This window comes from Nicrophorus vespilloides, unplaced genomic scaffold (genome assembly GCF_001412225.1).
Source record: "Nicrophorus vespilloides isolate i.1.1-1 unplaced genomic scaffold, Nicve_v1.0, whole genome shotgun sequence".
NCBI classification, from domain to species: domain Eukaryota; kingdom Metazoa; phylum Arthropoda; class Insecta; order Coleoptera; family Silphidae; genus Nicrophorus; species Nicrophorus vespilloides.
Window position 1 is genome coordinate 211,261 of NW_017096594.1, and position 576,716 is coordinate 787,976.

Consider the following 576,716-nt stretch of genomic DNA (forward strand, 5'->3'; position numbering starts at 1 on the left):
AAACGGACAGAACTTATGTTAACACTCAATAGATTATATTTAAATTAAAGTCTTCATAACAGTAAGAAAGAATTTGTATACAAAAAAAAAACATATTTTCAAACAATAAAATTATAATTAAAAATGTATTGCATATAAATAATTACAAGTAATTTCAATAATATTAATTAAATTAAACAATTTTTTTCTCCTAATTATAGCAATAATTATTATTAAATATATTTGTTACAAATTATTGATGATTATTAATTATAAATTAAAACTATATAAGAAAAAATATATTTATTCATATTAAAAGAAATTCTATAGAATTTACGATATAAATATTTGCCAGTTGAAGCATATTTATCTTAAATGAAAAATCGGGTCTGGATATATACGAAGAAAAAAGTGTTTTCGTGGGAAGGAGCGAACGAAATCCCGACAGTCCTTGCTGGAATTTCCATATTAATGTCTTTATAATGACCCAGGTCCTACCGTTTAGGCCACAGAGGACACAGAAAGGCACCAAATTGATTCAACACCCAGACTGCGAGTAATTAAATTTGTTGGCCCTGCGCTCGCACATCTCACAATTTTGCCCTAAACCCACTCTCTCTCTTACTCCTCATTCCCTCTTCTCTCTGACATCCTGCAACCACATAACAAAAGTTTTTAATTAATTTTAATTTTGAAAAACGCTTTGTCGTTCGTCGGGCAAAATATATTAATTTCCATTCCTGCGAAGAAGTAATCCTGCGGGAAAGGATCCATGTAGGGGTGATATATGGAGTGCGGGTGGTGTATTAATATAGGGAACGTTGCGGTTTTTCGGTATGTGTCCGAAAGCTCTGCTGCACCGGAAAACAGGAAAGAAAAAAAGTAGCAGGAGAACAAAAAAGAACTACCCTAATACGTAGAACGGAGGCGAGTAAACCGATGAGTTACGGCCACATAAAATTGGAATCCTCTCAGCCTCAGGTACATATAGGGCAACCCTTGCTAGGGGGAAAAACAAACAACCTTCGAGGATAAAAAAATAACGAAAACGCGATAGAGAAAATTTCGTGTGTGTAGGTGTGGGTGAGGTTAAAAACGGCAGTAAATTACTTACTGCTTTCAGAAGCGGTATTTAATTTGGCTCCGGAAGTATTTTTGTTTTCCGGTATGTTAATGTCCGAGCGCAGGAATTGTAGTGACAGACGTGAGGTGTCTGCTAGTCTCTACTCCTGCTGCATACGTGTGGACCCTCCAAGTTCGAAGTTTATACCAACAGCAACAACAACAACAACAGAAGCTTCTCATTCTGCATGCATTGCTTATACTCGCAGTTTTCCTGCAACGCTTGGCAATTCACTTTAACAAGCTACCAACTTAGAGAGTAAAAACAATACCCATGATTATTTGCACATGTCTAATTAATTTAACTATCACAGCTAGAATACCATTGGGTATGTACATTTTATTAATGTATTTAAGTTGTAATTCATTACTGAATACTTATAAAACCTCGTATAGTGCGGGTAATTGGTTTCAATAACATTCCGGACTGTTTCAAACAGACCTAATTGAGTACATTAAAACCGTATACATAAAAATTGTATAAAAAGAGACTTGACTTAATAAAGTAATTAGAATATTCTATATAAAATATCAGATGTGTAAAATGTACTCGACTTTATTCCTAATGTAAGCTTTATTATTATAATTATAAGCTTTAATTGAAATTTATGTGACAAAATGAAAATATCAGAGTTATATAACTGTAGTACAAATCACAGAAATGAACACATTTTCTTTGTAGCAATTGTATGCATCATCTCATTAAATTTGATATAACGATGCTTTTTTTAGTTTCCTTTGTTATTCAAGCTTCTTACGTATACTTTTTTTTTCGCTCAGACGTAGTGACAATAAACATGTTTATATTACGTATTGATCGAGCCCTTAGTTTTTGTTATGCAGATTTCTATTTGTAGAAGCTCGGAACGAGTAAATAAAAGCCAAGGTTCCACCAACCAGACGACACGAATACACCGTTAACTATAAACCAACCTTTTTTTTGTTATATAATTTATCACCTTTTCTATATTGATAAAATATAGTAAGCACGAAAATAAAAATATATGGTGTAATTAAGAATATAGTAAAAAAAACTACCATTGTTTGTTGGAATTACATAATAACATTTGTTAGGTTTCCTAAGCAAATTACCACCAAACACGAGGTTCTTATATCTTATAGCATTTTGTATAAATGTATACAATTCACTATACAATTATAATAAAATGTATAGTAGAAAAAAATCACCCATCACAGAAAAAAAGCGCACGTTGTTTAACTATGAAAAATTTAATCAATATTTTGTAAATTTTTAAATATAAAAATATTTATTAAAATAATAACAAAAAAATAATGAACTATTACGAAGTAACTTTTGTAAATAGATCTAAAATAAACTTTCAAACAAAATATAGACAATAAAAAGAAAAGTAACTGTCATAAAGTGTCAAATATTATTATTTAAAATGACATTACATAATTTTTAAACTGTCAAACGTCAAAAAAATATTCAATCTAAAAATAACATTTACATCAAGATATATACAACAAAAAAGAAAGAAGACTTAATATGAAAATATGTCTTTTGCTTAATTTTCATAATCTAGTTTTTTGCAGTCAAAAGATGTTTCAAAAGATATTCAATAATTTTAAATAAATCATAAAAAACTTTAAATCTAATAGTAATAATAATATTTATTGCAAAATTATCTAAATATATGTCAATTGTTAAATGTGATAAACTGTTAGTATTGGTTGATTGTCATACACTGTCAAAAATTAGTACTTAAAATCTTAGTTATCCGCACTATCTGTAACATTACTGCACTTAACAATTTATGAAATCGAACTTTAAAAAGAAACAAAACAAAATATTTTGCTTAATTAAAATTTATTATAAATCGGTACTGATCGAATCCGTACTATGCGAGATATTGTTCTATTAATAAAAGCAATATTCAAAGTAAATTCATAGATGTTTGGTAGTTGGAGAAACTACTACCTCTAGAATATATGGAGAAATGTCTATATATCGTTAAACAATTCTGCATTCATGAAACTAGCATGGGTACTTTATGCATTGCTTTTCCGCTTGCAAATTTACAAGAGAACTTCGACTCCACAATTCATTTCTCAGTCCCTTCCTCGAGACTTGGAAATTAGTTTCGAAAGCAAAACAACCGCAATTCGTAACACATTTCTGAATTGCATCTAAAAATGCCGACTGCGGCATCGTCTTGCATTTCATTTATTCATACTATTCCTCACAGTTCCAAGCAAACACATCTTGCGATCAGAATATACATATTTTTGGTATTCATAACATCAACTTTAATTAAGACGATGAGAGAATTTTGATACATTTTAAAATAAACTTTTGTTTAAAAACAATTGATGTTCTTGGCTCGGATTGTTTGATGATCTCATAGGTTTCCACTTAAATAAATTTCGGTAAGCGGCGCATTTAATGTGTTCCGTGTCAGATGTGAATGTAGTTTAATAAATGTTAGAATAATAAATGTTATTATAATACGAGATCGTCATGTTGGCTGGTAACCTTGTCGTGGCCACTCATTGAATGGTCTAATTTCTGGGTCACTTCTATAAATGTCTTCGTGTAATTTGATTTATTTTCAACGTGACCTACAAATGCAATGCGAACCGGCGACTAGATATATGCATTTCTAATTATATAATCCTCGTCCCATCCTCGATTAACTACATTTTATTTACAAAATCTATTTTCTACACATACAAATATACGAATACTCATTACGTAACATATAATTTCTGTAAAAAAAAGTTAATTATATAATTATTTATTGTCCACAAGGACAATCAATTACGACAATGACTTCAAATAGAATATTCAATTCGATAATTCCTGAAATCATTAGTAATTTCATTAATCAACTAAATATACCTTAACAAATATACCTTTTTTGTACCATGCCCCACATAAGCCTTTCTGATATTTGTATGCCCCCTATGTAACATATACATAATTCACAATATGATAAAACTTTGGACGAGTCAATTCGAATTTCCCCCTGTGCGTGAGCCCCACGTTTTAAAACACTAATCTAAGGGCTGTCTTCATTAGATAAACTAGGAGCAGTGTCTAAGACCTACGAGATTCTGTGGGACCCACGAAAATTATTTGATTTAGAATTGACTAAATATTCAAATCAAAATTATAAAACATCTAGAATCTTTAGAATCTATTTAACTAGTGTCTAACGCTCACAAAAATCTTAATGAGACTCTGGACTATCCATCATTTTTCTATTTATTTACAAAGAAACAAACTAAATCAATTCAAACAAATTAATGAATCCAATAAAAATAACAAATTTAATAAATTTTAATTCACAATTCAAAAGTTTCAAATAAATAAATCATAATAAATCTGTATTATAATAAATCATAATTACTTTGACAGGATACACTTGGATACAAACGGCACAATCATCCCAAAAGCGGATTTTGGAAATTTGGCACCCCACTTGAAACCTCCCTAATAATTTTGAATTAACACGCAACCCTTATAACCTGGCATCGTGCATAGACTAATAGCAATATCAATATACATAAACTTTCCCAAATTTATATTTTTATAATTACTTAACACGATGTGTTTATTATGCAACGTTTCACATTTTTAATCAATAAATAAACAAGATGAATTACACTATTATTTCCAGGCGATGGTCCAATGAAGGAAACTTAATAAATGTCAAATCAATATATTGATTTATCACAAATACATAACACTTTCCTCAACCAATTACTGGACAACTTGTATTTTATATGTTTAAATTTAAAACCAAATCATCTTTAAGTCAACAATTCTTTAAACTTGAACAGAAAAAAATGTGTAATACTAAATAAATCATTGGAATAAGCTATTGATCATTAGGGCTTTATTAATACAGTGTTACCTAGCATAGGGCGGCTTCGATCAGTTAATTGACAAAATTAAAATAAATTCTAAAAAATTGTTTTATTTTGTTGGTTTTTGTCATTTATACAATCAAGTCATTTTTTGTGATGTTTAAGTCCGCAGTTGCAAACAGTCCGGTATATTAAAACCAATAACCCGCGCTATGCGAGGTATTGTTAAATATGATACATTTGTTAAGCCAAGAACTATGTACTCATTGGAGTAACCTATGTAATTTCCACTTTAATTCTCATAGGATACCAAGAGAACTAATAGTATTTGGTGTATTAACAGGTATGTATCATGTCAGATCCTTATATAATAATACATAAGCTATAGAGCTTATAATATGTACTAAAGTCAGCAAAATTTGAATTATCATACAGGTAAGTTGGTAATAACAACGAGAAGAGAAGCTTATTTCGTTTCCAAAGGAAGAAGTATTAATCTTATTGTAGCAGATTAATACCAATAGCATGGTTGTTATAGCACAATGTACACAATGAGTCTAATAGGAAAACTAGGTTTTTGTGGCAGTTTAATCAAAGCAATATAGTATAGTCTAGGTTTAGGTCTGAACGATTCTTTCTTTACTCGGACAAATCAACGGTCTTGAAGTTTCTTTTGTAAAATTGCAAATGTGTTTGTTTCATCTTACTTATGTCTGTACGCATCAGTATTCATAAATTTTGTAAATTTTGCATAAGCTATATAGTGTTTATATTAATATTTCCAAACACCAGCAAAATTTTAATTATCATAAAAGTAATGTGGTAATAACAACGAAAAGAAAAGCTTCTTTCGTTTCCAAATGAAAATAAGAAAAGTATTAATTTGCACAATCACCGACAGATCCGATGGCAGCGAACGAAGTTGCAGTTTCTTTTGTTGAAGTTTCAAATTTTTACTTGTCTTGAAGTGTGCCCGTGAGGCAAAGCTCATTCGGATCCGTAGCGCGTGTCGTTGGTGCGAAATTAAATGAGCCAGGTCGATATTGAACGACCTACCCTCATATCAAGACCGCACAAGGTTTACACACATCCACACACAGACATTTATATACATATGTGTGTGAGTATTGTGTGGGTGTGCGCCACCCTTGAGCCGCACTACCATGCATATTCCGAAATAGTAATTCTACCACTCTTCATTTACTCACCGCATTTGCAAATAAAGGAATGGCAGGTAGAAGGTTTAATTAAAATGCATCATTCCGCAAACAGTTTTACAATGGCTTATTATTAAGTGAAAGGCTCTATTTGCGAGTGGATAAAATGCAGTGGAATGATTGCAATACCTCGCTTAATGCTTAGTTCCGTCAATATGTTTGAAACCGTACTAATCGATTACATTAAATCCCAATAAGAATTGACTGAAATAAAAAAAAATAATTTTGTCTAGTATTTTTTATTAATTTTTATTTTACTCAATTAAAATTGAGTTTATTTTAATTTTTTTAACACGTACTGTAATAAATCCGCACTGATTGAAACCGCACTGTGCAATACTACAATACATCGTTTTGTTGTAGTGTAATGGTGGGTGAATGCAATTGTCGGAGATGATATTAGTAGACTTAAATCACCTATTTGGGGATCCGAAGTGTGGATAACCGTTCACCGGGTCTATGTGAGGCTTAGATATTGATGCGGTCTATTAAACGCTATTAGGATGGTAATGGCCGGCCATTATGTCCAGTAAATTCTCCGGGCTTCCATCGGATTAGCTTTTCTTTATGGAATTGAGTGAAAAGTTTTGGTAGTGATCCGACCGTCTGCTGCAACTTATGAACACAATTTTATTAGATAATATTAACTTTAAACTTTCGTAAAGTGTTTTAATTATATTTACTATTTTGTTCTAATACTATGACAAAAAAAACTAAAAATGTACAATAATTAAAATAATGCGTTTTCTATTTGAAAAACTTCTTTAAAATTGGATTAAAAATGTGTTAGTAAATTAAATTGGAATAAAATATTTTATAAAACTTCTGAAATAAATTGATAAAAATCATATAATCAAATATCTTTTCATTAAAAAATTATTTGAAATTCATAAATATAAAAGAATTACACTATTGCACTATAAAACTACCTAAATTACATAAAACAACTTATAAAATGATATAAACTCATATATATCTTTTTTTTTTCAAAATTTCATCCTTCATACATATTCATCGCTAACTTATTTGGAGTAGAGCTGGATTTTGATGGTAAATTGATCAAAAGCTTTTGATCAAAGCTGGTTGCCAAGTCCTGACATACTCCTATCATTCTTGTCTTGATCATATTTTACAATCTTGCTATATTTTTTATTAATTAATCTGATATTCCCATACACAATATTTTAACAGTATTATCTTTACAATCTTTTCAATAATCCACAACTTGTTTTCGTCTTAAAAAATGACTTATTTAGATTTATTTTTGTGTAAAGCAGAAATTCGTAAAATGAGAATTATTTTTTAAATAAATATAAACCAAATAAAGTTTAACAAATCGATTAGGTTAATAATTTTAAATAGTAAAAATTTTAAGATTTTATCAAATTTCAGAAATGTACAAGCGTCGATCATTCTTAAAAGATTTGTTTCTTTCTAATTAGAATGAAATAAACCCTTAAACAAAGTTAAATTAAATTTGATTTCTTTATGGCATGAACGACGCATACGCACTAATCACAATTCCAAGTTATTCCATGAAAATAACAAACAACCCTAAATCATCATAAAGCTTAAATCAACTCGCGTGTTCCACTCAATTGGTTGCATTCGTAGTTTAAATATCTGGTTTTCTCTATACAAATTGATGGTTAAAAATCGTTCGATTAATTATTTATTTTCAATGTATTCGAAAAAATCTATAACTTAACAAACAAATATATATTATTAATAAATATTATATTATGCATTTAGAATTGTTACAAATATTTTTATTCCATTGTATATACACATAATATAAATAATAAACATTGCAAAATCCATGTTAAATGCTAATTTGGGATTTGTTAACGTTTGTTAAAGAACATTTTAAATGGATAGAATTTGAAAATTCTAGGTCAGGGGTCAAATGAATATTTAAGTTTGAAAAGCTCATCTGAGACAATTAAAAATATCCAATAATGATTGGATATTTACAATTATATTGCCAATAAGATTGTAGATTTACCAAATAATTGATTAAATTCACACCCTTAAACTCAAGAAGAAGAGTGCAAACCTTGGACAAGTATTACGGGTGGATTCATGGTTCTATGGGATTCTTACCCACTAGAACCATTCACTTTTTTCATCAATCATCCAGTACCAGTACTTTCCTTGTATTATACCACAATGTTAATTGTATGTCTATACTAGCACATCAATTCATTCACTAATTTCTGTTAGTATCATCCTCGTTACTAGCCTTCATCAGGCTTTGCTCCGACTTTTTCCTTTATGAAGAGTACTCTTGATATGATGACTCAGCCCTTTGGATTGTCTAACAATGCAAACAATGAAAGTCTCTGATTCCACTAACCTTCTGAGATCTGCCTCTTCGTGTTTCATTCTCGTCATTTTCTGACACCTGAAAAGAGTATAAGTTATTCACGCTGTCATCTTCTTCGCAGTACAAGCACTTTTCATTCTCATTCTTCACAATGAAATCTAGAAAATTTATGGGATTGAGCGTAGGATCTAGGCTTCTTTTTCCAAGCTGTGCAATTTTTGCTGATGCTTTTCTAACAGTGTAGCTCTAGCAATGCCTTTGTTTACACCTATTTGTCTCTCATTTCTCTTTATAGTTAGTAACTCTATTGGAGGAATTAGCTTCTCATTATTTTCATCATTTTCCTTATTCTGCAACGCTTGACCAATTCCTAAATGGTGAACCTTCAACAACAATCTCCGTGGAACAAATCCGAAAAAAAAAACACTAGGTGGCAAGTGGATAAACCATTGCTTTGGAAAATAGAAATTCATAACTCCAGACAACACCGGTCATTGTCCAAAAATTCGAAGGAAGAATCAAGCGAGTTCTACACAAACTATATATTTTACCATTAGAATAAACTTTTTTTCCACACAGTAGAATCTATAGAATCTATAACCCATAATACATATAGAAGAAGTGTGTAGTAAGTCAACAAATATTTTACATAATTAAGAGGAATAAGAAAGTCTTTGATATTAGCAGAAATAATGTATTTTGAGTGCAATTAATTAAATTCGTTGTAATGATCTTTTTACGAAAATTCGTAAAACAAGAACAAAATCTTACAAACCTAAATCCATCTGATTGGAAATATTGACAAAGTATGGTTAAGTTAATATTTAAGAAAACAATTAATTATTTTGAAAAATACAGAAAGATATTTTAAATTCCAGTAGGTCTTTTGTAAACTGTTTGTAGTAAGGTGTAGAAAGAAACAGCATTTTGCACAACCTGAAAAAAAACAAATATAGGTACGTATATGTGAAAATTGTTAAGTAACTATTCCAATACCAGCATAAATGTTTCTAAATTCAGCGGAAATATTTTACCAATGTTAATTCGGAAAGCGTTATTTGAAGAATGTATAATTCTCCTCACTGCAGCCTTGATATCCTTATTCTGTGTTTGATGCCAATTCAAATTGTAGGCCTCGAATCCGAACCCAACGCACTGAAACGATATTTCGACATTACGTAATTAATCTCACTTATGCATCATACTTCATCGGCAATTAGGTTCCCCACTTGACAGAAAATAAATAATTGCACAAGTAGAACGATCGTGAACGAAACGTATTTGAAGGCCGTCATGAGGGTCGGTGGAAATCTATAATTATTATAAATTATTGGATAAATTTGTATGGTTTAATAAGGAATTTTACCCTTCTAAAGTAAATAAAAACAATCCGACGCAAACTGCAACGAAAGTTGACCAAAATTGATCTAATAAGATCATATAGTAAGAATCATTTAACAATTTTATGAACCTAAAAACGTTAGTTTAATAAAAAATACAAAGTAATTATGAATTTATGACCAAATACTTTAAAACTATATTATGTTGATCGACTAATCTGTACAGCGTATACAAGTATTCTTCAGGTGGTTTTACCGTCTCTACAGACAATTCTCTCATATGATACTTGAGTATAGTAAATTGTTCCACTAATCTAAATCCTAAGATAATAAAAGCACCATCCGCCGTTACGATTATAAAAAAGTATACTATGGCGTGAAATACTTGTGAACAATTCACTGCAACGTAACAAATAATATTCGAGTAATCGCAAATCGGATACCAATTCAAAGCAAAAGCTCTGCTTGGTGCAAAAATCGGTTTCAGCACGTAAAATAAAAGACTATAAAAGATCAAATAACAATACACCAAAAAGAATTTTCTCAACTTCTTCCTATTCATCAAAATCTTTGTTTTGAAATCATTGTTCAGCGATTCGGGTTGAATTAATAACTTCAAATTATCGAACAAGCTTTTGATCCTCTTCATTCCAAATTTAAATGAAAACAGTTTCGATAAAGCCTGAAACATAAATCATTAATTCTACTAAATATTACATAAATTACTTACTTGATATATAATAGGTGTGGCTTCAGTAGCTGCTGAAACGCTTTGAAAATTCGCAATTGTGTAAGTGGTGTAAAGTATACTGATACAAGAACTTAATAAAGTTATAAAAATAATAAATGTTCTGAAATGAGCCAACAGATTCTGCGATTGTGGATGCAAACCTGCCAGGTTTGCGACAAAAAGGATATCTTTCAAAGCGTCGCTCATGTCTTAAAGGATTTATGTTACTCTAATTACAAAGAAAGTCACCTCAAAGTTCATCTAATTTGTATGGAAGGAATACAAACTTTATGCTTAAAATCTTAAATTCAACCAGTAAGGATAATGAAAATAAATTTGGTTTCTCGTTGGTAAGAAAGACGCATACGTACTAATCATAATTCCAAGTTATTCCATGGAAATAACAAACAACCCCAAATCATCATAGGCTTTAAATCGACTTGCGTGTTTCACTCAATTGGTTACATTATTGTAGTTTAAATATACGCTTTTCTCTATGCAAATTGATGATTCAAAATAGTTCGATTAATTATTTATTTTTCCATTTATTCGAGATTATATACAATTTTGCGTATAAATAAATAAATATGTATATATTATTAATAAATATTATATTAAGAATTTGGAATTATTACCAATATTTATTATTTTATAAACTATTTTGGTCTTTGTCCAATTTTACTAAAATTAAACAACATTTGAATCGGAATGGGTGATTAAGAACTCATTGCTAACTAAAGTTATAGAAGTATTAAAAAATTCTAAAAAATATACTTTGGAGTATCTTAAATCAGTTCTGATTGACAATTTAGATTTACTTCAAAGATCAATTCAAACTAGACGTCAGCTATAATTGGTCTATGAGACAATTTCGCTGAGCTCATCTAACCACAAGAGCAGCCGTCCTTAACTTGCAAATGTCTGCTTCATCATAGCAAGAATTTATTACCACCGAATTAAATACACTTTGCTACATACAATACATTAAGCCCGCTTTTTTATGTCCCGTACGTACACCTACTAAATACTGGCATCTATTTTTTGCGTTCGTTCTGTGTCCTTTTATTATCCTGAACCGAAAAATCTGTGCTCGCAATTAATTTCGGCCCGGCTGTTTAATTTCCTCTTTTTCCTCCATTTATTTATTTTTATTCTGGTCTCTGTGCTGGATAATGTTGCGAGAGGGTTAAATGGGCTGGAAGATAAAAATGTAAACGTTTTGCGTGTCGGTTGTTGTTGCTGTTGTTGTTCTACTTTATATTTTTTTTTTGTTTTTTCTTTCGTTCTTCTTACAAGCCTTCTCCTCGTGCCACTTGTCCTCCACAATAATTAGCCGACTGGGTATAAATGGGAATACTGTCATGCGTGCGCTGTTGTCCTTAATGTGATTAGCCAATCGGTCTGAAACAATGAGTATGCTCAATTTAATCACGGCTCCCCCAAACGCATCCTTTTTTATCATGTCCAATCTAATCCTGATCTGCTTTTATATACGTTCAATTATATTATATAATGTATATCTATAAGAATAGAGTTTTATTTGAAAGATATTTTTTTTATTTCATACCAATAATTATTATATTATTTTAAAAGTAACAAATTGTGTAACATTAATGCATAATTATTAGGCATTTTTCATATGAATCCTTATGAGTAAAATGATTTCGAACATTTATGAACAATTTATTTTCGAGAACTGAGGTATTATTATATTTATTCGATAAATTAGTTCAAACTTTAATAGAATTATTTTTAATTGTATTGTATTATATAATATGAAAATATATGTTGTTTTGTGTTCAAAGTCAATTCCTTTATTGAATTATTGTGTAAAAGGAATAATATTTTATTTGTACAGTTGATTCTCAAAGCCTCAGTTCCCGAACCATTTGTTGGTCAAAATTATACAGTAAATCATATGAAGGAAATGCTTTCGGTTTTCGAACAACATTTATGAACAAATTATTTTCGAGAACTGAGGTACAACTATATTTATTCTATACATTAGTTGAAACTTTAATAAAATTATTTTTAATTGTATTATATAATATGATGTAACACCACGAGTGCTATCGCGTACGAAAATACAAATTATAAAATATCTTCAAAACCGGTTTAGGCGTGAGTTTCTGACGTGGGAAGATTCTGGGCGCCATTTCCTTTTATGTAGAGGAAGTACTCCAACTTCTACTTCTTCGGATCAACACACTTCTTATCTATTGAGATCCTTAACTACCTTGATATCACAGTTCTGGGCTCGCACAAATATAAAAAGTCTTCTCTACTGGAGACCTCAACCGTTTCTCTTCGTGGTTCTATCGGTCTCCCCGAAATTCTGGAGTCATCGTTGCACCGTGGAGCGTTGTTTTCAGTGTTGTCAACTTCACCACGTTACAATGAAAATGTAAGTTTTTTTTTATGTTCAATGTCATTTTTTATTGAATTATTGTGTAAAAGGAAAAATATTTTATTCGTACAGTTGATTCTCAAAGCCTCGGTTTCCGAACGACCTATAGACAACCGAAGGTCCATTGTATTTTATTACATAGGATGTTAATAGGTATAAAGGTAATAGTTATAGTATTTTCACATTTATTGTTTGAAATTCAAGATGATACTAAGTCGATTCCATTCATAGAATTATGACATAAAAGTTTTCTCGCAACTTGATCAGACTTAATAAAGAAAATTACATTTTTAGATAATTTCGAAATTAGTTAAATTAGTTATTAGTATACTTATTTTAATATTATAGCAGAATTTTTGGTTATTACAAAAATAAATAATTTATGTAATATAATGCAATATAAATATAGTAATAAATATAATAAAACTTTAAATTCCAATTAAATTATTCATAACCTCCCTTGATACTATAAAGTTAGTAATTATGATGAAAATATACAGTATGGTTAATAGAAAATCCTAAGGGTAAAGCGACGATAGAGTATAATTGGATTGTTACCTTACGTAACGGTCGATCGAGTTGCATAGTTCGTTTTAATCGGATTTGATATCGGAGAAGCGGCAGCAGCACCTCCTTAGAAGGTTTAGAGAGAAGCTCAAATAAAACGATGAAAGACTAGACTTGAGTAAAGAGGATAAAACAAGGATTTAATTGCTTCTTAATTGTCTCGTAATTGCCGCACACTTTGTTAAGAAGAAGTACGGAAAATAAACTAATAATGTAAAGAAAATTCGTTTCTTCAATTATTTATAATTGGATGTTTCTCTTTAACATTGCGACAAGAGTAAATTCTTATATTTTCAAGGGAATGCTATTATTAGTAGATCATAAGAAGAGCCTTTTTGCAGCAATTTTGTTGCGAATTTTCAACCAACTTTGAACACGAATTCCCGTTGCATAGTTTCGGCCCTTCCCGCTCGCTTCCCGGTTTGAAAACAGGAATTTTAGCTTACCGGAATGAATTGACAGCGGAATTAAAACATTCCGCACCGAATATCCCAGTTTCTTCATACGAAACTAAAAAAAAAAACTGTTGCAAAATAAAATTATTAATTTAAAGTATAACATATTTCAATTTATGCAATTATTATCTAGAAATTTAATAATTAAATTCTCTTTTCAATTAACAAAAAAAACTTCAGTATATTACACAAACTTTTTAATTAATATTAACAGTTTCAAGCAAATATTTTGTAATCAAGTAAATAAAGATATTTAAGAAATTATCCACAAACAAAGCTGTCTTGTTCATCATCTTAATCAATGTTTCTTATTCAAATTAAAAATAGATTTGTTTTGCAACTGGTGCTTGTGGGATCACGAAGTTTCTGCTCAAATTAGATTCAATGCTGTTGGGAATTCTTCCTCCCCATTTTTAGTGAAGAAGACTTATTGAAAAGAAATTATTTAAATTAGCCCTAAATAATATCAATGTGGAAAAGCTCCGACGATTCGTAACTGGTGTCACGAAAATATTTGGAAAATATGAGAGGGACCGATTTGTTTCTACCGCAACCCCAAATCTTCATACCCTTGGGAGGCGGGAAAATCGGCTTGCGTGTCCCATTAAAATGCTTCCTCCCTTTGCTAATCTTTTTTTGTTATCGGAGATTAAAAACTCCCAAATATAAGGGTTTATACATGCAAATTGCGGATTATAAACCAACGGCGATTACTTTTTTGTTTGTTTGGCTTTAATTATTAATTCATCCAATATTCCATTTAATTTCACCAAAGCTTACACATTTTTTTTAATATAATATAAAAAAGAATTGATACAAAATATGTATAGAAACGTAATGTTGCATTTGCTATAAATATCTGTCAACTACTGACATAAAGTCCCCATGACACTTAAGCTATTACACTGTACATGGTATAGTAGTTGGTACACCTGATAGACATTTATGACATATGTCATAAAATCATAATGTTGAGATATAAATATGTGTGAAATAAAACATTTCAGTCTTATGACACTATATCTATTCCAATTCCATATGGTGACATCTAATCCATCCATACTAGTTGGTACATCTGATAGACATTGTTGTCATATGTCACATATATGTAATATCATATTGATATCAACTACTATAATTGAGTCTGATGACACTGAACTTATTAGAATCAAATAGTTACATACGTCACAGATATGCAAAGTTTATTGAACTACATTGAACCTATTACAATTACATAATGTGATACTATAATATTATTGTAGTATAAATATATCAAATGATGAAAGATTTGATATATTTTCTTACGTATAAACATAATTTTGTTAATACCGAATTCACAAACTAAAAGTTACTTTTTATTATGTATAGCTTTTATACAACTTCTTATAATTAGTTAATTAATCTACAAACAATTGTTAGTGTAATCAATAACTTCTAATTATAAAAACAATCACAATCTTATGACATCAAATAAGTATAAATAAAGAAAGACTACGTATTATTAAGATGTATACAAAAACTTATAGTCGTTTCAGTCCAAGCCAAAATCCATTTTCAGAAGTTATGGCCATATTCTTGGCACTTACTTTCAGGGGAATAACAGTTTTTTCAATTGGAATTATACTGAAACTTCTCAACAATTGAAAAATTACAGCTTTGTTTATTAAAATTGCAAATCGTGAACCTAAAAAATATTTACAAAATAATAATAATAAAGTTATAATTATTTCATTACTACTTACCAATACAATTTCTAGGACCAGTACCAAAAGGTATATATGATGAAGCATTGATATTCCCACGATTCTCTGCACTAAACCTTTCTGGATCAAAAACTCCAGGATTTGGGTAAAAATCAGGATCTCTATGAATACCAAATGTTGGAAACCATATGACATCGTTCTTTTTTACCAAGTAATCTTTCTCATCACTTTTACTTGCTTTGATTGTGTAATCTTTAATGCATATTCTGTCAATCACGGCAGCTGCAGGCCATTTTCGTAATACCTCTAAAAATCAAATCATTGATATTTATAAGAAAATTAGAATTAAAACAAAATTACCAGAGATAACCATATCCAAATACTTCATCTTCATTAAAGCAACATAAATCAATTTTCCATTGCACTCTTCCAAAGTTTCTTGAATTTCTTTTCTCAGCTTTTCTTGTACATCAATATTAACAGCAAGTTCATAGGATAAGAAACATAGAAGATATGAAGTTGTATCAAAGCCGCCGACGAAGAAGATCAAAGCTTGAGCTGTTATATCTTCATTGGTGATTTTAATTTTATTAATTTTCTTATTCAAACTATATTCCTTCGTCTCAGCAAACGATTCTTTTACAGCAGTATTTTCCTCCTGCAATTTTCCACTTCTTGCTTCCAAAAGTAAATTAATCAAATCAGGTCTAACGATTTCTTTCTTCTCACGCATATCAATAGTTTCATTAATGACAGATCTGAAAAAGTCTCCAATTTCATCTGTAAATACTTTTAAACCTAAAATCCAAAAAATTAAATATTACAATTAATAATAATAAAAAATAATACAATTAATTACACTAATTAATTTAGGACACGCATTGTATAAGAAATAGTTGAACTGACGAAATCCACTGAAATCAAAGGCTTTACGTGATTTAACATAGAATTCATTTTCTCGATCATTCAAGGAATCGCACTGTATTCCAAAAGCGCAACTTGCAATGATATCATTTGTAGTTCTACTGTAAGCATCCTTCATTTCCAACGAAATTATATCATTATCTTGTTTCAGGTAATATTCAGCAAACTTTTCTGCACAATCGTTGATCAAATTGAACATAAAACGCATTTTGCTGCCTGTAAATGCTGGACTTAACGTTGCTCTCATATCACGCCAAGATTCACCTGAAAAAGATAATACAATTTTTGATATTTTATTAGGTCAAACTTATACCTCTCATAGCGAAGATATTTTTACTCCATAAAGAATCGACATCAGCCCTTGCATAAGCCATATGATCAGTGAAATACTCGAAATCTTTGATTGTTAACAATTTAATCAAATCAATGTCATTAACTAACAAAATTGGTTTTGTCAAATTATAAATACCAGAATATCTTAAAAAAACATAAATATTATAACATTTTTTTTTTAAATAAATTAATTTAAAATTTCATAATCACCTGTAATGTTTAAATTGCATGTAAAGATTCTCAATTAATTCAGAAAACGATTTTCGTCTAATCCAATTTTCGTAAAAACTTCCGAAAAATAACGCCGGTTTAGCATGTTGAATTCCTTTCTTTGCCCAATATTGATTAGGTAATACAAAGTAGTAATAAAGCAATACTATTACAATTAAAAACAATGTTAACACAATCATCTTTCATTTTCAACTGTCTTGTGTTAAGTATTGCTATAATATAATCTTTGTTTTCTTCAATTCTTATCATTCACAGTGTAAATAATGTTATTGTGATGTGAAATGTTTTTTATAAGCTGCATTTCCTGATTAACCAGATTATTTGAATTTATCAAAAGTTCAAATGTCAAGGAAATATATGATTAGAGACGACTGTGATTTTACAAAAAAATATGTATTCTCATTATTGACGTATTTACTTTTTCTTGTTGATTTTAAAATTCAAATCTGAAAATTACTTACAAATTTTAATAGAAATAAACAATACTCTCTACTTGTTTTAGGCTTTATTAAGCTACTCAATCTAACTTTAGTAAAAAATGAAATAATATTCGGTTTTAAAATTTAAAAATATATGATTTATTAAAATGTATATAAATTATAAACGTTTAAGTCCAAGCCAAAATCCATTATTAGCAGTAACATTTATTTGCTTTACACTTATTTTCATAGGAATATCAGTTTTCTCTGTTGGAACAATACTGAATCTTCTCAATAACTGGAATATAATAGTTTTATTTTCCATAATTGCAAATCTTGATCCTAAAACGTACAAAAATGTAGCATAAATAACTTAAAATTACTATTACAATATACCAATGCAGTTTCTAGGACCACTTCCGAAAGGTAAATATGCAGAAGCATTGATATTCCCACGATTCGCAGCGCTGAACCTTTCTGGATCAAACATCTCTGGATTCGGATAAAACTCAGGATCTCTGTGAATTCCAAATACTGGAATCCATACAACATCTTTTTTCTTTATCTGGTAATCTTGCTCATAGCTTCTGGTAGCTTTAATTGTATAATTTTTCGTGCATATCCTATCAAGTAAAGGCGCAGGTGGCCATTTTCGTAAAACCTCTACAAATCAATCAATTAATAAACTTTCAATTGAACTTTAGCATTAAGTACCAGAAATGATCATATCCAAATACTTCATTTTTATCAAAGCGTCGTAAGTAACTTTTCCATTACAGACTTCCAAAGTATCTTGAATTTCTTGCCTCAACTTTTCTTGTACATCTGGATTTACAGCAAGTTCGTAAGCTAAGAAACACATAAGAAATGAAGTTGTGTCGTAGCCACCAAAGAAGAAAATCAAAGCTTGAGCCATGATATCTTCGTTGCTGATTTGAATTTTGTTTGTCTTCCTATTTAAACTGTATTGTTCAGTTGCAGCATAAGAATCTTCCATGATGGTCGTTTCTTTCTGAAATTTTCCTTTCCTCGCTTCCAGGAGTAAATGAATCATATCAGGTCTAATGATTCCATTTTTCTCACGCACATGAATAGTTTCGTTGATGACACTTCTGAAGAAATTAGCAATGTCATCGGAAAATATTTTAAACCCTAACATCTAACCAAATAATAAATAAATAATATAAATCAACAGTTTAAAGATAATTAAAAATAAATACCTTCATAACTGTAGGAAAAGTATTGTACATAAAGAATATGTATTTACGAAAACCACTGAAATCGAAGGCATTTCGAGCTTTGACGTAGAAATCATTTTGACTATCATTCAAGGAATCGCACTGTATTCCGAAAGCGCAACTTGCTATTATATCAGTAGTTGCTTTTGTAAAAGCATCCTTCATTTCCAAAGAAATTATATCTTTATTCTGTTTCAAGTAAAATTCTGCAAAATGTTCGGCAGAATCGTTAATCAGATTGAACATATTACGCATTTTGCTACTAGTAAATGCTGGACTTAGTATTGATCTCATATCGCGCCATGGTTCTCCTAAAAGTAAAATTAAAATATAATGTAATATAACAAATTTAAATACATACCAATCATAGCAAAGAGACCTCTGCTCCACACAGGGTCTACTTCTTCCCTTGCATGATTCATATGGTCAGTAAAATAATCAAAGTCCTTGATGGTAATGGTTTTGATCAAATCTAAGTCATTAATTATCAAAATTGGTGTTGTCAAATTGTATATACCACAATATCTGAAAAAAAAAATTAAATTAATATAAAAAAATTAATAGTTTTAGAGTTCTAGGTATATACTAAATAATTCCTAATCATACCTAATTATATTTAGTTACACCTAGTTATACTTAGTCATAAAAAAGCAAAGAGATTTCCAATTGATGACGAATTAAAGTTTTATAATAATTAAGAAATTAACTAACTATAATATTTACCTGTACTGCTTCAACTGTTTGTAGAAACTTTCAATCAAATCTGCAAAAGATTTTCTTTTGATCAAGTTTTCGTAAAAATTTCCAAAGATAGGTGTTGGTTCTACATATTGAATACCATTATTTTTCCAATATCGATGCGGTAGTACAATGTAAATATAAAACAATGCTACTAAAACTAAAATCAATGCTAACCAAATCATATTCGAGTAGCAAATGTGTCTTCCACAATGTGTGGAAGACATATATACTCTTATATATACTCCTTCTTAATCTCTTTCGTAACATGCATGATAAGTCGCGTTTATGTTGTTGAATTGACGAAATCATCTGTAATCAGAGGCTTTACGTGATTTAACTTACAGAAAACTCAACATGCAATGATATCATTTGTAGCTCTAGTGTAAGCATACTTCATTTCCAAAGAAATTATTACTTTATTCTGCTTCAAGTAATCCGGATTGAACATATAACACATTTTGCTGCTAGTATATGCTGAGCTGTCCATTATATGTTGATCTCATATAACGGCAGAGTTCTACTGAAGATTTAGATTTTTTAAAAGTCATTAAATATAACGTATAGATAAGAAATAAGCTCACTATTTATTTATTTTAATTATAAAAATAATACAATTATTTTACATTAATGTAATGGATGGTAGCTAAGTGCAATCATCTTACTAGTTATAACTGTAATATATAATCTGCAAGTATTTAACACTAAGTAGTTACTACTAAGTACTTACTATTTTCTAGGAAGCTAGTTTATCCTTTTTTGTATTATTATGAAGATTTTACAAAATAAATGCAATAAAAAAACAGAAACAGAACTATATGATTAATTAAAATGTATACAGTTTATAACCGTTTAAGTCCTAGCCAAAATCCATTCTTAGCAGTAAGATTAAATTGCTGTGGACATATTTTCAGAGGAATATCAGTTTTCTCTGTTGGAACGATACTGAATCTTCTCAATAATTGGAATATAATAGTTTTATTTTCCATAATTGCAAATCTTGATCCTAAAACAAACAAAATATTACATAAATAATTCAAATTTACTATTATAACATACCAATGCAGTTTCTAGGACCACTTCCGAAAGGTATATAAGCAGAAGCGTTGATATTCCTACGATTCTCTGGACTAAACCTTTCTGGATTAAATAACTCTGGATTAGGATATAACTCAGGATCTCTGTGAATTCCAAATATTGGAATCCATATAATATCCTTTTTCTTTATCTGGAGATCTTGCTCATAGCTTCTGGTAGCTTTAATAGTATAACCTTTCGTGCATATCCTATCAAGTACAGGCGTAGGTGGCCATTTTCGTAAAACCTCTGAAAATCAATCAATTAATTTACTTAAATAAAATATTAACATTATCTTTAAGTACCAGATATTATCATATCCAAATATTTCATCTTCATCAAAGCTTCGTAAGTAACTTTGCCATTACAGTTTTCCAAAGTATCTTGAATTTCTTGCCTCAACTTATCTTGGATGTCTGGATTAACAGCTAGTTCGTAAGCTAAGAAACACATGAGATATGAAGTGGTATCGAAGCCACCAAAAAAAAAAATTAATGCTTGAGCTGTAATATCTTCATTGCTAATTTGAATGTTGGTTGTCTTTCTATTTAAATTGTATTCTTCAGTTGCAGCAAAGGAATCTTCCATTGCGCTCGTATCTTTCTGCAATTTCCCCTTCCTTACTTCCAGGAGTAAATGAATCATATCAGGTCTAACGATTCCGTTTTTCTCGCGCACATCAATGGTTTCATTGATGACACCTCTGAAGAAGTTGCCTATTTCATCGGAAAATATTTTAATGCCCAACATCTAACAAAATAATCAAAATAAATCAATATTTAAAAAATTAATGACAAGTACCTTCATTAATTTAGGACACGAGTTATACAAAAAAAATATGTATTGACGAATACCACTAAAATTGAAGGCTTTTCGAGCTTTCACATAGAACTCATTTTGACGATCATTCAAGGAATCGCACTGTATTCCGAAAGCGCAACTTGCTATAATATCATTAGTTGCTCTTGTGTAAGCATCCTTCATTTCTAACGAAATTATATCTTTATTCTGTTTCAAGTAAAATTCTGCAAAATGTTCGGCAGAATCGTTAATCAGATTGAACATATAACGCATTTTGCTACTAGTAAATGCTGGACTTAATGCTGATCTCATAACGCGCCAAGGTTCTCCTAAAAGTAAAAATTAAAATTTTATGTAATCCCACAAATTTAAATGCATACCAATCATAGCAAAAATATTTCTGCTCCACAAAGGGTCGACTTCTTCCTTTGCATTGTTCATATGGTCAGTAAAATAATCAAAGTCCTTGATGGTTATGGTTTTAATCAAATCTAAGTCATTTACTAGCAAAATTGGTGTTGTCAAATTGTATAAACCAGAATATCTGAAAACAATCATTATATAAAAATTATATATAGTTTTACACAGTTATACTAAATCATACCAAATTATACCTAGTTATACTTAGTCATACCTTGTCGTTCCTAATTATATCTAGTTACACCTAGTTATACGTAGTTCTTGAAAAAGCAAGGACATTTATGGTAAATCATTGAATATAGCGCATAGGTAAGAAATTAAGTAACTATAATATTTACCTATACTGCTTCAACTGTTTGTAGAAACTTTCAATCAAATCTGCTAAAGATTTGCTTCTAGTCATGTTTTCGTAAAGACTTCCGATGATAGGCGTAGGTTCCACATGCTGAATACCTTTCTTTTTCCAATATCGATGCGATAAAACAAAATAAATATAGAGCAATGCTACTAATACTAAAATCAATGCTAACAGAATCATATTCGACTAGCAAATGTGTCTTCTACAATGTGTGTAACGTACATTATATATGCCTCATCTTAATCTCTTTCGTCACGAGCGTGATAAGTCACAGTTATGCAGCATAATTCAAGCGATAATCATGCAGATATTAATAGAAGAGAGAAAAACATGTTTGTTCCTGTCTTGTATTTGACGTAACTACTAAAATCTTTTAAAACTAAACCAAAATCTGTGCTGCGATAATACATTGAATTAATTCCTACTTGTAACTAAAGTTGGGAGAGTTTTAATTTCTACTATTGAATCGTTTTGACAAGTAATTAATTTATTTATTTTAATTACAAAATATTAATATTTTTAATCAGTTATTCCAAAATTTACCGTTAAAAATTATTTATCAACATTCCTTGTTCAAGATTTTCTGCATGTTTATAAGATAAGGAATATAGATGATAAGAAATTGTATCAATGAAGAAGATTAAAACTTGTTATATCTGCATAAGTCATTTTAGTTCAAACTATATTATCACATCAAATGATTGTTTTACAGTCTTCTGCAATTTTCCATTCCTTGCTTACAAAATTAAATCAATCTCATCTGGTCTAACTATTCATTCTTTGCCAAATATTGATTAGCTAACACAAAATAATAATAAAGGAATGTTAATACTATTAAAAACAATGTTAACACAATCATCTTTGATTTTCAACTGTCTTGTGTTAATTGCTTCAATTATTGAATATAATCTTTGTTTTCTTTAATTTTTATCATGCACAGCGTTAATAATGTTATGGTGATATGAAATGTATTTTTAGATAATAATATTTATTGCGTATTTCTATTTCAATACTTTTAATGCAAAACTAAAACGCAACTTGCAATGATATCATTTGTAGCTCTCTTCATTTCCAAAGGAATTAAATTATTATCTTGTTTCAGGTTAATAACAAATCTCATCAATTATTGTTTTTATTAATATTTTGTTAAATAAATTAATTTAAATTTCTTAAATCACCTGGAATGATTAAATTATTGTAAATACTTTCAATTAAACCAGAAAACGATTTTTGTCGAATCTAATTTTTCTAAACATATCCGAAAAATATCGTCTGTTAACCACTTTGATTCATTTCATTGCCCTAAGACTTTAGTAGCATTAAACAGTCTTTTCAAAATAATATTTTTAACCAATTAATTTCAAAATAAATATACAAATAGTACAAATACAAGTAAAAGATCCTAGCTAAATTCATTCATGTCAATATTTATAGATGAAGTGTATAATCTGAAAAATTGAGCGTACCTTTTTATAATCATTTTGAAATATCAATATAATAAAAAAAAACTTTAACTTTTGAAATGTATAATTTACCAAAATGTATGTACAATTTATAATCGTTTAAGTCCAAGCCAGAATCCATTTTTAGCAGTAACATTCAAATGCATTAGACTTATTTTCAAAGGAATCTCAGTTTTCTCTGTTGGAACAATATTGAATCTTTTCAACAACTGGAATATAATAGTTTTATTTTCCATAATTGCAAATCTTGATCCTAAAACAAATCAAATATAGTATAAAAAATTCAAATATACTATTATAACATACCAATGCAATTTCTAGGACCACTTCCGAATGGTACATATGCAGAAGCGTTGATATTTCTACGATTCTCTAGGCTGAATCTTTCTGGATCAAACATCTCTGGATTAGGATAAAACTCAGGATCTCTGTGAATATCTGGTAATCTTGCTCATAGCTTCTGGTAGCTTTAATTGTATAATCTTTCGTACATATCCTATCAAGTATTGATATAGGTGGCTATTTTCGTAAAACCTCTGAAAATCAATCAATTAATTTACTTAAACAAAATATTAACATTATCTTTAAGTACCAGATATTATCATATACAAATACTTCATCAAAGCTTCGTAAGTAACTTTGCCATTATAGTCTTCCAAAGTATCTTGAATTTCTTGTCTCAACTTATCTTGGATGTCTGGATTAACAGCCAGATCGTAAGCTAAGAAACACATAAGATATGAAGTTATATCGAAGCCACCTAAGAAGAAAATCACAGCTTGAGCTGTAATATCTTCGTTGCTGATTTTAATGTTGGTTATCTTCCTATTTAAACTATATTTTTCAGTTGCAACAAAGGAAACTTCCGTGGTGCTCGTATCTTCGTGCAATTTTCCCTTCCTCGCTTCCACGAGTAAATGAATCATATCAGGTCTAACGATTCCATTTTTCTCACGCACATGAATAGTTTCGTTGATGACACTTCTGAAGAAATTAGCAATGTCATCGGGAAATATTTTAAACCCTAACATCTAACCAAATAATAAATAAATAAAATAAATCAACAGTTTAAAGATAATTAAAAATAAATACCTTCATAACTGTAGGACAAGTATTGTACATAAAGAATATGTATTTACGAAAACCACTAAAATCGAAGGCATTTCGAGCTTTGACGTAGAAATCATTTTGACTATCATTCAAGGAATCGCACTGTATTCCGAAAGCGCAACTTGCTATGATATCAGTAGTTGCTTTTGTATAAGCATCCTTCATTTCCAAAGAAATTATATCTTTATTCTGTTTCAAGTAAAATTCTGCAAAGTGTTCGGCAGAATCGTTAATCAGATTGAACATATAACGCATTTTGCTGCTAGTAAATGCTGAGCTGTCCATTATATGTTGATCTCATATAACGGCAGAGTTCTTCTGAAGATTTAGATTTTTTAAAAGTCATTAAATATAACGTATAGATAAGAAATAAGCTCACTATTTATTTATTTTAATTATAAAAATAATACAATTATTTTACATTAACAAGTAATGGATGGTAGCTAAGTGCAATCATCTTACTAGTTATAACTGTATTATATAATCTGAAAGTATGTAACACTAAGTAGTTACTACAAAGTACTTACTATTTTCTAGGAAGCTAGTCAGTTTATCCTTTTTTGTATTATTATGAAGATTTTACAAAATAAATGCAATTAAAAAACAGAACTATATGATTAATTAAAATGTATACAGTTTATAACCGTTTAAGTCCAAGCCAAAATCCATTCTTAGCAGTAACATTCAATTGCTGTGGACATATTTTCAGAGGAATATCAGTTTTCTCTGTTGGAACGATACTGAATCTTCTCAATAATTGGAATATAATAGTTTTATTTTCCATAATTGCAAATCTTGATCCTAAAACAAACAAAATATTACATAAATAATTCAAATTTGCTATTATAACATACCAATGCAGTTTCTAGGACCACTTCCGAACGGTAAATAAGCAGAAGCGTTGATATTCCTACGATTCTCTGGACTAAACCTTTCTGGATCAAATAACTCTGGATTAGGATAAAACTCAGGATCTCTGTGAATTCCAAATATTGGAATCCATATAATATCCTTTTTCTTTATCTGGAGATCTTGCTCATAGCTTCTGGTAGCTTTAATAGTATAATCTTTCGTGCATATCCTATCAAGTACAGGCGCAGGTGGCCATTTTCGTAAAACCTCTGAAAATCAATCAATTAATTTACTTAAATAAAATATTAACATTATCCTTAAGTACCAGATATTATCATATCCAAATACTTCATTTTCATCAAAGCTTCGTAAGTAACTTTGCCATTACAGTCTTCCAAAGTATCTTGAATTTCTTGCCTCAACTTATCTTGGATGTCTGGATTAACAGCTAGTTCGTAAGCTAAGAAACACATGAGATATGAAGTTGTATCGAAGCCACCAAAGAAAAAAATTAATGCTTGAGCTGTAATATCTTCATTGCTAATTTGAATGTTGGTTGTCTTCCTATTTAAATTGTATTCTTCAGTTGCAGCAAAGGAATCTTCCATTGCGCTCGTATCTTTCTGCAATTTCCCCTTCCTCGCTTCCAGGAGTAAATGAATCATATCAGGTCTAACGATTCCGTTTGTCTCGCGCACATCAATGGTTTCATTGATGACACCTCTGAAGAAGTTGCCCATTTCATCGGAAAATATTTTAATGCCCAACATCTAACAAAATAATCAAAATAAATCAATATTTAAAAAATAATGTTAAGTACCTTCATTAATTTAGGACACGAGTTGTACAAAAAGAATATGTATTGACGAATTCCACTAAAATCGAATGCTTTTCGAGCTTTCACATAGAAATCATTTTGACGATCATTCAAGGAATCGCACTGTATTCCGAAGGCGCAACTTGCTATAATATCATTAGTTGCTCTTGTGTAAGCATCCTTCATTTCTAACGAAATTATATCTTTATTCTGTTTCAAGTAAAATTCTGCAAAATGTTCGGCAGAATCGTTAATCAGATTGAACATATAACGCATTTTGCTGCTAGTAAATGCTGGACTTAGTGCTGATCTCATAACGCGCCAAGGTTCTCCTTAAAGTAAAAATTCAAATGTTATGTAATCCCACAAATTTAAATGCATACCAATCATAGCAAAAATATTTCTGCTCCACAAAGGGTCGACTTCTTCCTTTGCATGGTTCATATGGTCAGTAAAATAATCAAAGTCCTTGATGGTTATGGTTTTAATCAAATCTAAGTCATTGACTAGCAAAATTGGTGTTGTCAAATTGTATAATCCAGAATATCTGAAAACAATCATTATATAAAAATTATATATAATTTTACACATTTATATTAAATCATACCAAATTATAGCTAGTTATACTTAGTCATACCTTGTCGTTCCTAATTATATCTAGTTACACCTAGTTATACTTAGTTCTTGAAAAAGCAAGGACATTTATGATGAATTAAATACTTATAATATTTGTTATTTATGTATTTATATTTATTTTAAATCATTGAATATAGCGCATAGGTAAGAAATTAAGTAACTATAATATTTACCTATACTGCTTCAACTGTTTGTAGAAACTTTCAATCACATCTGCTAAAGATTTGCTTCTAGTCATGTTTTCGTAAAGACTTCCGATGATAGGCGTCGGTTCCACATGTTGAATTCCTTTCTTTTTCCAATATCGATGCGATAAAACAAAATAAATATAGAGCAATGCTACTAATACTAAAGTCAATGCTAACAGAATCATATTCGACTAGCAAATGTGTCTTCTACAATGTGTGTAACATACATTATATATGCCTCATCTTAATCTCTTTCGTCACGAGCGTGATAAGTCACAGTTATGCAGCATAATTGAAGCGATAATCATGCAGATATTAATACAAGAGAGAAAAACATGTTTGTTCCGGTCTTGTATTTGACGTAACTACTAAAATCTTTTAAATCTAAACCAAAATCTGTGATGCGATAATACATTGAATTGATTCCTACTTGTAACTTGAATTGGGAGAGTTTTAATTTCTGCTATTGAATCATTTTGACAAGTAATTAATTAATTTATTTTAATTATAAAAATAAAATAATTGTTTTTTACAAACATTAAGATAATCATACTATTAATATTTTTAATCAGTTATTTACATATTTGCCTTTAAAAATTATAATATTTTTAACTAATTAATTTCAAAATAAATATACAAAGAGTACAATTACAAGTAATAGATCCTAGCTAAGTTCATTCATCTTAATATTTATAGTTGTAGTATAATCTGAAAAATTAAGCGTACCTTTTTATAATGATTTTGAAATATCAATATAATAAGAAAAACTTCAACTTTTGAAATGTATAGTTTACCAAAATGTATGTACAATTTATAATCGTTTAAGTCCAAGCCAAAATCCATTTTTAGCAGTAACATTCAAATGCTTTGGACTTATTTTCAAAGGAATCTCAGTTTTCTCTGTTGGAACAATACTGAATCTTTTCAACAACTGGAATATAATAGATTTATTTTCCATAATTGCAAATCTTGATCCTAAAACGTACAAAAATATAGCATAAATAACTCAAAAATACTATTACAATATACCAATGCAATTTCTAGGACCACTTCCGAATGGTAAATATGCAGACGCGTTGATATTTCTACGATTCTCTAGGCTGAATCTTTCTGGATCAAACATCTCTGGATTAGGATAAAACTCAGGATCTCTGTGAATACCAAATACTGGAATCCATATAACATCTTTTTTCTTTATCTGGTAATCTTGCTCATAGCTTCTGGTAGCTTTAATTGTATAATCTTTCGTACATATCCTATCAAGTATTGATATAGGTGGCCATTTTCGTAAAACCTCTGAAAATCAATCAATTAATTTACTTAAATAAAATATTAACATTATCTTTAAGTACCAGATATTATCATATCCAAATACTTCATCTTCATCAAAGCTTCGTAAGTAACTTTGCCATTACAGTCTTCCAAAGTATCTTCAATTTCTTGTCTCAACTTATCTTGGATGTCTGGATTAACAGCCAGTTCGTAAGCTAAGAAACACATAAGAAATGAAGTTGTATCGAAGCCACCTAAGAAGAAAATCAGAGCTTGAGCTGTAATATCTTCGTTGCTGATTTGAATGTTGGTTATCTTCCTATTTATACTATATTCTTCAGTTGCAGCAAAGGAATCTTCCGTGGTGCTCGTATCCTCGTGCAATTTTCCCTTCCTCGCTTCCACGAGTAAATGAATCATATCAGGTCTAACGATTCCATTTTTCTCACGCACATCAATGGTTTCATTGATGATACCTCTGAAGAAGTTGGCCATTTCATCGGAAAATATTTTAATGCCCAACATCTAACCAAATAATAAATAATTAATATAAATCAACAGTTTAAAGATAATTAAATATAAATACCTTCATTAGTTTAGGACAAGTATTGTACATAAAGAATATGTATTGACGAAGACCACTGAAATCGAAGGCATTTCGAGCTTTGACGTAGAAATCATTTTGACTATCATTCAAGGAATCGCACTGTATTCCGAAAGCGCAACTTGCTATGATATCATTAGTTGCTCTTGTGTAAGCATCCTTCATTTCCAAAGAAATTATATCTTTATTCTGTTTCAAGTAAAATTCTGCAAAGTGTTCGGCAGAATCGTTAATCAGATTGAACATATAACGCATTTTGCTGCTAGTAAATGCTGGACTTAGTGTTGATCTCATATTGCGCCAAGGCTCTCCTAAAAGTAAAAATTAAAATTTTATCAAATCCAACAAATTTATTCATACCAATCATAGCAAAAATATTTCTGCTCCACAAAGGGTCGACTTCTTCCTTTGCATGGTTCATATGGTCAGTAAAATAATCAAAGTCCTTGATGGTTATGGTTTTGATCAAATCTATGTCATTGACTAGCAAAATTGGTGTTGTCAAATTGTATAAACCAGAATATCTGAAAATAATCATTATATAAAAATTATATATGGTTTTACAGAGTTATACTTAATAATACCAAATCATACCTAATGATAACTAGTTATACCTAGTCCTACCTAGTCATTCCTAATTATATCAAGTTACACCTAGTTACACCTAGTTATATTTAGATGAATTAAAGACTTATAATATTTGTCAATTATGTACTATTTTGATTTTTTTTTAAATCATTCAATTTATTGTATAAGTAAGAAATAAACAAGCTATAATATTTACCTGTACTGCTTCAACTGTTTGTAGAAACTTTCAATCAAATCTGCTATAGATTTGCTTCTTATTATGTTTTCGTAAAGACTTCCGAAGATTGGCGTCGGTTCCACATGTTGAAGACCTTTCTTTTTCCAATACTGATGCGGTAATATGAAGTAAATATAAAGCAATGCTATTAATACCAAAATCAATGCTAACAGTATCATCATCGAGTTGCAAATGTGTCTTCTACAATGTGTGTAACATACATTATATATGCTTCTTCTTAATCTCTTTCGTCACGAGATTTGATAAGCCGCAGTTCTTGATTAATATTCAATAATATAGCTTACAAAAAAAATATTTATCTTTAATGCACTGATAACAACCTAAAAAGAAACAACACTTTATTCAAAGTCCGAAGTATTAATTGTTAGTATTTAAATTAATTTTAAGCAATGAACGTTCAGATTTTATTGGGAGAGAAAACATGTTTATTTCATTCTTGTTTTTGACGTAAATTTTAGTTATTCAATATATTTATATTATCATGTAGTGTCACAACTGTTAAATATTGAAGATACTATACAATACTAAGGCTGAGATGATAATCTTTTTAAACCAAACCAAAATCCGCGATTCGACGAAACATTTAATTGATTCTTGCTAATGACAATGGGTATTGAAGTTTTTTCTGTTGGGACAATTTGAAAATGTTTTATTAAATGGAAAAGCATGGTTTTATTTGCCAAAATATTGGTTTTGTAGCTTGAATTGTATAATCCTTGTTGCATCTTCTGTCCAAAAATGGAAAAGGGGCCATTTCCTTAGAACTTCTGTTCAAAAATTAATCAATGTTTTAATAGAAAAGGTATTAATCAATTTATTACCACTAATAACCATATCCATATACGTCATACTAATTAAAGTTTTATAAGTTAAATTTCCTTTACATTCCTTCCAAGTTGCGTTAATTTCCTCCCTAAGTTTATCCTGAATATTATTGTTCATTGCTAATTCAAACGACAAAAAACTCATTGCGTATGACGTCGTGTCAGATCCAGCAAATAAAAAGATCAAAACTTGAGCTGTTATAGTTTCGTTGGTCAACTCAACATTGTTAGTTTTCATACTCAAACTATATTTGTTTGTTGAAGTAAACGAATCAACCAATTCGTTATTACTCTCCTCACATAATTTTCCATTCCTAGATTCCAACAGTATATTAATCATATCGGGTCGCATTATCTTCTTCTCCTCGCGCATTTTAATATTTTCTTCAATAACACCTCGAAAGTGTTGAATAAGATGAAAATTGATTGACGAATACCCGAGAAATTTAAAGCTTTTCTAGTTGAAACGTAGAACAAATTATCTCTATCTTCCAAAGAATCGCATTTGATCCCAAAAGCGCAGCTGGCAAATGCGTCATTTTTAACAAAATGAATCTTTCAATTCCAGTTTTATAACATCTTGATTTTTCTTCAAATTAAATTCAAAATAATTCTCAGCGCACTCGTTAAGTAATGTAAACATAAACCGCATTTTGTTACCAGTAAAAAAAGGACTCAACTTTCCTCGCAAATCACGGCAGGACTCACCTTCAACAAGAAAAATCAATAAATATCATAATTTTTCACTTACATAATAATAACCAGTCATAGCTAAAATAGTCTTGTTCTACATAATGACCACATCTTCACGAGATTCTCTAAATTTGTCATATATAGATTTCATGGTTTCTCCTATCGAATTCTGTTGGATTATATTAGAAAATAAGTTGCCAAAAAACGGTATTGGTTGGACATAGATAATTCCTTTTTCTTTCCAAAAACTGAAAAATTTCACTAAATAGTAATATAACAAATATTAGTAATAATGTTAACTGAATCATCTTTGCTAATAAACTAAACATTAATTTACGTTGTCCTTGCTTATTAATTAAAACGCAAAACTTGCAACGATAAGAATATTACGAAATACTTATATGATTATTAATTAGTCATTGTATGTTTACGACTTTTAACACATTTAATATATTTACGTTTCTTAATATTACTAATTTTATTTATATTCTAAAAATATGTAATATGTAATAAATGATAAATAAATTAAGAAATCATTCTATATCAATTGAATTATACTAATCTATGAAGATAATCTTTTCAGTCCAAGCCAAAAGTCATGTTGCGAAGATACAGTGAATTGCTTCCTGCTAATCACCATAGGAATTGAAGTTTTCTTTGTTGGCAATACTTGAAAATTTCTTAATAAGTGGAAAATCGTGACTTTCGTTTCTAGAATGGCTAATCTAGATCCTGAAAAAAAATTGTTATATAATTCTTGACACTATCATACCCTACGCGTGTTATACCTATACAATTCCTAGGTCCAGAACCAAAGGGTAGATAAGTACTAGGATACATTTTTTCTCGATTCTCTACTGCAAATCTTTCTGGGTCAAACTTCTCAGGATTTGGATAATATTTTGAATCTCTATGAATTCCAAACACTGGAATATAAACAAAATCGTTCTTCTTTACTTTATAATCCTTTTCATCTGGTCTAGTTGCTACAATAGTATAATCTTTTGTACATAGCCTCTCAATATAAGGAACAGGTGGCCATTTCCTAAGAACCTCTAATAATACAATTAGAATAAAATAATCAGCAATTATTACATATATATAATATTACCACTAATAACCATATCCAGATACGTCATACCAATCAAATCTTGATAAGTCACATTTCCTTCGCATTTTTTCCAAGTGGTAATGATTTCTTCCCTGAGTTTATCCTGAATTTCACCATTCAAAGCCAATTCGTACGTCAAAAAGCACATTGCGTAGGAAGTAGTGTCAAATCCGGCATTGAAGAAAATAAGACATTGTGCTGTTATATTTTCGTTAGTCAATTCTATATTTGTGATTTTCTTTCCCAAACTGTATTCGTTGGTTGACGCAAATGAATCAACTGAATTTTTGTTACTTTCTCCACTTAATTTTCCATTTTTAGCTTCCATCAATAAATTAAGCATATCTGGACGGACAATACCTTTATCCTCTCGTATTTTTATGCTTTCGTCAATCACTCCACGAAAGAATGTACCCATCTCATCGTCAAATATTTTCCAACCCAAAAACTATCAAGAAAATACTGTATTAATTATTTTTATAATAAATACTTTCTTACCTTCATTAACTTAGGAACGCTGTGATACAAAATAAAGACGGACTGACGAATACCAGAATAATCAAAAGCTTTACTAGCTCGAACGTAGAACACATTATTAGGGTCGTTTAAAGAATCACATTTTATACCAAAAGCGCAACTGGCGATTACATCATTTGAAACTCTCGTGTAAGTATCTCTCATTTCTATTTCAATAAGTTCTTCATTTTTCTTTAAATAATGAGAAGCCAAATTTTCAGCGCATTCGTTTATTAAAGAAAACATAAAGCGCATTTTGCTGGCTGTGAATGCAGGACTCAAAGTTCCTCTCATATCACGCCACGTTGAACCTAAGAAAGAATGTAATTAATTAAAATCATTTAACATTCATTAATAAATACCGGTCATAGCAAAAAGGTTTTTACTCCAAAGACGGTCCACATCTTCACGTGCATGATTCACATGATCCGTGAAATGGTCGAAATCTTTAATCGTAATCTTCTTAATAAGATCAATATCATTAATTAAGAGTACAGGTTTCATGAATTGATACATTCCTGAATATCTACATCACATTTTTACATTAAGTCAAATTAAATTAATTATTGTTTTATATTACCTTTGGTGTTTCAATTTGTCGTAAATCGATTTTACTATTTCTGCTAAGGATTTTTGTTGTATAATATTTCTAAATACATTTCCAAATATAGGTACTGGTTGAACATATTGAATTCCTCTTTCTTTCCAAAAAGTGTAAGGTTTTAATACATAATAGCACAGCAAATACGACAAAACCACCAACAATATTAATTGAATCATGTTTGTTATTCAACTGAATGATAATTTATAAATTCGGTTAATTTAAATAAACATTGATAAGATTATTATATATTTATTTACTGTTTGTTTCACCTCTGTGTACATAACAAAAAATATTTATTGAAAATAAATTTATAAAAATTTTATGATATGTAAAGTGTCAATCATCGCAATAAATAAACAAAATATTTATATTATTTACACATATTGATGATTTCATTAGTAATTGCTTAACATTTCTGTAAATAATTTATGAACTTGTTTTTGCGACTTTTTTCACAAATATGTATTGTTATGTTTGTTTTGAAGAAGTTCGTTAAATGTTATGATTTTTTTCCTTTTGTCATTTGAAAGATGCCACTAAATATCTTGGACTTGTTAAGAATCTTGAAATTCGCATGAATTGAAAAATATTAACTTAACACAAACAATCAATATCCATCTTAAATGCAATGAATCATCACTTCACTGGTGATGAAAAATGGATCGTGGATGAACCAGCACAAACCACATCCAAAGCTGAAATGCATGAAAAAAAATCATGTTATCAATTTGACTGCTCCAAAGGAACCAAACGATCATTTAATATGTTTACTGTCAAAAACTAATGAAATGAGGAAACAATAAAAGAAAATTGGCAAATTATGTTCCACCAAAAAGAATGTAAATCTTATTATTGGAACTTTGTTGACACACATTATATAATCCTGACTTTTCACAATTCTAATTAAATTAATTCTTGTTTTGTATTACTTTTGGTGTTTCAATTTATCGTAAATCGATTTTATAAATTCTGTTGTATTACATTTGCAAATATCGGCAATATATTGGATTCCTTTTTCTTTCCATAAAGTTGATGGTTTCTACAGGTAATAGTACATAAAATACGTAAAAACCACCAATAATATTAACTGAATCATATTTGCTATTCATCTAAATAGTAATTTACAATTCTCAGCCAATTTAAACAAACATGATAAGATTATTATAAAAAATCAACGTTGTTATTCACTTAATCTCAATATATTTTCTATCTACACGTGAACGAAATGATTACAACTAGGAAATTATTTATTATAAATATTTATGTCCAAAATTTAAAATGTCTTCTATCAAAGCATTTGTTATCAGTATATACATTCTAGATTATATATATTGTTACTCTCTGGGCTCTTCAGAATTTCACCAACAAGATTTGCTTCTACCTCTTTATAACTAAAGAATTGCTACCTAGAAACATTAAGATATAAATTTACATTTATTCCCTAAAGTTTAACACACTTAGAATATTTTGCGCTACCAATTTGGTAGACAATGCAGGAGCAATTAGCACTGTAAAGTCCTTTTTTGGGAAGTCAGGAAATATTTTTGTAGATAGTCTCAAATTATAGACGATGCAAGAATGATCAACAACCACATTTGTCATACGTCTAAAGGAGTGATGCTCATGGATAGACCCAAGCTGCAGACAATGCAGGAATGTTCAAGGTGGTAAAGGTAGTTGTTGATGAGTTGTCCTCTCTTTATTTCTCTGTGTTTTATTGTCTTGTGAATATACTTTGTGAGAGTTGCTCAGTCTGTGCTTTTACTACGAAGATTCTAATAAGTATGCGTGGTCAAACATCTCCATATTAGTATTATAAAAAAGTTTATTTCTTATTATCATCATTTGTATATAAATTGTATTGTAATTTATTATATATTAAGAATTAAATATGATAATCAAAAAATCTAAGCTGGTAATCTTTTAAGTCCAACCCAAAATCCGTGTTGCGAAGAAATATTGAATTGCTTTTTACTAACGACCATTGGAATTGAAGTTTTCTCAGTTGGAACAACCTGAAAATTTCTAATTAAATGGAAAATCGTAGCCTTATTTTCCAACAGAGCAAATCTAGATCCTGGAAATATTTTTGTTATATTTGTAATTTTAATTATTATTTCTTGAAATACCAATGCAGTTTCTGGGTCCAATACCAAAGGGTATGTAAGAAGAAGGTACTATTTTTGCTCGATTCTTAATTGAAAACCGTTCAGGATCGAATACCTCAGGATTCGGATAAAATTCAGGATCTCTGTGAATTCCAAACATGGGAAAAACTATTATATCATTTTTCTTCAAATGGTAATCCTTTTCTTCTGGTCTTGTTGCTTTAATAGTGTAATCTCTGGTACAAATTCTATCTAAAAATGGAAAAGGTGGCCATTTCCTAAGAACCTCTGTTAAAAAAATAATCAATTTATTAAGTGGATATAAAATGTAGTTTTCAATATATTACCAGAAATAAGCATATCCAAATACGTCATTCCTATCAAAGCTTCGTACGTTAACTTTCCTTGGCAATTTTTCCAAGTTGAATTGATTTCCTCTCTTAGTTTTTCCTGAATTTCATTATTTAAAGCTAATTCGTGAGTTAAAAAACACATAACGTAAGATGTTGTGTCAAATCCGCCTAAGAAAAAGATCAAAGCTTGGGCTGTTATATCTTCGTTGGTCATTTCAATATTTTTTGTTTTCATCCCCAAACTATATTCCTCGGTTGAAGCAAACGAATCAACAACATTTTTACCGTCTTCACTCATTTTTCCTTTCCTCGATTCTAAGAGTAAATTGATCATATCCGGTCTGCTTATACATTTTTCCTCACGTATCCTTATGCTTTCATCAATTACACCACGAAAAAAAATACCCATTTCATCGGTGATTATTTTTAAACCCAAAAACTATGAAACATGATACAAGTTTTATTAATTAATAGAAAAAACTTTACCTTCATCAACCTTGGTAAGGTGTTGAATAATATAAAGATAGTTTGACGAATTCCTGAAAAATCGAAAGCTTTCCTCGCTTTTACATAAAACACATTTTCTTTATCCTTCAAAGAATCGCACGTTATGCCAAAAGCACAACTAGCAATCACATCATTCGTAACTCTAGTATAAGTATCTCTCATTTCTAATTGTATAAGTTCTTTATTTTCTTTCAGGTAGTAAGCAGCAAAATTCTCAGCGCATTCGTTCATTAAGGAAAACATAAAACGCATTTTACTGCCCGTAAAAGCAGGACTCAAGGTTCCTCGCATATCGCGCCAGGGTTCACCTACCAACAAAACATTTAAAAATTGAATTTCAGTATCATTAATATTATTGTATTTACCAATCATAGCAAACAAGTTTCTACTCCAAAGACGATCCACCTCCTCTCGTGAATGATTCACATGATCCGTGAAATAATCGAAATCTTTAATCGTTATCGTCTTCATAAGTTCAATATCGTTAACTACAAGCACCGGTTTCATGAACTGATACATTCCACAATATCTGTAAAATATTAATTAATTTTAATTAAGTTGTTTTATCATATTACCTTTGATCTCGAAATTCATCGTAAAATGATTTGAAGATCTCTGCCAACGATTTACGTTGGATAATATTCTCAAAGATATTACCGAATATCGGTAATGGTTTGACATATTTAATTCCTCTTTCTTTCCAAAATCTGTAAGGTTTTACTAAGAAGTAATATAGCAAATATGCTACAACCAATAACAATAATAACTTGATCATCTTCGTCAATCAACTGAAACGTAATTTGCAATCCTCTTTTATTTTAAAACGCTGCATTTGAAGAGATAAGATTATGATGAAGCACTTATTGATGTTTGCTATTTCTGTATAATCTTGTACAATTTTATATTAAATTGTTATTAAACGTGAATAACAAGTATCTCTATAAAATAAATATTATTACAAATAAAGTGTATTCACAAAATAATGGATAATAAATAAAACTTGTATCAAAATATAATCAGTGTTAACTAAATAAAGTTATCTATTTACTTAATTTATAAAAGTTTTATTATTGTCAAAATGTAAAATAATAAATTTTTTAAATAATATAGCTAAAATTTTATTACTTAATTGACAATTTTTTTCAGCCCCAGCCAAAATCCATGCTGCGAAGAAATGATAAATTGTTTCTTGCTAATCACCATGGGAATTGTGGTTTTCTCAGTTGGCACCACCTGAAAATTTCTGATCATGTGGAACATAATAGTTTTATTTTCCAAAATTGCAAATCTGGATCCTGAAAATATTCATTTTAATCTAATACATCTTTTATTATATTTTCTGTTCAATGTACCTATGCAGTTTCTTGGACCTGAACCGAATGGAAAGTAAGTAGAGGAATTCAGTTTTACTCGATTTTCAGGAGCGAAACGCTCCGGGTCAAACTTTTCAGGATTTGGATAATATTCTGGATCTCTATGAATCCCAAATATCGGTATTATTATTATATCATTTTTCTTTACGTTGTAATCTTTCTCCTCTGGTCTTATCGCTTTAATTGTGTAATCTTTAGTGCAAATCCTATCCATAATTGGGAATGGTGGCCATTTCCTCAACACCTCTGTCAAAAAAATGATCACATTTTAGATTATACAAGAATTATCTTCATTTAAAATTGTAAATATTACCGCAAATAACCATATCCAAATACTTCATTCCATTCAAAGCTTCATATGTCAAATTTCCTTGGCATTCCTCCCAAGTCGCTGAAATTTCATTCCTTAATTTTTCTTGAATTTCAGGATTTACTGCTAATTCATATGATAAGAAGCACATTAGGTATGAAGTTGTATCGAATCCGCCTAAGAAAAATATTAGAGCCTGAGCTGTGATATCCTCATTGGTGAATTGAACTAGTTTGCTTTTTTGTTTCCCTAAATTGAATTCATGTGTCGAAGCGAATGAATCAGCGATTGTATTATTCGATTCTTCCTTTAATGATCCTTTCTGTGCTTCCAATAATAAATGAATCATGTCTGGCCTGACGATAGATTTTTCTTCTCGAATTCTGATGGTCTCGTTTATAACTCCTCTGAAGAATTCGCTCATCTCATCGGAGAACAATTTCCATCCGAAAAACTATTAAAAATAAGTTAATGTAAATTAACTTATGAAAGACAATGAAAGATAATGGAAAGAAATGGAAGATAGTGAAACATGGTGAAAGATGATGAAATATAAAAGTTGATATAAGTTTACATAAGTTATTCAAGAAATATAAATTTACCTTCATTAATTTTGGAAATGTGCTGTACAGCAGAAACAGATTTTGTCGAAGTCCGGAAAAGTTGAAGGCCTTTTTAGCTATCGTGTAAAACGTATTTTCCGGATACTCCAACGAATCGCATTTAATACCAAACGCGCAACTTGCAATAATATCGTTCGTAGCTCTCGTGTATGTATCTTTCATTTCTAATTTAATAACGTCTTGATTTTCCTTCAGGTAATATTTAGAGAAATTCTCTGCGCACTCGTTGATTAAAGTAAACATGGTCCGCATTTTGCTGCTCGTAAATGCAGGACTCAAAGTATTCCTCATATCCCGCCAGGATTCACCTAAACTCCCCCAAAACCAAATTAGTCGTATTTTCCATTTACAAATGTGTACATACGTACCAACCATAGCAAATAAGTTTCTGCCCCATAACGGATCCACATCTTCATGAGAACCAGTCGAATGATCGGTGAAATGATCGAAATCTTTTATTGTAACAGTTTTAATTAACTCTGGATCGTGAATGATCAATACAGGCTTCAATAATTGATACATTCCTGAATACCTAATTTAAAACAAAATTGGATAGTTATTTAATTTAAATCAATTTAAAATTAAATAAAATTACCTCTCATTCCTAAAAGCATCGTACATTGTTTTCGTCATTTCAGCAATCGACTTTTTCTGCGCGATATTTACAAACACATTGCCGAAAATTGGTACAGGTTTAACATTTTTCACACCTTTTTCTTTCCAATACGAATGAGGTTTTATCAGAAAATGATACAACAAATATAAGAATACCAAAATCAATGCTAACTGAATCATATTTAATAATTAACTGATAGGTTTGAGAGAATAATACTAGTATATATATCGTAAAACCATTGATTAGATAAAAAATATATGTTATCTAATTGAACGTATTTTTTTTATGATTGGTGATAAATATAAATTAAACATAAACAGTATATTACATGTGCATTAGCCACAATTATGACCAAAGTCTTTTGGCTCACATATATGTTATTTTCTATAACTTAAGATAATTTCTAGTTCATGCGTGACCTTAATTTGAAGGAGTTCACTCAGCTATCCTAAATAGGGTTATCGCTATGGAGATGTCCTTTCTACATGTATTACTTAATCCACTGGATACCTTAAAACCGTATTATTTATGAAGAATGTAGATTTTGTGACAAATTAATTTCATTGATTCAATTCAGTATCCTCAAACATCTTAACAATTAATGTCCATGTTATCAATATGTAAAAATGTTAATAATAAACTATTTACTGATGAAAAATGTATAAGAGTTAAGCAATTGAATGCGTGCATTGAAGCGAATGAATCAACTATAGTATTATTCAATTCTTCCATTAATAATCCTTATGTGTTTCCAATAACAACTCTGGAGAAAGACTTTTCTTATCTAATTCTGAAAGTGTCATCAATAACTCCTTTAATGAATATCCTCATCTCATTGGAAAATTATTTCGAACTATAACACTATTAAAAATAAGTCTATGTAATTGTATACAAGACGATGTAATCAACTAAGTTAATGCAAGATGATGTAAGATGATATAAGTTGATGTATTAATATCAATATACAAAAATGGAAACAGTATTGTGAACATCAAACTATTTACTGATGAAAAACTTACAAGAGTTAAGCAATTTAATTCGTGCGTCCAATCAAATGTATCATATCTGATAAACTTTCCTTCTTGAATTCTGATGGTATCAGTAATAAATTCTCTGAATAATTGGCTCATCCCATTGAAAATTATTTTCCAACTTTTCTTTGATATAAGATGATGTAAGTTGATGAAAGATGATGTAAGATGATGTAAGATGATGTAAGATGATGTAAGTTGAGGAAAGATGATCTAATTTGATACAAGATAGTGTAAGTACATCAAATTATTTACTGATGAAAATATTACAAGAGTTAAGCAATATGTAAAATGGATGGGTAATTTATTTACTTCTGATTACAATTTAGTATAGCAGAAAGTTTTTCTCTAGTCAAAAAACTAGATCAAATTGTAGAATTTACAATAAATATAGATGTATGTAATATTAAAGAATTTCTATTTAGAAATGATCTACTTAAATATTTAAGATAAAACAAATAAATTATATTTATTTATGCGGTTATAACTAGTTATTTATTAATAGTTTAGCAAGAAGATTTTGATCGTTAGCAATTTCTTTAGCCTAATAAGAATTAGTAAATAATATTGTTATTACAAATTACATAATCAAATATATTGTAACTAGTAATAAATTAAAATTGTATACATAAAATATCAGAAACTTATAGATAGGGCTATAGCATAACTGATAACATAAAATAATCCAATCACGTCCTTGTATATAAACAAACAAGTAACTGATAAAATGAATATATAAACGAAACCTGACAATCTCGTTGTTAACTGATCTAACTTAATTTGGTGTTAAATCAAACAGAGCGATGATTGCTGTGAAAATTAACGGGTTCAAGTCGAGCCTCCTGATTTTCCACACCCAATTTCAGGTCATAGCCGCCGTATACCGAATACACACATATACGCAGCACACACAATATAGTTATCTATATATATATGGTTCTGTCACTGCGAGGTTTGGGAATTTACTTTTGATTTATTACGGCCCGCTGTTGCCATCAATATTACATAACAACGCAAAAAGAAATATGTTATCGACTTATCACAACACAATAATACACAGAATCCCAAACATATCGTTTCCTATTTTCCGAATGTCAGATACCAACAACAAAAAATGACTTCGAAGCCGAAACAAGTATATAGGGTTTAGTAAATTAATTGCGTTCTAATTCTTTGTTTTGTTCTAACGTATCAATTGGAAATGGTCACTTCTGATGGATAAACACCGTTAATTTTATTTGAGCAAGTTTAGTGTAGTTTTATTGCGTGCAATCAAGTTTCTAGATTAGATTTGTAAAATCCAATATGCGTTTTTACGAGCTTATAAAGTAAATGGTAATACATTATATTTATTCTTTTACGTAATAAACAGTTGTAATATAACTGGGTTATTGACTTGGGAGGTTGAGTTGATAATTGTGTACAATAAATTTATTTTTTACAAATTAGGAAGTTACTAAAAAAATCTTGCGAAAGTTAAGCAATGCGCAATTCTATGCATACGATTTAAATTGGTGACCGATATCAACTTACAAATTGGGATTACCATTGATATACTCAAATAGAATATAGACGTTTTCATAGAATTATAAGTCTTAGTATTACTCATAAAAAAAACTTTGTGATGTTAATTTTTTATTTATGTAGTTCCTCGATTAGTCCAGTGTCATATTGTTCGGGATATTGGCGGAATCCATAATCTGCACTATACGAAGTATAGCTTTATATATATAAATCCTGTATGTAATAAAACAGAATGAAATTTTGTTGTCCGTAAGTCCGTAGTTTCTAATAATATTTTAATGAAGTTTTCAGTGATCGAGTCAGAAGCTCTAGCAATCTGAAAATGGTATCGAGACGAGGATCCGGAAATTAAAACTTTTGTTGGGTCGACTGTATATATATACACTCTTCCAATAATACGTATCAAATTACAATCCGCAGAGAAATTCCACATAAACTCCAAGTGCCTTCATATTGCTACCAAAGCATATTGCTTTCAGTTCCAAGACTTTACAGCAATTCCTATTAATATTGTTTAAAAGTAACTTTAGCACTGCCTTCGGTATTTTAAAAACAAATATATCTTTAAAGCATTTGTTATATTATATAAAAGTATAACTTTCGTAAAGTCACACAAATTACACAGTCACACAAATTACAATAGTATGAACTATAAAGAATCTTCAAAATCCATACTTCATACCCAATTATCTTAAAAACAAAAACCGTTTCTGTACAACTTCTTCATGTTACTATCCTTAATCCTAATTAACTACACGCTTTATAAAATACAGTTAGCCCTCGGTTTATGTCGGTCAATTTACGCCGATTCACAATAACGCCGCTGCTTATATTGTATTAATAAACAAATTTATTTGCTAATCCTATACCTACCTCACTCTAAATATGGGTTCATTTTACGCCGATTCGATTTACGCCAACTTTTGTAGGAACGGAGCTATCCGCATTAGTTTATGAAAAAAAATATATATTTCAAACTAAATTATTCAATTGAACGTTTAAAACTTCCAAAACCGCATTAAAAATTTGTGCTTGATACAATCATCAGTTAAAGGAGTAATTTATAACCACAAGGACATATGATTTTTTCAACGATAATCATTTATCTCAACCTGTAATTTTTTACTTGGCAAAATTTAATATTTAAACAGCGAAAATGCAAGAAATGTCGGGAATTAACAAATGAAAAACTTCATTTGCAAATTCACCATGGATGTGAGAAAACGCGTCTTGTTTTTGCTCCAGATATCAGGAACGAATCCCAACAAACAAACGATCCTGGCTCACATACTTTTTTTCCTCTCTTTATTCTCAGTAGGAAGCGCGGTTTTCTTCAACGCAATTTCTTTGATCAACGATCACAGCTTCGAAAACGTTTCAGGCTTAGCCGAATCTCTACCAGTTATGTACCAGGTAATCTATAAAGTATTTATCAGATACATCTAATTAAGCTTGCAGACGTTTACTAAGGTGTTGCGAACTAAGATGAAGATCAAGAAGATTAAGTTGCTATTAGAGCGTATGACTAAGTTCTGGAATGCGGATGAGATTGATGATGATGGGAATATTTCAAGAAGACGTACTATTTTTCAAAGAATTTATAAGGGATTTACATGGCTTGCAATTGGAATGGTTCTGATGTACTGCGTGAAACCTCTGACGATGCCGGTGAGGTGGTGGCCGATGCCTTGGAACTATGGAGTATGCGACATCAATAAAGATTACTGTTTTATACTCATTTATATTTGGCAACTACATGATGCTGTACTAACTTTCCTAAGTTTAACTTCATTTGATGGCATCTTCATGCTGGTCACTTTCAATGTTTACGAGCAGCTAAGATTTGTCAAAGTTAAATTTCAGCTGTTGAAAATCACAAACAACCAGGAAAAAGATTTAGAAGAGTTTAACCGCATCGTTAATCATCATAACTATTTATTGGAGTAATTTCCAACGGATTTTAGCAAACAAATTAATTCTGGTGATTGTTTTTAGGACTATACGAGTTATTGATGATATCTTCAACGTTTTGTTATTTGAACAACTTTGGTCCAGCAATGTTTCCATATGCATGGGAATATTTCTACTAATCTTAGACGTGTACAATAAAAATAATTTGTGTTAATTATGAAGCTAATTTATGCAAATATTTTCAGTGAAATTGATTTCAGCAAAATACTGAAATACGCTTCATTTCTCTCAGCGTTTGTATTTGAAGCTTTCTTATTTTGCTACTTTGGTCAATTAGTAGCAAATTCGGTTAAATCTTTGATTAACTGTATTTAACTTTGACTAAACAAACTATATTTCAGGCGGATGACATAGCTTTCGCCGTTTACGAATCCGACTGGATGGAAACTAGCAAGATAGAATGGAAAAAAGGTGTAATTCTGGTAACTCAGATATCGCAGAATTCGCCTAAAATAACAGTTGGTAAAATGCTTGAATTAAACATGCAAACATTCGGCGCTGTAAATCTAATTTCAGAGAAACAACTAGTACCGTTTTTCATTAAGAATTTAATTCTAGGTTCTAAGGAACTCGCTCTCTTTCTGCACTCTTATCCAAAGCGTTTACAATTTTTAAACAGGATTTACACCGTTACATCATTAACTGCCGCAAAATGTTTAAATAAAGCGTTCACTGCAAAAAAATGCTTGCTGCTTCACAAACCAATTTGGTTTCAATTTGGTAATTAATATTGTAAACAACAAATTTTTCCCCCAATTCTAGCAATAATTTAATAAATTTTTCAAAAGAAACTATTTGAAGTATGTTCTTGAGTATATATAAAGATTACTATGATAGTTTAGTTGAAATGATGAAACTGTAAGCTTTGTTGTAAGGGATGAAAGAAGAAGTCACCCAGAGGAGAATAAAAGGACATCATATTGAAACAGTATAAAATATATAGATTCAATTCAATTTTTTAATCTTGATTTATTCAAAATTGGAACTAATTGGAACTTAAGTTAACAAATAGTGATTGGCTTACAAACATTAAGAAAGTGTAAGTATATTAAATATAAATAAATATTTAAACAATAATTTAAACTATTTTAATTGAGTGATAAGAAATAAATTTAAAAATTGTAGACGCTTTGTATTAAGGTTAAAAATGATAACGAATTTTTAACCACCTGAAAATAAATAAATTACAAAAATTATGAAAAGTGAAGTATTGATTTGTATACCATAGCAAACGATTCTAAATTAAGGAATAAGACTTTTCCAACTGTCAAATTTGGTGAATGTTGAGCCATTTGGATTACAGTTACTACACTTTTCCTCCACTCAGGCTTTTCACTTTCAAACCAACGAGATTCTGCTGCAGCAAAAGCTACTTTATCGCACTGTAATTATATGAAAATTGAGTAATTATTTCAGAAAAAATGATTTTTTTTTTTTTTAAATAAATAATAATTGAATTACCTCGTCTCTGACCATTTGACCAAAATGGCAAAATAAATAAACTTCCATTAAGAACGTTGATAAATAGGTAGCATATTTTAAAAGGCGATCAATTTGAATTGGAAATCTGTGAGAAAGTTTGAAATTACAATGAAAATAAATAAAAATTTAATTGTATACCCGTCAATCATTAGTAGTAAAATTCCCATGCAAATTGAAACATTGCTGGACCATAACTGCTCGAATAGAATGACGTTGAAAACGACATCTGTTTCTTTTATACATCTAAAATTATTTGATTATATATATTTATTTTGATGTTTTTTATTATTGAATAATACTCGAGTAAATAATTATGATGGTTGATTAATTCGTAAAGTGTTTTTAGATCTGAATTATCGTCTAATTTCTTCGGTTCCAATTGCTGAAAACCGGTTTGAACCATATAGAGTTGTTCGCAAATGCCGTTAGTCAAACTTATGAAAACTCCATCAATTCCTGCAACGCTCACCACTATTAACCAACCGATGTAAAGGAACATAAAGTATATTGTTAGATAACAAAGGTTATTATTGATATCGCAAACTATATATTGCCAAGGAATTGGCCAAACCCTTCCTGGAATTGTTAAAGGTTTGATGCAATAAATTACGACAGTTGATAGAAGGAGCAGGACGAATATTTTGTAGAATTTTCCGAATATTACGGTCCTTTGTTCAAGCTCCTCCTGAAGCACCGGATACTTCGAATGTGGCCAAAACCCATCCATCTTATTCATCAATTTATTCAAATCCTTTATAGTCAATTTCAGCCGCAAGATCTTCGCTGAAACCTGATAGATTTAATTAATCACGTCGCTTTATACATTATCTTTTGATGGACCTGATACATCACCGGTAAAGATTCAGCAGTTGCCGAGAGACTCTCGAAGCTCAAATCAAAGTACAAAGCACCAGCGTCATAAAATATGGCAAGATATATAACGAATATAGCGAAAACAGTCATTATATGCGGTAGAATTGTCTGTTTCTTAGGATTCATACCGATGCTCTCCAACAAGAGGATCATGAAATCGAAAACCGTACGTTTCCTGTACCACTGCAACATCTTCGTTTTACTAAGCTAACCCCGAACGAAACCTGCGCTTTATAGAATATAAATTTATTTAAAAAAAATATCTCAAACTAAATAATTCAAATTGATCGTTTAAAACTTTTCTAACCGTATTAAAAGTTTGTGCATGATGCAATCATAAGTTAAAGGAGTAATTTAAAACCCAAGGACAAACGATTTCTTGAACGATAACCATCTATTTTAACATGCAATTTTTTAAGCAAAATTTGATAATCATACAATTAAAATACGAGGAAAAACTGTTCATTTGAAAATTCACAATGAACGTGAGAAAACGCGTTCTGTTTTTGCTCCAAATGACTGAAACGAATCCCAACAAACAAACAATTCTTTCTCATATACTATGTTTTCTTTCGTTATGCACATTGGCAAGCTCATTTTATTTCAGCACAACTCATTGATGAATGATCACAGCTTCGAAAACGTTGCAGGCTTAGCCGAATATCTACCTAAGGTTATGCGAACTAAGATGAAGGCAAAGAAGATTAAGTTGCGTATGACTAAGTTCTGGAATGCGGATCAGCAGCTTTGCTTTGTCAACGTTAAGTTTCAGCAGTTAAAATGCACAAACAACCAGGAAAAAAATTTGGAAAAGTTTAATCGAATCGTTCACTTAATAAATAAACTGTAACGATTTCACAATTGCCGATAGGCTCTTGAAATAAAAAAAAATGTATTGCAAACTATATAATTTAATTCATTATTGGAAAGTTATGAAACCGCATTAAAAATTTCTACTTAATGCAGTCATAACTTATAGAGGTAATTTAAAGCCCAAGGATACAGGAATTATTTTAATTATAACAATTTATTTCAACCTACAATTTTTGCTCGGCAAAATTTAATATTTATAAGGAGAAAATGCGAGGAAAAACTGTGCATTTGTAAATTCGCGATGGACGTGAGAAAACGCGTCCTGTTTTTGCTGCAGATAACAGGAACGAATCCCAACAAACAAACGATCCTGGCTCACATCCTTTTTCTACTCTCGTTATTCACATTAGGAAGCTCGCTTTACTTTAACGCAATTTCTCTGATCCACGATCACAGTTTCGAAAATGTTTCAGGATTAGCCGAATCTCTGCCTGTTTTATACCAGGTAATATCTAAAGTATATCTATCAGGTGTATCTAATTAAAATTGTAGACGTTTACTAAGGTGATGCGAACTAAAATGAAGACTGAGAAGATTAAGATGTTGTTAGACCGTATGGGTAAATTTTGGAGTGCAGATGAGGTTGTAGATGCACCTGGAGTTATTGAAGGAAGACGTACTATTTTTCGAAGAATCTATATTGGATTTACTGGGCTTTCAATTGGAATGGTTGTGATTTACTGCGTGAAACCTCTGACAATGCCGGTGAGATGGTGGCCGATTCCTTGGAATTATGGAGCCTGCGACATCAATAACGATTACTGCTTTGTCCTCATTTATATTTGGCAACTGCACGACGGTCTGCTAACTTTCCTAAGTTTAACTTCGTTCGATGGCATCTTTATGCTGGTCACTTTCAATGTTTACGAGCAGCTGAGCTTTGTCAAAGTTAAATTTCAGCAGTTGAAAAGCACAAACAACCAGGAAAATGATTTGGAAGAGTTCAATCGCATCGTTAATCATCATAACTATTTATTGGAGTAATTTCTAACGGATTTTAACAAACAGATTAATTCTGGGTATTTTTTTTAGGACTATACGATCAATTGATGATATCTTCAACGTTTTGTTATTTGAGCAACTTTGGTCCAGTAACGTTTCCATATGCATGGGGATATTTCTACTAATCTTAGATGGGTATAATTAAAATAAATTTCAATTAATACTTATATTAATTTTTGTCATTGTCTTTAGTGATATTGATTTGAGTAAAGTACTAAAATACGCTACATTTCTCTCTGCGTTTTTACTTGAAGCTTTCTTCTTTTGCTACTTTGGTCAGCTAGTAGCAAATTCGGTTAAATCTTTGATTGATTGACTATAAATAAATACGACTAAATATAGTAAATTACAGGCGGATGATATAGCTTTCGCCGTTTACGAATCTGACTGGATGGAAACTAGCAAGATGGAATGGAAGAAAGGTGTTGTTTTGGTAACTCAAATATCGCAGAATTCTCCTAAATTAACAGTCGGAAAAATGCTTGAACTAAATATGCAAACATTCGGCGCCGTAAATCTAATTTGAGTGAAACAACTTGGATCGTTTTTAATTAACAATTTAATTCTAGGTACTAAGGAACTCACTCTCTTTCTGCACTCTGATCCAGAGCGTTTACAATTTTTGAACAGGATCCACACCGAACTAATTAGCTGCCACAAAATATTTAAATAAAGCATACACTGCAAAGCAAACGCTTACTGCTTCGCAATTCAATTAGAGTTTCGTTTCTAATTTAATTTGCAAACTTATAGTCTCCCTGTAATTGATGTTGCAAAGCCATTTTCCTCAATTTAAACCCCCGCAATGAATTAATCAATTTTTCAATTATTCGAGCTTTAAATTTTCCCATCAATTATTCCCATGAATATTAACGGGGCACGGTTCACTTAATTAAGCTGTAATTATTGCGTGAAGAATACTAATTGCTATAAAGTTTAGGAATCGTGGCATCTGCCGAATTGTTCATATTAATTATGTATTCGAAGTGCTTTAATTGAGTATATATAAAGACGATTGGGTGAATTACTGTGGAGTGGAAATCATGAAACTGTTGGGATTGTTGCAAAGGGTGAACGTGTTCGATTACGTGAAAGCTTGCTTGCTTTTTACCGGCACTAATCCGTACAGGCAAGATGCTCTCTCGAATCTGCTTACAGTGAGCGCCATGTCCATCGTCTGCTATTACATAAGCTTCGCAATTTACGGCCTGTACCATGATCACAGCTTCGAAAATATTTCCGGAATGGCCGAGTCCGCTCCGGTCATGTATCAAGTAACTTTATTCAACGTAATATTGGCCGGATGCATATAGCAGCATTTCATTTCAGATCTTTATGAAGGTGTCCCGGATGAAATCTAAAAGGAGAGAGCTTAAGAAGCTGTTGGATAACTTCGAACTATTCTGGGATTCTGACAAGTTTCCCTGGATGGAAGAGTATCTGAAGGAAAGACAAGCTGAATTCCATAAGCAATGTAGATGGTATTTGTATATGGTTATTGGGATGGTCATCATGTACTGCGTGAAACCTCTGACCATGCCTGAACGATGCTGGCCTATACCTTCAGAATATCACATGTGCGACATCTCTCGAAACAGCTGCTACATTCCCATATACTTCACACAGCTATACGTCGCCTCGTTGACTTTTATGAGTTTGTCCTGCTTTGATGGCTTGTTTGCCGTTGTCTGCTTCAAGATATCCGAGCAACTACACATAATTAATAAAGTTTTCAGACATCTTGAGCCGTCGACCGACGACAGAGACCTGGAACAGTTCTATGAGCTGGTTAATCATCACAACTTTATGCTTGCGTAATAACCACCTGCATTCCATGTACTTCATTAAATTATATTAATTTCAGATGCATCAAATCGACTGATGGAATCTTCAACATGCTACTATTCGAACAACTTTGGTCTAGTAACTTATCTATCTGCATGGGAATATTCCTACTCATCGTAGACGGGTAACAAATTAATTATAAATAAATATAAAACTAATTATTGTATTGCAGCATGCCTTTAGATTTCAGCAGAGTACTAAAATACACATCATACCTATCAACATTTCTACTGGAAGCTTACATATTTTGCTATTTCGGTCAGATGATATCAGATGAAGTTGCCATTATCATCTTAATCTTTTTCATTATATAATTGATGTTTTGATCATTACAGAGCGATGAAATAGCTATAGCAGTTTTCGAATCGCGGTGGACAGACAGCAACAAGAAACAATGGAAAAAAGGTGTTGTCATGGTTACGCAGATGGCCCACAATTCACCAAAATTGAGCGTAGCGAAAATGCTAAATTTGAATATGGGAACTTTTACTATGGTAAAATCTACTAATCAATTATGCAATTAATTCCCAATTTCATATTTTTTCAGGTGCTGAAAAATTCGCTATCGTTTTGCGCACTCATTCAAAGCGTCTACGACTTTTAAATATTATTATTAAAAACAATAGAATCTCGGTCGTCGAACAAAAATTAGTTCGAAAACCGAAACTTTTTCTGTCATGAAATTTATTAATATCATTAATTCATGTATAAAATCGTACATGAAATTACATAAAATATTAATCAATATATTAATAATAATATTTATAGCAAACATTTTACTTGAATGGAGAAAAGTTGATGGCGTAAATGTGAGATTGAGAGGAAAAGCGTCTGATGTAACCAAAGTTTGTCTGAAATGGAAATTCTGTTCGGAAACCGAATTTATGTTGCTAAACATGGACTGTTTTTTATAAACAAAAACTGAAATTTCACTTAATTAAATTTAAGAATTTTCAAAGTAATTTCTTTATATAATTATGTGTAAATGTATGCATGTGAAACCAGTTTATCATATTGGCCGCAGGACTACAATATAACAATATTGCATCGAGGTTGGACCGATAAAATTGAATGGTGTTCATAAATATTAATAAATTAATAAAGCGAAATTTCCAATGCACACATCCAATAACAATCGGACCGTTCCGGCGCTACTGGAATAATTTGTTTAATAAATCTGGTGGTTTGTGATTAAACTCTGAAATGTGTGTATATGTAAACCAGTTTCCAAGTTATTATCATTTGCGTTGACAACAAAATGACTTGATGGGAGGCTGCACACATCTGTATTGATTTAGGGTCTAATTTAGAATTGCTAATACCCACAATAATATAAAACGCATTCAACAACACAAAAAAAAACACAGAATTTTATATCTCTTTATATATTACATATAATTATAATCACTATTAAAAAAAACTTTTAATTAAAATTTCCTCTTTTTTAACAATTATTATAAATTTAATCTATGAATTTACCAATATTATAATGCTACAAATAAATTTACCAACAACACCAACTTTATTTTTAATCTTTTATTTACTGCTTAAAATTCATATATTCAAATTACTCTCAGATTTCGCTCATTAATTCATTATAGAAAATACACAACCGGATCAATAATTACCACATTTTCAATTAACAAACTTTAACGTTTAGTATTTAGTAAATACTAAACGTGTTATAATTATTATAGAATATTTATATATTTTCATCACAGTTATTCAAAGATTTTTACTATAATTTTGATTTTTCATAAAATGTAAATGACAATAATTTTTGAGATACATATAAAATAAGTATTTATAAAAAATAATTTACATTATTTGTAATTAAATAATTATATTATTTAGTGATTCTTATATTATTACAACTATTGTAACAAATTAAAACAAAATTCAAAATATATAAAGATTTGTATTAGATTAATGATATTAGTACAATAGATTTTTTTTAATATGCATAAATCTCAAGGTCTGAGTAGTTTTTACATATAAATTTAATGAATTTGTAATTTCTAACAGGTATAAAATTGAAAAAATATATAAAATTGTTCACTAATACTAATTAAAGTACAGAATTAGCAAAATTATAAACTTTAAACATATTTTCTTTCCTTTATTTTGTTAATATTAATTTTAACGTTTAATAAAGCTTTGATAATAAAAAATCATTTGAAAATATATTAAATTTTTGATTCATACTAAACAATTCGTATAATCCTTTGTTTACGATGAAAATAACGGCTGTAACAGTAGTAAGTTGCAAGAAATGTAAATTCTGGAGGTGGTGGATGCGCCGGGTGCAACGTTACATAGTTGATTTAAATTGTGTGGAATACACGAGATCACCATAAACCCGAGTTGTTACGATGCGAAATGAAACGGGCATAATGGAATTTAAATTCGAGATGCAGCATATCAAAAATATATACATATATGAATGTGTGTATGTGTATATACACGTGTAACACAAGTTGGTTGAAAGCCGTCCATTCGCGAGTTTCGTAACGGTGGAGGTGTCTGATGCTGAAATTGCTGTCTGGTCTCTGGTTGTAATTCCACGAGGTTCCGGTAAAAAGCACCGGAATCTAATCCGATAATCTCATCCTAATTTATACCGACGGCAAGGAACCTCCGACGCTCCGTTAAATATTTCAACGGTTCACGTACGAAGATTCAGTTAACGACCACCTGCAACTTCAGCAAACGATACATGGCACGACCGACGGATAAACGAGCCCACGGACCGTCCATATCCAAATGGATGCTCGCATTTACTCTGAGCTCTTTTTACCTTCATTATTCATTTTTTTTATTTACAAATTAATGTATCTACAAAAAAGAAAAACAAATAACAAGCTCTAGTTCAGGGTTAATTGATGAAAAAATAAAAATATATATTAGAGATTGATCCAGCGACCAAACTCCACAGAATGCTTATAAACGAAAAACTCATGAACACATACACGCAAATAAGTTTTATTGTCAATTTAGACATCACTAACACTAACTTTAAAAGCGATTACGGAGGTCCAGAGGCAAGTTGGTTTGGATGGTCCTCCAGCCGATGTTGGTATTTGCTGCTGAGTTCCGTTATCTCTTCCTTCACAAATTTAACTCCAGTGTATTGATGTATGTACTCGCTAGTCGAGAACCAGGGAACATTGGCAATTGCTCTGAGCGTTTTTGACTGGAACCGCTGTATGATGTCAATACTTGTATTACAAGCAGATCACCACAGTTTTAATCCGTAAGTCCATATCAGTTTCATAATTGTTTTGTCAGTCCCAGCTGTTTTCTTTTTGTCGTGATATGTTTTTTCCAAGTGAGTCGACGATTCAGATGCATGCCAAGATACTTAGTATCATCAGCCTGTGGTAGGGCACTGACATTCAGTGTAACGGGTGGATAAGTTTGTCGACGCATTGTGTACGTTACGTGCACCGACTTAGTTTCATTAGCCCTGATTCTCCACTTTCTGAACCAATGTTCGATGCTATTTAAACTTCGTTGGAGTATCTGTGAGGCCGTAGTTCGGATTTGGTGGGATGCTAGAATAACGGTGTCATCAGCAAATGTGGCTATAGTGGCGTGCTGAAAAGTTGATAGATCAGCCGTGAAGATCAAATAGAGTAAGGGTCCAGAAACACTTCCCTGCGGGACACCAGAGAGGACTGGGCGTAGCGAGGTCACTTCGTCCTTGTGCTTGACCTGGAAGTGCCGCCCAGTCAAGTACGATTTGAATATGACGTAATATTCATGTGGGAGACACTTTTTAATTTTATATAGCAATCCCCCATGCCATACTCGGTCGAACGCCTATGAGATGTCGAGGATAGCGGCAGAGCAGTACTTCTTCTCCGCAATGAACTAAAAAAACTGAAATAATAACTAAATGAAAAATGATTTCTGCAAATGTTAAGTTGTAAGATTAATTGAAATTAATTAATAGTACATATCTACATGGACCATTTACTCATTTTTTAACATCATGGAAAAAAAAACTAAAATAATAAAGACAAAGATTATCAAATATATGACTTACCTCAATTGAAAACTTTAAATGTTCTAAGTTTCTCTAAGCTTATCTTAAGTACATTCACATTAAACTTATCTTAATATTACATGACTAATACTATATTATCACAACTAAACCTAAAAATGGTAAGTTATAAGATTAATTAATAATCCATATCAAAATGAATTTACTCCGAGTTCTTTTTATTATCATAATTTAAAAAATAAGTTTAAATTGTCTAAGCTACTATAACTTAATCTCAAAATTCACTTTAAACTTATACTAATAGCACATAATTAATCTCATATTATTATAACTAAACGTAAACTTATTCAAACAAACATTAAGTTGTGACTTTAATTATCAAATTTATGACTTATTTTAATTGAAAAAATATTTTATATCGTCTAAGCTACTCTAGCCTAATCTCATTTATATTCAATTGAAAATTATCCTAATATTACATAACTAATCATAAGCAAAGCTAAAAATGTTAACTTTTTAGAATAATTAATTTAGATTATTTCATAATAAATTTCAAAATAAATACTAGTATTTACTCTGTGTTCGTTTTACCATCATTATGAAATGTACTAAAAAAAAGCAGCAATAAAAATAGGAAGATTATCAAATATTGTGACGATGGAGCATCGATCATTGTAATAGGACGGTATCACTCCATCAATCTCAATGAAACGAGAGAACAAACAGAGACCAGTTTTGTGATGCATCATGGATTAATGGTATCGAGGTTGCATCAATTATTTTTCTGAGATGGAGATGTATTTCATCGGAAATTGGATTAGTTTCGCTCGTTTAATTATTACAAAATCTTTAGCGTTTATTTTTATGAACTGAAAGTTTTATAACTTCAATACTTCAGAAAATTTATAATCAAAATGTGTTATTAATTTAATAGTAAATGTAAGTATCGCTTATTTTGAACTAACAACATATCAATTTAACTACTTTAAATTTAAATGATTATAGAGAAAATGGATAATTTATAATATTTCTTATTACCAATAGAAATATTAGTTACTAAGATTTTTATCAAATTATTTACATTTAAAATACTTCAATACCAAACTTAAATTACACGATAAAATTGTGTCTCTCTCTAATTCTTACAACATTTACTACTTTAAATTAAAATTTATTATTTATTATTTTTTCTTAGCACTAACTGAAAAATAATAACTGTTAATTTTTATTAAATTAAGTTAAATTTAATAAATCTCTATTTTTTAAATTTAATGTTTAACAAATTACACAATAAAGACTCAATAAAGCTTACAATAAAAGGATTTCATTACTTTAAGTAAAAATCTCCACAAAAAGAAAACGACAAATTTTAAGTTTTGATATTCAATTCATGCATTTTTAATCAATTTCTAACTAACCTATTTTAAGTAAGTTCTTTTAATGTCGACCGTGACATAAAGAAAAGTTTTTTAAGTATACTTTTCTCGTTAATAGCAAACTTTTTAGCATTTTTAATAAAAAAATATTTGTTATATAAAAAGCGGTTTAAATAGAACATTTGTTTTTTTTATTGCTGTTAATATTAATTACATTTAAACATCGGTTCACTGAAAACCAAATAAAAATCAATAGACTGAAACGACTGCAATGATTTGTTTATTTGCGTGGATTGTATTACATTCGAATGAATTCCGAATACCGATCCTATTAAATTCATCAATTCAACATTTTACTTTAAACTAACCTCAAATAATCACACACACACACAAAAAAATTTAATTTGTTCGCAATATTTTTTATTTATTTATATAAATTTGCTTTTTGTTATGTTTTTATTATTTTTCATTTTTTTAAATATTTTCTGACCAATAAATTATTATTAATAAACTAATTTGATAAGTTATTATATACGTTTTTAGTTATGATAGCTTAAGTGGTCGGCAATCCGCTGCTCCGTAGTCGTCTGAGGCTCTTTTGAAGAGAAAAGGTGGCTCCTTAGTCTATTTTGTAACATGCTATATTTTAAAAATGGCTCTTTACTCCAAAAGGGTTGCCGACCTCTGGCTTAGCGCAACCAATAAAGTTCATTATAAATAATGCGGTGGAATTGCATATTTCATACACGTTTTGTTAGTAAACATAAAAATGCGTGCCGTTATTTTACGTTTTTAAATATTAATTACACCTGTATTTAAATATTTCAACAAAAAGCAATATACCGAATTGATTTAAACATTTGGACGGGTTAAATTACATTGAGTGATATACAAATAAATACCCAGACTATCAAATTTATATACACAGCATAAAATTTTTGTGTATTTTGTTAAAAAAAATCCCGTTTTTCAATTCATGTGACAATATTTAATTTATATAAATTTTATTTTCTATATTACTTTGAATGTTTATATTTTTTAATTAACTAAATATTATTATATAAGCTGTGAATTATTAAATAATATTTTCCATTGTAAAATATTAATTACATCAAATATTCGGTTGAAAATCAAATAAAAAGCAATAGACCGAATTGATTTATTTATTTGGATGAATTGTTTGTTAAAACCGGCTAATCCATTTTATATTAATAGTATGAAAGCCTTGCAATAGTGCAGGTAATCAATTTCGATAATATCCTGGCACTGTTTGAAACCGGACTAATCGAGAACTGTTTTAAACTGTATAAAAATAATTATAGTTTAGAATAATATTACAATTTAGTTTGTTTTGTAGTGTTTAAACCGTACTATAGTGAGTCCTCACTGATCGAAGCCGCACTATCCGTGTTTTTGCTGTATATCGATACCAATTTCGTGAATTTAAGTTAAAATAGTAAATAATATTTCATAGATAAAATTTAGTTTCTATAAAAGTTTTTAATTGTCTTAATAAAACTTCTATATGTATGCAGGAAACGTATAAAATAATGTACTAGTATCACGCTTCGTCTTCGTTTTCCAACAAATTTATTTATTATTTATTTGTAGAACTCAGAGGTTTCATAAAATGGATAATCCAATTGTTAAAACGCAAATTCTGCTTTTATCAAATATTAAAAACATTCAATTATTGAATTAAACAAATTGCATGGTAGGCGAGCAGCTGGTGCACACATATTTAAAATATTTCTGGAAAATGTCGCATGAATAAGTAAATGGGAGCAGTTTAACGAATTGCCGTTTGCTTGAATATTTAATAGGATCATTTGAGGAATACATTCTGGTGCCTGGTACCTTCTTAACAAACTCCGTAAATCAGCGGAGCACTAAACACGCAACGCAAGTCTTCTTCTTCATTCGCTTCGGATTTTTTTTTTTTTTTTGCATTCCTACAGGACTCGATCCCCTTCGGTCTGGCCATCGTTCTTTGGTTAAATTGGGGGAGGTTTTACGGGACCTGACCCTTCATTTAGTCTTAATGAAAGCAACCAGAGGGAAAAAGTTTTCTTGCCGGAGTGGCTAAGTGGAATGGATGCGTTTTAATTAAGATTTTTTTTTGTTCGAGGTAACTTGCTTTATTTTTTTTTCATACACCAAGAATATATTATTTGTAGTGAATTTTTGTACATTTTTGTATAAATAGAATTATTTCTTATAAACAGATTTCCTGAAGATATTTATTTGTACAAATGTTACAATAAAAGTACTTTGTACGGTAAATATAATGCAGCGTAATATATCTACTTTTACTGGTAAATGTATACATTTACCAACGTTTATCGGGTACAGTAGTACAAAAGGAGTGCTATAATGACACATTGCATATCTTGCAATTGCTTGTTGTCTTTCAATATTTAAAGATTCCTTCGCAATAACAACCCCTTACACTGATACATTTTAATATTAGGAACATCATCAATAGATATGCCCTACTTACAAGTACTGAATAATGATGACTTTTCGGAATGATAGTTAAGGAACTCAAATAGATAAGCAAAGTGGCCATGGTCCGCTGTGGATGCGGCAAAACCACAGCATCCATGGTTGTTGTATATGGCCATATTCGCCTCATGCGCATCCATCTGGGTAAATGAGCTCAAGCTCACATGTACGCCACCCCTTAATAATAACACCATTGTATATGTATCTACATTGAATAAATAATTTTGAAATTGAAATTGAATTGAATGCGCATCCATGGACGGACCACGATGAAACAAAGAAAGTAGTAGTCTTTAGTATTACTTGAATTTAATTTTACTATTGAAACAATTAAATGGTAAATGAAACTGTACAAAATCAACGTGATAACTTATTTATTTTATTGGCATATCATGGGGTTAATTATCAAAAACAATAACCTCTAAATATGCAGGTTTGTAAACGTATATGAATATTTATCGACGTCATTAGGTAATTGTAGACATTTCCCGGAAATGGTTGAACTTAATTATTTAATTAAGTATAATTTATTTAACTGCAATTTATTATTGATTTTAATTGCGATAAATCTAAATTCTTCTATCAAAATTCGTACTATCTTATAGTAAAATTCGAATTCGAATTCAGTACTTGAGAGTCCCAAATCATATTTAAATTTTGATGAATTCTAATTTTGCTGGATCCTTCAGGATTTGATGTCCCATTAAATGAAGAGGCGGAAATCCGTCTATAATGAATAAGAATATTTGAAAATCTTAACATGATTTACTTGAAATCTCTCCGGGTAAAAACATATTGCCAGAAACGAAAGATATAATCAAGCTGAAGATTAAAGATCGAATTTTCAATATTTGAGGGAAAAGAAGAACTTCGTAAAAATTTGTACGTATTGTAGTTTTGTTCTGTTTGAAATATTTAATTTTGGTAATAAAATAAATACAGGCTCTTATAAAACTTAAGGTTTTTTGGAATAATTTGTTTTAAATATGTTTGTGTAATAATTCAAAAATCGGTTTCTCAAATTACTAAATACTAAAATAACTTATTGATACCTGGTAATAATAAAGAATACATATTTTGAAGAAAATTGTTGTAAAGAATTACAAAAATCCTAAGGTTTATTGAATTTAAATTTTAGTTATTTTTTTTTAAATGCAATAATTGGTTTCCCAAATTCTAAAACCGATTTCTCAAATTACTAAATACTAAAAAAAACAAATAGATTAGCAAAAATTTTAAAATAATTTAAAACTGTTTTTTTACAAAAAAAAATATTTAATTTAATTTGCAATTTTTATTGGCATTAATCTCGAACGAAAGGCTATAGAGTGAAAAGTCTGATATCATTCAATTTAGGAATTTTTTAATCCTTAAAAAAGTTATTTTGTTTGTAAAAAGTTTTGTAAGAATTTGAGAATGTAATATTTGCAGAGAATTGTTGTACATTTTCTATAGCAACAGATTTCTTTTTTTATTCAGATTTCCTGAAGGAGCGGATTTAATTTAGCGGTAAATGGTGAAAGAGCACGAAGGGTGCGAGAGCACATGTTTTCCTATTCGCGAATTGAATTTCTGTGTATTCGGGGAGAGCTGTCTGATATCAGGTGTTTGGAGTAAGGATGCATAACATATGAATGCTTTCACTGCATCCGCTGAGATCGTTCGCATCTGCAGGATGGAGAGTTCAAATAATCCAGTCCTGTGTATACCATCTTAAAGTCATCCCATGCAGTCGTAACGAAAACATCAAATATGATCTCTCGGAGGAGAGAAACATCTTGGTACGGTGCATGTTAACGATTGCAATGTCTGAATGAAAGTTTTGCTCTGTTGCAGCATCAATTCAAATTTGCGCGCCCTTAAAAGGAAGGGCAGATGGGAGTCGGAACCTTTACAGCAGTCCATAAGGGCTCTACGACGTCTCGATTTTCCTTCGGTGGGGTTAATGTGGCAGTCAGCCGCGAAGACGCGTGATAATTTAATGAGGGTCTAAATTCCCACACGCACACAAGCCGACAACGCCCGCCCTCTGCCGACACCGGAAACCCACTTCACTTTTAATTGCCCACATTTGCATACATCCATCAGAGCCGGCAAAAAAATATATTGCACAGCTTACAACCCCGTAATTGCCCTCATTACATCCACCCTCCGACAATTCATTCTTACTTCCCAACCTGATACCTAGCAACAGATACATCATCTCTGCTCATGCATCTTCCAAAGATACAAAATTTAAATTAAAACAAACACCAGAATATAAGAAAACTGATAAATTACACAACTAATCTAATATTTTAATGTCACTTGTATCATAAAATAATATTAAGTTTATATTTTGTTTAAATACCATTTTAATTACTACCTGATTATGTAACCAAAATATTTTTAACACTACATTTAAGGAACAAGTGTTCAGATTTAAAGAATACCAAATTTACTGAAAAATTGAAAATTGTCAAAAATAATTCAATTAATTAAGCTGAACCACTTTTTTTTGTTGGTCTGCTTAAAAAATAGGAAATATTTTTCATTTAAATTAAATAATTATTGCGCACAGGCTAAACCACATTTATTTGTTCACAAAACGCATTTCGTACATTCCGTCTATTCAGTTACGGTAGGAATTTTAATTAAATTTATTAACATATGTAAATTTTTCATTCATTCAAAATAAATTAACAAAAATAATATAATTATTTTATGTATTATTACTCAAGATTTACTTTTGTACTTCTAATGATTTACTTCTAATAATCCAAGAAATAGTTTGCTTTTCAATTATGATTTTATAATTGATAGGCATATCATTTTTTGACATATTCTGAAGAGGACATTTAATTAAGAATAATGACAATCATGTATAATAATCATGCATAAATTACAGTAACTTAAGAAAAATGTTAATTCTTGTAAGATAGAAACGAATTTTCAATGGAAAAATGGTTTTAACAGTAAATTTACAGACAAGCATTGGATCATCATTTCCAATTTTGTAATTTACAATAAATCAATTTATTTATAAAGTTAAGGAATAGCAAACATTAGAAGAAATATTAAAATCTATACCAAATATGTTTTAATAATATTGGGATAAAAATCTACATCGTATTTGCTGAATTTAAAAAAAAATAGAGAAAAGGAACAGAATTGAAGTGTATCGAGCAAACTCAATATCGGATTCGTTCTTCGGGTGGAACTCGGCACAAGAATCGAGTAAATATTAGAATTCATCAAATATTTGTTATGTAAATTTAAATATAAAATTATAGCCAAACACCATATGATGTTTATTCTGAAATCCCGCGAGATAGACCTTCGAGGTTTCACCGATCCGCATTCCCAACAGATGCAAAACCTATAGACCATTTGCAAATATTTTTTAATGTGATGAAAACCTAATCATGTTTATTTCAGATATATTTATGTAATTTAATTGTATGAACCTTTTTCATAATTACATCATTTAAATTGAAATATACAATTTCATATTTCAATGTTCCAAAACCGCAAGTTAGTTAGCTAACATAGCAAGATTAGGCTAAGTATTAGTACTTAACAAGCTAGTTGTTGTGTCCAACCATTAAGGACAATCAACTATAAGACCAATATGCAGAATAGACAAATCCCACGGAAGGCAGTGACCGTTTGTAACGTTTCTTCCTATTTTCAACTGATAACCAAACTGCAGAAAAGACAGATCCCACGGAGAACAGTAATCTGAATCGGAGCGTCTTCTCAAAACCGTGCCTTACTCCTCAAACTAGTAAGGCATTAATAAGTATTTAGAAGTAGTCTTTGTAAAACCTTTCATGAAATTACCTGCTTTAAATTAAGATTTAAAAAGAGAGTTAATAAGTCAATTTGACTTTAATAATGTAGTTTTATAAACATACTTAACTTCTTACTTTTTATTTTCATATAATATCCTTTTTTACTCCAAGATGTACCCAAAACTATATATTTTCCTAACCACCTCTTATATTCATAAAATCTTCACAATATAATTAATTTAGAGTTTGTAATAAATAGTCCAAAAGTATTAAGTCAAATTAAAAAATAATTGACAGATTTGGCTTTAATAAGTTACTTTTTATATTATCATACAGTATCCTTTCTTAACAGCAAGATCTACCCAGTTTTTAGTGATTTCCCTAAGCTCTATCGGATTTGGGTATCAGATATTCATGAAATCTCCACATTACGAAACAGACTTAAGAAAAAATTATTAAATTGGCTGTTGTTGCTAAATGTAAACATTGTCTTTGAATAACTAAAAACATTGTTCATTGAGTTAAGCACTTGAAAAGTGTATAAGCGAAACAAACAATTCGTGAACTGAACAACTAGTTTATCTTGTACGGTGGAGTCGAGGCAAGTCATCAATTGTAATTAATTCGTTTAGGTTTTCTTGCGGCAGTCAACAGAACGGATCGTAACAAGAAGGTATGTTGTTTTTGCCCTGATCCTATGCGGTAGGATATTGTGTGTGTGTATGCTCGTCCTGGCGATGGCGGATCCGGAAGAAAAACACCCAAAATAAAAAAGAAGAGGAGATGGAGGTGGAAAGAGCGGAGGTTGGCAAAGGATGGATCCTTCGAAGATAAATAACATAGATTGAGTGAGACGTCGAGTCTCGGCAGTGAGGAGCTGAGCAGCAACAGCAGCAGCGACGGAGGCAGAGACTGGACTGGATTTCGAAGTTTATAGACGGACGGCGGCAGCGGCGGCAAATTTACTGTGGCCGACCTATTGTACATTTTAACAAGAGCCGATGTATCTATCTGTAACATTTATTTTGCTGCCACCGAAGTTGCCTTGTTTGTCGAGACTACAGCTTCGGTTCTGGTGTTACTGCGGAGGCGGCGATGTTGGCGATGTTGGCCCAATTCCAGGTCAGGTACATACACACACACATACTGCCACCCCCGTTTTCTCATACCACTTCGTATGGCCGTACCCTCGAAATCGAATTATGAATGCCGAGATGGAATTTATTCGCAAGACCGGACCAAAATAATTTACTTTCATAAATTCCGGACCCATTAATGTCGACCTCCCTTACCTCCTAGCTGAATTAATTACACACATAATGCACATGGATTCATACTAAACCGGACTTCCTAATAACTTCTCGTTCGTTTTAATAGGTAATGCACTCACTTTATATTTTTTTTTTAAATATGAACTTTTATATTGTAACAAAAGTGAATTCATTTGCTTCCAACTTGTAAATATATTTTTTAATTTATAACAATTATGTAAAGTGTATTAGAAATTATTTCACGTAGTTCTTCTTTATTTCTAAATTTATACATTCTTATTCGAATATTTACATATTATAATATAATAATTATGTTCATATATTTCATAATTTGTTTCTAAAATCAGTGTTAATGCACCAGTAATATTTTTGAATGAAAAATTATAATATATTACAATGTCGTAATATTAGTATTTATTATGAACATTGTTTGATACAATTACATAATATAAATATAGGTCAATGGTAAAATAGTTAAATTTACATTTGTATTTCTATTAAACTTGACTTTGAATTGTCTTGTCTAAATGTATTAACGGTGATACATTTCAATTAGATCAAATGTATAATGTTTAAGAGTTTACTTTCTTAATAAAACGAATTCATATTTATCTATTTTATTATGGCTATTTACATTATCTACATTTCCATTGTATTAATTGATTGAACATTTTGTGTTGTCATTAAGCAAAAAATAACTAAAAAGCACTGAAAGAATCGCATGTGAATGCAATTTTATTCCTGATAATAAACGGGGTCCGAGTAAGGGCCGCTCCTGTTCCAGTAATCGACGGCTTTCACCCGAAACCATCCGCGCAATCCTGGAAATAAAGAAATTGATTATATATCCTTTTTTGCGGTCATTAGCGGCCGGCTCCGTTAATTTCCTGAAGGCCGGATTAGTGAGCTAAATACAGGGACGGTTTTAGTTCGGTGAAATAATTACGAAGAGTTGCGGAGCGCAAGTGTAATAATGTGGCGGCGGCGTTTTTCACGATGGGAGCCGCAAAAGTTTTTCAGCGACGGTTAAATCGGGCGAACGCCGCAATCAATCTGATGGCAAATGATCCATCCCGAATATATAGATAGTTATTAAGGACGCATGCTGCATTTTCAGTCGAGCGGGTCGCGTAATGTGTAATTTATCATTGTTGGAGTTCGAATGCTTCGGAGGATTGCAGATTAACGGATGGTGGAAAGGTTTCGCTGATGGTAAACGGAGTATGCTTCTTTTCAGTTTGGAGAATCTGAAAACTGGGTTACGTAGAGGGACTCGTTGATAAGTATCTGTCGCTCCCAAACTGTGTTGCGGACAGAGTAATTAATTCAGTACCAGCCCTTCGCCCACCCCGAAAATGCACATACACCCAACAGCACAGCCACCGGACTTCTGCTTTACAAGCCTTTACAACGCGTATACAACCCTTGCATTACATCGCCCTCACCTACATCTCCTGGCAGCTCGTACTGATACGAGAGAAATATAACATCCATCTCATTAATCCTGGTGTATTCGCTGCCGGCACAGAACTCGACAACATAAGTCTTGATGCATCTGCAATTAAACAAACAGCCGCATCCATGTGACATATAAAATAGAAATTGCACGTATAAATAAAATCTCTCGTTTATACCTAGATTTAACTCTGTCGTCTTTCCAAATTAGAAGAACTTCGTTATCCTGCACCATCCTCACCTGGAGATGGGTTGTCGGTCCAGGCGCTTTGATACTAGAATTACAAGCGTGAATCAAATAGACTGAAGGCATTGTAATGTTTAAAACTATTTCAAGATTGGTGGAATTCGCGCTGTCCGGACCCAAGACCCTGAAAGGCAGCTGAAACAATGCTTTTAACACTCTCATTCTACATCCAAATCATTGATCGTCACCTGTTGACTACGCATTTTCCAACGAAGATCTGTATCGGGGTAGACCGGAGCTCCGGCCGCGTTCCATACGGAATACGGATTCGTCTCTAAATTGTTGATGGTATAAATGACGTATTTACAGTTCACTGAAAGGTTCTTCAGAGTAATGCGAATTGTTGTATCGGAAAAGTCAGCTTCGGTCTCGTTGGAGTAGACGACCAGAGCGGAAAAAGTTCGGCGAGTACGCGACGCTATAGCATTTATTAGAGGCGACGTCTTGTTGATGGCAACCGAATGCCCTTTTAAATAGGACAACAATCCCATAACGGAGTAAACGGGCTTGAAGAAAAATTGCGTATGAGGTGGAATCGTGTTATTCATCTGAAACCTGAATACAAAAATGCTTAAAAACAAAGTTACAATTGAAGAAAATATATATTACCTTGCTAATAATGTGCGTTGCGTAAAAAAATGCGGATTGTAATTCATAAAACCATTGTCGTTGCTAAGTATTTCAATAGCAATTCCTCTTTTCTGAATAACTTCCCTGTAATGTTCAATTATAACTCTAGCTACCAAAGCTGCATATTTGGCATCCGCCCGCCATTCCTCCTCCAATGACCAGTTTGTTAAAATATCCGCTTCGCTGCGAAACAAAGTGATTTTTTTTTAATAAAGAGACTCAAATCCCCTCGAATATTCTTTTTTTAAGAATGCAATAATAAGATGACTACCACCAAAAACTGGTTGTATATAACAAAAAATATGTACGAGGACAATAAGAATGTAATGAATTTACTCGTTCGCTATCGGGATGTGCTTCAGATTCGGATACGTTTCATGGAAGTGATCGAGAAACTGAAGGTCCTTGGAGACCAACCGTCCGGCCGATCCATCTCCCTTCTTGTGGAACGAAATGTATTGCAAAGGACAGTCCCTGATTGAGTTGCACATCTCTAGCAACCCCCAGCACAAGGGATGATGCACGAAGTCCTTGAATACACCTGCCGGACCGCCCAATCTCAGCACGCTGTCATTCTTCTTTACAGCTTTATCCAAGCCCTTTCTACAACCAAATACGTAGGATTTGTACTCTGAAATCAAAATACTTGATAGAATACATTACGTAAAATCCATAGCTTTTATAATCAAAAGAATAACAAGGTCAGCAAATATTTGAACCATATAAGTAATCACTTCATAAGTGAACACTGATGAATAATTCTATAATAAATAACTCACCATTCAACGTATAATTTAAAATATTATACATTTTCAAGTCGGGTTCGTTCCATGTTTCGAAACTCCATTTTTCTACAATATTTAAGCCATATCTATCTAAAAGAAAACAACATAGCTTCAAGATTAAAACATCTTAAAAATGTGTTATTACCAATATATCTCTTAACAGTTGTCTCGGTGAAATGAGACCAAAATGTAGTTACGTTCTTAACATTTTTACTGAACAAGTTATTCGGAAAGCCCATGAGCTCAAACCTTGGTGATAAACTTTGAAAATGCATCCAATCCAAAACGAGATCCAAATTTACGTAATTGAAGTCCGAGTTGTCAGTCCTAAAACCCATTCAAGTAAATCGAAACGGACACAGATGGTATAACGATATAGACTTGATAAGATCTAACAACCAATGAACCCGAATTTGTTTGATCCCTCGATTTGGTAAGGCGCCAATGATGGCAATATTGGTTTTAGAGTCCTGCGATAATAAATATGTGTCAACTTCTCCCTTAGGAGGGCTAAAAATGTTGATTTAGTAAGAAAAGAGTAATAACGGAAAGTAGTCCTATCAGCTTACGAGAATCCTGTGCTTTGCCAGAACGGCTCAATTTTTGCCTCCGATGACGAGTAATCGATGTGAATTGAATATGTCTCGTTAGCATTGCTAAATGCGGATATTATTATGGATGATACAATTATGGTAATCAGCATCTCCTGGCTTGTAGTCTTGTCTCGATGCTGTTATTGCACGAACTGCATCTTGAATTTACATTTGATAGGATTCATTTAAATATTTAGACGGTAATCTTTCCTTGAGTAAATTTGTTCAATTGAAAAATTCCTTTTGATAAGGAATATTTCAAGAGCACAGGATATTTACTATTTCATGTAAATTTATTCATCTCTTTAAGAAGTTATACAACAGTTCCATTAAATAATTATTATATAAACCATAAATTTATTAGCAACGTACAATTGTGATATATTTATCTGCTTATATAATTTTGTTACATAAGTCGAAAATACCTACCATCAATATACAATGTAATTTATATAATTGTTGCAATAAATATTATTAGTATTATTAATTTTTAAATTAGTAATAACTACTTCAACCATACATTATGTAAGAAATTTTAAATAATTTTTAGAATATAACTTCAATACAGGTATCCCCCGACTTACAAACTCCCGGACTTACGAACAAAATTCTTAAAGCTCTAACAAGGAGATATATAATAATAAAAAATAACTGTCCAAACAGTAATTGATAATTTATTTAAGAAAATTTAATAATTTTGGAATATGTTTTATCTGTTTTTTTGCATTTGTTTATTTTGTCGTTTTTTATTAAATAATTATCACGTCTACATTGAAAAGTATTTGTAAGTATTTAGCTTATTTTAATCTATTTTTTTTCAAATTTATGCAGTCAGTAATATGGAATTTAACATATATAAAAGTAAAAACCATGATAAAATGTGGTAAGATAAGTATATGTTTAAAAAAATTCCCCCGACTTACGAACAACCCTTTGGAACGGAACTAGTTCGTAAGTCGGAGAATACCTGTATTTAAAATTATAGTTGTAAATTTGGTTGCCTATTATTGGGTTGTCTCAAATGACTGGATTATAAATATCACTGACTCAGTAAAAGTTAATAGATCATTAAAACATATAGTTAGTAATTCATATACTGTTAATTTAATATGCATTTATACACATTGATGAATGTGGTTGCCTAGCTTGTTACAATACTTGATTTGTAGTGCAAATTTGAAAAATTGAATTTAATGTATGTATCGCTTATGGGTATCGTACGGGTTTCAATGTAGTAGATAATACTTATGAAGATTTTTTCTAGAATGTTATTTTGACGTTCCAGAATATTCTATGAATAAAGTTCCAGAACACTGGGTAATAATATTACATATTACCTAACCTAGAATAACAAGTTGAAAGTAGTCTTTTGCTATGGATGTGGGTAACCCAAAGCCAGGGCCTTCTAAGCCCTTGGACGACATAAAATCAACAGCTGTGGTGATGTATTCTGTACCAAAGCCACCAAACTATCTAAAGTTACAAAGCAATACAGATCTAAATCTACCACCTTCAAATTGGTTGAGCAATTCTGCTGAGTCCTATGGACTCCAGCATGTACATTACAAGCATAAGGAATTTTCAAGGTTTGCTTAAACTTATAATTAATGAATTTACTAATACATGTAACTTTAAATTTTATAGTTTTCGTATGGCCCACATGTTTCCAGACTGTGTTGGTGAAGTTGATGTTGTGTCTGATGCTGAGAATATCAAGAATCTCTTAAAAATACCCTACAGTAAAGGACACATAAGCATGATGGTACATAGAGTTGAAAATACCCTTCTGCTTGATGATTTTGATATCTATAAACATCTGTTGAGGACTGCTAAAAATGAGTGGGAGTGGTTAAGAAAGTTCTTCTGTGAAAACGTTGAGAGTGGAATAGTAGATGAAGAGAGATTACTGTTTCTTAAAGAAAAGAAGCTGAAATCTTTAAAGCAAAAGCATTTGGTCTCAAAATTCTTGTATTACAGTTTGGGTCAAAATGAATCTGATATGTTGGAGGAAGGTCATGGACGTTTGAATAATAGCAGTTTGCAAGTTGAGGGACCTTTACTACCAGAACCTTCACCAGATGAGGAAGTGCCAGATCCTACTTCCTTTGATCACAAATATAATAGAAATGTTGTATGGACTTTTGAAGATATTGAGATGTTAATTGGCACAGATTTGCCAATTTTTGGTGGAGGCACACATCCATGTATTTCACTTAGATTGAGAGATATGAATAAACCTATAAATGTATTGACTGGTATTGATTACTGGCTGGATAATTTGATGTCAAATGTACCAGAAGTTGTGATGTGTTACCATTTAAATGGTATAGTCCAGAAATATGAATTGGTCAAGACAGAGGATTTGCCAAGTATGCAGGATTCGAAATTTTCCCCTAAACTCATAAGGGATGTAGCTCAGAGTATTTTATCATTTTTAAAATCAAATGCTACAAAGGCTGGCCATACGTATTGGTTATTTAAAGGCAAAGATGAAGAAGTGGTGAAATTGTATGATTTGACATCTCTTTGTTCCGACGATGAAGAAGACAATGATCAAAATCCGTTTACTGTACCAGTTGCTATGCTTCTTTACAGAGTAGCCCGTAACATGAAGCACACACAAGTCGATAGCAGACAACCTGGAACTATCAGAATCTTATTAAAAAATTGCTTGAAACTTTTATCGGAAGAAAAGTATCCTGAAATTGTGACTTCTTCGCATTACATGCTTGCCGATCTTTACATTCCAGCGAATACGAATCCCGATAATCCGCAGTTGGAAAATGAAACTAATAAAGATAATGCCGAAGAGGTTTACGATGATGATGATTTAGAATGTGACGAAGATCCGCTGAAGTTTCTCGTTTTAAATTCAGACAAAGATAAGAAATTTAACAATAATTATAAGCAACCTCCGCCGATTTCGGGGACAGTAGAAGAACGTTGCTTGCAAGCATTGAACCACGTGGCTTCGGGATTGAATTGCCTGCAGTATTTCCGCAACGAGGAAAAAATCAAAGAAGAAGATAACATTCCAATGGCAAAATCTACGGAACCAATACCGATGCCCTATAATGAAAAACAACCTGAAGCTACAAAGAAAAAGGGCAAGAAAAAAGATAAGCTGAAAAAGAAATCAGCTGAAGCGGATAATCAGCCAAGCGCTCTTTTGCCCAAGAGTACGACAGAAGCTCTACCGGCCTGGCAAGAGCTATCCAAAACGAACATCACTTGGAAAGAGCATTTGAAAACGTTGCTTTACGAGAAATGCGTATTAATTTATGCTATCCTATCGGAACATCACTACATCAATAAAAATTACGGACATAGCTTAAGATATTTAGGACTATTGGTGCGATGCCTACTTATAATGAAGAAACTTAAATATTCAATATGCACTTTAGAGGAGAACTGCTTGCTGGGCAGGGCTGGTGATTGTTGCGTAATGATGGTGCAGAGATGGGAGGGTTGTGAAAATTACCGCAATCAATTTCACACGCACATGGATGAAGATTTGAAGATGCTGCAGCAACTCGAAAAGGATGAACAGCTATACGTTATCCAGTTGGCAGAATCGAACATGAAATGTGTCTTAATTTACGATATTCGAACGATCGAGCAGATGTTGCTGAAAGCCATCGAGTGTTACGATGAGGCTTTGAAGAAGATAAAGCATCCTGAAAGTATACTAAGACGTTTAGGAAACAGTCTGAACGAGACGGGAGCATTTTATTTGAATAAAGCCAAGATGTTCCAGGACGGTGCAACGATGATCGAGTATTGCAAAAAATCGGAACCTCATCTAAAACGCGCTACAGAAATCTTTGAAACCGTTAAAGATGAAGCGAATGCTGCATTAGTTTTCACGAATACCGGTCATTTGCATAGATTATTGGCGTATGCTCATAGCCCAAGTGGAAGAGGTGAATTGACTTCTATGGAACGTTATCATTATAACAAATCATTTGTCAGCTATAAGAAAGCGCTCAGTGTGATTGCACACAGAAGCCATTGTCCCGCAATTTGGGACGCGGTTAAATGGGAGATGTCAACAGCAATCTTCACCATGGCTACAATACTGCACGAAAATCCATCCAAAGAAGTAAGTATATTGTAATAACTCCTAGAGATTATTAATCAATTTATTTCTAGAACATTGTAAAATCAGAAAAAGAAGTCCTCGAAACGCTATCGAAAGCTCTAAATAGCTGTGATTTAGATGAGTCTAATCCCAAATTTCCCTTATATCAGTATCGAGCCGCCACTATATATTACCGTTACGCCGGAATTTACCATAAGAATATGTTTAATGAAGAAAACGATGGTCATCGGAAAACCTTAGCTCACTTGTCGAAGCTCAATTACCAAAAGGCTTCGGAATTATATTTGCAATCTATGGATCCGATTAACTACTTGACTTCTCAGATGCAACTTTTTGCGCTTAACGAATACATTGCAGACAGTGAGTATAAGTTAATCTGATCAATTAATTAATTGTTGTTATTAAAACAATGTTTTAGATACTAGTGTACCGGGTCCAAAGTTGAATGTCCTCAAATCTTGTATTAAAATCATCGTTCAACTTAGCGAAGTTTGTTTCATGATTGTTAATAGAAAAGTGGATGTATCAGAGAAAGATGTGAGCAATTTCCGTCCGCAGAAGAAGCTTGAGGTTTTCGAAGGTTGTGATGAACTGGTTGTGTTGGCGAAACTTAGGCTGCAGCATACTTTGAAAGCTATGACCAAGCTGTGCCTCACGAAACCTCCGTTCAGCAAAGACGCCGCTCGTTTGGCTGAATTGTATAAGGGTTGCTACAAGCTCACGTTCCAATTGGAACAGGAAATGGATTTTTATGCGTTCGTCAAGAAGCTAGGTGATATTTTAGTAGAAATTAAGGCCAAAGTGGCCGACGAGTGATATTTATAAGTAATATTTATTAATATTGTCCCACGTATTGTCATTTTCTACTTTTATTATTTATACACTGCTTTCGAGTATTGCACATTTTTGTATTATCAACAAGAGCTATTTCTTTCCTTTTTATATTATATTAAATATATTGTTCCTGTTTTCATAAAATTTATTGTTTCATTTTAAAAACAATTCATATTCTTGTAAATGTACTACTTTATTAGCAAAACTGAATTTAAAATAACGTTTTCATGGTAATTGGTCATGAACCATATGTATGAATACAACGATCAATATAGGTGTAAGTGTGGTAATCTACTCATATTCAAAATACATAATAAAACCTAACCTTGTCGAGGAACAAACGATTTCAAAGTACAATAAAAATTGTGATAAGATAAATCATTATTATGTCATTGACAAATCTATTTTATTGATAACACCTAGATACACTGATTAGCACAGGAGCAATATAGAAAGTATTAGTTGTTAATCATACTCCACACCCAAAAAAGATGGACCAAGTGCTAGTGCCTCTGGGTCAAGTTAAAACCCTATATGGTAATATATTCAGAGACAGGCAACTTTTAAGGATATTTATATTATCCACAACTGCAAGTATTTTTACTGGATGGTTATATGACTATATTTTTGATGATGAAGAATGTAAGTATATTTATAATTTAATAATATTCAAGATCTAATGAGTTACATTCACAGCATTCTACATTCGTGTCAAAAAGACCTTCTTCAAATACATGAAGAAGATCCCAAGCATTAAAGCAAAGCTGGATGATGAAATTTTGAGGATCAATAATGGATTTAGGAAGGATGTGTATAGTAAGACTAAACACTTGGACTATTATATGCAGCTCCCAGAAAAGAAAATGTCAAAGGAAGAGATTATGGAAGTGACTAATGAATACTTGAATCTGGGAAGCTACAACTGGCAGGGGGGCAGGGTATCTGGATCTGTGTATTACAGTAATGCAGAATTAGTTGATTTGATCAAGGAAGTTTATGCCAAAACTTCTTATACCAATCCTTTGCATCCAGATGTTTTCCCAGGCATATGCAAGATGGAAGCTGAGGTCATTAGAATGGTATCTGATCTTTTCCATGGTGATGAAAATACTTGTGGAACTGTAAGTACAAAATAGTCAAAATTGTTTTTATTAATTAATATTTAATATATGTATATTTTAGATGACTAGCGGTGGAACAGAATCGATTATCATGGCTTGCAAGGCTTACAGGGACTATGGTAAAGAAGTTCGAGGTATTAAGAAACCGGAAATGGTTATACCGATAACTGCTCACTCGGCGTTCGCAAAGGCCTCTCTTTATTTGAGAATCAAAGTTAAATATGTACCTGTTGATCCAATCACAACTAAAGTCGACATTAAAGCAATGAGGAAGGCAATTTCAGGGAATACAATCATGGTAACTATTACAATAAATAAGTGTTATCGCTCATTGTATATTCTTGCAGTTGCTTGGTTCTGCACCAAACTTCCCTTATGGTACCATGGATGACATCGAATCTATTTCTGAACTCGGTGTTAGATACAATGTACCAGTACACGTTGATTCTTGCCTTGGTGGTTTCTTAACCATCTTCATGGACGAAGCCGGTTATCCAATTCCCACTTGCGATTTTAGATTGCCAGGTGTCATGAGTATTTCAGCCGATACTCACAAGTACGGTTTTGCTCCTAAGGGTACATCAGTTATTATGTACAGGAAACTGGAGTAAGTCTATACAATAATTTGTAGGATAATACTAACATTACACTTAGATATTTACATCACCAATACACAACCACCGTCGATTGGCCAGGCGGCGTATACGGATCTCCAACTGTGAGTGGTTCAAGAGCTGGAGGAGCTATTGCTGCTTGCTGGGCAACTCTTTTGAGCTTCGGAAAGGAAGGATACGTTGCAGCAACCAGAGACATAGTGCATACTACTAAATACATCGAAAAGGGGTCAGACAATTTAAACATGAATCAATGTTGTTTTACTATTGTTACTGTAATTGTAGATTGAGACGCATTGAACACATCTATGTTTTCGGACAACCCGTTACAAGTGTTGTAGCAATTGGATCAACTGTTTTCGACATTTATCGCCTTCAAACTTACTTGTCTGAAAAAGGATGGAATTTGAATATCCTCCAATTCCCCTCAGGGTAATATTAAATTTACCAATTTTTGAGTTATGGTTAATTCATGTAATTTGTAGCATTCATCTTGGAGTCACTCATATTCACACTCAACCTGGAGTCGCCGATGCCTTCTTGAACGATGTTCAAAATGGTGTGATTGAAGTTATGAAAGATCCAACAGCACCAGTCATTGGAAAAGTATACTGTTGATGATATACCAATATATGATTTTCTAATATTTTACTTGCAGATGGCTGTTTATGGATATGCTCAAGGTATTCCAGACAGATCAATTGTCGATGAAGTCACCAATTGTTACTTAGATGCGATGTATTACACTCCAAGAGCTGACGATGAGAAATTGTTGATGTTGGAATAGAATGTAGATTTTTTTTAATAAGTTTTGTGCTTAACGTTTAATTGTAATGTATTATTTATAGTGTCGTAAATAATATTTTGTGCAATATATTTTAATTTGCATGCAAGAAAACTAAATTTTGTATTCAATAAATATAATTTAGTTGGAATATATATTTTTTACATAATGAAATCCAGATTGCTTCCAATGTTATGATTATGAAATATTCATACTATTGTGAACATAAAGTTGCATATCTCATGTTTTTAGTAAATTTGCTTTTAATTTCTTGGACAGTGGTAGCACTTTTGAGTCTTATAGAAATTTTAAAGTTTTAACTGCTTAAAGTGAGATTTTTTTCTGCAGCTGTGCTTTGCAAACAAGAATGTAAGTTCATTGTCTAAGTTTATAGGTATATTTAACTAATTCTAATGCTTAACCATTCTTTTAGATATAAATTAAGTTGCAACTTTAGTATATGGAGGCAAAATGCAGCCTAACCTAGTGAATACCAGTTCCATACACTACAAAAATATTTTACTGAGGAAGTTATCTTGTGCAGTGATCAGCAGTGTTCTATCTCAGTTTATAATATTGATACTTTACATATTCTGCCTACAACTCAATATCTTTTCCCCACTGGATGCTGTTTACAATGTCTTCAATACATTCGCAACATTCACCACATGGCTCTACATAGTCCCATTCTCAATCATAATTTTTGCACAAAGTTTAATATGTGCAAAGGATTATATTGTCCATACAAAATACTGCTCAACAAGATTCCAAAAAGCAAAGCAAATGTTCTCTGTGCATAATTTGTTCCTACTTGTATTGCATGTAATTGTTGGGTTTGTATGTGTGTGGTTATTCTCAGCATTCCGCTCAAAAGATGAAGATGACACCTGCAATGGGAAACTGAATTGCATGTCACAAAACAGTTTCTACTTCTATTTACTCGGAGCATGGACTGGTTGTTATTACTTCTTGAGCATTTACACATCCGAAAAGAAAATAATGTTCCCAGTGGCACAGCAGAAGAAATGGTTACAGTTCAAAGCTAACTTTACACAAATATTGAAGACAAGCAATAATTCAGCCATGTATCCTATAATTTACTTTGTCATTTTCTATTTCTTTTTGGGAAAGAAAATGGAAATGGCGTTTAGCTCCACCTTGATGATATCAATTGAAAAGACTGAAGGAAACATGTACATTTATATGTTTACATGGGTTTTTGGAACTATGATTTTCTTCTATTTGAATCTCATGACGTTTTTCTACGAGATGTTTTTAACGGAGCCATTGCATTTTAACATCGTGCCAATGAACCCTGAAGATTTCACCCTCGGAGATGGCATTTCCGCCAACGTGCCTATCGTTCAACATTTAGCTTGTTACGACTTGTTCGTCGTCTCCGGTTTACGCAAAGAACGTAGAGAAGTGCTGTTCACTCTATCACAACCCGGCGGACATCCGCACAACTGGAACAATTTAATCGAAAAGCTGTTGAAGATACTGCGAGATTACACGGAGCTCCTGAATAAATCCACAAGTTCTATTTTGGTTCCCAAAAATCAACATGTGAACGAGCATATGTTACACAATAAAACTATTAATTTCGAAAAGTTGAGGAACATGGCGCAGCCCAGCGAGTTTACCGTTCAGAATGTAACTGTCGAAAATAAGATGGAGAATTTTAGGGAATATGTGCACAAGAAAATGGATATCCTTAAGGAGAAGTTGGGTATCAATTTCATCTTCGGCGAATTACCGGAAGCCAGTATTCAAAAGTGTCTGGGCGATGGTCAAGTTATAATGTGGATTACACAGAGCTTGTCTAGTCTGAGCGTTGCTTCCTTGAAGGAAGACAAGTATGGAATCGTGCTGAAAGATTTGCCGGTCATTATTAGTTGCTTGGTTGAGCTGAAGCAAAGCATGGAGAAGTTGAATCGCGTCCCAGCATTGAACCGCAAAGGTCCTGGCATGGATGATTTCAATTACAGGATGAAATTGGGCGTGACGAGCGCGGTACGACGAAGCTTATATAATATTTGCTTCCACTTCGGGCCGTACTTGAAGGATCTGAACTTGAAAAAGGAGATCCTTGTTCAACTCAACGGATTCGTGCAACCCAAGTGCTGAGAATAACTGTTGTGAATAAGTGGTTATTAAATTATTGTTATTATTATTATGTATGTGTGACTAATAGAAATAAATATTTTTTTGTATTAAAAAAAACACATAACTTTAAAAAGTATGACCTTTCCATATTCCTTCAGAAAAAAAAGACTAAACTACAACAGTATAAGATCAAGTATTGATGTATCTTTGAAAAGTCCTGCACATGTTGCAGTTTCGGATAGGTCAAGAAGATCTTCAACATAATCCAATTGGATTAGGAGATACATAGTAAATATTTCGGTCATAAAATGTATTTTTCTTTATTGTTTCATAAAATGGGAATTCAATGTTTAATTAAATTTAAGTTGAACTATTTTACACATGACATTTATCCAGTATTGTTTAAACTAGTTTACATGGCTCAGCCTAGTCGAGTGAAATGGGCGGAGCCCGGTGATTAGTGGGCGTTCCCGTACTTTTGATTTCCAACAAAATTATAAATGTATATATCCTATTGTTAAATAAGTTACAGAAAAGAAAACAGAACTGTTCATCATTAAAGTTAAATTATAATCATAAATATATATATTTATAGTTTCAAATAAGCTTATGTTACATTAAGCTGCAATCCTCTGAAATGTAACGGCACAAACGAAACGCGGACGATATATTTCCAAAAGAATTACAAAAGTCCCTCAATGATTTATATATTTTTTTTTTATTCACTTTTTTTTCGCTTTAATATAATTTTAATATACCTTTGATAATAATAATATTAATTAATAATAATAATAATAAATTTCTCACGTTTTATTACTTCGCTTGTTTTCCTCGATAATCTCTGAAAGCATCCATAACAAAAATAAGTAATCATATTGTTGTATCTACATTCTTTCATTCACTAGAATTTACTACAAATATAAAATAATTAATAACACATTTTATTTCCATCATTAATAACTGTCAGAATAAAAAAAATGTTTTTTTTTCGCAAATACAGCCATACAAATTTATATAAACAATCGATTAAAAATACAATTTATTTATTTGCTAAATAGTAAAACAAAAAAAAATATAATATGGATTTGGAGAAAATAGAAATGAAGGGGAAGATAAATGAGCGGAGAAGTTGAAAGCTTATTACGTTATTTTCGACGAAGATAAATGAATTTCCACCAGTTCGAAATTGTTACAATGCGTTTCACTAAAAAATGTGCAGCGATTCCATAAAAAAAAACAACGAACATAACAAACGAGGCTTAAATTCAATGTTCACTGCTGAGTCACAATATTGCATTATTCTTTTTATATATAGTATTACTTTTTTTTAAGGACATCCAGAATTATAAACGATAAAACACAGTGTTTCGTGTAGTTTAGCGCTACTTCTATTACCTTTTTTTAAATTATTTCTTTTTTATTATATATATACGGCTGGTTGTCTGCAATTAAGCAATTATATATATATATTATTTTTTTGTTACTTAAATACTTTCTCCCCTTCGATAAAACGTATTTACACCATCCTGACCGCATGTGTTGGTATGTTTTCTCTTTTGTGTTTATTGCTGTTACTGGCAGCATTGTTTACGCACATTGTCTGAAGTCATGGTAGGCTTCACGTCTATGGGCTGCACGTTCTGGGGCCTGATAACATCACCCTCTGGTGGGTCCCTGATCTGCTTTTGCGACACGATTCTATAAATCTCTGCAATAACAAAGCAAAACGTTTGGCGTTACAAGTCTTTGGAGGACGTATCAATGGGTTATAATTACCTGTGAGTATGTTCTGGAAAGCATTATCGACGTTGGTTGAATCCAGCGCGGAAGTCTCGATGAAACTCAGAGCGTTGCGTTCAGCGAAGGCCTTGGCTTCTTCGGCGAGGACCGCGCGCAGATGGCGCAAATCGGATTTGTTGCCGACCAACATGATGACGATGTTCTGGTCAGCATGGTCGCGCAGTTCGCGTAACCAACGTTCGACGTTCTCGTAGGTCAGATGCTTGGCAATGTCGTAGACAAGAAGAGCACCAACTGCACCTCTGTAGTAGGCGGCTGTGATAGCACGATACCGCTCCTGACCAGCCGTATCCCAAATTTGTGCTTTTATTGTTTTACCATCAACCTTCGAGGACAAAAAGAAAACAATTAGCGGATCGATATTAATTCGCATGCAAACTGCCGACGTTGTTTCTCGGAATATTTCGCGTTCCAAAAACCATTAAGCGAATACTGTTTCATGAACAGTGCCTTCATTTGCATGCGTTTGAAAGGGGGAGAAAAATGAAAGGAATCCTGGCACCTATTTGCTTAGAAAGTATTTTTAGAACGAGAACAATTTCAATCTTTCACATTAATTAGTTACAATATTTAAATGTTTGAAGTCAAATTTAAGTAGGAACAAGTACATCATGATATAATTTATTTATTGTTGATAGATAATTACGTATATACTCATACTAAACGAAAGTATAAACTCATAAACTTGAATTCTGATTAAATTATCATAAGTCAATTACTTACAACACGTTACATGCCAAGTAACATATCAATTACCCAGGATGTACATAAATTACTTGTACTAGTCAAACGAGGTAAATACTTAATGAACTAACTTGATAGTACAACAAAATTGAGTGAATGCATGTGGCAAATTACTTGGCTAATAATGCTTATTATGTATTCCTCTTAAGTTTTGTTCAAATGTATACATCTTGAGTTGTGTTTCTTATATTAATAATGGTTTTAATCCTATTTTCATAACTGCCAAGAGCAATTAGCTGTATTTATATCATTAATATGGAAGAATACATGTGCTATACAAAAATATAAGAAAACTAGACAAAATCCAACAGGAATTACATAATGAAATATGATTTGATTTAAAAATTTAACTTGTTTAATGATTTAGCAGGACGTGTACGTAATAATAATCATCATCATAGTAAATTGTATTAGCAAGAGATTATTGACCTTAGAATAAAATTTGAATTTAAAGTACTACATTAATAAAATTAGGTTGTTTATTCTGTAGATATAATAGATGTTTTAAATATTGGTATAAAAGTATTTTTTTGGTAAATAGTAATAATTTATTTTTCTTGTATTTGCGGTTAATTTTTAATCCGTGGTTTTATATGTATTTATATTACAGTTAAACTTTATATAGTACAAATATATGTATGAATAATAAAGAAGACATCACAACTTACCATTAAAATATCTGTAGAATTATATCAAAAATAGACGATTATATTGAAATGATACAATGAAATACCATTTTTTTTGTAATTACTTATATAATCTTGTTTTAATAATTATTTTTAATATTTTTGTTTATTAATTGTTTTTATTTTTGGTATAATTAATTAAAGATTGATAATTTTGTCCTTAAAGAAAAAGTTATATTTAATATAAAACTTATCTTAAGTGTAACATTTGTCAAGTTTTCAAACGTGTTTTTCAACGTGAATGTTAAAGCTTTAGATAAGGAATATTCTTGGGTTTATGTAAATTTACGATTATTTGTTGTTGACTCATTTTAATATAAAGGCCTTAACTTTGAAGGTAAAAAAAATATACATGACGAACATTGTTTTATAAATAACTACCTCGAAAATATATAAAATATCGATTCAATTCTTAAGAAATAACTATGGAAATAATAAAAATTGAATTTTTAGGTAGTAAGAACTTGAATACTGTTGATTAGATCGTTTTAAATTGGTTTTTAAGAACATGCCTCAAGTATGCATAAAATATGAATTGGGTTTAGATACAAAACAATAAAAAAAGAAGTAATGACGATTGTGAAAAATGTAGAGCAAGAAAATCGATAGTTGGACGTTTGTTAAAAATGTTGTTATGATCGATGATGTAAAAGGTCACGTATATAATAAAAAGATTATTTTTAAAAACCTCAATAGAATTTAATTATCGTATAAATAATTAATTAGTTACTGCTCAAACTCTATTAAGTTTATTGCCTAAATATATAATGATTATATTAAAAACTTCAATTTACATTAATAATTGGAACCATATTTTAGTTACAGCACGAAATTCATTAAGCTTATTGGTTAAATCGTAAATGCAAACGTATCAATTAAAACGTTACAGGCAAAAGTCAATCGATAAAAAGAAGGTGACGTAATATTTTGCGTACCAAAACATTGACTTCGCAACATTAACGGTACACGTACGTACACATTTAAATGCACGGTAATCGCGGTTTTGTGCGCCCACCAACCAAAATATCCTGCCAGAAAACCATAACCCAACCCACAAACGTCGCGCGTTTCAATGGTTCAATTGGCATGATTAAAAATTTAAAAAAATGCACTGGATGCAATTAATTAAACGAGCAATCAAATCGATAGTCAATACAGTTAGACGAAATGCAAATCGGCTTTAAAAGAATGAAGAAACGCTTCATAAGGAAGTGGGTCAAATTCCATTGTTACCATACGCTTCTCTTGCATGCCCATTTCTTACACACAGTTCCTACTTCTTACGTTCACCGCTTCATTCAGTCAGTGAATTAATGTATTTATAATAATAGTAATAACAACATAAAGTCTATAAAATGAATCCCACCTGTATACTCCTGGTTGCAAATTCCACGCCTATGGTCGATTTTGATTCCAAATTGAATTCATTCCTAGTAAATCGTGAAAGTAGATTACTCTTGCCGACGCCTGAATCTCCGATCAAGACCACTAGAAAAAGAGAAAAGGTTACCATTAATAGACTGACACAAGAAACACTTCAATTAATAACTTGTTTTATTTGTAACTACGAATCAATCGTTAATAAAATAATGATTGAAAATTATATGTTTAAAACCTCCCTTTATTAATATGTTTCAATAATTGATAAATAATTAGCAATACCAATTAATAACTGTAAATTTTAATGAGATTTAAAAAAATAATAATACTTATTTTTAATTTGATTATATAATTTAATTCAAAAATTACAATATTTTAATATCGAGAAAGCATTAATGCAAATTACGAATAAATTAACATGCAAATACTTTCACCTTTCGCATGGATCTGAATAAATATGATACAACTTTTTATTTTCAATAAACTAATTTTCGTAGCCAAAACAACAGTCTCATAATGACATCATCTTTAACATTAGCACAATGATTTGATTTTGGTTTTATTGACTTATTGAAAATCATTTTTAGAATCAACTATTGTATTGTAACAGTATAACTGGAAATAAGATGTTGCTAGTCACGAATTTATGTTGAATCAAAGCGAACATAGTATAAATATTTACAACTTTGAATTACAAAGTTTGAAAACAAGAAATCCGAGGCTTCGAATATTATTCAAGGAATAACTGTAATAGTAATCCCTCAAACAATCAGTTATAATTTCATCGATTTCTTTGTACACCTTGTAAAAATCCTTCGGAAATTGTAATAATCGCATGTCCTCAAACAGCTGTAAAATGCCTTATCATTCATACCAGCAGTTTTTTTTTTTAATATCAACGCGACATAACGTAATAACAGGATGAGTGTATTTTCCTCGCATTGGTTTATCTTTGTTTAAAACTTATCAAAATGCATTAATATTGGAAGAATATGTACAAATTCGTAAAATATTAATATCTTTTAGTATTCAAGAATTCATGTATGTCCATTACAAATTGGATACGTGATGTGCAGTATTAAAGGTTCATTTACAAATGCACTGTAATGTCGCTCTTCAAATAGAGTACCTATATAGAAGGAGGGAAACCAATTACCTGATGAGCAACACCCTCTATTGTATTACTTTTGTTGGTAAAAAGATAACATCCATATACTCTACGCGTAATAAATACGCGAATTTTGATAATAAAACTCCCAATAATAAAGCTATAGTTTTAAAAGGATTGAACATAAAAATCAATATGACATTTGATGAGTGTTAGAAGAATAAATTGAGTGCATGACCTTTTAAGTGACAAAAATGGCTTTGGCATTTTTACACTAATTTAATCCACACCATTTAACTTCTATTATATAGAGGAGAGCTCTTCAACCCCTGACACATTAATTCAATTAGTGGTGGGAGGCCCTTTGTTACAGCTCTTCTGGGTGAATTTAATACTTGTAGCTTGCACATTTAAGCAGTCTGTACAGCTAGAGCCTCTACACAGGATAATGAATCTATACCGAAATTGAAATTAACACACAAACATTGGAAATTTATGAGATCATTATAGTTGCTTTGAGCATGTAAATCATGTGCCAACATCACCAACATAGAGGTAAATTTAGAACGTGTGCATTTATTATGCTAGTATTGATTGATTCAGTTGAAAAGGGGGAAAATTATAGATTGGAATAGTTGATGCGATCGCCCATTGTTGTAGTTTTTCCATTTCTGGTTTTCTACAAATTTGTGTTAATGAATGATCAATGGACCAACAATGTTATGAGTAATGCTGCAATGGTGAATCACACGAAAATGTTGAAGTTATGATTAAAGATTCATAAAGGGGAGGAAGGCAATTGATCGGACTCGGGAAGGCTTTGTTGTTGGTTGATGGAAACATAGCTGGAACCGCAGTGACCCTTGACACTGGTGACTTGTCAACAGATTGACAGGCTGCACGTCAAATCGGGTATTGTTCGGAGCAGATCCAAGGCTGAATCTGTCATGTTGAAATATCAACCATTAATTGTGGATTGTACTCACCTTTAAAGAGATAGTCGTACTCGTCGTCTCTAGAACTCATCTTGATTGAAATACGTTTCTACACACCCACGATATAATTTCTTATTATCTTTCTTCTATTTTCTCGTTATCTAATTAGAAGTCTATGCACAACAAAATTGTAGTACCGTTTATATGCGTTTATACGTGTAGATATATATATAATAGCTGTATCCTTCCTTTTTGATGTCGCCCCCTTTTTTTTCACTCTATGCAGACAACTCGGAAATGTCTACGAAATCATGCCAGACTCGAATACCTTCAAAACACCTTATCACAGATACATTACAGGTTGCGTCACGGCTCTTTAGGTCTCTGGCGGTTTTCCGGAAGTGGCTTTTTCTGGAAAATGTAGCTCTAGTCCAGCACAGACAAAATGGCGTCCCGTACTGTATTCTCTCTCGCGAACTCACACATATACGCATACATGCACATATATACACCAATACACGTCTTCGAACGGCGCCTCCTTCCTTCCTACACCCGTTATTCAGCTGCCAGCAAGTCGCGCAAACTCCCACCGTACTCTCACAGTTTCACCAACCAACCTGGCAACCAATAATACAGTTTGTCATACAATTCCCGCTGGATGAACTTTCAAAAAATATTATTTTTAACATTCATAATAATGACAATTTTTGTTGGCTGCACTGATCAGTAAACTTTCAAAGATACTCTTGCAGAGTTTCCTATAAGACATAAAATACGTATACGCATAATGTACGACCTAAGTTACATACTTGGAACATTTAGAATTAGATTAGATTAGTATAGAAGACATATATCTTTTATTAATACATACTTATTTTTGAAACACCCTTTTGAGTAGCGCATCATGACTTTGTGAGGCCCTAGGAGCAACCTGATTTGGAGGCCCTAGGCGCGCTCCTACTGCGAAGTCTACTGGTTTGAATGTTAAAATATTTGGCATAAGTTTCGAGCTTACCATCTTAAGCTTACCATATTGGATTATATAATATTATAAAAAAAATTCTCACTTATTGTCTAATAAATATCTAAGCAATAACTTACATTGAAGTTTTACCGAATGCAATGAAATGCTTCCATCTTGGTTAATGAAAACACAGTAATTTAAACTTATGTTGGCTATACTACCCAGTAAAATTTGAAACATACTCTTGCAGAGTTTCAACAAGAAGCTATAAGTACAGCTTGGACCACGGAATCTACTGCAACTGTGATTGGTATCAGTACGTTTATTTTTGTCGGATTTTACTTACAATTGGCAAAATATCTTCATGTACAACATCACTTTAAATATCCGAGTAAAATAAAATTACCTGTATTTCTTATGATAATTTAGCGGTAATCAAATGGGCCGGTAAAACCGGTAATGGAAGCCCTAAGTATCAGTCGTCGACAGAGGCTCTCCCGTCAGGGAAATAGTAAATTACGAAGAAAATCTGACTTTTGAAAACACTACCATGCTTCCATATGATTATAGTACAAACATAAACATTTCAACTTTTGTTTACTGTTCAGTAAACTTAAAAAAATGTTCTTATAAAATTTACTAATTTTAAAAAACTACAAAAATGCAATGTTTCTCAAAATTATTGCATATTCACTACAAATACATTATTTGTAGTATACTTTCAACTAAATTATAAAAATACTTTTCTTTATTTCTGTGCTCAAAAGAGTGTAGTTGCAGTTTATATTGGTTGCCTCTGCAATAAAATACTCTCTGAATCTCCAAGTCCGCCGAGAAGCCATATATTTTGCTTTCTTATTGGATGCATGTTTAGTAAATAACCTCTGGGTTCAACAAAATTAAGTGCTTCCTTATTTCAGTGTATCTCACTAATAATATACAAGTGTTCTCACTAATAATGGCTAAATACTTTAGTGGCTGCATAATAATTGTAATTATTAAAGTAATATGTACTTTGCTCAAGCAAAAACCAATAAAAATTATAAGAAAATAATAGAGATGGAATTTTTGAATAATTTACAAAAAAATGTAAAAGTTTAGTAAATAAATGGAATGAATTATGCTTACATATGATTATCTTAATATCTAATAAAAACTCATAATCTTTGAGTAAGCCTGTTATTCAATAAATTAAGAGCCTTTTTCTGTATAATTCATATTGACACTTGCTTACTAAGTCTACTTGATAACATTTAAACAATGCAACTGAATATATATCATAAATAAAATTACTTTAAACACATGACTAAACTTTGTATTTATACTGTACTTATGTCACTAAGTAAACAAAATATTCAATACAAAAGAAATGGGGACAAACGGTTGAAACATATTTTACGTGATTACGTAAACTGTCAATAATTCAATTGAGAGGTTGCAATCTAATCTAGGAATAATAGATAAAAAAAATTCTGAAAATTACATTATTGGAGAAAAAATCACTGTATTGATTTACAATAATATATTTCATTCAATTACTTACCTGACGATTTGATAAAAATGTACATACTAGAACAAAAAACAGTCTTTATTTGTGCTCCTCTTTGCATAATCTAATTCATAACTGAGAAAACAAAAGGTTTGATGATAAAATGGATGAAATTGAATGAAACAATGAACCAACCAATGAAAATAAAATAAAAGAAGCAATTTAAGTTTATTGTCGTTGTTATTTAGATTAATTTACAAATATTTATATTTACAAAAGGGAAAAGAAACGGAAAACGAGATAATAAAAAAAAGAGAGACAGAGAGAAGTTTATGTGTATGTGAAAGAAAGAGGAGACAAATAGAGTATTTTTTTTATACATATGATACAAACAGATTTAAGGGTTTTTCTTGGCTCCACGTTTTCCACAAGTTATCTCAAAGAAGAAAATAATAATAATAAAAATAATAATGATGATTAAGATTAATAACGTTTTAAATAATTAAAAACCTAATTTAATACAAATAATTTAAGAAACTGTTACAAATTATAAAGAGAAAACAATACTACATGACTTTTCTTCCGGTCGCGAAATCCCGGATAACACTTACAAAAAAATAAAAATAAACAAAATACATAGCTACTCCAGAAAGTAAATGGATAATTATATTAACTACAATTATATTTACAAAGACGCGAGTAAAATAGTAATATATATATATTTTTTTAATTATACATAAACACACACGTAACAATTAGTAACATAATATCATACATGAATAGAAGTTTAGATTTTTTTTCTTCAATTAAACCTTCTTTAGCAAAAAAAAATTAAAACAAAAGTCTAACAACACATGGATAGCCAGTATTATCACATTACTGTACGATAACAAAAAAATAATAATAATAAATTGTAGCACCATTTTTTATTATTAAACAAGATTATGATTAATATGAAGGCATTTAGCAAGAGGACGTTAAAAAATAATGCTACTTAGTATGATTACAAAAAAAAAACGTTATATATATTTATATATGTATGTGGGTGTATTATTTATTGTCGATTATTGTGATAATTGTCGGTCTTGTTAAATCCTTTCGCATGTCACATAAATATATAGATATATTCGAATGCATTATATTATATACCAAAAAATGATTGCAAAGATCAAGAGAATTTAAAGATTTCTAATCAAAATGGTCATCGTGTTTGTGTCTGTTATTACGGGATAATTTATTTGGAGTCAAAACTAAATACTTTAGTGAACTTAGCAACTTCAAAGGGTACATATATTTGTATGTAGTGAGCGGGAGGAAACATCAACTTCATTCATTCGTATACTTTCAAATTGAATCACCAAATTCGTCTCGTTTATAAATTTATCACATTAGTTTCCTTTTTTTCTCTCTCTAAATAAATATATATAAAAATATATTTCTCTTTAACTACCCTGTATATTATATATATAAATTTTGGTAATTAGTTTCCTCCCAAAGATTGCTATTATTTTTAGGGCCAGCCAATTGCATGAAGCTCATATTTCTAAAATTACTACTTCACCGGATTTTCTTTTTTTTTTTTTGAAAAAAAAAACATTCTCATGTACCCCTCGATTCATATAAATAAATATTCTATTCTTACCTTCTGCTGAAATTATTTAATTAAGGCAAGATAAAGGCCACGGGTTACATCTTAAAATTGTAGTTTATCACTTTTGTCGGGGAAACTGTAGTTTCATACGTAGACGGGACCCTGGTTGTCATTGTCGTCCAGATTTATGGATCGATTGAAGGGAACCGCACCTCCGTCGTCGAAGAACCGGCGGAAGGTGAACTCGAAGAATCCGTGGAACGGCTCGGAGGTCATCTGCAGGTCATCCGAATTCGTGGAATCCATCGAATTCGAATTGCGCAACTTGTCTGGATCTATCGGATCGAAGTTGGACGTGTCCGTTGCGTATTCGATTTTCGGGATGTGGGGTGCCTTCTGCTTTCGCAGCCCCTTATCGAAGTCTATGTCTTTAAAGAAAGCGTGCGATTTCACTTCACTAGCATTTTTACCTATCCGCTTATCAGCACTACAGCACAGTTTTAATATCAAATCTTGACTTTCTTTCGATAGATTCGGCTCTTTCGGTACATTCAATTTAGTTTCCCAATTAATCACCTAGAGAAATTAAGAGATTTAATTGATATAATTGAATGGGCAAAGTTATTGAAAAAAATGGAATATACCTTGTACTGCGTTTCTGCAGGTGTGTTTGCCAAAAACGGGGGACTTCCAACTAGCATTTCATATAAAATGACTCCCACGCTCCACCAATCGCATAGCTGAGTATACCCGGTTCTCAAGAGAACTTCAGGTGCTATGTAATTGGGTGTTCCGACTAAAGAATGAGCTAAGCATCGCTGGTGCTCCATTAAGCGTCTTCTTTCCAGCGGCTTACAACGACATTCTTCGTTCCAATCATCAACAGGTTCCATACTATCCTGCCTGGCATGTTCGCCTACACCGTTACGTAAATATCAGAACCAAATAACAAGACATTATTCGTTGAGTTACTTACCATTGGGTTGATAGTATTTTGAATTGTGCGTCCACCGAAAACCTGTGCATAAGCCGAAATCCGTCAACTTGATATGGCCATCTTTATCGATCAAAATGTTATCTGGCTTTATGTCTCTATGAATAAAACCCATTTTGTGAACACTTTCAACTGCGCAAGTCAATTCAGCAATATAAAACCTAAAAAATAATATAATTAATACGTGATTAATTATTGAATGCAATGGAAATAAAATACCTTGCTAAAGATTCCTTGAAAATTCCTAATTTAATCAGTAATGCCATTAAATCACCTCCAGGTATGTAATCCATAACAAAATATAAGATATCACTATCCTGGAAGGAATAGTACAACTTAACGACCCACTCGTTGTCTGCCTCCGCAAGAATGTCGCGTTCAGCTTTAACGTGAGCCACTTGATTGCGTTTCAGGACATCGGCCTTCCTCAGCGTTTTCATTGCATACAAATGGTTTGTATCGATTTTCCTGACCAGTGTCACCTCGCCGAAAGCGCCCACTCCGATTGGCTTTATCTTAACGAACATACTCTTGTCCATCTTGGCGCGCTTCAGCCGAATGTAATTCGACTCTTTTTGCGAAAGCATCTTTCGCATCTGCATCTGCGCCTCAGGACTCAGACCAATCTTGGTCATCTCGTTCTCCAATTGCATCCTGCGGAAGACACGCTGCTTATAAGATTTAATCACATTCTCGACATGCTGCTCCATGAAGAATTTAAAGGCCTGCGGCGAGTAGTTCTTCACTTTGCCATCGCGCCGTTCCTCCTCTTTCTCCTTGCTGATCTTTTTGCGTTCGGGAATTGGCGACTGGTGCTTAATTTTGTGAGGAGGCAACTGCGGCGGGATATCTCGATGATGATCTCCGTTATTGTTCATGCCATTCATCAAATTACTCTTCGAACTAACTGATGAAGAAGCTGTAAAATAAATATTGCAAATAATGGAAAAGAATTGCAATATATTTCTTACCGGTTGGTGGTAGTGGTGGTGCCATGGAGTCTGGATATGCCGGACAGGGAGGCCGACCGTCAGAAGAAGCCGTCGATTGTGGACTGTCTGAACGATCAATAATTGGAGAATATTTCCGTTGCAGTGGAGGATGTACATGTGGAGAGGCTCTCGGTGAGATGGTGCTTTCGACGGTCGCCACTTGAGCACAATGAGAATCATCTGAATATGGGGGTGGTGGTAGTGGCGAATGTCCAATACCTCTATGCACGGCTTTAGCCTTAGCTTGCATGGTACTGGCGTAGCTGGGCGGTTCTGTTGTCGGGACAGTTACGTTATTTGATGTAGCAGTTGGTGATTGAGTGGGTAGTGGTGCTGCAGGCTTCGCATACTGCTTCTGTTGAATGGATGCGTTGTATGATGGAGGTGGTGGTTGGGTGGCAGGCGGGGTAGTACTAGTTGGTGATGAAGGTATTTGAGGAGACGTCGGGGCAATAGCCGTCTGCAGAACGGGTTTCTGTACTTGCGTACTTTTCACAGATTGCATAATTATTGGCGGCTGAGTTTTGGCTTGACGGGAGCTCCAAGCTTGCATTGCAGTAGGTCTGCTAATAGGGGTAGGAGTCGCAGTGGATGCAGGTATAGGACTTGGCGAGCCCGCAGAAGTCGAACCAGAATAGATTCCCGACGATGGACTTTTCCGGAAATCTTGCGTAGGGCTTTGGCGATTTTGTATAGCAGTTGTGTATGAAGGTGGTGGAGGTGGAGCCGACGGTTGCGAGGGTATTAGAGGATAGGGAGGCGGGGGTTCAGCAGAATTTGAGTTAGAGTTTTGATACAAAGCTTGTATTTGCTGTGATAGTTGTTGTTGTACTTGAGGACCATTTTGAACAACCATTGGTTGTCTTCCTGAAGAACTTGAGACATTTGATACCGGACTAGTGCCTCTTTGAGATGACGCTGATGAATTGTAACCTGGGATAGCAGGAGGCGGTCTGGCAGGCACAACAGGAGCAGGAGACATCCTCTTTAGCATTTGCTGTACATTTGAGACTGATTGATAAGGTGCATGAGGTGGGGGCGGCGGTGGCGTATTTCGTGGCGGCGGAGGTGGGGGTGGTTCACTGAAACTGCTAGGAGAGTACTGGCGGCTAGGATCAATTAATCTAGGGCTATCAGATCGAGAACTTCCAGCGCCACTGTCCAATGCTGGTGAGCCCCTATGCAAGATCTCTCTTTCTATACTAGGTTTCCTATTTAGTTTAATCTTATTCCCAACATCATTCTGCTGCTTCGAGAGATAATCAATTGCTCCATCCAATCTACCACCACTGAATTTCAAAGCCCTAAATGAAGATTCCTCTGGGTAACCCATGTTAAGTAATTGAGTAAGTGTTTGTTTTAACAGGATTAATTCTTTATCTGCACCATTTGAACCAGACAATGAACTATTCAATGAACTGACTCCACTAGTTACAGATAAATTAGATATAGTACTGGCCGCACTGGAGACCTCACCACCACTCTTTGCAAATGGCAGGAGTGAATTGTGGATCACCTCCATGGCCTTTTGGTGGTAGCCCGGCGACCGGGCTGGTGCACTGTTACTCATGATGATTTGGCCGGGATGCTGGCCCATGATCTCACTTTACATGGTGCTTAACTTTCCACACCAGCCTCCATCCAGAACACACATATTTCCAGTTAAGACTGTCCCAATCCAGAAAAACAGGCCTATCACAATCTTTTAATCCAGGGTCCTGAATCAATGTCTGAACTATGTGCCAAATTACTATCTCACTCTAATGGCATTCCATTCACATTCTTTGGCATTGTATAACAATCCACTCAAACAACTCGTATTTTTAGTAAACGATTTCTAATACATAAAATGTCCAAAATTCCACGAGAATTGACACTTTTAAAAAACGTCAATCCATCTCATTCTATTTGGAATTTAACAACACTGCATTGACACTTTTTTTATGCACTCTGATGGAACTCACTGGAACACCTTCTGCACTCGTCTCTTCCAATAGGATTTTATGGGGAAACTTTGAAAATACAACAATTTCATCAAACTAAACGCATTAAGGCACTTAAAACTGAAATGAAAACAAAGAAAATTTCTGAATGGATTAGGTTTCGGCCATCTTACGGAGTGTCAAATTCCAGAAGCTGCCAACGATACCAAGATTAAAGTCCCCAAGATCAAGAACATTATTTCACAATTTCAGCCCTTCTAAACGTATTTTCAGAAATTAAATAATAATTCTCACCTATACTTTTAATATTTTATATACCTTATTTATTATATATGATATTATACTATGTACCAAGTCAAACTACATAAATTGGCAATAACTTATAGTTACATAGAAGCAACATTCATAACCATTGTCGTACGCTTTTATCCATTAGGATTAAAAAACGACAATTTCTGTAAATTAATATATTATTCACTCCAAATATTTTAAACTAATCTATTGCAAAATTATAGTACTATAAGTAGTTATAAACGACAATCATTTAATAAACATTACGTGAAGAAATCTTTAAATATTTCTAGTGTTGCGCCTCTGCACAATAAATTTTTATATATATTTTGTTAAATATAGAATTTAAGGAAACAGCAATATTTACTATATACAACAAAATTAATATATTCTTTGTTTAATTAGTATATGAAAATTAATGAAAACAATAAAAAAATTATCTTTTTGATATACAAAACTGTATGCAACTTAATTTACATTTTTCTTCAGTTGATAACTTAAAATTGTTTTTAAAATTATAAAAAAAAATATAAAATAATATATTAACAGAACATGTTAATGATTTTCTTAAATGAAATAGTAATTTACTTTAATTATTTAATCAATATTTACTTTTGAGTGTTTCAGTGATGTTAAATACCTAACCAAAAAATAGTAAATATGATATAATGGGAAAGGCACTATCAACTATTCGAAATCCCTTGAGGAATTTCAACTTAGAAGGAAGGGCTCATGCAGCTGTTTCCAAGAATAAACCTACAGCAGCTCCAAAACATAAAGCTGATCAAATGAACTATGAACAAATATTACATGGTAAGGTTTATTTCTGTGATCATATATTCATGATTGTAATATCTGTATATTTTGTAGATCACCCAGATATTGTAGAGGAAAGCCGAAAGAAGCATCATGTATTGGATAAACATTTGAAAGATATCTATGTTATTTCAAATGATGCAGAGGTTGTGTATATGATTCTTGTATTTACATTTTTTTTACTAACTTTTTTATGTTGATAGGTTATCAAAGAACAGGATCCTAATAAGCCTTTACCCACTGATAGGAAACCTGTGGAAGATTTTGAATATGGAGTAAAGCAACCTACAATAGTTCCTCATGGTAAAATAACACTTAAGCAAGCTTTAGAATTTATATCTCAGCATCAAAATAATCCTGCTGTATGGACATCTAGCAAAATATCTGATGATTATTTACTGTCAGAAGAAAAAGTTAGTAAGTTATTTTCTACATTTTTTTAAAAAAACATGTTTTTATTTTCATTTATTATTTTCAGAGAATATTTTAAAGTATTTTAGAGTATATGAACTGTATGTTCCACCTACAAAAATGAATGCAACTATTGGTAAACCAAGCTTACCTAAAACCTTTGGTAAAAGAGTGCAAAGAGCTCAATTAGCTTCAGGTCAAAAGGAAGACTAGGATAATACAGCAAATATGTAATATTTGAGTGCTGGAAGTATTGATTGCTAATAAATTATGATTTATGCTATCTAATAATTTATGAGCATCAAATAGGTTGTACAAATGAAAATTGTTTTGATTATATAAAAATATATTGAACAATTATTATAAAATGATTTCACTATAAAATTGTTTGAAAAAAAATAAATGATATTACAATTAGTGCTTACAACTAGCTAATTTTATGATTATTAAGGAATAAAATCAATGATGACATATAGACTATTATATTTTGTCCCATCTCCAAACTGTGCCATCATCACAAACATATACTAAAACTGAACCATCTCTGTTCAAGCTTGTCTGTCTTATGGCTGTGGTGCATCTAGCATGTTGCAGAGTATAACATTTGGCTTGAGCAGGATCAGGTACATCTAAATCCCACACGAAGACCTTTCCAACCTGATTACCCAACGCCAATATTTTTTGCCAGAAATCCATGGCAAACCTTACAAACCAAATTTCACATTCTTTGTATTCGAATCGGTGAATAACAGTGGAGGTAGTATCGCCCGGTCTCAATTTTGTATCTGTCAATCTACCTGGCTTCCAGCAAACAATGCAATTCTCGCAAGACTTACTCAAAATAAAATCTCCTATCCACCTTACACAATCGACATAATTTCTATGAATGTCTCTGGTGGAAAAGTCTGGGAAATGTTCTTTCAAGGAATCAAACGGTTTTGTACTTCTGTTGGCAACCCATTGGTATGATTGCTTTATGGCATCATTCATGCTTTCTTTATCCAATTTCCACAGTTTTAAGGAATGATCCATACCACAGGAAATAATTCGGTGACCGAAGAGATCAAAGTCGGCACTTAGGACTTCATCCCTATGCCCTTCAACACCGCCAAAAATAGCGATGCAAACATCAGTCTTAATATTCCACAGCCTCAGCGCATGATCTTTAGAAACAGAGAGTAGCAAATTCGGATCTTTGGGATGAAATTTCAACTCATTGATTGCATGGCCATGACCAATATAATGTCTGACACAAAGCATCGTTGCTGGATTTAATATTCTCACTATGCCTCTAGCTCCAGCAACAGCAAGCAAAGGTTTCCCAGAATCTTCTTCATATGACCATGCACATGTGTAAAAGTTTTCATCAAGCTAAAATCAACAGACTCAAATTTTGTCTTTATATAAAGAAATTATTACTTACATCTGGATCTGCATAGCACTGCAATAATTTTAAACCGGTACGTTCTGGACACTCATAAATAGATACTCTGTTGGAACCGACAGCAGCAAATATCATTGGTTGACCTGGCTTAAGATGATGATTAAATTGAGCTCCAAATAGAGGTTGTCCATGGTCCTCCTTTATGTTGCATCTATAGTATCAAAGTGTTAAAACAAAAATACATTTATAGAATTGTAGCAAGAACTTACGTAAATTTATAAATTTGTTGAGCTTTGTTGAGAGATCCTTTCCTCTTCCCCCTTCTCCTTTTCCTAACACTATTAACAGGGGTAGCACTTCTGGATGTTGTATCAGTGGTTGATGTGCTTGCAACAGAAGAAGTTTCCTCCTGCTCAAAAGAAAATCATATAATTTTGTGATTATAGAATTATGTATATCCATGTGCAGCATGGGTTATTATTAAATGTATTTTTTTTTCATGAATAAATGCACAAGAAGATTAAAGAATTATTGTTAATATGTAAAACTTACCAAATCATCGCCGGATTCTTCTGTTAAATTGGGATTCGATTGCTCTGCAGTACTCATTTTTTGTTTCAATTTATCATTCATGACCAAAAACCACTCTCAAAGCAAGAAACAGTAAAGGAATGATTTGAAATCCTGCGAATATACAATTACTGCACAACAAGTAAAGAAAAATAAAATGGAAAAGTTAAAATGTATGTACCAATAGCAAAAAAATATAGAACTAAAATGAATTTCTTGTATATTTGGTTGACTATATACATGACCAAACTTTTGTAACTTGTAATTTCTTTGTATATTTGCAATTGTAATACAGATGGCGCGCAACAGTTTAAAAAAGTTTTTGCGCATTTTATAATTAATTTTCACCTATTTCATAATAGTCAGAAACTTTCCTTCTGATCGCTTTAATTATGTAAACACATAACAGTTTGATCGTTTCATTTTTATTTACTGGTAAACGATAAATATCTTTAGTATAAACCAGTTAATCGGTAAATTACCGGTATTTTTTAAAATTGAAAATCATGTGTAACAAAAGAAAACATTAAAGAAATACAATATTACTTATTAAAAAAAGCAAAATTAAGTTTAAGAAATGATTAATACTAATTACCAGACCGTGGAAATCAATTTCTTCAATATCAGATCCAATTTTTACTAAGAATCTGCACGCAGTGCTCAAATTGAATCAAAATCTCTCAGGCTTGTTCGAATTACAATTAATTTCGTTATTTCAACAACTGTACCATCTTCAGACAATAGTCTTAGTATTGGCACATTTATTCAATTGAAATAAATTATAGTTATCTTATTGATCCATATTCATATATTATAGAGCAGTGGTTTCCAAACTTGATGTTACTACGCCTCCCTCAAAAGTATGTAATCATTTGGCGCCTCCTCTCCCCCTTCATTTCATAAAAGACATAAAACTTTAGCAGATATTTGGAAAATTGCTCACTGCTAGTTTGGAAAACGCTGTTATAGAGGATTCTTCACAAATTGTACAAAAATTGGACAATAGTTTATAGTAATATTTTGCGCAAAAAATTTATTAATCATAAATTTATGGGTTTTTACAACCAATTGTATATATCTACAGTAAAGTAGATATAATTATGTTAGCCTTTAACTACTCGGGCCGGTGAAAAAAGTAACGTAACTTATGCCCAAAGTGTTTACTAAACGCCAGTGCAATATTGTGTTGACTGCGGCCCAAGAAGTTGTGCAGTGTTGCTGTAATAGCAGACGATGCTGATACCTGTCTACTCACGCTTATGTGATTCAGAAATTATTGTATTAATGTATTACAAATAGTTATGAATCTAATAAAAAAGCATTAGTTAACATGAAAAACTTGTCGTAATACAATCATGTATGCACTCTGTCTTGGTGTAACACGCGTGGTGTATAAAATACACCGCGCGAGTAGTACATAGAAATTTCAGCGTGCGAGTAGTTAAAGGTTAATAATATTCATTTCATATTTTGAAAACGAAATTGCAATATTTAAATCAATAAGACTTTACAATTTACTGCTTCATAAAAATTTAGTTAAAAGAGACATGGAACAATATTGTACAACAAAAAAATGTTCTATATTTAATATTGCATTTCCATTTAAGCTAATTATTGGAATTATTAATCGGAATTCAAGATTCTTCAAGGGATAAACTAGAAAAGCATGTTTTTTTTTAAATATAGTTTTTCAAATTTGGAATTAATAGTTAAAGAACATGATATTAATTAGTTCTTTAATTAGTTATAATTTTATAAACTACTTATTAAATAAAAAATAAAATAATTGATTTTTTTTAAATAATTTTTGTATTGAATATTCGTAAATTCCTCACTGCAATTTGAGCAAAGTTTATATTTCCATCCAATATTTATTAGTTATGACTTAAATAAATGTAAAACGAAGTAATCTTCTTTATTCAGCACACATTGTAAGAGGTTCAGCACATATGAAAAGTTAAATTATAATTAAAACCAAATTGTGTAAAATCATAGCTTTATTGGTTCTCATTGAAATAAAAAAAAACATTAAAAATTACAGTTTGTATGGAGGGTAAACATAATTTGAAACAGAACTACTACATTCTTTCAGACAAATTAAATAATATCACATGCATTGGAACCTAAATACACTAAACTATAACGGAACAAGAAGAACGGCATTATTTGTTTCTGCTTTTACACATCTCTATAAAATTATAAATCGTACAACGTATAATGAAAACGGTTTCGTATTATATATTTTTTTTGTCGCATTTTCTTTTTATATTATTACTAAAAAAAGTTCTCTTAATAATATTATAAAAGTTATCAGTTATTTGAGCTGCTATATTCAAGAGCTCTATAAATTCATAGGCACATTTTTTTCCTCTTAAAATATAAATATTTTTACAAAATTATCATTATAAAAAAGATCAAGATAGTTCACATCAAACATTCATTCTATACAGTCAACAAATCAATCATTAAACTATAAACAATATTATAAATTAATAAATGTTATTATTTTTTTTAAAAAAATATTTCCATCTGTCTCTCAATATATTTGTTTATATTTTCTTTCATAATTCTTTTTATATTTACTTTTCCATTATAATTGAATTTCATTTAGTATTTACAATTTGAACAAAAAAATAAAATAAAAGTATACATCTACAATTTTCTCTAACAATATCCATATCATTCCGTTTGATATGCAAAGACTATGATAAAATGAATGTAGTTATTTTAACGTTATTATAGAAGTTATTATTTTCAATTCCTAAACAAATAATAATAATGAACGACGGCGGTGAGTTTGATGTTTCCATTTCCGGTTTGGAGAAAAATAAAATGTAAACAAGAAACGACGCCCATCGCCACGCGATGGCCCAGGAAACGAGTAGACTCATGGTTATATCATAAATTCAGATGTCAAACGGAAGTCTGCTGAACGCCGCCTAAATAGTTCAAGGGCTTATGTTCATTCTCACATTCAGAATCCTCGATTTCGCAAAGATTCGTCGACATGTCGCTGTTGCTTCCGTAACCTCCCAATAGAGAATGGCGCTCTTCTGCAAATACACACATAATATAGTTTTAATCCAGATTAAGTGAAGGCTTTATGGGTTGCTTACCTAAAGTAGTAATGATTGATTCGAGGTCGTCGTCGCAATTCTTGAGTCGGTTGCGGTTGCTGGGGAATCCGTAGGGTTCGACATCATCTGAATCCGCGCCTGGACTATGTAGACTATCGCCTTCCGCTTCACTAGGTATGTTAAAACCATGAGTCGGAAGATAGGTGTTCGGGTGTCGCAAATAATTCTCCGCTGTAACGTTTCATCTTCGATTAGTAACAAGAAGTTGGGGGGTGGCTGATACGAAGTTGGGTCCGTACAAACAGTTAGATAATACTACTACTCACATGGTTTAACAATAATTAAAGGCACTGATGCAAGTGACAGCAAAAAGAAAATACACACACATAATTAGTTTCAAACGATAGTCAAGATATTAATCAATATTATCATTTTAGGGCGGGAATAATTGTGGGAAGGAAAACACACACAAAACAGTGACTTACTAATGATTACAAGGCAGTCTCTTTCCAGCCTATAATATAAAATGTTTTCGCAAAATGAATTGATTTATTTCTTCGGAAGAGTGTTTTTCTTGAAGTAATTGATTTATTGAAAGGCTTACCTGTGGTAAATCTAAATTCTTCATTTCCGCTATCTAAAGCATTTAGGTTTGGACTGGCTGCGTTCTCGCACTCGCTATCTGCCATGAATTCCGACTCAATGTCCTCGTTTAGGGTTCCTATGTCTCTTCGCGTGTCCATGTGGTTGAGAGCCAGGTGATGACTCCTGGATTCGTTGCTCTCGTTGCTGTGGAAGCTGGAAGAGTCGGGAATTTCGCTTCCTGGCACCTCAGTGATGTTGGGCAGGGTCTGGCTGTGTCTGGCCCAGTCCGAGCAGTCCCAATGGTAGCCTGCGAAATCTAGGTTTGAAGATACGTAAATATAAATGGACGTACACATAACACGAATGGGGATGCACTTACTTCCAACGCTTCTTTGGTCATCTTCTGGAATGTTCGTGGGTCCGTTTATGTGTTTGTGGGTTGCAATGGTGTTACTGCGGCCTCCGTAAAGTCTGTTAGGGGGGTCGCAATTCACCGGGCTCGTCTTAAAATCTACAAATTTAAAGTCTTAATGTCGATGTCAGTAGAGTGGCGATATATCAGGGAAATACTTAGACAAGATCCTCAGTTGTAAAGTCCTCTACTAGCGCAAGCAAGCAACAAATGTAAATAAGCACTTTACCACAAGGATTCATATTGTCAAGAAGAGAGAAAGAACTTCATCATTAGGGGTTGTACTTACCGTTTTTGATTTTTGCTTTTTCATTTAACGTAGAAGCTAAATGCATCTGGTCTGCCCACGTTGTCTTTTCCGAATCGCAGTGGTTCCCCAATCCACTTTGTTGCGAGCTCCTGTTCAGGTTCTTGCCATAGGCTGGAGGCATGTTTTCAAGCTCGTCACCGGCAGAACCATAGCTCCTTAGGGTGTCCAAGTTATTCAACACCATATTATTATGCTGTTCATTGGCGCTGCCGTATGATAACGGCCTTGCCGGCGGAATTTCCCGCTGATTCACCTCCAAGTTACTTAACTTGGAACCTCTCTTAAGTTCTATCAGTTCATGATTTCTATTCGAGTTTAATACGATTTGGTTTTCCTTTCTCGTTTCATTGTTGATCATATTTGCGCTTCTCCTCGACCTCCTGTTTCTACACCTCAAACACAGGATAAAGCAGAATACTATTATAAGTATAGAGACGACGACGGCGATAATTCCAATGAGCTCTTCTAGTGTGATGTTGAAGGTGTTCGAGATGATTTTAGTAGAGTATAAAGGATTTCCACAATAAGAGCCGGAAGTGTTTTGCGGGCAGATACAGTGGAATGAACCAATATTGTTGACACATTTGCCACCATTCAAACAGGGCGATGAAAGGCACTCGTCCAAATCGAACTCGCAGAATTCACCCGTAAAAGCCCTGCATTTGCACAGTGGACCCTCGTCACCTTCCTCGCACACGCCACCGTTTTTGCAAGGATTTGGTGCGCAATAACGGCCATATTCACAACGTTTACCAGTCATTCTGAAGATGCAATCGCAAGTATAGTCGCCTCCTATAGTCGCGGTGCATTTGCCACCGTAAAGGCATGGCGCGGAAGCGCAAGGATCCGTATCTAACTCGCATAATGTACCTTTGTACCTTTCATGGCACTGACACTCAAATCCTCCAATGATTTCTTTACATGTTCCTCCATTCATGCAAGGCTGAGAGCCGCAAGCTCCTAGAGGCGTCAGAACGGTCGAGGCGTCGCAGCTGAACTCCACATTGGCGAACCGCTTCAACACCGCAACTGAGCTGTCTCCACTCTTGTGCAACGGCACCGATACTCTCGAGATCCTTACATCATCCATGCAGCCGGAGAAACCGCGTTGGATATCTTCAAAGCCCAATATTGATGGATGCTGGTGGACTTCCGCTCCCAAATACATTTCGTCGCTTTGAAGATTCAGAATGTCGCTAATTCCCGGCGCCGATCCTTGCGCCGTGTGAATGTTGTCTATGGTGATCCTCGCGCTGTTCCTGTCGCGTTCCAAGCGAATTTCGTGCCACCGTCCGTCCGAAATATAAATGCTCGAGATTCGCACTACACCCTCGCCGCTGCCCAACTCAAACCTATACTGCACAGCTCCGTTCACAATTTCCAGGATGTTGTAATCCACTTTTCCGGCAGCATACATGAGATTCCCAGTGGGCTGCATTGTTCGGATTCGCAGGCTCAGGCTGAGCTGATCTTCAATAGATTTCTTATTAATGATTCTGTACTGGGAGTAGCTCTTCCCGCTGAAGCTGATGGGATTGCGTGCAATGTAGCAGGATTCGTCATGACATTTTGAGATGTCGACATCGCACGTAGTACCCGCGTATCCTTCAGGACACTGGCACGAGTAACCTTGCACAGATGCATCAGGAATACAAATTTTATACGTAGGGCAGGGCTCGCGGGCGCATTCATTAACTATGGTATCACAACGATCTCCGCCGTATCCTAAAATTTAAATATTAAATTTTTCATTCAAATATAAAATGCAAGACAAAAAAAAACTGGACACAAATTGTAACAAAATGCTTACCTTCTTTGCATATGCATTCCAATTTTTGCAGATGAGCAGCTGATACAAAGCTCGTGATTTCAGTTGATACGGGAACAATTTTATTTATGTTTAGGATGTAGTGATCCTGGCAAACGCCGTACATGCAGTACGAACTTGTACATTTTAAACGCACGATTTCTTCGACCACCAATTTTGTGCTTTCTTCCAATTCCTCAAGGTAATCATTCATCGCCTTCCTCAAGGTATCCGCCGTGTAATAACCGTTGTCAGGCTTCTTCACGGTGAACAGCACATCCAAATCCCTGCTAATTACTTGCCTCTTGGCCCGCAAGTTCATCAGGTCGTTATTGGATGGTTGGACGCTGATGATAATAACGTCCCTCAGTTTGGAATTCATCGCGTTGCGCACCGCTTTTACAAATCCTTTCCGGTGGCTGAGAACGAACGCCTCTGGGGTAACTTCGCGGAAGCGGATTGCAATCGAGTTTTCTAGCATATCATCAGATATAATTTCTACGTTGATTTTAACTATGATATGTGCATAGTATTTGCCGTCAGTGACAGACACGTTAAGCCTGTAATCACCTACATCCAATCTGGGTAAAGCGGTCAGAGTCCCGTCGGTACGATCGATTTTGAATAATTCGTGTGTGGGATAATTAATCCCTAAAGTGGGTGAAAGCGAGTATGTTAAAGTATCGTATTGGTCTTGATCATTAGCATGTACTTTTCCGATGATTCCACCAGGATACTCATCTAGGAACGAATTTATATTGACTTCCAGAGGTGTGATGATAGGTGGATATTGCGATTCTTCAATCACCTTTACCACGACCGACGTATCGGAATACAGTGGCGGAGTGCCGTTATCAAAAACCCGAATTTGAAGGACATACGTATCCTTGATCTTGTGATTGAATCGCGTGGCCGTCCGTAATACTCCGTCCTGCTCAAGTCGAAAAATGTTACCATCATTGCCAGAGCGAAAATCAAATGTATATGGACTGGTGTTGGGAGCAGTATCTGCGTCAGTAATCATGAACTTGATAATCGGGTATCCGATCGGCTTATCTTCTTGAATGATCGTGGTGTAATTCCGCTGCGAGAAGAGCGGCGGGTTGTCATTGGCATCGGATATTTCAATATTAACATTGATTTGCTCCGAAAGGGCGGATGGAACGCCGTGATCTTTGGCAACAACCTCCAGGACATAGGTGGAAATTGATTCGCGATCCAAGTAGTCCCCAACTGATATATAACCGTTGTCGGGATCAATGGAAAACTGTACATGTTTATCTCCTTTCGTTATGGAATACTCGATTCTACCGTTCTCCTCACTATCCAAATCCGTGGCTACGATTTGAAGAATCTTGTCTCCGATTTGTGCATCTTCTCGAATGCGTGCGCTGTACGAGTTCTGAGCAAATATCGGTGCATTGTCATTGGAATCGGTTACGGTGATGTTGACTGTGGCTATGTTGCTCAGAGGTGGACTTCCGCCGTCGATAGCCTGGATTGTGAGGAAATAGTCTTTCGCTCTTTCGTAATCCAATGTATCCCAAATCATAATCACACCAGTCCTATTATTGATAATAAATTTCTTATGCTCATTTCCACCAATAATGGAGTAATAAATATCCGCATTCACCCCAGTATCTTTGGAAGTTGCCAGGACGCGCACAACTTCTGTTCCGTTCGCGCTAATTTCTGGCACCACGGCGAAATAATATTTAGAAGCGAACTCGGGTGGATTATCGTTGATATCTTGAACGTTAATAACCAAGCTGGCAATTGTAGATAATCTAGGCGTGCCTTGATCTACAACTTGTACAGTTAAATTGTACATGGCCTTCAATTCTCGATCCAGCGGCTTTGCCAAAGTAACGATTCCGCTGTCGCTTTCAATTTTGAAGTGATTGTTAGAAGAGTCCAAAAAGGCATATTTTATTTTCCGATTTATTCCTGAAAATAATAAAATTATTAGAAAAATGCTATTAGATATGACATAAATTAATTACCTATATCAGCATCTGTTGCGTGGACTTTTGTAACTAGTGTGCCGACTTCTACATCCTCAGCCAAGCTGACGGAATAATACGGTAAAGAAAATTGTGGTGCATTGTCGTTCAAATCGGAAACCATCAATTCAATGCGTGAGGTGCATTCCCATTCGCTGTGTTCACGGTCTTGAACATGAGCTGTTAACAAGTACTTATTTTGGTTCTCTCTGTCCAAATTAGTGACTGTTTTCAAATAGCCTGTATCCTTGTCCAACGAGAAGTTTTCGCTACCGTCACCTGTTAGAATGTATCGCAACTTGGAGTTTTCTTGGTCGTCTATATCGTTAGCAAGAACGTTCAATACAAATGATCCTGGCATTATTCCTTCGGAAAGGACCTGCCTGTATCTGTACATTAAGCAGTAAGGTGGATTGTCGTTAGCATCGAGGATTGTTATAGCGACTTTGGTGGTGTCGGTAAACATTCCATCCGTAACAATAATGTCTAATTCATAACTGGAGACCGTTTCACGATCAAGTGGTTTGACGACGTAAACTTCACCGGTTTGCCTAATTTGGAATTGAGAGCTTGGATCGCCGGCGGTGATGTAATATTCAACGGGCGTGTTCAAATCCACATCAGCATCGGTCGTTTCCAAAGACAAAACAACTGTTCCTGGCAGGGCATCCTCGTTGACTGCGCTCTGATAGAACTTCTTTTTGAAGACCGACGGACTATCGTTGTAATCCTTCAGCCTTACGATGACTGTTGTCCTGGCCGAATGCTTGGGAGTGCCATTATCCGTGGCTATTATATTGAACTTGTACTCGGATTTGGATTCTTTATCCAGCGGAACAAGAGTTGTGATCCATCCGGTGAAAGCGTCCACCGCGAAAACGTTGATTGCCTCTCCAGAATCCGAGCCAAAGCTGTATCGAACTTCGCCGTTGCTACCCTGATCTTCGTCATGTGCAATTACTAGAAACAGAAGAATCGATTGAAGGTTTTCTATAGGAAAGGAAGTGGTGAGAGTAATCAAAGTACCTTTTAATATGGACGTTCCCTCGTTAACGTTCTCTGCAAGATTGAGGGTGTAGGGTGTGCTCTCAAAGTGGGGCGCGTGATCATTCTCGTCGAGTACTTGCAAAGTAATTTCATCGAGGGCCGTTAAGGGCGGGCTGGAATCAGTTTCGGCCAAGATGCCGATCAGATGGGAGACGCGTCGCTCGAAGTCCAGAGGACGTGCCAACGAGACCTGGCCCTGACCATCGACCGCGAACTCCGGATCCTCCTCCGAACCGGAAATGATCTTATAGCTCACGGACACGTTCGAAACCAACTTCAAACGAGTTATCACATTACCTATTCATTCAACCAACACAATTTATATAGAAAACGGTCTCAATAGGGGGAATTAAATTGAATGTTACCGGTTGGCGAATTTTCCGACACGAAAAACTTGTCGTCCTTGCGCTCGAAGATCGGGGGTCGATCTTTTGGTCCCATAATTAGGATGTTCACCGGGACGTCGGAATGCCTCTGAGGTTTCCCATTGTCAGTAGCTCTCACAAAGAATTGGAAGACTTGTCCCTCTGTAAGAAGATTATACTGAAAATCGGCATCGACAGAAACAACGAATAACGAACCGTATTTGCCAGCCTTCTGAACCAAGTTAATACTACCGGTGTTGGCATCGATTGCAAAAATATCGGTGACCCCGGAAGATTTTTCATCGTAAATACTATATTCCAATTTGGCGGATCGTCCTTCATCCGCATCAGTCGCTCTTACCTACAAAAGCGTATTTTTTTGTAATATTATAAAAAAAATAATGGCGATGAATAAGAATAAGAGGCTTACCCGTATGAAAGGAGTGCCGATATTATAATTCGATTGGATGCTACCCTTGTATTCGCGCAAATGGAACTTCGGAGAGTTATCATTTTCGTCCATGACTTTAACGCGCACGGTAAGGAAGCCGCTCCTGTCGCCACCATCTGATGCCATCACGGGAATCTCGTACATCTTTTGAGCTTCACGATCCAATCGAGTTCTAGTCGTAATCCTTCCAGAGACTTTGTCGATGTTGAATGATTCCAACAGAAGGTCCGAATGTATAGAGTAGTGGATGGCGCCGAACTCTCCAAAATCGGAGTCGGTTGCTTTCACCTCGACGACGAAGGTGTTTGGTGGTTTATTTTCCAAAATCTGTACATCCATGATTACATCTGGGAAAATTGGAGTGTGCAGATTAGCTGGAAGAAGCTCGACTTTGACTCGCGCAAAATTCGTGTAAACTCCATCGGAGACGGAAACGTTCAAAAGCATGGCTCGTTGTTCTCCAAAATTCGCCAAGTTTGTCAGAGTTATGACACCGGTATCAGGATCCATGGAGAAGGTTTGTTGCTCGTTGCCGGCTACAATAGTGTATCGTAGTTTCGTTTGATCCACCGAGTCCGGATCGCTTGCGCTTACTATAGTTACGAATTGGTCTCTCTTGGCATGGACGGATAGTCCGCAATGATACGAAGGCTGTTCGAATTTCGGTGGATTATCATTCATATCCAACACTAAAAGGGACGAAAAACGTTTAGAATATATTTTACAAACAATTACACTTTTAACTTCAGATACCTTGCAACCAAACGTGAGCGGTGCTATTCAAACTGGGAACTCCTTGATCCGTTGCTATTACAATAAAATGATGACTTTTGGCCGTTTCGTGATCCAAAGACTGTTTCAAATAGATGGTCCCCTCTGTCTCATCAATATGGAATAACTCCGTGCTATTCCCATTATCCTTCTTGATCGAGTAAATTATTTTCTGGTTTATGCCAGTATCGTTGTCATTAGCGATGACTGTGAGGATCGGTGTGCCGAACGGCGCTGCCTCGGAAATCGAAATGTTGTAGCTCTCCTGCGTAAATTCCGGCGGACAGTCGTTGACGTCCTGCAGGACGACGGAAACCGGAACTTCGGCGTGCACACCGGAAACGGAATCCGTGGCCCGGACGATGAGCTCGTAGTGTGGCTGCTCTTCGAAATCCAACTCGTCCACCACCGAGATGACACCTACATTATTTCCAACCAGATGATATACAAAACGTCCCCAAAATCAGCATACAAAGCAATTTGATGCGTTTGAGTAATTCAAAATAATACATCACGAATAAATCTCGTAATAAATAAATGTATATATATATTGTTTGTACAATAAGCGCTTGATTAAGACTGTGGAAGAATATCGGATAATTTGGTGCGATATAAAAAAAATGGATGAGATGTTTCTCGGGAGAAGTCGTGCAATATACAATAGAATATGATTAATACACCAATAAAAGAATTTCAAATGAAGTTGTTAAGATGGAGATATTAAGTAGAAAGCGTCGTGCAGTTTTAGAGAGTTCAAGCGATAGTTAATTCTTTCTACAAAGAGATACTCACAGGGACCATTGTTACTGTCGGGGGCTGTGGAAAGTCAAAATAGCTTTGTTTAGTGATTTTAAATAAATAAAACCAAACACAAAAATAATATTAAATTCTCATCTCTACCAATCACTACTAATTTCGGTCAATTCAAAGATCTTCAACTCTAAAAGGGGGGCAAGGGGCGGTATTTAATTTATCTGTATCTTGCTTCATCTTTAATTACGTAGTATTATATGTAATGTTAATAATAAAGAAATTTATTATTAATATTATTGTTATTATAAGTGATGATGAAGTTTAATTATTGGTATTAAAATAATTAAAGATGAAATCAAGCGAATTTTCTGCTTGTGTATTGTGTGTTTATAAAATACCATGCATATTGTACTCTGTTATAAATCCAACACCAAAATAATAAAAAGTAATAAGAGGTGGGTAGGTGGAAAAACACACGGGGTTAACAAAAAGTAAATAAATAAAAAGAAAACAATCAGGCATCAATCCAGGCCTGCGAAAACATGTAATACCTTTACTGGAAGTATTCGAGTTCGGTAAATAACTTAAGAAATCTTTGATAGTGGTAAACTGTTTAGGATTCGTGATATTGCCTGTCGTAAGAAAAACAAATGTAATGGATTTCACGTGTAAGTGTTTTTAGTGTAGTAGTCGCGCAATTGTCGTCAGTTTGCTTACCGGTGTTGAAGTCCAGTGCGAATTCTTCGAGTTCGTTGCCTTTGACGATGCTGTAAATGAGTTTACGGCCTAAAGGAGACTCGGCTTGCACGGACAGAGCCAATGGCGAATGCAGCTCGAAATTTTCCGGTATCGATTCCGAATAGAATTGCTTCTTGAATATCGGCATCGATCGATCGATAACTTTCACGTGCACCTTGACTTCCGTTCGGCAAGGTGTAATACCTGTAAATAAAATAAACATGAGCAATTGGTAATTTATAGTGACCGGAAATCGCACCTTTGTCGTAAGCGGCAATGAACAAATCGTATTCTCTGTTGTGGCCTTCGAGACTTTGCTTAATTTCAATATCTCCGCTCTCGCGTTGAACCTTAAAGAGTTCCCCGTGCCCTTTGATGAGCTCGTAACGCACTTCTCCGTTCTCCGCACTGTCCATATCTATAGCGTGCACCTTGTGAATGATGCTGCCCTTTTTATCGTCCACAGAAACTACTGCATAATAGGGGAGGTTTACAAACATCGGGCAGTTGTCATTGATGTCCATTACAGTCACATTAACAATCACGTGAGCGACACGGGGCTTCTCTCTGTCCGGCATCTGGCTTCTGGCCTCGATAATCAGCTCGTAATTGTCTTTGGTTTCTCTGTCGAACCGCAACCCGGTCGTCTGTATCACGCCCGAGGTTAAGCCCACTTTGAACATGTTCGTGGGGTTCAAGATACGAAACTCTAGATGCTCATTTAGCGCGCTGCCTAATACATTCACCACGCAAACCGTTGTGGGTTTTGTGGAGTTTTCGACAATGTTTCCTTCGTAGACGGGCTTCTGGAAGATGAGACCCGAGTTTTCGGACTGCTCCACACGGATGTATACTTTGGCAACGTTAGAGAACTTCCCATCGGAGACGCGCACTTGCAGCTTATGCATCGGCTTCATGTTGTCCGGATCGAGGACAGTTATTAGGCCTGTGCGGGAATCGATCCCGAATATTCTGAGCTTGTTCCCGTCGATTATGTCGTAACGTAGACTAGTGCTCTCTCGGCTGTCTGGGTCTGTCGCATTCAACTGGATGACGGCGACGCTTTTGTACGTAGGTAGTAGAAGCGTCACGTTGTACAAAGAATGAGAGAACTTGGGTGGACAGTCGTTGACGTCGGTGATGGTAATGTCTACCCTAGCCGTCGTCTCCGAGGACAGCTTAGGTTTACCCAGGTCCGACACTTGAACATGAAAAGAGAATTTGTCGACGGTTTCGTGGTCCAGTAGTCTTATGCTTCTTATTGCACCGGTATTGGCGTCGATATGGAAGTATTGGCGCGGTAAGATTTCAACAATATCGTAGTGCAATAGCGCGTTCACCTCCGAATCTGCGTCCACAGCTTTTATCACGAGAGGATCGCTCGAGTTTGTCAGGATTAAAGAGTTCACCGGAGCCGATTCGCTTATCGAGCCGGAATAAACCGCTTGCAGGAACTCCGGCGCGTTATCGTTCTTGTCTAATATGTGGACGATCACGTTACATTCCGCTGAAACACTCGCCTGCAAACAAAAACCAGTTCAAACACAAACTTCCCATAAATCCTAACCCACAGCCTTCCGGCACACCATTCACCTCATCCAACTATAAATTGAGATTATTCAACAGAAATAAAAGAAGTCTCAACTTCAACACCGTTTCTTATCGCAGATATGAAATAATTCTCCACGCGGCCTGACATTTATTTCATGTTCAATGAAAGCTAATACCGCTTTACATTCAACTTAATAAATGATTACTTCTTGCATGTAATTATAGTTAATTAAAAATATAAATCCATAGGGATTATGTAGAAACTTACCATATTAAGGACTTTGATAGTGAGATTGTAAAATTTAGTCAATTCATAATCCAATAATCTCTGGGTGATGATGACCCCAGTACTTGGACTAATGGCGAAAGTATCTCCGGTATTGCCATCGACAATTTCATATTGCAGCGAAGAAGTGCTGCGCACATTCAAATGAGCCACGTAACTGCCGAGCGGTCTGTCCTCATAAATTTCCGCTGCAATTTCCTTCTCGACGAACCTAGGTGGAGCATTGTCGGCCATGGTGAGCATAATGTGCGCTGGAACGCTCGAGGAGTGCGAAGGATGCCCGTGATCTGTGGCCTTTATGTACAGAGTGTATTCATTGGCCGTGGCCAGATCCAGTTCCCTGGCCACTTGGATTACACCCAAATTAGGATCTATGCTAAACACGTTCCCGACGTTTCCAGAAGTTATGGAATAGGTGACTCTGGCATTCTCGCCTTTATCGTGATCAACAGTGAACGCTCTCAAAACCGCGCTACCCACGGCTGCAGACTCGAACACTTTTCCAACCAAGATCTTCTCGGAGAATTGAGGCGTGTGGTCGTTCTGGTCGTGGACGATGATCAAGATCCTCGCGTAATTCCTCTTCGCTGGGGTGGCGCCATCGCGTACCATCACAGTAAGCAAATGCTCATCCAACGTTTCCCTATCCAAACTCTCCGCCAAAGTCACCGATCCGGATAGAGAGTCTACTTTGAAGATCTGCAGAGAGATCAAATTCCTAGCTGTATGAAGACTATAAAACAATTTTCCACCGCTATCGCGATCTGTGGCTATTAATTTCAATATTTCAGTGCCTGCAGCCACAGCTTCGGATATCTCCACTTTGTATAAAGGTTCCAGGAACCTGGGTCTATTGTCATTGATATCGATGACCGACACCTTCATTGTGGTGTACGCGGTGTGAGTCATATCAGTCACGCTTATATTGAGGACGTACACCTTCTGCGTTTCGTAATCCAGCTGCTTGGCCAACAGGATGTTTCCGTTGTCGCGGCCGATATAAAACTCGTTTCTGGGATCGCCGTCCACTATATCATACCACAAAGTATCATTGTCTGGATCGGATGCTTGCACAAGCGTGACCAAGAAGCCGATTTCGTCCTTCTCGGTGATTTCAGAGCTTTGCGGCTGTTTGATGATGGGTGGGTTCTTGGACTTAGGAGGAACGTCCACTACCAGGACTGAAACGCGGCAAATACTACTCCTTCCGCCTCCATCCGTAGCCCGCACCTAAACAACGTGAATCAATAGTATTAGATAAACCTACCAATGCATTTTTTTATATTTACATTCAGCTCGTACTCCTGTCCTGGTTCAAATCCTTTCTGAGCGAAAACCATTCCAGTTGAGTTGTGAATCTTGAACTTCGTCTTTCCCTTGCCGGATTTGATGCTGTATTGAATTTCACCATTAGGCCCCGCATCCCTGTCGTAAGCCAAGACCTAGTTGCAAAGTTGTAACAGTTTAATACGCGCACTAAATCACGAGATAAATGAGTTAATGATAATAAATAAATTAATTAAAACGACGAAAACAAACAAAAAAACAAACAAAAACCACCAGGTAAAATGGAATGCAATCGCATGCACACGTAACAGAATATAAATAAAATGAGAGAAAAACGAAACACATGCATCTTATACGACTTGAATTGAATTGTAAAAGGGATGCGTTAAAATGGCATGCAGAATGTATTTATTAATGGAATGTATTTGCTAGGATGAATAAGATCGTGCTAGTTCTTTCTATCCTGCAGATGCTTCCTCCCCAGGAACAGCAAGAGAACAAGTACGAGCAGCTCTCGTATGCTTGATGTTGTTGTTATTGCTATTATTATTATTATGTTTGCTTCTAGCATCGCAGCTGGATGATATTTGCCTGTATTCTTTTGCTTAGCAATTCATCATTCCCGCTTACCCGCAGAACCCGGTCAAGTCCTGCGACGTCGTCAGGACCGAACAACTCCCATGAATCATCATCCGTCGCGGCGTCCGCGCCGTCGAAATCGTCCGGAGCGTCGTTCTAAATTATGTAATACACTGTCAGTATAATATATTATACACGACGTGGAAACGTATATATATATTTGTTTATTTTCTTTTTACTGTTATTATAATGGACTCTGCCATCATCTGGTAGCCCGCACTTTCATCGCCTTAGGGGAGCGATTCTAAATGTACATTTCTTCTTTACACATTCGCAATTTCGCTCAAAATGAAGAAAAAAACGAAACATAACTGTGAATAAGGTGTAAATCGTGTGAACGTGAAATCTTACAGTCAAAGTGGATGGTCCATTCATGCTTTTGCAACACTTAACAAAACAAAACTAAATAAGAAAAATAAAACAATACACGCAAGGGAAAATCTCTTTGTGCATTTATTTACAAACAGGGATGACTGTACGATGAAAGAACATTATTATTTTATTAATGTTTCAATCAAACCACATTACTATATATACAACTTTAACTCATTACAAATTAATTAAATTCTTAAAGAAAATCATATTTTTACTGTTAAATAATTTAATTTTAATACAAAAAGTTTATGATATTTTGTCTTTCTATTATTTTTTGTTATATAATGTAAAATTATATTCATAGACTGAAATGCATCATAAAAATGCAAAAATATAACAAATGGAATTTTAATCCTAGAGAGGATTAATTATTGCGCCTTCGTCCGGAAGGTGTAAAAATCCAGTTCACGTTTGATGCAATTTCTCGGAGCGTGGCATTAATTCTGATTAAGTCTTCGTGAAAAAGTGTAGATCTAATCCACAAGTGTGAGCATGTCGTGAATATATAATGCACGCAGATGATGAAATCAAGTATAAAGTAAGAAGGACAAATACTAGGTGTCCATATTTATTCATCTCAGACGGTAACTGTATATACCAAATTAATTAACTAACAATTAGTTATGTGATTGTGTTTGATATCAATATTGATTGGTTACTTTTAAATGCACCCATCGTTGCTTAACGACATGTTATTATGAAAACCGTTTAGAATGGTCACCTATATAAGCTGGTAAATGTTGTTTAACTTTAGAAAATTGTGAAAGCTCAAGTCGCCTTCCGGCGATTTAGAATTGAATTCAAGGTATGTAAAATACTGATGTTGTTTTCAATATTTGATTGAACAATAGGTAAATGAAGTAACGTTGTAACGTTCGAGATACGTTAGGTAAATAGGGAGAATTGATTCAGAATTCGCGATGGCAATTCCATTTTCCGTGAGCTCGCAGCGGAAAAGCCTCAAATTGCGAACGGATTGTTTTCGTAGGCGTTGAATTGGACTTTACGAGTTCGGGCAAACTGTATTATCCTTCGATTTTAAATATATGGCAGGTGTGCAAATCATGTGCGACTTCCGCTCGGGGCGCTTTCTGCATGCGCCCTTTCGTCCGTGGACACTGGAAACTCGAATGTAATTCTCAGATGCAAATGCGACGTGTCCCCAGCAAAATAAATCGCTTTAATAGGAAACTACGTTTCCAGTTTGCTCGCATTTGCATGTGTCATGTGCAATGGAGATCAGTAAACGGAGCAGTTTGCTCTCCGACTTCATCCTCTGAATCTCCCTCTCTCTCTATCCGACTCTTAATTTATCCCGGGAGCAAAAATAAATGGACCTCGAGGTTGGTTATTAGCTTACCTGGAAGATATGTCTGTCGTCGCCTTCGGAAGCAGTGGCCGGAATCTGGACCTTGTAGAAGCTCTGCTCAAACTCTGGTGCATTATCGTTGATGTCCTCCACTCTAACAACGACACGCGTCGTCGACGACAAAGGCGGATTCCCATTATCCGAAATTTGCACCTGAAATCAATCATCACGATCATCAAATACAATTTCCATATAACTAAGCTTAATACAGCGACAATTCAAAGGAAACGTGGAGTAGAAAAAAATATAACGTCGTCTGCATCGCGAATCCTCTTAACTTCTATAGCATCTAAAGCCCTTTTGCGACGCAAAGATATTCTCCTCTCTATTCTATTTTTTGAGCTTTGTATGACGACGTACTTATTTTAAAGTTTCCTTCCCAATTTTAAAATCAACTCAGGTTTCGCCCTTTGTACCAAGGTATTTACTAGCTGCAGCTTTTCTGGAACGCTATATTTACCGCACGAATGAAATTAGGCCTTTGAAATTTCCCAGTCTTCTCTATTTTGATCATTAACTTTTTTTACCTCTCTCCGTTGTAAGCCCCTCGGATGTAATAGGGAGAAAAGAGTATTATGCATTATGGGGAAATGCACATAGGAAATGATCCTATAGGTAGATTACCTTTAATTACTTCATTTATTACATGAACGCTCTTTTAATACTAATCTCTAATTAAACAGCATTAATTTTAATAGAAACGTATTTAATATCTGATCACAAGAAATATTATTTTTCAATTACATATAATGGAAATATGACTTCTGTTTACAAATATTACGTAATTTATTGATTTTACATTTAAAATAATACAAACAAATTGTTGGTACAGTCAAATATTTATACCTACATTTATATGTTTAAATGTGTTTCTGCAAACATCATACAAAAGTTATTATATCAACTTTTATAATTTAAAATTATACCAATTATTACATAATAAGAGTTCTAATGTGAAGTGTATATATCATATAATTTATTGTTACAGCTTAAGAAAGGATTACAGCGTTGATTACTATAGTTCTGTAAGAAAGTGGAAAACAAGTCGACGAAAGTAATTGAAAAATCAGGAGGACAAGTCGAAGGCGGTTTCTGCAAGGACGTTGTTTCCCGAAGTTGGGATTTGGAATTACATAACATGCCGATAACTTAAAAAAGGATCATCGTTTACGGAGATACGCCTTTAACAGGTCGTTGGACAGTTCTTACTTATCCTCAGAAAGCGGTGCAGTATTTGTAAAAGAAATAGTTGGAATGGAGATATTCTGTAAACCGATGGAAAGGGGAATAGAGAGTAGACAGAGAGAGGATCGATGGTGAAAATTGGGAATTGATCGTGCGGCAGGCGCGTCGTTTAAAAAAGTTTATTACGTGCGAAGTGAGAGATGGAAAAATGGAATTCGTATTCATATACAGCGAGGTTGGAAAAGTTGCTGGAATTTTTTCCCCATGCACAGGATACACGGAGTGTGTGGTGCAGTTGATTTTAGAATAAATCGCCCACGAGTTTTCATATCAAGTTATAAATTTCAGCGACACATTGGTCCTGGTGAAAGCACATAAATCTGTGTTCCTGAAACGGAGGACAATTCAATTTCGTGAGCCTATTTCCTTCAGGCCTTGATTTCACTCAATTATTTCGTTGAACTAAATAGCTCAACTTTGTTAAATTGATTTCGAGAAGATAGTTGTCAAATGTTTGATACATTTAACATAAATTGTGGTGCAAATACTCCTTGTTCAATTTGGAACGATCGAAATCTATTACAACTGAATAGTTAAAATATTTTCGATCAGATTGATTAATTAAGTTTACAACTACAAGATTCTTTACTAAACATCGTGTTTTATTTAACTAAGATGTGTACTTATACATCTTAGTTATAGACCAAAGTTTTAGTAAAATTAATTAATATTATTTAAAAAAAAAACGGAAATAATATAAATGTATGCAATAGTAGCAATAGTTGTGTGAGTTCAGTCTTTAACCTTTAGTTGGATCTATCCTATTTCCGTTATAAACTATAACATAATATGTATTTTTAGTTATTATTAGATTTTATGCAAAGCTTTATCCATGCAGCAAAGGAAAAAAATAGATTGCGTATATGGAAGGCAAGGAGGAATAATGTGTGCTGGGGGAGGATTTCCTCCGCTGAAACGTGATTAATTAAAAGGGAAACGCTATCTGCCTGCTAAATGGGGTACCGATAATGAATATTAAGTGCTAGACTAAGCCCGAAAGAGAGGAAAATATTTATTTAGCAGAAATTTCCAGGTGGAATAAATTTGAGCTGCTTTTGATCCGTCCGAAAAGTTGCGACAATAAATCATCAGGCTTCGAATTCTTCCGCCGAAGTTCCAAAGCCCACCCCGTAATAATAAGTTGACATACACATACAAAAAAGAGGAAAATAACAGGAGCAGAAGGAAACTGCTTCGAAGTGTTGCGTGTGTCCACCGAAGAAAAATAGAAGTATAAAACTTTTAGTTTCACCTTTGCCAGAGCAGCAGAAGCACGCGACGTCGAATACCCAAAGTATCGGGTTACGTAACGTTTGTTCTTCGGACCATGTACCAGTTGTACAAGGTTTCTCATTGCTTTTTTATGTGCAGCAAATTGGATTTATGGGTCACGCGAAACTAAAAAATATCCTCCAGTTTTTACGGCAACGAATGTAGTTCCCGCGAAGAAAAAAAAGGGAAAGAATGGGCACCTAAAATGGCATTCAAATTGGTTTCAGCACGCTCTGCGCAATTCGCAATACACGTTTTCTGTAGCTCTTAATTCGTGGCAAACTGCTGCCTTCACATACAGTTTATTAGTTCGTTTCTTTCCCGGTGAAATTGCTGTAATTTGATTTGCTGCGAAACAGGCTTTGAGGTGGTTTGAGGGATTAATTTGCAAGTTGTTGATTTAAATAATTATGGTGGAACCCCCGTGGAAATTGATATTGATTACTAATTAGTGAGCGGCTAACTTAGAAGGGGCATTATCCCATCTTGTTAAGTGCTTGCAAATTTCCCGGGGCCATCCAAAAACTTGAGGGTCAGTCGCACAACTTGAGCGAAAAGTGAATTCACAATGAATTTGAGAGAAGAGAGAAAAAAAAGTCGATGCATGCGTAATATGTATTTACGGCGGGGATAAAATCAATGGGCGAAACCTTAAAAGATATTTATGAAGGTTCCGGCTTTAAAGGCGAGCCAACGACCCTTTCTACTTTGCCGCGGTAATGCTTTTCCCCGGGCGTACAAACCCTTTGACTGGAAGCCGCAAAACTTTTCAGCAGCAAAAGGAGAAATATCTAAGTGGTGAACAGAGAAAATAAAAGCGTAACTGAGAAGAAGAAGAAGTGGTACCACTCACCTCGAGGATGTGTTCCTCCTGCGTTTCCCTGTCCAATTTCCGGGTCGTCGTCGTGATATTGCCTGAAAACAGGATTAGAAGGAAACTCATTAATTACACAATAAAATGAATAAAGCACGAGCATTCCGAGTGGTCGCAGCTTAATTGCCCGAAGTGAGTTCGCAAGAGATGTTGTAATACATAAAACCGCAAAGAATGAAACAAAAAAAAAAAAAGAAATGTTTGCAACGAAAACAAAAATACGTCGGCAACACAAAGCCGCTGCAGGAGCTTAAAACTTTTGTTTCATTTTATTAAGGGTCCCGGTGGTAACAAAAATAATAATAATAATAAAAGCAACAAAATAAAAAATACATATATATCTAGAGAAGAGAATTGGGGGGGGGGAGAGTTTACAAAAACATAAAAGTGCAATGAAAAAATATGAGAGTAAAATAAAAACGAGTTGAACTAAATCCCATCAATTGTTGGGGAAGACACACATCGATTGGGTATAGTGAAGGATGCTGTGCTAGAAGGATACGGGGTGCAATAAGGGAGAGAAACTTTTGGCACTCGAAAACTTGATTTTCGATTGAAAAGTCGAGGTTGCTTGAAGGGTGGAATTGGTCGCGTATTAAAAAGTGCTGAATGGGAAATAAGGGAGCATCGAAACAAACGCAATTCCGACGTTTAAGGATTCCTGCAGATCTACGTTTATTTTACAGATCGAAAAGTTTCTAAAACGAAATATTTTTTTATTAACTCCTTGAGCTTTTCATGGATTTTTATTTAATTTAATTTCATTATTTGCCTATTTTTAAATGTACAATACGTTACGTTACGTCACGTAATGATGTAAAAATAAAAATGTTTTTAAGTATTTTTTTTTTGTGTGTTTCCATTAAATTAAGCAATGACAGAGTAAAAACCATTTTCATAATATATATTCTCAAAATACTAGAAAAATTGATGACAGAGGGGACGGTATGTTTTCTACATATACCGATTCTTCAGGGGGTCTTATTATTACTACTAATAAGAGACGGTATCTTTTGGTATATTCTAAAAACTCAAGAAACCAGAGTTGGTTTGTGGGTTTCTTTAAAGCTATGACTTTTTTCCATTCTGTTGCCGTCGTTTAAGCACAGAGCAAATGGAGAATTACCTCTTTTTACTTTAGTTTTTCATTCACAAATCCCCAGACCTGGCTCCAAGTGAGCGGTTTGAGAGGCGGCGGCGGCAGCGGCGACGGCGCATTAATTTATTCAATTCCAAATGCTCGGTGCAGCCGGAGAAGAATTAAAGCCGCGCGACGAGAAGGAGGTGGATTTTGCCTGCAATTTTTCGCAATTTAATTCGGGGAGCGGGAGATTTAAATGAACAAGTTTTAATTGCCCCGCCGGCAACGGCTAACGCAAACAAATCGCCGCAGCTCCATCATCATCCCAGTTTTGGCCTCTTTTCCAAAAGTCAGAGTCTTCTTTGCCTGTTCATCCACACCTCCAAAAAGACATCCACAAAAAGAAATATTAGTTCATCATAGCTTTTGTAGTTCTCTTTATCCACATCATCCAATAATGAAAATATAAACCTTATATTTATTGGTTTAATTATCTAAAATTTAATATCTTTTATAATTCAACGCATTGTAAGTTTAATCACGAATAGGTAAATGTAATTGGTTTAGGTTAATTAGATTTCAGAGAAGGCATCAATTCGTACGCGGATATAGTAATATGATGATCCCGTCTACAGACGCATGTCACTTCTCCAGCTTCAATTCCCGGAGTCGAGCTCCATTCATATTAAATACCATATGTGTATGAGAGAATCAACGACATTAATATTTGATTTTCGATTCCGGGGTCTTTTGCTGCTCATGCATACTTAACGCGTTCCGTTTGTGCTTGTCGTTCTTGCATTTGTATTTTTGTTTTTCACGTGCGATGAAATAAAACCTGAAAGGTATCGGATCTGAATTATTCGTACGTATCAGACGGGACGACTTCGATATACCTATTTTGTTATCGAACTCAATTCCAAACAATATTATCTTGGGACAACAGCTATACATAACTTTTATGAAAGGTCCACAGCAGTTGTATAATCAGAATTATAAAACGTAACAATACAAAACAAATATTGTAGAAAATTGAGGGAATTCCAATTTAAATTGTACTAAAACAAATAACAAAAGATTCCAATATTGTCTTCCTTTCTGCTTTGTATACCTTACAACCCTAATATTACTCGTACCTTCAAATACTCAGTTCATCATTTTAATTGTTTTCCTTAAAACATACCCAATTTCGTAATTATTTCATAAATATAGATTACGTTTACTTTAAAAATAAAAAATATTATCTTTTAAAGCCTCTTTATAATGCATAATATATGAATTTAAAAATATATAATTCTCATTGAGACAGGTTGAAAACGATATAATTGTATTCTTTGTAAGCCTCTTAATAATAAATAATATATGAATTAAATTTCGCATTCTTTATTTTTGTTTTGGGACATATGGAAATCAATATTGTTTTATTTTAAATTTTTAAATTAATCTTCTGAAAGACGTTGAAAAAGATCGAAATCGATATATTGTTGTTTTATTTAAAATCTTCTTAATATTGCATGAATTTGGGAAGTAAAATGTAAGGATGCGAGATGAAAAATGCAAATGGTTGAAGAGGAAAATGCTGTTAGTACTGTTTGAATTAAGCAAATGCAATTAGCGTCAGTTTTCTGTGTTTACTATATATATATACGCATTTTTCCCGTCTGTGCTTCAGTGATGTCGTTTTAAATGATTCAGGGTTGGAAAACGTAATTTCCTCTTGAACGAGGAAGACAGAAATGCGGAGGGGTTGGAGAATTAGAGTGAGAGAGAAAGAGAGCGACCTGACGTAATAACTGCATTTCTGTTAAATACCTAAAAGTGCATCCCCAGGCATGTAGCACAAAAATGCAATTTAATAATATAATGGAAGCAATTACGCGGAGCGTAGGAATGCCGTCATCATCATCATCATCATCATAATCATCAACAACGCGACGAGAGAAAGAGATGTGCCGCACTTGAAACTTTTGATTTATTAATACCTCCCTTTCTCCTATGAATTATTACATAAACAATCGGGGTGAAAACGCGGCGCGAAATTCGCGTGCGTGCGATATCTCCGTCCCTTCTTTTATATATTTTTTTTTTCTCTCTCTCACTCTCTCTTCTCACTTCCCGTTCATCCCTTCTTCACCAATTCAACTCACTAAGTAGAAAGCAGGAAATCTTTTTAATCAATCTCACAGAGAGAACCCAGACAGTTCCCATTTGGCTTTTAATTTATCAACCCGCAAAATATTACGACTTACTCTCTCTATAAATACATATATATTTCACCCATTCCAACGCAACCCTCGCAATCTCAGTTTGCGCGATTTTAATTCAATCCTTCACGACGTCGTTCGGAAATTATATGTGTACGAAACGATAGGAAAAACAGCCGGAGGGAAGGAAATTGGAAAAAGCTCGACTCGAATGCACAAATAATTATTGCATCGGATATATATTTTCTCTCTCTCTCTCTCAAAAAGAACAAAAAAAAATTGGATTTCGAGCAAAATAAACAGCGTCTGCATGTTGGAAACAATTAATTTAAACTTTCTCGTCGAGTGGAAAACCGCAACGACTCGATCGATGGGGTAAATTGAACGGAGGTTTTTGGCGCTAAATACAAATGGAGGCATTACCTTTTTTCATTTTACTTTTATTATTGTATTATTTGGGTGGATACGTTTCGCGGCGAGTTTTGCTTTGGATATATTGGGAGATTATCGCGGGACGCTACGTGGAACCACTTATCGTCCTTGGAAACGATCCTCGCGCACTGAGTAAAGCCATTACGGCACCAGGAGACAGCTGCAGGAGCCATTCAAACCATATCCATTCCAAAGAGGGATTTTTCATTTCTTATTTAAGAGCAGGCGGGAAAAGGAGAAGGCGAATGCTCCAAGAAAACACACTTTTATACAAGCTCGGGAAAAAGGGGGAAATACTCCAGAGGCCAAATGTATATACATATAACGAGTATATATATTTTCGAGAGTTAAGACGTTATGATGTGTAAGTTAATCGCTGAACAAATTCTGAAGGGTCTAAAATCGCGCATAAAGAAAATAAACATTTTTTTTAACTCCCATTGCTACGTTGAGTGTAAAAACCTAATATAAAGTGAATTATGTAAAGTATCTGTATCGTAACCAAAGCGAGTTTCTTTTTAGGAAAAAATATTGCAGTATATAAAAATATACAATTTTCATAACACTCAAATTTTAATATTCCAAATATCTTGTAATTTAATAGCTTACATTTATTTTGCTTCAGTTCATATTCGAATATTAATGAAAAATAATATTTTTAAATGAAATACGGAAATAATCTCTTAAAGATAGAAAAGCAATCATTTCAATCAAGAATATGGAACAATTTTAGAATTTTGGGTTAAAGTTTTTTCATTTCTTTCAAAAAAAGATGTCAAAATTAAAATAATAATTAGATTAATTGTTTTTCAATATTGAAGATTTTGAAAGTATGTGTAAGTTATAAAATTGTAACTTGGAAAGATTGGATAAGGAAAATTACAGAGAGGTAGTTATAATGGATGAGCTGATAGATGAAAATGGTTATATAACACAAAATAAGGGTATTTGAAAAATGATACATGGGCATTAGAGCATTAATCTGGACCGTCCGAAAATGGTTGTAATTTTTCAATGTAATGTATTTGGACCATGCGGACACTCACCGGTGGAAGGATTGATGGCAAAGAAACCCTCCTGATTGCCAGAAACTATCTTGTAAGTGATTCTCTGGCCTGGATCGCGATCCCTATCGGTTGCACTTATTTGCAGGACGACACGCCCAGCAGGACTCTCCTCCGGAACACTGGGATAATACACAGCTTCGTCGCTTAATGGTACGTTATCGTTCTCGTTCAGGACCTTAATGTAAATCTGAAATCAATAAGCAAACATATATGAAGATCGCTGGATAAGCGAATTATGGGAGGACATCAAAAATAAAGAGGAAAGCAATTGATTTGCGAACGCTTCTCATTGTTCGCTTACTTATTTTTTTTTTCGTTTTATTCTCTCCTCTTTTCCAGCGCTTTTTCCTTCCACCGAAACGGATTTCTATATTCAATTCATACCAAGGACGTCGTCCGTTATTGCACTAGGAAATTACATCCTTTTGTTACCTCTGCTTTGCGCGGAAAAGAGGAGAGGAAGTCTGCCAGTGAACTTTATTACTCTACTCCGGGATTTTCCCAGACCGGATTTATATAATTTTAATGCGAACTCGGAGCTCGGGAGAAGGAATAAGAAAACCGCGCCGCGCCTCAGGATTCTCAAAACGAAAATCATTTTTATCGAGGAACATATGGGAGTTAAATTGCAGCAATCATCATCACCGTTGGAGCTGTGTGTACCGGCGATTCCAGCGCGTTTATTCTTTCAATTCTTCGGATACAAATGTGAGCCCATTACGCAAGATTCCCCGGCTGAATGTCGGAGCGTTTAGAAGGGATTTAAGGATTGTTAAACGTGGCGTGTTAAAGTAGATTCAGTCACGACGATTCCTCCTCCCTTTTTCTTTTCATTTCTTCGTTCCACCTTTTTTCCTTCTCTTGCTGTCGACCTTCTTTTCGTTGTTGCTGCTGTTGCTGTTGTTGTAATTACACTAATGCCGCCGACTACAAAGAGAGCAACAACAACAAGAATAAAAAAGCAGAAGGAAGCGGAAAAATAATCGAGGTAGGAAAAAATATATATATATACCGAAAGCCTTGTGCTCAAAGTTAATTACGTCGGACACTAATGAACGGAATTTAATGTTCTCGACTTTTAATTTATTTTGTATACAAAACCATTTTTTTTGCTTTCCACTTTTCTTTCTTCTTTTCTACCCTTAACTAACTACAATCTTAAGATCTGCTTTTAAATATGCGATTCGGTCCGAGCGATAAACTCGACAGAAAAACTTTCATTGTCACGCAACTAAAATTGCAATCATTTCATTATCCACTAATTTCAAGTGCCCTAATTAAAAATTTGCATATACCTCAACTTACTATGAAATTTCATGAAATATTTAACAGTTGAAAAATCTAATAGCAAAAAGTTTTGAATTTAATCCCAATGGGATTAAATATAATTATGAAAATTATTTTCAACATAATTTCAAAGCATCTCATAACATATTAATGTGGAAAGGCTAAAATAAAGTAATATTTAATTCAATCGATTCAAGCTTATTTAATTTTAATCCCATTAGGATTAAATATGATTAAAAATAATACATTTTAAGCATCTTTATAAATTAATTTTGAAAGCCTATAATAAGATAATAATCAATGAGTTAATTCAAACGATTCGTTGTATAAAGCTTACGTAACGTACATAGTTTGAATAAACAGAAAATTGCCATTTATCTTCGCGGATTAAAACCAAGCGCAACATAAATATGACTGCTAAATCGCGAATTAATCTACGTAAATTAGCATCTACCTGTTCCTATTTTCACATTTAATACTATGTACACATTTGTAAAACGCTTATCCTTTAAGTGGTTTTCAATGATTTAACTTCAATACAATTTCAATTCATTAATTCAATATTATTTCATGTAAAATATAAGTCTGTAATTTAGATTAACTTTCTTTTTATTTATATAACAACATGTAGATGTATGTATTACGTAATATAAAATGACATTATGGTATTATAAGGTTGCATCCACACTATGAATGAAGTTTGATGTAAATATTTATCATTACACATGTTTTCACTACATACGTGGCATTATTTAGGTTAACTTATTTTCTATGAATGATAGTTACCAACTTATTTTAATGCTATATCCATATTATGAATGACATTTGACCTAAACGTTTATCATTAATACACGTTTTTACAATATACTTTAGGCCATTTAAGACATTTTTAGGTTACCCACACTGTGAATGTGTGATATTTCAGGTTTATCAACTGCAATTACACACTTTTTTTCAGTACACGTGGCACTTTTGAGGTTACCTATTTTTTTTATGAATGAGAAATCTAAACAAAAAATCAAATGATTTAAAGTTTTTTCTAGGTAGAATCACGTATGGTCAAGTTAACTTTTTTGTTTTATTATTATTACTATTGTTGTGAATGCAATAAATATTATTAGTTTTCTCGTTGAAACAGTCGGAAAATTGTAAACAAAAAAAAAAACAGTTGGGCAATTGAAAAATAATTAAGTAGGTTATGTAATTTGCGAAATCCGCTATACGAGAGAGAAAAAGGCGAACTTTAATTGTGATGCAAATTAAATGTAATAAATTCGTTTTGCTAACTAACTTTCCGCACACTCACATACATACACCGCCACCACATGTATTTATTAACATTAGCCCGAAAACTTATGACTGTATAACTCATCTGAGTCTATATGCAAAACCCCACCCACACACATACATTAAGCCCTAATTGTTGTTTTAATTAAAACTTATTTAAGCAAACACGCTCTGCAAACTTGGCCGTAGAGAATATCTCTCATTTCCCCTTGGCTTCTGCTGTTCCATACGCTCACTTCACCAATCCAATTGGAAAACTGAATCAAGAAATCCGAATCAGATTTTCTTCCACTAAATTCCGAACTTTTCCTCCAAAAATTCAAATCAGAGGCGTTAAATAGTGCACCTCATCAATATTCATCCTTTTGTCGATCGGAATGCAATTAGAGAAAATCCTCCGCATCTGCACTCAAGGTTATTGTGTATCTGAGTTTTGTTGAATATTAAGGTAATTCCGAGCGTTCGTTGTCTGGAATGAAGACTAATGGTGTTGGAAATGGAAAGAAGTAAGTCGTAAAGAACAACGTGGAAGAGGAAATAAAAAAGATACGATGATGTATGAAAGACTAAAATAATAAATGGCATAGTAATTTTGAAAATCTAATGGTTCTAATTGCCGGGACGAGCTGCCCCCTCTTTAAATAATTCATGATGCTCTCTTCCTTTAGCACCGGAACGAAATTCAAATTGTACCCCATAAATTGTGCTAATTTGAGATGGAATTTATGCTTGATTATTAGCACTACTACTACATTTTTGTTGCATTAAAGCTGTTTTGTTAACCCAATTTCGACGGCGAGCGCTCGCTTACGTTTTCGCTCTTCAGGACATCCCCGTATCGATCAATAGCAATTTCGCTTCAACGTGGCTCTTCATAAATGATGCATAATTTTGATAAATGTGTTCTCACTTTCCTTCAAATTGGACCCACTTAGTATATAGTCCTGATTTTCAAACTTTGTATAAACTATCAGATTACCACTAAATAATAATATAATCGAATACAGTTTATAAGTAATTACACCAAATAACGTTAATACAAATATTACTAATACCAAACTTGTCAAGTATCACGTAGTATTAGTGTATCTACTTGTATTTACGCCTTTGCCAAATTAACTAGTCAAGTAGAAAGCAGTGTACAGACTACATACAAATATTTTTTTGTTTGATTTAATATATAAATATTATGAGAGTTTGAAGAAATTAAAGAGTCCTTAACAGTTTTTATAAAATATGTAAGTTTATAACATATTATTTGAAAATTTTTAGTAAATTAGACGAAAATTAGAAAAATAAATTTTAAATTTCTTAGATTTGTTGCAAAATAATATTATTTCAATTAAGGGTTAAAATCACAAAAATATGAAGTTACATCATTCGTTAATTTAATTGTTTTTTTTTTTAATTTTAGAAACATTTCTATAGAAATTATTTTGTTAATGAACATTTATATAATTAATAGAAATTATATGTTAGTCTGAAGTAATAAAAATATTACATCACCTTCTTGCAAAAAAAAAACTGTATCGTTTTTATGTAATAAAATATGCTAATAGAACATTTACAAAGCTTGAAATATGTTAAGCCTTGTAAGAAAACAATTAACTTCATATAATAGTATATTGAAATCATGTAAGTAAGGTGAGTTGTCTCATAAATTACCTAACATAGAATGGACGTAATAGAGTCTAAAAATAATGGACTTGTAAAGTAAACAGACGTTTATAGTTTTTTATGTGAATCTATATGAAACATAGCCATAATAGATTCTATTTAGAAGCAGAATAAACTCGTAAATAAGTACAAGAATCACATATTTTCTCACGTTTTTTTGAATCCATCCATACAGAGCCGACTTGTCCACTAGGCACAGGACAAATAAAAGTTGAAGGGCCCTCAAGAAATTTTGGGGCCCACAAAAAATATATTGAAATTAGGATACATATGAAGGTCTAGTGTATACGGTTCACAAGAATTATCCAAAATAATTGAATTACATTGATTCGCTTCGAATTCGTATGCGAAACACATCTAATACTATGGGTTTTCGGAAAAAGTTCGTAAAGAGAGTTTTCGGGCTGTTATCAAAGGGCAATGAATAACCATTCGATGGGAATTTACGATTCCGCGGAACGCAGGGAAAAGAATGTGATAGCGTTCCGCAATAAAGAATTTATATTAGGAAGGACGTTCGACACGGCCGAAATTTACGTCCGTAATTTTCGTCCTTCCTCACACACATATATACATACACACACACCTCCTTCCTATCCCTCAGGACGTTGTCAGGACCTTCAAAAGGATACGGTCGAATGTAAAAACGGAAGGGAACGTCCTTACTACAATGCGTATTTCGCTCCGATCGCATGATGATAAATGATATTTACCGGCCGTTATTCAACTCGTAAATATCGGCAATCAGTGAAAACCTCTTCAGAACTCCTCTCGTTCCTTTGCTCTCTTTCAAAGGCGCATGATAAATGAGATACAACAAATTGAAAACCGCTCGAATTCAAGCATTCGCCGACTCTCGTGTTTCAATTTGTAGATTATAAAAAAAAAATATATTTATAGCATAAATATGATTCTATATAACTCATAAATATAAAGTATGTTAGAAATATGAAATGGAACATCGTTTCTCCTTGAATTTTATTATTTTTGCGTATAAATCATCAAAGGTTTCGGTTTTCGAACAACTACTATATTTGGAATACAAACATTTTTTTTTAAATATTCAAAATAAATAGTAATTTCCATTGTTGTCTATATTAATATTCAATGGATATAATTAATGCATTCACAATAATAGCTGGATTTATATATAAATAAATCATTAATAATTCCGATCCAGTGACTACGTGTAATTTATTAAATCTAACTAAAACAATACTGTAATTAGTTTCAGCAGACTTGGTTTGAAAAATTCTACCTTCAAAGCAGTATTTTTTGGGCTACACAACTTACTAAAGTGGGTCTTAGGAGCGTGTAAATTTATTAGCGAACTACGCCCCGAACTACACTCGTTTTTTTCCCCTATCCTTTCACTATTTTTTCTGTTCATAGAGAGCTGGATGAATTTATTAAACTGAGATTACTAAATTTTTCGCAGCTCTCCGTATTTTATTTTCACACATATTTTCCTGGATGTTATAACTTTGCAAACGGTATTTTTTTTATTGTACGCGACTCGTTGTTTAGTGCAAGAAATGAATATGACTGAAAAAAAGTGACAGTGTATTGATTTGAAGAGTTGACTGATATGCATCGGGGAACGAAACAGAAAATAAAACCATATACGTTTTGCCATTGGAATCACCCGATTGAAAAGTCCATCAAACTTGCATACTTTAGTTCATGCATTCCATATCGGCAAGGACAAAAAAAAATGTGGATGGAATTCTGCCGTTTGCAGATACGTGTTTATATTTCCTGTTGGAAATATCCACGATTTAAGTGCTTTTAATTATGAAAATTAAAATTCTTACTCAGTGCTTTCGAAAAACTCGTAATGTATTTCTAATAAAAATTTAAAAAAACTACAAAAAAAAGTGGAAGCGCCGGGATATTTTAAACAATTGACAATTTATAAAAAAATTTCATGATAATTTAGACAAAAAGAAGTTTCTTAAATCATCATAATCCCGATGAAGTTGTTTTCAATGAAACCCACCAGATCTTCATAAGAGACGGGAATACAGTAGTTTAATCTTGAATAAAACATATTCCCTTATGCATTAAGGATCCTATCTAGTAAATGATTCGAATATTAGCCTTAGGTAAAACAAATGGCGTCTATTGGGAAAAGTGACTGCTATGTGGAAATTTTATTTGATTGGAATATGTTTTCTGGATTTCCAACGAAAAAAATACTATTATGGAAAATATACAATGAAAATTGTTTCGTAGTCCTGAATAGTTTACGTGAATGTATTATTCAGATATTGATTCAACGTTACGTAAAATGAAAAGCGTCCATTAGGATAAGTGACAGGTTATGATAATTGTACACAAACAGAATGTAGGTTACTTAATATAATTAATCAGTGTTTTTTTTAAGAATTTGTTAAGTATATATATTTACTAAATATTTTATATAGTGAATTGATTTACTAAAATATTAGGTAAATTTACTTTGTTTTACATAACTTTTAAAAAGTTGATGCATGTACTAAAAATGTTACGTTAATGCTGTGGTGTAACAATAATATTGAATTTGTGGGCCCCAAGCATTTTTTTAATTTGGAAGAATGAGGCAAATTTTAATTCGAGGGCCCCAGCAAAATTCAATTATCGAAAAGTTTTTGGGTGTAAATGTATCTATTAACTAGTTAATGTATACATCTACTATACAATATATAACATACAAGTTGAAGTGTAGTATAGAAAATAGGTTATAGATTTCTTGTGTTTAGTGGAGTTTAACGTAAGAGGAAGTTGGTTTTAGATTTACTGCTGCCGAAATTAATAGTGGTAAGCATAATGGGGCTGAATGAATAAGAATAGGTACAGTATGTGACCATTAATTCGTGCGTTCATGCGCTTACAGCGTGGATCCTGGTGGGTTGTTTATACAATGCGCTCGTACAAACCAGAGAGTGCCAAGCCAGTTCCAGAATTATGATATGCAACGGAACGGAATGAATATAATGGGCAGTATAAATCATGAACAACACACGATGTCTTCGGGTTATTTGCGCACCCATCTCGTTCGCATTCGCATTCCCCTCTTCATCCAACAACCAACATCCTCGTCTTCTCTCGATGCATTGCATAAGTACAGTTAACAGTTACAGTTGGAGGTGCGATGATAATTGCTCTTCGCTGAGCGAGAACTAATCTTTTCTTTCCCCTTCACCATCTTCGAGTGTTTCAGAATTACATCGCCCGGAGCAAACCTATATGCAAGCAAAGGGCAGTATAAAATTTCTTGGCACCGAACACTGTGCGACCACATTTATAAAACAGATTGCTTCACCCTCCCGAGTAAAGCTTGTAATGATAGTGATAATATAAAGTCGCTTAGCTGCTTTACAGCCTCTCTGCAAACTATACAATTACTTCCTAATTTCGCTCGATTTGCTTTGCATTTTACGCGGAACATCCTCCCATAACAATTAATTCCGCGCTACTAATTGTTAATAAATTTCCTGAATCAGCGCAGGATTCTCGCAAAAGCTCTCGTGTCCTACATTCAGTTATCATTGGCTTCGTCGAAGACTTTCCTCATTTATCTACTCAAAGCTAACAGATTAAGTATCTGTTTCAATTATATTATTAATCAAGTTACCTATAATTATTCCAGAATATTGAAAATATTTATTGATTTACTCAAAATTTGTATTAAGCCAAACATAACTTTTCCGGGTATTTAAAATATGTTTATGATTAAATTTTCATTAATTTTGAAAATTTATAAATTTACTAGAAAAATTTAAATTTTATTAGTTAAGATTTATACAATTTTATCAAAAAAGGCACTGTCTCAAGTTGATCAAATTAACGTTATTAAAACGATATTAAGCCACATTTCTCCATCATTTCGCTTCCGAACTAATAGCCAATAAATTTAATTTATTTTCATAATAAGCCCTATTTGATCGACTATTTGAGAAAAATATGTTCAATAGAATTACGTAATGAAAAATTTCATTAATACAAGAATTATTCTCTTCTGTTTTTATGAATTGAGAAAAAATAATTAAATACTAGAGTTGTAAATGATCAAAATACTATAAACTTTATAGTATAATACTTTTTATAATACTTTTAAACAGTTGAAAGGTGTTGATTTCATGTTCAAATGTAGATCAGTTTTGAATATATACAGTGTTTGAAAGGAGACATGAATGTACCAATTATTATTTTCACTTATATAACAGAAAAAAATATTTTTTTTATATTCAATAAGTGTGCTTTTTGATATGTAAGAAATAAATGTAAGTCAGTTTTCTAAATTGCCGTTATTGTTTGTAAACGTTCAAAAAGAGTCGTCCAATAAGTTCAAAGGTAATTGGACAATTATGATGCTTTCATTATACAAAAAAATCTGATATAAAAAATGTATACATACCTCGACGCTGGAGTAAAGCGGAACAACCCCATGATCCTGTGCGAAAACTGTTAACCAGTAATGCGGCTTCGTCTCGAAATCCAATACAGATAGGGTCCGTATCACTCCTGCTGAAAAAAAATGGAATCTCAAATTACAAATATGTCGTTGAAGGGATGCAGTAGCGATGAAGAATACAAAAAAAAGATGTGCGTAAAGGTGAAAAGATTCGGTTTCGCGCCTCATAGCTTCCGAATTGAACGGACAACACGGACTTATCTATGGACTTGCATCTGTTATCAATAGAATGGGAATGTTCAAAGAGTCGGGAGAACCCAAGCACGGTTTGTAAAAGGAACGTCCATCGACCCAACCAACACACATACACAGAATTCCTATCTGTGAATGCAAAATAAAAGGAGGTATAGAATGCAGCTATGCGGCCAGCAGCATCGAGCGTTTTCTTCTGGAATCAATACTATTAATTCAACAACGCTGAATTTAAATATGACATAATGGTTTGCGATATTTATGGGTTTAGGTGAAAGGTCAAATTAAAATCGTGCATCGAAATGGTGTAGCTCCGTGCATCGTACAGCAATATTATTGTATCGTGTTTCGCAAAAGGCGTTCGAGATTTAATTGTTGCAATTATTGCTTACCGAATCGAAGCAAGGACGATTGACGTTGATGTGTCAAAGACACATGCAAGGGTGTATCATTTGCAGAACAATCATTCATTAATCAATCAAAACCAAATACTTTTCTCTGCTCTAATTGGATTCGATTGTGCTGCTCTCTCACTAAAGACACAGGGACAATAACCGAGCTAAACGCATTGCTAAATGCTACACTTTTGTGTAAGTTCCCATTCAGTTCGCAACTGTACAATAAAACAATCAAAGGCTTCCAACATTAAGCCCACTGCAATAGCACACAGCTAAATAATACATTCAATCGTATCAGTAACAACTTTAATTAGGATTCATGTAATCCTATATTAACGATACTTACTTATCTTGTATATATTTTGTATATCAATATTTATAGTAATTTGTTATAAGCAAAAATGTATAACATTAAAGTTGTAAAACAATTTGAAGTTTTGTAAGTTTTAAAATGTACAAATTTATTAACTTTTTGATGGAAAGACATTTGGTCCTTAGTCCTTTGGACCAAATTAGAGCAAAAAAATTGTAAAAAATAAATATTTATACTTTTTTATATTTATACATCAATGATTAAATATAATTAATACACCAGAAAATGTTTCATTGATAAACACACTAGCAACACGATACTTAACAAATTATTTATTAATTAAAATCTTAACAAAAAACTTGTAATTAATATTTAAATTCCATTGTAATATTTTTTGCTTTATACTTTCAAAGCTACAATCACAGCTGGTTGGCAATTAGTAGATTTTTTTTATTAATTCACGTTTAAAACGACTGAAATAAAATGTATTTACGTTCTGCGTTATTTATGGACGGTGGGTCAAAAGCATTTGTTGAAAGCCTTTAAACGTATTTAGTTTTTTTTGTATTTAGTGGTCATTCAGGATTATTTTAATATTCTTTTATTACTCATGAAAAATATCACTGAAAAAAAAAATATTATTTTTGTTGTTTAAACATTTTATACATTTTTATCAACATAAATAAATTAATTGAAATAACAAATACCAATAACTTCTAATTAATAATTAAGTTTTGCATTACAAATAATATATATAAATACGTAAAGTGATACATAAATCACTTTTATTCTACAATTTGTATCAAAATCCTTTGTATAGTAACAAGAAAAATTAAATAATTTTTATGTAATATTCTTCAAGTATTAAAATAATTCGATGAAGTTCTATTAAACTCCGAAATTTGTATGAAAAATTAAAATAGATTATAATGCATTTAGAAGCGGGTGGTAAATCTTTAGTAATAAATTTTGCGCAGTACCACCCAACCCTAGTATTATCCTTTAATCCAGTACAATCTTAAACGCTTCCTTTTGCCGTATAAAATAAAGGAAATGCGGCCGGTATTAATGCGTTAGCAATTAACGTTCTTTTTTTTTATTTATTTAATTGCCAACGAAATCTTCACAAATCCTCTTACTATTATTTGTGGGTAAATATTTTAATTATACGGATAAGAAAATTGAATACAAAATATCCGGATAACATTTAATATTTCAGACAAATTTCTTGAAAATTTAGTTTGATACTGAAATTCAAATCTTATTTTAATTTTAGCACACAAAAAATCTAGAAACAATCGTATTTATTTTTAAATTATAATTTTGTCAATATTTCTGCCATCTATAGGCATATTCTTCTTATTGACAGGAAAGTACATTCGTAATAAATATGTTTTGTATTTTAAAAGAGCTGTTTTATTTAATATTAGGCACAATAGGCACATTACCAAAGGCCCACGAGGTTTTAGGGGGCCCACGAAAAAAATACTGGCATTTAAGGCAAGTAACTTCCGATATTGTAAAAGAGAAGTTTATAACATAAATTTATAATTAAAAGTTATAAAAACTCCATTAGCATAATTAAATATAATAATGTTGATATATTATTTTGAAAAATGTTTGTTATTTATTGTAAAAATTACAATGTAACAAATGATAACCGGAAGTAATTGAGGTTGAAGCAATGTTGCATCGCTTTAAATGTAATCTGCTTTGCATAAAGCCGCATTGAAGTGGCACAACAAGATGATGATTGATCATATTTCAGCTTGCAAAATAGTGTCTCTTGACTATAGGCTTTTTCTGCTCCGCGTGCAAATTCTTTGTATGCGAAGACAGGACGAAGGGCCTTTGTGTCGGTCTGTCGGTGTGTGTGTGTGGTGCCCTTTTCCACGTTCCCTTTTCAACGGAGAATCGATGAAGATAACGACACGGCAGCGTGAAAAGGAGCAGAATACGAGGATCAAACAAAACAAAAAAAGTACAAAAAAAAATATGTAGAGATGAAAAAACGGTGCCGGAAAATATACACAGCGCATCCTTGAAATAAAGATTTCAATTATCTTTATTCCTCCCTAGTAACGTCAACAACATTCACATACATATAACAGTTTTTCTCCTCCGCCAGTCAAAGTGATTTTAATATGAATCCAACTGAATTCACATCTAACGTTTCTCGTTATTTTTGTTCATAGACCTTAACGTTGTTCCTTGATTAGCGGATGCCGTTGACCCGTGATATTCCGATTGATTGGCCGATAACTACGGAGGCAATTGAATTGTTTCCTAGAATTGCGCGCTCTCGCGCATTCAACGTCAATTCATATTCCAAGTGTATGTACCTAGACCCAGAATTGAAGATTTGCATATAGGAAGAGGAGAGACTATCGTGCTTCTCGAGAATAGTTCAATGCTCTGGAGTACAGGCTGATCTCACATCATTAACCGCGGCCATTCACGCTTAACGTCATCTCATTGATCCAAATTTAGACACTTGTTATTGTTTCAGGATCAATAAGGAAACCGCTTACAATAATAAATTAACGCATTCTTGTATATAACGAAATTTTAATCACACATATAAATATACTAAAATTCGTAAATTTTAATTGATAAACAAACATTTCACTTACGTTGCATACACACTATATAAAGTAGGAAACATAACATACTTAAAGAAATAATTACCATAACAATAGTAACTAAATAAGTAAGATCCAATTAAATTCATGTAATTGCAGCTGCAAATTAACTATCAATTAAAAGACATGTTTAGTACTTGTTAAGTCTCAAGTTACATAATTAGTATATGCATTACTATATAAACAATTTATTTAAAATATTATTTATATTTTACTTATTTAACATATTTAATCACCAAAGGGTGTTTACGTTAAGTTAAATTGACAAGTATAGTACATAATCAAATACTGAATAATATGTAATACATGATACTTGACAAGTAAATACTTTATAAGGTGTGGATAGTATTGAAAAGTTTGTTTCCCCAAGTATAATACTTGTCAAGAATAGTTTATCTATTTACGTAGTTAAAAAAAATGTAGTCACAAATTGGAATTAAAGAGGGGAAACTTTGGAGATCCATCAAGTAATTAAGTGAAATGAACTGGAAATCATTACTTCTAGTAGAAAAAAAAGTAATAATAATGATCGATCTGATTACGTTTGCATGTCACGTTTGGAATCGTCTGGGGAGAGAGAGATTCGGTTTTTTTGGGGTGGGCATTCTCGGATAGGAATTATAAAGCAACAGAAATATACATAATTCCAATACTGTAATTGGATTCAGCCCAAAACGCCTCAAGAACCGTAGCACGCGAATTTATTTGGAATAAATTTGCATCGCGTATTCCACTCCGGCAAAGTGAAACTTCGGTCGTTGTCATTTTATTGACAGCTTCTGACGAAACGGATTCCTTGTTGTTCCCTAAATAATACAGACCGAGTTCCCTTGGTACATACATATTTATTCATTCCCTGCTTCCCAATCCCGTTCCCAATCAAATATCAGTTATGAAGTATGTTTTCTTTGATATTTTCTTAACTGTTTATATTTCTACTTGGATTTTCTTTCTTTGTACTTTTTTACATAATCCATATAAATTTACAATCAAAGACTTCAGTTTTCATAAATATAATCAAGTAATTGTGTATATATATACTTGATTATCTTAATAAAAACTGAAGTCATTGATTAAGTAACAGATATAACATAAAAAATCTTTCCTTGTTTCAATAATTTCAGTTTTTATAAAGATAATCATGTATTGGTATATAAATACTTGATTATCTTAATAAAAACTGAAGTCATTGATTAAGTAACAGATGCATATAACTTAAAGAATCTTTCCTTAAATATTTTCTTTAGTCTTAATAAAGATAATCAAGTAAATGTGTTTATATAACTTGATTATCTTAATAAAAACTGAAGTAATTGAGTAAGTATCACATGTATACAAATTACTTATTTGAACTAATTATAATCATCTTAAAATGACATTTCTAATACAACATAGTTGGAAATTTATTGATAAATTAATAATATAAATTATTTTTATAGGATATAAATGAATTGAAAAAGTAGAAAAGAAAACTAGAAGTTTAGGATTATTTACAAGTACTGCAATTAAATTGTAGATTGATGTTTTAATGAAAGTATATTGTAGCCAAGATTGCGAATCGGATTTATTGATAGATTTTAATATGTGGAACAGTTGTCTCTGGCAAATTTATTTGTTGAAGCAAACGTCCCATAAATTTCAATTGAACGTATTTAAGACGTAATAGGTTTTGGATTAGCAGTCGTAAATCTGCAGGATAACCTTTTAATTAAATAGACCTGCCGTTCGTCTGCGAGTGAAGTAGAAGAAAAAAAATTTCACGAACAATTTGTACTTAATGAATAACAAAAATGGATTATAATAACATAATGTAAAAGTAAATTGTAATAATGTAAATATTAATAAGTTACGAACATAACATTACATTTTTAATGGGAAAATTCTGTTGGTAAATTGATTTTTTTTGTAAATGGGATTTGTTTTGAAGGAAAACGCACCGAGTAATTAATTTCATAAACGAGACATACTCGAGCCACCCACGAGGCGCGTCAAGGTTAACAGTCGGGGGGATGCAAAAAAATATATATTTCCCTTTTAGGGTAGAAAACCGACCAACATTTGGAAGCGAAATAATCGACGGGGGATTAGTTGCCTCCTGCGGATTTGCAGGACCACCTGCTAAATTTCGCTTTAGAAAAAAAAAACACACAACAAGAATTAGGGAGATGAAAATTCGGTTTGAGGAAGGAGAAGTTTCGTCCTCATCTTCGCGGTTGCTGCGTCCCTTTTTTCGGTTGCGTTTCCTCGCGGCAAGTGCTCGCATAAATCCTCCTCCTCCCCATTTATCCTTGGCCTAGCCCAAGAAAGCCACTTCCTCATAAATCTCTTTTATGCGCGGTAAGAAGGCCAACGTTGTATATAGTATGTATACATTGCTGTTCGGAAGATTCGTGAAATTACCGTGGTACATTCATTCCGGAACTCCTTCGTCGTAGCCCTTAGGTAGCTCAATATTTAAACGATAGCACACGCGAAGCTAGGCTGTCTCCACCGTTATTCTCAGCTCATTATTCACGCAGTGGAAATGCACACTTAAATACAAATACACACGACGGCGCAAAGGGGGAAAACAGATAATTAATCCTTTTCGGGAAACGGCAATCCTTAGGCAGTCGAGAGGCGGTGGTTTGGAAGAGTCGTATCGTATATGTGCGAGCGCGGAGAAAACGTATTGAACTAAGAACATCCATAGACTCTCCGGTCTTAAACATAATGGAGCTTCGAGTTTATGTGCATTTGTATTGAATGGAACTCGTTGGATCTATCCATCATCATGAGCAACTATTCTGGAGGCTAAATTAAATATTGTTAGAGGGATGTACAATGCACGAGAGCAAATAATCCTCGAAACGACGAACCGAACCTGTAGGCAACTAATTCCCAAACCGGGAATATCACCACCAGCGAACAGACATATTTCCTCGACACGTACGGGGGAAAAATACTGCAAACAGATCTTTTTTTTTCTGTCCGACAAAACAATAGGTGATGGATGAAACGGACGAAATAAAACCGTTTTTGTCACATATGATTTGTGCATTATGTCAACAAGTCACGAAAACACATATTCTCTGAGCCAATTTTGTTGAGCATTGATCTTAGGGTGTACTTAACCTCTCCCACTGGATTCATACTTTATATATATCATAGGATTACTGAGATATATACTTTTATACTAATCTAGGGCTTTATATTAATGAAACCCATTTATCTTAGGGTGCAACCATTCCACGTCTGATTAGCAAATTGCGCGCCCATCACATTAAAACATATGAGAATTTTCTCATATTTTAAAGTGAACTTACTCGATTTTGTATAGTTGCATCTTTATAAAAAACAATTATTATAGTGGTATTCGGTTAACGAACATATTCCTTTCAAGGCCAATGTTTTCTATCTGAATTGTTCGTTAACCGATTCCAAAAGTGTTCGTTTTATTCCCAGTCTGAATTATTCTTTAACTGAACCTGTATTTATCTATTTTTTAAGCTAATAAAGTAAACATTATGTAAATAAATCACCATTTATCCTAATAGTTTTCAAATACTCACCAAAATTAAATTCAAATTAGAAATATAGCAACAATGTTATATTTAAAAATAGGCCTATCGAGGCCTTCTGAGGCCTATCGTAAGTAGCCATAATACCTTACCCTTTTTTTATATACAACATAATAAAAAGTTGATGGAAGGTCTTATGGTGTAACGGTAGAAAATAAAAATTTAGTTCCCTAAAACATATGTAACTTTTATAAATATTTTCATATGCGATTTCTGAGATTATATTATATTGTAAGACAAGGTAATCAAACTTTATTTGATATTCGCTTTAAAACAAGGAAGTAACACCTGTTTCTTAGTTTCTGATAAACCTAATGAAATTTTAAAGGATTCATTAAAAAAATAGTTTGAAAAAGATTACATAATGTTAGTAAATTTGATTAATATTTACTAATATTTGATTATATAAGAAATTTGTGCATGAAAATACTGTTTCTCTTAAATACTACATTTTAAGTGAGTAAGTTAATATAGATAAAACAGTATTTAATTAGCAATTGAAAATATATGTAAAGTTTAGTAATATAAGACACGCGATGATAAAATGAAATTGTTCAGTTTCGTGAAAATAAGAGAATATAATGTGTTCGGAGTTTCAATAAACGCTAATGGTATTGTATTCAGATGGGCGTATTCGCAAATATAGAAGTGATGACCTACATGATCATAGCACCGTGAAAACTATTGAATATAGGTTAACACTTTATTAAGTCTTTCTTATTCAAAATATACTTCTGTCTCAAGATAATAATAATAATAATACAATTTCAAGTTAGTTTATAAAGAATTGAAACATAACTAAAGATTTATAAGTTTAATTAATTTTAATTGCAAAAATTACTATTAAAAGAAGAACATTTATATTGAAATAAAACAATTTATTCCATAAATGAATTGTGCAAATTTTGGTTCGCAATTAAATGCAGAAGATCCATAGGAAAAACGTTTTCAAATGCGACACATTTCCGAGCGCAACGCGAATTCCAAAACACTGCGGCTCCTGATTAATTATTCAAATTATGTCGCCGGACGGATAAAATTTGAACGTTATTAAAATATTTTCGCCAGTCCCTAATAAACCTCACATTATTTCCACGCATAGACCATTCACAAAACGGCAATTGCCGTTTAAACAATTATACGCAGCTTTAACCGAAATTTTTAATTAATATTGACCGGACAAATAATATTTTATAACAAACAATTATATTTATTTAAAAAAGATAAAACTCAGTAATTTCATATTGGTAAGTAATTTTAGACGAGCAAATAAGCTCGATGTTAATAAGCTATGATAATGAAGACTACATAGAATATACAGAAAATAAGCTAAGGTAGTAATAATAACAATATACTTGACAAGTACTTGACATGACGAAGTATTACTTCAGACAATTGAAATAAGCTATGGTAATAATAGCAACAATATACTTTACAAGTACTTGACAACAGGAAGTGTTACATAGAGAAAATTAACTAAGCTAAGGTAATAATGTCAAAAATATATTTGACAAGTACTTGATATGAGGAAGTGTTGCATAAAAAAAAGGAAATAAGGTAAAGTAGTAATGGACAAATATACTTGAAAAGTACTTGACATGACGAAGTATTACTTCAGATAGTTGAAATAAGCTATGGTAGTAATGGACAAAATATACTTGACAAGTACTTGACATGAGGAAGTGTTACTTCAGAAAATTGAAATAAAGTAAAGTAGTAATGGACAAAATATAATTGACAAGTACTTTACATCTGGAAGTGTTACATAGAGAAAATTAACTAAGCTACGGTAATAATGTCAAAAATATATTTGACAAGTACTTGATATGAGGAAGTGTTGCTTAAAAAAAATGAAATAAGGTAAAGTAGTAATGGACAAATATACTTGAAAAGTACTTGACATGACGAAGTATTACTTCAGATAGTTGAAATAAGCTATGGTAGTAATGGACAAAATATACTTGACAAGTACTTGACATGAGGAAGTGTTACTTAAGAAAATTGAAATAAAGTAAAGTAGTAATGGCAACAATATACTTGATAAGTACTTGAGAAAGTATTACTTGAGAAATAAGAAATAAGCTAAGGTAATAACTAATTGTTAGTTGAGAAACATGAAATTAGCTTTGATAATATACTTGACAAGTACTTGACATGAGGAAATGTTACTTGACAAAAAATAAACAAGTTAAGGTATTAACGGCAACAATATACTCGACAAGTACTTGACGTTAGGCAGTATTACTTGAGATAAATTAAATAAGGTAGGTTATAATGGCGACTATATACTTGACAAGATGAAGTATTATGGGAATATCAAATACTTTGAAAAGAAGGTATAATCTTATAATCAATGTATAGAATACATTAAACTTACAAAGCACTTATTAAGATGTTTGACAGGTATTAATTATCTCATTATGATATAGGAAAAGCGTCGGAGTTTGTTATTTGTTAATTAAAAGAAGTAGTTAATTTTAAGTATTAAAAATATCTTATGTAATCTAAAAAAATATCAGATGATTCATTTTTTCTTTAATAATCAAATTAAAATGTATTGAAATTGTTGAATTGAAATTTATGGTTGTTTTCGCTAGGTAATATGAAAGCAAATTCATCCTTTTCACAGATAACATTTCCAAGTTAATGCATGTACTAGTAAATCTTATTAACAAGACCGGATTCCTTCGGAAATAAATACATTTGATGCCGCCTCTCGAAGCATAATAAAAATTCAATAACACTATTCTCCTTTTATGTTAGTTTAATAATAAAAATCCCCTTTTACGGTCCTTTTTATATATCTTTAATTTTTCAGGTGAGCACATCCACATAGAAATCAAGAGGCTGAGAAAAGGTTGGGAAAAGATACACACGAATATACGTTTCCTTCTCTTTCTTATATATTTTTTGTACTTCATCCACCCTCCATCTGTCAATTGGATCGGGGTATGATTGGATTGTAAGTGATGGGTCGGAGCAATAAAATAGGAACAGAGAAGAGACGCGTAAATTTTCATTGTATCCATAACATCCATTTGTTCTTGCCGTTCCTCACTACGTGCTCCCAGCTCACTTCCAACCACCATTCGCTCCAAGTAAAATACTACAAGGGAATACGTAACAAAAAATATATATATAAAAGAGAGAAAACGAGAAACTCAAAACTTTATGTATCAATTTCCGCAAGTGTAATTTGCACGCACGCATCTAAAGCCTATTTGTCTTTGCGTTGTGCAGAGAAAAAGTATAACAAGTTCACTTTGAGAAATGTAATGGAAACCAAAGTTTGTAATTTATCTTACAGAAACGCACGTCTTATTCATCAATCTTTCTTGATATATAACAATTTGTATTATTGATGAAATTAATTATAATATAGTACATTTTTAAGAATGATCGTATACTATTTGTTCATTAATAATGTTGTCATAGTTAAATTGTATGAATTGTAAGTAGTTTTAAGCTACAAATAACTAACTCATGTCTACACAACCTTTGTAGTTCTGGGGTATTCTTAACCACTAAAACCTCTCGTCTAGTCCAATTAAGTAAACATCACATAATGTTACCATTAGGTAAGGTCATTAACATACATTAAGGTCAGTAATGTTAGGTAACTACCCTAATAATTGCTCCTGTTTACTTTGACAGGTGCAGCACGTTATGCAATGTGTAGAATTTCAGAATTGGTTTTGTTGTATAGAAAATTCATTTTTCTTATTGATAAATCAGAAAATTTGTTGAATTACGTTTATTAAGTTCACGCAAGATGTATATAAATAACTTAGAAAAGCTAATGAATCAACAAGCAACTAAAAAAAAAAATAGTAACGGTTGGTGGATGCACCGGGAGATGTAATAAATTATTTCCAAAAAAGAGAAAAATCTGGACTTTCGCAAACGATTTACGATCTGTTTAAAAGGCGCAAAATAATAATTAATACCAAAAATATTAATAAGTCCATCGAATCGGATCGCTCACATATATTAAATATTATTTTTTTTTGTAAATTGTCTCCTTAAGTGGAAGTTCGGCCCGGGTGACCTTTCAACCCGCTGGCAATTATGTCGCACTTCAGCCGTGAAATTAATAAAGGCGGCTGCAATTTTTCACAACCGAAACCCAACCCCTCCGCGTGTTCATCCACTGCTCTCGCTCGTTCGCTCACAACCCCCTCTCTTTACCGAATGCCGCCGTTCCCTACACCCTTCTTTTTTTTCGTTCGTTATATACATTTTTTTTTAATTCGCACATCGTCGTCAAGCGCTCTTCATTTTTTTTTTAATTACGTCGCTCCGTATGGTCTCGGTTATCGTCGCCGCGATAAAATACACACGTTGCTGCACCAATGGACGTGCTGAAATCCTGGCCGCACAATAAAATTAAATTACTCTCGGTATCCTTTTATTATTAATGCCTGTTAACAGGCTGACGAAACTGGCGCTAGAAGGATGAGGTGGAGACGGGAGAAAAAGCTGCAAACTCGGAACTCCGAGAAACTCATCGATTGCTGCGAACCGCAATTCGCAATTTGCAAATACCAACATCCGAAGCCGCAAACGAAGTCCCGCTGTGTTTGTAGGACGTCGTGCGAATGACTTGATTGCTCCTTAAACTTCTCAATTTATAGAAGAACCATTATTATTAGAATAACTCACTCGTGTGATCATTATTGTTTCAATTTAACTTTTTATTTCACAAATAACATCAAATAACTTTTTTTTCTACCAAGTTTATCCTGAAAACCCTAGTTTTCCTCGTAATCTATGGTAATCTACAAATACTAGTATATCCGTTGAATATAACAAGAAACTAATTAAAAATGTTTTATTAAAATCTTTATAATTAAAAGCCTTTTACATAAATTATAACAATGTAAAACTTACACAAGTATACTTCTATATAAACAACTTCATTCTATACATCACCAATCTAATCAAAACTCAAGTATCACGTTCTCTTCATTTTCTGCAGTAAACCCTAATTATAAGAATTACTACAAGTTTCTTGGAAAATATAGCATGAACAGTAGCAAGATTAAGTTAATCTAAAATTAAGAATAATCCATTTTTTTTAATTATTACATTTCTGATTATATAAGCATGTAACAACGGAAATTATTTGGATGGAATTTCATAATTAAATGTACGCGTGGAATGGTTAAAATAGCTTTGAGTATTACGTTTCATGTGTAAACGGTTTTAATAAAACTACAAGAGATGCGATTCACTTTGTAGCGGTGTTTTTGTGTACTACTTACAGTTGTTGGATGAAAACGTTGCATGAATACAAATACTAATTTTAGAAATGTAAACGCATTTTGTAAGCTTGTTATGATTGAAGAAATGTGTTAAATTAAGTGTATTTGCTTTTGGTCGTTGGATGGAATTGGGGTCGCAAAGGGGACAAGCCGTCTGTCAAAAGGGCACAACAATAATTCCAGCCGCCGCTCGGTGGTTTAATCAGAGGTAGTGCCGCGTGATGCCTTCAGGGAAGAAAACGGAATTACAGGGAAGGAAACAAAGGACCGGGGATGAAAAGCAAGGAAATGAAACGAGCGAAAAAAAAGGAGAAAATCGAAGTGAATATAGAAAAAAGAGACGAAGGGAAAGAAAGCAGAAGCTTCCTCTCATCCAGACTTCCCTGTCACAGTCAACGCGTCCTTGATGTCTTAAATCCTGCTCGTCTCTTCTTTGTCCTTGCTAAGGTTGCAGACGTACCAAGTTTTGTTTACGCGGAAACGGTTGGGTTTTTTAACGAGGAGGGCTTGCGGCTTCGGCCGTTTTCCTCTTAATCAGAGAGGCCACATGTGAGCGACTTGTGGCTGTACCACCTCCGCCCATCCAAACGCTACCGCTTCCTCCTCTGCCGCCGCCGGAGTCCTTATCGGGGGGTCTTTTTACGGCCCCCACAGTACTCGTAAAACATTGCATGCATTTTAGCCGGGACCGGAATTAACGCCGTAAATTCCCGTATTGTCCTTATCTCGCTATTAAGCACACGTATTCAAGCTGATTCACACTCACCCACACAACATCATATGTCTACATACTAACCAAATATTTACACCCGTTAAAAGTAACGTCGACGATAATGTCGAGGTTCCACAAGAAAAATTCCGACTGTAAAATTTACATTTCGCATTTTTTTACTGTTATTGCATTTTACTGCCCTGACTGCAATTGCCTGACTTGCTTTTTTTTCTCTCGAGAATCCAGTTATAATACGATGACCATTGGAACCGCGATATCAATTCGTTGGGAATTCATTTTTGAAGTAACTGAAGTATTCATATTCCTGAATGATAAAAGTATTCTCTATCATCTAAAACATTGTCAAATAAATAATATCCTCCTATCAAGTTAATAAAAGTGATTACACTTTACAAAATAAAACTATCAAGTCTAGTTTAACACAGAGAATAATGTTCATTTGACAATTGGGTTCTGACAATTGGGATTTGAAAATTGACTTTTTGCATTTGGCAATTGGGATTTGACAGTTGACATAATAAAACTACGTCATTGATGACAAATTAAGGAAACAACCTCATCAATAATTTATAAACTTACTACACATTATGTGAAAATTATTATATAATGTTCACATATATGCACTAAATGCTTCTCTAGTAGAATCAAGGCGATTCATTTCAGAAAGAAATCATAAAATTAATTGATTTGACAATTTGAAAAATTCATTGAAATAATAATCCTATCTATCCTCATTTTAAAGATATAAAGATTGAATACAATATACAAAAAAATATTTATTTTAATAAAAGTAGACATGGTTGTTTTCTTTATTGACGTTTATTGTCCGAAGAGAAAATATTTTTTTAACAGATTTAATATTCTCCATTGTTTCTTGCTTTTACAATGGGCATAGAAAGTAATCGCATGCAGCAACAAATTGTACGCAATGAAAGATAGCATTCAAATAAATGCACTAATTGCAACAGAGGCATTGAAACCAAGCATAAATGAGAGATATGCGCGACTATTGTTCGATAACTATTTAGGCCAAACGGATTTGTAATGTTACATGTAATACTTGTTTTTCGCACTTTCTTGAATGAAAAATTAAAGTATTAAACTTCACTTCACTTTATTAAGCTAAATTGAAATAATTACTGACTCAAAAAAAACAGTTTTTTATAGCTAGTTAAGATAAAAATTGTACGATTTTTTGGATTTTTACTTAGTTTTCCTAAAATTTAATTAATCTATTATAGTACTGATTTGGGAATCAAAGTTACTTTATTTTATTGTATTTTTCGGACCAAAAGACGCACCTTTTCTTTCTAGTAAAATTGATTCAGAATTTGGATACGAAACTTATTTTTTTACTTTTATTTAATTTGAATTAATTCTGGTATTAAATAAAAAAACAGATAAATAAAATAAATTCCATATATTTTTTTTAATATTAAATTAATAATTTAAATAATAATTTTGTTATATAACATAAAACTGTAAATAAGGAATAATTCTTTGAATTTTATGAATGGCATTTGCGAATGAATACATACACGTATACAGGTGATTTCGCAAAATATTGACCCCCTGTCATAATGTTACGTGATTTAAGTGGATTGCCAAACATTGTGCAAAGCCCGTCGACGACGTTAATGCGCTTAAAACATGTTTTTTCAGCATGCTCAAATACACGCGAAATGTGATGTGTTATACAGATGCATGCGTTGCAAAATCCGGGTTATGTAAGGAAAACAAGCTGCACTGAATAAACAGTGTTTAATTAGCGGCATGCAAATTAGGGCCGCGTCCTTATTTTTCAACAATATACTTTAATGGTGAACATTACATTAGGGGGTTTCCCCCATTTTTCGCGAGACTTATTAAATATTCTTCAGGAAAGTTACTCCTGCTCCTCTCTCTTTTCTCTTCGTCGGACCGCTCTTCTCAGACGCCCGTAGGACGAAGGGATGTGTACTGAATTTGTTATCAAAAATTTCGAGCGTTCGCGAAGTTTTTAATGAAATCGCGCCGCGTATGTAATGAATTTTTTATATTTCCAACTTAAGGAGAATCAATACTTTTAATAAATTTAAACGAGATCCTTTTTTCCTTCTCTCCATTTCCCCTGTTTTTTCTTTTCATTTTTGTTATATGGACATAAATATTTTCTGAAATACCGATGGGAAACCCTTCGCCTCATACATCTTTTAACGATACACGAAAGATACCTTTTACCTAATAGCATCCAACGCGAAGAGCGAATCGAAGCAAAAAATGAACCGTTCCATTTTATAACGTATTAAAATGTTTTTTATAGTCAATTACGTATAGTCCACAAAAAAAAAACAAACAAAAAAGTTACTGTTTCTTTATATAATTTATTATACATCAAAATTTATATCCAATTTTACCTTGAGAACAGTTAAACCAAAATTTGTGAAAATTTCAACCCATCATTTTTTTTTCACTAATATGTTTTAGTAATTTGTCATGAAATTTTATTTGGTTTCCAATCAACTTTATTACGTAATATAAAAGATAATTAACCACAGCTGCTATTCAATTGTGCTGTATATAAATCAAAACATTCGTTTTTTTTTCTGTGTATGCATGCGTATGTCATTTTTGTACTGTATAAATGTGTAAATATTTGTGTTTGCTTTGCATATTCCATATTTTACTGTGATTGAGAATGCAGTCGTTGTTGGTTACGTCAACAAAGGTTTTTCGCACATACCGCATGCTTGTCTGTCAAATAACATGACGTCAGAATATGCAATACACATTGAAGCTTTTCTAATATTGAACTTTTACGAAATTCCATTTTCACATAGAAAATACATCAATTACATATCACTTCTTATTAGATTTACAAATAAGAAAAAATGCAGTTAGTAAAAGTTGCCTTGATTGGACCACTATTTTTATATTATTATTATGTAACCATTGTCATGCGACAAGCAATAAATAAACAGTATATTATTTAATTAATTATCTATTATTCAATAGAATTCCATTAATTTTGCACATATAACTTTTATGACATTCCAATTCTACAAAGAAATTACATTCAATATTATTTCTTAGAAAATTCGCAAATGAATAAAAAACAATATAACGGTTTAAAAAGTTGCCTTGATTGGACGACTATTTCTATATTATCTGACCAAAATACAGATGACGAATATAAACAATAATTATTTTTTATAAAATTTTAAAATTTCTATTTCGAGCAGAAATTATATCTATTACATATTTTTTCGTTTAAAGTTTGTAAATTGATAAAAAAAAGTTTTTTATTGCGATTTGAAAAAGGTTGCTTTAATTGGACCACTATTTTGATATTATGTACTATACTTGTACCATTCTAGCTTCAACTAACCTTTAACCTATCGTATTCATAACAAGTTAATATGTAAAATGTATCTTTATGGTTAAGTTAGATCGATCCAATATATAAAGTGTGGATTAGTAAACTATTTCATACTTCAATTATTTGTACAAGCTGAAATAACTAGGTAATTGAAAAAATAATTGAAGCTATAAAATTCATGATGGAAAATATAAAATCTTTTGTGCTTAAGGAAATAATAAGACAAAGTAAATATAATTGGATTTGAAAAATTAAAATAATTATCCTTTGTGTAACTGATTCTGAAAGGATTGTAAAGCGGAGTTAAAATTGTTAAAACATTAAATGTTCAAGTCCTCTGGAAACGAAAAGTCGTTACATTTACCTAATTATAAAAAAAAACGAAATGTATACGTGTAACAAAAGGAATTAAATCTAAAGCTTTTTTTGTGAACTGAAATCAAGCATAAAATGAGACCTTTTAATTAAAATAGGCCGTTCGAAAAACGATTATGTTTAATTAAAGCCTTGAGAGAGAAAAGTCCGACAGTGATTCGGTTTATTAAATGTGATTGACGGGGATTCAGTTTATTTATTTTGAACACTTGGCTGGGTCGACGTGGGAAGGGTGCAGGCTGCCAAAGCAATGAAGGGTAGACCGCGGTGGAGGCGGCAGCGGCGAAGGCGGTTGAAACAAAAGCTCTGGCTTTAAACGTAAACCATCCACTTAGGTCGCGGAACGCGCGTCTCGTATTTCCAGAAAGCAGAGAGGACCACCCTAAGCGACAGAGGGGATGATTCCAACCCAAACCATTCTTCCTCCAAGTTCGTTGAAATTTTAAACGCGTCTCATTAAATATTCTAGCCCTTCAGTGTTGGCGCAAAACTTTCTAGTTCTATCAACTGATATTTCGCTTCAACCATCCCTTATTTTATCTCTCTCTATATATATGGAATTTTTATCAAATATTCTCTATTTTTTCACTTTTCTTCAAACCTTTCATTTTTGCTTTGAGCCAGTGCCAAGTTTATTGGGGAATTTGAGATCAACTTTATCTCCGCGTTCGTGCGGAAGTGGAGGATGCCGCCACCGATGGGACTTCCACGGCAATTGATTGTTCATTTTCCGTATACATTTAGCATCTGGAGCACACGCCAAATACACGTGAAGAAAAAAAAAGAATCCTAAGATATATTGGATACGGAGTGAGAAATATGAAGCGAGACGAACGCCACCGGAGGAACAATTATGGTAGACAAGATTATTTTTCGCTTCTTGTACATCCACTATAAAAAATGTGTTAGAGAAGGATAGAATTAAAGATGGATAAAAATGTATGATTCAAGCTTCATGGAAGCACGTAGAATCATTAATTAACGTATTTATCTGCTTCTCCTTTCTCCCAGTTATCTCACCTTCGCAAAGGGTATTCAATTCGTCGGCGTAGTTATTAATTAGGAATTCAGAGATTCCTCGTGAATCACATACAAATATCATCAGCAAATAAACTCAGACATCATTTTGCATACATTCATCAATAAAACTATGTACAAATAGATTATATAATTTAAAATATAATTAACCAATCAAATTAATTTAACAAATTAAATTACTAAGAGAATATAAACAATTATTATTAAATAATAATTGACAATAAGAAATGTATATGATAATTGAGAATTTGTATATTTTAACGTGAACTCAAATAACTGCAATTCTTATTCATGATTTAGCTTTAGTTGTCATAGCTTATTGACGTTTGAATTAAGTTAATCGATATTAATGCCAAATGGTCGTGGCAATTGGGAAGAAATCAAATATGACAAATTGTTTGACATGCATAAAAGGGCCCATAATTTGGTCTATACAGGTAATGGCTATTCCTCACGCTACGTACCCTCCTCCACCCACAAGCTGCCAAATGGTAATATCGCAACAATCCGGAGGAATAATGGGCATGGCCTAAGTATATTACCAACATATATTACACTTGTTGCCATAAGCTGTTCCTTTTTATTAGATTCAAAGTATTATCCAATAAAATACGAATCAAAACGATAATATAAATTGATTTGTCTATATTTCGAAGAATGAATACCAAACACTAAGTAAAGTGAAATTCATACAAAATAAATAAACATTTATAAATTATTTTTTAATAGATCAATTTAATTTTTTTTTCTGTAATTATGTGAGTTCTTTTTAATTGTTCTAATAAATTTTGAAATATATATATTATATAATTGATTTGCATGTTTGAAGATTAAAAGCTCTGCAAATACAGTAAAATCTTGAATAACACTTTATATATTTCAATCCAGATTTTTATTTTAAAAGATGTTCAAGATTTTTTTCAACGTTGAAAAGATTTAGAATTATGAAGAAATATACTTTAAGATTACTTTGTAGAAGTTTAAGTACTAGAAGGATTACTCAAGAACAGTGTTATTCGATTTGAGGGTTGATTTACAGTGTTTGCAATGTAAAATATTAATTTAATTTAATCAATAATAATTTGCGTCAAAAGGCTTCAAAAAATATTAAATTATATTTATATAAAAAATATTATTAGAAAAAAAAAAATTCAAAATTTTAGTAATAAAATTCAAATATAATAAAATTTTAATCGAAGCCGCATATGGCTCAACAAAAAGCCGCATGCGGCTCTCTGAGCCGCTTTTGCCCACAGTTGATATATTGTTAGAGTTGTGTGAATGTAAACATATATATTATAGATTGAAGCTTTGCAAATATGATGTGATCATGGGGTGATTTGATGAGAATGGACCGTGTTGTTGGATGCTAATGATTATTGCATAAATTCATCTCACTGTTGATGTGTGCAGTACAAAGACATGCATTAGCCCGTATACATGTTGCATCGAAACCATGCAAACAACCCCAGAACGGAACGGACGGACCGAAAACTGTGGTTGGGATTAAAATTAGAACGCGCAGATATCCATTATATTTACAATTTTAATGTTTCGTTGCGTAACAACTCGGGGGGAAAGGGTGGATGGTGGATTTTCGGTGATTTGCAATAATGGCAGTGACACGGCCTAATGAGAGCGATAATGAAAATTTACAGCGTTCATCAATTTGCGGAGGCACATAATAATCATAATTTCCGATAAACGCGTACAAGTTATTCATCACGCGGCGTTACGTAACGTAGCTCGTATCTCGCCGCCTCTCCCGTCCTGTTTAATTAGGACCTCATCCGAGGTGGCAGCAGCGGAAATTCCAATTTTTCCGTCCGCATATTGGAAATTTTCGATTTCTGGATTAAATGCATATACGAATGTGAACATCGGATGGTAGAGATAGAAAGAGGAGAGTTGGTCTGGTGTCCGGTATAAATTCAATACGGCCCGAGGGTCTCGCTTATATAAATTATACCCTCGGTAATAATGTTCAGATACATGTAATTATTAATTGGTATTTAACGCTGCCGCCGCCACCGCACTTCGTGATTAATTATTACACCCATCCTCATCCCATCCAATAACATGTGTAATGCGTTGTTCCGCGCTTTCTGATCATTTTGTTTTTGTTTCGTAATATCAAACCATAATTACATAGAGATATGTAAATACGCGGTAATTCGCAAATGCCGACTTTGATGATTTTTTTTTTTTAATTTCGTTGATGGTCAAACATTGAGGATAAACAGAATATATAACAATATAGAACATTTGCAATTTCGCAAATGTTTGGTTTGGCCCCAGCTTTGCCGCGACAAACAATAATAGTATTTACGTTTCAAAATCATGAAACATTTCATATTATATTTCATTCCAATCTCATATTCATTGTATTTCTATTTATTGATGTTTCCCCATTTACTTTACTAAATTAGCCTCTAATATCAAAACTAAAACACAATGTAACAACTATCAATACAAATAAAAAATATGATTTTTTTCCTACCTGAAATATATTATTCAATTGCAAAAGTAAAGTCGAGCTTTGATAAATATTATTATGTAATACGAAAAAAAAAATAAGTTTTTACGAGATAACACAAATAAAATTTCAATTGAACAATTGATAACAGAAATACTTCGCATAGAAAATAATTTTTAATGAAGCAAAGTCAAAATAAATTATCAAATTATTACACAAACTATTTTTTTATATACATAAATGGGCGTTTTTTTCTATCCTTACAAAATCCTGTGGTTTATATTTTATTATTTATAGTACAGTAAAACCTGTTTTTGTGCTGTAGATAGAGACCGCATAAAAGAAATCGCACAAAAAAATATTCGAAAATTTCATAAATTCTTACATATAACAAATAACTTTGTACAATACACTAGAGAAAATACGTCAAAGATTTAAGAAATACATAAGAATGTGGATCCAAATAAATTACAAATAGAAACATGTAAAATAAAACATTAAATTTTTACATTGTACATATAGAAAATTTTTCTAAATGCACATACATAATTCACCGCATCTTCTGTTAACGTGCATCTTCTTCTGATGAATAGGTTCAAAATCAACAAATAGAATCGTTTGAGCAGGTTGTAGATATGCACACTGATAGAAAACATTACAATGGTGCCAACGCCGTTGGAATTCATATACCGCATAAAAAAAATCGCATACAAAAGGAACGCACAAAGACAGGTTCTACTGTATACTAATTTAAATATATTTTCAAAGGAAGAGTAATTTGTAAGTATTCATAAAACATAAAGCAAATTTTCTTTTGCAATTTGGTTTATAACATAATTCATATTTTTTAAAATTGACTTAAAATTATTTTTTTTTTTCATAATATTAATTTTAAATGTAGTGTGTAATTTTAATTATTAGTTTATATCATTAATTATTTGCATCAAATTCTGTTTGATAATATAATTATAGTAAATGGACATCAAATATGTTTTGTGTAGTTACACGAAATTTGCAAATAAATTTAATAAATTGTTTATATACAAATAAATTGTTATATTGGCAAACCATCATTTATTAAATAACGGAATAAAATAATCATTTGAAATCAAATGAATGGAAATAACGTTAAGCCCCTGCAGCTATTATATTAAATTCAACATTCCACATAGTTGTCATCATTATTGTAATTCAATTTATGTACAATAATCAAACAACAATAAAATGTAATTATTTGTAAAGGAAATATAGTATGCAAAATGACTTTGAAGTTTATTAAACAATTATTTAAAAAAAAATCTGTTCTTTTTTATATAAATCTGAATTTTAATTTTTCCGACACCTGAAACTATCAATCCAGCATTCAATCGTCATAGAATCACTAAGTAATCCCATACACTACTCATTCACATCACCTTCACAACTTTACAAACACTCTTCCACCCACACATCATCTGCAAACAAAATTCACACACACAACAGGTGACAATTAAACATTATAAATACTATATAAAACTTCTCATCTGCAACTTTTTAACTATGTAAATTCATATTCACCTGCAAATTAACCTAAAATGTAAGCCTTTCTTTTTTTTTCTTTTTTTTTTAATTGTAACCTTCAAACTGCCGAAAAAGCTAAGACTTATAGGGACATGTACCTTTTAAATGATAAACAATGTAATATGTCTCAACCGAATAAATAACCTGAACATTCATTATGATTCAATATGATATAATGGGGATTCGGTTAACAAACATTTCAGACTGCGAACAAATCGGAAAACGAACACATTCGTGATTAACGTTTCTAACGCTTTTGTTGATATGAAGCTTAAACCGCTTCTTAAATCGATAATTGGTTAACGAGCAATTCGGGTAAAGACTGGATATTATCAGATACTTGGTAGTTTTTTTCTGGAGTTCCTCAAGGAATTATATTAGGACTAATTTACCATCAACAAAAATGCAATATAAATGATGGAGAAAAAAAAATAAACAAAAAAAAATAAATATGAGATGAGATTACAAAAATTTAAAGAAATTATTTTTAATATTCATAAAAGTAAATGCAAATGGAACGTACAAATAATTTCCATGTTTTAATTAAAGAAAAAAAAAAGTATAGCAGAAACTTTTCCTAGCTTTTAATTATAACAATAAAAGGAGGAGCGGCGAGCATGGAAAGAAAGGACAATAGATAAACATTGACATAGAGTTTCCCATTAAAGCTGTGAAGCGGGAGATGCAAAAGTTTTCCAATTAAATTAATTTAAACATTTAATTTCCAAGAGGATTCAGAAAGAAGAATGAAGTGAACATATATAGATAGATTTATAAATATATATATATTTCGTAAAACGCCGTTGGGAATAAATTCGGATATTTTAAGATTTTACGAGGGATATAATATATAAATTTAAAATAAGAAAAATCTCCTGGCAGCACTTGGAAAGCTGCTTTCAAGTTTTTTTTGGTACAGAAAAATAATTTGTTAAAAGACGCCTACAGGTGCTCATAAATTGGGGACTTTTTAGCAGGACAAACCCAGTGATTTATAATTTGTGGAGACTTCGTGTTGGAAAGGATTTACTAAATGCTTTTTCTTCGTGTTTTTATGTTTTATTTCTGTAAATCCATCTTAATAAATGCATTTCAAGGAACAAAGAACAATATTAATTATATATTTTTATTCATTATGATAATTAAATATATACTTATTCTTAGAAATGACTAAGCAATTTTTGTATATAATCCTTTCATACAAAAACTATCATTTTTCCTGCCATTACTTTGTAATAACTAGTTGAATAATTGTATAATTATTGCATTCGTTATGAGAAAAGATTAAGTGAGATTTGTTGCTGTAAGTTAATATTTGCTTGAATTTCAATATTATACTAAGAAGTAAATTATATAAGTTAAGTGAAGATATGTATGAATGGAAATAATTAAAAATTACGTATTTAATTCAAGGCGTAATTACGTGCAAGGATTGAAGCGAGTGAATGCGAGCGTGTACCTTCAGAATCCATATAGGCATACCAAGTTTATTAAAGGTAAATAACTAAACGCTTAATTAATGCGCGCGGAATTCCGTCGCAAAGAGGAAGTATTCATAGCTAATTAGATTTCCTTCCGTTCCGTTCCACTCGAGGTGTGTGCATATTACATTTTTGTTTACCCATCTTGGGGATGTTCAGTGTTTGTGGACGCGTGAGAGGGATGAACGAGAGTGACAGAGAGAGAAAGGTAGCATCCATAAATTCAACGCAACACAAAGCATAACATTAAGATGCGGGATAAGTATGATTGTGATGCGTAATCTTGAAACAAAGCGGCTACGTGAGATGATCTCCTCCAGACTGATGATGAACACGAGGGGTTGCTTAAATGACCTACCCCCGAAGCGAACTAATTTCGGGACGAGAAGTTCGTTACATTTGTCAGAGGCAAAAAGGGAGATATAGACAACGAAATAAAGAAAGGGAGAGAGATTCGTATAGTATTTGTATAAATATAAAGGACTCCATATTTATATTGGGAATTCATGGAGGAAGTAGAAATGTATGCACATACATTCCAGTCGCAATGTGTATGCATACGTAGTTTGGGGGAAAAATCCGAAATAAAATTTTCATCCGAAGCGTGCGCGTAGTACTACTACAGCTCACAAGCCGAGGATTTATCCTTGCAAGGATTCACGTTTTTGTGTATACGTATGGCGGCGAGGTAATAAACGAACCTACGTGCTTTGTATGGGCCCCGAATATTCTTACCAAAAAATTATATTTTTTTTTTATTATTTCGCAGCTTATGTACAATATCCATCCTTCGTCCTTCACAAGGATGCGAGTAGACATAGGGGGAGATCCTCGCGGGCGGCCCGCAATCGTTCATTTAAGTTTCGCCGCATATTTTTCATCCAGCATAATATATCTTCCGCAATTTCGCGTCGGCGAAAATTGCGAAGTTTAAAATAAAGTGTTCAAATTTTTAAATAATTCATCTCGGCTGTTGTAGCATCCTCCATTACTTTTGATCGCCTCCCGACAACGGCACACGCCGGACTATAAACTTAACTAAACGTCCCTCGGCGTCTCCCATTCACATCATCAACCTGTTTATAATTCATTTAATCATATTTTGTTTTGTTCACTCAGTTTCCTGATACTTCAAATTTTAATTTATCCACTTCTTTTCAACAGTAATTATCCACTTACAACCCTTGTCGTAAGAAGTAAATATGAGTAAATTAGTGAATGTGTGGGCCCGACACAATTTTTTATTTGGAAGACTCAGGCAAATTTGAAAGCAAGGGCCCTTTATATTTGATTTTTGGACACTAGAAAAACTTTTTGTCAAGTGACGATAAATAAAAAAAAACTTCTCTTTTACATTCTACTTGTCCTTTGAAATTACCTTAGCTAGTGGGCCCATGTGTACTGCAGCCCGTTTACATATCAATAACAATAATCTTAAACTTCTCAATCATCTTTCATGATATTTATAAATTATTTAAAGATATTTCATAGAATCTTATAGTATTAACTATTATTCTTAAACCAGTTTTTAACCGTAAAAAGTAAATATGAGCCAGAGTGCGAGCAAAGTTAATTAGTGAATGTGTGGGCCCTACACAAATTTTTATGTGGAGGACTTAAGCAAATTTGAAAGCGAGGGCCCTTTATATTTGATTTTTGGACACTAGATTTTTTTTTTGTCTTACTTGTCAAGTGATAAATAAAATAGAACTTGTCTTTTACACTCCACTTATCCTTTGAAATTACATTAGCTAGTAGGACCATGTGTACTGCAGCCCGTTTACATACTAGTAACAATAATCTTAGACTCCTCAATCATCTTTCATGATGTTTTCAAATTATTTAAAGATATTTCATAGAATCTTAAAGTATTCATTTATAATGTTGGAAAAAATTGATATGGGAAATTTCCTAAAATAAAATCTGCTTCATTAAAAGCACTTGCGATTAAATGGAAAATGTTTCCAGAATTTGTAATACTTTTCGTAATTAATTTAGTATGCAACACGGTTGTTGCACGGACAGAACAAGAGTAGGCATAAATATTTAATTAGTTGTGGAATAAAATTTTGTTGGGTTTCTGAATAAGTAATCGCAGCAAAAGGTTAAAAGGGTCGTTTCGAAGGAAATTCGATGTTTCACTTCAATGATCCATTTTTAATTCAAAGCCACACATCCTTGTGGTACTTGCTGGAAATGTCTTAACCACTAGACTGTATTTATATAGTACAAGGAATCAATGAGGCGAGACTTTAATGCTTGGCAATTGATCATTTTAACTGCAGGATATCTATCAACTATGACATAGTAAGTAATGGATGTGGATAATAACTTTAGAGTAATTCTTGGGGTTGTTTATAAAGTTTACTACTTTGTTTTATGGTGTCTTGTGTAGAAGGTTGATATTTAAACTCAGTAATTTGAGCAATTAGCATTGAAATCATTAAACTTTTATGCTCAACGATTGGAAGGAGAGAAGGCGGAAGGACCTTATTAGAAGATTTCTCGAGTGGGTAGACTCTGAGACCCCCCGGAGGCAACATTGTTCCAGCAGAAAAACTGGGTGAATGGGAATCAAATTATCAATTACACCCTTTTTTCTCCAGGCAATTGTTTCCCCGCTCCCCTTTATTTTGCCGGAGAACAATCATAAAATCATGACAGCGGAATTTTGCACAGCTCCGGCCTGGGGGCGGCGAGGACAAAAAAAAATTGAGTCGAGCAGAATGAGAATGGAAAGGACACGAAAGGCAGAGCTGGAGACAGAAATATATAGGATAGAAAACCGAAGGAAGCAAAGGGAGTCCCTTCTTCCTTGTCAATTTCCTGCAGGGCCGTGTTCGAGAATTGGCCGCGACACGAAAGAGTAATCCTTACATTTTATCGCGGAAACGGAGAACCACCCCTCTCCCATCTCCTCTGTTTCCATTCAATTTTCCACCCCCGAATCGAACGACATTCTGCAAACGTTTCAATATTGCATCGGAAACAATAATTATCGTCTGGTAAACACACATAATACCCGAAGTGATTGTTTTCTCGTATTCTTTTTTTGCGGTAGGCCCCAAAGGAATCCTGCGGAGGGGTGAGTTGTTAATTAAGAAAATTAATCAGCGCCCTAACTAAATTGCAATGTTTAGAGAGTAGACCGCCCATGAGAATCTGCATTGAAGATTCCGCCCGGCGGGGATTTGGGCACCATAACCTTAATTAAAATTTACATTTTAGCATTTTGCACATTGCAAAAAAAAATAATGTAGGGGAGAAAAGAGAGTCGAAGAATTAAGGAAGAAATTATATTCAAGACTTCCCAACGCTCTTGCAAATTGCGGAGAAACAAAGCGTTAATTAATTAAATAAGATAACCAATTAAAGTGAAACAAAAACTATTGCATAATCTCATTACGTATCTTCCTTTTAGAATAGCTAAAAAAATATTTCATATTATTACTAACTTAACAAAACAAAAAAAATATATTTTTGTCATAATTTTTACCAATATTATAAAATATAGTAAAGTAAAAACTTAAAGTTCAATAAATAATGAAATATTTCACACTAAATTTATAAATTAGTGTCAGTATTTGTCCAAAAATTTCCATTTACCTATAGGAAATTTGTATTATGTATGAAAAGTATATGGTTTTTATGTGAAATGTAAAATATTGTTTGGGTGACGTAAAAAGCAACTAACATAGTGTAAATTATATTATTTTTTAAGGAGACATGACTTCTAGTTTACAAAGTGTTTAACTGAGAAGCATGCGGAATTCAGTAATTGGGTTCAAGCAAGCAACTTGGACATATATTGAACAACTACTGCGTTTCAAAACTTCATCATTCTCTTTAACGCCTATATATTATACAACACACGTCTATTTGATCTCTTATGCACTGATTTTATTGACTATTAATTAAATGAAATTACCTACAAATTTCCAAAGTTTCCAGCAGAGTTACAACTTCATGTTTTACAATATAATTTCTGTTTTGATTTTATTACTATTAATTTAATAAAATGTCCTTTAATTTACGTAGTATACTGCTATCAAATATTTTTGTTCTTGCAACTTCAATCAATCTTTCGATGATCTTAAATTCATACTTTCTTGAAACATTGATTGGCGTTCAGTAGGTACTTGACATATGACAGTTAAGCAACGGATTTTGGTGTATGACAAACCGGGACAAATGGAATATTATGATAGTAGAACGAATAGGCTTTATAAGTTGAATACTTATAGAAAGTTTAATGGTGTAGTTCAAACGTATTAGGAATACATTTTTTTTTCCTGTAAAATTTATGAGTTCAAGCGACTGAAATATAAAATATTTCGTTAGCGTCGTCATGTGATTTAGCGAGGTTCAGACTATAAAAAAAGTTTTGTTCGTTGGAACGTACATGAGAATAATAGGAAATGTAAAGCTAATTATATTTAGACTGGGACTGAAATTGAAAATGTTGTGCATGGAGCTTCGTTGTTTGCGGCTTTGGGGCAATGCATTCAGCTGTCATGCAGTGCAGCAGCCACGTCCAGTGGAATCTGCATGAAAGAAAGAAAAAACAACAACAACAACAAATCCCACAGTAAGTGACTTAGTAAACATTAAATGTGCGGAAAAATATTAATATAGCTGGAGGGACGATGCAGTTTAGCCTCTAGAACACAGCATGCAACGTGGCAGATGAGGAAACGGGTAGAAACGGAAGGGCGGAAAAAGTTTTGCAGTAGTATATTTTACATATTCATCGCGTCTCCGGGCAGAGTAGAGAGAGAGATAGAGAAAAAGAGACACATTCCATCCCATGAATAAATATCACTTCCGTTTTCACTTTCATTTTTCATTTGCGCCCTCCGTGTTCCGTTCCCGTTTTGCAATTGGCAGATATTAATGCTAGCCCGTCCCACATTCCGGAACAAAAGGATTCCGAAACACACATATCCAAACTAGGTTGGGTTCCATCCCAACATCTTTTTTTTTTTGTATATATCCCTTCGTTCTTCCCTGCATCCACGAACCATCAATTTCAAAAGATTTCATCTGCGCCGTTCCGGAATTCGCCGAAAACTATCATTCCAGAGGCAAGGCATCCCGCAGTATACGAAAAAATGTATATTTCAAGTGAGATATTAAGACAGTAAAAATTTCCGGGAAAGAATGTGCTATATACTCTAGCAATGTATTTAGGAAATTGCCTTTCACCAGAAATTACATTTTTTTGTTCGAAACCATTCTCTAAAAGCCGCTCATGAATAGTTCAGCTATTTAATTACAGTTTGCCAACTATTTATAAGACTGCACAAAAAGAATTCTCGTAAATATTACAACCTTACAATGGATTCGCTTTATCTTGAGCTATTCAAGAAATGCAAAAGTAGGAATTCCTTCAGATTTATAGTTTGAGGAAAATCGTTAATGCAAATTTTATTAATTACATGTTCATTATGAAATAATTATAATTTGGTATTCCAGTCACATTTCGCATCTACTCTAATAATTCGCGATCGTTAATTATTTAATGAATCCTTAATGGAAATCCCTGTGCATCTCGAGATGAGCTCTTCCTGTACGACGGTTCATAATTATTTGTTATTCCACGTGCGGCAACCTAAGTGCTTTTTAATATTACCCGCATTCGGTTAGGAACTGAGGAATCCACCCCTCCATTCCTCGCAACTTATCTCATCAGATCCAACTTCCCCCTATACATCCGAAATTGCTGCGGAAACATTTAAATATTTCGTTGATACGCTTAGGCATGTGCTTCAAAGATCGCCGAGTGCATTACAAGTTTCCATGGCACTGATGCTCAGGTGAGGATTATGTGGAATAGCATGATGAAATTTACATTTACAAACATTTCAAATTAAGTCTCTACCTAACATATATTAACAGAAGGAGCTTACAGAGTGTCGTTATTTGATACCTTCGCTGTGTAGCATTCATTTATAAAATATACCATTATTACTTTCAATACATATAATAAGGGTAGTTATTACGCATTTTTGGAGTGACCTTATATCAGCAATTTCCATAAGCAATCACATTTTTGTGTCTCAAACACTTATATTAGTGTTGAAAAAAAGTTATTTAAAAATTATGTATTATTTTGTTTACCTGAAGACATGGTCTACTTTCAGTTTCATCAAGAATATTAGTATGTATTCTATTATATAACAGAAGTATGTTAATAGTTCAGAAGATGTTTGCCAAGTTTCGTTTAAACCGAAGCTAAACTTGGAAGACGGAAATAATGTCTTTAAAGAAATGTATCCAAATTTAGTAATATATATATATCTGTTTGAGTTGAAGAGAGTTAAAAAATAACATAAATATAGCTAAAAGTATCAGAACAGCATATTTCCATAAATGCTTTTTTCTCTTCTTAATATTTAGTGATGGTAATAACTTTGGGAAAGAAAATTTTGTGGTTGCTTGTAAAAAGATTGAGGCGAGGATTACATTTTGGAGATGCATAATTTGATTGTGGCCGATGTTTTACGACTTTCGAAGTAGTTAGAAACAAAAGAAAGAAAATCTAATTTCTGTAACATGAAAATATGCTCGCTTCGTAATAGAGCAAACTTTTGCGAATGTATTTTTTTTTTGTAACTGTAATTTTATATATATATATAGATATATATTCCGGCCTTGAAGGAGGGAGCAGAAGCAGATCTAGTTCGGGATTAAGGAGGGCGATGGCGGAGGAGCAGCAACATGCGATCGTAACTCTCGAGGCACGACCGGAGGAGATTGTGTCATCATATTTAACGGTTGCACCTAATAAACTAGCAGATAGGGCGAGATTCGGGCTTGCACACCCAACCCTATCAGAAAAAAAAAAGATTGGTGGGATGGGTGAGATAGCCGAAAAAGTAATAATTTGATGGATAGATGAAGAGTAAGGTGGCGGAAAGAGGATGAGGCTGCTCCCCTTTCCAATTATTGTGGCGAGCTGAGGTAAGCTCCCTTAATCGCTACAAATAATGTTAAAGGGAAGAAGGAAAGGCCTGTCTCTAGATCCTTTGGTACACATACATACATACACACATTCGTAGCGAACCGTGCGATGGATATTCTCCCATTCTATTCAATGCGCCAAACAAAAGATGATATATGAACTCCGGAGGAACTCTGCGGACTGAGCCTTGTGGACCAAAGCTCATTACAACCCGATGAGATATACGTTGTAATTAATTTCCAAGCGGCGCCAAATTAATCCAAGCTTTTTTGGCACAACCGCAAAACACGTCCATCCTCTTCCTCCCCCATCAACCCGCAAAACCCACAGTCCAAAGGCTAACCAAAAACAAATCCATTCATTTCAACCCAATATTATTCATATTTATTGCAATTTACAGAATAATATTCTAATCGAATTATATACTAGAATGCAACTTATAAAACCAAAACTCATAAGAAATCATGGTTAATATTTATACAAAAGAAAATTTCCATTAAATATAAATTTCATAAAATTTGTAATTAATTAAAAAAAAAATACTTTTCCAGTATAAGTAAATAAAAAAAACGTATAAATTATAAATTTCTAACATATATTCATAAATCGTCAAAGTTTGCAATAAATATAGTGAATCAAAAAATAGTTCATATCTTAAGTATAGGTTATGTGACGTTTCGAAAGTTTACAACTGCTGTAAAATCGGGTCTAAATATATGGAAAACACGAAACAAATTGCAAAACAAGACCGAGCATTCATCTGAAAGCACCGTACCTAGAAAACAAATACATGATATGTGTGAGACTGAAAATATTTGCAAGTCGCAACATGCCATTGATATAGGAATATTTAAAACGCGAACGGCTGCAACAACGTCAGGCGAAGTTGAGAGTTATTCCGGAGCGTTCCGAATCCTCAACATGTAAATACTATTCATAGACTCTTGCGTTTCCGTGTTTTGCAGTTTTCATTACAACAAAGTTTCCATGCGAGTTTTATGAACATGTCAACAATTGCACATTATTTATTACGTGTTGCTCGATTCGTACTTGTATGTGTGTGTGTTCATTAAAGAACCAAGCAATGCCAAATAACGAATATATTATATATTGATCTAATTAGCCGAAACTGGCGCACCAACCTAGCGTAACCTTTGCTGTTGCGTAATCCATTCGGCTGTAATGAATTTAAATCAATCTGCTTAGGTCTTAAATATGCAACGAGAGGCAAATGTTGCGAGAGTCAATAATAACAATAATGCGGAGGCTGCGCGTGTCCATAAACAGGTTTACGATTCGAATCCTGAATGAAGTTATTTATTAAGGAGTTAAGGAAGATATTGGCCCTGAGGTGGGAACATAAAAATGACGATTGGAACATAAAAATCGGTCGTTTGATATCGCACTTTTAGCGGTCAGCAGCAGCGTCTCAAGAATATGCCCACGGATTGGGCTTTTATGGGCCCCATCGACGTACCTGATTTACGTCACGTTATTACAGGACGGGAATAAAGCATATTTATATCCGAAATGGTTAATCTCTACTCCACGAAGATGGCGAAACAAAGTAGGTATTAAAGGAATGATCATGATTGAAGAGTGGGCTAAAAATAATTTTAGTTTTCTATGAGGGCTTGATGATTAATTTTAAGAGGATTAGGTAACGAGGTTCACGAGCGAACTGCATTAAATGGCATTAATACAAAAGGCTTGGATTACGCGCGATGCAGCGGCAAAGTGGATTAATTAGGGTACCGAAATAAAGGAAACAAGTCGCGCAAAAATGAATCCTCTGGCAAGCTCGGCGGGTCTTACGTAAACGTATATAATTTTACTTGATTGAATTAGTCTGAAGGAACGGGCTGCAGCGTAAAGAGATAGAGGGCTTTTTGCAATGTTTTTAATCCTGCGGAATAGCGGGGCTTGAATAAGGAGTGGGAATGAAGGATTAGGTATCCGCGCAAACATCAAGCTGCCGACTATCAAAGGGCTCTGATTACACGCTGGTTTCCAGCAAATGCACCGAAATCGCTGACCGTGACTGCCGCAGCCACAGCCGCCCTCCGACCCCACTGGTTTTAACCTAGGTGGACGTTATGCATAACAAAGGACTAACATTGCAACTGTTACAAACCCAAAAGCAACCTCTTTAATTTGCACAAATCGATATAGCACAGCCTCTCTTACACTTCCTACCAACACCACCCATCACACGATACTTTCAACCAAAAGATGTTTATACAGGCGTATTTCCGGTCAGGCTATTATGCGACCGCACAATTTCCGGTTACCCGCATGCATACTTACCCCAAAGATGAGAAAAAATAACCTCAGGTTTTATCATGTGAGTGTGTGTATACTTGCGCACGTCTCGTGAATATTTGAAGAAGACTGCTCTCCCGATGGCAACAACTTCTTTGCCACCTCAAACCCTACACTCCAACCGCTCCCAAATGTTATTTGCTTTATGCCTTCCGTTTTTATCACCTCCCGACATCACATTATCAACGTTTATCAACATTCACATCAAACATCCATACGTTTATAAATAAATTACATTAAAATCTTCATATAATACGCACATGTATACAAAAACGCATATTCGTATATAATACGTAGAACTTTTGAAGGTTATATTTTAAATAAATTATATTACATTCTTCAATGTAATGCGTATTCGTATATAATGCGCATGCTTAATTTATCTAGATAAAATTCGTATATAATACTTTTCAATGTCAATTCGTCAATAGATAATTTAAAAAAAACAAAGGCATAATATAATTGCATAATTGTTTTAATAGTACAATATTATTTTATTTTGTACTGGAGTATTTATGCGGGAGAAAAATTGCTGCGTATTATAGTCCATAATAAATAAACATTTTGCAACGTTAAAACGCAATTCATTGAAATGCTTTTTAATTGTACGTCTGCTTTTAGCGCCCTAAAGTAAAATAGTTGTTGATCAATTCATTCAATTATCCATCAAAATTGAATGATACTGAAATAATCTATTAATAAATTACATTTAGGGCATAATTGCCACCATTATCTGGATGTATTTACTGCTGCGCTAATACCGGAAGCGCAATTATATTCTTGTTTTTCTTTCTCGCTTTTTAACATTTTCCCTCGTTTATTTTTGCACGCAATTACACGGGATTATATATTTTTTTTATGTTTATTTCAACGGAATATCGTAAATTTAATTGTTTTGTTCAATATTATAATTGCATTAATTTGTAATTGAATTCGTCTGCCAATATTTATAATTACGCTTTTTCGTTTCCGATTTACGACGCTAATTACATTCCGTTGTGATTTCAACAGTATTTTGAAATGAAATGTAATAATTTTTCCAATTATTATTATTAATTTATTTTACAGCAAAACTAAAAATGATCTCATTGTTTTTGTTTCGTATATGGTACATAATACTATAATCTCGTTTTGTAAACAGAATAAAGCGTATTCAGTAAATCCGCTTTGGAAGTTAATATTGCATGGCGTAGGTTTCCAATGAATCGCTGAAGCTGGGAAACTGAAAAGTTCCTAAATCGCCCTATTTATTAGTTAAATTTAAAAAACAACTGTTTATGAATGAACTTGTATAATTTGCGTACACAAACCAAAATTCACCTTGTTTGCTAATACGAATTTATTGAACTTCTACTGTTGTATTTACATCGTAAAGCTTTCATTCAAAACTCAATAATATAATAATTGTTTTACATGTGTTTACAAGTGGCTTTGTTTTAAATAGTTTTCTCATGTTTAAAATACACAAAAACTTTTTTAATTATATTTTTTTTAATTGTAAATTGAAAACTGGTATTTTTCAAAATAAATTCTATTATTGATGAGAATTCGGAAAATTAAATTTACATTCACATTTGAGATACTTTTATAAATTAACATATTTTTTATAAAATTCTGTAATATGTAAAATGAAAACCGATATTTTTTAAAATAAACACAATGACTTTTGAGATATTTTTGATGAAAATTAATTACACAGCGATTTTGAAGTTATTAAAAAAAATGACAACTTAAATTAAATATTTATATTGAAAGTAATTTAAAAAAATAATGGATTAAGAAATATCAAAACCATAATATTATCTGAATGTTTTTTTTATGTTAATGTAGTGGATAGTTCATTAGCAATTAATTTATACCACGTAATGTATCCAGATTTGGCTATTCTAGCGAGTAAACACCTAATACCGCCCAATTAACATTATATTATAATATTATGTAATGCCTGTAATTAAGCCATGTAGTGACATGACGTGACTCTCCAACGGATCAAATTGCGTAGGCTGAGCTGCCGCAGTGTCTCAAGTGTACAAACTAATTAATGTAAATTTCAACTGTGTCTGCTATAAAAATGATTTATCCTTTATTACAATCGGCAATTGCAGTTTGGGACGGTAGATTTGGGGTAAGATTGGCGGTAATAAGTTACAGAAATGGAACTGAAGGGGAAGATATTTTACTTTTTGAAAATCACTCCGATGTCTCCATTTTATCTCCAACCATTGTAGCCGCCTCCAGCTCAAATATCGCAGCTTCCGATCACCGGGGCCAGTTTGGTCGAAAACGCTCCAAGAATCCTTAATCAGGACTTCTATCCTTAAATGAACTCCAAACGGGGGAAGCAAGCCTCGAGCGGGAAAAGTGCACGAAGGATAATCAAGTTAATATAAGTTTCATATTTCCACACGAATATTCCTTATATGTGTTTATATAGATATATAGATTGGTATATAGGATGTGTATATAGAATATATATATATAGACGATTTCCCGCGGTAATTGGAAACTGGGAATACATTTTCACTTCGAAAACTCCCACGCCCTAACAAATAACTGCTATATTCAGCCACGAAACCGATCGAACTTTCGTCCTTAGCACACATATAGAAGAGATAGGACCACCCGTTCATATCTACAAGCATACACACATCGAATGCGTATCTTCTTAGATCCCGAATATTTATGATGTTTGGATTTAAATCTTTTTATGTCGTGGCCCCCCACAAAAACATCCATTTTCCTCAGGCGCATAACAGAATAACAAATTATCGTGATTTATACAGAGTGAACCGGAGAAATATCTTCGGCGTCACGTCAAACGGATGACTATTGGATCAACAGTTCAATCATCATCTCGCAACAACCAGAAACACATTTATCGTGCATACGTTGGTGGAGTTACAGCAAACAAACTACGCTACGTACTTAGAATACATGTTTTCAGTGGATTGACGGATGCAAGGAAGTCGTACCTGAAACAAACAAAAAAATACTGTTTTAGTATATCGTATCAACATGAATTTATCGGTTTTTTCTTTAAACCGGTTATAAAAGTTTTATATTTAAACAAATTTCCTATGAAAAAAATCATATTTTCTATATTTGAGGCAATCAATCAAGAATCAAATAATTTGATCCTCTGAACAAAGTTTAGTAGCAGTTGTAATAAAGGTAAGTAATTGACAAAATATAATTTTTTGATTGGTTTTGTATGAAGATTATTTTTTTGTCAAAAGTTAAAAGAATAACTTTAAAAATTCTACTAAAATTTGTTTTACAAAAAAGGTTCGAAAATCGTTTTTTTAAATTAAAAAAATACCGGTTTAAAGTATAAAAATTATTAATTAAACTATAAAATTTTTCTAATTTAATTAATTTTATTTAGTTTTAAAATAAACCCTAGTATCAAGGAGAATTATAAAAGGAATTAAACATGTAATCAATTATGATTTGTGAAACAACGGTTTTTTTTAAATTCAAAACCGGTTTTTTTTGTGAATATAAATTGATTTTTTTTTTGTAAACAATATAAATTGAAAACCGGTTTTTTTTGTAAATAAACCCTAGCACCAATGAGAATTAGAAAAAAATTAATTAAACAAGTAATCAATAATGGTTTGTGAAAGAACCGGGCTATAAACTATATAAATAATAGTACAAAAGCGAAGCCTATTAATGGGTATTGTGTTTGCTTTTCGCCGATATTCGCTGCCCAAATACATATTATATCATACATATACATATGTGTGCGGCTTGTTCCGGTTCCATTTAAATGCGAGATCTGGGCTGCATTATTCATGCACACAAATAGGCAGGTCGAAAATGCACACCCTGTGAAGCCCATAACACCTTCCCCTATACAAACCATAAAAGTAGATTTATGTCTTGCCAAAAAAAAATGGACCAACAAAAAGTAAAATACCATTAATAACATAACACACTCATACACAATCCGACATGATTTTAATAAGCCCTTGTGTCTTTGCTAATACAAGTTAAATAGAATTTCCATTAGGTAAGTTCGCAAAGTTGTTATTATTTGTGTGCAAAGATGTTTATAATCGTGTGTATCTAGTCGCAGTTTCCATTTCCAAGTTATTACTGAAGTCATGGATCATTAAACTTGTAGCGAGTTCGTGTCGCATGCAATGGAAGGACGTGCGGCAGGCAAGTTCGAGAAAACCTGCAGACTAGTTAAGAAAACTCACTTACTCTTGCTCACCCCGTATTCTTCCTACCCGTTACATGATCACTCTTTTTTTTTGCTTCTTGTACCTTTCCCATATCCTGCACCCATCCGTTACCGAATAAGCGCGAAGCTAATCTAGAAACTAATCCAACTAAAATTAGCAATCTCAAGCTTGTTCCCAGCGCATCCACCATTTCATCCATTAAATATAACTTTTTTTTCTATATTAAGTTTCATCGTCAGTTATAAAAGTTATATTTTAAAATTAGTTTCTACAAATAGATAATTTAATTATAATTACGTAAATTTATAGAATACCAAATATTTCATTATTATCTCCTATTATTTCATAAATTACGATATTAATTTTCATTAATATTTTAATGAAACGCACATATAAATTAATCTATTAATAATTTTAATATTGTTTATTGTAATAGTATACAAAATAATACAAAAGTATGCAAATATTTTGTTGATACTTCCAGGATATTTAAAAAAAGATGTTCCGATGTGTTTTCGGTTATAATTTTTCTATCTTAATTATCCCCGAAAACACATCGGAACTTCTTTTTTTTTAATATCCTGGAAGTATTTTTGTTAATATAACATAACTATAAGATTTAAATAAATTAAGAAACATTTCAATATGTATTCAACGATAATAAAGAATGGGAACGGTTTTGTTTTTAAACACTGTATCTGTAAGATTTATATAAATATTTTTACTTAATACTTTCAGGATATTTTAAAAAGAGACGTTATGATGTGTCTTCAAGGATAATGAGAAAGGAAAGTAACGTTTTTGAAGTAAGTGATTTTAACTGTAAGATTTTGATAAATAAATTTACTGAATACTTCCAGGATCTTTTCAAAAGAGACATTTCGTTGTATTTTCAAGGTCAATAAGTTACTCAAGTTACACGGTTTCTTACGCTGTTGAGCAAACTTTCGTGTATTTATATTATTATATTTTTCGATATACGCGATTTTCAACTTACACTGAAACATTTGGAACTAATTATCTGCGCAAGTCGAGGATTTAATGTATTTTAAAAAGAGATATTCTATATGAGAAAATAGATTGTTTGATTCTTTCTAAAGTCAGAGGTTGAAAAAGGGTACTGGGTTTTTAAAATCGTTTATTCCGCTCGCGAAGGGATATAATCCAAACAATAAAGTACGTGAGTGTCTGAGATCACTGCGGCCAAGTTGCGGTATAAAATTCAGTAGAGGGTAGATCATTTTAGGGGGTGGTTGATCGCGGATTATCCAAAATAAAACCGGTTGCTCGCCAATCATCAAATCCGCCGGAAGAGCGACCGTGCGACATCAAGGGTACTAAAACTCCGAAGGGCCGGACAATTAAATATTTTCAAAAAAAAAAATAGGGCAATCGTAGGGACTACTCGGATGTTTATTTATTTGTGTTCTTCCGCACATATATCCACCCTTTGCGTTTTGTTGTCGCGACATGCACCTACCTGTATCCACACAGTGGAGAGACCACTGCTATTTATTTTCCAACCCCTACAACGGTAAACCACACAAATAGCGATGCGTTTTTCCCCCGGTGTAGACGGGGGGTTGGAAAAAACATATAAAACGAATCCGAGCGGAGCGGAACAGTGAAATGGACAAGCGTGTCATGGATTAGATTAATAATAAACGGGTAAAAAAAGCATTTCCCTCCTATTGTTAGCTGGTCGAACCGAGACGGCAGAAAAAAATAACAATTGTTTTGGGGATTTACCCCATTATATATACTTTTTTACACGAACGAAATTCATACATATTCTTTTTTTGTTTAGTAGGTTCGCTTTTTTTCGGTACAAATTGATTTATTCAATTTGCTGCTGCATCGAATTTCACAAAACCATTAGTAATTTATAAGCTTATATTAGGTCCAAATATGTATAGATTAGGTTAGATTTTGATAATTTAGGTCAAATTAAATTTTGATAGAATACATTAGTTTTTGATAAGTAACATTAAGTTTTGGTAGGTTAGATTAATTTAAATTAAGTTTTATATGAAGAGAAGTAGCATAGAACTTTGAGAAACATTGATTCAAGATCAGAATTATACTAGAATGATGTCAAAATTTGTGGGTTAAGTGACGTATTAAGCGTTCACTAAGGTAGAGAGACACATATAGCACACATTGTTTAGTCAGTAGTAGTCTCAGTTGGAGAACTTCCAATGATGAACCTATCATAGGATCAATTTTCAAATACTACAATGATACTTGTATAAGATGCAGTAGAAATGATTCAAATTCAAAAGTAATTGTAGTAGTCACAAACAAACTATAGTAAATATACTAAATATAGTAAATATACAGTAAATAATTACAAACTGTATTAATTTATACATGTTTGCAAAAATGTTTCAATGAAATATCTTTAATACTTATTATTGTTTTTCGTTTATCGTTTCGCTTTTTGGATACAAATTTTTTGATTCGACTGTGCTTCAAGCTGTATCGAATTTCCCAAACCATTAAGGAAGCTGCTTAAGCTATTTACATTTATTCCGGAGAGGGATCAAATGCTCGAAGAAGAAAAAAAAATCCTATCCTCTCAGGTGGTTTCCTCTTTACCTTGCCCGGTTATTTTTTTTATATTTCTCTTTCGTTCGCAACGCAAATACGTTTTCTCTCTCCCCCTCAGATGTGTTTGCACTTTGAGCTTGTGGAAGGTGTTTAGAGTGAAGGGAGACAGACCGAGAATCTCTTCTCCGTCGGCGACATTTACAATGGTAATGAGGACGTGGGGGAGAGAACGGAGATGACGTGAATCGCGCGTATCCGCAGGGTGTTTAAAGAAAAATAAAGGAGAAACCCACCCTTTTGTCGGAGGACTCGGGGGGGCGCTCGTGCTCGCCTCGGTTTTTCAATGAAACCAGGGATTTTTCCGCGTCACCGGAAAAATCGGAAGACGGTTATTAATTCCCTCCGTTGACTGGCTAAAATAATACATCACAATCCCTTTTCTACAAAACCACACCCCATACCATATCCCATCCCATCCTCGCAGGATCCGAAGCTTTTATGTGACAGTAAAATATCGTTGCGGTCCTCGCGCGTACACACATTCATCATATAGTACATACTTTAATTCCCCTATGATAAATACCTTATCCATGCAGAAACTGGATCAAGGATGTACAATTTTCTCATGCGCTTTCACTTTTCTTCAGGTCCTCGATAAATCCCAGCTAAACTGTTAACGACGTTAAGTATATTTTCGAGGTCTCGCATGGTGCGAATTATACCGAAGCTATTATTAGCACGATCTCATTGTGAGGGTTCGGTCGAATCGCAGGAAAAAGCGTACACCCTCACCGACGGGGGATGAAAAAAAATGAAGAGGAGAGAGAGAGAGAGCAAAAAATACGAAGAAGTAATAATAACACATATCAAGAACACTTCCATCAGAAAGCTCTTTCATAGAGAATTTTCGCTCCATTCGAGTGTTCGTTAAGAGACGAAGAAAGGGAATAAACGAAAACTATTGTGCTTTGCCTCCACAACAAAGAGGTTCGTAAAATATTATTACTATTCTCTATTTTTTTCTCCTTATAAAATAAACAAGAATTCAATCAAAATATATTAATTTTCTTATAATGTAACTGTCATATAAATCTTATATTTATTTATTTTTAAGGAAATTTTATAATTGTAGCAATATAATAAATATTTATTAATAATAAAATTCTCATTTTAATAAAAAAATATTGTTTTATTAATATCTTTTATATTTTGCATGAATCCAAGCATATTCAGTTTAAAATATAGGTCAAGCTGTAACCTTGCAAATAACGCAGTATTAAGGACTTATAAAGATCTCGTTATGAAGATACTCATGGGCAACGTTAATCCCATAATTAACCAAATGTGCTACTACATTAATATTTCATAACTTGGCTCATTTCTAATTACAAATTACTACAAAATATTTGCCAATTTAATGGTTCTAGCGAAATAATGGTGTTACATCATTGTCCTGAATGAAAAATAGCAATTAAAATTGATGTGCCATAATACTTTATAGGAGTTTATAGATTGAAGTTTGATGGAATTGCAGGAAAAGGTCTATAAAAATGATGTAGTTTCAATGTAATAGACCTCAAAAACGTCGCTCGTGTTCGTTCGATCTTCACATAAAAACGTTGCATTTACTATGTGAAAAAAAGATATTTGAAAAATTTGATGTATTTTCTAAAATTACAAAAAAAATATTACATAATAATATAAGGTGATGAAGTAAAAGGTAAAATTATAATTATTAGTTTGCATCAAATAGATTTTTTTAACTTAGTATGGTTTTAGTATTAAATCACAAATTACAAAACAATCTTACACATATTATATAAGATGACAGCTCTGCATTAAATGGTATATTTTAATAAAATAAAGTTACCTTGGTAACATGTTACATAAATTAATTTACAATTTATCTTTCAGCGAAAATTGTAACTATAAAATAAAAAATAAATGTTAGAATATTCATCTTCATTTATTATTCAAGAAATATATAAAGTTATAAAAACATGTCTTCATTTGTTATTTAAATGGAAATGTAACAGAGAATAATTTATGTGTAAAAACAAGCTTATAAATACTTGTATCGAATAACATACAATCGATAAATATTGGTGTAACGGCATGATCCTTTTTTCTTTTATTAAATACAACTCGAATTGCGTCGATAAATCAAACTGAAGTTTGTCACTATTAGAAAACTTCCGCTTCGTGGGGTAACTTGGTATACATATAAGAAAAGAAGAAAACTAATCCTGTTACACAGCTTGTCAGATCGTTGAGCGCAATTGATTGGCTTTTATATCAAATACCTAATTTGATTAAACATTTCTATATAAAACAAGATTTATATTATTACAAATACACAAATTTCATCAGTTTTATTGATTTAATATGTATAATTAATAATATGTTACTTTAGTAAAAGTAGTTGTAATGTTAATAAATAAATTATGTTAATCAATAAATAATTTTTAAGAGGTTTTACTGAAATATGTTTTAGATTTTTTTCTATTTGAATAAATAAATAAGAGAAAAGTTTGCATGACAAGTGATGTAATTTTTATTTTACTAAATTGATTTCGTTCTATTATAGTTTCAGAAAAAAAACTATATGTTGTCATAAGTTCTCTACAGAAGTTGTAGTGTATCGAAGTGGCAGTGATATTCATAAAATATATCGATATTAAACAACTATTGACTTAAGTTTGTGAAGATATTGGAAATACTGGGAATACCGATAAAGTTCTAGAGTATATATGAAATGAATGCAAATAAACAGGAGAAGCATTATTATTAGTCCCTTGGTCATGGAACGAGCGCTAGAATAGTCGAAGGATAATTTCTGCAGGACGTTTCGGGTCTCCCAGGGATAAATGCCCAAGAACAAATAAAGAGTTTAACTGTTTTCATCGAGGGGCGTTTATTTGAACCACCTCGGATGAGTAGCTACCCTTCTTTCCGGGTCTTCCGAAAACAGAACTATTACATGCCTCCCTCACTTATTCCACTAGGAAAATGGAGAAACGTTCTTTTTTCCTTTTCCCTCCCCAGGACCATTCTCCAACATCTATGTTTTTGTGCAAATAGAATTTATTTCCGTTTATGGCGCATCGACTACAAGGATATATACGCAGCCGGAGGAGGATCAACGCAAGTCTAGACTGAGTCAATATTTGAATAGCCTAAAAACGGGACCCAGGACTATTGCAATTCCAGCCGGGATCAATCCTAAACTAGGTACGGAATTATAATTAAAAGAAACCCAATTGCTACGCGCGCACTGTATTTAATCAAATATAGTAGAAGATGCGCATTTTTACTAATATAGTGCTCGTCTCTCGTTCGTGCAAATAAATATACATTTATTTAAGTTTAATTTCGGCCGTAAAATGTTATATTAAAATTTAAATTAATTACTTTTCATAAAAACCGCTGGGGCAAAGGTCGTAAAAACTGTGCGTTATGAATTCCACGCTTCTCTGCATAGTTTGTCCTTTTTTTTTGTAATTTAATGAAACTCTATTCTGAATCTCTTCGTCGCGAAATACAATACTTCCGTTTCCATTTCCCTTTGTTTTATAAACGCTTTATTCAGGTATATCCTTGTAAATTTAATATATCAAAATATTTAATAAATGTTAGTACCTAAGCTAATGTATTATCAATTCCAATGAGAACATATATTCGCCCTGTTTGAGCGCAACAGTGGTTGTGAAAGGTGGCAGCAATGTATACCATGAAGTTGTCCAAGAAGCTTATTTTTAGTTAAGTATTACCAAGATAGAATTAGTTGAGTATAGTTGTAATCATTGATGGAAGATGTAGTTAATAAACCCTGATGATTTTCTTCCATTTACCCGCGCAATTTGGTTCTTCGTCCAAAACATGCCCTATGTAAAAACTGAACTTTAGTTTAAGGTAATTTTAGTTACATATAAATTTATTTATACATTATATGAAGTTATCGAGATTTTGATTAATAAATTTGTGGATTGAGATGTGTTTACAAGGAAAATGTGACGTAAGGTAACATTATAATCAATGGGCTGTACATATATTAAGTGGATTGGGGTATAAAAAAACAGGGTTTCGAGTTAAACTGGATTATCAAATCAATTGATAAATGTTGGTGGGTAATACGAGCGAATTGATTAAGCATTCAATTACAGATATGGTCGTAGATGAGGCGGGCGGTTTTTATCTGGAGTAAGTTAATTAAAGTCCCTGGACGGTTTCGGAAAATTGTGATTTACGGTCGGCAAAAGTTCGTGCGTGATTTATGAGTCGATAATCCGGACACCTTCCCTTCCACCAGAGCCGTCGCATCCTTCTTCCCTTTTATTTTTGTTTGCAAAGGATTCGAGGATGCGTTGTAAATATGCATTTGGACAACTGCGAATAACTCAGCCGGCTAATTGCAGCTTTGGGCTCCGGAATATTCAACGGATGCTGCACAGAGAAAGGTAATTAGAAGAGGTATAATGTCCTCCTTGTCGTCCTCGTCCACGTCCTCCACGCACCAAAGACGCGCCGTCGTACATTTATATCCTGTCATCAGATACAGCCTTCTCCAACCAGAACCTCGCGCCCTATCATCGGACTTCATCTGCTTAGCGGAAACATCAAACGATGGTTGAGGAATTACGAATCTCCCTTGAAACGTATAAATCACTGCACAGTCCGCAAAAACCCTTGAAAGATTCCAATTTGCATTTTTGTAATGATCGTCGATTAAGATTTTAAACGATTTTAATTAGAGATTCGAGGGCGAAAAGTTTCCGCTTAATCCGACGACAGTAATTACACTAAAAACACATTCCACGGCGAAGATGCTCCGCTATCCGAAGGACCTACGTAATTTGATCCTGGCGCAATCTGGTGGTAATTTTAAATGGTCCGCGAAAAGAACAAGGGTTAATAATTAGACCGGGGATGGACTGTAAATAAGGGTGTCGTTGGTGAAGCTGCGGTTGCGGCAGGTGTCGCAATAGGTGCACTCCTGTTTCTTGGAGTGAATAATTGGGTGGGTTACGGGGTAATTCATTGCGCCGCCAACGTCGGGCTGAGAGTTATTTTGGACATCCCCTAACTAGACGCACATCCACTTCGCAAACCCACTTCTTCCTTGCTTACAAGTTTATCCTGTGAGAGTGGAAGAAAAAAAAATGTGCAGTGGGGTGGGGATTTCCTCTTTGGGGGATATTAAAAGTTCGCCGGCTTCGCGATTAATATCGTAATCCTGTTTCAGGCCTTTTTAAATGTTTAATGCGCACATATCAAAGCCGACTACGGTGCTTTCAGTGCACATATGAACATATTTTGCTTGGCAAACACAGTTTCAACTTTTATCTACTTCCAACTTTTGAGCAGCCAAGTTCCGTTAACTAATCCGTGAGCTGCATTTATATATATCGGGGACTTTGATGTCGCGTTTAATATTTCATTAAGGAGGTTGGGTAAAGCAAGGATCCTAAGAACCGCACTGAAACGAACCTACTGCAGGTGGAAAGGAACTTCTCTGAAAGCATTCATTTGGATTTAAACCAACTTAAGTGTTAATACACAGTAAATTAATCCATATGTACTCTCATCACTATTCATACAAAAAATAGCTTCTTTTCATACCTCCAATAGTATATATATTTATTAATTATTTTCAGCTTTTTTAATTAATTCAACTAAAATTTTGTCAATTATATACTTTTTCTACAAATTTTAATTCAAAGTCTTAATACATATTAACTATTTTTTTATATAACCTCAATAAAACAGATATATTATAAATCTGCGAAATTATATAAGATTTATAATAGATATTAACGACTTTTATTGAAACGCCATCTCGTGAGCAATTGACAAACTAATATGAAACACTGCTAGTTTTTTTCTGATTTTATTTAATATTATATAATTACACCTTTTTCAATTATATGATATTCTTAGCCTAGTTACATTTATGTATCTCTAATGGTCATCGATTATACAATTACTGATCATAGCCTTTTTGATGAGGGAATTTGAAACCACATGTTTATTTAGTGCACATATAAACCCGTTTATTACCATAAATCATCTCACATTTCAATCGAATGCATATCAGACTGATTATCATCAGGAATCATACAAAGAGAGCAAACTATCAAACATTAATTGTCGCTCGGTTTACAGAATCAGCATAAACTGAATTCATACTGTTTACTATAACATATTGTCAATCACAGTTTGCAAATTTAAGAGCTATATAAATGCGTATTTATCACATCAATTTATTATACAATACATACAAAATTCACATCATAACGATTGGAATTTGAAACAAAAATAAAGATACAAGCACACAAAACACTTTATTTACATAATGCAAGAAGTATGTAAAATATAGAAAGATGCATAAAAAACACCTAAATTTATTTTTGTTTACCTTTTTATTAGTTCCAATTTATAAGTATATTTCAATGGATATTTTTTACTAGTTTGAAATTTCTTTGATAGTTATTTGCACGTCGTTTTACAAAACTGTGATTTTTATTATTAGAATCATTAAAATATTTCCTTTCCAGAATGTTTGATCGATTCTCATGTTTTATGGTGATAGTTCAATTATTATATAATTGAATTTTAGTAAATGCATGAGTATATTGATAAACCCTAGTACTTTTTCTTGAGGTACGAATTGGATTTTTAATTTAAGTTTTTTATGACATTTTTTTATTCTTTATTGGTATAATCTAAATATACATACATAATTTATGTTTATAATGCGTACATTTAGTTTTCAATAGAATGAGAAGATTGTTAAGAAAAGGAATATTTCAATTAGGTTTTAAAATTATTTTTCAATATGCTGACGTGGAAGCAGCAGTAGTGTAAGTCGAGTAGAATTGCGGAGTGTATTGAGAGCTTCCATTTTCTATCTAAATTGCAGCAGTTTCCGGGACATCTGTAACAGAATCCCGACGTTATGCGCCTGGATGGAAAATAGAATGCATTTTCCGATCTATTCCCTCTGCGAGTTGGAAGAACGGCGGGGCGGCGAATTGCTTCCGCCGCCTCCAAATTCCCCGCCAATAACATAATTACGGCAATTAAGGAGTCCGAAAATCTATTTTCCTCAGTTAATAGGTTGCGCCTTTCTGAATGGGTAAAATAGAGAAAGAGAGGAGAGAAAGAGAACTCAAAGGAGGGGTGTGCTTTTCCAGTTCTAATTTCATATATAAATTCTGTTGTTTGTGCTCGAGCCTTTAGAGTCCCTCCCACAAATTAGGTTAATGCAAAGCCGTTAATTGCCGAATTAGAGACCACCATCTGCTCTCTTTCTTCGCGTAAAATTTAGAGGGTGTGGGATTCTCCCCTCTATTCGCAACGTTTAAGCTGTCGCATATAATTTAGGCTTGATTTCTCGCCGCCCAAATTCCTACCCGATCATAACTTAAAACTAATTCTAAATTAACTCCCACAGTGGGTATATTTACACAGATCCCGCAGGAAACGGAATTGGTATGGAAGATAAACATAAACTCGCGCGGTCATAGATCAGCGGAGAATCGGAATGAGCTGGATAAATAAATTCTCGGGCTGAAGATGAACAGACACCGGGAGAACGGTTCAAAACAAACCGTTTTTCCCTTTTATACCTGAGGGAGCCGCATTTAATTGTTTGTTTATCGATTCCTAGCCGAATTCGTGAATAAACCCACTGCGATTTTCCACTTCGACTGTTTATTTACACACTCTATTCCTAAAAACACAAAATACCTTCTTCGCTCTATCTCTACTGTTTATATAAATATAGCTATGTGCGTGGGTGGTATATAAGCGGGATATTCACTTCCGGTGCCCGGATCATTTAGGCTCTGAAGACATTGGGCTCAGCTCAATAAAGCATCCTGAAACAAACGACAATTGTCCGATCTGTCGAGGCCCGGTCCCGGAAGCATTTACCACTCCGTATCCATAAATAACATGTAGGGGAGTCCAAGAGTACATTACGATAGCGGCGCTCCCCGAAAATCTAGCTGAAACTCAAATGCCAAAGAACGAGCGACGTCCAATTTCATTACAACAAATAAAACCACTTAAATCTCTTTAGTCTAAACATATAACAAGCACATTTTAACTCTTAAATTACATAACAAAATTAATGTATATAACTTTATTAGAAAGATTGTAAACACAACAATATGCTGCCACAAATTGTAGAAACTAATGCATTTAGGTTTTGCGCTTCCTGATTTAACGCAGATTCGATATAACGTGGTCTATTAAAAGCTTAAAAAGCTCTAATTATACTTAAAAGTATCCTATTTACTATTTGTTAAAGCCAACGAGACTTCATGTAAACTTATTTCTACCGTGAGCGGTCAAATGACCGATTCATAAAAACATATATCTTAATATGAAATGAGATCATAGTCATTTTATTTTATGCGTTTTCACCGCAATTTTGTTTACAAGGATTTTTTATCGCAAACTGTATACAACAAATTCTATACGGTCTTTTTGACCGCGCATGGTAGGTTTAGTGTCAATGTCACTTCGTTAAGCGTTTGTCGTGTACAAACGTATCCTAATACGCTTTATTTGTTAAATAATTTGGTAATTTATATGTAATAAAAGTATAAAATACTTTTACAAACTTTTTATTAATTATTCTATCATTATTAATAAATAAGTTTAAAAAAATGACACAGAAAAACTTAACTACGAACATCTCAACATTATATTTGATGAAGTATCAAGAATATTGATATAAATTTTAATTGGAGTTATTTACAACATGCCTGGCATGTCAATATTAAACTTTCAAGACGCTTGAAACTATATAATTTTGAGAGGCTATATTGCTACGAAAACGGAGATTCCGAACGAAATGAAGTCCGGATAATTAAACATCTTACATCTTAATAAAAACATTACTTTTCATTAATAAACATTTTATTCTTATATTAGTTAAAAAAAAAGTATAATTTAATTATGAAAAGAAAATATTATTATGAAAGTACTAAAGAATTTTCTAAGTAATTATTTTTGATAATTTGTATTCTATAAAAATATTTCACAATTATTATTTCATTACATTTTTTTTACTCTTATATTATTTTTATTATGTGCTTAATTAAATTTATTTGAATGTAAAAAAAATCTCATTTTATACTCCATAAAATATGTACATTAATACAACTCTTAATTATAAAAATGACATTAATAATTACTTTATGATGAATTATTTCCTTCCTATTAAATAATTAATTGCGTAATTTCGACACAATAAATTATTCTGTTTTTTTTTAATTAATTAATTACGAAATACGTCTTATGTATTCGTTTGCATAATAATTAACCCTATTATTTTTATGTATTAATATTTTTTTCATTTCTTTATAAATGTGTGTAATTACAAAGGAGAATAAAGCAGGTCTTGCAATTACGGATCGCATGATATTTCTACATGATCATTTACGAACCATGAAATTATGATTAGACTTAATTGAGTTCAGTTTAACGCGTATTTAATAATCCCAAATTATATTCTCTTTATTAATGGAAATATAAATATAGGTAAATTTATAAAAGTAAAATTAAAAACTAGTTTATAAAAAATTATAAAATGTTATATAAAATTGTTTCTCAATTAATAAATTCAAATAAATTGTAAACTATTATTAAATATTAAACAAAAATAAAGTAAAAAAAATGTATTTTCAAAAATAATTTAAATAAAATTGTATTATGTTTTTTGAATATTAATTCCTATAACTTATGAAATTGAAAATTTCACAAATAACAAAATATATATATAAATAAATTATATTAGAAATATTAAAAAAAATACTTAAACATATATTTTCAATTATAAAAATTCAAGATAATTTTATTTAAATGAATATTAAAAAAAACTAAGACTGGTTGATAGAATAAAAAATAAATTATATTTTGATTTTTTTTTTTAAATAAAGGGTGTCCCAAAATTAACCCAAGATTTGAATTTGCCCCAAAAACAAAAAAAAAATGATTAAAAACTGTGTTTTCTATTTAATTAAAATCTTGCGTTAATTTTGGGACACCATTTATTATTAATAAACAAAAATTGTACATAAAATAGTTTCTCTGTGGTACTTTTGAAAATACTATCTTAGTTAGTTAGTATGAGCTTGGTACAAACAAGTTGAATCCGTAGTTCAAACAAGTATTTTATAGCATAAACGATACTCTGGATAAGCTGTTAACTAAATATAGGACTTCCATTTCCATCGTGGGCTAAAAGCTTAACTGGCGGTTATGTTTGGTATTAATGGATAATAATTAATTTCGAATTAAGCCCAAAATTAGCTGTAATAAATCAATAATTGTATTGATTTAGTTGTAGCTATAAACTCTATTAAATATATATACAGTAGGTACCTTATCACAGGTTGTTCCCGGGAAATAAAATTAAAAATGTAAATAAAATTTCCCGGGTATTGGTGTTCCCGGGAAAAAGTAAATAAACTAAAATTTGTATTGACCGCAGTTTTTCCACAGGGAAAGTAATATTTATATACAGAATGGAAAAGTACATAAATATATAACGGATTTGAATTTCCAATTTAGAAAATAGTAGTTGCTAGAGTGTAGGAAACAATCATCGATTTTTTTTTCCCGGGAAATAGAAATTTTGAAAAATATTGGGAATTCTCTCTAATAAATACTTTTCTCTTATCAATTATTCAATGTTTCACTAAAAAAAATATATACGCAAATAAATAAATACCTTAATTTCTTATTCTATATAATTAATTGCATTATTTTGTGATTTTAATTACTTTTCGATATTCTATTCACAAATACAAATATGAAAGTTAATTATCAAAAACAATTACTAATTTTTGTTTTCATTTTCATTTTATATAATTAAAACGAATTGTTATACACTCTTAATTACATTTCTATTTTTTTTTTCACGACTTCGAACGATAAATAAAGAACTGTAATACTTTATTCACGTGCCTACTATGGTTTTCTCATTTCCTTTTGTTTTATACCTTCTTTTTTTTTTCGTTGCCTAAATGTATGATTCCTATTAAATAAAATACATATTTATATGTAAATATCAAGGAAAAACTGTATCTGCATACAATCTAGCAACAGGTCTCTTAATTATCTTCAAAATTCGCACGAATTCTGGTGTTCATTTACATGCGAAAAGCGTCTTTGTTAAAATGATTGTTTACTAAATATTTACATAATAACCGAGTTGTTTTGCGACGCATGCATTTAATGATAATCTTGTAAATAGTTTCATATATTATCTTGGAAAACTATCAACATTTCATTGCATATACATTATGCATATAACAAACATCTCATGGAAAATTACGAATTTTATCTTTTTAATGTTTATACTAAAAATAATGTCTTCATGATTTAGAAATTACTATCTATATAATAATACAATTTAATACGTTCCAAAATTTCCGGATTTTTACTCGTATAGTGAAACATATTCAAAAATACACATAATATGTTTACACAAGTTTTAAAATTGATTGAAAGGATATGAACGTGGCCCATTTTTTTAAAACACAGAATTAAGAAATGAAACATTCAAATACACTTGAAACATTTAGATATTGATTAGATTTTTCATTAATAATTATTAATTAAATTATTGACCTAAGTTTTTCCGCCCATAATTATATTATTATACAAAAAAATTAAATAAATTGTTTACAAAATTTACAAATTTTGCATAATCCACCTGTAAAATTGTAACAAACAATCAAAATTCGTTTACAATTTAAACGATAATTAGCTAATTAATAAAACATCGGCCGAGTGAGCTCTGATCACAGCATTCGATTCGATATGATTTCCCCGAAGGATATGCAGACTGCGTCAATTGATTGCAATTACGGCATTTGGTTTGCAATATTTTTGAATGTTTTTTAATTTATCGGTGGCATTTACTATAGTGCACTACTTTTTATTGTCATTTTGTCCTCTATTTGCGTATTCAGTATTGATTTCTACGTGCGACCGAATCATTGTTGAAATTCGCATCAATGCAATGACACAGATAGAGCTGAAAATTTATTGTTTATAAATAATGAAAAGCATGGAAATGCAACAAAACTAGTCACAATCGAAAAATATAAATTCTGTACAAATTATTTTCAATTTGTTGCTACAAATGTAACGCTAATTTGTTAGATTTTTTTTGACTTTCAGATTGTTTTCAATTTAATAATTAATTTAAAAATAATAAATTAATTACTAGTATATGAATAAACAATTTTTAAATGCAATTTCTAGCAAAATAAATGTATTGAATATTTGCGAATTATACAATAATTAATTGTTGAAAAGCATTGGAAATGCAAATAAAACTAGGAAATAATAGCATATAAATTCAATACGAATTATTTTCAATTATGAACTAAAATAAATTGAAAATACAGTTTTTATATATATAATCAAATAGATTTTAAATGTAAATTATTGAAAATACAATAAAACTAGGAAATAACTAAACATAATTTACCTATATACTATTTTTTAATTAAATTTTAATATATATTGATTACTCGTTAATTCAACATTATATAATAATTATGTAATCATTACAATTTATCATCAATTTATAATAAAAATTTAAACTTGTTGTTGAATTTGAATTTGTAATATATAAAATTTTTATTGATAGATTAGTTATTTTATATCTGAATTGAAAAATATATTGAAAAAGTTGAATTATAACTTTTGAATGGATTTCATTGTTCAAATAAATACGTAGGTTAGTGGAGAAATTCTTTGATTTTGCGTCAAGCGCACACATTTCGTACGGTTACAAGATCACCTTTCAATTTGGAATGTGGGTCGCTTTTTGTTGTGTAACGTCTTGTCCCAATAAAAATAAATTTACTGAATAGCTTTCATATATTCGATATTTCTCATTGGAAGTTTTCATCTGAAATGTCACTTGATATTAAGATTCTTATTTGCAACAATTTGGTTAAAATTTTATAATAATATATTTTTTTAAATATTTTTCACTGTAAAAACTTATGACTTTGACAGTGTTTTAATTAGCTGTTTAATAAATATGTTATTGATCCAAATTCAATTAATTTATAATAATGAGTTCCAATGAAAACACATTTTTTCTTCTAGAGAAGTTTGGTTGATAATTTAGACTTAATTAATAAATTTGTTAATTTAATCTACGTTTATAAGTTGGATTAAATTATTGAGTAAACATGTTTAATATGAGATGCATTCAAGAGAAGAGACAAGTCGTTTAATAAACGTGTATTTTTGGGATGATTCCACGGAAATTGGGAGTGTAAGTGGTTTCAAGTAGGTTGTTAATCATGGAAAGTTATGGACCGAAATTGCGCGAACATTCTGGAATTGGATTAGGATGGGAACCATTTCCGTGTTTATTTGCATATTTTCGGCACGTTATGGAGGGTGTCGGGCGCAATTTGCGAAGCTGTCTTTCGGCTTGCGAAAGTAGTGGCACTAGTTTTCGATGTTCGAGGGTTGGGAAATGTGAGCGGCGGGCGTCGCGACGCCAATAAAATTCAAAACCAATCTGGTCGAACGACAGTGGGAGATAAATGTATATGCACGAAACGGTAAACCAGGAACAAAGTCGCATAAAAAAACGCTCAAACGGAAAATTTTAGAAAATCGTCCTACTTTATAACCAAAATCTAATTGCGATTTTCCATCCCCAAAGCTAATAACAATATCCCCATTATTCGACGATAAAAAACGAACATTGTAGATGGTTTATTAGTATCGTTTCCGATATACGAATTTACTGCCTCAAAGTTTCATATTTCGTGCGCATAACAATAACAATATTTGGAAACAACGTTGGCGAAGTAAACAAGGCGGCTTCTTCCGCGGTCGAATTTAATCGTAAAAACTTTTTAATCAACTTTGTTTCCACTTTATGGACTACCCCCTGCCCAGTTTTCATCCACCTCGCGCCAAATAGAATATTAAATTCCAACATTAAAAGTTCCTTTTTCCCGATGAAAAGGGAATCACTGTAAACAGAAGCACAAAGTATGGACGAATCTCGATTTCACTGTTTCAAGATTATTAAATTTGCCTTTGATACGGCTCGTTGCAATTGGAATATGGGTTTGGTAGAATTACTGTAGGTGGAGAGAGATGGTGTGTTGCTATAACAAAAGGAGATAGTAACTTCATAAAGAACGTGATATTTTTATAAATATTCAAAAGGCTGCCACCAATATAAATATCGATTCTATTTTAAGGACGTGTCGAGAGTGTCTGCTGAACGATGATCGATCCTCACAAACTTTACTTCGACATTGTTAAAGAAATTAAAAAAGCAGGACGAAAAATTGAAGGCTGCTACTACACTTAAACCTTTGTTCTATCATGTAATCAATTTCAAATTACCAATTTCCTTCATTTTGTTATTATTCTTTATAGTATCGGTGGCAATCAAAATCCCGATAATCAAAATCAAGACATTCGAAATCCCGACAACCATAAACTCGACAATATCAAAATCCGGACAACCATAATCCCCATAATAATTTACTTCGTAAGTAGAGGATTTTGGTACTGTCGGGATTATGGTTGTCGGAATTTTGATACTTTCGAGATTATTGTTGTCGGGATTTTGATATAGACCCCCATAGTATACATGATTTATATAAAGTAGTAAAACTAATTACATTGTTACATTTTCTTGTTAATATTTTTTTTTGGACGATAACTTAATCTAAATCCAGGACAAAACCCTAACAAAATTCATTACTAAAGACAGAATTGTTCGTAAACCGAAACCATTTTCTCTGTAAGAATGAATATTTCAAAAAAATATTAAAATATAATGGACAACTTGGAAAGCAAATAGAATTGTTCGAAAATCGAAACGCGATGAATACTTGAAATCATATACAAATATTTATGTCATATTTAGTTATTGTTGATTTTTTTGTTCATAAATCAAGAAAAAATATATGAAAACTAAAATTACATAACAAAATAATATAAATATGTAATAGACCCTCGGTTGTCAAACGCATTTCATTCCTAAAGGCTGACCGACAACTAAATTGTTCGTATAAAATAGTTGTAAAATTCGTTCTGAATGCTTTTTTTAAATCTTTATAAAAGTAACTCATGAATAAAATCGTATGCAAAATTCGAAACAATATTTTTTGTGATATTCTACGAATTCAGTATTGAGTGTAATATATACATGTTATACATTAAATTCACGCCTTATTGAAGGCAAAACATCAGACGAAACCGCGTACCGCTTCTGTTCGGTTTCGCATGGAATGTTTTAATTAGTTTGTAAATAGGGCGGACCCCCGAGTGTGATTTGCTTTTCCCCCCTTTTCGCCGTTGCGCCTAATCGATTACCTTTTACGGCCGAAACCTTTTGTAGATAAAACGCTACAACAGCCTACACCCCAGATTTAAGGAACTCAGGTTGTTGCTGATAATTAAATTTAACGCAGGCCTACGTCCTTCATTCCACATAAACTTTATCGGTTTATAAAGAAAAATCGAATAAAAAAACGTTTATACTTTAAATTTAAAAAAAAAAACGGTTATTTGCATAAATTTAGAAAATAAAATATAATTATGTAAATATAGTATAATCAGAATTTACAAAAACCGGTAATGTTGAAAAAAAAAAAATCAATATTACCGGTTTTTTTTTTAAATATTTTTTTGTATAAACTCTAATACCACAATGCAATATTTCTATAAATCCCGATGCAATTTAATCGAACGCTCGGTTGAAAACGGTAATTACTGCATTGCAGTTTAATTGCGAAATAGTTTTCGGGTATACGCAAATTATATGATAATTTCGACGCCGTCTCTTTTTTTTTCTTGCAACCCCCCAAATGTTATTGTAATTTACACGAGTAATGCGGTTTGCTGATTTGCGGAATTCCGTTGTTGCGACATTATGTGTAATTGCATAATTTCGCATTTCGATTTCGGACGCCTTTTCCATTTGTATGGTGGGTCAGGCGGGATGGAGCGCGGGGACGATGCAAGGGATGGAGGAAATCCATTAGATGGCATTTTGTATTCAAGGGATGTCGCCTCGCATCCGCCCTAATTTAAATAATAATTTTTAAGACATTTTTCTGGAGCGGACAAATCGCGCCAATTTGGCCGAGCTATTACTACTATTGGCTCACATCAAATTGCCATTTGTTGGAAGCGAAAAAAAAAATATATATAGGGGAGAACCAGAATATATATATATATATAGTTATAGGGTAGAAGTAGGAATGAAACGCACCTTATCATTTTCAGCAAATTGATACCAGTTTTGTTGTACTTTATTCTATTGGATCATCCCAATTGATTGATGCATTCAGTCACGTTGAATTACATTCATTCATTAAAACTTAGTAATCTATTTATAGAAAAATAACTTAATCTCAACTTTACACTGAAACTAAATTATGAGTGTAAATGGCAGAAAAGATCTGAATGTATTTATTTATTATCCCACTTGATTTGACGCATTCAAGTACTATTTTCTGCTGATTTGCATATAAACAATAAAATTGATTACATATTAAAAAAAAGTGTGAATTTTTTTCTATATATTTCTAAATTTAATTAATTTAAATATCTAAGTTTTTGAGAAATTGTTAATAAAAAATACATTATTTTTAGTTATAAATAATTAATTATATTAAAAACTAGAGTATGAAAATTTGAAAATATTCTATTTTTAATACCCACTATAGTGAATTATTGGGTAAAATGAGACTTTCAACAATTAAAATTATTAAATTCAATATTTTTCTTTATTAAAATATACATAATAAAAAGTACACCTCACACACATCAAAACCGGCGTATAGTTTGGCGCAAAAAAATCCGACTCTTGTACTATAGCCACCGATATGAGAGATGTGAGCCGCAATTTCTCATCAACAAAAGAGCCGCATGCGGCTCCGGAGCAGATTGCCGATTCATTGAAGTGGTAAACGCAATGTACCACCCCTTTTGAACATATCTTGTAGGGCAATATATTTTTTTAGAAAATGTACAGGAAAGAGGAATTACGAATTTCTGGACCCTCAATGAGTTAAACTGTATCAAGTTTAATAAATTTCATAAATATTAATTAATCTTAATTAAACTAAAAAATAAATTATATATTCATAGAATTTTTTATAAAAATTTAATAGAATCTCAGAACTAGTTCTACTCAACTTTAAATAGCACTTTGAAATAGATGCATTGAGTGTTATAAATTGTATTTTCTCTTTCATAATTCAATTTTTTCCATATTCTGTCCTGAATATATATATATATGGAAATATACATTAGAATTGAATTAAGTGGAGGGAGTTCGCCCCGGGGCTGTGGAAAATCCTCGACATATTTATTTACACGCAAGGGAGAGAGACACAGAGGAAGAGAGAGAGAGTTAGGCCGGATAAATTTATTGCATTCCAGGGTTGCGAAGCCACCCCGAGCACATTACACATATCTCCACATGCATGTCGAACACACTAAATTTAGAGGTGCTTCCACTCACACCCGAAAACCACCCAATACACTACAAAACCCAGACCACCCGGAGGGGGTAGGATTTCGGTAGTAATTTCCAAAAGCTCCGGTTTAATTAAAAACCGCCAAAACTAATTGATTCATTACCATTAACCGCTAACCCACACCACCATCAAACGGGATTGTTTATTGCGAATCGTAAACATCAACTGGTTTCAATCACGCACCACTCAAAATATTACCATTAATTCCATTGGGAATATTTATTATTGACCTCATTTTCCCGCACACACAAAACAAAAATAGTAAAACGAACGAATTAAATATAAACGAAATCCTTAATACAAATCGTTTCGGGGATGCTCATGCTTGAGAAGGGATGCTTTCTATTTAGGCCCCAAGCGAGGGATGAAAACAAAAGGAATATTATGTGAGGTCCTTTCCGTCGTTACGCAGATGGCGCGGCAAGGAAGAACCAGTCAAAGATGAAAATTAGAGCAGAAGAACAACAAAAAAAAGTATATTGTGCACATCCCGTCTGTTACGCTCTCGTAAACAGGCAGTTCGCGTCTCCCCGCGTCGAGATTAAGCTCATTTCGAGTACATTAAAGTCGTGGGGGGAGATTTGGGGGTGTGAGAAGTAAACCGGCCACTAAATTATATTTTCCTACAGCAGCAGCGGCACGATTTCATTTCGCTGTCAAAATTCTAGGGGGCGCGATGACGCAATAAATTATGCAAAACGCCGAACGGGTTGACAAATAAAATTAAGAAAGTTTCGCTCGGGCAATTACATAAGAAATTGAATTTAATTCGGGACCAATGCAGGAGTTAACTCAATCTACTTTTCTATTTTATTTTTTGGTTTGTTTTTATTTATTTTTTTCGTTCGTTCGTCGTCCCTTCGGTTCGGGGTTAAATTGAAATTTGCATCAAAATAGGGTTGTCGACTGTTGACAAAACATCTTGCATACATTTACAGGCTCGGGCTAACTTGAAGCTGCTCCGCTTTAAACCTTTCAACAACTTTAAAACTCTCTTTAAAACAACTTACCGCAGCTTTTATGCGCTTGCTTCTCGCTCCACTGTGTATCTAACGATAGGATATTCGATGAAGACATAGACACTCACCTGAAACAGAATAAGGACAACTTTAATCAAGAGTTACTTTAAAAATTTCAGTTATATAACATTCGCACGTAATGCGAATACCGGTATTTACAAATATACAAAATTGGGAGTTACTTCAAGTATATAATTCAAATGCAAGTATTTACACATGTACAAAATTGGGAGTTACTTCATTCGTGCAATACTAATACCGGTATTTACAAATGTACAAAATCGTTAGTTACTTCAATTATATAATCCAAATACCGGTATTTAAAGATGTACAAAATCGTGAGTTGCTTCAATTATATAATCCAAATACCGGTATTTACAAATGTACAAAATCGTGAGTTACTTCATTCGTGCAATACTAATACCGGTATTTACACATGTACAAAATCGTTAGTTACTTCAATTATATAATCCAAATACCGGTATTTACAGATGTACAAAATTGTTAGTTACTTCAATTATATAATACAAATACCGGTATTTACAGATGTACAAAATCGTGAGTTGCTTCATTTATATAATCCAAATACCGGTACTTACAAATGTACAAAATCGTGAGTTACTTTAATTATAAATTCTAAATACCGGTATATACAAATTCATTATTAATCTGTTCCGCAGAGGAGGACGAATATCAAACAATATTTTATTATAAGCTCAGCCCTCAGAACTGACCCAGTCAACAGATAATTGACTCGATAGTTGACTCGATGAATACGTTTGTATTGGAAGGTGGGACGAATATTGACTTTTCAGACAAATATCAAACAAAAATGTCAACAATGTAAAAGGACGAATATAAAAATGACGTATTTTAGTTCCACTGTACTTTAATTGCGTAATTCAAATATCGGTATTTGTAAATGCACAAATTCTAGAATAACTTTAATTGCGTAAAAAAATACTGGTATAAATTTATTTTAATTGTGTAATTTAAATACCGGTATTTACAGAATCTAGTGTTACTTTAATTGCGTAATCCAAATACAGGTATGAATCGACATTTAATTTAAATGCGTAACTCGAGTACTTGTATTTATAAATATACAAAATATAGAATTACTTTAATTCTGTAATGCAAATACATATTTCAATTGTGTTATTCAAATACCGGTATTTACAGAATCTACAGTTACTTTAATTGTGTAATGCAAATACAAAATCAAAACTTACTTTAATTGAGCAATGCAAATAAATTGCATAATGTAAATTGAGGTATAAACAAAATGAACAAAATCGAATCCGACATTACGTATGCAAGAATGTTATCGCTAATACCATCATCGTGCATGCAAAACTCTATTCCTGCGCTTATTACGGCTGTTATGTAAGTTGGCTCCGCCGCTCTAGCGCTCGTCCTTTTTCACCCTCTACTTTAATTCTTTACCCTCGTCTCCCGAATTACATCAGCGCGCTCATTTTTACTGTGCCGACCAACCCTCCGTGTAAATTACAAGAAGTTCGCCCATTCTCAACTTTAAATTTACTAATGTCGTTAATGAAACGTATGCAGCGCCGTATAATTGATGGTGGAGGTGCCGGGTGGTTGCTTATAAAATACACCTAAAGCTCACAAGCTCTATTGATTGCCTGCCTCCACCGCAGGTGGGCCTACTCTCATCAATTTCACAAATTACATAACACTTTCATATAAATAAATATGAAATAATAATTTTCAGGTTTCGTTCAATAATAATTTTGATGTTTCTAATAGAAGAGAATAAAATTAATAAAATCAATAAAGAATAAATATTAAAATTTAGACAAAAAAAAAACAAAATAATTGTAATAAAACTTGATTGAAATTAGCAATAAAAGAAAAAAAAAACAAATAAATTTTATAAAAATATTTCTGATTAAGTAATAAAATTTATATTAATATTACATAATAATCATATGTAGTATTTATGTAAGGGTTATATCATCATTATTTCATCATATGTAATTTACTTGATATCGTGTATCCATTTTACCTAAATATTCATGGTCTAATAGATTAAGGATAACGTGCAGTGTTTTTTACGTCCGTATTAACGTACGTTTGAAGGTTAGGCTGTCAATTTCAATGGATATTTAATGCAGAACTAAAGGTTAACCCTAATACGAAAATACACGGCCCTTGAGATTGATGTGGAGGTGATTACTTATCGTGCGGTTTATTATTATTAAGTCCTGATAAACTGTTATTGCTATACTTAACCCACATCGCACGAAAAAAATGAAAATTATTTTTTTTATCAATACTATCAGTTTTCATTCAAAATGAAGATTAAATGTTAATATCAAAACAAAAACAAGTGTAATTAAAATTCTTTTCAAACTAAATGTCGAAAACAATTATATTTATGAATTTAATTGATAATCAAATGCAGAACTTCGAACTTAAGAGTAAAAATATATCATTAATTTATTTTTTAATTAATACTATTAATTTCATTGATAATTCAATGAAGAACTTGGAACTAAATGTCATGCATTAGACAAAAAACTACTACAACCTTGAGTCAGATATGTGTATATGATGATTACTTATCATGCGTTTATTTTTAAGTCCTAATTACTTAACCGATACTTAACCGACATATATAAATGATAATTACGGACGAATGCGTGACAGCTTTTATTTTATAAATTACGTAATTTCTTGGAAATGTTGTTTGATACTCATATTCCAAATAATTACTTTAATGATAGAAGTTGTCTAACCTAAAGTTTCTGCATTTTGAGAAAAACACGTATTATTACTGAAGATTTACTTTAAAATAATAATATTTTAAATGTACTTTACTACAGGATAAAGAAGTTTTTTAATTTTTTTTCTTATATTAAAAAAGAATTAAATGGGAGTACAGATCTTTTCGAATTCAATATAATTATCAAAAATAGTATAGACCAATACCTCGCATAGTACGGGTAATCAATTCCGGACTAATCGAGTACTTTAAAAACACACAAAGAGATTTGGCAAACATATTTTGTATACTAATTGTTTTTTTTTCTATTTAGATCAATTGTTTTTTTATAGTGAATCCGGACTGATCGAAACCGTATTTACTTTATTTTCTCCTTTTAAATATATGTTTTTGAGATTCCTGTTTTGAAAGGCAAACCAAACACAAAACGCTTCTACAGATTTACCCGCCACGTTCCTGATAACATCTTGTAGTCCTTGTACAGGATCGCCATGAATAATTCATTACTATATCAGTAGTGCTCTCCTCCCCCATTTTTTTCTCTTTTGCGCTCGAAAATGCCATGATACACCTTGTATTATACATTCAAATTGGAGCATTTGCAATTTGACTACTGTTGAAACGCGATCCAAAACTGAAGACCTCTTCCGTCTACAATCGAGAACACGTCCATTGCTAATTGATGCATCAATTAAATGCAGTTATTCAAGTTAAACGAGAATTTGCACTCGCTTTTCGTTCTCCTCCCTCTCTGTTTATCTCGCGAGAAAGAGGGTCGGATTGAATGGGATTTGATTGTGAATAATGCGAGGGTCTGATTACTGTAAAACGCAAGGGATTCACCCAGCAGGTCATCGATTCCCGAAGAGTCCACTACATCCTATTTTTCCTTACCCCACTTTATATCTATGTATGCAACGCTATAAAAAAAAGTCCGACTGGAAAGGGAAGGGTGGATGGATTCTAAAATAAACCCAGATAACAAGGTTTACACATGCAATTTAAGCCCAAGGATATTTATGCTATGGGGTGATGTCCTTCCAAATATTATCCCGACCTTTCGCTTTCCCCAAATTTAATATCGAAAACATCGCTCAGAGAGAACATCGCCGATCTAACCGAGCGGCAGTTTTTAAATAAATTACGAAAGCTTTTTGATGTACAAATTAAGGTTCGGACATCAATCCGAATTTTGATTAGCGAAACATGCACATCAGGATGGGCGCAAAAATTTATTAACCTCGGGCGCACGAATTAAATTCCATTTGCTTTTGGAATGCGTTACGTGTTTATTCTTCTCTCGTTGTTGTTTTTTTTTTGGTTTGTGTCTGTGTTTATTTTCCACCCCCCAAGCTGTGTTTTGTATGCTACCACCCCTGTGGATGCCGAAAACCGAAAGCTTTTTAATGTGCGCTTTAATTCGTAAGAGGAATCGCGTATGTTTGGAGAGATGGGCGGTTTTTTTGGTCGGATGCGGTTTTCGGTCTAATTCCCCTTTTGAACCTTCATCCCTTCTTTTTTTTATATCCTTTTTCTCTCGCAAGATAAAAGAAACAAGGGGTAAGTTTCGCGCACGTCGGGACAGGATTTTAATGAATCGCGTTTCGGGTTTCAAGGAGGATGAAAAGGTGCATGGATACTGTATGTCAACCACGCGGAAAACGCAATTCCGAGAATGTCATTAGCATAAAACGTCCACAGGACAAAAAAAACATAAAATAATAATTAATTAATAACACACATAAATACTTAATTAATAAAACACATTTATAATTAATTAATAACATAAATATAGATTCATATTTAAGCGTGTTTTTTGTACAAACAAAAAAAATAGGACATAAGCTTTAAAGTCAGAATAAGCTCCCTGTATGTGAGCTTCATACGTGAACACCAAGTAAGCAAAAATAATAGCCCCAACATTTTATCTTGTTTATATTCTGTATAAACATTATACACATTATCCTCCATTCTTTATAATTTTTTATTTTTTCGTGTTTTATTCAACATGCATCATACTTTATGGTATTTTTTTTTATTAAAATTATTATTCCTAAGAGCCTTTATTGCAAAGTTTTCGTTTTTACGCTAAAAGCCAAAACATATATAAACCTCTTTTAATTACTACAAAACTACAATTATTAATTCTTCTAATTTGTTCACTGCCAAAATATTAATAAAAATATTTTGCTAAAATCCTTTTGACAATTAATAAATAACAGTTACTTAACTAATAGGTTGTTAACTTATAACTTATTATCACATAATTTTATTGCTGTACCACGTTTAAAATTAAATTACTAATTAATAATGATTTCAAATGCATTATGCAATAGGATAACAAAAAAAGAAATAAATTCTTTCAAATTACTTTTATTCTTTGTAAATGTAATAAATGATGTTAATATTAAAAATTTATTATTTATTGAAAGTAAATGTTACAAAATAAATAAATATTCAGAGAAAATAAATCGAAATGTGATATTACAATTCTAACTCCTATTTATGCTTTAACTCGTAAAATATTTGGGTGAAATATTTCAAACAATCGATAAAGCAATAAAAACTTTCCAGTTGCCCATATTTAAAGTTTCAGCCAACTACCAAAGTTATTAAATATTTTAAAAAAACTTTCTATTGTAAAATTTACCACGATATATTTATTCGATGGAAATTGTTATAAATTTTCAACAGAAAAAAGTTTTCACTTATTATAATAATAAAAAATAAATATAAACACAAAGAATTAGAAATATATTTTTTAATCCTTCTAAAAGTAAAGAATTATTAAAATTCTTTTTAAATTCCTAAGTAATCATGAAAACGAATTAAATCTGGAAACGATTTGCTTTATTTTGAAAGTGACAAAAGACAAATTCCATATAACAAATCTATGACATTGAAAGAATCTTTAAAATTGTAGCAGATGGAGAAAAAATACGAAATGCATTTAAAATTGCGGTCGAAACGAATTGTGTCTGAAAAGAACTACCTGAAATGTGGTGCTATACAATTTCAACATATTTCTAAAAAGAGAAAAGGTTATAGAAATTTTCAAGTGAAAACACTACCCAAATTATATACCTATACATTTTAAAAGTGTGTTTTGGGAAAAGTGTAAAGAAAAGACTTTCTTAGAAGTAACCATTATCGCAGATTTGGGATTTGAATAGCAAAGATGCATTGTCAAATATACTACATTTTCTTTGTATAATATGCAAGAATATGTATGCTATTTCACACAAGTATTGTTTTGTTGTATATGACGCAACATATGTATTGCAAAAGGGCAGAAGTACTACTTCTGTTTAAAAGGAAGTATTTTTAAATGAAGAGTATTTCTACTTCTGTGTATAATGCGCATTTCAAATTCGTATATAAGACTCAGTATAAAGAATGAATGTCTATATTGCTTATGTGTATAATCCGCACTAAAAAATAACAAATATCTGTATTACTTCAGTCAATAAGACGTATTTCAAATTACATGTATAATTACTATTTTCATGTATAAGACGCAGTTTAAATAACGAATATCTGTAATACTTCTGTGTATAATACGCACTTTACAATAACGAACATCAGTATGACTTCAATCCATAAGACACATTTCAAATTATATGTTTAAGTACTACTTTCGTGTATAAGAAGCAGTTTAAATAAGGAATACCTGCAATACTTCTGTGTATAATACGCACATTAAAATAACGAAGATCAGTATTACTTCAATCCTAAATACGCATTACAAATTACAAGTATGAGTACTACTTCTAGTACTACTTCTATATAAGACGCAGTTTAAATAATGAATATATTACTTCTGTGTATAATACGCACTTTAATATAACGAAGATCAGTATTACTTCAATACATAAGACGCAAATAAAAGTAATTATACTTACTAGAAGCATTTCAATTTACGAGTCAGTACTATTCCTCTGTATAAGACGAGTACTATTTCTGTGTATACTACTCATTTTAAATTACAAATAATAACCTCGATTAACGAGCATCTCGCAAAACGAGCATTTCGCTTAACGAGCAAAATTAATTGTAAGAAACGAGCGACGTTTTGCATTACGAGTGACGATGAAAAGAGAAGTCCCGGATTACGCGCCTTCCAAATGTTTTTTTCCGGAAATTTTGGAACTCGTTAAGCGAGGTTCCACTGTATATAATATTTCTACTTCTGTGCATTTCAAATTTCGAGTTTGGGTACTACTTCTGCATATAAGACGCACTGTATATTACGAGTACACTTATTACACTTCTGTGTATAATACGCACTTCTAATTACGAATTTGACTATTGTGTTGTATTTGATGCACTTAAAATTATATTTTTGCATAAGTTGCACAACGTTTTTAATATATTTATAAGACATAATTGTGGGCAATTCGTTGTTATTTTAAGTGAGTTTTACGAAAGTATTGATTTGAACATATGTAACAATATAATTCGATACAATAGGTTGTAATTCATGGTTGCAATATTCTTTTGCCAAACCTAATAACAATATATCATTGTGCAACAATTCGCAAATGGTATTTCTCTTTCAAATTAGTACCGGATACTCTGCAAAATTTGATGCGGCTTGAAACTAGATTCCGCTGTTGCGGTGAAATTTGATGGTGGACGTATTGGACCCCAATTTACAATAACGTTCGTTTGCATACAATTTTTTCACCCGTTTCCGCCACATCTCCCTCCCCCACGCACGTGGTGTTCCGGTTTTGTAAATTGTTGTTATCAGTTAATACCGTCGAGGTAATTACGGTCCGGTCACACGAGCCCAGTTTCAATTACGATAAATATGAATGTGATTTATCGTTTTATGCAGATTCAACTATACGTACACATTTTTCTCCCGTCTCCCCCCTTCAAAAAGTCATTTAACGTACGGTGACGTTGATAACAATAAATAAAAATAGGGCACAAACGAGCTTAAAAGTATTTAGTGTAGTTGTAACGAAACCCCTAACAAATCTTTGATCTAAATTATGCAAAAAAATGTAATATGAGAAATTGTAATAATGTTATGGTGGAAATAATTTGTAACATTAGTACGGATCCATGAGCTTTGAATTAATCTTGAGCATTCCGAAACCCGTCGTGGTATAGATTTTTATCGAGGTTGATTGTGTTTGTCATGGGGAACCGAGGACGTACACAAATTATTCTCAATGGAAATTAGTTCGAGAACGTTAATTGAAAATTGATGTAATAATAATCCGAGGCCCTGTGAACACTGTGTGTTTGCTAATTGGCTCAACTCTCGCCAAAATGCAAAACCCGAAAATTGCTCAAAATTCCAGAAAAAAAGAAAGAACCAAACAAATGTTAATTAATCAAATTGTATTAATTAACCAAATGCTGATTACACTTGGTGCTAAGTAAGCGGACGCGTGCAAACACAAGCGTTTCCCATTAATTAAAACACCTTTAATTGTATATTCCATATTTATAAAATTATAAACCTTTCGAGAAGAAGAAAAATATTTAATAAGAACAGTTAAGTATTCCATTTATTTTAATTTGCTAATAGAAGAATCCTTTTTTCACGATTTTAAAGGATATATCTATTAATTACATGAGTTTCAATTTTGCAATGAAAAATTGATCATTAGATAAACAATTGTATAGTTTTCGAGGCAATTTTCCGGGACAGAGTATCCCCAATTTTAATTGCATATTTCATATTTATAAACTTTTCAAGAACAAGAAAAATATTTAATAAAAACTGTTAAGTTTTCCGTTTATTTTAATTTGCTAATAGAAGAATCCTTTTTTTTCAGGATTTTAAAGGACATATTTATTAATTAGATTAGTTTCAATTTTGCAATGGAAAATTGGGCTTTAGGCAAACAATTGTTTAGTTTGCGAGGCAATTTTTCCGGGACGGAGTTTTCCCCAATTTCGCGTTCGTATGCGGGCCATTGATTCCGATTGAGTTGTAAATTCCCAATGTTTTTCCTTGTAGGATTCGGGCGATAAAACTGGGTAGTGCAGAACACGGGATGGGCCTTGTTCCTCCTTCGGCTCCATATTTCACTCTATTTTTGCCACAGGCTACATCCACTCAACTAAACGATAACAAACCTTTAAATCCAAAAACCTAACTCTTACAGGATTCCATCCATAACTCCGAAATGGATCTACAGTTTTCAGCTGTAATTGAGATGATGCACGAGCAACTTTATCGCCCCTCTAGAAGATGTGGACCATTTGACTTCGTTACGTGGAAGACCCCCCAGAAAATCAAGTGTTATCACCGCAAAGCCTCCACTTACACGCAATAAAGAAACGTGTGAACATAAACGAAAAATTGTATGGACTGGGGCCCATCTACCCACAGATGATAATAAATTTAAGCTCAAATCTTCCCCCACGACTTCTGGGAACTTCATAAATACACAAGTCCAATCATTTTTACCCTCCTTCGCTGATGGGACTTTATCTTGAAAACAAATCTCGCTGTCGGACAGAAAATATGACAGCTATGGATGGCTACGATGGTAGCAAATCGCCACTTTAAAAATGCACTCAAATTGAGCGGATTTAAAATTGCAGTCAAATTGATGGTATTTTCCATTCTAAATCGATACATTTAATACGTCTTACAAATCATGTAACGTTTTACAATTCATATAACATCAAGTAAAATCTATACACATTTACTTTTTCTTAAGCCACGAGATGGCGCTACAAACGAATTTCTTTACTTCAACTATATTGCATAGTTCATGTCTTAAAATGATGTTTAAACACGCAATTAAACACTTTTTACAACACGAAATAGTATAAACTTACAACGTCTTAATTAATTCTAACGTCTACTTAAATTAGTAATTATATAAACATATAAAGTTCTTACAAACGTTTCAGAATTGCTATAATCTATTACCAAATTAAATTTTCCTTAAGCCACTTACACACTATAAGAGCTATCAGATAATTTGAAGAATCTTTATGATGAGACACATTATAATAAGGTCGAATTGAAATTAAATTTTTCAGTAAAAAAAGAAATATGACAAAATGAGTAAATTTTAAATGTAAATTATACAATTAAAAGTGCACAAAGTGAAAGGGATAATAAAACACTGTGCTATGATCCATTAACATAAACGACGCTGTAATCTCTGCAAAACGATCTCAAAACGTGACAAATTTGTCTTTTATCGCGAGTAGTTATTTCCCCATTTCAGGCATTTAACTTCGCAAAGACAATGGAAATTAGTCCATGGTGAATAACGGCCAGATATTATGCAATTAAAGGTCTTTCGTAATTGCATCATGTCTAGCAATAAATATAACATCGAACGAAAATGTGAATCATTTAAGAAATTTGAATATTTTAAATTAAATGTGAATCAATTTTATAGATAAAAAAATGTTTAATTTTTTTGCTAAATTTATAAAAAATTTAACAAAATAATTTTATTTGTCCAATTAAATTTTATTAAATAATTATTAATATACTTTCAAGACAATTGGAATATTCAAATATATTTAGAAACTTTGAAATATTGAAGTTGTAACAAATTTTGAAATAAAATTTGTTAAAAATATAGAGAAAAAAAAGCAAAAGCAAGAAGCAAAAGTTTGAAAATAACTACAATAATTAAATGTACATGTGTATTGATGTTGCTTTGACGTTAATCAAATGTTTAATGAAATGATAACAAAAAAAGCTACAGCCGTGACTGAAATTTATTACTTGAACTTAATTGAAAGAACAGAACAAAAAAAAAGAGAATAGAACACCGGTACGAATTGGACGGAGGTTAATTGTTTTCAGACGCAAATTAGATTATTTTCTTTTCTGTTTGTTTAATTAAATATGTGCTCACTCCTTTTTTTTCTTCTTTTTTTTTTGTTTGTATTCGTTGCCCCACGTGTTTTCTGCATGTCGGAGAAAACAAGGTGATTAATGTTTCACCCGTTAATCCTATTAAAGGTTTATTACAAAGTGCTTTTATTAAATTAGAATTTATTCCGGAATTACACTGTACTTTTTTTTATTATTATTATTTTTCGTTTAATTGGAAAACGCGCTTTGTGGATGGAGAGGAGACAGCGTCCCACTTCGATGCGAACGAAAAGTTGTTCGAAACGATTCCCATTCACAAAACTTTTGCATCCCCTTGATTATTCTTCGTTGTTGAATGAAGGATTTATTAAGACGTTTACCTTTTAACTGGAGATGACGTTGCTATTTATTTGTCTTTATTATGTAAATCTGTGTATAGTTTTAAATATCTTGAATACTTCAACAGCTAAAAAATATAATTTGAATATACAGGAAATATTAAGTATGTTATGTAATATTTGTAGATCAAGCTGTCAAAAATAAAGAAACAAAAAAGAGTTGAAAAGCAATGTGTTTACATTTAGTTAAATTACTTACTGTAAATAAAAGATGAATATACAGAAAATAACAAATGTATTACATAAAATTTGTAGATTAAGCCGTAATTAATAAATATACAGGAACAAAAAATGAAGCAATGTATTCACATTTTGTTAATTTACTCAAATACTAGAAGTGGTCGAAAATATATTGAATATGGAAATTATAGCTGAATACGCAGTATAACTGTATGCAAAAATAATTGCAGATCTAGCCATTTTGGGGTAAATTACTATAAAAAATGAGGTAATTAAAAATTAAGCTTATTTAACTTCACATTTAGTTAAATTACTTTAATACTACAAATTATAGAAAACATATGGAATATGCAAATGAAAGCTGTAAACTTTGGGAATACTAAAAAGTTTTGCGTAATATTGGGTTTCCTTTAATAAGTTGGACTTATCTGATAAAGTGTGTATGCACAATAATAATAATTATTGTCTTTGAACAAAGATATTTCATTAAATTGACTCTATGAATGAAAGGGGATGATTCTGTTAGTGCGAAATCAAACCAACGCAAACAAAAGATTAAAAAATCAAAACAAATGGACAAAAGGGAAGTGACCTTACCAATTGTGGATATGATCGCGTTTATCATTTCGGACACCGACAAAAGCGCTAATCCATCTGCCAATCACCCGATGGGCGTTGTTTTTAGTTCTCCCCTATTGGGGTTTTGTTTGCTACCAAAAAGGTAGGGGCACGAGCATTAATATGCACAACACAAAAGCTCCCAATCAACTGTCCAACGAATTCTTGAATCACGGGAACGCGAAATAAATATCCGCACTGTGCGTTTCGCGTTTGTTCGTATCACATATTTTTTTTGCCACCTATCTTTTCGTATTTCCGCGGTTGTGGCATGAATTTCAATCAGGGTGATGAATTATTGCCTCGACGTCGATATTTTATTAGGTTTATATGTATATTTTTTTTATACGGAGCGGCCGAACGATGATCAATCTTCCTGCTAAACATAAACAGCGACACAATGACCTCATAACCCAACGCATAAGTCATTTCTAAAGCCTCCCCAGGATGGAAAGGCGAACGCTGTAAAGGTTCACCTGTAGCTGTTCTCAACCTCATCTCTTTCTCTTTCCCACAAACCACGTCGTGTCTGTCTATTTCAGTCGCCAGCCCCAAGGGTTTTTCCGGAAAATTTACGCTTATCAAACGGAATTATGATTAGGACGCGACGTGTCAACTTGACTTTCGGCGGGGACGGAGAGAAGCGCAAAATAACGATCGTTAGTATGAAATATCCTTTATCCATACAGAATGAAGGCCTAATGCCTATTCTCTCCCCCAAGCCAACTAAAGATATCAAACAACAGCCTTCCTCTATCTCCATCATTTCTCTTCCAACCGTCGACTGGGCCATTTTAACGCTATGGAATTATAATTCCCTTAATTCATCCATTTTAAAGTATACACCGAGGAATACCGAGTACAAGAACTATTTCACAGCTTTATTATACAGTAATTAATCTTCCGTTGCAGGAAGGAATTTCATTTCGTTTTCGCCCCCAATCTTTTATAAAGCAGTATGCTTTTCATAAGTAAGAAAAATATGTTTTACTTGTAATCGTATTTTTGATATTTGAGTATATATCCGACAAGATAATAGATCATAATCAATTCCATGAGAAAATTCCAAATAGAGAAATTGATAGATCGAGTATAAATGGTGTTTGTCCAGGCTGTTAAGCCGCAATTTTCCTTATTGACTCGTCCATAATGAGTATTTGCCTCGCCCAAATACTCGGTGATTGATCAGCTTTTAATTTCGATATGTCCAAAACCAATCCGAACGCAGTTCGGAAGACATTATCTTCCATCAGAACCATAACGATTTTTCATATAGCTACTTCAATTCTTGATAGATAGACCACTTAATAAGTCTTCCACTAATGTCAAAACATACAATTTCTATTCAGAAAACATCCAAACTATGTTTCAATTTAATTATTATATATTATATATAATTATTTTCTACAAATATAATAAAAAAAATCTTCTAAATATTATAAAATTAAGAAATATATTTTCAGTAAATTTCTAGTACAAAAGATAGAATTTATAGAAGAATGCAACGTTACTCGGAAATAGCGAAATCCAAAGTATGAAATATCTCAGAAATGAATTAAAAGTAGTTCTTCCACAAAGATTTAAATTAGTTTTTTTTTTACAAATACATTATTTAATATTCAAAATTTCCTTAAACTGTTAAAAATTATTTTCATTATTTACCACATGGATTTACTATTAAATTTATTGCACAGAAGAAGTATTATAAAAACTACATCAATACTGGAAAAAAAATATGTCGTGTAATTTTATTCACAATCTGTTCATCAATGTGAACATTCAGTAAATTTAAGATCGTGGTTGACATTAGGTAGGTAATCTTTTCCGGTAGATAGTTACCATTATGATGATTTTTAATTTATAGGTTGTCGGTCGTCTTAACTTCAGTAATATATTGATGATATGCGATTCCACTATTTCCTTTCACTGTGAATCTGCTGCTATCCTTAACACTGTCATTGTCCATCGACTTGGCTGAAGGTTCATATGCTGAACCTTATTCATTTGACAAAGGCTCACAAAGGGCCTGGCTTGACCAGGATTTGAACCTGCGCCCATTAGCTTGTGGGTAGGGCGACTTAACCTTTCGGCTATTAGTCGCCCCCATAATTTGGATAAGAAAATAATTTCCGTGTCATAAATCCTAAACCTAACGAATTTTCGAAACTAGTAATGAAGAAAATGCTATATAGTAAATCTTTGTGTCTAGACAACAAACACTATACGAAAGAACGTTAGACGAAGCAGATTTAAACGCAAGAGCATTAAGTTACGTTTACATATAGTAAATAAGTAAATTGAAAGTTATCAGCGTCATAATAATTAATAAATTAGGAATTAGATCTTCAGGAATTTCTACATAGTTGCTTAAAATGATAAATATTTTTTCTAATAAATACATTATGTTTTTTCTGTTCCTCATTTTATCAATCTTCTTAAACTTGTTTTCTGTACTTTTCAGCAAATTGTATAAAATATATATTTTTTGTACTACTCCAATCCCTTTTCATTTGTGATATGTTGTTTTCCAAGTTACAGTTGTTTACTTAGTGAGTAAAAGAATAAGCTCTTCTATAAATTGAAGAAAAGGCTTTGGAAAAAAGAGACAAAAAACATTTTTATAAGAAATTTAAATGAGCAGTACATAAACTATAGTAATTTATTATTAAGATTATATTATGTGCATTTATTTAATCATAGCTTTAAAATGTATTTATAAAATAAATAGAAAACTATTATTTTCTACAAACCTATTTACGTAATAAATATTTACTTTACACTCATCCCAAAATATCCGTATAACAGTGTCGTTCCTACATGCATTTGAATTTGTTGTATCGATTACTATTTTTTTTAATGTTACTTTCAATATTTGTTCGAAAATGTAATTGGTAAACTGGTTGTTTCCGAAACGTTAATTAATAGAAACACGATTTTAATTTCGCATCGCGAAGTTGTACAATTACTGATTTCCATTAAAGCGAACATGACGTGTCCCGATATTTTATAAAACACACTGCAATTACACGTGCAGATGAACGGCATAATTAATAAATTAGTTACAAATACGAAAATTATGAAATAATCACTACAATTCATTGATTCGAACTTTTCGTCGGAATAATGTAATGTTATTCAATTAAGACAATTTATTTAGCTTTGCTCGCTTCGGTTCCAGTCATTATTTTCAACGTAATTATTTCCATTTCGTTGCCCCTTGGCGCAGTTAATGTACAAGTTTGTCATTACGACAATCTCCGAACCGCACAAATAAAGTGAGTAAGGATGAGAAATATGAGGAATTAGAAACAGTCGCTTTTGTTTTGGTGAAAGTTATGCAATGCGATGAGAAAGAAAATGTATGTTTTATGGTTGCTATTAATCGACTGTGTATTATATCATACCCTAGTCGTACCATGTTAATCAGAATGAACTTTTTGCATGTTTCTAAGAAATAATTGCAGTAATATATTTAACTTTGTTACATTAAAAATTGACTTGTAAATTATGATTATGTATATAATGAAATAAATAAAATTATATAAGATTTAGTGGAAAGAAGTTAATTTTAATGTTTAAAACGAAAATTAGATCCTTCCTATTATTTCATAGTTGACGCTTTCATTGGACACCCAAATTTCCAATTATTCATAGTCGTCTTGCCTCTGTTAACGTTACCTCTGATAACGAATCTTTAATATAACAAAGTCAACAATTTCAATACTCATTAGACATAAAACCATTCCTAGTCCAACTTCCAACAATCATCCGATAAAATATGGCAAGAAATTTTAGTAGAAGAAAAAAAATACATCCATTAATACGTTTCAAAAATGAACAGGATGTTCGAAATTAATTGTATGCAGAAGATGATGGTTTTTAGTAAAAGATTTCAAAAAGAAAATTAAAGAAAAAGATCAAACAAGTTGAATGGGATTCTTTTTAAGTTTGTTTAATGAAAAATTATATTTAAAAACTAATATGAATTACTAATTGATCTTGTACCCGGCGTATCTACCCAAAATGTGACACGTGAAAATAGCTTTTTAAATGGATTTGAATTAAGGAGAGTTCATCAAATAGCACCCCAATTAGGGTGAGGGCAGATTCGGTCCCGAAAGCGTCGATTGACATATAAAGGGTTAGTATTAATTTCGCCCTTTTGAGTCGTGAATGTTTTAACAGTTGCCGCCGAAAATTAATTCCGCAGCTCCCCAAGAGCCCAGACTCCGTTCTTAACATAATCTTGCGTGAATAGTGTTATGGTTAAGTGATGGTTTAATTGTGTCCAGACCATGAGCTGTTTCCCTCCAAACAATGCACGGAGTTTCAGGACTGTTCAGGAGCTTACACAATATGGGCAACCCCAGCGTTCTATCTCTGAATATTCAGTCCACGTACATTTAAATCCCCGTCCCCGAACGTCTAATAACTTTACTTTATCGAAAAAAATATAGATGGAAAGCAAGAAAATAAAAAGGATGAAAATTTAATTTACTGGAGTCGAGGAAGGACTTGAAAATATAACGCTTCGATCGGAACTAAACTATTTGTCGATTTGCGAATTGCAACGCAATTCTTGTTATATAATATGATTTCCTTGCGACGCGACGGGAAACGTTTCTATCGGATACAAGTGCGACTGGAGTAAATGATTTTTTAATATAATTTAAGCATCAGACTTGTTTGTGTGCTTTAGATAACATGTTTGCACAACCGCATCCAACACAAATAATTATGGAGCAGCTCACATTCAAGCATGGTGAATTTATGTACGAGGCCGAGGAAAGCGGGGCTCAAACAGCTGGTATGTTTGTGTATGAGAGGAACGGAGATGGATGCAGCGGGAGGATGGAGATTGGCAGAGCCGACGACTTCGGATTATGCTATATGTATGAGGAATTTCAATTTATCGTTTACAAGTGTTCTACGCTTCTATCTCTTTAAATGCGACCATTAAAAGCCACTTGAGAAACGGCGAAATCACGAAACCACTCTTGATCGAAATGCATAAAAATTCCACCCCACAGCATCTCTATATTTATAGAATCTTTATTCAACACTCTGGCCTTTTATAACCACTTCCTGCAAAAACACCATACGATTTAGCAACTTTGTATCTATTTATGACTAGTCGGACACCAAATCAGGTTATATAACAAGGCAACAAATGAATCAACCATTGCTGTAACGGTTATGAATGATTACTAGCCTCTACACGTGAGCAATCTGGTGGGTGACGACCTTTAAAACGAGAAACAAATATACATTTATTTGATTTATAATGCCATGGAATCTATATGTATATGTATATTTCAATAATCTACATTCTGTAGAATACCTAAAACTGTTGCCCAGAGTTTTATCTTCAATATGTACATTTTATTATCTATTTACCATGCGTGGTGTTATCGAACAAATAAATACAAAGTGAAGATAAGTAAACAAAATCAAATTTCGATTTAACATTATATAATAACAGTTACATACCAAAATGCGCATTAGAAGCCCAAATTAACACAATTAAAAAATAATTCCAATTACTTTGTAAAATATAAAAAAAAATCTTGAAATTTTTGATAATATAATAAAAGCATAAATTTATTTTGTGATTTAATTATCATGCGTCATTGTTGAGTAATTGAATAAAACGTGAAGATATAAAGTTTGTTGGACAATCGGAATATCTCTATACATTACGTAACAACAGTTGTAACAAAATATGCATAATAGAAGACCCTTTCATAAAATGCATACAAAATTGAAATTTCTATTAAAATCATATAATCAACTCATGAAAAAAATTGAAGTGGACAGATAGAGAATGGTTCGGACAATAAAAATGTTCGCAAATAAATATAACAAGTTTTGCTGCAAAAATATTACATAAAAAAATATTATATAAAACACGAATTTCGTACGCGGAAACATGACTTTCAAAAGCCGGTAATTCATAAAGTCCCATGTTTTTTTATTGCATTTTCAATTCCACGTTTTATTAAAACAAATACCGTCGCTCGAAAATGCGGACCGATGCATTTTATTTACATGTATAACAAATATTTAAAAATAAAATATCATTTTTTTTACAATGAAAAGTATCAATTCTTAATTCATGAGCGATATTTGTGTGATAATTGCTTTGACGTTCATCAAAATGTAATTAATTTCTAGCTATAATTGTGTATGTTTAATTAAATGTATATTTTAGTAAATGGGAAAATATGTCGATAAAACATGGTGAATTTATGAAGAGAAAAAAAAAACGTATATCGCTCAACAAGTTAATTATTTCAATTAAAATCGACATTGCAAAAAATAATAATTTAATAAAATAAATAAAAAAATATAATAGCTGGAACGGACATATTACTATAAAATTAATGAATTTGTGTAATAATTTATTTTGAGAGATTAATTTTAATGAAAATTCATATAAATATTTCAACAATTTAATTAAAATGCCCTTATATGAAAATAATGACTATTATAGTTTTACTTCAAGTTAAAAATTAATTATGTAATATTTTTCATACATTTTAGAATAAAACGAAAAATATTAAAAAAATATAATTATGAAACATATTTAAAATGAACTTTTAAAATATTTATTTGTAATTAAAATGTAATTTATATAAGAATTGAAACGTGAAAGACATGTAAAATATTACTTTGATGTTGAATATGAATGGTTACGAGTTGGTGATGAATAAAATAGTATCCAATTCGGATCATGTGAAAGATTGCGTGTCGTAATCGGTTCCATCCAGTGATTACTCTCGTTTTTTTTATCCTCTTTTCTATTAGAAAGGGAGTTCAGATCTTGATAAAATGCCTAACCCACGATCTTTCAGCGCTCGCTCGACGTACTTCATTCAATACAGTTAAAAAGGGACTGTTAATAACAATAAAATTCATAAACGCGTGACGTGTGACATCAGTGGTTGTAGAAGAAGGAAAAAAAGCCGTCAAAGCATTGTATTATTTCCCTTCATATATTTTACTTTGATTTTAAACCGTGTCGAAGTGCATTAGCTTAGAGACGCCTTTGGAACGAATGTAAGTAAGTTCACGCGAGGTTCAAGTGCTCAAGGACATCGAATGGTAGGTTGTGCCATAAAAATAAAACATTGATCAATGATATTCCATATAACAACTAAATGGTAAACGCCTACGAGTGTCTTTCATAAGCCATTAAAAACAACCTCAAGCTAGTTTCATCAAGCAGTTTCGGATCAAGTACGTATTTTCTTTATGCACGTATTGTTTTCGTTTCGCTGCGACCTCCAGCGCCTTTTCCATTATTTTTTCTTCTTTTTGTAGTTATTTGTTAAGAAAACACGACGAGTATAATAAACAAACAGATAGTTTGGTATTACCGAGACACCATGCACATGTTTCTGTTTATCCTCAACGCAGCGATGCAGTAAATAAAATTAGATAGAACTATATTTGTTTTAATTAGCGTTCCGATGTAATCAGTTTCGAAACACAAAGGGGAAATCCATTACCGTGGGCAAATTCCTATCTTCTAGCAACTAACGTATAATGCATTATATAATTTATAGTCAGATTAGATCCACAGAGCGGATTATCTTTCAATAAAAGCAGTTTAATTATTATTGCATTAAGATGGTTGTAATAAACACACAAAAAAATGAATGAGAATAAATCGGCTATTGGAAATTAAAGAAAATTGATTTACGACCGGAGCTATCTTTAGTGACTATAAAAGATCAATTTTAATTACGTATTTTAATTATGAAGCAAGCTCGGTTCGTGAGCATAAAGCTAGGGATTGATGGGTTATAAATAGAAAGGACTTGGTAGGGTTTTAATGAAGCCTAACGTGGAATCGATACATGTGGTGAATAAGTGTTAAAGGCGTGAGAGATACTCCAAAATTTGCAGGTGGATGGAACGAGAAATAGTAATAAAAATTCAAATAAAAGAAAATAGAAAACGGCAGTCGAGTGGGTGAATTATAAAGTAGTGAAGATGTTTAAGGAAATTCGGGTCGTCGGGTCATTCCATTTCCTATCTACTTAGTATTTATTGAAAGGGTTCAGCGAGGGCCGAAACCATTTTCCAGATGCCATGCGATCGGTTCTGCGGGGTTGGTGGCGCGTCCCCCTCCTTCCCAACCCATCTCCATCTCTCCTCATCCAGCACCCCGCAATACGGAGAGCTACGTGCATTTATCCCGGTAATTTCATGTAAATGTAATTTAACGTAAGTGCGAGCGAACACGTTGCCTGCGCCGTGCAGACAGGACTCATCCCCGGGAAAAGGTAGTAATATCTACTTATGCGCATCCCGCAGACAATTCCCGTTTTACAGTCCACATATACACGCACACTCACACACATTCGAGAAACCCTCTGGGGGCGCCATAAGAAAATCAATTACGTAATATTGGAAACGACGTGCGAAAATGGAAATTTTTTATTGGCGCACCGAAATTTAGAAATTAATCAGGTGCCGTTACGAGCGATGTAAAAGCTTGTCCATTCACATTTCAATCTCCGCAATGGGCGAATAAAACGCGTTACATCATGAAATTTAATTTGATAAATATGAAATTATATAAGTTTGTTTTATTATAGTTATGCATAACAAATAATAATTGTAAAATCATTTACTTAATTATTCGTTATAAACATAAATAAGTTGAAGGTTATACGACTTCTTTTTTGTTTCGATTTGTTAGGGCAAGTTTTGGATGGCAATAATCCAGGTTCATGCATTTATTTATACTTGAACGTCGGTTCATTCATTTATTCATGTGTTTATAGCGGCCAGATACAGGAGGCTCACACATGGCGTGGTGTACAATCGCTGCAAGGCCGTAACTTTTGCCATTTTATTGCGGAAAGTTGCACGCCTTTCCAGAGAACTCCGCCACTATATTCCGCTTAGAAGGCAAAGGGTTGGCAGCAGATTTCCGGGTTTTCTGCGGAGGGCGGTTTTGCTCGAACGTTAGAAAATTTATCAGACGAAATGCAAATGAAATCAAAATGAATTTGTTACGTAAAATGCGGCCCGATAAACTAATGCAACGCTATACTTTATCTTGGAAAGTTTTAATTGCCTGCACCAACAACATCATGCTTCCTTTATGTCCGCCACCGCACAACGCGCCCGTGTTTTATGCCCCTAGAGTTAACTATATATATATATATGTTCATTGCAGCTGCCGGCTCTAAAAGATCTCCAGGGACCTAAACTACATGTTTACCATTTTGTACATTCGGAATATTTCATTCGATTGGCAAAAGAACCCGTGCAGACGTGGCACCGCTTCAAGCAGACGGCTAATTGACGTTTGAATTGCAATATGAAGGGTTTGTTTTGAGGCGGTAACAATCGGCGTTCGAATCGGCATTGTGTTCGAAATTTGGAGCGTGCGGAGCAATTAAATTGGGTGGAAGGGTCGCGAGCACATGTCGAAATTAGGGGAGAAGTCATAAAGTTGAATGAGAACAAATACGTATTGTGCTTGCAGTTTTGACTCACCTTTATTATCAATGGAGAATATTCCGATGCCGTCGCCACCCCGTATTGAATACTCGATCCTGCTGTCTTCTCCTGGCGGATCGTTGTCGGTGGCATTCACTTGCATCACAACACTACCGACACGCTGATTTTCTGCCACCGAACCGGAAATCACAAACTCACCGAACTGAGGGGCGTACAAATTCTCGTTAACATCCACTATGTTTATAGTCACCGATGCCTCGGATGAGAGCGACGGCTTCCCCTTATCATTAGCGAAAACAATCAAACTATGCACTTGGCGTTCCTCGAAATCCAGAGGCTTCGTGGTGCGGATCGTGCCGGATACCCGGTCTATCTTAAACGTTCCATCACTGTCGGTGTCCTCCAGCGTGTAAAGAATCTCACCCTCGGGACCCAAATCCGGATCCGAGGCAGAAACCACCGCCACCACGCTACCCTTGGGGATATCTTCGCGAATTTTCACCGTGTAACTCGGCAAACTGAATTTCGGGGGGTTATCATTAATATCATCTATTAAGATCCTCACCAAGGCTTCCGAATACAACGGCGGATTATCCGGCCCTCTGCCACCGCCATCCGTGGCTCTAATCCGTAACTCATACAACTCCTGCCGCTCCCTATCCAAAGCATTAGCAACCGACAACACCCCCGTCGTCCTTCCCACGACGAAGTCCTTGGTATCAGTCATCAATGAGTAGGTGACCTTAGCATTGTCCCCATCGTCTGCGTCGGTTGCGTTGGCTCGGAATATTGCCGTTCCGTTCAACGCGTTCTCGGTCACCCTGAAATTGGCTAGGGATTTCTCGAATTTGGGCGCGTTATCGTTGACGTCCAGCACCGTTATTGTAAGCATTCGTGATAGAGATTTCTGCGGTCTTCCCAGATCATAAACGGTGATGTTCAGGTTATATTGCTCCTCGCGTTCGCGGTCCAAGTAACCGATGATTTTCAGCTCACCAGAATCCATGTCGATGCAGAACACCGAATGCTCATCGCCGCCGGAGATGCCGTAAATCAGTTTTCCGTTATACCCCAGGTCCTTATCGTGTGCCCTCAATTTGATTAGCGTCGTTCCCAGCGCAACTGATTCGTTTACTTTGATTTCGATTGGGAAGTCGATGAATTCCGGGGAGTGCACGTTGTGGCCGTAACGAGTGGGCATCATTGCGAATTCCTCTTGCGCTGGTGGCTTGTTGTTATTCTCGGCGGCCGCGAGGACTTCGGTTAATCTCCTTGTAACACCAGTATCCTTGCAATCGAAAGAACCAGTTTCATCGTTGAGGATTCGTCCGGCCGATGGAAGGTTGCGCTTGCTGTTCACCAACTGAAAGTGAACGCGTGCCACGTCCGCGAAATGGGTTCCATCAGTAGCGGTGACGTTCAGCTCCCTTTCGGACACCCTCACATCGTTCAAATCGCAAGTGACCGTTATAGTGCCAGATATCGTGTCTATACTGAAACATCCGTCCTCGTTTCCTGAAATGATGCGATAGCTTATTATGTTTCCGGCGTCGAAGTCGATGGCGGAGAGGGTTATGATCTCTGAGCCGATGGGAACGTATCGAGGAATGTGGCCATGGCAATCAATTTTTTCAAATTGCGGTCTGTTGTCGTTCACGTCTTTGACGCGCACGGTTAATTGCATTTCGGTTTGCCGTCTATAAGGAAGACCCCAGTCGGAAGCTCTGACTCTCAAGATGTATTCGCGCCGCATGCTTTCGTAATCGAGGAGCGCCGTCGTTTTTACAATTCCAGAGAAGTGGTCCACCTCGAACGGGACTTTAACCAGATTCGCGATCAAATACGAGATGTATGCATTCTCGCCGCGGTCCTTGTCCTTTGCGTGAACAGTGGTCACCGAAGAACCCGCTGGCATATTCTCATCAACCCAAACCGTCATCTCTGGCTTATCGAAGATGGGGTCGTTGTCGTCGTCGTCTTCCACGTAGATTTTCACTTTGGCCGATGACTGCTTGCGGGTGCCGGCGTTTCCTTGGTCAATTGCTGATACTGTGAGACTGTAGAAAGACTTGGTTTCTGCGTCCAGTTGGACCGCAGTGTACAGCATTCCGGTGTATGGGTTGATGTTGAACTCTCCGCCCTCATTGCCTCCAACGATCTCTAAGAATACTTGAGCGTTTTTACCCTCATCGGCGTCGGTAACTTTCAGTCTTATTAGTGGGGTATTTACAGGAGCGATCTCCGGAACTTTAACCTCGTAAATCTCCTTGTTAAACACCGGAGCGTTATCGTTTAAATCCGTCAGCCGGACTTGTACAGACTTATAACTCTCTTGCGGAGGGACGCCTCTGTCAACGGCGCGCAATTTCAGCCAGTAGCCCTGGGGCGTGCTCTCCCTATCCAACAGCTTCAACACTTCTATATTAAATTCGCCCTTTCGCTGCGTGGGACGGATTCGGAAGTGACCGTCGGGATCGCCGTCGATGATCTCGAGGCTCTTTATCTCGCCGTGAATACCGGAATCCCGATCGGACACGTTGACGATCGCGTAGATGTCGGCGTTAGAGTTCTCAACGATCTGTGGGTGGTGCCGGATCAGGATTTCGGGAGGGTAAAGGTTCACCTTCTTTACGCGAATTCGAACCTTCGCTTTGCTGGTCATGCTGGAGCCGGAGCGGAAAATTGCGCCTCGGTCCTGCCCTATAACTGTTAACTCATGATATGTGCTTTCATTATACCTCAGCGGTCTACTGAGAGAGATCACCCCGGAGATCGGATGAATCGCAAACTGGTACGTTTCCTCGGCGAAACTGTAATAAATCTCGCCGTTTCTCCCCAGATCCGCATCCTCAGCGATGACCCGCAATATACTTTTGTGGACGGGCATATCCTCGTACACCGTAGCATTGTAGTCATAAGGATAGAACAGCGGGTTCAAATCGTTCGTATCCAGAACGGTGACCACGACCTGTGCGGCCGTCTCCAAGATCACCTTCTGCTTTCCATCCTTTCGCGTCGCCGTCGCCCGAACTTCCAGCAAGTAACGATCCTTGCGTTCGCGATTAAGCACATCATTGTTACCGGTTCGCGTACGAATGAACAGGAAACAGAAATCACCCACCAACTTATCCTCGGCCTTGAAGAACTTGTCTTTATCACCGCTCACTATCTTATACCGAATATCACTGAGCGAATTCTGTCTGATGGGGATACCGATGCGCTCTTCGCCGGGATCGGGGGCGGCGTAAGTTTTTGCCACACTGTTTTCCGGTATGCTGACATTGTAGATAGACCTAGTGAACCGGAACTCTATGTCCGAAATCTGCGGCGCCTCTTCCGCCTGGGCTACCGTGATCACCAGCAGGCAACAGGCGATGACGCGGATGCACATCTTCCTCCTTCGCTCTCAGATCATTCTTGCACCTGAAACAACCAGAACAAACAAATTTTAATATTGAATAAAATTGAAAACCAGATTTTCAACGCTCCAAAACAATTATTTCTATTTGTGGACCACAGAACTATCGACCGTCCGTTCCATTCAATTACCGACGCATTGTCTAAAATGCCATTTACAATAATTATAAATAAAATATGTGTGTGTATGCGCATTAATGTGCTCATTAAGGCATAATTATGAAAACATACATTTTCATTCTGACAATGCAATCAACGCAACAACGCAAAAGTGCGGACATAATGTCCGAATTAACCGCACATTATATTTCCGCAGTTTTCCCGCGGCTAGATTTTAAGGTCGTTCCATTAAATTTTGCAAACGTTTAAACAAAATTTACAGAGCCTTTCCGTTTTATGAGCAAAATTTTAATTAAATTTTAATTTCCTACCCGTATTCCTTCGACTTGATTACATCATTCACTTATTCGAATATTATATTTCTTTTTTTCTCTTTTAATTCGTATCCCATTTCGAGACATCATTTTATTAATCATTTCTCAAATATTTATAACATCAACAAACTGACAACGTAGACATTTAATAAATATGAAATCAGCCTACTTTCGCAATTTATTCAATCAAATATAAAAATATAATGTTTTTTTTCAATATATTATCATAGTTAAATATGAAGGTTTAATATCCATTTATCAGGTAGACATTAACAGATAAAATTATAGTAAATACAAGATTACAAGTTGAGCTTTCTAAAATACTTATTTTTCTATTTTTGTCAGAAAATCTAATAGACATTTCTATTTTTTATTTACTAATTTAATGAGAACAATCAGATATAAAATTTAGAAATAATTGAAAGATATGAAAAATTGCTGTTAATGAAACATAAACATTGATGAATTAACGAACATTAAAAAATGTGAATTCTTGAAGTGAAACCGACGGTCATTAAAGGTTTTAGAAATTCAGCGTTGCATGCGATTAACATGTAATTACTACAGTTCCAATTATCCCGTATTTTGTATTATTCAACAATGCCACAAATCCAATACTATTTGCACTAATACTAATTAACGAAACGCGCATATAAATTCCGGACAAATTTTCGCTTTTTAATTAAACGCGTAATTAGCAAATCACAATAATTAATTATCCAATAATATTTATTATTCACATGAATGCAAAAATATTAACACAATTAGAACTAATATAACACCGTTTTACTGATTAATTTTAAATCGGTTAATTAAATTTTTAATGCTTGTTTAAAAAAAACGTAAATAGTTTAACTAAATAAATCATATATGCGATTACTTTAATTGCATTGTAAGATAGTTTAAAACAACTTGTCATGTTTGAATTACATATTACGTGATACTTGGCAAACATTACACCAGCTTGAATAGAAGTAAAGTATAGTTTTGAACAGCATCACATACATAAACTGATATTTTCTATGCACTTGAAAAGTATAGCGTTGTGAATAACTATAAGAAAGTGGAGGAAAACTATTTTATGACGATATAAAAGTGCGCTCATATACTTATGCCACATGTAATACTACAGCAGTGAAAATTAGTGAGTCGTTCCGAGAAATCACCCCCTCGGGCATGCATAATTTTTATTCTGTGCAGCTGTTGCACGCGGCTTCGATGTAATTAGTGAAATAATTCCCGTTTCCAAAGGTATTCGTGTCTTCGTGTGGGTGGCAAAGGTGTGCGGATAATTTGCGTTCTCGCGTAACGCGATTCCACGCCGATAGCGAGAACAGTTATTGCTGTATGCATCGTTTTGTCGTTGCCTCGGGGATGGGAGGACGACATCAGGGGGTGGCAACGTCGTCGTTGGATAGGATTACGAAAACGTCTCGCTCAATATTGTGTGTTTCAAGAAGCGTTAAATTATCACACTTTTGGAAGTATTGATCGGTTATTTTCCCAGAAAAATCTCTCTCCTAATTATGACCTAACACCTAGGTTGAATCACTATAATAACTTGACATTATGCAATATAGTAACCAACATAATTTTATAGAAATATTGAATAATAACTTTGAGGTTGAAGTTTAGGTGAAATATTTTTAATTAAGTTGCCTATTTTGAAACACTTCATTATATTACATGTTATGTGGAGAGAATAAGAAAGAAGACCAATTGAATTTTAAATTTGTATCATACTCATTAATATTTTTCTTTAAATATTTCTTTCTTCAATTAAAAGAATGTTTAGATTGTCCAAATTCGGCAACCCGAGATTTGTATTACGAACGAAAGCCATGTGTCTTCCACGGACGAATTAAAAATAAGAAACGAGTTGGAGAAGAAGATGGAAAAAAAATAATGACGGAAAAACGCGTTGATGAAGAGCAGGAAGTGAGGATGTTTTGAGGATGCCCGATTTAGACGCGAGATCAGGGCGTGATGCACGTGCACGAAGCGAAGCTGGTTATCTGACTTTGGGCTCTACCTGTGTGCCTCATCTTCCTCCTCTCGCTGCTCTACCCCGAAGTACCTGGCGACTTCTAGGGGTTGAGTTTATTAAATTACAGCACGTTGTAAGGGAGGCGGGGAGGTCGCGAAAGATCACTTAATCACCGAAATTGGCGCGAGAAATAATGAAATGGCTTTAATTAAAAACATTAGACTCGGCGCGAATGTGTTTTGTTATAATACGCTTGATTAATACAGAGCCGCCCGCGGTGCTAGCTAGCAGCCTCCAATTTTGGCACCGACGACTGGTTTCGACTTGATTTTGTTTGTTACCGTAGTCCTCGAAGGCGGACCATTATATAACGTTTTAAATTGGAGCGCGTAAAACGTTTTGGGATCACTTCATTTGCACTTTACTTGCACCCCAGAGTTCGATTCGAGGATTTACGCCGAGCTTGACGGTGAATTTTAATCCAAATTAAAGCCATTACTCTCAAACCCTCGTTGCATCAGCACAATACTTGCCTCAGAAAAAAAAAACAGAACGCAATTGTAGTAGTTTGATATTAATCCAATGGAGATGGTGTCACTCTGCACTTTTAATAACTTCTAATCACTTTCAGAAACTTAAACACTTCTTCCGTTGAGGATGCTTCGTCTCTACTCGCTCTCGTCTACGTTATTAGTTTAGGCTGTGGCATGGGGTAGATAATAAACACTTCCTCGTTATCTTGGCTTCGTGCTGTTTACCGGTTGGTGGCGTGCGTTTTGTTGCAGGTAGATGATAAGGTCCATGCCAAGAGCCATTTCGGCACTAAAACTCTACAAAACTTTTGCCTCGCTTCCACAACCGTGGCCCTTTCCCTCCCTACTCCCTTACAATTGTAAACAATAACCAGCTGTGCGTGCTAGAGGCGGTGGAGGGGAAGCGCAGAGGAAAACCCCGTAACCAGAAATCTCTATTTATACCCTTACCGTGCGACGCAGCAGGTAGAAAATTGGAAGAATGGAGCCTACACAAGCCGCACGAAAAATTGAAAAAAAAAATACAACGAAAATAACAAGAAATATATATATATACGTATATCCAGAAATCATATTTTGTTTCTATCAAAATTTATGACTGATCCAGATAACCCTCTTCTTTTTTTTTCGAAATTCAGATAGATGCTGATCGTGACCTTAACAAATCGCAACGGCCCAATGAGATTATGATTATTTATTTGTTTCGAAACTCACAGATGCGTAACTTTCGGTTCGTTCTCAGAGTAATATTTCATAGCTTTCAGATGACTTTATTACCGCAATAGCGGATTTCTGGACTCGGGAAGAGGCGATGTGGCAATATCGCGTTACATAAATTTGACAGCTCTTTAGATGCGTATCTTATGTGCAATAAAATATGTTATTTTCTTCTTCATTGCCACCGATTCTAAGTATATCCATGTAGGCAAGTGGTCATAATTGGATAATAAATATATTTTGGTTATGAAATTCAACAGTCCCAAAAAATGCAAATTATATAAGAATATTTATATCTATTAAATAAATTAAATTAAATGTGCTTGAAAGAAATATATTAATATCTGTATATGTTAGAAGATTTCCCTCCCATTGACCAAAAGGTCGTTCAACCGTGTATATTGTGTGAACGTTTATAGTGATACTCTAGGAAATCGTTTCCGTTCCACTAAAGTACCATTTTTTTTTATCCCGAGTAGTCTAGGAGTACTTTTATCACCATTTCAAGTACAACAATTTGCTTAACTATTTGTCATTGAATCTAGTATATTTTTTTTAATTCATTAATATAAATTTATTTATTATTAATAAAGTCAATGTTCAATGTTTTTATTAAATAAAAAGTTCAGATTTTTACAAAAATAATGCTAATAATTACTTAAATTTGAGACATTTTTCAGAACGATTTTATCAATTTATGGGGATCTTTCCATTTTATTATCTAAATTTTATATGTCCAAAATATTTGAAAAGACGTAGAAGTAACAAATAAAATCACCGGTATCTAAAATTTGAGCAGTTAAATAACTTTCTCTAAAACTTGCACAATTATCCTTTAATTTATCGTCAAGATAGGAGACGTACAAGTAAATGAAGGATTTATGAATCGAAGTGAGTAGAATCACAGCCCCATTTACCTGAAAATGTGCTAAAGAGCAGACAGAAAATTTTATTTTACCTCCAATAAAAAAAAATATGTGCCGAAATTCAGATGTAAACGAGAAATAATTTCATAAACCTCTGCGCCATAAAATTGCTACAAAAAAAAAAACAATATAATTTTATGCAATTCCATAAAAATAGACAGCAAAATCGGGATTACATTTTTACAAACGCTGCAGAAACCATTTCAGGAAACAAAAATTTGAATCCAAAAATCTGCTCGTTCGTGGCAATATTGCACTGTGTGTATGTATGTACGTACGTATGTTTTTTTTTTGAATGGTTGTTGTTGTTACAAAGTGAAATGCAATTAGTTTATGGAGGCCAAACGTGTTTGCGTACAATTTTACAAAATTTCGCCGCGTGTTTCCGCACACATCAAAAAAACCCGCCGTCGCTACCCCTACGCGCGTAACAACACTGCCGTCCGTAGAACGCAATGAAATTATCACATTTTCCGCGTTAATTGGTTGCATTCGATGCAATATTTAATTGGAATGGACAATTAGTATTTGGGTATATTGGCGCAAATGCGTGGTGATTGATTAAATGATTGTGATTTACGATCTTGTTCGATTCACACCATCCAAGGATATATTGTTCAATATTTTAGCAGAGGTATTGTGATGAATTTTCAGGTTTTATTGTTGTAAGATGTATACTTTATGTATATTTCATGTGTTCTGGTAAATATCGACGGTTTTCGTTACTTTACTTGCAAAACGCATTTTCTTATAAGATCGTTTCCTGCTTGTGTGCAAGCAAAGTTTGCATAAAGTACTGATTAATAACTAGTATCCAGCAATACCTTTTGATGTACGTACAAAGCACAGGCGGATTTTACAACGTGCATTATAGTTGAAAGTTGTTTACTTTACGTTGTAATCTAGTGTTTTGAAAGCTACTCAAAAGCATTTTAATATTGTTATGTATTCAATAGTTTTCTATCATTTTCTAAGGTTAAGTTAATAAAAAAATCTATTTCCTCCTGCAATAAATTTGGTACAAATGTGATTAAAACCTATAGTCAACAATCATTTCTATATGATTTTTATGAATGCAATACATTTTAGTTGCTTTCATAACAACACTATCTGTGACCAAATATAATGTACATTGATTTAATAAAATTACGTAATTTTTATAAATTTTGTGTAGTATAATATATGAGGATTTAATTAACAAACTTTTTCAGTAATATAAATAAGTAATATTTCTGTGTATAAGACGCACCTTGATTTTAGCTGTACAGAAAAAACACTGGACAGTGCGGCTTCGATCAGTCCCTTTATACACTACAGTCTCTTTTTGTGCGGTTTTAGAGTAATAATTGTTTTTATTTTTCTTGATGAATCCGTAGTTTTATGGTCTGAAGGAATTTCTGAAAAATATTTTACTAATAATGTTTGCTGCCATAGATGTGGAAAAAAAATTGACCTCAATGCACTTAATCTTACAAACATGATTTCGGAATGAAAATTTAAAGCTTATGCAGAAGTATATTTCATGGCAACTAGATTGAAAGGTCGTTTATTTTCATGAAAGGTTAATTTGAAAAAATTGACAGCCATTTCCGGCGATTGGCGTCCGCATTGTTAGGTGAATATTTTTCTCTCTCTCTCTATCTGATTTTTATTCGGTTCTGTTTGTTTGTTGTTCGTCCTCGATTTTGCCTGTTTATTTTCAATATATATATTTTTTATACCTCCATCTCGTTTTGTCTGTCCTAATATAAATACAAAATGCAATTAGACCGCGTGTCGCGTTATAATTGGTGATGTTGGGGCTATGTCTAAATCAGGGTTCGTGATGTTCGGGAAAACAACGAATTATAGAGGAATCGGACAGCTACATCAATACGCCTGGATTTATAGAGCGTGTTCCGGTGAAAGCTTGTCAGCCTCAAAACGTTGTGATTGAAGCCCAGATGATGATCACGTGGTGATGGTCGATCGCAAAGAATAACTTTCTCATAACTAAATTATTTCGCAAGACAAGACCGGATATTAGGGATCTGGATGGAAAGTTTCAGAGACGCGCGGCTCCACTGTTCTCAGCAACAGAAAACGTATTTATCTGCTTGTTCTCATACATAAAAGATTCACGTCTATATAATATTATTATATGTATATAAAAATCGATATTACAAACAAAAAATTGCGTTACGCAATCCAGACGTCCGTCGCTCGAGATAAGATCTTTTATTGTGGATTTGCATAGGAGTCCAAGCTTATTTTTTCATTGTCAAATTGAAAAAAAAATAATGAATGGAAATACGTTTATTAAAACTACCATTCGTTCGAATTCATCAATCAAAATCAAATTTGCAGCTGTCAAGTTTTCCTATTCTTCAAAATCAATTGTACATAGTAATATCCATATCTTCATTTGCTTACACAAATCAATACTTTCAATATGTACACTACACTTTAACTAATCCATACTATTGTTGTGATTCATATTTCTTTAATAAAAACAAAACATTTACATACATATATTCAATATGGAACTAGTTCTTTTTTTCAAAATAAATCAATTTCAGATGAAAAATGCCTGAAACAAAAAAACGCCACATTAAAGGACATAGATTTATAAAAATATATATGTTCATACACGCAAAGCATTAAACAAAATTGCGCTACGTGCATGACTAACTTACGTTTCAGTAACGATATTGAATTAGTATATTCCATATTTAGCTTTTATATTATATAAAAAAATCGCTAGGCTTAACTGGAAAATAACATATACATGTTGACATTTACATATATTTGTGTACCATTTTAATCCGATTGGGATGAATGTAAAGTTGACATACTTCAGTATAGTAAGAGATTTAAAAAGTATTTTGTAAAATACGAGCGCTGTAGCGATTATTCTGTATTTTTGAACTGCGCCTTAGTTTGAAGTTCTTTTTTCTTCGTTGTGTCTTTAAAAACGTCAAGTAGTATTATTTTACGTTTGGTAGTAATCATTACTGATGGGAGTAAAAGTCCGTTTTTCGTTGTATCTGTATCAAGATTATTGTAGGTTAAGTAGCATACAGTATTGATTGGAGTTAAAGTTTTGTTTCGTTGTGTCCTTACATCAAAAATTATTGAGGATTGGTTTTAATCAGTATTGATCAGAGGTAAAAATTGTAACAAGTATTATGTAAAATAATGAATGATGTAACTATTATGGTGTATTTTTAACTACGCATGGCAAATTCTGAGTTCAATATCTGAGGTAGGTTAGGTGGTAGTAGGAAATATTGATCAGAAGTAGTAGAACTAGTACAGTAAGTTGTGATTTATACGTTCTTCTTTCAAATCAACAAGTGAGATTAATTTAGGTTAAGTAAGTTTAATGTATCTTTAACTATGCAAAACTTGTTCTGATATGATACTGATTTCTTTCTACTTTTATCAAAGTATGGTATAAATGTCAGATTACGTACAGTGCGGATGCAACAGTACAAATTTATTGATAATTTTGTATTGATTCCATTTTTAACAAGTTTTTGCGTTTGCAGCTTTTGATTAATATAGAAAAATAGCTTTGTTTGCAAACAGATAGGTATAATAAATTTGTGAGAAATTGGCGAGTAAAAACTGTTTGAAAATACTGAAGTTGAAACTATTTTACAAAAATAATATTATTCGAAAGTTACCCAAAAGAGGATACCTTCATCGATCACGTTTACATGCGGAACACAGGTCATGGAGTTACGTTTGTTCCGTACTGTCGTCCGTAGTAGTAATAATGTTCATAATGAGCGGCGTGTGGTTCTGATTTTTAATGAAGTTATTATGCGATGATTCGGGCCGCAGCGGAATGGAAACGAAACACAATGGCATTAATAGAAAGGCTTTAAATGGAATCCCTTTTAGGTTTGGCCGGTGCGTAATTACATTAGTACACTCCGTGCGAGGTATAATTTTACAGCGAAAACAAAGGGATCCCAGGATGTTTCACGTATGATTTCCACGGATTGCTATTGCCCGAAGGGCACTGTTAAATATGGAATAGTTGCAGAAGTGCGCGCTAATTTATTTGACTCCGATAAAAGCTGAATTGTGTTAGGTCCTCTCTTTCTCTCCACTACTTCTGTAATTCCTGCACACAAACCAAGCAAAAGGAATGGGCAAAAAGGCCATTCTCATGTTTAAGAGATCTGACGGCTCATGACATTTTCAGGAACTGTAAGTTACGGAAGTTTTAATTTTATCCCTACCTCCACTCAACATTACGTTTCGTAAATGCTTTCCAAGAGGAAAATCCGAACTCTTTGATTCCAACGACATTTTATTTAAAGAATCTAGTTGACCCCCATCAAAATGTTTGCTTTCTCTCCTCGACATTTGCAAACTAAAAGTTCTTTCAGAAATACTCTTTCATTTCTCCTGAAAAATATAAAATTGTATCCAACAATTCAATTCATTTAATACGTAATGCAATTTATTATATGGTTTTCTGTAATCGTCGAATTACGTAAAACGCCACGTCGCCGCTTCTCGCGGAAAACTCGTTACCAACTAAACTTATCAAAAGAAAAACAAAAGGATTTCGAATATTTTAACTACTCTCGAAGTTACGGTGTATCAAAATGACAAAATGAAATATATAGTGGCCGTAGTACTATTCAAATACTTTAACGCAGTTTACAAACTACCATTTATCTTTCGCGTATAGATTGCAACAATGCATTCGCATAGTTGTAATTAACGTAACCTTAAATTGTCAAATATTAGAATTACTTTGACATAAATGCAACTGTTACAAATGTCACACGCAATATACAAATATAAAGCACTTTTATATAATAATACAATCAACATTTTAAGTTATAAAATATGAAAACACATTATACTTTAAGGACGGGCCCACGTATTATATTTTCTATAAGGGCCCACGAAATAAAAGTGTAAGTGGGTCCGTGTAAGATTCAATATTAAGTTTTTTTTTTAATTATCGATAATTGAAAGCTAATACAAAACATTTAGTGAGGACCCAAATTAAATTTTGCTTGAGTCCTCCAAATAATAGATTACGTGGGGCCCACAAATTCAATAAAAGGACTTGCACCATTTACTACTCGCACTTCTATTTACCATACCCTATTTTCATATATGAATATTTGGGATTAATAATTATAAAAATGTTTTATATAGGGACAATATTTGCGTTTTAAACAAAATTTATTAATTAACATAGAAAAATTTCAATATTGGATATAAAGGGTGTCCCAAAATGAACGCAAGATTTGAATTTGCCGCTATTTGTGCAGCAAAGTGTTGGCAACCCAAAAAAATCTGTGTTTTCTATTTAATTCAAATCTTGCATTAATTTTGGGACACCCTTTATAATCTTAATTATAATTCATAATCAATTTTTACTAGTACATACTTACTGTTAGAAGTATATTAGTTAATTAATATAAAATTAATGATTATCATTCTAAAAATCATGATTTTTTTCAGTTAAAATCAATTTTCACTGTGATATATTAATATTTTCAATGCTCAACTTTCTAGAAAATTATAATCTCTAAATATATAAACATACATAACATATTCCAGTTAATATCATAAGCTATAAATATACACGTAAAAGCATACATTTATCAAAAAAAAACTAAATAAATTTGCCTGTAGTTTATATGACACGCAACGTTACAGATCGACTCGTGAATGTACATTATTAATTTAATACAAAGTGCGTGATACGAATATTATAATAAATGATAGAACATATTTATTTATAAAGTATACATGATTATTTAGCTTTGACAACACAAAAAATTTAGGATATTTTAAAAAAATAGAAAAAAATATCTTTTGTCCTTAATTATATATTTAGAAAATAGCTTAATTTAGGATAATGATAATTTCATTTTATGAAAAGTATATTAAAATATTGTTTTAGCTTTATCTCAAATTTCAATATATATCCTAGTTTTTGCTAGAAAAAAATTCGTTTCATCTTTTCATAAATTATTTGCGAAGAGGCTCCGCTACAGCGACAATACCAATAAATTTTTCACCTAACCTTTGATGTATGAACATTGCCTTAGAATTTATCGGTTGGTTTACATAATTTACAATATATATAAGGTCCCAAAAGACTTTTTTCTCCTCTTTTGTTACAAGCTATATTCTCATATAAAATCCTTTCAATGTTACCAATAATTACTCGTGCGAGATATGCTGACAGGTTTAACAAACATACATACACGCGTGTGTACTGGAATAATTGAACGTAATCGTGTCGAATTCGAAACCGATCGAATATCCTGAAACTACTCGATTAATTCGAATTTACCGGTACGCAATCTGACACGCATAAATATATCACAACACTAAAATTGATTAATACGTCAAAATCCACAATTACGCCGTTACGTCACGCCGCCGTGATTTGACTACTAACATGTAGTCAGGTAAATAACGAAATTATATAGACTGTATACTCTCGATCCAATCGGATTAATGGCCAGATCTGCGCTAGATCGCGATTTGATCATGCAGGATATGGAACTATAAAAAAAGATTAGTCATTCTGTATGCACAAAACAAACATGATCACAGTGCAGTAATTAATTATGTTTCATTAATTAAAAAAAAAGAAAACAAAATTTCGATGCACAAAAATAATTGCATTGCTTTTAAAAAAATGTATACATAATTAATTACGTTTTAAATTAATTAAACGATTTGATTGATTAATTTAACAACGGCAAGTGTAATAAATCAAGCGTGATGACCAGAGAGACATTATTACACTGCACCGAAAGATGAATCATGCCACTCTTGTGAAAACATATTATTTTTATATTAACTGAAAGTGTCCTCTCTCGCGCAACTATTGACTCGGATCTCGAAACGTATTAACCAATCCGCTTTGTATTTGTTTATTCTAAGGGTCCCTTAGTCTATTGACTTCCACATCTCTTAAGCACTTCCAACCCACACCAAAAATAAACAAAAATCCGAGGGATAATAGCTCACATTTCAATAAATCTCCACACAAAATTACATAACAATATTGTTTTAATCGCAAACTGTAAATCCTTGTTAAATAATCTAGTTAAATAAAAAATTCAATAATTATGGTTTAGAAATATTAGTGGTATTAATTGATTGACGCAACACTTAAAAATCATGAGCAATCGGATTCAACGAGCGGTTTTGTAATGGGCCTCTAATAAATCGATCGTCCCGGCTTTGATGTAACAGTGAAATTGTTTGCGGTCACATATCAGTTAAGTTTCAGATGTTAAGAATAGACGTACACTTCAAATAGTCTTCATACAAAACAATTTGACTAAAAATAAAGATGTAGCTATTTTTGACGAATCCAGTCTTAATCCTTTGATCCATTTTTGTAAACGTTTAATGAGAATTTTTCACATCTGTTAATCTTTAATATTTCATGTATTTTTTTTTAATATTCATGATTGTGATTTATTGGTATTAAATTCCAGATCGAGAAATTATGTTCTATGAATTGTAATTCTATGTTTTTCTAAATATTACTTTTTTCAAACATTTGATCCTTTGATGTGAATAAACACATTAAAATTTGCAACAATTGGTGATGAAATACAGCATTACAGATCGACTGTATATTCGTTATATTTCAGTTATATAATTATGTTTTTTGATTTTGGTAGAAGATTCTTGTATCAGAAAAATCATTAAGAAAAACCTATTGTATTCATTAAATATTAAACTGTTGTATTATTATGAATTACCAAAGAAACATACAAAAGACTTTTGATGTGTCTTGAGAATGAAAACAAAAAACTATAGAGTTAAATGAGTCATATGGTTTGAGGAACGAACAGGTACGAAGGTGAGAAGCGTTGAATTGTTTAAAGTTTGAACGAATCGAGCAGAAATGATCTTCTAATGAATCATCTCTCATTCGAGCGAATGTAACTGGCAGCCGGTTAAAACGAGATGGATGGTATAATGGGAGTTCATGAATACAGTCCGACGTGCTGTGCTGAATGTTATGTTTTCTTGCGTAATACCCACCTGCACGCCACACGAAATTTGTCGGTAAAATCAATGCGTCTAAAACTCTCTCGGTAGTTTGGTCTAGTTAAGCTTCCACTTGGAGTGCAGTATCCGTAAACACATTAAACCTATCTCTTGTCGATCGGATTAACTGCGGATAAATTCGCTGCATTGAAGAAATCTCATAGAAGGAAACTCTTCTAATTATAATTACACAAAGGGAGCTTAGCTTTGTCAGTCTCAATTTTATTAAAGCTCAATATAATGTAAAGCGTAAAATTGCTTATATCTATTATAGAAAATAAGATTTGAATTCAACACTTTATCAGTTTTTTTTCATTTATGATTCTTAAATTAATTATGTTATAGTATACTAAAATATATTGATTAATATATCTACTATGTGTAAATTGGTTTATGTGTACATTTGTTAAAGTTTTCAATCAAAATTTCTAACCTATTCAAGATGTCAAATATTGTTTAGAATTGAAATTATATTTACAGTAAAAACATCTACAACTGTCCTTTTCTAACTTATAGTGTCACAAAGATTTATTTATGTTACATAAATTGGAAAAAAAACTTGCATTTCTGACTAAAATTTATTTAGTATTAATGTAATAAAAATAGTACAAAAAAGTAATCCTGAATGTCAGCTCGTATAGGAATAACTAATCTTTGCACGTAAATCAATAGTAGGCACAACGAAATGAAAGGAATAAAAGAAAGAGCGTTGTGTGAAGAATAGTCGGACGAGCACGTACACACATATATTTTTTGCGCAAATTTAGTGCAAGAAAAAATGATTAGTATTCCTGAAAAGGTATGAAGCTATGTAAAAGTCGTTTCTGGATATATCTTTTATACAGATGATGATGGCACGTGAATTTTGTATTTAAACGTGAGTGCGTTCACGTGCGATAAAAAAAGAAGAGAGTCGGACTGTGAAAGTGTAGCACATATATAGATATATATTTTCTTCTTCCACCCTCCCGAGGGGATACAAAATGAAGGCGAAAAAAAAATGAGAAAATAACATGGAAGGAAAAAATACCTGTATCCGAAATAACGGCACGCGAAACACGCGAATGCACACACAATGCTTTTGTCCAATTTAATTATCTCTTTCATGTCTGTACAATAGCCGAATGTGTTGTTATAATACACGTAACGTAGGTGCGAAATGTGAACGGATTCCATCGAACCGCGCTTAAAAACGTATTACAAACGCATTAATGTGATCATTATTTTCGGAACTCTGAAATAGATTTTGCTTCACTCTCCGGGATTTTTAGAGTTGTATATCTCCAGAGGGTTACGTGTATAAGTAGAAGAAATCACGCCCTTGTTGAATTAGACGACCGGGAATTATTAATGCAGAATGCAAAGTAAACAGGGCTCATCCTTTGTAACATCCTGCTGCGACACCTCTGGGGATCACTTGTTCCCTTAAACTGAATGAACAAACTTAAAAACTGGCCGTGTTCTCGCTTCTGCAAGGGGGGAAATTGAACTTTAGGCTTATCCCAAGAAAGAAGGAAGGAAAGCAGAAAAGGAGATGAGAGAAGAAAAAAAAAAGTAACGTAGACGAGGGAAAATAAGGAAATGTTACTGGTCGCAAGTTGAAGTCAGGAAGATGTACGGCTAAATCTCTCCAGCTTCAGTTTCAGATTGAATAAAGATTGTTTCGCCCCGTCCGGACTTATAAAGAGGCGAAACGCCAACTAAAAAGACGCACCCTGCATCGCAAATAAACCCTCAGTCTCAGACGCGACAGCTTAATCGCTGCATGCTTTCTGTGATCACGGTTAACGTTTTATAATGTAATCAGATTTGCCAAGCGCTAAGAGCAAACACTTCGCTTGTTGTAATACACGCTGACTTTCTTGCAACCTAAGCTTCCGTTATCAATAACTGCCAGTTTTACGTTTATTAAACTCAAAAGCATTTTCATTAAAACTCTTCTTAAAAAAAATGTAAACTTCATTCCTTCCTACGCTATCTATCGGATACTTGATGTTTCACAACTTACGAAATTTAAGCAACGTATGATGGATGGGTGACAAGAAACCTTTGTTTATTATGCAAAAAAAAAATGAGACGATTTGTAAAATACTCCAGATTAATGTTTATTTAGAAATAAAACTTCCCAATTAAAATGAATAAAGTAAAAGAACTTTGGTATTAACATGATTACATAATAGTCAAGTGGTTAATAGTCATTTGATTCATTGACTTAAAGCTATTTTTATAAACGCAATTATTTATTAAAATGATTGCGGAATTTGATAGTAAGATTGTAAGGTACTTCTAAATATACTTGATACAAAGAAATAAACCTGAAGAAATCACTCTTAGTCACGTATTCTTACTTATATCTCGTCTTGAATAATCTTATAATTTTACAGAACATTATAAACTTAACAAATCATAGCTTAAGTTTGGTAAGATTTTATTAGTCTTTTAATCCTTATTAAGCATATTTCTTATTATATATAAAATATGCTACAGGAACGTAACTACAATATTAAAACATGTAAAATCTGACGGATAAAATAATCAAACATTATCTTTATTATATTGAAGTAAATTTTATTCAAGTTGTAACATGAATTAAGTCATAGTTATTTATAGATAGAAAATAAATACTGGTTGCACATATCGGATTATAGGGGTAACCGGCAATTACGGCCGTTTAGATAAAGCGGATTAACACGTTACCCATTTACAATTATCTATTATTATGAATGTATAATTTTCACATAATGTATTTACAATGTATATTTTTTTAAACACTTTGTTCGCACTAAGTACATTTTTGTCAAATTTTGCATGGATCAATATCTTTCGTTCAAATTAAAAAAATAACGTCTTTGCAAAAATCAGTTAATTTTTGTTCAATTTCATCGTTTTTACCTTTTCGTCGAAAAGAAATGAAATAGTCCACACTAGCAGCTTGTAGCTTGCTCTAGTCAGATCAGTTTCTAGTATTTGTCCGTCCTTCTTGTGTTCAATTTTAAATATTCCTACGTAAGTATGATTATTATAAGTATTATAATTATTATCTATTATTTTCATTACATTCAAAGTATAAACCTGTAATTATTTTTGTTTGTTTTACATTGATCAAGTAGAACTATTCGTTTTATGCAAAAAAACAATACTTTATATCAATTTAAATATTAAAAAAAAAAACTTGAACCGAAAGATAAAAAATTTAGTAGAAACAGTATGAAGGTTAACTCAAAAATGTTGCTTTATAAATAGTGTACTATACTTGTACCAACAGAATATGCAATTTCTACCATTATCAAATTATTTTTTTTATTACAAAACACTAAGTTTTGTAGTATTTTCTGATATCTAATTCCAATTTTTCTTTTTAGAGCACCTTCTAATAATCTATAATTTATAAAAGGAAAAGAATGAAAAAAAAATCAACCAGGAAATGATGTCATTGCATCGAGTGGATCAAAATATAGAATAGCAACTGGAATATCAGTCGATGGTAAATAATTTGATTTTTTCCTAGTGTCAAATTAAATTTTAATAATTATTTAATTATTCAGATAACCATGATTCACTCCACGACTCTTTGCAATCAGCTTTATAAACAGAAGGAACCCGAAAGAACAGTTAAAATGAAAGAAATAAGAATTAAAGAAAATTAGAAAGACATTGACGAAACGTTGTTTAAAAGAGATAATCGGAGAAAGGAATTCATGTAAAGAAACCATCGATTAAATTCGAGCAAAGATTTTGGAACGTCTCCACGAAAAAAAAATCCATTGAATCAGACGTTAATACAATAACAGAAGAAGGGCAAGCATATGTAATATTTGGATTCAATAATAATAAAGATTCATAGGGAGATTATAAAGCAATTAATTATTCAAGTATAACACAAGCTACAAACATATTATTCACCTGTTTGATTTCAAGGGATTTTGAGAATTCGGGAATTCGCGAATTCCTGTGAAACAAGAAGCTGAGCAATTTTTTTGTAGGTAGTGTTATACTTGAGCAACCTAATGCTGTATAATCTCGGTATGAAACTTCATTATTATTTTCTCCAAATATAACATAAGTTTCTCCGCCCACTATTGTTGTGTTAACGTCTGATTCATTTGATATCGTCAAGAGGTTCCAAAATCTTTGCTCCAATTGAATCTATTGTTTGCTTATATTTCTTTTTGTGGTTATCTAATCTAGAGAAAGTGTTGGCTCGTTAATCTCAGCCCATAGGTATAAAAAGGCTTACAATGCAAATGCACGCTTTCTGAAACTGGAAGCAGCATTACTTCGAAATGTGCAGACGAAAATCAAATGTATAAAAACCAATTGTAGAAAGGAAGAGATTCTAAAAAAATCGTTGAGGATAAAAACAAACAAAAACGAAAAGAACCAAAACCGATGATAATGATATTGAGGATTTAGTCAAACCATCACCTTTTAAAGAAATGTAAAGCAAATTCAACTTAAACTGATGAGAATGATAATTATCTTTATAATTAATAAATAGTATGATAATAACTGATCTATTTTAATTGATGTTTATTTAATGTAACAGTTAATATTCTTATAAGCACCAATATTAACAATAATATTTTTCAATAATAATTAATATTTATTGTAATTTTCGTAGCAAAAGTACATAGAAAGAAATACATAATTTTAATTAATAATAGTAAATAATTTAAATAATTGTTTCACCTATTGAATATAGGTTGGCAAAGTTTTGTTATTTCCATAACAACAGTTCGAAATTTATTTGAGAGTCACGGAAATATTTGTTAACTTGTTGCTTCTATGAATATTATATAATATGTTTAATTTGATTTTACTTAGGAGCCACATTTAAGTACACCATAGGTAATTACACTAAAGAAAAGTTACTTTTATTTAAATAAACAATTTAACTTCTAATCATAAACAAAATTTAATAGACTTTTAAGTACTTGCAAATTTGCTAAAATCTTAAAGAAAATAATACTTAAAAAAAAAATCAATTTGTTTGATTTCTATAATGATAAATATATATAGTGAATATCAATTATTAAATACTTGACACATTTTAAATTGTAAAATTTATGGCGCTCCAAATGATAAGAAAAAGGCAATTAGAAAATTATTTATAAGAAATGAATACTTTTGAAAAATATAACAAATGTACATAATATCAGATGTATTATAACAATTCAACATTTGATGCAAATTATACCTCAATACAAGTGATTGAATAATTTGTAGAAATGAACTATTCTTGTAAACTGTATATGCGTAACACGTTTAACATTGCCAATTTCATAATTACCAAAGCAAATATCTTGTTTTCGCTTCATAATGAGCTTAGTTTTGAGAAAGGTGGCAGCGGCGGCAGAGTAAATCCCATTTCCAAGTTGTCGCTCGGAAAATGTTTTGTTTCGGAGCTTCCACTACACGTCTATGTGCGAGCAGCTGGGGAGGGACAACACACCACAAAGACCAAAACATTTCGTACCTATACATTGCGAGTTTGGAGGGTGCGCGTTTGGAAATGTATGACACTGGAATGAGATTTTAGTGAATTAATTAATATTCGCCCCAGTATTATATAACCCAAATTTAATCAACAAAGCGGACAGGTGAACTAATGCGAAAGTCTTTGAATCCCCTTCGTTCGAAGGAGTGAAGAGAGTTAGGTGGGAAGGAAGGATGGATGGATAACTCGCCTTTTACATTTCCAATAAAATCCGGTGAGATTCATTGCTCTATCATTTGGAATCTAACGTCGGAGCGACTATTTAAAAAGCACTTCTCTTTATATCCGTCGGAGTGTTTTATCGCACGATACAGGAAACCGATTTCTGGCTTTAAATGCTTTCAATTATACACATTATTAGATGTCTTCCGAAAATGCTACGTCCGTCCGTCCACTTAGCGGCTTGAATTACGTATGCATGTCGACGACCAAATTACGTTACGCAATACGAACCGATTTCCTTTTTCAACCTAAAGACATACCTTCCTCATCTTGTACATATAAGGAACATTAAACAGTAATAATGACCGCGCTGAATAAACAACAGCAATTTGTAACAAGTTTCGTGAGGTAACAGAAAGTTGGCAAGAATTATGATAGCTTCTTTGTTCCGGAGAAAAACAATGCAGCAGCAGCAATAAATGTGCTCTTTTGTGGTTGAACGATGCCGGAGGCCTCTCGCACCGAAAATAGTTTTCGATTGGGTAATTAATCGGTCGGCATTTAATTGCTGTAATCGATCGCATCCGGATGTCTCTATTTTTTTAACCCTTTGCAACCGACCGTCGCATTTGTCCTTCGTTACGACCCATTGGGCACGACAATGGACTTACCTTAAATGTTTTGCAGTTGCAGTATTGGAATTACACGACTAACCTTTAGTTTTATAGATATTTAAAAAACCGATTAATACAAACCTTTTCTACACTCATTTTTTAATACAGGTTTTTAAATTTATAATACCGGTTTTATATATTACAATTAATATAGACAAATTAATTATTTATTTCATCAACAAATGTTTACTATTTGTTATTAATTTCATTACTTAGCTATGTTTTTTGTAAAAACCGGTATTTTGGAAATATTGAAATTAAAACAAAACCGGTTAAAAGTATCGAAGTTAAAAAAGGCTTTTGATATAATAATAAAATATATTTATTGCGAACGTGAATGTTATAAAGCGGAACACCGAAAGGATAGAGGATTTACAGGGCGAACGACCTAAGGTCGATAGCCCAAACCGTGGAGCAGGTTTCAACATATTTCATTCACTTCACCCATTCCGTCTCTCTCTCTTTCGCACTATTACTATTATTTTTGTATTAGCTCGGACGTTGCAATAAATACCACACTACCATTATTATTACCATAACTGTCTGATGTACACACAGGAATGAAATTAATTTCAGAGCCGTTCGTGTGTAACAAGGCTATCGACCTGGAAATATCTGCGACCCATTTTTGCGTTCGTTCTCCAATTAACTAATTAAGTGAACTGTTGAAAGAAATAATTGACACGTGCACCAATTTAAAAGGTAAACAATAATTAAGTGAACAAACTATAAACATAGATGTATATCTCTAATAAAATGTTTATTTTAAGGCTCATTAAAATTTTTGTGAAAGTGATTAATTATTTTTTTTATTATTAACTAACAATTTTATATTATAATTAATTTATTATTTTTTAAACTTTTAAGATTTATCTTATGAAATTGACTAATTAATACGCTCAAGACCACATATTTTTTTTTGTTCACTTACGTAACGTTATGTAAATTATATATATTTTTGTAGAATGAAACCTGTACATTACTAAAATTAAATTTAAATTTTATTTATTTAATTGAAATTACAACACTAGATTATTTGTATTCACTAAAATTTAAAATTTCTATATTAATTGTTTTTTTTTGTAAATGATAGTTCATTTTGTTTTAAGTATTTTATTTGGTAAGTCAATGTTATTTGTATATAACTGATTTAGGTCTAATTTTACAATTAATCCAATAAGAACTAAGATTCAATGACTGCGCTTGCATATAATTTTGCATTATAAAAAGTTGGGCGAATATATCCGCCGCTTGAGTTAATTTCATTAAATTAGTAATATATTATTTGTTTCATTTCTGTTTGCTCTCTTTTAACTTGAAGACATTCTATTAGAATAAAGTCTAATTAAATTTTAAGTATTTACATCATTATTAAAAACAAAAATTAATAAACTTACAAGAACTCAATCAAAAACTTAATATCTTCAACGAATTTATTGCATTTCCGGATTTGATTATCTATTAAACATTATGTTGCGCAAGAGCAGCAGAATTTGAAGTAAAAAGATTGAATTGATGAACCTCTGTCCTACTATCCTTAATTAATGTCGCCGCTTCCAGCGGAGGCATCCGCCAAAAGACCCCCCGGGTAATTCACAATTTAATAAATACACGCATCTGTACATACGATCGTTACATAAGCACATGAACGACCGAAATGCTTGTTGCTTCCATAGATTAGTAGAGAGACCGCCGTTCGCGATGTGATTACAAACCATTACGGCCGTATTACGTAGACCGAGAGATTACACAATTTCGCGGTTTTGATTACCGCATCGAAAATGCCCAATTGAAAGCCCACATAGATATACGTACAAATCCTAGAGCTTTAACAAGCAGACAACGGAACGTAGACGAAAATAGAAAATAATGCATCGATTTCAATACCGAACTGTTTCACTCAATCGCCCTCATCAGAAGGATGAGATGTGGGTCGCATTCAGCCTTGAATAGTAATGCGAAGAAGCACACACATTATAGAACTTTGATTGAAGCCGGTCATATTACTAATTAACATCCCCGATGTCTTCTCATTTTATTACTAAGTTTTTTATATATCCTTTTTTATGTTCATTCAACTGAAATTGTCCATGAATCATCTTTGTATTGATTGTAATTGCCTATTCTATTTTAATGTAAAGCCAGACGTCTAAATTGATATTCCAAATATAGAATTAAATAACATAAAGAAAAAATTAAATATTTATTGGACATTATTATGGATCCAATTTCAAATCAACTGTCATGTCACTATTTCATTCATTAACTATGAATAGCTATAAATTTACCACGATCTATAAATTCTATATTATAAAGAAAAGATTCATTTAGTTAAAGTGAGCAAAACTTATTGGAACTAAACTTTTGAAAGACAATTTAAGAACCACTTAGAACAACAACGTCGGATTACTTATAAAGACGTTCTCGTTTTGAGAGTTTACAAAACACTTAAATAAAGTGTATTACGAATAGTTATATAAAAATGTTATTGACGACCATAACGAAATGCTCTATTTTTTTGTTGTTTTGTTAGAGTTTTGCATATTTTGATTAAGTTCTTCCAGTAATAATTCACGCTATAAATACCTTCGATAACGATGAAGTCATCGTGCAAATAACATGTTCGGTTCAATGCCGAGTGTTAATAATAATTATACACTTCGGAATACCGAGAACTAGTTCTCTATTATTTTATGTAAATTGCTTTATGCTCAATTTTTTCCGCCGATATAATCAATTTAATCTTTCGAACGTTGAATCAGATAGAATGAATTGTTATTAGTTGCAAACTACTAAAAATATTGCTTCACAGTTAAGATAATTCAGTTATTCAATTGGTTTAATATCATATATTATTTTGTAACTAATTTTTATAATGGCGCCAAATTTAATTTTTTCTTTTTGTTAAGTTAAAACTTGTAATTACTTGAACTAGTTTTACTACCACTAACAGCATTGCTTTACAGTTACATTAATTAATATAATAATTGATTTCATCTTTTACGAATTGTTCAAAAGGCGCCAAATTTAAACTGTTTTTTAATTGCTTGTAAACATTGAAACATTAATCAATAGTTAAATTAATACAGTATTAGTTATTGAATTAATATAATAAATATTATTTTATAAACAAATCGTTACAACGGCGCTAAATTTAAATTGTTCTTCTTGTAGCTTTTAATTACTCGAAGTAGGTTTACAGCCATTCCTTCGCAGTTAAATTAATTGAGTATTCCAATTGATTTAATATGAAAACTGTTATTTTGTAAGTAATTGTTATGACGGCTGCAAATTTAAATTATTGTCATTGGAAAGTTTTAATTGCTCGAACTAGGCGTAAGAAAACTTTCGGTGGAAATCTATTCATAAAATATGGGTAGACATAACAAGATGAAGAAGATGAGGAGTCTCGGTTAATTTGTCAACTAGTGACATATCTTAATGCATTCTATAAATAGGTTGAAAACGACTCAAGGATAAAGCGATTATCAAAGAGGATTCTTTTAATATTAATAAAGGCCATTAAATCAAGCGTGATTAAGCATTGCAACGTATACTTCTGGGAGTTAAAAATAGCTGAGTTAATTGATTCTGAAATGTTTGAATACTGAATACACGGAGCAAACGCATTAACAGAATGGGCTCCATTATACCTCTCTCGTGTCTTCATTTTTTACATTTCTCTTTTATTTTGAAATTAATCGTTTCGAACTACGCGTTTCGTCTCGTTTCGATAAGATTGACGATGAAACGATGGAGAAAATTTATTGGTGGAAGGATGCGTAAAACAAAGTTAATATGAAAGTTTCGATGTGGTATTCTAAGAGGGGTGGGAAAATCAATAATGAAGATTGAATTTATGGGTGAAGAAGTCTGCGAGGATTCTCCGGGATTTGCATAAACACGTTTCGGACACGTCGCGTCGCGTGTTCTGGTGGTAAATCATCGGCAAAGACCATTAGTGGCAGATGGTGCAGCAGTTGAAGGAGAAGGCCATGTTCGGGCAGGATCAAAGTCATATCAAAAACCCACTTGGATGACATAAAAATTGTGATCCTACTAACCGGAAGGAAGAAAGGAAGGAAGCAATGAAACAGGGCTTGGAAAAATAATGGAATGGTTGAAGGAAACAGGAGGAGAGGCCGTAGTCGAATCGAAAAACCGTCGCCGCACTTCACGCTTTATCTGGCCATTAGGGCCTACGAGATAGTAATGAACGTGGGAATGTGGTCTGCCCTGAAAACTTATCTCGCCTGAAGTAGCTCCACCATTACAAGAATCCTAAGTTCACCATCAAGAAAATATATATTTAACTCGGCAGACAAATTGAATCCCTAGAGGGAACCATTTTTTTTATAACTTGCCAAGCCTACACTATTAGTTCATTAGTACCATTCAAGGTAAAAATTGGATTAGAAATTTACAACATCTTCAAAGCACCATCATTGTTAATATACAATCTGGTTATTTACAAAGCTATATACTTTTGGATTAAACATTTAGTATATAGTCATCTTCTAGGTATATTGAATCTGGATATTTACAAAAGAATTAGAAATTTAGTTTATAGGTTACATGCACCATCATTGCATTTTGATATTTTCAACGCTCTTTACTTTTACTGAATTCCACAATCACGTTCATTAGATGATCATTATACATTTGAAAGGATAGCTTTTAAATCGTAGTACACGATTTAAATTGAGCTTATCTCCTTGTGGATGCGAACCAGACCAAACACTACATGATTTATCTTCAAAGATAGACATTTGTCAGCTAATCCTCGGATGCGCATCATTAAAATTAACTGGGCACACGCAAGAATTCGACACAATAAATCTTTGAGGGAAATTTAAATTGCTCCTCGTCTAGTTTAATTATAGGATTTTCTGTCTCCACAAAATAAATGTACAAGAAACGTTTGCTAAAGGTTAACAAGTACGACTCATTGTATACTAGACATAATAGATAAACAACTTCTGGTTATAAACACATTTATAACCGCAAATTATAGAAATAGAAAAAAAATCTATTACATAAAGGTGTGTACATACTACACAATGTTTGTCAATTAACGTGGACAAGCATGTATTGATTACTAATTTAAAATAAGTAATTTTATATGTACAAGTTAGCTTGAGAAAATATAAAAATATAGATATTATTATTATAAATTTTTCGACTTAAGTCCTTTTGCCCATATTTTCTTTTGTTTTACCTCTGAATATAAATTGCAAATAATAACTGAAACAAATAAATTAATACAAAACTATGAACATGTGTTTCTTTTTATATATATTTTTTATGTATATTTTTTATGATCTTGTTGCTATTAATCTATTAACCTCACAAAACTGCAAAGTAATACAAAATATGAATGTTGCAATAGTTGACATCGGTGGCAATCGCAAGCCCGACAACCTAAATACTGTCAATCAAAATCCCGACGTTCGAAATCCAGACTGTATCGAAATCTCGACAACGATAATCCCAACTATATCAAAATCCCGGCAACCATAATCCCGACTATATCAAAATCCTTGTTAATAATTTTAAAATGTTATTGTGGAAATTTTCGATATAGTCGGAATTTTGATACAGTCAGGATTTGGATATAGTCGGGATTATGTTTGTCGGGATTATAGTTGTCGAGATTCTGATACAGTCGGGATTATGATTTTGATATAGCCAGGATTTCGAACGTCGGGATTTCGATAGACGGTATAGTCGGGCTTCTGATATAGACCCAGTTTTCATACATTTTTATCATATATTTATGATTATAATATTTGTATATAGGAATAACATTTCTTAATCTGAGCATACATTAAATAATTAATACAAATTATCAAATATAATAAACTTAGTAAATACCTGGAAGTGTGTACGCACTTTAATTATATATATTTAATTATATATATTTAATTATCTATATTTAAAGTAGTGTAGATTTCATTTATTACAATAAAATGTATATGTGTAAATATAATAATTATTTTTCTGTTAATTTATAATCACAGGAGTTAATTAGTTGAAATCATTAACAAATTGTTTATTTTTTGAGTAATATTTTCGTAGTGAAGTTCAATGATTTGTGCAAAGATAGATTCGGAAGACAAAGTATGGATTTTTCTCTATATTTAAATCCAATTTGCACAACGTGTAAATCAAGGACAAATCAATTATGTCTCATGTTAAGTGCAACGTCTGACTCAGATCTATTAATAAAACCAATCGCCATCTGAAACCGTTGTCTACCATCCGATAATACAGCTTCTTGTTTCCGTCGTCGCAAACTTCCTTGCAACAAATTTTTCACGCGAAATGGTGACATCATTTCATCTCCATTAAGCGCGAATCGTAAATTTAAACGTAAGCTTGCTTACGATCGATCCAGTACGAAACAAGGCTCCGCATTCTTATGACTTCCCTCATTGTTGTACGCCCTCCGTACAGAGAAGAAAAAAAACATACGACGCAGAATGGATGAGAGCCGAGGGTGGATTTTGCAAATTAGGATCCCTTCGGTTATAAATAAAATTTGAGTATTGAATCGGGGACAAAGCAACCCCGGACAGGAATGGCGTTAATGAATAGAGGAGCGCTTTTCAAAACGTTCGTTCTTATATATGCCACCCCACGATTGTTACTCGTCCAGAATTAGTCAGCAGCATTCGAAATCAGACCATTCCTATTACCTAACACCCACGTGGCGTTTTTCGCAAGAGCGGAATTATATCTCTTAATTGCGAAACTTTCAGCGTATGCAGGCGATCTTCGGCAAGCTTTCATCTCGCTGCATGATTTTTAATTAAAGAAATGAAAAAAAAAGAGAAGAAGTAGCAAAAAAAGAAGAGATGACGATGATGATGGAGGAGAAGAAGAAGAAGAACCGGAAGGCCGTAGCTCGTTCTCCGAAACTTCTCCTCTGTGGCCTCATTAATATCTCTTATTAAAAGTAATGAAATTAAGGCGGTTCGATATTAATTTCAACCGGTCCTGGCAACCCCTTTTCGCTCTTACTCCGATGTTTATTATTCTACAGTTTCGAAAGCACTCTGCACCAGCGTAACAACAGGACCCCCGAAAGGATGTTTATTTACCGTCCGTCCTCTCTCCCGCCCTTTCGAATTCATATTATTCTTTAGCCCTAAAACCACCCTCTCTAAAAAACACATACACACACCCTGAAAGTCCGCGTTCTCGGCGCATTATTGCTGTTGAAAAGAACAGCATTATTGCAAATATTTCGACTAATGCGTGCGGAAGGGTTTAATCCTCGGCTGCAAGGGTTTTGCAGCCAACAGGTTGGAATGTTTTAATTAGATTTCCAGGATGTTTTCGCCGGCGGCCACGAGTTTAGAACTATTTCGACGTTATTAATTAGGAAATGACACGTAAACTGAGTCCAGCCAATTACATTCTAGCCGCATTTCTTACTCTTCTTTCGTTTGTTATTAATTAACTCTACAATCAAATACCAATTTTGCTTCAACATTCTACATTATAACTGTAGAAGTCATGAAGTAACATACAAATTATTATCTATCAATGAATTCTAGTTAAATCTGGCTAACGCCTCGTTAATTTTGTTATTAATTATCTATATGTACAATTAATTATTCAATTAATATTAAATGTGCTACTTTCACAGTTATACATACGAATTTTTCGGGGAGTCGCACAAACTTTGTATGTCCAAAAGGGGAAAGTTTGAGAATCATAGGTTGATAGGACTACAACGAAATATAATAATTATTAATTTCAAAATCAAAAGCTATTAGCACTTCCTCGATATAACGTGGTCTTATCGAAGCCTAAATTTACTTTTTTCTATAACTTTAACGAGCGATACATCTCGTGGTTTAAGATAGCACAAAATGAGGTCTTACTATAATGAAATGTTTACAAAATAAATACGATGAAGTATACTTCTTTGAAGTAAACTGGTAATTAAAACTCTATTATTTTAAAGCTTTATACATCAAATAATATCTGTGTAAAACATTCACAATTTCTAAACTAATTTCCTGTGGAACTAACATTTAACGGACGTTTATGCAATCAAGAATTAATTACATAATGCTATATATAAAATATAAACGGGTTATAAATGATCACAGCATGAATAGGTGTAAAGCTTTCATTGATATCTTGGAAAGCAAATATTATTTGGGAATAATCCGTATTAATAACGATCAGTAATGTCCCGCACAAACGCTTTGATAATCAATAACCCTTTGATATTTAGTAAATAAGGCTATTATTACAGTAGTCCAACACTGAAGCAATATAAGCAACTTGTATTTAACTAGAAAGCAATGTTAATTTTTACAGAGAAAAAAGTATGTCAAAGTCAAATCAATTGTAAGTGTTTTATACACAAAATAAAATACTGAAATTCCTCTACACAAAAATATATCCTAATGTAGTTTAAGTTAATAAATAATATTTACTTACAAATTTACTTGAGTAAAGTGTGAAAATAAATATAAATAAGAAATGAATTTAGCATGTACTTTTCTCACTAGTACAACTACAATATAAAAGTCTATAAAAAACGAGTTATAAGTACATAATGTTACATATTTTTTATTGTTGTTGTTATAAACAACAATTTATATTCAAGTAATGTAAAATCTCATGACAGATGTCATCAATCCAATTATAATATTCTGGGTGGACAATAAATTCATTGAATTTATTGTTACATCATGCTGCAAGTTAATTAAATTTATACAGAACCAGGTATAAATATAAAGAGAAGAAACCGTTCCGCACTTCATCTTTTATATTATTTAATTAAGAAATTCGTCGGTTTTTCTCAAACCACATTTTCATTTTCTACCACCTTTTCCAGAATTTATCTCGCACTTTGCTGTACTTCTTTTCTCTTCATTATTAACTCTTCTGAAATGTTAATTACTTTTTTTTATTAATCTTTTTTTCCATCCAACTTATTCGAGCGGTTCAAACTAATAAAAGTAATTGTTACATTCTCACGTAACTTGTTATATTTGTAAAATGATTAAATTACTTCTCCAACAAATTATATAAAAATTAAGCATATTGTATTTTATAAGAAGTTCCTTTGCGTTTGTCACGACTTTAAAAACTTTGTCTCTTTGTTTTACTTTTTGCGCGATGGAAGTTTCCTTATGGGAATAATTAACTTGTTAAAATTTTCCATTTAAGTTTTATGAACAATTTTAAAATCACTCGTAAGTGGTTTTTATTATTATTATTACTTTACAATAGAAGCCTATTTTTATACTTTTTGTCCGTTAATAAACTTGGTATTTGGTTATGGTAGTATCTAATAAGATACAGCCCTTTAATCTAAGTTTACGTAATTGATATTTAAATACCAATTGCATATATAATGATCAAAGCGAGAGAGCTAATTGTTTCTAGTTATTTGAAGGGTTAGTTAGTGCCTCTGGTCAGTTCTCCACTGATCTCATTAAAGGGTTAACTAGAGGATTCGGGTGTCAAGTAAATTGGATTGTCAAAATTATTGATAATTTCAGTCCTCAATTGGAAATGAATATTACACGCAATATTACAATTAAATTAATAATTAATATTCTTTAATTTTAATAATTTTACAGCTGCCAAATTGTCTAAAAACGAGATAAAATAAATGAAATTTATTGACTTGGGTTCCATGGATAAAACGTTAAGAAATCCTGGTATAAAATAAAACCTTGATGTTTAATAAAAAATAATCATGAAGTCATCAAATAATCTTCTAAAAATGAAGCATTGTAACTTAAACTCCTAATCACTATTTAAGTCTTATTGAATAGGCAAATTAAAACTGAAAACTGTCGTAAGATTCTAACTTGAAGAAAACTATCAAAGTTTGAAAAGTTTCATAAAACGCTTATATTTGATATCTGAAAGTTTCTAATGAAAAAAGAAAGGATTGTTAACAATTTTTAAGGAAATTTTTACTATCTCTATGTTTGCCCATAAAGAAAAAAAACGGGTATTGGGAGACTATGGAAGTTGGACTATGCAGTGAAACTATCAATGAATACAACATATATAGACATCACATAGGACGCTAATAGGACCAGTTTTCAATATATAGTATTACTATATACTTACATTTCATTCTCTCTCCTATTTTCATTACATAATTACATAAAAGTATTGTATTTAGTACAGACAGATTAATTAGAAGTATTCATTTTTTCGTCTAAAAAGACAAAATTTAAACTTGCTATTAATCACAATAAAAACTACAGACTTTGGAATATATCGCATTTTTTTATAAATTTAGATTTTTTCCTTTTGATCCGCGTATAATTTCAAAAGAAAATGGCAAAAAGCAATAAAGGAACGAAATGTCCAAAAATTAGCATATGTTATAAAAATTGCTATGTAATAGAATCTAAAAAAGTTGAATTAAACAAAATTCTATATTTTTTATGTATTATATAATATTATATTGGTAAAAAAAATTAAATTTTTTGTAAAAAATTAAAAGTTGTAACAAATAATAGATTTATAAACAAATTGAATGAATGGATTGAAAGAAAGCAACTAAAATAAATGAAATTTGGCGATCGGTTGTTTTTATAAGTATGTATACGTGCGAAAAAAAAAAGGTGGAATGGGAAAGGCGGACAGAGAAAGAGATCAATGGAAGCTTTTGGGAGGCGGAAAAGGTAACAAAATTTGGGGCTAAATGTGGATGCTTTAAAAATAATTGGATCAAAATCGCAGAGGCAAATGTCTTTCGGGTCTAAAGTTGTATTTGTTTCATGCAATTCCGTGGGGACAGCAGGAGGCGGGATCGAGAAAAGCCTGTATCCCTTTCGTTGAGTGAGGGCGAGGCGGCATTTACGGAAGGTCCTGAGAATAAAACTGAGTAAATATATTTAGAGAGAGCGTTCTTCCCCTTCTTTCCCTATATCCCGTGTGCCGCTTGTTGTTATAGGATAATTTTTGGCGCACTCCAGTCCGAATTCCATCGGCCCTTTTGGCCGCATGCATTTATATATATATATAGAGATATACATATATCTATCTCTATATATAGATAGAGGTTTGCCCCAGTTTACCTCCGATGTTCGTACAAATTTATAGTTATTACCGTTAACCCTTCCATGACCCCGTGGCAATTCAGCTTTCTTCTCTCCTCATCCACCGCACAGACACAGGCCTCCTCTTGGACCGCTCTCATACGCCTTCGGATTATAGTCACGCGCTCTTTGCATAGACACAAAATGAGCATGCAGCCAACTTTAATAATACTTGCACGATCGCCGGTAATTTATAGGGATGTCGATTTTATGCAACGGTTCAAACCTACCTATCAAAACCTACCCTTCGCTGAAGGGTTAAGGGCCGGTAATTCAGTTAGGCCGAAAGCATGGTAGGGCCCTTCGCTTCTGTACGTACACACGTTAATATTCCGTGAAATCCAGATTCGCGGCGTTTACAAATAGCATATTACCCTGTATTTGACACGTTACCCTTCCTATGAATATTAATACTGCGGTGACTGCGTCACGAGATAACTCACTCTCCGCCACCGGAAAGCCATTCAAATGTTTGTTTGTGCTGGCTTGTATTTCGGTCCGGGGGTTTGTAGTACTTGTATTGGAGCTTTTAATGCCGGTGACTGATATCTCTGGAATTAGCCTAAATTCGGATTAATTGGATTCGATTTGTTCCTCGAGAATCCGGGCTTCTTCGGAACATCCGTCATGCAGCAACTTTGGAGATTACTTAGGGTTTCTTGGTGCACCAGGTTCTTCCACAAAAAATTGCCTGTGGTTTTGCAGGCTGATGTGTCACAGCTTGCACATTATCACTACTTCGGTAATTCGCATGTCCAAACGTTCTTATCCGCATTGATAACATGAGAAAAAAATGAACTAATCGTAATTCTGCAGCGCATATCTCGCAATTTCTATTTAATTAAGTGGCAGCCGGACTTTCAATTGATAAAAGACAACTTGCTCAGCGGATTGTAACTTGTTCAGTGGACCTTGTGCTAAATGTCGTCGATACAAGTAATTATTATTACAATTATATCTACTTAAATACCAGTACGTTCAAAGACCTATTGCTCCTTAAAACCTGTCATTCATAAAACACGATATAACCAGAAAATTTAAAAAATTCTTAAACTTAAAATGTCAAATAAAATTATTTAATCAAATATTATGAAAGCTTTTTTTCCAAAAAAATAATTAATGTGAATAATTACAAAAAATCCCTATTATTTAATTAAATAATTATGTTTTTTCAGCCAAAGAGATATAAAAAATATTAATTTTATGAAAAATGTATTCTAACAAAAATTGATTTTTTCATCAATTAAAATAAAATTTCTAAATTTCTAACTAATAATAGATAAATAACCAATAATAATGTTAAAATAAAATAAACATAATGAAGGAAATAGAATAGAAGAAGTAAAAAATATAAATTAATACTTTAGTAAATAATTCAGTAAAATAAAAGCGTTACATCAAAATCATTGCACCTGAAAAACAAATATTTATTGAAGGATTGTAAATATGTAAAAACGAATTAACAAATAAAATATTCAAATAAATGTTAAAATAAATACGATAATAAATGTGTATTCGACAAGCTTTGAGAGTGAAAAGCAAAATATATTCGACAAAAAAAAAATGTATATGAATCATTTCCTGAAACGAGGATAAACAATAATTATAGAGCTAATAAGTTGACTTTGAGTTAAATTTATTTTTATTTATAATTGCAATAAAAATAAACGGATATATATTTTTTTAGTTACGTAATAATAAAAACGTCAATATAAAACATGAATTATTACGGTAGTCGTATTTCTTATTTTAAATGAGCACGTTTATACCGAATTACTGCCTCCTTTGCTGCTCTTACCGATACTCTGTAATTACATGTTTTTTTATTTTGTTTGTAATCAAATTTTCAACGATAATCACATGTATTAAGTATAGACGTATCTTTTTGTTTTATACTCATTGGACACATAACTAGTGGTTTCTGATAGATAGATAAATAGTATTGCAATTATATAAATGGTAATAAATATAATTTATCGTTTTGCGCTGAACATGTACTACAAATATGCTCTCAACTAACATCGGCTCAGTTTATTAGTACCATGAGATTAAAATCGTGGTACTACATGAGTGCATCACGCAATCAACAAAAGTGGAAGTAAGTTCAATGCTCTTTACTCTTCATATATTTTTTTTTGTTAGGAAAGTTATGAATAAAACATGAAAATTTACTATAATAGCTAGTTTTTTTTTTTAAACGTAAACGATGGTAATGATACATCTATCAAAATTATGCTTGTATTAAGTAATAAATAATAAGAAGCAATTACATTTGATTCCAATCTTGTAGAAATAACAAGAGATTTCGGATAAAATTACCTCTTTAATTTTCGTAAATAAAACATGAAAATTTACTACTTTTTCAAACGTAAACGATAGTAATAATACATCTTCATACATAGCATTAAAATTATATTCATTTTTAATAAAATGTAAAAAAATAGTTATATTTAATTGGGATAATGAAGAAATAACTACAGCTTTCAGATAAAATTGGTTATTTAAATTTTGTCAATAAAACATAAAAAATAGTCAAATATTTATGTTTTTGAAACATAAACGATTGTAATGGTACATATTCAACATACAATTAAAATAATACTGGTTTTCAATAAAAAATAATAAGAAAAACAATTAAATTCAAATCTCATAGAAATAACAAGAGATTTTGACAATATAAATTTTCGTGAATAAAACATGAAAATTTACTTATTTTTTTCAAACGTAAACGATAGTAATGATACATCTTCTTACATACAAAAAAATATACTCATTTATAATAAATTGACAAAGTAACACTTACATTTGATTGGGATAATGTAGAAATAAGAAGAGTTTTCGGAAAAAATGGATCTTTAATTTTCGTGAATAAAACATGAAAATTTACTTATTTTTTTCAAATGTAAACAATAGTAATGATACATCTTCATACATAGCATTAAAATTATATTCATTTTTAATAAAATGACAGAAAAATAGTTACATTTAATTTGGATAATGTAGAAATAACTACAGTTTTCAGACAAAATTAGTTATTTAAATTTTGTCAATAAAACATAAAAAAATAGTCAAATATTTATGTTTTTCAAACATAAACGATTGTAATGGTACATATTCAACATACAATTAAAATAATACTGGTTTTTAATAAAAAAAATAATAAGAAAAGCAATTACATTTGATTCAAATTTCGTAGAAATAACACGAGATTTTGGACAAAATTAATTTTCGTGAATAAAACATGAAAATTTACATATTTTTTTCAAACGTAAATAATAGTAATGATACATCTTCATACATACCACAAAAATTATACTCATTTATAATAAATTGACAAATAAACACTTACATTTGATTGGGTTAATGTAGAAATAAGAAGAGTTTTCGGACAAAATTGGCTGTTTACATTTTGTCAATAAAACATACAAATTTACTGAAATATATTTTTCTTCAAACATAAACTATAGCAATGATACATATTCAACATATAAGTAAAACAAAACTGGTTTTTAATAAAAATAATAAGAAAAAGCAATTACATTTGATTCGAATCTTATTGAAATTCTATCAAGACTTGTACTTAGACGTACATACAAATCCTACAGATATCATCTGTTAGTATTATATTTTTTTTGAGGTACTTACCATCGGTGACATTTCTCTCAAACATCCTTTTGCATTTGCATGCCCCGGCGTTCCTGGAAACGCATTTACATTTACCATTGTCTTTAAAAGCTGCCCGTATTTACCCGTGCGTTTTTCTTTCTTTCTTCATTTCATTACTGTTCGCATTCTAATTCAACTGTGTTATCTAAAACTGCACCGACAGATCGTGCAAATATTAGGTAATAACCTGCGCTGGTTAAATGTTTGTAGTATTTAATCATATTTAATATGCTTATCAATGGAAATACCAGGAAACATCGTGAGGTATACTTGCTTTGCATAGAGATTAAACAATAATTTAGACTGGTTCATTATGCATTAAGGCGCGTCTACTTCAAGAAACCATGTGTCACTATCTCTTTACAACTTATTACTAAAACGATTTATTTAGGTTACAATTATTTACTATTATTTATTGATTAGTTAGAAGAATATGTAAATTATTTAAAAACATGAAAACACATTTAAGAATATGGATGAATCAGAATATTCGTTTATAAATCTTCATGCAAAAGCTTACAAATAAAACTTATTAATAAAACGATTTACATAGGTTACAATTATTTATTATAATTTCTTGGTTATTTAGATGAAAAAATTAAAATAGATTTAATATTATGAATGAATCAGGATATATTTATATAATCCTATATGCAGAAGTTTACAAAGTAAAACTTATTACTAAAAAAATAATATTTAGATTACTATTTATTTGGAGGTAAATATTAAAAATGAGATATGAAAGTGTCTGTTATAACTAATATAAAATTATGTTTATTTTTTATTAGTCTGTGTACAGAAGGTTACAAAGTAAAACATATTATTAAAACTTTTATACTAAAACAATTTATTTTTATTAGAATTCTTTACTATAATTTATTGAATGTGTTAATTATAAAAAAGTAGGTGTGAAAGTGTCTGCTAAAACAGATTTAAGATAAAGCATGAGTCAGGTTACATGTATCATTTTTTATATAAACCTGTATGCAGAAGCATACAAAGAACCGGATGCACTTGAGACAGAGCTATTAGGTTATTATGCTTCCTGGATTGTCTTCCTGAACTTGCCACTCTCTGAGCTGCCCTACATTTGGCTAAACGCTGCTGCAGTTTCCCGTAATTAAGATAATTTACTCTAGTTGAAATTAATTAAATTATGCAACGCCTGCTATTAAGCAATGGCCACATATAAAGTAATATTTTTTTAACGAACAAAATTTGGCAGAAGTTTTTTTTTTCATTTATTTTTTTCCTTTTCCCAGAGGTGCGCTTTGAAAAGTTAATCCTTCGTTAGAGAAGTTCGGTGATCCTTCAATGTTTTTTTTAAGGATAAACTAAAGAAACAACAAAAATAAATGAGCTTTTATTTCCCATCGGAAGGAAAATTATTAATTTCGCGCGGCAGAGGAGACTGTGTGTGCCATATAAAAATAGGACGCCCCGGAGGATTGTTATTTGATTCGCGAAGTTCTGCATTTTGTCTCCTTTGACATTATTTTGTCCACTTTCCCAAAGGCATATTTCTCTTCGCTCACACGGAACGTTTCTTTTTCATCGTTTCGCATCCTCGTCAGCAATATTTCTCTCTTTCTGAAAGAAGTCTAGTGTTTTTGTAAACAGAGAGAAAAAAGCTGTTTCTTCTTCATCACTTCTTGTTTTTTAGGGCCTTTGTTCCTGTTTCAAATGTGCTTTTCTTAAAAGGGCAAAGATCTCGAACTATTCACCTTATGTTTATAAAGTGGACATTTAATAGCTCCATAAATATAAAACTTTTATTCAAAAAAGTTTTTTGAGCTATAGTACAACTAATCATAGTAATAGGAATATAATAATACTACAAATATTACTACATCTATTCTATTCAAGCTTTGTTTAATTTTCTAATAGTTAATATAATAGTATAATATAATATTATATTAGTATTATAATAGTATATTTTCGATTAAGATACACATAGTCTCTAATAACACGATACTTCAATTGCACGTTTTATTACAATATACGTTTTCATAATTCTTAATAGCCGTTAAGAAAACTCTTGTAAAGTTAAAAATAAAAATTTGTAACCAAATGTCCATTTCATATGAAATTTGAAATAACGCGGTTTTGAATAACATGAATCAATTTAACCGTGTTATTCTAGGGTTGACTATATTCTACATATATAATTCATAACCAAATGGGATTTAAACCTAAATTATTACATCACTTTTTCTAATATCAACTTTTAATACCTTTTAATACACAGATATAAACTAACTCCTTCTCAGTTGGTATTTAAAGCTTATAAACCTTTTAAAGTAATAAAAAAAAATCTGTTTCCTATGCAATCAGTTAGATTTACTCATTAATTCGATTTTGATAATAAAATATTAATTGATAAAGTAAAAATTTTAGTTTAAATCAGCATAAAATATTGTAAATAAGTAAAATAAAAAATATGAAAATAATTTGTGTCATTTTCAAATGTTTGTCACTTAAATTCTTGTTATGTTTTATGTAATGTTGGTGCATACTGAAGCAGCGCTTGATATCCTTTGGAATGCTAACAAGCATATGCATATGTGAGAAAACTACGTTGGGTTTCACTACAAACGGTGTATCACGAATTTAGACCCACTGTTTTCATACTCCACTCGACGTTCAACACAAGGTTACAACTCCTATTAACGTAATGATAAAAAACACTCAAGGACTTTGAAAAAAAAAATGACGAACAGCAAAACTTATATCAACCAAAGTGTAGCAATTTATTACATTTATGCGCCTACATACATACAAATACTACTGACCTGTCTTTTCACTCTTATTTAATATTTATTTAATTTTAAAATTCTTATTTATAAAAGATACAAAAAAAAAATTATAATTATTATTAATTAAATATAATTGAGCAATCACTGCACAATTTTATAAAATTATTCCCTATAAAAAATATTTCTGAAGTTGAAACAAAAAAATTGTCTGTATTGAAGATAGCTGATGAAAAGAATCATTGTCTTGTAAATATAAGTGAAACGAATGAAGGATAATGATGATTTATAGAGGTTGACCTTGAGATGGAGATACATTAGCGCGATCAAATAACGATCAATACGTATTTGGTTATTACGGCAAATTGGTGTGCATGGACGTGACCTGGAGCAGTTTCCTTTTAATTTTGCATGACGTCCATCTGCGAGACACGAATGTCTATCGAAAAAGTTTGCTCAGAAACGTAGAGGCTTTCCTCTTTAAAGGAAGACGTCTACAGTGACGACGCTTTTACTATGATGGCTCGACTTTAAAATTCATATCGATATGTAATAGCGGTGTTAATAATAATTCTTTACTGCCGTATGAAATGGCAGTTTATAGTTTGTGCAGACAGTGAGTGTAGCATGTACATAAAAGATGGAACAAACTTCTCCCGTCTCTCCTTCCACTCTTCCATTCTTCCACTCACCGGCTTCGGTTTAATAAATGTCAGCGGTCTTTGCGGCAGCTGCAACCTATTGGCTGCAATAAAGAGGCAAAAAAATAATTTATAACGCGAACATGAAGCAACGGGTACGCGGGGGTCTACGAGATGGTCTACAGTGTACAACTCTACACCCTACTAACTGGGCCATTCCCTCCGGTCCAGAAACGACCTCACCCTAGGAATTACGTAATTTCCTCCGGAAAGGAATTAAACGCGAGTTATAATATTATAATGTGGGGAGAAAACCTGCATGTGTATAGTGCAGAACTGCACCACAGATCCAAATGCAAATGAGAGTCGGAGCGGATTTTAAGCAAATTCCAGCCGATTCATAAAACGCTAAATTACTTCTCCAAGCTGCATCCACTCTCTCTCCCCCGAGACTAAACATTCCCTCTTCAAAATCCCTTCCAATTAATTAATAAGCCATAAATACAATTCGCTGAAGCCGTACTCAAAAAAATACAAAGAGGGACCGACTCTTTCAATTACAAATGAAATTAGGCTTGTAAGGAAGTTGATTCAGCTTCCTACAACTCTTTGTACTATTCTCTCCAACATGTACTTTTCTCTCTCTCTCTAAGAGATTTTCCGTTTGTTTTTCCCAATCGTCGTGGAAACAGGCTTCCATGCATATGGTAAAAACGCAATGAACGGATGATTGATTGGATCGTAAGGCAGGCAATTAAAATTCTATGGCTCGCTGATGGATGTCTGGCACAAAGGTCGCTCTCCTCGATTGCATACACCGAGCGCAAACCACCTGACTCCTATAAAATACATCATATTCTTTCCTCTCTCGTACCTTAATTAATCGTTCGTTTACACAACCTGGGAGAGTTCCATGTTCGTGCTTCGTTTATTTATTTTTTGTTTTTTTGCACTTTTTCTTTCTGTTTGTTTGTCCTCGAAGGTGTGTTTGCTGTATTTACACGAGCCGACTATTGCAAAAATGATCGAAAACGAATTAATCGCGACAACCATTAATTGCTAACAATGCTTGCGTTTTATACCGCATTCCACAATCATTAAAAGCATACATCTCAGTTTTTTTTAGAAAACCCACTCATTTTACAACGTTTATTTACTTGATAGTTTCACCATCATCAATTTCCTTTTATTATTATATAAAACTCAATTAAAAATAGTAAAAATTAATTTCCAAATTTGTTTAGTATGAACATTTCAAGTAATTAATGCGTCATCAATTAAATTATCCTACCAGTTGAATAGAACGAGCAGAAATTTTAAACAAAAGCTTTGATGATTCGGGCTTTTCGTAATTCCCAATGTTTGTCGATAACGTCCGTAACGAAATTGGGACAGACACGTATAATTAACGAGAACTTGTGGATAATGCAAATACACACCTATTTGTGTATAACGACTAACGTTAGTTTCGCGATTCATTGTTATTTGCGTGCAAAGAACTGCAAACACGGATAATCTAATAATCTGTATTTCTGGAACTTTATCGACACCGCTCTTAATTGATTTAGACAAGAATGTAAATTCGTTTGATACTAATGACTATCCGCTCGAAAGTCTCATTCAATTAAACTATTTAAAACGAACGTTGTTTCAAATGCAAATCATATTCTTACTAAATTATATGTAGACATGTATGCAGGACCGCATTAAGCTTATCGTGGGTCCTAAGAAACAGTTAAGTAGATGACGTCTGGTGGTGTGGGGCCGAGTGTTAACATCTTAGCAACTCAACAAATATATATTGATTTTTATTGTGGGTCCATAATGAACATAATGCGCATAATGAACAAGACAGAATGTATGTATGTTTTGATGTAATATAAATATGAAAAAAAAAAAGGATTTCCTAATAATTTCTTATAGGTATTAAAGTTATCATTTTACAGAATTTGAATATTTATTCAAAGTTATAAATAATATTTCAAATAAAATGTTTGTTTTTGAATATTCAATCAAACATTGAATCTCCCTTTAAACCCTGTAATGAACAGTCTATCAAAGAGAATGCTAAATATCAAAGGTATCTCTATATCCACAAAGCTATGATAGATCAAATACACCTTGGAGAAACTAATTAAATTAATGTTTAATCCTGTCTAATGCCTAGTTACATAATTAAACAAAAGTTTACCGAACATGTTTACTTGTAGCTTATGAATTGAATATATTCAGTTTCCATATTGGCTTATGAATTAGTTTCATGAATGACATAAAACCAATATAATTACACTAGTTTCAATTAACTAGTTGTAGATGCATAGGGGTGGAACAAACATATTCTTCTTTAGATTTTCAAAGAACCCGCATCTCTCATCAAAAGTGAGTCAAATTTATTTGATTTTCTCGTATAAAATACATAATTGTTACTAGGATTTATTCATAATTTTAGAAACCGGTTATCAAATTTTACAAATTTATTCAAAAATCGTTTTTAAAATCCTAATTGTAACTAATGAAGAGAAACTACTGTTTTTCAGGTTGAGAAAAGTTTGAGTGAAAGTAAATCTACTCGAGTATCTAGCAAGTTTAAAGCCAATTTGAGGGAGGAGGCAGACAGACGTAGAAGGCATCTGTCCAGGCGATAGGTGGATGGACACATTATTTACAATGGTAGCCGCACCATTAACTCGACTGGCCATCTGGCTCTTAGCAATGGGAGGACAAAAGCCAGTCGCAATTCAATTACATTTTAAGTCCCAGATTTCGCTTTCAATATATATATATAGATATACACTGATTCCACGTAGAAGGTTGTTGCTTGCTATACTTGCTCTACACACATCAATTCCGAATAGTTGGCTTAATCACAGCAGACCAAACGAGATATGGGTAGGCATAAATTCAAATCCATAGATGAAATTGTTCATTGCATTCCACGCTGTTCCCAGTACTACTAGTTACTACTGCACGAAGTGGTTAATTACTACTGTACCATAGTGTTACCTACGGCTGTACTAAATATCAATAATCAATAAAGAAGCATTATTAAATCCTCATGTAACCTAATCTGGCCACCTCCAAACATCTAACTCGACATGCTTGTGGCCCCCAGACACACGTTGCGGTGCGAAAGGGACAGAGATACGCGATCAATGTGTAGTAATGCGGGCCACCATCCAGATTATTTCTAATCCAATTAAGGGATGCACCGCTACAAAAAGACCATTAATTAATACCGACGCTGAATTACATACACTCTCTACTTTTTTTTTTCTGGTCTCCATAGATTGTAAAGACAATTTGTGTTTGGTGCGTGATCACAAAGTTACCAGTATTAGCCTGATTATCATCTATAATTGTTCTTTGAGCACTGAAAACATAACGCTGATCTCAATTATGATTACGTGACGATCCAAAGCAGACGCCAGCATCGAAAGTGAATGTAGACCAACCTTATTTAATACATATAAAAACTTATATTTATAAAATTAATTACTTACGTTATTACTAGATTCGTAATAATATGTATTCACATAATTTAAAATATCAAATGAATTTCAATCTTTTATAGAAATAATAGCAAGAATAACTATTTTTTTTTTAATTTGAAGACATTACTCACAGAAAAACTGATCAGTTTGAACATTAACTCAAATAAGATATAATAATTTGCACAATTATACGTTTATATGAAAATATTACATGTTATATATATTATCACTATAATAATATATTTAACAGTTTATATATTGTTTTAGGCTTTCCTCATAATGCTCTTGTTTAACGTTTGTATAATAGTAGGTTTACAAAGGACCTTTGGATAGTTCCGCATTAAAATAACATCGTCCCTCCCTTTAGAATAAAGAAATTTATATACGATCAATATTCCTTCCTGTTATAATATAGCACAGGATTATAAAGGAATTATTAATTAAAAACAAATATTCATTGAGAAATGTATATAATTTTTTAATCCGAAAATTATTATAAAGCTTCATATCGATACATATATAAGTTAAAAATTGAAAAAAAAAACCTAATTGGTGTTTTTCACATGAGCAATAAATCTTTACATAATTTCACAAAATACACATAAATATATGTATAGTCTAGTGGGTCAACTGTTTGGGGTATAAAATAAATAAAAACATGTTGACTCAAAAAAAACAATATATTTTGAATAATCTGTAATATAAATGCGATTAATGAAGCTGCGAATGCATTTCCGATGTACTGATTCTGAGATGTGAAGTTATTGAGAATTGAAATATTGTTTTAAAATTTGTGGCGGGCCGGATAGAATCTCTGCGGGCCGAATTTGGCCCGCAAGATAAAGTTTACCCATCATTGGGTATAGTCGATGGTTATTTTAGAACACCTTGAGCATTTCTTAACCTATGACTCGCTTTAATTTAAAAAAATCGCGAAATTACAGCTGTCACCTTGCCTCATCTATTACTAAGTGCCATTATCTAAATGTATTTTTTTATGTCGTGTAATTTTATTCACAATCTGTTCATCAATGTGAACAATGAGAAAATTTAAGATTGCGGTTGATATTTGGTAGATAATCTTTCCCAGTGGATAATTACCATTATGATGATTTCATTTTAATTTGTTGGTTGGTTGTCGTCTTGTAGGTTAACTTCAGTAGTATATTGATGCTCTGCGATTCCACTTCACTGTGAATCTGCTGCTATCCTTAATACTTATCCATCGACTTGGTCCATATGCTTCATTTCACTGTCCATCTGTGATAAACGATGGATCTATTGCTGCAAGCACCGAGAGGGCTCACAAAGGGCCTGGCTTGACCAGGATTTGAACCTGTGCCCACTAGCTCGTGGCTATTAGTAGCCCCTAAATGTAATTTGGCTCTAATTTGGATTTTGACTTGAATTTTTCTATTGATGAGAAAAGATTTATTCATCTAATTTTTTATTCATAATTTTCTAGAGTGCGTGAAGAGTAATGGGGTTGTTCTACATTCATACGATGCAGTAATGGATCAAAACTACATGATTTAATATTCCTACATACAGTACACTCGAATGCGTTTAGTTAGTTTCCGAGGATAATCGTTTGATGCTCAACAGGAACAAAACTGTTATAACAAGCTTTTTGCTGCTAATGCAAATATGCACATAATTGTCTTTGTCATGCATACTATTATCTACGTTGTAGGTCATATCTATTACAATCTAGTTATTATCACATACACTAGGATACTGTTAATAACAATAATTATTGACAATTACCTAAAAACATACAAGAATTGGCTGAAAATCATTAGTATCAAATTGCAGTGAGCAATATGAAAGAATTCCATCTTTTATTCAGCGTTTTATTTTTAAACATAGTGGAATTTCAGTATTCATATTTCCTTTGAATAGAGGATGAATAGAGAGACTGGAGAATAGCAAAAATTGAGCGACAAAAATGCAACAAAAGGCGCCAAAAAATGGGTTGGACGGATTCCAATATAAAACGGAGAATATTCATATTCCTTTCATTTTCAATAGGAAAACGAACATAGTTTGTCTTCTTTTCTAAAAAATCCATTATTCTAAATGCACTCTCATTGTGTTTCAATCAATGCACTATTTGTATATTTCATAAATTGATCCATATTAATTATCTATATTAATTCATATTTATATATTGAAATGCAATTTTTCATTCATAATTATTTATAAAATTAATTCAATAAGAGTAATAGAAATTTGAGTTTATTGTTATTATTGTTTTGTTATGAAATACATAAATTTTAATTATTATGTAATTGTTAATATTAATTAAATTATTAATAATTCATTGAATAAAACCCGTAGAAAATTTGAGAATTGAAAATTTCCATACTTAAATATTAAAATTTATTTATGCGAATGATAATTAATTATTATAATTGTCTACTGAAATTAAATTATATTACATAATATTAATTATCTGTATAAATTAATATAATTCTATATTGAAATGTATACAATTTTTAGTTCATGATTAATTATTAACTTAATTCAACAATTTTTAATTTTTAAGTAATTTAATTAATTATAATAATTATCAATATTATTTAAAATATTTGTAAAATTTATTAAAAGGTGTAGAAATTTTAGGATAATTACGTTAATTGATTTATGAATTAAAATATTTATATACCAAAATATATGTCATTTTTCGTTTATAATTAATTACAAAATTAATTTTATAAAATATTTACTTTTTTTTTTAAAATAATAATTTAATTACTAATATACTTTTGTACATTACATTTTTAGATCATTATTATAGTAATAATTACTTTAACTACAAATTTCTATACTTTAATATTAAATATTATATAGTTTGTAATGTAAATTGTAATAATTTAAGGTCTTCACATGTTCATAACATTCAGACTTCAAGGATTTATTTTAATGATTTTAAGAGGCAATTTTAAAGAAATTAATCGCACCATTCAGGACATGTGTTGCCCTCTTATAAAATGCAATTATCAAAGAATCGCTTTTGCAAATTTCTTCGTTGATGAAAGCAAACACTTTCTTTAGATTCGAGAGAAAAAAAAAGAAAGATATAAGGAAAGAAAAGAGTGTATACAATTTAAAATAAAATCGGTTTATTCGCTGTTTCGAGCACGAAAATGATTGAACATTGATCAAATTACTTTTTCCTTTGGCTTGATAATGAAAATCCCACAACGCGACACGAACCACGCAAGGCAAGGTTTGACGGTGTTCAATCTTGGGGATCGCCTTCGTTGATGAAATATGATTTATAATCCGGATTGGAACCTAGAGACTACTCATTTCAGGGTCGTCCATGAACAACACCGGTCTTTTGTCCGGATCCTATAGAAACGCCTTTGAATCTCACGATTTATTAATGATTGTTAGAAAACTGATGAAATATAGTATATTTTGATATATATCCTAGATATATAAGATAAAAAGAACCAAATTCAGACGTTTCGTTCCGTTTATAAATTATGTTTTTTTTTTAGGAATTGTAATATATTATATAATCAAAGTGTATTAAAATGTAAAAATAATAAAATAAATATTACATTTTTCAAGGTTTTTTTTCGGATATTGAATCATTGATATTACCGAATATCAATGAAAAAATGAAAAAGGTTCTGAAAGTAATCGAATGGAATGAACAGGTTATCTTTCTTGACTTCTTAACTGCAATTGTTAAACTCTTAAAACTTCATTTTAAGGGTCTAATAATCAGAAATGAAATTTTATCAAATTGAATTGCATAACAAGAACTCCTACCTAACAATTGATACTTGTTCCGTTCAAATACAAATTCTATATTTTCAAGAATTTTCTTAAATTAGTTGAGATTTTGAAATTAGTTTTAGATTATATTATATAATATATGTACTTTTAGGCAAGTACATGAATTTTGACTAACTTAACAAGTAAAATAACGGAAAGAATTACATTTTTTTTTTTCATTTTCATATTACCATTTTTTTAATAAGCTCAAATTATGATCAAGAAAGAATTATATGAGTATAATTGTATAATTTTGTTGAGTATAAAGTAATCAAGTAATTGAAGAGTCTGGGTCCACAATACTCCATCAAAATGTGGACAACAAAAAAAAAAAAACTCTTAAAAAAGTAAAAAATAATTGCGTAAGGCAGGTGTACAAGATGTATGAGAGTACGATCACGAAAGCTAGTAATTTTCAACGATAACATCGCCGACGTTTTATAAAAATTGAGCGTGTAAATGTGCAGATAACAAGTCGAGATTATGAAATTCGGGATGGGACGAGACTGAAATTACAATAATAACCGAAATATTGTGCCAGCTGTAAATAAGTTGGGGAAGCTTCGCCAATTTCATTTCAAAACAAATTTATATCATATAATACAGTTAAGTTTCTACAATATAATAATGAAAGTCTAGACGAGAGAGTATAATATGATACATATTCTGAGCGCGATGGACTAAATTAACTTATATTACTTTATATTTTCAATAAGCACTTTTGCCGTTTTTGCTTGCTGTTCAAGATAATAATGGTTGTAGGAGATTGAGGCTGTAAGAAGCTTTTGTAAAAATAATTAGAATTTTATATGTGTATTTTGTAGTTGTATTTACAAAAAACACTTAATAATCAAATAATATACACAAAAATGTGTATAAGCTACATCTGGAATTTAATGGATTTAATTCATACAGTAAGACCTCGTTTAGGGCTTAAAATATGTTCGTAGGTGACAGGCTCTATTTAAAGTAGATCACGTTATATCAAATTAGCGTTAATCGAAGAAGCGCTAAACGAGGTCTTACTAAACATGAGAATCTAAGGAAAGCAATAAGTTAACGTTTAAATTGATTTCACAATATTTGTAAAATGACATATATTTCCTTGCTTTGTCTTTAAGATATACAGTAGAACCTCGCTTAACGAGTTTAATCCGTCCCAAATTTTCAGGATTTTTACTCGTATAGTGAAAGATATTCAAAAATACACATAATATGTATACACAAGTATAAAAATGATGCAGCAGGCGCGCAATCCGGAACTTTTCTTCTCTTCGTTACTCGTTTTGCAAAACGTCGCTCGTTAAGCGAGATGCCACTGTATATAGTCTTATTGGCAACAACTACTAACGAATACTTGAGAAAAGAAGGAATGAAGCAATTACTTGTCAAGTATCAAGTTGATTTTGAAAATTATATGTATTTTTAAATCTACCATCATTCGTTTTGCTAGTGTCCACAAGGGTAAGTAACTTGTCAAGTATCGTGCAAGACAAGTATTTATATGAAATTTTTAGTATGAAAATAAAAACCTAAAGTAATTGTGTGTTTACAGAAAATATGTGTAGACACCATCTATTTAATTTCTTTGTTTTATTTATACCGTTACATATATAAATACTTTCAAAGTACATGAATACATGAAATTATTTCACAAGTACATGAAAATATAAAATAACTAAATTTTACTGTATAGTATAATATATTTCATAAGTAATTTCAGAAATTACTTAGCAAGTACACATAGTCGAAAAGACACAAATTGTTAATGACATAGATTTAAAAACAACAAATCACGTCTATTACTTAATTTGCAAGTATTTTTAGAAGTTACTTGGCAAGTACTTGAATATTGTAAAAAAAAATACTTTTTATCTTGTAAAATTATTGTAAATAAAATAAGAATCACAGTATTGTTAATTACTATATTATTTTTTGTAAGCAGTTTCAGAAGTTCATTGCACAAAGTACAAATATTTTATAGAAATATAGAATGGATATAGAAATATTACTAGAATGACTTTTCTTATTTGATGAATTTTCATTCATAATTATAATAAACATTTTCAACATATAATAGAAAAAAAATACATTTTTATTGCGACTATGAGTACATTTAAAATGAAACCTATTTTTAGAGTATATTATTTAATTCCAATCTTTCCCTTTTGTTACTTGACAACAAGTGTGTATGAGATGGGGAAGATGAGCACAATTCCACAAAATGTTTCCGGATATTACGAAGAATAACAGGAGAACGAACGAGTCCCTAGGACATGATGTGTAATGACTCCGTATGGAGTGCGGTAATAATATAATGATGAAGCAGAGTGTAAGCGAAAAAAATAAAAGAGAACAAAAATAAAAAGCACGCATGTGGAGGCAATGAATGAAAAAAAAATACACAAAGTGAGAGAAAGAGAAGGACGTAGAGAGTGAGTTGTATATAATATGGAGTGCACGAAATGGAAGCAAACGAGAGAGAATTGTGTAGCATGTCGAGAGGTAATTATGTAGTCGAATATCGCTTCCCGAAAACCCTCATTATTTCTCACAACGTTTCCATTACCAAGTCTACAATTGCGTTTGCGATTCGATTTAATTAAATATATCCACGGTTCATTTACCTTATGGACGTGTACTTAGAGGGTGCTCTAGAAGCCGACTGTTCCAGTTTACATCTGCAATAATCGTAATTAATTTGCGTGGCATCTCGTCAAATTCGATATTCCACGACCAACAACAAACAATTTGGGATTCTATCAAAAGCGGGGGAGGTTTGGTTGGCATCCCTGTAAACCAGCTCTGTGTGCTTCCCTCCGCATATATGCAAATTGTCTGCCACCTCTCTTCATCCCTCGCTCTCACTGTGTTTGCACATATAAATAACATTGGGAAATGAATTGAATTTTCAAATGTATGTATATTCTACAATTTGATATAAATTCAACAAAAATATGAGCAACAGCAGCAACAAAGGCAGAAATTATTAACTGGACAGGTTTGCCTCATGCATACACCTATATGCACATTCATTACGAAGCCAAATGCTTTGCGCAAATTGCTTTTGTTCACATTATACAAAAAAAAAAAACAAAAAAAAATATAAATTTACATATGACAAACGAAAAATTAACGCATTGCGAAGCAAAATTTTATATTACAATTTGCGCAAACAGCAAAACTTATACAAAAAAATCATTACAAACCAGATTACATTTAATTAAAGAAGAAAAATAAATAATACATTATATGAAGAAAGTTATAATTTTATATTACAATTTGCACAAACAATAAAAAATATATAAAATTAAAAAGCAGCATTACAATCACTATGATATTTAATAATACAAGACAAACTGAATGAGTCAAATAAATAATTTATGTACAGATTTGCGCATACCATAAAATAAATAAAGTTATATTTATGTATTATATATAAAATGCAAAGGAAACTTTTTAACTTGTAAAATCATTGTAAATGAAATATGAATAATTAATATAATATATTTTCCAAGTAGTTTCAGAAGTTCATTGATTGATTTGTATAAATATTCTATAGAAATATAGAATGGATATAGAAATAAAGAATTTGCGCAAACAGCAAAAATTAAAAAAAAAATACATTGATGTATTTTAAACAAGATGCCTTTAAGGATATTGGACAATATTACAAATAAATAATGCAATAGCAAGCATAATCTTAAACCGGAATTTGCACAAACATTAAATGAAATAGCATTATTACATTACATTAAAGTAAAACAAACATACATAATAAAGTACTTTGAAGCAAATCATAATTTACTTTTTCAATTTGTGCAAACAAAATAAATGATACAAATAACAAGTTGTAAGAAAACTGATTAAAATAAATAAATAATATAAATACAAGAACCAAAATTATCATAATATGAAGGATGATATAATGTACATATTATACAATGACTATACGAAAATGCTCATTTTCTATGACATTGTCAAATCGCTAATCAAAAGTCCATTACCCTGTGTGATTATCAATTGTCAGTTAGTTGCGTGACAATTTTCCATTTACCGAAAAGCCTTTTCACGTATTATGTGTGTTTTGTTTTGTTGCTTTTACAATCACGATTTTCCCCTCTCAATCGATGCCACTCTATAATGTGTTCCACTCGAACATTTCTACCATTTTCCAGGTGCAACGACTCGATAACCACTATTGGTTCCAACTAAAATTATGCTTTCAAATATACATATTAAAAAACATTGCTGTAATGGATTTTCTGATGGCATGAAATTATTGTAAAACAATCATAAAAAAATCACAGCCCACAAATAATATAAACAAACAAACAAAAAGCAAAACATGCTCTCACCTCAATTTTCCATACATTTTTCAGTTTCCATTTGCATAGGAAAAATGCTAAAAGCATTGACCCATTTTTTTATCTTTTTGTTATTTACTCTAAGCGAAATGTTCCTTTTCAAGTTCCAATGGTGTGGAAATAATTGAAGTATGACCTTGAATATTTTTCAAATGGATTTGGGCACCAATTTTCAGAAAATAGTGTTATACAATTTATAATTTAAAGACACAAAGTGTTTTAAACCAAATTAAAGCCATAAAAAAATGTAAATTAATAGATAATACATGAAAAAACAAATAAAAAATTATGTAACTTTATTCTAGAATTTATACAAACGTAAAAAAATCATCATAACTCAAAAAGCTTTCTAAAATTTAGTATTCTTCCTAATTATAAATAAAATATAATTTTAATTATTACCAAAATATTATGAAAAAATCTTATTTTAAAAAATTACAATTAAATAAATGATAAAAGTACATATTTATATACTAAAGTTTTAAATGTCTCTTGAAGTTAAGAAATAATATTTATATGTTACAACAATAATATTTACATTAAATATAAAATAATCATGACAACATTTTATTAATCTACGTTAATTTAATAACTTCATTAAAAAATCTACTAAGTCCATAATAACAAAATTATCTAAATAATAAAAAATGTAATTATTGTAAGTAGGTTAATTGCAAAATAAAATATTTATCATTTCGTAAAATATTTTGAAAACATTGCTTTGCTAAGTACAATTCTCACGCATTTCTCTCGAACAGATTTCTAGGAAATGCATTAACAAGCAATTAAGTATCCCGATACCTGTGAAATTATGAAAGTATAAATTTAATAGTCTTATGTTATTCACAGACAATTGTTATATTAATTTAATCTAAGATTATAATAGTTTTCATAACGTGTAGATAAAAACACAATTGAATATTAAAAAAAAAGAATATAACGAAACAAAAAAAAAGCGTTACAGAATTTCATTAAGTGAGAAATAGGAATTCGGGTTTTAATCAAGCACCCAACATTTTCAAACCATATTTAAAACTAGAGGAACAAAAAAATATTTTTTATTGATTTTCTGCTTTCATAAGTTTTAAACAATTCTCATTGTTTTCATTGAAAATTTAAAAATTATACTTACATCCATTGTATACTGATAATTTTTAACTGATAGAATATAGCGTTTTCAGATATTTACAATAAAAAAGTTAATTGTTATTTATATTTCTGTCACTACTTCCATAAGCATTACGTAATTGTTTCCATTTAAAATTAAAAAAAAACACAATAACATTAACCAACATATCCTTTCATCTATTGTAAACAGATGCTTTTAAGTTATAGTAAATTATATAAGAATAACAGTGTATCCATAATTTCCATTGGAAATATAGCAATACCTCGCATAGTGCTGATTCATTATAGTCCGGTTTGAATATTACAAAATAAATTGAACAAAATGAAAATAATTCTTAAAAAAAAGTACATAAAATATTTTTTTTTTTTTTTTTCTTTACACAATCACTTTAGTTCTTCGATTAGTCCGGTTTCAAAGAGTTCGAGATATTGGCGAAACTGATTACCCGCACTATGCGAGGTATTGTTGTACACTGTTATGTAACTAAATAAAATGTATTACAGAATATTGCCTTTTCAGATATTTCAATAGAAATATAATTGTTCCATCGCTACTTTCATAATTCCATAAGCTTTATGTAATTCCATTGTTTCCATTTGATTATTAATAAAACAATAACATTACCGAACATATCATGTATTGTAAGTGTACGTTGCGAATTAATAAATTATATACGAGAAACAAAGAATCTATCATTAATTACATGAGTAATTTTTATTGGAAACACGCTGTTATGTAAGCAAAATAAAAAAGTCAATTCATATCGATTTTTATTATATTTCCACAAAGATTACATAGTTTCAATTGATAAATTATAAACGATCACTTAATCATCAATTAAATGGGTATTTCCAAATTGCGCAATTATATAATCAAATTAACTATACCAAAGGAAATACTGCGTTTTCAGACATTTGTAAAATAAATTAACCTGTTGTGTAACCTCAGCGGACATCGAAAGTAGGATTCTGTATGCGCCGAGAATCTCAAGGCGAACGTGCAATTAGTAAACTAACAAAAACATCATTTTTGAGTCATTAAATAAGATTATTCGTGTGTATGTTCATTTCGTATTGCATTCAATTTTAATGAATGATTCATTGAATGCGTTTTGTTGAAAATCAAAGAGCTTGAAATAAAGTGGGTGAAGGAAGGAAGCGCACTGTAAAATTTTCCTCGCGACATAAAATTTCTCGCTCCTTCAGTTTTATTTTTCTCAACATTCATTTCAGCTCGGTATATTACGCAGTACGGAAATGACAGTTTCATGGAAACGGTTCAACATTTGTTAGGTTCGTATTTCAAACGCAAACGCTAAAACCTATTTTTATTCTTCGTCGTCCGGAAAAGTTATGCGAATATCGTGCATCTACAGTTACATACAAAAAGTAGAACAATTGTATAAAAAATAGAAGAATTGCAAATGAATGAATTTAATGAGTGGATTTGTAACAAATCGGAAATTGAGCAATTGCAGCAAGAAAAATCGTTTAAAAATAAACTTAGTTGAATCGCCGATAATCCTTGACATACAAATGCTTTCGCTGTGTAAACACAGCCGAGACGAAGAGGAGATGTGGGATTAAGAAAATCCACTTAACCTGTACATTTTAACGCTGAAGACGTTTCAGGTGTTTAAATGCTTTGTTCCGCTTTGGTATTACCTTTCGTTCGGTGAGTTTGATGTTTGCTTTGGAGTCCATCACGTCGATGACGGTATTCGTAGCGAAGGTGAACCTCCTCATCTGCCCTCAACTCAATCCTGCAAAGAAAAATACAAAATAAATATTAGTACTTCATTTTTATTTTATTTCAATCCTTTCAATAAACAGTGACCGTCAGGATGCATTAGCTGTTATTAATGATTCATATTGGGAATGGAGCAAATCCTGGATGCTTTTTGAGTCCATCAGAACACGGGGATTGTATCCACAAACCAATAGCAAATAGCGCGTGATTCAATATTGAAGTGTCTTTAATCGATTTTAAAGCGGAGAGAGTTCAAAGCGTCTGAGAATTCGCAGTATTTAAATTAATACTCATTAGCTAACAAACATAGGGTATTTTTTTTTCAATATTTTAATTTCAAATGGTGGAGAGAAAACACAATTTTCATCTATTATGTATTGCGTTCTACATTTGATCTGCAGCTTCTCTTTGATGCTGAATCTCATGAATTTCCATACTAAACGAATTGCTTAAAGGGAAATAGTTTGATCACGTGGAAAATCTTCTGTGCCCAGTATTTTCATCATTTAGTTACAAACTTTATCAAATAAACAGTTTGTATATTACCTTTGATTTACACAATTATCTAAAAAATAGTCATTGTCAATATTACATTATGTATAAAAATATATTAAAACGTCTATAGCTATAAGAAAAATAGAAGAAACTTTTATTGTACTAAACCACTGGTTGCGGAGCCACATGCGGCTCTTTTGATGAGGTACTGCAATTGTTCCAAAGCTTGCCAGCCAAACAATAGTACAACTTATGCACGTTATCTAAAAAGGTTTTAAAAGACTTACTATAGCTTTCAATTTCGAAATACATTGAATTGATTTATCAATTGATCATTTTGAAACTGTCATTATAAGTTGTCACATATCATCATTTGCGCAAAGATTGATAAGCTTCAAATAACAGCATCATAATGTGTTTCATATGAAGATATCAATCATGATCACAGCACAAAAAGTAAAGAAAAAGTTTTTAATATTTTGATAACATTTCACGACCCGATCAGAAACTAAAAATAAATACTGCCATGACAACATTACTTTCTAAGAAGTTCAGTACGTCAAATCATTTAACTGTTGACATTTCATATACAAGTATATTTAATCTATTAAACAGCACAAACGTAGGCGGATACTCGATTTGGAGTGTGATTTCTAATAAATAAATGCAATAAAATTCTGTAATGATCAATTAGGAATGCAAACATATTTACATCACATATGTCATCATATCATCAACCATAGAAGATTTAATTTCTATTCATATTTTACATTCAATTATTCATTACAATATATCGATTCGATCAGTCAGGATTCACCAATTTCAAAACAAATTAAATATTAATTGAGTAAAATAAGCATAGATTCTAAAAAATAATACACAATAGTATTTAGGTTGTTTTTCTTTATTCACTTTGTACTGACTAGTCTCCTTTTCTACGGTTCCTCAATTAGTCCGGGATATTAACGGAACTGATTACCCACACTGTGAGATATTTATATTAGTATTAAGTTCTTTTTGAAAATTGTTTAATTAAATTTGATAACTTTTAACTCTTTAAGGGGCATTGTCCCACCTTTTGAACATGCCTTTTTTTGTAAAGAAGAGGAAACCTTATATAGGGACTATTGGTGGAGTCGTGGTACTGTGCGATTCTTACCGCACTAAAACCTCTACCCTTCTTCATCGGCATCCAGGTCTGGTGTTTTCATATCTCCCTGCAATGTAGATTGTCTGAGCCAAGTTTTGTGCTTCTATGTGTATCACTTTCTTCCCTTTCTCTCTCCATCCTCCGCTCATCATTTTCCTGCTACGTAGCTTGTGATGATGTCCCACTTCTCTTGGCTCTTTAGCATCCAACCCTAACGAACGTCTCTGGTTCTAGCACTGCTCTGAGATTTGATTCCGCCTCGTGCTTCATCGTCGCCCATCTACAGCAATCAAAGATCGTGTGTTCTAGGCTATCGACTTCTTCGCAGTACTAGCACTTTTCGTCCTCCTTCCTTGCTATGAAGCGCAGGTACTTGCTGAAACACCCGTGCCCGGAAAGCGTTGGGCTCAGATGGAATGTGATTAAGCGTCTAATTCAGACTGCCTTCTCTGACCTCTCTCATTTTTCCTGCCACTTTTCCAGCAGTCTGGTCCTGGCAGTTTCCTTACTCACTCATCTCTGACTCTAGCATATCTCTCTGGCTAGGAGTTCGATTGGTAGCATGCCAACAATTATTTGAACTGCATCTCGAGAGTTTGTTCTGTAAGCGCTGCAGACCTTTATTGCTCCATTTTTTGAACATTCCTAGGAAAATGAAAATGTCCAGGGAAGAGAAATTATCCTTGAATTTGTTTGATATTTCATAGGATGTATCTTGATAGGCCATACCATCCGATGTTGTTTCAGTCAACTTAGCAATCTAGAAATTTAGGAATTTCTGGCCCCTCAAAGAGTTAAGAAGTTTTATTAGCGAAAAGAAAACAATGTTTTGTTGTACAATTTTAATTTTTTATTATGGTTAATTATTGAATTAACCTGCAATAGAAGGAATGAACACTGCTTAAAAATATAGAAAAAAATAAAATTTAAATACAGATTTTAATGACTTTTAAATGCTAATATTTTGTTAAATATATAAATATATGCTTAATTTGAATGAAGTGATGTGTACAATAATGCGCGTAGCATTTGATGTACAAACTAAATAGCGGAAATTTGATATTAAGCGTCCGTAGGAAAATACTCGATAATTTAAATTAAATTTAATCGCGATTGGGGACGAGCTTTACAAAATTAATTGCGATTAATTTTTGGTACCCAAAATGATTATCCTATCCGTCAAATGAGGTAGATTTAATTAAAATGTATTTCCACGGTCATGCAACATCGAATTGGCACCGATCCAAGCGGAAAATAAAAACACGTGGAAAAGGGATGACGAAAAAAAAAATATATAAAATAAATGAAAAGAACAAAGTGATGAACAGGAGGTGGGATTAATCGGAATTGACACGTGTTGCGAAACTTCCGTTCCGAACTTATTTAAAAGGTTTTCCTTTCCCCGAAAAAAAAAGAAGAAACTTTAAAGTAAAGTAGATATAAATAAGAGCACTGCTTAATGATTTTCTTCGTCGGAGAAAAGCTCGGTCGATCCGAGTCGCCTCTAAGTGCCATATAAATTAAATTGTTTTTTGATGCGGCCGCAAAGGAATGAAAGAAACGCTCCCCAAATTCCGTAAAATTCCTTGCAATCTTCCGCAAGTTTTCTCCGTGTTTCTTCTATATATATTTTTTTTCTTTCTTGGGGGTATCAGGAGGCGTCTTGTTTTTAATAGCTTTTTCCTTCTCCCTTTCATTTTTTTCTTCTTTCTTGTTGTTGTTTCAAAGAGAGAGAAAAATAAACTTTCTCAACTCTCTTCTGCTTCTCCTGTGTTTTTATTTATCGTCGCACTTTTTGTCAATGAAAAGTAAACTGTAACACCGATCCTTTGAGACCCGGCAACAATTACAATAAGTTCCATTTCCCCCCTTTCAAAAATTTACACAAATTCGCAAGAAAAAACAAACTTTATACTCTTGTCTAATGGAACACGCGTTTCCACCAATTTGCTTAATTACGAATCTGTAACATCGAAGTATTAAAGAAATTCCCGCACAGTTGCATAGATGGAATCTCGTTAGGGTTTCTTCAATTCGCTCACTCGCGTGGAAATTTCAAAACTAATCTCCATACTTAACCAAATTCCATCTGGTCTTAATTCATGTACTTTCTAAAACCCACACAAACGAACACACACATTCATATACATACACACACACAACTGTTGCTCAGCCTTTTCACGTTTCGTCGAAGCAACGCAAAAGCCATTATTTTAGTTTTATTTTAGTTGAAAGAACAAAAGAAACGTTACGGGATTCGCGTTATCAATCTGCTTGCTTTTATTATTACGATGGTCATTACGATTATTTTGATTGTGTTCGCTGCGTCTATGCATTTAAGTGGAGGCTGGAGGAGGAAAATTTTATTGCGACAATAGAAACCTGGGCCGTAAAAGATATGAAGCTGCAACGTTCTCCGCACGAAATGTTCGTATAATGGTTGGCATTTCTTTACTTTTTTTTGCTATACGAACGCACAGTTTTTTTAATGTTGTCAAATTACACGTAACTACTAAAGGCGAGGCCCAAACGAAAATGTATAAAAATCATTATAAAAGCTCCACGGGTATCGAATGTACAATACACATATTTCCTTTGATCTTCGCCGTTTTTAATCAAACAATTATTTTATTGTCTTCCTTACAGAAGAAACACTTTCACAAATATAATTGGAAAATCATAATTCTTAAACTTTAATATTTATATAACTAATTGTATAGTTCGGTTCCCGAACTTAGAAAATAGAAAACAAGAAAAGTATCGCTAAAGAATTTCGGTCCCCAAACTGATGTATTGAATATTTATATAGAAAATAAGAATTATTGTAAACTTCAGTTTTAGCCCAAATTTATTAATTAACATATAAATATTAATTTCGCTTGGAAAAAGAAAATCTTTTGTACAAATTATATATTTTTAAACAGGACATTTTTTTTAAGTGTAATTAATGTTGTATTTATATCTTAATTAATTAATAACTAGTGAATTGAGGTCAAGTAATTAACGTGGTTTTGTATATAAATAAAAGGTGGAGCAAACAGTCATCAATTGTTAAGCTTTACTAGTGAAACTAGCATTAAATTAATGTAATAAGTAATTAATAACTGATGATATGAGGTCAAGTCATTATCTTGGTGGTATAAAAATGAAAGGTCGGAATATCTGTCATCAATTGCACACCTTTCCATCGCGTCTCGAATTTAGATCAATTACGTAAAATTAACGGTAATACAATTTACATAACGAAGCGTCGCGGCTCTTCTCGAAATAATGAACCGAATAGTCGCACCTTAATAAAATTCCTTTTTTTTTTTCGAAGGGCGGGCGACGGTATTAATGAAGCAACACCGAATTCCCGCGGAAGGAATTGAATGTGCTGACGACGGTGGGAGTGATTAATTAAATTCGAAGTGGTAATTGGATTACGTTCTGATGGGGTGGAAAATTGTGGCCGATTCTAGTCTAGTCGCGATTTTATTTTCGCGTCGTCCATTCAATTTGCCGTTTCGATAAGATCGCTGCGCTCCGAGGGTGGTGGTGGAAGCGTCGCGACGCCCCGCCGACTCCTCCGGCGTTCATTATGATCTTCATCAACGCTAATAACGCTATTTATTAGTCGACCACAGAGCGTCCATTTCCACTTAAGTTCGAACATTCCAATCGACCTCACTCCGCCAACCCCTTGTGTACGATTTGATACACAAATATCTGCAGTTCTAGATGTTTATCCAGCAACTGAAATATCTTTACACTGCATAGCTAATTTCAGTATTTGAAATTCTTTCAGTACTATAGTTGTAGTAAATGTATGATTTTTATTAAATGAGTAAAATAAGGAAGATTTTCCTAATTTGGACCATCTATTTTTAAAAATATATGGAATATTTAAGAAAAAAGAAATGGCAAAATTTACAATTTTATTATTAGTATTATTAGTGGAATTTTAGCCCAATTTTTTTAAAGTTCTTAAGTAATTCTGGACAAAAAAAAAAGAGTAAATCATTGTGAATTGTTCTTATATAATATTTTAAGTTGTATGCCACAAGGCATTTACACTTTGCCGCTAACATTAATATAATTTACATCTTCTAAGCCTATTGTAATTTTCCGATTTGATACACAAACATCCGTTACTCTACAATGTTTATCCTACATCTGAAATATTTATAAACTCGCCGCTTATTTTACGGACCACCCAGTTTTCTTGCACTCGCGAACGTTTTTTTTTTTCTTCTTTGTCTGTTTTAAGCGCAAGAAATAATGGAAAACGTTTAGCTTTTCCCTCCGGTCGAAGCCCTGCATCAACAAGTGTGTGTTTATGTTAGTGCAGATAGACTGAGGGAGAGATAGAAAGAGGGAGAGACTATGTGTTTAGGGGATGGTTTTGCTGGGCCCTTGGGTAGCGATCAATCATCCAAGGGTCGAGCATGGAAATTGTAGAAAAAAAATTACTTGCTCTCGTAGTATAAATCTATACAATTTTTTTATTCACTTTTTCTGGGATGGTCGCATCAACCATTCTCCATCGATTTACTTAATGATAGAGCCAATGAAATACTAATTAATAGTCGTAACGATGGTAAAAACATGAATACAATTTGGTTGCGGTTCACTAACCGCATCGTTTCTATTCCGCATTGGTACATATGATGCATTTCCATTAGGTAATTGGAGTTGTGCATGTGGATAGATGTGGACGCTTTTGAAATGCGCTTTAGTCATTTTGGTGCATAGTCTTAAAAAAGAGATTTATTACGCATAAAACACATAGTACAACATGTGAACTTGAGTAAAGCAGTTATACTTATTTTTATTCTTGCTGTTTACCTCATAAAATGCTACAGCCCGTATAAACGCGTCACTTATGAGGCTCACCCAGTTTATTCATCCCAAATCTATCTGTTTTTCGGCATTTCAACAGAAGTCATATACATTTCCTTCCTTATTTTTATTTATATATAACATCCTCTGGTTTAAATTACCATATACATATTGATTTCATTGCTATTTAAAAAAATCTTTCAAATTAGTTCTTAGTTAAAATATAAGAATGTTCTTCTTGTTAAAATTTAGTTAAGATTTACATCTCAATATTATAAAATTTATAAAATAAAATATTAAGAAAAAATATTTGAAAATCTACAATTTTCTTTTGACTATATTATTTTTAATCAGTCTTACCAAATCTTCTAATTTTAAATTAAAATTTCTAAGTTGACGTCACTTTTACTTGAAAAAAATCTCTGAATTATTATTATATGAAATATGCGAAAATTATTTTAGTACACAAAGTATTTTTCTATAACAAATTTGAATGGATTTTGTTACAGTATTGTAACTGATAGTATTTTGCGTTGTTTAGGCTTCGTAAAAGCCCTTAAGTTGTGTACCGAAAATTAAATTTAATTAATTATTTCATCGAAGTTATTACATATACAAATATGCATATGAAAATATAAAACATATTTACATTTTCACTTGATTATTTAAAAAACAAAATGTTATTTGTTTTCAATACTCCTAAATATCAAATGTATTAATATGTATATTTCAAATTATATTAAAATGAAGTTATACAGATTATAAAAACAATGTTGAATTTTTTAAATTTTTTGCATGAAATAGTTTATCTACATAGAAAGTTTATATATTATTGCATAATTAATTTCTGCATGGATAAGTGCCGTAAATCGCTACATCTAAAAGACTTGCAAGAAACATAATTTTTTCCCGGGATTTCACTCCCGATTCCCGGCACTATAAAACAAAGACATATAGATTTCAACCAAAAGTATATACTTTTTTTTATTGAATTTGTTAAATTTAATTCAATTTACATCAATATAAAAATTAACAAATTAAATTGGATAATAAAAATAAAATAAATAGTTACATAAATTTAATTATATAATACTCGCTTTTCACATATTTAAAGATAAGTTCAACAAATTTAGTTTATTTTTATTATATGTATTTTTTTACATTACATTATAAATTGAAACGTTGACTATAAATAAGAAGTATGTAACCAGTATTATCAGTATATCTGCCATTACATAAAATTAAAAGTAATTTTATTTATTGTTCATATTAACAAAGATGTGAAAATATTAAAACAAATATCCGCGGTATTTCTGTATTTATACAATATTATATAACATTTTCTATTTACCTGATTTCTAATATCAGCATTAATATATCATTATTGAGATATAAACCAGTGATTCCTAAAATACGTGATACGTGAATAATTATTTACTTGAGTAAATTCAGAAATAACTTCTTAGGCTTTTATTTTTATTATTCAATTTATTTGTAAATAATTGATAATCGTTTCCTTAATATTTGGTATAATCTTTTTTATGTTTACTGATACAAAATCGACCATAACTGACAGTAAATAATGATGTAGGGGTTCTTATAAAAATCTTATCTAAAAGGTTACTGACCTTACATCTCCATTATAATACGTATACTTAAAATAAAAAATATCTACTATTTTTCTTTATTTTGACTAATATATTTCTTACACTGCTTCATCGGCGTTGATTTTCTTAAACATCGTTACTTAAGTAAATAAATAAATAAATAATACATTTTAAATATACGTATTTCAAAAGTTTATCTATTCAATGTATTAATTAAATTGTAATATCTTAGTATTAATAGAAATTCGAGGACTCAAGTATTAATTAAGTATAATATTAGTTAATTCTATACAAAAATCTCAATTAAGTGATTAAATATCCCTTAAATCTTAGTCAAAATACGTAATTATATAGTTTTCCTATCAATAATATAAAAATAGTAAAAGTTACAAAATAATTACAATAATCTCGATTATTTCCTAATATTATCGTTCATTATCTAAATTCCAGTTTATGAAAATGACTCAATTATAAATAGCAATGATTGTATTTATCACATTCCATAGAATTATAATAGAACTTATAAATTATACACACACAATATTAGTGATTCATCATGTACATAATTTAATTTATATAAGGGATATTTTATATAATATGAATATTTTTGTTAAGTTAAAACCAGTAAAACTTACAAAAAAATGTTATATTTTCAATTATTTAATAAAAATATTCTAAATTTGGAATAATTATTTTAATATTATCGGAATTGAAATAATGATTATTAAAAAATCCTTTAATTTACTTTACTTCATTGATGTACAAGTAATAATACGATAAATTTAATTTAGTTGCAATGAAGTATTGAAACGTATAAACACTGTATTTAATAAGGACATTGTATAATCCTTGAATCCTGGAAATGTTATAACAATGAACCCATATCAAGTCCATTGTCTTAGCAAGAACCAATATGTAACGAAACACTAATTAAAATTAACCGATTTCCGAGACCAGATGAAATTCGTTAAGTGCGTCCGACAGAGGCATTATTTCCAATTAAGCGTCGAACTTTAGCGGTGCAATTTTCATATTGATGTGTTTACAATCTAATAGAAAAGGAAACTTACTTTTTAGCTAATGTTTGAGCACAATAAAGTTCGTTTCCGTTGAGATGAACTGCGGGGAGAACTAAAACTCGGCCACTAGAGATTGGCACGGCCAATTAAACTTTTAATGGTTTTTAGGAAAATTGCAATTACCACTCTGTATATACGAAATAGGGAGAGAGGTTCTCTAGCAGCATCAACACGAGAAACAGATCGATTCGAAACTGCGAGATTATACTCGTCCACGGCGAGATACCGATGTTTGTACAGATGCATCTTATCTGATAAGGAAATGCCGTTAGGTCGGTTGCATTCCCAACCAGAAATAATACAAGCTCTGATTTTTGTTGATGTACAGGTTGGAATAGATGAAGACTCTTTGAAAAATTGGTAATTGAATGACTTGAAAATAGTCCGAAGCTTGGAAACTACATTAAAAATCGCAGTAATTTACTTATTTCAATAACATTTGTATTTACTCCATTAACAAAATTGCTTTATAAACAAATCGATGTAGTTCTGAAGTTTATGAAACTCGATCGACCACCAAGAAAAACTCATTACACTTATGAAATTATTTAAGGTTCAATTCGTTTGTGTTACAAGAAAATAATGGATTGGGTATTTGATGATGGTTTGAAATTATTTATTTAGAAAGAATACAAGCTCTAACTTTTTGTTCTGATCAAATGTAGAGATTGAAGACATGAGGATTATTTTCAAAGCAGTCCTAAACTTAGAGACTACATTAACAATAGCATTAATCGATGTACTTCGTCACTTCCTGAAACTCAATCAACCTCCAAGAAAAGCTCATTACACTTATGAAATTATTTATGGTTCAATTCGTTTGTTTTACCGGAAAATAATAGATTGGGTAATTGTGGATAGTTTGAAATTATTTATTTAGAAAGAATACACGCTCTAATTCTATATTTTGATCAAATGTAGAGGTTGAAGACACGAGGGTTCTTTGAAAATTGAGGGAACATTAAAAAGAAGTACATTGTTCTTAAGTTCCTGAAACTCCATCGACCACCAAGAAAAACTCATTAAACTTATCAAAATATTTATAGTTCAATTCGTTTGTTTTACAGGTGTTTCTTTCAATTCGTTTGGTGATTGTGGATGTTATGAAAATATTTATTTAGAAATAATACAAGCTCTGATCAAATGGAGAGGTTGAAGACAAGAGGGTTCTTTGAAAATTCGTAAAAGATTATTTTCAAAAGCTCATTAATTGATGTATTTATTAGTTCCTGAAACTCGATCGACCACCAAGAAAAACTCATTACTCTTATGAAATTATTTATGGTTTAATTTATTTGTTTTACAAAAAAATAATGGATTTGGTAATTGTCTATGTATGTTTGAAATTATTTATTTAGAAATAATACCAATTTAAATTATTTCTGATCTAAAGTAGAAGGTGAAGACAAGACAATTCTTTGAAAATTCGATGTACTTTTGAATTTCATAAAATTCTATAGATCATAAAGTGGAACTCGTTACACGTTTTTAATTATTTATGGTTTAATTTGTTTCTTCTACGTGAAAATAACGGGTAGAGTAAATATCGATGGATTGGATACAAATTATGGTTCTGATTAAATGTAGAGATAGCAGTAAATATTTCAATTAATTTGTTTTACTCAAAATTATGGGTAATTATCAATATATAAAAAAAATAGACATTAAACAAGCTCTATTTTTTTATTTCTGATTAAATGTAGAGGTTGAAAGACATGAGAACTCTTTGAAAATTCGTAATGGATTGATTTTAAAGTAGTCCAAAGCTTGGAAAGTACATTAAAAAATCGCAGTAATTTACTTATTCAAATAAAATTCGTATTTACTCCATCAGCAAAATTGCTTTATAAACATATCGATGTACTTCCTAAGTTCATGAAACTCGATCGACCACAAAAACTCATTACACGAATGCAATTATTTACGGTTTAATTCGTTTGTTCTGCAAGAAAATAACGGCTTCTAGACATATCGATCCATTAAAATTATTTATCGAAAGAGTGTAGAAAAATATATATATATATGGGTGGAAACCCGAACTTTGCTGTTGACAGTTCCAGGCATGAGAGACGTCGAGAAATTTTATATTGAAGCATATACATTTTTTTTTTATCACAAAACCAATAAAGAACGGTAGATTGATAAAAAAAAGCAGGGAAATTTATCTTTCGGAATGGCCATCAAAGTCAATACAACTGAAATTGTTTCAAACAAGTACACGGTTTCTCTCCGCTGCTGGCATTTCCAAATATATACGATCTATTTATTTCATATTCCAGTCAGTGCCACGTCGAACACTTCATGTTAGATTCATGTTCAATAGGATTTCATTTAAAAAGGAATATAGTTAACTAAACTGTAACTGGATCGCTTTTAATAGCAATATTTATTATTGTTGTTGTTTCATTAAAAATTGATGAAATATATAAAATCACCATTAAAATTTTCATAGTAAAATATTTACAATTCGTAAAATTTCAAATATTTATTTTATTAATTGACTTTATAATTTGGAATTTTTGTTTTTAAAATAATATTTACAATTTGTAAAATTTAAAATATTTATTTTATTAATTGACTTTATAATTTGGAATTTTTGTTTTTAAAATAATATATGTGATGTTAATTATGAGCTTTTTTTTGTTAGAGTTAAAACCCTTTTTTTTTGGATTATTACTACATAATTTTGTTCATTTATAAAATCATGAAATATTAAGTTAAAATCTCATTACGATTTTGATGAGTAAAATTATGATTGATTGGTTGAAGTCATAAATAAATTTTCATTTATATTGATTGAAATATTACTTTATTCAATCTCCTAAAACGCTGTACAGGTATAATTAAGTTCTCATATAACGTGGATTAAAAATTGCAATTCTATAACACGGTACTCTTGTAATACTCTAGTATTTATATTGGAGAAATAACTTATATAACGCGGTAAGTATCTTCTAACGCGGTTTCCATATAAAGCGGTTTCTATATAACACGTTAACTATATTAGATAATTCAATCGTTTATTTAGTAGACTTTCAAATTTAATTCCATTATAAATTCATTCACTAATCGTATAAAACACTTTGAATATTTTCATTTCGTAAATCCATTATTGTTTCAGCATTTTTCGATTGGGATTGAAGCAATTAAAATTAGTAACGATAAAATAAAAAAAAATGGTTGCTGTTTGTTCACCAAACATTAACAGTTTATGTAAAATCAGATATTCAAACAATCGTCGAAATTAAGCGCCGAATTAATTAAGAATATTTATGCGGTAAAATTGATTCGCGCCGAATTTGCATTCATTCGGTCGACAAACCTCGCATTCATAAAATATTTGCTGCGAAGTGAATTTCGTTCGTTTTTTTTTTACTGGATCATAGCGTGCACCACTTTTCACCGTAGTAAAATAAAAAACGACTTTCCACTTTCGACGTGAAAATGTAGCGCTAATGATACCAGTCAACAATCGCAGTTGGAACTGAAATTCCGTTATGAATCCTATTTGCTTTAAAATATGGATATCCATTACGTAAGACCTATTTTGAGCACGTTGGTTTGTGTCAATGTTTTTTTTTTGAATTTGACGCCAAAAAATTGACAATTGATTCATAATTTTTGTATATAAGTTTTACGTTTTCTTTAAATTTTGACAGTATTCTCTTAATGTTGGATTATTCATTAAACCATTAGATATAACAGAAAAACTCATCAAAATATAAATATTACATAGAAATTTACTTGTAAGTTTCAGTATTTCAATATAGATAAAATTTCAAAGATTTAAACTTGTCCTGGAAAAAGCTATTATGTAATTGCGAAGGAGCGGCGGATATATCCGCCCAATCCTTTAACTGAATAACTGAATGAAAGATGTATATTTCTTCATGCTTTTTGTACATACAACAATACAAATTTAATTATTAAGATAAAAAGCAATTAATTTATATCTATAAACAATGAAAAAGAATAAATTTATAAAGTCTGGAGTTGCTAATTAAATTATTATATTATAAAATGAGTAAATGTACGTAATGTATCAAATACTAACAGTGGAGAAGTTTGAAAAACTGAAACCAATTGAATTTGTAAATGCGGGAAGTTTAAAAATAAAAACTTTTTTAAAACTGTGAAAAGCAGTATAAATATAATAAAGCAATTACAAGATCCACTCAGCACTTTGGCGCCGAAGAACGGAAAGGTAAATAGGTTGTTAATTAAAGTGAGTTCTGCGAGGATAATGAATGAAGTTAAGGGTCGCGAGTGGACACAGAACGCAATAATATTAATTGCAAGTCGCATGCAAACATTCCGGGCTAACTTTCTGCCTTTTCAATGTCGTTGAGATTTATTGTTTGCCGAAACGCGCTGTTAATTTCGTTCGAAGGTCACCGTTTATTTGGAGAATAAAGAGATACCAGGTTTAACACGTCGAGTGCCAATTGCAAAATAACTTTTAGTTAATAGTATGCTGATGGAAGCAGAGATACTTGTAGTTTGTACTTTGCTGCTAGACATCAACTTTTTGTTATTTTGTAGGTTTATAACAGTGTTTCCCAAAGTGGTCTATATTGACCCCCAGGGGTCCATGAAATGAAAATGGGGGTCCACGATAGTGGATCTCAACATACACTGATAGTACCTATTTACTTACATTATACTATCTTATAATATAAAGACATATACATTATTTATAACAGTAGCTATGAAGTAAATAAATTATTATATATGTTTATAAAATTGTATAAGTTGTAGAATCTAGGCATTCGCTTTGTGGTCGCAATACATTTTGAACTTGTAAAAACCTGGAATATAGGGAAGAAATTTTTAATTTCTTTTCTATCGTTATACCTAGTGGAAAGGTGGAGATTTAAGATTAAACCTTACAAAATTGACGCCAAATGTTGATAATTTATTATTAAAGCATCAGGTTCATCCTTCTCACTAAAAACATTTACTTATTGCTTAGTTTATTTTATGTTACGTATATTGTATATAACAGATACCAAATTTTATTTTGAGTAGTTTTAATTCAAATTCAATTAATAAATGTATAAAACTTAACATGTGTTTTTACTTTAAGTTTTTAAAACTAAACTTCACTACAGTTAGAAATTTACAAAAAAAATCAATATCAGGTAAGTAGGGGTCTACCTAAAACAGAAAACCTTGGCAAGTGGTCTACCACACAAAAAAGTTTGGGAACTTCTGGTTTATAACAACGAATAATGCAAGAAACGTATTAACTTGTAGTAGTCAGTACGACTCTGAATGACAACTATGAGATAAGATATTTTAGCTTATGAATATTAACTGTTACTTATTTCATTGATTGCTGGATGACTTCTACAAATTTAGGAATGTAACTAGAGGATAACTCGTTGTTAGTATTTTGCTTTTAGTTATTAACTATTAGTTATTTCATAGATCTATAATGTAAATACCCTGCTATACAACAACTACAAGATAAGTCGTTGTTGGTAACATGTTCAAAGCTAACTAGGAAATAACTAGTAGTTGGTACTTTTAGTTATTCTTCTCAAAATTATTCAACTTAGTGAAAACAAAAACAGGATTATTTTTTCTCAAAAATATATTTTTTGTTTTATTTTAAAATAAAATATGTTATATATGGCAAAAAATAAGTTTTGATCTTCCGTGGTAATGAAATCATTTGTAAATTTTCCGTCCTATGCGGGCTTCATAACTCTTCTGAACACAGGACAATAAATATCTGCAGTGAGATGGAGCACATAGACTTTCTTATGCGGTGTTAATTATTTTTTTCTACTTCTTCTGTTTGTAGAAGTAGAGGTTCGATGTGTGTTTTGTTTGAGCAACACGTTCCACCAATATCCAAATGCAAACAACACCCATTCACATCCTGTGAAACTCGATACCTCTAACTGGGGCCGAAGGAAAATAACTCCACGATAACCATAAACGCAGAGCGAAACTTATTTGTGGCGCATTCTGCAGATTTTATATACTTTTTAAAAATAATAGGTACGTTTACAGGTTATGCTAAATCGTTCGTTCCGCTTCTCAACTCTCGCTTTTGTACTTTATACAAACGGCACGGACGTCATTTCGCTGCAAAATTTATTCTAAATCTCATACCTGCAATTTAAGATTATACCTTTTACGTATGTTTATCTTATTTACTGAATGCAAAACCTTGTACTGTTTATACAGCGAATACCTCGTTTTAAAAATAAGCTATACACTTCAGTGATCCATCAACAGTAAAAAAATATGAAAATATAAGATAGTTTTAACTACTTAAAATCAATTCATCAATTAATTATAAAACTTTGTCTTGAAAGATTATTATGTAAAATTTATTTTCTAGATTTTCTCATGATTTTGTTATTTTGGAAAGTTTACTAGTACGTAAAGTGGCAACAATCAATAAACAATTCAAAGACGCAAAAAGTAAAATCAGTATGTACATATTGATGGGAACGATATTGCTAAGGGTAATTGGATTTAGGGTGGAAATGAGATAAATCGAAAAGTCATGCTAATATAACCTACATTAATAGACTACTTGAATACATTATCTAAGGCGTTGAATTTTGTGATTTTCGCCTGATTTTTTTATACCACTCTTATTTTCTTGTTCATAATTAATGTATATACAAATAATTGTATAAATTTTCTGTATTTGATAAAGATATAATAATATAAAGAATTTAGCTTATTAACAAAAATAAATAAAGTTTTTTTTTTCTGAAAATAATAATTTTATTTGTATATGCATATATTATTTATGTATACAATTAAAAATGGTTAATTTTATAAAATTGAGTAACAACTTTGATTAAAATATTTGTATATGAGAGAATAATGTAATTCAAAAAAAATCTCATTAAAACTGCATATTTTATGCATATAAACAAAACTTTAACAAGTTATGCAAAACCGATAAAAAATTGGCATTTATGCGTATGCAAATGATGTAAGAATCGTACATAACCATTTGTAAATAAACAATCGCAATTAGCATTACTAGAATTGACTAAGAACGACGCCTTTTATTTCCAATTCCAATAAGGAAAAGCGTTGGGACATCGAGCGGCAGGTGTTTTGAATAGCAATCCAATTGAAATCCAATACACCTAGTATCTATTTCGGTAGTAAACCTATTTTCTTCATGATTGGGGCAGTGAATACCATAAAGATCATTTGAAATCTAATACACTGGGTATATTATTTGGCTATACGCTTACGACGGGATTGTAAATAATTCAAAGGTCTTTGACCCGATACGTGTAATATGTAACATCACAGAAATGGATACCTTTCAATGAATCGATACGGACAAACTTTAATTAACTTTATGTAAAGTATCAACTTGCAAAGTATTACAGGACTAAAATCGAAGAAGTAAAGTCAGCGTACTCAGTTTACGTACATTATGCATATACAATTTCCCATATAATTAGTACGTTTTTCGAATAGTAAATTTATTTTATTTATGTATATGTACAGTCAACCCTCCTATAACGCGGTACTCTCAGAACGCGGTTTTCATATAACGCGAAAACCAATGTGAAGATGAACTAATTGATGAAGATATTTTGCCCATTAAAAAAAGACGAGTCAGATATGACAGCGAGGATGAGTGTTGAAAGATTACATAAATTTACAAAAGTCTTCATTGTTTTTATTGAAAAACAGTCTTTTAGTTTAGTTCTTGTTTCATTTTTTTATCAATCCTTATATGAACTCTTCAATTCAATTCAATAAAAATAATTTATAATTTATTTTGTCTTTTGTATTTATTGGTCTCCATATAACGCGGTACGAATGATGTGATTTATACTAATTCCGACTTTCTTATGCGCGGTTTCCATACAATGCGGTAGACGGTTTCCATAGAATACGCTACGAATTAGCCTGGTTTGTACGGTTAAATCCGAGTTTCTTATAGCGCGGTTTCCATATAACGCGGTACGCACTCACCGCGTTATAGGATGGTTGACTGTATACCATCGTACACATTAACGTACTCAACTTTGCGTATGGTAATACATAAATCATGAGTATATATCATCAACGAACACATTTTTTTGTTGTATACGTATTTCATCGTTCGCATGTACGTACTCGCCGTAGCAATACGTACTAGCCGTAGCAATACGTACATAAAGATTAGTACGTTGTTTGAACTGTTCATTCCTTATGTAAACATTCGCATGAACGTACTCGACTTATCGACGCAAAGTAATTTGTATACCTTGCTTTCGAACGCAGGAAACTTTTCAAATTTACTGTAATATCTTAATAAGAAGACGAAAACAGAAAATGAATTATCCGTGCCTATTGTTGCGATTGACATTATTGTACGTTCATGCGGATATTTGTACGTTTCTTCTGTCAGAGGACCATAAATAATCTTATACGTTTTACAGAATATACTTTAAAATAAAATATGTTAAATGTGCCCTAGCTGTATATAACAATAAGTTTGTGTTAGAGATTTCATCATTCCAGTTTGAGTTTATTACAGTTTAGAGTGGTCCATATTAGCATAGCAGTTTTATTTCCGAATTAAATGTAAACAGCATTAAAACAAATCGAATCCAGTTTGATTTAATTAAGGAAATTGCAACTGCGCTTCATAGTTGAAACGAGGAGAAACGTTCCGCTCGAAGCAAAGAAAGCTTCCCCTCTCTCAAACGCTTCAAAATCATTTTACATTAAATTGCTTTCAGGATTTTCGTGCAGGTGGTGCCCAATTGTGCATAATAATAGTACGAATAAAGGGCAATCGAGTTTCAACACTTTATTCTTATGATGATGCAACGTTTATTTCGGTCCCGTTCTCTTTCACTTGATCAATATGGATGGAAAATACTAGAAAATAAATATATTCTCGTGTACATCAATGAAACAAACTTCTTATTAGAGTTCATTTGATAACAGGTTAAACAAGGTATAATAGTGAGATTTTATTTGTGGTTTTCGGTTCGATTATTAAATGGTTTGATGTTGGCCAAGCGAAAGACGAGGCAAACAGAATAGGAAAAAAATAAAAATAAAACAAAGCTGGAGAGGAAATCGAAGGGCGAACGCACAGGAAATGAAATCAATCACTCCACTTGCTTTCGGTTTAACTCTTTTGGGGCCACTCGATCTTTTCGCACAGGAAATGACTATGGACAATGAAGATCAATATAAAGGTACCGAGTTAATTAACTTATAAAGATGAAGATGAAAATTGATGATGTCAATAACATCACATGTTAATTATAATTTAAGGTTCTATATTGAAATATGAACTTTAATTTGGATATGTGTCGTAGTTAAGCAACATATTAATTAATATATACTTATACAAGAAGAATGAAGAAACAATATTAATATTTCATGGAAATTTGTTAATTACTCTGCCATATTATTTAATTTAAAATGGTAGGTAGTGTAGACGCATCATGTTTATTATAAACTTAGATTAAAATTGAAATATATATAGTAAAAATTTCTTTAAAAGTAATTTTAGTAGTAACGTAGTAACTTTTAAACAAATTAAATAACAAAAATAAATTTTAAATATTTTATATAAAATTGTGACACATTGTGAATTGTAAAATTTTCATAAATAAATTACGTGTTTTAAGCAAAATTATTTGTTGTATATATGTAACGTTTATTATTAAGTGAATCGGTTTCGTTCGGTCAGCGGCAACAGTCACCAAATTACCTGCAAGAAGTAAAACGCGTTCGATGACCTCAGACCGTCGTTCGGACTATTTTGTTGCATAAGTTGTTATGGAAACAAGTCTGTGACGTGGATTTGTAGAACGAGGACCGGTGGCGAGAATAAAGCTCGAGATGGAAATGAAGATGTATTCAAAAGATGAGAATTACACTTTATGAATTTATTATGCAACCGCTTTCTTCCATAGTTTGCAATGCGCACAGAAACAAATTCAAAGTACGTTGAGTAATCATACATTAAATTTGAGTTAGAGAAGAAACAAGTACTGAGGATGAGGATGCAGATGAGTACGTATTCGGAAATGTAAATGATGAAAGTCCATTGATAAATCTTGCAAGTAAAGAAGAAGGAGAAGGTGGTTTATGAATATGTTTGTGAATGTGGGGGGATGTTTATTCATTACGGACTGCTCCCCACGGTAACTGGATCGCCCACACATCGACGGAAATGAAGCCCGACGTGTGCGTTGCTTGTCAACCGTCGTATAAACTTTCACTAAACATTTTCGCACAGCTCCACTCATTTATAAAACTCAGCCTTCAGCCAACTGGAAACTGCTCAAGTTGCGACGCGAAACCATCAAAAGATCTTGAAAACCCAGGAGAAAATAATAATAAAGTGGACGAAGGGCGAGGGCAAGAACAAGAGGAGGATGAGGAAGGACAAGAATAAAAGAACACACAATGTGTATAAAACCGACAACGCGCAGCTCTGATTTCGTGATTTCATTAAACCTTAATTAATTGATAACGCTTTTATCATCTCCCGAGCTTTCCGATTAATTAAGGGATGAAAGGGAGTCTTCTCTCATATTTTCTTGGCGCCGCTTCCATCCGTCAATTTCATCAACCGAAAGACGGATGAAAGCGAAGCATTATTAATAAGGGATTCATTTATTTTCTCTCTCTCTCTCTCTCCCTCACTTCATTTATTCCCTTTGTTTCCATCCTCAAACACCGAACTTATTACCACCATAAGGCTATGGCTATTCCGGCCATTTCATTTGCATATACATTGAAGAAGTTTGCTAATCCCTTTCGCGAAAGAGGATCGTGGAAGTATAATAAAATATATATCCTACAAAAAAACTAGATGAGAGAACGTTAATTAAAGAGGATACTGCAATCATAAGGAAATCATAGCGAAAGATTAATGCGAGCCGCGAATTTGGAGGCAGCGCAGGCAACGCGCGACGTGCCTCACATGAATTCATCCAGAAAAGGACGATACAAAGCTAGGATGTGTACTTCGGATTAAATAAAACGCTCCGTTCGGCCGCGCCGAAAATTCGTTCTTAATTGCCGCAATCCATTCGGACGATTGTTATGCAAGTGCAATAATTAAAAAAGAGTACTGAATTGGTCCTCAATTCATTTCAATTACGCCTGCAGCTGCACCGACCAGCAACATTCTTTTTTTATTTGGCTTAGTAATTTTATTTCAATTATGCATTTGCACTTTGTCCCACTGCAAATAAAATCGGTATAATACGTATTTATATAACGGGTGGTCCATTTAAGGAAACTACTTGAAATAAGCTTTAAAATTTTAATTTATTTTTTTTCCTCTTTGAAATTATTGTATTATGAAGATAATAGACTAAATAAAGATTAATTACAAAATTAAATACTCGTGAAAAGCTAATTTAATCTGTTAGAATCTGCGTTCATACTGCACAATGGGATTATAAACCTAAAAATTTATATTATGATTTATACTTTTATTAGAATAAAGGTGCGTACACACCAATTAATGGATTCCAAATACGTGTAGTATGTATACCAATTTAAGATGACTACATATATGATGTTACACATGGCTCGGCAAGCCGCGGCTTCGAAGCCGCACTTTGAATGAGTGATTGAAGATGTTTATGTATAAAAATGTGCATTACTTGAAAATTTACTTGGCAAGTATTGTATTAAATGTAAACACTTTTATGTCAATTATCAAACATGTTTCTGTTATATGTTAATACTGATGTAGCAACCTGTCATTCAAATAGGAATTCATGTAACTGAAAGTAACAAGTAATATTAATCAAATGTAAAGTCAAGCAGATGAAGTGGAAATGATTGTAATGTATGGTGAGAGCAGAAGAAACTTTGTAAAAGCGCTGAAGATTTATGCATAACGTTATCTAAACAGAAATCATTTGCTAGTTACCACGTCGAGGAGAATGACTTTCTTTTAGAGCAATTGTAGAAATTGATGTCCTACATGAACATATATTACAATATTTGCATAATATTGATAATGTTTTACTTTTAAAAAGTTTAAGAAGTTATGTAATTGGACTTTATATTATTATGAAAGTTTGAAGTGCAGGATTTAGTATTTATTGAACCACGTTATATATTTCACCCTGTATATACATATGTGGATGTATATATATAATCATATATCAATTTATATTGTTTTCGTTTTGGAGAGGATTCTAGTAAGTTCACAGCCGCATTCCGATGTGAAAGGAAAACATATCGAAATCTCTCGCCGAAGGTTCAGGCCGGCTCTCGAATGCGCCTTTTTCCCCGCTCTCTTATGTAACGCTTCGGAAACGTTGCACTCTCGGAGGAATGCGAAATTTTATATTGGTTGTCCAACGAACCGTGCAAATGAACCACTCAATTTTTATCAACTTCAAGAGAATTTTTAGCCAGCGCCAAGCAACCGGCACGGTTCAAGATGTTATCTTCGATATTCCTCCAGTTTCAGTTCATAAACCATTAAATGATGGGCCGCCATTGATCCATACCATACATATACTACAACATCCCGGCCATCGGTCACACCGGTAACAGTTCTGCAGCTTTTGCAGACGTAACCGAACGAAACGAAGTCGCTGCATAATTGAACGGCTCTGCATTCTTAACGTACAACGTCAAATAGCATTTTCGAATTGAAAGAACGGAACGGAAAAACATTATCAAATATTCACATTTAATACGAAATTCATCCAGCGTCTACACCCCACCAAGAGATGATATTTCAGATGTTTCTTTATGGAATTGCAAACGATAAATAATAATTCATACGAATATTGGCGGTAAATTCAAAATGAATATATAATATTCACTTCATCCTACTGATGCTTCCACACTATGTATGATATAAAACGTCAATGTATGTCTGATTTTTCACAACTTTGAATTTTATATTTTTTTTAAGAAATATCATGTCTATATGATATATCAATTTTTTTTTTAAATTCGAGAATGTTTTGTTTACAATATTTGTACATTTATTTTACATTTTTTTAAATTATTTTTAAATAATAATTTAACAATAATTAAAATTAAATATAGTCCACACTATGATATGAAACATACGTTTATACCAAAACTGTACAAATAACATACATTTTGTTTATAAAAATGTTATTAATTAATTTCATATTTTCATAATTTCCAGGCAAATTTAATTGATTTTATATGAAATATCCAATATATAAAAATAAATTGTTAATCATTTTTATATGAAGCTTCCTTCCCTAAATCCTACTTCTATCCCCATTTTGGTACTTGGACCTTTAACAAGAATATCTGGAAATATCTTCCAAGATCCAATATAAATTAAATATGAAAGCGTATATTACGATTCTATTGTTTTTTAATCATAAACACATTTTTTTGTTGTTTTAAGAATAGTGGGAAAATGTATGTGAAATATAGAAGATATTTTCGCTTGCGACAATAACCAACAGGAACAAAATATAGTGATATAAATTATTTTAGTTGGTACACATGTCTTTACAGCTATTTGCGTATTATATAACATTATTTATTAGTAATAAATTCACTAAAAAATGTAGATATATATTATTTAAAAATAAATGAAAGTGAAATATCATATATTGTCAAGATATATCAAATATTTGATGATACGAATTGATCTGTTTTATTTTAATATTCTTTTCATGCATTCATGCTTTACATTCGTCATGTGATGATCTGCGTCATTTGCAAATAAAGCGTGAAACCTTATTGTATATTTCAATCATGACGTAGTCTAGTTGGCAAACCTGACAATGCTTGTCTAATTCAGAAATTCACCTGTCACGTGTATTGTGGAAGCAGTATTATATCTATGTATTTATGTAATATATGCTGAAAATGTTAGTGATAAATAAAGTAACGAGACGAAGAACAAAGCTTAATATAGGTACGCAAAGTTATATTAAGCAACAAATGTAATTTGAAACGTAAATTTATGTTAAATAAATAATGAAACGGCCAGTAAAGTAGATACAAAATGGGGGTCCGAAGCGAAGTTTTACGGCGTCATTAAATATCAGGCAGAGTCCGCGGGGGTGCATTTAATTTATATAAATGTTGGTTAATGCGACTACCTGCGCGTTAAAAGCATATTCGCGCGCAAATCAGCGACGCATAGCGGGACACGACGTCGATGCGGGACCGAACAACCTAACCTAACCACCACCGCCGCGCGAAATCTTAACGTAATTGATGGGGATTCGGGTAAAAATTGTTACGCGCCGTTATTATATGCACAAGACCCCGCGAACTCTCTCATACATAATCATAAAACACATTTTCAACTGCACACCGGACCTAATTTGCATCTTTATTAATAAATTATACAATGCAAATTATTGTACGAGCTTATTTCGCCCCGAACAGAATGTCGATTTCTACTTATTCTTCTATTTTTTTATTCCATCACAGGGTAAAACCTAATCTAACCCTCTCATCCGCACAATTAAGCCTACTTTTGTGTAGTCTCGGCCTTTTTCACGCTCCATTCATCTCATCGACTTTACATATTTTGTTGTGTAATTATGTATGTTATCGCCGCTGCTCGTTTCCTAAACTGTTATTATTACGTGAACAAAAAAGTATAATAATAATTGGTTAGGGCATTCCGCAAAACCGAAACAATTTTGCAATTTTCATATACCGCATAATTTTAATTGGTGTTTTTATTAAACAAAGCGGTTCTTTTCCAGCGTTGTCTAAATAGCACACGGGGATGTACTGAAACAATGTGCTTTAATTGCCTCGGATGCAAATGCCCCTAAATATTTCCGTTTCAAGTGCATACAATGTAATTAAAGCCAAACTAATTACTTACACTATGGACAACGAAACAATAATTATACAATTTTACGGATAAAATCCTCAATTACTTAAATAATTATATAATTGTTGCAACAAATATAGTTCTTATGTAATTTATAAAAAAAAATATTAAATAATAATGATAATATTAAAAATAAATAATATTATGATTCATATTTGTTATATAATGTAAATATATAAAGTTAAACAACAATTACAGTTTGTTGAATTAACCTATCTTAGCATATTAATTAAACAAACACATTCTGTAAATAATCAACATTTGTGTAAGTAACATTTAGTATGTATTCAAAATATTTAATTAATAGAATATAATATAAAAATGTCTGCAATTTAATTAATTAATAAAATATAAAAGTATATAAAGGTGCTATTTATTCAACAACACATAATTAGTTGTCATGGAGATATGATTACTGCAATTATAGTGAAACTAAAAATGTAATAAATTTCAAGGATTCTAATTGAAAAAAATATTTATATTCAGAAATAAATATTTAAAAAAAATAAACATTACTTCACAAATTACATAGACAACTTAGAATTACATAGATCGGCAAGGTTTTTGGAGTAAAGAGCCATTTCTAAGATATTGTCTGTTAAAAAAAGTCTAGGGAGCCGCACAAAGCGCTACCATCGATCAATAGTAAAAATACAACTAATTATCGCTATCCAACATAACCACCTACAATTGAACTGGGAGTCGCAATGTATCATTGAAACAGCCGAAATTTGTAAACTAAACAAATTTTTGTAAAAAAAAAACTGAGAAATACAAAATTATTTCTTATTTCTAATATACTTACTAATATAATAAATAATTATACTTATAATTAAATTTTTAATTAATTGAGAATATAAATTGGATATTTCATATTTTTTTTTTGGTGTATCAATTTACGCGTTATAAAACGCAATATTAACGATCATCAAGTATTAATTAATGTTTTTTTTAATGCGAGATTAAAGGTTTCATATTTTTTTTGTAATAACGATAATTACCGGAGGCACGTTATTAAAAATTTCGATCGTCCTATTTTTATTACACAACTACGTGCACAGGTCACATGATATTTATTACATATTAGTTATACTGACCCGTTATTAGTCACTATAAAATATATTTTAAAACTTAAATTAATACATTATTAGTGCATCAATAATTTATTAAAATAATATCAAATTATAAATATATTCTAAAACGGACAGAAGAAAATTTAGAAGATTTTTTTTAATTTTTTGTATCAATATATGTATTTTTGTACTTATTAACTTATTAAATTTAAAATTAATTATTTGTTAATTAATTCTACTAGAAATCATTGATTGAAGCTGTGACCTTGAGAAATATATATTTTTTTAGTAATTATTTCTTCAATCAACAGATTATTGTGATAATGGTTAGAATAACATTAATGCTTACTGAATGAAATGTCTGGTAAGTATACAAAAAAATGTATGTGTCGTATTCCTGTTAATGGGTAAGCAAGGCGAGAATCATGAATGGGTTTAGTGCTTTGCTAAAATAATTCCCGGCAAAAGGGCTGAGTGTGTTTGTGAAAAACAAACGTTTTATCTTTTACGACCGCAGAAACAGTGAATGGTAACCATTGAATACAAACGGTAAGTAAACAAGTATTGTTTGAAAGTTAATCAATCACCATGCATTTGCGTTGCCTACATCGATGCATCGGTGCAAGTGAACGAAATGAATCCTAAAACGAAGGGCAATTATTTAGTAGAACTTCTGTGGAATTGCACCACACGATACTTGATCTATTATGTTAATTGGATGAATTCTGATGGATGAATTAATTCTAAATCAGCTAAGTAATTGATTTATTAATTGCTTTGTGTTTTGGTAATCAGAATGGTTGTTAGATATTGGATCGATTGTGGCTCTGGGTCGTCTGTTTCTTGGAACGTAATTAAATGTATTTTCAATATTGTCAATCCCGGTTGATATTTAGTTTGTAGGTGAACGTGGAGCGTTCATCGATGGATGGAGGAGAGAGGAATGGCTTGGAGCGGGACTGAACTGAAGAGGGAGAGAGAGTGTATGTTATGTAGTTGTATGTGTATACGTGTGCAAGTCGTTGACCCATGAATGGAATTATGGATGATAAAAGTTGCGCTACGGCCCGTGCAGACGACGGCAATGGTTTTCAGTTATTTATATGCGCTGGCGCAACACGCGCAAAACAACAACAAAACGAAGAGAAACAACAACCCAAAATAAAGTGAAACAACAACAAGAACGAAACAGCAACCAAAAATGAGAAGAATAAAAAAATAACAAGTACAACCAACGATAAAACGGTGGAAAGATACAATTTTTACCATCACCGAAATTTACCATCAAGCAGACTTGTCCAGCATTCCTAGTGCAAAAACCGGATGCCGCGCGAATTAAACCAAGAAGAAGTCTGGAATTAGAACCCGGAGAGAGTCAAGGACAATATTTATAAACCCAGAGGACGGAATAACTGCACGTGAATCATTCCCAATTTTAGAATCGCCGCTGAAACAAAACCCCTTTCACAAAGAATCAGACTTCCTTCTGCATTATCCAAGATCCACTTATTCTAAATAGTATAAACCTCGATTCGTGGCGGCAAACGCGCCTTAATCGCATTCCATCTCTCACATTTTTTACTTTATTTTATTTTTTTCTATAAAACAGTCATCGGCTGTTGTACTCACTCCGGGAAAGTCGGAAAGGCCTATTGATCGAATTTTGATGCGCCTGCAACTTCTTGATATTCAATTCTCTTCGTCGAATAATGGAGCTGCGCCAACTAGAGAAGAAAGAGCATATATCAACTTTAGAATTTCAAATGGCGAAGACGTTAAACAAATATAAAGAGCAACCGTTCCTTCCGAACATCCACCCTATATCACTGATAACTAAGAAAACAACTTTTCAGGTCTCCATTTCTTAAAATATATGAGATGTACTATAGAATCCTAATGTACAGCAATATCTCGCATAGTCCGGTTAATCGATTCAGCCAATATTCCGGACTGTTTGAAATTTGAAATATCCAAACCGGATTATAGTGAAACCGGACTGTTCGAAACCAGATTATATAATGTAGTTTAAAATTAGATACATTTAAATCTATAATTATAACTGATGAGGCGCATGCCAGACAAAATCAATCGAGCTGTGTTTGAGTAATTAAATTGCACCTGCAGCAAATTCCCATTGTTATGTGGACTAGGAGAAATTAGCTGCCCGGAAAATGATTAGGTATTGGAAACCAACATCGAAGGATCAAAATTGTATTTCCGAACTGCACAGGTTGCAATATACGTGGTTAATCCTAATATCAAGTTAAACTATCTAAATTTCTCAACAATTGAATTATCTTATGCATTCCTAACTTGGAATAGACATGAGTCAAAATTATATATAATACGTACATTAACCTGTTGAATAAATATAGCTGTTTTGTTAATATTTGCAGTAATTGTAAATTAGTTTTATTAAGATTTTTTAAGAATCGTATATGAATTTTATAGTAATAATTTATAGAAATATTAAAGGATAAATCATTTAAAATTAAATATTTAATGTAATAAAAAAAATTCCTTGAAGAAAATAAGTCAAAAAAATGTATGGTCATTTGAATTATTATTATATTATTACTCTGTTTGTTAGATTGGTCAATGAACTTGGAAGAAAACTGTTTGTTAAGATAAATAATGAAAGGTTTTTAAAAAGGCGTTAAAAAACATCAGTAAGAGTCAGAACAAATATATTAAGAAAACTTAGCTGATTCTGCTGAAAGGCAAAATACATTAAGAAAAATGCAGCAGTGAAAAGTACCGCAAGTGTTGGATATTTTTAAGCAATTGCAACGGAATTTTATTATTTTGATTCTGTTTAAGGTAGTAATTGTAGTAAAATTATTAAAAAGTGAACTAAACATGAACACCATTAAGTTCATCGACATCTCAAGAAATTTGTACAAATGTAAAGTGTGTCAACTTAGATTGTAGTACATAAAATTTAGTTAATATTTATGTTTGATGACAATGAAACTAAAATAGTAACTAAATTTGTAGTTTTAATGAAAATAAATATTAATAAAAAAATTTGAAAATGTTTATATTTATGTTCGTATTTAAATTATTTTGCTGATGAGTAAAATACGGATTACTGAATAAATTATCTTTATAAGAAAAAAGTACTTAAATTAAATCTTTAAACTGAAATTAATTACATTGTATAAGATATAAGAAAAAGGTTGGAAGTTGAACACATCACGATATAATTACATAATTAATGTAAATTTTCATCCAAGCTGTTGCCATTTAGTTCTCAATATGTTGCATATTCATAAGCAAAAAATAGCTTAATGACAATTGTTAAACGTGAAATATAATAAAACAATTTAATTATAATGCATTCATTACAACCAATTTTGATTATAATTTGTCATTTATTCAAAAAAATCATTTAGCGCTTATGATGCCTTAAACGAAGTCAGATTCCTATTTGTTTGCACGACTTCTTTTAAAAAAAGTGACTTAAACATGTAGTAAATAGGTAACTTTATATGTTATATGTAGGCTTAGAGCAGCGTTTTCCAAACTGGGAGGTGCAATTTTCCAAATGTCTGCTAAAGTTTTCTCTATTTTATGAAATGTTGGGGGTGGAGGAAAGGCGACAAATAATTAAATATTTTTAAGGGAGGCGTAGTAAAATCAAGTTAGGAAACCACTGGCTTAGAGACCGCGTTTCATTCAATCATCGTTAATCCAGGAATGGCAAATATATTTTCTTATAAACCAATGTTTTCAAAAAGACGAATATCAAACATTTTTTTCCTATAAGAAGTAACACACACTCCGCTGAAAACTGAGACAGTCAACAGACGGTTGAGTCGTCGACTATGTCACTGGTGGGAGATGGGACGAATATTGACTTTTCGGACGAATATCAAAAAAGACGAATATTGTATTTGATTTTATAGTAATGTAAACTACATACTAATATATATGTTTTTCATAAACCAATGTTTTCAAAATGGTCTTAAAGAAAAGATACTGATTACAAATAATTGCTTGGGTTAAGTTAAATTCTCGTAAATACAATAGTTCGTACGCATGCAGCATCTATATATGCATACAATCCATGTAAATAAATCACAATTATATCCTTGAGAATTTTCCAAAGCGATTTATAAAAGTATCACAATGTGATTGATAATGCTTCATGAGCGCAGCTCTAAACTATCTTTCTTTCACAATTCATAGAAATTTATTATAGAAAGTAAGTTGTTTCATTTTATTCATTACAACATACACAATATTATATTTTTTTATTAAGAATATTTAGTGTGTAATGACTGTAACCAGTGCAAATATATTCGTGTTGTTTACATGAACAAATATTGCGACCTACATCTTGTTAATAACTTTCTTTTGCGATAAATATGAGACAATTATGTATACTTTATCTAAATTGCAATTTTTATTGTATATTATATTATAATTTTACTATTTCAAGCATATTTATTATAAAGTATGTAATGAAAGAAAATTATGTATACTTCATCTAATTTCTCTAAGATTTTAAACAAAGATAAATAAACATATCTACTTTCATATAAAAATAAGAAAATATTGTTATTTTGAGCAGTTTTGAACATTTTCTTGGTGAGTAAGAAAAAATCTTTTAAGAAATACTGTTTCGGTTCACAAAAATATGGATGCGTATTATACTCGAGTATTGAAGCTGTCTCAGTTCTTAAAAGTGTAAGTAAAAGTACAAATTTTGTGAAAAAATAATATTTGACATTATCGTTGTTTAGAATTTGTTAACAAAAGTTTTAAAAGTCTTGATAAATTATGGTTGCGTATTATAATTACAAATTTTAGAATTTTTAAAAATTTTGCTCTACATGTTATATAAATATACCAACCAATTTTTAAATTTGAATATGTGGTTGTAATGAATATAAAATTTGATGTTATTTACTAAAAATTTATACATGTGATTCCACTTACATCGGGACAAATCGGAACAAATATAAATTGGCTGTCTCAATTATCCGAAGATGCCTTCGTTATTTGCTCGGTTTTCTTTCCGTTCTTTAGGATTTGTCTCTAATAAGCGGCTGTCCCGATTAACCGATGTCCCTGTATTTTGTATACAAAAATATATTTAAAATTTTCTATATTTAGTTAATTTTGAAAAAAAAATATTGGTGCGTATTATATATGAATTTTAATTTTATCACAAACTTTCACGCTAAATCAAGCATACGAGTAAGTTATATTTAAAAGAAATAACTGTATATGTTATATAAGTACACCAATCAATTCAATATATAAATAAGATCGTTATACACATCTTAGTAATTTTCATCATGCTTCAAGGTTCGTCTTTCTTAACGATGATGAATTTATTATAATTATAATATTCACAAGCATATAATAAATCAATCAACAGTATGGATCAACATCTAAATCAATTGGCAAAAGCATCAATGCATAAGGCCAAAATCAGAAAGTAGCCTATTTATAGAATGAGGAATTTCCTTCTAGCAGCGGTAATGTGAGCAGTTAGGATCGCATTTCAAAAATATGTTTCTTAGATGTTAATCTGCGATGATGCATAGAAACGCTTTCGTTTCGTAACGGCGCTCAGCACTTTTTTTTTGTTTGTTCGAATCATTTGTTGCAATTCGCGATGACCTCAATCGACAATTGTTATGTATAGTTATTTTTTAAACCAGAGTTTCAAATACTATATTTCATTTGAAAAACTATACATTTTAGTTGAAATACAAATACTATTTTTGCATCTAAATCAATCAATTATTTTAATAACAATAATAACTATCAACGCAATTACATTTATTTATTCGTTTTTATATATAATTGATACAAGGTAAATTTTAATAGTATACATAGAAAAAATGTGTTTGTTTTTTATTAACATTTAATAAATTCAAAATTGATAACCATTAATGGAATTGTACAAATTTGTACATTTTAATCTATATTTGATACAAGTTACATTTTTATAGTATTAATAGAATATTATGTCACATATTGTGATTTGTGACTATTTCTATAAGTTAATTAATGCTAGAATTTCGTAGAAAGAAAGCAAACCAAATTAATAAAAAAAAACTGATGGAATTTTAGTGGTAATAAATGTATTTAAGATGTAATGATTTCAATTAGCAGACCTCGGCCCTCACAAATTGGATAATAGAAATAATGAAACGAATTACACGTCTCTTAGATAAATTGGAATTAGACTACTTATCGTTCATAGAAAATTATCTCGAATTGTGAACTTTTCAGTCGCATTCGGATCAGGCAAAGGCATAATTGTTCCCAGCTCAATTAGTTTACAGGGATGGAGAGGCAGAGAAGAGTAAGACTGAAAACTAGTGTAATTGAGCGTGTGTGTATGTAAGTATGGTTTTTGTGCGTGGGTTGAAGAGAATTATTTTTGTTATTATTATTATTACATGTGCACAAGTCGGTTGTATCCCCCTGGAGCCCGTATGCAACTGTACAATTTAAATTTCCATCATCCATTTGATCTCTTAAACTCTGGGAGGTAAACTGGAATGAGTCGGAGGTCGCGTGGGCGATGAATAAATATGCCTTTACTCTCTTCTCCTCTCCTCTTCTTTCGGACTACAGCTTAAATCATTCCAATTAATGCAGAACCAGCACTAGACTTAAGGGCTTAAAACAATTGAGCAGCTTCATTTATCTATTGCAATTATTTTACGTTCTTGTTTACAGTTAACATTTGTACATTTTGAACATTTCCTTTCAGTTTGAAATTAATAACATATTTATATTTACTTTTGGTATAAATATTTGTTAAAACAAACATTGTGTCTATTATATGACAATTTAGACTAATGATGGGAAAATGAAGGCCCGCGGGCCAGATGTGTCCCTCGTAGAAGCTATATCAGACCCGCCGCAGATTTTAATACAAAAATGTATTAAATAACAAAACAAAAACAAGATTGGTATCAAATATATTCAAAAAATCTTGTATTAAACATATATTCCTTATACAAAATTAAACATTAATTAAATCAAGTAAATATTGCTATTTACTTTCCAAATTAAAGGACACCCTTTAATTTGACGCAAGATTTGAATTTGCCGCCCTTTGTGCAGTAGTCTCGATTTTTTTTTTTTTTGGGTTTCCAACACCAAACACCCTTTATATAATAAAATATTTCGCTTTTTTTTTGATACCATAATTCGCATATAATTTAGCTCTCTGAGTCACACATTTATTTTTTCCCTGTTTTGCTAAAAGCATACCATATTATTATCACCATCTCAGGGTTGTGGTTTTCTTCTGCGCTTTATCTGCCGTGCCCTTTTATATTTGCCTACGAAGCAAAAGCTTACGGGTTGGAAATAAAATAAAGAAGAAAAAAAAAATCGTAGAAAGAAAAAAAAACAGAGTGAGAAGAGAGAAATTACAAATTATATAGGCTGTTTTTGCGTTTTATAGCAATTTTATACAATCTGCGACGAGCGACGAGAGTCATTAATTTTTTCCTTTCGTCGAACGATCGCTGCCTGTATAGAGGGCACAAGAAAAAAGCTCTCTCTCTCTCCCCAAAAACACATAACACAAGCCGGCTAAGAGTCTGAAGCTTTAATCCAAACAAAGTGGAAACGAAAGCGCGCGTTTTTACCTAACACACATTTTTTCGCAATATTCCAAAGGAAATTGGTTAATTTCAGAACGATGAAGAAAAAACATGTCAACGATTCAGCATAGGAAGTTCAAGGATAAATATACTAAAGAAAAACATTATAATTTAAAAAGAATTTACTTAGTTTTTGTTTTGTTATGCCGATAGATGTAGTCTTTGTTAATTTACGTTATATTCGAATATTAAAAAAGACGAATATCAAACATTTTTTTATAAGATTTATCAGTAGAGTTGTCTACCACGTTAGTGATGAGAGGTGGAACGGATATTGACATTTCGGACGAATATCAAAAATATTTAAGACGAATATCAAAAAAGATGAATATTGGCGTGGAACAATAATTGGAGTTCCACTGTAATTACAATTAAACTTCAGAAAGAAATTATTTGTATTTATATTTTTGTGATTTAAGATTAAATTAAATTGATAATTAAGTTTACCTGACATAACAATGCTTTTGTAATATTTTTTGTGAAATTGGTTAATGTCGTAAGTAGTAAAAAAAATGTGTCAACAATAGAGGACAGGAAGTTCAAGGACTTAGGATCGACTGCCGCCTTCCCCCTCTCACTGGAGTACGCATTAAGTCCAATCTAAGCCTAACGATCTGTAATTGTGTAATGTAAGGGGAGATGGCTTGTAGCTCACATCCATACACTCCAAATCCCATTACGTGTATGGAATAAAAGGACATACACAAGAACCAAAAAAAAAAGAGAATACGTAAGTAAAAAAAAAATCGGGAATCGGGAATCCACGAGACGATGATTTGGACGAAACGCGTCTCGAATACATTTAAGAGGGAGTTCAAAAAAAAAAATGAAGAGATAGCGCAGTGCTCGACAATGGGGTAGTCACAAAAGAAAAGAAAACAGAGAATTTCGCTTCGAGGAAATTGAGATTGATATATTTTTAATTGGTTTCGCTCTTTCCAAATCCCGATTTCCTTCTTCTATCTTTGTACATTTTTTTTTGTAGGTTGAATGAGGGTGGGGGATGGCGGCTTCTTCAATGAAACCCTTGAAGTAATCCCGTGAGCCATAATTAGACAGAGATTCGAATCGCGACCAAAAGCCAATTTAAATGAAATATATCATCGATGCTTAGGTTCTTCGCGGATTGCTTGAGGCCGAATCTTACAGGACAGACACAATTCGAAAGACACTTGGCGCTAACACTCTTAATCGGTTCTGATCTCTGCGCAAATTAGCTCCGATGACGCATGAAATTAACAATAATAATTCGCTCGGAATTCGCGCTCCGCGCACTTACTTGCATATATTCTTTAGTCGACAGTTTCTAATTTGCTTCCAGTGCAGCCTACTTTTTGCTTTCAAATCTTTTGAACCTCATTAAACAAACATAAATATTAAACATTAATAACGGTGAAATTACTAGCAGGTGCGCACATAAAATTACAATGTTTTTTTTTTACCTAGTCCCACTATAATCTATCAGTAAATTTTATCACTTCTGTCATTTTCCCTACATTATATAATTATATACAAAGCAGGTGTTAATATAATCGTATTGGTTATCTATGAATTTACTTATAAAACTTAGAAATGTATATAGAAACAATCGTAACTTTACTTGCTCAATATATTCCAGTTTAAAAATCTTACATAATTTAAATATCAACAATTATCTAATAAATAGTAAAACTTCATAAAAAAATGAACTTTTAAATTTTAACAATAGATGGCACTTCAGAGCAATATGTCAATTTATGTATTATACCTTCAAATACTGTTTTTTATTTGATACTTTTTATGTTTGTAATTATCATATAATTATTGTATTAAACAATAACTAAGTTTATAAATAAAAATATATAGAATTCCTTTATATTTTTCAATTGGAACTTATAAATTATTTATATAAAAATGATTCGTTTGAAAATCAGCTAAATTTTTGATGTAATGTAAAATTAAACTTTTGTAGTTGTTATAACTTATTTTTAGTATTATATCTTTAAATATTGTTTTAAATAATGTATATTTTTATAATATAAACTCATAATCATATATCACAAGACGAACTTTAAATCGTATTGTTTCTTGAATTTAGATTGACAAATATATTTTATATTTTGTGTCCTGATCCTTTATTTTCTATGCATATGGATAAATCTGTATGTGATTTGTTAATTAGAATAAGTAAGGTCGATAACCAATTTTCTGTTGCAAAAAATAACTTGTTATTATTAGATATGTAAATCTAAGGGATGAGACATTTAAGGTCACAACGTGTTCCTTCAACGTGTTCGATCGATGTCCTTCTTGTCCTGTGGCATTAAATTAAATTACAACTAATGCCAGCTACAAAGGCGAGGGTGTTATAAATCATTGTCATTCCCTTACAACAGGCAGCGTCTTGTATAATTTAATTTCATACCAAAGAAGAACATTTTGCGAGTAACTTTTTTTTCAATATGAAAAATATGATATAAAATAGGACAAAGACTGATGATCAGCGAGTTTATTATATAATAATTCGGTGTAATAAACATAGTATGTTCAATGTCTGAAAAGGCTTCAATCTATTTAAACAGACGACACACAGACGTACTCATGCCACTCGCGTTATTACACTAAGGCCTGCTCTTATACTAATCGTCAATTAACAATGTAATGTAGACATGCTCAGCCTTATATCCTAATTAGCAATGAGCCGACGATTAGTTTACGGACTACTGTAAAGATCTGGCCTAAATAATATTATGTACCTATTATGTTTTCAACAGTATAATAAATTTTAAATATCTTTGAAAAAAAACATAATAAAATCGTAAAATACAATAGAAAATTAATAATCCTTATTAAAAAATGAAAAAGTTTCATCTTTGGAGATTTATATTGAAACAAACTTATTATTATCATAAATATAATAACTGATTGTAAAATCTGGAAATAATTTATATTGTTGCAAAAAAAATATACATTTTAAGCTAAAAATAAATTAGTTTTCAGGATGTTCGCTTTCAAAATGTTTAGAGGATGTAAAACTTCTTTTAAACGACTTTTTTATTGCCTCGTCTAACAGTTGATACTCGATCTTCATTCGAATCGATTACTTTGAGAAACTTCAGACTCAACCAGCTCAAGGTCTTCAGTTAACTTTTCGATGTGATCAGAATGATTTCAATATCCTCAACATTTTGAACTTCTGTATCATCTTATGAGATTTTCAATGTATTTTTCATGAGATTTCTACTAAATTTGGAAATGTATTCAGTCCAGATTCACTATAAGCCAATTTGAAAATATCAAAATAAACTAAATTTTAATTGAGCTAAATTTAAAAAAAAAATCTTAAAAATTGTTTTTTTGCATGTATTTAGATCTCGATTAGTCCGGTTTTAAACAGTCCGAAGTTTTGCTGTATTTACTTAAATTGAGGTAGTACTGTATGGAATTTCAATTTATTGTTGATTATAAAAATGAATAAAAAATAAATAGTTATATGAAACGAACATCTGTATTTATTTGTTTTGAAAACAATCACGCTTCAAATTTAATTATATTTGCAAATAGATAAATAAATTCATGTATGGATCCAAAACACGAAATTAAGCCATAAAATGATTGCGAACAATAATGCACGTATTTGCGAAAACAAAATTGAAATTATGTATAATCTATTCATTAGCACGAACGAATTTATGAAATTTGTCACATAAATCCACTGTCAAAATTGTGTCATGTAATTACATCAAATAATGGAAATTCTGAAACGTGCCACGTGTACAAAGGGAACCCATCGGAGCATAATCATTTTGTTATTAAATTTATACGAAAGATCGCAACTTTTAATTCAATTACGGTTAATCCAAAAACGATGAGATGTATGGAGATTACGCGAAGATTGAGTATGTCTTTTTTTTGTTGTCGTTCCATTAATAAATGAACGCGTTATGTAAAACGATTTGATGACTAATTTATACAAGTCTGTTGCGAAATAACACAACAGTGTGCACGATATTTCATGGTGTGGAAAAATAAACGTTCGCAAATTAGCTTGTGGATCGTATAAATCATTGGAAAATGAATGGGGAGAGAAATGGGATGCATCCATTACCTCGGTGGAAAAACGTTGCTTCTTTTTTTCCCTTTATAAATATGTTGTTGTTATTTTTTGTGCATATTCAAATTTTCAGAAATTTTGTATGAAAATATTCAACATAAAAATTATAGAAATTTCTATTAGAATCACAATCTCTTTCTATTGAGCTGATAAAAGTTCACCCATCTACTGTATAAATTGCTTAACTTTCGAAACACAAATTTACTTAAAATAATTTAGGAAAAAGTAAAGAAGAAACATTTTTTTTGTAAATTGTCCATATTATATGTAAAAAAATTAATAAATATTGCTCACCCATCCAGTGCTTGACTTTCGTAGCATTTAAGTTTATGAAAAGTGAAGAAAAAAACCTTTTTTTAATAATGAAAAAAATTAGAGAAAACTATAGCACAAACATTTTGTTGGTAAATTGTCCATAATGTATATAATAAAATTAAAAAATATTGGTCACCCATCCACTATACACATTGCTTAACTTATGTAGCAACAAAAATAATTTAAGTTTATGAAAAGTGGAGAAAAAACCTTTTTTCTGATAAATAATTCATGAAATACACAATGAATAAATTTGTCACCCACCCTTGTTTAACTTTCATAGAATTTAATCAAAATAATATAAGTTTATGAAAAGTCAAATATCACATGAAATATGTAACAGAACTTAATAAATAATAGATAAAATTACCAAAATTGAAATATCAAAATTACTTCAATCCTAATATTAAAAAAATCAAGAAAATTAACATAATTAATATGAAATAAATTAACATAAATCCTTATTAAGAAACATATTCTTATAATTATGCACATAATAATAACGACTACCTTCAAAAGGCATTGACCTTTGATTAATCGACACATAAAAATTGTGAGAAAACAAAAAAAACATGTGAAAAAAATATGTTTCAAATTATACAAAATGTTCCACAAAATGTAGAAAAATTGTAAAAAAATATAAATGTTATTTATATAGCAATACCTCGCATAGTGCGGCTTCGATTAGTGCAAATTCGTTTCAATTTTAAAATTTCAAAACAAACTAGCTTTAATTTTTCTACATAAATAATCTCCTTTTTTGTGTTATTTATTTTTATGTGATTATAAGTAAATTATTCTATAAGTACGGTTTCCGGTAAGCTTAATATTACTGTAATTATTGTATAATAATTAAAAACAGTATTTGTCTACAAAAACACTTTTATATGTAACATTAATAGATATTGCTGTGATTTTGATATAATATTTATATGTATTTTATTAGTAATAAAACACACCTACAAATCAATAATTAATCTGTATATGGAGAAATTATAAGTATCGGCTTATTTCAATGGATGTATTAGAAAATAAATCATTTGAATTGAATGGTTTATAACCTTCCTTTCATGAATTCAGTTTAAGATTGTTTACACTCTATTAAATTAATCGCTTCGAGCTACGCACGTTGAATATTTTGTATCCAAAATTAGCGGCAGGCAAATCATTTGTTATTCAATACTGAGCGCCTTTTGTACCGCAAACAATAAACATTGTTTAAAATTGATTACGTTAAATTAGTCTGTGTTACTATAACAAAGAGAAAAATAAATATAGAATACTAGTATCGTTTTAAAGTAATAGGATTTTTCTTGCAGTTCTATTGTGTAATTTTTTTGTGATGTTCAGTCTTCATTCATTATTTTAAATTGTGTCGATTCGATCAAAATTAAATAATTTTAAACTACAATTTTATAAAATTTTTTTTTTATTATGACTATATTTTTATAATATTTAGTGAACTGTGATTATTAAAACAGTGAATTATTTAAGTTAAACTAAATATTTATAATACTCGCTGATATTTATTAAATTTATATTACATAAAACAAAATTGTTTATTGAAATATAAACGAATGATTCATAATTCACAGAAATAATCAATGTATATTACTCGTACTTAATAAAATTGTACATTAAAGTTATTTATAAAATGTTATTTTGTATTATTTTGTTATATTTAATAAAAATCCAATTATATCCAATATTTTTAAATAAACAACAAAGAAAACATAATTACAATCAAAATTATTGCTAATAAAAAACAATAATTATTTTCTAAAATTTTTGGAGAAAATCCTAAAAAATTATTAGTCAAAATAAGACAAAATTCTAATAATTATAGGTTAATTTATATGAGAGCAGAATTATAATTTTCATAAGTTTCATTGAACTATGATTTTATTGTTTATTAAACTCAAAAGTTATTTTACGATGTTTCAAGGATGTCGAAGTATTATATAAGTTTTTGATGAAAAGTTTTCTTCGTGGAATACATTGTTTATTATTGTACGAAATTTCAAACCTCTTTCTAACGTTTAACCATGATTAAGGTTTTATATTTCCTGTATGTTGTATGCTTTTCTGTTGTCTAAACTTTACTACAACTGCCACAAGCACGTCATCAAAGACGTATAATTAAGAGTATAAAACCAACGTAACATGTTATTCAAATTAAGCTTTCACCGTCTTAAAACATCATATGAGTTAATTATAATCAAAATCAGCACTTCTCAAACTCATTTTTCCTCTACAAAAACAATAATATTATAATTAAATTACTGAAATACACAAATTCACTTTTTCTTACTCTTATATAAAAAAATAATTGCAGTACACAAATTCTTGTTTGAATTCTACATTTAATAGAACAATAAATTTAAAATAAAAACAACAAATTCTGTGACAATAATTAATTAACAGAAAATAATTACAAAATCAATAGTTTTATGTTTTATACGTAAAATAGAAATCAAGTTTTTATGAAAAATATTTGTATAAAAATACGTATTTAATGTAAATAATAAAATTACTGCTTGTATTATTAACAATTATTTAAGGAAAAATTATAATTTGAAAATTATCCATATTGTTTAAAAGAAATATTTGTTTAAAAAATATTGTATGTGCTTTTATAGGAATATTTTGTATTTTTCAAATTGAAAAATAACTTTTATAGATTTTTAATGTAATCAACAATCAAGTTACTTCTTCTAACTGATAAATTATTCAAGAAAGATTTATAATTTCTAAACATAATTTAAAAAAGTTTTTTTATATTAAAAATAATACTTATAAATTATTGGGTTGAAATCTTTCTTTTATTTAATTCAAATGGAAGTTGTAAATTGGAGAAATGAAAAATGGTAACAACTGAAGCTTGATTATTTGAAATAACGACGACTGAATTCGAAATTGAGCTTAATTAAAAAAAAACAGCGATCAAATGTTCTACCAATTACGAACGTTAAAAATTGAAAATCCCCTATCAATTACGAAAAATTTAATAAGCATATTTCTGAATAATGGTAAAAAATAGGAAAATGAAACTACAGTATCGTTCAATAAACTTAACACCAATTAAGTAATGGAAAACGCTTCCATATTTTCTAGAAGGAAACTTATTATTTTTACTTTACTGTTCACGGAAGATTAATGTGGTTTCATTATGTGCTAATAATTAATAAAGCGAATATTGTTTGATGGGGCATAAAAGAATGGAAGGATGTTTATTAAAAGCCCATTATTTAAGGGAAAGATAATGAAGGGAAAAAAGCAGAGACTGATGTAGTCAAGAATTGTTGTTCTCTTTTCTTCGAAGATTAATTCTCGCGTATATCGTGTAATTGGATTCGGGGAATCCCCGTGCGTTAAATATAGGGAGTGGATTTTCGTTCGAACAGCAACTTTTCATATTGGGTTTCGATTCCCTCGGGAATCGATACTTAATTAAAAGGGCTCATTAATAGAGCCGCACTTTCGTGTGCACGGAACTGTACTGTACTGTATATACAGGTAGAAGAGAGGTGTACGTGTAAAAAGAAATTTCATTAAATTAAGGACGATCCAGGTGCAGTCCTTCGTCGTAACGCGACGCTCTTTTGCATATATTTCAATGTAATAACAGACCGCTCCATTCTCTTCGCACGGTTGCAGCGGATTCGCTTAACGTCGCTTCGCTCACCGTCGCGCGCTTTCACCGAGCTCCGTGTGCAGCAAATATAAATAAACGCAGTATCAAACGTAACGTGAGCGAAATATAAACATGGAAATCGCACCGCATTGCACATAATGCGCTTATGCAGTTAAACATTCGATTTTGCTTTGCACTTTTGCAGTTATTTTTTTTTGTTGTTGTATGCGGAATATACTTTATATATATATATTTGCTCTCGTGTTTCGATATTCTCCGAGTCCGTAATATTTCCGGTTCCGGTTCGGAATCCTTCGATGTTTCTTCTTCCCCTCGATTAATCAAAATTTCGCGCGCGCAACATTTTCAACGCTGTGCGAATTCAATTAAAGTCACAAGTTTTTGCTGGGGGATGAATTGAATCAGACCCACGGCGAAAACTTTCCGCCCGAGTTTCATCTCTTTCCTCTCTCACTTCGCTATAATCCAATCGGCCAATAATACTCAAAGAACATGCAGCAAACAGCAAGAATTTAAACTCACATTTAACTATCTTACTTATTTCTTGAAGCACGTCCACATATATTAAATCCAATCATTACCAACCGAAACATTTCCATGGCCTTATGCTATCTTCAAAAGGTTTCTCTAAATTGTTTCGAAAATCATCTCAAGTACTACATATTTTAAGAAAATGTTGATCTAAAACACCAAAGCTTTTTGGTTACTGAGCTTACATAAAAAACTGGTACAAATAAAAAAAATAAAACAAAGATATTATACAAAATAACCTCACAGTTAATGTGACACTTGTTTTTGTATATAAACATTCAAAATATAGAAAGATGGTTCGCAAAAAATCTCTTATTATTATTTTTTTTGCAACTTCGTTTAATGCAAAAATATTATTATAATTTTTACTAAATTATCTTAATATCATCAAAATCTGAGAATAGGTTTAATTATACCACCTTTTGAAATATATCAGTGATGCCTTATCTGTAAATATACAAAGTAAATATAAAATTATTGTGTAATGACCAAAATAATCAATGGCAATAAAAAAAATGATGTATCTTATATAAGGATAATATAAATTCTTATACAAAACTTTACAAAATCCAGTAAATTACACTTGAAAACTTATGAAAACTTGCCAGGTATGTTAATCTGGGATATACTAGTTTTTTTAGCCATGAGAGTTAGTGATTACTTTAGCTATTATATTAACTTATTTTTCCACAATGTCAGGGAAAATACACCTGAACAAGTGTTTGGGATTATATTGTTTTCCAGAAGGATTAGTACTTTTATTATTTGTAAGATTTAAGGATTATCGACATAAATAGATCAAAAAATGTATATGTTTCATTAATAAATTGTGTTTGTTAAATAATCCGAAGACAAATATTTTTTTAATAGAATTGACATTATTTTCTTTATTAAATTGTATGATTATTGTTAGTTTTTCTATAATTATTGGTGAGTAAAAAAAAAAAACTATATGAAAATTCTATAAATAATAAATGAATATCCTTTTTTTCATCTAAAATGATATTATTATTACTAAGGACATCAGCTTTAATATTTAAAGGATCGGTTTTATATCTGGAAAACGTCACCAATGCGGCAAACGTGATATCGGAACTAAATTGTTGAAATTTCTTGTTCGGGCCTCTTCCAAAAAGCTACCATCTGTTTCATACCCTTTATAATTCCCCCCAGTGCTATAAATCAATACCAAAATTTCTGCTGTCGACAAATCGTATTAAACAATATAAATTTTAAAAAAAGAACATTGTCCTTTCAGGATTTATTATTTTTTGGGTATGCATTTTTTTTATGTTTTGTTGAATTTTAACCAATAAATTATTATAATAAATATTTTAAAATAAACTGCTAGTTTACTTTTTTAATTTTAACAATAAAGGAAAGTCTTGTAGACAGGATCGGTTAACGATCAGTTGAAAATCGATGTTCGATACCCGAATTGTTCGTTAACCGAAGCCTTAGCTCCCAAAAGTAACGTCAATCGGTTTTTGTCATAAAAGTTGTTCGTTATCCGAATATATGTTTTTTGTCCGAACAAATAAATGTTTCGCACAAATGATCAATCGAGTTTATTTACAAAACTGTTCGTTAACCGATTATTTATTTTCTTTTTGTAATTTATGTAACTATTGCAATTATATCAATATTTATGAATAAATTTATATTACAAAAAGTAATTATAAACTTCATTGTCTCAGCAACATTATATCAGTCGATATTAAGTTTATATTTAGTGTACAAAACTTGGGCATCTTCAAACAATGTTAAAGTTCACAAAATATCAAGTTCGCTTATAATTTTAATTATGAGTAAGTTTCTAATATTTTTTTGAAAATATATTAATTATAATATACTTTTTAAGTTCTTCAGAATTTGCAGTCTTCAAACTTCAAATAATGATTCCTCAAATATCGCAGAAAATCGCGATGTTGATTATAATTATAATTTTAATTATATGGAAGTTTAATTATAATATTTTTGTTAAGTGTTTAAGGATTTCCAGTCTTTAATGACGTCTATCTCCCAAGATATTAAGTTTAGATTTAGTGTAACAAACTAGGGCATCTTCAAATAATGATTCCTTAAATTTCGCAGAAAATCAATACCGCTTATGATGTTAATTAAGTATTACTACTATAGAATGCTTAGTTTGGAAGTAATTTGTGGGTCGGTTAATAAATGAGCAGACGAGTATTTACATTCTTGATAACATGTAGAACTAAGTTTACAAACAAGCCTTGCGCGAATTAACGATTTTTTTTTAAATATTCGTTTGCGTGCGTGCTGTGTTTCCAAAGGCATTTTTTTTTTCGTTGATAATTAGCTTAAGTTTTGCCTAGTTATTGAATCTGGCGCCAGAAGTCTCGCCTTCCTTCACACAATAAGCATTAATTATTCGCTCCGGCAGAAAAATACATAGCTTGTTCACTTTCATTCTCCTTTTCTTTCAATATTCACATATACACGACGCTGTTATTTTGTTATTCATATCAAGGTTACAACGATGGAATGGACATCAACCATCCATCCAAATCCACTACAAAACGATGAGTGGATTCCACGCATATTAGGCGCAATGTTGCTACGTTACGGCCAGTCGTTATTTCATAACCTGCTGACATTTTATTTTAATGCCAGTCGAGGTGAATTTTTATATTCAACGCAGAGTTTTGCGGAACCCACGAAAAACCGTTTAACTAAGTGGATTTCGTCATTACTTTTTCACACGAGAAATGCACAATTTAAAATGAATAAAATTATATAATAATTGTCGGATCTAAACTTTTTTTTAAATAATTCTCCAGTTTTATAATCATATTCTATAAATATATTAATTTCAATAATAATATAAATAATTACAGACAAAATTAAAATATTTCTTTTAATAAAATTTACTAATATTAATTAAATTGTATAACTCGCATAGTACGGATAATCGGTTTTCGCACTGTTTGAAACCGGACTATTCGAGACTGACAAAGATAAATGGCAGAAAGAGACTTGATTGTATATTGAAGTGATTTTTTTCGAGCAAAAATATTTATTTTTTATTAAAATTTTGTTTGTTTTTTAAAAAACATATTTCAACCCAATTTTCTATTATTCATTTATAATTTTGATAAATAATTGATAACTTTTTGTTTTATTTTAGACATTTAAGAAATATTTAGACATAAGTTGCATTATTTTATGTTTTTAGTACAAAATTTACTAAATCCATAATTTAAAAAAAATATACAATTCAAAATTTATTTTATGGAAAAAATTTCATATTTAAAAGCTAATAATAATTCGCATAAAATTAATTTAATTACCTAAAGTATCCATAAAAAATGTAAAGTATACTTAATGGATTTTTAATGTTAAAAAGTTTATTAAGTTTGAGGTAATTTAGGCACCAACTGTTGAAGCTTCTTGGACACAATCCAAAGTCCATAACACTTCATTTTCGACGAACCTACTTGTATGTCTTCTAATAACACGTGACAGTATAATCTTGTATTATTGAGTCTTAAGCTGTTGTTTTGAGTAGTACAAAAACAGATCTACGATAAAATAATACTATGTTAACACTTTTCTTTCAACATCTTCCATAAGATAAAGCAATTGAAACCGCATTTTACTTCATCTTATCGTCAGTACATATGAGAAACTGTTATTCTTAAAAAAGATTATAAAAGCAAACAAATTTTCTAAGAAAATATAAATTAATGGAAAATTATTTTGTGACTTAGAAAATAACTTAAAAACGTTCATTTAATCATCAGAATTAAACTAATAAGTTGAACTTAAAATAGTCAAAGTAAAAAACCTAATAAGCAAGAATATAAAAAATTACATAAGAAATTATGGAAATACATGATGAAAAGAGATTAAAATGTATTTAAGAAAATGTGAGTAAAATTTATCCTGAAATAGATTTGAAAAAAAAATAATGAAACAAACTTGTTCAGTAAATCTATATTATTATGATAATAAAAATGAATTATGTAAAGACTTAAATATATATTTTCACTTAATAGTTATTTTGGTATCTAATATTTATTATAGAGATTGTATATCCTACAGCAAATATATTTAAATAAAAATAATTACTGAATTATTAGATTATTACGTGTAGTGTATATAGACCTAAATATTATAGAACTTAATATTTAAATATCGGTTTAACGAAAATTATCTCGATTTCTAACTAATAAATTATAGATATTAAATGTTTGAAGAGATAACGTTATGTAATAACAGTTCATTAAAAAATAAAGAATGTATGTAAAGAGAATATTTTATGGATTATTGGGCAATAAATAATAGCGCGATTAAATATATCAAGCAAGTATATATATATATATATATATATATATACTTTTTTAGTAATTGAATTTCTGGTAAAAAGAGAACTTCTGAATTCTTCAATATGGGAAACATTTATTGTTCAAGTTTTTTTAGAGCGTCGTGTTTGATCAACAACATACATTCTTTCCATCCAGACGACAAACAAACATATACAGCACATATAAAAATGCGAATGAAAACAAAACAAACTGAAAAATCTGTCTGACTAATAAGAAACATAAACACAGGACTAATAAAAACTGTATACTGTATAAATATAATATAAAATTTAGGAATATTAATAAAATGGTATAACTCGCATAGTACGGATAATCAGTTCTCCGTGGCAATCGTAAGCCCGACAACCGAAATTCCGTTTATCGAAATCCCGACAGTGTCTTTTATTATTATTATCGGGATTTTGATTGCCGGGATTATGGTAGTCGGGATTTCGATATAGTCGGGATTATGGTAGTCGAGATTTTGACATAGTCAACCGTCGGGACTGTAATACAGTCGGGATGTCGAACGTCGAGATTTCGATACAGTCGATATTTCGAACGTCGGGATTTCGAACGTCGGGATTTCAATAGACAGTCTTTCGGTTGTCGGGCTTGCTATATAGACCCATCAGTTCTCCGCACTGTTTGAAACCGAGACTGACAAAGATAAATGACAGAGAAAGAAACTTGATTGTATATAGACAAAAAAAACGAAACTTTATGTACAAACAATATTTTTGTGTATTGATTTTTTTCGAGCAAAAATATTTATTTGTTTCGAAATTTTCAAACCGCACTGATCGATTCGCACTATGTGAGGTATTGATTTATTTGAAAATATGTAATTTATTATAAAATAAAGAAAGTAAATATGGGAATTCATATATGAGTTTCTATTATGTAAAGTATTATTAAACCCTATTTGGTCTTATGGCATTTAACGTTTGGAAACTGCGCATCAAACATCGAAACAATTGCAGTTTAAACTCCTGAGAAAGATTGCAGGTGTATCTTTGTAAATTACCAACAAGAAACTGCACGAAAGAACTTTTAGTTTCGAAGAGATAATCGCATGTTTAGGAAACAAAAAAAAGATAGACTCGATTTATCTATAACTTATATTGAAATACCACAAAATTACACAGTTCAATGTTACAATTACTTAACATTATAAGTTGTAAATTTGAATTTTTTTTTAATAAATACGGTAGCTTGAAAATGATCAACTTGGACATGAATTACTGCATTGCTTGAGGTGTGCTAATTAAAAAGGTATTTAACGTGCTTCTAGATATAACAGACGCCTTTCACTTTAATTTTTATTGCTACTAAAAGGAAAAGAAATCAATGTAAAATAAAAGTTTTGTGAATAAACTAAATATATATGAATAAAATTACACTCCTGAAATTGTGTCTTGTAATATAAAGAATACTTTTTTGTATACAAATCAATGCAGTTGAATATTTGAATACTCCTCCACGTATAAAAACAGGTTTCAAACTACTCGTACAAAAGATGCATGGAACGCACTAGAAAATGTGTACTTGTCCCAACAGGTTTTGATTTCCAAAACGAAAAAAAAAACCTGTCCAGATGAAAACAATTCTAATTGATGCATCAGTGATTAACATTCAATTTAATTATTACATGAAAGTCAGATTTATATTTTCAAAAGAAAAATAGATTTGGGGTGAAACACGAACCACAAAAGGGTACCAAAAGCAAATTGAAATTAAAAATAAACCACACGTCGAAACATGTAAATTCGCTTTGAAGTCGATGGTTTCAATGGAATTGCGGCAAGAATCAATATGCTGAAATTGTGTTTCGAGTACGGCATTAAAAAAAAAAACTTCATTTGGTCGGAAACGTTAGTATCACACCAGAGTTATTGATTAATTCGTCTCGTTGAAATAATTTACATTTGGAAATGATACAAAAAGGATAAATAAATAATTGTGATTGTACAAGAAATTATGCAATTTTTTGTTTACATTTTGTGAAGGAAATTGTAAGATGTTTAAGATGAAAGGAAAAGAAGTATTTTGGAACAAGAGGGGAAAGTTTTTGATACAAGGGAAGTTTGTTATTTTACGGTTTTTGAAGGGGGGGAGGTATTACACGTTTTTAATTTATGCAAATTGTTTTTGCAAGGTTTGGGATTTAATATTAATGTTCTGGATAACAAAACGGATTTATGGTATTTATTTTAAGCTAATATTATTAAATTAATTTTGCAGGGTACTTGGAAATCATATTATATAGCTTGTGGTTGTACGTATTATTTTTTCTTTTAATTTACTCTACGTTTGTTAATGGTTCCAAGCTATTATTGATAAGAACGCTTCAATTAGAATACTTGGATCAGTGACCTTTAATCCTATATAACTCAGAATACAGTAATACTTCGCATAGTGCGGGTAAGCACCAATATCCGGGTCTATTTTAATCCGGAATTTGAATCTCATTATATTTTTAGACCAGATTATTGTAAATCCGGACTGTTCGAAGCTGCTAAATTATAATGAAACAACGCACTAATACTACATTGTACAATATGTATCTTTCCCTTCAATTATATTCAAATTGGTACTGTTTGATCACCTATTTATTAACTTTCCACACAATATATTGCTTAACTTTTGTATGTTAACACCAAATTTATGTAAAATTTTTAGTGTAAAATGGACTAGTTAGTAAAAATAAGAGAACTCTTATAAAAGAAACGTCAGAAGAAAATTTGGAATAAACTAAATCGTAACGCTTCTTTTATGATATTCTCAATATATTGGTAAAATGTCACTTAGACAAAAAAAAATACGTGGATTTACACAATAATTAAAAGTTAGTTATTTCGTAGAATATCTTTTATAGTTAAAGTATGAAATTGTTTGCTATTTTATACTTTATCTACTTATTTCATTAGATTCAAATATTCTAACTTTTAATATAATGTTACGAGATGTACTCATTTCAATTATTGTATATAATATTCTAGTTATAATCTTAGATCAGTTTATTATAGTTTATATACGTCATTTTATATAATAACTGGATGAAAGTATAAAATATTATATTTTTTAGTAAATTAATGGGTATTTCATGAAATATCTAACTATTACATTAATAGAAATTATTATAATACAAAATGTTTCATTGCATTGTATTAAAATTAAGATGAATTGGTAAAAGGATTGCAATTAAGCAAGGCCACTTGGGTGTAGGTTTGTTATTGTAAATAGAAAAACGAGGCGATCGGAACGAAACGCCCTAACAAATATTGATCTATAGCAATTGAATTTCCTTTCGTATATTATCAATGCCATATATCCACGAAGCGTTTTTGTTTGTTTTCAACGATGCGAGCATATTTAGTTTACTTATCGCTTCTGGAAAGGGCTGTAACGAAAACACGTATTTCATCGATAAGCAGCGCTTAATCAAACTAAGCTAAGAGTCGATTCTGGTTGACGAGAAGTTAGAAAATACAAATTCGATAGAAATTACCTTTTGAGCAGTTGAGTTGAACGGTGGCCGAGGAAAACCTGAAATTCAAATCAAAATGAACGGAGCGAAATATTAAATTACACATGTTTAGTTCTCTTGAAAATAACTTGAAGCAACGCTTGGATAAACCAGGGAGTATCGGGTTACGGATGACACTGGATATGACACATCAAGTATAAAATCGCGCATAATAAAACAAGCGGATTCGAAGAAATAAAAAAAAGGTCAAATGTTTTGTGGTCAAGATAGAAGTAGATTATTAATAGATGCACCATGTAGTATTTGTAGTAGTATGCAAGGCAATTGCAGTGCAACCAATTCCAGGAATACACCTTTCCTCATGGAGACGCACCTTGTTCTCTAGCCGAGGATCGCGATTTAATTAATGACCGAACCGGCGCGCACGAATTTGGATCGCAATTAAGATTTCATTGTGCAATTAATTTTATTAAGCAATTGCTTAATCCTCGCTGCATTCACGGATCTGCAAACGAAATTTGCGATCGGCGTGTGCATCCATCGACTCTAATCCAATCCCAATTTCCAGCTGTGCTATAATTTGATTATAAATAAATCGCAGCGAGCTTCGCTTCACTTGTGCGTGCATGTTGTTTTGGTTATTGGGAAACCCATTCATGAATAGGTGACGCAACATTGGATTCCCACATATAAAATTACACTTTCTAATAGTCCTAATACATCTATTAGCTGTATGTAGATTGGTATTTTTAATGGTTGTACTAGGGTGTTTTGGATGCGGAGCGGTCTCTTCTGATTCCGATCTGGATGGGAGGTCAAGAAGAAGAGCTTTCCACTGCGGAATGGAAATTATGAAACGAAGAGCCCTGAAATGAGTAGCCGTTGCCTGAGTGAAGCTCTTTCGTTCAACGGAACCGGTTCTTCCTCGTGGAGGACTGCTGCCAGCTGCGCAGCTGTCGTTCAACCTAATGCCCTTGTAAGGTAGAAATTTAAAAAGAAAAAACGCGCCACAGTCAAAACAAAATTTTTAAATTACACGATGCGGGACACCAGGTGATGCACGTATGCCACTGCGAAGAGAAGCACGTATTCATTTTCGGGGTTGATGGTCTTGTTGCCGTAATATGGTCTGCTGATAATCCTTGATTATCGTAATATATTTCCGGGAACGCGTGGAAAATCTGCAGAAACAGCAAACTTGCTGGCGCCGCTCTCCGCAATTATGTCGGGGTTTGCAGATCCGACTACAGCGATATTATAACAAAAAAAAATATATATATATATTATATATTGAGCATGTGCTGCTCGCATTCTCCTCTTGATACCTCATCCAGGATGGAACAAAAACTGTAACTTTTACTACAATGTTTGACTTGCGACCCTATTAAACTTTTTTTTACAGCTTCATACATTTCCATTCACATTTTACATATTTACTTAAGCGATTTTAGCGTTGCGTAAGTGCCCTTTTCACATTTGAATATTTGAACTATCGATCCTAATTATGCTGCCGTTGCATTTTACAAGCTACATTGAGTTTTCGTGTTTCCTCTTGTTTACAGAATCATAATTTTCATCTTCACACACCGTAAAAACACAGTTTTTGTACTATTTATATCACATAACGTCACGTCAATTAGACTTCATTTTAATAATTACATAACATAAATTTAACACATTTACACATTGGGAATCGGCAACGTTTCGTTTTAGTAATGCATTTTACATAAATATTCAAATTTCAATTATTACTTAATATTATACATAGATAAAAAAAAAACGGAATTATAACGTCATGCCATAAACCGACAAAGTTACGTCAAATATTAATCATTCATTCATATATTTACGAAACGTTACGGAACATCTTAGATTATTCAAAAGAATACTTTAACATAACTTAACATGTTGGCTTAATAGTAGTAATAACCGCAATCGCGATATACGTAAAGTCAACGTCATGTCACAAAATCGGCAACGTCACGTCAACTTTAACGTATTAATTAGTTTATGTAAGTTTCATTGTGTTGAACACATTGCATCTGTTGCATTTCCATTAATAATCAAAAAAATAACTTAAAATAGAACAAATCAAAAACAGTTTAGTGTCATTATTTTCTGCATAAGCTTACTATTTTACTTTAAATTTATAAAGTTTGAAACTTTTAAATGCAAACTACTATTTAATTATCATTACAAAATTCTGAGATTTTCTAGAAATAACAAAACAATTATTTACTAATGTTTGAAAATAAACATTTTATCTTTTTTTCAAAATTGAATCGTTGTATAAATATTGTATTTTTTGGTAAGATTCATGTAAAAAAAATTGTTATCACACTTGAAAATAATAGATAACTACTATTGTAGGAAATACGGACGTGACGTTTCCTTACATATTCTAAGCGAACATTGCAATTTGGTAATAAATCTGATGTGACGTTACCGGTACGTGACATACAGTGCGAATTGGTTAACAATTATTATTCGATTTAGCAAATTTCCAAACATGAACCGTAAATAATATAACACTTGATCAATTCCACGAAACAATTGAATCAACTTAACATGCATGAATAGGTCATTTTCATAGTTTGCATGTAAATTTATCTTATACTTATTCAATTATTCAAAACTGATCCTCATTGTAAGTCTATACAATTATGTACGACTTCTCCATATTATTTTTATCAATGCATTGTTGTGACTTGCACTAGAGGCAGATCGTCTAAAAATACAAGGTCAAATAAATCATTATACTTCAATACTCATTTCTGATAGTTAGGCAAATCTTAGTAGAATTAGAAGTTTTCACATCAGCTAAAGTTTATTATTTCTTTCTAATAATCAATACCTTGTTCTGACTTGCACTAAATAAAGGTTGAAAAGCAAGGTCACCTGAAAATAAATGATTGTACTTTTATTCTCAAGGTCGTTCCTGATGGTTAGGCAAATCCTAGTGGTACAAGATATAATCCATAAGAAGATTTCCAATTGGCGCCATCAACTAAAGGTCATAATGCCATATCGAGGTATTTGGTAGTTACAATTTATTTCGCAATGATTGCGTGGATTTTAATGTTGCTTCATAATCTTATACAGAAAGATGGTAATTCAAGGAAATCTTTGTTTATTAACAATTTATTTTAATAGCCTTAGTCATCATTAATCGCTGTATGTGTTTACTTTTAGTTATTTTCACGCAAATTGAGGAAATAATAAAATAAAATAAAAACTATTCTCATCTACACCTGTTCATGTAATTGCGAAATGGTCTTTTATAATCTCCGGTTCAGTTTTAAACGGAAGGTGTGAAATATTGGGTCATAGTCTATTTATTTGAAGTAACAATGAAAGATCGATAGAGAACCTTTGAACTGTAATAAAATAAGCACGTTTGTTTTGATTCGACGAACAAGACTTTTCGATTGGCACTAACATTGAAGTTATATCGTGAACTGCAGAGGTCCTGACCGGTGATTACGAAATGGAGTTCAATGGGTTACAGCTACAAAAGAATGTAGTACTATTCAAGACCCGCGAGATGTAGATTTAATTGTGCGATGCGTTTAGGATGGGATGGACAAAGGGCTTTATGGTTTGAACAAGAGTCCGGTCGATGGCCGCCTACTCGGATAAAACACGATAAGGATAAATCTGCGCGCTTTATTTATTGACCGCGTTTGATGGACGTGGAAAAATAGACTTCAATGATTAGCATTGGCTAATCTCGAAGGCACGCGGAGAGAATGATCCAAGGAGTCGGCTAAAAACGTAATCAATCCATGCAGATGCAAATATGCTAGGCACTCGTTCGTGTGCACCAAACCAACCTATAAATCACTGGAACTATTCTGCGTATCGATTTCGAAACGCACCAGTGATTGATTTAAAACCTCCAACAGTGCAGAGGAATACCATCTCATCCGATGTTAAATTGCGTCTCTCTACTACTCTAGGTTGATTTTCTGGATCTTTTTTTTGTGGAGGTTCGGCTGCGAAACGGGAAATCTAAGTTTAGAGATTGTATCAGAACAGAGTTTATCAGGGGTCACATTTTACTCTCGAACGAGTGTATGTGTGTATACCGAGACTTCTATACAAATACACAGATTATCTCTCATATTTATATTTTCATTTCATGGGAGATAAGAGGTCTACGCTACTTTCGTACCTCAACCTATAAAAGCTATACACAAAATCTTCACTCTCGATCTTCCAACATTAGAAACACAATAGATTTGAATTAAGTCAATTCAATTGTAAATATTATTTTTTAATAATTCCATAAGTTTATTTGAATATATCAAACACGTTTCATAATAAGAATTTTGTAAAATGATGTCAAAATCATAATACATTTTATATTTTCATTTTAAATAAATTAGTAACGTTGGCACAAATAATCATTACGTAAATTCATAAATTTGTCAATATTTTAGAAATTATGGTCATCAACATTGACATTTTTATGAAAATATTACATACTAATATTACATTATTATTAGTAACGATATTTAGAAATATTGACTAAAAAAGCAATAAATCTGTGAATATTTAATATTAAAATTTTATGATTAATTTTAGATTAATAAAAAAAATATAAAATTTAATTTATTAGCTTATTCTAACTCAAAATTGAATTGAGACAAAATTATTATGAACGTACGCTATAGGGGTGGCTTCTCAAATGTAATCAATTCAAACAAAATCTTTCAAGTGATGGAAAATTGTAACACAAATATAAAGTGTATCCGTTTTCAAGAAAGCTATTCTGCATGGCGTACGCCGCTCTTAATTAGCCTCACTTGTTGAGCAATTGCCATCCATTCCATCACGGTTGACTCATTTCATCCACTTAATTCGAAATCTAAGTGCGTTTTATTTTTGTTTATCATTGTTTATAATTAGAAGTATTCCTTACATTGCCTCCATACTGCGTGCAATCAAAATTAGCGCACTTCCTATTCGATTTATCTACACATGGCGTTGCTTATCAGGTGTAGTGTGGACACACCTTTATATCTATTTTTTTATCTACCGATAAACTAACATCAATTCGCGATAAATCAAATTACACATCGCTTTAAATACTGTTTCTTTCATTTTGAAGTAGTATACAAAAAAATAGTTTTATTTTATTATTATTATTACATTGTAGCTATTTTATTTACTTTTACAAATGTTTCAATTTGGTGCATTTACACTGCAATAAACAAATGTAACATATTCGATGTTCACACGAACGTACATTATGTTCACTCAAACGTACAAATGAAGACGCACAATGGTTTTAAAAAAATATTTAAAGCGTATTTCAGTCAGACCTTTATGTTCCTTTATTATTTCTTAATATAAATTACTTTTTTCAATTACAATATGATCTTTAAATTTAAATCAACGCTATAATTAGTTATTCTTTATAGTTATGAATAAATACATAAAGTGAGTTATGTACTTTTACCAATTTCAAACTACTAATTATTTCATTATGGTGAGTCCACACTGTAATAATCAAGTGTAGCGTAGGATAACAACAATTCGCAATTTAGTTCTATTATGTTAATATTAGATTGTGGTATGTGCAACAGTTGTTAGTTATAATAATAAGAGAAACTTTTGCTAAATTTTACTTACTTGGTCTTTACTTATTCAATTACAAACTACTAATTGTTATCGAACTGTTTGCTGGCGTCTTTCTTTGCTGTTCCGACGACGAACGTTTTGTGTGGATATTAATTTAAAGTTTGGTGAGAGTATGCGGCAAATACGTAGCTGAACAAGTACCGAAGTTGTCTTGTTTTCATGGCTATGCAAAGTAACATCCTGTACTCGTCTCGTATAATACTACCTTTCGAGCTAGCTATGCTATAGATGCATGGTTATAAGGAACCAGTTTATCGTCGACGACGCTCGAACTTCTCAAGATTAAAATGTGAAAATACTGTACTACTTCCACACGTATGTGTGTATACTTTTTCAAATATATCCATATTTTGGTCAATATAACAAAAATAGTGTATCAAATCGTATTTTATTTATGACGTGACATATTTTATTATATTAAAGTTTGACTGTCATTTACATTATGTTAAGTTAGTAATACCAGTATTTTCTTCTGTCTAATTAATAAAAAAAACTGACTAAAAACAATGAAAAATAATGATCCAAGAAATATTAGAAAATATCACATAATTTATTAAAAAAAAATATTTTTTCTTTTATTATGATTATTTTATTTAGTTATTGTGAATAGTTCAATACATTTTATTTGATTTCTCTTATAAAGGGTGTCCCAGAATTAATGCAAGATTTGAATTGGCCGCCATTTGTGCAGTAAAGTGTTGGCAACCCCAAAAAAAAACAATTTTACACTTTACTACACTAATGGCGGCAAATTCAAATCTTTCGTTAATTTTGGGACACCCTTTACAAGTAATTCAATTACTAAAAGCAATTTGATTAAATTACATTAATGATTAAAAATAAATTTGAATTTACCGCGTAAAAGTACATGAATTAAAAATTTCTTACTGTTATTCGATTCGATCAGTGGCATTAAAAATATATTGATTTTGTCTAATTTCCTTCAGAAAATTTAATAATATTAAATAATCATCTATAATAAAAATTATTCTTGTTGAAAAAAAAAAAAACATTAAATATTGTGAAATTTTCAAGGATTTATTATATAATGACTAAACATTCAAATCGATTTGTTTTCTAATAGAAATATAAATAAGCCTCAGGTTGAAAACTTCTAAATTTGGTAAACCAATTGAATTACGAATATTTTATATAAAAATTCAATTCCTTTCAAAATGTAATTTAAAAATGTATTAACAATTATTATAAATACATAAAAACTCTAGATTGGCCCGAAGCTAGTCGAAGCTTAAGACAATCAAGTCATAATTCTGCACCGAAATAAATAAGCTGAACCTTCATTGTTTACACCTGACAAGACAAAGAAAAATAACAAACAGAAAAGATACAAAACAAAAATAAAATACAGCGAAACAATGAAATAAAAGAGCCCCGGGTCTTTTCAACATGATTTCGTTAGCGCCCGACGATCGTGTTTATTTATAGCGACATTGTTTTTAAAGTGCCCCAACGTTAATAATTAAAATTGATTAAAATCCCGGTAATAAATTTATTATTGCCGATTCTATATTTGCCAAATAAATCATGCAGTTCGTTTTTTTTCCTATAATCTCGACAGTGACAGATTATTTATTGCGATTTGAAACTATAATGCCAGAACCGATCCCGCATCCGAAATGATTGTTTAAAATTAGGATATGAAATTTAATCTATGGTTTATATAACAAAAACTGCATTTGAACAAGGATGTTGCGTAATGCTTACGGATGTTTTGAACGGTAGTGTTTTTTTTTTTAAGTCTAGACTATTTCCATGTGAACTTCATGCATTGAAATTTCGCTCCTATAAATATAATAGCATGTTTACTCAAGGATAGTAGTTTGACTTGTACTGGATTGCAAATAAACGATTGTCGCATCGCGTTTAAAGTTCGTACACCTGTTCTTTGTATGTATACTTAAGCAAGTGCAAGCTTCAAGTATGCACTTGCATATGTTAGTTACCGAATGTATAAGATACATATTTTTAGATTTTGTTTAAACGCTTTGATGCAAGTTAAAAAAACCACTCAACAAGATGGTCAACAACCTCTGAAAAGTGCAGTGCATCATCAGAGGCAGTAGATACACACACGCATTTCAATTTAATTTGCATGATAATCTCCAACTAAGCATTAACCTAGAGATAAATAATAAAGTAGGTATAAGTATAAATATAAATTTTAAAAAACAAGATTGAAGAAGTCATAACGACTGAGAATCTTTACCAAGTTTCAAAGCTCGAGTTAACCAGAACTATGTAAACGGCAAATGAGTCATTCCGATGCAGATGGTTCCCTTACGTATTTTTATTTGAAAACAGACCTCGATTACGTAAAACAGCGTGTTTACTTAATTCTATAACGAAATGTAAATAGAGTTCAAAAGGATAGTTTCGTTTTACCTTCCGACCAATTCGGAATGTGTTTACGGACATGCAAAGAACTAGTGAGAAAAAGAAAATGGACCGATTCGAAAGTGGACTTAATTAAACCTATTGACATTATCTCAATTAAAATGGAAACAGTAATTAACGGCCTTTATCCCTGGAACTCTCCAGTTTTCATAGAAATCCGATTCGGTTACGTAAGATTGATGATTTATGGAGGCAAATGCAGAAGCAGGAAGGAGTCGCGCCTCTTCATTTTGTTTTCTTCATCTTCTACTCTCCATTGAATCCGTATTGGAAATGAGTAATTAATTCCACTCACGAAACTTAATTATTGTAATGCAATGCATGAAGCGTGTTTCTGTAACCCATAACATGCATTGATTATTTTTTATGAAACGCGGAGATAATTTCATATTTATATTGGAATTTATTTTATTAAATGCTCAATTAACATACAAAATGCATACAACATTTGTTGGAAATTGAGGAAATATACATTATTCGGTTATGTATTCTTATAGTTTTTCGTACAAAAGTTCAATACGATGTTCATATGACCGTGCTTTATGTTCGCTAGAACGTACATTTGCTGTCGGATATATTAAAATTTATTTTTCGGTTAGATGTTGATGTTTCTAAATTTCTGTTACATCGTGATATAAATTACTTTTTTTCCTTATTGCTTGTTTTAAGAAAATAGAAAAAAGTTTAATCTAAGTTAAACACAAGTGAAATACATAATATGATCGCCCAATTCGATCAGAAATACATAAATACAAATTATTGTATTATCGAAAGTTACGTTAAATGAACTCTGACCTTTTATGATTTTTTTATGAATCGCTCAATTAACGTACAAAATGCCTAAAAAAAATGCAAATGCAAGATTAGCAAATGTACTTTGTTCGTATAAAAGTTGAATGTTCACTCGAACGTACATTTGCTAATATAAATATTTAAATTTAATTTCAGTTATATCTCGATGTTTCTTAATTTGTTTGAGGAAAATAGAAAACTTAAACAGAAGTTAAATATAAAAAAATCCATCAGAAATCCGTAAATATTAATGTACGTATTATCGACCATTACATTAAGCAAACTCTTGACTGTAATTGGTTATTCTGTATGGCTATGAAAATGAATACGCATAGAGTGGGCATTATGGAAATGAATGTAGAGAGATGTAGCAAACAACAATGGGACTACATTATAATGAAAAATGTGTGTATCGATGAATGGTGGGGACCTGGGACATATAAATACGACAACAACAATGCGATTTTTGTGGTCGAGATGATCTTTAATAAATGAGAAAGCTTTCAAATTACTTACTTTTCGGCCGTCATTATGTTATGATGGTCTCTTCTCGAGTGTCCAATTTATAACATAATGTGGATCGTAAAAAAATCGTCGAAACTTTCCTTTCCATGCACATGTCTTGCGCCTTCTTCGAAATAAAAAAAAACAGAAAGGAAAAGAAACAAACCTGAGGGACGAGATGAATCATTCAAGCCATTACCACGAAATCGACTCGCCGTGAATAGCACAGGAAGTAGTCGTAAAATTTCGTTGGCTGGTGAAAAAACGAACGTTACAAATATTTAGACAAATTGTGTCTTGTATGTTTCCATAACGTCAGGTATAACGTACACCATTTACAATTTAGCTTAAATCACTTTCAAGTAAATACATTCATTTACTGCTTCAAATTATTCTAAGTTTCGTCGAGTATCGTTACCATATGTTACATCATATACATTTAATACTTCCGAAACTATCGAAGACCATTCGAATCATCTAATAAAGTGCATGTAACAAATATATTTTAATTAGTTATGTAATTCATTAAATATCAATCAAATTAAAACAGTTTTACTTCAAGTTACGTCACGTAAAAGTACTTTATTACATCATGCCTTTGTCTTACTTTATCTTTACTTTTCTCTTAATTTCCTCTAATTTAATATAGACTAGATTCTAATCTTGAAATCAAGTTTATGTAACAAAAAAATAATATTGTAAGTTTATGTTAAGACCATTTTTTTAGAACAATTTGAGTTCAAAACTAAATAAATTCAAAGTACAAGCTTAAAAGATATTGTCCACTTAGGAAGAAAAAATAATTTGAAAAATACATATCCACTGGGTAACTTGAATAAATATATTATAAATTTATTTAATAAAAATAGGAACATATTGAAATGTTTTCTTTAGATAGAAACACATTTTATATTTACAGCGGAATCGTACAAATTAACATAGACCTTGGGTATTCGAGTTTGAGCTGTGGATTCACTTCAATTAATCTGGAAAAAAACATTGGATTTATTTTTTCTTATGATTCATTTTTGTTTCTCTTCAATGTCATTGCCGCAAACCATCTGTAATTTCTTTAGAAAAACACATAAATATCAATATTTACAAAATAAACTTGTACTTTAAACAGTTTTGCACATGTTTCTTCCAGTTTGAAATCGAATGTGTAATTATAAATAATGTAGATTATGGATCGGCAATTTGCGGCTCCGGAGCCGTATACGTCTCTTTCTTAATTGAACAATCTATTGGTTCTATCATTAAGTGCGGCTCCCTAACATATATAATCCTCTTCATCAGGGATCGGCAATTTGCGGCTCCGGAGCGGTATGCGGTTCAATCTATTGATTCTATTAGTTAACTTATCATTAAGTGCGGCTCCCTAACAGATATAATCCTTTTCACTACAAAACCTACCCCTAATGATAATAGAAATATTTACTTACAAATATTAATAACAATGTTTACGATTTAAAGATGAAATAATTGTAACATAAAATAAATGTTTATAAAAATACACAATTTTGTTGATTTTTCCATTTGCTTCAGTTATAACAATACGAGCTTTGGATTGAACGAAATACAAAATGTATAGATTTCATCAAATGGAAACACGTCGTTATTCATAGAATATAATAAAAAAACAACATTACAAATATACAAACTAAAAAGCAAACCGATACATGACATGGCATAACTGTATCCAATCAATGAATAAAAAACAACGTACAAAAAAAAACAATAAAATTAAAACCGTGCAATAGTCATTGAGTATGCTTCAATATTGGAAGTCGTAAAACAGTTTGCTTAAACAAAAAACATAACATGACACAGCATGTATTAAAAAAGTAAAACAAAACAAAAAATTTTTTAAAATAATTTCTAATTAGTGCTAGAGTATCATTTTCTAAATTAGGCTAAAGTATAATTATTCATGTTTAAATTCGTTATCTGTCTCTCTTTCGCATTTTTTCTTTGCTGCGTTTTCTTCCTTTGAGCCCTTTCAATTACATTTTTGCTCGGGCTAATTAAAATACTGCTATATTGTATTAAAAATAACACGAAGTTACGGAAAATTTGTATGTGTATATATATAATGCAACCGATTTTCCTTCCTCTCAACCTTTCCATTGTGTTGTTTTCGTTCGTGAACTGCAGGCCACAACCAAATTGAAAAGCAGCAGGGCGCTAATAATATTATTAATCGATGCTCGGACCATTCTTCAATCATAACACGTTCACTGTGCAATTGCAAAACAACAGTTGCAACAACAACATCAATGTTATTTATTTACAAGGTTTCCACGATAAAGGAATTAAAATTACATTTATTACAAAGATTTAGAGAGATTACAGTCCATTAAAATTTAAGTTTTCATATGAGAAATAGCACAATTATTAAATTTTGTAACAAAGTCAGTTTTTATTTTTATTTATATAAAACGTACTTATTTAGTATAAATAATAATAACTGGTTGGAAATACTATTTTATAAACCTTGTGTTTTATTATTATAGAATGTTTTATGGCCAATGGCACCATTATGAGTATAAGCTAATAATTCAATACAAGTATTAAATTAATAATGAGGGCATAAATGTGACTTTTTGAACCAGTTTACAATAGATTGATTGATTAGCTATAGATGATATTGAAATGACCACTTCAATATATTTCACTATACAAACTATAATTTTAGTACCCATTAAATTAAAAATGTGACTTTTTCAATCAATTTACAACATTTTTTTCATTTCTAATATATTCACTAATTATTTAATATAATGCATGTAATTAACAAAAAATAATGGATTTATTATAGTATATGAACATACATATTTATTTTTTGTGAAAAGAATAAAAAAAACAATATTTATCATTGAAATATACAATTACTAAATAAATATTGAAAATTAACAAAAAAGACTTAAAAATATATTTCATTGTCACAATATAATCAATGTTTTATACAAATGTTAATGAGAAACTTAATTACTTAGATAATTAAAATATGTTTATTACCTGCAACTGTTGTAAATTATTTTTTTAATGTATTATTGTTTTTTTTTTTATTATATTGATTGGAAATACAGGTATTCTCCGACTTACGAATCCCGGACTTACAAACAAAATTCTAAATGCTCCAACTTGTTACAAGGAAATATATAGTGATATAAAAAATTAAGTGTCCAAACAAAAATTGATAATTTCTTTAATAAAATATAATATTTTTGGAAGATTTACTTTGTGTTTTGTTGCATCTGTTTCTTTAGTAGTTTTTTATTAAATAATTGTGTTGTCTACATTGAATAGCATTTGTAAGTAAATTTATACAGTCAGTAATACGAAATTTAAAATATATAAAAGTAAAAACCATGATAAAGTGTGGTAAGATAAGTATATTTTGATTTTTTTTAAATTACCCCTTACGAACAAATTCGACTTACAAACAACCCTTTGGAACGGAACTAGTTCGTAACATGTATTGTATTCAAGTTATTATAAAGAAAATTTAGGATGAATGAAACAAATAATTTTCTTGAAGAAAATTACAAATTAAAAAGGTTCTTAAAGTAATTGCTAGTTTCAGAAAGATTAATATAGAGTTTAAAGATAAAAATCATGAAATGGTCTATGTTGCAAATAAAGTAACAAAAACTATATAAGATTATTTTCTTCATTTCAGTGAAGTTTCGTATAAAATAAATAAAGTTATTAAAGTTTATGATACATAAACTTCATCTGCTCATTTTTAGAAGGAAACACGTAAATTTTTAATTAAAAGTAAGATGAGAAATAAAATTACTAAATAAACTTATTATATCAATTTACATTTAATAATATTTTAATTTATTTATATATAAATTGTTTTCTTCATTAAAATTAATTGTACATTCCAACAAAAGTATTAAGTTTCATCATAAATAAGTCTATAAAATAGTAAAAAAAAAATTAGTAATATTATTAATGCAGAAATACCCCAAATAGTGTGAATGTGTTTCAAACCGCACTAAAAGAGGCCTTTAAACCCAATAAAATTAAAAGAGACGTGTATAAAAAAAGTTTTGTGGCTTAATTGTTTAGAATTTTCTGAATTAAAATTTAGTTTGAAAATTCAATCAAACCCTAAATCAGCACTGATCGAAGGCGCACTATTTGAGCTATTTTTAATTTTTTTTTAAATAAATAAAAGTATGTAATAAAATTATTTATATTTTTATTGTCATAACAAAATAAATTAAGTTGATAAACTATTTACAGTATATAGTTTTTTAGAAAATAATCCCCGGATAACAAGGAATTACTGTCATTCGCTATTAGTATTAAAATATGACTAATAATCCAAAGTAAATCAAATGAATATAAACGATAAAATGATGCAAATAAACCGAGCATTTCCATTGTTTTTTAAAATAATAATAAAAATAGTGTTATAAATAGTGTTATAAATAATTGAAATATTAATTTGTATTCATAAAAATCAAGTAAATATGCATATATAAAATTGTTTATTGTTGAATATAAAAATCCAGGGTATACAAATAAGACTATTACAGATTTATTAATGGTTTTTATTAAATATTTGAGATGGAAAATCTTTTTTTAAACATATTTTACACCTTTTTACGTAGAGAAATGAGCTTAAATTTGAGTGTGTTCAAATGTTTATTTACCATATTTTTCAGACACATTTTATTACATTTGTATCACGTAATCCAATTTTTCGATTTTTTTAAATTTTATTTTTTTAACAAATTATATAATGTTGAATGTAGATCAAATAAATTGTAAATACAAGAAAACAATGTTTATAAAAATAGTTAGTGTAACAAAAAAAAATTGACATAATAATGAAATTTTCGAAGCCGGAGTTCTGCTCTAATGAATAATAAAAAGGCCTTGGACGTATGCGAGCAGCGAGCACGAAACAAAACGTAGAGCAGCAGTTAATACATTCCGTAATTTTAGTTAATAAACATTCGTCCTATGAATTATTAATTCCTGCCCTAAAAATATTGCGCTCGGTTTATAAATACATACGCCGAACAGTGTATTAAGATTTCACAACAGTGCATTCTGATTACGCAACAGAATTCGGAAGAAGGGAATAGCGAGACGAGGGAGAGAAGAAGAAAAAAAGCATCCGCATAACATATAGATTTTTATACTGTCGACCGTTCGGAGGGATGAATGCACGTATTGGAAGTTTCATAAGAAGCGATCGGAAATTTCGTAAGGAGCTTTTTTTCTTCTTCTTAGTCCTACGAGAGGAGAAAAAAAAAGATGCCGAGTTACCCACAGAAACGCAAATATGAGGCGCTTTGATGTCTTTGAGGGATTTCCTTTCAGTTTTTCCCCCTTTCGTTTTTTTTTTCTTCTTCGGGTCGCAACTTTAATCCCGTAACTAATTATTCTTCGAATGCTTTGTTTGCGTTTCGCCATTTGCTTAACGCATTTAAAGCGTTGATGGAAAATGGAAGTTGTAACGCGTGAAACTATTGTTTGTAGTTTTTTTGTTGTTGTTTTGATGCGTTCGTTAAACGTGACTCATTGCACTCATACTATTTGCATGCATAGTTCAAACTAATTCAATTACTTATTAATGTTGACAACAGCAGCGTTTTTCAACCTTTTTGTAGTTTGTATTTGAACTTTGACCTAATTGTTAACAGTCTTTCACTAATTTCTCGCTTTGACAAAGCTGTCCCATTTTACGCGACCCATAAATTGAGAAACTCTGGACAGCTTTTTTTTCTTCAAATTTTCACATTTTTTGCCGTAACTTTATATAATTTGTTAAATAACAATTTAAGAATTCTAAATAAATATGTAATAATTTATGATATGGATAATTGTAATTATTAATATTTACAAATGACTATAGAACATAGGGTTTTCCAACCTTAAATATTTCTTTTTTCGATTTGAATCTTCAGTAAATTAATTCGTGAATTGTAATTAGTGAAATTTACTACGAAGTTGCAAAGTTTATTTACTTAAACATAATATCGTATTAACTTAATGACTAATTAAATAAGGATTATTTACATTTAATTTATGTTATTTTATGTTTACTTATTTTATATGTAAATGTGTACCAAATCTGTAAAACGTATGACAAAAACAATACATTTTTAACAGAATTCCTCATCATTAGTTTAATCAATTTTATCAAACCTCATAATAACAATTTACAATAAAATCGATTTATACCTTTAAATAATTTAACTTTTATTACAATAAAAGTCATAGAAAAAAACAAAAGTTTAACACAAATAAAAAAAATAAATTCAAATCATTAATAAATATAGCAAAAGGTCAAAAACAGCTAAATTTTATATCGATTTAACTTTTGATTTAATTGACACACAATAAATTAGAATTAATCCAATCTTTATCTTTCTTGAAAAAGTTGAATGTTTTCAACAAATAAGTTTTTAATTTGAAAAAATACTACAATTCAAATTTGAAAATCACTTTATTATTATTAATAAATATACATAGAAACAACATTTTCCAGTGGCTTTCAAGAATAATTGGATTTTTCAAATCTAGGCGGTTTTGAGTATACAAAGACTACAATAATCCGTTATTCTGTAAAATAAATATTTCATAATATAATTGCAGTAAAAAAATAATCCAATTACTAATTTTATTCTTATATATTTATATAACTATAACTATTGAATAATGATAGTATTTGACCTATTTATTTCACGCTTTGTAAAATAACTAGATTTTGCATGAAATATGAACTTTAACTGTAAAATATATAAAAAGTAATCCAGTTTGAAAATGTATTATTACAAAGTTTATTTTTTATGTATCGTTTGGAGAAAAGGCGCGTGCTTGTTTCAGATGGGTTGGATGTCGAGGTTGCTTATTTGCATCAGAATATGAAACACATGGAGAGTGCGGAGGATGCAAAGGAAAAGCGGTTGTCGCGAAGCGTGGGCAACACGCCCAGAGGAAGAAGACCTACCTAGAGCCAGCAAAAGTTGCTTCCGAAGTTTCCCCAAAGTGCACGTATCCAAAAAAAAGTATTTATATATACATATATAAAATAATTGGTAGAAATGAAAACGAAAAAAAAAACAATCACTGATGAAGAGTGGAAACACTATTCGCGTGTACAGTTTGATAGACGAGCGGGATAATAACTGGGGGGAAACACACAGAACGAAAAGGAAACGAAATGTTTATGGTAATCCTTTCTCGGACGATGCGTTCCGACGCGGTATGCGCAAGACCGTTTTGTTCACTTGCTACCCTCCTGATCGTCCGCACGACGCGGATCCTCTCACCAAACTAAAACTGGTTGTACAACTCAAGTTCCGCCGGAGTTTGGCCTGGCCTGGCCGTCTGATTCTGCGGGAACGCTGATGCCCGACGTTCGACGAACCGCACCAGGTAAATATACTACTACCTGCGACGTGAATTACACTCGCATTCTCTCTCTTTCTTCGTCTCCACAAAGTCATTTCTACCATAAGAACAAAGGCCTAAAACTTATTACCTTACCTTCTTAAAGGAACGAAAAATATATGTGTATCTGCGCGCGTAGCATATACATTTATAACGGTCGGTTGCCGAATTTAGACCACATAAATATTTATTATATAGGGAATATTTATAAAATAAGTAGAGAAAAAATATAATTAACACATTCAATATGATGACAACATTCGTCATCGGTCCAATAAAAGCAACTAGTTACCTTACTCTTAATTTTTTCTTATTTATAGCAACTATCTTACTAAAATTACCTTACGTTATTTAATTACTATAGGTTAGCTTAAAGACTGAGTTCTATATACATTTATCAAATGCCTATTCTTTTAAGTTATATTGGAAAATAATGATAGTTTCAGAACTTTTCTTGAATTCGATTTTCAATTTGTTCAAATATTAAACGGTTCGACGTAAAATCATAACGTTCAACGTCTTCAACGATATGAATTACACTCGTAATAAGTCATATCTCCCATATACATTTTTAGTGAATAGTTGCTGATTTTGGACCACCTAAAAAAGAGGAGAAAAGTAAAAGGAACAAAAAGGAGTTAATAATTAGTTCCTTTAACTTTGATGAAATTTACTTTTCGAATGATAAAATTGGGATGTGTAAATAAAATATACGTCAACTGGTTTTCCAGGATTAATTACAAGATTAATTTTAGTTTTCTTAAGTGCAATTTCAGTAAAAATACTTTTTCACTTCAGATAACTGATTAGTGCACAAAATCAGGAAAATTTTATAAATAATAGAAAATATTTAACTAGACTGACTATTTTGTTTGATAAATATATTATTTTCAATAAATTAAAGGTTTTTCATAGCATAAACATAATAATAATTGTTCGTCTTCCGAAGTTTGAACATGAATCTTTCGACAAACTTCTCCAGGCGAATTACGTTCTCATTCTTTTTCTTCTTTAGTCTTCACAAAAGAATTTCAACTATAAGATCAAAGACCTACAACTTATCATCTTCTCTTCATAAACAAAAAAAATGCGTTTGCATGTATAGCATATACGTATATATAAAAGTATGAGTATTCACTGGAGAATGGAACCACAAACATTCCTGTTGGCAGAAATGTTATTCCAAACCCAATTTCTGGTTGCTAACCGAAAAAAAGAAAGAAGGGAAGAGAAAAAAAAGAAGAACGAAGAGAGAAATGAGTAAAGCGAAGATGTAACACAGTGGAAAAAGGTAATCGTGAATCATACAATTCAATTAACAATAAATCTTTGCCGGGTTCCCCCCATGCACCACCCTTACACCATTCATAAACTACGCGTTTCCTTTTATTGCTTGTAGCAACGGATCGTGTTTGCATACATTTCGCCAGGTGCGAATTGTCATACTAAAAAAATGCTTGTAACTATCACTTCTGACACTTCCGGTTTTTTTTTTTTGATAATAGAAAACTTTAGTGAAATTATTTTTTTTTTGTTGGTTTTGATCAAAAACTCAATTTGACAAAGGATTTAAGAAAACGCTTTTATCCATTATCAAACTATTTTACAAAAAATTATTCTTGGATTTAGACAAATAATATTTCTTAATTATTGTAAAGTTCAAAAATGGATTTAAAAACGTTCAATATTTATGGTAAATAATTCTTCGTACTTTATAAATTATTAGGTTTGTTTCAATTTTGATTAATTTTATTAAACATATCAATTGTAAATTTTGAATGATTTTGAAATCGAAATTAGTAAATTGATCAATTGTAATTATTATATAATACAATAGTTCACATAGTCCGGGTAATCCGGACTAATTGAGGACTTTAAATACGCATAAAAATATACCGTACTAAAAGGGACTTTATTGTATTAGGGAAAAAAAGCAGATAGAGTTTATATAGAAATATATTTATTTGTACCATTTTTTCGTAAAGTTACATATACAGTGGAAACCCCAAAATGTCCATATTTTTACTAGTATAGTGAAACATATTCAAAAATATACATAATATGTGTAAACAAGTTTTAAAAATGATGTAGAAGGCGCGCAATCCGGGACTTCTCTTTTCATCGTCACTCGTTATGCGAAACGTCGCTCGTTAAGCAAGTCATTTTTCTATCAATTCATTTTGCTCGTTAAGCGCAATGCTCTTTATGCGAGGTTCCACTGTATTAACTTACATGATACAGTTAATTTTGTTTAGTATTTTCAGATGACTGAAGATGAATCAGTATAGTTGTGAATAACAAAATAAGTAGAAAGAGACACGTAAGCTAATATGAATTGGGCTTTTAAGAATGTCGGGTTTTGGTTCCACACAAGATTCATGAGGCTATTTATATAATTATATATTATTTTAAATTTTAATATATTCCTTATATTACTCATATATAAAACTTAATGATGATAAATCGTTCATTGAAAAACTAAAGTAAATGCATAAAATAAGTGAAAGAAGAAACATTTGTGTAATATTATATAAATACGTTATTACAAGTAGGACGGCTGATTAAGAAAACACTTTGCGAGATTAATTATTAGAACGAAAGTAAAAGACGGGAAAAAGATGCAAATTTGTAATGGAGAAGTAGGAAGAAACGCCTTGCAAATGGAATATTTAACGAAGATAATAATATTTTGTTTTGTTAATGCGAATTTCACCAGTTTTATTAAGGAATGACGAAATTCAAAGAATCTATTTGACTTTAGTGGAATTTAAAGGCTATTTGATAATTTTGGGTTGACGTGATACTAATATATGTTGCATTATTCTCACAAAAAATAACAATTTGGGTTAGAAATATTGAAACATCTGGTCTTTATACTTAAATCAGAACCCACTCACGTATTAATACGGAATGTACAATGACCTTACACGTTTATTGTAAATATTAAGTAAATACGTGTCAAGATTTTCAATTATTTGAATTATTTATTACCTAAAATATAAAATTTTCAGTTTAGTATACAAATACCGAAAAAAATGTATGCTCATATTTCAACTCATAATATATTCTGAAATTGGGCAGTAGATTTACGTGTTTTCCATTAATAATTTTTAATTTTGTAATTATTTATTTAATTTTCGGAAATAAATGTTACTATTTTTTTTATTTCATTAATCGGTATAATTATACTGATAATTTTCGTTAGAATTTTCCATACTTTCAACATTTTTTTTTTGACTAAATTGATTCTACTTGAGATATTTAGAACAAAATTTTAATTTATTTTTTAATAAAAACAAAGGAAAACGGATTTGCGCTTCTATTAAGAAAGAAATAAAAACTAAAAAACACAATTAGATGAAACTCTCTTAACAAGTTTTCAAAAAGATTTCAGCACTTCCAGTCACATCTGGCAAAACTATGTCGGATACAACAGCATCCGCGCAAAAGCAAATCATTTATTGAATGAAAAAATGTACTTACGGTTTAATTAAGGTTTGGACACAAATTAAAAAATAACATAATTTGGATAGATAAGACTATTTTTTCAGCATTATTTTCAGTTGGAAATTATTTTTTATACGTATTTTTTAATATATATGATAAATATATAAGGATATTCTGTATCAATTACAAAATAAAAATAGGTTTATTAATAACTGTAGGGCAGAAAAACATATGGTCAATTGCCCTTTGAAGCAGTTGACTTTTTGATGTATGATATTTATATTATTGTATTGAGTTTTTTTAATTTTGTAATTTTACTGTTTCAATAAATATTAATAACTAAATTGTATGTAGATAAGATTATATACATTTTAAATAATTTATTACGCAAAACAGAATTGAAGGAAGTGTTAAAAGTACGTTCGGGGATTACCCATAGCTCTGGTCCATAAATAAATGCGAGAGAGATACATCCACGGCGGGATGTTTTAATGCGATTACGTAAGAAGTTTATCTGCGCCATAGGAAAAACTAAGTTTCGGTCGGCGCGAAAAGGGGATGGTGGCAAAAGCGTGTTAAGTACGGATTATCTCTGAATACGAGCCGAGCTTGATGACAACACTAAATCATATTTGTCAATGACACAGCTAATCATTTCGCAAGCGAGCCAATTAGATGACTTACGAGTGTTCACTAATTGGGTTACACTTCAATGCTTTCCAATGCTAAAAATAGTTTCCTAACATCAGACTCATTAAAATATAGGTAAATATATGACTTATTAAGAAATTCATTTTATAGATACTATTTGCAATATATATTTTTCAATAAAAATATTATAGGTAAATTAGTGTTAGGCTTTCGACTAACACTGTTTCATGACTACACAATAAACCGAAGTTTGAGGAATGCAGCGCACAGTCTTAATTTTGAAGATTCTGTTGACGATATGAATGTAGTATAAATTGATAAAATAGGTATATTACTAATTTTTTTCCACTGTAATAACTATGTCCAAGGTTTCAAAGACAACTCCTATATGTAAGGTAACTAGATCGGTTTAATAAAAAATCGGGATTTAACTCGAATTTTTAACTAGATTTTGTTTTTCTCTCATTACTTTACATATAACGTCCAGAAAATACGTATGGGAAGTCGCAATAAGGGTGTAAAGCCCAGGAGAGAAGAATAATCAGCTATGGATAAACCACTGGGCATATGTAAATACCTATATAAGTTCTGTAAAGAAGCTGACAGTCTGGAACATCCCTTCTTCAGATGCTATTGATCATCGAATATGAAGCACGAGGATGATTACAAAATATTAGACAACCCATAGTGTTGGGTCATCACATTATTACACATAAATTACTGGTTCTATATAGAAAAAGTTGGTGCTGTTGGTAAGAATCTCGCGATACCATGACTCCAACAGTGGTCTTTATGCAAGGTTTCATCTCTTCTTCAAAAAAAGATGTGAAAGACAAAGCAGTAATACCAATTTATATATAAAGTAACAATACTTTCTGGTTTATTTATGTACATAATAGTTGGTACAACTGAAGTATGTTTTATGTTACTTATAGTATAGGTTATAGGTTAAGCAGTAATGACATTTTAAACTAGTATAGTATGTTTGACAGATAATATATTGAGAATACCATCTTTTGATTTCTTTTTTAAATTTAGGGATTAATTCTTGTACTACAGTCATTTCTCGTCTTACGACGTTATCCTTTTTGAAATTTTGTTTGTAAGTATGTAAGGAAATGTTGTAAGTGGACATACAAATTAGTTGCTATACTTCGCTTTATTTTATTAAATGATCTACAATACTTTACAAAGAAATTATATGATGTTAAGTCATAAACGTTCGAGTTAGAAGTAAAATTTATATTAAAGAGAATTATTAATGTATAATAGTATTAAAATAGTCTATTTGTTATTTAAATTAGATTTACATTTAATCAAATTTAATTGTTTTGTAATTTGTTTTGCTTTGAAAACAAACCGACACACACAAAAAAACACGAAATTAGTTTCGATTAGCCAAATGCGTTTAATTTAATTTTATCTCTGTGTGCCTCGGTGCTGGATTTTTCTTTTCAGCTGATGTCTTTTCAAAGGCTCTACTCTGGTTAATGGAGATTTGCCATTAGCGTAATTTATTGCTTCCAAAATGGGAAGTTTTGTAATTGGGGAGCTCCGCAGCTAATTGCGGCCCCTCTCCATAAACATCAGCAATAAAACACCGCCACAATACAACACCTTCATCACCTTAACAATAAGACAGAGTCAATTAACCGTTCAATCAAAATTCCGTTTTGCATGGTTTATGAGATGATGGTTTATGGATGTGCACTTCGCCTAATCCAGTTTACCAATTGCTAATCAATTTTAGTAAGTGTTTCGAGAGTCCGGATGCATTATGCATGCGCCTAGGTGTCCAGCAATGCGTGCCTCCTCTACTCAAACTGATTGACAGATTGATTTTGGTGACGAAATGAAGCTCTCGTCGTTGCGCAAACGAAAACAAAACAAACAAAACAGAATAATAATAAAAAGGAACGCGGTGATTGATCGCCTTCAAGTGGACACGAATTAGGATCAGAGCTTTAAACCCATTCGTCTTGTACGAATGTTGTAACGGATTAAACCTACAAGTAGCTTAAAGCCCCATGCATCACGGCAGGATTCTGCAGGCAATGCGGTGGAATGAGAATAAAAAAATATTAATTGATATTTTTCAACGTCAGGAATGCCAAAAGCACGAATGAGTTTTAATTCGGAAACCCTCGGTATATGTTGCCCGCAATTTTTTTTATACTTTTCGTCCTTGCTTTTCGAAGCATATTCTGACCGAAACATCCTGCCCAGTGTACTGTTTGTTTGTCGGTCGCATCGGGATATCCTGAATTAATGCCCGACAATCAACTTGAAAGCTAACATTTTTTTTTTATTCAATAACAATACAAAAAACACCCACATTCGGTCATAATTCAATAACGATTTTCACATTAAAATTGCCATTTTCTCTTTCACTCCAATTAGTAGTATAATTAATACGTAGTGCGTAAAGTTTTAGTTTTTAAAAACGTATTTATTTATGTTATTAATAGGTATTAAATCAAATTAATAATTACGTAACAAAAATTCAGAGAACTTGTTTTTATTTGAACTTTTTATATTCAATATGTATGTAATTCTGTTATGTTTAACCGTTATTGTTTATATTATGTTAGCCCTTATTATTTTATACATGTGAATGTAAATAAGGCATTATGACTTAGTACAAATACTACTTAGGAAGATCATTGTGTAACGACTATTCTTAATCACAATTTTAAATCAATATGTTGTGCACAAACTCAAAGATCCAATCAAGAATGACCACTAATATGTACATCTGCCTAATCACTTAATTATAAGGGAAAGTTAGGTGCTATCTTTCCTTACCAAATATTGTACTCCCACTATGCTAAACCACTACTATATAATAGGATGTTTATGTAATATAAGAGAATCCTAAAGAGTGAGACACCAAATCATGGATAGTCCTAGTCCTAGTTAGTTGCTAGTCCAAGTTAGTTTTATACTTAGAGGGGAGTCCTCCCGAGTCCTAGTTAGACTCATAAAAACCCTAGTAACAAACCTAGCTTCGGGAATCTAGACTAGAAGTTATTAATAATCTTATAGTGAATAATAAAGTGTTTATAATCATAAAAACTCCAACTTCACCTTTAGCATTCCTTAGAAACTCCACTAGGACTCCACAACGACATAACTATGAGATATTCCACAGTGTCCAGAGATATTTAAATCCCGGGACACGACAATTCATGGCTTAGGTTTTCAGTTTTAAATCAACTTAGAAGCTGTTAACAGGTTAATAAAAACACCCACATTCAATCATAATTTAATAAGGATTTTTACATGAAATTACCATTACATTCTGATTTTTAATATAAATCAATTAAAATTAAATAATTAATTAATCCAGTTGCAATCATTCATTTTTTCCTGTTTTTGTATTCTGAATTTATTTACACTTGATTGAAAACTACATTTTATTTATTAAAAGCCATACAAATTGAATAACTATAGTCACGTATAGTGGGGCTTCAATTAGTCCGGATTCAGTGCAGTCCGTTTTGAAAATTTCAAAACAAATGACATTTTAATTCAGCAAAATAAAAATATTTTTTTAAAATTACTACAAAAAATATTTGTTTAATATAAATTATATTTTTTCTTAATGTATACATGTATACATTTAGTTCCTCGATTAGTCCCATTTTAAACAGTCCGAGATATAGTCTTATAGTCTTAATGTAGACAGTTAGAACATTTAGTCCGGTCCGGTTTTAAACAGTCCGAGATATACTCCGCACTATACATTTAGTACCTCGAATAGTCCCTTTTTAAAAAGTCCGAGATATACTCCGCACTATACATTTAGTTCCTCAATTAGTCCGGTTTTAAAAAGTCCGAGATATACTCCGCACTATACATTTAGTTCCTCGATTAGTCCGGTTTTAACCGTCCGATATATACTCCGCACTATACATTTAGTTCCTCGATTAGTCCGGTTTTAAATAGTCCGAGATATAGTCCGCACTATGCGAGTAAATTTATATTAAATAATGAAAAGTGTTGTAATTATTTGTGTCATTAGAAAATTCTTATAATAAATATTCTTATTGCTAATAAATAATGATAATTCTTTAGTCTCTGCACTATTTTAATGTTTAAATTTATATAAGCCAAAGTTTATTATGAAAGCGATTAATTAATAATTCGAGTGAGAATTTGCTTGCTTCTTAAGTTTATAAGCCTTTTCAAACTGAATAAATTCTCACCAATAAACCAGGAAATTATGTTTTATTAAAAAAAAAAACAAAAATATTATTATTACGATTTTCACATTATATTTTCATAACATTACTATACTAAACATACGCTCGTTGTCATTATTAGTGTACATGTTTTTAATTTAATACTTTTATGTAATTATTTATGTAATTCTATTTAATTTTTGCTTTTTGTTTTATATATTAAATTTAATAATATTTTGTATGATTCCAATATATGTAATTCGAAAATCTTAGTTTTTTTTTCATTATTTTAAGTTAAAACTTATACAATACATTGTTTAATGTTTGAGCACGAAATTAACAGTTTGCGTGCGCATTTTATTGTTTCGAAAGTTCCAAAAGCCTATTAGCGACCATTAAATTAATCCGTTTTGTTGTAGGAGTTTGCAGGAAGCAAAACAAAGATCATTAATGTATATACTATTATATAATAAACTTTGCACCAGGCGATTTCTCCCGACACCTTCAAAATAGTTGCAAATTAAATATTAATATACTAATGAAACTTGAAATTAATTATTAGATATTTTGAATAACATATAATAATTACCTTATTTCCTTTTAAAACAATTAACATACATTTAATGATTATATTTTACTTAATAGAAATTCATTAATATTTAGAAAAAAAAATATAATTCAATTATATTATTGAAGATAAATAAATTTGTAAGAAAATTATCTTTCTAAGTTCAGTAAAACTACCAATTTTTCTTTATTTTTATTGGACCTACGTTAGTTCTTTGTCCCAATTAAATATTTTTTCAATTGATTTTAATATTTCTTCTTTGATTTACTTGAAAATCACTGTTCTAACGTTTCAGATTCACTGCTGCTGTATTTTCATTACCATATAAGGTGATTTTGAAAACAATTACCTAATTTTTATTACACTCTTATCGAGTATGCGAAATGCACTGGTTTCGTGCCCGAGTAAGGATTGTTTAAATGTGCGCAGATGATTCATCGTGACGCAGATGAATGACGTTTTCGTGCCCAAATAAGGAGATTTTTAATTTGAAATGTCCATTTGTTGATTTATTTAGATTGTTGTCACACTTTTATCAAGTGTTCGATACTCACTCTTTTTGTGATCTCATAAGGATTCTTTAATTGTTCAAAGCAATTAAGATTTGTCTTGTCTCAGACAAGCAGTGTGAGGGCCCGTCGGCACCTACTTAACTGATACCTAGGACCCACGGCAGTCTTAATGTGGCCCTACCAGTTATTGGTATTATACAGTGGACAAGTAAACTAAGAATAACAAGGGACTGAGGCTTCAGATCATGCATTCTAGCTGCGCCACAAAAAAAGCAACTAATTCCTATTTTTATTTCAAATTTATGCATTCGAAAGACCTGGTAGCAAGATCTATTAAGATTTTGTAAAAATGTGTATAAACTGTTGAACCTGACGCCAGAAATTGATTAAATTAAAGAACTTTGAAACACTTCAAACTTATGTTTATTCATATAATATTTAACTTTTAAAGGCGATAAATTGATTAACAGCTGCTTATTTGTGACTTTCTCTTCTTTTTTTTTTGAAACGAGCTAATAATGTAAATGTTTAAGCAGAAATGCCCTTGCTTAAATCGTTTTCTAATTACCTACACATTTCTAAATCAATCAATAAAATTGTGATAAATATGTTTCAATATACATTTCGTAATAATTTTTAGTTTCACAGCTATAAATTATGTTGATTTTGAATAATCGTTTCATAAATAATTTTCAGAATGTTTATTTATAATCTCCAAGAATATTATGTAATTTTGTTAGTCGGAATTATTAGATGGAAATTTCAACAGCGTAATATAATTAGAATGAATGTGTTCAATTTTATTTATAATTAAAATAATAACAATATTTATAATTAAAACTAAGATCAAAATATTGAACTTTATAGATACGTTTATTGCGGTTAACGAAGTCTGCAATTTCACTTTGTATGAAAGTTTTTTTAGCTTTTCTTTGTTCGATAAAAAAGCTTTTTATTTTCTTTACGTGGTAAACATTCTGGACATAGTATTTTTTACCTCTGAAAACGAAGTTTTGTTTAACAAAGTATTTTCGTTATATTTAATTTTAATTAATTGTTTGATGGCCTTACTAAAACACTTGAAAAGACTCAAATATGAATTCTAATATTTAACAACTGGAAACTAAATGAAAATTTCAACTACAAAGTTTGTTCATTTTCATGAAAATGAACACATTTCCTCCAAATGCAATAGTTTTCATTTTAAGAGCTTTGCGTTATAGTGCAAAAGTTTTCAAATGTATTGGAAAAGTACAGTTATCCAAATGCGTTTATTGTAAATTGCATTTTTATATTATTCATTTTCTTATATAAAAGTTTAATTTGAAGTGAATAAAAAAATAAATTGTTTTAATTACAATACAGATTTTAATTTTGTCGGAGGAAAAAAATCAATTTACTTGATCTTTTCAGATTTTCTTAATATATTTCTTAAATAAATAACAGTGTATTGAAAATGTAATATAAATCAAATCAAATTATGTAGTATATTGATTTTATAAAATTCATGGGAACTGTTCGATCACGGCCGGATCGCGCATCAAACTTCTGCGAGATTTATATTTTTATAAAAATTTAATAAGCAGAACGACGGAAGTTTAGCTGCTGCCGCAAAAATATATAAATCCGCTGACAGATTTCAAATATCTTTAAGTTTCCGTCCCCTCTATCTTTCCCTGTGTAAATTGATTCGCATATTATATTTCATATAAAAGAAAAGTGCCAAGAAAAGTGTCTTTCACAAAACAAAAGAAAATCATTTCAACTTTGTGTTCAAGTTCAACAGATGCTCTGGCTTCAATGCATCCAATTCAATATAAAGTGAAAACATAGTCAAATTTTATTTGATCAGTAAATGTATTGTTTTAAGGAAAAATGTTTTGGTAAATTAATTTTTAAAATTAAACAATTTTTTTTATAATTTTATAAAATTTGAGAACCGGCTTTAAAACATGAAATTGGAAAATTTGTAGTTTTTTTTTTATCCGGTTTTATTTCAAAAATAGTTTTTATCGGAAATTAACAATTTTCTTCGTAAACTTTCATTGATGATTTTATAGAAGTGTAAATAATGATTTAAGACCAGAAAAGCTAAACGATTTGTAATTTCTTGTAATATAACAAATTTGGTAATAATGTAAAATTACTGAAATTAATAATATTTATATTGAAAGTAGCCACAATAACTATATTCAATATTTATTGGTAATTTTTATGTAAGAAGAACAGGGTTAGGGCAAAGAGCTATTTTCAAGATATTGCCTGTTAAAATAAGTCTAGGGAGCCGCAATCCGCATCTATGGAGCCGCATTACGATCGTTATTTTTTATTAATGAAATGAGTTTTGAGATATGAGAGTCAATATTTCTCATAAAAAAAACAGTAAAAGGTTGAATTCCCATAAATTATTATAGATAATTTAAAAAAACAATTATTTTTATAATTAAGTAATTAAATTCTAATAAAAATTTAAGATAAACTATTAATTATTATAAAGTGTGTCCTAAAATTAACGCAAGATTTGAATTTGCCGTAAAGTGTCAAATTGTTTTTTTTGGGTTGCTAACATTTTACTGCACAAATGGCGGCAAATTTCAAATCTTGCGTTAATTTACTTGGGTGAAAAACTAAAAAAAAACTTATTGAGGACAAAATTGAATTGAATAATTCAATACATTCTAACTATGAAACTACATCTTAATAAATAGTTAAATAATTTCATAAATATTAAAAAAATGTGATTTATTATTATTTTAAATGTGATATAGAAATTATTGTAAGTAAGATTTGTATTATTTCAAACGATATAAGGGATAACATATTAAGATAAAAACTGGATACAAGATTTGAGATTTCCGAGGATTGAAATGGTTAGGTTGAGATGGACACATATTATTTGTCTACAAATTCTGTGTAGTTTTTGTTTTGACAAAGAAAAAACTATCGTAGCAATAAGTTTAAACGCTGCACTTTCAAGAATTGGAGGAAGAATGCAGTATTATTTACAATAACGCTATTCTGATACGTCCATTTATTGGAGTGCTCTCGAGGTCTGGAAATTTAATAAAAATGAATTGGAATCAATGCCAGGGAATAAGAAAAACTTTGCTCTGTAAATATCCGACTCGCTCTACGAAAAACTTCATGGCCCTCGTATTGTTTTATGCAAATTCGCTGACAGTTCTGAAATATTCGCTCCGATGTTTTTTCTTCGTTGCATCTATATGTTTTGCAGGGCTCTCAAAAGCAATTTGTCTCTATGTAACGAAAGAAATAAAAAAGAAGAAGACACGAAGAAGAAAACTGTTGAGCCGTAGGTGGAAGAAGCCAATCTATCAAAAAAGAAGGTGTACGCTTGGAATGGATACCTATAAATATTGATTTTTCATACTCCGTCATGTGCTTCTATTATTAAAGAAAATTGAGGTCGTTGGCAACGGCATTTTCTTAACTGGCCATTTCAACAATGCAATCATCGAAGTGTTAATGTCAAGCCTCGATGACAGGACAGGAAGATGTCGCATATAAACTCCGTTTCTCTTCTCTCGTAGCGACGGACAAAACTGTTCCTGACATCCTCTCGATATCAAATCGGGCTTTTCCACAGTTATTTCTGATACCAAAGCCCGTGCACACCGCCAATGTCTTTCAATCTGCCGCTTTATGTTCTAATGAGAATGCGAAATAAATAGTTTATATTTAGAACATTCATAACGGTTATTGATCAGCCTTTCGTCAGCTCCTATTCACATTTATTACATATTTTACACGTCGACCTATTATTTATTGTTACTCACGTACAAAAGTACATATCCCTATTCAATTTCACCAATATTCTAACAATGTTGTAACATAATGAGAACACCGTATAATATGTAAAACAAAGCCTGTTTTCAATATTATACTTTCATTTTAAAATAACTTTGATGATCAATTTTTTCAGACTATTTCATACATTATAATAATAATAATTAAATATATTAAAAACTCAATATTTTAATAATTCAATATCTAAAATAATATAATTAAATTATCACACTTTACATCCATATAGTGGTACCTCCATTAACGAATAGGATGTGTTCCACAAAATTACGTCGTTAAGTGAATCTTTGTTTTTAGAGGTAAAAATACTATGACTTTCCTTCTTAGAGAAATTAAAAGATTTTTTTTGGAACAAAGAAAACTTTTAATAAATAAACATTTAACTTATATATAAAGCAAAATTAAATTATAATATAACGAAAAATTTAATACTGAATTTGTTTTTGATGTCATTTAAGCACCTTTTAACATTTTTGGGTTTCCTAAATATTTCACAAAAAAAAACATAATTTTCTGTATTCAATAATTTTGTAACATCTTTTTCATCGAAATTTTTCAAATCATTCATTTTCTTCTTCTAACTCTTCTTCCACATATTTTACTTAAATTTACGGACTTCGTTATCAGAGGTAACGTTAATCGGTTTATGATTATTTTTTAAACATATTTTTAATAGATTTCTTATATTATTTTTGGCATTGCAGCAAATGAATAAATAAAGTGATGGCGTTTCGCTCATTTATTTACTTTTAGAATTGTAAAATTGTATCTTATTCTATATTTATAAATAAAGTATGAAAAAAATTGTCGAAAATTCTATAAATAGATGATTTTATAATAATAATTTTTATTAGTCACAATGCGACCAAAGGGCGTAAGTATTTCCGCCTATGATTTTATATTAAATTGTATTGAATAATTTTAAAAGAAATTATGTTTTTTTTTCTTCAAATTTTCCTAATTATCTTTATTATAAATATGATTTAAATTATGTTATGAAAATGTTCATTTTTATTGATTTTACATCGTGCATGGCGCACTGGAAAGCTGTATAATTTACGAGAAGACTTCGGTCAATAATCCTTTGGTTCAGTTTTATTTGCTTCCACGTTGGGTAAAATACTCTGGCACAGGGATTAGTCGTATAGCCATACAATTCTCTAGAGAGTTTTCAGTAAACCATAATTTAAATTAAAGACAACCTTTAAGAAGAAAATACTACTGAATTATTTTACTAGAAAATAAATTTAATTAAACATTTTCAATTTTAAATATATTGGACACGGGTCTATATCGCAAGCCCGATAACCGAAAGACCGTCTATTGAAATCCCGACTGTATCGAAATCCCGACTATATCAAAATCCCGACGTTCGAAATCCCGACTATGTCAAAATCTCAACAACCATAATCCCGACTGCATCACAATCTCGACAAACATAATCCCGACTATATCGAAAATTTTTACAATAACATTTTTAAATTATTTCAGAGCGTAGTCACCGTGTGCTACACTTTTATTATTAATAACAATAAATTATTATTAATTTATTTGATTTTGTTGAATTACTCATAATAAACCTTAACATTATGAAATAATCTCAAATACAATTTTATTATTAATGACAATTTAAAAGTCACTACGCTCCGGAATAATTTTAAAATGTTATTGTAGATATTTTTGTAATAGTCGGGATTTTGATACAGTTGGGATTATGGTTGTCGGGATTTTAATATTGTCGGGATTTCGATACAGTCGGCATTTCAAACGTCGCGGTATTTCGGTTGTCAGGCTTGCGATTGCCACCGATTGGACACACTTCATTTTATATGAAATAATTTATTACCCAGATAAAATTCGAATTAATTAATTTATGTAATTATGAAACCTAAGAAATATTACACGCAAAAAACAACTATATAAATACATCTGACCTAATTATATTGACCTTTGTCTTCTGCACAAATCATTTATATTTTATATCGTTATAAAGTAAGTAAAGAATGGAAGATATTTGCACAATACGATTTCCTAAATTATACACATTTTCATAGCCTTTTTTTTAATTTTGCTATTGAAATTGTATTAGGGCCAATAAAGATTTTAAATAAACAAATTTCAACTTTTAAATTCTTATAAAACTTTCTAGAAACTGTGTCTTTATAATAAAGCAATAAGTGAGTGGAGAAAACTTAACAACAACTTTGCAAAATATATTGAAAAAATGTATTATTATCCTAATTATTGTTTCCAAATATTTTAAATCTATAAGTTTCTCTTGGTACAAAAACAGAAGAAATACATGCTTTTTACACTATAGTTATATATATTTTTTGTTAAGTAAAGTAAGACCTCGTTTAACGCTTCCTCAATAAACGTTGATTTTGTATTAAATCGAAATTTAAAAGATTGAATTTACTTTTTTACTTATATTTAAAACAGTTTCGATTAGCGCTAAACGAGGTTTTATTAGCAAAACAAATAGAAAATTATAAATATTGTGTAGCTTTCAACAAATAATGATTTTTTTATATTTTGTGAAATATTATAGTCGATTATTTTCATTGATTTAGAATATATAGTAAAGTAGGTCTAATACACGTTTCTAATCAAAAACAAAATTGTTTTGAAAAAATTTGAATAAAAAAATCGTTAACATCAGGAATCCAAATTTGAATACACGCGTTCGGTAAATGGAGCGATGATTTAGCGAGGGGCAAGGAAAAGATGGAGCCTCTCCATCGACATAGACCTTTCCCCCTCATAAGATTTATGACGTCGATTATTAGCGCAATTTTTGTTGTTTCCCAGGTAATGGAACAAAGTCGTTACGCCGAAAATTGCAATAATTGCTGCAATTCCAACTGGCGCAGTGTGCTTAAATCATTTTCTGGCTTCGGGAATTACTTCCGGTTTTTATCTAATTTGAATTTCGATGGCGTGTTTGGTGCTGTAATAGGTTTCCGGCTAATATGCAAACAGCGCGGGGGAAAAATTAGTCGCGCTCCTTTTGTTCTGTCCAACCCCACCTCCATCTAAAATACATATTTCGATCACGAAACTGCGGCAAAAGCCGCAGATTCATTAATGAGAGAACAACGAACTTCGCTTCTCTTTTTTTGGCGATTTTTAATTAAAAACTTCACCGGACTGTCTTGTTTTTATTGGTATTTCAGTAGGTGAACGTCTCGAAGGGGTTGTAAGTCGTAAAAGTTTACCCTGCATTGCGTAGATTCCAGAGGGTTAACAGGAGGAGTACGTGCGAAAGAGTGAGAGCGAGGAGAGGGAAAAAAAAGGGCAACACTATAAGGGAGAAACGTGTGTGTGTGGATGTATGCAATTTTATCGAGCCCATTATTGTTATTTACGATTGCTTGTCAGCAGGTTATCCGGGGAGGCTTTTGATGATAATAAAAATAACGACAGGACTCAAACAAAATCGGAGCTTTGAAAGTTAATCAGTTTTGTTCCGCTTTCTGGTATGTATATCTGCGCATATATATCGCACGCTGCTCTTTTATTTATTTATTTATTATTTTTTGTTTATTTTTTTTCATCGAAACCCATCCTTTTGGGATTTACTTCCGGTTCTGTCGAGGGGATGAAGGGGTATGTGTGTGCAACGCAAAGCCTTTTTATTATATTTTTAAATAGAAGCTGTATGAACCGAATGCCCTGATGGAGGGGACAACCGAACTTGCGAACAAAACCAAGAGAAACACAAACAACTACTTGTTTATCCTTACGTGAGATGAATTTCAGTTTTCCCGAAGCAAACATACGTTCAGCAAAAGTCGGCGACGTCGGGGAAAAGAGTACAATAATTGCCAGGACAAATAGGGAAAAGAAGGGAGCGAAAAAGCATAATAAAAAGGGAAACGCGGAGGAGGATGTATGAAAGAACTCTATTCCCGGAGATGCCGAGTCGGGATGTTGTGAATTATGTGTCAACGTGGCACTCTTAGCAAATTGAAATTGTAGATATGGTAACGTGCAGAAAGTAGGAAAGTTTTATATGAATTTGCGTGTGGATCGTTAAAAACGCCCGTCGATATTGCATCAAAAGGAAACGATTGCAGTTTCCGTTCTTTGAGCATCTTCAACGAAAAAAAAAATAACGTATCAGAACGCTACGTTATGCATAGTCTACAGATCAAAGGAAGCGCGCACAGGCCTATAATATTAATGATGTAAATATGTGAATAAGTCGAATCTTTGAGTATAATAATTTGATGTGTTTTATAGCGAGCAAATGATGTCAGTTAATATACAATAATAATAACTTTTATTGCATCAACCATCAAATTACATAAATGAGTACAAACAAAAAAAATAAAAGGTAATTAAAAGCACTAGAATCAATTTAATGGCCGCTCAATTAATATACAGCAATACTTCACACAGTCCGGATTCACTATAGTTCGGTTGGAAGATTTTCAAGTAAACTAAATTTGAATTGAAAAAAATGCAAATAAATTGTAAAAAATATAGTAAATTATATTATTTATATACTAATGATCATTTTTCAATTAATACAGTCTACACTCTTTTTGTACGGTTATTTCTCTATTAGTCCGGTTTTAAATAGCCCCAGATCGTTTTTTTTTTTCAATTAATACAGTCAACACTCATTTTGTACGATTTTTAAGTTTCTCCATTAGTACGGTTTTAAACAGGCCAGGATATTGGCGGAACTAATTGCCCGGACTATGTGAGCTATTGATGTACGTTAATCTAAAATATAATATAACGTAGTATCTAAACTTACTAAAATAACTTATGTAAATTTAGTTTATATTTATAGGAATTGCCTATAATGAGTTGAATTTATTCAATTTATATATTTATTATGTAAATTATATAATGGAGATTTACTGAGTTTCAGTTACTTGGATATTTTAATCTATAATAATACAAAACATTCTAATGCTTCTACAAACTTAACCTCTCCCCTTCTTCGTCAGCATACAGGTCCTGTATCACTATACTACTCTGCGATGCTGATTGTCTTTGCTTGTTTGGCACTTCCCTTAGATCATGTTAATGCTTGCCTCCACTGCCACTATCCTCGTAGGCCCTCTGCAGCCTCCGCTCGTCTTCTTCTACACAATACTTTATTGGAAAAAAAATACACCTTCAAAATGAAGTAATTTATGTTGTTTTTTGTAATCGATCCAATCCTACACGCGCGGGAAGTGCGAGCCATTGGTCTTTCCAATAAAAGGGGTCTCAAATCTTAAAATGGACCCACGACAACCTTAATGCGGCCCATCAAGAACTTGCACCGCAATATCTAGTCATTAGGTTTCTAACTAGTATCTTTTTTTTGTAGAGGAGAGGAAATCTTACATAGGGACCACGGGTGAAGTCCTTGGTCTAACTGGTGTCTAGGGCACACAAAATATGAATGTGTTAATCTTAATCCTAATAACAGATTGAATCCAAATAAATCACTATTAAAAAAATGTATGTTACAATCTCAATAAATCCTAAAAAACTTCCATAACTTCTTCCACGGTTTTAATTGAAATGTCTTCTTGCAATAATCTTCTATTGGTGATATACTATATTGCGTCTGTAATCTTCTTCAGGCATTTCTACTGGAATTCCTGCACTGTTCTGAAGTTTAATTAGTTTACTCTGCCGCACAAATAAATAACATAAGTCACAATAAGTTTTAATGTTACTTTATATACCTACAACTTTCTTCTGAGTTATTTCTTGAATATTTATAGTTTTTCCAAATCAATCTTATATAATATAATCACAGTTTATATATAAATATATTATGTGTACCTTCATTGATGTTGGAACTCTTCCATTCTTAATCACTTCAAACCTTGTACATATTATATTATACACTAGTTTACTACTGTATTAGTAAAGTAGATAGGTTCTTGAAAAAAAAACGAAACGTAAATCGAAATTGTAACTTGTAAATCGAAAAGTATGTGAAAATACGCATAATTTCATATTAATTATGGAGTTAGATAAAATAAACAAAAATATTGTTCCTTTTAATCATAGTTTATTTTCAATATTTATTTATTTTTTTACAGTGCAAAAGCTAAAACGTGTAAAGAAAGTACCGTGTAAAACAAGGGATAGGTTATAATGAACCTTCTGAAAAAAAACTGAAACAAAATTATATCTTTAATAATTTTTACTCCAAGTAAAACCAATAAAAGTTTATGATGGAGTTAGTTTGTAGGATTAGAGATTATTAAATGTAATTTTAAATCCCAAAGGATCCATGCACGAAGTAGACTATACTGATCCTAAATATGATGTAATACAATTATTAGGATTTAATCCTATGCTAACATTTAAATTTAATTAGCAAAAGTAACTATGTTTCTTGTCTTTAGAATTTCTAATGTGTGTTAGATATACAGAATTAAAGTATATACTGTGGAACCTCGCCTAACGAGCATAATCCGATCCAAATTTTCCGGATTTGTACTCGTATAGTGAAACAATATTCCTCATATAAACTAATATAATATACGATAATTCTTGCTATTTATAGAGTCATTTTTCTTACAATTTATTTTGCTCGTTATGCGAGGTGCTTGTTAAGCGAGGTTCTACTGTATTTAGATTCATTTTGATTTCAATTATTTTTTACATTAAGACATTTATTTTGTAAATTATAGCGTACATAGTTAAAACATTGCGAAATTCCATAATTTAAATTTGGATTATAACAAAATTTGACCCCAAGCCTTTGTGGTAATCTTAATCAGTGTTTAGAACCTAACTGTGGTATTCTCTAATATTTTTCAATATAATCCATTGTTATATAATTGAATAAAAGCTCGTGAATTTTCTATGAAAATTGCTTTTCTATTTTCTATATTTTTACTGTATATCCAATATAGAATTAGTCAATTAAGCTATATATCTTAGTAATGTATCGAAACTACTACTAATGGCAGATTAATACAATTGAACAAACAGTTTATCGATTACTATAGCGAGGCGGCGAGTTTAGCTCACAACATTTCTCACACATTATGCGACATTCATGTTTATTTACCCGGCGCATGCACAAATTTATAAAATATCAGAACATTCTCGAATTAAGAAACACGCCATATTACCTATTACAGATTACAGATATAGCATATTTAAACAGTTTATGTTCATACTTACTTGCATGACAATAATCACTTTTTGATAACTTGAAGTTTGAAAATACCTACACAATATTATTTCAACAATATTTTGTGTGCATTTGAATGAATATTTTTAATTGAATTAGCAAACAGTGCGAAAATAATGTAAATATTGATTTTTACGATGATTTAATACTTTTATTTTATTTCCCACTTGTTTGTTATTTATTATTTGTAAATGTTTTAATAATTAATTATATTTAAATTACAATTTTTTTTTTGGTCATTTTATACCAAATGTAATAATTAATGTGGGTTTTATTAATATTAATGAAATTATTCATAAATTTGTAAATCAGAGTGTTTAATTTTCTATTTATAAAGGAGAATGTAGAAAAATCTTAATTATTAATAAAACGAGGACCCTTTCAGGTCACGTCTCGTACTTTGAGAAATATTACTCTGCGTAATGGTGACCCGTTATGGGTCCGGACTGCCCTAACGGCGCGTCCCTTTAATCATTATTACGCAACGGAACAATGTATATGCATCCGTAACAATTGCGTGGAATTAGGGAAGATTTGCATTTACAATATGAAACTATATGCACGAAAATAATTATATCTTATGTGTGTAAACCTCCTTCTCTCCCTTCTTTCTTTATAGTCGTTTCCCGCAAATTAGTTTCGCGCAGGGCCGTAAATCGTAGGCGGTGCTTTATGTTTCGAATTTAGCGGAGCAAAACGTTTTCCACGCCGGATGAAACACTAGGGTGACCTTTCCGGTCAAATTCGACCTCCCCCTTTGGCACGTCGGCACTGAACGAAAATTTTAAACGCTTTACCCACAGCCAAAACATGGATACCGAACGCTGTCCGACAACTGGAGGTACGACCCGATCCCAATTAATTACATTCAAAAGGGCTAATATGGATCTCTAAATCCCTGTTGATTTAGACCTAAAAAAACACACAAACACAGTTTGTTACAATGACTTCATTTGTTTTAAAATCTATGTCTTTTTTTATTTGAAATCAATGATTCGAAATATTCTGTTAGTTAAATGGAGTTTTCAAAATTCCATAAGCGAAATCATATTCGAGAACCGAAATTTTATTTGAAAATCGATTTATTTTTTTTTAATTTTGGATTTTTACTTATAAATAAACATTTTTACTAAAATAAACATACAATTTTATAAAAGACTTAATAGAAGTATGTAGAAACATAACGATGGCAATCGCAAGCCCGACAACCGAAATCCAGTTTATTGAAATCCCGACGTTCGAAATCCCTACTATATAGAAATCGTAACTACGTGAAAATCCCGACAATGTCTTTTATTATTATAAATTTCTACAATAACATTTTTATGGTAGTCGGGATTTCGATATAGTCGGGATTTTGATTATCTGGATTATGGTAGTCGGGTTTACGATATAGTCGGGATTTTGACATAGTCGGGATTTCAAGCGTCGGGACTTTAATACAGTCGGGATTTCAATAGACAATTCGAAAAATTCTGTTATTTAAATGGAGTTATCAAAATTCCATAAGTGAAATTATATTCGAGAACCGAAATTTTCGTTGAAAACCGATTTTTTTTTTAATTTTAAATTTTTGTTTCAGAACCGAATTTCTACTGCATTTGTTGCATGAATTAACATTTTTACTAAATGAAGCATACAAAATTTATAAAAGACTTCATGAAAGTATGTTGAAACATAAAAATATTCATTAAAATAAAATATTTGCTAGTAATAAGTATAGTGAAGAAATTATTAGATTTGAATATAGCAAATTTTATAGATAAATAAAGGGTTAGGTAAATAAATTCCAATAATTGTATTAGTTTTAAAATCTATTTTTTTTATTTGAAATCAATGAAACCAATTTTTTTTTTAGGTAAAATTGACTTGTCAAAATATAGAATTTTTCGAATATAAATTATATATTATAAACATGAGAAGTAGATTTTTTGTCTATTCAATTAGTATTTGATGAGCATAATTATGCAACGAAACCGAAATAGTATTCGGACACAGAATACTTTTTTAAGTTTTCATTTTTGTCCGAGTTTCAACTGCATTCATCATTTTAAATGCGAACATTTTTAATAATAGAAACATAGTTTTTCACAAAATATTTAATAAAAGTATGTAGAAACATACAACTCTGATTTGCTTGTAGTAGAGTAAAAACTTCTTTAGATTTAAACATATATAATATAAAAAAATTATAAAATGTAATAAAAGTTGGATTAGATAAATAATTTCCAATATTTTATTACTTTAAAATCAATTTTTCATTTGAAATCGATGATTCAAAGATATATTCGGAAACCACACTCTTTTTAAATTTTTATTCAATAACTAAATTCTCAATGGATTAATTCTATACTTGAAATTTTGTACTAAGAAATTACTAAAATTGTATAAAATATTTAATAAACGTATGTAGAAATATACAAATTTAGTTAGTAAAATGTAGTTTTCAAAATATGAGACTTTTTATATATAATTTTAAGAATATATTTAATTATATAAATCGGAAGCAGATTTTTTATATTAAATATTAATTACATAATGAAAAATCTATTCGAAAATTGGTTACTTTTTAATTTTGGATTTTTGTTCGAGAACCGAATTCTAAGGACTTTTATAATAAAAAAAATATAAAGGATATAGACATTTTTTGTAAAGAATTGAAAATTAAATTGAATTAGATAATATTTATTGCAAATAAAGATAATAAAATTTAAATTAAATAAAATCATATGTACAAACATTTCGTGTTTACAGTCACATATTTGTAATTGAAGAAAAACAAGCTGATGTTTAAATAATTAAATAAGCACAACAACAATAACAAAAATACAGCGTTCTAATTTCTTTTCCATTTATTTATTAAAACGTTTTTATTTTCGAGGAAAATTCGTTTTGCGGAAACTTTATTTGCTCGTAACTAACATTGCACGCATATATATATTTTTTTAAACCAATTCCCGTTATGAGTTTATATTTTCCACGCACATATATGTTTTTTTTTATTGTATAGTTGTAAATGTTTAATTGTGGGATAAATGCATGTGCATAGTACAGTCAATTGTTTGATAAACATGATTTCCATGTGGAAGGATTTTATTTATGAGCTGACAACAATGTTTTTTTTTCATTCTGCTGTTATTTCGTTGCTCCCAGCGGTTATTTCGAAGAGCGTTATTATTGATGCCAATTTCGGTATATATAAAAAATAATAATATTTGCTGCTTTCAATGATTGCAATCGTCATAGAATTAATTGATTCGTAGGTTTTTATTAATCGAAATAATATTGCGTCAAAAATTCATTTTTATTTGATGATTATTTACAATTTGTTAGTGGTCTACCGACCTAGGTCTTTTTGACTTAAAATAAATTTTATATAGACACGCTTCAGTTAATGTTACCTCTGATAGCAATGCTTGGATATAACGAATATTTCACATCAGAAAAATATACCAAGAAAATGATATCTAAGAAATTATAAATTATGAAGAGAGAAATCCTATTTTTTTTAATCAAATTGGAGGATTTCATTTTAATATGAGTTTCTCTTTAATTTGTTTTTTCTTTGAACTGCTAAAATTTAATTTTAAAAGGATGTGCATGTCTGTCAATTGTATTGCCACTAAAGCGAGTTTAATATCTCATAATGTAGGAGAGGATGTATGAAATATGTAAAAAGTTTATTAGGCATTCCTGACGTTTTAAAAGCTCGACAAATTGCATTCCTATATATAAGATATGTTTTGCACTGAATTTAATTTGTACACGTTTCTCTTACATATTACAAGTGGCGGAACTATAATGCCACCAAATCTCGCAATGCGGACCAAATAAAAAATGTGTTTAGGGCCCTCAAATAGTAAACGGGTGGCTAGGACCTACAACTTTCTTAATGTGGACAGTCCAACTCCGTTATGAATTTTTTTAACTGTTCTTTAAGGCTTTATGATTTTCTCTATTTCAAATCAGGGGGCACCTCAAATTAAAATTTACCTGGTGCCATGAAATTTGTACCTCATTATTCAAAGAAAATCCAAGTGATTTTATTACCTTCAATAATATTTTGCAGGGGGGACAAATATTTCAATTTCTGCCACTGCATATAACTTACATATATGCACAAACATATATTATAATATAATGAATTAGGCAGGATATGAACTATAGGAGAAATCCTGAAACATGATTAAAAAAGATATAATGAATAAAACAGAAGCAAACATTTTTTACTGAAATATTTGATAATATATAGAGAAATAAATTTATGGGAATAAAGAAATTTACTAATAAATAATACAAATAAGAACATGAATAGTTATATATATATTTTATGAAATGTTTATAATGTATAGTATACTACAAAATGTGTAATTATGTACTTTTATTAAATTTTAAAAATGTGTCTAAATATATGGAATTTTAACTAAATCTATACAAATAAATACAAATAACGTTACGAAACACTCCATTTTTCATAGTCTTGAAGTATTCATTTACAGGATTCCTAACAAAACTGTAATCAAAATAATTACCTCTATCAATGACTCTTGTAAGAAGTGGCGGATTAAAGATAGTTGGGTCCTCATAATAAATAATTTTGGGTGCCCTTAAGAATACTAAAAATAAACATAAAGTTTAAATACTATAGGAAATATATCTAGGCACATGAGGCACGTGCCTTAATGGATAATTCACCACAACTTGTAAGTGTTTCAACTGTGTACTAATGGATTTACAAATTATTTAGTATCACGAAAGCACACAAATAGTTCATGTTAATGTACAAATATTGATGTAAAATTATGAAATCCATTATTTAATAAATTTAGTAATTGAAATACCTACTTTTACTATTGAATAGTTTTGATCATCTCGTAAAAAATAATAAAGTCCATCATAGCTCCATCATCCATCCATCATAGTAAAATGAAATTCGGTTCATAATTGAAAATGTATATTCAATTTAACCAAAATAGTTCCTCTCCTCGACCGATACCTGTCCCAACATAGCCTCCGTCTCTAAATTCTGTGTCCCTCGAAACTCAAATATCTTTCTCAAATATCCCACATTATCCCTATTTCAATACCTAATGTCCCTCGATTGATACATGCTTATTAATTGTTCTTTTTTTATTTTATGTTAGAATTTATTTATGTATAAAATGTACTTTTTTTCATCTTATGTATTATTAAAATTATTATTATATTAAATTAGATATAACTATAAAATTTTGGTATATTTAGATAGAACATTAATATTAGGAAGTTAAAGGCGTTTTTTATGAGAAATTGTGTCTAGGCTACATATTGTGTTAGGTAGCTTACTACAAATATGCATCTTTTTCATCAAAGTTTGTAGTTATACAAAGTGTATTAAAATTATTTAAAGCTTTCACTATTATGAAAATTAAGAAATAAAAAAAATATTTTACGATATTTATTATATGTACAATATACAAGTAAACACTTCCTCATCAAAGTTCGTAGCTATACGTAGTATAAAGTGGATTAAAAATTGAATACTTTGGTGTCACAAAGATGACTTCATACACTTTACGCTCTCAATTACTAAGTTATTCCGCGTACCCTCCTTTTATTATGTTCTATCGCCCGAGGAATAAAATTAAAATGCGTACAATGTATATCCCAGCCAATATATATCAAAATTATTTAAATCGCAAAGGATATTTACGCTCGTCTCGTTTTTCTTTTCATATTTATATAACGACCCCGCAAGAAGGGCATAAAAAAAGCGAAGAAAATAAATACACAAAAAGGGGGAAACATTTTTAACGACTTTTATGCAAAACGTTCATTTTTCAGCAAACGCATAATGTACACTGCACGATACCGAATTTAATTATTTAATGGTCTCAATCATGGTGCCTAATACAAGCATTTTAAACAATAAAATATGATTTTAAAAAAAACTACTTTTTTTTAATTTTGAAGATTTTCTAATTATGTAATGGTCTCAAATTGTAATTAATAAACATTTTAAAATAAAATATGATTTATTTATTTACAAGTTAATATATCACAAAACTACAGTTCTAAAATCATGTATAAACTATAAATATTATGGAGTATTCTAATATCTAATAATAATAATCTCTCTTAACCTACCCGAATGATGTGTTTTAATGTAAAACGCACAAGAAAATAAAATAAATCAGTTTTTTGAACTGATTTTACAGTTTATCAAAAGGTTTTAAAGTGCAGTCTATCAAATACTTGTCAAATAAGAAACTAAATACAAATTTAGATGTTTAAGCTCAAGGTGTGATCTGCCTCTACGTATACATATTTCTGTATGATCGGTATTTTGGCCACAGTTTCACTCATCGATGCTATTAAATGTATCACCAAGTATAGACAGAATAGCAAATAGAAGAAACCCACGACTCCAATTGCAGCGATTGCTCCTGCTGGTAAATTCTGTTCGCTGACTGTGCTGACTACGAAGAAAATGTTGATGCTTACAACGACAACGCTGAGTAAAATCGAAACAATTTTCACAACGCTGAAAATATTCAATGTTAGTTTTCTTTGAAGACGTGGCAAATTGTATTACTTACATTCCATTGACGAATTCGCCCATGATATTCTTGTTGCTGGTAAAGGCTATGGTTGGAAGGACGGCGAAAGGTAGCTGAACACTCATGACTGCATTGAGGATGTCATTGAGTCCAGTGAGATCTTCGATGTTGCTGTAGAAAGCTGTTAGGAAAGTTGGTACGATTGCGATGGTACGGGTGAACAACACACGCTTCCAGCGAGCCCATTTCAGGTTGAGGAAACCTTCCATGGTGAATTGTCCTGCATATGTACCAGTCATCGTTGAACTTTGACCTGCGGCCAATATTCCCACGGCCCAGATATACAGGGAAGCCATTCCGAATGTGCAGCCCAGGAAGAAACCGCCTTTGTAGAGGTCCGCCGATACGTACTCATCGGGTGGTCCCTAATTAAAAAATAAATATTTTTATTAAATTATAATTATGTTGTAGAAACTGGATCCTTACTGTAAAGACATCCGTCGCGTCGATTCCTCGAGCGTCGCACTGATCCAACTGTAAATACCAGGATAATTAATAAAAATCGTTATATATTATTGTTGGTATGTTTACCAATTCGCTGTTGGTGGTCTCGAAGAGTCCGTAAGCGAATACTGATACAACGAAGACGTTGATGATGAAGCTGCAGAGTAGAGCTATGCTGCTCTCGATGAGGTAATAGAATTTAGCTTCCTTAATCTTTTCGGGTTTAGTGCGATCAATATCCCTGGATTTAACCAAGGCGGAATGGAGGTATAGGTTATGGGGCATGATAACTGCTCCCACGATACCAACAGCCTGCAGGATTGCACCAGAATCGCAGTCCTCGCACCAAGGATAGAACATGCCCTTCAGTATATCAACTTGATCAGGCGCGGATACAACGTATTGGTAACCGAAAGTCACAGCCATCACTGCAATGAGTAATCCAAAGAAAAACTCCAGCTTCCTCAAACCATACTTATCCAAGAAAAGAAACGTGAAAGTATCCACGATAGTGATTAAACATCCCGCCCACAGTGGCACACTTTAAGAAACAAACGGTTATGATTGATGCATATTTTTTTTAGTTATATTGAACTCACACTTTCATGGATAACAGGTAGATGGAAATCCCCGTTCCGATTACCTCCTGCATATCCGATCCGATGACAGCGATTTCAATCATAATCCAGACAAGCAATCTCGGCAACTTTTTGTACTGCCTGTAGCACATTTCAGCCAGATGCAGCCCAGTCACCACTCCTGGAAAAATAAAACGAGACAGAAACATGAGAATAGTATTAAAATTACTTTTTAATGCACTTTAAGTCCTCCGCAATTTCCATACAAAATTTAATTGCAATATGAAAATCCAACCTGTTAATGAATGCGGGAGAAAATGTGTTAATTAAAAGGAAGTTCGAGCCATTTCCTCTACCCCCACACCCCACATCTTTGTTCTTCTTCCGTTGCGTTTTATTTTATTTTATTTAATTTTTTTTTTCATAATTCTTCATCCATCTGTTGAGTTGCATAGTTCGGATATGCATTAAATTATTAAAAACTTCGAGCCCGAAGTTCGCTCCGCTCGGAATTAACGAGTTTGCGAAAGTATTCTTTGTGTGGCTATTTATAAACCGTGGGATCGTTAAATCGAAAGCAGCCGGTAATGATAATGCCTTTAGTTTTACCTAGTTTTGTAGCCAGAGTCTGCATAACTAGACCCAAGATCGTAGCTCCCAATAATATCCACAACAGCTTATTCTTCGCTATGGTTCCAGATTGCAGATCGCTCTCAATGTTTCCCGGATCCAAATAAGCTATGGACATAAGGAAACCTGGACCGGTGAAGGCCCATAGCTTCCGGAAACTAAATCCTGTCTGTAGAAAAATAACACAATTAATAATTGACACTAAAAGTAATTGATAAATTTTACCTTTTCAGTTTCTGGTATATGGATTTTGTTATCTGAAAAGTAGGTGTCCACTTCCGTTTCATGATGATTCTTCTTTTGATGCTCATGGTTTGTTTCGTTCTTCTCATGATGATGTCCCATGGCTCAGAGCAATATGATACACCGAGCAGAGTGACAATCCGTTCTGGGTCAATGCAATGTGCACCTTCTAGTTTTATTGCGGCAAACACATCCACCTCCTCTGACAACAAATTTAATCTTACTGATAATGACCTACGCGTCGTTCTTTCGATAAGAAAATCCCCGGAGGTATAAACGAACAATAACACCGACAAAAAAGTACACCTCGACGTGCAGGTATACAATATGTATCCTGTAATTAGCCCAAGTATTTACATTCGTTTTTTTTTCGTTCGTATTAGGCTCAAATTGAATCCCGGTACCTCAATTTGCATAATCAATTTTCGATAAGATGAGACGGAGCGCACGTACTAGATAAGCACGCTTTATCATCACGTACTTCATACTAATTGTTGTGTGGGGTAGATGAATAGATAAGTTGGATTCTATAATTCGATAATTCCGCTTAGACAATAGTTATTACATTATTAAAATAAATGTCAATTAATTGTATAACTTTTAATAACTTTGTTGCCTAGACGTTACCAATATCAATTTATATTATACATGTTTTTTTTCTATATTTATAAAAATATTATAAAAGTGGATTAAAATACGACAGTAAAATCTAATAAATAATGTTTACTTGATTGTCAAATAGATTTTAGTTGTCTTTTGGCTATAAACACTGAATTTGTTGAATATTAATTTATAATGCCTACAATATCAATTAATAAATCATTCAACACGTTTTTCTCAAATTTTATGCATATTATATTGGAATAATTTTAAGACACAAAAAGCTCATTAAATCATTTTTATGAATTCTAATAATTTATATGTATAACACAAAAAGTTTTTTCTTTCATAATATTTGTTTGTTAATAATCAATTAATATTGTAACAATTTTAGAAAACTTCATAAAAAGAATAGGCATGGTTTTTTTGTTGTATATTTATTTTATACATTGAAATGCATTTTTTTTCTCTTTGTATCATCCATTCTATGCTATGCATTATATATTATATAATAATTATATAATAAAACACATAATAAGTTTTAAATGTACCATTTAATTCATAAAACATAAAACGTACTAAAGTGATTAAAATATATCTGGGATTACTATATTTGTTTCATACTTATGAATATATTTATTGTATACTGCATTAGACTGTACATAATTTATGATGGAATAATAAAAAGGAAATGAAAATATCATGTGTATACTTGAATTATATATATATCAAGAGTGAGCACGGATAGTCAGGTGAATGAGAGCTGCATTCAGGTTTTTCATATATATTAAATCTACTTTAATACACATAGCATTAAATACACGGATTTCAATTTTTAATAGGAGACGCACTTAACTCAACGAAGAGCCGCATATGTTCATCAAAAGTCATTATATATCATCAAATTCATCAAAACAAAAGGTGAGCACAGATAGTCAGGTCAATGAGAGCTGTATTCAGGTTTTTCATAGAGCCATTCATTATAAAGCCACTTTTTTGACGATTTAAAAAACTTTTGTAATTGTTAAAGGGTGACGTATATGTGAGGTTGTCGTTCATTTAGCCAGAAAATAAAGCTTTAATATACATAGTATTAAGTACATAGATTTCAATGTTTATAGGAGCCGCATTTAACTCAACGAAGAGCAGCATATATTCATCAAAAGTCATTAAATATCATCAAATTGATCAAAACTTATTAATGACCTAAAATTATATTTTGTTATACTTTTTTATAAAAGATCAATATTAATTTCAATGACCTTTGTAAGGCGATTGATACAGTCAATTTCAAGATTATCTTAGATAATTTGTAAGCTTAATGATTTTGTTAATCGTTGATGCACCTTTAGATGTTATTTAATCGTCATTAATGGAACTAACGCTAATATATTAAATTTTTACAGTTTTGCTCAAATATTCCTAATCTTTAGAACATTATTTAATTTATAATGTAAACAGTTGTAAATTTTGTTGTAAATTCATAAAACAATTTAAACTCCCGGACTTACGAACAAAATCCTAAAAGCTCTAACTTGTTAGTAGGAGATATATAGTGATAACAAAATTAACTATCCGAACAAAAATTGATAATTTCTTTAATAAAATATAATATTTTTGGAAGATTATCTGTTTTGTTGCATTTGTTTCGTTTGGCTTTTATTAAATAATTGTGATGTTCACATTCAAAAGTAATAGTAAGTAATTTATGCAGTCAGTGATGATAAAGTGTGGTAAGATAAGTATATTTTGAATATTTTTAAATTCCCCCGACTAACGAACAAATTCGACTTACGAACAACCCTTTGGAACGGAACGTCTTACTGTAATTAGAACTGTCAATTAATTTTCCTTATTAATATTTCTAGATTTTGATTGTAAGAATTGCTAAATTATTTATATTTTGTATAAGGAAGAATTAAATTATTTTTAAGATTTGTACAATTACAAATTCAATAATTTATTACGTATTTATTAATATTCCTTGTTTTTAAGATAATTTAAGCCAATCTCTCGCATTTTATTAATCAGAATTATCATTTCCAAAAATTATTGATCAGAATGTTTTAAAAAAACATCATAAAATTTTTATATTTTCTTTATATTCTATATTCTGATAAAAATATGTTTACATTGTTATTAATATTATATTTGTTATGATTTTTTTCTAAAATTTTAATTAAATTAATTTAAGCCTCACATGTAATCGAATCCACTCGGACTGTTTAAAACCGGACTAATGGATAAACTAAATACATGCATACTAAATACATTAGGCCTAGAGTGTTTTGGGGCTCTCGAGACTTTTAGGGCTCACGAGACTATTGGGGCCCACGAATTCATGGAAAACTGAAAAATATTTAAAATAGATTCTTAACTTAACTGGTGCTTGGGGCCCCACGATAACCTTAATACATCTAGAAAAAAAATCTAAAACAATTTATTAATAGATGAGATTTTCATAAAAAATATGTAATATTCAATAAAGCCTGATTTAATAAAAAAAAACGAAATGCGACTGCGACACCCATGATCACAACACGAAAACAAGACGAAATATAATGATAGAAAAAATTCAACCGATATAATGAACAAGAGTTTGCTGGTGCAGGGCGTTATACACTATAACAGGGTCCCAGAGGAAATAAAAAGGGAAAATAACATTGAAAAAAATCAAAACAAAAATGATGAATTGGATGCAAAATCACAATTAGAATACATAGAACAACAAAAAAAACCAACAAGCCCGCTCAAAATACCGGTTCCAAGGAGCGTGCCGAAAGAAACGAAGTTAAGTTTCTTATAAGTATAAGAAAACAAATAATAAAAATAATAAATTAAAGTGAAAAATGTATATAAATAAAAAAAAATCTTAAAAAATCATGATCTGAATGGCTGACACGCAGAATGATTGAATCGATAAGTTTCAAAGTTTCGTAATTATTTTAAAGCAAGTTCCGCAAATGGACGAAATCACAAGAACGGAAGAGATAACGGCGGTCCTTTTTTTCATATCCGGCACGATGTTGCGGGCAAAATGATAAAGGATTAAAAAGTTTCCTCGCCCTACGCCATCCCTTACGCTTCTCAACCCTTCTCCCCCTTCCCAAAAAAATCTAATTGCAGACGGAATTGTTTCAGATTGATTCCGTCCGAATTCCAGTCATTTGCTAAAATTAATTTTGAACTTTTCCCGCCCTCAAATGCTTTTTCCTTATTCATCTTCATCCGTCGGCACAATTTTTTTTTATTCTCGGTGACTTCCTTCGCTGCATAGGAAGAGGCGCCACTCTTTCCGCAATAATTGCTTTCGACTTAATTGACTTCTTCATTTACATGCAAATTGCATTTCTTTTTTAATCCGCATTTGCTTGCAAGAGAATAAATACACATTGCATTTTATTATTTTCATCATATAACTTATTTTTTTGCTGTTACTTCCTTCAAGTTTAATTAACTTGTTTATATGCTCTTTTTTTAAAGAAATGATGATTTTAATGAAAGCTTTTGGTTTTAATATTCAACAGTTTTATTTATTTATAACAACTCTTGTAAATTGGTAACATTTCTACTGATCATCATCGTCTTCGTCGTCTTCATCTGCTTCGATTGGGTGGTAAGACTTGGATTCACTGTCGTCATCATCACCGTTGAAATCTGCTGATTAAAAATATTCGTTGATTAGTGTTGTTACAATAGAGCTTTGCGCAAATTTATTGCTGTTAACTAATATTTGGTTTGGATTGGCATATGTTTGTGGATCGTTTCGAATCAATGGATTCCTACCAATTATGAGTTTGCATACACAATCAGACCGTAATTAGCACCGATAATGTTAATGCAATGAACGCACGTGGAAAATTATCAATTCCGCTGCATTTCGTAATTAAGCTAATGCGAATAGGACAATTTCGTATCTCCTTTTTAACTTGCTTGGAAATCATTCAAATTCCTGTCAATTAGAAACTAATAATTTATAATTACATAAACAAATAGAAAATGACTTAATATTTAGTTTACAAAATAATATTGAAACAATTGAAGGATAAATCTATATATTTGAATTGTTTGACTTAAAATTTACGTAGTAAATACAAAATCATATTTATATTAGTAGTAGAAATTTGTTTAATTATATGGATTATCCACATATTAATCAAAGTTTTTCTCTAAAACCTAACAATAGTTAGATAAATGTTACATATAAGGGAATAATCAAAAATCCCCAAATGGAAGTAGTGGATAAAGCTATAATAATAAATAGTTATCAAGATTTGAATATTATACACGAATTTTAGCTACGAATTTACTTAACATTATCATTATACCCTGGATTAGAATTTTGATTAACAATGTATTTATTCCTAATGTAATCAGATAAGCTTTATGTCATTTTCCTACAACTGTCAAAATTTGATTAGCACTTTTTTGTTCATTATTATTACGTTTTTAAGGAATATAACATTAAGTCACTTTCCTACAATTTTCAAAATTTTATTGACACTTTATCCATTCTCATTGGCTCTTTCTTTGTTCAACATTATTATATAACTAGGAAAGCTTCTTATCATTTTCCTACAACTGTCAACATTTGATTGAATTTTTTTTATATCTAGATAGTATAGTAATAAGATATTTTCCTACAATTGACTAAATTGCATTGACACTTACTTTGTTTATTATCATTATAAAACTAGAGAAGCTTACTTTCAAATTTCTTGCAACTGTCAAAATTTGATTGAAACATTTTTTATCTAGGCAGTCTAGCATCAAGTCATTTTCTTACAATTGTCAAAAATTCATTGACACTTTCTTTGTTCATTATAATTATATAACTAGAAAAGCTTCCTGTCATTTTTCTACAACTGTCAACATTTGATTGAAACTTTTTATATCTAGAGAGTATAAGATAGTAATAAGACATTTTCCTACAATTGTCAAAATTTCATTGACCTTTTCTTTGTTCATTGTCATTACATAACTAGAGAAGCTTTTTGTCATTTTCCTGCAACTGTTAAAATCTGATGTAAACTTTTTTTTATCTAGGGAGTCTAGCATTACAACATTTTCCTACAATTGTACAATTTCCTACAAAATTTCATTGACTCTTTCTGTGTTCATTATCATTATGTAACTAGAGAAGCTTTCTGTCATTTTCCTACAACTGTCAAAATTTGATTAACACATTTTTTGTTTATTACCATTACGTATATAATGAATAAAACATTAAGTCATTTTCCTACAATTGTCAAAATGTCATTGAAACTTTCTTTGTTCTTGATCATGAACCAAACAAGCTTTATGTTATTTTCCAACTGTCAAAATTTGATTGACACTTTATTTTTTTATTATCATTACGTAACCAGATAATTAATATATAATTTTAATACATCTGTCAACAACAAAACAATTTATTGAATATATATCAAAAAACGATTATCTACAACTAAAATAGGATGATATTAAAATAAAAACCGTTACCTGACGAATTGTATCCTTCGGATCCTTCGGTGTAATGTCCACTCTCACCGTCCCTGTTGATCGATACAAAATACATTAATCATTTTTTCCCTCGTTTCCTTTAATTTTCTAAATATTATAAATTATTTATTTCCCGAGGATTAACTTATCTATTTTTTTTCTTCCTTTGTTTATTCGTGGAAATTAATTCTGTTTTCGTGATTTATTTACATTATTTTTGTATTTTTAATAATTTATCATTACTTTAGTACTTTGTACCTCCATATAGTACAATAAATTATTATTTTTAAATCCATTTTAATTAAATAATAATATTTATCGCAACATGTTTACATATAAAAACATTTTTTTTTGTATAACGCATGAAATATGTTTGATTTCTGCAGCTGATAGAGACTGTCTGCACTTTATAAATATTGCAGTAATGCTATCATCCATTATTTATAAATATATAAACATCGATATTTTTTTATCGCTTCGTAACTGCAATCATAAATAAATACTAACATAACTACCTGCTACTACATTACATAAAATAATATTTTTTTACAAATTCCTTCATAGAATAAAACATTAATTATTGAACATACACGATTATTTGATATAAAATTTAAATCATCACTCTTGGTATAATACTTCACATTTGTTGAAATTGAAAAATAAGCATTTTAAAGTCGATTTTTTAAAAAAGTAATGAAAAAACGGTAAAATGTGAATCTAAATATGATTCTTTATTTCATAAAAAATAAACAATATTAAAATGTAGTAATTTTTTGTCTTCCATTATTTATGAAAATTATATTTAAAATTTAACATTCTTCTTAGATTTTAAATTTACTAGAAAGTAGTTGTAATTGATAAAATATTTATAAAGTTAAACTTTTGGTTTTAGAAAATCATACATATTGTATGTGCATTTATCGGATAATTTACTCAATTGAAAAAATACGTTTGGATTGGATAATCTCATTTACACAGTGATTTAATTAAATAAACCTTCGAATAGCCGACATTGCGTATCACATTACACAATCATTGTGATAATCCATTGCGTTGTTAAAATCATCTATTTAACTGCGATCTATGAATGATCAAATAATGTGTTTATGTACTGTTGATGATGAAGCAATAATTCTGTATTTGATATTTAACAGCTGATTTTGATAATAGTTAAGGAAAATGTCTAAATGATTTACAGAAGTAATTAAAATTCTTGGGGAGTTTTGTCAAATTGTCATTAACTATGAAGTGTATATTTCTAATAAAGATTTAACTTATTTTGAGATTGCAAAGGTATTAGTCACCCATCATGTTGCCTAACTTCTCTAAGATGTTAAATATGAAGTACCAAATTGATGTATTCTGTAATTGTAAGGTATTACATATCCTTCCAAAATGATCATAAATTATTATTCAGTCATGCATATTTCTAATAAATTCACCCATTGCTTAACTTTTGTGAAATGTCAAAAATCAAGTACTAAATTGATGTATTGCATCAATCAAGGTCACTATTATAAGTTAATAGGTTTCAACCCTTAACTCCTTCACTTTCTAATAAACTCACCCATTACGTTGCTTAACTTTTGAAATGTGAAACATCAAGTACTGAATTGATGTATTGCATAAAAGGCGACTATTATAAGTTAATAGGTTTCAACCCTTAACTATTTTAGTTCTTAATAAACTCACCCATCACGTTGTTTAACTTTTGTGAAAAGTTAAACATGAAGTACTGCATTGATGTATTACATAAAAGGCGACTATTATAAGTTAATAGGTCTCTACCCTTAAGTCCTTCAGATACTAATAATCGCATCCATCACGTTGCTTATTTTTTGTGAAATGTCAAACATCAAGTACTGAATTGATATATTGTATAAAAAGACCACTATTATAAGTTAATAGATCTCTACCCTCAAGTCCTTCAGTTACTAATAATCGCACCCATCACGTTGCTTAACTTTTGTGAGATGTTAAACATCAAGTACCCAATTGACAAATTCCATAAAATGACCAATATTATATGTTAGTAGATTTTCCTCCAATATGATTATACTAGAGTCGTGCATATTCCTAATACATTCACTCATCACGTTGCTTAACTTTTGTTAAGCATCAAGTACTCAATTGACGTCTTCAATAGAAAAGTAGTATTTTATATTTTATAAATTTGTATTAAATAATATGTACTTTCTTCTAAAAAGAAACGATATTTTAAGATTAAAACAAAATCGCTGATAAAAAAAAATCAATAACTGAAATTCTAATACGAGTAAGTAGTAATACATATTTAAATGGTTACAATGTATGGAAACATTCATAAAATAAAATTGCATATTATCTAGACAGGAAAGATAAAAGTAAAAATACGACGACGATTGAAACATACGGAACTTGTGATTTTATTTTATTTTTTCGAAATAATCGAGTTCATCACTGTGGATATCCAGTCGCAAACCATGCGATAAAGTCGTTTATTTTTATTCGTTCTTTGTAAATAATAAACGTATTTTCGCATCAATAAAGATGCTTTATCGAGCATGTTTCATAAATTATATACTTGTATCGGAAAGTTTCCACGCATTTGATAAAGTTAGTAAAGAGGGATTAAGTGCTTAGCAGTATTATGATCTATTATATAATATTTAACATCAATTTAATATAAAATTTGATTCACTCAAAGGCTTATGTAAGTAATTTAATTTGAGATTATAACTTGTTCATTTTTTAAAAATAAAGTTTTAATTAATTATAAGTAATATAAGAGTCAGATTTTGACCAATGCTTAAATAAAAATTGATTAATTTTCTACTAATCATATAATTTATATATTTATACATAATTACATATATTATATACACATATATTATATATACATATTATACATATATTATTATACATAAAATTAATTTGTCATTTTTAACATTACGTAGTTACGTAATAAATTTCGAGAATAACTGTAATGTTTAATTTTATAGAATTTAGTTATTATTAAACTAAGGGCAGAAAGACAATAGCCGTTTGCAACAGTTGTCTTTTTATTTTATTATTATTGTATAGAAATGTTAAACTCCCTTTGAAGACGAGAGGCGGATATATTCGTCCTATCCTTTACACAAGAGATTTCGATTATACATACATATCTATTGTGATGGCGCACTCATCAAATCTTAGTTCCAAGTGAAACTAATTTTGTCATGTAAAAGAAATGATTATATTTATGTAAAACTACTGGGATTTCTTATATATTTATATAAGAATATTAAGTAAAGTAACATTTATTGTTATATTCATCCTTGTATTTCTGAATAATTTTGAATGACATTATGAATTATTATATAACATTATTATATCTTCAAGATGCAGTAATTTTAAACGAAATAAGAAAATATATTTGTTTAATTTTTTAAAGTATTTAAAAGCGTTGATGTGAGATTATAGATTATCAAAATACTATGTTATTTCTATTATCAGAAAAACAAAATAGAGATGAAACTGCTTTCGTAATACAAAGTTTTTTTGAATGAAATTTTAGATTGCATTACTATTATGGATCCTCGTGTATGTTGTTTGAGTTGCGTAACTAGTGACTATTTTTAGTAACGGAATCATTTGTAGATAGTCTATAATGATTAGTATAGTCGATGCTTTAAAATAAAATGACTTGATTTGTGGTTAGAAAACTAACGAAACAATCTGTCATATATGAATGACCTAAAACATGTTACAGTAAAACCCTTTTAGAGTTGAAAATCTGTAATAAATGTAGTTGTATCAGAATTTAGTTGGATGTCAGGAAGCTAGCCGGATTTGAATAGTTCTGAGGATGGACTTACATGCTGTCCACTTGGAAGACACAGGATTTGGCTCACATCTGTCGGGCCTAAGCCACATAATTATTTTAAACGCGACGCCTTTCCTTTCTTCCGTTCCTAAAACCCATGAAACTCGAATCGCGTGAAATGTGTTCATAACATTTCAGATTTCATGAAATAATGGCGTCGCTTAAAGCCAGTACGAAATTATGATTTTAATTAAGTGTCTAGAATAATAAAAATGGAACTGAAGTGTGCTTGATATTTATATAATTTAATCGTAGTTTTGAAACGTTATTGAATGTCAGTTTACCGAACAAAGCTGTAATTACATTTATTGTGGTGTAAGTTGGAACAGCGGTAAAAGCCGAATATTATATATTTGATGTTCGAATTTCCTTTGTGCAAAAACAGTTCACATTTCAATGAAATGCAATTTTATTCCGTTCCAAAAACAAAAATAAAAACGTAAATAAAACAACATTCAGGTTAAAATCACAAAATGTTAGGATGAAAGGAAACAACAATTGGAATTGGTCGGAACGAAAACATTTTGTTGATCTGCATAGAGCACTACTTTTGTTTACGATACTCACTCATCTACATCCTCGACAACTTTGTACGAGTGTTTCGTTTCCTCTTCGTCCTCATCGTCAGCATCGTCCTCCTCTGTATCCTCGCTCTTATCTGTAATCGTTTTAAGTGGATTAAGGCAATTTGTATTGTCTCCATTTATAATTGCACATTGATTACCAGCTTCTCCATCGTCTTCCTTCGTCTCGCTGTACTTTCCGGATTTACTTCCAGCCTCCGTCTCGGATCCTTCGCCTTTCCCAAACGCCGTCTGAGTTTCGAACCCGTATTTGTCACTGTCCTTCTTGTGGTAACTATCAAAGTGCTTGTAACCTTTACCCCCTTCATCATCAACCTTCTTGTTGTATCCTTGCTCGTTGTCATCGTCGTCACCGTAAGTGTGCAAAAACGCTTTCTTAGTATCTGCAAAACATCCAAAGTAAATTAGTGATCCTTAATTACTTAATACATTTGTTAATTATGGTTTCGAATTAATTGCATATAAATAAGAATAAGTTAGTATTTTATTATTCAAAGTCATCTAATCTTAATACCTAATTTAATTATTTCATAGACTAAGTATCAATAACAACTAAACTCTGCGCTTGGTTAACGTACATATTGTATACACAAATTGCCATACACTAAGCGAATGTACTATAATCAGATATTAAATTCCCATATGCATGTACAAATAGGTTCATTCAGTCACATTAAATAATAATGTACGTATTAACGAACATAACAATAAATTACTATACTACTTGGAGACACATTTTCTATTAAGATTCTACAAATCTTTTTCAATAAACTGAGTTATTTCTACATAACGTAATCAACTACATATCCAAATCAAGATGAAAATTAAAGTCAAATACTTGTACGTTAGTTCGGTCAAGTGAATAATATTGTACGTATTACGGATCATAGTTTAAAAGAATTTACATTAAATAAGTGCAGACCGTGCTAACAAATTGATGTCTTTAACTTAGATATTTGTACACGAAAAGCAATTATAAACATACAAAATAATGAAATCTATGTTAAATATAGATTCGAAAAGGGATAAACTAAACTGAATGAAATAGCATGGTTGTAATCTATAGATATTTCTAGTAATCAATTCAATCATAAGTAAAGCTTAGATTAATAGAACAATTGATAACATGACACACAATTTATAAAAATAGGTAGGAGTTGTACTTTATAGGTGTTGTGACGTATTCAAATAAAATTAATTGCCGAAACCAGGGATCGAACCAGGGACCTTTAGATCTTCAGTCTAACGCTCTCCCAACTGAGCTATTTCGGCTGATAATATTTTAAGTCTCGCGCATCAATGTTACACAATAATAAATTGATTTCTTTTCAATTTTGATATATGCAACCAAATGAACAATTATTACTAGAAATGTAAGCGAATTGCATATAAATAATGGGTCTATATTGAAAGTGCGATAACCGAATTACCGTCTATGGAAATCCCGAGAACCGAAATCCCAACTGTATCAAAATCTCGACAATCATAATCCCGACTATATCAAAATTTCTACAATATCATTTTTAAATTATTTCGGAGAGTAGTCACCTTGTGCTACATTTTTATTATTAATAACAATAATTTAATTGATTTTGTTGAATTATTCATAATAAACCTTAACATTATGAAATAATCTCAAATACAAATAGATTATTAATTGTTGTTATACATTATTAATAACAATTTAAAACTGACTAAAAATATTATTGTAGACATTTTCAATATAGTCGGGATTTTGATATAGTCGGGATTATGGTTGTCGGGATTTTGTTATAGTCAAGATTTCGATACAGTCGAGATTTCGATACAGTCGAGATTTCGATACAGTCGAGATTTCGAACGTCGGGATTTTGATTGACTTGTATATCGGTTGTCGGCCTTGCGATTCCCACCGATAAATAATATATTTATTGCTTTATATAATAAAACATTTCAGTATTTTTGACAAATCATAATATATAACAGTCTAATTAAATAGAAGATAATGATGAGCATCATTATTATAAAGAGAAGATTGACTAATTTGAAGATTAAGCAAAATCTTTAGTTAAATCGTATTTGAATTCATAGCAAAATAATGGTTAAATTTTATTCCTTAACCGGATATTTATTATATAAAATTAACATCCATTCTATGTGTTGATGTAAGTATAAAGGTTTCAAGGGACTTATTACCTTAGTCCTTGAAAATACTTACATGACACGTTACTTGCGTAGCACAAATAGGTGTTAAGTATAATGTACAATATTATGTAACAAATGAGAACATTATCAGTTACTTGTCTATAAATATTAATGAATTGGGTATATTTTCAATGTTTCGTTAATAATTTCTTTACAAATTTAAATGAAATCTATGAAACAAATAGTTTCTGTACTGAAATTGTTGATTGCTTAATATATAGATTTTTTAGTATTATTAAGTAATACATGAAAGTATTATGAAACAATTGATTTAAACAAACATGTTTGGAATATGACGAAGAAAGCGGTATTGTAATAGTAATTTAACGCGTCGCCAAGCGAAAAACCGCATTATCGTTTAAATCTCTTTCAATTAGAAATGTTTCGTATCTCGTTGCGTAATACAGATCTTAGACTTGAAAAATATATTAATTGCAGTAATTACAATCATACCTCAGTTGACTCAATTTGTCGTATTAAATTAGACAATTTCTGTACATATATGTCTCTTCATTCGCACATACGTACACTGTTGTCGTCAGTTTACCATTAAGTAAAAACTACTTAAATAGGACAATGATGTTATTATATAATAGATTAAATATATGTTTGTGTCTATTTTTAATTAAATTATCATCCAAATCATTGACAGCAATGGTTACAGTTAGACCTCACTTAACATACATAAGGTTTATTCAAATTTTCAAATGCTAAGTCCAGTCGCATATACGTACTTCATGTTCATACGAACGTACATTTGTTGTTATATATAATATATTATAAGTATGTTAAAACGATTGTGATTGTATTTATTTAAATGAAATATTTGGTTATCCTTACCTTTGGTTATAAGATCAGCCAAATCATCGGGAGCAACGGCCCGGACTTCACGGATCATGGATTCGACGACATTCGTATCTCCAGAATGTGGGAAAGCCTGTGCTGCAAGTACAGCACCGAAAGCGAGAAGGATTGCTGTCCGCATGTTGGTCGAAGAGGAGGAGCAATGGTAGCAGGAAGAGCTTTAGGAACGAAGTATACACTCGCCGGATAATTTATCGCGAAATGTGTCCAGACTCTATAACGCGGGTCCATTTATAAACGGCACCTTTTTGGGCAGACCCAGTTGGGAAGGGATCAGAAACTCACCCACCCACTCACAAATCTCTTTGCGGTTTTTCCATTACGCAAATCATCACAGAACGCCTTCCCTTCTTGCGTGCGCTATTTATTTTTCTTTCGCTCTTTCTTTCTGCTCGTTCCCCTCCGTTCTCGTAAATTTCACACGTAATACACAATGAATGGCCAAAACGATGGTTTTCAGACCGTTTCAAAACGTTACGTAAAAATTTCGTCGGCAAGGAATCGACATATCCGCGCAAAATTTGATCAGTTGACACCCGATAAAAATATGTCAGAGTCAAAATTTTCAAATCACGTTCAACTTTCGATGTAGGTCAAAATTCGCAGCGAAACTACAAAGCTCCAAATTTCGAGTTAAATTCTTGTGATAGCGCGATGGCCTCCGTTCTGAAACTCTGCTCGAAATTTTGGATTCCGTCCACCAGGTCAAATGTACAGAAAATGAATTTCTTCAGTAAACCAAAACCGGTGAGATCATTTAATTTTTATTCTATTTCAATATAGGAAAGATCCATCAAACCAAATGAAAGTTATTTGATACTATTGTGTATTAGTATGGTTATGTGAATTCTATGGTTTGTAATAAGACAAAAAGCGTGACTGTACGCTCAAACAGAGAAAATATTATATAAGATGAAATCTGAGTTTTTTTGGACGTTGGCCACAAATCAATAAACAAAGAAATAGAATATTAGCGACCAAAATACAAATTACCATAATATTATACGTACAAAGAAAGTTTCAAACTATTTCAATTAGTTCGTTATTACTTGTCACTTATATAATTTCACATATTCATGTATTGATCATAGCCAAATTTATAAAACTTTATTTATATTTCACAAACACATAGATTTCAAGAAACTAGTTATAAACCATTAGTAAAAGTGAAAAATAACTGTAAAATTATTTTTTTCTAAGAATTTATTAAAAAACACATTGAATAATCACGAAATTTATCATCAAATTGTTACTTTTTATTTGTTTATACATGACTTATGGTAAACAAATATGTTTGTAAATGGAACTGCATTTATTACAATTAAACAAAATCATGTAGGTTAGCACGTGATTTAGGTGCATATATGTAATTAGACATGTTTATTGTGTACCGACATTAACAAAATGATCGTAAAGCTGATTTACGCTGTGCCGTGTAATTCCCAGGTCTTCTAATTAACAGTTTCGCTTCAAGTATAATTTAACTCCCCAACAATACGTACATCCTGAATTAATCACCAACTATAGAAAATTATCCTCGGATGTTTAAAGACCTGCGGCCAATTGCAAACCCCCATCTACTGCACAGTGATTTAATATTGAATTACCGTTGCGAAATCTAAAGTAGGTTAAACAATAATAGAGCAACAACATGAAAAAAAATGGCACATTGCAGCTTCCAATATTTTATTTGTGTGCGTCCGATTCGGAAAAGGGATTAAAACAAAATGATATAAATTAAATAACGTCGGCGCAATTCCCACGGGAAATTATTTGATCCCGCGGAATGGATGCACATCCAGCCGTGCACAATGCACACAATCTAATTTAATTTAATCCAATCCAACAATGGGAGAAAGATAATCATTCGGTTTTTTTGTGTGTGTGGTGTATTATGTCATATTTCGGTGATCCATAGATGGACGATCCATTCATTGTCACGAGGGCCGCAACGTCGGAGGCTTGCGATATCCTGGACCTAATGTGGGACGCCTATTATCCGGATGAGCCGACCACGTCCTTCCTTGGTCTAGGTCGGAACAGGAACTCGGTGTTCGATGATCAAGCTTTGAAAGTCCTCGCCCAGGGATACAGCATAGTGGCTAGGTGCAAATACAATGGATCACTGGTCGGAGCCTCGCTGAACTCAATAACCGTGCCTTGGGATCCGAAGATGACTGAGAAGTTCGCATGCACGTTGAGCGACGATAAGATGACAAAGCTGTTCATGTTCTTTGCTTATCTCCAAAAGGTCCCCAGATTATGGGAACGATATTGCGACCTGCAAGTTTTTGAAGTAAGTTATTTCATTTTTGATGATCTAAAGGTCCGTCAGCATTACTGATAAGAGAATTTGCACGTGTAGTGCAACCACTTTAAATAAACGGGATTTCTCTTATATAATGTAGATGTGGCTACTCATTACGCAAAACTTACCTAATAACTTCTATTCATTCAGGTATAAATGGAAATACTTATACAATATTCTCTATGGAATACTTCAAAAGTTACTTAACGACTATTACATAGTCGCAAACATCTTAAGCAACTTTTTTTTCATTTTCTTTTAATCGTAGATACAAGTTTTTAAGAAATGTTTTTTTTTGTTATTCCACTTCTAATAACAGAAGTCGCGGATGTAGATAATCTCTATATTTTCTTAACAACTGCACTTCATTTAAATAATATAAGCATACCTACAACTTGAAGTATTTGTGCAAAGACAAGTTACTAGGCAATTCATATATAATGAGTAAGGAGTTCATTTTATCTTTATTCTGTTTAGATGGCGAATGTTTTTGTGAGGCGAAGCGATAGGAGGAAAGGAGTAGCTGGAAGGTTGGTCAGAGCGTCGCGTGATTTAGCTGCAGATACTGGGTTTAGGATTGTCCGCGTTGACGCAACAAACGTCCACACGTAATACGTATTAATCTTAAGAACGAGCAAAGAAACTCAGTATATATTTTCTGCAGGGCTACGCTGTGCGACCGTTTGAAAATGAGGATGGTTTACGAACTCCCTTATTGCTCTTATTTAGGCGAAGATAATAATCCAGTCATCGACCCACCGAAACCAAATACATCAGTAAAAGTCTACATCGACACACCACTTTCTTGGACAAATTAATAAATTGTTTGTTGTTTTCTTTATATATAATATTTATATTTTACTTTTGGTTTGATATAAAATAATATAGTAACAAAATAAAAAAATAATATGCATGATTATGGCTTATTTCACTTTCACGAGCTGTAGAGGTAACGGTTGCCTTTGCGCGTTTCACCTTTTTTGCCTCCTTCGTTGTAATGCTCGTGCTTCTTTTCCTTTCCTTCGTTCACGTCGTATCCCGAATCTTCGATTATCCGATGACCATGATCGCTGTTGCCCTTGTTACCAAACTTGCTTGAATCTTCGGATTTTTTGTACCCATGACCCTTCTTTCCGTCACCATCTCCGGCTTTGAAACCGCTCTGCCTGTCACCGTATTTGCTGTACTCGCCGCTCTTGTGGTAATCATCGTAAAACTTGTGCTCCTTAATATATTCATCCTTATAGAATTTGTTATGGTATCCTTTGGTTTTATGTCCCTTCTTGTGACCTTTCCTCTCCCCAAATTTGCCACCTTTATGGCTTTGTCTTCCCTTGAAATGCTTCTGGAATTGGTCCTTGCCGTTATGGTACCTCTTGCTGTTACCACCGTCTTCATCGTGGAACCCTTTAAGCACTCCCTTCAAGTCTTCCCCTTTTCTTCCCTTATCCTTGTAACTTTCCTTGCTGTGTCCCTTGGAGGATTCGTGCCCCATCTCCAGATGATACCCATCCTTATTATCTTTTCCATATCCGATATTTGATGATGTTTTCAGAGCGTCGAAACGTAATGCGAACGAGATGGAACCAATCAACGCCAGACTTCCGATTAGCTTTGTCTGTAGCCGCATTTTGATAGGAACTAACTGTTTCCGATCAAAAAGATCCGGCTTTATACTTTCTCCGGTACTTTCATTCGATTGCACACGACCGCCAATGGTAAATTAAAGTGGCGTGCAAATATGTTTACTAACCTATCGCCGATTGTTTCCTTGTTGTTCATGCTTTCAGAAATTCCAAATCAATATTTTATGGTCTTCTATAATGCGATTTTTATAGGAACGACGGTCTTATACTTACAATTTCCAAAATATACTCTTTTCTTATATTTTACTAGTTTTTACTCACTTTCATTCCACATTGTGTTCGGTCACCTTTTGTTACTAATTGATCAACCATTAAATACACCTTATCCTAGTTTTTCTACATCAAATCAAAGAATAAACGTGATTTCATCACAGAAAATACAAAAAACATAGCAATAAAATCAAATATTTATTATAGTTGAACATAATTTATAACAAGCAAAATTAATTAATTTAAATTGATCAATTACAAATATATTCTTAAAATTATACATATTACTTAACTGCATCAATAATATATAAAAATCTGTGTACATATTACATTATATAAACATATTTGTTAAATTAATTCTTGATTTTATGTTACGTAATTATTTAAAAAGTAGATAAAGACAGCAGTGTATGGCTTTGGAATTGAAAACTATTGTAATGAAATTCTTAGAAATTGAGATGTAAACCATATGCTGCCATCTAGTGTTAAAAACAAAACTTTCTCAATTTTATTTCAAAGCATTATACTTGCTGCGCCATCCTTTGGAATAGTTCAGAAGCTTGAGGTTGCAAAGATTGAGCGCTGATGTTTGTAATGATTAATTATAATTTTATAAAATACATTTATTAGGCTGCTAGTGACTACGTCTTTGATTATAATAGTATATATACTTATAAAATGTTTAAATATTAAAAAAATAAAATGAGCGATAATTGTGAGCAATATAAAATATTTACTTTCTTAACATATCTGGTACGAAAACATAATAGTATTGTTATTAATAAAGCTTATTTAATTGATTTGCCTACTAGAAGGATTTATCTGCAAATGACTGTCTGTTTGCTATTGTTCATCCGAAATCTAAACTTTATTTCATAACAGTATTAATGGATACATTAATAAATTAATACAAACTTGACAGAATATATAAAATATTGCTCAGTAAATTATAGCATTCATCTTTGATCTCATTTTTTTTGCAATTAATATAAATATATATCGAGTGATTTATCAATTGTTACTTATATCATTTGTTGAATATAAAACAAGCGACTTTGTTGCTTCCTTAATGATATTATATTAATATTGTCAACAAAAATTCCATATAATTATCTTTCGAATTCCCAATATATATATTTATTACCATATATTAAACTTACACATTAAATTTATTTAGTTAATATCAAAAAACTATACAGTTTATACAATCGTCGGTTCTCTGAATCAATAAAGCCAGAGATTAACATACCTTAAAACTAATCCAAAATATACAAACATCTCAAATTTTGCATAAAATAAATCGTGTTTTTTTTTCTTTTTGTTAGGTAAATATTTTTTTTAGTATACTGTGTGAATGGCCCCAAAATGCGGAAACATAACTATAACTGATATCACCTATTTACTACTTCTGTTATCCCACATCAATCCGGGTATACCGACTATTAAACACTTGATAAAATTAAAGGGAGAACCATCTGTGGATAACCGAAAGAAAAGCACTTTATTTCAATATCATCGATAACTTAACTTATTTACACTAGTAATCACAATTCGTGTATCCAAACATCCTTGAATTTTTAATAAAATAACCTTTGTCTCGTTAATGTTACACTTAAGCTACAGTTTTCTTCAATTGAGTCCTTTAATATTATAATACTGTTTCAATCTTAATTTGCTTATAGTATCATATATAAACGTTATGTATATAGTAGAATTAATTTATGTATAGATTTGTATTTTTTAATTATTTTTTCGTGAGCCCATAGGACGTGAATGCAAAATCAGGAATACTGTTAATGAGTTGGCAAATTTGGTTTCTGTGTTAATGTGTAGCTTTTTACGCTTGTGTTATTTGTGGGTGGTGTTTTTGTTTGCATCACGAGAATTTATACTGTATCCAGAATGTGATGGACCATGATCGGAGTTGAAGGTCGATGCTTAATTTTCCTGTCTCCCGCTTTGCTGCATTGTTTATTGACGCCTTCACTCCTGACGCTTCCGACTTTCGTTTTGTTGTTAAGCTTCAGCTTCGCGGACCATTTGGGTTGTTCCGCGGGGAAGTTGTTGGTTTTCGTTTTCACGCATTTATCGCCCTACAAATACACATATTGTTATTGCTGGCGCATTATGCCTTTTATCTATTATACTGACGTATCGATTCTGGCAGTTGTCGTATGCTTTGGCTTTGTTGGTGAGTTCGCTCTTGAGGTGCCAACCCTGTAGGTAGATGTGTGGGCTGAGTGGCATCTGACCTCTTCGCAGCCGCAGCATGCATTGGTACCTGGAAAGAAAATTTATGGGTGAAAACTTGAAACATGCCGGATGCTAGACGGAAAGTAAGTACCTTGTGATTAATTGGAAGAGCCTCGCGTGATCTCCGAATTTCCGCAGGATCCTCGTGGCCCCCATTACGCCCTCCAAATAAGTGGGTGAAACTGATAACGACCTCCAGTAATATTTCAGTGATAACCTTGCGTTTCCTAAACACCAACACAATTATTTATTTGCTGACATGGAAAGATCTACGGCTTTGCAAGATTGTGTTTATAAGTAAACACATGTTCGATGCTCGACCGTTAATCTTATTCTACAAAACCAGTGGATTCAACTTTTGTCTACTCAGTAATCCCATAAGATTATATATTTGTTTCGCTACGTTAATAAGTAAAAATCAGTGGCGGATTTAATATAATTATAGCTGCAATACATTGAATAATTAATTTCCAAATTGATTTAAGCAATATACTATGTTGTCCCACCAGCATCAGACTTCATTATTCCATGTAGATTAGGCAGCCCAAAATTATAGTTTATTTATAAAACTCCATCTCTATTTTTGTAAAAGAGGATTTGCGTTCTCTAGAGAACAAAGTTTGAATACCACTGTATAAAATAGTTCTGCAAAAATCACCTTTTTCCAATAGCCATTGAGCGTAAAGCGTTATGTAGTGCGGATTGTGGGGATTCAGCTGGACGGTCCTCCTCAACAGGGCACCAACTGACCTATCCCTGGATCCCTTCAAGCGTGCCAACTCGATGTAGGCAGGCGTGAAGTGCGGTTCGATTTTCAAACAGCGCCTCAGCATCCTTTCGGAGTCTGCACTTCTGTTGGATTTCCTGCAACGAGCAATTACTTATATTCACCGGATCCACCTGAACCAAAGCAGGTCGTGCAACACCGAAAACTCACCTATATAATTGTCCCAGGTTGTAATGAGCGTTCACGTGATCCACGGAATAACGTATTGCAAGCAGAAAGTGTTTCTCGGCTTCCTCTTCATCTCCAATCAATGTTCCCAAGTTGTTGTGAGCGCTGGCATATGTAGGCCACAGTCTATGCAGGTCCAAAAGAAACATGTAATTAGTATAGACGGCACACTTCGGGTATAATATCACAGTTTTAAATCAACTTATGAAAGCTCTTCCCTCTTCATAAACTTCAATATCTATCAGTGATTTTTATACTTAAGCAATATTGACAAGAATATATTTAGGTCATGGTTTAGATAATTATACTGAAATTATTATTAAATTGTAATTATTTACTACCAAATTTTAATAACTATATTTAATGTACATTATGAAAATACTGAAGAAAGGTACAAAAATGTAAATTATTTTTGAATGTAAATATACATAAAATATAACTATAAATCAGGGTAACTTCCTGCATAGAAGTTTAATTAGGCAATTTGGCAGTAGAAAAGTTGAACTGAATATATTTGATATGCATTAGGATAATCCGGGGATAACGCAGAATATATTATGATAAGTTGGAATGGATAATGTTGTACGGTCAGATTAAACGAGCCCCTACAGCTGTAACATAATCCCTAATTGTATCAATATTAATAACGAACTTTGTTTATGCCTCAAATCCGTCCCGTTCCGGGCTTAAACATAAAACGGAAACAATGCCCATCCGAACTAGCTTCCACTCTAGAATTCTCCACTCTCCCCCATTCAACCAGTATTAAGTTACATACAAAGCCCGAAAAATGAAGGAAAAAAGATGATTTGTAAGGGTCGTTTTTGTTGTATACCTTTTTTTATCAAAGGGAACAAATATTATATGGAATATGTCGCATCAAAGTAGTTGATCTCATAATATGATTAATGGATTTACATTGAATGTTGGACTTAACGTAACATAAGATACATGTGGAAAAGAGATTTAAATTTATAATTTGTATGCATAAACTTGTATCTCTTCATTCGCATGAATGTACACTTCGTTATAAAATATATGGGGATTTGAAATGGAGTTCATACTTCAATTTTGACGGATATCTGTAGGTTTGTAAGATTATAGATATGAATCATGTACGTATAGTTGAACAAACACTGAAATGTAAATTTAATTAATATTAAGTACGTGAAAGGTCACCAACCCGTGCGATGCGTTGCTTAACTTTCGTAAGCATAAATTGACACGTAAATATAAAAAAAAAACTAAATGCAAACAAAACTAAAGTGGTTATGAGATTACCTGAGAGCAGTAAAGTAATGTGTTCTGGCAAGTTCGGGTCGCGATGAGTCGCGCAAGAAGTTACCAAAGTTGTAGTGCATCTTGGCGTTGTGCGGCAGGGTCATGATGCCGGCCCTAAAACAATTGAAGGGTTCAGTGGGAATGTTTGCGGAAGGGTTTCATCTTGCGAACCTCAGCAGGGACTCCCTCGACCTCCAATCCCGGTTACGGATCACAACTCGCAGACAACTCGCAGTCAGCATTAATATCACGAAGCATGTTACGGTCTGTCTGTGGCGGGAGCAGCAACCCCACATCGTGTTCATGCCGTAGACCACCAATAAAATACACCCCATGCTGGAACAGGAACATCAGAAAAACAATAAATTAAGACCTATTTATTGTACATTTTACAAGAAACGTTACCTCGGAATGTAAAGGACTCGTTCGGCCACGACGAAACCCACAGTCACTAGGAGATTCGTAGCAGGCAAAAAGGGTAGCACCAGCAAGAGAAGACCAAGAACAACGGGAACGTTCTTCGGGTTCTGATGATCGCAGGAGGCGGAAAAAGAAATGAGGACGGTCATTAGTTTCCGATCCCAAATGGATATTTAATTTCCTCCGTGCTACTATTTTTCATCCCACGAGTTTTTGCTTTGTTTTTCTCTTTGCTTTTTTTTGATAATGCGTATTTCCATGGGGCAAACACATAGATTACAATTTGATTAAGCTGGGAGAGGAACAGCGATTTTCGCTTCGCAAGAACGGTTTTACAAAATTGATAATATTTACTTATCGATTTGAAGCTTTTTGGTATACACGTACAGATTTACATTTACACATCACCGAACGTGTATTGTGCATTTTTTTTTCAGGAATAGAATTTACATTTTTCCAGTTACAACATATGGAAAGTTCTGTAAAGTGAAAATACAATATTGAAACATTGTTCTGCCCTAAAGTTTGCATATGTTTTTAATATGCTTCATTTAAAAATGATCTCAAATGAAGGAAAGTTCCATAGAAAAATATATTAATAAAGAGTATTAATATTGTAGCAAAGCTCAAAAATTAGTAACGATATTAATAATATTTTAAATAATTTGACACATAGATTTTATTTCTCAAATTCTGATCGATTAAAAAATATGACATTTCTAATTTTAACCCTTAAATTGTGCTATTTAGAAGTAGAAATAGTAGGGAAAGAAATAATGTAATCTCTTCTAATACTATAATAATTAAAATAAACTATAAGTTACTATAGTTTTTCTTGAATGTATGTATATTTTTCAATATTTTCAGAATGATTTGTCTGTTTTCAGAAACAGAATAGTGAATGTAAAAATGCATAGTTGTAACACAGCTTGCGTGAATACTGCAGAACATAAAATAACGGACCGAGCGTGTACATATGACAATGTATTATTGTTGTTGTTTTTTCGTTGTTTGCCTGCTGTTGTTTTGTATGCTCTACCTTCCGCCTATTCGCATCGGCCCGTTGTTGTTGTTTCTGTATTAATCTGAAACATGTCGACGCGAACGTGGATCGATCGTTGCCGACGATAAATTGCTATTATTATAATAAATCTCGACGATGCGTCGGATATATTCAGGGATATTTCATTCTCGAAACATTTATCGAAATCAGTTCACATGTTCATCATCCTTCCACCCCCTCCCAAACAACGTCCAGATGCATACCGATATTCATAAACGAGCACGCAATATTGAATATGCCAATATTTGATCTTCGACTTAATTAAATGTACTTTATGCAGCAGTTAATTAACTTTGATCGAATGCACAACCATCGGGGAATCAATTAATAAATTAAACTCATGAATGTCTATACACATTGACGTACTACATAATAATTCTTGAATTGAACAATAACTTGTATTGAATTGATATGAATGTAATTGGTTAATTAAGCAAACTATATACTAGAAATGCATTGAAAACATTGAATAATTAAAATAATGACAGAAAATAGTTTTAAATAAAAACACGTAAATACTAAAGAAGTTGGAAGAATTTTTTTACTAAAATAAGTTTTCGAATTTCTTTGTTCATATAAAATTTCCTATAGTTTTGAATTATTGATACGAAGTCGAATTGACATTAATAAAATTTATTTAATAAAGAAAGTATATACCTAAAAATTGAACAAATTCAAATAAAATCATTTATATTTTGTTTTTATGAAAAATTAGAATTTGTACTGAACACGAAAAACTATGATAAAACTATTTTCATGAAAGTTTTATAAATATTTTTCTAGCTTTGCAATTTCTTATCTTTTATTAAAATGGTTGGAAATGCATATTTTTATGCAATATAGAAAATCGTAAAAATGTGGGCAACATATAGATGTAATATATTCATGTTTACTAAAATATCATCATTTCAAATAAAATAAAACAATGACTTAAGAATATTAGGTTTGAATAGAAAATTTATAACAATTTATTATTTAACAATTTTACTTGAAATAATGAAATACATTAGTTTATTTATTTAGATACTAAAGTTAAAGAAAAACTTATTTTATCTATACTAACGAGACATGAATGAAGCAAATCCGGATGTCTTTAATTTGAGTTGATTGCGATAAAAAAAAATAAACGAGGAAATCAATAAAATTTATTTATAGTCCTGTTTTGTGTTGCAGGATCGCAACAGGTTTAAGGAAAAGATACATAGGTATGCCGAACAGAAGGCAAAGAAATGTACAGGTAGAAATTGTGGATGAGAGTCGGTGAGGAGGGGAATGCAATTTCCTATTTCACTTCCTCGTTTTGTCCCGGAGTGGAATTTAGATGGAAAAAGGGAGAGGCCGGGTATCGTCCGTAATAAAAATATGCCGGCGCATATCGCATAAAAATAAATTCGTGGAGTGGAGCAACGTTGAAATGCAAATATTAAAACAATACGGGGGGTATTATTTATTATGTTGGCAATGCGCGTTCCATCGAGCAGGAAAGCGCACCCCATCGGACTGGGGCAATATACTCGTCCTCGTTCTCATCCTTCAGGATGAATATCCTGCATGTGGAGGATGCGTCTTAATGTTGCCATTAAATTGAAGAAATTTCATATCGCCCGACCGGATTTAATATGTAGCAAACTTCAATACACTCTGCTGGAGTTACTCACTCACATTCAGAATCATAATAAAAAGACTTATTTTCAAATTGAATATTTCCAACGGAAAAGATGATACAATCAAGCAACATATGGTCGATTTATAGAAAATGTAATTTTTCAATTACTAAGAGATTTTCATATCATTACAGCTCATTTTTAATTTAGTTAAATCGATTTTTCAACAAGCTGCATTTAAATAGGGGGAGATTATGCAATAATAGGAATGAACTTTGAATAAGTAATAAACATTTCTGCTTAACAAATCAAAGTGCTATAAAAATAATTATATTCAAAGTATCTTCCTACACAAAGAACTGTTTTCACATTACTTAGTCGATCCAAAAACATATTAAGTGTTATTGTTACTTGCAAATTGCCCTATAATAGTAAATAGTATCATGGTTGATAATTCTTGTAATTTAAATTTCTTTTAGTTAATGAAAATCCGGTATTCTCAAATAATCCTGTAGTTAAATACTTCATACAGTGTAGGAATAACATTTGTTTCTAGTGCTTATTTTGTTAACTGTCATTTCTTTTGATACCTATTCACAAGCGCTATTATTACTTGAAAAAATTGACCTACATTATTTATAATTCAATTGTAATTAATATTTAATAAATAATCTCACGGTTAAAAATTCTTGGAATAATAATTTCCCATAGTTATGTAATAACCTCGATGTTAATTAAATATTAAAGGCACATATAGTTGAAACTTTTTTTTATGTTTTATGATATTAACAACGATTAATGTTAAACAAATATTGAAGATAAATCCGGTATTTTCCAAAAATATCTGTAGTTGAAATGATAAATTGGTATAAAGAGTAGATATAACATTTGTGTCTCATGTTTATCTTGTTAACTGTCACTTATCCTTTTGATGCTTATAAGTACCTGTTACTTGCAGATTGAGCTATATTATTCAAGGGTCTATATTGCAAGCCCGACAACCGAAAGACCGTCTATTGAAATCCCGACGTTCAAAATTCCGAGAGTATCGAAATCCCGACGCTTGAAACCCCGACTATGTCAAAATCCCGACTACCATAATCCCAACTACCATAAAAATGTTTTTGTAGAAATTTATAATAAAAGACACTGTCGGGATTTCGATATAGTCGGGATTTCAAACGTCGGGATTTTGAGCCAGCCGGGATTTCGATACACTCGGGATTTTGAACGTCGGGATTTCAATAGACGGTCTTTCGGTTGTCGGGCTTGCAATATAGACCCTTGAAAAATCTATTCGTTATGAATATGCAGTCAATAATATCATGGTTGTTAGTTTTTTAACTTGAAATTGCCAATTGTTATATGCAAGATAATGGAAAGGTAATTTCGGTATTCTCAAAAACTCCCTGTTGTTGTGGTTACAAACATCTTGTGGAATTGTAAATAAATCATATGTAATCCATTCAAACTGATCTTCGTAGCTGTCACTTATTATAATGTTCAATTTCGAAGTTATAGGATAAAAATTCAAATAGATTTTTGACTGATTCTATAACATTACAATTTAATATATTTGAACAATGATTTCAGGCATAAAATTTAAAAAAATGATATTTCAAAATAAAATTACATGAAATTTTATTTAATTTTAACCATACAATAATGACAGCAAAAGAAAATAGTAACATTTCTTTTATGACATTAGATTTATTTTTCAATAACTTTTCGTAAAATTAATGAAATGTTATCAAATAATAATATAATTATTCTCGAGAACAAAATTGTAGTCACATGAATATTGTAAATCTATCTAATGATTATAAATAAATATTTAAGCTACTTTTTAAATAAATATTATCAATTTGTGTAATTAGTAACTATTTTAATTAAAATAAAAAGCTGTATTTTGATGTTAAAATACTTGGTAATTATAGTTTCGTTTTAGTATTTCCAAACCGCCGTAGTTGATTTAAAGTTATTTGATCTCAACTTATCCGGACATCCGTTATTCAATTATACAGCGCATTGAGTCCCAATTTCACTTCAAATCGGGTGACATCAAAGGCGGCTTCGGTAGATGATTAAACGAAAATCGGTCGGGGTCAATGAAAATAAAAAAACAGGCAGGAAATAGAAAGATGCTGGGGATGGACCAACTGCCAGATTAGATTTGTTGTTTAATTAATGCCGGCCTGCATTTTATTCGACGACGGACAACGGAAATACAAAGTGAGCTCTTTATTGGACGACGCGCGACCGCAAGGGTAGTTTAATGGTGACCACCAACTACCCGGATTACCTGTCACCGATAAACTAACAGTAGCTGCGGTTTTCCCCTTTATTTCCCACCAGGTGCGGCCGCCGATTGTCCACCTAATGCCGTTCAAACAGACCCACATATACATACTCACACATGCCCACACTACGAAGCTGAGAGCCTAAACTACGGTTAAACTTAATGCCGCTTCGGAAAATTGGGTTAATACCATTCCCCCGCACCCATCGGGGTAGATCCGTTATAATTACATTTTCCTTCGGAAGCGAACATTTCGGTAATTACGTCTTTCTCTCGTCTTTTCTTCCTTCACTCTCCCATTTTTTTTGGTGAATAATATTCGGAATTGCACGAACTTAATAAAATTTGGATGTTAATAAAAGGTTTGGGTTTGCTTACCTCGTAGTCCATCAAGCTTTTGATGGCCAACGCCAGGGCTATGGCGAAGAAGAGACAGGTGACCAGATTCCTGGTGTCCCAGATGGAGGTGACTAAAGGTACTGATCCCATCTGCCAGTCGTGGCTGAGGGTGGCGGGGCAGAGGAGCAACCACCAGTTGAAGGCAGCCAAATAGCAGAACGTCAAAATCCTGCGAAACGAAACGGCACGCGACTTAATTAGATACATCCACTCGAGACATAATCCCCCCAAGACTCAAGGAACAACACAACTAGCTCTCAGTGAACCATTTATTATTTAAAGGAGAAACGCCAGCTGCACACAATCATTAACGACACGTCCCCTAATGTTTTGGAGCTGCTCTGTTTTTGTACACAGAAAAGCATATTACAATATGAACAAGAATCAATATTCTAAACCAACGAGCGCATTGCCTACCAAATATCTTGAAGATACTAGAGAAACATACCAATAAACATTATTTCATTATTTATACTAAGTTGGATATAATGACAGAAAAAAAAAGTATAAATATCATAATTCAATTTCGAAGAAATAAAATAGTTAATTGAGTATACAAAATTATTGCTTAATGAATATACCAGGTGATATTATAAAAAGCATCATTAATGATTAATTCACTGTTCTGGTACATTAATGAATCAAAAATGTATACAATCAGAAGAATAAATGTATTTCTAATGAAAATTCCGTTTTTTTGAATATAATTACGGTAATATACTATAATTTCCTGAATATATTTACAAAGACAAATATATTTAATTGCCTGAAAAATTCATTTTATTAATGAAGATTGCTAATACAATCGAAATCCGCCCATATCACCCAATATTTGAAACCGGACTAATCGAGGACTCTTAAACTGTATTAAAAGTGCCTTGATTTGTATATGAGTAATAGTAGGGTCTTTTTTTTACCATTATCCCAAAATATATTCATTTACGCTGAAATTACCCCATCATGACGAGAAAAAGAATTTTATTCTAATATTTTAATTGGTGAAAGTATTCAGTACCACCACAAGAATACATTTTTAACCGAGTTGGGGTAATTTACCCCGGTTCACTGACTCTTGGTATAGAGGAAAGAAAGTGATCATTTATAAAAGTTAAAACATGAATTTAAAATACAATTTGCAACACAGACTTTTAGCATTGAGGGAATATTCAAATAAGGTATAGATATATTCATTAAATATAAATGGAGCAGCCGCAAGTATAAATGGGATATTTATATTCAATAGTGTGCCGGAGATATCTGTTCGTGAATTAATTGTGAAGCAACCGAACCTCCTCATGCACATCCTATATTTCCGAACATCCGAAGAAGAGAAAAAAAATAAAATAAAAGAAAAAATAGGGAACGTACAGTCCCTTGTATATATGTATACCTAAGGGTGTGCAGCGGTCGATGAATAATAAATTGCAGACCGAGTCGACTCTGCCGGCTGCAAACTTTTCAATTTTCCAGCAGCAGTAAATTCTGATGCCAGTTAATAAACTAATAATGAATTTAAGTTGTCGCGGTGTTTTCCGAAAGATGTATCCGAAGGAATAAAGAAAATTGGGAAAACTCAACAAAACTGAGACGAATGACATTTTTAATTTTAGAATGTTTTTTAAAAATAATAAATAAAATGTTACCATTTATACATTCAAAAAGATACAATTTATTGTTTAAAAAAAATTATGAAAATAATACAATTGGTTCCTAGATTGGACAATTGAATTAATTTCAATTTATTTATATAAAAAGTAAGGAAAAGTGTTTTTTTGTCTTGTGGACCCAAGTATTACATTTGTGTTTCTTCATTTCAGATATAAAATAATAAATTGTTTTTATATGTTTTTGTCTCTATTTTTGTTAAACATTTGATGATTTTGGTTTCTTTAGTTTGGAATTACAGAAATTATTTGCTATTACATTCTGGGTTTTTATTCTATTATGATCAAGCACATTATTGTGTTTTAAAGGAAACTTTTAGAAATTATTGAAAAAATATCAAATAGACTTCATAAGTATATAATTTCTTATTTTTCTAATTATATTAGGACAGTGTAAATACTATCAATTAACAATTCAATTGCATCCAAAAGATGCTTTCTTGTATAAATTATTGCATCAGTTAACTTATGTACAGGTTATGTTACGATAGTGGTCCAACTTAAGCGCCGGGTCAAATATGGCATCTCTCCCCAACTATAGTTCTATAAGAGGCGGTGGTGATACGTGAGGGTGTGATCATCTGCCTCTAGTGAGGAGCTAGATTACCGGGGTTGGTTTCTTATAATGGTAGTTAAAACCATTAACCATTAGGTAATCGGATTGCGGGGCCGGTCTCGGAAAAGTCCTTACACAGGTTTTAAGATCCCGCGGGTGCCATTCACGCCGCGAGAACTATATATCTCCGACACCAGGAACCAAGAACGACCCCTGCCTGCAAACACCGCCACCCCTCAGGAGTGATCTTTATTCCAGGCCCGTTTTTACTTCCGCAGTCGGTTTGTCTCCTCCGAATCGTTCCATCGGATGGGACTTTTTGCTCATTAAAGTCACGCAGGGCGGCGAGGGCGTGAGTTGAGGATAGAAATAGGGTAAAAACAACAGACACACACATACACAATGTACTTGGAGAGTGAAGGAGAGATGAAGGGAAGAAGAAGAACAGAGAGAAAAAAAATAAACAACTGAAATGAAACGGTAATGTTGGGGCGATTTTTGCACCGCATTTATACGGCTCATTATTTTTAATTGCGCGGAAACGTGTAAGCAAAAGTAATTCCATTATGTCAGGCTGTTTTGTGTATGTATCTGTATGTTTGTATGGAGGACAACGTTGTAATGCCATTGTCATTATAATCTATCCACCTGCATAGCGGAGTCGATACAATGGCTACAGTTGAGAGTAATTTCGGCGTTTTCCTTTGAATGCTTGTTCAAAGTGCAGCGTCAATTGTTTAGTAAACGTCAACCATTTTCAGGTAAAGCTCACAATAGCAAACACAGTACGTTTAATCGTTACTACATCATTTACATACAGTCATTTATTAAAAAGTAATTCTGTTTTTATTTTATAGTAATAATCTAAAGTTATTTACATTTTTTTTTAGAAATTTCAATTTAAAATGTATTTACTAGAATTAAACAAAACGTATAATTTTATTCTCTAGGAAGAAAAAAAAAACAGTGATTCGCTGTATAGTCGTAGATAGTCGGTATATAAACAAGGTACTTCTAGATGTAACAATGTACAAAGGATCATTACCCCTGAATAAGAGCAAAAAGTGGATACTAAAGATAAAACGAGACATAAATCAGCAAGGTTTTTGGGTGGCAGCCACCGTTTCGTGCAGAAATTGGCCAAGGCTTCCAACTAATTTTATTCACTGTAATTAAATTAATTGAATGTTAATGGGTGCGGAACTATTTAAAATATGCTGTAATAAAATTTTAAGTGCGAAACTTTTTAATTAGATTTAATGCGGCCGACGAACGACGTAGGGAGTTGAGGATGTCACATGGGGGGTAGGAAGGGATGTTGGATTGCGAACCGTCACCCCTCCGACCGCGGGACAAGTGAATTGTAGTTTTAAGAGTTTCACGAGAAGATGCATTGCGTCCGACGACGTCATTTCCTGAAGTGCATTCCGCCTGAAGAATGTCTCAACTGAAAATTTTCATCGAAACCACACCATTTAATCAAGCCGCAGGTTGCGCATCTCAGGATTACTAATCGTAACTCGACGGACACGATGCTGATGTCTTATATACGTATGTAGATGGCGTGTGGATGTTGCAGAGTTTAAGTTTTAAACTTAATGTTCCGCAGGATCTGGGATTTATGGTACTCCTGGGCTCACTTCATTTAGTTTCGTAATTTCGAGAACCTTCACACTGAAAGCTATTCCCAGTATACGGGGTGTTATAAAAGTTATCGGAATTGAGATATAATCATTATTAATTTCTTATTGTATCACGGATTTATGAGTGATTTTATTGTGTCAAGTCAAAAGTTAATAATTTTCAGTTCACTACACTTGCTTTGTTTTACAACAGAAACTTTAAAATTGAAGCAATTTTAGATTTACTACAATCTTCTTAAGTTTATATTGAGTAATAAACAAAGTTTTATGAAAATAAGATATTTTTGAAAAAGTATTAGATTTTATATTTTGCGATTTTTTTTGAGAGATTTGTGGAAATGAAAACGAATTAAAATTAGTATAAATTATGCGCATTATACAGAAGCTTTTACTATTATTACTTCTAATAAAATTAATGTTAACTATCTCAAACAATTTAATAACTCTAGGTATAATTTAAGTAGATTATAACTAAAATGCATATGTTTTATTGTATAGCTTCACAATATTTTTCATCTCCCTTTTATACTCTATCATCTTAGATGTTATTATTAAGTGCAGTTGCGTTGATACCCCTAAAAAATCCTTTATTACTACCTTCCGTATATCATTATTATTTTCATTTTTCTACCCTCGGTGCTTCCCCATTGTAACAGTTCTTCTGTTTCTATTATCTTTGCCCCATGCTGCGTAGTATTCCACCCTTGTTTCAGTCATCTTCATCTGCTACCATAAAGAATTGCACATTTGCCACTGCGTTATCTCAATTACATTCAGAATGTTTACATATTCACAACATCAATCACTTTTATAGTTCAGTGGGTTATAAAACATAATCCATAATTTGGGTAGTGAATTGTTCATAGATTTAAGATTGTTTCATAGGGTCATGACAGTGTCCCGAAAGTAACGGTAATGTGTTCGTTATTCGAATTGTATACATTGTCCGATTTGTTCATAGTCAGAACTGTTCGTTAACTGAATGATCAATTTTATAAAAAATCCTGATTATAATCACCATAAATTAAACGAAACAAGTAACTAAAGCAAATTTGAAACAATATTGGTTGATCTTCTGTATTGTCATTTCGAGGTATGTTTTCCATTCGTTGTATGTTAATCAACATTTCGCGTATTGCGTAATCACGATGCATTGGATCCTAATGACGGCCGCGCGAATTAAATAATACCTTGTTTCGGTTTGGATGCGATCAATATTTACGTTTTGTTTGCGGATAGAGCTGTGTGTTTGTGTGTGCGGTTTTCGAATGGCAATAACTGCCACCGCTCGAGCCATAAATAAATTAATCCAACAAAAGGCCGTAGGTGTTTGAATGCCGCCCCCGCCACTTACGAAATCAAATACCCAAAAGCAAATTACTTTTACAGAACGGTTATATCAATAAAATCAACTACACGACTGCTAACTACTTATAATAGAGGCTTTATTTACTATTTTATCATTAAGAGCTGCATTGTCCATTATTTGTCATTGTTTTTCACGTTTCAAATTGATTTTACATGTGGTTCATGTAGTTGTGTTATGTAATAAAAAATAAGTTTAAATTATTTATTTTGAACAAGTAACTTAGATGCTAAATATATATCCGTATTTAAATGGTTATTCAATATTTAATGCATGTTCAGTAACTTACAAAAGCACTTGGCTTATTTCGAGAGTACTTCAGATTTCAGTACAAGTAGATAGCAATACTATTAATCTTTCATTCAAGACAAAGACATTTCAGAATATTAGCTATATTTGGGAACCCCTAACCAAAATTTTTGGTTTGCGGCGCATTTCATATATTAGAATTTTTCTGCGGTGCCACAAGTGAAATCATTGGTCTATCTCAGGGAAAAATTTATGTTAATATATCAAAATTTTCGTGTAGTATAGTTTGGGAACCCCTGAGCTGCATGATCATCGAAATGCTAAAACTGTTCACTATATAAGCAGTCAAACTTTAAATCTTAGACCCACATAATAACAAGGTCATTGACATTACTAGGACAATTAACTGTACTAGTATACAATAGGACTATACTGGATGTAAACTTAGTATTAATTTGTCAGAACCATACTCTAAGGTAAGAATCTCAAATATCATGTATATAAATTATTTGTGCCTTAATTGCATTAAAACTTCTTTCAATCTTAGACCCACATAGCTACATGATCATCGACTCTATTAGGATAATTCACTAATTTATACTAGTACAAAATCACTGGACTATACTGGACGTAAGTTTGTAATTATTTTGTCTTAGCCATATTATTCTAAGGAAGATATATATTCTTACTGTCTTGTATAATGTATATGTGGCTCAGTTACAATAAAACGTCTTTCAATCTCAGACCCACAGATATGATGCTGATACACAACTTTATTAGTTTTTCCTTCCTATTGAGGCATGGTAGCAGATGCAACACTGCAACACTATTGATTCTTGCATCTGCTACTCTTCTTCGCTCGGATGGATAAAAACTATGATATTTTCTAGGATCAAGTTAAGTAATATGTTATACTCATGCAGTTAGAGTATAATCTAAGTTTTAGATTTTGTCTATAAGTTTAGTTATTGTATAAGTTATATATTTATTAGTTATAAGATTTTTTTTTCAAAATCATTGACTTAAATAAAATTACTAAACTATATAGAATTTTAGGATTATAGAGGATTATTTAGTATTTATTTTTATTGATTTTAAGAGTATTGTAGGTATATTATTGCTGATCATATTGGGTATATTACTACATAATGTGTTTGTAATACTACTAGTCTCGCTTTTTCGTATTGATTAAACAATATTTATCATTATAATAAGAAAATGATATACATTATTAAGTTTGTATTAAGTAGGCAAATACTATAATTTCTATGCAATTCTCTGATTTAATGGAACTATAACCATATACATAGATGTTCGAGAATTTAGGTTAACTACATCATTTAATTTATAGTGACTCGTAACAAATCTGTCGTAACTCGAACGAAGAGACCATCAAGCCTATGGATTTTACTAATATATGTTAGCTAATAAAGGAACGTACATTTTTTTATCATACTTAAATTAAGGTGCTTGTGTCAAAATATGTGGAAAGTTCATTAGCGTAATAGCGTTTTGGTGTGCGGTGAATCTGTCTGAAAGCAATGAAATATAAAATCATAATATAGGATAGGGAAAATTTAATATTACGATAAAATTTTATCGCTAATTTTCTAATAGAAAATGCGATACGGAAATATGATGTGCCGTTAAACTAATGATCAATCGACCGAACAAGTGCCTCGTAAAATAACTCACTCACATGGACACGTTCGAACAGTTTTCCGAACGAGTTTCTAAATTAAATTCCAATTTAGATTTCGTTTTTTGTCTTCCAATTTTTATTTTTATTTTGTTTTGAAAACTCAATATCCAATGTATTCCAAACGAAAGTCCATATCGATACGAAATAAATGAAGCGCTTTTGTGCAGTGTCCACTTTGAATGTGAAAAATTGATCAGCGATAAAAACAAAAGTGGAGGTTGAAAACAATTCAGAGTGGCTGGCTGTGTGTTGTTTAGTATCGATTGATCTCGCATAGAGGTTTAGTTTTAGAGTTGCATGCGCCGGGAAAAGGGTGTTTTCTTTACGATGAGCGAGAGTTACGACCTCGTGTTTGTATTGGTCCCTCTCGACCGGCTGGGAAAATTAGATTTTCTCTGCTAACAATAGGAATTATGGACCTGGTTGTTTCGAATTTTGTTTAATTCTTAAAGGCAACTACGCCGTTGGGAAAGTTGCGGAGGCGACTGTTTAAGAGAGACAATGCAGAGAAATTTCAAGGATTTTCGTTCGCGGCAAATTACAGCTTATTAGCAACACTTTTCTCACACTCATTAATAACTTACTTTAACTACTTTATCGCTGAAGTTAGTATTACTACAAATACCTTTTGTAACTTTAAACAGTATTTAGTTTTAAAAGGATACAAAATTAGAATATTTTTTATTGACTGAAAAAGTAATTAATATTGTTGCAATGAAATTATTTAAAACACAATTATTTTTCAGTAACTTTGAACTACCAAACAATTAATATAAGTAAGTAAGTACGTATTTCTATTTTAAATAAGAGACTAATTTGTAATGACTCGAACTGTCCTAAATAGTCAAATTTGAGGTAATGCAAACAAAGACAGTTCTTATATATAAAAGTTAATTCGTATCAATTATTCTTTGATAAAATGAGAATTCGTGAAGTGACAACTCATTATATAAATGAAATTATAACACTGAAATTAATACGAACCACATCGCATTAAGTCCTGGAATTGGTAGAGTGTGAATAACTTTAACTACTATATTTTATAATTTATAAACCATGTAAGAACGAAAACAATACTAATTGAAATACGAATTTTCGAGGTATTATTGTGCTATGAATGAATTTCGAACAAAATGTATTTATATACTTTACAAAATAAATAATTTGCATATGTTTTTGACAAAATCTATTATATTAATTAAAACTTGTGATTAAAGTTAAAAAGCGTTTTAAAGCAAAATTTTATTGTATTATACAAATCGTGAACAAAGAAATAAAGGAAAAGAAGCCGTATCATAGAAAATGGTTTAAAACGTATTAGGCGAGGTATTACTATATTATACACGTGTTTTGAACCAAATTTATAGGTAGACATAAAATCGTGAACTCAAACCATGTATATTTAAATAAATAAAATGAAACTACTTATGTAAAATATATCTTTCCAAGACATGAAATTTGGAAGTTGGGAATTACTTTATCTATAAAATATTATAGCAAATCTATGAATCTTAAAATGATATAAATCGCACTAATCGAGGTATTTTAATATTCTGAACTAAGAATGGGTAGTATTTAATTTAAAATTTGTTGTTATTGGAACATTTTGAAAAAGTAAATTAATGAAAACAGTTATTTTTATAATATTTCAAAGAAACTATTAAACTCGTGATAAATACATTTTACTATAACTATGAACAGGTGAATCGGAAGCTACTGTATAGAAGTTAAACAAATCCAAAGTGAACGAAATCGGACTAAGCGAGGTATTGTATTTTGAACTAATAACGTTTTATGATTAGTTTTGCTTACAAGAATATATTAACATCTGTTGTTATTGGGGTAAACAAGATGAGGCAAATGATAATTAAAACGAATGATTATTTTTTTGTAATATTTGTTTTGCTGTAAAAATGTTTCTAATAGTTTAAAAAATATATATTATCAAGATTTAGAAGTAGTCAATCGGAAATTACAGTACTTTCATAAACTGTATTGTAAATATATATATAATGACCGAAATAGGACTAAGTGAGGTATTTAAAATTTCTAAAATAAGTATATGTTTTATTTACTTTAGCTTGAGAAAAATACATTAAAAATTGTTGTTATTGGGGTAAAAAAGTGAAGGCAATGAAAAAGTTAATTAGTCGAATGAAAACGGTCATTTTTGTTTCACTGCAAAAATGCTTATAATAGTTTCAGTTTAGCATAGCACCGAAGTGTGGATAATTTAGTTTTGTTCGTTTACTCGTACATTTATTTTATTTTTGCATCTCGTTCATACAGCTGAAGCGGCGCAGCTGTGCACCCTCTCTTTATTATTTCACAAGTTGTTTTTAGCAAAATTGCCGGGTATGGAATACTCGAACTGGTGATTTGCATGTTTCCTACCCTCGGGTATAGACTTAGTGTTCCGGGTTAAATAGCCATGGCTCGATGCCATGACGTGCCGGCTTTGCACTGCCGACTGAAGATCACCGGGCAGATTAAACCTTACTGAAGTGGGGAGTTGGGGTTCCTTTCCTGCTTCACATGAAGAGAAGTCGGACCCTCTTGCTAAACTCTAAGCGTTTATCGAGCCTCCTCCTCGAGGATGAGGAATACCGAAGAAGAAGAAGTAGGGGGATAGGTTCCGAAATCCTATACGTCGGAGTGTATTTTAAATTTTCCCGCTGACCTATAAAACTTTACGACTTCACAGAGGGAATCTATAAAGCTGAGATATATAGTTCGAGACTTTAATATCTCTGCCACCGTCGGGGACAATTTATGTTCGCGGGAGATTGCAACAACCAGAACTGCACACGTTATTTGTTTCAACGTTTATTTATTTATTTAGCAGACGCAGGGGGTTGGAAAAAAAGGGGGATGAGGCACCGAGTATTTCCACCATTTTTTCTCTCGTTCTCTCTCGATACGTTTTGTATTTCTGTTTTGAACTGGGAATGGTTGGATAAAAAAAAAATCGGAGAACAGGTCGACGATAAAACGAAAATGATTGATTTTGTGCGCATTGCGTGCGCCAGAACCGACCGTATAAATATTCATGGGATTCCTATATCTGCTCGCTCGCATGCCGTAATTAATGTTTATTTTGTGTAATTAGTAGCTACAATGCTCTGCCGGCCCTATTCTGCGCTAGCTCTTGAAATAATATTTACACTAAGTTCGGCTCGGATATTGCCATTTACAAGCCACCCGAAGAAAGTCACTTAATCCAGAGAGATGAAAAACAGGAACGCAATCAAAGGAGCAAACATATTTTTTTAATTATAAAACCGATATCATGGCAATACGTCGGAATTATAATTTTAACAACACAATATATGTAATGCGCATCATTTCTACTTAGTTTAGTTCACAAACGCGGTGCGTATTATATACGAATACGAAATCAAGTTATTTTCATTAACAGCAAGGACGTTATTTTATGGGAAGATTAGCAGGAATTATCAGATGATTATGATGATGGTAATAATTATAATATCATCACTAATATCTTTGACGTTCACTTAACAGCAGTATATTAGCTTAATACTAGTAGCAGCGATTAAAGTCATCAACAATATTTAAAAAAATGGTCTAAAAATTAATAAACTGTAAAATGTCGATTGTTATAGGCATACTTTGTACATAATTTCTACTTATTTTAGTTTGCAAAAGGTACATGCGTATTATACACGAATACAAAAAATGTAATTATCATTATTGAACATCAAGGCAAGTATTTTATGTGAAGTTATGATAGTGTCATTAGTTGATGGTGATAATTATAATGCATTCACCAAATAATGTGAATTGTTAAGGTCTCAACATTAATACACTGTAAAATCTATATTATAATACGCATCATTTCTACTTAGTTTTGTTCACAAAACGGGTGCGTATTATATATGAATACGAAAACGCATTATTTTCATTAACAGCAAGGACGGTATTTTATGGAAGGATGAGCAGGTGTTATTATATGATGATGATGGTGGTAATTATAATTTCATCACTAATATCTTTGACGTTCACCCAACAGCAATAGATTAGCTTTATACTAGTGGCAGCGATTAATGTCGTTAACATTATTAAATAAAAAGTGAATTGTTAAGGTTCAAAAAGTACATGCGTTATACAAGAATACGTAATTTTAATTATTAAAAATTAAGGCCAGTATTTTATGTGAAGTTTTGAAAAATGAATATACTGCAAAATCTCGCATACTATGTACTTATTTTGTAGTCAATAAATATTGGGATGTTTATTAAACTTTAGTACAAGATTGTGTGCAAAATTAGTTTAGTTTGCAAAAAAGGACATGCGTATTATACACGAGTACAAACATCGTTATTTTTATTATTCAACTGCAAGGCTGGTATTTTATGCGAAGATGATTATGATGGTGATAATAATTAATGTCATCACTTAAAAATGTGAATTGTTAAGGTGTTAAAATGAGTATATTGTAAAATCTCGACTATAATACGACTGTTCTTAATTTGTACTCAAAAAATCGGGCTGTGTATTATACATAACTACAAGCTTGTGTATGCATAATTTATACTTATTTTAGTTTTCAAAAAAGGACATGCTATAATACGCACGAGTAAAAAAATTGTTATTTTCATTATTTAATTGCAAGACCGGTATTTTATGAGAAGATGATAATGATGTTTATAATTAATGTCATCATTTGAAAATGTGAATTGTTAAGGTCTAAAGATGAGTAAACTGTAAAATCTCGAGTATAATACGCACAATCTGTATTTATTTTATACTTAACAAAAATCGGGCTGCGTATTATACTTAAGTACATGCATAATTTAAAATTATTTTAATGTGCTAAAAAAGATGTGTGTATTATACACGAATACAAAAACGTATTATTTTTATTATTGTACAGTATTAAGAAATGTTATCTTTTATTGTACTTCTGCCTTATACAATGGAACCTCAATTAACGAGCATTTCGATTAACGAGGAAAATTAATTGTAAGAAAAATTACTTGCTTAACGAGCGACGTTTTGAATAACGAGTGACGCTGAGAAGTGACATATTATGTGTATTTTTGTATATGTTTCACTATACCAGTATTTCACTATACAAATAAAAATCCGGAAATTTTGGAACGGATTAAACTCTTTAAGCAAGATTCACTGTAAATTACTTTTTTATTATCAATTTAAAAAATGTTGCAAAATTATAGGTGCGTATTATATACGAATTAAAATTTTAACAGAATTTTTCACGTCGAAACAAGCACACGAATTGTATACGATTACGCTTAAAATTTAATTTAATCAGTTTAATATGTCTTTCAAATTGGAAATGTTTTTGATAAATAATAATTATTAAAAATATTTTTTTACTAAAGATATGGACGCAATAAATGTATTTACAATTAAAATATTAATATCGATATGCATTCATCAATTAATACAAGTAAATGAAATACTAAAAAATAAAACGAAGTTTAATTATATTCAGCTTTCAGTACTTTTAATTGACAATTAAACCGTCGCTATTATTAATTAGCTATTTTATTAAAACGATATTTTGTATTATAATTTTGTTTCCATGCACAACGCGAAATCAGTTTTTCAATTTAATTTAAACACTACACTTAATCATCTTATTGATTGACATCTTTTTTTTCTACTATTAATTATAATTTCGCATAAAATATCTACGATATTATTAGTTTTTTAATAGAAAATGTGTATTTTTTTATAAAATCGTTAATCATTGAGAGTTTTAAGCTGTAACTAACTAAATATACATCAGCCGATAATTTATATAAGAAAGTAAGTAAAAACTGCGCGTCGTTTATCTTTTTTGTTCATGTTATTAGTTTCTTATATTAGAAGACAGTTTCAGCACTTCATATTTTCTTGGTATTTTCGAAAACTTGTATTCAATATATGGTGCCAAATTTTCATATATTTTTGTACATTGAGTATTTCGGTTTTTAAAACCTATTTTTGAATAACCGGTTAACTAATTCGAAACCGGGATTTTCTAACTAAAAACTGTTTTTTTAAATAAAAAAAATACTCAAATCTTCAAATCAATACTGAACTCTCATCCTCTCGTCATCGTTTTTTCCATTGTTATATGTATTGGGCCTCCTGAAAAAATCTCTTTTTTTGTTAAAATTAGAAAAACGGATTTAACCGGTTTTGTAGAAAACTTAAGATTCATTAAAACGGTTTTTGCACAACTTAATAATGACTCCTATATGTAAACATTATTTAACATATAAAAGTTACGTTTAATTTTGAGCTGGTTAATTTAGTTGTTAATATAAATAAATAATTTGTTATAAAAATGTTTGTTTATAGATAAAAGTAATAATTTATGTGTTGAATTTGTATGATTAAATATTGAAAATCTGAAAATTATGTAATATAAAATCTATTAATAGTGTCAATAATCTATAAAATAAGTAATGACGTGTGATGTTAGTGGATGAAACACCTTTGATGCTTGCTTTGATAACTGATACTTCCATTAGGATGCTTCATCGCAAAAAGAGCAAAGTATCATAATGCGGATAGAAGCGGATGGATTCATCGAGCACAAAATTAATTTGTTAATTAAAAGTTTCTCCGCATGCCACTCGTAATTAAGAGTCTTTGATCAGTTCCACTGAAATGGAGCAAATGTAATCTATCTGGCTCACGGTTCTTCCAAACTCAAACACAAACACAAATTAATTGTAGCATTACCAACAGAAAACACGTTCATTTTCAAAACAAAACAAAAATTAACATATGAATTATATAAACAATATCTTTATTAAGGGACTAATATTCAAGGAATAACAACACTTTCTTTAAGTTTAAATTTTTGATAATTATATAAAAAAGTATAAACCAACAAAATTCGATATTTGCATATAATTAAAATATTTATTTTATTTAAAAAAAAAGTATTAAAATGTAGATGAAATAAAATTAATTCAAAAAAATTAAGACCTTTCCATTTTTTTCTAAGATACATAAATAAATTAAATAACAAATTGTATAAAATTGTTTCCAGTTTTTCAAAATCATTTAACCTTTTTCATGAAAAAATAAACTTAAAAACTTTTGTTTTCTTCCATTATTTTTCCAAATCTATTATAAAGTTTGTATTTTGTAAAATTGCCTGCAATTATTCAAAATTTTGTAATTTAAATTATTTTAACAAATATTTATTTTATTGATGTTTTTTTCAAAACTCATTAATATTTAAAAATCCTTCATTCTAAAATAATTACATTAAAATATTGGGTCATATTTAATTCCCTTCTTTCATTTGAAAAGTATCTTATTACATCAAACAACCTAAGTCATCATTAGATTAAACTCGAAAATTGTATTTTTTAAATTAATGTGTGTTATAAATAATAGAATAGTAGTATTAATTGACACATACTATAGTTAACTCAATTCATGTTTAGAGCAAATCATGTTATATCTAATGGATTCTTCTCGGGAGCGAAATCCCGGGAAATAAGCTTATTTTTATAATTATTAACAAACAGAATGCTAAAAATATACAAAAAAATTAAAACAGACGATTAAAACTTCTAAATATAGCCATTATTTTTAATGATACATAATGGGAATTGGAAACTAGTAATTTGGTAGAAGTGATTGATGAAATTTCTCCATCCATTAATACATTTTTGGTTATGTTTATTAAGGATCTTTTTAGCAAATGCAATAATTGTATCCCATAAAGTTTCTTGTTTTTCTTATTAAATATTAAATTTGAGGGCGGAAAGACCTTGGTCGTTAGCCCTTTGGCCAGCCTATTAATATATATTTTTTTATTGTATGTTAAAATTTATTTATGTATGAATTGTACTTTTTTTTCTTCTTCTTATGTATTGATATTTGGCCAATAAATTATTCTTATTGTTTAAACAAAGTAGGTAAACAAATTATTACAACAAACATAATGTGATAAATAATATATTAGCTTAGTTTCCTCAATTTTTTTGTTTAAATATATTTAGATATGTGTTTGAATGTGTATATATGTATGATGCGGTTTGGATGTGGGGTATGGTTATTCAATAGGTCCGGTAGTTTATTTGGTCCCGATTACATAGGGCATAAAACATGGTGCTGGCGCGGTGTTGCGGTGTAATCGGCCGGAAATCCGCAAAATTTCAATTCGCGCAGACACCCACCGAAAACGGGACGAGCTGCAATTAAAATAAATGAGATTTCAAAATAAACTTCGCTCACATTGCCCAGAATACGTTTGCAAAGGATATGTACGAGTCACATTTCACTCTCGTTTCTAGTCTGCGCCGTTTCCACCGCCGCAGCTGCTGACACTAGGACAAAATGAAGCCAAATATTTGCAGAGGACGAAACCGCAAAGGATATATACGTGTATAGTGTCTGATCCACCAGATGGATTTCCATTGTAGAAAACCTTTTATCTACATCTTATCTCCAAGCTAGCTTCCCTTCACTCCTCTCTGCAAGCAACTCACCCTTCCAACTCCATCCCTCCTCTCTCTTTGCTACGTCCTTTTCAACACGCCGAAATACACAGGACCGTATTTCCTCATTCCCGCAGATCATTCCGTTTAATTAAAATAAACGTTTGCTTTTAATTTAATTACTCCGAGTGAGAGAGGCAAAGCTCGAGGTAGAAAAAATACTTGCACCAAAAAAAATATATAGAAGCCCTTCGCAGATCAGCAAACAGTTTAGGATTTCCGTCCGACGGTTTAAAAATATAATCGTGCTGGGCCGTCCCAGGAAGAAGGACGAGCACGGGAAAAAATCTAATTTATTTCACAATGGGGTTTAAATTGGCGACGCCATTTATAACGGACCATTTAAAAATACATTAATTTGGGTGATTTTCAGTCCCCTCACCAACAAGAAACAAGTATAAATAAGTCCTTGTTTTTCAATTCTAATGTTACGTCAACATTACATCAAACATGTAACAGGGTTTATAAAAAAAACCGGTTTTTGAATCTCAAGAAAGATTTCTAATAAAATTTACTTCACGGAAAAGTATATAGAAAAATTAATAACAATAAATAACTAAAATATTAATCTATTCCTTCTTTTTCTTGGAAGATGATATTAAATAGGAAAGAATGTCTACAGATCTTCGTCTACTGAAAAACGACAAATTCAAAAATTGTATATGATTTTTAATTTTTTCGTTCTTCTATTTGTACCCTCTAACACTAAAAACTCTATTTTTAGTGTTTTAATGAACGTCGATTTTTCCATAGCATTTTCTAAAGTTATTGTTAAGTAGTCAAGAATACGATTTAATTCCTTCCCGATTTTCATGAAACTTAGTATTTAAAAATATTCCCGTTTTATGCCAGAGCAGATTTTCTGTAAAAAACGTTTATGTTTTTAATCACATAATTAATTTATTTTTATATTTTAAATTTCTTCAAAAAAAATTGGTTTTCAGAAACCTGGTTTTGAAAAACAACAAACCCTAAAGAATACTGAAACTTTCATGATTACACATACTTTGAAATTATTTTCATTCCATTAATCCTTCAAGTCCTACACATTACATATTACTATTATATAATCCAAATCCTGATAATAATACTATTGAATCAAATAAAATTTCTCTATTATTAAGAAACTTCAAAATTTAGGAAGTTATTATTTTTTGTTTGCATATTATAGATTATTTTTTCTCTCTATCTCAAAATTATTAACTGAACATCAATATTGTATCCTACTTGTCATGGACTAGGTATGAATGACGTTTGCTTTGGTAGAAGGAACAACCCTCCAAGCGATTACCTGAATCAGACACCATAGTAATAATACCCATCTACCCAACCTATCTAATAAGATCCTGTATACATAAACAAAATTCATCCCTAAACTCGGCCGATTTTCCTCTCTGACCCGGAAATTATGTTCATAACCCTCCAAACCTTTCCAAATATAAATTCACAGCCTATACCCTTTATATTTACTCACTTCCTCATTCCATACAAGTCTATTTTATTAGTATTATAATTGATTTAAGTTTGTTGATTTTGGAATGTTTCCTCTCATTTATTATGACAAAATATAAATTCCGTTTCAGCATTTATTAATGTTATGTAAACATTATAAAATCACGTAAAGCTTACTGGAACACAAATAAATGAAGTGAGTATAGTTTTCGTTTTTGAATTTAGTCCCAAAAAAAGCTGTATACTTCGCTTCGGTTAGTGCGGATTCACTATAATACGGTTAGAAAAAACTTTTTATTTACTTTAATGATAATACTTTTTTCCTTGTTATTGGTATACTTCTTCTACTACAAAATGTAGAGTATTATCTGTTGGTATGTTGATTGGTTGCCATGGTGTTTCATAATAGTAAACTAAACTGTCAAATTATTTGCATTTGCAAACTATGATGTAATGAGTATTAACTTTAATAATTTTATTCTCACATACAATACTTTTATTTTTTAATAATGATTATTAAGTAACCAAATAATTGCATAATTGTATCTAGCTATAAGTAGAAAAAAATATACCACGTTTTCTTGTTATTTTGTAAAGCACGTAACTAAAAAAGTCTACTTAAATAATACATTATGTTGTATTATTATCTTTTTTTACCCTCTGCGTTATACGAATCCCCATGCATTATTATTATTATTATTGTTTTTTTCTCTCTTGCTCGTTTCCTCCTAGTTCCTTTTTCGTAATTTTATTGTTTTGCGAAAATATTATTTCAAGGAGGACCATCCCTCGCAATGAGGTAATTTTACACCCCCTACTGTGTGTATGTAGAGGTTCGCTCCGCTCCGAACAACCCTCATTCCGTTTCTCCCCGGATTGCACAAACACACATAGCCCGAACACGAAATGTATTTAATTCGTTTTTTTAGCGTTCCGACGCCGCCGACGTCCCTACAGAAAAAAAGGAAGTATTCCGAGTTGCTTCTGGAATATTAATCAAGCCTGTGGAATTGTTTAAAATCGCAGTACCTTTTTTAAGTGTACTCACAGAAAATTGAAAGAGAATAAATTATACACGTGTATACCAAAAAAAAATATAATTGATAAATCGCAAAAGAAGCAGAATTTATAATAAAATTAAATATTTGTTTATAAATTTCCGAAAAATTTTATATTTACATATATTTGCCAGTAAAATTAAATTTACATATTAATAAGCGTTTACAAAAATTAGTTAATGATGAAATACTTATTTTATATAACTTACAATAGTAAATTTACGAAATTTATAAGCAGAAAAATATTAAATAAATAAGTTTGATTAATAATGAATTCTATCAAAATCAGAAATAGAAGTAAGAAAATATTTTTAAGATTATTTTAAATAAATTACATTGTATCAATTTTATAAACTAATGTATAATTAATGAATATCTACTTTAATATTCCTATTTTTAAAATTTTAATTTATTATATTAATTATTACTGGTATGACAACATCATATATAAAAAAAATTCTTTATTCCGGCGATTAATTTTCATGACTGCAATCATTAAAGTCTATCATTAATTTTTCTTGGGCACTCTCGAGAAAATGTCAAATGGAAAGACTTACTTAACGTTACAAATTACCGGCAGCACTAATAACCAGCTCGGAATTTAAATTGTTACCCATTATTTTTTGTCTGAAAAAGGAAAGCGCGCTGGTTTCTTCTTGCAATAGGTATGAATAAGTAAATGAATTAATTACTGTTTATTTTTGATAAAGCCTTTAATGCTTATTATATAATTGATATAACACAAAATTTAATAAGTAATTTATATAAGTGTACACCTGGCAAATACTATTCAAAACTAAGTTTTGTTACTTAATTAAGTTACTTAATTTTGTCTATTTATTACATAATTCATATAATTTAAGCATTTGTGTAGACGTGACAAAAACCAATACATTTACATAGTATATTGCTACGCATATTCCACTGGTCTAATTCATCTGATATTTCTATAATATATAGAGTCAATTCTTAATCGGGACACATCGGAATTAGTACATTTTGTTCCGATTTTAAATAAAACACATCTATGGATGTATGTTAATCAGATTACTGTCCCGATTAAACGGAATTTTTTTCCAGAAAAATTAAGCGGAAATGACTGTATTTGTCTATTTATCACATAATTAATACACTTTATGTATTATTTTATCAGACATTTTTATATGTGTACACGTGGCAAATAATATTGGAAAATAAACATATTCCTTGATAACTTATTTATTTATGTAATAATATATAGTACTATAAATATGTATATCGAAATGGAAATATTGGACTGTATATATATAAATACTAAGGTAAATTTAAAAATGTCTTACCTGACGGATAATGATGGGTGGAAAGCTGCAGGATTATCCTGCTGCGAGAATTTGGGCAGAGATCCTTGCAGAAGGGCTAAACGAACGGCCAGCAACAGGCCGAGCTGCAAATTTATTTTCATGATTATTGCATCAATTAGGAAGGAAAATCGGTGTGGCTTACCGATGTGAGAACCTTCGCTGCGCGATTGGCAAACTGTTGAGTCTCCTTCGACCATCTCACCTCGAACATTGTCCTGCAAAACATTTCAATTAAATCCTTGCAAATTACACGATCCTTAAAACACTCACTTTTTCAAGGAAGGCCAACTCTTATAAATATCATAAGCCAAATTCAGAACAAAAACAGTAATACCAGTCTCCTTAGCTAACATACTGAGACCTCCAAAAACCACGCTGATCCACAGTCCGTGCTTCTGTCCGTCCATCCTGCAAAAAGAAACGCAACTTGATTTAAGGCGGAACGCGAGTCTGGAATCGCATTATTTGCATAGCAAATAAATTTTATTCAGGAAATACAAGCAGGTAATGCGAATTCCGGGGAAGCCTAAATAATGTGCATCGCAGCAGGGAAGTTGGCCTGAAGGAGGTTCGGAAAGAAAATAATGCTGAGAAGTGCACCTTCGGGTAAGAAGAACAGCAGGATGAGTTGGAAAAAGAGAGTAGTATAATAAATATACACTAGCCAATTAAAACTTTCCTCTTCCTCTTCCTGGAGTTTACGTTCCGCATCAAGGAAATAAATGCTTTCAGCATTAAAGATTCGGCTTACGTTTTTTTTAAAGGACACTTGGGTGTAATGCAAACAACAGCCTCATTATAATTGTAGAGGACATTTTGAAATGTCAGTTCAGAGTCGGTGCTAATTAGACCGCAGCACAAACATATTTTTACCTGCGTGGAAAATAAACTGGAACGCTTCATTCCTTTTTTATTTTGTTTTCCTTCTCTTCATTTCGCGTAAATCGCGCTCGAATCGAGTTACATAACGGAGCGACAAATTCTATTATTGTTCGGCTTTTATTTTATAGGAGCTGCTCGAATCCCAAATCTCGACGGTTATTAACAGAAATTTAATACTGGCACGATAATAAATTCACGGGTAATGTAAATTATTTCTAATTCGATTCGTGGCCCAAAATCATGGGGAAAACTCCCTGGGACGGCTCGTTAGCAATTCCTCGTAAATTATTCGCATTTCGGGCAAAATGTCCGTAATTCTTTACCGAGATTATATAATCATCCATTAATATTTGAAACATTCTTTAAGCAGATTTTAGTATTTTTAATAACATCAAAATATTAATTAAATATAGAAATAATATTGTCTTTATAAATTAAATATATTTTTATTTATTTGTAATTATTTATTAATTTATTTCTACTAACATAGGACACTCTGTCAACTATTTTTTAAATTATAAAATTTTAATTTTACAGTATAAAATTTTACGTAATTGAAAAGTGTTTGTTTAATTTTATAAAAACTTTTTTTTTAATTAATAAGAAACAAATTGTATTAGTTTGCTTTTTGTTTCGATTGTTGCTTGTAAAATATTTGTTCTTCAAAAAGCTTGAATTTAACAAAAAATAGGCAATTCAATTGTCCGTCGTAATAATTTACAGTCGTGTTACTTTCCACTGCGGTTCAGTTCTCTGCTTTGATAATCGGAAAGTTGGAAAATGTGTGTAAATAATTCAGCACAGAAGAATCCGTAAATACAATTTATATTTCTCTCCCCCAACAGCGTATGTGTGTGTATATCTATTTTCCCTTGAAACACCTGGGAAATCGCGTGCTCCGCTCAGAACGCTCTCACACACATGTGAATTTCATTCCTCTTTTATTTATACCCTTGCATTCCTCTTCCTATATTCATACTTTTTTTTTATCCACCTACCGCGAGGACGAACGTGTATGTGCATAGACATACGACTGTCTTTTTTCCCAGTCCACATTCCAATTTATGAATATTTATTACAGCATCGAGGGGAAAATTAATACATATTTATTATGTGCGAATAAGTCGACAGTTTTTCTTCTGTAAACGCATATTTTTCTAGACAAATTTTGTTTATTTTACAACTGAGTATTATTTTAGATCAATACATTTTTTTTTAATATTTTTCTTTATTTCAAAATTTTAGATGATTTTTATACAAATTAAAGTTTGTTTAATTCATTTCTTACGAATATTTATCGTAATTACTTGAATTATCCTATACAAATAAGAATGTTTTTACTTAGTTTCAAAAACGAGATGCGCTCGCATTTTTTTATAATGGTCACTAAGTAGATAATGCGCAGAAGAAGACATAAATGTAATTGTTGTCCGGCGTACCTTGCATACTTTAATCAATTGACTGTAATCGTATTTGTTTTTACATTTTATGAAAATTACTTAGTGAAAAGTGAGGTTAACAAAGATGGTTTTATATTAAATTTATTAAAGTTAAATGTTTTATTATTGCTTCAAATTTATTTTATGAGATCATTAAATTGTTTTATTTTTATATAAACATTTCATATACTTAAATTGATCCAAATCAATAATACACAAAGAAGGCGCGACGCGCCCTTCTATCAGTTGACAGTGTGTTGTTAACAAGCCTTACCTTTTAATTATTTAAAATCCCGGAATGGCGAGTTGCACAACAATGAATTATTCGGCGCGGAAAATCTGGATTGAATCCATCCGGATGGGACCTTGTTATTGTCTCTAAGAACCTCTGAATGTGTGCGGCCAAGGGTGTATAAAAAAAATACAGGCAGGGTGCTTCGGAGGTGGCGAAAAGGGCACCCTTTTATTCTTGAGCCCATTCGGTTTAGAGTCGGTAGTCTATATTTTATTCATGTCCTTTGACCCGGCACAATACATATATATAAAAAGGGGGAAGTTTTTGGGGGATTGCAGTGGCGTAGGAAATGTATATTGACGTTATGGCACGAATTTCTATACTTCGACCACCGAAAAGTCTTTACGGCCCTTTTCTTTCACGTCTCCTTCCCTTTCTTATATACTTCAATATTTTTTTTTGCACTTTCTGTTCTACTTCCGGCGGCAGGATTATTTATTCATATATTACTTATCCCGAAAGAGCGCTAGTAGGAGAAAAAAAATACACGAAGTGGAATCAAATTGCTCAAACGAAGCGCAACATTTCGCAAACCTAATTCATTCACATGAGGAAAATTTATTCGCAAAGAAAATACGCATTCAAATGAGCACGGATTCCGGCAATATATAGATGTAATTTTAACAAACTTAGATAAAAAAAAATATGTAGATGATGTTCGTCTTTGAAAATACTTGATTATGTAAATAATATTCTGTAAAAAAAAGTTAGACTTAAAACATTCATTTTTCATAGAGAATAAGTTTAGATACTTGTTATTTTTAGAAATTATGTAATTAATTTAGCATTATTTAGAATCAAAAATAAATTAGTTTATTCGTTTCTTAATACTGTATTAAAGGAGTATTACAATAGCTTAGGTTAGATTCCAGAAGTACATTTCAATTCAAGTTAAATAAATGAGATTGATAGTGAATGACAAGTGATATTGCCAGTGAATAAGTAGTGACAGTTAATGACAAGTGATATTGACAGTGAATGACAAGTGACAGTGAATGACAAGTGACATTGAATGACAAGTGACAGTGAATGACAATTTTCACAGAGAAAGTTATTAGTCACAATAAGTAAAAGATTGAAAGCTGTTGTAATTTTAGTGAATTCAACTTAGTTTTATGAAGGGTTTACGTTGTTCTACAAAAGTGTTAGGTGTAATAAAAAATAAAGAAATAATCGTATTGTGTAAGATACAAATAGCAGTTAGGGGGCAAAAATCGGTGCTACAATGATCTAAATTAGGAATTATCGATTAACAATTTTATAAAAACACAAATCGTAGGAATTCATCTAATTAATTATATTGTTAGCTTTTAGAAGCTATCTCCTTAGAGATTAAAAGAAAGTTAGGCACAGAGGGACAATCCATCTCTCAAATTGGTAAGGTTTTTTACCACATTAGATTCGATCTTGGATCGTGACTAATTGCTTCTGGAGGCTATAAAACACAGATATATCTCAATCCGTGATAGTGTTTCGATTTGTAAATGCAGCGGTTTCCTTTTTTCGACTGCCCGTATTTTTTTTGCCCTATACTATTTCCAAACCTGACGTGCAATCCATCAATTTCACTAGGGGCGTTTAGAGTGTGTGCGTTAGAGGAACGAAGATAGCAGTAGAAGCAAGCAAGCAGAAAAAAAAGTAGTAGTAGGAGGAGGAGTAGGAGAAGAAGAAAATAAGTTAAAGAACTGTGGTGGTCATTCTTCACGCGTCTCTATCATCCCTCATCCCCAGGACTTATCGTCCTTATTTTTCTTGGCCACTTTTTGGCCGCGGCCGCTGTTTGCGTTACTCAAAACTTGAATTGAGATAACTCAATTCGCGTTTTCAATTAAGATAATTGGAATTACACGCAACGCTGAACTTGTGAACGTTGCGCTAAGTGTATTAAAGTGCCTTCGCTTTCAATAACTTGGATGCTTCGGATAGCTTCAATAGTTTTAATTTGGGTACGTAACCTGCTGCTATTCATACCGTTAAGATTGTTTGGTTTTGGGAATACGCAAACTGGAGAAGCTTTCCCGGAGCATACACCTATTATTTTATTAACAAGCAGTTCCTGCTAATGGTATGAGGCACACCTAGGCTGCTGCAATCGTATTCAAGTGGGCGAATGCAATCCAACTTGGAAGCAATTAATGGATTCCTTGTTTTGGAAATGCTCATCGATTTGCCGAGCGTTAATTAACAATTGTCTAAGATAGGCGAGCATCCCTTGAATTGCAGGAATTCCTCTAAGCCGCTTTTATTTTGCAATCCAACATATTTTTAGAAGGAAAATGTCTCCGCTCATATCTTCTCCGTGCATTAAATTCCACAAATTGTGGAGGCAACAAACGAGAAGACAAAAAAATGTGGAGTTTGTAACAGAGTACATTTAAGCCATAACTAAAGCTCCTCTAATCCTATATTATTATAATATAATACGTTTAATTTTTATTGTTAACTGAATCAAACAGTTATAGATATTTGAACAACTTGGACATAGAATTTTCTGTGATAGGATAAATAGACATTAACATATTCGAGTATTTCTATTTGCATCTATATTATTGAATTTACAATAATATTTCCGAAATGCAATGTAAAAATTATATTATGATATTTATTATCATGGAAAATAAAGATATTAAAACAAAACCTTTTAAAATTTAATTTAGATTTTTCGTTCTGAGATATGATCATCCTGTTAGGTTGATGTGAATAAGAAAAATAGAACAAACTATATAGGTTTAATTAAATGATGCTGAGATAATTTTTGCTCGTCCTCCTTTACGTCAAAAGCGCAACCCATTTGATTAGTGTGTTTTCGTCGGTCGAAGCATCGCATGTGTATATATATATATAGATATATTTTTTCAATGCGATGCGAGAAGTTTAAAAAAGAGATGAATCCCTGGATTCCATAAACAAAACGCTTTTAGTTTTAATGAAAATTTATGGACATGCTTATCTGGAACATAGATTTTTTGCTGACCCGCAAAAACTAAGTATAGCGCAAAAGGGGAAAGAAGAAATTTTTGCATATGGCCGAGAGGATGCAAACAAAAATTGCATAACATTGTCAGAGCACCGGATGTGTTGGGTAATTGAAAAAATGTCGAAGTTCGTAACACGTGGGATTTTAATTAGTTTACTTTTATTCGTGCACGGCGCGATGTTTCCATTCGGTTCCGAGTGTAGAGGGAGGAGGGTTGGTTGAATTTATAAAGTTCGTATGCAACGTCGATAATTAAACACAACCGGATGACGTTCGGGTTTATTTCAGTTTTCAGCAATTCCGGGAGGGGCGTCGATTGAATTTACTGAAATTGGCTTTGAAGTTGCATCCATCGATGGACGTGTGGGAAATTTGGGAAATTTCAAGGGGAAACTTCGATCGCAAGGCGTGTGCGCTGTTTTCCCAAAACCACACAGGATAAATCTGTCCGGGGAGTACGTGTGGTTTAGTGGGAATAACAGAGTGTGAAAGTGGTCCTGCAATAAATTAATATCAGCTCTCCCGCGACCCCCGTTAAGTGTTGAAAATATTTTTTACCCGGAGTGCTGTCGAAATAATTCAGAGCTGCCCCCGACGGACCACTTAAACCTTTAGTTTTGGTGAGGGTAAAAGAATTTATGCGGACTGACCACTCGCACGCACGCAACTGCCGAAAGATGTAACACCCTTCAAGAGAACGATCGAAGTTCAAGACCAAAGCTCTGAAGATTCAGTAACATCTTAAAGCAGCTGAGAAATAGGACACATGATTCTAAGTGCACGCAATAAAATAAATAAAGAACCAACATAAAATATTTTTCAATATTAACATTTTTCATAGTCAAAAAAAACAATGACTATGACTACAGTATTTAATAAATGGCGTTATTCAAAAAAAATATCATACTGTTTTCACTTATTGCCATAATTAGCAAAAACTCGCTTAGTCCGTTTAATTAAAAACATAGTTTTCGAAACACTAATTGTGTTTGATATATACAATTTAATTCTAAAAACTTTTTATCTTATTTTAACTCAAACAGTCCGATTAATAGAAACTAATAATTTTATATAATAAATAGTATTTTTTCTTCTTCAACCATTTATCATACCGTATGTGTACAATAAATTATGTTTATTATTATTTAATTTCAAGAATTGTTCTCTACTTTTTTTCATATATATTTTACAATAAGTCGGTTAATCCGAAATCTTGAATCTTCTAGAAACTAAATATTAAGTATTATAAGTTGTATTTGGCTCCAACAATTGTGTCTAGTCACATATTTTACAATAACTCGCATAGTCCTCTTTATTGAAACTACAATCTGGGCCATTTTTCTCTCATAGACAATAAAATATTCCTCAATAACTCGCTTAGTCCTTTTAATTATATCTACACACTTCTATTATATTATATAAAAAATACTACTATATTCGACGAGCGCAAACTAATGGGGCAAAAAAGCGCAGACAATTAAAAAAATACGCACAATCAATGAAAGTATGAATGACACGTAGTAAAAACAATAAAAAAGATGTGTAGGAAATTCCAACTAAAACTTTTAAATTCTTTTTTACACAAATTGCGTAACGAAGTTGTACAAATATGTAACGCTTAGGTATTTTTTTTGTACTTTCGTAAATTAACTGTATATTTGGAAGTTTATGTATCGACAAAATGCGAACATTTCAAGTAAATATACGTGACAGATTACTTGGCAAGTAAGAAGTTTAGAAATTGTTTGCTACAATTGTTTCCCATTAGTTTCTCGTCTTTTTTTCATTTATTAGGAACAACTCGCATAGTCCGATTAATTAAAACTTAATTATTGGAAAAAATGATTTTACATCATAAATAGTTTTTTATTTCAAGAACAATTACTCGTATTTTTTTGTCCATTTATACAATAACTCGCTTAATCCGTTTAATTGAATCTTGAATCTTCTAAGAACTAACTATATTTATTGGGTAATATTTGTTTCCAAAAACTATTTCTCATCATATTTTTTCAATTATACTCATATTATAAAATAACTCGCATAGTCAGATTAATTTAAACTGGACTTATAACAAAGTCTATTTAATTGATGTCCTTTTTCACAATAATAAATATATTAATAATCTCATTTTACATATTTATACCACGTTTACTATATTCAGATTTATATTAATTTAGTAATACCACAATTAATATAATTGTTGGGGGCGGAAAGACTGCGGTCAATATTCAATTGTATATGTGTTTTCGTGTATACAGTCAATTAGTGTTATTAATAATTATTGATAATCCTTTATCGCAAATATAAATAATTGTGCACTATAGTTATTAACTCACACTGTAAATAGAATTATTCATAAAATTAGTTGAAAAAAATGGAAATAAAACGTTTTTCAGTAATATTCAAATAAGTAAGAATATTTATCACGTTTCTAAGACACCGAATATTAACACAAAAACTGATTTAAATATATAAAGACAACTTTCTACATTGATTAATTAAAATTTACGTTTTCCCCATATTTTTTTGTTTGAAAATTTATGACAAAAAATTAAATTTACAAAGTACATGCTACAATTTACAATTATTAATTCAGAAATAAATTTTCATATAAACTTTTCTTATTTTATACATTGATATAATTAAATACCTCGCATAGTCCTGTATAAATATAAATCAAGTATAAAAGACATACATTTATTTTTTTTTCTTTGTTTTATTAAATATATTCTATACATATTTTTGTTTATATAATTATAAAATAACCATAAATTTCGCTAGAGCTACAAGGTCATTAAGACAGATCTGAAAATATAAAGAAGTGACAAGATGTTAGAGGCTATAATAAAGTGAGTACATTTCGCCAACCCCTTAAATATTAGATAGTTGCAATCATCGTAATCCCAAAGATGGGAAATGCATCTCAAATATTTACAGTTCTGCCCGACGGCTTCAATCTGGTTCCGGGAAAAACTATTTAGAGTGGCCATAAAACTCGGCGAAATAGATCCGCGTGTCCCCCTCTAACACACACACTTTTATATATATATATTTACTCGCACACACATATTTTTTTTCATTCACGAAACGTCTCACAAACTCTGAAACTTTGAAATTCCAAATCGTCACTTTGTGGCCTCAATGTATTCTTTCATGGGATTAATGAAATCACGCGCCGACGGGGCCGACGGCCCGAAATTGTTTTAGCTTTATTGAGATATAAAATCGCAGCCCTTTTCTACTACTATTTATCCAAACTCCCGCACCCTTACGAACGGTTTCTTCGTTCCGTTCTTCCTGCTTTTTTTATATTCTTTTGTATAAAAATACAGATTTAGTGGGGAAGTAAAATATATATGTTATTGCGGCCGTCGTCGTATATTTCTCTGTCTTCTCTCCGGATATTAAAGATTTTCAATTATTTCCAAGACTAATTGCTTCCGCCGACCTCCAGTATCCTCGCTTATGTAACTTTCTACTTACAAACTAACCAATTGCGATCATCATTTTAAAACAATGTTTATCTTATGTCTTCGTTTAAATATACTGTTAATAATTGTAGGTTAATTGCATATACAGCAATACCTCACATACCGGAAATTTTAGAAATAAACCAAATTTTTCTTTTTGTGCGATTGTCCGATATGTAAAGTTTTGAAAATATATTTGAATATTTTATTATTAACTTTACGAATAAAATTAATATTGTGATTTATAAATAACAATATTAACAAACGCATCCAAACTTTCGAATTAAAACATTTTGTGGATAATATTTAAAAATTGATAGTTTTAAAATAGAATTAATGTAAAAGTCCATTACAAATAATTACAAAGTGCTTACAAATAATTTGAATACGTCCATAATACGAAATGAAGCGTTTAAGATTTGAAATTCAATAGCCTTGTCTGGCAACTAGTTAAAGCAATCCTCTATAGCTGACCATACCAATGCAATTAAACTGTCAATGCAACATGGAGCTGCATCGCACTGATATGATTACCGAAATCCATTACGGCCAATGAAACCTGGATGATTTCCAAATGTGACGACATCCGCCGAATGAATTATGCAACAGCAACGTCAAAAAAATATATACATATAGAACATTAACAAAAGCAGTGAAAGTGTATAGTCATCATCAGTCAAGTCCTTTTCCGAAATAAATTTGTCCTTTCGTGACGTTATGAATGATAAATATGAGCGGCGATTAATGCATTGCCTCCACCCTGATTAATTGCGTAATTAATTTGTATCACATTCAGATGGAAATTTCATCGCCTTCTCGTTTGGTTTTGTTATAAGAATCGGGCTATTATTCAAATGGATTTAATTAAATCCAGTACCGGACTCGTAATAAGGAGTGTTATTAATTATATAACAATTAGTGATGTGTCCTGTTCGAGTTTGATACATAGGTAATTAGTATAAATTAGCGTGAACGGATATTATGTAAATGTAATTTTCGACGATTCGCATTAAATCTAAGTTAGATAGAAATTAATAGTTCGGCAACTCAACTGTTGCTTTTGTTTCATTTTGGATGAGGGGGTTGGACGAAACAGTCGGATAAAGTTCGTCACTTCTCGAAGCAATCAATCTTCCGTTGAATGAAAGTTATATCATGCATTATCAAGTATGATTTGTTCGGAAACTTTCATCCATTCAACTTTGCAACATGATAATGTTTAGTTGTTCCATGTAAAAACCCTTCTATTCTTTACACTTCAAACAGAAATCAATGATATTTTGGAAATTCAAATAAATATTACTATTATAACAACTTGCATAAAATGTTAAGAATAATACAGAACTATACGACTTTTTAATATCTAATACAAAAACAGAAAATTTTATTTTTATACAAATATTAAATGTATTATTTCCAAATCAGAGCGTGAAATTCATGTTAGTTTATATTGATATTAGAACTATTACTATTATTAATCTTTTGCAGTTGAATATTTTTTATGAATGAAAGTTTTGTCATGCATTATCGAATTTGATTTGTTGGAAATCTTTTATGTATTCAAGTTGGTAACATGCCAATATTTATTATTTCCAAGTGAGAACGTGGCGTTCTTTATTATATACGAATAGACAGTATTTCATTGTTTTAAAATTTTCAATTTCGGATTGGCGAATATTGATTGAACGCGAAATACCGAAATGAGTTTCGTCCCGATTTGTATCCGAGTTCAAATTGCCCGGATTCAATTCGCCTACAATGTGCCATTTTAGTGGTATCTCCGGCCGAAGATCCCATTCAACCTCAATCAATACGGAACTGTCATTGAACGGCCGAAAATTGTGCCACCATGGATGTTAATTTACATTTTGTTGCTTTGGTTTAGTATAGTCTCTCATTCAATACTCAATACATAACAAATAATTGGTTAGGCAATTTTCATATATTATATTTCAATAAAGTATATTTTGAATACCATTATTCAACGTCATTGTTACAGTAGTCATTAACTGTCACTGTGACAAGTGTCAGTAACTGTCACTTGTCATTCAATCTCACTCTTACATTTGTCATAGATTGTCACAATTATCATTTATTGACATAGTTGTATTTCACTACCACTGTCACTTTCATTATACACTGTCACTGTCCTATATTGTTTACTTTCAATCTCAATTCTTATACCATGCAATTTATTTTTGCCCATAAAAGTTGTCATTCCCTATCATTGTCACAGTTGTTTTATTACCATTCACAGGCACTGACACAGTTGTCATAAACTGTCATTATCACTTGTAATTCATATTGACTATCACAGATTTCATTCATTGTCACACTTGTCTTTTATTATCATTGTTACTTGCCACTCACTCATATTAACACAGTTTTATTTACTGTCATAGTTGTTATTAACTGTTACTTGTCATTCATTATCACTGTTACAGTTTGCATTTACTGTCATAATTGTATTTCACTATCTTCGAAAAAGATGAGTCTTATACACTCGGTCCTCTTTTTATGCGGTTTTTATTTCAAGAAGCATTTTTTTAAATAACTATTTTATGCCATTTTGACACAAATTGGCAAACCATTTCATCGAAAAAGATGATAACTCTGAACATTCTGAGCATTCAAGTTTCAACGCGAGCTTCAGAAATGCATTTCTGGATATCAGGAATTGTACAAACAAATATCAAAGCCATCGCAAAGTTTAATCACTGATTATATTGTCAAAGGGAAAAAATCAACATGCGAAGTTGAGACTAATTTTACTTATGAAGAATCATTATCTTCAGGACATAGATCTGATATGCTGACTATCTCTTCTAGTGATGAAAGTGATTTTGAGCCAGTTCGAATATTATGCCGAACACTCTCATATAGCGACGATAATTCTAAAGAAAAAAATGTGAAGAAAGATTTCATAAACATTTTCTGTATTTTTTTTTGTAAATTTTTCCGTATAAATTTAGAAGGAATATGTTAAGATCATATATTTCTGAAATTTAATAAACTTGTTTTGTTAACGTTTTTATAAAATTATGAATAAACATTTCAGAAAGAATATAGTAAGACTAATTATTTTTCTGAAATTTAATAAACCCTTTTTTATGCGATTTTCGGTATATTGTAACTGATTAATTTAGTTTTATGCGGTTTTAAAAAATTATGGAACGTATTCTTTATTTTTGTGCGATCTATTTTTATGCGTTTTCCTGTGGAACGTATCTACCGCATAAAAGGAGAACCAAGTGTACTTGGTCAAATATAGTACATTTTATCTGTATTTTATCTTATATTTATTAATTTCTTATTTATCTTAATTGCATCTTCATCAATTATTTATTTATTAAATATTTGAAGATTTGGTTTTTGAGATGTTTTACATAACATTGATACAAATTTAAAAATCATTGTTTTTTGACATTGTGACATAATCTATTTAATAAAAAAATATGAGATATTTTTTAAGTACAGTTATAAAACATGTTTTGAATAATTGCGTGTCCTCATACTTAAAAAGTACATCGTGTTAATTGCGGTTTTCCACAAATTAATATAAATATTTCATGCTTCAAGGGGAATCCTCAAACATGTTTTTCATATGCTTCTGAGTCAGAAAAAATTATGTTGCGCATAACTTTCTTCTTCAAATTGATGAGATTTACTTATTTTAATTACTCAATTAACGCAGACTTTTCCTACAGTTATTTATCATTTTCATCATGTTTTCATTCTTTATAATTATACTTGTTCCTTCTTCAAATTACTTTTGCATGTAAAATTCTTTTGTAAACAATTCATGTTTATATTACTTAATTTTTCCTTTATAACAACATTTTTATTATGTTAACATTAATTTTGTTTTTCTTGAATTTAAATTTGTATATAAATTAAATATGAATAAGAATTGTAATATTTATAAAGTACTTAATTAGATTAATATTTTATATGAAAAATACTAAAGATTTTACTACTTTCTGGTAGAATTTTGATTGAATCCCATAGTCGGACAACTGGGCTTAATGGGATAATTCGAGGTGCAGGTGGTTATTCAAGGGAACTAATTTATATCTGTAGAGAGGACACAATCCAGATGTAGTTTACGTTGCTCATCCCATGTAACCTTGATCCTTCGTCAACCGTCGTTAATTTCGGAGAGACGTGACCCCATACAATAATTGACAATACTAATTTATTTATTAATCAATATAAATCAATTATAAAGATGTAAAATTTATTTAAAATCCTTATATTTCTCTCTCATTTTATGTATAACTGTACATTTAGATATATTTTTGATATTTCTTTTCAATGAAATTTATTTAAAATTTATAGGTTTTCAGAATTTCTTACATATTTTTTGTGATAAAATGATTATAAAATATTGTTTGGTTATATTATTCGTTCCTTTCCTTGCACTTAGTTGTTAGCAATTAGAGAAGTAAATTCATTAAAGTTAACAAGTTATTTGTTGGCGAGTTTATAGGATTTCAAGAAAAAGATGTTATGAACTGGATTATTGGTATAAAATGTGGAATAGTTGTAGTTGTGATGAGGTCGAGTATGGCAGGAGAGAAGTGTTGTAGTTGAAGTTGTAACAAGAAAGCAGCAGGAGCACAGTAAGTGGCAGCGATAAAAATGCATCTGGATGTTCTGGATGTTCGTCGGAGTGGTGTAACCATCTCCAGGAAATGTTGGAGTCGTTGCGAAATATGTTGTGTATATTTACCCGTGATATGCCAGCAGCGAAATGAGGAAGAACACAGAAGCCAAGACGTCAGCTCGGCCCACAATGCCTGTCACCTGAAACAACAATAACCACTTAACCTGAGCACTTAGAACTACTTGCAATAGTTTCACTACCTGTTCACCCTCAACAATGTCTCTCACAACAAACTACCATTGTTGAGGAGAATCCCCCCCCAACGCAGTCGTTATTATAAAGCACGTACGCAAAACCGCCCCCATTTAATTCCCCGCAAACAGTGCAATTAACCCCGACGGTAAGCACGCAAAAAATATCTATCTTAATTGTAGTTAATTTGGCTAAATTCTTAGGATTAAATCGAAACGTGCTTCTCGCTATGGCCTTGATGTTGGTTGGGACCGGGGCCAATTCATTAAAGGCAATCTCCTTTGAGGCGATATAAATAGGGCGGATGGAGAGAGCGCAGCAAAGGTGTGTAACACTTTGTAAAAAGGATCAAACGGAAGCCAAGCGTTTGTTTGTTGTCGAGAAGGGAGAAAAAGGACTGGCTTTCGGTGTATGCATATAAGTAGTTCAGATATCGTCCCTTTGGGCCTTCAGGTATTGATATATCTGCAGGTTCTATCCTGACCAAGTTTCAATACAGCCACTCATGTTAGATTTATGGGGCATAAAGCGAGACCATCCCAGCCACGGACGTACAAAGCCCCAGAAAAGCGGGCGATGGCATCCACCACCTATCTCCCCCCCTTACTCATCTATCTATCTATCTATCTTTCTTCCGTGCCACCCTTAGTATCTTCCTATCTCTGCATCTCCTACCTTCCTTCGTCTCCTCCTCTTACTCCACTCATCCCAACCGTGTGTGTCTGTGTATGTTGCACACCCGTGTACATAATAAAACCGGACATTCAAAATCGCACGATCAATCCAACCTCTATTTATTCCGCGCGCATAAGGATGCGGCTGTATAACACGCAGGTACAGATAGCCTACGTATTTTCAGCCGGAACATTTATATTCTTATTGCTGCACATATTTCTTTACATAAATCCTGCTGTGTCCGATGTATTTAAACGTACCCTAAAACCTGCAATCCCTTCGAAGACGTTTTATGACATACACAAAGTACGCCAATTTTTAAAACGAATTCTTGAACTACTTTTATATATACAATACTGTTCATAAAACGATTCTGGATAACAACATAACAAATATTTATTACTGAACAAGAGAATATTAATCATACAAGTAACTTTCCAAGTAACAAATACCATGTACATGATACTACTTCTATTTCACATTTAAATAGGATAATCCATTTATATTTATTAAACAAAGCAGTACACTATCGAAAATCAAAAGTTATTAAGTTTTATCACATATTTGATTATAATTAACCGTAATTAACTGAGTAATTAAAGGAAACGTAACGACACGGAAAAATACATTTTTTATTATTAATATTTATTAACAATACGTAATAGAACTTATATCAAAAGATGTACAATTACAAGGTATCTATTTACAGATAAACATTGAAAATTTTATTTTTGATTTATAGAACATACCTAGAATTAAAAAGTATTATAACTTGGGTATAAAAATACGTCATATGAAAAATATTAATTTAGAGAAAACAGATAAAATTTTATTCATAAATTTACCTTCAGGTAAATCGTTTATTGCAAATTTACCAAATTGCAAAAACAGTGTATAAATATTACATTTTTTCAATAAAAAAAACTGTATTTTCAGGAAATAAATATTATTGTAGCTTCAATTGAATTGAAAAAAATTCCAAACATATTTTTATTTTAAATAACTGTCATATCATACCATAAAAAATAGAAATGGTGCCAATGAAATGTGAAAAGCTGAAAAAATAACATAATGAAAAAATTGCGCTGTTGACGCAGTCGTTTTCATGAGCAAATATTTAAAAAAAAAATAGGAGTTGCTTTTCGGGTCATTTGAAATATGAAATAATTTGTTGAAAATATACGAGAACGAATTGATACGTAAATATTTGTCTATAAACATATTATCATAGAATGTGTTTATATTTAACTGTTATATTTAACATTATTTAAAGAAATCTACATATTACATACTACTTTCTAAGTAACAAGTATATCTAACCAGTAGAATGATAAAAATAATAAGTTTTTAGAATCACGAAACTTTTAATTGCATCCCGTGAAATTTGTCTTAGAAATCAATTTTACTTGAAAATATAAAGGTGTCTCATCGATATATTATGTAAATGATTAAACTCATAAGAATAGTATAAAATAATAATTCAATTTCTCATTATACTTCATAAGTATAATAAGTAAAAAGTATATATTTTAGGTACATTCGTTCTGTAAAGTAAATCTAAATATTTTTAACTAATGAAATAAATTGGATTTGAAAAATTTCTTAACTTTTATTATACTTTATTCATTAGGATTATGTTTCTACCTATAATCATACAAATATTATATATTCTTACAAATTCAAAAGCAAATATTATTTCATTTAAATAATTTTTAACTTTTTTGAAAATATATTGCCTTGACATAAGATGTCTTATTCAAGTATTAAATTATGCACAATATGTATGTATTCTCTTCAATGGTACATTTGTAACGACATCTTTTGGTATATTAATAAAAACTCTGGGTCTTAATTATTTACTAGCGGCGGATATATCCGCCCTGTTTTCATAAGGTGAACTATGCTTGTGCAAAATTGTATGCATGGCCTCTGTGGAGTTGTAGTCTTCGAATTTCCTTAAATTATTCATCTTATGTAATTTATAAGGTACTTGGAGAGTGGTTTTACACTCAATAGTATAGTTTTGTAACGTCAAAATTTGGTATGTTTTACAAAATTTCTGATTTATTATTATTATATTATTTTCTTACTGTTGTAATTATGACAATTATAAGAGTTACGTAATTGTTAAGTTACTTGACGAGTATCGCGTAGTGAACACATGGTTTATAGTTAAATATGTTATGTAATGTGACGTGAATTGGGGAGCAACAATGTGGAAACAAATGGATGACGGTAAACAATATAATAAAGTAAATTAATTTGGAGCCACGTACGCTGGTGATTTAATATTTTAATGGCAATCGATATTCAATTTGTCACGATAAATATTATAATGGATTATCCACTATAAATAAATATCGTGAACAGGTGTCGGGTGATTTGTGTGGATGCGTCGGGTTTATATATATATATTTTTTTACTTTATTTTTCTCTCATCCGCTCGTTTTCGTTCCTGGGGCAGACGATGATTTGCAGAATGAATTCTCCACGGGGTATTAAGCTTTGTGTTCTTTGTGCTCCCGATGGTTGTGCATGTTCGTGAGGCGCGGATTGATTAAGGGATGCATGAGTTGCTAAGAAAATGACCTATTGTTCAGTTGCATCGCTCTTCCGCTCTATGTGTGTGTAGTGTGTTTAAATGTAATGGAATCCTTTGGCCACCCCAAGTTTCCATTGTTCACTCTAACCATCGGCGATGTCAGTTAAGGCGAAAACCGTGCCTTTCATGTGGTAATTCATTGTGCCTCGCTTCGCTATTGCGCGCCAAAATGTAAACCATGTATGATGCATCTAGGTGTATGTGTATTTGCACTAAAGAGATACACAATCCAGTTTGCAATATATCAAAATGTTTGATGCATTAAGGACACTGGACATTGAAAAGCACGTCGCATTATCGAGTTGTTGGGAATTTCCAGGACTTGAGCTTTACGTCCATTAATAAATCGAGCAACTTTCAATTGGCGAAATAACAGTGCAAACTGCGAAATAGAATGGATGGGGAAGGGAGTAAAAAAAGCGCCGCAAGGGTTCGGGGGCGAGGAAACATACATATACCTAAAGTTTGTTAATTAAGCTTTATAAATCAGAGCACTAAATTCAAGCCCGAAAATTTCCGGCGCGCACTCGAGGACCCTTTATTTCCTAACAGGAATCATATTTTCCGAAAATCCTGAAGCCAAATATACTCCATAAACTGTATTTCCAAGAGGTGCATTTATCATTTTCCGCCCGGCGCCGATGTTAAAAAATAAATAACAATTTTTTTTTAAAGTATAAACCTTTCCTCCAAAAACAGACTAAATTAATTACTCTTAAAAAATATTACGTAAAATTCATCATTTGTTTCATAATAAATTAACGTTAAATAATATGTTACAATGTTCACACGTATATTAATATTTTATTTTCTGATATATGGTGGAAATTCGGTTTTTGAACAAAATTTGTCTCTCCATAAGAAATTATGTAAAGTTGTAAACGTGCTTATTTTATTATATAAAATACTTATTTTATTAATTTGATTATTCTATATTTTAGCTATTGTTTAATCAATTATGTTTATAATTGAAATAATGAAAACGTGAAATATTTGTTAGTTTTGTTTGATTTAATACATATTTTTTAAAATATCTATCTATTTTGGCTAAGTATATAGTGAAAACTCGGTTGTCGAATATAATTTGTTAGAAAAAGTGTTCGAAAACCGAAACCATGTACTTATCATTGAACATATCACGTATCTGATTTAGTAGGAAATCTAAATTATGTTCGGAAATACATACCATTTTATATTTACATTATGTTCGAGAATCAAATTCTGAGAAAATTGTGTATTGCAAATGGATAATTAAGAAAAACTCTTCGAAAACCGAAACCATGTTGCTGTCGTTGTACATATGACGTATCTGATTTACAAAAAACCGAAATTATATTTAGAAATTCGTACAATTTTATATTTACTTTAATTTCGAGATTCAAAATTTCAGAAAATTGTGTATTTCAAATGGATATTTCAAATAATGTGTATTTCAAATAATTTAATTTTTTTACTTAATGTGTATAGTTAATATAGAAAATCAAATATAGAAATAATATAGAAAATCAAATATAGAAATAATATAGAAAATCAAAAAATATATATATTCCATTAAACCAAATCAAATATCCATTATTCAAAAATAGCAGTTTCCAGTTACATTTCAGTTTAACAGCTTTACATAATTCTCGCGTTTCTCGGCTACATTATTTTTTTTGTTTCAGTTTTACAATTCCGCACGACTATTTTTTCCCCATTTTCAGCCCATATCTAGAACATTAATATTCCCCGAAATGGATTCAATTTCTGGTCCAGTTTTCGTTACATTCGAGTGCGCTTTTTTTTAGCAACTCTTTTAATGCCTAGTTATTATTGTAGCAGCGGTTTTTGCATTTCATTATCCCACAAGCCATTACCGATACAGATTTTTTCCCCAACCCTCAGTTTCCCATCGAAAATTAAAACAGCGTTACCCAAAAAAGGGCTGTTTAATTTTGGACCGCATATTGGACATCTGCTCGCTCTGCTGTTTTTGTTGCCTTGTTTCTCTTAATTACGGAAATTTCATTAACGATCGTCGAACACGACATTAATCGAATGTCCAAATTTTTCGAGCAGCATTTTTATTTATTTTATGTTGTTTTTTTTCACATGAAACGCTGTTAATCTGGAGCACCCTTGATCCTCGAAATTCTTCGTCGACGGAATTCATTAGCGGATTAATACAAAAAAATAGCGGAGGAATACTTCCGAGGAACTTTTTCAATTACGAACAAAAGCTTTTAAGCTATTTAAACGCCATAGTCCGAACGGAATACACCCTTTTAAATATTGATTGCATATTCTTTGAGGTTTATTTCTGTTGGACTTGAAGTAAGGGAGAGATAGAATGAGAGAAAGGGATAAGTAAATTTGGAAACTTTCACCTTTCTTTGAAACGCTATTCGCGTCACATACAGTATTTCTTTTTTTGCAATTCACGTTTTCGCTGCGCTCGGGTCAAAGGGCCGTGGATGAAGGAGGAAGTTTGTTGCATTATTTTGTTATTTATGTAAAGTTTGTTAGGTAAAGTTTGGTAAATGTTTTCCGCGGAACAAAGGTGGAATTTTCGTAGCGGATAATTAAGCCCGGACCTGTTTACATTCCCTCAATTTACTTTCGGAAGATTTCTACTCGTTCCAAAACTTTATATCGCATACTAAATATTCAATACTTCTTAACTAACTTTTGTTTGCACTTGTATAAATATACTATATACATTGTCTAATGCATCTGAGAAACATAATCATTATCAAAGTACTTAAAATACAGAAACAAAATTATTTCAAAAATTTTATAGAATTATTCATAAAAATAATTTTATATAACATTTAATATTTTTCATTTTATTCAAAATATTACATAAATATAAAATAGCGTCTTAAAAAAGTTTAATATCTAATTAGAACATTTGTTAGAAAAAATGTTCGAAAATCAAATCAAATCCCAAATTTATTTGGAAGATTTTTATTAAAAAAAGTAAAAAAAAAAAACAACAATAGCAATTAACGAAAAACCAGCGTACAAAAACGCCTGATAATTATGCCCAAACCAATACCATTCATTATTTTGATAAAATTAATTGAAATGAAACTACCGTTAGGAATTATTACATAAATTACATTAATTTACATATAATATAAATATGAATTAATAATTATGTCTTTTTAAATGGATTTTTTTCATTAACATACAATTTCCATCTAGTATATTTCTACTTAATGCATAATTTAGTAGTAAACCACAATAATTACCTTAATTAGAGTGACGGGTAATTAAATATTCATTACTTCGTATCAAAGTGTCAACTAAAATTAAATTAATTACAATAGATTTTTGCTGTAATTATGTATGGGTTTAAAAGTTACTGAAAGAAATGTTACTATTATGATTACAATAAATAATATAGTGGTGCATTCACACTATTTGTGATGTACGACATAATTGTTACTGGGGTTCATCAAATATGATTGACTGTTATAGAATCTATTGAAACTGATAGCGAATTGGTAGGTATTCCACATGCAGTATTAATGCAGTATTAACTCTTTGATGGTGGTAGGGCATTATTATAATTTTCTAGAAAATGTAGAGAAATTTTGGTCAAGGATGAATCTCGATAGTCTATACCATCCGATGTTGACGAAGTTGTCTGATTCAGTTGTCTAGAAGTTTGTTAGGTCTATAAATTTATGAATTTCTGGCCCCTCAAAGTTAAGTTCTCTTAATTTTAAAAAAGAATGAAATTCTGTTAGTTTTCAGGAATTCGTTCAAACATTGACTAAAGTAATTTACAATTTAATATAGTACTATGAAAGAATCAAAAAGTTATTACATTAATTTTATATAATATCAAGAGTAAATAATGGAATGGAAATAATGGTTTATATTTTTTAATTTATGAATATGGGATATTTAAATATTCCCTGAAGTAACTAAACTTGTTGTAGGAATACGAATATAATTGGAAGTTCCACATTATGTGAATTGAACTAAACGAAAGGTGGCAGAGAGCAAGGGTGTGTATTTGTGCAAATGTCTTCCATTCATGACAAAACAATCGGAATGAAAATTAAGTTCACGCAGCGATGGGCATTGTTAGTTGAAACTATATATGATGGCGTCGACGAGGCTCGAAGCCACCGCCTTCAAAACGACGCCGCTGCTGGTACTGCTTTTTAATCAAATAAAGTGAAATACATATTTACGTCTCGTGTAAATGTATTTTAATTCAAATACACATAACATTGAATAATGCATTCGGAGTAGAAGAGTAGAGTAGAGGAAAGGAATCGTCGGAGGAGCTGAGCTCTCCGGCTACAAATGCTTTTAAGCGACTTTCCAAATTAAGGACGGAGTGGCGCGAGAAAAGGAAAAAGTCTTTTAAATTTCATTTCATATTCGTCTCGTGTTCGCACTTTCTGACACATGGAAACGTATTTGGTTTCAATTTCGGTCGCATTACCTCTGAGCCGCCAACAACGACTGCTACGAAGGAAACACGTTGATTTTAAATGTACTCCATCCATCCCACAACCAACAAACAAAACAACGCATTTTTTTTAATATATATATTTTACACTGAGATTTTCAGATGTGTCTGCATATAATTTATTTCATATTTAGAATACCATTCATAAAATATTACAGCATATATTTATTTGATAATTAAAGTAGAAAAGTATATTTATGTTTAGAGCTTCGGATCTTTGAGAAATATTTAAATCTAACTTGCTGGATATTCCCTATAATAATAAGACATGGTAAAGTGGATTTGAGAATCACTTTTTATAATAATAATTAGTTGTTGCACTATGTGACAAAACATAAGATACCAATGATCTTTGTTATATTTTTATGCTCTATGACATATCTTGTTATATCAATGATAATAATTTTCTATCATGTCTGTACTAAAATAGCTCAATACAAATTGAAACAGGTTTTACAATGGCTTTATATAATAATTATAATCATTTAACTTTAAATTCCATGATAAAATATGAATCACCAATGATATTTGTATAAGAAAATTATTGTTCATTATTTTTTAAATTTTGAAAGTATCACCTATAACAACTGACATAGGTTCAAATAGGTTTTAAAACAACTTTATGTATTAATAGCCTGTTATCTTTTGAAAGTTCAAAGTTTTCACGTAAGAGCCATCAAAGTTTCCTAAACTTAATATCCAGTTCTTCCCTCTTCCCTTTCATGTGACATTGTCAGATCACTCTTCCATTCAGGTGTATTCCCATATATTTAACATTATAAAATTATAGTATTATTTTATCTATAGGTATGAAAGTGATATCTAACGATTTGATTTTTATTTTATATATATACTCTAAGTTTTTATTTTTACAATATTTTTTTGTATCTTGAGTTTTTTTATTATATCAAATATTGTGGATTTATGGTAAGTATTTTGATGTTAACATTTCATCCATATAACGATGTGATTCTATAAATTTCTATAATTTCTCGGGAATTTAGTTTTAAAATTCCCGGGAACAATAAACAATCCGGGAAAAGAAACCTACTAGTGCATTGAATCATTTTCAAATTACTTTTAGATGTATTCCAATATTTGTGTTATTGTCAAATCATCGAAGATTCCAAACACATTCCGACATACAAACTAATTAAGTGAACACACATTGTTTGCAAGTTGTAAACAAGCATATGTTAGAACTAAACTAATATAACCAAGAAGTAAGAAACAAATAATACGTGATTATTTGCTTGCGTCGTCTTCGAGAATTAACCTTGCCTTGTTGGAAGGACTAATAAAATGAAAGCTCCATCGATTGTTCTTGATAAGTAAGTATATCTTCTGGGCATTCCCGTTTTCCTCGAACATTACGTCTTCTATATATATATTGAATCAATTCCAATTATTATTATGTTTGCGGATGTAATAATGCTTGTATTTGTGTATGGATGTATGTATATATATAGAAGTTTGTGTGTGTTTGTGAGTGTGTTTGAAGCACAAGCGAGGAAACTCGAGATGGCATTATGTACTTTCGTATAGCTTTCGGAAGAGAAGTTTCGCTTTCACAATGCCAATTTTATTGGCCTTTATTTCTCCTCTATTATTGTGTGTGTGTGTAGTCCTGGTCCTCCACCGAACACAGGGACAAACTACGTTCTAACAACGGAATTTCTTTGATAAATATAAACCTAGAGTATAGTAGAAAGAGAAAATATCCAGGCTGTCGCAAATATTTTCCAAGTAATTAATTTCCGAACGTTTGTTCCTAGCTCTGTATACTTCGACCGGTCAAATAAGCTGGGTTTATTAGTGTTTAGCATATTTAGTGTGTTTCGTGGATAGAATAATTTGACTTCGAGTGATTAATACACCCCAGCAAGAAAGAGAAAACCAATAGTCTCTGCATGTAAAGCAATGGCTGCTTCCTCTTTTTTTTTGTAGCACGTTTCCTTTTATTATCCTTCGGCGAGAGGAATTAAATAGAACGTCGCCATTAAATAGCTGAAGTGGTCGGGCGATGATGATAAAAGCAGCTTTAATGTCCTGTTTCTTGCACATCCATCGATCGTGAATGGAAATACGCATTCTTACTAAAGCTTACATAAAAACTGAAGAAGTAAAAGTGTATTTAATTCGAAAGTCGAACGTCAATAAATTCCGTTAATTACAACCTTTTATGCATATTCTCAAAAACTTTGCACGCAAAAGTTCCAGATAATTAGCGAAGAAAAAAAACATATTTGTTGCACGTTTAAAGCAAGTATTATTTTTTTTTCGGTCGAAGTTTGCTACGAATTTCGCCGCTTCAACACATTTACTTTTATTTTTCGCATCATTAAAAAAAGCACAGCAATCAATCAAAATCCTCGCCAGTCTGCAACCCTCATCATTTTTAAATGCATCTCATCCACCTCATGCCAATGAGAATATAATGATAATAATTCGAAGCTATTTGCATAAACTGATTTATAATTACAGTTTTTGTTGACAAATATACATATTACTATATAAGATATATTTGAATACTAGATTTATGGACACGTCAATTTAAAGTATTGTCAGTTATTGCCAATAAACTGTAATAAATAAATACAATTTTAGAAAAATCTATTTATATACAATAAATGTATGTTATACAATACAAGAATCAGATTGAAACTTTAGTAATATTTACTAACCCAAATATACAATATTTTAATACAAATTTTCAAAACTCCTCATAGCTAATATTAAAATCATGAAGATAAAGTTAAAAATTAAATATAAAAAATAGGATTCAGGAAATATTTAGTACTTCTATTTGAAGAAGAAAATTGTAATATACATAAAAAAAAAATGTTGTTCAATCGGTAGACTAATTTGTTTCATATTAAGAGACATACATATTAACAAATTGAAATATTCATATGAGCAGTGGGGGATATCCATTAAGGCAATTATTTATGTGCTGAGGAGCCCCTGGCTTTGGGTGTCTAATATATTTTTCTATAATATTTTGAAATAATAATTTTTGGGGATACCACTGTCTAGTGCCCCAAACTATTCTTAATCTGACACTAAATATGAGTCATTAATTTGTATTATGAATATTTTTATTACGATTTGAAAAACAAAAACATATATATATTTGCAGTATATTCAAATTTAACCGTTTAAAAACCGTTTATAATTCTAATAATACAAATAGATGTTTCCATCCTTGCCTTCAGTATTTAATTATTAGAATTATATAATCATATATTAGTTGTTTCATAATAAACTCCTATTTAAATATCTTCACTGTATGTATGTGATATGTTTATTAGTTCCAGAAACTTTGTTACATATTTTGCAAGACATGAAAATGAGGTCTAAAAAAAAAGTTCCGAGAGTAGTAGTGAAGTACTTACATAATTAGAAAGATTTAATCTACACCACTTTTGATTCTACATTTTCATATTTAATATATTTTAATAAACTATTTTAAAAAGTATAAGAATTGCAGTAAAACTAATATAGCTTTTGGGCCACATTATAACAATTTTCTTTTAAGTTATTTCATTAAATTGCAATTTTTTGACATTTTCTTTGTAAAAAGTACTAATTTCTTTATAATTCTGCAAATATTCTTTTTATCGTAAATTTGTTTTCATTAATCTTTATAAACCAAGCTTCAAAATTAAAATATTTATATAAAGTTATTACAAAGTTGAAAGTTTTTCAATAGAAACGTATATAATATTTATTTGCATGTTTATATAAATAAATTACTCTCATTTATTAATTATGTAATAACTTGCAATATATTCGATATTTGCAGATAATATTTTTTTTCAAATCAATTTGAATTTATATTTAAAATTACTGTTCTAAATAGATTCACATCAATTTATATTTTTATGTAATACTTCAGTAAAAGTATTAATTAAAAAAACACTTCTAGTAATAATAATTATTAAGTGGATTACTTATATAATATAACAGCGTGTATTTCAAGACAAGTGTTTTTCATCTCCTGGAATCTCCCATTTGTCCTGTCCTTGTTTGGGCGCTACAGACAAAATCCTCTTAGAGGGCCTACGTCTCTATAGGATCTCACAGAAGAAATCCCAAAAGAGCCGGAGCACACAAAAAAAAGGTGAATGAAATAAAATTTAAAGATTCCAGAGGCCGTGTCTGGCATCCTGTAAATCCAATATCGGACCTCTAACCTGTCGTTTATCTATCCAGCTACCCCTTTTATCAGCTTTGGTTTTTTGGGTGAGTTGTAGTAGGATCGCTAATTTGGTCGTAACCAAAACGACGCAATAAAGACAATTATTTTCCAACCAACTTTGTACATCCTTTCTGTAAATATTATTACAAGCAATTAAAGTAAATATTAGACTTCATATAAATACTAAGAGCGATCTCGGCGAAAGTTGTTGGAAATTTTCCGCACTGAACATTCTAAACTGCATCCAACTTTCCCATTGATTTTCCGTTTCACGAATATACTGTATATTGGGTGTGTTATCTATTTGCATATCCGCATGTTTTTGCCGAGCATAGCATCAGCATGAAATTAGTTATATCTTTACATTATTAACCAAACACACAGAGTTTTTGTATCCAATTTATGATCTAATCTACTTATACATATTATATTATTTATATAAATATTGTATTATAATAAATACTAAACCAAACCCATTCAGTTTACATTGATTTACTATAAATTTAAATGTAATTTATCTACTTTTTTGTAGTCACTTTTTCTTATAAAAATCCAAATATTAATATACAAAAGCAATTATTATTTATTTAATATCAATAATTTTAACTAATTTATAAAAATAACTATGATGCCGCGGCGGATATATACGCCCAAACATTTGTACAAAAACTATGCTTATGCAAAATTGTATACATATCCATTGAGAAAGCACAGTCATCGAATCTTAGTTCATAACGAGGCGTTACTAATCTTTTTCATATGGAACTATCATGTTCTTGATGAAGCTTTGACTTAAGTTCATTAGAGGCGCTACTTAAGTTATCAAAACCGCTAGGTGAGTTTAGATTCTAACCCTGCTCCAACAGATAAGTTCTAAACGTTATTTGAAAAGCATTTCATAAATGAAAGTAAATATTAATGGTGAAAAATAGCACAAAATATGAATTAAAAAAGCAATTTTACTACTGTTTTATCTATAGAAAAAAACGTAATATTTTTCATGTTTAACTGAAATTCAATATAGATGGTATAATAAAGAAACATTTATCTTGAATAATATCGAGGATTATCGTTCTGAACTGTACATACACATTGTTCATATTTATGGATAACAGCTTCCGAAAGTACATAGGTACATTGTGGATCGTCGGAGGGGAAATTAAAAACATTAAAGAGAGAGAGAGAGAGAGAGAGAGAGAGGAAAGCCGACGATCCCCAATTTTCTTGGTGAACGACCTGAACCAGTTCCCCGGTTCGACCTAAAAATTTCCCACCAGGATTTCATTATACACTCTCGTTTATTTTTTTCTTCCTCATCCCTGTGCGGTGGGTTTAGAATCAAAAAGCGGCGGCTGCGAGATAAGCGCGTGCAAGGGATTTTATTGCCTTCACCGAAAAACCCCCCATAGATACACGAAGAAAAGAAACAAGCACAGAAAAATAACATCTATATCTGTATAAATGTATTTTATACTCAATTGGGATTCCAGATTTTATTGTCTAGATAATGTCCTTGCGTGGCGCAAATAAAAATAGAATAGACAGGTAAAAGTAGGCTCACCGCTTCCGTGTGTATGGGGTGAATGGCGAAGAGTAGTCCTGCGAGGGTTGCAAAAGGCGGCTTCAGATTTGCAACGCTGAGGCAGACACGTGTGAACAGTAGACAGGATATGGCGTGTAGCAGCACGTTCGTCATGTGGAATCCTAGAGGTTCCATCCCGAAGCACAAGTAATTAGCCCTGAAAAGACAAGAGAAAACATAGTAATTACATTAAATAGTTTAGAAAATTTCAATTATTAGAAAATATACAACTACATTTTTTTTTAAAGAATAATACGAGTTATATATTGAACAACTCGTATATATTAATAAAAATAAAATAAAAATTACAAACTTTTACAATTATTTTACAATATTTTAATATTCAGAACTTGGATTTAAATTTTATTGAAGAACCATAAGTATTTAGCCTAGAAAAAGACAAAATTTTGCTATGAAAAAACATTTTCATAAATATTGTTAATTATTATTTTTACTATCTGTTCATTTGTTTTTATTTTTAGAAATTGGATCAAAATTGTTCAGCAGAGGATACTGGTCCTCTCGGTATAATTAATGCTGATGATAATGGACACAGATTATGTGAGTATAGTCTCATGGGATGAAAGTGCGAGGTGAATTAAAAAGTTTATTAATAACAACAGATTTTTTAACTCAAGCTTAGATTAATCTCATGAAATATATATTATTAGTAATAATAATATTATCTATTAATTGTCTATCAACCAAAATGTTTTTATTTATTTTTTTAGTTAATTTTGGTGTATTTCTTTCGGAAACTTTTCTACTAGAATTTCATTCAATTAGTCTCAAAATGATACCATCATCCATCCAAGTACTATCCCCATTACAAATTGATTTTATTTTGTAAATTATATATATTCACTTAATTATTAAAATAAATCATTGTTTTTATAGACAATATTTAGCAAGTTGAATGAACATTTTTATTTGAGTTATGTACAATAATACTGAATGATATTAATTTATAGAAATTGTTTTTTTATAGTGAAATTTTATTGTATTTAGATTAAATATGAAAATTAGGTAAATACAAATGATAAAATGTAAGATAAATTATATAAGAGTCAATGTTTCGTGCCATAACAGACAACACGTACATAGAAAACCAAAAGGCTTTTCTATAAAATATAAAGAAGGAACAAAGCTGATTTATATAAAAAAAATAATTGAAGATCTGGAAACATTTTTTTACATTTTATTTGAAGTCATTAAAATTTGAAAATGAATGACTTGTTGTATTATTAAATTTACAAATAAGTCCTATATAAAATAATTTAATGAATCAAAATAATATTTGCAGTTGTTATATAATTTATTTGTTATAATCTTTATTTTACAATTTACAAACAAATTAGTCTCACCAACTGTAATGGGAGTCAAACAAATAATACAACTAGGCTTGAATGAATTGGAAGCAAAAAAATATGCTCTTTTCATTCACGCTGAATATCGCATTCACGATTTTCACAAATTGGTGAAACGGAGTGTACGATATTAGTAGGACGAGTTGCATAGGGATAACGTCCTAATAGGATTGCATCCACACGTGCGGATGTGTTCACGCGAAGGGCTGTTGGAATAAGAGGGATTCAATAAAATTGGTGAAAAGGGAACTGAAAGAGAATGAGAGAGAGAGACATTTAAAAGCTTGTGCGAACTAAAAGCTCGCGTAAATCAAGCTGGAAAAGAAGAGAAAAAAAAATAAATCTGCGAAAAAATGCGGAGGAAGTTTTCAAAACTTGCGTTCTGCTAATTAATCGATTTTTTTGCACGCCGGAAAAAAGCATCCTTGAAGCTCACTAAAAGTTCTCGAGAAGCATTAAACGCTCCTTAATTATTTTCGCCGCGGACAAATCGCTGTTTAAGTTGTCGGATTAGCTGGGCAATTTGAAGTGTAAGGGAGGGGAAAAAAATATGAAAGAAAAACCAAGAGATGTGAGAAGGGGGAATTAAATGCAGCTCGCGGTTGGGTGGATTAGGGGTATGAAATAGAGGGGTTGGTATTAAGGGTTAGTGTAATGTCATTCGCACGTGCCAAATGGCAGGAAGAAAGTCTAAAGCTTGCAGCATAAACTGGAGTTGAGCCAACGGGCTTAATAGTTTATTAAACAAATAGTAGCAATAAATGGGAATGCATGTATTTGCTAAAGGCATAAACTAAAGTACACATGTTTAACGAGAGATGGCGGTGATTTTAACCGGAATGTCAATCGAGCAGTGTTTTATTGCTGAACAAACAACTGTAGCAAAATGTATTGCAGCTCATTAACTTTCACGCATACCTTTTAATTAATAAGCAATATCGAAAGGGATTCGGGAAATGGTAGATGCAGCCCTACGGCCTTTCCATTAACTGTCACTTCCTGACCTGCAGGCTTCCCGCGGGATAATAATGCTCGTTCCAAAACCGCGCTCCTCGACCTCAAACCAATTCCGATCCCACCAATAACTACTAATGGAACGCGCCGCAAACCGCCCCCATGCCACCGCCACTACCACCCCTATACTAAAACCTTACCCACCTCCTCCTCCTCCTAATCCACCCCTAAATAGATACATCTATATTTTAGTAGTCCTGGCGCACTCTAGATAATAACGCAATTCATTCATCGTTAAGAATTAAAGTTCATCTTGGCTCGGTCCATTAAACTCGGCAACAGACCCAACCCAATTAGACAACTTATTTGCGCGATCTGCTTCCAACTGCACAGCAAACATTGCGCTACATCAAAAACAACTCAGAACTTTGTTGCGAGCATTGTATATCAATTTACAAAGACACTTTAGATCTTCCAGTTAATCACAACTATTTTCACAATTTGATCTTCTATAAAAAAAGAGATTGAAAAAAAATGTTCTAAAATATTAATTATTGATCTAAAATTGTCCAATAAAAAGATTAATAAATTATTGGAAAACTTGACAACTGTAATTGATTGTCTTATAGTATTACTGGTAACAAATTGAATAATGTTAAAACATTTAATATGTTAATGTTACTTGCAAAAGTATATGTCAAACTTAAAGTACTTTCATTAACTTCTATAGAAAGCTTGTTTATACACCTTTATTTTTTATGTCAAATATTTTTATTTTATAAATTATTTTGTTATTTAAAAAATATTTATCAATTAAAATAAAACTTTTACAAGTTAATGTGGAATATTTAAATAGATTTTTTTTTCAGAAGAAGAAATATAATATCTTAATAGGTATAAGTTTAAAACAACATTCATATATGTATAAAGAGGATACTAAAATGTTATTATAGAGTGAAATAATTTTATTATGATTTTATACTTAGGTTTTATTTATTTATTATTGTGTAACTGCTGCATTAAATTATCATTATGATAGTTTCATTTAGGTTATATTCTAGAACATATTCTAAAAACATAATTTGAAAATGAACTGAATATTAGACTCGTCATGATACAGCGCAACGAGGCGTGTTATGTTATTGCGTAATATGCAAATTTGTCGGTTATATAGAGAATTAACATGGCGCTGAACGCATAAGTTTAGCAGATGAATTTGATGAATTCTGTTGAAAACTCGTTTTCCATTTGGCTCAAAGAAAATTGAATGCATCGACCGACAAGTAAAACGTGTTCATAATATGACGGAATGCCAGACAAGTGATAAAAGTAAGTGTGCATTTTACGGGACGAAATAAAACGTTCTCGTTGTACATACATATATATAAAAAACAATGAATTGAAATCATAGATATAAAAGCATGTTATGCACAAATTAAATGCAATAAAGCAACGAGAACAAAAACCGTACTGAAATGAAAATGGAAACTTATATTATAATAGTTTCTTGTTATTATAGTTATTAAATTTATGTTTTTTATGGATCACTTAAGGAAATGCTTCTTAATTAATTAGAAGCAATTATGAAGATAAAATATTTTTTTACTTCTCTTAAATAATAATATTTTTTATGCCCAATCAATTTGAAAAATTAATTTAGTCAGTTGACAACTTATTTATTACGCCATCTTTCGGTGTGCTTTGAAAACATTTTTATTAAATATCATGAATATATAGTATAAATACTTGAGACTCGTTGACGTGTAAGGCAATTCTCTAGATAATTGGAATCAGGAAAACGTTGGAGGGTCTTAAAAAATAATAAAATAAATAAAAAAATCGTTTGCGAGTATAGAATTACTGATAGGTTCTTAGGTGATTAAAACAGACCTTTAGAAATTTTATATGGAGTTTTTGAAACGGGAGAATGCGTTTAGTAACATCATCCGAGACGCCTTTTACGGCAGTCTGCAGTTTTTACAACCGACCTCTTATATAATTCAGCAAAAGGATAAAACGGACCACAACGTATATATATATATATATATATAAGCTCGACACGTATGATTTAAGTCTGGAGGGCAATAATAAGCGGTTGGAATGGACGGACACGGTAGTAGAAGCTAGTTATTAGAAATAGGGTTCCAACATGGAATGTGATTAAAGGAAGGCCGACGCGATACTTGGAATTCGAGATGTTTCGCTGGAAATGAAGTGGAAAATATATTTGTTTTATTTATCCGTGAGCTTCGGGAAAATTGAGTCATTACGGCTCAAGCGTTGCGTTTTTGTTAATTGGTGTCTCGAGAGACTGAAATAATGATTGTCTCCAACGTAAATTGATAAACTGTAGAAACTATGTCTTCAAGATCAGCTCGATGCGATAACTACAGTAAATCGTTAAAGCCATCTTTGTTTTACTTTTTTCAGTAATTACCTGTAATTGGCGCTGAAGGTTCATGTGTAGCTCAGATTAAATTAAGGATTTCAACGTGCACCTAGCTTATTTTATACCTCTGAAATGCACAATGCCATAATAGTTGATCCATTTTATTTATAGTCCAGTGACTGTGGAAGAAATAGAAGAAGAATGAAACATGTGTTGTTTGTTTGGGACAGATTGATTAACTCCAACTTTTTGCTAACTTGATTTACGTCAGCTTTTAGCTCGCAAGCTTTTAAATGTTTCCCCTCTCTTAATTATATTAAATCCCACTGTCTGACTATCACACATAGAAAATCCCATTACAGGAAGGCTCGTATCTGCTGAATGTTATGATAAATTCATTAGATGCTGAATATACTAGAGTTTCTCTGAAACTAAACTACAGCTGCAACGACATGCAAAAAAATAATAATAAGTGCAGAGCTTCGTGGAGTGACGATAATCTAACAAACGGCTCATTAGTTGCAAGCGACGTTTAGAGCTTAGAGGTTGGCAAAAATGCAGAACTTTTCATCGGAATAGAGAGAGAGAAGAAAAGTTTCCCCTTCATTAGTGTAACTATGTTGTCAACAGCGTGTTTCAGGCAGATTCGCGAATTTATTACAGAGCCCATACTCCTCCTTTTCTTCATCATTCTCCTCCTCCTCTATTTTCTCCTCATTCTCATCCTTCTCCGACTAGACTGACTTGCTAATAGGCTATTAACTTTTTACAATGCGTGTACGTGTGTGCAGCTAATTGCTAATTAAATATTCCACAACACAATATAAATTCGAGCGGCGAACGAATAAAAAAGAACGCAAAACTTTTCCCTCAACTTCTTCTTCGCAACTTTCGGGCATAAATCAAAGTTTTTTTTTCTTTCTCTCTTTTCTCTGCAACATTACTTTGGCTTCGCGCTTATAACGAACACATACATATCTTTAGAATTTAATTATAAAAAGTACAATTGTTCCATTATTTAACTATAAGTGTATTAAATACTGTATTTAAAACTTCAATGTAATAATAATGCTTTCAATCATTATTTATTTCTCATTAATCTTATTTTAATATAAAGACAATTTCTTCTAGATATTGTAGAAAAGGTTAATTCTTAATTTCATTAGAAACAATTTTACAACGGTCGCAGATTAAATCAAGTTTTGGAACTTCAAAAACGTAAAACTCATCAGGATGTTTGTAAAATATAATATTATACTGTTTTAATGATGTTGGTATCAACTGACAACATTGGTATTCAGAGTAATTTTTTAATACAGTAATGCTTTGCATAGTACGGTTTTGATTAGTCCGGATTAGTCCGATTTAAAAATTTGAAAAGAAATTAAACTTTAATTTATCAAATATAAATAATTTAATTCCAGAAACAATAAAATAAAGATAAATATGACAAAAAATAAAAGTATTAATATATCTTTATAAAACATATATTTGTTTAGATCCAGTTTATGCAAACTGTGAATATTTGCGTATCCTCTTTATACTGACTTGCAGATATTATAATATTTAGCATGAGGTTATCCAAATATTCATATATTAACGGGCAGTAGTGCAAAGTTACATTTATTAAAAGCCAGCATATATGCATTCGTTTTTCGCAGAAATTCATTCATATTTGATCCGTCGGTTATGAATATATTTATTTATATTAATCCTCAATTTAATAAAGAGCTGAAAGCATACTTTGCATCAAATGATTTTTCAGTTTCTATTGCATTTACAAATAATAGAATTACATTTTAAGAAAAAAAAAATATGTTACCGTTAAATTTTTCAAACATTCAAATAATTTATTTTTTTATGTTTGAGCATATGTTTTATTAGTAAATACTTAAGATTTAGTACATAAGTTAAGTACATTCCAGACAATATCAAGTAAATATTTTAGGACAAAAGCACCAATCAATAAAACTTGTCTATTTCTACTTGATATTTGACGAGTTGTACATACTAGTCACTAGTAAATATTTTAGGACAAAAGTACCAATTAATAAAACTTATATTTCTAAACATACTTGTCCATATCTACAGCATCTTTGACGAGTACATACGTTTTAAAAGTGCCGTTTTAAAATATTTTTTAAATTCCGAGAATTGGCATTAGAAGTTTGTAAAAAACGGGATTTCCCGGGAAATTGTATTTTAATATTTAACCTGTGATTTTATATTTCAGAAAACTCAGAAAATCAACAAAATAATGAAATAAGGAGTGGTATATTTTAATATTTTCATTTTTAATATTTCATTTCTAATTATATATATTGAACTGTGAATCCCAGGAATAGAAATTATATAAATTAGCATAGGAACTTTCATTCTAAGAGTATCTTATTATATATTTACTTAATAAATAGATAATTATAAACTTTTTCACAAAAAAATTTAATCAAATATTCTTTTATTTTTGTATTGTAATTTATTGAGATATTATAGAAAAGTACAACAGAAAGTACATATAAATTTATTAAAGTATGTGAAGCAGAGTTTGCAAGAAATGAAATATGCAAAGTAAATGGTGCTAAAATAAAACAATTTATTGCAATTATGCCGCCCCTCCTTCATGCTGTTCTGCAGTCGAGTACTGCAGATACTACATAAATACAATTTAGAGTGACACGAATTGACTTATGTTTGTGAAGTTTTAATGGCCTTAGTTTTATCAAATAAAAATTTTGTCCCCGGCACCGTGGAAGGCATTTCGTAGTCCTGGAGGATGCAATCAAATCAAATCAAAGTTTGCCGCAAGTTTAAACGCAACTGTCTGCGAATGCTAAACATTTGTCCTGACGCGAATCGGGGGCGGCTGTGGCAGTCTGACTCAGGAGGAGGCGGTGTGGAGGCGGCATGTTTTTTCACGCGCCGGTGGAATAAAATACAGGGAAAGCTCGAGACGTGCTAATTTCGGTCTAGAAACCATTGTTCGAATTGACGTCTCATTTTATAAGTTGGATAAATGCATTATTACCGAACTGTAAAATAAACTTTTCGAGATGTGAGAAATGCAATTTGTGAAGTGGAGACGGCAGCATTCTAGCAATGCTTTTCGAACGAGGAATTGATCGGTCTCTATTTACCACCACCCCCTCTTTAATAACTCACTTATTAGATACAAGCGGGGAGGGTCGTAATTTCGAGCCAGTTTCCATAAATTTCCCGAGCGCCTTTATCTTTTGCCCTCAATAGTAATGACGTGTAAATTGCGGCAAAGTTTCGTTTCGAGAATATCTTTAAAAAAAAGTCGGAAGTAAAGAAAGAATAAACGAATAGGTAGAAGAAGGAAAGTTCGGGCATCGTTAAAGGACGAAGAATAAATGAGTTTAAGGTATTTAATAGCCGGTACAAAAGAGTTTTGAGGCCGTCCAATTTTTTGAAGGTATAATAATGTGGATCAAGCTCGTCTCGTAATTTCACTTCTTCTTCTTTTTTTTCGTCCATCATACTTTTTTTTGAGTGCGCAAAGGGTAGGGAAATTAAAACTCTTTACAAGAGATCAAAGTTAATTAAAAATTTTCGCCCGACGCAAAACGAGGAGCGAGGACGTATAAAAAGACAGCCACACCAGCCTTTAATATGTTAATTTAGTTCTTTTTTTTCTGCTGCTAGATTAAAGTCGTGCTATTATCCACAAAAAAATGAAAATAATAATAATAAGCAGAAACGGGAATTATGGTAAGTGGAAAATGCAGAACTATAAAGTATAAATATGAATTCACGCCAATTAACTTTATATTTTAGCACCTCTAAATACACCTGAGTGCTGTTTTTCAACAGAAATTAAATTGTTTGCACTTTAGTTCTCATTTAATTACTCCAAGAATTTTCTTTATATATATATGAAAAAATGAATGCTCTACAGAATAAAATCGTGGTGTAACCAAATTATCACTAAATTTCAAGAAGATATGTTAATTGTAGCTGTAATTTAAATCTGTAGAAGAACTAACATAATGTATAATAAATAATTCTAAGGTATTTAAAAAATTAATACCAAAACAAATGTACTGTATTCTACAGGAAAACAAAATTGACATTCTTTAACATAAAAATACTTATATTGAAACTAAAGTATTCATTTAGGATTTTGACAGTATAAAATCATACTTTTTTGAAATTTTAATAGGTTGTAGAACAAAACTATTGAGTATTTGAAGATTCAAGGTTTGAAAATTTCACAAGAAACTATTTTATTAGAATTTATTTTTATTTTGTCAAGATTTTCTATATTTGTTGAAATATTTATTTAGAATTAAAGTTAATAAATAACAGATGACGTGGCAAAACCTAAGAGTTAAAAACAAAGAAGATAAGTGGGTTGAGTGAATGTAGGGATTAAATTTAGTAGATTTTTGTATTTTTACGGATTATTTGATAATTAGAACTATAATTGGATAAGAAACTACTTATTTTCAAATCCTTTTTAAAACTAATGTGATGCTATGTAAATCGGTACGAGGGATTAACCACAACTTTATATTGTAATAACTAAATCCTATTGTAAACGTAGAAGTAAATTTTCAATTAGAAGTAAAAAATCTTCTTCTTAAAATAATCATTAGGGCGACTAATAGCCGAATGGTTAAGTTGCTTTAGCCACGTTCCAGTGGTTACAGATTCAAATCCTGGTCAAGCCAGGCCCTTTGTGAACTATCTCAGTGTTTGCAGCAATAAAGCCATCGTTCATCACAGATGGACAGTCAAATGAATGAGGTTCAGCATATGGACCTTCAGCCAAGTCGATGGACAATGACAGTGTTAAGGATAGCAGCAGATTTACAGTGAAAGGAAATAGTGGAAGCGCAGAGCATCAATATACTACTGAAGTTAACCTACAAGATAAAAATCAAATCATCAGAATGGTAACTATCCACCGGGAAAGATTACCTACCTAATGTCAACCGTGATCTTAAATTTACTCAATGTTCACATTGATGAACAGATTGTAAATAAAATTACACGACATAAAAAAACACCTCCGTACCCTTCAATTTAGCACAATTTAGTCCGCAGTGGTGTAGATATGTATCACAAAATAAAAAAAAAATCATATGCAATTATAATGCTTCATTCACAATAGGCGTGACGTGAGACATAAATACCTGTCAGGTGAACCAAACATGTGCAATTTGGGTGTCATCGGATTCCATAATAACAAATAGTAATTGCTACGTCTGACAATCATGTATGTCTCATGTGACGAATATAATGGATGCAGCATAATGCATACTTATGTAATGAACATTGTGTGCAATTAACTAGAATCAAATATAATAATAACGATTGTAAAGTAAGGAAATATCCGGAGTATTTTTCTTTGGTAGATTGTTCGTGAACATTAAATGTTTTGCTTTTCCGGAAAGTTCAGCAGCTGCAAACTCTGGCACTTTCTTTTCCGCCCATTTCGCAGCATCGATTCCGCGCAATGCTTGAACTTTCAAATTCTTTGACACTCTATAAAATGTTTAATTATTTGAAAATAAACTTGTTTATATAATAAATATATTATATTAAATATTTTGATGATTGATATTATTTTTATTATGAATTTTTTTATTTCTTTTAAATATCTTGTAAACAATTTATCAATGCTTGATGCAATAATTTAACAATAACTACTATAAATTTAATTTATTTCAAATAACAAAAATAAACTGTTTAATTTATTTTGATACTTAGTATATATTCTTTTAAATAGTTTCATTAATTTAATTTCCTTTTAAATTATTATTTTTTTACATAAACGTAGTTGTACAAGTAATTTGTCAAGTAACGCTTAAAGTGTAATTGCATATGTGTACTAGTGTAAATTAATTTATTATTTGCTAAGTATTTATATAGACACTTTGGGAGTATTTCCACAAGTAAATATACTTGATACGTTACTTGACAATTGTCTTGAAAAAAATATAGTATTAAAAATTTAAATAATAATTTGGAATGTAGTGAATGAAAGTAAAGCCTTTTTATAATTAGTAGAAATTAAAATTTCGTTTTTATATATAATTATATAACAACGTTAATGCAACACATTACACGTTGTTATATAAAATTTGTTTATGTACAGTGATTATGTATGAAGTGTTTTATATAAATACATATATAAAAATGTTGTCGTTTCCTCTGGCAAATGAATCACGCCTAGGAGTAGGAACACTCTACTCAATTTGCATATTATAACGCCCCGAGTAATTGTAATTTATTGCTGGAGTAGTGGAAAACGCTGAGTGGGCGGATTTAATAAACACGAGTTCGGAACTGTTAAAGGAACGTGATTCTTTGGACTGTAACAAGATTAATTTGTTTGCTCAATGGAAACGCTAGTTTTACAAACAATGGATTCGAAAGAACACGGACGCGCACAGAGGAAGCGAGAGATTTTGGATGAGGGAGAGGAAGAGCAGGCCAGAGAACAGCACTGACAACAGCAACAAAAAAAACTTCAGAAAATCGAAAGAAAAAAAGGACTAAAATAAAGAAAAGCGCGCTTCAACAACTTTTCATAAATAAAACATTTTCCAGGCGAGCGAATTATTACGTCGGCAAGTTTTTCCACCAGAAACCAAAATTGATACGTCAATGTGTGTGTGTATGTATATATATGTGCGTTTTCCGTGTGAGGAAAACAGTTAGAGCACTCGGTGTTTGTGCTATTTGAAAGTTTATGGGCGAAGGCCATTATTCGGAACATCCGGAAGAAAAACGACCGATTCGGGGCTTTCTGCTGGGCTCTCTCTTATTTTCCTCATCCTTTCTTTTTCTTGCTTTATTTTCTCCCCATCAACCACTTTATACAGACGGCCACCTTTCGAAAAAGCAACCCATCCCCAGCCCCGAAAAGTATTCACGACCGCCCCTCGGTAATTAATCCACTGTAATTAATCCCCCCAACATCGCATTCCAAATTAAATTTCATTTTATTATATAAACATTCTAATTAACAAAAGGCTCTGGCATATATATACGATCGCAGTAAAGTTTAACAAAAAACATATTTTAATTTCAATTTTTGATAAAAAAACTTTTGCGGATGGAGATTTTTCATGGTCGCATTTTTAACGACTCTGTTTGAAAAATACTAGTGGAGCCTCGCTTTGAACTAAGATTCGATAGTTTCCTTTGTATATAATAGGGCGGCAATATCCGCCGCTCGCCAGATAAGGTTTAAACTAACAAAGAGTGAGGTTCAGTGAAATCAAAAAGGTAGTTTCGTCATAATACCACTAGGATTAAAAGTTAGTAAATATTTGCATTTTAATTTTATCTAATATTGGAATGTTTATACTCTTGAAAATATATAGGAAAAAGCAAGAAATTCTAAAGTTTCTACATATAGAATATACAAGAAGAAACAAAAAATTCACATTTTAATCTCAGTTTGAAATTTTTACATTAAAAATAATCTTGTTGTAACTTATTTGTTTATATTATAAACTAATACTTTATATTTTTTCTTAAAAACTCAATAAAGTACCAAGTTTATAAGAAATACTTGAATTTTCAATTTCCAATGAAATATGGTTTCCTTCATACAAAAGAATTAAGTATAAATAATTTGTATTTACCATCGTGCATTACGTTTAATGATATATCATTCATTAACCATTTCGAATTTGTTCCGCACATGAATTTCCAGTTTTAAATAACGGCCGCTCGTGGTAATTAGATTATTCCAACCGACGGCAATAGTGCCCGTAATTAATGCCAAATTTCGAAAATGCAAATTATTACGTAATAATTTTGATGTATCGCCCGGGCGGGAACGGGACGCGCGCGTCGCGACGCCCATGTAATACTTCCAAAATATAATACGGGCAAGTATAATTAACGCCAAGAAAACAATTAGCCAAGTGTTGTGTGTGCAGTAATAGTCGTAAATCCATCTTTCGGATTAAGATGGTTTCGGATAAACTTCTCTCTGCTGTGTATTTATGTTTACACTAGTTAAATTTATATTATTTGGTATGGAAATGTGTATATGTTTTCATTTTCCTTGCAGTTCGGAGCTTTGGTATTATATAATATACGTTTGTTGGAAGATAATAATTTTGTTAATTTATTATAATGGTGCAACCACACAGCATCTGATAAACGACGGTGTTCGGGTATAAATCTTATTTTTTGGGCTTAGTGTGATTGAATCAGTATGTTGCATCCGCACAATGACATTGGACTATGTTTGGTCAAGTATATTTGCGTTAAGTTGAGTGATGTGAAAACTATTGAATTAACGAGTATAAAGTATACTTATTTAATTTAAGTCTACAATTTAATATTAATCATATAATTAAATATAAGAGTAGGGTCCAGTATGTTTGATCAGAGTTTCCTAATTTTGGACCACAAACAATTGCCTAAATTGGACTGGTGAAAGTGCAAGAAGCACCAAATTATATATTCTTATTTGTATTTTTTCAGCTGTATATACTTTTACTGTATATATACAAGAAAATAACAAGGTGGTCCAAATTAGGCAACTCATTTCTATGTTCGGTAGACGTATCAAGTTCTGGTTTCCATGAAGACTAAAGATACTAAACCTAAACTGACAGCTGCAATTGCATTCTGTATAGGTACGTACAATTGGTAGTTCTAATAAATATTAATGTCTCATATCATGCATAATGTGTCTGCATCTTTTATAACTAAACTTTACGAATATAGTTCATAAAATATTTTATAGTAAATAGAGTAATGAATCTTGAGACAATAGCAATATATTTTTGGAGCACATATCTTAAGCACTATGCGCTAGATTCAAAATTTAATTTGAAATTTAATAGCAAGCAAGTGCGACGCAGCGAGTAGTGTATGCAAATGAGGCTTCGTGACTTCAAATCTCCTATATAATTCAGTTTCGAAACTAATTGCGATAAAAGGCAGCAAATTCGAAAACAAATCAACCGACGAGAAATTGTACCCAACATAAATTCTCCTTTCCCAAGAAACAAACTTAATTGCAATATTCGATGCTCCCACAACCGTTTGCATTGCATACGAAAGAATCTGAATTACATAACGTTTATTTTTATTTATTCATCTTCTTTTTTTTTCATTTCTATTTTTTCATTGCTTTTCCTCGCATCTCAGAGGAAATGTCTTTTATATGTAATATATTCATGGAATATAAGAAAATATTTTTCCCATTTGTAACATTTTCACCATGAAGCGAGCACACACACGTCGCATTTCCTTTCCTTATTTATTTGTTTATTATATATTTTTTTATTTGGAACATCAATCAATGCCACGACGACAAAAGCGGAATGAAGTGAATGGACGATGTTTATGCATGGAAATTATTAATTTCCGCTTCGAAACAATAAACACACGGTTTTTCATGTTTGTTTTCGGATTAGCAACGCGCGATGTATACAATTAGATAATAAAAATAGACGTTCACGTACATCATAACCCTCTAGGGTGAAATATCTGCCATGACATAACTTATTCAAATTTCCGTATGAAATGTAATGTGTTTCAGGACAATAAATTCTTCCATGTCTTCTATTTTTTTATATAATCTATTTATTTCTTTATTTATCATCAAAATATATCAAATTATGTTTAAAATTTTATATATAAAATTGAAATAATATTCATATATTGTATAATTATTTGTAAATAAACTATACATAACCCGGCGCATCCGCCAAATATTCTAACTAAATTTGTTTTACGGCATTGAATAATATTGGTGCCTTATATTAAAACTAATTTAATTAAATTATCTTATGTGAAGTCTACTTAAAGTAAGACATTTTTTTTAAATTTTGTCGTTTTAAAATAAATTTGGTCATCTTTGTTAAGTGTACTTAAATTAAGTGTTGTTATATTAAGTCATTTTAATTTAAGTATACTTCATTCATTTTAAGTCATCTTAAGCTGAAGTTTATTTAGTTCGATAAAATGCATCTTTAGTTAACTGTACTTAAGTTATGGTAAAAATGCTTAGATTAACATTAATCAACTTAAGTTAATTAAGTTACTTAAATTAAGTATGCTAAAACTGTTTTGATTTAAATTAAATTTAGTCATTTTATGTTTAGTTTACTTAAGTTAAGAGTTTTTAAAGTGTAATGAAATTAAATTATCTTAAGTTAATTTTACTTTTAATTTTGTATTGGTTTATATGTTACTTTTTCAAGAAATATTATATTATTTGAACTTTTGTTCCAATTACATAACCATTATAGAATTCAAGTATTTAATAAAATTACAATTATATAATAAAAAAATAATACTTCATAATAGAAATAATAGATTATACATTCATACTATATAATTTTCATCCAAGCGCTTATTTTAAGTATCGGATTTTGTCATTATAAAACAATTTGTTGATGCTAACATTACTACAATTAGCATATTTAGTTCGTAATTCACATTGAAATAACATCAACATAGGTGATTTCTTCCCTATTGTATTTGATTCCATTTTCTTCTTATTGTTCAGCTTTTTTTACACTCGGACTGTGTATTATTTGGCGATAGCATCGGAGCCGCCGGCATAGTTTTAAAGCAATTTACCTCCAGTTTCATGTTTACATTCGTGAATCGATGTTTGATCAATAAACGACTTCAAATGGGGAATAAACACGACTACATTTCTTACGAATTACATCAAAACTTACCCACATGGAAACAAAAATTTAAAAAAAATACACATCTATAATGCATTTACTATATTTAAAATCATTTAACACAATATACAAATGTGCGAAGTTTTAAATGATTTAATTGAAATTGCATAAGGCGAATCTTTAAAAGCATGAATGATAATCAGTTGTATCGAATAGTATACGGTCTGTGATTTTAATGAGACCTGAATAAATACATTATAGCACTGTTAATTAATAATTAGTTTATTATTCCGAATAATTGTATGCATGTTTAAATTAGTGGTAATTATAATTTAATTAATTTGTCGTTTGTTTACGTTTTCTGTTTGCATCTATAATTATATATAGTTTTTTCTTTCTCTCTCCACGTTATTTCAGGTCTCGTAGATAATGGCCTCTAAATAGAAGCGTGAGTATGTGCTATATAGTAATTAATTAATTAGTGCGATGCAAATATTGTATGTAAATATTCGCAAACAAATTCCCATTTAATTTAATTGCATAGTTCGAATAAATTATGCGGTTTCTGTTGTGCATTTGATTTAGCAGACATTACGTTAATAACAATACAATTACAGCAATATCTCGAATAGTGCGGTTTAGATCAGTTCAGCTTCACTGCAGTACGATTAATGGAGAGTCTTAGGTAGTGTAATTGTACACATTTACTATGTTAAAAGTAAAATATTTCATAATATATGTATAAATTTGGACATAAAACCAAAAAATGAGCAGTAGTAAAATACAAATCCATATCCAGTTGTTAGCAACCTAAGGCATAAGAGTGAATGTTGTGAACAAAAGCTCGCCGAAGAAAGTGCGCATTAACATTTGACGTAATTGTTTTACTGTTCGCTTTCGTCGGCGAGCTTTTGTCTTGCGTGCTGTTGTGAGTTCACTCGAAAAAATCACAATATAATTGGTAGTTGGTTCATCTACCTTGAAATATAGGAAGTTGTTTTCTAATTGCTGAACGTCCTTAGTAACTCCAAGAATTTACTTTTAGTATATTTGAGGTAGTTTACCCTGAATTGCCAATCCTCTATATACATAATAAATTTGGATATGATACAATAACTATATTTGTTTATCCATGAGACATCATAGAATCATAGAATATGATTAACGAGTTTCATCCGTTGCAAAATTTCCGGATTTTTACTCGTATAATGAAATACTTGTATAGTGAAATTCAAATTCAAGAAATACACATAATATGTGTACACAAGTTTTAAAAATGAGGTAGCAGGCGCGCAATACGGGACTTCTCTTTTCATCGTCACTCGTTATGCGAAACGTCGCTCGTTAAGCGAATCATTTTTCTTACAATGTATTTTGGTCGTTAAGAAAAGTTCCACTGTACAAGTATATATATAGACAATCAAATGCAAATTTTAGAGGAAACTCATAATGAAAAATGGATATAAACGGCACTCATTCAGTAGCTAAACAATATATTTACATTACATCAGTTAAACTATAACTTTCTAACTATATAACTCAGTCATGTCATGTGTTAAGTTTATGTGGACCACAAAAACTTCATTTTTCATAGAAATGTAGGTTTATTTCTAAAAGGCAAGTATAAAAAACAAGAGCATTGTTTTCATCCTGATACTTGGCATTTCTTTTCTGCTACAATTTTTCCTGCTTCGGGGGAAATCTTGCTCGGTTTCTTGGTCAGGACGTAAAAATATATGTTGTGAGCTGCAAGCGGCCTCGAGTTTGATATGAATTACTTGTTACGTGCATTCAATTATCAGTATGCAATTAAACATATGACCAATAGTTGATTTGGGTAAATAAATATTTTTATATTTACTTAAAAGTATTATTTGAAGTATAGATTAATTGGAAAATGTGAATTAAGAAATAACATATAGTAATATTTCTTCAAATAGTTGACACATTGATTAAGTAATAAAGAATGTATTGAAAGTTCGTAAACTTGAATGATATGTATTAAAGTTTAGCTGAGTTTAATGATAAAAAATCGTGTAATAATGCATTGACATGGTGGATGAGGATTTGGGGAAATTCAGTTTGGTATTCTAATTGCGATCGTAGATTCCATTTACACTTGACACTGAAATCCGATTTACGTCCGATGTTCAACCAGCTCGGTGCTCGTGTTAACCCCCAGGACAGGATCTTGTGTGTGTACCTGTCTCTAAATTGATGGAGTAAAGTTTACCCATCCATCATTGTTAACGCATCGCCTCTCCACCTAAGCAACAATTTATTCTTCGCCCTCGGAATTAATCAGCAAACCGTTCGCCATCAATTTGCTGTATAATAAATGTACCTGGGCCTTACATAAATCAAAATTGATTTTGCGATCATCCCGATCGTCTCGGAGGGGCAGCAGGAGCTACGTAGGCCAGACGCGTGCACCCTTACCCAACAAAAAGGCATCCCCCCAATTTTCCTTAATTGTAAAATTGGCCGTATCTGCTTTGGCAGCGCGTCGTAATGGGGGGCGGTTTGCGAATGCATTACGGGGGAGCCCTACACTAACTCAGTCGCATTGCGGATGTATCGTGCAATGCTAATGCTGATTCCATTGCCGCCCTCGCCGCTGCCGCTACTGCCGCCGTCGACGAGATCGAAAATGGCAATTCCTCCTCAGCGCTAACCGACATGTCCCGTCTTCTCATCTCATCCTCCCTTCCAAAAACAAAATTTAATTCCAAAACAAAAATTAAATTGCCCTCCTTTGCCCTTAATCTTTTTCCCCCATCAACGGCGAATTAATATTTTCATACAATTTCGTGCACTTTTTTTATCTTATTCTTCCTCCTCGTCGTCTTCTTCTGCGCTCTGTTCCCTCGCTCGCCGCTCGCATTTAATTTAATCTCTGCCCTTTATAAGTGAAACTTTTATTTAATAAATTTATAAAACAAGTTTATCTTCTCTTTCCCCGTTTTTGCTTCCTCTGTCCGAATGGACAAAAAAATATGCACTACCCAAAAAACAAACAAAAAACTTCTTTCATATATTTTTCATAATTATATCACAATTTAATTTATAAAAATAATATCTCGCGCATTTCTGACGGTTTATTTAATTATATTTATACATCATTTATGCTCAATAATTAATCCCTTTGCATTTATTAGAAATTCGATGCAAAAAATCATCATTGTGCTTTTTGGCATTTCCTATGATAAAAATACAGGTAATCCTACAATAACACGACACTAGATTTACACGGATACTGGAATAACACGGTCAAAAATTACTTCATTTTTATAAGGAAACTTTTTCACAATTCATATATACTCAGGGTAAAATGATTGTATTAGTACATTTTTATATAGAATTTTGAAACTATAAAAAATTACACTTTTCAAATTTTTTATAAATCTCAGGGTTAAAACCGTCTTATTTGATATATCCATATAATCGTGTTATTCGGTTTTAACATTCCTCTAATAAGTTTTAGGTTTAAATATCTTTTATTTACATATATGTATTACAGTTATATGGACTTTTGCCTCTTTCAGCCTTCTGGTATTAATGTTTTACAAGAAAAAAAAAGAGACAAAAGTGCAAAAGAAATGACAATAACTTCATTTCACAAAAGAAAGATTGGAAACAAAGTACAATGAAATATGAAATAAAATGAACTGAGCGGACACAAATACGATGTGGATGCACTTAAACAAATAACACTTTAAAGCACTGCACGAAAAAAGCGTAGGCGGAGTGTTTTAGATCACTGATTCCTCTCATAACACGATACTACAGTTGCAGAGTTTCAGTATACCTGTACACAATTTTTATAAATTTAACAATCCTCGTATAACACGTTACTAGAATTGCACAGTTTCTTTAAAGTACACTTTTTACAATTTTTATAAACTTTAGGGTTAAAACCGTATTCTTCGATGTATAACATCCAGATTATCGAATAACACGGTTTTAAATAGCACAGATCCAAATAATCGTGTTATACAAAAATTGACTGTATTTCAATATATAATCTCTACAAACATTAAAAGATTTGTTATTATTTTTATATTGTTAGTATAATTTGACATGAGGAAATCATTATTAGAAACTAAAATCAATTATTTTCGGTTATAGATATTTGATGATTGGCTTTCCATTTTTCACGTCGTCCATATTTTCACAAAAATGTTCACGATTGAAATGGACCGACGTGATTTAATAAATCATTTGTCACTTCGCAAATTAAAATGATCGAAAGCCCGGCTGAAACTGCACGGAATTGTACGGGAAACAAAAAACATATGGTTGCACAAAAAAAAAATGTGCTCGAATTGTCATCAGTCGTTCAATATTAATCGCGAATATAATTGATGAAATCAGCTTTTCTCTGGTTGAAAATGTTTTATTTATTGTATTTAAAAAAAATATTTTAATAACATCATATCAACAAATTTCACTTCAATGTACTTTTTCTATCACTTTTGAGCTTTATATAAATAATATTGATCATTATTAGTTCATTTTTTAGTTTAAACATTATATAAAACAACAATACCTTGATTATTGCGGGTAATCGGATCCACCAAAATCCCGGACTGTTTGAAACCGGACTAATCGTAGAACTAAATACATAGAAAAATAAACTAGATTTTTTAAATTTATTTTTTATTATGATCAATTAACATTTAGTTCCTTCTGACATTTTCAATCCGGACTATAGAGAACCAGGACTGATCGAAATAGCAAGGTATTATATAACTATATTTCCATTAAATTTAAAACCTTTTATAAAAATATTAAAATGTATTTTCGTATTTTTGCGATGTGAAATATATGGACTAAGCGAGGTATTCCTATATTTAAATTGTCTCTATATGAGAACAGTGAAACAATGCCACAGACTTGAAGACGTCTACTGCGGAAGCAATGAGTGTACAGAATGCGGATGTTATTATATGGAAGTAAACAAGAGCATCCTGAAAATGTGCATTTGAAATCCTGGTTGCAGAAAATATTGCTGCTGCCCCATTGAAGTAATTACACATTCGCATACACGAGAGTTCTTGCAAGCGATTTAATCGTGGGAAAAGTCAAATATTTAAGGACCAAGCAATTAGAATTGCAGATATTTCAAGTAAGATTATTGTTTATTTATTTTATAAATACATTTATACTCGATTTCTAAATTTATGCAAAGAGAGACAGAAAAGAAATGCGAAGAGCGCTGCGAAGGAAGGATAAGGATGAAGGCGAAAAAAAGAGGAAGATATTCAACTTTGTTTCCGCATTTCCTCCTTTTCAATTTATGTATATTTGCGTGGTGCAAATAAAATGTTAGAGCCGAACACACAAAAGGGAAAGGGCCTTTTGGTATCAAAGCGCTTTAGCAAAAGGCGCTTTTCTTCTTTTATGATAGCTGATATTCCTAATTACAGAAATGCACCAGTTGGCTGGATAGAACAAAAGGACGCCACAACCATTTCGGTTCAGCGTTCAGCTGTGTGCTGCTGCTGCATAAAAAAAATGAGAGAAAGGGTCGAAAGGGTCGCTGGGATGAAGGGATGGGTTTGTTGGAGGTCGAGGACTGTTGTCTGCTTTTTTTTGTTTTGCTATGGTTAATTGTTTACAATTTATGTGCTCGATATATTAGAAAACCGCGTGTAAAAAAATGTGAAGGGGGTTGGTTTTGCACGGAAACTCAGGTTTGCAAGGACTAGATAAATCCGACGGAGGGTTTCGTGCTCGGCTATTCACTTGCAACGGCTTGCACAACTAATTTACATATTTCCGTGAGATTAGTGCGTTTCGGTGGAGATAACTTTCCATGTTTATGGCAATGCAACACGTGTAATACTGCTAACATTCCTGCTGCATGGCTCACGGCACCCTCCGACGCGTGTGTGTTTGACATTAACCCAAACAAAACCCCCCCTAGGTTTCGACGCTCCATTCAATGGACTCAATTTTCGATTACCGCCTTTCAATGACTAAATAGTTTCCCTTTAACCACTAATTCACACGCTTCTAAACTTCCCACATTATCACAACTTTAGTTCATGCCTTTTCCATGCATACATTCTACACTCGTTTGAATACATAATAGGTCCTTTATTCCTTATAATTATATATTAACACAGCCTTTGACATCAGCAGATCTAACAATATTTACTTAATACGATATACTTTAATGTATATAACAAGTATATAAACACGAATACAGAACTAGTGCGGATCATTCTAAATTCCTTCTATTAAAATATAATTGTTATACAGTATTACCTCACATAGTGCAGGCAATATTTCACACTGTTTGAAACCGGACTAATCAAGGAATTCAAAGCTTTATAAAAATAAAAACAAAATGAAATTTAACTATATAATAATTATGTATAGGGCAGTGATTCTTAAAGTGTGGGTCCAGTGTGACCCCCTATGGGGTCGCAGAAAAATTGACGACAGACGGAATGGTATGTTTATCTACACATACCCATTCTTCGGGGTTCTTTAATTTTTATTAAGTACAAAGGGAGGTCGAGGACCAAAATGTTTGATAACTACGGGTATGGTGTATCTCAGTAAAAGCGGTAAAATTTAAATTTGAAATAAAACACTTTTTGTTGAGAAAATACCGAAATTTTGATTTAATCATAAAGTAGACAGATGGAATTTTTGTATGTCGTTGATTTAAATGTTTGATTAAAAAAAAAACAGAACAGAATTAACTGTAAATATTATAATAAAAGTAGATACAAATAAATTATAATATATAAAAGCAATATTGAAACAAATTTAACGCTCAAACAATTTTAATGCAATTAAGCAATTTGTATTATAACCATCTATATAATAAATATATTAGTTGTATAATTTGAAAAGCTAATCCAATTCAATAAATATTGCATACTGAGATAAATAAATTACCTAAAATATATTACTTTTATGACTATTTCCTTCCAAATAGTAATTTCATCCATTCGGTTATAATTATGATATATTTTAATATTAATGATTACAATTAATTAATTAAATATGGACAGTAAGCCCAGGTCATTAGCCCTTTATACAATAGTATTAATTATGATTATTATTAATTAAACGTATCTATGGAATATTTTGTACGCGTAATTAAATTATATGCATGGAATATTAAAAAAAAAACTTTACCGTATACAATTAATATCATTCAAAATACTCTCGACTAATTATCTGTATAAATTCTGTATAATGATCTGTCATTATTGGCACATTTTGTTTTTGTCGAAGACCCATGAGGTTTGCTGTCGTATTTACAAAACAAATTGTTAGGTGTCCGTATGTTTCATATTCACATTATTGAACTTAAATTGTGTAACATTTGTACATTTTTAGTTTTTAGACTCATAAACTAATATTTGAAATTGTTAATTAAACTAATGATAAAACAACTAAAACTTAACAAATTTTATATAATTTCTTACACTCTCTCTGGGGTTTGGGCCCCACGTATATAACCTTGATTTAAACTTTAGAAAATCTTTTATTGATAACTAGAAAATTTGTGTAAATATTCCATCCATTTACATAAGTTTATCACGTCACCTCTAAAAAAATCATACTTTTTTAGTGTCATTGGCAGTTAGAAAAGCAAACAAAATGTGTGGGCCCCACGTTGTGGAATACTGGTTTATACTATAAACTTGATTTAAACTTTAGATCATTTTTTATTGATAACTACTAAATTTGTGAAAATATTCCAGCCATTTGCATACGTTTATCACGTCACCTCTAAAAAAATCAGACTTTTTTTCAGTGTCATCGGCAGCTAGAAACGCGAACAGAAAATTGATTAGCTAATTAATTTATTAATAGACATTCAGCGTGCTCCGATTCACCGACTAATTGGCTAATTTATTGAAGCCCACTAAATTGAAAAATCTTCCCCATTATAAATTCGAGATCGTTGTCAATTCTAGGTAAAATATTTCAAGTTGATCCGTTTTATTTTCAATATTGAAATTGAATTAAAAAAAAATAAACACTATAACAGTCATACTGTGAATCCTTCTTTTTACATTTTCATGCATGTCTCGTTGAGCGAATGATTAGATTATTCAAAGTTAAATTAGCATGTTCGGTTGTCATCAAGTATTTTCGGACGAGTGGGAGATGTTACGTGATTACTTTACAGAATCTGCTGAAATGGAATTAGGGTGGTGGAGTGAGTATGGAGTGAGAGTGGTTTGACTTACTTACGTGGCTGAAAATTAGCTTATGAATATGCGATTAAACCGGACAGAACCAGTACTGAAAACCCGGTGAGCAAACAACGAGGCTTTAACCAAGAATTGATTGAAGCCAACTCACACCAGTAATTAACATTATATCTATTATAACTAACATACAAGTAATTAATTTAAACTACAAACAGTTTACTAAATTACTAATAAAATATTTTCATCTACATTTCAAATATTTAATTAAAATTAATTAAGACAAAATTTATGTTTTTAAGGAAATTATGAAGTACCACTGGGTATTCTACTTTGTCTTCCTACATATGTTAATAAATTTTTATAAGATGACCTCAAATTACAAGAAAAAACTATAATTCGATTAAATTATCTTCATTCTATCATGTTTACTTATATGAAAAAAAAATACTTTTTAGTATTTCCTCTTAAATTACAAGAAAATCGTTTAAATTCAATCATTTCATGAGATTTGTTTTTTACCTTCAAATTACAAGAAAAAAATATCTATGAATCGTTTAAATTGTTTATTAATTAATGTTTAGAAAATATATTTGGATTGAATGATACACTTCTTAGTTCTTTATTATAATTTCATTAAAATTAGTCTTGAAATGAAATCAATCAAATAAACTTTTTTGATTCATTTTCATAGAAATAGCTTATATATATTCAAGAAATGCTTTACATGTAACTAATCAATGTAATTAGGTAGGGAAATTGGAAATGCTTTAGGTCCGAGTATAAAAGGCAGGGGAAAATATATATATATATATATATGATGCGTGTGTCTGTGTGTTCACTCGCACAGTAATTACGTTTTGATTGATTGAATCGAAAGCTTCAGTAAAAAAATCTAATCTTTTTCACCCACGCTCTCTCCATCCGCAAATGGTTACAAAAAAGGAAATATATATATATATATATGAGTATAGATTCCAGCTCAATTTTCCATGAACGATTTTAATAGCATATGGAAAAAAAAATATAATACTACACACATCGATATTCAGTTAATCGTTTAATATACTTATTATGCTAATAACCAAGTAGAAAATAATATATAATCATTTTCTTCTCATAAATCTTACTGAAATTTTTTTTTTGGGTCTATATCGCTAGCAACCAAAAGACCGTTTATTGAAATACCGATATTCGAAATCCCGACAACCATAATCCCGACTATATCAAAATCCCGACTATATTAAAATCCTGACAATGGGATTTCGATACAGTCGGCATTTAAAACGTCGGGATTTCAATAGACAGTCTTTGGGTTGTCGGGCTTGCGATTGCCACCGTTTTTTTGGTATGTCAAAGTTTTCAATATATTTTTTCAAATTAATATTTAATATAAATTTTATACTAATGTTGTAAAAAGTACAGAAGTTTCATTGAAATGTTTTGTACTATAATTTCATTCAAAGATTTTTAGTATTATGAAACACAATTAGAGAATATTATAAAATAGAATAATAAATTTACGATGATATATGTGAGTTATGCAATGATATAAACTGCATTATAAAAAAAACAAGGAGATTCATTAACTTTGAAATTGGATTAAATTCACTACATACATATCATTCGAGAGCATTTGAATTTCACGGAGTGTTTGAGTTCAACAAGAACATCAAAGACGCATAAACTTGATGCAGATGCTAAATAGTTTCCTGTTGTATTAAAATTTTTAAAGTGAATATTAAATGAAATGCTGTAACTCTGGAAAACATGAAAATATTAAGAATCTTGTATTCATTAGATCAAATATTAAATAATTTTATTATTAAAAAAATCTAAATAAAATAAATTACTTGATAAATACTACAAAAAATCAGTACAATTTCATAGAAAATTTGTTTTCCGCGTAGAAATTGTGATCAAGAACATAGAAATTAATAAATGTATTACTGATGTTAAATTTAATTTTTTGTTTGTTTATTTGATTAATATATAAAAGAAATGTTATGTAATAAAACGGAGCACTCACGAAATAGAAATGTCTCTGCATTAGATAAAGTTATGAAGAGTTTGGAATCTGAAAAGTTCATTGGCAAGGCATGCCATGAATAATAAAAGTAAACATATTGCATATATAGAAATAAAGGAAATGAATAGAAGAGAAAAGCCATTTCTGTATAAAGAAAATAACACAAAACTAGTTACCAAGTAAAAGGATGGGAACTATTCATATGGCAAATGCAATTACACTTCTAAAAGTAATAAAAGAAAGTTTCTGTGAAAAAATATTGTAATATTCAATAGCATACTATTTTTCAAATATAAAGTAATATATTTTTTTACCATTATATGGTAATAAATGTAATGATTTTAGTATAATTTCTACAATTGTTACGAAAAAAGTCTTTCGAAGTATTACATCTTATTTTATATACTCTCTAAAAATATTACGTAAATTTTTATTAAAAATATAAATATAAATATTTCTTGCACATTATTTTAACATTTAATTAAAACTTTGAATTATTGTATTATTTAATAAAACTTTATTGACTAATTAGAAAATTTAACTATAAATATTCCTTTCATTTTCTGAAAGAATTTTGAAATATTTCAAATTTTCTGGTTAAAACTTATTATTATTAAACAATATTCACTGTTTTTGCAATTATTTTTAATAGAAAAATATTTTTTTTCATATTATGTACTCATAATTCTCAACATTTTGCATTAGTAAACATGAAAATCCACATATTTTTTTGGCTAAAACCTGGAATGAATTAACAAAAATCCATTTTGAATAGTGTTGTAATTGTTTTTAGTTTATATTAATAGTTTGTTTTCCATTTAACATTATAATTTTCTTCATATTATGTCATAATTATGAGCATAGTAGATTATGGAAACTTATAGTATTAGTAATTCATGAAGACATACTTTTTCACACATACAACACCTTGTATTGTACGGGTAATAGGTTCAGCCAATATCCCGCGCTGTTTGAAACCGTACTAATCGATGATTTTATAATCGAAGAAAACTTGACACTATAGACGAAAAACACAAATCAAAATAATTTTGTACAGTATATATTTTTTGTTTTGCTTAGTTATTGTTTAGTTTGTTTTGAAATTTTCAAATCGTACTTTTGTGAATCCGTACTGATCGAAGCCGCACTGTGTGAGAAATTGCTGTATATTATAATAAATTTATATACAAAAATACAAATTAAAATCTTTGTATAAACAAAATATAATAGCTCAAAATATGTGTATGTTTCGACTATGATTGTATGTTATGATTCGAGACCCATTATCCAATTACCATTAGTAATTAATTCCATGGCTGTTTACATTAGGATTATATTGTTCTTTAGTGGCACGTCTGGAAAGCTTATTCCACTAATCTACTAGAGGCTGTTAATAGAATTAAAGTAAACGTCTGCAAAACATCGTCTGATACCGCATTTTTTCATCTCTCTCTCTCCAACGAATGTATGCGTTCGAGAGTATACATAGCATCCGAAGTTCGTAGTTAATTATGTTTGTAAAGGGTTTTCAGTAATTTATTCTCGGCCATGATAAATAGATTAAGAAAATCACGGCTTCATAAACTACATGCCTTTTAGACCTAATTCATTAAGCGGACACCGAAAAACTGGGGGAAATTTGGGGGTAGTGCGTAACGCAACGAAACCCTGGATGCTGATCTAATTAAAATTTAATCAATTTTTGTAATTGCTCTCGTCCTTCCTCCTTGACTAGTATTAATGATTGATGAAGAGGAAATGCTGCCGACGTCCTTTATATTGATACACCCATTATCGGAATTGACTAATTCCTTCCGATGTTTTCCTTCCATCGAACCATTTACACCGACCTCTGATACTTCATTTTACTTGCGTTTCAACTGGGGTACGAATGTGAGAGGATATACCACCAAAAAGTTATAAATCTTTGTCGCTCCATTAATTTTCGTTATCCTTTATATTGTATCGCCGTTTTTTTCACTGCTTTCTTGGGTTTCACGGTAATAAAAACAAAATGTGAAAAAGAAATATAATAGATATCATTTTTTATATCCCTACATTTGTTAAATAAATCATGAAAAAAAAAATGGTTTAATAAAATTACATAAATAATAGCGTTGTAACAATAACTTATATCATAACACATACATTCAATTTTTATTTAAGTGTTCTTATATTTCTTATATAACTACTCATTACTCTAGTATACAATACTAATAAATAATCAAATTACAATGGAAAATTAACGTAAAACATAGCGTTTAGTGATTTTTTTTGGTACACCTGTTAGAATTGTATGTCCTGAGTCAGGATAAAACATTATTTTTAATAAAATAAAAATAGCGTACCTAGAAATGTCGGGCCCATTCGTAAACATAGTGTGGGGCCCTGGCAGGGTTACATGAAGTTTGTCGAGGGCCCACGTTGAACCTGTTAAGTAGATGATGACGAGTGTGATTGGTTAAGTATCGGTATCTTTGCAAATGATCAACAAAATAAATATTCTTGCATTCTCCTGGATAAGTAGAAGCCAATGATCCCACAGACGTGGGCCCTCCGAAATATTATGTGAACGTGGCATAAATTTTACTAGCATACGACTCCCGAATTACAAATTGTAGTTTGTAGGTTTAAGTGATATTTCTGTCTCATGTGAGAATACAGCATTATTTATGATTCAATTAATGTTATATAAGAAGTATAAGAGAGTTCTGTTTGTAATTCAATATTATTTAGACTATTCAGTTTTGTAATATCTACGTGAATAGGTCTTTGAAACAAGAGATAAATGCAAATATCTAGTTAATAGTTCATTACGAAATGGTCGGGTTGGCGTGAGTGCAATTTGGATGCACGTGTATACGCAGTTAATTATGTCTGCGAAGGGTTTTAGTAATGTATTCTTCGTAAGCCATAAATGGATTAAGAAAATCATGTAGCCGAGCAAATAGGGAGAAGCATCAGAGAGAAAGAGGGATTGCCGCCATCCGCGAGAGTTAGCTGTTTTCCAAGTTTCCCCATAAATTGAGCCTCATGCATGGAGATTTAAAATATTTGTTTGACGGATGCGGCGACGGCGGTAGCGGCGGCAGCGACGTCGGAGTTGGTCGGGAGGCGGAATGTGGTAATCCTCGGAAACTTAATATGTAAAATGGGAGGCAGAGAACGTAAAATAGGACCATTTGAATAGCTAGTGAATCTGCGGAGAGAGCATCCGCAGTTCCTAGTAGTATTGCCAATATCTATCTTAATATAGCTTTCGGCTTTATGCTTGAAATCTTGCTGAGTAGAATGGCGTGGGGGTGGAGGAATGTATGTACGCTTCCTATCTGCACTCTCCCCAGAATCCCCATCTTCCTTTTCGTGCGCGCAAAACCCTCATTCACCACCCGCCCCTTGGTTACGTCCCCCAAGTACGTACATCTCTCCATCCCGCTTTCACCCGTTCCCTTTCTCATTCTCTCCCTTTGGACGAGTAATACCTAAGCACTTGCTGCGGTATATTTGCCGAGGAAATTCGAGGGGCTTTGTTAAGTCCCGGATAATATCTACGGGCTATCATGTTGCTGCGCTCCGACATCGTTCCGCCATCATCAATATACATATAATGTGCTTAGATGCCCCGAGAGGCTGGAATGCACATTTCGACGAAGAAAAACTTCCAACGTAAAACGTTTGAAAAGCATTTATGCGCATATTTGCGGGTCCGAGCAGCATACGTAAATCGCATTCACAACAACGATATTACTCGGAATACTGAAACACAATAGTTACTTCAAAGACATTCCAATAACTCAGCATCTGTCCACTCTCTGATCATTTGTTTAATCTCTAAAAGAACATTTCATACAATTGTTTTCATACAAACTTGAAGCATATTTTATGATGACTTTAAATCTATCCACAAAAATAAATGATCTAAAGGTGCGTATATACTACTTGGGTCTGCATATTCCTAAGTATATTTTTAAATTAGAGTTTTTCAATTATTTATAATAGTATGTAAAGATAATTACGTTACGCATTTATCACTGTAAAATATATCAGAATTAGTACATGTCATTTATCATTTAAATCAGGCTTGTCCAACCCGTGGCCCACGGACCTCACGTGGTCCAATAAAAAATTTAAACTAACAAACTCAATAGCTATTAGCTATTAGTGTTGGTGCATCATAAAAGGTTGGTGCATCATCAGGGAAGTAGTATAGTGTTCACATTTATAAAAATTGTTACATGTTGTTTTAAATTTGAAATATATTCAGGAAATAATATTTAATTATATCAAATTTGAAATAATTATAAATGAAATAAAGGAATTAGCTTACAAGCAAATGCAAATTATTTAACACATATTGACAATGTTCCCCAGATTACAATTATCAAATAATCAAAGCTATTTAACTAACTATTAATCACGTAATTAATGCATTGAAACATGAATATGCATGGATTACCAAACATCTTGCAGCCTTGTGTACTATCACCATTAGAACAATAACATAATTTACGATAACCACATCCATAATTGTTATATCTATCACTTCCAATTATAATATTGCAACAATATTCTCAGTTATTATGTAACCTGTACCAGACGTTACATTCTTTAAATTTGACTTTAAGCAATGAATTTCCGAAATAGGCATGTTTAATGTTAAAAATACATAAAAATGTAATAATAATAATAAACCGCATAAGTTTCGCATAATGATAAATGAATTTGTTATAAACTTAGAGTAAAAATTAATTTCTTATATATTTATTAATAAATCTTGTAAATATTTATATAGAAAATAAGAAAGTTTTATTCGTCTTTCAATTATCTTCAAGGATATTATGCCCATGACTCGCAAAGTCCACGCAAGACTTAAATTCTAATTTATACTCAAAATGCGGAAGCAAATTTACATCTCGACGGCTTATCTTCTTTCAGACCAAAGCAACTTCGGCCGAAGTTTGTATTCCGCTCCACGGCAAACTTGATGTTCAAATTTTGCTTCGTGACTGCACAATGTAATCATTGAATAATCTCAGAGTTTGATGACATTAGGATTTGTGTCTAGGTTATTATAAACTAATTATAACAAGGTTATACATATAATTGATAACTACAAACTTATTCTATTTCCTAAATATTTTCTAAAACAAAACAAAAATTACAACTTCAACATTTTTTTCTAATTGAAATTGAAAATAAAAATATTTTATTTAAATTATTATAAGTCTCGTAGTGTTCTATACTTTATACGTTATCTAATAAGTATCATGTAGTTTATTTATAGCATAATAAGTGTATATTATGGAAAAATTTGTTCATCAAAATAAAAATAGACAATTTTTATTGTAGCGCCAACTATCGGGGAAAAAATATAAACTAAACTGTTTTATGTTTTGTTTGAATCAAATAATGTTTGGGGTCGGTAAACCGGGGTAAATTATCCCAATATCAATTCTGTGGGGTCCAGCAATTAAAATTCTATGTATCATGGGATAATTTATTGAAATACAATTTTCATTATTTATTTATCCCTGCAAAATATTGAAATTCACCTTTTAAAATGTATCCATGCAAAATATTGGAATTAAAAAATTGGTTGTTCAGGAATAAAACCTTAAGAAAACAGTAGGCAATTAGAATAATTTTATTCGTTTTAATTGTGTTTTTGAAGGGAGGAAGGGTTGCGATAACGAGTGAAAGCTAGCGGTCTTTTGTGATGTCACAGGAAGGAGTCGACAACTCCAAGACAGCACTGATTACAAAAAGCAAACCCCTCGGATTCATATTTGCGAACCACCCACCTAGTACCGACTTTTTAGCAGCTTATCTAGATCAACGTACAAACAGACGCAAAACAAAAAGAATTATAAATCACAAGACAGCTTGAATTATAAACTGACTGTCAGTGTCAGTGTTTAGTTCTGCGCGTCCTTCCCCTCCGAATTGTACTAATAAAAAGGCGAAAACAAATAAAACCTGGGGTGGAATTAGGGATGCGAACACATCGAAGGGTGGCACGCATCGTACAGAAATCCCCGTCACGGCGAGGGAGGCGCTCATTTTTATGATATATGTTTGTTTTCCATTTTTTTTTCATTCCCTAAACCCTCGCGGGTGCTTTTTTTACGACCAGACAACATTAATTTTCAATGTGACCGACTAATCAATAACGCGCACGTCGGAATATCAACAACGGACATAAAACTACAACAACATATCGTGTACACGCGATCAATTCCAGATCAACAATGCTCATTTTTATTCACATTCTAATTATCCAAACACTGGGATTCCCTTGTTACAAATACTACATAGCTCTTTTCTCGTATACTTAATGTTTTATGTAGTAGGGGAAAAGGATTGTCAAATTTGGACCATTTAACTTTTTTTTTTGTAAAGAAGAGGAAACCTTACATAGAGACCACATGTGGAGTCGTGGTACTGTGGGATTCTTAGCACACTAAAACCTCTCCCCTTCTTCACCAGCATGCAGGACCTGTATCACTATACTACTCTGCGATGCTGATTGTCTTTACCTCTCTGGCACTTCCCCTACATCATGTTAATGCTGGCCTCCACTGCCACTATCCTTGTAGGCCCTCTGCAGCCTCCTCTCGTCTTCTTCTTAGTGGCACCTCTGATATGTACGCCGCTACAATATCCCAGCTCTCCGCACTCTTCAGCATTTCTCTGATAACATTTTCTGGATATAGCAGAACTCCCAATTCTGCCTCCGCCTCGTGCTTCTTTCCAACCCATCTGCAGCACCTACATAGCGTGTGCTCAGGGCTATCGTCCTCCTCATAGTACCAGCACCTTTCGTCCTCCTTCTTTGCGATGAAATGCAGGTACTTGCCAAAGCATCCATGGCCAGACAGCACCTAGCTCAGGTGAAATGTTGTTTCACCGTGATTTCTGCTAACCAAGGCTCTATTTGTGGTATTAGGCGCCGAGTCCAGGCTCCTTTCTCCGACCTGTGCCAATTATCTTGCCATTTTTGCAGCAGTTTAGCTCTAGCATCCGCTTTGGTCGCACCCCTCTGCCTCTCACCTCTCTCCAGAACAAGGAGCTTTATTGGTTGCACACCAGCTATCACCTGCACTGCGTCTCAGAAAATTGTCCTTTACGCGCTGCATATCCTAATTGCTCTTATCCGTTGGACCGTTTCTAGGGCTTTGCTATAGTTTAGAACTGTCATTGCTTGTTCCCATATAGGAGCAGCATACAGCATAATAGATTGTGCCACTACTCTTAGCAATCTTCTCTTGCTAGACTTTGGTCCACCCTTGTTGTGCATCAACCTGCTTACAGCTGTAGTTGTTTCTGCTGCTCGGATGGCTACTGCCTTGGTATGCTCGGCGTAGGTCAGGCTACTGTCAAAGGAGACCTCCAGGTATTTAATAACTTTCTTCGCTGTTATTTCTGGTAAATTTTATAGGTTTTGCTTTCCTCCTTCCGATCAGTAACACCGTTTCTGTTTTTTTGGCGCAAGTGTCAGACCTCTCTCTGACATCCAGTTCTGTATGTTGCATGTGGCTAAGTTTGCCTTTTCAGTCAGTTCCTCTTCTGTCTTTGCTTCCACCTCTTACAATTACCGTTTAACCTAGGGATCGGCAATCAGCGGCTTCGGAGCCACATGCAGCTTTTTTAATGAGAAATTACAGCTATATTAAGTAACTACCACGGAGAAAAATCTTAAATTAATTATGTAACTAGTAGAGAAGTTATGGCTAATGGATCCTTTAAATAAACGAAGGTTTCTCATTAAAGTACATATGTATCTTAACGGTCTGTAAACTTGTTCCGTCCAGCATGGTTTGTTGCAGCGTATATCTAAAGTACACATGTATGTGGAGAATAGCACACAATTTGCGCATTAGCAGATTGCAAGAAGTGCACTATGTGTAATCTAGAACCAAGTGCTTGATTTATACCGTAATGACTGTACCAAACGTTGCTTTATTGGATTAACGTATTAATTAATATAACTTTATTTAGTTCACATGCTTTAACTACTATGTTTAATTAACTTTAACATTTATTAATTAATACATTATGTAAGTATTTTTTAAGAATATATCACTTGTGAGAATAAGTATGATATTAAATCTTGTTATTACACAAAATTAATTCTGTTATTTTATCATGTTACGAAACTTTGTAAAATAAATAATATCAATTTTTAAAATAACTAATTTTGATCGTATATATCTAAATTTTCCTTAGAAAATATTTGACCTTAAATTAATAAGAAATTCTAGAGGCAATTTTTGTATTGGATATCACAAAAATTAAATTTAATACAATGTATTATTGACTATAGTTTACGTCATAAAAAGTTATCACAATAATAAAATCTGAAATACACATTATTTAACTTTCGTAAATGAACAATTATAAATTACAAAATTAAATATTTTTTAATCAAAATCTTACAAGTATTTGCAATAATAAAAAAAGAAATATGTATTAAACCGTAAATTTAATTGTAAACAAGTAAATTCTTTTTACAGCATTTCTAAATAAAGTATGACGAGAAATTATGCGAAATGTTTATTCGCTCAGACCATTATGTTTTATATCCATGTTTAAGGGCGCATATTTTATTACGTTTGTCGGCTTGGAAATTCTCCTCTTATATAATTCATAATTTCACAGAGTAATTAAAAAAAGTTGCAACAAAAAAACGAGCACATTTTTAAAAGAGGCGAACGTAATTATTTACAATTATACTTGTTCCCTCTTTCAAAAAAAGTATTGTAGTTTACGATTTTCAACTTATGGGACTTTTAAATTTATTTTGGATCTAAATATTAATTATTTTAATTAAATTATATACAAATACAAAGTAAAATTTGTTGAATAAATACATCAGATTTTAATTATATTTTTCATAATAAAAGTAATAATTTATTGGACACGCAAAAAAAAACAAATAAAAACAAATTTTTTGTATTTGTATCTACATTAATAGTTTAGTATACTAAAGTAATTAATCGCATTGACCTGCTTCGTTTAGTTTGAAAATTTAAATCCAAAAGAACTTTTAATTGAGTAAAATAAAAATAATTAATTAACTGAAAAATAAATATTTATGAACTATGTAAAACTAATAAATAAGTTGGATTATTTAAATTGAAATGTATTTGAGTGGATTTATTATCTGCACTCCGGTAAAGTTCTTGCATTCCTCAAGAGAACTTTGACCTAGTCTGCATAAGAAGTTGGGTGAAAGTAAAGAAGTTTAATTGGTATCATGAATCGACCTTTTACCAATATCCTTAGAATTATTGACATTCGTATAATAAATGAACAGTAAATTTACATTGTAATGATAACTTAATAAAAGCAAATACTATTACTTTCATTTTATCCATTAAATACAGAAAGTTTGTATATTTTATGAACTAATAAGTATGACAATTATTTTCCAATATACTTTCAAATATTGATAAATGTTGATAAATGTTCCGAATATAGTTAGACCTCGATTAGCGCTTAGGATTCGTTCTTAGAGGACACGAAACAGCGTTATACGAAGTCACTTTAACATATATAAGTTATAGTAGATAAGTTAATTTAGAGCTTTTCTAGATTTGGAGTAGACCGCGTTATAGCGTTAATCGAGGAAGCGCAGAACGAGGTTTTATTGTATGTAGAAGATCTAACCTAAGACTTCTTTTCAATATTAAAGTAAATGAAATTAGATGCTAATATCAGCAATTGTCTATTTTAATAAAACATTATGATAAGGGATGTGTTAAAACTTAAGTTAAAAATGAATGTTTTTCGCTGATGATACAGCAATCTTGGCATCAGATGAGAATCCAGCAGTAGCATCTGAATATCTACAGGTAAATTTAGATAAACTATAAGAATGGCTTTACATTCACGCTAAAGAACAACTTTAAGTCTTAATGGACAAGATCTGTTCAAAGCAACAGAAGTCAACTATCTAGGCATGCATCTAGACAGAAGACTCACCTGGAGACATCACATTCAGGCTAAGGGTGAGCGGTCAGTAAATCGAATATACAAATTATACAAAGGTTCCAATCAAAATGCCTAAGAAATATTATTAGTGCTACATGGTTTGTCAGGAATAAACAGATACAATACCAACATTTAGTAGTAGATATCAAGATAGACTGGAGTCACATACTAATGTGTTGCAAACCACTAAATTTAGTATATAGATTTAAGTAATTATCAATGTTCAAAATCATCATAATTGTAACTATCCAACGGGAAAGCTTATCCATTTAATGTTAACTACGATCTTAAATTTACTCAATGTTCACATACAATTATTACGACATAAAAATAATAATAAATGAATGTTTATGGAGTATAGGATAAGAGAAACATGGGTTAAAATTAAGTTCTTAAACTGATTGAGATAAATATAAATTTTATTGAAATTTATTTTTAATTGTAATAAAATATATTGTAATTCAATATATTAATGTATTGAAATTAAATTTTATTTATTTTCTGACACTTAAAAAGAATATAATTTCTTGTATTTTTATCTAAAAAATTAATTACCTATAAATGTAACATATTATTTTTTTGTTTATTTGTACTGCAAGAAAAATGTTAGTAATTAATTGAAAACATTCAATATCTGTAATTAATTAATTGTCATCACCTACGTGTAAACAAGGTAACCCTTAGTAATCAATAACTATGTGTGTACAACGTTAGAATTGTGGCTTACTAATATTGCAGGTGTTGGATTCCAGGAGGATAATAGATCTAATTTAACACATCTAGGCATGTAGTACTTGGTATGCTCATTGCAATGTTGCGGCCCTCAGGTAATGAAACTTTTTGTATGCAGGTCTGGGGGAGTGGAATGCATATCAAAGCTCCGAGTGCTTAGCTTAATGACCGGAATGCGAAAGATCCACACTTTAACGATGGCAAGCAACAATAATATGCATAGTGTTTCACCGGATTCATTAGGAAAATGAGCAGGGAATAAGAGCGAGTTGGACAATCTCTGATATACAACGAAAAAAAAAATAGGAAATAATACAAAATATAATAATAGTAATGCGTCATTTTTTACTTACGTAAATGAAATGAAATTCAATTTTCGGAACGCATAAAACTGATTTGCAAACGGGCGTTGTAATTGGCGTTATTAATTATTTTGCTTGTCACGTTTTAATTGAATCGCAACACTTTTGTTCAAACTGGGTCCGAAACAAAAATAATATGTTTTCGCAAATGCCGTTTTGCCTCTGTCTGCATGTATTTATTTTTTTTTGTAATAATATAGAGTATTTTTTTTATGTAATTGAATCAAGCTTTTTTATATGGTGTACATGGAGAATGTTATTTATATTTAATTAAATGTTTTCATATCGGAATTTTTTGCATGCATTTCATTTAGTACAAACTGACAACATTGTTTCTAAACAATATATATATTTTAATATCTATCTATTGGTTACATTTTTTTTTGTGATTCGGTGTATTCAAATGAAAATTAGGGAAATAGTTTTTCTATATCAATTACATATATTTGCTATTTATTTATTTACAAATTTTACTCATTGATACAAAGACACACATTTTCTATAATTACATACAGTACAATATATCGTAATTCATTTATCTAATAAAGCAGGAATAATATAAATATCAAAAATGCAATTGCCAATGATTCTTCATATTAATTATAAAAATGGCTAAAATAGCAATTTTCAAGCATTGCATAACATATATATGCTAAATATGATAATGGTATGAAAACAAAACTTCAAACAATTGTAAACATATTATGTGTTGTCATTTCTTTTCTGTTAAGTTAGTTAAGTTATATAACTTAACTAACTTAACATATCTTGTCCTATTATAATTACAATTAGTTAACATTAAGTTTCTGGATAGAATATTCAAGGAAAATATTTCATTATATACTTTTCTGAAATCCCACATGCTATTATACGGAATAACCAGTTAATGTATAGAATTCTGAAGTATATTATACAATATTCCATTAAATGAGTTATATATGTTTACTAGTAACAAAATATATAACAATGATCCAGAAAAGTGAGTTCATATATAGGCATACCTCAATTAACGAATAGGATGCGTTTCACGAAATTAATTAGTTAAGCAATAATTTGTTTTCAGAAATAAATTTTTTATTTATTTAAACATATTTATTGGAAACAATGTGTAGCAACTATTTCTATTGGTTTTCATGTAATTTGAATGTCATACCTCGATTAACTAAATTACTTCGTTAAACGAAACTTTGTTTAATATATAAAAAATAGTATCCTTTTGTAAAGAAAATTAATAGCATTTTTCGGACTGCATTCAATAATTTTCCAACATTCTCTTCTGTCGAGATTTTCGAAACTTATTGGTTGAATATTTTCCATTATAAGTTATTAGATGTTATTTTTTTCTTTTCTAGAATTTAGTACAACGCTTGACCTTATTTTGCTTGAATTGGATTACATTGGCTTATATTTATCTCAATAATTATACAAATAAGAAAAAATATTTTTTTTTTTTCATAATTGATTTTTCAATTCTAAAGCTGTATAGATCAGCGTTGAGATGCAATTTCTAAGAGTATATCACCATTTCTTTGAATTAATTAATAATAATTTCGTGAGGTTGAGACGTTCCTGTGTAAAATAATTAAAATTATTTTGTTAATTAATTAATATATATGCCAACAAATTACATTTAAAAAAATATTCATTTTATAAAAATTTGATCATGAATTCAATTTTTTTTTTCATACTTCAAGAAAAAAATATCATAATCAGCCAACAAACGAAAATTTATTTAAACGTAAAAAGTGTTAAAATTTTAGTTATTCGACCAAATATAATTCAGTTAAAAATAAAGCCAGTTAATCATTATTATTAAAAATGTAAAATGAATTAATTTAACAAGAACTTAAAATAATTCTAAATAATTTAATGTATAATTATTATTATTAAAATATGCTTAAAATTAGATGATATTAGTTATATGGTAATGAATACATAAGTTTCTCTATGTTGTACAAAGTTTAGATGGAGCACGTTTCATGGGACTACATTAATATTAGTATGATTGTGTATCAGATTGTGTATAGAAAGCAGCTGATAACGACGCACAAATGTATGATCCAATACCACGCACAAACGTGGGCATGTATTGATGTGCGAAGGGAGATAGCTTAAGGCGAATGCTAATGCAATCCTCGCCTCCCTCGCCAATAAATCATGCGGAAAATAAATTCATGATACCTGTCTGCGTGCGCTTACATAAGATACACGGCTCTTCCGCGCTGTTACTCGCCCGGCATTACGTAATTAATTTACGTGCTCGTATAATGCAGTAATTATTTCGGCATTTGCACGGCAATCGACTATAGTATGGTATGCATCGTCCATCTACGAGTATATGTATGATTCGACCTGCAATTAATTAATCATCGTTTTTAAAGTGAATGCTACTCTGGAGAATCGAAACGCTCAACTCCATCCACAATCCAACCCTATCTCCATCCACCATACGCCATCCTAATCCAGCAGTAATCAAGGCCGAACTAATAGATTGATTATGCCTGCAGAGGAATCCTTTTGTTCTGTAAACGATGAGCTCGGAGAACCGATCCTAATTAGGGGATACGTGCATGTATTCTGAAAGATTCCCATTGTCGCTGGATGGCGACCCTTCGGATGGTGGATGCCCGGCGTTCTGCGCCGGTGAATCGATGATTGAATTCTCAGGTCGTCCGGAGTTTGCCGGAACTCTTACATATATATTCTGTAACTCAATTACCAAGTTTTGGCCGGGATTCATTCCGCATGTAGCTCCACGGCGCATGGGTTTATTACGTTATAAGTTCTGCGGCTTTCTCGCACCATCCCCTATCCAACAGCCCCGTCATGTGAGGATGAAACTATCCACGGCCTTAGTGTGTGTGTATATCCACGATTCCATTGTCGCAGCATAAACAGAGGGTATGATCAGAGGAGGAGTGCTTTGGTTCAGAGGTGGCTGCTGCTCGGGATCCTCTCTCTTCATTTGCATCAACCGGTTACCATTACAGGAATTGCTTGTAGCTTTAATCACGCTGAAACACCTACACCTTTGCAAATCTTCCCACCCTCTCCGGTAACCAGCCAAGTGCACGCGACTGCCGCCTAATCACTCACGGAATAATTAAGGCACTATAAACGTCCGCACCACCCCGCATCCACCCTCTGAACCTGAAAATCGAGCGCATTTCAGACGCCCTCAAAAAGGGTAGTAAAGTTTTACCAGATATTATGGCGATAATGCGACCGTTATTAAAGACCGCAGCATTGACCGCTAAATTTTCAGCAGACCCATTTACCGACTATAATGAATACCCTTTATACACTCTACATTACAAAATAACTGCATTCAAATTTCATAAACATTTATTTTATATATTCGTTAAATCACAGATTTCTCATTAAGTGGCAACTAGAATTCAAAGGATAAGCATATTAATACCCAAGAGCGTTTATATTAATTTTATATACATTAAAGTAGATTCAAATTAAACGTTATGAACAAAATAATTACTTTCACACTACCCTTTTATAACTGCTATATAAATATATTTCAACTTCCATAAAAGTATATATAAATCGTATAGAAATTGAACATCTGAAAAGTTTCCCAAATTGGACCATATAAAAATTTTATATTGAAACCGGAATATGAAAAACAATAGAAAAATAAGGATAAAAAGGACAATTGCTAATAGTATTTCACCAGTTACTTGACTTGACATAGCTATATATTTAACAAATCTTATAGAATATTAAATTCTAGATATTTTATAACATTATAAAAATATGAATTTCTACAAAAAAATATATGGAAAGTATGATTTATTACATTTTATTTTTGTTTATTTTTCCAAATTGAATGTAAATAATGCGCTTTGTTAAATACAAATGATTTGTTGTAACAAACATCCAAATGCAAGGATGCGTAGATCAACAAAAAGGTAAACATAAATGGGAATTTTTGGATTAAACACTATTTTTAATGGAATAAAATAATAATAGAAAAAAAAACACCATATTTTGTTTTACAGTTCGCTGCGCAATATTTTAACAAGAGCGCTATTTATATTATTTCATTTAATATATTTATTTTCTCTGTTTCAATTACAGAAATTTCACATGAATACAAAAAAAATCATGATGAAACGTATATTTGATTCATAACAAAAATTCAAATAATGCAGAATATTTCATTTAAATTTGAAACAAATACAGTTTTTGTTGTCAAAAGCCCTTTGTAACTGAAATTAAGTTAAACGTGATTTTTATTATAATGAAATCCATATAATACCTAATCATGTTAAATTTGCGGCCCAAAACTCATATTATTACGACCCATACAATATAACGGAGATTTTTTAGTTGGCTTATGTTAGCTCTTGAGTTTTTCATATTTAATCTAGAGGGGTCAGCAACCTTCTTGGAGCCATTTTTAAGATATTGCCTGTTAAATAAATCTTTGTGTGCCAGAAGTAGTATCAAAATCGCGATTTTTTATTAGTGAAAAAAATTCAACCATTGAGAGAGCTGAGAGTCACAATTTATTTTCAGTGTTTCAATTACTGAAAAATGAATAAGAACATTTTACAATAAAACAAATATAATATAAAATTTAAATTACATAATGCAAATTTTATAATAATTATAGCATTGCAAGTTCCAAAATTTACATTCCTTGTAATAATTCATTTCTCGAATTGATATGAATATTTATTAGGGATTAATTTAAGACATGTTCCTTGTTGGCGCTGTATCTCCCATGGCGCAATTTGACATTTCCGAGGGAAACGAGAGTGTCCAAACTTTTATAATTAATTATATGACAAAGTTTCGGATAACAAAAATGCCCTGCAACGAGACGAGAGTAGAAAAAAAAGATAGAAGAAGAGTAGGGACGGACGAAAAATGAGCACAGGCAAGTACAGATTTTTCAAACGCAATAATTTATTGCAGTTTTTTAATTCTTTTTTCCCTTTTTAAATTTTGTCTTCAGCCCATTTATCAGATAAGTCATGAGTAAAATGACTGCTAGCAAAAGTGTTATTTGTACAAAGTGCATCTAAATGTTGTATAACTTAGTTTAGTACAAGTTAAATTAGTTTTTCTTAATTATTATATAAGTTTAAGTATGAAATTAGTTTATATAATAAGTTGCATTTTAGATAAGTTAATAAAGCATTAAACCATATGTAATGATATAAACAAAGCAAGGTCAATGATATTATTATGTGAGTCACATTCTTCCAATTAATTGTGAACATAATTCAACAAATATGATACTTATACATCATCAATGTATTAAAACTTAGCAGTACAACTTAGCTTACAATGAGATTTAAAGAATTCCTCAAGGACAATTATGAAAACTCATTGTAATAAAACATGAGTTTATAGTTATATCACATTATGCATTTAGAAGTTGCGTAAGGAAATAGAATGATGAGTTAGTAAAAACATAATTTTCTCTCAACATAGGTAAGAAAATGTCAGTAAGGTTATATTAGGATATAACGATTGATGAAGGTAGATTCATGTTAGGAAAGGTGATAGAGTTTAAGTTTAGTTAGGTTATGTAAAAATAGGATTGAAAGAAGATTTAATAGATAACAGCAGTGCAACTTCACCAAGAACTAATGTCTCAGGATCATATATAACTTATAGAAGAGTAATAGATCAATATAGAATGTTCATATTGCTACTGAAAGATGTTCCAGAAACTAGGATAAGATTAGTTAAATTAAGTATAGTTAGGTTTCTATTTACTTTAAGATTGGCTAATTTGGAAATAGTATGTAGTAATGGACATTAGTGACTAAATGTGAAAGTTTAATGATGTTGCAGTTTTTTCTACCATTAAATATAAATGTCTTTGAGAGTTAAGATCGATGGAAATGATGTATATTTAAAGGCAGCGTAATTATTGACTAATGACAGATATGCATTTCCGATGGGGAAGGGATTATACCGATTGTAATAAACGTTGGTGTATCTGTAAATGTAAGTATCCCCCATTCTCGCCCCGGAACTGTGTGAGAAGGAATAAAAAGCGGTTCGCTTCCACCCAACCCCCCCGGAGTCAGTCCATTAGGAGAATAGTAGTGTTCCGTGTTTCCGGCTCTGTAAATGGAAAAGAGTAAATCCTCATTGGGGAGGCGAAACCGGCTAAATTAAATTTATTTATCTATTGATCAAAATTTAAACCGTCGAGATGGTTCCTCGGGGTTGCGCGTTTTCGTACGCCCTTAATTGTTTCGGCGTTATGGACGCCAAAGTAGCTCTGTAATCCAAATATTAGCATCAATTAGCAAATTGGATTATTTAATTGGAAACAGTTGGATAATTAGTTTTCTTCGGTGCGTCGGGGGATACTTCCTTCAACGCGACCAACGCCTCCGTCGTCGCCACCTCTAAAGCATCCGCAAACCTCTTCCAGCAGTAGCAGCCGCCACCACCATTCCTCATCACCCTCATCCTGATCATGAGAAACAAAAGCGGGCCTTCGCTTTTGTGTAATCCCCATCGCATTAAAATATAGATGTATGCCCCGCATAAATTTCCATTTGAATATGCTTTCAAGCATTATACACACATAAAATATATTACGGCAAAATAAATAGGAACATGATAGCGCGCGAAAGCTGGAAAGGAAGGCTGCGAAGCGAACTGCACGTTACGTAAACTACACACGGCGTAAAGGAGACGGCGGGGAAAGATATATACATATATTTCACATACGCAGACATAAACATATATACCAGAAGCCGCCCCCCGTTTTCATTACCGCAAAACAGTAAGGAAAATCACGTTTACCATTCTCATTTCCACACCAATTTGGGATCGAAGGCAGAGAGCGCATCCCCTCTCCTCGAAAGAGAGATGCCCATTAACCGATACATCCTATGGGAAAATTTCCACCCCATTTGTTATTTCAATCTCTTAAGCCTAAATCCTTGTTCATAGCCACTCCGGCAAATATATTATTTGTCACTTTTGACATCAGCCGTACAGCTTCTCTCACCCACTCCAAAGACCGATAATTGATTTCCTTCTGTAACGTCAACATTAAAGAAAATTGAATTTCTGAATTATTCGCCCAATAATCGCGTATTGGAAAATCGTTCATTCTCTCGCCGTGTTTACAACTAGAGTGATTTACGTTCGATTTTAAATTGCATTTTCACCTCAGTTCTTAATTATATAACAAATTTAGTGTAAAATTGGAAATTGATTATTGCATGTTACGACGATACAAAAGTTTCTATAACGTAATTAGATATATTTAACACATTGACGACATATACTTTTTAATATAGAATCCAACTTATTTATTTGAAGACAACTGTTTTCAAAGGATCATTTCTATAGTTTATAAATTTCACAAAGTTTTTAATTCAATATTTTTTGACATGATTGAAAAATCTAAACAATTTTTTTGACATTTATCACAATTTTGTTTTCATTTTTTGGCTGTATATCCCCATAAATATAAGCTTTTTTCACACTTTATTTTATTTTTAGTATTATTATCATGGTCAAAAAAAACATAATAATATGTAAAATAATGTATAAAAAGTAATGTAATGTGGTATTTTCATATAAAATGCTCCAATCAAAGTTTTGTAATTAGCTTAATTAAAAATTTCGGCGAAATAAAATAATTACGAAAGTTGAATCTCCAGCCAAGTTTTATTACAAAATGTATAATTGGATTAGTATTCCGACTCTAAAAATTTTTATTTATAAAAAGTACATTTTCGATTACAACATATATAATAGAATATAATCATAATATCACGTATATAATAGAATTAGCTGAAATTGATTGGTTGTGTAACAAATAATAATTCTTGCAAATAAAATCTTATTAAGAAATATAAAGAAGGTTGAAAATCTATTTTCATTATTATAATTATTGATAAAATATATAGAAATCAATACATATTTTCGAACAACAAAATTATATATTTGAGAAATAGAAGTTAAAAAATGCTGAAATTAAGCAACTAACAACATCTCAATTTTAAATATTGAAGTAAAATAATAAATAAACTTAAAATAATTTCATTTTTGGTAGAAATAAATACCAAAATCTCAGATTTTATAAAATCCATACAAATTATTCTTATAAGTAACAGATTATCCATTAGGCACACATAGGGCCCTCAATACTTTTTGGGGCCCACGAGAAATAGTTGAAGAATAATTAACCGTCATCATTTTGTAGCCATAAAAATATTGCTAAAATGCCAACACACCTTCCATCCTCTTAACTGGTATTTAGGACCCATGACAATCTTAATGCGTGACACTTAATATTTTGTGTAACTTTTTATGAAAATATCTTTATATTTATAAATTGTTTCTTTTCTAAGGATAATATAATTTTATATAGAAAAATAAATTTAAAATATCTTTATACATTTCTATATATATATATTGCAATGAAAAGGGATCTAGAAATTGAGTTGAATTTAAATCGGAACTTTGCATGTGTTTTCCGTTCCACTTTCCTCGCGCTATATTTACGTTCATTGCAGTCTGAAAATAAAAATAAAATTGCTAGGACCATTACTACGCTGAAAGTTAAAAGGCGAATAAACAATAAATCAGGTTCTCACCGGCAGATAAAATTTACATTTTAATCAATTCAATTTCAATCTAAAATAATTTTATTTTCAAGTCCAGAACTTCAAAACGAAAAAAGCTTTCAACTTTAACTTACTTATCGGATACGGACAAACAATAAACTTAAAGTGAAATCAAAAGGTAAAAAATAAAATATCCATCAATCCTGAAATGAATTACGTAATTGCAGGAAGCGGTAAATTCGCTATTGTAGCGAATTAAAATTTTATAGAAATGTTTAAAGTCGTAAATAGTCCCCTGGAATCGAAGGTAAAACTTTTACCCTCTTCCTCATCCTTCCAACCACCTTGTCCCTCGAGACCAAACACGTAACGAACAAGTTGCAATTTAAGCCGCCCCCGAAAAGGTTATTATTTCCGAATAAAAAAGTCGGAGGAAATGTAACGGCGCGAGGGAAACACCAAAATCGATTCCGGTTTTCCTGTTGCGACATCATTACAGTAGCCGGTAATCAGGAAATCGGAAATGACGTAAAGTACGCGTCACGGCATAATGCACATGGGCCTTTTGTCTAAGGGATTATAAATGCATTAGCGTAAGTTATAATGAGTACTACGTGACGACACACCATCCTGACAAACTTTATGTTTCCACTAATTCATTTCAGGACTACTCTTAAACTATACTCTTACATGTGCGGTTTCCTATGTGTCGTTCTCCGTTCAACATAGTGTTTTTTTTTCGCCATACCAAACCAACTCCCACTCCGCATGAAATTTCTTGTTGCTCGCTATTTTTGGGGTGGATAGTTTCGTGTTTGTTCCAGCCCTTCAAAACTATGCGCGCCCCAAATACCAGAAAACAAGTGCCATTATAAATCACTTTCCAAAACGGAACAAAAGCCACCCAAACAGTTCAGCCCGAAATTCTAAATATGTGTACTCGATGTGTGCGCTCTGGTATGTATATATGTACGTACTACGTACGTTCGCAATTTAATTTATAGATAGGAACGGAGGGAGGAAATATCGGATTGAAAGCAATTTCAACCCCTGCGCCACTGATTTATTATAATCGCGATGTTATACTTTCCAAGAGTCATCGATCAGCCGACGCTCATGTCTAATGGGATTCCACGAAAAATGAACATCAATGAATCCTACAGGGGACATATACGATGCTAATTACATAATTACACGTCCCCAGCGGCATACACGAAAGCACGTTATCCTTTCAGATCTTGAAATCAAAAGAATGCAAAACAACGAATTATTTATTTATCTACATCCATAATATATTCAATGCACAAATGTTATATATGAGATTAACATATGTATTAATATTATTATTAATTATTTCAATAACAAATTATATTAGTAAACAAAATCAATTGATATTAAATTCTGCCAATGTAGTAATTATGAAATTAAAAAAAAAATGTTTTTATACTTATAAAAATTGAAAAATAATCTGTATTGCATCCACCCTATGTATGACATTTATTTTTGATGGATTCCACGTTACTAAAGTAAACTGACAGCTGTAATTGCAGCGTTACAAAGGTAGTTATCGCACGTGTTTCATATATGAATATTTTTATAACAATCCAATTTTTAATAAAAAATGTTTAAGAATATACAAAATTTGCTGAAAAATTTTGATTATAAAAATCAATGTGACTATTATTCTGTTAAGTTATTCGTATTACCAACTGTTAGTTTGATTGTCATTTTGTCAATTCTCCGTTCGATTATTATTGTGTCAACTGACAGTGACTGATATTATTTTTCAAATGACAAGACAATACAATTAGAAAAATAAATAAGTATTCTTCATATTTATACCCTCATGTATTATGACTATATATGAATACTTCTCCTTAAAAATTATTCTTCAATATTTCATTCTATCAATCTCTTAGATTATTACGCAATTAGTTAACTTTAAGTACTTTTATATGCGGAACAAGCTTTACTTTACATTTTCTATATAAACTTATGATTACCTCTTTTAAAGTATTCAATTAAAACTTTTTGACGTAGTTTCTTATACAATCACTTTTAGGCAGCTGAATTTAAGTCATCCTATTTTTGACGCATAATTACAGATTTACTTATGTTAAAATAAAAACTTAAAATAATCATTTTTTTTTATTTTAATTTGTAATTATTTCTATATTTCATTCGTATATAAGTTATTCACATATAGAATATTTATTTTAAAAATTATGTAATTGCTGCATTACGTTGCATTTATGATATTTGAATTAAGTAGATTTTTTTTATGTCGTGTAATTTTATTTACAATCTGTTCATCAATGTGAACATTGAGTAAATTTAAGATCACGGTTGACATTAGGTAGGTAATCTTTCCCGGTGAATAATGGTAACTATATGATGATTTTTAATTTGTAGGTTGGCTGTCGTCTTGTAGATTAACTTCAGTAGTATATTGATGCTCTGCGATTCCACTATTTCCATTCACTGTGAATCTGCTGCTATCCTTAACACTGTCATTGTCCATCGACTGAACCTCATTCATTTCACTGTCTATCTGTGATGAACGATGGCCTTATTGCTACAAGCACCGAGAGGGCTCACAAAGGGCCTGGATTGACCAGGATTTGAGCGCCCACTAGCTCGTGGGTAGGGCGACTTAACCATTCGGCTATTAGTCGCCCTGAATTAAGTAGATTTGAGTAATTATTCATATGTGATGCCAATATTTACAAACTTTAAGAGATTACAATATCATTATTTTTCTCATTTGCGCAGTGAACCTAAAAGGTTGGACACATAAATGATTTGATCAAATAATTGGAAAATCAATTAATATAATTAAAATAAATATATAATTGAAATAAATACATAAATATTAAAAAAACTTAAATATTTAAATGAAATGACAGTTGACAATATTAATAAAAGTTCAAAGCTTGAAACTAATTTTCTTTTTTTTTTACTTATTAGTGTTGAATTTGTTTCACTGTAAGTAATCTGTATTACATAAAAATTTAATAACACGTTTTGGAATGCAGTTATATCAGATAGAATGCGAGGAGACGTAAAATATGAAAAGTATAATAATGGGAAAACACATGACTGTGCTAAAGGATTACTGCAACGCGACAATAAAAATATTTCTAGAGGAGATTCAATATGAAATTTCGTTCGCTGTGCACAAATGCCATTAAGAAGATTTTGCAGGAATTCTTTGGAAAATGGGATTTGATGGAGTTAGTACGACAATTGGACGGATTGTCGAAGAAAATCCGAAGGTTATAATTTATTTTCATTCTTCGGACTTACACAGCCACTTCACATACTCACTACTGTTGAAAATTGTTTTCTGAAAATTATTATCTTCAGAGTTTTTTTTTCTCACAACAAAATAAATATATTAAATTCTTTTCACAAAACAATAAATTTTGTATTTATCTTATAATTTATTATTTTATACTAAAATATTTAAATGTTAGAACATTTTAGTGTGTTCACGTTTATTTGCTAAATAATATCAGTATTGTTTTTCAAATAATTATTATAAAAACAAACACAAAATCAAAATAATGAAAATTGACAGTCATACTGTAAAATGTCAGTTGAATAAAATGAGTTGACAAAACAATACAATTTCATGTATGTGCTGTACACATGCACAAATTTGTAGTGAGTATATTCATATATGAAACAGGTGCGATAATTACCTTCGTAATGCTGCAATTACAGCTGTCAGTTCAGTTTAATTATGCGTAATTTATCAAATCTGATTGACATTAATGTGACACATAGAGTGGATGCAGCACAAAACTTAAAAAATGTATCAGTATAAAAAAACTTTTATTACAAAATTATCAGCAATATAAGATAACAATTTCATCATTTCCTTTTATTAAATAATATAAGAACCAATAGTTTTGAAAATGATTAAAATCTTAGTAATTAATATAAATAGTGTAAGTTATACAAGAGCAAAAATTTAAGACAGGGGACAAAATTATATACAAACATTTAGATAATTACGTGTCAAGGCATTTTTGCTGATATAATACAAACAAAGAAATGTTTTATAATAAATATGTATTATTGACAGTTAATTTCTTAAAATTATAATAAACTAATATTGAGAATTTACAGTATTACTGACAGTTTGATAATCAATTTGTCATTTGTCATTTTGTAAATTATTATTTTAAATATCATTGTGTTAGCTGACTGTAGCTGCACACATGTGTCATGGTAGCAAATGTATTGAAAGGAAATATGTTTAATTCTATAGTAAAAGAAAGTTGGGGATCAAACACATTTCTACAATACAGAAACATTGGCTTGGCACAACAAACTCGAACCATTGTACCCAGGGGTAATAATAAAAATTAATTTCTCTCTTGTTTTGCGTTGTACGGAAAAAACAACAAACAAACAAATAAACGAAACGAAAAGCACGACAGAAAAATAACTACAAGAGAGAGGTGGAACACAATAAAATGGAATGGTTCCAAATACGAGAGTCAGTTGTGTATTATTTTCAGCTTGCTTCTATACATTTTTCGCAGTTGACTTTTGAAACTGTAACGACAAAAAAAAATATAAAAAAAAACCTCTGACATTATATTGAAAATTCGGATATTACAATAACCATTCGCGCTGCACCATTGCATTCGGAATCAAAATTCTCGGTGTGAATTCTGCTACACCCTGGTTACGGAAAATCCATTTAAATTGCGTCTCCCTTTCGCGCTGGGAAAAGTGTGGAACGAAAAGGGGAAGGAAGTTCTAACAAAGTAAAAAAAAAAATAAAAAGTAATAAAAAAAGAAGTGAAGGAACAAGTGGTATGCATTGGGAATAAAGAGTCGTTGAGGTTGGGAATGGCGGAGATCCGGAGATTACGTTTCAGTTTTAGTTCCTGCCTCGATTAATGCGAAACGCCGTTCCGTCGATGACGGATGCGGCCTATCAATCAGCTTTTTAATTACGGAAATGTGACCGAAGCTATGCGATTTCCATTATCGCCACTCGAAAACTGATTTATCGTCGAATTATGGGGGTTGGAACCGTTTCGGATGTATTTATATTTTATCTGCGAACATATGTTTAAAAATGGGTCCGATGCGGATCGATCGGACCGACTACCGCCTCCAACACCGCCGTCCCCCCACCGAATGCAGGTTTTCCCCTTCAACCCCCCAAAGGGCGCTCGTGAAAAAGGGGCCGCAATGAACGCGAGACGTTGACGTATCTCTCCGCTCTATTAAACTATTAACTTTGCCATTCGTCTCTGCCTCTTTGCACCCTCGATTCCAACATCCGCATCCTTGATCCACCCTCTCCCAGGACAGATATAATAACAACAACAACAACGGAAGACTTTTTGTTATTTGCGATGAGCCGAAAAATTATCTAGCTTCCTACATTTATATAAGTTAGAGCTAAATGTACAATATTAAACTAGTTAAATCATAGAATATTTATTACCAATAGTTAGATTATGAAATCATATTTCTATAATTTTTCTACTTATTTCATATAAAAGATTGCTCTGATCATAACTGTACTAGGTATACTAGGCACAGTGTCTTGGGCCCACGATATATTTTGGAGCTCATTGTGAAATGTTGAGATGCAGAACTGAACTTGAAATTTAGTTCATATTTTATATTGTAAAATTATATCATTTTATATATTAAATAGATAATGTATAAAATAACTAGTTAAAGTATTAAATAATATAAATATTTTATAAATGAAATAGAATATAAACTTTAAAAGTATATACAAATTTATTGTAGAAGCACTCACTATGAGCACATTGTAAATTGGATAAACTTATATAACTGGGCAGTGCGAAATTTTGTGCAGGGGCAGTAAACATACGGACGACCATTTTTCCGCTACTGCCTGCCTTCAGCAAATAAAGTTGCCAAGTTGTTGCAGCAGGAATTCAATTCAAACATCCTTCGACCCGGATAATTCGGAATGACACTTCCACCAATAAATGTTTATTACGAATCTTTATGCCCAACCTAACTCAATCCAACGGAAAACTGTACGATCTTAATAAGAGAAAAATAAAATTATAAAATATTTTTACGTAACATCATTTCAATGATGTAATACATTCTTACGTCATTGATGTTGATCACATGATGTTATGTAAAATTATTATATATAACCTATATAAAGTGAGCACTAATTTAATGTACGTTCAACAATATCAATATTCACTGAACATATTTGTACTAAAGTACGAATCTATCTCGATTGATATCGCTTAAGAAACAACCTTTTAACGTATATATATTGGATGAAATAAGGAACAAATATTTGTACGAACGTACAATGATGTCAGTCGGGTCAATCTACAAACATTTATATAGTATATTTGACGTTCACGTTTGACGTTTAAGGTACATTATTTTAACACATGGTCAGTAATGCATATATGACTGGACTAACGTATACAGATTCATAGGAACGTACAATATCTTTCGAATTAGCTTGTACAAGTATCGTGTATTTGAAACTTAACTGATTTAATACGTATATTTTTTTACTGACTAACTAACTTATAAATATTCGTACGAACGTACAATGTCAGTTCGATCAATCTGTAAATATTTTGCATGTGACGTTTAACTCGGTGATTTAAAAATCCAATATTCCATATTCGTAGATTATTGTTGACTGAACTGACATACAAATATTCATACGAACGTACAATGTCAGAAAACATTCATATTGTGTATTTGACGTTTAACTTGTTTAAATTAAATTTAAATATATGATAAATAGGTTTAATGGTAAAGTGTACGTTAGTATGAAAATAAAGTACGTATGTGCGAACAATGGTATAAATGTGTGTTTGTAAAATATGCACCAATAAACATAAATTATTACTTGAGTAGTAAAATAATAAACTTATATAATTAGTTAATTTATTATACACATACGCACAAATTTAAAATATTTATTATAATGAAGATTTATTGAAAAAATATAGAATGTATATAAAAAAAAGATAATGAATCTAAAAATGTTCAGTCTGAAATGCGATATTGTAGTACAAAAGTAAAGTAATCTCGATCGATGGCTATTTATAAGAACTACTCTTTCCTGTATGAATACCAAGAAATAAAGTTTTTGTGATACTTAACAAATTTGTAACAAAACAGTAAACTGCAGTATTGTAGTTATCCCATTTGGTTTTGGGTTATAAATGATAAAGCCAATAAATATAAAAGAAAATACGAACAGAAATATCAAGAACACTACGAAATGTATCTTTTCATTATCGTTAAGCGAAAAAGTTACCATTTTTTTGGGAATGAATATATAATGTTTATTTGTAAAATGTGAATGTAAATTATGAATCCTAATATGAGGATAAATGAGAAACTGTGTATAGTTTAATAGGCAATAAGCAAACTGTTGATGTGGAATAGAATGTGTGTAATTAATTCCATTAGGACGCCTTAGTCATAAAGTAGTTGAATGAAAAGTGAGGGTCTTCGTGACCCTGAAATTATTTTCAGTTGAGTAATCATCCTGTCAGACGTGATAATAGTCAAAGGGAGTAGTTATCAGGCCTCCACAGTTCAACCCTTTTGTGTCTGCTCGTATTAGTAAGATCACAAAGTGGACGACCCTCTGCAGCCTGTCATTAAATAACGATCACTCAGAACCCCAAAATATAATGATAACTCCAATAAGAAAATTGGTCGAAGCACCAGCAGCTCCTGAAATAATAGTAATAGTGCTACTTCGAAAAGCAATATTTCAGAGTCCACTCGAAAATGTTTCATCCACGTGTGTAATCAAATATTGTGCCAAAGGCCTCATAACTACACAAACATCGTCGAGTGGAAGCCCAGACTGTGTTTGTTTTAATTTGAAGTGTACATATGCAAATAAAGCTACCTTTTGAAACGCGCAGCCCCGAAAAAAATCGCAACAGGGGATGAATGTAGAAGAAGAAGTAGAAAAAAATATTTGTAGGGGTGTGGAAACCGAAACAAATCTGGTTGCGTAACGCAGCAATGTGATTAATGATAACCACATGTTGCTTTCGTATTTTTTTCCTGAAAGTATGTGTTTTTTTTTCTTTTTATTTAGATTTTTTTCGCGAGAGGAAATCGACTTGCTCAATGCGTGAAATATGGATGGTGCAAATTTCACGTGAAAGGAAAGAAATAATGTGCGGAGGGTGGAAGGGTGAAGTAAATAGATGGGGTTTTGGAGAGTGTAGATGGGTTGCGGCGCGGTGCCCGTAGTATAAATAATAATAAGGGCCTTTTGATGTTTCTGGCGTTTGTGAACGAGGTGAATTAATATTTATAGTAACATCGGGCCTGAAAACTTTCCCTTATCAACATTAATATTTATGCGAGGAACGCAACTTTGCGGGAAAAGGGTTTCCTAGGTATCGGGCGTAAGTCTTAGTAAAGAATACTCGCTGAAAAATAATAAAGTTACAGATCAACTTTAAAATTCAGAACTTCAAAACAATTCATTTTTTTATATATTTTTAATCAATTCTTCAAAGTATTTTTTAAGAAATGTAATTTCTGACTACATTTTCATTCTGTCTATATTTCAATAATTACAATTATGTAACTTTAATAATAGATTTTTATATATAATAATTTTCTGTGAATTGCAATTTTTTACGATTATTTTTATATAAACAACGCGTATTTTTGTTAACAAATGTAATAAATGAACATTATTAATATTATCACATAGTCAGTTTGAATTGTATAATTTTTTGTAGACATTTATAACGTCATAGTTCAACTGTAACAAACTACAACACAATTATCACTTGTTCAATAAATAAAACAAATAAATGAAAGGAAAACAACTGTAACATCAAAACGCAACCTGTTTTTGATGAAGTGCGCTATTTTTAGGGGATGAAAATATCGAAAGTTCTGACAGCAAATCACATATGATTGTTTACCTATACGGATTTCCCCACCCGATGAAAAATCAAATGCAAACATCGGAACATAAAAACCAAACATTCAGGACCACTCGAACGGTTTGCATAAATTAATTGCACGGCACGTCGAATTGCAATAGTTTTCTGACGAGTGCATTTCACATTTATTTTCATTCGGTCCGGACATTGTTTAGTGAAAAGCACTCCTGCATTCAATCATTGCATCGATAGCTTTTAAACTTAATTGAATCATCGCTTTATACCGGTAAAACCCCAGCGACACGAACCATTTCCGCAACTTCCATACCACACTCAATTGGACGTGTTTTAAATATACTCTTCCACCATTTAATATTGAAGCGCCAACAAACCACAATTTAATTCTCTTTAAAACTGAAATTGTACACATAAAAGATTATAATTGAATTTTAACATCTCTTTTACCTGGTACAATCCTATTTTTTGAGACTTATCCCTATTTTTAGATAGATGTCCTCGTGTCCCCACTGTTGTCAATAAATTAAATTTACTTAATAATCCATAATAATAATAATTTCCGATTATTGATTGAACTGGTCTGATCACTCTACTTACAGTAGTCATAGGAATACTTTTTTAGGAGTTGGTCATTATTATTGTCAAAAATCTGCGGCACAATGCATTGCATACAGCAAAAAGCTATTTGTATCTTAAACAATAAACGTAAAAAAGTTTTATAATTGCAAAATGTATTTATAGAATCTTCATTTTATAACTTTTGCTAATAATAGGATTTATTAATCATTACTCATAGTTTGTATGACAAATAATAAAAGCCTTGATTCCTGCACTTCAGCCAAAACTACTAATCTACTTTTATTGTTCAGGAAACTTTTGTCCACTAGCGTAAAAGGAATGACCGTTAAAGCTCATCTATTTAAAAACTTTGGTGCGCGACAAAATGCTTATACCAAGAAATCCGAATTCAATTGGCTGTCCCAAATAGCAGAAGAACGTGAGATCTCCGCCCATCCACGAATGTACTGTAAATCAGATAAATTGCTTGTATCAAGTAACATGCCCCACATGATACCTCCAACTGTAATTTGAAAATCTAGAACTAAATTCGCTGCACACGAAGCCATAACTCACCACAAATAATTGCTTATAACATATTGATAATAACATAATAAATTACGCCATGCATTCACATAGTTCTCAAGCTGTTCCCTCCATCAGACTATGCGTGTCGTTTAATGCAAATTATAATTAGAAACTTGATTGTGCTTAATTAAATTACTTTAGAATACATTACGATGGAAGCAACATAAATTATTTCTTGCATCAAGAATTCCAAATGGGTTTCGCATTTTAAATTAGCTACGCTTCTCATGCAATTAATTAATATGAATGTTAACTTAATGATTGTCATAATTAGATTTCATTAATTAATAAAAGAACAATAGTTTTATGACTTCTATTAAATTCATAAATAGAAGTCATAAAACTATTGGTTTTTTTTTAATAATTAATGAAATCTAATTATAGAAATCATTAAGTTAACATTCATATGCAATCATAATTAGTTATTAATGAAGTACAGACGAAATATAATTGAGAATATCGCATAATGCAAATATGTCGATTGGAATTCGACCAAATTCCGAGGTGTCCATAAAAAAAATCATCTCATCATCATTATCGTCATTGTTTATTGGAAATATGGCAATGCGCATATATTTTATTGAAATTATAGGAATCCGGAATGTGCATACAAAGCAGAATGAAATGTTTTGTTTAAATAATGAATCAACGTATTAATATTTGCATACAGTTAAAATTAACGCAAACTGAATCGTACTTTATATTCAGTTGCATATTTACCAAAACAAACAGCCTTTGTATAATTTGCGCTTGTATTAAATGAAAGATTGAATAAATAAAACAAGCACGTTCGCAGCAATTGTAACGTGCCGTATGTAAACGGTATGTTCTGTAATATTATCAAACGGGAATGTGAGTTTTGCGGAACTCTGAGCTGTTAATAATTTGTAACCGATAATTACTTAACAAAAATATGTAACTTATAATTATTTAAAAATAAATTTTATAAGCATCGGTGGTTCAGTGGTAGAATGCTCGCCTGCCACGCGGGCGGCCCGGGTTCGATTCCCGGCCGATGCAATTGTTTTATTATTATTGTTAAAATAATGTTAATTATACCCGGAAAACCGGAAATTAATTGAAATCATTTTTTATAAGCATCGGTGGTTCAGTGGTAGAATGCTCGCCTGCCACGCGGGCGGCCCGGGTTCGATTCCCGGCCGATGCAATTGTTTTCCTATTAGTTTCAAAATATTGTTAATTAAACCCGGAAAACCGGAAATTAATTGAAATTATTTTTTATAAGCATCGGTGGTTCAGTAGATTCCCGGCCGATGCAATTGTTTTCTTATTAGTCTCAAAATATTGTTAATTAAACCCGGAAAACCGGAAATTAATTGAAATAACTTTTTATAAGCATCGGTGGTTCAGTGGTAGAATGCTCGCCTGCCACGCGGGCGGCCCGGGTTCGATTCCCGGCCGATGCAGTTGTTTTGCTATTACTCTCAAAATATTGTTAACAATACTCGGAAAACTTGTTAAAAAAAATAGTTATTGAAGCTGGAAATAATTTTAGAAAAAATTATTGATAGAATTATATTTATGAGCCCAAGCACCAGTTAAGTCAGGGGTCGACAAACTGAGGTAAATTACCTCAAATGAGGTAAAAGGTGGTAATGAGATCTTTCAGCAATTAATATTCTATAAAATTAATTAAAAATACTAACGCGCTCATCATCTATATCTTCATGATCATAATGGGGTAATAGGTTAAAACGTTCCTCGACTCCTGACTTAAGTAGAAGACAGGAGATGGAAGTTACGCGAATGCCTTAGCAATTTAGCAACTAAATATATATTCTTCAAATCTAATTCAATTTTTTTTTTGAGGGCCCCAAAATTTTTCATGGATCCGAGGCATTGGAACCTGCATTTTACTGCAAATTTATTAAAACACATAATTATGTATTATTGATGAAAAAAACTGAAATTATCAAAAAATTATTTATTTTATAGATAGGAAGTGAATGTATTATATGCAAAATACAACAATTGAAACATCTCAAAAAGTGTTTTAGTTGATCAATAATAACTAGCATATATAAGGTTATAAAATATAAAAAATATACTCATACCATAGATTCAATTTCAGTATAGACTACAGCAGTGTTTCTCATGACCGAAGGGACGGGATATTATTCTCTATACCTACTTTTCGGGCTTCCTTAAAAAAAAAAAGTCCAAAGGGGGTCGCGGACCAAAAAGTTTGAGAAACACTGGACTATAGTATACTTTATGTTTATTTTATAGAAATTTATAGTAGACGGTAACGTGCAAATTAAGATATTTGATTGAGTTTGTTAATAAAGTAATTAGGGTACATCTTGAAATTGGGGTTGTGCATAGAGTTTTGAAGTGATGTAGTAAGAGAGTTGAAGTTTTATGAGTAGTGCGAGAGGTTTGTTAAAAGTTGCGAAGCGTATGCTCGTGGGGATAAGAATCGTTCCGGTTACATCTGAGTTCAATTTCGAAGAGGGTGGAGTGAGAGTGGGTGGCTTTGGAATGATTAAGGTCCGTCGGACATGATTTGTGGGATAATGTGTGGTTTGCGTTCGAGGGGGGCCTCACGGAACAACGTCTAGTTAGACATGCCTTACCTATAATACGCTCATGGATGCGGTCTATCCGATAGTTGTGTTTATGTATAGCTATGTGTATACACATACAGATAGACAAGGGCATGTTTATTCTTTTTTTTTCTGAGCTTTGAGGGAAGATCCGCGATGAACCGAAGTTTATAAATTGTAGCATGAGTGGAGGTTAGTGGGTGCAGTCCGGATTGCTCGTAGGGGCGTTATTAATGCATTTCAGTCACGGAACGGTGCCCGGTCTATGTATGTTCACAAGCATACATGGATATACACATTTGTGTCCGCCTAACAACTACAAGGATTCAGAGCCATGCGCTTCGAAGACGTATGAATATAAATCTTGGATGCTTTCCATCCAGGACTCCCTGTTACACGGAATACCGAGTATCGAGAGTATCGTGTGCGCCGCGAATATCATATAAATTTGGATCGTCCTGCTCGAGATATTCCTCCTCCATCCTCGCAGCAGCCACCCCAAATCCCATACTCCTCCATATGCGAAACTGCTAGCAAGATACGATATTTATGATTATATTCTGCGCTGAGCGCAAACAGATTTTCGCGACGACAATGTATACAATCAACCCTCTTACATACATATACGAATATACATATATACTCACACGCCCTCTCGCGCGCACACACACGTATATACACATCTTGTACCTTCTCGTAAACTGCTTTCCCTAAGTTACTTGTTAGCGAACAAATTGAAATTTTTCAGCATATCACCTTTTCTCAATTCCGCTGAAAAGATTCCTTGCATTACGGGCAGAATCGACTTTATAAACTTACTTCGCAACATATTCGCGTCGGAACTTGACAGCAACTTGACAAACATAACCACTCCAATCTTCAGCAACTTCAACTAAGATATTCATACACCTTTTACTAACGGTCTTCTTTATTTCAGTACCAATAGAGTTAGAATTAGTTTATTCATCCTTGTGTGAACAGTATTTTACTTTACGGAGTATATACAATAAATTTTACTTTCTATTCATTAGCATCAAAATTAAAGTCAATAATTTTATCATTGTAATTACTCTGGTTTAAAATTTCGTGACAAACTAAATTTTAAATTTATTTTTTAATTATTTTTTTATATTGTTCTTCGATTAGTCCGCTTTTAAACAGTCCGTAAATAATTATCTGCACTACGTGATGTATTGCTGTATTCAATTAGACATATTACTTAATTTAGGAAGAAATTTTGACACAGTTTTAAATACGAAATTAAAGTATGTTAATGTACTTTATAAGCAAATTTCTCGACATTCATTCATGACGAAACTTCGCGGCAAGTGTAAATGCGTTTCAGTCACACAGAATTTCAGTGGTTCTATGCAAATGTTAGTAACAATACGATTCTTCAAAACGCCAGAGGCGAAACGCTTTAACAATGCACCACCATTACCAACTGTTGTAAACTACAACAGTATACATTTGAAAAATTTGACAGTTAATTAATATTTTGTAGTAATTGTGTATTATTCTCATTATACTTAAAAATGTTATTGTTTACTACTTCTTTAGTTAATTATTTCTAAAGTAATTTTTCATATATTTTCTTGATTTTCTAGTTTTCAACTCGATGTATTGTTAGTAAACTATTTTTCAAAAATAAATTATAATTTTTCAAAGTATAATAAAGAGAATGTGTATTTAGAATGAGCATATTTAAAGATAATTAAACATTGATGGTGACAGAGTTTTAAGAACAAACAAAAAATATAGACAATTTTATTTCCTTAATAGAAATAAAAGTTTAACCATCCGCTCAAAGTGAATGGGAAGAAAGAAAGAGAGGTAAGGTAAAAGAAAAACTTGGACCTGGCAATAAAGGGAATCCGCAGGAGAATAAAGTTTATGTGTGTCTATAAAGGATTAAGTTTAGAGATGGGGACAAGAATAAATAAATAAATAATTGGTGAAATTAGTTCTTGGGCCGTCGTAATCGGCCGTGAATTCGTAATGGGGCATTTGTGTTTGTTTTTGGAGGGCGGTTTTCGGCTACGCTGTATGAATGTATGTGGAAAGGGGGATGCCATAAAGGCCCATCTCCTCGGTTGCCATTAATTCCTAATGTTACATTGTTGCCGGCGGTGCCATAATCCCTGTCGGATAATCAAAAATTCACCGCAAGTTCCGCCAATTCCACCTAGATTTCTTACCATTAATATCCACAAGAAACATAAAAACAATGAACAAAAACACACGTTTTCATTAATATATGGTTACAGTTAAAGCATAAAGGTAGGCAGTTTATAAACTTAATACATTATATAGAAATAAGACAAAATGATCTTTAAATTAGGAGAAAATTTTATATCGACTTTTATATCTGAACTTTTGAAGTATTTCGATAATAAAATAACTATATATTTAATAAAGAAATAATGTTAAGAAAGATTTGTAAATGAATAATTCGTATACCGAAATACTGTTTGTAAACCGAGACATGAATTTGTTGAACATGAATTCAAATAAAAAAATACCTCGGTTTCACATTAGTTTTTTTTGAGGTTATTTTAGCTTGAACTTTTCTGTTTATAGTCATTGAGTCAAAATAGTGTCCAGAAAGATTTGTAATTCAATAATACGTAAACCGAAATTTTGTAAGGAAACCGATGTACTTTTTTCTAAATCGGAATTTGTTGAACAAGAATTCAAATAAAGAAAATACCTCAGTTTCAGATTAACCTAACTTAGGTTTTTTGAGGATATCTTAACTTTTTTGGTTTATATTTTATGAAACATAATTTTTTTAAATACCTCGGTTTCCGAACAGAATTAAGAAAGCTAAGGTTTCACTATATGAATATTTATTTCTAAAAATTTTATACTAAAATTATAATGGAATAAGTAAACACTTTTGTAATAATGCTGAGAAATATTTGAATGCATAATAATTTTAGAATGTAGATATTTTATTATTTGAATAATATATTGGTGGTTTTGTGTATTTATGGTAAACTTGAAATATATATGTTCTAGTACACTAACAAAACGCAAGTTATGTATGCACATCAATTTTGCTCGAATTAGTTTCGGTGAAGTGAATGAATGTATGGAGATTGGCCAGGATGGAAATTGCCTTTATATTTTAGTGGTTGTAATTCGTAGGAATATTCATATCAAAATCAAAATACTTGGGATGCCGTACTGTGGACCGGTAAGGAAAGGGAACGAAAGGGGGTGTGAGTGTGATAATAAATATGGAAACCTTGTGAGCAGGTCGAGCGGGAGTTTCCATCTGGGAATAGTTTAATGCCGAATAGGAATCGCTCATTGCGAAATTATCTCGGAGATCTTAGATCTAAAACAATTCCGCAACATAACCTTCATGAATTATGGCCGTTTGCTCGCTGGGGAAACGAAACCGTTTTATACCAACCAACCCTTATTATTCAGAGCACATTTAATAATCATAAGCTATACATTTTTATACAATTTTCATCATACAACCCGACTTTGTTTTTGATATATATTGGACTTTCTTCACCTGTATAGCATGTTAAGTAGAAGATTTTTTGTTAAAAGAAATTATTTATTAATTTTTATTTGCAAAACTTCTACAAATTTAATCAACGAACAATTTTTGTGATTTGAAGAAGTATTTGTTGTCTAAATAGATTTTTTTTTGCGAAAATGTTTGTATTCCAAATTGGTTATTTAAGAATAATTGATTTAGCATAGATTTTTATGGGAATACTAGTAATGGTAATAAAACACAATTCTACAACTCTCTACAAATACAATTAATTATCCGAAGATGTATTTGTTTGTCCAATATAAAAAAAACATGTTTGTAGTCCGAACTGTTCGTTAACCAAGTACTCAATATAATAGTAATATATTGTTAACTAAAATAATCAAATATAAGAATTACTACAATTTAAATATGAACGCATACAAATTTATTGAAAATTAATTACTTTATCGGCCTAAGAACCTTAAGGTCGAAGGTCGTACCAGTTACAGTTTACCGATGAACTTTAATATAAGGTTAAGTTATTTCCAAACTGGGAATAGTCGATCATAAATCTCTATTATTTTGTTGGGTCTAAATCGTTTTGATACCTAACTGGTATTAGTAACGAGCTAGGAATCCGGTGTTAACTGGATAGGAAATAGGGTGACTGTGGTTTCGTGGCAATAAAATGAGGGGAGGAAAGTAACGAGTGGCATGAAGATTAGATACAATCTGTAATTATGAGTAAATTATATAACCGATTAAATCAATACCAATTAAGTTTTCCCCTCTATACTTTACTATTTTATGTATTTTTTAATAACTTCTTTTATCATTTTACGCGTGTGAAAATTTTATGCGTGCGTGCGGTAATTAATCCCACCAAACGATAAGAAGTGTGTGATGTAATTTTCCGCGTGTGTTTTCCTTCAGTTTTTCACTGAAAAAAAAAATAACAAAAGCGACGTGACAGGTAAACGGAAAAAGAAAAAACAGGACTACGTTGGGTGTGAAATTGAGGGGTGTTTATGCAAATCGTAATATGATTATTGCTCGTTTATTATTCATTTAGTTAACGAATATAATGAATTGTTAATTGTGGACTTTTCTTCCTTTCTCTTTATTTTAGCTCCTTGCGGTCCCTCGTCCTTTTTCCTTGGGACGGATATCAGTGCCGGGCGATCTTTACGGTTTATTGAAAGGCTCGTGGAAAAAGAAATTTAACACCCTTTTCCACACAGCTTGCCTCGATTTACACGTTTTTTTTTGTATCCTTCTACTTCATCCTTAGCCCGCTTCGACCGGCGCTCGGGGTTTGTATGGTAATTTCACTTTATCACACGGTTTGCTCGCATGTGTGTGAGTATATATATAGAAGCTATGTATATATTTTTTCGCCACCCCCATTCGTTTCTTCAACCCTCTTCGACTTTGGTAAATATATATATATACATATATATATTTATATGTATATACCGTCTGAATATAAAATATAGATTAGATCTTTACATTTCACACATCCGCGCTTATCGGGAGGCATATGCCATGTGCATTTTCCACGTTGCTGCCTCGAGACGGATGCATGCATTAATATTACAACTTGTTTGCATGTCAATTATCGAATCGATAGGCACGCTCCGATTCCCTTTGTTTCGCTCAGGGAGGTCGTTTATTTGAAAAGACAGCCGACAAGTCAATAGATTTTAATATTCCCTTTTTCCAAAGTCTCGTCACACTGATAGTTCACTTTGACCTCTTTCAAAATATATAAAGTGTTTTAGTATCAATGTAGGTCAAACATCAGTTGAATTTTTTTTTATCAACATTGAAACGAATGCTCGAGAGTAGTGGACAAAATTAGCTTAATTTTAATCATTTTGTCCACTGCTTTCATCTTTATACTTTATTTCTATCAAACTTATACGTTCTTTTTAAAATCACTATGTTATACATAAAAACATTCTAAATATTACAGCAATTCCTCGCATAGTGCGGTTAATCGGACCCTGAAATTGATCATTCAGTGTGACCTCTTTCATACATCTAAAGTATTTTAGTATCAATATAGGTCAAACATTGGTGGAAAAAAAGTTATCAACATTGAAAAGAATGGTTGAAAGTGGACAAAATAACCTTGATTTTAATCATTTTGTCTACTGCTTTCCTCTTTATACCTTATTTCTATCAAACTTATACGTTCTTTACAAAATCAGTATATTGTACATAATAATATTCTAAATATTACAGCAATTCCTCGCATAGTCTGATTAATCGGACCCCGAAACTGATCGTTCAGTGTGACCTCTTTCAAACATCTAAAGTGTATTAGTATCAATATAGGTCAAACATTAGTGGAAAAAAAGTTATCAACATTGAAACGAAAGTTGACAAAATACTTGACTTTAATTATTTTGTCCACTGCTTTCATCTTTATACTTTGTTTCTATTAAACTTATACGTTATTTACAAAATCGCTATGTTATATATAACAACATTCAAAATATTACAGCATATACCTCGCACAGTACCGATAGCAAGCCGGACTATTTGAATAGTCTGATTTCAAATAGTCCAGCGTACTATGCGAGAACTTTAAAGATAACTTTAAAAACGCATCAAAATAAACATTACACAATAAAACTGCAATGCATAAGCGAAAACACAACATAAATATTATTAAATATTTAAAAAATAATAATAACCATAATTGATTATATATGATGTATTGAAACTTGTTATTATTTTTCTTTTATAAGAAAGAAATGTTTCTATTTAAATATTTGAAGAATTATTTTTTTACATTGCTTTCCAATTTATTGAAATATTATTATTAAACTTCCTTTATATGTAAATCGTTACATCGAGCATTCAACCTTAGGCATTATTACCCTCTTTTCAATATTAAACGCATGTGCATATTCATGTTTCGTGCCAACCGGTGTTTTGCATGAAATGATTATGAATTACTAATCAATATCTTTTATATATACATCGATATAAAACTAGCCTGTGTATTACCTTTTATTTCCTTTTATGAATGAAACAGTTTAGTGCAAGTTATATATCATTAATTTTAACAAATACGCTTTGTAAAGAAAAGATAAATTATTATCCAACTAGCTTTCAAATTTTCTCTACAAGCAGAATATTTACTTTGAAAAAGAATAAATCATATATGACAGCTTTAAACTTTGTTATATTATATAATAAAACTATTGTAAATTATAACCCAGTAACATCATTACATCATTATTTAGTTATTATATCAATTTCTGATTTTAGACAAATTTTATGGTCTAAGTATAATTCCAGTAAATATTTATTATATTTTCTAAATGATTTGATAAAAGTATCAATACAAATATTTAATAAGAATTAAATTTGTCTTAAAAAAACTTAAAATTATTAAGTGCATAATATTTGAATTAAATAATGGATAAAAAATGTCAAGAGCTGAATTCTATTTTTCGTGGGCCCAAAAACAACATTGTGGGTCCCAAAAACCACTCGTGGGCCCTAGTTATTTTGCCTTATATTATAAATTCTGATATTTATAGAAGATATGTTAAATATAAAGACGTAGTAAATATAACTATATTAACAATAAGTTGTATATTTTATATATAAAGTATGTAAAATCTGCACAAACGTTTTTTTTTTAAAAGCATATTAAACTGAAAATAGTTATAACATACATGAAATTGAAACTCGAAACAAATGTGGATACACTCGAAAGAATCCACGTGAACAACAACAAAAAAGTCATATAAAAATAAAACAATGCTATGTTTATATTATATTTGGGGTTTCGGCCCCAATTTGTACCAACCAAATAAATGGCGAGAAACGTACTTCTATATTTCCGCAGTCGGAATTCTCGCCGCAATTTATATTACTCGCTCCTGTTTTATTTTCGCTATATTTATTTAGTTCTCTCTTTCTTCTTATTTTTTTTTTGCACTTTTATCGCTGTGGGTATTTCCGTTTCCTTTAAACGCAATGAATAATTCAAATGGTCTAAAATCTTTATGTTACCGCCACGTAACATGTAGCAATGTTGCTTTGCCCTCTCTAACTTACAGTTTTATAAGCATGAAACGAGAAAAATAGGAATAGCCCAGACACGTTACTGAATTTAGAGGTTTTTCTAATAAGATACTTTGCATTTGCCGGTTTATCATTTAATGTTATCTACTTAACTGTTGTCTATGGCCCAAAGAGCCTAGGGCCTCAGAAGTTAATTATGCTTTAGATATGGGGTGCCTCACTATGGTTGTAGAAGGGTTTATATCTAGCTATGCCACTGATCTATATCGATCGTTTTTCTGTGTTTTAACCCTTTACATTTGACCATTAAAGAATAACTGGCGAAATTGCGAAATAGCACATAGCTATTAAAAAAAACTGCATTTTTTTTGTAAATTCAAATTAGAAATAATTGCTAATTTCTTTATAATAAAGGTGCGTACATACTTCTGAATTATAGTATCATTTAAATGCGCCATAATAATGTACGTGGGTACAGATATTCAGGATTTTTTTGTATTTGAATTCAAAATATATTGTAAAAAGTTACTTATGAATTTAATTAATTATTAATCAATGTCAACTTATAAAAGTCTTTTGCAACAATAGATTTTTTATTTGAAATTATTTATTGAATTTCATGGTTGTTGCAATAAATCATATTAATTTTAATAATATAATTAAATGTAAAATTGATGGACTATAGCTAATATAGTAAAATTTCTCTTTGATTCCAAATGTAGCTAATATTTAATTGATATTTAATCTAAATATTTGTCTATTTTCAATATTGATTATTCTATCTTGTTTGAGAGATATTGTATTCGAAATTAGAAACCGTACAATGATGAATAGAAAATAATTGCAATCCAAATTGCGTTTGCGAGTCGAGTGTTGTTAAAATGGACAAGAATAGTTTCTCGTTGAGCATTGAGATATTTATTACTCTATTTTTGTTGCCTGCTTCCTCTCGCTCTTCCTGCATCTGCCTCAGGAACTTCTCTCTTCCATCCATTTCCCTCTCCTTAAGTTTGTATAGAAGTTATTGAACGTTTGATCGAAATCGCGATGTCGAGGCGGGTCGCGCTTCGTAATTAAATAAGAATTCCCGCGATGCATCACTTGCGAAAATTCAATTTAAAAATAAATTGGGTCTTGTTTGTATCAGAGGGAAAATGGGGGAAGGTTTCTGTACGTGTGTGTTAGTTTCCTATGTGTGAGTGTGTATATGTATACAAGCGTTGCGTTGCGAAAGAGGGACGAGTATGGAGACAATAAATGAATTCCTGTCGCTCTGCTGTTAGTGGGGGTGAGAACCAACCACCCCAGCAGCCCGTCAAAGTGACTTGTAATATCTTTATCTTTGACGGCGGCTCGTCCGACACGCGGCCCCCTGAAATTCGCGGGGCCCGAATAGAATTTTACAATTTAACGGAATATGTGTGTAAAGAATTCTATCTATTTGAAATTCGCTGCGCTTCCGTGCATCCGTCAGAGGAAATCGCGAGGGCGCATAACATGCAAGGGAAAGGCCCCACTTGGTTACCCCCAGAGCCGCTTGCGTCATCGCCGCCGCCTCCTATCCCCCGCGCCACCCCCACCAGACACATACAGTCGGATCTTGTTATTTCTGTCGCATATTCCCTCTCGTCATGTAAGAATTTCTGCGCTGGGGAATCCCCGGGAAAGAAGACATGCTCGAAAGCTTCGGGTAGCGGGGACCGGGCAATGGACCCCGCGGATCGCATACTAATGGTGCTCAATCTTAAACCAAAATACGATATATCTACGAGCCCATAAGGAAACAACAACTTCATATGTATGCTAGACCTTACCCTAATATAAGCAGATCGGACCCCAATTCTTGCGAATCTCTTGCTTTTCATCTTATTCGTTTGCTCTAATCCGCTTATATAATGGAGGATTCTCTAAGAACCCCCAAGAATATCAATTTACACAAACATAATATATGTTTGTGAACGGTTTGTGGATTTAAGCAATCTCCGAAAAACATAAATAAATAGAATTTATGATAAGTTAAATGTTTGACCAATACATATGTTCTATTAAATGGATATTAATTAATTTCAGCATTGCCATAAAGAGTGCGGCTTCAAATAGTGCGTTATATTGATATAACCGATTAGCCGCAATTTTCAGCAAATATTCCATATTTTAGTAAATTTAAATAATTATAAGCTGAAATATATTATGTAACTGCCATTTACCCAAATCGATAATAAAAAAATTAAAATAAAGAAATTTTTAATATTTTCTGACATAAATTTAAAAAAAACTCACATTTTGATTTATCTATATGAATTAATTAATCATTTTCATCGTTTTCATTCTGAAATATCTTATGTAAGTATAATTTATATAAAGTGCAAATAAAAATGTGTAAATTAATATTTTTTTATATTTTTTAGTTATATTTCACGTTTCATTAAATTACTTAATAATATATAAACAATCAAATTTACAATTAAAATGTGAAATAATTATGACCTGAAATATCGTGTGCAACTGAATCGAAGTGTTTCAATAGTCAATTCGTGAACAACAGGTTACCTGTCAATACCAAACCTATGCTTGTGTTTCCTAATGAACTTGGAACTATTTCAATGGTTTCTAATAATTGATATTAGCTTAGTTTCTTACCAGTCTTATACCATGAAGCCATTAACTTCATCTTTGAAATATAATTAAGTTCCCATAATGTGCATGTTTACTAAAGTTTTACCAACTTATTGCAATGAATTTCTATACTTATTAGACTTTAATTTAATTTTCTATAATTAAATTAAGTATTTTACATATTTTCAGAACGTAAAATTGATAAATATTCAAAAATGAAATTATAGAAATATGAAAATACATCATTTTTATTACAGTTGTTTATAAATTTAATCACCGTGTGGCTTCAATAAATTCCCTTACACAACGCATCAATCAATTTGCAAATACTGTAATAAATTGCATGATTAAGCGCTAAACGCGCATTTGTAATTGTGGCTTATTTAATCCAATTTTATATTCATATTAATATTTGCAAATGCAGTCAATTTAGACTAACTAATCTTGTTACATAAATCAATATGGACAATATTCAAATTATTAAAATACATCGTTGTTTTAGAGTGCATATTTTATTCATCTATTATATAATAATGCATAAAGTGCAAATCCCAGGATTTTAAGAACTTTCAATTCCGTGATTTAAGAAATGAAATTATTGCATGTGTTACAGAAAGCTTTAGTAAAGATTTACTATTAGATAGGGAAGCTTGATCATTCACTTCTACTAAATTACTATTCTGAATCATCAAAAAAATATTAAGTAACCAAATATTATGCTGATATAGCGATGAGAGGTTGAGTTTAAAAAAAAATAGCCATATTTATAATATTCAGTCATCTGTATGAAATTTTCGTATATTATCAGCATTCTAAATATTACGTTACTAATAATTCCGGAATTTAAAACGGGAATCCCGGGAATCGGTATTAGAAAAATCAAATAATTTCCCGGATTATTTGTAATTGAGTTAAAAGTATTATTCTGAAAATAATATAGATTCTTGAAGCCCTATTTTTTTTTAGAAAACATTGAATTTATTTGATTTTTATAATTTATTTGATTATTTTCAAATAATAATGGAATTTTATGATAGATTTAGAAGTGAATTCACATCAAAGTATTTTCTCGAAGAAAATACCTCCGGTAAATGTATTATTCAATAAAAACATTAGGATTTTCTATATGCCCGAAGTTCAACTCATAAAATAACAATGTGAAACAATTACATTTCTATTTTTTCATTGTTCAACTTTATTGCGGCAGTACGTTTTCATTGATATGTTTTTTATTACACGTCGAAAGTCGCCTATTTATAATTCAGGTCCGTTCTCTTCCTTTGCTTTTCCTTATACTTATTGTTTCATATCGAATCGATTTTCATTTCCGCTCATAACATACATTTCCATTTCCATTTTATACCCAGTAAAGTAATTTTATTAGATTCAATATTAACATTCACTGTACATTGTTTAACGATACATTCATTTCCAATTGTCCTGTTTCCGGTTTATTACATTTGATCATACTACGATTTACAAACAAAAAAAATGAATATATGTATGCATGTACCCAATTACAAAAAATAAACACGGAGAATATTGTAATAACAGATTCAATAACATACGCTGGATTTGCTATAAATAAAACTCGGTTTTTTATTAATATTTTTATAGCGAAAATATTCAAACGGGATATTCTATTTTATGGAAGAATAAATACATTGAAAATCATTTACACTATTATAAAAATAATACAATTAAAATATTTCTACCAATCTAAATGAATCTTTCAATATTAAGTCTAAAAAAAATGAAAATTAATTCCGGACTAATCGAGTTATTGTGTTTATTCAATGAAAATGATGCATAATTTCATCTTGTATAAATTCTAGCAAAATTTTAAATGATTTTAGTGTATTTTATAAAATATTAACTGAAGTTTTAAAGCCTGTCAAATAAATTTGTCATGTTGAACTTGAAATTAATTTTATAATATTACAACATATTTTGGATTGGTGATGTAGTTGCCATGAAATGTAATAACATTGAACAAAAAAATAAAACTGTATAAACTTTTAATTGCTGTGTGAAAAGTGGACGTGCATTCGTCAATATTTGCAAACTTATTACAGGCCACCGTTGGCGGCTCCCAAATGGAAACCGCCTGGCGTTTACGAAGAACGAATCAAACTTTCCAAATGCAAGACAACAACAGCAGCAGTAACAACATCCACCCCTCGACACGCAACAAACTTTATCCAAAATCGATCGATACTTTTGCACAACTGCAGTGAAACCGTTAGCGTTTAAATGCGGAACATTTCGTGCAAATTCATCAAAATGCTTAAATGATGATATTCTATGTAAGTCGAGGGAGGTAAAAATAAAGGGATCTAAATTGTTGGAGCTATTAGGGAGATTCGCTCTTGGGGATGGTTTCTCGATAATGCGGTCTCCTTTACTATGTGGGGGGTGTCTGGAATGGCATCTTGCGCCCTTAAATGTTCCCAGTCGTAAGTGCATTAAGAACCGAATGAATTGGACTCTTGATTGTAATTACACAACCGCTCTCATGCACACACACCCTCGGAATCTAATCTAGTCTTATGTCTTTCACGCCAGAGGGGACGAAGATGGAACTATGCGCCATAAATAAATGATTTCCATGCTGTTTCTTCTTCTTTTTTTCGGCTACCCCAAAACCCAAACACTAATGTGAGTGTTCATTATAATATCATTACAGTACCCGACTTCTAATGGTATTATTAATCAGAAAAGCCTACAGTTTTACTTAAAATCCATTTTCCGAACATCCAAAGTGGATGAAAAAAAAAACATTAAATAATGATAAGAAAAAAGTTACAGCGTTCTTATAAAATCACAATTTTCTTTGGGATTGTGCGAGTTAATTTGGAAATGTCGGTTGCTGTGTCTAATGAAATTCTTATTTTCTACGCGGAAATATGTGCTCGAAGGATCATGGGACGAATAAAGTTTTGAAATCCAACAAGTGGCTTTCATATAGATTAAAGTCTCAAGAATGCAATAATTGCATCCAGCTTTCCTGTGGTCTCTTTAGTAGACACTATCAGAGGTTCTCTCTCTCTCTCTCTGTTCGAAACCGAGGAGTCCCATTCTTTTGCGTCGTCCCGGCGCCTCCACAGTTCGCCGCTAATGGGATAAAACCGCTGCTTTAATGTATTTCATTATTTTCTTGAAATTCATTTATCCATTGTTATCATGGTATAAAAGCTATACTATAAAACTATTAACTACCATTATTGAATGTAATTACAAAGTATTTCAATCAGTATAATTTTTAAGAAATTTGTAGATTATTTGATTAATCGTTATTGAAAATGAACTTATTTAATTAAGGTGATTAATGAACTGACTTTTATATATCACCTACATTTATTTAACTCTGAGTATTTGTTACAATTTGATCATATTTGTTGATAAGGTTTCAATCAAAAACGTATTTATTATTGTTTAAATTTTCTGTCTTTTCAATAAACGTTCGAATTTTATATGAAATTTTGGGGACTGAAATTTGAAAGAATAAACTACTGTATAAAACGCTTACAGTTGAGTTTTATCTCAATTTTTTTCGAAGTCTTATAAATAAGGTAACTTTGCTATATTACATATTTCTTTTTTTTTCCTTTGTTTTCATATGTTATTCAGAAAAATTTAAAAATATTTCATTTTTTAATTATATAAAATTTTCTTACGTTTAGAAACATAAAGTAACATTATTTCAATATATATGCAATAATATAAATTATTATATAAAAGTAATTAAAATCACTCTATTATTTGATATTATTTTTTTTAATTTGTAGATTTCGCGGTTTCAAGTACAACAAAATTCATTAATTTTTTTTTAATAAAAAATTAATGAATTAAAATGAAAATTCTTACTAGAAAACAAATGTTTTATCATATACTGTCTAAATAATAGATAATTTCGTACATTTCTTTATGTAATATATAATTCTTTATGGAAATGTATATTTCTTCATTTTTTATTAAAAAAATACGTCTATGATGTAATGTTAAATATATATGTTTCAATGTATAAATATCTCCCAAATCTACTGATCTGAAAAATTACAAACTTTAGTAAAAATAGGTATAGAACCTACTTAGAAACATCTTTATTATATTATATATGATATTTCAATCAATATATTTAAAATTCAGTTTTGACTAACTTGAGGATATTAATTTATATTTGATTACATTTTGTAGTAAATTGTGGTAAGAAAGTTTAAGCGACTAATGGCCTCTTACGAAATTCTATACTATTCTGATTGAATATTATTATTTGAGAGGATTTGCATTTTCAACAGGCCAGAACTGCGGTGTACCCAAAGTAATGGCTATTTCATATAAAATGAACGCGAGGCCAAGTTTTGCTTTATCAATATTCAATATTGATTGCGAAGTTTCGAAGCACGAACCCACCTCTAAACTCTATACACTAACAAAACAGGAGAGATAAAAAAAGTGAAGTATAAGCGAATCCATCTGAAATTAAATTTAGTCCTTTCCCCTCTTATTACATGTCAACTGTCCTTCATCCGTTCTCTTGAATAAGTAAACGGTCGGACGTATTTTTTTGAATTTTCCTTCCTTCCTTATCAGTCAGGATCACTCCCAGTGATAGACTTTAAATATAACATGACTTTTAAATAATTTCCGCGAAATACGTGAAGCGCTTGTCTTTGCATTTTTAAAAGAGAAAATTCGTATAACTTTTTTACACTTACTCGTATAATGAAGACATAATTATGTAAAGCTTTCATACCTGAAACAAAAAAAAAAAATATTTCCTGTTTATTTTAGAATTTATATAATTTTATTAGAAAAGTGAATACAATACAAATTTACTTATATCAAAATAAAGATGTATTGAAATAAAAGTAAGTTTTTTTTATTTACGAAATAATCGAAATAATGTAAATATATTGATTAACAACAGATTTCTTAATCTCGAAAACCTATATTAATTACCAATAAATATATAGTTAATCCTTGAATAACACGATTATTTACCGTGCTATTAAAAATCGTGTTATTCGATAATATACGTATTTTTTTAATAGATTATAAGTAATAAATTAAATTCGTCTTGATTTAAAACATTATAGGATTTAAGTTGAAAAACAAACTCATTAGGACAAGTGATGATAGTTACATTTTAATTGCTTGCTGGGAAATCGTGCTCAATTACCTAATGGGTTTGTTTTCCATTGGATATATAGTGGACGTCTCGAATTGAAAATAAAAACTATTTTTTTTTGTCTAGTAAATACGGTAAATTTCAATGAGTAAATATGGGAATGTGGAACAAACAGTGGAATTAAATTTATGGTACTATTAATATTGCATCACTGTTTACTTCACAGATTATGAGTGGAAACAACTTGCCAGGTGATATATTCGTGTCAATGAACACTTGCTTTATGACAAGCATTAAATATACAACGTTACTGGATATAACTTAATCAATCGATAATACTGTTGTAATACAATCCAGTGAGTATATAATCTGATTTATGCAATGATCCATATAAATTTCTGTACGAGATATGATGTATACTCTATATTTAAGTACAGGTTTAAACGAGTAATTTATTTGTATCTAGATCTATATTTTAATGAACAATTTTGTAGAAAATTTCTTGAATTAGTAATTTATTCATTTTCATTCAATAATTTACTAAATATTGAAATTGAATGCAGTACAAGAATACCTCATATTTAACAGGACAAAAGACCTACTACTAACGGTTAAATTGACCGAGATGGAAGGAAATATTATAATATATTAACAAGTTGCACGTCTATCCAATTGCGGGGTTACCAGCTAATTGACATTTATTATTTTATGTTAAAATACAGTAACGGAAGAATTCGTAACTGTAAAGTTTACCGCAAAATTTAGATTTAAAAAGTGAAAAGGTCAAATTGACCCGTAGCAGTTACGGGTAAAACACTGCGTGATATTGGAAGAACTGGTTATGCTTACTATGCAAAGTATTGCTGCATAAATATATAATTTATAATAAAAAAATATTATAAAAAGTAATATTATAAGAGTACAAGTAATTTACTTATATTCTATTAATTTACTTATGTAAATTCATAATAATCATGAAAAATGAATTAATAAAAATAAAATTTGTATAAACAAATAACAAAAAGTCTATTGAACTTAGATTAATTAATTAAAATGTATAGATCAAATTAATAAAATGCATATTTATATAGTAAAATTCATCAAATAATAATACGATATAAAATAAATAAAGTCTGTAGCACTTAGATTAATTAATTAAAATTTAGCGGTTAAATTAAAAAAAAATGTGCATATTTCTATAGTAAAAATCATCAAATTTATATGAAACAAGGAAATCTATTCTTAATTGAGAAAAATATAAAAAAAAGTCTGTTATAATTAGATTAATTAATCAAAATTTAGAGATCAATTTTGAAACAAGATCAACTTTTCTTAATTGAAAAATTATAAAAATAATAATACTAAGTCTTAAAATATAAGTCTTTCACGCTTAGATTAATTTAAAAATATGAGAGCAAATAGAAAAAATGTATATTTATAATTAATTAATTAATTAAAATTTAGAAAAATTTAGAGATAAAAAACACTGTTCTTATTTATATAGTAAAATTCATGAAATAAATATGAAACATGGTAAACTTTTCTTAATTCATTCTTAATTAAAATTTAGAGATGATTTGTTATCTTCATTATGCATAATGCACTGCTGTACAAGTATTATTTTGTTAGAACCTTAATGATTCCGCGAAATAATAAAAAAAAACATACCCAACAATTTGCTACAAAGTGCTAGGAAGCTCGTAAATTCGTTTTATTATTTTACATAAAGCGGTCTTTTAATATCAATATTTCCTTACAATTACTTGTACATTGCCATTCCGCAACTAAGCAAGCCGTAAAAAGAGTTACGTCTAAAGCAAACACGTAGAAGTTATCAAATAACTTCGGGCATAACTTGTCTAGTTCAAGAGAGAGAGAGTGAGTTATAAAACTCCATATTTCGCATCCCCGAAGACACGGAGCGCGGAGGCATTAAAATGTTGCAAGAACAGAATTATATTAAAACCGTGGAAGGTATTACACGCTTTACAACTAGTTTGTATTAGTGCGCGAGCGAATATCTCTGGGATATGAGTAATTTTTTTTTTATTTGTTCAATTTCGTTTGCGTTCGCGTTTTTTCCCTAGAGGTGTTGGTTAATGTGAGCTTTGGTGAGCATATAGAAAAGAGAGGATGTGGAGAAGTACGTGTACTAATTGTATTTTGATGTAATTAAATTACTTCGAACACTTGACTATTTTAATAACCTCTCGACGGGTGTAATGACCCTCCGGAGTTACATGTCAATAATGTAGCCTTTAAAAAGTTTTTAATGAGAACCAAGTCGAGAGCTTTCTCCTCAGGGTGGGAAGAAAATGGCTGCACGATTGGAATAAGAATGGGGCTTTAGAACAAAAAAAATAAATAAAAGAAACGCGATGCATTTATGTGGCGTGTGCTTTCCTGAATATTTAGCCACTTGGATACGGACGGAGGAGGGAAATTAGAGCCATCCATTTCCGGTGGCTTTTGTTCTTTAGTGGCGGCAGCTAAATGGTACGGGCTCTGTGTATTGGCGAGATGTTTTACAGGAGTGAACTAAGTCCGGGTAATTTATTCTATTAGTAAACACCTTAAGACAGATAGCGGCACGTTCCAAGCGGCAATTAAGCACCGGAAGTGCGAAAAGAAGCAAATTAATCGCATCTCACACAAAAAAAAAATAGTGGATAGTAATAGCATTCTCGCACGATTTATTAAATCTCCGATTGCCGCGAAATCGAAGAATTTTCTAGTTCCAACGAAATGCATAATTAATTTACTAACACCGGAGCACTCGGAACTACTCCCCGAGTCAATTAAAACTTTAGAGATTCCCATTCCGGAAGCTTAATATATTTATGCAGCAAACTACCTTTTTTTTCTTTCTTCCTCTCTTCTTGATTATTCTCTGCCGTTTGGAATCGGATCTTTGTTGCAAGGTGTATTTGTACTCTGTTCATTATTATGACCTGTTTTTTTTTGTACGTGTCCCATTCGGGTTGCCGCACGGAAAGAAACAACAAAACTTTTGCAATAGCCTTATCGTTATTAAAAATATAAGGGATGGAAAGGGAGAGCGTATATGCAGAGAAGTAACTTTTATTTGAAACTTTTTCAATATTCAAACTGGAAAAGCTCGAGTACGTAACGCAACGTAAACATTCGGTACGGCCTAAAAAGCGAAGAAAGTGAAAGCAGTATATTTACTTTGGAAAAAAAATATATATGTATGTGAACGAACGTTGTGATCGATACACAAAGTCAAATAAAGTCATAAATTTTTCTGGTATAAATTTTCAACTTTCAAATACTTTCAATTTTTCCATTAAATCATTATCTTTCTGGATTTTATGTTAATTTTGTTTTAATTTCATTCATCTCAAATTTTGATGGGTTTATATTAGTTATAAAGATTCAAAGAATATAAAATAATTTATTTAATATATAATGTATATAATATTACCTATTATAAAATATTTTGCAGTTTGGGCAAAAAAACTTATGGTCAATAGCCTTTTGTATCAGTTGACTATTTTGCAGTTTAATGATGAAAATATTATTTTAAAAAGTTTAAACAATCACGAAAACAAGGAATATAAAAACTAAATGTCTTGGATGTCTTTAATACTTGATTATTCCATTTCATTTAATTAAGTTAGTTTGCGCTATGTACTGTTTAACAACTATAGTGTCATGTTGTTATAAGGCATGACCCGTGTGTTACTAATTAACTCACACAATTAGTTTAAATGACCCGCTACAGTAATAATTGCAAAGCTCTTTATTACAATCACAAAATTATATATTTATATAATACGACAATGCAAAACAAATAGAATAATTATTTCTAAATTTAATTAAAGATGTATTTATTTATTGTTTGTTGTATTATTCAGATTATTGATAACCTTGACTAATTTATGTATTAATATAACCTAACGTTTCTGGCAGAGGAATGAAAACCTTCTACAAAGTTGAAATCTATAGAAGAAGTGATTATTTGATTCACTGGTTCTGCACGTAAAAAACATTTTTATAAGAATCTCCAAACTAGTTCTAGGTAATACAGAATGTGCAAAAGTAGTTAGCAAACTATAGTGTGTATATTATTATCTAAATCTCTTATTTATTCTTATACTTCTCCATGGATAGAAAAGTGAAAAGCTTTTCCAGAGACCAAGGATGTAGAAGAAGTAGATGATTCTGATTCAATCGCCAAACATAGTATTACTTAATAAAACTAAACATCTCAAAACTACTTGGAAATCTATAGTATGTAATAAATTATCAAATTTAGTATATTTTTAATATATACTTATGCTCTTTCAATGACGGAAATATGAAAATCTTGTACAAGTACCAGAGATGGAGAGGTGGTGGATATTTGATTCATTGCTTCTATTTTAATCACCTAACCTAGTATTACTTGATCTAAGTAATAATCTCTGAATTATCATTATTATTTTTATACTTCTTCATAAGTGGAGGTGTAAAAACCTTCCACAAGAACCAATAATGAATAATTATTGGATATTTGGCTCAGTGGTTCAGTTACTACTAGATTCTTCATTGATAGAGGAGCAAAATCTTTTTACAAGAACTAAAGATATAGAAGGATGTTTGACCAAGTAGTTTTAACTCAATTACCTAACCTAGTATTACATAAACTAAAGGAGAATTTTCTATATAGTTCTTATATTAGTTCTTATATAGTTCTTAATAGACATTACGAAATATTACTTGTTTTTCTTCCAATATAATTGGATTCTCATTTTATTATACTTCTTCATTGATTTTAGCGAAATTTACATTTTTTTATGTGGTATAATTTTCCCAGTGGATAGTTACCATGAGATGATTTGATTTTTAATTTGTTGGTTGGCTGTCGGCTTGTAGGTTAACTTCAGTAGTATATTGATGCTCTGTGATTCCTCTATTTCCTTTGACTGTGAATCTGCTGCTATTCTTAACACTGTCGTTGTCCAACGACTTGGCTGAATATCCATTTGCTGAACCTCATTCATTTGACTATCCATCTGTGATGAACGAAGGCCCTATTGCTGCAAGCACCAATATGGCTGGCTTGACCAGGATTCCAACCGGCGCCGGTTGGATCGTGGGTAGAGCGACTTAACCATTCGGCTATTAGTTTACAAATTGAATGAAATCTTTAGAATCTATTACTATAATTTTAATCAAATACCAATGCCCCAATGCATATACATAAACATATATGGGACAATGAAACAGACCAGTATACAAACAATACGTTGTTGAAATGATTATAGGCCATTATGAAACCAATGGTCATTTCGCCATACAAACGGCTATTGCAGCGCCGAAAATAATCAATCTTTTTTCGATTAAGTTAATAATAGCGTAAATCGTAATGCGTTTCGTTTGTTGGCAATAATGCGAAATGGGTTTTAATTAATAACGCAATTATAGAACGTTATGCTTCATAATTCAAATGAATCACGAATTTACCACCCCCACATCCCCTACAAACCACCATCCCTCCCGCCCGCATCTATTGAAATAATTTTGATAATTTTAATTGGATTGCACGAAATAAAATTAACGTTTGCTCCGTTCCGAAACACGGCCGCATCCGCACAAATTTTCCCCTCGATATTTTCGGAACGCAAATTCTGTTTTCACCGGCGGTATTTAATTTTATTTAAACTAAACAGAAATTTAAAAAAAAAAAACCTGTATAAATAAATACATCACAGATATTATTGCTATTATGCAAACAGATTATTCGTATAACATTCGGAAACTCGTAATCGGCAATTAACGTTTGGGCACTAATTAAATTCCAATTTGCGTATTCCGATCCAAAAAAAAAAACGCATTTTATGTAACTGAAAACCGCTGAAATTTTTTAATTATAATATCGGACATTTGAAATATTGAAAATTTCACTACGCACTGTTCATTTTATGCTGTAACAAAATACCACAAAATATGACGGAAAAAGTAGAAATCTGCTATTTCATTCTAATTTTTTTTTTCAGCTAGTTTTATACAGGACAATTATCGATAAATCCTATAATCTCGCCGATGACACGTACTTTTCACATATTGCATTTAAACACAAATGCACGGAGACTCATGTTGGAATTGCGGCAATCAATAAAACACGAGCATTAAATTGCTCGTAAGCATGTAATTACTACAGGGGAGGCATTGTATTTTTATGGTCCTGGATTATGACGTGCTTTTTTTGCCGCCGGAATTCAAACTGTTTTATTATATTCTGCCGTCTTTTTACTCTCCTTTTTTCTCTTCTTCATATTTAGGCCTTAATGAAATCGTCTAAATCATTTCCATTTTTCTTTTCTCTTTCACTGCTATCCTCTTCCTCGTTCTTAATTCTCATCTGGAACATCTGCTGCAATTGCAAACAGTCTTGAGAATGGAAATGACTTTTCTCTAGGGACGATGCTAATAAAACGTTATTAGTTTGATCCTTGCCTCCGTGTATTGCCATTTCCAAACATAAGCTGCATGTAATACAATAAAAATCTATGAATAATATAAATTCTTATTTTCCAATTCTACTTATTATTTATGTGTCGTTAACTTTTCTAGTTATAGCACTTTTTTTTATTAGTTATGTACATTTTCAATACAAATGAAATAAATAATAAAAACAAATCGAAGCAATACAAATTAGTATATAAAATATAATAATTTCAAATTAATTAATGAAAGCTTAAAAAACTACAAATGTATATTGTAGTTTGGACATAAGTTATGTAATCCTGTCCGATCCGTGGCGCGCGGCCCATAATGGCCTGTAATTTTTGCTCATCAGCTATCGCAATTCTTTTACCCTTCTTCGGATGTGGCCCAGGTCGTGACAGATTTAGAATTTAAGAGGCTTTCTAAATATTTTTGGTATCAAATATTTCAAATTCAATTATTTTTTTATAGATCCTAGAAACCAGTTTAAAAAATGACGACGCGGAGTGAAGAATCTTAAAATGGGCCACATCAGCCACTTTGTATGCCCATTTTAAGATTTGAGATCCCATTGATTTCAGATGGCCTTTGGGGTGAGCAAATATTCATATTAACATTTTGTTTTATAAGTATATATAATTAAAATTCCTTATAGTCAGTCAATATTGGTACATTTTAATGAAGTTTACAATTTCGTTATTTAAGTTATTTTCAGATCTTCTGAAAATTGGGTTCATTCCATGTAATTCCACTGAATTCGTGGCGTATTCTATTGGAATCGTTAAAGTATTTCAATGCTGTAGTTGCTTACTGAAGCTTATAACTGTATTCCACACACAAGTAGTTTATTATGTAACGATCGTACTGACCTTCCTCTTTCCAATTTCAGTTCAGTTAGCCAATACAATTTTCTGAAAAAAAAAGTGCCAACTAACATCGCAATGTCTTTATATATATATATTTTTTAGTCAAATAATTGACTTGTCTATACTTAATCTAGTTATTAACTATAATATTGGTTAGGATTTGACTAAAATATTTTTCAATGAATAAACAAAATAAGTTTATAAAAAAATATGATTTTTGCTATAATTATTCTATACTTTTCTAATTTTTTTATTGTCCTCTATATATTTATGTCATACTTTACATAATATTTGGTTGTTATATAACAGGGGTGGGCAAATGCGGTTCTTTTGATAAGAAATTGTGGCTGATTTTAATGCTAAGTGCGGCTCCCTAATTTTTTTTTATTTCAACAGGCAAGTGGCTCTTTGCTCCAAAAAGGTTGCCGACCTCTGTTATATAATATGTAGTTTATATAGTTTATATACATAAAACAGGTGGCTACTGTACCAAATAATATGAATTTTCTATAAATTACGTAATTACTAGTATTTTATGAAATGTATAAATACAATTAATGGTAATATATAAATTAGAGAAATCCATCCATGATACTTAGGGGTGTACTAAATAGAATTAGTATTAAGTTTATCTATAATTTTCTTTCTATAAACGTGTAAATAATATGTAAGGTTATTAAGGCTAAGTTTTTGGATGTTCTGGTAACATTTGCTGAAGGAAGTGCACGAACAACGTAATGCGATAACATTTTTAGCCGTGCAACAAATTTAATTTTGTGTAAGGAATAGTAACAGTTGGCCCCGTTTTATTCGCCTATAACTTTATTTTAAAGCAATATCTCCTTGCAGTTGTTAGCGGAAGGAATTACACGTCCGGAAGCACTTTATATAAATCGCGTTTGCGATGTCCTAATAAAATAATAGAATAATACCATATTTTATGCTCCAAATTAAAGCGCATAGCAGAATGTTACAAAGTTTTACGTCTTATTCAATCGTTTAGTTTCATACAAAACAGATAATTAAATTAATCCTCATAAATATTTTTACAAAATCTACAGAAAAAAGTATTAAAGTTTGATCTGGACAGTTCTGAATTTGGATCACCAATTTATTTTTATAAGAATGCCACTTTTTTATTAATTTATCTTAAGATTTAAGACTTTTTTTGCTCAATATTTTTGATTATTTGCTTAATGTTTGACTAATAAATATGTTAAAATAAATTTTGATTATATTACTACATATTTATTTAAAAGCTTATAATTTTTTCTCAAAATTTTAACAATTATTTGTTTAAAATAAATTGTCAAGTCAGATTTTTAATTTGTTATAAATACAAAATTATTTTAATTTTTATTACAATTAAAATAAATTTTCCAGAATTAGAACTCTTAGAATTTTATTAAATACGAATTTTACTAAAGTTTCGTTTGAGAATGTTGACTAAAATTAGAAATTGACTATTTAGGGTACATACAATGTAGCATCAGTGCTTGTTAGAAGCGATTTGGATTGTAATCGATGAAGTATTTGTATGTTCGAATTGCTGTACTCCTCCACTGTATTCCAAACTACCACATTGCTTTGATGGATTTGTAAATAAGTCATTCGAGGATAGTTCTGAATTCCATCTATCCCAACAAACTTTGTTGAATTTAAGTGAACCGTATTTTCAATTTCTCTTCTAAATTATTTAAATTCTCCAACTACCTTTTTTTCTAAATTATAAAAGTGAAAAGTAAATCAATTTAATTTTGTTGGTTTTAATAACATATTGTTACATATAAAAAAATGTAAATTAGATGACGTGTATTTAGTTAGTAACATATTTCATTTTCAACTATTACATAATTAATTGAAGGGTTAATAGCCGTTTGTAACATGTAATACGTTTGTTGTAGACTCTTTATTTTTAATTGAAATAATTCAAACTGAAAAAAAACTAATTTGCATGTATTACGGAAAACAACAATTAAATAATCAGGAAATCATTTGAATGTGCTTATGTATATTTCATATCAGATTGTTTTTGTTTGTATAGTATATTAAAGCTATTTTCCTGAAATTAAGGTCAACATATCATTTTCTACATGCAAATAACTTTTTATAGCGTTTATCAGTTAAATGGTAGGAAAGTTGTATTGTTATAAATTCAGAATACGACAAAAGCTTTTTATCGCTCATTAAAGTTATAATTATAGATAATGTTTTAATATAAGATAATGTTTCAATGCAAAAGGTTAACGCACTTTCCTAATAAATGTGAGATACATTTGTTTCAATTTTGTATTTTATATATACAGTATTGTGCGGGTAAAAGGTATCCCGGACTGTTTGAAACCGGACTATTCAAGGACTTTATTATTATCATGCGGTAATAATAGAGAAAAACAATCATTTTGTGTACTAATTATTTAAAATTTATTTTCATTTTTCTCAATTAAAATTTAGTTTGTTTTGAAATATTTAAACCGTACTTAGTGAATTAGCACTGATCGAATCCGCACAATACGAGGTATTGCTGTATTAAGTTTCAGACTTTAAGGTCAATCTAATGATAATCCCAGAAAAATATCAAACAGAATATATTCTTATAAATATATTGTTAAATAAATGTAATTTTTTTTATATTAAATAAATTTAATTTTAGTTCATTAAAATTTTGAAAAAAAATGTGATACAAAATATTAGTATTAAGTGAATTATAAAGACTATAGAAGGTCAATCAAGGTCAATAAGGATTTATACTATAAAAGTTTAATGCTGTAACGTTTACTAATTCATCATTGTTTTTGAATATAATTGTAAATTGAATCAAAATTATATGATATTTCAGTGATGTTTTGTAAATATGCAGATGCGAAACAAATATTTATAAAACAAGTTAATTTGAAGTGTAAATATTGAAGTTTATGTGACGTTTATATAATTTATCCTTAGAAATTCGAAGCTTTGGTAGATGTAGCTGAGAGGTATAGCCTGAGCAACGCATGTAATGTTAATGCGAGTAGATTTTGTGGGGTCTTGTATCCCTTTTGTTATTAATTGTCGAAGCGTTTGGCCTCAGAATGAGGGCACCGGAGCAATCCGGGGTTCAACTAAGGGCTGCGAAGGGAAGAGAAGAGTACAGCAGCTTCCCGCTCCGCCGGCGCGAGCAATGATTTTCCAATTTAGTTGAGATAATGAATGGCAATATTCCATTTATACTATTGCCGCTTCCGGAACCCCTGTGGCACGCGGGGGGTGGCTACCACCGAAGGGGGTGAGGATGAAATCCAGTAATTGAGAATGTTCCGTTGGGAGCGTTTGTTCCATTAGTCTTCCGACTTTTAGACGAATGCAAAAAAAAAGGATACAAAAAAATAGAAACAACAAAAAAATAAATAAAAATTGAAAGGAAGATCAGGTAAATACAAAAAGGGGACACCTTCATTAATACAAAAAAATAAAAGGGAGAAAGGAATTGCCCTCAAATTAATCCTAACCCATCAGGGGCGAGGAATTTGTTGCGTTCGATTGTTCACCAACTTTATACCTTCGGAAGCCCCTGTTTTCTTCTCTCGTTTTTTTTTCTCCCCTCTTGCTTGGATGGTTTGGGAATAGAATAAACATCATAAGAGTATCAATCACTTGGGGATTTGGCCGCTTCATCCTCTTGCTCCGTAGTCTTTGGAAAGTAGATTCAATAATTCAGTGTTGACTTTTCTCTTTTGCAGAGCAGATCAGGTTATACGTTGCGACTGGAATAATTTACTTCGCGACAGGGGAAGCTCCCCTCTAGATTCACACAAATATTTAATTCGGTCGCATTTATTCAACGAATTATTCCGTCTCACAAAGAAAAAAAATCAATTGATTCCTTTTATTTTCTTTCCTCTGTTCTCTCCACCTTGATGATACGTTTTCTACTCTTTCTTTTACGACTGACCCGTTATTGCGAAACGATCCACTAAATTAAGCTTCGGACCCTCAAACATACACATAGATTGGGAGGAGAAAAAAACTTTGCGATTGATTAAAGCCTTTGTTCTGTGATACATGCTGTAGTTGCCATTCCTTTCTGCTGAAATAATTGTCTGGATGCGACATTCCAATGATTGGCTTTCGTTCACCTCCGCATGGAGCTTCAATATTGATTAATACTGTGCATAGTTAATATAAAACTACGAGATTTTCAAGGAAATATTGGTCTAGGTCTAAGCCCTCTTAAATATGCATTATCCGAGGCGAGGGAAAACCCATCAATGATTCAGCACTATGAGATATACGTGGAAGCGTTCAATGCGGCTTACGGAAGCTTATCATTCATTTTTAGCATAATTTCTACATCATCCACGTGTATCCTGGTTATAAAATTCTTATAAAATCATTTGTAAATAGGTTGAAGAAACTACTATTTTCTTTTGTATTAACTAATATAAGTTGAATGAAAATTGTTATTATGTAATAATATTTATTGCAACAAAAAAATATTTATATTTTTTCTTAAATTCATATATTGTTAATTTAATTTAATTCAACCTTTTTATTATAATTGATGGTATAAAAAATAATTTGACTATTCTTCTAGTATTATACGAAAATCGCTGATGAAATAAGTCTTTCCCGGCATTTGAGACCCAGGAAATCCTGGGAAGGAAAAATTTATCGAGAAAGTTTTATTTCCTTTATTTTAATCAATAAGTTTACAAAAAAAAATCTATTTAATTAATTTTGAATGAATTTGCTTGTAAAATTTGTTTTGTTTTAATTCATAAAAGTATTAATACAAAACTGATGTTCACGATTATTTTTATTCGCTGATGTAGCAAAACCTTTCCTGGTATTTGAGACCCGGGAAATCCGGGAAAGGAAAAAATATTCGAAAACGTTTTATTTCGTTTATATTTTATCAATAAGATTATAAAAATTACAAAATATATTAATATTTTCGTTTTAAGTAATTAAAAATAAATAGAAAATTGAATATTTGCGTGTAAAAACAAATAAAATTTATTTTTTTTTATAGTTCATAACATTAATGATACAAGACTGAGGATTTACGATTTTCTATAGTTACGTTAAAAATGTGCTACAATTTTTAATACTTCGTCGACAAGTTTATACTCTTGGTTATGAAAATACGCCATAAAAATGTTTTACTATTTGTACGTGCAATTTACATATTTATACCAGCAATTATGTGAATGTCCTGACTACACGAAATAGGCGGCATGAGCAATTGGCTAAAAAACGTACAAACGGTTACTTGTATAACTTGATTTATCTGACAGATACTCAGAAAGTAACAATATACTTTCTTATACAACCGTGCGCGGTGCGGTGGTTTTTCGAACATCAAGTGGACGAATGAGTAATTTATTGGTACGATCAATCAGGAAAGTGGATCAGGCGATCTAGCGTGCCCGTTCATTCTATCCCTTTATCCTTAGAGTCCTTGTCTATAATGCATAATCCTTGCCGAATGACAAATAAAGTGATGTTTTATTTTTTCAACATCCTGAGCAACAATTAAGTTAATAATTAAGAAGATACATTTCAATTCAAGGAAATTATTTCTGCAAATTGATAAATAACATGTAATAAGAATTATTCGTATAGTTCGGTAGTATTCACTTCCTCGATTAGTCCTGTTTCAAACAGTCCGGGATATTGCTATATTATTTTTACAACTAACGCAACAATTAAGTTAAGATTTGAGATGCGTTAGGCTTGGATAAATGCATTATAGATTTCAGGCAAGTAGCAGGATTCAGGATTCAGAGAGGGGTAAAGGTTTGGTACTTAATGCGCCAAGGGACTAAATAGTAAAGTTCACGTCATCCGAAATTATGGCGTGCAGCCGATAGTGGGCTAAATCTTAATAGGATCACGCTCACGAGAACCGACAATCTGCAAATCCGTTCCAAAGGGTGACGTTAAGAAATCAAGAAGATTAATTGAGAATATTCATCAGGAATCCGTCTCCGTCTATGTTTTTTTTTTTGACGAATTAATACCGTAGGGCGCGAAATTCATCAATAAAAGTGTTAGTCTCTTTCGGGATTAATTAGTAGATGATTCGATTACGCGAATTCTGAAATTATGTACGAACGGGGAGATTCGGAGGTGCATGTAACTGCTTAACGAACTCAATTAATAACGTGGATTGATCATAGCGTACCCCAGTTTTCCGTTCTCCGTTCATACGAATTACTCAAGCCAATAAGCACATTTAATCCAATATCGTTTTAACTTTAACTCAATTCCAAGTAATATTTACAAATTGATACATATTTTATACCAACTAAAGGAAATATTGATGTCTCAGAAACAGTTAAGCATTATATTTTATGAATTTGAAGGGAAAGTTGCCTTAATTGGACCGTAGCCCAGATAGGACCAACATTGTAACTAAACTTCCATATGCTATAAAACAAATAGAGAATTATATAAATTATATAATTTTATATAAGTATATAATAGTAAATATGTTTTTCTTCCATCTCAATATTTCTTTTTCTATTTAATTTGAAAACTTTACTCTTGCAATCGAATTGAATTGAAAAAAATATCTAAACGATTCTAGTTTAGATCTGTCAATAATTGTAACAAACTATGTATTTTTATTAACTTCTGCTTTCGTTATGAAAAGAGTTTTAGACATTCCACAAACTATTTATAATGGTGAAATATGCAGACTGGAATATGAAGTTTTATTAATTGGATTTTTTTATAAACATACGCCTAAAAACTTAATACCCCAAGGCTAGGTATGAAAGCGTAACTATTAAGGGTACTTTAAAAATCTTTTAATGAATTAGGATCCACTCTTGTTACTCCACGTCCCAATTTAATAAATAATGAATTCGTTCCCTTAGCCATCAGTGTGTCCTTGAAATATTCAGATACTCCTCCGGACTTTCCGGCTGATAGAGCCTTGGTAAGAGAAAAAAAGAAGAATAAAAATAAACGAACGTAGGCGGAGGAAATGGATGCGGTGGCTGGGGTCGTTCCAGAATAGCGCGGTCTTAACTATATCCGGCTTTATTATTCTTGTATGCAGAGGCATCACGAACTCCCTGGTAACGTAGACATAGTTCTGTATATCTATGTATTACATACACCGAGAACAACCCAAACTCCCTTCATTATTTAACGCGTACGTAAGAAGACTTATATGCACAAACTTGTATCGTAAACAAAGCCGGAATGGCTGTAATAATATTATCCCCCCAAATGTATGTGTTTACGTCTACCGAAAGACATTTCTATACGTGCACTGGTGTGAATCGGCTTAGTGTAGTTGCCTTTCAACAAATACCACAAATTACAAATGCAATTATTTACATCAAACATCAATGACATTGTCCGGATTTCAGTTTAGAATTCCTGTTCAATTAGATTGACGACATAAAGCATTCACAGACACATAATGAGTCAATTGCTAATTATCAGGAAAATAGACATAGGTTAAATAATTATCCATTGTTAATCTCAAATAATATCTTTAAAAATAATTTAACAAATATATACATTATATATCAATAAACTTTATATCCTTAAACTCCAGTTAGAAAAAAATGAAACATGCAAATAAAGGTATTACAATTAGTGCCTTGTTACCTTGTCCCAGGACTTGTTTCTCGGGAAGCAATGATTTTCTTTGTGCATTTTACTCATAAATTAAATTTTCTTCAGGAAATATATGTTTGATTCATAAAAATGAAAAAACACAAACGTAGAAACTATTACAATTTTCGTAATTCATTCATCAATTACGTAACAATTTAGAAACAATTTCAATCGAATAGAATGAATGATATATATAAGCTATAAATATGTACCTTTTATAGTAAAATTTGAGATAAATTTATTTAAATTGGTATAAAATAATAGTATTTGTAGCGCCTGTCTTGAACAGAGAAAAGTGTGTAAAAATTCAATCAATTGCAAAGAACTACGCGGAATATTTTTCTGATTACATACTGTTTCGGTACAGATTGCTTTTCCTCACGTTTTTATAATACATTTTTTTTTGTGTTCGTCTGCGAAGGGACGATATGGAAATTGTTTGGCAACATAGTGTGAGATCGTAAGATTTTTATTCGCGAATTTTTACGCGGAGCAATAATAAATTGTGCGAGTATGAGTGTGTGTGTGCTGTGTCTTTGTCTCCCTGGAGGGGGTGTAAAGGAGTAATGGGTTTTGCAGAGCGGGTGGATTTATGGGTGTCGCATTGGACATTCATACGCGAGGAAAAGTGGAATGGGCTCGTTTATACAACAGTGCATCCATCATAATATTTCCTTATTCATATTTAAGTAGGTTTCAGTGATTTATTTGCAGCTAAACGTTTCACGGGGGTGGTGTTCCCGTGTCTGCATATATACGTTCGTTTGTATGGATGTACGAGTGTGTGTGTGTTTATTTGGAGGGGGTGGTTTTTGGGTGAGTTTGGCGTGGGCAAAATGCTGAAATATTATAACGACCGAATCACGAAAAGGCCTGACAGATGGCTTGTCGTCCATTCAACCGCCGAATTCGGATGGGGAACAAACCCACCCTCCCCTCACTGTTTATTTATGCGCGCCAACCCAGATTTGATTTGGGAGGAGATGGTATAAGGCACCGGTATTTATTACTTGTTCTTCCTATCTACCCTGCGCCTGGCACCGCAGGATCACATTTATACGTTCCTCTTTCACACACATATACATATATCTCGATATATGTATATATATATATATAAACCCCGATTTGTATAAAATATCGTGTTCCTCCTCATTGGCCCACCTTCAGTTACATGGACGAAGAGAAAGTTTTTTTATTGGCATCGTAAATATGTTTGAACCTAGCGCAAGACACGGAAACGATATTTCCCCTAATATTGATCAAATAATTACCTTTATCCACAGGTGTTTGATCAATGCTCTTTAAATACGCATATAAAATTTCCTGCTCTATACTTGCTGCGAGTGTTTCCTAATTTGAACCGTCGCCGAAGTTGGACTTAATCTCTACATATTGTTTAAACTATTTTATAACTAATATAGGTTTCTTAGATGTAGTGTTTCCTAATTTGGACCGGAGCTTAAAGTGAACCACAAAAATAGGTTATCATACTTAATGTTTCCTAATTTGGTCCGGCGTCTAAATTGAACCACTAATATAACATGATTTCTATATGAAATTTAAACCATACGGTAAGTAAGATAGATGGAGTGTTTCCTAATTTGGACCGGTGCCTACTAATTTAACTTGATCTCTATATTAAATTTTCACAATATGGTAACTAACATGAATTTTTAAGAAGGCAAACAACAAAAATAGTATAAATTAAATGTATGTCAACAAGAAAAGAAGATTTGATATAATGGATGATGGATCTTCTTTGAATCCACATAGTAAGTCACAGTGAGAACACAGACTAAGACGTGTTTTTGCTTAATTTGAACTAAAGACAACTGAAATTATATAAAATAAAATTTTACTAAATCATTTTATAATTTATCCGAATATTTAATCTCATACTTAGTATAATAAAAGTGCTAATACTAAATACTACATTTGCTTAATTTGTAAGAAAATTGAAATTAAATAAGTGATCTATCTTAGGAAAAAGTTGCTTTGATTGGACTGATAAAATTTAATTTCACTTAATTACAATACTTTTTTTGATGTGGTATAATTTTATTCACAATCTGTTTATCTTTTAATCTTTACCGGTGGATAGTTACCATTATGATGATTTTTAATTTTTTAATTTGTTGGTTCGCTGTCGTCTTCTTGTAGGTTATATTGAGTAGTATATTGATGCTCTGCGATTCCAATATTTCCTTTGACTGTGAATTTGCTGCTAACCTTAACACTGACATTGTCCATCGACTTGGCTGAAGGTCCATGTGCTAAACCTCATTCATTTAACTGTCCATCTGTGATGAACGATGGCCCCATTGCTGCAAGCACCCAGAGGGCTCACAAAGGGCCTGGCTTGACCAGGATTCGATCATGGGTAGGACGACTTAACCATTCGGCAGTCGCCCCAATTACAATACTAAATAAAATATAAACATTATCTTGTTAAACTAGCGGTCCATACTGAGAATCAGTTGCTTTGATTAGACCAATGACGTAAACTTAATTTATTTTTGAAGACAAACATTTGTAAAGTTGCCTTGCTTGAACCGTTTGCGGATACTTAATTTCAATATTTTACAATTTTAAATAAATTATTATTTACAAATATATTTGTTATTTTAATTACATAAACAGTAATATTTGCTTTTAAATTAAAATATGTTTAAATTAACAACATATTTATTTGATCCAAAATTCTAGAATTTATATTACAATTTAGAACCTTTATTTGACGCGTTCATGTATATCCAACGTCGTACGCACAAAGTCCCTTTTATACATCAGGCATTGAATAACACGGCCAACATCAAATTCACGTAATTAAGAAAACACTTGAGTTTGATGTTGGTTTCATGAATAAAACACGTTCATTACTTGCGTAATTAACTAAAGGACCGAGTCACCCCTTTTTCGTCAAAACCATAGAAGCAAATAATCAGTGTTGATCTTTTTAAGCACGTTACCTTGTATTACCACAACCACCACCACCGCCAGTTATGACCCGACCGTGTTCATTAAATTTATACGCGATATCCATCCATCATCGACGCCATGTAGATCCGAGATTCACTCAAAGCTATAATAATTAGAGCATGCATGTTACTCTACGTTCATGACATATTAAACCGGCTTTCCTCTTTGCATGGTAATCCAAAATCCGTATTTATGAATTGAATCTATTCGAATTTAAAGGAAATATTCGAGATATAAGGGCAAACATAATGCTTCTAAACAATGTATACAACTATAAAGTGTTATACCATCATTATACTTTTTTTTTAATGAATATAGTTTATTCAGTAGTATAGCTTCTGCATAGGAAGACCTTAGTATGGAAGGGTCCACAAGCGAGGGCATTTGGTTTGGACCCTGCCGTCATAGACTATCAAAGTAAAAATATTTAAATTATAATACGACCACCACTGTCATCACTTCTACTTATCTACTAAAAATTGGGACCTCCTGTCATGAAAGAGCCTGATATTTCTTACTACGACAAAAATAATAATATTTTAGATTAAAAGTGTAGCAAACAAATGTTAATATTTACTCCTTAAAAATAATATTTTTTTATAGTTATTCAAATCAAATCAAAATAGTTGTTAATTTAATAAAATTTCATTTCCACCTTTTGAAATTTCTAACAAAATTGTTAAAAATTGAAAATCCACAATCTTCGACATCTTACTTTCATAAAATGTATAGTTTTGTTTATATATATGATATATCAAATTATGCTGCTATAGAATTTCATAAACTTCAACATTTTTTTTTTAAATTAAACTGTCATAACGATAACTGAAATAAATGATAGCAATACAGAATGGTTACATTTGAAAATTATACAAAGTTACATAATGTAAAATAATTCAGGCAAATATTGTCCAATTATATAAATTATTTTATTTTTTATGGCGCAAAGTGTGACATAAATAAATATGTTAAATATATTGAAATAAGAAAACTATTTTAAATATATTTATAGTAAATAATTCATAAGTAATTACTTTCGTAGAAATACACATAAACAAGATACAAATGTGAAAACGTTTACTGGAGATGAATGTAAATAGTGGACAGAATAATCAACATAAATTCCGAGAGGGAAAACAATTCGCACAAATAAAATGCGTTTTCGGGGTTTTCTGGGCCGCAATTATGATTTGTTCCTGGTGACGGTTCGGTTGGCGCCCGGCACATCCACCATTAATTCAAGGTAATCGTCCGTGCGATGGAAACGGCTTTCCATTGCGGTGATTTTTTTTATTTCCATGGTGCCACTCTCTGCTTTTTTTTTGTTCATTTTCATCCCGATTCCAAGTGCGCGAATTGGGTTAATGCGGAATGGAATTAATACATATATATGTGTGTAATGAGGAATGCGAGTAATTATTTAAATGAGGACGCGTTTAATTTTTGAAAGTGGAGAGCGGATGATGTGTCTCTCACGCCCACACATTATTCGAGATATAATTTAGATACGCTCTATGATAATTACATTTATATAGACATCACATATGTAAATTGTGCACTACTTCATTAATAGCTTTTGGCATTTTTTTTACATATATAAAATATTTAGTTTTTAAATTATTTTTAATATTCATTCTACACTAATTAATAGTTAATAAAATTTACTTTTTCAAATGTATTTTTTTTATGTATATCACAATTATTTACATATTTTATTTACAAAATTTAAAAAAATCATTTTCATGCAATATTTATCTATTGTAAAGTAATAGTAATCATTATCTAATTTCCTTTCTCAGTGTATTTTTGTATGTACTTCAATACCTCGCATAGCGCGGGTAATAGGTTCTGTCAATATCTTTAACCATACTAATCGAGGTCTTTAAAACTGCACAAATGTATAAAATTGAAAACACCCTAAATGGTAGCAAAAATATTTTATTAACTATTTTTTTTAAACCGGACTACAGTTAATCCGGATTACTTGAAGCCGCCTATAAAAAAAAACATCATTTATTACATAAAAACTTAGCTTTGTAACAATATTTGTTGTAACTAATAAATAAGGAATTAATAACTAAAGTTTACCTTTTCAAATGCATTTTGTATATAAGTATATATATTTTTTGAATTGTTCAATTTTAACTAATTGTGAGTTACTAGAAATTAAAAAGTAATAAAATGTACATAAAAATACAAATTAAAACAATTTATTTCATTACTAAAAATATAAAATAAATTAAAAATTAATTGATGAAAAATTTTCATATTAATTTAATTTTATAATATTTTATATAAATATTTCCTGAATAAACATTTTATTAATTATTAAAATATTATATTATATTTTCAATTGGGAATTTAATCAGTAATTCTGCTATTTTTAGAAAATATATATTTGAAGAAAAACAACCATTATATGAGATATTTCATCCATTATCATTACCTGCAAATACAGGATTAAGTATTAAGCTTAAGTTTATAAATACTATACAAAACTAATCCTTCGCTTATTCGATTTTTCATGTAACAAAACAAAGTATTATTTTAGGAACAAACATGCAGCATTATATAACAAAATCGGAGCTTTGGTCATCAGTAGGTAATCCATTAATGGTTTTCATTTTATTACACTCGTATATATTTGCATATGGAAAAATGAAAACGCTACAAACTATACACAAACAAAACAAAAAAAAACAAATAAAAAAATGAACTAATAGTTTGTTTGTTGCACACGCAAAAAGAGGAGGAACACGTTTGCACCAGGAAACAAAATGAACAAAAAAATTCACAAAAATGGAAAATAATTCAGAACGCTTCAGAATAAAATATGGTGGATCCTACGTACGATAATTCCATAATATTTCACGCGGAACGTGTTTGCTTTTGAAATGGGCTTTAAATTATAACTCCTATCTATTTCCGCCTCCGCTGTTAATTACACTCACTATGTAGCCCTTTTTAGAATTGCAAAAAAAAAATCATCGTTGATGGGGAATGTGAGGAAAAAAGAGAAATGTGAATGTATAATGGAAAAAGGACGCAAAAACGATCATTGTTTTTGAATAAATTCTGGAATTTTCGATGCCTGTTGTAATTTATGGATGTTCCAGTTTATATTCTTCTACTGTTGCAATATTTGTTTAATACTGTGCAGAATTTATATGACTGAATTAATTTTATTCATGGTAAAATAACAGTTTTTTTTTGTTTAATCTATTAATTAATGATATAACTTTTTTAATCAACTTTTTGAAATATATATAAGAAAGATCAATTGATTTTAGATACACGCATGTATTTTTTCGCATTAAATATAAACATATTTAAATTTGTAAAAATTAAATTGTAAATATGAAAAAAATCAAGAAATGAAGTTGGAAAAAAAAAATATATATATATATATATCATATTTTATTTTTTTTAATAAGAAAATATGTTTTTTATAATTTACATTTTTTGTCTTTTATCTGTTAAATTAATAATAAAATTATAATAACTACCTTTTGTATACCAATTTTTGAGGTAGGTTGTAGAATCACTTTACAGGTGAAAACTTTAAATACAATTTTCATGAAATATAAATTTACACTTGATGAAAGTTATATTTACACACAAAGGATTTAAACATTTGCGAACGGTGCAATTTTACATGTCAACATGATGGCACCATCTGAAATATAGTATTGGCCATGCATTTTTTTTTTTTTTTTGCATAAACATATTCGGGCGGATATATCCGCCGCTTATCCGTAAATAGTTAATATTTTCTATAAAAAGACCTAAAGACTTGAATCAAGGAGACAAATCGAATAATGTAAATATTATTAATAGTTTAATGTACATTTATTAAGATGTTACAACAAATAAACTGTCTAAATTTGTTCATGATTGATAAAAGATGGAATTTAAATCCAACTTTAAAGTCCATATATTATCAATCATAAATAAATGTACCAAAAGTTTAAATGAAATACATATTGGAATGGAAAATAAAAGAATCAATTTTACATATATTTCTTTAATTTTTAATAAAATAATGCAACGAATAGTAAAAATTTCTCTACCAATATAAACATTTGAAGTCCAATTTTATATGATACTATATTTCTTTTCGTATTTTCTAGTATAAAATAGTTTGTAGTTTGCTTGCTCTGCTATAAATATGATTGCATTTTTAAGCGAGCGTGTGTATCGTATATTTCATACGTTACAAACTAGACGAGCTTTAAAGTGTCGTGTTGAAAGTCCGTACGATCAGGATGCATATATTGACACGCTCGCATGGTGCAAAACTGCAACACAAACGTTCAATATTTCGTTTGGATTTGATTAAAATCTAAACAAACACTCAACAAATAACGGTATATATTATAATTTGTGCACGAAAGCAATTTGTGATACGAAATGTTAAATATAAATCAAGCTGCTACAACTGATTTGTAACTTCTGCAAAAGTTTGAAAGTCATTTAATTTTATGTCTTTAATTGTAGTTACATAAAATCGCATAAAAATATTCCACTCAAAACATATTTTTGCCTATGTACATATTATGTACGGCAAATATATCCGCCGCTCACTCGAAAAGGGTTCAAACATTTTGTTGGTTTTAAACTTTTTAAATCGTACTGCAGTAAATCCGCACTAATTCAAACCACGCTACGCGATGTATTGCAATATTTATTTATACTTGAAATAGAATAAAAAAAAACATATTTTTTTTACATTTCACTAGAATATTTTTAATAAAATATTTCGCAATGTTTATTTTTTATAATAAATGTTTTAAATTATTGAAATGGATATTCTAAAGAATTTTCATTACACACATTCAGTACATATTACGTTATTATTGACAAGTTTATGAATTATCGTGTTGTGAATAATGCCTGAATATAGCATACAAATCAAATATTTCATTTGTGTTGATGTTCAAATGTAAAGGTAATACTCCTATAATATGGTAGATTCATAAGTGCCAATATCGTGTTTCATATAACCGTGTTATATGAAATCCAAGGCCAGTACAGCAAAAAAGGGGGTTTGCGCAATTCATCTTATTCATTGTGTTAGGTCAATTCTGTTTAAATTTCCTTTATTTAGTGTTGTTAGATGTTACAATTTATTTAATTTTGACATTGGTGTTAATCTATTGAGAACTTGATCGTATTAGAGCAAAACCGTATTGTAAAAAAACGTAACGTCGACTGGATTGGTACTATAATAGTGAAATAGATAAATGTAAAATTATAATACTTTGGTAATAAAAATGTAACTTGCGAAGTTACTTGTCAAATACCGTTTACTGAGTAGTTTCTATTAAATAATCGTACTAGGATTTAATACTCTTGTTTTATTTTAGTTTTATAGCTAGTTTAGAACACAAACATTAGAAAAAAGAAATAAACTTACCTGAATGTAAGAACGGTTAAGGGACGATAAGACTTGTGGCTAGCAACGTCTGCCATGGGCGTTCCCCAGAAGTCATTCTTGAAGACGTGGCTGATGGGGTTGATGGCCAAAACATCCTTGTTCATAGTAACGGCGGGAATGTCATCGTGCACAAAGTCACCGTTAAGGCCATTCAGGTAGGAGGCCACGGCAACCGTGCTGACGAGGCTATAAATGGGCCAGGACGAGGGTGAATTCGTCCTTTTGCTGCTTGCCTCGGAGGCAGCCGCCGCCGCAACCGCCCCGACCCCGCGTCTCCTCATCCCGGCGAAACGAAACGCAAAAAATTTGCAGCCGAAGTACGAAGGACGAAACAAGGACTTACGCGGTATCGTCTTTCCACGCGACGCGAAATGAATGTTTATGCCGTCCTAATAAGATGCCGCGCGTTCATTTCGTCCGCTTCTTCACGACCGAAACAAAGCGAAAGGGACGATAAAAGGACGCGATTAAATCATACCCTTAATCACCCACTTTATATGTGCGGATTTTATCTTTTTTTCTAAGCAAGGACACGATAATATAAAAAGAGAACTGCGTAATTGAAATCACCTCCGCGCGGAAACAAACCAGATATTCTATTGGTAATCCGCTTTAAAGCAAAGCACTGGGAAACGTCCTTTTCCCTCCACTCCGATCCGTGTCCTCCTTGTCCCCTGTAACAGATCAATAATATCAATAAGTCTGTGATTACAGTCGACCCGGCACGTTCCCACACTTATATAATGAAAGCTGCCGGCTGTTACCGGACCACAGACTTTAAAACTACATCATTATCCCGACTCCGCAATATCCCGCAAACCTTACACCCTTTGCTTTTATTTTATATTCTTTTTTGTTTCCATTTCCATCCTCACCGTTTTTCTATATCTCTCTCTCTGCTTCATACAACCCTCACTACAGCTTCCGTAGATATCTCCGAGTAGGAGCTTTGTCCAGGATTCCCCACCCTCAACTAACACGCTTCCTGCTTTCAAAACCTCCCAAAAGACCCAATAAACACTGTCACAAACATACACACACACAGAGAGCACCGGTGGGAAGATGAAACGACTGAGGGTGGGAAAATAAATTAAAAACAAAAAAAACTTTTCGGAAACGTTCGAAGATTTCGAAAGCAAGACTTTCTCCTTCTACTGCTTTCTTGGCTGCGGCATGAATTAAGCGGGGCCAAGCAGGACACATTTAATCAGTCCTTGCTATTATATTTCAAACATGACAACTGTACTCGGTTCAATTCTCTAAGGAGTAATGCAGCTCGGAACTAGTGTCCGTTGGTATCATTAATTATACGATATTCTGCTGTATACATATGCACATTACATTTTGAAAATACCTGACAGTTACACTATAAATATTTTCTGTTTATAATAAATTCATTATTACATAATACTCTAAAAAGTATTACTAAACATTTATTATCAAAAATATTTATTGAAACAATATAAAAATTACATAATAACAAAATAATTAACAGTTCATCTGATAGCTTTTGCCCAGATGTCAGGAAACTTATATAATTGTTACCACAAACTATATTTATTTATGCCGAAGAAAAACATAGTTTGTTGCAAAAAGGAGTCAAAAAGTTACTTTTTTACAAGATTGAAAACTATAAATTTTTGCAGTTTTTAACATAAGAAATTAAAATGTTTTATATATATTACTCCAAATAATTTAATTTTTAACCGATTTGGGGTAATTTACTTGGTTTGGCTAAAAATTATTGAATTATCACTTTTTTTATAATTCTACAATGAAATTTATACAGATCTTGTAAATACGTACAGCTAATACAAAATGTTTTGAACAAATGTAATCTACGGTTAATCCTTTAAAGTAGGGTTTTCAAGCTGTTTCGAGTGTAGAATTTGGAATAGTATGGGAGTTAAGTGGTAAAGAAACAGATAAAAGGGGAGAAGAAAACGCACCAAGAAGTTGTAATATAGCAAAAGCAATGAAGATATGTGTAAGAGATAAGTGGAAAGGAGTAGGAAATTAAGCAGAGTAGAAATGTTTGGTTGTTGAATCAAATGAGATTAAGGCAGTTAAACGAAGCATTGAAAATGGTAGGAAGAGCAAGCAAGGAATAAATGTACCGGAAACATAATCCTGGTAGTTTAAAATGCGCAATAAATGAGAAGATGCGGTTAGGCTTTTTGGATGCGTATAATAAAATGGAAACTTTTGAACTATGCAAGTCTTTTCATTTCTTTCAATTCGTTTCGTCTCGTTCCAATTTTCAAGCAAACGGATTTCAACGAAATCAATACCTTCGCATTATTTTGTCTAGTGCTTTCCTTTTGTGATTATACCCGAGACAGTGAGATGATTGAGAGCAAAATGGGGTAAAACCAGAGCTGATAAAAGTTCCCTGTCTGCTCTTCTTCATATATCACAGCAGCACCGTTGTTCCTTTTCTATTTATTCATACCTTCTTCAGATTTCAACGGCAACTCTGTAAACATGTCATATCCCATTTTAGCTTTCCATCTATCATATCATACCGACAAACAAACGCATTTCAATCGGTTGATTCTACTCTCGGTTAAAGCAGACGACGTTGTAAATAAAAGAGAGGTGAAACATAAAAAATGAAATAAAAATAGCAGAAAAGTGGAAGGAAAATTTAGACAAAGCATTACGGATGGTGAGAATAAAAGGAAAATCCGAGCGTTGGTCGTAAATTAAATTATAACAATTTTAACGTTCGAGCTTCGAATCGATAAATCACAACGGCAAGGGATTGTAGCTCAGGATAATAGACGGAATTACCGGGCTACTGACGTATGATAATGCCAACAATCAGTTGAACGCATTTCACCTAAAACGTTCGTTCTCTCTCAATGCAATCACGTACAAAATGAAATTGGTAAAAATTGCAATATTTGTAAATTGATAATATACAACAAATCTGGTGTATTGCATTGAAACGTTCATTATTATTTAATGCACACATCAATAAATCGACAAATTCTAATACGGTTTACAAAATAAGCCAAAATTAAACTCAAATATTTTCCAATAATCAACATGTATTATACTAGTCACTTCCTATATTAGTCCTGCGAGAGCATTTATTAATGTGAAGATAATATAGGTCCTCGAGGCTGTTCCGGTACCCGAGACTAGATTTTAAAGCTAATATATTATGTAAATAACTAATACAGCTAAGCTACAAGCATTGGATTAAGGATAAATATGATTAGAAAATTTAACATAATTTTGCTTATCCTTGATAGGAAATACAAATGTCATGTATATGTATTTAGAACAAATATAATAAAATAATAAGACTAACATAATTCCTATTTTGTGGCATGAAAATATTAATATTTACATAAAATAAACTTGTACTTTAATAATTATGCAATCTAATTACAATTTTTAATTATCATAAAATAACCAAATGTTAAATGAAAGGTCCTTGTAGATCACCTATTGTGGACAAATGCGGTTCTCAGAGCCGCATGCGGCTCCTAGCTCTCACCAATCATAATAGCTATTGTAGTGCTACTTCCGACAATCTAGACTTTTTTAACAGCAAGTGGCTCTTTGCTCCAAAAATGTTGCCGACCCCTCCTGGTATATGTAGGCCTATATCTGTTACCACTACAGTACATAATGATTGATTATTTCATGAAATATCTATTAAAAACATATAAACTAAGAATTTGTTTGTTATTCTACACTCTACCCAGTTATTTTTTATAAAGGGTGCAATATATGTAATCAAATAATTTCATTGAATAATTTAGTATTCTAAACTCAAATATACTTTTCGATCAGGAGCTGTAAACCCGTGCAGCCGGAGTCGCATGAAGCTCTTTTAATGAGTCATTGCGGTCGTTTTCGTCTTTTGTTATTAACTAATAATTGATATTGTTGGTCGGTATAATTATCACTTCGTACAGCTTCCTAAATATTAGTTAAACATTACTCGTCACACCAAAAGGTTGTCGACTACTGGTTTAAAGGGTTTAGCTCATTGTGTTAGGTTAGCATTAATCTATTTATATATATTCTTCGAGTTATACATATTTATTTTATATAATAACTAAGTAATCTATAGAATAACCAATGATTAAAAAATATAAATATTCTATCAGTTATCTATAGAAAACCTGCATTTCATATAAACTATAATTATTATCTTAATGTGTATATTTTTTTTAAATAAACAATAAAATATTACTAATTACTTACTTAATTACACTAAGTAGTCACATAAGAAAAATAGTAAATAATTGTGTATGCTTGAGTTGGTAATTGTGTCGCCATAGTAAATTGCTATCGCAATATTGACATATTAGTATTTTGTTGATAATCTCAAAGCGACGGATTAAGGGGGGCTTCCTTATTAATATTCGATCAAGCAATTTTCGCTGCACGCGATGCACGGTTTTCAAAGATCAGGAATTTATTGGAAAACGTGGAGAGCTGTTTTTGGATTCCGTGTAATCCCTATGAATTTTCCAGCTACACGAACCTTCCTAAAATATCAACTCCCCCACGATTTCAATTTCAAATTGGAAACATTATTTATAGGCTTTTGTGTATATGTGTTATTTTTACGTTAATGGTTTTCCTCTTTTTATGTACGTCATCGAACATTCGATTCATTTGTACCAAACATGAAGACTTGTTTTGAATTTTTGATTTTGATGTATGTTATTTTTATTGAATTTTTTAATTGAAATGATGTTTCTGATATTTATTTATATGGGATATTGAACAATACCTCGAATAACGAATTAGACATAATTTTCCAACAATTAAAAATCTTCCACTGCAAAATAAATACCATCTTCTGCATTCAATAAATTAAAAAGGATCGATATTTTGAAAGCATATTCTTAGATGTTAGTTTTTAGTCTTCTAGTACAACTTCAAAAGTAATGTAATAGAGATATGATATAAAAGATATTTTATATTAGTAATGTATAACAAATTTAGTAAGTCTAAACTTTAATAATGTTAATAAATATGTAACATATTATAAGTTTAATAAACGTTATATTATATTGTTTATTTAAGACTAATCTATACAATTTTCATAGTTTGCTCTTTAAATATGAATAAGTTTTTATTGTCAATAAGAAATATGTATTTCTGTGGTGGTGGTGTCCCAAAATTAACGCAAGATTTGAATTAAATAGAAACACACAGTTTTTATCACAATCACAAAATCACAATCTGAAGACTAAAAACTGTGTTAATCTTGCGTTAATTTTGGGACACCTTTTATATGTAATATAAATCTTGTTGGTAATAGTACAAAAAATATGAAAAAATAAAATCATTTAGGAAATGAAAGTTTTATAAAACTAAAAATAGTAAAAAAAACTTGATTTACTTTTAGAATTAAGTTAGATTTTTATTACGAAACTAAAGTGTAGACTCAATGAAGAGACAATTTACAAAATGCATGCTATGTAAATAAACTAGGATAATATTTACAAAATGTTACGGAAGTTTTCCCATATTGTTGAATATATAAGCAAGTGGTATAAAATCTATGAAACATGGAAGGCTTTCTTGTTGAAATTATAATTGAATATAAATATGAAAAGAGAATTTCCGCCGTTGCGGTTTTCTTTTCCAAGTAAGTTTATTTGAAGGCAGAGCCTCATTTGCGTAAGCAAAGCAGTTAACGTATATTGCAGTTGGAAATTACTTTCCCGAATGATTTCGTATACATGTTTATGTTACATCTGAAGAGAGAAAAAAAAAGAAATAAATAAAACGTTCAAGATTGAATCCGTTCGAGTATATTTCGTCCGCTTTTAAAATATGGCAAGTAATAAACTTCGCTGGAACTCCAAGTCCGTCCGATTTGCTTACATTGGTTGTACTTTTATCCTTCCTTTTACCCCACACCTGTTTCCGTACTCTATGTTCCAATCATGTTTCGTCCTTCTGTATCGAACCTATATTAGCAATGCGACAGTCGAGACGTGCCCTAAACTTCAGGACGAAATTTGCTAAAAATTGAAAATCCGTTTCCGGTTGGATCGTCTTTTCAGCTATTCAGGATGCGGAATAAAAGCTCCGAGCACGCCACCGCCGCAGCAGCAGCCGCCCTCACGTCGAGCATTAATAATAATTCGACGCGGTTTGCACATGCAAAACGTATTCAAACGCACCAGGATTTTATTGTTATTAATGGACGTTTTTAATCGCTCTCCGGACGACGGGATTATAAACGTACCCGTCCATATTTTAATGACAATGGCCTAACGCTAGAGACAAAAGCTCCGCTCGCTGCGAACGCCGCCCCCTGTTCCTACAACGCACATGCATTCCGCAGCCGCCAACACGTCCTGCGACCACCTTCCATCGCCAACAATGAATCCGCCACGCGAGGCAGAAGATAATGAGCAAAAAACGGCATATTTAACATACAGACAAAAAAAAGTAGTATTCCCAGTCGGAAAGCTCTTCGCGAGAGGCTGCGGCGGCGGCTTTAAATTTAATTTATTTATAACTTTGTTGATCACAGGCTGCCAGCAAAACTTCAAACTACTTAAACCGCTTTTAATCCAATTGGTTTTTAACGAACTTCAGTAATTGTTCGCCGCCGACGAAACCCCAATCAATTTTGAATTGTTTATGAAAAAATAATTTACCGCAACTCAAACAATTATTAAAAGATATGTAAATAATGCCCAATCTCTAACATAGGAAAAATGAGTGATTTTATTTAAAAACAAAATCCTTAATTTATAATAATTAAGCTCAAAAAATAGCATAGTACATTTTTTTTAAACCGTGAAAATCCTTGGTATACTTCATTTTTTGATAATACCTTTGACAATTCTAACGGACACTTCAACATTATATTCTCTCTAATGGTTGATGATGCCCTAATGTCCCTTTTTGTCGGAGTTTTCATCAAGTGCAAAGTAGATGTCTTACTCTTATGGTTAAATAATAGAATTCCATATGTTTAATAACTAATATACAGCAATACGTTTTATCAGTAGATTGCCGAAAATTCAATAAATACTACCTGCTTGTGTGCAGTGGACAAAAATGGGTTAATATCAAATTGTTTAATTATAGAAAATAATATTTATATTCTTCTAACTATTTGTTATATATATATATATTATTAAAAAATCATGTTTTGAATTATAAATCTTCGCATTGTACGCTTTGCTTCAATTAGTACGGATTTCCTACAGTACAGATTGTAAATTAAAAAAAATAGATTGTAATTGAAAATAAACTCTAAAAAATTGGTACACACAACTATTTTATTATCTGCGGAAACAATAATCCGAGGTATTATTGTATACAATTTTTATTCAACACAATTGGAAATAGTTCTGGATATAAATATATAAAGTAGTAATTTTAAATAACCTTGAATCTTAAAAAGCTAAGAAGAGTGGAATATAAAGAAAGCACTACTGTAAGCATTTGAGGGAATCAGTATTTCCTTATACGTAATGAGAAAAAGGACGAGGAAATTGGAACGGAAATTTGTCGTATCTTGTATACTTGGATAATAGATATTTTTGTCGAAGAAATATGTTTTTTTTTATCATATATAGAAAATACACAAATACAGCATTTTTCCATCTTCTTCCATTTTTTATTAAATATATAAAACAGGGGTTGGCGACCCGGAGTAATTTATCCATGAAAAATACCTCTTCCATCATTTATTAAGCATGAAAAATATTGGAATTTACCCCCAGTGCAAATAAATTTATTATGGGGTCTTAGGTAAAAAAGTTCCTCGATCTATAGAGGTCACATTTTAACATTATTACAAGGTATAAACAAATATTTATATGTGAACATTTTAAAATTATAATGCGATATTTTTTTTTATAAAAGTACTGTTTCATGTCAAAAAATGGTTTTATGACAAATGTGTGGAAGTGAAGTTCCATTTAGAACCCCAGTTCAAATTATTCATAAGAAATTGTTTCCTTCCTCTTTCACTTTCCATTGTCACCTCTTTTGGAAAAGCAGATTGTGTATAGTGCTTGTACTTTTTTATGTATTTAAATTGTATATGACTTGCAAAATGTCTTCTAGAAGTCTAAGAGGTAAAATAGTTATATAAGGGTCTCCCCTGTTAAGTACTTGAAATCATGATTTGCAAATTTCTCCATTGTTCAGGAAACTGTAAGTTATATTACAAAAGATCAATACATATATATAGTAAGACCTCGTTTAGCGCTTAAGATGCATTCCTAGACAGTAAATTTATTGCTTTTTGTCAAATCAGCGTAAAACTTTGCTAAACGAGGTCTTTATGTAAATTTAAAAAATGGTTTAGAAATTTGCTCTAAATATAAGTAATTATAAAATTATTAATATTAAACTGAAAATAATTTCTGTCATTTAAATTGACGAATAAAAATAAGACAATATTCCTATGTAAATAATAAAAGTTCTTATATAATATGAGTTAAAATTGCAAGGAAATTCATTATTTAAAGGACACAGAATTTGGAGATGTTATAACCCAGGTTACTACGGACGTATTTATTGATGTAGGAATTCTTTTTATTACCGTCATTTTCGGGTTATAGCCAAGTTGTCGCTATAAACGTGTTTGACTGTTGTCTGTTGTGTATGGTTTTGTTGGCAATAAACTTGATTTAATAGAAGAAACAAAAATAACTTGAATTTGTAATTTATATTATGCAATTTTAAATCCAATGTCGTTAAAAAGTATTGTTTAATTGTCAGTATATAACTTCTTTGATATTCTAATTTAAGAAAACATGATTATAAGTATAATAAGGGCGACTAATAGCCGAATGGTTAAGTCGCCCGATAGAACCAACGACGGTTCGAATCCTGGCCGAGCCAGGCCCTTTTTGATCCCTCTCGGTGCTTGCAGCAATAGAGCCATCGTTCATCACAGATGGACAGTCAAATGAATGAGGTTCAGCATATGGATCTTCAGCCAAGTCGATGGACAATGACAGTGTTAAGGATAGCAGCAGATTTACAGTCTAAGGATTGCAGAGCAATCAATACATAATCAAAAATAAATATAATATTGTTTTATTTTTGTTGAGCTAATGAATTAGTTAACTTCATTTAGAGATTAGTTAATATAGTTGACGTTCAGTTAACGTACATAATTTTTAAATAAATTAACGTAATTTAAGCTAATGTACATAAATCGAATAGTGAATTCTCATCTTTATTCGCTTGAAGATTCTTAATATTCATACTAACGTACACTTTGCTGAAGCACCATTTATATACATGTCTTTTTTATATGGACTTATTTAATTTGAACAGATATTTGAATTTGATTTAAATCTAGCTTTATTTACTTACTTACTTATATAGACTACTTCTGTATAGCAGATAACAGGTTTGACTGAAATCATTTATCGTTCTTTAATTTGTCATATATAATGTACGTATACTATAATGTACGTTAAGTGAATATTTAAGATGGTTGCATTACATTATTTCATGATGGTGAAATATAATGACCATTTCGAAAAATTATAGAAATAACAGATGTGTAGATAGATGTCAACTTTTTTTTAGTAATATAATCGAATTTACTTTAAGTGAATGAGTACTCTAATTGAATAGATCATAACTTGATTGAAATTCTATTAAAGTAGTAAATAAATCAAATATATTAAGGCACTGTCAATTTGGAGGAGAGAATCTGAGTGAAAGATTGAAAGGTACTTTGAACTGTGTATTTAATCCAATTTAGGGAACAACAAAAATTAATTTGCCATTTAATTAATAGCCGCGCCGCCGGTCATGTCTGCAATCGACATTCACATAAATCTTATGCCTTTGTGCAGTTTTGATTGAGAACATGCGATGTGTATTGTGCGCCGCCGCCCCCACTAACCGGAAGCCCCCCATCGTCGCCCGCCGTACCCTTTTGTCGGCGGCAAATTGAATCTACTTGAATATTTTATAAACCGCCGGAAGAAATAAAGAAAGAAGCAAAGCAAAAAAAAATTACAAAAAAAAAATAATAATAACAACATTTCAATTAAGCCTCGACAATTCATTTATTTTTGTCGGCCCATCCCTTGTTTATACCAACGTTGTGTTGTGTATTTTTTTTTGCTCCCTCTCTCTCCTCCTTTTATTTGTTAGCCCCTGCTTTGCTTTTCTGCTCGCCATCCGTGTTTAATTTATTTTGTGTGTTTTGTGAAATATATGTTTAAGTCCGCGTTTCATGGGTTTCCGAGGGGGCGGCGGCGGCAGCAGCGGTCGGGTTATGAATCCGGGTCGTGTTTTATCTCGCATGTGGGGCGTGGGTGGAGGCTGCCGCGGCGACGGCGGTGTTCCCCGCACTCTCTCTGCCGCCCCCCATCCACTTGGGGTACGGGGGCGGCTGCACCTGGCTTGTTAACGCGGTCCTAGTAAATTACATCCAGCCACAAACGAGCTCCCGTCCATGATTTAGAGGATACGCTGTAAATTAGATGATGTGGAAATTACATATTTGGAGACGGCGCCTCGGCCGCCCCCATGTCCTGCCGCTAAAAACCGCAGACCTGCATCGGTCACGTTACTAATTGGATATTTTATTGACTCGTTCATTTGCCGAATTTCATTACCGACCGTTTTTGGTTTGCTTGGTTTCTCTTTGCAAAAACCGCGTTTCATTGCGTAATCGTTGCATCGAAAGCAATTTACTTCCCATGTTAATTCATTGAAACACACTGTACCATATTTTGTAAACATCAAATTCAATCATTAATTGCTTCAATTAAAACAGTAATGGACCGACAATAATATTATCAAAATATTTACTTTTCATTATAACATAAATAAAAAATAACAATACGTTAACAATCAATACGTAATCCAATTTCACTAGTTCTTAATAAAGTACAAAACACGAAGACACTGCTTTGTTTCAATTATAAAATATTAATTTTAACATACTTTCCATTTTTTGTGAAATAAGAAGAATTAACATATGATTTTTTATGAATTATCACTGATAATTGAAAAATAGAATTTTTCAGTTGTCTTGTATAAAAATATCATATACCAATCTTACATCATACAAATAAAGATAATATACTTAATTGAATATATGAACTTAAATTCAAGATTATTCCACTTTTTTGTGAAATCTAAATATTTTTTTCTGATTTCTTTATACAATACAATGAAAAGTATAAAAATCTTTGAATAAAATTAATAATAAATAAAAATTGAAAATAAATTAGTTGAAAAAAAATTGAAAGTAATATTTTGAAACTAACATAAAGCACAGTTTCTATAACGTGGCAACACTCTTATGTATCTACGTATATGAAATACGGTTGAATGAAGCTGAGAGTTTTAGTATAAAAAGAACATAAAAAATATCAATATATTTCATTGAAAGAGTCCGACACTATAGAAACTATATTGAATAGGGATGTAATCCATCCTCGGTATAATGGGATACACGCTACTAATAAATAACAAACATTAAATAAAAGGAGGTAAAATTCGAGCGTTGAATATTTTATTCCGAAATCATTTTAAAGGTAAATTCTGCTGAATATTAATTAATGTTACATTACTTAATGAAGTGAAAAGAGTACGAAATAAATTCTTTAAAACTTTTCTTATTTCCTTAAATATTTGACTTTCTAACAAGAAAAATTACTTTTACTTGGATAAATTAACAATAATTTATTTCTTAAATATTTTAATTAAAGTTTAAAAATCAATTGATCATAGTTATAAAAAGGAAAATTTAATTTTTAATCTGGATTTAAAATACATACACTTATATAATGGGACATGCATGAGTTCAATGAGATTATTCATTTATGAAAGAGCCATACCATGACTCATAGTATTAAATACTACATAACTTTTCAATGAAAGCCGCATTTAAGTCAACGTAAAACAGCATTTGCTTCCTAAAAGTCTTGTGGGCCCCCAAAAACTATTGTGGGCCCTATGATGGAACTATTAAAGCTTACATAAAAAATATTAACAATTCAAAGACTTATTACTTGTAATTAGATTTTATTGTGTATTCTTTGATTCTTATTCAGAATATTTAATTAAATTATAATAATCTTTAATTAGTATACTTTTAATTATTTAATTTCAACTAATTAATAAACTCATTATTTTGATTATAGTGAACAAATAAAATAATACTAGAGTTGTATTGAAATTAACCTGTATTATATTCGCAAATAACACAGCAATTTCGTAAATGTTATTTTAAATATGTGGGTTGCAATTTGAAGAGCAATTAATGAAATAATGGGAAACAACCAAATAATTGACTAAATGTTTAAATTGCAAATAAATATTGGATAATGCTAACAGTTTCAGGTCAACGCAATGAGATATAATGAAATGCTATTGATCGTAAATATATTTCATACTAAATATATACAAGAAAATACAATAAATCTCAATAATGTCATTGCTTTTACCATTATTTGTTTTATGATTTTTTTAATGAAACCTTTGGCCAGCCTATTAGTATATATTTTTATTGTATGTTAAAATTTATTTATGTATAAATTGTACTTTTTTTTCTCTTCTTGTTATATATCGATGTTTGGCCAATAAATTATTATTATTTTTAATGAAACTAATATTATTGTCTTATTATAAGAAAATATCATGAAATAATCGTGTAATGATGTTTACTGATACTGATGTATACACCAGTTAGTTTTACTATTTGAGGGCCCAAAATACATTTTTATTTGTACCCATTACAGATTTGCTACTGATTACAAAATATACTATTACAATCTAAATAAATAAATTTTCCCTAAATTGCTGTCATAATAAAATTTAAACTATACTTTTTTCAATAAAAATTAAATATCAATATATCGTAAATAAATAAATTTAATATAATTTGAAGTCAATTTTCAATATATGATGGATTTATTTTTTGTTACACTCCAGTTGATAGTCACCAAAGCAGTATCTGAGGGGAGTGGGCAAAACTTAAAATATTTTTCCCCCTGGAAATATTATGTGGGCCCCTAAATTGCTCCAGACTTTGTTAAGGGGTGAGATACTCAGATATATTTGATGGCACCTGGGTTAAAATAGAGAAAATCAACAATTAGAAAAATTGTTGACGGAGGCGTGAAACATAGGTTCTCGGAGGCTGGCATTAAGAAAATCGTGGGCGCTAGATAATTAGTTTTATTATTTGAGGGCCCTAAACAATTTTCTATTTGGGCCCCACTATAGAACCAACCGACTCCACTCCCCACTCTGCTGGTACGAGGCTATTTTAGTTCATGTACTCTTAAAAATAGGTAATTCGCTTGCATCTTCCTTATACACAACTATAATTTCCAACAACATTATACACGAATGGGGACAAAAATGGAGCGGTTGTTGGATCTAGTATATTTGAAATAAGTTTTCCTGCACTTTTATGTTTGTATTATTCAATTTTCAGCATTGCAAATGTATAATAATTAAGATGCATAATAGCATTAATCAGCTATAGTTTCATAGAATTACCTCAGAAACATGCCATCAACTCAGACTGAAATGTTATACAGTAGGTTTCGCTTAATTAAGGTAGTTGCTAACATTGAACGCAACATAATTAGAAGCGAATCATCAAAGGGGATTTCAAAAATGGTTTTGAAAGAGGTGCTCATTCATTAAAATTGAATTAAATTGAACAGCAATAAATTGCGTTATGCGGAGCCACGGAAATTTGTATTAAGATTTTCGCATTCATAATATTAGATGTTCAAATAATTAACGAGCATTGGCGGCGGTTGTAATTAATTAATGGAAGCACATTCATATACTAATTATCGTTGGCTTTATCGTCGCTCGGTAGCAATTAGCATGCACTTGGGATTTGCCGCTTGATAATATTTGATGAGTGCAAGGATGAGGGAAGAGAAGCTCTCGAGGCTACGCATTCGCGATCATTGCAAAACTAACTGCGCAGTGATAATTTGAAGAATCTGGTCTTGAAGGTCTTTGTTTTTGAGGAAGAGGTATCCTGGGCGGTTATGGTTAAGATAACAGGAGGAAACGTTTCAAGGCCCGTTCCTCGCACGTACCTACTTCAGGCAACTAAGTTGCCTTTAAAGTCCGCACAAGTGGGGAATATGTGTGTGCACGAGTATGCTCACAGCAACAACTTCTACTTCTATCCTGTATATGTATATGTGCATACACACATGTTGACTCCCAAAGGACCCAACGTTTACATTAACCTGAAGCACTCCGACCATATCCAATTAAAATTAATACTGAAAATTGCCAACTGAAATTGTAATTTGGACGTCACTCCGATATGCAGGAAAACAAACATAGCCAAACACTATAAAAATAAATCTACAAAAAACAAAATAGATACAGATATGTGAAGAGTTAAAAAGTGTGAGTTGAACTGTCAGAAACTAATTGTTTTGATTTTTATTGCGCCGCCAGGACGATTAATGTGTCATGCGAAACGTGCAATAATCATTCGTCGATGCACAATAACCGCCGCCTCCCGTTGATGCCAGCAACCAAACCAAACCAAACTACGCGCAGATAGACTGTGCATATTTGCGTTTGCAATGTGCATACTTTTATTATTACGTAAATGGGGAATCGAAGCTGGAACGCATCCATCGGAACATCGGGCGTGTGTATTCGGAAGGAATTCAATTAAAACGCGAGCGAGGTGCGTTCGGTAACGTGAAATGCAAAACCGAAAATGTTATTTTGTGATGTAACCACGGTGAAAATTTCACGCCGCTTACACAAATCTCCCAAATGTTCCCCCGCCCTACAACAACATAAAAAAAAATATGTGTACAAAAAAAAATGTGAGCTAGAAAATGTGCACATTTACCGTCATGCCAACAAAGGTGCATTTGTTTTTATGATCAAACGAAACTGATTGTTCCTGCGCTCTCAACATAATTTCAAAAAATAACTTTTTGATGGAATTTCACTGCTTTAATACACGCCGGTATTTTAAACAATAATAGAGTTTTTTTTTCGTTTATTCACACATTCCATTATGTTATTGTATTAATTTTGAAACATTTCATTTAATATTCGTTATTTCAAACCTAAATCTATTGTATTATTTATATAATTTATTTAGTTATGTCCAGATTAAAACTAATAGCATACATAAATAAAATCAGCACTGACATAACGTATATTCGTTACATAATTATTATGGCTGTCATCTATATTATTAAATTATTTCTATAATATTGCATTGTATTATTCATATTATGTTGTTATGATTATTATTTTGTTATATTTTTCATAAAAGTATATACATGTCTCAACCTATAAGTCGTGAAATGATAACTGTCACTTTGTGTCAAAAGAATTTGCAATGAGTTGCAAAATGACAGCTGTGACCTTCTGTAACAGTGACCTCGCGTTACATTATTAAAGGGTCAAGAAATGACAGCTGTCAAACTAAGAAACTTATGAAATACTCTTAGTAATTCGGTAGCAACATAACTGCAAACAAATATGTTGAATACAAATTTGATATTTCTTATATAAAATTATATAATCTATTAATTATAAAACTAATGGTATACATATGTTAGATAGTACGTACGTTATTATGCCTATTTAATTGTTCTAACGTACAATTATATCAATTGTACAAAGTAGCTACTTTGAAATAACCACTAATAATGTATATTTAAGTTACATTCAGATAGATTTTTTGTCAATTGCCAATTAATTTTTATTTTGTCATGTTTCTCATAGAAAAATGATACCGTGAAAAAAACTAGTCTTAGTTGATCCATGTTTTAGATGCTTCATATATTAATCTATATTACTAAGAAACATTTTTTTGCATTCATTTTCATTCTATTCATTTCAAATTCTAAAATATTATACAAGAATTTTGATTTTCAATGAATTTCTAGAGATAATTATTAATAGCTTTGCTAATCAAATTGTTAATAGTGCAATAAAACCTATTATAAATTATTGATTAATCAAAACATAATCCAAATGAGAAATTATATAATTGGAAATGCAGCATCGATGCAATGCACGTACTACAATTAAAACAATAATATGATTCTCTTTAATAGGTTATTCGCATAATTATATATTATATAAACAGAGATAAATAATTAGGTATTATGAATTAACACTTTTCAAATTGTTGTGGATCCTCGGTTTCAGATTTTTTTCCTGGATAACAAAAAAATACCTCGGTTTACGAATAGAATTTTGGTTCCCTAACTTAAAAGTGATACGTAAGATGGGAGAGATAAAATTACTCCTCTTAATTTTTACCTTCCACGGTCATAGAATAATATTGATACCGAAACCAATAAAATACCTCAATTTACGAATAAAATTTCCTTTACCAAATGTTTTTAAAGCTGTGTATGGCGGAAGAGATCAATTTACTTCTCTTAATTTCAACTTTCAACGCCTTGGTTAGAAAATAATATTCTTTTCAAATCCAACAATATACCTCGGTTTACGAATAAATAAAAATTCCCAAATTTCGGTTCCCAAACTACTCTGTAAGGCGTATGGCCGGAAATATAAACTTATTTTTCTTCCATTTACGTCATCTGTTTACTCTTTTATGTACAGATAGAGTGAAGTTAATACTTTATATATTTATTATGTTCATGTATGCAATTTAATGATTATGATTTATTTTGACCAGACAAGAATATATTTGTTTCATTTGTTTGTAAATGTAAATGAAACGTGCTAAACATAGAATCAACTGTAATTAGTTAAAAAAATCAAGGATCTTTGCTGAAGTTTACATACTTAAGTACATTGCTTGTATATTCAGATTACTATGTATAATACAACCGAAAAGGTCGGCTCTCCATATTCCTTTAATGTACACAGAACTCTTTTTCAGATGAACAGATGTATACGAAACGTTCTGCTGAAATAAAAATCTGCAAACGCAAACTTATTAATTCACCATGTCTGGTGTATGAGAATGAAATGCCGAGGCACGTAGTACATTTAAATAAAGTGATTGTTAACAGATGAACCGTGTCGGGAACCGCTTCAGTCCTTAACTGAACGGATGTGTTTGTATGTTATGTACACGGTTTTCTTGTCGCTTTATATATTTAGAGCCCTTTCGCCTCACAAAGATACATACAAATCCATTCCACAAACAACGCACCCGGCTTTATTAACTTCAAACGTTTACAAGAAAGCCGACCCTCCAGCTTTTTACTTTTGATTACATTGCGACTGTAATTGATTGGATACCTTCGCAGCATCCGAATTACCTATCTTACAAAATAAAATATTTTCAATTACTAATCCTGAGAAACAAATAGCTTAAAGCGAACATTCTATAAAGATGCATCTACTCTGTTAATAATATTAAACATAAAGATCTACCAACTACTAAGTTTCAATAAGAATACGTAAGATAACATGATTGACATATTCTTATGTTTCATATGATCCTCAATTACTTGCTACTTCATGTCAAAACACTACATTTTGTAGTCATTTTTAGTTGATAGAATTGAAATACATTTATGTCTTATAACATGAAAAAATTACATAATACAATACAGTAAGTTATCAGTTCTATGTAAAAGTAATCGATATATTTAATCGATACTTATATGTAATCGATACTTATGTTTCATAATACGAAATAAATGAAGCATGAATATTAAATCCTCAATTCTTACCAATTTCTTGTGAAAACACTAGACTTCGTAGTATTTCTTATTTGATAGAATTGAATAACATTTTTATCTATAGGATTATTGATAGGATAGTCTTTGATTGTCATGAAAACATTGCGTATGACAATAATGTGTGGAAAAGAAAAGCATTTGTACATTTGACAAATACTTACGTTTAATATTATGCTATGAATGTTGAAACTTTATGATCTTCAATTTTTATGTCCAAACACTAGACTTTATAGTATTTCTTAGTTGAAAGAATTCAATAACATTTATGTCTTACATCAGGATAGTCTGATTAACATGAGAACTTTGCGTAATACAATACCGCAAGTCATCACACCTATGTAGAATTAGTTGATATATTTTATAGATACTTATGTTTCATATTACACAAGTGTAAAGCATGAATATTGAAGCTTTATGATCTTTAATTCTTACCAATTTCATGTCAAAATTCTAGACTTTGCAGTATTTTTTAGTTAATGGAATTGAATGACATTTATGTTTTATGACAGGTTAGTTTGATTAACATAAGAACATTACGTGAGACAATTCTGTAAGTGACCACTACTATGTAGAAATAGCTTTGATCTTCAATTATTACCAACTTCATATGAGAACGTATAGAATTTCTTAGTTGGTATAATGACATCTATATCTTATGTCAAATACATTGAGGTTGTATCATTTTCTTTATTATGTAATTAAAATTTTGTGAAGCCAGAAGGACTAAATAACACTTAAATACTCTTTTTTTTATGAGAAAATTATGAACATAACAAATACAACGTAATTGATGATCATTTACTAATTTATTGAAGTCATCCATTAAAAGTACATGATTATTATAAGCTTCTCGATAGATATTTTACTAAATAAAGGCTAGAAACCATTTCTGAAATTCGTGGTAATAAATTAAGAATGCCTATAATCCCGTTGCAGTATTGTAATTGGAAATATAGCAAAACCAAACACGTAGTAAACTTAAAACAAACAACTGATTCCACGAACGGGGCAATAAAGTCAATAAAATGCTGCATGCATTGGATTTTAAGTTTTGCCTCTCTTCCTACCCCTTCCTACCACATTCAACTATTGATTCTTAAAATGTAGGTGATTCATGTATAAAACCGTTGTTGGATTTCTCAGCACGAATACAATTCCTAAATCCGGCCAGGATTTATATTACATGAATGCACATGGTTTTATTATCACCGAGGACCGGTTGCGCAACGAACACCACGCGCGATTATTTCCACCCTTAAGTAATTCCGCTCTTTACTACTTGTTGAAGGCTTCAAGCAAAAACTTTTCGACTGTTATAAAATATGTATTTGCTCGCATTTGAAATAAAAGAAACAAAAAAAATAATGTAAAAGATTGTTCAGGCAATCCATTATCCTTGCTCGTTTCACTTACGCTCTTTCTCCAACTAAAACACAAATTTGTTATATAAAGTCGCTTTTGACATAGCTTTAAGCAAAACCAGACATGAAAAAACCGTTTAATAATACCGGTTTTCAATTTTTTCACAAAACAAACTTTAAACAATAATGATTTGTACCTATGTTAAAAAAATACAAATGTTTTAATATTTTGGATCAATTTTAACAAAATATTAACGAAATATAATTTTAATAATTTATTTCCACGAATTTGTTATATTTTTTACATTTTTAGTATGTTATATTTTTAAATTTATATAAAAACTCTGGAAATTGTAGTTTATATCTATGTCTATTTTGTTCGTTATAGCCAATTCAGATTTTTACTATCGTACGTTTATGAAAAGGAAATGCCATAGTGGTTAATGGCGCGGAAATTTATGTAATGATTAATTAAAATGAGTTGGCGGATTGATGGGGGTCGCAAATGTAAGAAGGGAAGAGGAGGCGAATGAAGAAAAAAAAATGTTGGGTGGGTATAAAAGTATATTTGAGTCGCATTTCCTAAAAGGACGACATGAGTTATTAAGGCCGTGACGGTTACATTTCTCGTCGCATTTAATGTCGCTGCTCTCGCTTCCTCCCATTCGCATGTATCCTTTATGTGTCGTCCTCCGATGGTAGTGAAATATTGAAAGTAATTCCTGGATAATGGACATTTCCAGTAGGAACTAGGATCTGGTGCATGCCGGAAGACAAGGGAGGAAAAAATTGAAGACAAATGGGACCGGAAATATGACGAGATGGGAAACAAACACATCCATCTGTGGATAGTGCAGGAATGGAGAGCAGTCGATGGTAATCATGGAGAGATTAATATAATGTCATGGGGGAGATCATTTGATATAAGGGATGAGGAAAAAAAGTAAACAGTTCAGCAGAAAGTCGTAGTATGGGGATAGGGATGGGACGTGAGCGCACGTGTGGGGACGTTTTGAAAGATGATGCACCTGACATGAGACATTTCTGGTTGGGACAGGATACACTCGAAGGCGGCTTTTATTTGTTTAGTGCTTCTCCTTCTGAATGCGAGCTGCGGGTTTTCCATCAAGCCACTTTGTGCGGAAAACCTCTTCCAATACTCTATAGGAACGTTTAATTTTGGGCTCAACTGCTCGATCAAAATCAGAACTCTTGAAGGTTATTACGGCAAACATTCATTCAATCCCACGTCGCAAGAATCTGCCACCTGATTGATTACCGACCATCGGGGCTGACTATTAATGAAATCAAGAGGTAAAAAAAATTAACTCTTCTGACAAAAAAAAATCTTTTCGATTTTTCTTCTCTCCCTTTTAATAATGAATCAGAGCAATTTGCACAACTTTTTAAGAGAAGTTCAAAAGATCATCCATAAATCACAAAAGTAAAAATCTAATTAAATATAGCTCACATTTAATGGTATCTCTTCTATATGAATTGATTACTTTTTGCGAAAACAGAAGGATTATCTATGATCATAATTCAATATGTATTGTAGACCAAGCGACTCAATCTCATGGAAAATCCAAGGATTAAAACTATCTAAATCCACATATTCAATGTAGGAAGAGGTGGATTAAAAATTACTCCGAATTAATTGAAACAAGTGACGAAAAGAACAAGATTAGCTATAAGTTTGATCTTTTTGTTAAGATATATGCAAAATATAATTGGACATTTTGTTACTTTATAACAGGGGTGGGTGGGCATATGCGACTCGCTACACTATTTTTACCAGGCAAGTGGATCTTTGCTCAAAATCGATTGCCGACCTCTACTATTTTATATAATAATCAGTGTATGTTATATTTAATTATAAAATAATAATAAAGTAATTGATTAAGTTATTGATTAAAAAAATGTTTCATACATTTCTGTTTGTACTATACAAAATTATGCACTTGCATAAGGTTCATTAGGTCGACATCAATGCTTCATTAAAGACAAAAAAAGGATAAAGTTGTCGCTCTGCAATAGAGTACATAAAAAAACTTATCTCAAACGATGAGAGGGGTTTCGGGCTTAATCAAATCCGATTCATTAGAGTTTCGCGCGATCGTTAGATATTAAAATGCGGACCAATTTTTTTCTTCTTCGTTCACCCTCCATCCCCTTCATCTTGAAGACGACAGAGTGTCTTCCATAGATACAACAGGGTCCTCGAATGGTTCGATTGTCTAGGAGAATATGCAATCAGTATTCGCGATATTGAAATAAAAACCGGGTCGATGGAAGGACTTTTCCCTCCCACAATGGGGTCCTTGGAGCCGCAGGGATGGGTTTTATATTCGTTTGTAGAGAGGAGAGGACTCCACTCTGCAGAAGTGCCCACTTGACACTCGAGCAATACTTAAAATACATTCCCGCTGCCTCCGGCCAAGGAATGAAACTAAGGATGAAGAAAGAATAAAAAGAAGCACGCATGTGAAATAAAATAGAATAAAGTAAGAGGATGCGGAGAGCAAGGATAATCCTCAAGCGACGATTGCAATGGACCATTTTTCTTCCTTTTTCTCTCAATCTATATATATATATATATATATATATATTTTAGTTTCTTTTATACCTCTAAATCTATTGTCAAAATCCAATATCTTTACAACCAGAGAAAAAAGTGTATTATATTCAATATATTAATATCGTATATTATTTTATATCTTATATTTAGGGCAGAACAACTTATATCAATATCTTTTTGAACTTATAATTATTCATGTTTATTTTTTCTTAAACTTTAAATTTATTAAAATAATCTAATATATAAAATTGCTTCAATAATTATTTATAATTAATGAAGCATTTTTTTAAATTTGAGTTATGTATGGCGTTTTCCAAATAGGCTTACAAAGGTGTCTATGAATAGATATATTTGCAGTTACAATATTACACCAACCAATTGAAATTATCAATTTATTCAATTACTGTAATATAATCATGATTTGTATGGAATCAGATATTTAGAATGTATAATTTGACGCACTGCTTCGTCAATTCGCACATATTACATATCGCACATATGAATCGTGCACTTCATTAAGCACCATTTGAACTATTTTGGTGAATATATACTTCAATGTTGAATGCGCCTCGCATATATTTAACCCAAAATACGTTGCTATAGAATTACTGTTTAATATCTAATTTTTTTGCATACGTTTCAATATATTTATATCGCATCAAATACCATTTATTTAATTAAAATAATCGTAGATGTAGAAAGTGAATAGGATTTATAACAAAAATCTTTAATTGAAACTAAAAAAAATCAAATAATTTGAATATTTTTTGGAAATCTCATTTGAGTAGTATTTTTTATAACAATATTAAGATTAAAAAGTATTTTAATGAAAAGTTCAAATAATTTGTAAATAATTTATTTTTGTTAGTTAATAATAAAAATTCCAGACAGAAAGACCTATAGTCAATAGCCCTTTGAAGCAGTTGACTTTTTTTTGATTTATTATATTTGTATTAATGTATTTTGTTCTGCTTCAATAAATATTGTTATTATTAATAAAAATCTCATTTATTTTATGTATGTTTTACAATAATTTTTTTTTCGATAGTATGGAAAATGGACAATGTAAGCAACGAAAATTATATTTTCTCAATTGAAATTGGAAAGTTTAGGTAATTTGTAATGTTATATTACATTTTAATAAAAATATGCAATTTACTTTAAGTTGTGTAAATTGTTATTTATTATATAAATCGGGGACTATAATACTACAAAAACTATAAAAATATTAAGGGCCGAAGGGTCACATTGGTCCATTCAAGAAAATGACCAACTTTTTTTATATTTATTGTGCTTTTATATCTATAGAATCTTAAATTTGTTTTTATTAGAACAATAAAAAAAGACATATATTGGGTAATAAAAAGAAATAATATTGCTAAGATACGTACACACTACAATAAATTTCTTACATTTGGCAAGTTCGAAAATTTAGTCAATTACTGATGCCTATACGTATAGTATGCATGTAAAAAAATAATTTAAAATCACTTTAATTAATAAATATTCTTCAATAATATTATACAAAATACCTATGAATAGTAAGAGCAATCGAGAAATTTAAAGCAAAATTTCCCGAAAATCTCCAGTTTCCCGGGAACAAAAAATATTATAGAATAATTAAACATTTAAGTTTCTTCACTATATTAAAATCGCAAAGGCGAAAAAATATCCCTAATTATGATCGAGCGATAACTTTGTACACCTCTATATCAACGATCCCGAAAAAATATAGAAATAAGTGAAATAATTAAAGTATTGTTGTTTCTAGTAATTCTTACACCATAATTCAGTTTAGGGAAATAAAACATATAATAAATAATAAAGATCAAACGCATACACACTATAATAACGATTCCGTGCTAGTCCGGGAAAATCGAAATACACAAATATTAAAAAATCCCTAGAATTCTTAGGCGAGAAACCCTGGGAATGAATAATAAATAAAATAATGGAAATAATGGTGTTTCCTGTGTTTGCATTATAATTGAATTTTGGAAAATAAAAAAAATATATTCAAAAGTATTTGCATATTGTCAAATACAAATGAAGCCAAAGTGCAAACACATACACTCAGCGTAATCCCGAATTATGCATTTTTTTAAATTTTGCACTCATAGGTCCTTAATTAAATTTTTCGCAGCCATAGCTTTGCACACCTCCATATTAACGATTCCGTAATTATCCGGGAAAAACGAACTATACAAATATTAATATGACTTTCTAATAATAAGTGAAATAATAGAAGTAATGATGTTTCCAATAATAATTATAAAAAAATCAAAAGTATTTGCATATTATTGAATTGTTCAAACACATACACTCAGCGTAATCCCGAATTATGCAACATTTTTTTTTTAATTTTGCACACATGGATCCTTAATTAAATTTTTCGCAGTCATAGCTTTGCACACCTCCATATTAACGATTCCGTAATTATCCGAGAAAAAACGAACTATACAAATATTAAAATGACTTTCTAATAATAAGTGAAACAATAAAAGTAATGATGTTACCAATAATAATTATAATAAAAAAAATCAACAGTATTTGTATATTATTAAATTGTGCAAACACATACATTCAGCGTAATCCCGAATTATGCAACTTTTTTTTTTATATTTTTACACAAAGAATCTTAATTAAATTTTTCGCAACTATAGCTTTGCACACCTCTGTATCAACGATTCCGTACGAATCTGTAGTCAGCTGTGAATAATTAATGCAAAATTCGACCGATGCAACTTGGAAATCGTCCAAGTGCTGTATTTACTTTACGGCCTTTGTTCTGCGGCCTTAGCCACTCGGTGCGGACGTGATTTTCTTTTTATTTTCTATTTTGGTTACTGCTGTTGCTACTCCTGCTCTGTGTTTGCATCCTGTTTTTGTTGCTGCACCCTGTCCCACGCTGTATTTCATTCCGGCTACATGCAAAACAAATGATTTCATTCGTGGGGAATTAAATCCCGCGATTTCAATTACGACAACGCGCGTTTAATCTAAAGCATCCCGCGCTTCGTTTTCACGTTCCAAAGCTTCGAACGGTTCGAACGTTATTTATATTATTCCTGTCTCTACTGTTACTGTTACTGCTATACATATATTTGTATTTTTTTCTCGTTATTTCATTTCGTTGTTTGTCCGCTGCCTCTGTTGTTTGTTGTTCCTGCTGTTATTGTTTCAGTTGTCGTCGTCGCCGTTGCAGTATTTTGTTCTCCGTTCCTCCAATTGCATTTCATCCGGTGCCCTTTCAATCGGCGTTTTGTTTCGATCGAGAGGAGGATGAGCCTCCCACCGTCGACTGCATTACTCCGACACGACCGACGCCGCCAGCTGGATTTACATAAATATATTCAAACTGTAAACGGGCGGAAACACACAATGTACATTAAGATATCAATCTCTGCTAATTACCCGGCTATCGTTCCACCATTATTATAATGGCGGCAGACATCCATTTGTAATTCCCCGTTCGACAAATAGATTTCCGTGCGCTCACAATATTTGGTTGATGCGCCAGGTAATTTTAACTTCAATTTTTCTTTTTATTTTCGCAGTAAATTTTTATCCACAATTTGTCCATCAATATGTCCATTCTTTGGACTTTCAATTGGTATACTATATTTGTATTTTTTTATCAAGTCTATTTTTTGGGCCGAATGGTTAAGTAATGGTTCGAATCCTGGTCAAGCAAAGTCTATGGACAATTACAGTGTTAAGGATAGCAGCAGATTCACAGTCAAAGGAAATAGTGGAATCGCAGAGCATCAGTATACTACTGAAGTTAACCTACAAGACGACAGCCTACCAACAAATTAAAATCAAATCATCATAATGGTAACTATCCACCGAGAAACATTATCCATCTAATGTCAACCGCGATATTAAATTTACTCAATGTTCACATTGATGAACAGATTGTAAATAAAATTTTATGACATAAAAAAGTCAAATTTTTATTTTTCCTGTAAATATCTATTTATAATTTAGACATCGATTACTGTTCTAAATTTCTAGGTCATTTCCATTAATTTTTCATTGATTTTCAATTTCTGGAAAATAACCTATAATTTTTTCATCAATTTATAAAATACCTCACTCGACAAGTAGATTACAGTGTACAAAATTTGGTAGATGCGCCAGGTACTATTTAACTCCAATTACCTTTTTATTTTTGCAGCAATTTTCTATTCATATTTTTCCTTCAATTTATACATTCTTTAAATAGATATATGTAAATTTATCATATTATTATTTCTGTTGCAAATTTCCAGATTGGTTATTTGAATTCATTTTTCATTGATTTCTGGAAAATTGCTTACATTTTTTTCAGATCCTTTAACAGCGCGCAGGACAAAAGCGCGCAGATGAAAACGTGCAACACAAAGATCTAAATTTTATTTTAAACCTTATAATAGATGTTGAGAGATTTATTAAATTTCTTCAATTTGATTATCATTTTAGTTAATTATAACATTAATTAAATACATAAATATTAAAATTATTTACTGATCCAGTACAAAATACTAATTATAAAATGATGTAGATTTATTTCTTCTTAATATTAATAAATTATGTAAAATAATTAATTTAATTTATTTTCAAATACATTTTATTAAGATATTGTAAATTCCGCCATTTAATAAATTAATTTACTGGAAATTAATAAAATTTGTGTAATTGAACGAAATTAATAATTACTTATTTTTAATTTAAAAAAAAATTTATTAATATAATTGAAAAAAAATTGTAAATAAATGAATAAAAAAGTTTTTTGTCATATTAATTACTATAAATTACAAATAATAATGAATTTTTATCATAAAACTACTAACAAAGGCAGACAAATTTGTTATATTTTGTTATTATTGGATAATGACAAAATTTATAATTTTGTTACAAATAATTTGTTATAAATTTAAATTAGTGTTGATTTATGGAAATTATGTAACAAGCGATTCGCATATTCCGGGAATGTACGTTGAGGAAGAATGCAACGCGGTTTGTTAGTGATGTTGAACTGCACTTCGCATGTTATTTTATAATGCCCAACCATAATGACGGCATTGTATTTTAAATGGGACATTGTTTGGGTTCGGGTCATATTAATTACAGTGGCAAATATTAACCAAGCTAGAGCATGAGGACGAGATGCGCCTGCTCCTGCGCCCGGGCGCAATGATTGAATCATGCCATTATTCAGTCTGGTTGTCATTCTAACACATAGTTATAATTAAAGCCGGGACTGATTGCAATGGCGGAATCAAACCGGAATTTGCATAATATGCTCTAATCTAATGCCGACAAGATTATATGCATTGCGCAGTAGTTGGAAATTTACAACAATAACAACAAAAAAAAATGTTGTTAAATCACCACTTACACAAACTATGGACATTTATTTTTTAATGGAAAATTTCCGATAGATGATAAACTAAAATAATTAGCAGTATTAAAATATTCAGAAAAATTGTATAGATTTATATGTTTTATTAAATTCATTTTACTTACAATACAAATAATAGTTCAAATTACCCTGTGCATCTATATCAATGAAATATACAATAATATCTCTCATAGCGCGTTTTCGATAAGTACGGATTCACTATAGTACGGTTTTAACATTAACATCTCAAATTAGTACACAAAATTATTTTTATAAACATAAATGATCGTTTTTATCCCTCTCTATAAGAAGAGGTTTGGGAGCCGCATGCTGCTCTTATCATGAGAAATTGCGGCTCTCACAATGGTAGGTAGCTATGATAGCCACGTTGGAAATTTAATTTCACCAGTAAAGATGTCACGGTAATGTAGCGGATTCCTAAACTTAAAAATATCCAAATCTCATTTTGTGTTGTATATTTTTTTTTTGGTTTTAAATTACTCGATTAGTCCGGGTTTAAAATCGTTTATCCGCACTATGTGAGGTTTTTCTCTATTTATACTATGTGAATGTGAAATTTCTGTATAAATTGATTGAAAAATATATGTAAATCTTTATGAATAAATAATAGATAAAATTTGATGAATTGATGATAACTACTTATTAAAACGAGAAGTGCATATATTTGTAACAGCAGCTGTCAGATTTCCAAGATATTAGCTGCTGATAATTTTTGATTAATGAATGTGTCAAAATCGCGTGTCACTTTGTGCCGCCTATTGAATGTGAACCGAACGGTATTATTACGAGTTTAATTAAAGTTCTCGCAAATTGAGTGCGTTTTAATTAATAATTCTCTATTGGCGACAAGGTGTTTTCTTAAAGCTTGCAATTTTGCACGAGGAAAAAGGGGTAGATCGTGCCTGGATGCGAATAAATGCGAAGCAATTGCTGTTGCGGATATTAAATTTCTAAGTTGCGAACGATCCACACTTAAATGCTTTAATAATGGTAGGACTTATCATATTAAGGGTGTTGTAAGCTCCAACAATAAGCAAATATTGATATTATGAAGTAACTTAATCGATAATGTGAATTTATACTTCTTCTGCGCAATACGACTAAGTTTTAAGATTTGAAAAATAAACCTACTTAAAACTAACATATTGCTTTAAATTATAAAAAAACATGTTATATAACATATAATTATTATAATAAATAATATTCAAATAAATAATGTAAAATTTAATAAAATATTCATATATTCAAAATCTAAGTACAATATAACATTAAAGTAATTGGATTTTATTTAAAAAAAAAATGAAATTTTTCTTTCTTGTAAAATTAACACAGGACAAATTGATTATTTTTTGCGGGAAATATACATTTTTTCGTATAAAATAGTAATATTAAGTCCGACCAAAGCCCGGATGGAATTTCTTCGGGATAAATCACTTTTATGTAGTTCCCCTAGAATATGTCGGAATTTTAATCGAAAATTATGGCTGAGCATCATTTTTTACTGTCACACATTTCAGCCGGGAAATATCAATTCTGTCCCATGTTTGTTTTCATCGCGATCCGACACAACTCACATTTGTAAGTACATATCAAAAATCGAATAACCTACAGAGAATGAAACAGTTTTTATTTACATAGTTTCTATTAATTTTTTTTATGTGTTTTTGGTTTCCACACATATTTAATTAAAAATAAAATATTTATATTAAAGAATTTATTGTTTTTTTTTCGAACAGTCTTACTATCTATTGTTATTTAATTGAATCACGTTTGTTTGTAATAAACATATATTTGTAATAAATTTAATAGTTATAATTAGTTTCATTTATCCTAGTTTAAATGTTTTGATTTAATAATCATATAATGCCCAGAGACTACATCCTAAAAGCATAATCACGTATGCGCATATTGTATAAAGGCCTATAAAAATTTCATTCCAAGGTTGGGAAGTTTACCAAAAAACAAATGTCTACTGCTATTAGATTTAATTAATGTTCGCAGGAATAAGATTGTAAATTAAATATACTATGCCATAAAAAAATATGGAGAAAAACTTTTCGTAAGATCTGTCCTTAACTAACGGTATTATTTCTTCCAACAAAGTTTTCTTCTTTTATAAATAAATAATAAAAATTCGAAACTTCGCAAATTTTGATTATACAAAAAGAAGTAGAAAATAATTCTGATTTTTAAAGAATTTTAATTGTGATTTATAAGAATTGAATATTTGTCATGTTTATAAATGAATAGTTTTATTTAATATGAATACAATCATTTAATAATTACTTCTAATTATGATAGAAATTCATAAATTTATTTGTTTGTGTAATTATTTCCATAACTATTATGATTATGTATAAATCAAATGCGGTTTAATATATTGCACAATCATCGGAATCACGAATATCTTAACGAATTAACAATGGCTATTGATCAGTGATGAATATTGAACATGCCATGAATACTTAGCAATAACGGAATTGGATCGACCGTCGGAGGATTAGGTCTCAATAGCGAGATATGTGGTTGGGATAAACTTATGCATTCGACGACTCAAGTTTTAGTGTGATTGCGTCCCGGCCATTGCATCTTAATATTCAATTAATAATCCATTTCCTCTGATCATCGTCATATTTAACATCTAATAGCTTCCAGATTAATTAATCCGTTTACTATATATATATTATAACCATAATAAATAATGTAATAGTTTATTATAAAAAATTCTAAACTATAAACAATAAAAGTAGAATTTAATACTTACAGTTTTCACTAAATTTGAACCTGAAACATAAATAAAATATTAATTAGTATTATCGTTTTATACTCATTATTTATAATTTGAATAGATTCTTTTTATATTGATAATTTGAAACATAATCACGGATGTGTTTTAAAGTAAAATAAATTAATAGTAATTAAAAGAAAAATGATATTTGGGTTTCATTGTAAAATAATATATAAATTATTCTTGTTGCCAGATTTTCAATAAGTACAATAATAATATGAATTAATAAAAATATTACATAATCGTTGAAGTATAAATTATAAATAATATTATAAATAGTAATGGAAGTAAATTACTGCATATAATATAGGACAAATTTATTAAACTATATCGCTTTAATTTGTTATATAAATTAATGTTATCTATATTTACGTCTCATAAATTTGTCGATTTGTGTTAATTACGATATGTACTTTGTTATTGATGTCTAATTGATTCGTTATGTAAAGAATTTATCAATATTACTACATTATTCTAAACAAATAAATGGTATAGTTAGTATTTGTATAACATTCACATAATGAACTATTTAGAATCTGTATGTATCCCATTTTTAGGATATTTTTATCAAGTTTATTAATTATGGAAGAAAATTAATTAATTAAGCAATACTTCGCATAATGCGAGTAATTGTTTTCTGTAAATATTTAGCAGTTTAAAACCGCACTAATCGTGGACTTTAAAACTTATTTTTATATATGCACACTTTTATAAATAGATACACTAATATCAGAACTAGGTATTCATTAATAAAATATTCACTGTATCAATGTCACGAAATTTGTGTATGGCGCCAAATTCAAATGATGGTTTTAAATAATATTATTCATTATTTTAAAATATTTTGTTTTCAATTAGGAATTGAAATGATTTATTATGCTCATTATCTAAATTTTAATGAGCAAATAATTATTTAAATATAAAGTATATTTTAGTAGTTGGTATAAAAGTGATGAAGTTTTCAATAAAATGCAAGGATTGATACATTAATTGTATTCCATACAATATTGAAATATTTGTGGAAATTGAAGAATAGTGGGAATTTATAAAAAGGGCGCCAAATACAAATAACGGCTTGATAATAAAAGCACATAAACATTGTTTCCAAAAACAAGTGAAAGAATGATTTGTTTGAGCCCAGATGGCAGCTGTGTGCATTGTGAAAAGCGCCTTTGTGTATTGTTTAAAATTTAAAGTTGCATTCATTTGGTTTCTGCTCCGGCAAAAATTAATCAACGTAATATGTATGCAGTGTGCGCTATTTAATTATTAAAAAGGAGTCCCTTAAAAATAATTACGCGCCGCGGCGTTCCCATTCCTTCTTCCGCCTTTAGTTCAGAAGCTTCACAACCAACAAAAGTATATAAATACAAATAAAAAGAGTTGAAGATGAGCAAAAAATGAATAAAAGTAAACAAAAACTAGGAAAAAGTACGTAAACATATAAAACTCGCTAATCCTAGTATGGATGAATGCGAGCGATTAAATTTTAGGAATCCTTTTAGACGTGTACGCTCTGCCGATAAACGTTGGGATCGGCGCGGGATTAAAGGACTATATATTCAAAATTCCGAAGTCGCAAAGCTGCCGCGTCGCGGATTAATCAGCCTTGAGCCTTTCCTAGCTTCCTTTTTTTATTTATTTCTTTTTTGGTCTCCTTTTTTTCAGTCAGCCGCGATTCCGACATCTCAGGAATTCGATGATGACGGCACGGCGCTGACATTCGAAAATCCTCGACACGTTTTTATTTATTTTCAATTTTTTTTTGGATCAACAGAAGTATTTATTGAAATTCTTCTCAGCTGTCGCAAAGTGAAGAGACGCAGACGGATGAAAGAAAACCCGCAACAGGACAGCTGCAAAGAGAAGGACATGACGTAAGGATATTCAGATGCTGCGAATCAAACGGAATAATTAAACTGGCGCCAACAACATAAAAGCTTTCTACTGCAAAGCGACTAGACGTGCTTTTATTTCATGATTTGTTTGTTTTTTTTTTATACTCGTTATACCATATTTCTTTCGCCCTGCAAATAGATGTATTGGCGGAGGTATTAAGCCGCTCTTGTCCTATCTGTTCTTATTCCGATCAAATATTTCCACTCGGGGGAAAAACGCTCTCAGGGATAAATTGCTCGCTCTTTCCCGAAATTGCAAAAGTTCTTCTAGCACATATTTTTCATAACATAGGCCGATAAAAAAGGACATGGCTATTGATAACTGCTGCTTGTGAAACGTAATCATCACTAGTTCTGCTGAAATCCATGTCATCTGTTCTACTAAAACTATTATCTAGTTTATAAAGTTTGTAAAGTAAAGAGCCATTTTTAAGATTTTGACTATTAAACAAGTTTAGGGAGCCGCAACATAGCCATCAACTTACGTGGAGTGACAACTAAGAGCCGCAATGTCTCATATAAAGAGCCGCAGGTTACCGTTCACAGATCACGATATTAAAATTGTTATATTAATTATAATATATATATAAAGTAGGCACAAATTACCTAAGTATTCAGTAGTTTTCCTGAATAATTATATATAATATTAATAATACTCATTTCTATTATGGTATAATAAAGTAATGCGTGTACATATATTTATGATTTAATAAATTTCTTTAATTCCAAAGCTTTTGTACAAATTAAAATATTACATAATTATATAATAACAACGTTATAAATTAAACTAATCTGAATAACGGAAGTTTATATGCAACAAAGCGATATAGATTACAATAACCTTGACCAGATTACGCAAATCTATAGGGTATGTTTATATTAATTATGTTAAACTTCGCTCTTTTTCGCATTGCATAACAATACTAGATTATAAATAACCGCGAGATAAGAAGGGCAATTTGCTTGCAGGAAAAACTGTATACGTGGCGTTGGAGGTTTGTGGAAATATGCTATTATGAATCTTTTATGAATGTAATAAAGGAATACTGCGATGAGTGTTATTCTACATACATATTTCATATAATATATTGTCGCATGAGTTCAGTTCGAATGACATACAAATAAAATTGGATTAATGCATGAACAGCAAATTTCCGACATCAAATGAAATATATTTTAACCATTAATTTCGAAATAAATTATGCATATAAATTACTTGCAGCTTGTCAAGTTAACTTGTATTACAGTATAGTGGAAACTCGGTTTTCGAACAAAATGTAACTTCTGCCTGTCAGTAGGAAGGATAGTTGATGACGAAAACAAAACGGAAGGAAGTAACTTAAGTATCCTGTTTATATTCCTAGTCACCAGTCACGTGAACCGAATTTATATTAAAACTTTTTTGTAAATTAATAAAGGAAATATTTTTTTTAAGTATCAGCTTGCCAAGTTTACTATTAAATAGAGCGGAAGCTCGTTTTTCGAACTTTATCTTTGAGGTAGGAAGATATTAGAAAATGAAATAATTTAATCTATTTCGTTGCAATTCTCACTAGTGGGTGCTTCCTAAGATTTCCCGAGAATAAAATTCATAAACTTAGCTAGTTTTTATAATCCCTAGTCCCGGGATTCAAGTTTTAAATCTTTAGCAAATGCAATAATTGTATCCAATATTGAAGAAGTAAATCCCGATAAAATATTATCAAAATAATAATAGTATGTTTTACTATGTAACATATATACAAAACTTTATTGACTTGATATTAAAGACGAATTTAGACGTCTTTAACTCTACTACCCCAACAAAAGATAAACATTTAACAAAATACATTGTTTATAGCTTTTATTTAAAGTATCCAGATTTCCTCATAGTCTTGCTTAATAGCTTTTCTTGTGAAACCAGTTTTACTCCAAGACCGTACGCCTTCGTTAAATTTAGATAAGCTTAGGTAAGATAGCCGATGCTCTATTATTTCCAGGGCTTACCTTGAAGTAGACATTCTTATCGCATTAAGAGCTCTGCCCTTTTTAAAAATTGAATTGTATATTAAGTACATAATATATATTTTATACTTAAAACAAAGATACTTTATTTTCTTTACAACTTTTTTTGTGATTTAAGTAAATATTTTTTTTAAGATATTCTTTTTTTAGATATTCTTCTCAAAAATACAGATGGATTTATATAAACGTTTTCTGGATTTATTTGGAATATCTGGATTTATTTATTAATGTTGGTTGAGAAAATATATATTTAAGAAAATGTATTTTAAAGCATATTGACGTTTGTAGTAAAAATACTCCTTAATACTGCCATAACAACATCAATCATCGCCCCTTTTGTTTTGATGATAAATTCGCTTTAAACTTATTTACTCTGTCGAAATATTAAAACATGAAACGAATTTCGCTGCACAGCAGGCGCTTTCCTTCTCCAAATATCATACATCAAAATATTTACAAAACACAAATAAAACAATTTTAATAAATAATAGCAAGGAATCTTATTTATTTAGTTAAAACATGCGATTTAAAGCTGTATTAATGTTAAGATTATTTTTTTTAATGATTCTGTGTCATATTTTAAAATAAGTAAGTATTTTTAAAAATTAATACAGGAGTTAGCCCAAAAAGTAAATTATTCGGGATGAGGACGTTTAGATATTACACATCGAAGGCGTCTCTTAGTCGCATTATTATATAAACATAAACATTAGCATAAAGGAATCTCTACCGTGATTCCAGTTCGATACACTTTAATATAAACAAAGGGGACCAAGCGTAAACATTCCCATCGATACTCCTATACCTTTATACCGAATTCAAGTCCTTAAAATAAACATATAAAGTTCGTTACATGTACAATCGTAATCGATCATCTTTTTCATATAAACAAATGCATAGGAATTTGTTCCGGTCTTAATAATAAACAAAACCACCAAAGCCAATTCCCGTGGGAACGCTTAGTAATCAATATAATCAAACCCTACTCCCGATCACAACTCCCACTCTGTATTAATAAGAATTAACTTTGGAAGTAGAATAACTATTTAGAATTAGTTTCAGTAAAACCTTCAAAGACTGACATAGTCTCAGTAAAACGTTTATATGATGAGCATAGTCTCAGTAAAACCTTGAAAGACAGATAGAAGTAACAACATTGTCTTGGAAAGGGACCCCAAGAGTACCAATTATAATAAACTTGTTTTAAACCAATTGAATTATTTAATTCCCAACTACTGAGACTCCACAACAACAACACCAGACAATATTCCACTGTGTCCAGAATTCCATCCCTGGGACACGACACTGGATGATGATGTCCGATCGGTTAGCTCCTATGGTACGATCCGTTATTACAGCCTGATTGTACATTACGACTACATCATCGCTTTCTACGACCCGGGTAGGCTGGTGATCGTACCAATGCTCAGGCACTTGCTGGCCAAGTTCTTTGAGTATTGACCAGTGCAGATAACTAGCGATCTTGTTGTGACGGTGCGTGTATTTTTAAAACTGGTTAATATATCAAATAGAATTAGTACTAATTGGATGACAATATTTATAACTTGACAGTTAGTTATTTGGTGTTAATGAACCACGCCATCTACTTTCATAAATATGAACTAATTATGACTATATTACATAAACTTCAGATGAAAGTTTGGCAATCCAATACTTAAATGGAAATGCAGACTCGAATAGGGAAGGATTTTTTGGCAAGCAAGAAATAAAATACAATGTATTTATTTACAAAAAAGGTATAAAAGAACAGAAATAATAAATGCCTTGCGTCGTTCACACGGCTTCGCAGGGCGCAAAAGAATTTGTGTTTATTTTTGTAGCGCTCCGAGGACCAAGCATTCTATTAATTCGCCGAATTAATTCCACTGTATATTTCCGTTCAGCAAACAAAATCTGGTTACGTCTGTTATGCTTTCCAACCTTTATTATTACAATTGCTTTTGTGCGTCGTTCGGTTCGTTAGCTGTAATCCGCATTGCTTGCACAGATTTCTTTTAAGGTTAACAAGATCATTTGTTTATTAGTTTCGTTTATACAAGTTTTGATAATTATTCAAATTGCTTAATATTTTTGATAAAAATGTCAATTCTGTACATTTATTTTTTTGTCAATACTAACTAAATAATTTTTAAAATAAAAAAAAGACATCATTTTTTTCCAACTATCAAACGCAAAACTGCTGTGTATTTTTAAAATATACAGTATAAAGGATAGGGCGTATATATCCGCCGCATGTCCGAAAAAGCTTAATATGGTATAGTTAATAATAATTTTAAGAAAATACATAAAATTTGATTTAATATATAAAAATATTCAAATAAATTTACGCAATATCTTAGTTATGAAAGAAGAAAATAATCAATCTATTCATTTAATGATATACATAAAGCATCTTTTGAAGAACATGGATAATGAGGGATAAGTTGGTATAATCTGAAGGGGCATCGCCTTTGTTAGTGATGGGTTCATGAAAACATAATCGAGGATAAGTAATTAGGGTGAAAAAAGGATTATTTTGGTATTGAACGAGGGCATTGTTTTGCTCTGAATAAAATTAAATATCTATATGAGAAAGAAACGATGTTCCGTATATAAAGGAATGATTATATTATCTTAATGTCAGAAAACGGCGAGATATAAATCATCTGTTATTCCCGCCTATTCTCCAAAATACAGAATAAATAAATAATGAATAGGAAAATGGAAAATGGAAAAGCGAGGGTTTAAATAGTTGATAGCTTTGAATTATTCAATTCAATTTCTCTAAAGCAATTCGAATAATATTTGTATCAATATACACTAAATACATATATTATATAATATAATTTATAAATATTTAAATTGAAATTAATAATGCATTAAACATAAACAATATAAGTTTTTTTTGTTAAAATTAACCTAAATATAGAAACGGAAGCTTCATTAGAGAAATGTTATATATTTATATAAAATAAAAAAATATTGAGAAGAAACAATAATTCTTGAAAAAGATAAAAAATCCATTTATTAATTATGAAAGATGGATAAACGAAATCTATTCATCTCAAGAGATATATAAGATAATAGGATTATTTGAAGGAAAAGGACTAATGAGGGATAACTCGGTATAATAAGAATGGGTATCGCAATAAGCCTTTGTCGATGATGGTTCATGAGAACATCATTGAGAATAAGTAATTATAATTTAAAAAAGGATTATTTTTTTGCCATTGAGGCTTAATCAATAAAGCAAAAGTCTCGTGTATAATAATCCCAATGAATAAGACAAAATTGAAAATTTATTAATAAGGAATAATATTGTACTTATTTAGTAATTTTCTTTTAGGTAGTTGAATATGATTATTATATCATTAATAATATCACTGTCGACGTGTATTTTTAAATTTTAAATATATAAGATTAATGTGTTACGTCATGTGCAGTATTAAAAGAGGTGAATACACGAGATAGGATTAAATCCATGTTACATCAGAATAAAAATAGTTGAAAAACTTGAATCTTGGATCTATGCCAATGACTTGTATTTTATAATGTTAAGAACCTGAAATATCTGAGCAAAAATCTTGCATATATAAACATTCTAAATGAAAAGAAATCAGTGACGATGCGAACAAAAATTAAGTAAAAATAAATATTTATGTGAGAAAGAAATAATGTTTGTTGTACAGGAATTATTCTATTAAAACATGGATGATAAAAAACTGATGAAGCTTTAGTTGGATCTAAGCCAAAGAAATGTATATTATACTGCATAGAAACGAAAGCAACTGAGCAGAAGTCTTATTTATTCAAACTTCTCAGAACTGAAAGCAACATAAAGCAAACTACGCTGAATAGCAAATTATTCTCTTAAAGCAAATAAAAAATGCACTTCCATAATTACAAAGACGAAGATGAATATTCATTTCCTAACATAAATAAGTTTATAGGTTTCTTTGAAATAGGTAAAATATTCTCTATGTAAGAAATTCAAGAAGATGTTGTGGTGGATAATTAACTATATAATAATAATTGTTATTTAATTATTGGTTTTATTATATTTTAAATTAAAAATCTAGATAAGAAAAATATGATTATTTGTATTTATTTTCTATCTCTACCTACATAAAATAAGTATTATTTATACCTCTGTCCGGAGTAACGTACAAATATCTATAAGAACGTACAATGATGTCAGCTGGATCAAATACTATACATGGACCATTTATATTTTACAATTGATTTCATATATTCATATAAAAACATAAAATTAACTGTTTATTTAAAACAAAATGAAGTTTAGGCTTAAACATTTACTTTACCTTGTTTTATAAAAAAAAAATGTTATGTGATATTGGATTTCGTCGCCAAAGTATACGTTGTAATAAACATCGATTGCATACATGCAAATTATATAAAATATAAAAAGTATGTATATAACAGATATTATGTGTACTAAAATTTACAAATCGGTATGATGTAAATCATCTGTGATTGCCTTGTTGTTATTCATATTAAATCTGGGATTAAATAATGAACAGTGAATTGGAAAACTTGTCTATTCACTTGTGTCTAAATAGTTGATGTGCCGGGATTGAATTCGTAGTTATTCAGTTGATATTTGTCAGAGTGTGTATGATTGTGTATTTTGTATGTGCGGGTGTGTTGAAGCGTTTGGAACAATGGGATCGGCGGAAGATTGGACTTGGGGGCTTTTAATAGATGAGAATGTACATCAAATAATACAACGGAACGCGCAATCACGGCGTATAAGCGTGAGGTTATCTGTTTTGGCATCGCTATTCACAGCGTATACTAAAACTAGATACACCGTGTGTAATCATGTCTATCCATTACAGTGAATGCAGCCTATTATCTATACATGTGTTGATCAGCTAGCTGGCGCGGTTAAATCGCGATATTGACAACACCTCTGGCTCGTCGCACCATCGATTCTCCCCCATCGCGCATAATTTCATCACAAGAAACATTCACCTAACCACAAAGCCTTTACCTGCCAATAATTAACCTGACGGCGGATGCCAAGAAAATTACATACCGTCGAAACGCCTGTCCATTAACACACACATTTCCTGACTATCTACACGTATTTATTTTCATGTTCCTTCACTCTCTGTATATATACAGTAAATGCACATAATGTTAAAGTACATAATGAGTACACAATTAACACATGCTAAACAATTGTCTGTTCATGACTTAACTTAATACATGTGTTTAATATTTAATTGATAAATTCGCATACAAATAAGTATTTGATGTTTTATGGTAAACACGTTCGCACTAACGTACACAATATTAATACTCTCAGACTCAGGCATCTGCAAATTGAATACTTCTTTCAATTTTATTTTATATTCTTCTCATTATATTCATATATAGTCAGTGCTCAATTAACTTACAAAATGTATATACAATTTACATTACCTTAAGTGAATGTACTTTAAATGGATGATAAATTATTATATAAATGCACGTATTTACTAGATTATGGTACACGTGTTCGCACTTACGTACGCAAAATATATAAAAACAAACTTTTGGATAGAGGTCTTTCATACTGCAAATTCGCGAAATCACTAACTTTCATATGTTTCAATCAAATAAATTAGTTATTAATTTTTTTGTGTTATTCGGTCATATATTTTTTCTAAAATCAAAATATAAAACTTGAAAACATGAAAAAATAATAAAACTATGAATGTTCCACGTTGAATCACCCGACAATTAGTTTGTCTAACACCATTAACTTACAATGATGTACGTACGTACGGATATTTGCACGTTAGTTTGATCAAAGCTCCATAAATAATCAAGTAGGTAATAACGCCCGCTCAAAGGATGTATCTTAAGTGAACGCTCACTGTATATATACACACATTCTTTTTTCTGTGTTCTTGCTATTGGGAGTTACGTAATTACATCCGAATGTGTAATTTCACGCAACACAACACGAATCACTTTGTAAACAGGCCAAGTGTATAGAAGATAATTGGAATGTTGTAGTAATTACAGTAATTTCTAAATTATTGTTTACAAAATTACACAGTTTTTTGTGCTGTTTGTTGTTTGTCCCACCCGAATCTTAAATAAGTGTTTCATTACAAACATTTTACTACAGCAAACACACGGTTACAGTTTCTAAATATACAACGTATTCTCTATTTTTTTTTTATTTCTTCGTAACAAAATACTGTTATTGATTGTTTCGTATTTCTTACAGATACATTTGTTTTAAAAGTTATACCAATATTTAAACACATTTATTGGTTATGTATTCATAACTCCCATGTTCAATATTCATACTTACTGGAATATATTTTATATTTTTAGTATATGCGCGATGTAGATACTAAATTTTCTAATATAAAAAAAGTACTTCCGAAGAACTCTTCTATGAAAATTTAATAGTTAATTTGAAGTATAAAAAGACATTAATTTATTTTTAAAATTGACCAAAAAGTCGATGGGATACAAATGTATCCCAGAGTTTTTAAAAGTGCCGTTGCTAGCATGATTGTAACATACTTGTACCAGACTCCATGTAATCTAAACTTTATTTTGAATCAATTCTTAAACATGTCACAAAACTAAAGGACTTTTTTTCATGGTACTGAGAAATTCTATAATTAAAGTAATGAAAATAATGTTTCAGAACTGAAATATTTGTACCATATTTCTATTAGAAAAGATAACACGAACATTCTGCTTCAAATTACCTAAAATTGTATACTATAGGCAGGCAATTACTGTGGGATACCACACTACCACCGATGTAACAAATTCAAAGTCAAGTACTGGATTGTTAAGAAACAATACTATTGCTTCATTCATAAAAAATTAATCTATAAAATACCTTGAAATTACAAGGATATTTTCATTTTAAAATGAAAACTTGAATTAATAAAAGTCATTCATTTTTTTTCCCTTCTAGGCTATTATAAACGTAATGGATACAATTATAGGCTACAAAGTTATAAACCCGTTAAGTCCGTTAATTGTAGTTAACGAGCGGGCAATAAATCCATAAGGTTTATTAAAATTGCACTGCATTTTAGGAACGTATAAATGTCACATTTTCAATTTTATATTCGAACGGGGCGACCTGGTACGATCGTAAATTTGAATTATAATTCCACACGCAATACTTTCTGCAATTGCGAAAACGCTAAGATCGTACATGTTCCCATTTTTTAATTAATATTTATTACTTTCATTTGCAAATTCGATTTTATAACCAAGACTTACTACATATTTTAGTTTATATTTTACTTGACTATAATTGTTCAATCAACGGTTTACAACATTATGTAACAAAGTCATATAAAATTTACGTAGAGAAATTAATTACATTTTTTTTGTCAATTAATTAATTTTTTAGTTGACAATCTCCGGCATTTTAATTAAGAACCAAACTGAATTTTAATTGAAAATGTGAATGCAAATTATTGATTTAAAATATGAAAAAAAATAGATTATAATTATAAATTATTAAGAAATTGACAACTTAACACTAAGTCATTGTTTTTATAAAGGAATAGTTGATTGGTTATATATATTGAAATAATATACAAAAAATGTTATATAAATGTGAAAAAGTTTCAATATTTTTTTAAGATATTTATTCTCATCCGAGATGTATATCAATGTGACATTTTATTATTCTTTCGGCATGGAAGAACACGAAAATTCTCTTCCATTAATTATATTTGCCATCAGTATCCGAAATAAATGAGCGGCCTTGTAAATACACATCTATATATTTTTTTAAGGAGAGAAGACGGTCGCTGCTCTTTGGGTTAGAAAAAAAAATATTAGGGAGAGAATGAGAGAGAAAAGAGAAACCGTCGAAACTTTTGAAACAAGGCCTAACCTTTGCCTTGTCGTCCCTCAAATATGAGAATTCATTTGAATAATGATTATAAAGTTCAAGGGATGAACATAAATCATCTTATATATTCGTGTTGTCGTCATGCAGATGCCCCGCATCGCTTTACCGAGAACTTCGGAATTCGATAAACATCGGAATTTCACTTGATCATAAAATACGGTATGAGAAAGTTGTAATAAGAAAACAGGAAAAAAAAAATACGAAGAAAAATAAATAGATAAATATGGTGAAGAAATATGCATATATGTTCAAAAGTAGTAATGAATTAACTATTTTTACCATTTGCGGACATGCGGCATATATATCCGCCCTTATATTTTTACACATAACACTTGGCTTAAACAAAATTGTATGCAAGGCTATTGTAAAAGCTTTAACTTTAGTTTTGTAGAAGTGCCACTTGCGTTACCGAAATACTCCATTAAATAATAATATACAATAAAACCATTTGAAAACGTGATCTTCGAAAGTCTCCGACCGCAAAAGGTTAATATTTAAAGAAATATTCTTTTATTAATTTTGTTCATCTAGATTTGCACAAATATTAAAATTCACTTTAAAGCAGGTCTCGGGAAATTTTTTAAATTATTACCCCAAAATAATACATTGATACATTGATGCTGAGTACAATTCCAATGTTTTTTCATGAATACATAGAAATTTAGTTAATGTTAATATTACCCCGAAGAATATATTTTTACCCCATTTGGAGTAATTTAGAGGAATATACATCATCATATTCAATTAATAATAATAACCACGTTTACTACAAAAAACATGAAATTACTTAATTACAGAAATTATTAAAATCACATTTATTATTTTAATGGACCATTTTTTGAAAAGCCATTTTGTTATTTTTGTTAGTTATTTTATTATTGGTGCATGTGCCGGGCTAACAAATTTATTTTAGTTTTTCTTAGAACAAAAGTAATAATTAATATTTCATTTATGATAAAAATTAACATAAATTTAAAAAAAAATAGAAATTATAAAATATAAAGGCTATCGACCTTAGTCTTTCAATCCATAATTTTTCTATTATTTTCAATAAAACCAATAACAATGTATTACGTCTCTACAAAGTAATATACATTATTGTTCTATAAAAATATCCTTTCAAAGCACTCAGATATTGATTATTATAAAGAGAGTTCACTATTGGATAGTCAATGCTTGTCAGTTTTATTGTCACATTTTGCGTTCTTTCACATAATTAATGTCCCAATGATGGATTACATCTATATAAATCGATGTAACGGTTATAAAGAAGAGCATTATTGTGCTTTTATAATAAACTTTATACAAACGTTAAACACAAAAAAGTATAGTTAAAACAAAATAAATAATCAGAATATAAATTCAATTAGACAATGTATTTTACTCTGCTTTAGTGTTTCTAAACTTTTGTTGTAATTGTTGTTGTCTTTTTTCATGTTTTGATATGTATTGTATTCTCTTATTATTTCTATTTGTAATTACAGCAATACCACAATATCATTTTTTTTACAGTTTAGTTAATACTGATCGGACTGATCGAAGACGCACAATATGAGGTATTGCTATAATTACAGTAGTTTTATACATAATTACTAACAGTCTGCGCAATTTTGTACGTAATAATATCGTTGATTGAAAATGATATTTCAGGATGTAGCTAATAGTTGGGGTTCATCCAATGCAATTTAACGAGATGTTCTTTTGTAATAGAGTAATATTGGATTGCGTGTTTGTCGGAGGCATATATGTTCCCGGAAAATATTTATTTTTGTCCATGGCAGCAGCGGAGCTTAACGAGAAAAGATTGGATGGCAGAGAGAAGAGAAGGGTGCGAGAGGGAAGAAATCGGGTGGGTCGAGTTGAGTTGTTAAAGGCAGTAGGAAAGGTGGAATTTTTGATTGGGTCGCTAATAAATTGGGGCCGGTAGGAACTGAAGCAAAGCGAAGAAGGAGATTCTTGGAGGAGAAAACAATGCGATATAGAAATTGGACCTTAAGTTAGTTTTTCGTTTCGGACCTTGCCACATCGATGGAATTGATCCGAAGTTTCCTCTCCGCAGGAACGTGCACGAATAGACGTGCTTCTGTATGTGTAGATGTGTGTATGTACAAGTATGTATATGGATGTGGATGTGAGTGGGTGTGTGGGTAACTGAATTATGAGGCTCGGCTGAGTGCACCTCGGGATTCTGTGTATCCGTTCGCAATCAACGGGACCGGAAACGCTTGTCCGGATCCCGCGATAAATTCATAATCAGTGGGGGTGCGGGTGAGGACCGAAAAAAAAACCCTTATCCGCCCATTTCCGCGTACCCTTCTCGTCGGCCGTTTTGCAATTCGACTTTCCTCTCCCTCTCTCCTAGGGAATAGTCCTAGTCCTATATGTCCTAAGTGTTCACAGATAAGGCACGTGTGTTTACAGAGACCGTAGGAAGGTTGAGAAATATGTGTTTTGTCATCTTGTTTTACATTCATTTTTTTTGTCAATTCAGCAAATTCAGTAAAAAAGTCTTAAAATTTACAAAGAGACTTAAAATTTTCAATGAATGAATAAATGTATTCTAATTTCATCTAATTAGGAAACACATTTTAGATAATTAATAAGAACAGTTTAGAATTCAGATTTTCCTATTAATAATTGATAAAATTCAGATCGTCCAAACAAATTGATAAGAAAATTTTACAATTCAGCATTCAGTTCTTCAAATCCATTTCATATGATTTTGATAAGATTGTCCACTTATTGGACAAAAATAAAATAAATATTAAACCAAAATATTAAATACAAGGATAATAACTAATGCAAACTGTTGAGTATAGGTTATTTTTGCACATAAATTAATATTTTCATATTTTGTGATACCCTTATAAAATTGTTATAATACCCTCTAATTTTGGTGAAAATATCAGATACTTTTGTATATTATAAGATACAAAAGTATCTAAAGAGCAAAATATTATATTATGTTTATTTTAACAAATAAATGAAATGGAATTTCGATTTTGGTCATAAAAGAATGATCTTCGCTGTTATTTTAGATTATTCATATTATTTCAACAAGAAGTAATCTCTAAACTAAGTGTCGGATTTAAAAAATACAATATTAAATCTATAAACCTATATATACTTATGTAAGCTTTAAATTGTAGGAAGTTTTGATGTACATTTTTTTGGCCTTAAAGAAACCAATTTAAGTATTCCCTTCTCTTCGGGCATTATGCAATTCTATTCTCCATCCTCAGGGATGGTCACGGTTGTGTATGTCCAAAGTGTCCACAGATAAGGCACGTGTGTTTACTGAAAGCGGCGGCAGCTCAAAAATTAAAATTGATTTTTATTTATTCCATTATGCCACCGCTCCGCAGCCGCCACCGGAAGGAAAACCCTCGTGTCATATACCTCTGCCTTCACCCTCATCCCCCCAGAAGCCATTCCGGCATTCGTACAATATTAAATGGGCGCGTTTCGGTGCACGGCAACACGCGTTACCGGGCGATATTGGGCCTTCGCAATTTTTAAAACGGGAATCCTCAAGATGCTACTAGGACAAAATGAAAATACGGAGTAAAACAACTGCCCAACCACCTGGAACGGAACATCCTCGACCGAATACCGAATTCTTAACTAAAATTATACAGCTGGATGTCTGGCCCATAACGTTTAATATTTATACATCCGTGAAGTTTTCCAATTCCCGAAATCGTATTGCACGAGCATCATTTCCACCCGCATTTACAAACATACATTCTATACCCAATAAATTTATATTTACACATAATCAACACAGAATTTCAAATTACTTTCAAAAGATTCTCGAATATAAGCAAATATTTAAGAGAAAGAAATTTTATATACAAGAATATGATAATATCAATCATTCGCACTAACGTAATCGATGTTCATACGAACGTACACTACGATATTCGTGTAAGCGTACATATTTGGTTTCTTTCATGAGTAGCTGGATGTTTTGGTGATCAACTTTTAAAAATATATTTATATAAAAATAATAATGTTTTAACGAATTATTTAATATGTTTATATTTAAAAAAATGAACACAATTGATAATTAACTGAATTTGCATTAATATACATTATTTCTAGATAGCTTATATAATAGTTGTTGATAAAATGAAGATTTAATGATGTTCTTTCTACTTAAACACACAAAATGAAATAAAAAATAATAGTTTTCTTAAGGAATTGTTAAAATGGATAAGCATAAAATTGGATGCAATTCGCAACTACAAGCACAGTAATATTTTTAATACACTAGTAGTCGTTAAAAGTAGTTAGTTGCCTCTTTGCTGTTCCTAAAGGAAAGCAGGAATAAATTTGTCGCGTGACCGAGTCTGCCGCGAAATGAGAGAGGAAGTTTGCAAAACTAGCACACTGCAAACTGTTTTGTTTACCTACAAAACAAATGTGCTCTCCATGTAAATATCAAATCCATCTCAAGATCGAATGAGATTCGAGTATCAAAAACTTTGAAATTGTTGATTTGTATGCAACTAAATAACATTCATTGAAGTTTATTGCAACATTGATGATACAAATTAACAACTAAAAACTTATATCGATTAAGATGCATGAACGTACCAACGTGTACGTTAGTATGAACATGGAGTATTGTCCATACTAACGTACACGACTAAATTCACAGTAACATACAGTATTTATCTGAAGCCTACATCATTTGGAAATAAGTAGTTAAAAAATGTAAAATAATTAAATATAATTTATTGTCACTCTCAAGATTTTTAACAAAATTTAAAAAATCATTAAAATATACAGTCACTGCTCAGTTAACGTACATAATGTAAACTGACATTTTTGTACGCTAAGCAAATGTAAATTAATTTGATAGAAAATTCCCATGTTAATGATACTTTTATATTGGTTTAATGAAACACATTTGGCTCTTCATTCGCATTTAAAGTATTGGATGTTCATATTAGCGTACTCACTCAACAATCTCACAAACGTACATTTTTACTCACACTCTTGTATTAGTAGACGGGCATTCTGGTACTTAGATTTAATAAAATATTTGTGCTAAAAGGACTAAATAATTATGTACGTATTATCGAACATACTTTGATTGAATGTGTATTTAAGTTGTAAATGGAAATAGCTTTTAAAGAGTTAGAATAAATTTGAATATTCTAATATAATAATCAATGGGTACTAAAATTAGGTGTTGTTAAGGACTTTGAATATTATAGATCAGCGGTTCTCAAAGTAGGCGAAACGTCCCTTGGGTCAGTGGGTCTAACTATAAGGGTCTCTAAAAGGCAAGCGAGCATGCTGAGGGGGCGGATG

General features: G+C 31.3%; 25 protein-coding genes, 1 long non-coding RNA gene and 4 other non-coding genes across 49 annotated transcripts in view; 9 read left to right on the forward strand and 21 right to left on the reverse strand.

Moving 5' to 3' along the window:
* Positions 1–15,347: 15,347 nt before the first annotated feature.
* LOC108557446 (cytochrome P450 9e2-like) lies at positions 15,348–17,253 on the reverse strand. The gene is made up of 6 exons (XM_017913952.1): positions 17,241–17,253; positions 16,918–17,073; positions 16,540–16,868; positions 16,041–16,485; positions 15,720–15,986; positions 15,348–15,661 (listed from the first exon to the last, which is right to left on the reverse strand). Exons 1-6 carry the CDS (start codon positions 17,251–17,253, stop codon positions 15,498–15,500), a joined length of 1,374 nt encoding a protein of 457 aa, XP_017769441.1. The 3' UTR covers positions 15,348–15,497.
* A 512-nt stretch (positions 17,254–17,765) lies between these two features.
* Positions 17,766–19,767, reverse strand: LOC108557484 (cytochrome P450 9e2-like). Its single transcript, XM_017914011.1, has 6 exons — positions 19,549–19,767; positions 19,187–19,350; positions 18,808–19,136; positions 18,302–18,746; positions 17,984–18,250; positions 17,766–17,929 (listed from the first exon to the last, which is right to left on the reverse strand). Exons 1-6 carry the CDS (start codon positions 19,746–19,748, stop codon positions 17,766–17,768), a joined length of 1,569 nt encoding a protein of 522 aa, XP_017769500.1. The 5' UTR covers positions 19,749–19,767.
* Positions 19,768–20,203: 436 nt separating this feature from the next.
* LOC108557488 (cytochrome P450 9e2) lies at positions 20,204–22,425 on the reverse strand. Its single transcript, XM_017914014.1, has 6 exons — positions 22,200–22,425; positions 21,822–21,985; positions 21,442–21,770; positions 20,946–21,390; positions 20,623–20,889; positions 20,204–20,569 (listed from the first exon to the last, which is right to left on the reverse strand). The coding sequence occupies exons 1-6, from the start codon at positions 22,397–22,399 to the stop codon at positions 20,406–20,408; spliced, it is 1,569 nt and encodes a 522-aa protein (XP_017769503.1). The 5' UTR covers positions 22,400–22,425; the 3' UTR covers positions 20,204–20,405.
* Positions 22,426–23,771: 1,346 nt separating this feature from the next.
* Positions 23,772–24,113, reverse strand: LOC108557447 (cytochrome P450 9e2-like). The gene is made up of 2 exons (XM_017913954.1): positions 23,989–24,113; positions 23,772–23,935 (listed from the first exon to the last, which is right to left on the reverse strand). The coding sequence occupies exons 1-2, from the start codon at positions 24,080–24,082 to the stop codon at positions 23,772–23,774; spliced, it is 258 nt and encodes an 85-aa protein (XP_017769443.1). The 5' UTR covers positions 24,083–24,113.
* A 153-nt stretch (positions 24,114–24,266) lies between these two features.
* Positions 24,267–25,077, reverse strand: LOC108557448 (cytochrome P450 9e2-like). The gene is made up of 2 exons (XM_017913955.1): positions 24,775–25,077; positions 24,267–24,713 (listed from the first exon to the last, which is right to left on the reverse strand). The coding sequence occupies exons 1-2, from the start codon at positions 25,075–25,077 to the stop codon at positions 24,267–24,269; spliced, it is 750 nt and encodes a 249-aa protein (XP_017769444.1).
* Positions 25,078–25,198: 121 nt separating this feature from the next.
* On the reverse strand, positions 25,199–27,536 carry LOC108557487 (cytochrome P450 9e2-like). Its single transcript, XM_017914013.1, has 6 exons — positions 27,271–27,536; positions 26,845–27,008; positions 26,465–26,793; positions 25,970–26,414; positions 25,647–25,913; positions 25,199–25,593 (listed from the first exon to the last, which is right to left on the reverse strand). The coding sequence occupies exons 1-6, from the start codon at positions 27,468–27,470 to the stop codon at positions 25,430–25,432; spliced, it is 1,569 nt and encodes a 522-aa protein (XP_017769502.1). The 5' UTR covers positions 27,471–27,536; the 3' UTR covers positions 25,199–25,429.
* A 426-nt stretch (positions 27,537–27,962) lies between these two features.
* Positions 27,963–30,312, reverse strand: LOC108557486 (cytochrome P450 9e2-like). Its single transcript, XM_017914012.1, has 6 exons — positions 29,946–30,312; positions 29,522–29,685; positions 29,144–29,472; positions 28,638–29,082; positions 28,315–28,581; positions 27,963–28,260 (listed from the first exon to the last, which is right to left on the reverse strand). The coding sequence occupies exons 1-6, from the start codon at positions 30,146–30,148 to the stop codon at positions 28,097–28,099; spliced, it is 1,572 nt and encodes a 523-aa protein (XP_017769501.1). The 5' UTR covers positions 30,149–30,312; the 3' UTR covers positions 27,963–28,096.
* A 169-nt stretch (positions 30,313–30,481) lies between these two features.
* On the reverse strand, positions 30,482–31,714 carry LOC108557467 (cytochrome P450 9e2-like). Of its 2 annotated transcripts, XM_017913974.1 has the most exons (5): positions 31,574–31,714; positions 31,472–31,519; positions 31,376–31,400; positions 30,809–30,957; positions 30,482–30,754 (listed from the first exon to the last, which is right to left on the reverse strand). In XM_017913974.1, exons 1-5 carry the CDS (start codon positions 31,578–31,580, stop codon positions 30,660–30,662), a joined length of 324 nt encoding a protein of 107 aa, XP_017769463.1. In that variant the 5' UTR covers positions 31,581–31,714; the 3' UTR covers positions 30,482–30,659. The 2 variants fall into 2 exon arrangements, with proteins under 2 accessions (XP_017769463.1, XP_017769462.1); XM_017913973.1 differs by lacking the exons at positions 31,376–31,400; positions 31,472–31,519; positions 31,574–31,714 and having other exon boundaries at positions 30,809–31,349.
* A 351-nt stretch (positions 31,715–32,065) lies between these two features.
* LOC108557462 (cytochrome P450 9e2-like) lies at positions 32,066–33,911 on the reverse strand. Its single transcript, XM_017913968.1, has 6 exons — positions 33,712–33,911; positions 33,494–33,657; positions 33,114–33,442; positions 32,616–33,063; positions 32,293–32,559; positions 32,066–32,236 (listed from the first exon to the last, which is right to left on the reverse strand). Exons 1-6 carry the CDS (start codon positions 33,909–33,911, stop codon positions 32,067–32,069), a joined length of 1,578 nt encoding a protein of 525 aa, XP_017769457.1. The 3' UTR covers position 32,066.
* Positions 33,912–35,604: 1,693 nt separating this feature from the next.
* On the reverse strand, positions 35,605–37,478 carry LOC108557497 (cytochrome P450 9e2-like). Its single transcript, XM_017914025.1, has 6 exons — positions 37,279–37,478; positions 37,069–37,232; positions 36,683–37,011; positions 36,191–36,635; positions 35,865–36,131; positions 35,605–35,812 (listed from the first exon to the last, which is right to left on the reverse strand). Exons 1-6 carry the CDS (start codon positions 37,476–37,478, stop codon positions 35,643–35,645), a joined length of 1,575 nt encoding a protein of 524 aa, XP_017769514.1. The 3' UTR covers positions 35,605–35,642.
* A 344-nt stretch (positions 37,479–37,822) lies between these two features.
* On the reverse strand, positions 37,823–43,988 carry LOC108557449 (cytochrome P450 9e2-like). Its single transcript, XM_017913956.1, has 8 exons — positions 43,953–43,988; positions 43,794–43,874; positions 39,605–39,795; positions 39,378–39,541; positions 38,989–39,317; positions 38,390–38,840; positions 38,056–38,322; positions 37,823–37,998 (listed from the first exon to the last, which is right to left on the reverse strand). The coding sequence occupies exons 1-8, from the start codon at positions 43,986–43,988 to the stop codon at positions 37,829–37,831; spliced, it is 1,689 nt and encodes a 562-aa protein (XP_017769445.1). The 3' UTR covers positions 37,823–37,828.
* Positions 43,989–63,751: 19,763 nt separating this feature from the next.
* On the reverse strand, positions 63,752–67,035 carry LOC108557457 (alpha-L-iduronidase). Its single transcript, XM_017913963.1, has 10 exons — positions 66,844–67,035; positions 66,656–66,784; positions 66,420–66,601; positions 66,269–66,364; positions 65,826–66,120; positions 65,469–65,672; positions 65,048–65,414; positions 64,792–64,994; positions 64,603–64,712; positions 63,752–63,978 (listed from the first exon to the last, which is right to left on the reverse strand). Exons 1-10 carry the CDS (start codon positions 66,975–66,977, stop codon positions 63,893–63,895), a joined length of 1,806 nt encoding a protein of 601 aa, XP_017769452.1. The 5' UTR covers positions 66,978–67,035; the 3' UTR covers positions 63,752–63,892.
* Positions 67,036–67,980: 945 nt separating this feature from the next.
* Positions 67,981–71,837, forward strand: LOC108557493 (erythroid differentiation-related factor 1). Of its 3 annotated transcripts, none has more exons than XM_017914021.1 (5): positions 67,981–68,062; positions 68,132–68,453; positions 68,512–70,969; positions 71,020–71,329; positions 71,388–71,837. In XM_017914021.1, exons 2-5 carry the CDS (start codon positions 68,242–68,244, stop codon positions 71,783–71,785), a joined length of 3,378 nt encoding a protein of 1,125 aa, XP_017769510.1. In that variant the 5' UTR covers positions 67,981–68,062; positions 68,132–68,241; the 3' UTR covers positions 71,786–71,837. The 3 variants fall into 3 exon arrangements, with proteins under 3 accessions (XP_017769510.1, XP_017769509.1, XP_017769511.1); XM_017914020.1 differs by having other exon boundaries at positions 68,008–68,079; XM_017914022.1 differs by having other exon boundaries at positions 68,030–68,062; positions 68,153–68,453.
* A 236-nt stretch (positions 71,838–72,073) lies between these two features.
* Positions 72,074–74,385, forward strand: LOC108557458 (sphingosine-1-phosphate lyase). The gene is made up of 8 exons (XM_017913965.1): positions 72,074–72,445; positions 72,500–72,924; positions 72,986–73,222; positions 73,272–73,531; positions 73,579–73,767; positions 73,824–73,970; positions 74,024–74,144; positions 74,197–74,385. Exons 1-8 carry the CDS (start codon positions 72,295–72,297, stop codon positions 74,323–74,325), a joined length of 1,659 nt encoding a protein of 552 aa, XP_017769454.1. The 5' UTR covers positions 72,074–72,294; the 3' UTR covers positions 74,326–74,385.
* Positions 74,386–74,622: 237 nt separating this feature from the next.
* On the forward strand, positions 74,623–76,515 carry LOC108557460 (nucleoporin NDC1-like). Its single transcript, XM_017913967.1, has 2 exons — positions 74,623–74,691; positions 74,756–76,515. The coding sequence occupies exon 2, from the start codon at positions 74,794–74,796 to the stop codon at positions 76,447–76,449; it is 1,656 nt and encodes a 551-aa protein (XP_017769456.1). The 5' UTR covers positions 74,623–74,691; positions 74,756–74,793; the 3' UTR covers positions 76,450–76,515.
* Positions 76,516–77,555: 1,040 nt separating this feature from the next.
* LOC108557492 (ras-related protein Rab-11A) lies at positions 77,556–83,629 on the reverse strand. Its single transcript, XM_017914019.1, has 4 exons — positions 83,133–83,629; positions 81,025–81,146; positions 78,205–78,553; positions 77,556–78,136 (listed from the first exon to the last, which is right to left on the reverse strand). The coding sequence occupies exons 1-4, from the start codon at positions 83,170–83,172 to the stop codon at positions 78,000–78,002; spliced, it is 648 nt and encodes a 215-aa protein (XP_017769508.1). The 5' UTR covers positions 83,173–83,629; the 3' UTR covers positions 77,556–77,999.
* Positions 83,630–86,578: 2,949 nt separating this feature from the next.
* On the reverse strand, positions 86,579–91,244 carry LOC108557479 (serine/threonine-protein kinase Warts). Its single transcript, XM_017914000.1, has 5 exons — positions 89,091–91,244; positions 88,339–89,038; positions 88,102–88,280; positions 87,770–88,041; positions 86,579–87,701 (listed from the first exon to the last, which is right to left on the reverse strand). Exons 1-5 carry the CDS (start codon positions 90,706–90,708, stop codon positions 87,270–87,272), a joined length of 3,201 nt encoding a protein of 1,066 aa, XP_017769489.1. The 5' UTR covers positions 90,709–91,244; the 3' UTR covers positions 86,579–87,269.
* A 666-nt stretch (positions 91,245–91,910) lies between these two features.
* Positions 91,911–92,850, forward strand: LOC108557481 (protein NDUFAF4 homolog). Of its 2 annotated transcripts, none has more exons than XM_017914003.1 (4): positions 91,911–92,158; positions 92,216–92,307; positions 92,365–92,578; positions 92,640–92,850. In XM_017914003.1, the coding sequence occupies exons 1-4, from the start codon at positions 92,014–92,016 to the stop codon at positions 92,783–92,785; spliced, it is 597 nt and encodes a 198-aa protein (XP_017769492.1). In that variant the 5' UTR covers positions 91,911–92,013; the 3' UTR covers positions 92,786–92,850. The 2 variants fall into 2 exon arrangements, with proteins under 2 accessions (XP_017769492.1, XP_017769493.1); XM_017914004.1 differs by having other exon boundaries at positions 92,365–92,574; positions 92,640–92,741.
* A 104-nt stretch (positions 92,851–92,954) lies between these two features.
* Positions 92,955–94,716, reverse strand: LOC108557480 (polycomb protein EED-like). Its single transcript, XM_017914002.1, has 4 exons — positions 94,509–94,716; positions 94,226–94,365; positions 93,996–94,167; positions 92,955–93,943 (listed from the first exon to the last, which is right to left on the reverse strand). Exons 1-4 carry the CDS (start codon positions 94,587–94,589, stop codon positions 93,053–93,055), a joined length of 1,284 nt encoding a protein of 427 aa, XP_017769491.1. The 5' UTR covers positions 94,590–94,716; the 3' UTR covers positions 92,955–93,052.
* Positions 94,717–97,184: 2,468 nt separating this feature from the next.
* On the reverse strand, positions 97,185–329,330 carry LOC108557468 (fat-like cadherin-related tumor suppressor homolog). 14 transcript variants are annotated; one of them, XM_017913986.1, is made up of 27 exons: positions 328,998–329,329; positions 312,683–312,720; positions 263,464–263,561; positions 208,514–211,900; positions 129,178–129,287; positions 120,507–120,714; positions 115,723–115,784; positions 112,344–112,505; positions 110,600–110,704; positions 109,972–110,124; positions 108,665–109,912; positions 107,105–108,365; positions 106,825–107,049; positions 106,659–106,739; positions 105,337–105,774; positions 104,563–105,272; positions 104,349–104,493; positions 104,133–104,294; positions 103,747–104,064; positions 102,721–103,680; positions 100,721–102,664; positions 98,890–100,635; positions 98,568–98,699; positions 98,208–98,504; positions 98,089–98,117; positions 97,930–97,953; positions 97,807–97,834 (listed from the first exon to the last, which is right to left on the reverse strand). In XM_017913986.1, the coding sequence occupies exons 4-25, from the start codon at positions 211,866–211,868 to the stop codon at positions 98,095–98,097; spliced, it is 13,845 nt and encodes a 4,614-aa protein (XP_017769475.1). In that variant the 5' UTR covers positions 211,869–211,900; positions 263,464–263,561; positions 312,683–312,720; positions 328,998–329,329; the 3' UTR covers positions 97,807–97,834; positions 97,930–97,953; positions 98,089–98,094. The 14 variants fall into 14 exon arrangements, with proteins under 14 accessions (XP_017769469.1, XP_017769466.1, XP_017769468.1 ...); XM_017913980.1 differs by lacking the exons at positions 97,930–97,953; positions 98,089–98,117; positions 106,659–106,739 and adding exons at positions 97,185–97,579; positions 106,147–106,170 and having other exon boundaries at positions 97,643–97,834; positions 98,208–98,495; positions 129,178–129,284; XM_017913977.1 differs by lacking the exons at positions 97,930–97,953; positions 98,089–98,117 and adding an exon at positions 97,185–97,579 and having other exon boundaries at positions 97,643–97,834; positions 129,178–129,284.
* LOC108557470 lies at positions 227,456–229,043 on the forward strand. 2 transcript variants are annotated; one of them, XR_001890860.1, is made up of 4 exons: positions 227,456–227,540; positions 227,897–228,018; positions 228,080–228,276; positions 228,308–229,043. It is a non-coding gene; the product is annotated as an uncharacterized LOC108557470 (long non-coding RNA). The 2 variants fall into 2 exon arrangements; XR_001890859.1 differs by having other exon boundaries at positions 228,080–229,043.
* Positions 329,331–355,826: 26,496 nt separating the features above from the next.
* On the reverse strand, positions 355,827–358,602 carry LOC108557459 (protein Malvolio-like). The gene is made up of 7 exons (XM_017913966.1): positions 358,269–358,602; positions 358,023–358,212; positions 357,435–357,594; positions 356,923–357,376; positions 356,818–356,865; positions 356,371–356,756; positions 355,827–356,315 (listed from the first exon to the last, which is right to left on the reverse strand). The coding sequence occupies exons 1-7, from the start codon at positions 358,386–358,388 to the stop codon at positions 356,054–356,056; spliced, it is 1,620 nt and encodes a 539-aa protein (XP_017769455.1). The 5' UTR covers positions 358,389–358,602; the 3' UTR covers positions 355,827–356,053.
* Positions 358,603–362,454: 3,852 nt separating this feature from the next.
* On the reverse strand, positions 362,455–371,980 carry LOC108557450 (nucleolar transcription factor 1-A-like). The gene is made up of 5 exons (XM_017913957.1): positions 371,823–371,980; positions 368,939–369,181; positions 368,782–368,872; positions 364,368–364,420; positions 362,455–362,543 (listed from the first exon to the last, which is right to left on the reverse strand). The coding sequence occupies exons 1-5, from the start codon at positions 371,965–371,967 to the stop codon at positions 362,455–362,457; spliced, it is 621 nt and encodes a 206-aa protein (XP_017769446.1). The 5' UTR covers positions 371,968–371,980.
* Positions 369,998–370,070, reverse strand: Trnaf-gaa. The gene has a single exon. It is a non-coding gene; the product is annotated as a tRNA-Phe (tRNA).
* A 1,758-nt stretch (positions 371,981–373,738) lies between the features above and the next one.
* LOC108557451 (dopamine N-acetyltransferase-like) lies at positions 373,739–374,972 on the forward strand. The gene is made up of 3 exons (XM_017913958.1): positions 373,739–374,142; positions 374,632–374,762; positions 374,819–374,972. The coding sequence occupies exons 1-3, from the start codon at positions 373,765–373,767 to the stop codon at positions 374,970–374,972; spliced, it is 663 nt and encodes a 220-aa protein (XP_017769447.1). The 5' UTR covers positions 373,739–373,764.
* A 116-nt stretch (positions 374,973–375,088) lies between these two features.
* LOC108557452 lies at positions 375,089–375,784 on the reverse strand. The gene has a single exon (XM_017913959.1). It carries the CDS (start codon positions 375,782–375,784, stop codon positions 375,089–375,091), a length of 696 nt encoding a protein of 231 aa, XP_017769448.1.
* Positions 375,785–377,206: 1,422 nt separating this feature from the next.
* Positions 377,207–576,716, reverse strand: part of LOC108557490 (transmembrane and TPR repeat-containing protein 1-like) — a 274,214-nt gene continuing 74,704 nt past the window's right edge. For both annotated transcript variants that reach the window (XM_017914017.1, XM_017914018.1), the window contains exons 2-17: positions 559,557–559,576; positions 529,754–530,448; positions 433,244–433,421; positions 419,608–419,681; positions 406,080–406,217; positions 405,952–406,024; positions 405,789–405,892; positions 386,264–386,453; positions 380,905–381,026; positions 380,671–380,835; positions 380,500–380,613; positions 379,201–379,344; positions 378,922–379,127; positions 378,355–378,490; positions 378,162–378,291; positions 377,207–378,103 (exon numbers count right to left, since the gene is read on the reverse strand). In XM_017914017.1, coding sequence (XP_017769506.1) covers positions 377,897–378,103; positions 378,162–378,291; positions 378,355–378,490; positions 378,922–379,127; positions 379,201–379,344; positions 380,500–380,613; positions 380,671–380,835; positions 380,905–381,026; positions 386,264–386,453; positions 405,789–405,892; positions 405,952–406,024; positions 406,080–406,217; positions 419,608–419,681; positions 433,244–433,421; positions 529,754–530,055 — 2,283 coding nt within the window. In that variant the 5' untranslated portion in view covers positions 530,056–530,448; positions 559,557–559,576 and the 3' untranslated portion in view covers positions 377,207–377,896. The remainder of the gene's footprint in view (positions 378,104–378,161; positions 378,292–378,354; positions 378,491–378,921; positions 379,128–379,200; positions 379,345–380,499; positions 380,614–380,670; positions 380,836–380,904; positions 381,027–386,263; positions 386,454–405,788; positions 405,893–405,951; positions 406,025–406,079; positions 406,218–419,607; positions 419,682–433,243; positions 433,422–529,753; positions 530,449–559,556; positions 559,577–576,716) is intronic.
* Positions 489,512–489,582, forward strand: Trnag-gcc. Its single transcript has one exon. It is a non-coding gene; the product is annotated as a tRNA-Gly (tRNA).
* On the forward strand, positions 489,660–489,730 carry Trnag-gcc. The gene has a single exon. It is a non-coding gene; the product is annotated as a tRNA-Gly (tRNA).
* Trnag-gcc lies at positions 489,919–489,989 on the forward strand. The gene has a single exon. It is a non-coding gene; the product is annotated as a tRNA-Gly (tRNA).

Coding starts and splice junctions, on each gene's coding strand:
- LOC108557458 (XM_017913965.1), top strand. CDS start 72,295: ATGGACCAAGTGCTAGTGCCTCTGGGTCAAGTTAAAACCCTATATGGT. Junction 73,223..73,271: donor TTTCAGGGAATACAATCATG/GTAACTATTACA, acceptor ATATTCTTGCAG/TTGCTTGGTTCTGCACCAAA. Junction 73,971..74,023: donor ATCCTCCAATTCCCCTCAGG/GTAATATTAAAT, acceptor TGTAATTTGTAG/CATTCATCTTGGAGTCACTC.
- LOC108557448 (XM_017913955.1), bottom strand. CDS start 25,077: ATGGACAGCTCAGCATTTACTAGCAGCAAAATGCGTTATATGTTCAAT. Junction 24,714..24,774: donor CTTGTCCTACAGTTATGAAG/GTATTTATTTTT, acceptor TTATTTGGTTAG/ATGTTAGGGTTTAAAATATT.
- LOC108557452 (XM_017913959.1), bottom strand. CDS start 375,784: ATGCGGCTACAGACAAAGCTAATCGGAAGTCTGGCGTTGATTGGTTCC.
- LOC108557460 (XM_017913967.1), top strand. CDS start 74,794: ATGCAGCCTAACCTAGTGAATACCAGTTCCATACACTACAAAAATATT.
- LOC108557449 (XM_017913956.1), bottom strand. CDS start 43,988: ATGAAGATGCCATCAAATGAAGTTAAACTTAGGAAA. Junction 39,318..39,377: donor AAACTTATTTGCTATGGTTG/GTACGTATGTAC, acceptor GGGGGAGTTTAG/GTGAATCCTGGCGGGATATG. Junction 37,999..38,055: donor AGGTCCAAGAAACTGCATAG/GTACATTGAACA, acceptor GAATATTTTCAG/GATCCAGATTTGCAATTTTG.
- LOC108557497 (XM_017914025.1), bottom strand. CDS start 37,478: ATGATCAAGTTATTATTGTTATTGGTTGTAGCATATTTGCTATATTAC. Junction 37,012..37,068: donor AAACTTGTTTGCTATGATTG/GTAAATACAATA, acceptor TTTTGTTGGTAG/GTGAACCCTGGCGCGATATG. Junction 36,636..36,682: donor CCTTACCAAGGTTGATGAAG/GTAAAGTTTTTT, acceptor CATGTTTCATAG/TTTTTGGGTTTAAAAATAAT.
- LOC108557493 (XM_017914021.1), top strand. CDS start 68,242: ATGGATGTGGGTAACCCAAAGCCAGGGCCTTCTAAGCCCTTGGACGAC. Junction 68,454..68,511: donor AAGCATAAGGAATTTTCAAG/GTTTGCTTAAAC, acceptor TAAATTTTATAG/TTTTCGTATGGCCCACATGT. Junction 71,330..71,387: donor TAACGAATACATTGCAGACA/GTGAGTATAAGT, acceptor ACAATGTTTTAG/ATACTAGTGTACCGGGTCCA.
- LOC108557486 (XM_017914012.1), bottom strand. CDS start 30,148: ATGATGATACTGTTAGCATTGATTTTGGTATTAATAGCATTGCTTTAT. Junction 29,083..29,143: donor CTTGTCCTAAACTAATGAAG/GTATTTATATTT, acceptor TTATTTGGTTAG/ATGTTGGGCATTAAAATATT. Junction 28,261..28,314: donor TGGTCCTAGAAATTGCATTG/GTATATTGTAAT, acceptor TGTACGTTTTAG/GATCAAGATTTGCAATTATG.
- LOC108557457 (XM_017913963.1), bottom strand. CDS start 66,977: ATGCTGATTACCATAATTGTATCATCCATAATAATATCCGCATTTAGC. Junction 65,415..65,468: donor CAACGCACATTATTAGCAAG/GTAATATATATT, acceptor TTTTGTATTCAG/GTTTCAGATGAATAACACGA. Junction 64,713..64,791: donor GACGACAGAGTTAAATCTAG/GTATAAACGAGA, acceptor GTTTAATTGCAG/ATGCATCAAGACTTATGTTG.
- LOC108557468 (XM_017913976.1), bottom strand. CDS start 211,868: ATGTGCATCCGCGTCATCGCCTGTTGCCTGCTGGTGATCACGGTAGCC. Junction 129,288..208,513: donor ATTCTCCATTGATAATAAAG/GTGAGTCAAAAC, acceptor ATTTTTTTTCAG/CAGGAGTGATACGGACCCTA. Junction 97,580..97,642: donor ATCAATCATTACTACTTTAG/GTAAGCAACCCA, acceptor GTGTATTTGCAG/AAGAGCGCCATTCTCTATTG.
- LOC108557447 (XM_017913954.1), bottom strand. CDS start 24,082: ATGTTTGATCCAGAAAGATTCAGCCTAGAGAATCGTAGAAATATCAAC. Junction 23,936..23,988: donor TGGTCCTAGAAATTGCATTG/GTATGTTATAAT, acceptor GATTTGTTTTAG/GATCAAGATTTGCAATTATG.
- LOC108557480 (XM_017914002.1), bottom strand. CDS start 94,589: ATGAATGATAAATTGAAACAAAAAATGAGTACTGCAGAGCAATCGAAT. Junction 94,366..94,508: donor AAGAATCCGGCGATGATTTG/GTAAGTTTTACA, acceptor TCTTTTGAGCAG/GAGGAAACTTCTTCTGTTGC. Junction 93,944..93,995: donor AGTGCTATGCAGATCCAGAT/GTAAGTAATAAT, acceptor TGTTGATTTTAG/CTTGATGAAAACTTTTACAC.
- LOC108557451 (XM_017913958.1), top strand. CDS start 373,765: ATGGACGATCCATTCATTGTCACGAGGGCCGCAACGTCGGAGGCTTGC. Junction 374,143..374,631: donor GCGACCTGCAAGTTTTTGAA/GTAAGTTATTTC, acceptor TATTCTGTTTAG/ATGGCGAATGTTTTTGTGAG. Junction 374,763..374,818: donor GACGCAACAAACGTCCACAC/GTAATACGTATT, acceptor TATTTTCTGCAG/GGCTACGCTGTGCGACCGTT.
- LOC108557479 (XM_017914000.1), bottom strand. CDS start 90,708: ATGGGCCAGCATCCCGGCCAAATCATCATGAGTAACAGTGCACCAGCC. Junction 88,281..88,338: donor TTCAAGGAATCTTTAGCAAG/GTATTTTATTTC, acceptor ATTATTTTTTAG/GTTTTATATTGCTGAATTGA. Junction 88,042..88,101: donor AAAATACTATCAACCCAATG/GTAAGTAACTCA, acceptor GTAACGGTGTAG/GCGAACATGCCAGGCAGGAT.
- LOC108557481 (XM_017914003.1), top strand. CDS start 92,014: ATGGGAAAGGCACTATCAACTATTCGAAATCCCTTGAGGAATTTCAAC. Junction 92,159..92,215: donor CTATGAACAAATATTACATG/GTAAGGTTTATT, acceptor TATATTTTGTAG/ATCACCCAGATATTGTAGAG. Junction 92,579..92,639: donor ACTGTCAGAAGAAAAAGTTA/GTAAGTTATTTT, acceptor TATTATTTTCAG/AGAATATTTTAAAGTATTTT.
- LOC108557492 (XM_017914019.1), bottom strand. CDS start 83,172: ATGAGTTCTAGAGACGACGAGTACGACTATCTCTTTAAAG. Junction 81,147..83,132: donor GTACGACTATCTCTTTAAAG/GTGAGTACAATC, acceptor CTCTTTTTCTAG/TGGTCTTGATCGGAGATTCA. Junction 78,554..81,024: donor TTGCAACCAGGAGTATACAG/GTGGGATTCATT, acceptor TTGTCCTCGAAG/GTTGATGGTAAAACAATAAA.
- LOC108557487 (XM_017914013.1), bottom strand. CDS start 27,470: ATGATTCTGTTAGCATTGACTTTAGTATTAGTAGCATTGCTCTATATT. Junction 26,794..26,844: donor AAATATTTTTGCTATGATTG/GTATGCATTTAA, acceptor TTTTACTTTAAG/GAGAACCTTGGCGCGTTATG. Junction 25,594..25,646: donor TGGTCCTAGAAACTGCATTG/GTATGTTATAAT, acceptor TGTTTGTTTTAG/GATCAAGATTTGCAATTATG.
- LOC108557446 (XM_017913952.1), bottom strand. Junction 16,869..16,917: donor AAATATCTTCGCTATGAGAG/GTATAAGTTTGA, acceptor TATCTTTTTCAG/GTGAATCTTGGCGTGATATG. Junction 15,662..15,719: donor TGGTCCTAGAAATTGTATTG/GTAAGTAGTAAT, acceptor AATATTTTTTAG/GTTCACGATTTGCAATTTTA.
- LOC108557459 (XM_017913966.1), bottom strand. CDS start 358,388: ATGGGACATCATCATGAGAAGAACGAAACAAACCATGAGCATCAAAAG. Junction 357,595..358,022: donor GACTCTGGCTACAAAACTAG/GTAAAACTAAAG, acceptor TTATTTTTCCAG/GAGTGGTGACTGGGCTGCAT. Junction 357,377..357,434: donor TACCTGTTATCCATGAAAGT/GTGAGTTCAATA, acceptor TGTTTCTTAAAG/TGTGCCACTGTGGGCGGGAT.
- LOC108557450 (XM_017913957.1), bottom strand. CDS start 371,967: ATGCGGACAGCAATCCTTCTCGCTTTCGGTGCTGTACTTGCAGCACAG. Junction 369,182..371,822: donor GGCTGATCTTATAACCAAAG/GTAAGGATAACC, acceptor GATGTTTTGCAG/ATACTAAGAAAGCGTTTTTG. Junction 362,544..364,367: donor CGAAGGATACAATTCGTCAG/GTAACGGTTTTT, acceptor TTTAATCAGCAG/ATTTCAACGGTGATGATGAC.
- LOC108557467 (XM_017913973.1), bottom strand. CDS start 31,184: ATGCGCGAGGAGAAGAAGATAATGCGACCCGATATGATTAATATACTG. Junction 30,755..30,808: donor TATGGATATGGTTATTAGTG/GTAATAAATTGA, acceptor ATTTTTGAACAG/AAGTTCTAAGGAAATGGCCC.
- LOC108557462 (XM_017913968.1), bottom strand. CDS start 33,911: ATGATTCAATTAATATTGTTGGTGGTTTTGTCGTATTTGCTGTGCTAT. Junction 33,064..33,113: donor GCGTTCCTAAGTTAATGAAG/GTAAGAAAGTAT, acceptor TTTTCTTGATAG/TTTTTGGGTTGGAAAATATT. Junction 32,237..32,292: donor TGGACCTAGGAATTGTATAG/GTATAACACGCG, acceptor ATTTTTTTTCAG/GATCTAGATTAGCCATTCTA.
- LOC108557484 (XM_017914011.1), bottom strand. CDS start 19,748: ATGATTTGGTTAGCATTGATTTTAGTTTTAGTAGCATTGTTTTATATT. Junction 19,351..19,548: donor AAACAGTTGAAGCAGTACAG/GTAAATATTATA, acceptor TTTTTTTTTCAG/ATATTGTGGTATATACAATT. Junction 18,251..18,301: donor TTTGGATATGATCATTTCTG/GTACTTAATGCT, acceptor ATTGATTTGTAG/AGGTTTTACGAAAATGGCCA.
- LOC108557488 (XM_017914014.1), bottom strand. CDS start 22,399: ATGATTCTGTTAGCATTGATTTTAGTATTAGTAGCATTGCTCTATATT. Junction 21,771..21,821: donor AAATATTTTTGCTATGATTG/GTATGCATTTAA, acceptor TTTTACTTTTAG/GAGAACCTTGGCGCGTTATG. Junction 20,890..20,945: donor TTTGGATATGATAATATCTG/GTACTTAAAGAT, acceptor ATTGATTTTCAG/AGGTTTTACGAAAATGGCCA.